The sequence below is a fragment of the Meriones unguiculatus genome, chromosome 5 (genome assembly GCF_030254825.1).
Source record: "Meriones unguiculatus strain TT.TT164.6M chromosome 5, Bangor_MerUng_6.1, whole genome shotgun sequence".
NCBI classification, from domain to species: Eukaryota; Metazoa; Chordata; class Mammalia; order Rodentia; family Muridae; genus Meriones; species Meriones unguiculatus.
The window spans coordinates 110,052,755-110,485,740 of NC_083353.1; the positions used below are offsets into that span (position 1 = coordinate 110,052,755).

General features: G+C 44.7%; 3 protein-coding genes and 1 pseudogene across 20 annotated transcripts; 2 read left to right on the plus strand and 2 right to left on the minus strand.

Moving 5' to 3' along the window:
* Positions 1–20,214: 20,214 nt before the first annotated feature.
* Positions 20,215–117,389, minus strand: Wnt5b (Wnt family member 5B). Of its 7 annotated transcripts, XM_060384034.1 has the most exons (6): positions 116,700–117,026; positions 109,329–109,440; positions 34,516–34,652; positions 32,945–33,192; positions 26,864–27,156; positions 20,215–21,571 (listed from the first exon to the last, which is right to left on the minus strand). In XM_060384034.1, exons 3-6 carry the CDS (start codon positions 34,632–34,634, stop codon positions 21,113–21,115), a joined length of 1,119 nt encoding a protein of 372 aa, XP_060240017.1. In that variant the 5' UTR covers positions 34,635–34,652; positions 109,329–109,440; positions 116,700–117,026; the 3' UTR covers positions 20,215–21,112. The 7 variants fall into 7 exon arrangements, with proteins under 7 accessions (XP_060240017.1, XP_060240018.1, XP_060240016.1 ...); XM_060384035.1 differs by lacking the exons at positions 109,329–109,440; positions 116,700–117,026 and adding an exon at positions 117,248–117,389; XM_060384033.1 differs by lacking the exon at positions 109,329–109,440 and having other exon boundaries at positions 116,700–117,025.
* On the plus strand, positions 64,616–67,585 carry Fbxl14 (F-box and leucine rich repeat protein 14). The gene has a single exon (XM_021658812.2). It carries the CDS (start codon positions 64,909–64,911, stop codon positions 66,109–66,111), a length of 1,203 nt encoding a protein of 400 aa, XP_021514487.1. The 5' UTR covers positions 64,616–64,908; the 3' UTR covers positions 66,112–67,585.
* Positions 117,390–140,317: 22,928 nt separating the features above from the next.
* Positions 140,318–410,511, minus strand: Erc1 (ELKS/RAB6-interacting/CAST family member 1). Of its 12 annotated transcripts, none has more exons than XM_060384047.1 (19): positions 410,296–410,511; positions 389,610–390,433; positions 366,647–367,063; positions 352,845–352,919; positions 347,826–347,981; positions 347,070–347,153; positions 342,433–342,600; positions 333,607–333,774; positions 325,347–325,484; positions 323,044–323,184; positions 321,939–322,079; positions 316,188–316,381; positions 287,945–288,080; positions 270,726–270,857; positions 254,024–254,184; positions 200,816–200,960; positions 193,404–193,502; positions 164,173–164,361; positions 140,318–145,450 (listed from the first exon to the last, which is right to left on the minus strand). In XM_060384047.1, exons 2-19 carry the CDS (start codon positions 390,276–390,278, stop codon positions 145,313–145,315), a joined length of 3,351 nt encoding a protein of 1,116 aa, XP_060240030.1. In that variant the 5' UTR covers positions 390,279–390,433; positions 410,296–410,511; the 3' UTR covers positions 140,318–145,312. The 12 variants fall into 12 exon arrangements, with proteins under 12 accessions (XP_060240030.1, XP_060240029.1, XP_060240033.1 ...); XM_060384046.1 differs by having other exon boundaries at positions 347,061–347,153; XM_060384049.1 differs by lacking the exon at positions 140,318–145,450 and adding an exon at positions 157,191–157,316 and having other exon boundaries at positions 347,061–347,153.
* On the plus strand, positions 382,488–383,176 carry LOC110546044 (caspase-6-like; annotated as a pseudogene).
* Positions 410,512–432,986: the final 22,475 nt, after the last annotated feature.

Here is a 432,986-nt window from a genome sequence, read left to right on the forward strand (position 1 = left end):
TGCATCTTGATCACCACCGCAGCAGAAGGAGACTGTGTGCCACGCTGGACATAGCTTGAGCATAGCAGACCTCAAAGCCCACCCCCGCAGTGACACACTTCCTCCAAACAAAGCCGCAACTCCTAACAGTGTCATTCCCCATGAACCAGGCACCCAAACACATGAGTCTAGGGGGCCCATACCTGTTCACACCAACACAGGGAGGAAGGAGGGTACCAAGGCCTACGTAAGCCAAATGATATGCACAGATTCATGAGACCCTACCACTGCCCCATGGTGGTGCAAGGGCTCTTAGAGGGCAGCTTGTCCTAGTGGGCAAAAGGAAGGGTACTGTGTTCCCAGTAACTCCCTGTGGCAGCGGCCACCTAAGAAAGCCACAGACCACAGGCACGAGGACGATTTTATTAGCATTTAAAGGAAAAACAAAAAAACAGCAGGCTAGGCAAACTCTAAATTTCAGCTGCTGCCCAGAGGAAGAGAAGGGAAAAATCTGAATTGGAGGGTCAGAAACATGGGCAACAAGAAGGCACAAGCCCAGGAGGAAGACTTTGGGGAAAGAGTACGGAAGCCCAAAATGCTGGGGTGCAGGGGTTGTAAAGGAAAATATGCTTAGAAAAGAGAAGAAAGGAAAACAAAAAGTTCACTTTCCTGAATAACTTGGAAAATTGGATTGACTTACAACCTAGTGTGTCTGTGGCCCTTAAGCTTCTGAACTCAGGCCGGGGGTTCTGGGGAGGAAAAGTACAGTATCTCATTAAAGAACTGGTTATTCCACTTGTCCCTTTAGCACGGCTCCCAGGGGTGATCCCTTAGCCAAAGCCATCGAGCCAGCCCAACTGGAATGTTAAGTCCCTACCCAGGCCAGAGATTCTGTCCTCTGGCCTGGGTGGTGTCTTTTCTACTGGTATGGTGAGGTTCCCGTGGCTGGCTGTGGCTGGGCTGAGAAAGGAGATGGAGAGGAAGGGTGGTGATGAGTCTGAATGCTGTTTTGGGGACACGTTGTCATTGGAGTTTTCTCATAATAAAGAAACAATGAAGCTGGGTGTGGTGATGCTCACCTGGGTAGCTAGCTGAGACAGCGATGTGGAAATCGTGAGCTTCAATCCTGGTTACCTGGTGTGACCCTGTCTAAAACCATGTCTTTGCACCAGAGGACTAAATTAAATGATTGTGCCCCCCGACACACACACACACCCTTTGTCAACTTGATACCAGCTAGAATGATTTGGAAAAGAGAACCTCAACTGACAAAAGTGACCTTGCCAGATTAGCCTGTGAGCAAGCTCGTGGGGCCGTTCTTAATTAATGGTCAGTTGGCCATGGCTTGCTCATCCTGCTTCTTCATACAGCTCAGGACCACCCGCCCAGGGATGGCACACAGTAGGTATTAAGGCCTGTGTAAACCAAATGGTATGCACAGACTAGAGGAACACGCATTCCTCCATGGTTTCTGCATTAGTACTGCCTCCAGGGTCTGCCCTGACTTCCTTCAGTGATGGACTGTGATGTGCAAGGGTGAAATGAGATAAACCCTTTGCCTACTCAAATTGCTTTTGGTCATGTGTTTCGCCTAAACACCAGAAACCCCAGCTAAGGCAGCCCAGTGTAGTGGCAGCACCTATATAAAATGCAAGCAGTTCCAGAGGGTGAGGCAGGAGACTATCCCATGAACCCAGGAGTTAGAGGCAGATTTGGGCAACATAGATCTATTATTACAAGCGGTCAGGGTCTGGGCAGGGTGTTTTCAGGTTCCTGGCCTCTTATTCAGTAAACTGAAATAACCACACACAGATCTGCAAAGTAGCAAGGAAACTTAGTTCAGAGCAAAACCAAAAGGAATGTGTTGTTCAGAGTGAGAAGAGCCCTATGAGTGAAGGCACTCACGGGTCCAGTCACTATTCGGAGCTTGTCAGGATTGAGTGGCAGGGTACCTTGGTGGATCGGAGCCAAGGGATGCCACAGCAGAGATCACAACACACAACAGAGCTCACTTAAGAGATTTATTAGGCAGGGGAGCAAAAGGCTGTCTCAGAGTGCGGATGCGAGGGAGAGACAGAGCAGGAGTGAGAGAACAAGAGAGCAATCTGTGATGGTAAGGGACCTTCTAAAGGGCTGGCACTAATGATGACACAGCTTCTGGTGCTGGGTCTCTGAGGGCAGCCTGGGGGCACCTGGTTTCTAACAGAGCTTCCTTTGATGGGATTCAAGGGAAGGAGTTTGGTTGCTGGGGAGCACAGTGTGGGCATTTCTCTGCTTTCATTAACAGACTTAGATTGTATGCGTCTCCTTGCTCACAGCACACCTGTTTGCCCCTGAGCACCTGACTTTAATCATGTGCACACCCAACTAAGCAGAGGCAAAAGATAGCAAACGGATTGCACTTTAAAGAGACAGTTTGCCTTATTAAACATACACCCCAAACCAGTGTAGGCTGGACTGGCCTACTACCCCATAACTGTGTCGCAAGATGTATCTGAATAGAAAGAGATAGCATCAAGGGATTGCTAAAGGGAACAACCTAGTCTCGCTGTTTAAAACACGCATGTATATACAGCTGGATGCGAGTAGGTTCCTAACAGGTTGCTGTGTGCACTGTTCCAAGCGGGGGTTTGTGTGCACAGTTTATACAGGTAAGGGTCTCAGGCTGCTCAGCTCCCTCTGAGCCAAGTGGAGTCCCAGACTGTAAACTGCTCCACAGACTTTCTTGCCTTGCCCTGTCTGAAACAAGCCAGCCAGACAACCTTCAGGTAAGGTAAGACATTGAGAGAGCATGTTAGAGAAAGTTCGTTGGTTTCGCTGTTGTTGCTTTGTCTGTTTTTACACAGGATACAAAGACAGGAAAAGTATGAGGACGAGGGACAGAAAAGGAATCCCTCACCCCAGAGTCCAGTTAAAGCCTCTAACCAGCTGAGAAGTCATATCCATATTTTCTGTGAAAAACTGCTAACATAGCATTAACAATCCTTTCGCATAAAGCAGCAGCTCTCAACCCCTTTGGGTCCCCTATCAGATGTCTTGCATATCCGATAGTTACATTATGATTCATAACAATAGCAAAATTATTATTAGGAAGTAGCAACGAAATAATTTTACGGTTGGGGTCACCACAACATGAGGAACTCTATTAAAGGGTCACAGCATCAGGCAGGTTGAGAGCCACTGAAGATATTTTATGGTGAAGCAGCAGTTGAACGGGGCTTAAGGCCTGCACATTTGTAACCTTGAGAACCGTCACATTGCTTCCCAAGACAAAGCTGTTAGCTCTGCTTATGCTGATGAAGTCCTCCCTCCATCGCTGTGACACAGACTTTTACCCTGCCAAGGGCCCCTCAGGGACCTCCCAGTGGCCTCCTTTAGATTTCTTAGCTACCCTGGAGATACTAATAGGATAACCTGTTAGAGTTACCCAAATCTTGTTAAGAGTTGTAGATCAGAGTTGGAGGGGACCTGCCAGGGCTCCCGGGCTCTTGTGTCACATGGCAGAGACTTGGCGCCAGGCACATGTGGTAAATAGAAGAGTGGGCTAAGAAAGAGAAGGACACTCCTAAGAATGGGGGCGGTCCGGTGAGCCAGGAAGAGGCAGGGGCTGCAAACGCTGGGTCACAAACCTCACAGGCCGTTTCCATAGCACCTGCCTCACTTGTACTATAGTGCGGGCTCTCTCACAAGTGTTCTGTTGGTTACCAACCCTAGTAGGGAGGGGTTTCCAGTCTTCGGTCAGCTGGCTCCCTTGTATGTTAATCTTTCCTCTTTCTTTTTTTTGTTTTTGTTTTGTTTTGTTTTTTGTTTTTTTCAGACAGGGTGTCTGTGTGTAGCCCTGCCTATCCTGGAACTCGCTCTGTTGACCAGGCTGACCTCAGACTCAGAGATCCACCTGCCTCTGCCTCCCAGAGCGCTGGGATTACAGGCGCGTGCTCCACCACTGCCTCACTTACCTTTTCTAACGCACTTTTTGCATGTGTATATGTACATGACATGTGTGACTGTGTGTACGCAGGGTCAAATCGGTGGGGCCCATGTGTGTGGGCAAGTGTGCATGCACATTTTACACATCCTTACTCTCGAACCGGGACTCCATATACGACTACTGTGAAAATCGGCAAGCCTCAACTCCTCCCTGTAAGAAGCCTGCAGCCACGCGTTCGGTGTGCCTCGCTGTCTTCTGAGTGCTCCCCTTCACACTGTGCTTAAGCTTACACCAACATACCCTTATTAAACCCCAACACGGCCCCATAAAGTGGCTTGTCTTGAAATTATTTTATCTGTCAAAGCTAGGTCCCTAGAGGCCTAGGGTAACTAACTCTTCAGTCTGCTCTAGGCAGGGAGCTGTGCCTCCTATCTCTGTCCAAAAATGCTGATATTTCAGGACAGGGTCTCATGTAGCCCAGGTTGGGGGTTGAAATCACTGTGTAACCAAGGCTGGCCTTGAACTCCCGATCCTCTTGCCTCCTGCTAGGAATTTAGGAGACTAAACCACCACCACCTTTGCCCAGCCTGCAAAGAGGTTCAAGGGCCTCTGTATGGAATGCAGAGGTTCAAGGGCCTCTGTCTGGTTAGGATAAGCAGGCCTTACTGTTTTAGTTTCCCTAGGAGCGGAGCTGATATTTTCAAAAGATAGGCAGCCAGAACTCTGTTGAGAGTGAGGTGTTTTTTTTTTTTTTTACATTTCTTGGCCTGGATCATATCTGAAACTGCCATTATTACTGTGACCTTCCTTGAGGACACAGTTACTCAATATCGAGAAAAGGTTGTGTGAGGCGCCAGCAGGCCACGTGGAAACCCCATGCACCGGAGTACTCAGAAGCAGGTCAGAACCAGGCACCTGTGTGTGCCCACAGATTCTTGGCAAACACTGAGACCTGCACACACCCAAGTACCGGCACATTCTGTAGGGCTGAGACCGAATCCACCCCCCACAACCCCCTCCTTCTTGAGGACTCTGAGTCCCTGGGCCAGAAGTCACATGGACACAATGTCCCCAACCTCTGAATAGCCATTGTTCTCAGAAAGAGAATTTGTCAGTCAATTGTGTGGAAACGGAAGGCGTGTGCTCTGACAAAGGAGGCCCCGTGTAATCCTTGTTATTCAAGACAGCCCGAAAGAACTTCCTGTGCCTCTGTACAATGGTAACCACCTCGTGCCTCCCCACCCTGTAATGAGAGAGGCCTGTGCCCCAGCGCTAAACTCTTGATGTGGGTAGAGGTTGGTGGAGAAAGAGGGTTTCCCACCAGACCCTAGAGGGAGGCAAAGAAGCCCTCTCAGAATCTGGCTCGGTCTTCAGCAGCCCTCAGGGTAGGCCTGTTTCCCTTATTTTCTCTGCCCTTTTGAAGATTGAAGGGCTTTGTTCCAGAAAGACAGTGGTAAACAGACTAGGGGGGAAAAGACTCCCGCTTTTCAGTTCCAGGCACTTAGGATGTAGACCAAGGTCAACATTAGGAAGAAAGATGGATTTCTAGGGAGACAAAGAACCAGACCTGTCTAGATGCCCAAGAGCAAGTCACTGTTGAGTCCCCTCTTGGCTGAGGGGAGCTGTCACTTCTCAGTGTATTTTGCCCTTCTTTGGGTCAGTGGATAAGGGCACTTGCCACCAACCTGAGTTCAGTCCCTGGAACCCGCTTGATAAAAGGAGGGAACCAGCTCCCTCAATTGTCCTCTGACCTCTGCATGTGGCACAGGAGCTCCCCTCCAAATCAATAAATGTAAAACTTTAAACAAACAAACAAACAAAAAACTAGATCTCTTCCATCTGATTTTCCTCCACTCATGACTTTACATGTGACTAATTTTTTAAATTATCATCGTTATTATTAAGTACTATTATTATTCTCTTTGAGAGAGGTTCTCATTCTGTAAGCCAGTCCTGCCAAACACCTGTGACAGTTCTCTTGCCCCTGTTTTCTACTGGTATTAGAGGCATGTACCACCACACCTGGCCTCAGTGGTTACCTATAATAATAATATCATATTATGGTTATTATTATTTTAAGAGGAGACAGTCTCACTATGTACCCCTGGCTGGCCTGGAACTCATTATGTAGACCAAGCTATCCTCAAATTCACGGAGAGTGAGCGGCTTACTTCTGCCTCCCAATTGCTGGGATTAAAGGCATATGCAAACATGCCTGATATTTTTCACTACTTAAAATGTTTCCTAGGTGCCAGAGAGACAGCTCAGCAGTTTTAAAAGCTCATTTGTTCTTCTAGAGGACCTACGGTCAGTTCCCAGCACCCACACCGGGTGGCCAACAACTGTCTGCAATCCTAGCCCTCTTCTGGACCCTATAGGTGCCTCCATAAGTGTGGCAGACACACAAGAATAGAAGCAATAAAAAAAAAATCTTGTTTTTTCTAGACAGGGTACTGGAACTCTGTAGACCAGGCTGGCTTCAAACTCAGAGATCCACTTGCCTCTGCCTCTCAAGTGCTGAGATTAAAGGCATGCACCACCATGCCCGGCTACTAAAATAAATCTTCAGGTAAATGTTACTGTGTCAAGGATGTGCTCAGTGACAGAGTGCTGATCTAGCATCCTGAGTGCCATCTTCAGTACTTTAATAAATAAATAAACTAATCAATCATATATTCTTTAATCTTGGCCTTGGTAAGAGCTCAAATTATCTCTAGTTTGTCTCTCTTATTTTGTCTTTTTATTTATTATTTTTTGTTGCTGTTGTTGTTGTTCTAGGGATCAAAACTCAGAGTCTCAAGTATTCTTCAAAAGTACTCTGCCTGAGCTATATCCCAGCCCAGTATTTCCAATTGGAGAGGTTTATGTTTTGTAAAAGGTGTTCGCATCTTGAGTCAGGGCGCTTCGACAGGTCCTGACAGGCTTGGAAGACATGGACCCCCTTCCTTCATGCTCCTCTTTGAAGTGCGCCTTCAGTTTTCTTAGTCACACACCGGTTTTTAAGCTCCTCAAGATGTAAAAGACCGTATCGGGGCTGGTGAGAGGGCTCAGTGGGTAAAAGCACTTGCCAAGAGACTTAAGGACTTGAGTCTGACCCTTGGAACTCAGCTAAAGGTGAAAAGAAAGAACAGACTACACAAACTCTCCTTTGACCTCCACGTAAACAAAGTACAGCCCGAAAGGGAAGAAGGTGGATATATTGATCATAAAAATAAGAACATAATCTGGGCACGGGCGTGGAGGCTTGTTATCTTACAAGAACAACCTGTGTTGGCTTACTTTTAAAAACTCTTTCATTTACATTTTTTTATATCTCTTTCTCCCTATTCCACCCCAATGTATTCCAACATCCCAACCCCAGGGTCGTTGGGTTCCTTGGAGCCAGTCCAATCTTTGTTTCAGGAGATCTCTGACATCTTGTCTCACAGCAGCAACCAGGAGACACAGTGGGGAGGCAGGAGCAGCCTTATTCTTTCTGGGCTCTGGAATTTATTCTCTCTCTCCAGAGTCCTCAGATTTAAACCATCTGCAGCTGGCAAAGAGCTCTTCTCAGAGCCCACATGAGGCAAATGTCTGTTGCTGTGGACCACCTGACTCAGTCCCACATCCCAATTTGGGACCCAAACAAAAACCTGTTTATATTTACAACAACTTCCCTCAGTACTCCAGGAAATTACAGGTCCTTAGGCTAGTGGGGCTTACCTGTGAGAGCGATGGTGCTCAGCCTGTAGGTCACAACCCCAGTGGAGGTAGAGCAACCCTTCCTACATAACTTGTTTGTTTGTTTTGCTTTTGTAGCAATAAATAAAAAAAATTGAGTGTTGGGCTATATAATGTTTATTATTAGCCCTATGGTGATTGCAACAGTATTATCTAACCCACTATCACGAACAATAAGACACAGACACCTGTTAGATTTTATAATTGCCTTATTTATCTTGAGCTGGGCAGATATTTCACTTACACTGTCTCAATAACCTTACCATCCATCTCCCAGCCCCCATCCAATGCCATCCACCTTAATCCTCTTCATCTGAACTACCTTCCATCCATAATCCCACGGCACATGCTTGTACTCTTCATCTGGGCCTTTTCACACTATTGGAGTCCTTCCTCCCAAGCCACATGGTTTCTTCTGCATGCTAACTCCTTCTTCCTCCCTTCCTATTTGTCTGTCGCTCATGATTCTCTTCTCCAAGCCCGGAAACCTTAGCCATACTTACCCCATTCTGCCCTGCCCAGGTATAGGCCATTGAATCAACCAATCAGGTATGTCTTAGGCAGGTTTAAAAAACAAGGATAGGTGTAACCAGATCTTGAGGGCCAGTAACATGCAGCAGACCAACCTTCAACATGCTTGTTTGTTTGTTTGTTTGTTGAGGGAGGTTTTCACTGTGTCACAGAGTCCTGGCAGTACTGGAACTTGCTTTGTAGACTAGGCTGGCCTCTAACTCACAGAGATCCACCTGTGTCTACCTGTCTAGTACTGGGTTTAAAGGCAAGTGCCACTGTGCCCAGCTCTGCATTACAGTTCATAACAGTAGCAAAACTACAGTTATGAAGTAGCAATGAAAATAATTTTAGGGTTGGGGTCACAACAAAACAAAACAAATCTCACCTTCCCAGTTATAAACCTACAGTTTTCTATGGATCACACCAGAAATCCCATTTACAACATGAGGAAGTGGATTAAAGGGTCGCAGATTTAAGAAGCTTGAGACCACAGGTTTAGAAGCATTTTTGTTTTATAAATCTCTTAAGCACAGTAATTTAAACCTAAAACACAACTTTAACCTTCATATTACATAGTAAATTTCAGGGCTACAAAATGAAATTCTTTCTCAAAGAAAGAAGCTGGCATGGTGGCATATGCCTGAAATTCCAGCACTCAGGGAGACAGAGGCAGGCGGATCTCTGAGTTAGACGCCAGCCTGGTCTACAGAGTTTCAGGACAGCCAAAGCTACACAGAAATACACTGCCTCAAAACAACAACAACAACAAAAGAAATACATATATATTAAGTATATACATATACATACATACATACAGACAGACAGACAGATACAAACACACACAGAAAGGAAAATTCCAGGGAACATGAGAAGGGAAAAAGAGCGCCCTTTGCTTTTGCGTGGCAGTGGTGGTGATGCACATATTTAATCCTAGTACTTGGGAGGCAGAGGCAGGCAGATTTCTGAATCTGAGGCCAGCCTGATCTACAGAGTGAGTCCCAGAACAGCCAGGGCTACACAGAAAAACTCTATTTCGGGGGAGTGGGGAGGAAAAGGAAAGGAAAAGAGCTCCCTCGCTTAGATCATCTTGAAGCAGAAAAGCAAGAATTTGAGCAGATTTAACAACTATTTAAAACATCTTAGGCTGTATAGATGGCTTAGCAGTTAAGACCACTGACTTCTCTTCTGCAAGACCCAGGTTCAATTCCCAGCACCCACATGGCAGCTCACGACTGTCTGTAACTCCAAGCTCTTACACCGTCATGCATACAAGCAGGCAAAACATCAAGGCACATCAAATAAAAATAAATAATTCTTAAAAACACTGTTAGAGTTGACCTGGAGCTATTATGTATTCAAATATTAACTGCTTGACCTCCGCCCAGCTGATCCTTATTGCCCTATGAGCAAATCCTCAGGTATCCAAAATGATGTTGCCTCCCAAATTATCCTTGACTGGCTAATTAAGTTGCCTAGGACCTGGGCTGGGCAGAAGAGAGGGAGGCAGGGCAACAGTTCCTGGGGTCTTGGGGGTCGCAGAAGGACCAAGAGATGAGAGAGGAAGGCGGAAGAAAGAAGGAGCAGGCCATTATGCGTTAGCGTAGCCAGGAGCACTTGGCCAAGAGCACCTTGCTCTGAGGACTGGCCTGATGGAGCAGGAGCAGCTCAGGTGGAGCATGTGCAAGCACTTTAGGAAATTTTGGATGGGAAATAGACCAGACAGCTTAAAGGGTTGAAATCTGCCCAGTTCCAGTGCTCTAAGGCTTGAACTGAAATCTAACGAGTCTCTTCGTCTTTCATTTGTAAAATGGTGGGCTAAGGAATTTTATTAGAGTTGCTGCCACATTAATAACTAGCATTAATTAATATTAATAGGGTAATTACTTTTTTTTATGTGTGCCTTAATAATTACATGAGTCGCTATTAAATAATAATTCCACAACAAAGCATAATTTAAAAGGAGTTTGACATAACATCCATTTTAAAGCTGGATGTGGTGGGGGCATGCCTTTAATCTCAGGACTTGGGAGGCAGAGGCAGGCCAGCCTGGGCTACAGAGTGAGTTTCAGGACAGCCAGGGCTATACAGAGAAACCATGTCTCAGAAAACAAAAAACAAAACAAAACAAAACACCAAACATCAACAACAAAAACCCATCTCCCCCCTTCCCTTTTATGAAACTACGATTTTCTATAGATCACATCCAAAACCCCATTTACAGTCAGAGCCATGTCCTAAACCCCTTGTACACTAGAGCGGCTTCTAGCTTTAGTGTATTAGCTTGTAATCCCATAGAAGGCGCCTCCAGAGCCAATTTACACTCTCCGCTATCAAAAAGGAAACAGAAGCAAGGAGGGATGGGGTCCCCAGAAAGCCCTTAAACAATGAGATTCCACCAGCTTCTCAGATCCTACCTTCTGTCTCTACAGGACCGAGATGCAGCTGCTTGAGAAGCCCACACCAGGCCTTGCTCTCTTCCCAGCACTTCTCTTTAGGCATGTGTTATCATTGATAACATTCTGAACTCTGACTAGTCCAATCTTGAATTCCTTCCAGTGTCAAAGCCACAAATCAGTTTTGTCCTGAATTAGGTCCCTAAAGTCCTCAGGAACTCCTCAGGCTGCTAAAGGTGACAGCGTGGAGCTGTGTCTCGGTCCCCATACTGCTGGCAGTAGAAGGGATTTTCAAGGCTCACTAAGAGAATGCTACTTCCTCCTCCTTTTTTTTTTTTTTTCTTCTTATTAGTTTTTCCGAAACCATGTTTCTCTGTATAGCCTTGGCTGTCCAGGAACTGGCTCTGTAGACCAGGCTGGCCTCGAACTCATAGAGACCCTGCCTGCCTCTGCCTACCAAGCCCTGGGATTAAAGTCCTGTGCCAACACCACCTGGCTTACTTCCTCCTTTTCAAAAGAATATCCCTGACTCTGAGTGGAGATGTGACATTCTGACCCACTGCAAAGGTAAACTGCTGTCTCTTGCCTTATGAGTTAGTCCAGTGGGACCTGTCAATCAACTAGACAGGAAACCACTCCTCTGGAAAGCTGATACACCGGAAGGAAACTCTAATAAAATGGTCCTCAAACTTCTCACTACTTCCTTTTAAAACTCTTTTGGTAAGGAGACTAAGGTCCTGCAAAAGGGAACCCGTGTTCCCTAGAAACAGGACCCGATGTTTTGCTACTAAAACTTTTCCTGTAGTCAAGATCAGAGACTGGACCCTGGCAGCCTTAACAGAGCAGGGTCCAGACAGCTCTGTAAAGACACAAAGGAATAATAAAAAGAAGAAAGAGATTCCATGGAGCCACGTTAGGACAAGAAACAAGGAGGTCCAGTGAGTGCAGGCTTCAGGGTTGAATGGAAGTCCTTGAGGCAAGCATAATTAAGAAGGCCTGGCCAAGGTGGGTTCTGCCCATGACCAGTGACTCTCCCATAAGGCATTTGAACAGACTGTTAGAACTGTTTCTCTTTCCAAGAGACACGCTTTCTCTGTGGTTGGCACAGGGCTCCCAGCCCCTTCTTGCTCTCTGAGATTCCTGGGGGGATATTCTGATGTCTTGGGGTCCATTGTTAACAGACTGATAACCAAAGAGAGGGGGTATATGCTATGCATTTACAATATCTCCATTCCTGCCAGAATGGTTCCGAAACTCTCTGACATCGTTAGCTAGCTAATTGGGAAGCCACATTTCTGCATTAAACCGTGGGCCTTTTGTAGTGGCCAGTTAACTCCCTAAAGGGAGGCAGGCCTCTCACAGTGGAGCTGAAATGAGTCTCCAGAAAATACTTATTTCCTCCTGGCTAAACACTGTGCTAGATTGTCCTAGACAATGAAACACTTCTAATTTTTATTTTCTTTTTTTTTTTAGGTTCTTCCAGGGAATGAAATCTGTGACTCTCAGATACCTGCCGTGGTAACAGGCAGCTGCTCTGTTTATTTCCACCTCTGGTTCTTTTGTTTTTGTTTTTGCTTTTTAATAATAACTGGCAGGGGGAAAAGCATTTTTCACTGCTTTGCTGGATTAAGCAGAAAAGAAAGAGAGGGAGGGAGAAAAGGGCACTTGCTTGTGATTACTGGGTCAACTTGCAACAGTCCACAGCAGGACTGACAGGTTGGCTGAACCAGGATGCGTGCGTTCAAATACAATTTTCAAAGTGCCCTCTCTCTTCTCATAGCTCCGAAGCCTCCCAAGGTGCACGGGGCAGGGAGAGCTGGCACCAGCACTTAGGAATACTGAGAAAATGTTTAGCCAAGGCTCCCAGCAGTTGGTCAGGAGAATCAGGGCTGCAGTTCTGTCCTGAGGCCCCCTCACAGAGTCAGGTGACTTTCACAAATTAGCATGGTCTTAGGAGTGATTTTTGTTTGGGGCTATTTGTTTGTTTTTTGTGTTTTGTTTGCTTGTTTTTGAGATTGTTATTTAATCACATTTCTCCTCTCCCTTTCCTTCCTCTGCACTCTCTCTCAAATTCATGGCCTCTCTTTTTCATCAATTCTTATTACATACATCTATGCATGGGTATGTTTACATTTCTAAATATAACCTGTTGAGTCCTTATAATGTTATTTGCATATTTTTATGGCTGACTGAATATCCTTTCCATCCACATAATAAGTCTAATTGAGGCAAATTAAAGTGTAAAGGTAGGGGCTAGAGAGATGGCTCAGTGGGGTTAAGAGCACTGGCTGTTATTCCAGAAGTCCTGAGTCCAATTCCCAGCAAGCACATGGTGGCTCACATCTATAGTGTGATCTGATGCCCTCTTCTGGCATGCATGTGTACATGCAGATAGAATACTCATATACGTAAAATAATAAATAACTTAAAACAAATATTAGAATGAAAAAAAAGTTAAAGGGCAGGTTTACTGGGGGTGGTGGCTGGGCTGAGGTAGGGGTTTTTTAGAAGAGAGGGGGAGGGAGTGGTGAGGTGATGGTGGGGCACTGGGGTGTAGCCTTATTTGGTGAGTTCAGGGCCCTAGACGATGGTCTTAGGTCCAGTGCTCACTTTGGAATTCGGAACTAGGAGCTGGCTCTGTCCAGTGTTTTGCGAGGGCTTTTGCAAGCGCAGACTCCTGGTCAGAAAATAAGGGCAGGGACCTCTTGGCCCATGCCATCTTGCTTTTGTCCCCAGACCTCAGGCCCAACACTGACTCTTTGGCACTGGACAGGAAATCAGTGCTCTTCCCTGGGGAGGACCACCTCTCCCACTCCACAGCTTTCATCAGTTGCCTGTTGTTCTTTGTGGAGAGGTGAGGGCTCATGAGCTTCTCCCCATCCAGTTTGGCATGTTCATTGGTGCCCTCCTTGTTCAGCCAACATTTGGGCAGTCATGTTGGTGAGGCTTTATGGGTATAGCTTTTGATGTACTAGGAGACACACTCTCACAGCAAACTCTCTCATCTGCTGGCTCTTTACAGTTTCTCTGCCCCTTCTCCCACAGTGTTCCCTAAGACGTGGGAGTGTTTTGTGGGTGTCTCTGTTGCGACGGGGCTCTACAACTCCATGTTTTCCTTGGTTGTGTTTTCCTATGGCGGTCTCTATCTGTTGCGCAGAGAAGTGTCTCTCTGACGAGAGGCGAGGACTGCCTTCATCTCTGGGTATAAGGACAAATGTTTACAGATTGTTGTTAGGGATTGTGCTGGTTTAGTAAACAAATACAGTTGTAGATTCTCCTCCAGGGACCAAGACATCACTAGCACTGAGCAGTTAGCTAGCTTCTCAGCACCAGGCAGAGTGCACCTCTTCTTAAGCGAGCCTAGAGTCCAATAGAGAACAGTTGGCTGTTGCTAAGGCAAACACACCACGACTGCACCCATGGAGTCATGGTGCCATGCTGGCTGTTGGCATGGTTTATCAGTGTCATGGCTAGGTAGTACAGTTGATTGCTTCCCTCCTTCGGAAACTTTCATGGTACTTTCCGGGACCATGAGAGCTAGTCCTCAGGGAGGGGACATTTAGGCCAGTGACAGTTCAGGAGTCTCTGGGTACATGGTAGTGCATGGTAGCTTCAGCAACAGGAACTTAACCTTCCACCTCTGCGGGGCTAAACCAAGGCCAACAGCAATAGGCTGCATGTTTTGAGGGTCTCTTGGAAGGCACTGACCAACAAAAGAGGATCGTGTCTGGTATTAAGTTTTTGTTAGGCAGTTTTTGGCTCTTGGAGGGAGCGCTGTCAGCACAACAGAAAAGTTCATTAGAATTCTTTGTGCTTATTTATGCGCTGAATTATGTGCATTAGTTTTTTGAGGTGAATGGTTAATAGAATGGTTCCCTGTGGCTTTCCCAGACATTCATATTGTATTTCACCCACCTCACTTCTTCTCTTGTGTTGACCCTCCTTTCCTAAGGAATGTCCCCTTTCCTATTTCCCCTCTCAGGTCACTTGTGTCCTGGTGTTTTGTTGTGTTTTTAAGACGGTATTGCTATGTGGGTCTGGCTGGCCTCAGACTCACAGCAATCCTACTGTCTCAGCCTCTCAAGTGCTGAGATTACAGGCACACCCACCCACCCCTGGGCAACTTTCCCAAGAGGGAACATGGAGCTCCATTAGTTTTCGCCAGCAGAATACACGGTATGGCTGGCTTTGCCCTGCTCAATCCTGCTGAACGCTAGCTAGACTGTGAGGCCTCTCTTGAGTAGGACCTTCAGCTGTGTCCAGTTCTGCGTGTCACATACTTTGTTTTACCACGAGTACAAGGCTGCACTTGCTCTGGGCTGCGCATTTTCCCAGAGCTAGGCAAGGCAGATCAAAGATGGAGGCTGGAGGACACAGACTGTGATGGTCCCTCTTCACCATGAGACAGGCTCAGCGTCTATCAGAGCTACAGAAAAGCAGGAGGCACTCGGCCCCTCTCTTCCCTAGCTGGCAGCTGATGTCTGCTTGCTTGCCTCAGAACTCTGAGAGCTGTTAGTTACAGGCAGTCTGTGACGTGACTGAGTCCACCATCAAAAAACGGGGTGGTTCATTATATAAAGCTCTGTGTCCAAAACTAATGAGGTGGGGGGATTTGCCTTTTCTCTGTGCTGCATCCTTCCTGCAGCACAGCATATTAAAAACTGCCTCAGCCAGGTGTGTAGTGTGTGGTGGCACTCAATAGGTAGAGACCGTGGTTTGAGGCCACCCTGGTCTACCCAGAAAGTTCCAGGCCAGCCAAGGCTTCATAGGAAGACCTTGTCTCAAACACACAAACCTGCTTCATTTTCACTAGTCTCTTGAGTTCGTTATCATGTTATTTCCAATAAGGCTCAGCTTGGGACTCAGGTTATCCCACTGCCCGCAAGTCCCCCACTTTAACTGATCCCGAGATAGGCCCAGGCCAGCACAGTGAGATTAAACACAGTACCAGAGACCTTTAGGGATGGGCTACTTTCATTTACGTAGGTAGCCGAACCAGGACAGTCTGTTGATCCCATTTCCAACTCTAATCTTGAGTATGCTGACATTAAGATGACCTTTAGGTCCCATTTTAGATTTATGAGAATGGGAGGTAGAAACTAGCCATGCAGGGAAGGGGCTCCAGGCAGTGGTGCTCAGAATGTCCTTCCTTGAGGCCAGGGACAGCAGGAGAGAAAGTTCTGGTCCCTGGTCCCTGGTTATCTCTTCTGCTGGCCTGCTGTTTGGTTTGACTTTACTTTGTGTTAGGGACAGAACACAGAGCTTTGTGCATTGTCAGACAAGTGTTCTACTGATGAACTACATCCCCTCCAATGCCTGTAGATTTTATTTATTATTATCTTTTTTTTTTTTTTTTTTTTTTTTTTTTGAGACAGAGTTTCTCTCTGTAGCCTTGGCTGTCCTGGAACTTGCTCTGTAGACCTTGAACTCACAGAGATCTGCCTGCTTCTGCCTCCTGAGTGCTGAGATTAAAGCTGTGCGCCACCCGCAACCAGCTGAATTGTATTTATTATTAATATTTAATTTTTTAAATTATCTTTTATTTGCACGGGTGTTTTGCCTGCACGTAGGTCTGTGCGCCTTGTGTGTGTAGTGTTTGAGGAGGCCAGAAGAGAGTGTTGGGTCTTCTGGGACTAGAGTTATAGGCGATTATGAGCTACCATGTTCAGGTGCTGGGAACTAAACCCAGATCCTCTGGAAAAGCAGCCACTGGGCCATCCCTCTGGCTCCCACTTACGAGTTTTGAAGACTCACGATTTTCTAATGCCTTGGACTCCTAACATCTGAAGTTCCCTTCTTGTAAACCTGGGAGAAGCAGCCTCATGGAGTGTGCCCATGGCTCTGGTATAAAATGGCACCTCTGAGGAACTTCTGGAGTGTGTGCTGAAAGAGAGTCACCCATTGAGCGTTTAGTGAGCCAGCTCTTGCCCCACCTTGACTTCCCCAGCTTCGCCTCTCATCATTCTCTTCGCTTCAAAATGTATCTCAATATACTAACCAGCTTTTTGTTTTTGTTTTTTCGAGAGGGCAGTTTTTATGTGCTCTAGACCTGTCTAGCAACGTCAGATTTGGGATCTCAAGTCCCTTTGGCCAGGTACTCCCAGCAAGTGAACTTCCTCCATCACTCTTCCTTTTCAAAATCATGTTGGGGAGAAGGCAAGATCACAGAACACAGCCAGGACATAGTGGGAAGCAGGGACTCCGGCTTCAGGTGGCTTCATTCCACCACCACCACCCGACCCTTTGAGGTTTTTCGAGACAGGGTTTCTCCGTGTAGCTCTGTCTGGTCTGGAACTCAACTCTGCAGACCAGACTGGCCTACCGAGATCCACCTGCCTCTGCCTCCTGAGGGCTGGGATTAAATGTCTGTGCTGCCACACCCAGCTGGCTTCATCCTTTAGTTACCCAGAAACCCGCAGAGGAACAGAGACCGGTGTCCACGCTGAGGACTGTTCTGTGGGGCAAAACTGTTGCTCACTCTGAGACTGAGCTAGCCCATGGGAAGTGCGTAGGTGACAATGGTATTGGGCCCCTCGGAAGCGCTGAGAGAACTGTGCGGGATGTGCTCTGAGCAGCGAGCATGAAGTGAGCGCTTGGTTGATGGTCTATAATCTGCTCGATTGTGATAGACAACACTCAGGCCTACAAACTATCCAGGTGCCTGGGGCAGGGAACAAGGCCACCCATGGCTAAGCACAGAGCGGCTCGGCTCCCTGGCAGGTGATAAGCCACGATCTTTACTTACAAACAAAACAACAAAATGGGTCAGTGAGACAGCTTAACAGGGAGGGGCACTTGCTGAGAAGTTGGACAACCTGAGTTCGGTCCCCACGATCCACGTAATAAGTTCTAGGTCATCCAGGGCTACAGTTAGAGACCCTGTCTGGGGGAAATAGAGAAAGTTAAATTTGTTTCATAATTCCACCCATGTACAGAACACATTCTTTTGTTTTGTGTGTGTTTTTCGAGACAGGGTTTCACTGGGTAGCCCTGGCTGTCCTGGAACTCACTGTGTAGACCAGGCTTGTCTCAAACTCACAGAGATCCGCCTGCCTCTGCCTCCCAAGCGCTGGGATTAAAGGCGTGCACCACCACTACCTGGCTAATGAATTATTGCTTTCATCCCTATCCTCTGAGTTTAAGCCATCTGTGTGACCATGGGTTTGGAAGTGTCCCTTGGAGACTGGCCGGCTCCCTAGTGGGTACACAACAGAAGATACTGACTCCTCATCTCCCAGAGTCTGTCTGTAGCCGGGAGCCCCATGAGTCTCTCTTGTGTCCACGACTGACCGTTGGCAGGACCATTCTTACGCAGGCCTGCTGTAGGGAGATGCTCAGAGCTTGATCGAAATGGCCGTGCCACACCCAGGTGATGGCAGCTTCACAGCTGTTCTCACATTCTTTTCACCCGCTAAGCTTTAGAGCGGAACGAATAAATGTCTTATTTAAGCCTGACCATTCACCTGTCACTTATTCTAGGTACTTGAAATTGCTTAACTTTTGAACCAAGGTGTGAGTCATAAAGACATGACTAGCTTGATGGCACAGCGACACTCAGTGGACAAATGAAGGACTACACGCTAGTCCCACAAGGGTACTGAGGAGATCCCAGCCTTGAGCTACGCTGGAGCAGAGAGTGTTTCAAGGGCCCGTGTTCTCTGTTACCTGGTTAGGTTCACTCTAACATTCCTTGTTGAGTTCATCAAGAATCGGAAAAGGATACATTGCATCCTACAACTGAGGAGAGTTCATTTCCTACTTCACAGTCATGTCCTCCCCTCCCATAGCCTAAGAGAAGAAACTTCGACGTCTTGTACTCCCTAAAGGGCAAAAGGACAGGGGATGTAGTTGGTTTAGTTTGGAATAACATGTACGAGGCCCTAGGTTATATTTTGGCACCAGAGGGGGAAAAATGGACAAAAGAAGGCTAGCTAAACTAAGCGCGGTGCCACACGCCAATAATAAGGCAGGGTGGTGGCAGGTTCAAGACCAGCCTGAGCTATGGGAAATCCTATTTCAAAACAGGGATCAGGGGCCCCTAGCCAGAGGGTGCCGGCAAGTTTTCACATGCTCAGTGTAGCTTCTCAGTCGTGATTTCTAGAGAAACCTTAGCAATCTTTACCCATCCCAGGTATTTCTCCTCCACAGATTCTGACTTTGAAGAACTAGAGAAAAAAAAAAAATACAAAGGGCTGTTACAGTTTGGATACAGAGTGTTCCCACAGGTTCATTTGTTTGAATGCTCCATTGGTTCCCCAGCTGTTGCTGGGGTTGGGGAAGATGCAGAAACCCTGGGAGGTGGGACCTTCCGGGAGGTGTGGCTCTCCGTGGGGTGGGCCTTGAGGTTTAGAGTTTAGCCGGCTTCCTGGTCCTCAGGGATGAGTAAGCATCCTCATGCTGCACCTGCCACAGCCTCAAGCCTGTCTACATTGTGAGCCAAAACAAAGCCTCCCTTAAGCTGGCCACAACAGGGAAAAAAACTCACACACTGCCAACTGAAAACTGTCTTTGAACCATTCAGGATAGCTGATGGTCTTTCAAACAGAGTCCACAGGAGAAACGAGTACTTGGGTATGATTTTCCCAACCCTCAAGTGTCTATTTTGTTTTATCCTATTTTAGACAGGATCTGTAGCCCAGGCTGGCCTTCCCTGTCTCTCCTGTCCCAGACACCATGGACCACTACTGCAGGCATCACAGAGAAGGCTACAGAGAACATCCTGCCGTCCGTGCTTCAACAGGGGACCAGGGCACACACCAGCATTAAGTTGAGAGGTTAACTGGGGCAGGAGGTAGCAGGGGGTGTGGCTCGGTGGCTCAGATCCTGCCTGGCACAAGTGAGGCCCTGGGTTCCAGGCCATGGGATGGCTCAGCAGCTGAAGAAGCTGCCAGGCCTGGCCATCCTAGCTCCCTGTACACATGGTGGAAGGAGGGAGCTGGCTCCTACAAGTGACTCTTTGACCTCCACTCACACATCATGAGCTCTGCACACACTCATGCCTGACTGTGGGAAAGTACTTGCCTGGCATTCAGGGTGATGGCTAAAGAAACTCCAGTCTGCACTAGGCATCCATCTTGGTACCCACTAGCTGTTTGTCTCTGACTCCAGTTCCTGGAAGGTAAGTTCTCAGTAACCCTGACTCAGTGACCCTCCAGCCAGAAATTTACAGCCTTGACTATCTACTTGTTATGGCATGACTAAACGCTTTTCCGGCTTCTGTAATTTGCTTACACAGATACACAAAGATGGTTCTGGGTCACTTAGCTTGGCAGAACAGAGCAGTTTTGCTCACTTGCTTGACAAGATATTGAAGATCTATTTGTGGTTTTTCCTCTTTGAAAAATCCTTCCCTCAAAGGGAGGAGGGACTGGGGGGGGGTGGAGTGGAGGGAGGGTAAACTATGGTTGGAATGTATTGTCCGAGAGAAGAATTGAAAAAATAATATTCCTTTCCTCTCCTCCCTTCTCATGGCAGTTTCAAATTGGGCCCAAAGACTGTTCGTCCCGCTAGCAGCTAATCAACAAATCTTTAATTATAATTGGATTGAGTCTATGGTCTTTTCCCAGGGGTCACAAACTCCATAATATCAGGATCTCGTGGGTTTCATCCTTAGCACCAAAATAAAATACCAAATGAGAATGGTGATAATTGTGTGCCCAAATAAGGAGAGGGAGAGAAAGCCCCAGTAAAAGATATTTAATGTCAGCGGGACACTGTACATGTGGGCAGAGATGACAACAGACAAGGCACTTGAGCTGACCTGCCAGCATGCCCTGTAGTTCGAAGCCGCCCTTGATAGATGAAGTGACAGCAGCAGCAACAGTTTCATGTCCGTGCAAGAAGGCAGAGCGACAAGCACTTGGTCCCCAGTCAAAACCCAGGTTTGCTCCACATCTTCCTTGGTGTAGGAGTGACATGGCCGTTTTTCCCTTGGCTTGTGGTGGGAGCTGGTGAAAGTCTCATCAGGAGGCAGATCCAGCGTCCAGGGAGGAACAGATCTCACGTTCACCAGGCAGAGGGACCTGAGGCCTCTCCCCAGTGGTGGGGAAGGAGGCTTTCCTGACATCGTGTACTCAGATGAGAAAAAAAGCAAGGATGACTAAAGCTCTCTCCGTTCTGAGGAAGACTTGGGCCACCATGGGGTTCTTTCCATCTTCCACGGAGACCCTGGGTCTCCTGGCCAGGGCCACAGACACTCATCTTTCCCAAAGGACTGCAGATTTGAAACAGGCCCATCTCCTTGCTCTAACCTAACCACCACCTCTCTCCTGGAGGCTATGGCGCCTAGACACTCTCAGGCCGGTGTTCAGACAGTCCTGGCCAGAAGGTAAAAGCAGGGAAAAGCCCGTTTCTCTCCCACTGGCTGCAGACGGACCAGCAAAGCCCAGTCTCACAGAGGGCCGGCGTCTCTTACGATCCTCCTGTCCGCTCTCTTCTCTTTGATTATTTATCATCCATCCATCCATCCATCCATCCTTTTTTTGTACAAATATAAAATATATTTAAGATAGATTTATATAATATAGACTTTTGTGAGGCAGACAGGAGCGGGCGGGCGGGTGGGCGCGCACGGGCGCCGTCACTTACAGACGTGCTGGTCCACGATCTCCGTGCACTTTTTGCACCGGACGAAGCAACACCAGTGGAACCTGCAGTGGCAGCGCTCCACCTGGACGCTCTTGAAGCGGTCGTAGCCGCGGCCGCAGCACATGAGCTCGCAGCCGTCCGTGCCCTCCGAGGTCTTGTTGCAGAGGCGGCCCTGCGTCCCCAGGGAGCCCGTGGCCTCGTTACGCAGGCAGTAGTCAGGGCTGGGGTCCACGTACACCAGGTCCTCCGGCGTGGGCTGGTTGAAGCGGCTGTTGGCCAGCTCCAGCTTGCCCTGGCGGGTGATGCGCATGGCCGCGGCGCTGTCGTACTTCTCCTTCAGCCTGTCCCCCACCTTGCGGAACTCGGCCAGCTGGAGCCAGCAGGTCTTGAGGCTGCAGGAGCCCGAGACTCCGTGACACTTGCAGGCAACGTCGGCCATCTTGTACACAGCCTGGGGGAGGAGGAAGAGGAGGGTGAGAACGACTTCCGGGCAAGGCCAAGCAGGCGGAGAGGTGGGCCTATGAACTCATCGGGGAAGGGGGCTTGCTGCCCAGCCCGGCAACCAGAGTTCGAACCCTGCAGCCTACAGGCTAGGCGAGACCCAGCTCCTATAGTATTCCCAAATACCGTCTTCAAAAAGTTGTGTTTGGAGCCTGGCGCGGTGGTACATGACTTTAAAATCCCAGCACTCGAAAGACAGTGGCAGAGGCAGAGGCAGTGGCAGGTGGAGCTCTGTGAGTTCGAGGTCAGCCCGGTCTCAAACAAAACAAAAAAAAAAAAATTTTTTTTTTTTTTTTAATTTATGTGTGTGTGAGAGAGAGAGACAGAGATAGACACAGAGGCACAGGGACAGAGACAGTGTCTGCACGTATCTTACATGTTTGACAGAGGATGCCGTGGTCAGAGGACCTTTGGGTAGTGGGTTCTTGATCAAGTTCTACCTTGTTCTGAGGCAGCAGCTCATCTCTCTTGCCTCATTCTCTCATAAAATGATTACCGTGGAGGTCAGAGGACAGCTCCACCTTTAGGTGGGTTCCAGGGATCAAACTCAGGCTGTCAGGCTTGCTTGACAAGTGCCTTTACCTACTGAGCCATCTCGCGGGCCCCTCTCCTTTCTGCTGCTTCACCACACTCTCCAAGCTGGCTGGCCCAAGAGCTGCCAGGGAATTCTCCAGTTTCGCCTCCTTTCTCGCTGTTGCTGCATGGAGCTTTTGCACAGCTTCTGGGGACCCTACCTTGGGGTTTATTGGACTTGGGTAGCAATTGCTTCTACCCACTGACCCATCTCTCCAGCCCTTTAAAATTTTGTAAAAAATAAGGGAGGCAGAGGCAGGTGGATTGCTGTGAGTCCGAGGCCAGCCTGGTCGACAAAGCAAGTCCAGGACACCTAACACTGCACAGAGGAAAATCTGTCTCGAGAAAACAAAACAAAACAACAAACAAAAATTGTAAACTAATTTATCGTCATTGAGACAAATCTCCTGTAACCCAGGCTGGTCTCACACTTGCTCCACAGCCCGAGATGACCTTGAACTTCTGGTCTTTGAGTCTGTAGGCATGTGTCACCATAACCAGCTTATACAGGGCTAGGGATCAGCCCCAGGGCCTTATGCTCTGTGGGCAGTCACTCTACCAACTGAGGAACGGAACATCCCACCCACTCCTCCCCTCCCCCGCCCCATTCTCTTTCAGTGGAACCTTGTGCTGTTCAGGCTGTTCAAACTCTTGAGCTTAAGCCATCTCGCCACAGCCTCTGGAGCAGCTGGCAGATGTGAGCCGACAGCCCTGGCTCCAATCTTCCATGTTGATCAAATCTCCAAACAGATAAAACCCAACAAGATAGGTCTGGCTTTTGCATGATATGGAGCACCAGTCGGAAAAGAAAGAATTTTTGGTTGTTCCACGCGCTGTCCTCCCTATTAAGTTCCTCCAAAACTGAACGGTTCCTGTCCTGGGGATGACATTTGGTTATCAGGAGCTTCCTGTGAGCTGTCCCGTCTGTAAGCAGGACCGCCCTCCACCCAGCTGGGAGTGGGTGGGGGCGTGGGGTTAGGTCAAACCCGTGCCATGGCAGCAGGGTGGTGGGCCTACATGAGCGCTTGTTCTACAACGAATCGACTTTGGAAGTCACTGAATCCTAACGTTGCGGAGTGGGCTTGAACGCGGGCTATTCCCAAATCAAAATTACAAAGCAGGGTAGAGCAGAAAGCTGGTCGCTCAGCGAGTGTGCGCTGATGTAGCCGCCTTGGTGGCTGGCCCGTGGCACACACAGCAGGACAGAAATGACTCCCTGCCTCAGAACCTGGGCCACAGCTGCCACCCCCAACAGAGTCAGGGCTCATTTCGTCAGGGTTTCCCTTAGATTTCTTCTCCAGAGTCCCTGGACTGCGTTTTTATTCAACGATAAGCAGAGACCACCACAAGTGCCAGAAACAGCCATCGCCAGCTCTTGGGCTGCTTAAAAGGTTGTTTTCCTAGCAGGGAATTCTTTCCAGACTGAATCTCTAGGGAGTCTTGGGAACCAATTAGGCCCATCCAGAAGGGAGCCTGTGTGGTCAGCCCTTCTGCACTCTAACCTCGCAGCCTAAGCTTAGCACAGGGAAGGGAGGGGGGCCTCCCCAGCACCCCCACTGCCCCCAGCAGGAACTAAGAGAGGCGCTGCAATTACCTTCCGGCCCAAATCACAGGCCTGTGTTCTAGCCTGCCTCTCCCTAGAAACGGTCCTTGCCTTATGGAGGGAAGCACTAAGGGCCTGTGGCTGGGTACTCTGTAGCTGCTGAGCCACCGGGGAGCAGGATAAATGTCTCTAAAGGGAATGAGCACCAGGGGGTGGAGGAGGGAGGGAGCACCCCCCAGACAGGACGGGATCCCCATACAAGTCTGAGTAGGACTGCTGCTTCTCTTCACTGTTTGAGAAGCCACCCCATCCTTTGTCCTTGATCTCCTGCAGGCACCATAATTCTTTTTCTTTTTTTTAATATTTTATTCCTAATACTTCTGTGAAGAAAGAGAAGGCAATGTTAATGCGGGACCCTTCCTGCTTACTAAAAACCTAATACAATATAGACAATACGGGGCTGGGGTGCTGCTCGGGGTAGAGCATTTACCTAGCGTGTGTACATGCCTCAATCTGATCCCCGCAGCCACGGAACAAACATAACACTTTTTAAAAAAAAATGTTTCAGTCCCAGTTGGTAGTCACCACCTGTAATCTCAGCATTCTGAAAGGCTCAGGGAGGATGACTGTCATGAGCTTGGGGCTAGCCTGGGCTACATCGAGTCTGTCGTTCTTTTTTTTGTTTTTATTTTATTTTATTTTTTTGGGAGGGGGTTCAAGACAGGGTTTCTCTGTATAGCCCTGGCTACCCTGGAGCTCACTCTGTAGACCAGGCTGGCCCCGAACTCAGAGATCTGCCTGCCTCTGCTGGGGTCAAAGGCATGCAGGGCGTGCCGCCACCCCCCGACTCCCTATGTCACTTCTCAATGCCCCTGCTGCAAGTTCGAGGCCAGCCGGGGCTACAGAGCCAGTTCCAGCCAGTTTCTGTTTTGGGGGAGGAGGGGTCCCAGGCCGCATCTATCTCATGGTACCACACTTGGTACATGACAGGTATTAGACAAGATCAGGGAGGCTTCCTCCCTCTCCGGTGGCCTTCTCATCCGGACAGACGTCCTTGCGTGGTTGAACAGTCCTGGCCTGCTGGTCTTGCCTCCACGACCAGAGGAAGCTGCCAGACTGGGAGGCCTCCCTCTGCCAAAGCGCTCGGGACTTCTGCTGTGGGCAAGATGGCGGATGGCAGATAATACGCTGCTGTTCCTGCTTATTCTGGTTTTAAAGCGCTATCGAGCTCTCGTCAGCCCCGCCGTCGTGCCATCCTCCCTGGAGGGTTCCTGCGTGTGGGGGATGTGGGAGGTTAACATAACACTGATGTCCTAAGTGGTGACTGACGGGTCGGGCTCCTTAGTGAAAAAAATAAGAGGGACAAGCATCCCCATGCTGGAGCAGCCTGTGGCAGGGGGAGAGATGAAGTGGCCAGGAAGAGGTGTGCAGTCTGGGAGCCAGACAGAGGAAGGCAGGAAAGAGGTCATCAAGGGGCCAGACAGACACAGAAGGGGCCGGACACAAACAAACGACCGAGGGCCATAAAAGGAGAAGCCAGCAAAAGTAGGGTCAAACTGTGAGGGGAAGGAAGGTGAGGTCTCCTTTCTACCTTCAGGACAGATCAGGACGCTGCCTGGCTCCCGGCATTGTCACAGTGCCAGACAGAAGTGGAGAGCAGGGCCTCATTCCAGGAAGTGGACCTCATGCTCAACCATTAGCAGGTAACACAGAAACTGCTCTTGCAATCGCGTGTGCCTGGCTGCACACAGCACGGGAAAGGGTGCTACAGAGAAGCACAGCCATCCTTCCTCAGCAAAACACAGGACCAGAAATACCTCAAGAAATGCTTCACGCAGGCTCAGGGGAGCAGGAAAGACTTGAAGGCCCGGGTGGCCTTAGAGCTCGGATCTATCTTGTTCTGTTTTTGAGGCGGGGTCTGCCAAGCCTGGCTCTGAGCTAGGCTCAAGCAGTCCCTGCCTCAGCCTCCTCTGAACCTGGGATTACAGTTGTACAGTTTTGCCAAGTGGTTAGAAAACAGGCGTTCTAGAGAAGAAGAGACGGGTGATGGGCCACGGTGGGACGGCTGTCCTCAAAGGCGCCATTTGAGAAAGCCGCAAGGAGTGACGGAGCGAAGGCGCCACTGTGCTGTCACCGGAGGTAATGGGGACAGTGGGGTTGGGTAGGGTGAGAGGGACAACCAGGCAGGTACTGCTGGGACAAGCCACCGTGTTTAGCTTCTACTTAACCCGAAGCTTAGAAGCCAGGTGTGTGTCCTCACTCCCACTTAAGCCTAAACCTGCCAAAGTAGAACACTTCTTTCATTACCCCTGAATGTGCCTCCGGGCTGCGGCTCCAGACCTGCTCCATAGCAGCATTTCAAAGTCAGCCCGAGGCGCCCCGGATGCTCTAACAAACCAGGCCAGGTTTAACAGCCTAAACACCCCGTCATCATGAGGAGGGTGGGCCGAGACCGAGCATCATATCTTAGCATCGTATCTTAGTTCCGGAAAGGACCCGTGCCATCTGAAGTGATAAAGTTACAAAAGTGACAGGCAGGGGCTACGATATCCACCTGTGGTCCAAGCTCCTGGGAGGCGGAGACAGAAAGGAGCCCAGGAGTTTGCAGCCAGACGGGACGACAAATGAGACCTCGTTTTTTGAAAAACAGACACAAGCTGAATGTGGTGGTGTACACCTTCAGTCTCAGCGCTCAGGAGGCAGAGGCAGGTGGATCTCTGAATCTGAGGCCAGCCTGGTGTGCACCATGTATTCCGGGCCAGCCAGAGCTACAGAGTGAGATTCTGTCCCAAAACAAACAAGCCACCACCGCTGCCACCACCACCAGCGAACAAATAAACAAACACAAAAGTACCCCCCCACCATGCCCCCTAAAAGGGCCAGTTCAGGGCTGGAGAGATGACTCTCTTCCAGAGGTCCTGAGTTCAATTCCCAGCAACCACATGGCGGCTCACAACCATCTATGATGAGATCTGGTGCCCTCTGCTGGTGTGCAGGTGTACATGCAGACAGAACATCATATACATAATAAATAAATCTTAAAAAAGAAAGAAAGAAAGGGCCAGCTCAGTGAAAAGGCACGCAGTGGGCACCCTTGGCAGTGGTCGGGAGGTCAAGACGGCTTACCCGGCGGCCGGCCTCGTTGTTCTGTAGGTTCATGAGGGCTCGGCCCTGCTCCTCTGAGCCCTTGGCGAAATTCTTCTCGCGCTCCCGGGCATCCACAAACTCCTTGGCAAATCGGTAGCCGTACTCCACGTTGTCCCCACAGCCACCCCACAGCCAGTCTCGCGGCAAGTCCTTGGGCCTGGCGGCACGGCTGCAGCCACAGGTGGACAGCTCACCCTCCCGGCAAGCTCGGCTGATGGCATTCACCACCCCCGCGGCGCTCACTGCGTAGGTGAAGGCAGTCTCCCGGCTCCCTGCAGCAAGGGACGGCAGATGGTAAGCAGGTCACACTCTGAGGAAGGCCTTTCCTCCCTCTGCTAGGCAGTGGCCGGCCCTTTGGGAACAGCTGTCTCGAGGAGGGCCCGACCTTCCCACAACACTGCTGGGCAGGGGCCTCACGAGGAGCTGACTCTGGCCTTTTGACTCCTGCCTCTTGGCCACAGCGCTGTTCCGTGGCATCCTCCAGGCCTTGCCCACGCTCTTATCTATCGTACTTTGTAGGACCCTACATCCACTCCTGGGAGGAAGCTGTAGGTAGAGAGAGAATAGGCTTCCTCCAAGTTATGGACCATCTGAGACCAACAGAATGAGACTGAAGAAGTTCTTATGAGATTAATGGAGCAAAGTCTGCACCCAAGCAAGAGCAGCTCCTTCAGACACCATTTCTCTCCTGCCCATAAGCTGCACATCTGCGTGTCTGTCCTCTTCATGGCTGCTACTGTGTAGTGGGACCCTGGCAAAGGCCAGGCATGAATTAGACATGAGTGTTGAATAGTCCTGTGGTTTCCCTCTCTCTTCTTTGAGCCTCACACTGCCTCCCAACTCATGAGCAGTGGGGAGCCACGCCTGAAGTTTCAGCCATCAGTCATTTTCTACAAAGAACCCCAACTATGAGCCTCTTTGTTGCAACAGTGAACTACTGAAAACCTGCCATGGCGCATGCTCTACTGCACTGTGGATGGGAATGTTATTGGGTGCAGATGGGCTTTGGAAATTAACCGAGTTCCCAGATGACCCAGCAACTCCACTCCTAAAAATATGCCCAACGGAAACGAAGATACGTGTCCAAATGTTTCCCAACAGATGCTCGTTGTAGCATGATTCATAGTAGCTGGAGAGAGAGAGGGAGAGAGAGAGAGGAGAGAGAGAGAGAGTGAACTCAATTATCTATCGGCGGATGGCTAAACTCATTGCGCCATAGTCCATACAGCGAAAAGTTGGCAGGAAGAAAGTACTCATATACGCCACGGCGTGGAGAAACCTTTAAATCACTGCATCAAGCGAAGAGGCCGTGTCTTGCTCGGTCCCATGTATAGGAAATGTCCAGAATGGGAAAAATCCACTGGGACAGATTAGCTGTAGCCTAGGGATGGGGCTGGGGGTCAGACAGGGACAGTTAAGGGTCAATACAAACGCTCCGGGATTGGTGGTTGCAGTTGCACATCTAGTGAAACACGGTGAAGACCACTAACGTGCACACTTCGAAATGGTGAGCCGTGTACCGCACGAACGACAGCCCCTTAAAGCCGTTCTGACAGGTAGCAAATGTGTGGGATCCGGCATTGTGAGAAGTGGTTGTTGGCAGGCCGCAGGCTTCTCCTGGATTGGATATCGTATGGGCTAGCGTAACCTGTTCTTTTTTTGTGGCTCTCCCACCGCTCCGTTAAGGGGAAGGCGACACCACAGACCTGTCCCCCAGGGTGAAGAGGCAGAAACCCGCAACCAACTAAAAGGTCTGAAGACCGGGGAGATGGCGCCACGGTTTAGAATACTGGCTGCTCTTGCAGAAGGCTGGAGTTCGGTTCGCAACACCCAGGCCAGGCGGCTCACGACCTCCTGGGACTCCAGTGCCCTCCTCTAGCCCCTGCACAGACGTGCATGCATCCACGCAAATAAACAATAATAAGATGAACATTAAAGGACAGGTCTGGAGTGATCCCTACTTCTTGGTTACCCTGGCACCACACAGTGATGTCAGAAACCAGATCACTCTGAGAGAATCAGCTTTTTACCACTAACAGCGATCAGCTCTGGTCCTTGGTAAACAGGAATTCCCCCTTGAGACCGCCACCTAGTGATAGGAGGGAGGCTCCATTGTGCTCTAGCTGCTAGGACTGACACTTGTCCCGGTGCTGACGGTAGCAGTGAATGCTGGGACAGTAAGATAGTCCAAGGAGCTCTTTAAAAGCAAAATTCTTTTATTTTAAATTGTGTACCTGTATAAGTCCTTGTAGGGAAATACGTGAGTGCAGTGCCTTCAGAGGCCAGAGAGGGTGCTGGCTCTCCTGCCACTGCAGTCAGAGGCAGTTATGAGCAGTCTAGTGTAGGGACTGGGAACTGAACTTGGGCCCTCTGGAAGGGCATTACGTGAACAGGAAGCAGACTGGCCCTATTCCGAGTGAACCATCCCTGAAGTCTTCAGAAATGACACCGCCTGGAGCAGGCTGAAACAGCAGACATCCTACTACAATGTTCCTGGCCATTCTCTTCAAGAATTAGCTTCCAGGGATCCTCAGAAAAGTGCTGACCTTTTAGAGCAGTTTATCATCTTTCTTTCTTTCCTTCTTTCCTTCCTTTCTGAATTCCTTCTTTCTAAATGATTCAATCACTAGAAAATTCCTTCTCGTATGAAACCAAAATACGCCTCCTTGTAACTTCTGCCTGCTGGAGCAGCACTGTCTAATCCCCTTTTCCACTTGACAGCTCTCCAGTGTTTGAAAACAAGAAACATGCCTTTTATGTGTTCTCTCCCAAGCTACATATGTCTTATTTCTTCTAGTCTTCTTTAGCAAATATGCTTCTGAGTCCAATCAGCCTTCTCCAAATGCCTTTTGAAATCCCATCTCTGAACATAACACACCAGGTGCCACACACACACACACTGACTCCTGGTGACTTGGGACCTGCAAGTGTCCTCCAGCTCACTTGTACCCACTTGTGCCGCGGGGCGTGGCCAGACTCTGAGAGTATGCAGGGCTAGTGGCACGGGGCAGCACCTGGGTCTCAGGGTAAGAGATTATTTGCATAGAAATCTCTTGCAAGAGAGAGTTCTCCCACTGCAGGTTAGGTAAGCAGTGTGTGTGTGTGTGTGTGTGTGTGTGTGTGTGCGTATTGAATGGGTGGAGGGTATCTGGATGTGAAACAGTCACAAATGAAAGTAAAACCAAACCATCTCAATGGCAGAAGGCTAGCAAGCCATAGCCACAGAGCGACTGGAGAGAACCCGCTCCCAGGAAACAGACTGCCCTCACTCTCAAGCTCCCTGGGCAGAGGCTTTCGGAGCTAGGCTGCTCTTCTGAGCCGTTTTTGCTGCCCCCTGGTGATGACTTTTGCTGCAGCTTCGGGAAGACGGGAGCCTTGTGACAGCTGGATCCTAGAAGGAGCTACCCAGGGCATAAGAGGACTGACTGGTTTCTCAGACACGAAGAACCTTCAGGGACACTACAAAAAAGGAGCGGGAGCTGGAGCATGGTGACGCATGCCTTTAATCCCGGCACTAGGGAGTCTGAGGCAGGCGGATCTCTGTGAGTTCGAGCCCAACCTGGTCTACATCCAAGGCTATGTAGAGGGACTCCGTTTCAAAAAAACCAAAACAACAACAACAACAACAACAAAACTAGGAATGGGGACAATCAGGAAGACTAAAATGTTCTTGTTGGTAACTGAATTGGACCAAGCAAGACCTGCCAGTCCTTTGTAAGGTAGGCCGAGCCCTGCACAAGCGGCCATACGATGCAATCAGCCTCAGCAGTGTCTACTCCTGACCCACGCGTCCATGTGCAAGCGTAGGTGTGTGCAATGCGTGCGGGTGCGTGTGCATTCCCGAATCGGAATGCAGACGACCTTGAGAAGCCAGGCCCTAGTCTACCGGGTCTTATTGCCAGGACAGTAAAAAAGAAGGTGTCGATGGTCCTGTGTCCGAATTCTCCCAAGACAGTCCCCATGACACTGCCTCACACCCGTGTGTCCTTCCTCTGGAGCTACCCACCTTGTTTTCCTTTGTAAGAGATTTTATTTATTTATTATTTATTATAATTTATTCACTTTGTATCTGGCTGTAGCCATCTCTTCCCGGACCACCCTCCTCCCGGCTCACCCTCCTCCCTCTTTTCCCCCTATGCCCCTTCCCTAGTCCACTGATAGGGGAGGTCCTCCTCCCCTTCCCTCTGACCCTAGTCTATCAGGTCTCATCAGGACTGGCTGCATTGTCTTCCTCTATGGCCTGTCAAGGCTGTCCCCACTCAGGGGAAGGAGATCAAAGAGCCAGCCACTGAGTGCATGTCAGAGGAAGTCCCTGCTCTCCTTACTAGGGAACGCCCATGGAGACTGAGCCACCCATGGGCTACATATGAGCAGGGGGTCTAGATCCTCTCCATGCATTGTTCTTGGCTGAAGCATCAGTCTCTGCAGGCTCCCTGGGCCCAGATGGGTTTTTTTTTTTTTGGCTCTATTGGTCTCCTTGTGGAGCTCCTATCCCCTCCAGGTCTTTCTATCTTCCCTTTCTTCCATAAGATTCCTCCTGCACTCTGCCCAAAGTTTGGCTGTGAGTCTCAGCATCTGCTTTGATACCCACCTTCTTTTCTGAGACAAGGACCTGGGACTCACAGACTTGGCAGGGCTGGCTGCCATCAGGCCCTGAGGATCTACCTGTCTCTCCCTCTATGGCACTGGGATTACAAGCATGCTTCGCTGCACCCATCTTTCTCTGTGAATTTAAATTTAGGTCCTCAAGCCTTTATGTGGGTACTGGAGATCAAAGCAGGCCCTCAGACAGAGCCATCTCACTGGCCTCTCCTTGAGTGTCTGCCATTCCTTGAATGAAGGGAGACAGAAGGGGGATGATGCTCCCCACCTGGACTAGTCTCACCGTCTCAGGAGGGACAGGCACTCTGCCAAGGAGAGGGATGAGTGCTAAAGAGGACGCCTCAAGAGTCAAGCCAGTGCGTAAATCCCACCATAACCTGAGTCAGCTTTCTGGGAAAACTGCCTCTTGGGCCACCCTGGAACACGGGCCGATTCCTTCCAAATAGCCAGAGGGGATCCCAAAGGCAGCGGTAAAGTTCAAAGAACCTTGTTTTCACTTTTCAGTTTAAGTCTGGGAAAAGATGTCTGGAGTAAGCGTGTGCGTGTGTGGGGGGGGGAGCGGGGGAGTCCTTCCTAATAGAATACTTCCAAATCTCTACCCTGACCGTAACCACCGCCCCGACGGAAAACTACTTTGGGAAAGCCCCTGCAGCTAACTCCAGAACGTGGTAAAGTGCTGGGGAGCTGTCCAAGGAGAATGCGGAGACTACCAACACCTCCCTTTTATGGCCCTTGCAGATAAGAGGCAGCAGAATTAGGGCCTGGTGTCTCAATTTCTTGCCAGGCAGGGGAGAATTGCATTTCAAAAGGGCCTAAAACAATTAGGCTCAACTCACACCTCTGTCTGGACAATAGGACAGCCGTGATCTCACCTGCTGCGGGACGGGGAGGGGAGGGATCCCCAGCAGCGGTCCTCCTCACCTTCCTCTCCCACCGCTTTCGCATACATCCCTTTTCAAAGGAGAAGGCCTGGCCGGGATCTGGGCCCGGCTAATGACAGCTATCACCAAACCTGACACCAACTTTTCACCTCTTGCTTAAGGGCTCAAGTGAAATTTATCTTAGATGTTGAGCATACAATTTGGGATTTTTTCTCCCCCTCCCCCCAGACTCTGGAAAGACTTTTCACAAAAGGCCCTTCTAGACAAAGGCAGCTACGGCAGGCAGGCAGGCCGGTCTCTAATCCACACCCTCCTTACTCAGAGGTTCCGTTCCCTCCCAGAGTGAGTCACCGACAGCCTGGGCCAGGGTGAGTCTGGGGTAGAGGACCGCAGAGTGATGCTCTTATTGCTATGATACCGTTGGGGGCGCACTCTCCCTCCTCCCAGAATGCTTCCGGGCTTAGAAAGAATGCAGTGAGGCTTCCCTTCAATGCTGCAGTCAAGGGAAGGAGAGCTGCCCCCCTAGGGCATGGAGACACAGGTCCTGCGGCCGAGCCGAGCCCAAGTGGCCTCTTACCTATCTGCATGACTCTGCCGAAAACGGAAGTGTTGTCCACCGTGCTGCAGTTCCATCGCCTCTGCCGAAACTGGTGCTGGCACTCCCGGATGCCCATCTTGGCTCCCTCCCCGATGTAGGACATGTGCTCTTGATACAGCTGGCACAGCTTTCTCTGGCCTGGGGAAAGCCCGGGAAGCTGGCTGCACACAGGCTGAGCGCCGATGATGAACATCTCGGGTCTCTGCACCGGGTTCAGAGCTAGCGACCTACGATGGCAGACGAGAGGCGCGGCGGTGAATGCACCCACCCGCAGCTCCACGCCTTTCACTCGACGGCCCCTGTACGGTGTTCTCCACAGACAAGGCTCTGGGCTAAGCGTAGGGTGTGGCGGTTCACACGTGTGGGAGGCAGAGGCAGGTGGATCTCTGTGAGTTCCAGGACAGCCTGGTCTACAGAGTGAGCTCCGGGACTGCCAGAGCTACATAGTGAGAGCCTATCTCGAAAAGACAACAAAACAAAACACAACACGACAGAAAAAAAAATCTGAACTGTCTGCAAGGATGAGGATGTGCAGAGGAGGCTGGGCAAGGCAGTGAGAGAACAGAAAAAGTCAACCACCAATGGGACAGATCATGTTGAAAGAGTAAGAATAATGAGTTTAGCCAAGTGCAGGGGGCTTGGTGGAAGGTAAGCTATCCCTTTAAGGCAAATCTCCTCGTGCCTTTAAGATAGCATCTGCTTCATACACACGACCATGTACCATAATCATTATCTCGCCCTGCCTCTCTGTGTATCCCAGGCCTCTGCCGATCAGCTTGGGAGCTACTTTTGCTCATCATCTGGCACATATAACAAATGAGGTGCTGAATTAGATGAGGGACTTACAGATTTGCCATCTGAATAAGCGCAAAAGCCGGGCACAGGCTGTGCAACCTCCATGTCTATTTGGCAAATCACAGTAGCCTTGAAAACACAAAAGAGGCCACTTGGTTCTTTCTACAAAGCCCTCTTTGGCTTTCAGAGTGATCAAGTAGGAATTTTTACTCCATCTGTTTCTACCAGGAAAAACAAAACAAAACAAAACACACAAAGAGATAGTAACCTCACATTATACATACATGCATATGCTACAGATGCAAACGTGATGGAGGTCTCGCTGTGTTCTATAGGAAGACCTTGAACTACTGGGCTCAAGCGGTCTGTCTGCCTCAGCCTTAACAGTGTGTGTGTTTTGCTAAGAATGAACTTAAGGGTCTCATTCATGACATAATTCATGCTCTTGATAATTTTTTGTAAACAACAATTAAAGCTACTTGTAACAATTCACAGGGTGGAGGGACGTTCAGGAAGGGTTTTATTCAAGGTCTAAGGGGGGAAATATTACAGGAACACAGCCTATATTCTTCTCATGACACCCTCTCCTCTGGGAGCTTGGAGGAGAAAATGGGCCCTGGTAGTCTTTCCTGGGATGGAAGAGGCCTCTGGTATTCCTCAGAGGAAGGTGTGATCACTCCCATGGGGCCCTGATTCACAGCTTGATTACCCAAGAAGCCTCAAGGTCCGGGCTAGACCTCAGCCCCCTCACTCACCACCAGGAGTTGGCGTCAGTCAGGAGCTGGGCCCAGCTGGAGAGCAGAGCTGCTGTGAAAAGCAGCACCAGGCTGGGCATGGTTGGCCTCAACCCATCCCAGTGCCCTGGGACCAACATCTTCCAAAGCGGAGCTCCCTGGAGAAGGAAGCAAAGGAGAGTCAGCATGCAAATGTCACAGAGAAGAAAAACGGGGGGTGGGGGTGGGGGGGTAAGTTCAGTGGCGGAAAACTCAAAGGGTGAGCTGGGAGGGTGGGAGGGGGAGATGAACAACTGAAAGGCCAGTTCGCCCACCCAGAGAAAACTCAGCCCTTTCTAACCTCCTCTTCCTGGTGTCTGCTCAACACAGGGCCTTGAGTCCCTTCCTTTACACGGCGGGCTCCTACTCAGGACCCGATTCTGAAGGTAACAGTAAGCTATGAAGCCAGAACAGCAAACGAAAACAGACCATGTCGAGAAGGGTGGGCTTGGCGCGGCAACTGAGCAGCACCCCTGCCCTTCTAGAGCCGAGGACAAGCGGATGGAGGCAAAAGGGACGCCCCCCTCCCCTGTTAAAACCACCCACTCCAGTCCAGAGCTTTAATTCTCTATCCTCTTTGTAGCGGTTAAGGATTAAATCCTACAGAGTCGGATTATGACTACACCCAAACAGGAGGCCGTACTCTTCCTGCTCTCAAGTCTTCCAATCGCAGACCCTTGTTTACTCTTCAGGAGTAATAGCGGGGAGGACATCAGTGCCTTTTTACTTCCGAGGCTCCTGCCTAGCCTGGCAGGCTTTGGTGGCCAGTCTCCTCCCCCAACACTTTGGCCTTTGAAGGGCCACATGGAATGCAGCATTTGGACAACACAGGCCATGGGCCACTTCTTTCAAATCTTCCCTAAGGTCCTGCCCCTTCCTTGTTGCATGGGTGTTCCCGCCTTTGCCTTGGTTATTTTGCCTTGGAAATCTTGGGCATTTGACCTTTGGCATCCTAGAACAACTGACCAAACACCCACCTGTTCCTAGGTTCTCCTCATTCACACACACACACACACACACACACACACACACACACACACACACACACGCCTCAGGCAGTCCCACACCAGCTCACCACGCTGATCCTGAGCTTCTGGTTCTCTAGACTCTCCGGGAGGGGGCGGCAGATGCTTTTTAGACCGTTGGTCTAGGAAATGCGTTTGACCTGGGGCCGCTAAGAGAGAAAGGTGGCTGGAGCAGGATTCAGAGTTGGACAAGCCCTGCTCCCCGCCCCTTTTGGTTTTCCTGCCTTAGGTCTCAGCTGGGGCAGGGCACCAGCCGGCAGGTGTGTGGGGCCCTCCAGGGGCGGATCAAAGAGAGATGTGGTCCTCGGCTTTTGTCATGTAGAGCCAGCTCGGAAATGACCCGGCCTTTCGCCTGGGCCACTAACAACTCCACCTTTCCTAACCAACTTCACTGCCTCCTCTGAGGGATGTCCCTGCCCCTCCCACCTACCCCCATAAATCCTCCACCTCAAGACAGGAGGTCTGTGAACGCAAGATAGGGAAGATAGGGCTGGCTCCAGAAGCTAATGGCTTTATTGAGGGGAGGGTCTGGGTCGGGAATACAGAGGATACACAAGAGAAAAACTTCAAAGAGCCTCCTTGTCCAAACATCCCCATCTTCTCCTCCCAGTCCTTCTTGGAGACCATTCAACCTTCTCCTCTGACTGCCCTGGCCAAACTACCACAGACGGGCAAACTCCCCATTCCTAACCAGTGCCCTAACCAAACAACATAGGTTTTCCCCGATGGGTGGCACCTACTTCCCTGAGCCTCCTCACCCCACGTTTCCCATCTCACACCCTCTCGAACAGGCTCCTAGGAAATCTTTCTGCAGGTCCCAAGCCTAACCAAGACCAAGCAGCCAATACCTGCTAACATCACTGTTTGACTGCCCGGGGCCAGAGGCTGAGATGCTAGGGCCAGATCTCACAGGGGCTGCAAATTCCACACCTCCCTGCCATAGAAGCAGAAAGGGCAAATACAATGGCCCCAACAGCTCTCCTGGGCAAACCCACAGTCACCCTGGGATGACTTGCTCTGGTCGGAGGACAAGCGCTTTGGAAGGATGGCTCTTGCTTCCTAGAGTCAGGGCGTACTTCCAGTGCCCGACGCCCCATCTCCACGGAGCGTTCAAAAGCCACCACTCCTCCTGCTACTGGGTGCCCTCCTTCTCACCGTAAAGCCACGGCGAGGAATGAAGTGTAAAATGCCTGAAGGGGGAGGGGGTCCTATCAGCCCTGCCTGGATCTTGGATACACACCGGAAAACTTGCTGTCCTGGTTCCCCAGCAAGTCAACTGTCGAGGCCTTTGACTGTGTTTCCGGAGTATCTTTAAAGCGTGTTTCCTAGGGCTGGAGAGATGGCTCGGCGCTCAAGAGCTCTAGCTGCTCCTCCAGAGGACCAGGTTTCAGTTCCCTAGCACCCACATGGCAGCTCACAACTGTCTGTAGCTCTAGTCCCAGGAGATCTGGCACCCTCACCCAGATACACACACAGGCAAAACACCAATGCATATAAAATAAATAAATAAATAAATATACTTTTTTTTTTTTAAAAAAAAAAGCTTGTTTCCCACTCTCCATTTCTATTATTGTACTCTGAGATCAAAAAGCTGGCTAAGTGACCTCTGTTCTCTAGATTGCTTCATGGCTTCTTTATTAAAGTCTCTAATTTTGCAAACTCTAGGGTTCTCAAAGTGTGGCCTGCTCTGATTTAGTATTGGCATCACTTCGGAACCCATTAGGAAAACACAAAAATCTCAAATTGCCAAGCTCCACCCAGACACAGATTTGTTCCTAGCAATCTGTTATTGTTGTTTTTAATGCAATTCTTTTTTTTACTTAAGCGTTTTTTTTCACACTTATTTATTTACGTGAGATGTGGGCACATGTGCTGGAGGTCAAAGGACATCTTTGCGAAGTCAGTCCGACCACGAAAACTGGGAGAGCCAGGCTCAGGCAGCCATCCTCAGTGACTGAAAACGAACAATAACACCAAACTTTCAAAGTAACACATTTGTATGTTAATGACAAGTTTCTACCTGCTGCTGTCTTAAGCCAATCATCCGAGGGTGTTGGAGATCTCTCAGGGAACAGAGACATTCAGCAGGAGCAAACCAAGCCACAGCTCCAGCACAGAAATGCCCGCTGGCTTCTTCTATTCACGTGTGCGGATAGCTGAAAGGAACACGCTAACTCACATTGAAGCATTACTGTTGGTTGGGGCTGCACACGTCTCTGATTACGCTAAATACCATCGGACTGCACGCGTTAGACGAACGAAGTGCACAGGTTCTACTGAAACAAAGCTGTCACCATTTAAAAATGTGTTCATGATGATGAGGCTGCCCCCCCCATAGCGATTGATTCACCAGGATGTCAATAGCAGTTCTAGTTCAGTGACTGCCACCGAGCCTGAATTTGATCTCCAAGACTTAGCATGCGTTCCCCTCAGCCAAGGATAAACAAACAAACAGATAGGTAAGAAATAACATAAAATAAGTTCATAAATAGGCTAGCAGCCCCGTGTCTGCCTCCTGCCACCTACGGTGGGGCGGACGGCCCAGCTGTGATCTGTAGCCGCAATGAAGAAGTGTGCAGAAGTGAAAATGAATGAACTACAGCTACCACACTCAAGTCTAACCAACACAATTCTTTTCTTACTGTGCATTGGGGTCTGACTGCATGGATGTCTGTGTGAGGGTGTTGGATCCCCTGGAACAGGAGTTACAGACAGTTGTGAGCTGCCATGTGGGTGCTGGGAACTGAACCCAGGTCCTCTGGGAGAACAGCCAGTGCTCTTAACCTCTGAGCCATCTCTCCAGCCCCCAACCTAACATTGAAAAGCAAGTGACAGAGGACACAGGTATAAACCATACAGAAAAGCAAGAAGCTGATTATCGCCAATACCACGTGGAGGGCAGAGGGGACCACTATGAGGAAGAGACTTGGAGTTTCCAGGTGGCTCAGCCCGGGTAATGGGTAAGGTCACAAAGAGTCGCGGCTCTTTGCCATTGCCTGTGTTCCTGGGTGGTATGTGACACAACAAAAAAGGCTCAAAAATGAGAAGAGATCCGATTAGCATGGATGGGAAGACCTCTGGGTATGTTTTCAGTCTCACAGGGCATACAAACACCCCTTTCTCCCTTACAAAAAGAATATTCAAGCTCAAAAGGAAGCATTAAACAAATGTCTATTAATTTACAGACAGGCCTGTGTCATAATGATTGGGGGGTGCGGCAGACATAGAGCAAATCGGCACACAGCCCCCAGCGTCCTAAGCGTGAACCAGCGGTTTCCGCACCAGGGGTCAATGCAGCTTCACCGCGGGGGAAACCAGGCTCTGGCCAAGCTACTCTCTGTGTCACTTTTACTTTATTTTCTGCCAGCGGTCACTATTTAGTCCAGCAGCCAGCCTCTGGCATAACTGTTTTCATAGCTACCTTTCTTCTTTAAAGGACTTAAAAAAAAAAAAAAAAAAGGACCGAAGACTAATGCAATAATGCAAGGAAGACTTTATCAGACAATCCCAGTCTCTTGAAGGAATCCCCAGATGCTCATCTGCTGTTCAGCTCAATTAACACAGCCTTTCCCTGCCAGCCTTAATTATTTCTCCCAAGGGTCTCTGCTGCTGCCCTGCCCCCCATCCTCCCTTCCCGCTTTGCTCAGCGAATCCTCTTAGCCTCAAGGCACATTCCTTTGTGTGATCCACTTCCTAGACAGTTGGTGGAGACGAGTCTGTGGTGGGGTGGGCGGAAGATTTTCCAGCCCCACCACCGTTTGCAGCAGCTCCTGGAACACTCACATGTATCCCAAGAAGTGATGTCTTAGGGGTGGGGAGGGAGAGAGGGTGGAGAGAAGGGAGGAGATTTAAATGCTGGCACTTGGGAGAGATGTTAAGCCAGAAATGCGTTTGGTATTCCCTGTGAGGAGGCTGGGGGGGGGGAGAGGTTGCGAGGTAGGAAGGAGAGGAGCCCAGTCGCAGTGCCGGGCGTGGACCCAGAGTTCAGATCTCCACGTTTCCAGGAATACAGAATCCCAGACCACCAGCTTTCAGTGCTACAGAAAAATAACTGTCCCACTACTCCCAATTGCTCGGACACTGTGAGAGACTAAATTTTACAAAGCCAATAGGGCCATCCTCCTCTGAGACCCCGCATGCAGGACTGCCAGAAGAGGCAGGTCCCAGGTGAATCCTCTTACGTGGGGAAGGAAGCACCATTCTCTCCCCGTCGCCAAGCAAAAGTCCACGCAAGTTTCATTCTGTGCAGAAGATAAAGAATTTACATCCATTTAAATGATGAATTACAATCATTTAAAGATGGATGGCCCCTAAGCGAGCGTGACTTAGAAGATTATTCTTAGGAACACGGAAGCCGAAGCCTGGAGGGCTGTGGGAAAGGTGTTGATGCTCCTGTCTTGTGAAGTAACCTATCTAGCTCTGGGGTATGAGCTGCATCTGAGCTCACAGGGAGGGAAGGGGTGTGCGCTGCAGCTCGGCGGGGGTCCCCCCACAGGGCAGCTGACAACCTGTCTGTACCAGCTCCCTGGAACAAAGGTGCATCCTGTGCCACCAGCTCAAGGCACTGTCCATTTTGCAAACTGGAGCATAGCTTAAAAGATCTTGAAGAAGGACCAGTGGGAAGGCTCAGCATCTCATTTCTCCAGTCCCCACTGCTTTTCATCATAGCTTCTCTGTGTCTCTGTCTCTCTATCTCTGTTTCTCTCTCTCTTTTGTTTTTTCTCTCTTTCTCTTCTTTTGTTTTCTTTGTGGAGCCTTGGCTGTCCTGGAACTAGCTCCGTTGACCAGGCTGGCCTGGAACTCAGATGTGCCTCTGCCTCTCAAGTGCTGGATGGAATTAAAGTCATAAGCCATCAATGTCTTCGTACCTCATATTTCTTGCAGCTTGAATCGAGGTTCCTCTTAAATACAGGCTCGCAAGGCTTTGGAGTTTGCCACTCTCTTCTTGAGAGGAGCTTTGGTATACATATACTATGTACTGTGTGTTATTATATGTTTTATAGCTACAGTGGTCACACTCCTGACTATATAGCACAGATGCGCGGTTTCTGAAAGAAGTTATTCTTTCCTCTAAATGACTCCCTAGTGTATATGCATCTCTGTGTGTCTATGTGTGACTGTCTGTCTGTGTGTACTTTGGTGTTTGTTTCTGTGTATGTATGTCTGTGTGTGTTGGCCGGTGTTTATCTGTGTGTTTGTGCCTGTATGTCTGTGTGTCTGTCTGTGTCTATTTGTGTGGATGTTGGTGTTTGTGTGTGTATGTGTGAGTTTGTGTGTCTTTTGGTGTTTGTGCTTGTGTGTCTATGTGTGATTCTCACTGTGCGTCAGTGTATGTGTGAGAGTATCTATGACTGTGTGTCTATGTGTGTGTGTTGTGTGTCTGTACCTATGTTCCTATATATCTGTGCACCTGTGTGTATTTCTGTGTGAGTTATAGATGGTTTTTGTTCCGAGACTCAAACTCAGGTCCTCTACAGGAGCCTACAAGTGCTCTAAGTCACCGAACCATCTCTCCAGTCCTTTGGATGGTGTTATCACAGTAACAGGTAGAAAACTAGAATGGGGTACAGTGCTAAAATCCAGAGACAAACAGAACTTATGTGTTCTTGGTACCACAGAACCAAGAACTAGGGCCACTTCTTGGAGGCCCTGGGGACACACCAAAAAGTCGAGGCCTTGTTCTGTGGCTTAGCTGTTCCAGACACCACCAGATCTGTATTTGGGAAACAAACATGGTGATGATTTAATGGTGATAATGACTGATGGAGGATCGGGAGTGAAAGGCTGGGGGCTGGGCTCCCAGCAGAGGGGTCAGAAACTCTGGAAACATGATAAAAAAAGGGGGGGCAGAAGGAGAACACAGGGGTCACGCGAGAGGAAAACAGGTGGAGAGTGACACGGCAGCGCTGAGAAGCGACCCCCAGGACAGGCTTGTATTATCTACCCGTGCAGGCTCAGATTTTAGACTGCTTACCCTTGGTCACCACTCAAGTACAATGGGACACAAGACTGGTATATGCATTGGCAAGGGGTCACATTCTACCCCAGCACGGCAAAGAGCGAGCAAGCAGGATGGGGAGAGAGAAACAACTGTGTCCACCCACATATGGGCCTTGGACAGAGCCCACCTTATTAAAGGTCACCTTGCGGGGGCTAAAGCACATTTCATCTCTGCCATTGATTGGAAAGAGTCACCGTCCATGGGAAAAACACACACACACACACACACACACACACACACACACACACAGCATAGAGCTCATGTATCATTTACAACGAGTCACTGAAAAGTTGCTCATTGAAATGAACAAAAATTGGGCAAGCAAGACAGCTGAGTGGGTAAAGGTGCTTGCCACTCAAGTCTGGCACCTAATGTTCCATCCTGGAACCCATGTGGAGATGGAAGGAGAGACCCAACTCTACAAATTTGTCCTCTCACTCGTGTGTATGTGTCGTGCACACACACAATTGCCACATCCAGAACGGCCCCAGGGACCGACTAGGGGAGAAATCTACAGCGGACATTTTCTGCCCTGCTCACACTGCCAACATCAGCACCAGGACCAGAGGAAGGCTTTGCCACCGATGCCACTCAGAGCCCTCCAGCCGCGGCAGAGGTTCCTTGACATGGCTGTGTCCACGCCAACGGCCTTCATTCGCTTTGGACTTCACTCATTCAAGGCTTTCTCTGCTTCCCACACACAAATGATGATATAACTCAAAAACAAAACAAACAAACCAAAGCCAGACCTTACAGCTAACCCAAGAGAGGGTAACTTCTGCTCTGGGATTTGCACGTATTTATTCAAGAAATCACTTCATTCTCTTAGGATGTCGCTTCCTGCACAGAACAGGGGTGGAGAGCTCGGGTTACCCAGCTGGCACATGTGGTGACTGTTTCTCCTTGGCTAAGATGTCCCTGTATCACCGAGATCTGGCGAGATGGCAGAAGAAACGAACCGGTATCCTCCGGGGCATCCAACAAGCAGTCCCCCAAGCTCATCCCTTCTTTGATGAAGACAAGCAGAAGAGCTGCTGTTGCTTAGAGCATGGTCCATGTGTCCCCAGCCTGTGACACTCCCGGGAGGTGACCAAACCTTCCCCAGGGGCAGTCTAGAAGGAAACTGGGGTCAGTCGCTGCAGCTGCACCCTTGAAGGGGATGTGGAGACCTGAGTCTTCCCTTAACTTTTCAGCCACGGAGCACGCAGCGTCCTTGCTCCCACCATCGTCTGTCTCACCACAGGCCCCAAAGCAACACGGCCAACAACGACCCGAGGCAGTGAGTTTCCTCTTTATGAGTTGCTTACCTACCTAACCGACTAACACAACAGCCTTTAGAGCCAAAGACAGAGTTCCAAGACAGAAAGCAGCCCAGGTCCCCAAATGACCAGCGAAGACTGTCCCAACAATGGAACGTCCACTTTGGTTTTCACACAGAACAGAAGTAAACTACAGCTTTTTAGAGCCAATCTATATCTTGAGGGGAGGGGACTGATACATGGGTCACATGACCCCAGCCAGCAAAGCCTTAGCTTAGTCCCTGCTCTGTATTAGAGCCATCTACACACTCTCCTGTTACTGTTCTTGACGAGATTGAATATCAGTGTGGGAGGCACAGGAGGCAAGCACAGGACTACTGAGTCACACCCCTGCCCCTGGTCCCCGTAAGTTGCTCTTGGAATGTGTGATCCTCTGGTGTCAGCTTTCCAAGTGTTGGGGATTGCGTATGTCTGTCCGTGCACTTCGCTGGCTCTCTTTGAGAACCACCCCTCTTAGAGTGTTAACTGGTCAACTTTATGAAAATCAGAGCGGGGGCTTCCTCAAAAAAGAAAAAAACCTGAAATACAGCTTCCATATGATTTAGTCGTATCATTCCTGAACATATTCCCAAAGGACTCTGCGGCGTACTACAGAGACGCCCGCCCATTCGTTATCACTGTTCCCCTCCTCACAACAGGCAGGAAACAGAATCAGCCTAGACATTCGTCAACAGGTGAACGGATAATGAAAATGTGGTGCTTCAATGCGAAGAAATTTTATAGATAAAACCATGCAATTTGCAGGTGAATGGATGGAACTGGAGCTGTGAGGGAAGCCAGCCTGGGCTACGTGGGCTACGGTTTTGGGCTGTCCTGGAGCTTGATTTGTAGACCAGCTGGCCTCGAACTCACAGAGATCCTCCCAAGTGCTGGGATTACAGGCACATGCCACCATGCTCAGCTTAAAGATTTGCTTTATGTTAGGTGGATGAGTATTTTGTCTGCACCACTTGCATGCCTGGCAGGATAAAGCCCCTGGCCCTGGAGTCACAGACAGTTGTGAGCGGCTATGTGGGTACTGGGAATTGAACCTGGGTCCTCCAGAAGAGCAGTTGGCACTCTTAGCCACTGAGCCAGCTCTCTAGCCAGTCTATATGTTTTTGAGACAGGGTCTCACTGTATAGCCTGACTAGCCTGGAACTCACCACATAGACCACCAGGCTGGCCTGACTCACAAGGCCACATCTCCATCCCCCAATTTTTATATATGTTCATCTACTTGGGAGTGAGGGAGTAGACAGATTTTAGGAAACCAGAAAGGGACCATTAAGAGGGGAAACACTTTCGGCAGAAATTTACCCTATAATTAAATCTTAGTAAGTGATATTTATGCCATACTTAAAATCTAAAAAGGTCAGGGTTAAGGTGACCAACAGCTGACCACTACATAAAAGATGAACACCTCTTTTAGTTTAGAGGTTCTGGAGTTTCGTTGTTGTTCTGTGGTGGTTCTAGGGTTACCAAGGGCACTTCAACTAACGCAGTTACTGTCCCCTCGGAGAAGACAGAGGCTGAGCTAAAGAGATGGCTCAGAGGTTCAGAGCACTGGCTGCTCTTCTAGAGGTCCTGAGTTCAATTCCCAGCAACCACACGGTGGCTCACAACCCTCTGTAATGGGATCTGATTCCCTCTTCTGGTGTGTGTAAAGACAAGAGCGCTCACATACATAAAATGCATAAATAAATCTTTAAAAAACGAAAAAGACAGAGGCATCCAGATTCTTGCTTCTCTAAGGACAGAAAGTGAACAAGGGAACAATACTCCAATCCCTGTTCCTGGAGACATCATTTTATTTATAAAATGTCTTTGTATTTAAGCACCACATTCTCATTATCCATTCACCTCGCCTACATGAAAAGACAGGAAAACACAACGTTGTTGAGGTATTTTTTTAAAAGCTGAACTTTCCAGCAGGGCTGTGCCAGCAATCCCAGCACTCAGGAGTCGGGGGGCAGGCAGATCTCTGAGTCTGAGGTCAAAGTGGTCTACAGAGTGAGTTCCAGGACAGCCAGGGCTACACGGAGAAACCCTGTCTCAACAAACCCAAACCCAATCCCCCCCCCAAAAAAAAAGCTGCATCTTGTGTGCATTTTCCCCATGTCGTGTGTGGGGGAGGTATGCCAGAACATAGGTATGGAGGTCAGAGAACCATCTGCGGGAGTCCGCCTCCTACCGCGTGGGTTCCCTGGACTGAGCTCAGGTCCTACGGCTTGGCAGTAGGTGACTTTCCCCGCCTAGCCCTCTTAGCAGCCACTGGCGAGAGGCTACGGACCGACACCCAGCCGTACGTGGCGGTGCGGCATAGTTTACTGGGGCAACTCCAGCCCTACACAGCTGTGTGGCCCTTGACAAGGCACCTTTCTCTAGCGCTATCCACCTCTACTGGGTGAGAGAGGAGGCTAGGTGCGCAGCTCACACCCTGCACGCTTACAGAGCTTGGGTCTCTTCCAGCATGGTGCGGGGAGGGGCATCAGGGCCAAGGCCACACCCTTTTGTTCTAGTGTTAATACCCTTAACATCTACTGCCTCGTGAGCAGGCCTGGTTCAGTTGGGTCGTTAAGCTTACTGGACATTTGCTCTTTCAAATACATCTCTTTTTAGGATCTCCAACTTTTGACGAAAATAAAGCCTCATGAAACCACCAAGCTGACTTTTGGTATTCATACTAAGTTAGCACATTTTACCTTGCATCTCTCTGCCGCTCAGTGAAAGCACAGATTCCACGTCTATTGGTCATCTGCAAGGTTCCTTTCATAGGTCATTTACTTTCAAAATTAGGGCGAGTACAGAAGGAGGCATCCTCCTGTGTCTGCTAGCAGGTAGCCAACTGCAGTATCTGAATCAGCCTAGCCCACTTGGTCTTCAATGTGGTGCAGCCATGAGCCCCTCTCCCCCAGCATGCCTGCCTGTCTTTCGTTGCATATAAATGGACAGGAAACACTGCAAGCCGATTGCTAAGGGGCTCCATATTTTTGCTTTCTATGGCATCCACATCCAGTTTTCTCAGCTGAGGTCAAAGGGATTGCAAATCTTACCCAAGACCTAGAACTTGGCTGTTGGCAGGTTTTTTTTTTTTTTTTTTTCTCCATGAGTAAAGATTCTACAGAGGCTCCCTAAGCAAACAGGGCTGCCAAAGAGCCTTATTTCAACTGGCCAGGGCGTTGGGATCAGTAAGCAGGCACTTCTATGGCCAGCCCCAAGGGACTTGATCAGTTACCAGGCAGTTCTGAAGACACCTAGACTGTCTGCGCATGTCCCTGGGTCACCCTATAAGAGAACTGGGGCCCCTCCCCTTTCTCCCCTCCTCTCTCTCTCCCTTTCTCTTCCTCTCTCTGGCTCTGTCTCTGTCTCTCTCTTCCTTCCTCTTTTCTCTCTCTGGCTCTGTCTCTCTCTGTCCCTTTCTCTCTCTCTCTCTCTCTCTCTCTCTCTCTCCCTCTATCTCCCTCTCTGTAACCCCCCTTCCCTTAATAAACCTCCTCCGTGGAACCGATCTCGTGGTGTGATTTGTGGACCCGCATGTAACCTCTACATTTTGTATATTTCCTAACACAGGGAGACACTGGCTTTGCCCAGCTAAATCTAGTTTAAAAAAAAAAAAATGTTTTCGCAAAAAAAAAAAAAAAAGAGAGAGAGAGAGAAAAAAGAAAAAAATTCCTGTAACTAGATATGTGCTTACGTCATACTGGGAGAGGAAGCCTTGAATCAGAAAGCTTTTCTCTCCCCACAAACCTTCTTTGGGTTTTGTTTGTCCGTTTTTTGCCCAGTCACTTTTCCAAACCTAACCAGGCCCTACAGCCACGAGGCTGTCCTGAAGTCACCCTCTGTGTCTAGATGACAAGGTGCGAGGTGGAGTGACTCAAACGAGGGAAAACACCAACCCTCCCCTGCCGTCTGGGTTCTGTCAGCAGAAGAAAGTAACACTTTCAAAAGTGTTTAGAAATGAGCTTAAGAAACTAACAGTAGGCGTGTGCGAATAGCCAAGGATCTGGCCTAGGGAGGACAGATCTGGATCTTTTCGTGGAAGCAGTACAGAGACTGGGCCACTGAGATCTGACTGAGCCGGGCGCCGCACGCCTTTAATCCCAGCATCCGGGAGGCGGAGGCAGGAGGATCTCTGGGAGTTCGAGGGCAGCTTGATCTACAAAGAAAGTCCAGGACAACCAGGGCTACCCAGAGAGACCCTGTCTCAAAAAAAAACCCAAGGGGGTGGGGGGAGAAATTAACAGTGGGACTGGCAAGATGAATCAATTGACTCAATAGGTAAAGACTCCTGAAAGTTGACCTCTGCCCCCACCACATGTGCCATACTGTGTGCACTTGTACATACACATAGAAACACACAAAAATTAATAAGTAGATAAATACAATAAGAAAGAAACTGCCAGGGGAATTCTGAAATCCTGAGTGTCATCTGTAAACACTGTTAATGGCTGGTACCCAAGGCTACAGTCGGGAAAACTGCAGTGATCTGCATAAACCGTGCAGACACAGGAGGAAAAGACGCCCTCGGTTCTCAGTTCGGAGCCCCTGGCCCTGCCTGGGCTACCAAATACAAGCGCTGAAGTCCACGGCGGAGTGTGCTAATGCGCACAGCAGTGCCTTGGCTATCTACAAGTGGGCTCTTCTTGTTGTTGTTTTTGTTGTTGTTTTTGTTTTCTAGACAAGGTTTCCCTGTGTAGACTTGGCTGTCCTAGACTCGCTTTGTAGACCAGGCTGGCCTCGAACTCACAGAGATCCTCCTGCCTCTGCCTCCCTGAGTGCTGGGTGAAGGCATGGGCCGCCGCACCCGTCTGGGTTTTTGTTGTTACTTGTTTTTAGATTTATAGATTTGTGTACGTATGTGTGTTTTAGTGCATGCATGCATACATTCAAAAGGAGGCATGCATGGGTTTGGGGGCCCTATCCAAGGAGTGGGTAGGATCCTTGAGCAGGAGTGTTAGGCTTTTTTTTTTTTTCTTTTGCATGATGCCTGGATCATGCAGGTGCTGATATCCAAACTCTACTTCTCATGATTTACAGCAGCTGCTCTTACCCACTGAGCCATCTCAGCCATCCCAGTCTCCTTTCCTTCCACTCAGATGTAGTCCATTGAGCATACCTTAGCAAGCCTGGGCAATGGCAGCACCCAAAGATGAGAGCAGGGAGGGGAGGGTGAACTCACACGCTCACGTCCCTTCCACCCTAGGAAAATTTCAGTGGTAAGAAGTGAGTCCATGTTTGTGTCAGGGGAAACCACACGCCCAAACACCAAAAGCCAACGTCAACACAGAAAGTCAATGGAAAACAGCCCAGTATCACACAAATGTAATATGACCAGATGTGGTCTGGTGTTGGGGGGAGGCACTTGGTATGATGTGCAGCAAATAATAAAATTACCGCATTTTTCCAACATTAAGAAAACACCACCAAAGACGGAGGCAAAAGCAGAGATGGCTGTGTAGTTTCTCTCTCGCCTGCCACTCGGCTCCAAGAAGCTCCCCCTGACCCTATAGATTCAAATACAATCTTCTCCCCACCATCTCTCACCCTAAGTTCCCACCAAGGAAAAATGATCAGAATTCACGCTGCTGTTCTACAACTGTTCTTTTCTTTGTAACGTTTTTGTTAACTTATTTATGTGTGTGCATGTACGTGTACATATCAGAGGGTAACTTGTGGGAACTGGTTCTCTTCTACCGTGTGGAGTCCAGCTCAAGTGTCTTTACTTGTTGAACCATCTTGACAGCCCCTTTCCTCCTCCTCGGCCTCCTCTTCCTCTTCCTCCGTCTAGCCTTAAACTTCAAGACTCAAGGGTTCCTCCTTCTCTCTTCTCCCTAGTGGCGAAGATTACAGGGGAGAACTCTAAGATTCCAGCTGAGAGTCATTCCACTCCCTGCCTTGGGCCAGGCGCTGAAGATTTTTCACCCTGGGTTAAGCAGTGGGAGCAGGCAGCCAAAAATACTTAGCGAAGAGGCAGCCCTCACTTTGAGGTTCGTGGGACCGGAGGTAGGGCCATACAACTTCCTGTCTGTGTCCAGGCAGCCCAGGCTGCAAAGCACACAGAACTTGAGATGATCTGGGTGCACAGAAGTAAATTCTCCTAGACCCATTCACCCTCTGACATCATAAACAGAAACAACCTTTTAAATCAGGAGCTACAGGTCTAGTTTATTTCCATGAGAACAATACGCCTGCATGCAATGCTTTTTATCCTTATTTACACTGTTCAGGTTTGAGTACTTAAATTGCACATACATGTCTAACATGAGAACTCGACGTTCACTTCATTAGAGTAATACCATTTAATTGAAATAAATGTGTTAACTATTTCTCAGGGACAACAGCTCGTCCCTCCCATGGTAACTCATCTACTCCCTGTTCCTTTGCTTTTATTTGTGCAACTTCAAGTCTTTCCTCCTTTTATAATATTATCTTTAATACACGCCAGGTCTCCCTCATGTTTTCATGGTTTCCTCATGAAAACATCAGACACTTTGGTTATATTTACACTTTCCAACATCAGTTGCAAAAACTAACGTGTTAACTTGAATTTTTCACTAACCGGAATTAAAGTAAATCCCAAAGTAAACAACAGTGTGGCCACTTAGAGGGATGCTGGGAAGCTATGGCTTTGGCCTCAGCACCGCCTCCTTCTGGAGAGGCGGCACCTTGGCCAGCAGCTGTAAAAAAACACTCAAAAAAAGAATGCTCTTGTAGGTTTCATTGGCAGCATGCAGTTACATCAGCCAGCCGCGTTCTTGCTCCATTAGGGAAGTCAAGGCCTGCAGCTTCTGGAGTCCAGCCCCGGGAGAACGTGCTTCCTGTCCTGGCACAAACTCTGCGGAATGTAGGGATCCATTCTTCTGTTTGTAGACACCCAATTTTCCCAGTGTTATTTGTTGAAGAAGCTGGTTTTTTTCCTCCACTGCGGATTTTTGGCATCTTTGTCAAAAATTAAGTGGCTCTAACTGTGTTGGTTTGTAGCTGGGTGGTCTTCTAGTCCATCAATATGCCTGTCTGTTTTTGTGACAGTATCAAACTGTTTGTTGTTTGTTTGTTTTCATTTGTCTGTCTTGGAGACAGGGTTTCTCTGTGTAGCCCTGGCTTTCCTGGCCTCACTTTGTAGATCAGGCTGGCTTCCAATCCATAGAGATCTGCCTGCCTCTGCTTCCCGAGTGCTGAGATTATAGCTAAACTGATTTTATTAGACTTTGTATATAACTTGAAGTCAGATATAGTGACACCTCCATCCTTGTTCTCTTTTTCTCAGTATGGTTTTGGTTATCCGAGGTCTTCTCTGCTTCCTTTCTTTTTTTTGAATCACACTGAATCTGTAGATTGCTTTTAGTACAGCTATTTTCACAATATTAATTCTTCCAATCCATGAGCAAGAGAGGTCTTTCTATTTTCTAATATCTTTCCAATTTCCTTCTTTAATACTTTAAACTTCTCACTAATAGGTCTTTTCCTTGTTAGTATTAGCCCAAGGCTTAAGATTTTTGCCTTCTTTCTTTCCTTCTTTCCTTCCTTCTTTCTTCCTTCCTTCCTTCCTTCCTTCCTTCCTTCCTTCCTTTCCTTTCTTCCTCTTTCCCTTGCTATTTTGAGTGGGACTGTTTCCAGATTTCTGTCTCAGCATGTTTGTTATTAGGATATAAGAAGGCTATTGAGTTTTGTATAGTAATTTTGCATCCTGCCGCTTTGCTGAAAGTATTTACCAGAACCATGCGGTGGTGACACTCAGCACTCAGGGAGGCAGAAGACAGAGTCCAGGACAGCCAAGGCTACACAGAGAAACAAAACAAAACAAACAAACAAAAAGTGTTTATCAACGCTAAGAGTTTTTTTCCCCCAAAGATTTATTTATTACTTATACAGTATTCCGCCTGTTTTTGTGCCTGCAGGAAATAAGGGCATCAGATCTCATTACAGATGGCTGTGAGCCACCATGTGGTTGCTGGAAACTGAACTCAGGACCTTTGGAAAAACAGCCAGTGCTCTTAACCTCTGAGCCATCTCCCAAGCCCCTCTAAGAGTTTTTTTTTTTTTTTTTTTTTTTTTTTTTTTTTTTATGAAACAAAGAAACAAACATTTTCCTATGGAGTCTTTACCATCAGTTCCTTACATATAGAATCGTATCATCAGAAAATAAAGATACTTTGATTTCTTCCTTTCCTACCAAACCATGTTTTCACTGAAACAGAACTTAGCGTGAGGACCCTTAAACACAAGGCTTGCTGTATTTTCACCTACTAACAGACAGTCATCCGACCTCCAACAAACCAACCCAAGGCCAGGAGCAGCGCTGACGTCCCCTGCAGGGTAGCTTGGGGTTGGGGTGTAGCTGGGGGGCAGAGCACGTAAGCGATTGACATGGACAAGGCCCTGGCTTCCATCTACACCGCAAATCTCCCCTAAACCTACAACTTGTTACTGTTGATTTGATTCCCATACTTAGGCAATGTGCTTTCATTCGGGAATTGGCAGTTAGCTGAAAAAAGACGGGAAAAAGCTTTAATTTTAAGAAAACATTGAAGTTTTAGCCTGCTCCAGCCACATACTTACATCCTTCACTTCTCGAAACAGTGTAACAGTTTAACCACCATCTGTGATCTTGGTGCAAGACACCGAAAGCTTCTAGAGTTACTTGTTTTGGTTTGGTTTTACTGTGTTTTGGGGCAGGGGTCTCTTATATCCCAGGCTGGCCTTGGCACTCTCTCTGTAGCCGATGACTCTGAATTTTCCATCTTCCTGTCTTCGGCTCCCACTGTTGGTATTATCCCACAGACATGACCACTCCCCCATTTGGTTTGGTTTTGCCTTTGTATAACATCTACGATGTCAACTTTTTTTTTTTTTTTTTAACTCTCTCTTTTCCAGATCTGTCTCAGAATCCAAAAGAGCAGGTTAAAACCCAACCCTTCCAACACCATCACTGCACTGGAATTGAGTGAGTCCATCTCTCCCAGATCCCTGCACAACTTAAGATGGCTTACTATCGGCCAGATCAGCCAAGGCCTTTTAAACGCTCAGAATTTAAGCATTTCCTGTGTAATACTACACAGCAACGAGAAATATAAACACTAGTTTGCATAGTCATCAAGGTTCTCTCGTTATGAACCTTATAGGAGTTTGGTTTTCCTCTCTCTCTACCTTTGAGATAGGCTGGCCTTGAACTTGTTATGTAGCTGAGGTCTCAATTTATGGGCACTTTTAATGAATGACAGGCCTATCACGATAATCAGGGTTCGAGAGTGGGGAAACACTGGCCTGGCATCTAACAAGGCCCTAGGCTGGACGGCCAGCACCTCAGGAAAGAAAAGAAAGCGGGGTGGGAGGGGCAGGGGAGGGGACGGGGGTTGGGGGGATGGTTTGTCAGGATATTAAAGGCAAATGTAAGGTGCAAATATGAGTCTGCTATGCCTTTCCCATCGCGACGCGCCACAGAATACAACACCGCTGATGAAGTCACAAAGCCAGCTGAGCCAGTTTTAGCCCTGCCAGAAGTGACACCTTTTTTTTTTCAGTCCATATAATATTTTTTTACATTATGCCACATTTTAAAACTTTACAGGCACGTGATCAGAAAAGCGGAGAAGTAAGCTGAAAGAGGGCTCCGAACATGTTATTTCTCCATTTTCCCGAAGCCCCTCTGCTGCTTTGACGGTAGATGGGGAGCGGGCACGCCTGCTCTTGGGATTTTTCCTTTCCCTCCTTGGCTGCAGCTGTACCAGCGAGCCATGCTAGTCTAGAAGGATGCGTGATCAGGTGTCTGCATACTTTTGCCAATGTCTTTTTTTGTTTGTTTGTTTGTTTTTTAACTTTTACAGTTTATTTATTTGCATCTATGTGCAGTGGTGTTTGGCCTGCAGGTACATCTGCCTGAGGGCGTTGGATCCCCTGGAACTGGAGTTACAGACAGTTGTGAGCTGCCATGTGGGTGCTGGAAATTAAACCCGGGTCCTGTGAAGAGCAGCCGGTGCTCTTGACTGTTGAGTTATTCCTCCAGGGCTTTACTATTAAGTCCCATAGAAATATTCAAATATTGAGCTGAGGTCCCCTGAGCACAGCACACACAGCTGCTGTGAGCTGGTGCTCTGAGGTTCAGAGGACAGCTGCATCAGACCATAACTACTCCCGGGACCCCAGGGCAGTGGTTCTTATTCTGTGCCCTATTGCCATCACTTATAAAATAAGAACAGCAACACTGTCATCAAATCTCTACATAGAGCCGGCATGGTGGCGCAGGCCTGGGATCCCGGCACTCAGGGAGGCAGAGGCAGGCGGATCTCTGCGAGTTCGAGGCCAGCCTGGTCTACAGAGCGAGTCCAGGACAGCCAAGGCTTCATAGGTCTGTCTCAGAAAAAACAAACAAACAAAAACAAAACAAACAAAATCTCTACATAGGACTTTCAGAGTTTTAACCACGACGCGGCCACCGAATTACTGCGATTTGTTACTACGACTGAAGTTAACAACGCTAATTAAGATTCCTTCAACTAATTAGAACAAGGACTCCTCAGACTGCAGGATTAGTTCAGTGGCAGTGGACATGCACAAACACCCGGGAGGCCCCGGGTCTACTCAGAATGCAACAAAGAACAGAAACAAAACTATAGAAGCAATAAGGATGTCTTACTGGTTACAATAGTAGCATCGAATCCCTGAGTAAATTACTCCTGCATTTAACAGGGAAGTTTAAAATAAAAGGCTGAACACAGTGGCACCTGTGACCCAGGGAAGCTGGAGAGGATGGAAGCTAGTGCCAGGGTGCCCTAGATTACTAGTGAGACCCCGTCTCCAATGATTAACAAAACAAAACACGAAAGGTAAACAAGCAAGAACCTCACCCAATTGTTAGTCCAAAGCTGTGCCAACTTTAAAAACTCCAGGCAGAATTTTTACACAGAATGACAGTACTCACTGACCTCCTGGCAACTAGCTGCAGTTCAGGGAGCCACAGCAGCGCTAGCTATCAGTACAGAGGTGGTTTGGCCTCCATGCTGTCTCTCCGCAGTGTGTGGAATGAAAAGCAGCAAGGCCTTTCCTGCCCCTTCAGAGTCTGACTTTCGTGTGTTAGACCTTGAACCTTCTCTTGGCAGAGAAGGGGACCTGGATGTGAACTCTTCGGCAGGGCTGATCCTCAAGACTCCTGTGGATATGAAATTATGTAAATTATGAAATTATGCCTGCCTGGTCCACCCACACAGGGCTCTCCAGAGCCTGCTGTGCACCCAGGGCAGCTCAGCCAGGCTCCAAACCATTGAGGTCCCAGGACACTCTGAGACAGGTTGAGCTGACCCTCCCTTCCCCCTCCAGCCTCCTGAAATATTTATCAGGATCTGACAGTCTCAGAGGAACCCGGTACAAATGACCTTTAGAGCAGAGAGAACACAGACTGAGTGACAGAAGCAGCAGGGTCGCCTGTCTGGCCAGGCTGCTGCAGTCTTGGAGTTGAGTCACCCTGGACCGCTTCCCTGGGAAAGCAGAACCGGAGCTGGTTGGAAATGAAGCTCCTCTTTTCTGCACCCCTGCTTTAGCTCTCAGCCCCAGAGGCCTGCATACAGCCTTTGATGCAGCAACCGTCTCGACGCAAAAAGCTGAAAACGCGCTCAGTAAGCATGGCTATCTACAGTGCGCGCTAGGGACAAGGTTGCTCAGCTGGTATGAGGCCCTGGGTTCCATCCCAGCGGGTGGGGGTAGAAATGGGGCTGTTCCATGGGTCCAGGGCTAAGAGAGATGTGACCGATAGAGGGCGACAGAATTACACGCAAGCAATTCAAGGTCTTTCATTCAAAGCCAGGGCTAGGCATAAGCCTGAAGGAATAAAAACTATCAGCTTATTTTCCCAGAGGGCATTTTTTCCCCCTAGACAGACACACACACACACACTGGCTCATTTGGCAAACCAACCACCACCTGTGGCCAGATCGGCTCACAGCATGGGTAATATCTCACTCACTGCCAACAGCTGGTGCACAGGGCATCACACATGGACTGTATCCTAGCTGGAAAGCAAGGTGGGTTGGGCTGCCGAGTTCCAACCCCAGCACTCAGGAGAATGACATAGGACGATCATGGGTTAAAGTCCAGCCTGCGCTACAGAGACCCTGATTGAAAACTTATAACAACAAAAATCGGTTTTTTGCCAGCTGTCTGCTTCTTGGTGCAGTGGTTTCCTTGTTGGTGACCTTCTTCACAGCTTGGGAACGAAGGCCAGCTGCTGGGGCGGTCAGACGGAAGGCCCGTCTATGAACGGACCTCCGAACGGTGCGTGCCCAGCAGCTCCTGTTCAGTAAGCACTGGCTGTTTTCATCTTGGTCTGCAGCTGTGCATGCTCAAGCTGCCTGGCCCTCATCAACTCCTCGGCTATGGAAAACATCAGGCCAGGTTTGGAGGGAAGATGGAGGCTCCCTGTGTTGAGTCTGTGCTATGCCGGTGCCTACAAAACCCGTGTTCTTTTCACTAGGTCACTTTGTTGCTACCAAAGAGAACATGGTCTGAAAGATGAAAATGGAAGGGGAGGGGCCATGGGCCTTTTCTATATTATTTTAATTTTACCAAAAGGGGGTGAGCCTTTAAAGATCCCAGGACGGGGCTAGAGAGGTGGCTCGGTGGTTAAGAGCGCTGGCTGCTCCTCCAGAGGTCCTGAGTTCAGATCCTAGCAGCCATGTGGCAGCCCAAAACCATCTAAAATGGTATCTGATGCCCTCTTCTTGCATACATAAAACATGCAAAATAAATAAAGATTCGGGATGTCTTGCACGCCAAACGCAAACTCTACTGAGCAAGCGCAACTCAGCAAACCTTTGAACAAAATTTATTTGTATGCACGTGTGTATGCCTGTGTGAGTTTTTGTGCGCGAATGTGTGTGCAGGTGCCTAAGGGGTGGATGGCGTGGGATCCTCGGGACTGGAGTTAGAGGTTGTGAAGCAGCATGTGAGTGCTGGGAAACAAAGCCGGGTCCTCTGCAGGAGCAGTAAATACTCAGAGCTACTGGGCCACCTCCCCAGTCCCTGGCACATCTTTTTTAAAAAAGAACAAAAGCGACCGAGAGATAGCAAGGCTCTCCTGCTGGGGACCGCAGTGAGGCGGCAGCGGCAGCAGCGGAACTGTAAAGGAGACACATCCCTGCTCCATCCAGATATCAGGGTCCTGGAGACAGATTTCAGCATAACAATAGAAAGGCCGCAGGAAGGGGAGACCTGAGTCAAAGGCTCGGACCGCAGTTAGCTGAGGATGCCGGTGAGGGTGGTGGGGGATTGCTCCTCACCGTCCTTTTCGGTCAGTGGAATAGGCCGCTCTTCTGGCCTAAAGCTAAGCATAGCGACAAGCCGCTGCCCCCTCGGTTCCAAGCTCTGCACCCTGCTGTGGTCCGGGCCCTCTAACCTGTACATTTCTTTAGACGGGAAATAAGGTCTGGCTTAGCAAGCAGCAATTGTCTATCTGTAGGACCTGTATCTGTGGGAGATTTTATTCGTCCATGGCACATTAAGAAAAAAAAAAAAATAGGGCAGTAGGCTTGAGGCAACATGTTTATTTGTTTTTAAAGAGATAAGTTTTTAAAGCAACGGCTCAGTGGTTAAGAGCACTTGTTCTTGTAGAGGACCCGGGTTCAGTTCCTAGCACCCACATGGCAGCTCACCACACACACACACACACACACACACACACACACACACACACACGAGCACACAGGAGGTCCTGACTGTCCCGGAACTCACCAAGACCTGCCTGCCTCAGCCTCTGGCACGAATCATCACGCCCAGCTTCTAGAGCTATTTTTTTCTTCTTCTGTGTGGCAGACCTGAAGCTCCAACGGGCCCTGCAGTGGTTGGTGTTAATGAGTCACAACCTGGGGCCGTGGTCGTCAACCTCCCTGATGCTTAGATCCTTTTACACAGTTCCTCATGTTGGGGTGACTCTAACTGTAAAATTATGTTATTGCTACTTTGTAACTGTAATTTTGTTACTGTTATGAATCATAATATCTGATATGCAAGATGTCTGATATGTGAACCCCCAGAGGGGTTGTGACTCATCAGCTGAGAACCACTGACCCAGGTAGTCTTAGAGAGGGACTGCCCAGATCCCGTCAGTCGGTGGGCGTGTGTGTGAGGGCTGTGACTGCTTACTTCCATTTCTTCAGGAACCTCAGGCTCACGCCTAGACTTCCCTGCAACCTGGGAACTGTGTGACCCGAACAGGGAGCTAAAACAGACTGTTTCTTGCCTAAGTTGCTTTTTGTCAGGGTATTCCATCCCATCGACAGAAAGGAAACCAGGACGTCCTTGCCGGGATAAACCTGACTGTGGCTTTTGAGCCTTCGGTGGGAGGAATGTGGAAGTATGTTGGGCTAAAACAGTTGCTGAAGTCGGGATAATGTGCCACTCTAGCGGGAGCCTGAAGACATCGATGCATAGAGAAATGCAGACCAATGGAGGCTCAGCTCACGAGCTTTCGGAGGCAGAGACTCTGTCCGGGACTGGGTGGGGACCGTTCTCGGGATATTTTGGCAGAGAATCAGGCTTCATTCTTCAGGGGGTCCTGAGCCTCTGAGTGAGGCTGAGCTTAAAGAAAACGGTTTGTTTGGCAGAGGAAGCATCAGTGTGGGAGCACCTTTGAGTGGGGCTAAGGGAATGGGAGCGCCTCTCGGGGGCAGCTGTAACTAATAGAGAGATCAGCGCCTCCGACATGAAATTCCTGCACTGCAACGGGAGAATGGGAATGTATCCTGAAGGCAAAAACCCTGCCCTCAGAGGAGGCTCCGTCCTGTAAAGATTCAAATTCATTTCAAGGAAGAAAAGCAGAAGCTGAAGGGTTTCCTGTCCTCGGAAGCAACTGCTCAGGAAAGCATTTCCCTACGGGCATCACACAGACGATGAGACAGCTGTGGTCCAAGGCTGACAGGATAAGCCGCCACTGAGTGCCAAATGTGCCAGCTGCAGAGGCCGATACCAAGCCCCGGATGTAGCCCTGTTCCCACGGGGTGATGACCCAGAAGCAGGCGACTGCATTGAGCCATGTCCACCGTGGAAGTGATGGTATTTTGTCCTTACTGGAACAGATGCTTATTTTGGTCATGGATTGGCCTTTCCTGCCTGTGATGATTCTGCCATAGCTACCACAGTTGGACTTCCATGATGCTTTATCCACCAGCATGGTATTCTGCGCAGCGTGGCTTTTGACCAAGAGACTCACTTTGTGGCCACAGAAGCAGGACCATATTCATGGGATCCACCGAGCTTAATGTGTTTGTCACATACATTCTGTCAGGCAGCTGGCTGGATAGAGCAGTGGAATCGCTTTCAAAGTACACAGCTGCAGGGCCTGTTGCGTGGTGGTAACCTGGAGAGCTGGGGCAGAGTTCACCATCAGGCTATGTACGATTTGAATCAGCATCCAATCTACAGTACTGTTTTCCCATAGCCCGGATTCACAGGGACCACAAATCAAGGGGGAGGAAAAGGGAATGTTTCCACTTACTATCACCCCTAGCGGCCCACTAAGAAAATGTTTGCTTCCTGTTCACAGGACTTTAACTCTGTTTGCCTAGAAGTTTTGGTTCCAGAATGGAGAATACTTCTGCCGGGAGACACCACAGACATTCCACTGCTCTGGAAGCTGGGACTTCCTCCTGCTTATGTTGGGTTACTGATGACCTTAACCCAACAGGCTAAAACAGGAGGGGTGACTGATCCAAACTACCAGGGGGAAACAGGATTGCTTTTCGATGAAAATGATAAAGAAGCTTATGTCTGGAGTGCAGGAGATCTTCTACTATGTATTCTTGGTATCAGTGTATCCTGTGATTAAGTTCAATGGGAAGCTACAACAATTCAATGCAGGCAGAGTGATAAATGACCCAGGCTCTTTAAGAATCAATATATGGGTCACCTCTCCAGGAAAAGAATCAAGGCCTACTGAGGTTCTTGCTCAGGGGAGGAAATACAGAATGAGGAGTAGAGGAAGGTGGTTATGAAGGCCATGTGACTCGTTTCAGAGATGAGGATTAGAATTGGTCCAGGAAGGAACCTGGAGGCAGAAAGCAAAGCAGAGGTCACGGAGGAGTGCAGCTTACGTGACTCAGGATCAGCTGTCTCCGGGGTGGCACTACCCACAGCGGCTGGGCCTCCCACATCGAGCATTATCAAGGAAGTGACCCACAGACTGCAGTATGGGCCAGTCTGCCGGAGGCATTCTCTCAGTTTGAGGTTCCCTCTTCCAGATGCGAACATGCACAAACATACTTATGCTTATATACATATATTAAGCAGATATTTGTGTTTCCTTGCCTCCCTTTCTTATCATATAGTAGGACATTAATTGAGATATCAGTGGCTAAGTGTTACAAATCTATATTATCATCTTTGAGTTATGAGACACTAAGAAACTAAGCATTCTTCAAGGGACTTTGCCACCTATTTTAGGAGAAAAAAAACCCATGAGTTTGTGGTTTTACGTGGGATAGTTTATATCATATTAGGTAAAATTATGAGCTTGTTATTGTTTTCATTTGGGAATTAACCATGACATAAGGATTTCCAACTGGGTGTCAGGTTGACCCAGGCCCAGACTTGCAGAAGGCTGATCCTAGCTGTCAACTTGACTGGTCTGTAATCAGCTGAAAGGCAAGCTGCCAGGCACTTCTGTGAGGGGCTTTCTTGATCAGATAATAAGTAGGAAGATGCACCCAGAAGGAGGCAGCCCAGATAAAAGGACAAAGGAGGAGGAAATGTTTCTTTTGCCTGCTAGTCTACTCAGTTTCTGTCCCCGCTGATTTCTTCTCTGGCGTTAGAATCGGCTTTTTCCAACACAGACTGAAGATCAATGGCTCTCTGGGAATACTCCAGGACCTCAGTGCAGACGGGGGCTCTTGGCCTCTCTGGTGAGAGACAGCCGTTACTGGACCACTCTGCACCAAGGAAGCCATTCTAATAAATCCGCCTTTAACATACTTTCTATTGACTCTGTCCAAAGTACATGGACTGGTTCGGGCGCAGTCGTGTATACCTGTAAACGCCAGCTAGGAGGCAGACACGGAAAGGCTGCTGCAAACTGGAGACCGGCCAGAGCTGCACAGTGATACCGCGCCTCAAAAGACATAAACTCCACCGCCATTACACAGTCACTACCGAGTCTCAGCTCCCCAACTATCTATCTGTCTGTCTGTCTACCTATCCATCAGCCCTACTATGGCCATGAACATCTACATTCTCACTAACAGTGCACCTGGGCTCTACCTTCCTCTGCACCATCACCCACAGTGGTGTTCGGTTTCATTTAATATAGCCATTCTAAAAATCGGAGGCACTATTTTCACTTCCACTTTGACTTACATTTCCATCACTGGAGGCGTTAACACCCTTTCACGAGTCTGGAGGCCATTTATAAAGCTTCTTCAGAGATCTGTCTTCTCAACTCATCTGTGTACTTATTAACAGGGCTGTTAATGGTTTGCTGCTGTTTTTGCTTGATGAGGTCCTCACTTCTCTTACTGCTCCTTTCCCCTTCTAACGATAAGGTTTCACTCTGTAATTCGGGCCAGCCTTGAACTCTTTACCTTGTCCCAGCTTTGAAAGTGTTGGGATCACGGGCGTGAGCGACCATGCTGGATCCTCAGGACACTCTGCTGGCTACAGATATTTAGGAGCAGAGGGCTGAAGAGATATGCTAGTGGTCAGGACACACTTGCTGCTCCTGTGGAGGGCCCAGGTTTCATTCCCAACACCCACCTGGTGGCTCACAACTATCTATGACTCCAGATCCAGGAGATCTGACACCTCTCCTGGCCTCCACGGGCACCAGGCACACATATAACGCATAGACATATATGCAGGCTCAACGTGAATATACATAAAATAAAAATAAATCTTTTTTTTTTAATTTAACAAGAGATATTTAGCAATGCCCTGGGGGTAGAGCTCGCTTCACCTTGTTTGCTTAGCATGCGTGAAGCCCTAGGTTTGCTCCGCAGCACAGCAGAAACTGGATGTGGAGCCCCAGCATTTAGCGAGTAGAAACAAGAGGATCAGGAGTTCAAGGCCATCCTCTGATACACAGGTCCAGGTTGAGAGACCCTGTCTCAGAAAAACACAAGTTTTCTAGGAATGGAGAACACCCTCTCTCAAGAGCTCCTGGCCTCCCTGGTGTAATGGCTCAGCCGGAAAAGACCCCTGCCTAAAGCCTGGTGACCTGAACCCAACCTCTAGACCCACAGGGGAAGGAGGGAACTACTTCCAGAGTGTTGTCCTCTGACCTCTTTAAAAAGAGAGTCCCGGCAGGGTGGCGGTGGTGCACGCCTTTAATCCCAGCACAGAGGCAAGCAGATCTCTGAGTTCAAGGTCAGCTTGGTCTACAGAGCCAGTCCCAGGGCAGTGAGGGCTTCCCCAAGAAACCCTGTCTCAGGAATTTAAAAAAAAGGGTCTTGCTATGTAGCCCAGGCTGGCCTCAAATTTGCTGTGATCCACCTGGCTCAGTCTCCCTGAGTAACTGAGAGTATAGTACCGCACCATCAGGTCTGGCTTCTAAAAACGTTCATCTGACGCCCGAATTAGAAACAACGCACACCCTGGAATTAGGGAGATGTCCAGACTTGATCTGGACTCTGCTGAGTTACCTTTGGGAGGTGCCTGAAAATTTCCGGGCCAAACACGATCTAGATAAGGAAACAGACCTAGAAACGGAGGTCATTTCCACGGTGCCAAAATAAGCCACCAGTGACTCAACACAGGCTCATTCAGTGCGGCACCTTTTCTCTGTTGGTGCTCATTTCCTGAAGTGTTTCTTGCTGTTATTGACTGTGATGATACTCACCAGGGCTGAAACTTCTTCTAATTTATGATTGAAAATGAAAAGCTGTGTATTAGTGAAATTCTAGTGTTAAACTCAAGAAAGCTTTGCTAGAAGTAGGACCAGGTAGGTGTTCCAACTTTTTAGAGGTGCCATTGGCTGATGCTCTTTCTAGGTAAGAAAAACCACCACGCTCACTCTGCTCGGTGTGGAGTGGGGTTAAGGCCCGCTAAGGTAGTTAGCCATGGTGGGCCGCACCTATGACTTCAGCACTTGGAAAGCTGAGGACAGGGCTACCACTATTTGCAGAGCAACGCTGGCTACACAGTGAGTTCCAAGACAGCTGGGGAAAGCAACAAAGAGGGTGAAGATGCTCCAGAATCAACACAGACATCTACACTCAAATATCAAAAACGTGATAATGAGGCTGGAGACGCGGCTCATCAGTTCAGAGCACCTGCTGTTCTTCCAGAGGACCGGAGTTTGGTTACCAGCGTCCTTGTCAGGAGGTTCACAACTGCTTGTAACTTCAGTACCGGGGAATCCACTGACCTCTGCCGGCCTTCTCGGGCAATCCCACGTGTGTCACACCCATGACACACACACACTTGTGCTCAGTCTTTAAAAAGCCAGGTGTGGTGGTGAATTCCTTTAAGCCCAGCACTAGGGAGGCAAAAGCAGGGAGGTTACTTGTGTGCTTCACGCCAGCCTGGTCAAGTCAGGCCTACACAGGAAGACCCTCTGTCTGTCTGTCTGTCTGTCCGTCTGTCTGTCTCTCCTCTCTCCCTCAGAAAGGAATGTTTTTCACTGGTAACTCCTGTAAACAGCCCTCTATCAACGCTCGCACACAGCACATCACAAATTAACAACAACAAAAGAAGACAGAAAAGTGGGAGGTGAATGTATAGGAAAGGGGAGGGTTGAGTGGGAGAACGGGAAGAGGATGGTAGAGGATAATAAGAGGCGAAAATGAGCAAAAGTATATATGAAATTGCCAAAGAGTAAGTTTTGTTTTTTTTTTTTTTTTTTTAATGTGACTTTCAGGGCAGGCAAAATGGCTCAGTGGGTAAAGGCACTTGCTTTCAAGACTGAGGACCGGAGTTTGATTCTTGGGACCCACACGGCAGGAGAGAGCCAAGTCTCAAATAATTGGTGTCTGACCTCTTTATCAGGTATGTCATGGAACTACCCTGGGGCTGTTTAAACAGAAGATAACCCAGGTGACCCCGGGAGAAGAGTGCAAACTGAGGGACGGCCAGGATTGTTACATTGTACATCATCTGGTGATAAACAACGTAGTCTATTTTTCAGGAAGGTCATAAAAGTCAATGGGCCTCAACAGTCTGTGAAATGTGAGCCAACAAGCCGGCTAGAATCTTAGCCCCTGCGCTAAGATTCAAGAAGGACTGGTGGAATGTACTGTTCATCCTGCCTGTTAGTGCTTCTGCCCCTAAGTACCTGGGTCTAACAAGTATCAGTTACTTAGGAAAGAGGAGTGTTTAAAATCTAAGGGGATCAGATTCCGATTTTGGAACACAGCCAAAATCTTGCTCGGCTCCGGATGTCAGCAGGTAAGGTCATTACCACCAAGCCTTACGACCTGAGTTCGATCCCGGAATCCACATGGTACAGGGAGAGAACTGACTTCCTCAAGTTGTCCTCTGACCGCTATACTCTGGCTGTGGAACATACGCGTGCCCTCCGTCCCCGCTGAACAAATATAACATGATTTTTTAAAATGTCTTGTTCAGGTTTCCAAAGAGTCAAGGAAAACAGAGAAGTCGGGTCATTCTGTATCTAGACATGTGAACTGGCAACTGCATTAAAAATTCACAGGGTCCTTTCCTCTGAACTAAAAACTCTTGGCTTGGGGGGGGTAGTGAAAAAAAAACATTCTGAAATCTTATCCTTCACGCGGACATTTAAGACCCGAGGCTACACCGTAGAACTGAGCTCTGCCCCAGTTTCATAAAACATACATAAAGCATAAGGCTGGAGCATCTTTAATCAAACCAAACAGGGCATGTGTGTCAGCAGGTAGGGACGTATTAAGTATCCCTAGGGCCGGGCCACGCAGTCTGTAGTCTAAGGGGCTGAAGAGAAAGACAAAACCAGGTGTGGGGTGGACAGCCAGACCCGGGAGGGCAGAGGGGGGTGGGAGGTGCTGGCACACGAAGAGAAAGGGAAAGCAACTCCACATGGGTGTGCGGAAACAATCAGAGTGCAGAAGGAAGACACGCGGGGCAACTCCAGAATTTTCTGGAAAGAGGGCTGTCAAAGCACGCTGACTAAAGCCCAGCTTCCCCAACTTAACCCTCTGTAAGAGTGAGGGAAAGGAGTGGTGGGAAGGCTGCCCGCCCTGGGGCAGAGGGTGTGGCTGCGAGGAAGCGGGCGAGCGGCGGTGGGACCCGCGAGCCGGCGAGGGCGCGGGGTGAGCGCGGCCCGCCAAGCGCAGCGGCCCGCGGGCTCCCCGGGCGCGGCCGGCCGCCCCGGCGCCGACAGGGTTAAAGAGTGCGCGGCCGAGGGCAGGGCCCGGTTTCCAGGGAAACGGCTCCGCCAGTTCCGGCGGCGCGGGCGCGTACCACTGCGCGGGGGGGAGCTCGGCGCGGAGGACGCGGAGGGCGCAGCGCGGCCGGCCGGCTCCCGGGGCGCGGGCCCGACCACCCCGGGGAGTTCTGCGCGTCCCGCCGCCCGCGGCCGTGAGCCGGACACGCGCGGCCTCGGCGGGCGGGGTGGGGGTCGGGGCGGGCGGGGGAGAGGGAGGAGAGAGAGAGAGAGAGAGAGAGAGAGAGAGAGCGCGGCGCGCGGGCGGCCTCGGGGCTCCCCCCCGCGCGGCGGCCGAGTGCGAGCGGCCCGGGGCTGGGCGGTTTGAACCGCGGACGGCAGACAAAGGCAGCAGGAAGCCGCCCGCAGCCCGAGCGGCCCGGCCCGGGCCTCGCCGGCGCGCGCAGCAGCGACGCGGCCGGGGCGCGGGAATGCCGCAGGGCGCGGGGCGGCGGCGGCGGCGGCGCGCGGACGCGGCGCCCGCCCCGGCCGGGATGTGAAGCCCGAGCGGCCGCGCGGGGGCGGGAAGGGCGGCAGGAAGGAAGCGCCCGCTCGGACGCGCCGGGAGGAGGAGCGGCGGCCCGGCCGGCCGGAAGGCGGGGAGGGGCGGCCGTTGGCCCGCGGCGGCCCGCTCTCGGCGCCTCCCGGGGCGGCGGCGGTGGCGGCGGCGGCGCCCGTGCCTCCTGCAGCCCGGCGCGGCGTCGCGGCGGGAGGAAGATGGAGACCCACATCTCGTGCCTGTTCCCCGAGCTGCTCGCCATGATCTTCGGCTACCTGGACGTCCGAGACAAGGGTCGCGCGGCGCAGGTGTGCACGGCCTGGCGGGACGCCGCCTACCACAAGTCGGTGTGGCGGGGCGTGGAGGCCAAGCTGCACCTGCGCCGGGCGAACCCGTCGCTGTTCCCCAGCCTGCAGGCCCGGGGCATCCGCCGCGTGCAGATCCTCAGCCTCCGCCGCAGCCTCAGCTACGTGATCCAGGGCATGGCGAACATCGAGAGCCTCAACCTCAGCGGCTGCTACAACCTCACCGACAACGGCCTGGGCCACGCGTTCGTGCAGGAGATCGGCTCGCTGCGCGCCCTCAACTTGAGCCTCTGCAAGCAGATCACCGACAGCAGCCTGGGCCGCATAGCCCAGTACCTCAAGGGCCTGGAGGTGCTGGAGCTCGGGGGCTGCAGCAACATCACCAACACGGGCCTTCTGCTCATCGCCTGGGGGCTGCAGCGCCTCAAGAGCCTTAACCTCCGCAGCTGCCGCCACCTCTCGGACGTGGGCATCGGGCACCTGGCCGGCATGACGCGCAGCGCCGCCGAGGGCTGCCTGGGCCTGGAGCAGCTCACCCTGCAGGACTGCCAGAAACTCACGGACCTCTCCCTGAAGCACATCTCGCGAGGGCTGACGGGCCTCCGGCTCCTCAACCTCAGCTTCTGTGGCGGCATCTCGGACGCGGGCCTCCTGCACCTGTCGCACATGGGCAGCCTGCGCAGCCTCAACCTGCGCTCCTGCGACAACATCAGCGACACCGGCATCATGCACCTGGCCATGGGCAGCCTGCGCCTTTCCGGGCTGGACGTGTCGTTCTGCGACAAGGTGGGAGACCAGAGCCTGGCTTACATAGCGCAGGGGCTGGACGGCCTCAAGTCCCTGTCCCTTTGCTCCTGCCACATCAGCGACGACGGCATCAACCGCATGGTGCGGCAGATGCACGGGCTGCGCACGCTCAACATTGGACAGTGTGTGCGCATCACGGACAAGGGCCTGGAGCTGATCGCGGAGCACCTGAGCCAGCTCACGGGCATAGACCTGTACGGCTGCACGAGGATCACCAAGCGCGGCCTGGAGCGCATCACGCAGCTGCCCTGCCTCAAGGTACTCAACCTGGGACTCTGGCAGATGACGGACAGTGAGAAGGTCAGGTGAGGGCGGCGGTTCCGGCTCCCCCGCCCCGCCCCGTCCACCCCAGGACCGCCACTGTCCCCGCACACTCACACGCGCGCACTTAACACGTTCGCGGCAGTGGCCGCGCCGGGGCGAGGACGCCAAGCCCGGGCGCCCCTCCCCGCTGCGCCCGGTGTCCCGCTCCCTCTACCTACTCTCCCTTCCCGGTGGGGGGAGAGATGGACGCTGCCGCTTCTCTGCCCGAGCCTCCGCGGGGCTGCGGAGACTGATCCAGCCACCGCCAACCGTATCCCGGGGCACTGTATTTGGAAGTGGGGTGGGGGCGGGGAGGGACTAGTCGTGTCAACCCCAAGGAGTTGAGGGAAGATGTCTGCCTTCACTTACACTTTCATGTGGATACTGTGATCTGGTCTTTATTTCGAAATGGGTAGAGAGCAAGCCTGACTTAACAGCCTTTTCATCCACTTTGTAACCAGTCTCTCGTCACTGCTCCTTCGGTACTCTGCGACTCACCTCGGTTTTTTTTTTTTTTTTTTTTGTTCTGTTTTGTTTTTGTTTTTTAATATCTGCTTTCCTTTTAGTTTTCAAAGAAAGTTGAAATCATTGTCCGCTTTTTTTTTCTGCTGAGCATATTCTATATATTATATATATATATGACATATATATATATGTCTGGCTACCTCGTTTTAGTTTACTTTTTTCTCTTATGCCCTGGAATTCTACAAGAGAGATATTTTGAGACTGAAACATTTTTGTGCCTAGACTGGAAAGATGCCCACTGGGTTTGTATGTCTTTTTTGTTTTGGCTTCTTCCCGGCCTGCATCTACCCAGAGCGTCCCACTTACGCATCCTGGCCGTGACTATTTTTCCCCTTGTCTATTGGGCTCTGATGACCCAACCATGTTTCTAAATCTTGGTTTAATTTATAGCACAAATATATGGGAGAAATGAGAGCAGAGCTGCTTTTTTGTTTGTTGGAGATGCAGATAGTCTTGAAGAGGAGTATTATATATGCAAATTGTCCCCACCCCAGCCCTCTTCCAAGTTTTCCCACAAAAAGGTTACATAGTGAGGCTTCCTGTCGGGAGTAGAGCTCGGCGTCGGCCTGCAGAGAACCTGGGGCTGTTAGTGAAAGGGAGGAGACTGAAGTACGTCCTGTCTGTGTTCTGTTCATAAAATGGGAGCTTGTGGGTTTGAAAACTTTTGTTTCTAAATGGAGGAATAGATGACTTTATTTTGGTGGGGGGGTTGGGACTGTGGCTTTAAAAAATCGCTTTTGAGTAGGATGTATATTTTTGTTGGATATTTTGTTTGTTTATTTTTTTAGAGTCCTCCACGCAACATGAGAGACCATGGAGAAACCCAGAGACCTTTATCAATTAATTGTACTGTTTGTGAATTTGTATAAATGATAACAAAGATCCTCTTAAAACGTTTATATTCTTACAGTAAAAGGTTAAACTGATATTTATATAATAAAAGAGGAAATATGAAGTATGTTTTTGAAAAAAAAAAAGCACAAACTCCCCGTCGTAGCTGTGAATTATTTTAAGGCTTTGTGTGTTGTTACGTGCTCCAGGGGGAGGTGTGTGTGCACCCTAAACGGAAGTAAGGTATGGAGTTCCGTTTGTTCATGTCCTGTAAGTAAGTTCAGGGTTGAGACTTTCTTCTGTGTAAGGTTTACCACTGACAGCCAGATGTTCTGTTTCTGGAAATGTGACTACATACAGAGTCCTATAGTTTTTGGTTTTCAACAATCAACATGGAAAGTGAAAGAAAATGAACAAAACGAAACTTTTTAAGAAACCAGGCTTGGAAGAGTCTGTTTCCCAGAGAGGCAGGTTTCTTTTGGGGGGAGGCTGGGGGTGGAAGTGAGCTCCGGGGGTAGGCTGAGGAAATGGGTCATGAGCTGAAAGTAGGTGAGCAGAATGGGTGTCTATCCTGACAACACTGAGGGACTGAGGGAGCCCAGCCATTGTTCTGGGGAAGTTGAAAGCGCTGTCCTGGCTGGCTGGCCCAGTCCTGTGCGCTGTGTGTGCCGGTCCACCAGAAGGGGGCAGCAGTGCTCTTTAACATTCCCCTCCAGGCCTGGCTGCATGCGGGCACTTTCCTGGGGGTAGGGAGACTGGCCAGAAGTTATGGCACATTTGTTAAACCCTTCCAGTGCCCAGGCCGGCCGCTCAGCCAAGGGTGAGGGTGTAGGCTGAACTCAGGCCAGTTAAACGAATATCGACAATTTTAGCACGGTTGCCCTGAGTAGACAAGCCCCAGTATGTGACATCTCTAGGCTGGGGTGATTCACAGCCCTGGTTTCACATGGGTGGACTTTGTTACTGAGATCACTTTTTCAACCCAGAAAACTGGGTTTTCCAGACCAACCCATCCTTTCAGGCAGAGGGCTAGAACCCAGGTTGCTGTAAAATGCAAAGAAAGGTCTTGTAAAAATTTCCAAGCTCTAAGCTTAAACGTAACACAATAGCTGCATTGTTCCTTTCTGGAGTCACCAAAATCTGCTCTAAATGAGTCCTATACTTGATCTACCTTTCTCTTAAGGAAGGTGCAGATTTCTATTTTTTTAAATGATGTATTTTTATTTTATGTACGATGGTGTCAGATCCCTGAAACCAGAGTTAAAGACAGTTGCGAGCTGCCGTGTGGGTGCTGAGAATTGAACTTGGGTCCTTTAGAAGAGCAGCTAGTGCTCTTCACCTCTGAGCCATCTCCCTCTTTTCTATTTTTTAATGCAGTTTCCTAGAGACGACAACAAGAAGTATGAGCCCCAGTGAGAAGTAGTCTGAGTTAGGCCTGCTTCCTGGTAATCGGGCCCAGCAGGCTCCCAGGGTTCCAGTCAGCAAGAACTGGAGGACTCCATGCTAACATTCTCCATGTAACATGCAAATAATCCCATCATCAACACTTTGGAACATTTTCTGTTTTGAATGTGAGTGTGAGGGGGCTAGGGAGATGGCTCTGGTTAAGAGCACATACAGCTCTTGCAGAGGAGTCAGGTTCCGTTCCCAGCATCCACCTGAGGCAGCTCACCCCTTGTACCTCCGTCTCCAGGGGATCTGGTAACTCTGGCCGCCCTGGACACCTGCACTCATGAGTATAGGGACACATACGTAAGTTTAAAATAATAAAAACAAATCTTTTAAGGGTTGGCAAATTGGTATTTGGAAGTTAGGATCATGGGTCTGGTGACCACGGCCTGAACTAGGCCAACGTGTGATGCTGCTCTGGAAAAGAGGAATAAAATCTCACTACTGGCACTGGAAACCAAACACACCTCACCTTTTCTAAGTGGAAAAAGGTAAGTACACACTGGGAACCCACGTGGGCTTTGCATGGTACTTTTGAATTTTAATCCTTTAAGCGACCGACCTACTGAGACTCTATCTCCCTGTTTTTCAAGTGGGGCGGGAGCTGCCTTAGATTGCCTAGCTGGGGAGGGAGTGATCCCCTTCTCCCCATGGGCTTCCTGTGAGGTGACCCTCAAGGAAGTGAGTGGGCACCGAATGTATATACTCCCGCGTGGCTCAGCCCGTCCGTAGCTACTGCTTCAGAGAGTACGGGTAAACCCAGGGTACGGGAAGGGGTGACGCCTCCTTGCATGGCAGGAGAGAGGCTTTCAAGGTAGAGATGGTAGCTCAGTGGAAGAGCACCTGTCTGCATGCACCAGGCCCCGTGGTGATCCCTGGGGACACAAAATTTAACAGGGACAGTAAAGAAAGTGAGTGCCTGTACATTTTGTGAATGGCAGAAAAACTAAAGGGTACTTTGGGTCAATATTTAGGATGCAGAAAAGGCCATGCTGAAACTCAAGGATCTGCTGAAGGTCAAGAAATGAAGAGGTTGGACATGGGGTAGCTCATACCCGTGACCTCAGCAGATGCTAAGGCAAGAGGCTTACTTTAAGATCAGTCAGGGTTACGTATAAGGCCGTGTCTCACATGAGAGAGAAAAGCCATTGGGGTAGGCAGGGAGGTGGATTCATTATAAACCTTACAGTCCAACGGGCATCTAATGGGGAAAGGGCTTCCTGGCTTCTTCAGGAATCTCATCAACAGAAGCCTTTCCCATTAGTGTCTGTAAATACATATAAATAAATGTTAGTGGGGTTCAGCGTGTGTAGTGTCTGAGGGACACAGTCCGCCTCTGGCTACAAGCTAGGTATGGTGTAAAATTCTCCGTCTTGCCAATCCCTCAAGCGTTGCTGGGAGGAGGGGAGTCCACTTGGACTTACTCTGCACACTGGCGGTAGCAAGGATGCTTGCCCACCTCACACTTGGTAAAACTGAAAGCCGACGACAGGACCCTCACAGAGAAAACCAGCCGATTTTTAAAAACTCAGATCTATAATAAACATCAAAAACAAACAAACAACCCCACTTGTTTTTGTTGTCGTTTTCCTTTTAAAGTTACGGATGTGGGGCTGTTGGCGTAGTTGGTAGAGCGCTTGCCCAGTATGTACAAAGCCCTTCACAACCAGCACCACGTAGACTGGGTATGATACTCAGAGGAAGGGAAGTTCAAGGCCCTGCTTGGGTGCTTACTGATTTGGAAGCCAACCTGGGCTACATGGAGACCCTACCACATAACCCACATGAAGGAAGAAAGGGCATACAATCTGTCTTTCAAACCCTGGGGCTTCCTTGGACTGGTGTTAATCGATTCCTATGTTAAGGCAGTGTCTCACAATGTAGCCCTGGCTAGCCTGGAGCTCAAAATGTCCAGGCTAGCACTGAATAGCACTGCCTCGGCCTCCCTAGTACCAAGATTGTAGACATAAATCACCAAGCCTAGCTTTGAACTCAAGTTTTCCAAGGCAAAGGAGAAAGTTGTAGCCTCTAGGGACCACAAAATTTCCAGGGAACAAGAGCCTTTTCCTTAAGAGATAAGATCTGTGGAACAAAACCAACACCTCCTACAGCTGTGGATGCCTTCCCAGCTCTGAAAGGAAAGGCCCTGGCTTCTGAGCCTGCCTCTGTCACCAGAGAGGCTGGGAGGGGCTAGGAAGTCCTGCCGGATCCTCTCTCTTCCTGCAGCAAACACCACCCCTTCAGAAGGCTAATTCTAGCCCTTTAATAGAAGGGAAAACTTACATTTTGTGCCATTTCAAACCCCCAGAGGAAGGTGTGAGGTTTTTGATAAACTAGTCGGGGGGGGGGGGGAAGAATGAAGAAAGCACAAGGTTAGAAGTCAGCTACATTCAAAACTAACATCACACTTGGGCCACACAGCTCAATTTTGTCAGTGTACTTATTCCGGCACTCAGTGGCAAGGTAGTGTTTTTTTTTTTTTAAAGCAATCATCACGAGGTAGGTAAGGAATCTGGTTTAAATCCGTGTCGACTTCAGAATTTACGGCTGCTGAAAGAGAAGCGCATGGCTGGCTCAGGACGGTCTCAGCTCTGGGGTGCAAACGTGTTTCCGGGTCACTGAAATGCTGGACGTGTCCACTAATGATCAGGCTCAGCCTCTCCCTCTCTCCCGCTGCTTTGATCTTGGCTGGCGGGGTCGTCCTTAGCGACCCAGCACAGGAGCTGCTCTGCAGAGCCAGTCTGCAGCTGAGGGGCACAGGGCACTGACCTGCCACGGTAACCCTGTACCCGAGGGGGCCACTCAACCACGGTGCCAGCAGAACTGCAGTTTCCAGTCTCCGGGCTGCTGCGCGTAAGCCCAGGATGTGTGCGTTTCGGTGGTTTTTATTCTTGTTTTCTCTGAGACAGGGTCTCCCTCTTGTAGCTCACAACCTGTCCTTTACCGTGTGGCCCAGGCTGGGCCCCAAACCTTCCTGGGATTATAGCGCGAACCACCATGCCCTGCGTGGTCATCCATTCTTATCTCATTACTCTTCTACTTTTTAATTGTTTAAGAAACAAGCACCACATGTCCTAAAAATACGGTGAAGGGGGTGGGGTGGGGGCGGAGCTCAGCGATAGAGCACATGCCTGGCAGGATCGAGGTCCTGCAGTCCTTTCCGCAATGAGGAACAGCTTCTTAGGGGTCTTGTATCTGTGACCCTGGAAGATAATGCATCTCGGTCACCGGGAGCTGGTCTGCGGTGGGAACGAGAGGCACCGCAGCTCGGTGAGACGGTCTCTGAGGTACCGGTGTGGGTGGCCTGCTGGAGAGCTCAGCCAAGAGGCGGCAGAGATGGCACACCGGGTTTTACACTCAGAGAAAGCCGTCTGACATAGTCAATAAGATGCGTAGGTGACATGAGAATTGGGCCTCAGAGCCGGGGGTGGGGGGAGGGGCTGACACAGACTTGACTAAACACCAAAAGGTAGCCACAGCGCTGGTACTTCTGGACCTGCAGAGCACCACCACTCCAACCCCCTCAGAAATGCCCCGCCCAGGAGCATCTTGGGATTAGAAACGCTGAGAGCCCCAGAATGCCCTTGGCTGTCACTGATGTTTGATGGGAATTACAGCGTGCAAACTCAGACTCGTTTTATGAACTCCGTGTTCAGGGTTCTTCCAGAAGCCACGGAGAGTTCAGGTTGACACCTTCTACAAGGTGTTGAAGAAGCCAACCGAGTCGGGTGTGTTCATCGACCCCAGAGACCTGAGCCAGGTCCCCCAGCGGTTCCAATAGTATTGTGGAGTCGGCTCGCCAGCAGCCTGTGTTCTGATAGCCTCCAAACTAAGAAGGCTCAGATACTCAACACACACGAGGCATACCCGCCTTCATCACAACTTAGGGTCCAGCAGCAGGCACTCCGGCCATTTCTTCTTGGTCATGGGTGAACAGGCTTGGCTTCACCGATGTTTTCCTTACATCCCTCTCTGGTCCACAAAGAGCAAAGGGCTCTCGTCTGTTACTATCAAGCACCTGATAAAAGATGGCTCTCATGCAGCTCAGACTGTCCTTCAACTCCTTGTGTGGCCACAGCTGCTCTTGAGCTCCGAAGCAGTGGAGTCACAGGCGTGTGCACCTTGTCTAGCCAATGCTGGGCCCTTTCTTATGTGTCCTGGGCTTTATCTGCCCCCCTGGAAGGACCAGCCATGCCGTACTACCTGTCTGTCATGGCCACTCATAGGACCCAGGATGCCGGAACTGGGTGGTGGGGAATAGTTCAAGACTCAGTTACAATTTCTTAAGCAGTATGGGGTTATTCATCGATGTCTTGGGAAACCGCTCTCCTCATTCGAAAACGGCACAAAATACTTACTACAAAGGTCCTCGACAGTGTACCTCCTGAGGGAACTCTCCCCAAACCACCACTAATCACATAAACATCTGTTTCCATTTTCCAGGGAAGGGCAAGGCTTTGTGAGCAGTGGTCTCTAGTAGAGAGGAGCCAAAAAAAAAAAAAAAAAAAAAAAAAAAAAATCTCAGTCCTGATATTTCTTAGACTCTGGATGAAAGGTACAGAGTCTAGAACTGAACAGATAGATACAAGAAGGCAGAAACTGTAACAGACCATTAAGACATAATTCTTGGGCCAGGTGTGATGGTGTGCACCTTTACCCCAGCACTTGCAGAGACAGGTGGATCTCTGAGTTTGAAGCCAGTCTGGTCTACAGAGTGGCTAACAGGCCAGCTAAGGCTACATAGTGAGACCCTATCTTCAAACAAACAAACAAAACAAACAATTCTTAGATGAAGGCCAGGGCCTTCCGCTTTGACCTTCAGGATTTTAAAACCTAACTTCATTGCCTACGACGACCTGACATCAAATAAGGGTGGCGGGAGGCATGACTCAGTTATGGAAAGAATAAGTGTAGCTTCCCTAGTTTATCTCAAGTACATACCACTCAGCCAGCCTTTCAGGAATCTGTCAAAAACAGGCTGTGTCACCCTGAACAGCTCACGGCTGGCCGCTGCAGGGCACAGACAGAGCTGCCCGGTTTCCAGAGCCTGGACCAGAAAGGCGAGAAGCTCTCCCCCCATGCTGAGCTCTGTACACTTGACACACAAATCCTGTGTGTCAAATGGCAATAGCCAAGAATCAGGTGGCCTTGCCAGGAGGGCAGCTAGCCCATCTTTTCCCCAAACAGAAGAGTCTGTGTGTCCAAAGAATCAATAAGAACTACAGACTCGATGTCTGGAGGTGGTGGCACAAGCCTCTAATCCCAGCACTTGGGAAGCAGAGGCAGGGGGATATCCGAGTGTGAGGCCGGCTGGTTACAGAGTGAGTTCCAGAACTGCCGGGGCTGTTACATGGAGAAACGCTGTCTCAAAACAAAACCAACAACAACAGAAAGAATTACCGGAATGCAATACCACTGAGGTAAGAAATTCATTGCCAATGATGCCATATACAGATCAACAGCAAATAGCTTCACTGTGGCTCGCTCTAGAAATAAAGACGTGGTTTATTAAAGACAGACACCAGGACACCAGGCACATTGCTGTGGCTTAGCAGCATGCCTGCTTAGCATGCACAAAGCCTATAACCAGCATTCAGGAGGACATCCTCAGCTACACATGGAGTTCAAGGCTAGCCCAGGCTACGTAAGACCCTATCTCAGCACAAAGGCAAAAAGTGAGGGGTAGAAGAATCCTGTCCTATGACACTTCATTTTCCTATAGAGCAGGGACCTGCACACAGCATTCACCTTTCCCGACGTTTCGAAGTTATGAACTGTGCCCACACAGTTCCAGAGGCAGCAGGACAGGCACATATGCTTTCCTTTATTAAAATGGTTTTGGACACAATATAGAGCAGTAAAATTGGGTGTCGTTGAGACAGTTTGTTCTCCCGTAAAGATAGAAAGTAGAGGAATTTAGCCACCAAGTGTGCAATTTCTGCATCCCGTCAGCAGGTGGCAGCATTGTCTGTGAGTTTGGTGTCTGCTTTGCAAGCAAACCAGTGTTCCTGCGTAGCAAACCCTTTCTCTTGATGCCTCCCCACCCCCAATATCTTCCCAGTTTCTAAGAGCTGACAACTGGAGCATTATTTCCTCCCAAAACTAGGACTGACTTTTTTAAAATTTTACTTTGCCCACCCTTTGGGGCGTGTGAGTGTGTGTGTGTGTGTGTGCATGTGGTCGGAAGACAACGTGAGGGATGGAACTCGGGCTGTCAGCAGCAAGCACTTTTACCCGCCGAGCCACCTCACCAGCCTTTAAAACTAAACTTAAAACGACATTTTGAAGCACCAGCGAGGTGACCCCTAGCCCTGTCTTTGGAGTGTGACTGTTTCATGCAGGTCCCTTGGTTCTTCCAGCTCTCTCACTTTCACAGACTGTGCTGTTTGTGAAGTCTTGCAAATGGGGAGAAATGTAACAGTCACACATGGAGATAGAGCTAAGCATCCTGTTACTGTGAAAGAAAAACACAAAACAGGCCGGGAGTTTAAATTTTAGTTTTGATTCCTTTTAATTATCAAAAGGAATGCAGTACCCTCACTGCCCCAAGTGAAGACAGACGTCTCCGTAAAAATCTAAAGGGGTCTGTGAAACAAGATCCTATCAGGCCTCACAAAAAAACAAAACAAAACAAACCAACGGGGGTTCCTTGTATGACATAAATCCAGCAAAGTTTTCCTATGAACTTCACTTGAGGCAGAAATACTCATTAATATGGTTTGGGCCTTGAGACCTTGACATGATAGCACTTCAGGCTTGAAGTAAGTGTCCTGCCCAGAGCCCCACGGCTGGTATTCCATGGGCCTGCTTTTAGTAGCTAATGTCAACAGGGCTTTGCCGCAGTCAGGGAGAAGCCAGGGCCTTCGGGGAGGCAGGCAGGGGCAGTCTCCTCATGGGCCCTCTGGGAGCCAGCTGACTCCCACAGCCAGAAGCCCTCCTCCTACCCTCCAGGCAGGGCTCTGGTGATGCTGACATGACAGAAGGTTCTATCTTAGCTGACTCTCCCCAGACAGTCCCCCCAAAGGATCCCACAGTTCAACAGCAGGGCTACAGGCTGGACAGACTGTTCTCTGCCCTTCTTCTGTGCTCTAATCCCCCAGTGCTTCCCTCAAAAAGTGTCCATTTGCTCTAAAAAGGGACCTGGCACGGGCTTTTCTTCCCTCCCTTTCTCTCTCTCTCTCTCTCTCTCTCTCTCTCTCTCTCTCTCTCTCTCTCTCTCTCTCATTTTCTTTAAGCCAGGGATCCCTGGCTCCTGGCTGTCCAGGAGACCAGGCTGGCCTCGAATTCAGAGATCCGCCTGCCCCTGCCCACCAAATGCCGGGATGAAAGGCATCTGCCACCACTGCCCAGCCACAGGGGCCTTTCTTGATTTCCCCTTTCAGACTGCGGCTGTCATGATGGAGAACTCCAGGTCAGGTGGACACAACCAGCGAACTAAGCAGACACCTGCACTGCCTTACACATCTTGACACCACTCCCCAGCCACTAGCCCCGGCTGCTACACTTCCTCCCCTGCTAGGAACTAGCAGAGAACCCGAGGCTCTTGCTTGCAGTCGCTGCCCGAACCTTCCTGTCCTTCCACAGGCTGTGCTACCATTATTCTGCCCCTCCTTTGCAGCTCAGCAGCCTTTGTCCTCTAAGCCCCTGATAATGGTTTTACTAAAATCCCCTTTTGATGGAAAAAGTCCCAGCTGGACATTGCAGGACCCAGCATAATGTCCAAGTCTGCAGGCCCTCGGCCTATCCCACAAAGGCCTCTAATCAAGTGGAAAATGTGCTGGAGGCCAGAGGTTTGGGGCTGCAATCATTTTTTAAGGGATTACTAGAGAAGAATGGAAGCGGCCAGGACCTCCCCCACCTGCTTTCCACTCGGTCCTGCTTCAGACACACCGAGTCCAGGCTCTCAAAGGCCAAAGCCTCACTTCCCCTTTTTCCTGTGGAGGGGCAGGCACCTCTGAACACTGTCGTTGCAGGAAGAGAGTTTGGGTACAACTTGCAAGACCTTTTTTTGACCCCATTTAAGATCTCATGTATAAAACCACCCTCAATTGGGACCCCGGGTGTGGGGCGTGAACTCATTCATTAACCTCCGACCCCTACTCTGTATGCACGGGGGAGATTCGCCCAGTGCCCATGCCCTGCCAGGGTCTGGAGCACTCAGTGGGGCTTCCCAAGCTTTGGAGGGCAAAAGGTCATGTTCCCACCTGGCCTGTCAGCCTCCTTCGCGCACACACCGGCCCTCCCTCAAGGCTGAGCAAATCTCCCCGGCACTCCAGTGCTTAACCTCAGCGTAACGCACGCACGGGTAAGATCTGAAATGCCAACCACTACCCTCTGCAGTCTTTGCCTGAGAACGGACACTCCCCGGGGAGTCTGTCTGTACATCTCACAGGACTCTCTCAGGTGTCATTTATACGCAAGAAGTCACTGAGCGTACATTAATGCGGAACTGGTAACAGATTGCAGCCTGGCCTTGAATCCCTCTTTCCCACCAGCCGAGGTAGCTCTGGTCCTTCTAACTCTGGCTGTTGGTCATGGAAGCAAAACCGATCCCAGATTTCTAACCCCATTCTGGAATGATCAAGGATCAGACTGCTCATCTCTGAAACGTAAAAGTCAGCATGCACTGCACACTGACTGTCGAGCTAAGCAGCGACCTCAGGCTCCTTTCTCCAAACGCTTGGTCAGAAACAAAACAATTACTGATTAAAAACAACAACCACCACAAAACTCCTTTGCTTTCATCAGAACAAATGCCTTATTAGTCAGCCGTGGGTGGTGGCACACACCTGTGATCTTAGCACTTTTGAGTACTTTTGAGTAGAGGCAGGAATACTGACCTGAGTTTGAGGACAGTCTGGTCTATAAAGTGAGTTCCAGGACAGACAGAGCTAGGTAGAGAGATCCTGTCTCAACGACAATAAAGAGTGATCAAAGTAGACCCTTCCGTTAATTTTCGGTTTGGGTGCTGGGAGTGGAATCCAAGGCTGAGTGCATATTAGGCATGTTCTCTGCTGCTGCAAATACAGCTTGTCCTGGACAGTTTTATAGTCAACTCGATACAGGCTATAGCCATCTGAGAGGAGGGACCCTCAATAGAGAAAATGTCTCCCTAAGATCTGGCTGCAGGCAAGCCTGTAGGGCATTTTCTTAATGAGCAATTGATGGAGGGCCCGGCCCATTAAGGGTGAAACCATTCCCTAGGCTAGTGGAGGGCCCAACCCATTTTAAGGATGAAGCCATTCCCTAAGCTAGTGGTCCTGGACTCTATTAAGAAAGCAGGCTGAGCAAGCCATGGGGAACAAGCCAGTAAGCAGCACCCCTCTATGGCCTCTGCATCAGCTCCTGCCTCCAGGTTCCTGCTCTGTTCGAATTCCTGTCTTGGCTTTTTTAATTTTTTTAAAAGATTTATTTATTTATTATTTATACAGTATTCTGTCTGCATGTGTGCCTACATGCTACAACAGGGCACCAGATCTCACTATAGATGGTTGTAAGCCACGATGTGGTTGCTGGGAATTGAACTCAGGACCTTTGGAAGAGCATCCAGTGCTGCTCTTAACCTCTGAGCCATCTCTCCAGCCCCTTATCTTGGCTTCCTTTGATAATATGCTGATGTAGAAGTGTGAGCGGAATAAACCTTTTCCTCTGCAAGTTGCTTTGGTCATGGTGTTTTATCATAGCGATAGAAAACTGAACGAAGACACCCCTGGGCCGAGAGTAAACTCCCGAGAGCCCCCTCCCTAATAAGGACAGTGTTGTTCAATCGCCCATCTTCTGCAGGGGTGAGTCATTTCAATATGACTTTGGATGAAGACGAGCCACCTCAAAAAGGAGATGTGAAATGTTTATGGGTGTAATGGGCAGTTTTAACTGCTAGCTTGACACAATTTAGAACTGTCTGGGAAGAGAGTCTCAATGAAGGACTGTCTAGACCAGATTTGTCTGTGAGGACTGTCTCGACTGCATTAACTGATGTGGGAAGAACCAGTCCACTTCGGGCAGCACCATTCCCTAGGTTTGGGTCCCGGACTGTATGAGAGGGAAGAAAATGAGCTTCGCAGTAAGCGAAGACTTTTCTGTGTTTTTGACTGTGGCTGCAGCGTGACCAGTTGCTTTAAGTTCCCGTTGCCTTGGCTTCCCTGCTGCGACAGACTGTGAGCTAAAATAAGCCCTTTCTCCCCTACGTTACGTTTTCGTCAGGGTATTTTATCACGGTGACAGAAAGGAAACGAGGGCAACAGGCATAAAATCTACGTGGCCCTGGCGCATCAAGAGAGCTGTCCCAACACTTCGCATTCCAATTCTGATAAACGTTATCTTGGCACTTGTCTTTACCGTGCAAGTTCCTCATCCTTTTAAGCGCATAAAAAATAAAATGCTACCTTGTATTTTTTTTATTTATTCATTTTTATTAATGTGCACGTGTGTTTGTGTAAATGTGTGCCTTAGAGGCCAGAAGAGCACACAGGATACCCTGGAGCCGAAGTGACAGTCGCTTGTAAGCCACCCTACATGGGTGTTGGGAACGGAACTTGGGTCCTCTGGAAGAGCCATAGGGGCTGGAGAGATGCCTCAGTGGTTAAGAGCACTTTTTGCTCTTCCAGAGGATCCAGGTTGGATTCCCAGCATCCCCCTGGCGGCCGAGTCATCACTGACTCCAGCACCAAGGGGTCTGATGCCCCCTTTTGGCACAAAGCATGTGCATGGTGCATGGACTCATACGCAGACAAAACACCTAGAGGCATTCTTTAAAAAATGTTACTTTGGGGTTGGCGAGGTGGCTGAACACATAAAGGCACTTTCCATCCAGCATGGTGACCTGGGACCCACACGGTAGAAGGAGAGACAAACAACTCCTGCAAACCATCCTCTGACCTCCCACGCACACCAAGGTAAAGCCATGCTCACTCACATAAACTCAATCAGTCAATCAATCTGTGTAACAATTAAATGAAACGTAATTTTTCCTACCAACACACAGTTTGGGGAAAACGGAAAACAGGATTTGGAAACACTGGTTTTTTTTTTTTTTCTTTCAGTGCTGGGTGTCAAACCCCGCTCTAGTGCATCGGAGGCCCACATGGCAACCTCTGGTCTGCGCCCCGGGCCCTGCAAACTTGCAATAGTGCAAATAGGATTTTTCAGGGCAGTTGAAACCTTGAGAACCTCGGGACGTAAAGGTACTTGAGACCCTCCCGACATAAAGAAATCCTCACAATCCAAAGTCCTTGATGAGCATAATGGGCACGAAGAATCACACAACTGGCAGGCTGGCATGGCTCAGTGGCACGGGGCGCTCAGGACAGCCAGGGCCCTGGGTTCCATCGCCAGCACCACAAACCCAAAGTGAACTAAGGACTTCCACAATCCTCCATCAGGGATGAAGAAGGAAATTACATCTTGATGTCGAAATGCGATGAGTCTGAAGCTCATTGTGGCCCCTGGTTATACCTCAAATATGTGAGATGTCCTCGAGAACACGAAGCTATGAGAGGCGTCTCCAGCAGGCACGGGCAACGTGAGTGAGCCTCGGCCCTCCGGCATCTCTTCCAGCTGATCTGCTCTCGCCCAAAACAGGACTCCTGTTCACCTGTCCCCACGCCTCGTCTCTCTTTGCCGTCATTTCTGGGTACTCTGCCTACCTATCGGTGACCTGACACACCCACGCCAGCATCTGCAGACCCTGGTGGGCACCTCTGACCTTCTGGCTCTGGAGCTGACCCTGCTCTGGCCCCATTCCATCTCATGCACACCCCCCAACAGCACCGTGTACCCACGATTCCTCAGACTCCACCACTACACTCTGTGCCCTGAACAGTGACTCTGGATCTGATGTGCAATCTCAGAGCCCATTCTTACTAATCTTTTATTTTGCTGCAGTGCTAGAGGCAGAGCCCAAGGCCTGCGCTCAGCTACACCCCTGGCTCCCATAGCATTCAGTTTTCATGAAAACATGCCTTCCTACCTAAGGCTGGTCAGCCTGTCTGTCTGCCTGTCTGTCTGTCTATCTATCTATCTATCTTTTTTTTTTTTTTTTTTTGAGACAGGGTTTCTCTGTGTAGCCCTGGCCGTCCTGGAACTCATTCTTGTAGACCAGGCTGCTCTCCAATTCAGAGATCCACCTGCCTCTGCCTCCTGAGTGCTGGCTGCTGCACCACCCCCACCCATCCACCCAGCAAGGCTGGTCTTTAAAACACAGCCGGCCTGCGGAAATGGCTCAGCAGTTGTAGAACACAGGGGTTCCGTTCCCAGCATTCCCATGATAACTCACAACTGTCTGTAACTCCCCATGGACTCTGACACCCTCTCCTGGCCTCCACAGGTACCAGGCACACAAATGGCACACAAACATAAACTCACACAGGCTCATACGCATATCCATAAATAAAAAAATGTTTAAAATTATATAAAAGTTACTATCTTTGAAAAGGCATGGTGGTGTGCTCCTATAACCCCAGCTACTCAGGAAGCCGAGGCAGGAGAATTGTTAAAGGCTAGGCTAGACGACATGGCAAGAACCCACTTAAAAAAACAATAATTGCCAGGCACGGTGGCTCACAACTGTAACCCCAAAGCAAGTCCAGGACAGCCAAGGCTACACAGAGTAACCCTGTCTCAAACATCATCATCATCATCATCAACAAAAACAACAAAATAATAAATTAGACAATAAATAAATAACTCCATCTTTACGAAATCATATTGGACTCAAAATGAGGCTTTGTGGTAGAGCACTTGCTCAGCAGACAAAAGACCCTGAGCCCATACCCAGCACCTCACACAGGCATACACACAAACACACACTCACACACATAATCAACAGGTCCGAACGCAGACTAGAAGTTAGAGGAAGAGGTAAAGGGACTCCTCAGTCCTCATTTAGCCTGTCCTTCCTCTGAGGTGGCCTAGGTGATGGAGAGCTGGACCTTCTCAGACCCAACTCCAGCTTTCTGTTCCAACATCAGGGAAGTGACCAGAGCCTCGAAGCTGACTCTGATGTTCTTATATTTTTTAATTAGTTATTTTTTATGTGTATGGTGTTTCGCCTGCTCGTGTACGTCTGTGCCTGCTTGGTGTCTATGCAGGCCAGCACAGGGCATTGGATCCTCTGAAACTGGAGCTAGAGATGGTTGTGAACCACCATGTGAGTGGTGGGAATCGAACCAGAGCCCTCTGGAAGAGCAGCCAGTGTTCTTAACCACTGAGCCAGCTTTTCAGCCCTAGGACTCTTATTCCTGATTTGCATGAACTTGTACAGTCCATTCCAGGCATGGCCAAAGCCCCCGTCTCCGCGGAAACCTGAGGAGAGTCCCTGCCTCTTCAGACAGGCGGCGGAAGCCTGCTGCTGCTGCTGACGCTGGGGTCCTCAGGTGCAGAGCCACGGCCTCTGGAGGGCCTCTGGAGGATCAGGTGAGCATTGCTCTGACAGGCCCAGCAGGGCCGCCTTTTGATCACTAAACATGCTGGCACTCTTTCCCAACTAGACAGTCAAAATGCTGAAGTTTATGAATGACTTGCGAATGTGAAAATTACAAGTCAGAGTTCGAGGCCAGCCTGGTCTACAGAGAGAATGCCAGAACAGCCAAGGCTACACAGAGAAACCCTGTCTCATACCTTCCTCCAACACGCACACCAAAAAACAAACAAAACAAAAAAAAACCCAAAAAGACAAATTACAAATGAGAGTGGCCAGAACACATTATATACATGTGGGAAACTGTCAGAAACAAATTTAATGAAAGCTTTTAAAAAAATTTTAGCAAGAGAGGACCAAGTAAGCACACAATGCCTCATCACTGGGCTGGCTCCCTGCCTCCTGCCAGGTAATTTTGGCCCAGCTGGCCTCTTCAACAGGCCACCGGCTGGAAAGCCGCAGGGAGGCCGTGCCACCACAGGTCCTGGGTGCCACTGGAGCTCTGTCCCAAGGGATTTTGTCTCATTTGTGAGAAGAGAAACATGGAAGCCTTGTGCATACATTTTCCTATGTACCTGTCAATGGCGACACACACTTGGCACACAGGGAAGTTCTTCCTGCTACTTCCTCAGATGGGACCTTTCCACTGAGGATCCTGCCAAGGGGAACAACCGCTTTGTGACAGCTCCCCCCAAACCAAGCACAGTCGGCTCCCTAGAGTTCGCATTAGCTTCCTTGTCACTCATGGAAAGCAAATCTCCCCACTCCCCCCCATCCTCCCCCCGCCATGTGCTGATCTCTTACTGAGAAACCACCAGGCAGATCTCTAAGAGTTTGAGGCCATCCTGCTCTACTTAGCAAGTTCCAGACCAGCTAACGCTACATAGTGAGACCCTGTCTCTAAAACAAAACACCAAAAAAGAAACCGCCTGCCTTCAGGAGTGCCCGTAACCGTCAGACGCAGGTCACACACACAGCATGGACAGAGAGGGCTGAGGGGAACCCAGGGCCCCCCGGGAGCTTCTGCTGGGCACGTTCCAGGCTGGCAACAGCTGGAAGCTCTGGATTAGCACTGGCAAGTGAGGAGGAGCAGGCTCCAGGCGATCCTGGGTGGCTCTGTGCTGCTGTCCCCTCCACTCGCCATCAGGCGTGCACCGAGGTCTACTCCGCACCGGGGAGGGACTCGGGACAGATGTGCGCGGCTTCTTTTCGTGCAGCTCTTGAGCAGCGTTTCTGCGATTTCAAAGCTGAGTGCAGAAACCCCAGCAAGCGGAGAAGGACGACGCTGCAGGAGATCTGTGATTTCGTTTTCCATAAAAGCTTTTTCCCCCCTCCCTCTCCCTTGGGGCTTTGTTTATCTGTCCATATATGTCCATGCAAAAATATTATTCTTAGAGTCCAGCCTGCCCACACGTGTTTGTACAGACTTTTAAAGGCAAGCAGGGGTACTCTGGAGACACTGATGATGCATTTGGAGCTTTCCCATCTAGTTTAGGAGCGCCTTGTTTATTCACTTCTGGCCAAAACTACTTTGGAAATACACGATTGAGTTCATAAAAGAAGAGAGAGAAAAAAAAATCCCCTAACTTTTCCAGTGCATTCCTTCAAAGGCCTTCCCCGTAGCAGGGCCAGCCTGGCCTTAGAACTGTTATACTGAATAACCTCCGGAGCACTGGGGCCTGAGCGTGGCGGGGGTTTCCAGGCAGGGCAAGGCAGGCTTCTGCTGACAACGCGCTGGCATGGCCATCTCCCCAAAGCTCCCACCCCATTGTTCCCGCAGCCAAGAGGCAGGACTTCAAAGCTCTGTGTGGCTTTGTGCTTTGTTTTGAAATCCCCGGTGCTCAGGGATCACCGAAAGAGAGAGAGGCTCCGAAAAACTCCTCCAGCTTCTTAACTGGGTGGCCACGTGCGTTCTCTGCCCCCACCTCCTCAGGTGCCCGCCCCGACACCGGCTCTAACTTGCCACAGATCTTCATCTGACCCACCGCTTTGCCACGTGTGCTCTTTGAGGGACCTATGTGAAAATCACCTATGCACTTGCCAGATATGCCCGGGCGGGGGCTGGGGGGAAAAGGGGAAGGGGGAGGGCTCACCCATCCACTTATCCCTAGGTGGTACTTCCTAAAAAAAACGAGGTTAGACCACACTACCAGCCTGCTTTAGAACTTTCACTCACTGCCCGTTTCATATGGAGCAGGTCCATATGATGGGGGCTCCAAGCCTCCACGGTCCCCAGAGACTGCTGACTTTACCTACTCGCAGGTGCTAGCCTCCTAAATTCCAGCCTCTTAGCGGGCCGCACACGGCCATTTCAGTTATCCACGTCCTTCCATGCATGCTCTGTGTCTAGCTGGGAAACTCTTCCCTCCCTGTCTGACTGGGGAGCTCGCCACTGAGGGCTTGCCCAGAGGGACTCCATAAAACCGTCACTGATCGTCCTGTGCCCCACACGGTGTCTGAGGCTACACCCCCGTCTTTGCACTTCTTTTGTGTTCCCTTCTCTGTGTAGAAGGTAACCCAGTCATGGGTGTTTGCGACATGTTTAGGTGACAGGTGTGTAAGCATGTACTGACAGATCTCAGAAACCTATGTCGGAGCTGTGGGGAGGCTCAGCAGGGAACAGACCTTGGTGCCAGTTTCACACCCTTGCAGCCTGTGAGGAAGACAGGGTTATGGGTAATTTCTAGCTCGTGTGATAGTGTTTCCTTTTGGGGTGCATGTGTACGTGTGTGTGTGTGTGTGTGTGTGTGTGTGTAGGCCAGACATTGACATTGAGTGTCTGCCTCAGTTGCTCTCCACTTTTTTTTTTTTTAATTTTTGAGACAGGGTCTCATTATTTAGATCAGGCTGGCCTTAAAATCACGGCAATCCCCCTGCCTCTGTTTCTGCCAAGTGCTGACTAAAGGTATGGCCACCACACCGACCTCTACCTTTTTTTAAATTAATCACTTAATTAATTTTTTGAGACGGGATATCTCACGTAACTTAGAAAGCACCATTTCAACTAGACTGGCTGGCCAGCAAGCTCCCTGGATCTACCCGCCTGTCCTCAGTGCACGTAAAGAAAGACGCTGCTCCCTTCTTTACGTTGGTGCTAGAGGTCAACACTCAAGATTCTCACGCTTGTGTGGGAAGCATTCTACCCAGAGTCATCTCTCCAGCTCTGTGACGGGCGTTTTGATAAGACAAGTGTCTTCTTGTTCTAGTAGAACCCAAACGAGGAGGCCCTCATCTGGTTCAGGGGTCAGGACGACGCCCGGACAGAGCCAGCACTGGAAGGTTCTGGATCTATTTGTTTTTTTGTTTTTTTTTTAAGATTTCTTTTTATTATTTTTAATTATGTGTATTTGCGTGTGTCTTGGTGTAGGCATGTGCACGCGAGGGCAGGCGCCCAAGGAGGCCAGAGGTGTTGGATCCCCCTGGAGCTGGAGTTACGAGCAGTTGTGAGTTCCTTGAAGTGAGTGCTGGGAACCGAAACTCGGGCCTCTCTGCAAGGGCAGCAAGTGCTTTCAGCCCAAGCCACCGCACCAGGCCCTGAATCTATCTGAAGTGAAGCGTCACTCGATGCTAGTAAATGGTTCAGTCCTGCTCTTTGGGTCTATACACTCACAGGCCCATTAAATATGTTCCCTTCCAAACCTTCACTCAGCTGAAGGTACAGCCTCTACGGAAGGCATTATCTGGCCGGCTGAACAACAAACCTGGGGTTTATGCATGATCCTTACATCAGGCTCCGTCTTAAAGGTTCTATCCGCATTCAGCGTTGCATCACAAGAGCGCAAGCCTCCAGCACACACTCAAAGCACAGCACAGAGCATACTGCTCCTGCCAGGCCTTCATTTCATCACGTGACAACATATAACAGAAACTGTATTTACAGCCGTCTAGCCACACGGTTTTGAAAACAAAAGATGGCTCAGGGTCTCACGTAGCCTCGGCTAGCCTTGAACTCACTACGTAGCTAAAGCTGACCCTGACCATCTTGTCTCTGCTGCCCAAATGTTAGCCTTACAGGCCGGAGCCATCACATCAAGCCCCACAGGGACTTTCAATACAGTTTCACCCTCATTGGAATTTCATGCTTTCTGGTATGTGTGTGTATGTGTGGTGCATGTGTGTGCGGTGTGTGTGTATATGTGCCGGAACCTATGTGCGTGCACAAAGTCCAGAGGAGGACACTGAGTGCCCTTCTCCATTACTCTCCACCTTATTCTCTTGAGACAGTCACTCACTGAATCAGTAGAGCTAGGCTTGTGGCCTGAAGGCTCCAGCAAAGCCTCCAGGTGATAGCACTGGGGTGACAGGCACATGTGTGACCTGTCACGTGTCACTGGGGTGACATATGCATGTGTGACCATCTATACCATTGGGATTTGAACTCAAGTCCTCACTGTTTCACAGCAAGCGGTCTTAGCCACTAGGCTGTCTCTCAGTTTTCATGTTTTCTATTTTGGGGAGACAAGGTCTCCCTGTGTAGCCCTGGCTGGCCAGTACCTTGCAAAGATCCACCTGCCTCTGCCTCTTGAGTGTTGGGATTAAAGGTGTACACCACTGCCTCTGGCTGGCTATGTTTTCTTTCTTCTTTTCCTTTGTTCCTTTGTTCCTTCGTTCCTTCGTTCGTTGTTCATTCCTTCCTTCCACTTTGAGACAGAGTTTCTCTGTGTGGTTCTGGATGTCTTCGAACTCACCCTGAAGACCAGGCCGGCCTTGAACTCAGAGACCTACCTGCCTCTGCCTCCCGAGTGCTGGGATTACAGTGTGTGCCACCACTGCCCAGCTTATGTTTTCCTTTTTAAGAACATTCATCTTGTGTGTCTGCATGTGTGCAGGGCTGGGTACCACCCCGTATGTGTGGAGGTCAGAGCACGACAGCTTGTGGATTAACTCTCTTTCTTTACTAGGTAGGTTTCGGGGATCAAATTCAGGTCGTTGGGCTCAGTGGTAAGTGCCTTGAGCTGCTGAGGATCTCACTGGTCCCAACACTTATGTTTTCTCAAAAGAACTATTACAAACTAGGTATGGTTTATTCACACAGCGCTGGATCTTGAAACAAGCCTGAGAATGTCCCCCTTCAGTCAAAGTATTGTTTCCAGCGAGGCTTCGGCTGCCTCGTGGTTTGATGCTGAGAGGCTGCAAAGGCTCTGCCCAGCTTCTCATGCCCTCCCTGCTCCCACTGCCTAAGCCATAACCCATCCTTGGCATTTCTAACTTGGACCCAGCTTCCACAAACATTCCCCCCCGCCCCGAGGTATGGACATGGTTCTATCACCTCCTTGGTCGCAATTCTCCAATGGCTTCTTCTGCTCTAAAACTTGTAACTGAAACGATAGCGCATGTTCAGGGGTCTTCACCGTCTTTCTCTCCACTACTTCTGAGCCTCTTCTGGACGTTTGGCAGCAAAGAGCTCCACAGTCGTGGGGTCCCTCATCACGCTTTCAAAAAATGGGGTAGTACTCTGCACTGGATGGTCCAGTGAGAGGACTTGGCGGTGTCCCCTGAGGGCTACGTGTGAAAGTCAACTGAGGTTCCTTTGGTAATCCAAAAGGCCTATTGCACAATAAACACTGTTTTGATTCTGTCAAAAATGTTCGTGTGGGTACAGGGATATGGCTCAGTCAGCCAAACACCTGCCACATGATTGTAAGAGCCTGAGTTTGGACCCCACAACCCACATAAAAGAAAAAAATAAAGCTGGGCCCACAACAGTGGAAGGCAAGGCGTGGGGGAACCCTAAAATTTCAAGTTCACTTACAAAGTCAAAAAAACAGAAAGGCGAGCCATCAAGGAAGAACTCCTAACGTCTAACTCTGGCCTCCACACGTACACGCACATCCATGTATACACACCACACACAAACACAAAACAAAAAATAAGTGTTTCTGTGTTTGGAGAGGCATATCATTCGTATCAACACATACCTGCCTCGGATTGCCAAGGGGCAGAAGGAAGCTCTCAGGGTGGAGAAATGTACTGTATTTTGACTACGGTGGATGACTTTACAAGGGAGGCTAAGGTCTGAATATAATTTGTCTCCTATAAAACTTGCTTTGAGATACGATCCCTAAAGTGACTGTTAGAGGTGGGGTGATCTTGAGATGTTTGGGTCAGGAAAGCTCGACCTTATGAAGTATTTAAAGCCAGTCCTGTGGGACTAGGCTGATTCCCACGGAAGTGACTTCCCAAAAGACTCGAAGGAGCAGGGGGAAGATCTGAGCTACCCCTTACACCAGGCCCCAGTGATTCCTCCCTGAGGAAGACTGAGCCCTTAGCAGTGACTGAAGATACAGCCGGGACCATCTTGTGGCAGTAACTACACTAGTAAAGACAAATCTATTAAAATCTCAGCTGGACTCAAAAGACCTCCTAGTGACACCCGCGTGCGTTGAACCAGAGGTCAGAGGTCAACCTAGGTGTCTTGGCTGCTCTCCATGTTGCTTTTCTGATGGAGTCTTGCAGGGAAATTGGAAATCACTGTGGCTGGCCGGGAGTCCACAGGTCTGCCCGGCCTGTGGTCTTCCCTACCACGTCCTGCTGAGTGTGGGTTCAGGGAGACAACAGTAAGGTTAAAAACGATGTGTATGACTGGGACATTGACCGGGACATTGCAAGCTGCTTTGCTTGTCTGTCGCGCCAGGCACAGAAGCCGGGGCTGCAGGCAGTCGATAGTCCAGTGACACGCGCCTCACCTGCCAGCAGGACACCCAAGAGCCTCACGTGTGGCGGGATCCAAACAGAGCTCTGCCTTACCGATGGAGCACTTCCGAAACACAGATGATGATTATTATTATCATTGTTTTTACAACTCCCAATCTTAACTTAAAAAAAAAAAAGGAGACTGAGAACAAGCGATGAGGTGTGCTTTTATAGGTGTGTGAGAGTGCAGAGGCCTCCTGAGGCCCGCTGAGGCCAGAAGCATTGGATCCCTAGGAGCTGGACCTACAGGAAGTTGTGAGCCACACGATAAGGATATTTCGAACAGAAACATGTTTCGAACCCTGTCTTCTGTGAGAGCTCTCGTAACCCCCCCTCCCAACCACCCTCAGTGTCTTCCCTTCGATTCAATGGTAAAATTGCTTGCTCTTCCATTTTATGATAAAACTTTTTTTTTTTTTTTTTTTTTTACTTTCACACAAAGAAACAAAAACACTTAACTGGGGCAAACCTGCCAAAGTTAGTGGAAGCAAGACCCTGCTGGTTTGTTCCTTACTTTTACTGGAGAAAGATTAACCTGCTGGGTTTCTCAGTGACCCTGCTTAGCATGGCATTCTCCGCTCAGACCACAAAGAACCACAAGCGGCGAAGCGTTGGCACCGTTCCACTTGATCTCTGTTTAACGTAGGTGTGAGCTACCGGGCAATTTCAACCTCACCTATCACACTCCCGCCCTGACTGTCAGTTTCAAGGATAGGGATTACCCTGCAAGGTCAGACTGAGTGACCGGGCGCAAGGGGCTGGCATGCTGTTTCTTTCATCTACCTAGCAGGTGGATTTGTGCAGGCCTTTGGAAGCCTTTTATATCCCGTACCTTGAGAATGGTCCTCATAATCACAGCCTACTAGAAACCAGGTTTGGGATGGGCACAGTGCAGACTGTGTTCTACCCCTAAGGCTGGGAAAAAATAAACTATGCAATTTAAGTCGGAAGCCGCTATCGCCAGGTAAAAACACGCTATGTTCAAGTATACCTAAGCTATACGCAAGATCCTGACCTAAAGGAGAGGCGAACGGGCTAGCACCCACAGAGCCAGCTAATGAGTAGCGGCAAAATAAGGCCACGTAAGAAGAGCTAAGCTGCTGGTTGAGGCACATTTAACTGGCCACTGGCCTTGACCAGGGACAAAGTGGGCAAGGTGGGAGGAGCGAGTTCTGAGTATAGCATGCCTACCAGCCCCCTTGCCCCGCCTCAGAGCCTGGGGGCCCACACTTCCCACTGCCAGCTCCGACACCTCCTCTCACCCGCAGAGGGAACGCAGCAGCAGGAAGGAAGGCTCCCGGGGACAGCACTCAACCAATGACTGATAGGAGCTGCACCAGCCCTGATACTCTTGGATGTGGCCTAACCCTGGGCTGGAGCTCCCACAGGCCACAACCATCACCTGCTACTGGCTCTACAACCATCTTCAATGGCTGCCTTCTCTCCCGAGTCACAATGCCACACCTCCCTGTACCTTGATGTCACCTACAAGCCATTTAGCAGGTTTGTGGAAGAACCTGTGTGTTGGTATAATGTTCCTTTGAAATGTATACACCTTACCGTTGTTCATTCAAATACTGATTTCTCTCCCCCACTCTCTGGTTTCAATCCGGGCACTGCATTGTGATACTTATTCTAAGCATCACCTGTCTCAACTTTGTGTAAACATGCCAAAATAAAGCAACTCGCCACAAGGTTGAGCAATAGAAAGAAAGCAGGAAGAGAGGGAGGAGCCAGAGGACAGGAAAATGGGAGGCAGAGGAGGGAGAAGGGAGAGCTGGGAGAACAGAGGCAGGAGAGAGATCTTGGAATGACGTGAAGAATGAACCAGACCTGAGATTTCACAAAAAGCAAGTATAATGGGTAAAATCTAAATGTTAGGAAACTATGAGGGCTTGGAGGTTTAGGAGGGAGTAACTACTGCCCAGCATTGTGTTCTAGGTTAACTAAATAAACCCAGTCTCTGTGTGACTTGGTTATGCACCTGTTTAGGATTAAATATTAATCGAGACCCACAACACCTGCGTTATTTACTTTCCTGTTGCTGTGAGAAAGCACCAAAACTAGAAGCGACTTAGGGAAGAAAGGTCATTCTGGCTTATGTTCCAGAGGGGTACGAATCCATCTCAGTGGGCATGGCAGTAAGCGGCAGGCAGGGCCACACCTCCAAAGCCTCCCCAAATAGCAGCACCCACTGGGGACCGGGTCTGTGCTTTTGTGTCTGACATTACCTTGCAGGTAATCTCAGTCATTGGTGTTTCTTTTCCCTTTCATGTCCTGGTGTCCCCACTATACGTGTTATTACACTATTGTACTTCTCTCATAGTTTTTTGTTTGTTTTTAGTGGGAAGTTTGAGACAGGGTCTTACTATGTTAGCCTTGTCTGGTCTGGAGCTCACTATGTAGACCAGACTGACCCCCAAACTCACAAAGATCCTCCTGCCTCTGCCTTTGGAGGGCTGAGACTAAGGGTGTGCACCACCGCACCTGGCTGTCTCATGGCTGTTACTCTCAACCCTTTATCCCAAATCCTTTTTCCACCTAGATTGTCAGCATTGGCAGTTTCTACTCGTGCAGCCTTAACTCGGAGGCCCTCCTCAGCTGTGTCCACCGAAGGCGGCCCTCACTTCTCGACACTTTCTGTTCCATCTCCCTGCCACACTGCTCATCTGTGCTAACAGGCCGCCAACTTTCCCACTGGAACCCCAGCACACTAATCATATTTAAATTCCTAGTCTGTTCGGAGCCAGCATCCCTGCTAACGCCGAGTCTGGTTCTGAGGTTTGCTCTGTCTCATTATTTGCATTTTAGTGTGTTTTGCAATTTCTTTCTTTGTAGCCAGATGTGACCGATGTCTTAGTCCATTTCCTACTGCTATAACAGAATACCTGCAACTGAGTAATTTATAAAGGAAAGAAGTTCCTTTTTAAACTTCCGGCTCGAGTTTCTGGGGACTGGACAAACCAGTGACTGGGTACGGAGTCTGGTAAGGTTTCTCTTGCTCTCGCGGCAGAAAGCAGAAGAGAAATGCGCACAGAAGACCGAGCGGGAAGAGTGCGCCTGCGCCTCACTCCTGCGTAGCCACAGTTTTCAGACTCGGCTTTTGTTTCTGTTTCAGCTAAGGCTCTTGCGGAGAACCAGCCACAGTCACAAAGCCACTCTTTCTTTTCCGTGGCTTCGAGTAAAGCTGGCTCCTCAGAGTAAAGCTGGCTCCTCAGAATGCTGGGCTCCACTGAATGCTGGGCTCCACTGTATGCCCTCCATGAACTAGGACCTTAAACCAAGTGTGCTCAGGGATGTGCCCAGCACCAATGTGCTTTCCCATAAACGCCCCCCAAAAAAAGCCCCACATTCTTCCTTCCCGTGGAGAAGCGTTGGAAGTGCTCCCAATGCTCTCGTTACTTGCCGTAGTTGATAACTCCACTTGTCTCCTGGGTGAGCTCCTGGGCATTGAACTCTCTAAGATTCATTTGTGTTGGGTCATAGGACCTGCTTTTGGGGGGCTCATCCCATTCTGCTACAGCAAAGACTCACGGGGAAAGGTACCCTGTGACCCGATGCTCCCGGGCCCCGCCTCCCAACACAACCACATTAAGGAATTAAATCCCAACATATAAACTTCGGGAGGTGAGATGGTTTGAAATGAGGATGTCCCCCCATAGGCTCATGTATGCGAATGCGTGGTCCTCAGTTGGTGACACTTGTGTGTAAAACCTTTGCTGAAGGAAAACCATCGCTAGAGGGTGGGCTTCCCCGCTTCCGGTCTGCGACTGAAAGTGTTCGGCTTCTGGCTCCGTTCTCTCCAACCGTGATGGACTCTCCCCCTTCTGTAAGTTGCTTTTGGTCACCGCGTTTCGTCCCAGCAACAAAAGGCTAACTAGTACCGGAGAACACATCCAAAGCAGTGCCTGAGCGAGAGAAACGGCCGCAGACAGGCTTTCTCTAACACGGGGGTATGTGCAAGGCGGGGGTCGGCGGGGGCAGGAAGATGGCGAGGAACGTCCCATGTTCCTACGACGAGATCTCAGTGTCCTGGTAGGCCTGTGCCCTGGACTGTGAACTTCACAAGTGCTTTTCAGTATTTGCTGGGGGTGGGGGTGGGGTTGTGGCTTCCAAGTTCTTTACGGTGTTGGCTAGGAAACAAGACACTGTACCCTTTCCTCTTAAACACGTGTGAACGGGCGTGTACACACGGAGAGTGATGATCCCTGTTGCTGAGAAAGTAAAACACAATCGCACAGTGGCAGCTGCACGCCAGGAATTCACAACTCCCCTGAGAAAATACACCGGGATGATGACCCGTCCTGTCACTGCCCTTGAGGCAGAGGAAGGACCCTGTATTTCACACCTAGGGATGTTTGTTGAGCAACCAGGTGTGAAGGAAATCTGCTCTGCAGCCCACAGATGGACCTCCTTCTCCGGGGGGCTTTTCCCATCTGAGCAGGAAGGTAAGATTACACACGCCTTGTTCGCACATACGCCGTTAGGGTGAGCAGCTGAGTCTCTTCTTGGGTCTCTCTCTTTCTGGTCCAGAGGAGTCTCTTTCTACTTTTATGAACCGGGCTGGATGGCTTCACTTCTGTGAGTCAGGGAATGCTTTATGAAGGGTTTAGAATTAAAGCGGCCTTGGAGCGCCCACGGGAGGAAGCGGAAAGGAGAGCCGGGCAGCCGGGCCAAGCCTCTTCGGGAGGCCGGACCTTTGAGGCGGTGATTACTCAGTCTGGTTTGGAAGGTGGGAGGCCTTCCCTGATGATCGGAAAAGAGGCTGGGACGTATCAGAAGAGGCCAGACAAGAAGAGAGGCCGGCTTAGGCTCCGGTTTTCTCTGACGAGGGCCGCTGCCAACCTTACCCTCCTCTGGCTGCTGGAGAAGGTCGACTTGATTTTTCTGGACACTGCTATGATGTGTAGGTCAAGGACCCCGCTGAGCGCCCTCCCCGTTGCCTCACAGGCCCGTCTTGGCTGTGTAAAGGTCCCCGGGCACCGTCGTGCCTGTGGGTGACCCCAGCTAACAGCATACCTGACGATAAGGACACTGACGGGCAGGTGTTACGGCGGCTCGCCGAGGCCGGGGAATAGTTACTCTCTCAATTAGCAGTTTTCAACTTTCCCCCAGAGAACCGAAATTTCTACATAATCACGTTTTGACATAAGAGGAACAAAAAAGTTCATGCAGCTGAATGTTGGGAAGGGGGGCGAGGGCCCTCTACTCTCTGTGTCAAAAAAAAAAAAAAAACTACACTCTGACAGGTATGGTGTTTTAGGAGGGTGGGGAGGTGAGAGGGCCACAGGTTCAAGGTCAGTATGGGCCACAAAGCAGGATTATATGTAGACAACATCCCTACGCTTTGGTTCAGCCCTCTGTTTTGACAAGTGCACAGAGAGGTCAGATAAAACTGTCAGAGCCACAGGACTGGGGACAAACCCTGTCTCTGGTGCCTTTTCCTTCATTCTCCGCACAACAACGCTGTCTCGGAGGATGTCCTCTGGACTCATGCAGCTGAAACGTGGCAACGGTGAGCCGCAAGAATGACTGACTCAGTGCTTTCCTAGCGATGCCACCCACTTCCCGAGACAGGGAGGGTTAGCTCTGTGTGCCACATTAGCTCCCACTGGTAATTCCGAATTCCTCTTGGCAGAGTAATATAGGTCAGATTCCATTAAGCACATATCACTACAAGAAAAGCCCGAGTCTTTTTTTTTTTAAACGAAAAAGCAAACGCAGCTATGATCTACACACTGTAGTGAGATTGAATTAGCCAGAGTTAAACAGCATACAGGACGGGAACTGAGATGGTGCTTGGGGATTTTTGTAGTGCGATTTGGTCTATGGCGCATCCATTTGCCTTGCGAATCAGTAATTCGGTGCCGGATAGTAATTCAGTGACTTCCAAATTACTCACTAGAAACATGGTTGTATTCTATGAAGTCCATCTCCAGACACTCCTGTCCCAGAGCTGCAAGGAACGCTCTCACCCATCTAGTGACAGTGTAGATGGTGAGTTCTGATGTATAGGGTTTGTTACGCTGCCTCAGAGAAAAGGAGAGGTGCAGCAAGCAAGCAGCAGAGTTGCTAAGTCTGCTCTCTGGGAGGGGCTCACTCATCTCCTAGCGGTGGCGCTACTTACACGGCCAGAGTCCTAACTGGAGTAAAATTCTGTTCAAGGCCCTTTGAAAGGAGGAGGGTTGGTCAGGTTTTGGTCAACTTGACACAAACCGGGGCCATTTGGGAAGAGGGACTCTCAATTAAGAGAATTCCTCCACATTGCTGGCAATTCCGTCAGGCATTTTCCTGATTAATGTTTTGGGGGGGGGCATCCTGCTGCAGGTAGAGCCAACACTGAAAAAGCGGTCCTGCGTTCTGTAAGATGGCAGGCTGTGCCAGCCATGTGAGCGAGCCAGTAAGCAGTACTCCCCCGTGGCCTCTGCATCGGCTCCTGCCTCCAGGTACCTGCCTGCTGAGCTCCTGCTCTGTCTTCCCTCACTGTTGGACTGTCACCTGAAGTATAAGAAAAAAAATAAACCCTTTCTTCCCCAAGCTGCTTTTTAGCCAGTGTTTTAATCACAGCAATAGAAACCCTAAGACAGGAGGAGAGCCCTATGAGAGTTTGGAGTGAATGTATGCCCACACAGCAAAGATTCTGGGGTCGGGCGGAGGCAGGCTGAGGTGAGCATGTCTCTGACAGGCCCATGCCATTCAGCTGGAATTGATCAAGGAAGAGCCGCAGTGACAGGGCCACCAGGAACGAGGAAGACGTCTACCTGGAATATAAATTCAAGGCCAGGATCCAAGAAAAACACCAGGTTGGAAAGGAAGCCTTTCAGATGACAAAGCTGACACTGTCTCTGCGATGTGGCCACTTAGCCTCCTCTCGTGCCCGACAGCTGGGATCACAGCCCATTTCTCAGGGCCTCGGTCCCTGGTATGCAACTGCCTCCAGGGTGACGGAACCAAGTGCTGTGCGAGTCTTCTGGGAAGGGGGCCAGGCATCGGGCCAAATCACACCCCCTTCCCAAGGGCTCGCAAACACTGGCTCCAACTTGAAGCCTGGTGTTAGAACAATTCATGCCAAGGACTTTGAACTCTGTTTGCCCTCACCCACTCTGGTACCTCTGCCCCACAACGGGAAGGGGGTTTAAGAGCACTGGAGAAGCAAGGGAGAGAAGACGGAACAAATGTAAAGCTGGTGTGCCTCGGCACACACGTCTGCTGTGCCCAGGTGATAGGGCTGGGTGTTCCACAGGGTAAATGCTTCAGCCCCTCGGCCTTGTATGCCATCTGACAGGGCAGCGAGGCTAAGTCAGACCTGGGAAAGAACTGGAGAGAGGCTCCTGAACATCTCAGACTCTTTTTATGTTTTATTTTTCTAAGTCATTGTTTAAAATTAGGATCTTATTTTTATTTTATGTACACTGGTGTTTTGCCTGCATTGTGTGTCTGTGCAAAGCTGTCGGGTCCCCTGGAACTGGAGTTACGGACAGATGTGAGCCGCCGTGTGGGTGCTGGGAATCGAACCTGGGTCCTCTGGAGGACCTTAACCTCTGAGCTGTCTCTCCAGCCCCCACATCTCAGACTCTAAATGCCTTCTCGGGACACACTGCTTCTGAATAAGCTTTTGGAGGCTAACCGGACACGAGGCAGGCTCACGCTACAACTCCACAGGAAGACCGCTGGGGTTTAGAACTCACGCGGGGCCTTACAGAAATAAACAGTTACATTGAAGATCCGCTGTATAGCAGGGGGGAGTATATGTGAGGTGGGGAAATACTGCTATGCTTCTGTTCCCTTGTCTCCAGAAAGGGACTGTGGAAGGTCCCTTCAAGGTTGTGGTTAGACTGACCAGAGCCAGAAGGGGCGCAGCGAGCACCCACAGTAGTACCTGCGGCAGAGGTAAGAGGCCCAGGGCGGGTGGCCCTCGTGGCCCTGGGCAGGACCAGTGCCACCACTGTCTTGCTCTTGGATCTCTAGCTTCCAGAACTGATGGTGAGGCACAAACTCCTGGAAGCCGAAGCTGTGAGCTGTGACGCTTCCGCGTGGAGAGTGAAAGTGAATGCCACACCGGATCAGCTGACAGAGAATGCTGCTGACAGCAAGCGGTCCGTGAGTGCCCCCCGCCCCCCCCAGAAGCGAACAGGATGCTGGGGGAAGGGAGGAGGAAAGGTTGATTCCCTGTGCCCCCAACTTTTTTTTTTAACTTATTTATTTATTTATTTTTAACTACAGTTATTTATGTGCATTTGTGTGTGGCTACGTGCATATAAGTATGGTGCCCTCGGAGGCCAGAGGCAACGGATCCCTTGGAGCTGGTGCTGCAGGCTGCTGTGAGCCTCTCTTGCCATGGGTGCTGGCGACTGGACTCGGGTCCTCTGGAAGATCACAAGCACTCTCAACCACTGAGCCATCTCTCCAGCCCCCTCTCGTCCCAAGGGTTAAACACACTCACATGTCCTTCCTGTTTTTCTTCTCTCCACTCCACTTTTTGTTCTCTATCTCCCTCTCTCCCTCTCCCTTTATAACTGATGAGAGCAGAGAGCAGCAATGCGACACAAGCTGAACCCTCTCCTGTCTTGTAATTTTTCTCTGCCAAAACGAACTGGCCCGTTACCCTTAAATTCAAGTTCCCGGGACAAAGGCAAAACGCAACCTGGTTCTTTGCCCGAATACCACAGGAATGGTTCCTAAACAGTTCCTGACACCCGCTGTTCCGCTCCGAAGCCTCACCAACTAGCCCTCCACTACTTGTGTTTTCCTCAGCATTCTTGTCTTATAATCACCCAGCACGATGGTCCATTCATTTGTCTTGAGGTATGGCGGGCTTCTCTAGCCCACAGTGGCAAACCTTCCCACTATTTCTTCTGCAAGCCAAAGGCCTGAGAAACACACGGTCCCGTTAATCACGGCAATAGGCCCTCACTAAAGGGGCCAAAAGTTGATTTTGTATCCTGCCACTGAAATCACCGATCTGTTTCTAGAAGTTTTCTGGTAGGATTTTTGGAGTCTTTTATGTATAATAGCATATCATCTTCAAACAGAGATAATCTGACTTCGGTTTGTACCCCTTTAATTTCCTTTTCTGGTCTTACTGCTCTATCTAGTGCTTCAAGCACCATATTGAAAAGGAGGAGATCATGGGCAGCCCCATCTTGTTGCTGATTTTAATGGGATCGCTTCCAGTTCTTCTCCTCCTCCCCCCTTTTCTCCAACAGGGTCTTGTTATTGTAGCCCAGGCTGGCCCTGACGTCTTCATCCTCCTGACTCAGCCTCCTGAATGCTGGAATTGTAGGTATGCAGCTCCTTTTCTGATTGTTAAGTTGTAGGTAATGGGATTTTACCCTGCTGCTTGCAACAACGAAGCAGACAGAATCTTCCAGGGGTTTTGGAAATGATATTCACCACCAGGATCCTTCTTCTGCTGCTAATTGCAGAATTACCTACCACCTCTCTCTCTCTCTCTCTCTCTCTCTCTCTCTCTCACCTTGCTATCTGGCTGGTGACCTTAAGCTCCTTACCCTCTTGTCCCTACCGCTCAGGTGATGGTGCTAGGATTCTAGGTGTGATCCAGCACCCAACTTAATTTCCTTCCATTCTTGGGGTTGGGGCCCAGGGTCTCACACATTCTTGTTAACTAGAGCCCCGTAACTTAATATAAATGTCATGTTATCTTTGGTATCAACTGTTAATTTGTTTTAATAGATAGCATTCTAAACGTCCCTTTTGGACAAATTCAGTGCCCAGTTCTTTGCCACATGACAAGTCAAAGTCAAAGAACTCAAAAGAGACCAGGTAATAAGCTGCTTATTTCGCACACCTTATTCTTTTAAGGTTTTTATTGCAATTTCTTAGTATTTGCATCGTTACGGGAAACATTTGGGTTTCACTTTGCTACTGCAGAAATTTTAAGAATAAGACGTGAAAAGAAACAGCACTGAAAACCACACTACACGGGAGAGCCGCTCTGGGGTAGCATTTCCAGCAGGAAAATGTTCTACATCCATTGGGCAGCGTTCGGCTGCTCTGTGAAGTTCTCTCTCTAGGTAACAGACGGACGGCAAGGTGGGACTCAGCGGGCTTGGTGGCACGGCCAGCATGTTGGAGAGAGCAGAGGTGGGGTCCACTCCACGCTGCCTCTAGAGCCTCTCAGTCACCAAGCCAGCATGAGGATGACCAGCCACGGCCCAGCACACCCGGAGCCCTTCGGCTGCAGCGGGGTGGCTGTGGTTGAATGGGTGTATTCTCCAGGCAGTGGCTCTGGGCAGCTCCTCACTGAGGTGTCTGAGAGCCGGCCAAATTCTGGTGTAGGCACAGAACAGGCATCCGAGTGACGGTCTCGTTCCAGCACCCTGGGCAGCTGCAAGCCAGATGGACACCATGCCTCAGAGCCTGCCAGGACCTCCCTCCACACCCCTGTACACCTTTCTGCCTGTGGTTTCCTGTTAGATGGCCCTCTCCTCCAAGCCTCTGCTCTGCATCTATCCCTCTGCCCCGCCCCCACTGAGTTTCCTGCATCTTTTCCCTGTTAGGCCTCTGTTCTCCTCACTCCCCTCCCCACCACATCTGGCAGAGGTTTCCTCCCTCTTACTGTCTATCCAGTGGTTTCTTCAGGGTCCCTCCTCAAAGGCCGACTGTCCTGAACCTGCGTGGATTCCCCACATGGCAGTGTTCCTGCTGCCTCCCTGCCTGGTAGCTCCGTCAGGGAGGGTGTGCCCATCTGTCGCAAACTCACCCAGACCTGCCCTGGGCATAGGGATACATAGAGGGGCTCTTTTTGAATAGCCCAAGCACGTTTCCACCGGACAGCTACAGGAATGTGCAAGGCTTTCTATAAGAAGTCATATGGGCAAGCATCTCTGGGAGCTTGGGGGAAGACTCACGGAGGGTGGGGGCAGGATCACAGAGCCTACAGGGGTGTCACATGATTGCATGTGCAAAGGGGGCATTGCACACAGCAGCAAGCCGTGGGCAGAAGCCACAAGCGTGCTAATTCAGGCATTTTGTTTAGAAAGGCAGCAAATGGCTCTCTGAGGCTGTGGTGCCTGATGTACATGAGAGGCACGGGGAGAGGAACCGAATCAGGGAGGGTGTGGAACATCCCACTGCCCGTGGTCCACGGAAACAGGCTGCCTCTGACTGTGACCTCCCTGTTTTTTTTTTTTTTTTAAATATTTTTTTAAATATTTATTTATTTATTGTATATGAACACTTTGTTTTCATGCACACCAAAAGAGGGAATCAGATTCCATTACAGATGGTTGTGAGCCACTCAGGTCCTCTGAAAGTGCAGCCAGTATTCTTAACCACGGAGCCATCTCTCCAGCCCTCCCTGGGTTAGGTATCCATTCTTATTTTTCAGTTGGGAAAACGCAGAACACTTCCCCCTGGGCAGTGGTCCACAGCAGAGCCAGAGGCTCCCAAACATGGCTGCCGTGGCAACAGCCACTCAGGTGGCATCGGAGCCTCAGCTCTTGAGAGTCTGCCTACCTCTGACCTGGCAGTGTGTGAGCTCAGCCACTTACTCTGAGTTAAGAAGTGTGGGGTGACGCACACTGTGCAGGACACATCAAATCTCTGTGATAAGCAAGGAAAAACGTATCTTTTGTTTTGCTTTGCTTTGTTTTTAGACGGGGTTTCTCTGTGTAGCCTTGGCTGTCCTGGACTCGCTTTGTAGACCGGGATCTAGCATGACAGCATGGCAGATGGTATCTAACCACCTCGGAGTATTATTCAGCCACAAAGAAGACTGAGACCCTTAGCATTTATGTGGACATTGGAGGACATGTCTAATGTCCTCTTAGCATTTAGAGGACATTATGTTAGGTGAACTAACTGAAACGTGAAAGACAAACATCTCACATTCTCTCACGAATGTGGAAGTTAAAAAGCGAGGACCTGAACACAGACTAGTGATTACTCAAGGGCTGAAAAGTATAGGAAGGTCAGGACTATAAAACGGGATCCCCAAAACCTCAAGAATCCCAATTATCTATATACTATGCATATGTTAGTAAAAAATAAAAGTAATATTTAAAAAAGCATAGCATGGCCTCAGTACCAGTGAAAAGGAGATCTAGACAGCCTGAGGCAGTGCAAAAAAAAAAAGTAGAAATGCTGAAGTACCTCCTGAAGGAAGATCCAGGAGCCAGCGACCTATAATTCACCCATAAGTATGAATGACTATAGGTTTAAGTGCCTCCTGTCTCTCCTTCTCGACGTGTTCCTGTCTATGGCCTCATCCACGCCCCCCACCCCGTGTCCTTTTGCCTCCACTTCCCCTCAAGTAACCACCCAATCTCTTCCCTTCATGGCCAAACTACCTTGAAGGCATTTGGTGCCCTGTTTACAGCCCTCGAGATAGACACACCCACATCAAATTCAATGTGTCCCCAAACAATTCCGTCCAGCAACTCCTAGTCTCTCCACACAGTGTTGTAACCAGGTTTGAGTCCACCAGTCCTAAAGCTACAGCTACCTTTCATGTTCAGAAAGCATGTCTTAGACCATGTTCAGAAAGCAGGTCTTAGACCATGTTGAGAAAGCATGTCTTAGACCATGTTCAGAAAGCAGGTCTTAGACCATGTTCAGAAAGCAGGTCTTAGACCATGTTGAGAAAGCATGTCTTAGACCATGTTCAGAAAGCAGGTCTTAGACCATGTTCAGAAAGCAGGTCTTAGATGTGCCCCTGCAACAGTCTTATATCTGGGCCTGTTGGCTCTCACTCCCTGGGTGGGTGAATATTTGCCTCAGGTCTTCCCACCTGAATGTAGAACAGACCAGGACCAGTCAGAAGCCATCAGCGAGAGAACTCTCACAGTCCTTAGTCCTCAGAAGGTGCCATGTTGGCCAGAGCTGACATCCTAGATGACAGGCAGACATGCACTTCACCACAGAATGCAAGCTTCAGTGTTGTCAGACAAATCACCACAGAACTGTGTTGTCCCCAAGGGACAGAACGCGGTCACAAGTGTTTACAGACTCACTTCAATAAAGTAACACATGACTGGCACCAGCCAGGGTGACTGTAATTCAGTGTTTAAAACCTCAGTGGTTCACGGAGGACAAGGAAACAGAACAACGTAAATTCTACACCAACGATCCAAATGTTTAAAATCAGAACCACCACAGTGCCATCTATTTCTGCAAAGCAACAACCGGAAATTTCACAGAACCTAAGAAAAGACACTTTCCATGGCAGATGGAGCTCGGTCCCATTCTACAAACATCAATATCCCTGTAGCCAAAAGAAACGGAGAACCCTGGGAAACAGATGGCAAGCCACTGAGGCTTTGTGACTAATCTCTCCGACTGTTGATTAGTTGATTGATTGATTGATTGATTGATTGGTTGGTTGGTTCTTTTGAGACAGGACAGGATTTCTCTGTATAGCCTGCTGTCTTGGAACTGTGTAGAACAGGCTTGGCCTTGAACTCACAGAGATTCACTTGCCTCTGCCTCCCAACTGCTGGCATTAAAGGAGTGTACCTGGCTTAACTAATCTACTTTTCAAAGGACAATCCTTAAAAAAATTATTTTTATGTGTATGAGTGTTTTGCTTATGTATGTGTACCGCATGTGTCTGGTTCTGGGGGAGGGGGTGGTCAGGAAAGGACACCTGGACCCCCTAGAACTGATATTAAGGATCGTTGTGAGCCAACATGTGGGTGCTGGGATCTGAACCTGTGTCCTCTGTAAGAGCAGCCAGTGCTTTGGCCACTGAGCCATATTTCCAGCCCCCATCAAATAGCTGTCCTCTAAGAAGCCCCATCCAGCAGCAGATTGAAACAGATGCTGAGACTCAGAGCCAAACAATGGGGTGAAGTGTAGGGAGGGAGTCTTGGGGAAAGGTGTGTGTGTGGGGAATAGGAGGACCTGGAGGTGCCACAAACTCTACAAGAGGACCAACACAGGCAACTAACCAGGGCCCGTGGTCCCTGCGGAGACTGAAGTACCAACCAAGGACCATGCATGGACTAGACCTAGGCCCCCTAAAATGGGCAGCTCAGGCTTCATGTAGGTTTCCTAGTAAGGGGAGCAGGAGCTGTCTCTGACATAAACTCAGTTGCCTGCTTTCCTGATCACTTCCCCCTGGCAGCACTGCCTTGACAGATCACAGCAGAAGAAGAGGTGCTCAGTCCTGATGTGAATTAATGAACTGCTTGGGCTGGGGTGGATAGGTGGGTGGGACTCCATTTTTCTGAGGAATAGGGGAGGGAGGGGAAGGGAAGGAAGGTGGGACAGGAGGAGAAAAGGGAGGGGGCTACAATCGGAATGTAAAGTGAATAATTTAATTAATCAACTTCAAAAAGGTCTCTCTGAAAGGCAGTGTCTGATAGGTAACTGGCAGGTCTCAACTTTCTTTGCAGCAGAGAAAATAAGAGCATAACGTAGCCTGTAGCCTCTAGCTACTTGGAAGACTAGGCAAAAGGTCACTTGAGCTCATGAGTTGGAGACCAGCCAGTTGGACAGCAAACCAACCAACCAAAAATCGGAACAGGGCATGACACCAGAGGCATCCTCAAGCCGACGGACTCTTGGTGGTTGTCTCTAGGCAGAAAGAAGTAACTGGGAAGCCCATTTATTAAGTAGCTAAGGCCAAAGAGAAAGTGCTGATGAGCGTGGGGTGCAGCTCCGTGGTGGAGCGCTTGCCTTCTGCCTGTGTAGCCCGGCAATCAGTCAGTCGTCACTTCAAAATAACTGTGTGTGTCCTTCCAACTTAGATACCATTTGAAAGGATGATATGCCTGAGCTGGGGGGAAAACGAACAAACAAGCATCTATTCCATTCTTAAGCAGCCTCCCAAACTCCAAAGTGAATTCTCAAAACTTCCTTTAGAGACAGAGATGCTAAGTTTAGTGGCTCCCCAAGGCTTTGGCTGGTAAGCGGCTCTGGCTTGCATCTACCGAGCTCTCTCCGCACGTTAAGAAGGCCAGGCGCTGCTCCTGTCAGAGCGTCCTGCCACACCACACATTAAACAACCCGTGTCAGAGTTGCCCATTTTCACAGCGTGTTGGAGCACCTGCAAAGCCAAATCTGCCACCCTGAACAGGACGGAGAGGGAACAGTACCAACGGAAATGGAAAAAACAAAGGACGGACGATTGTGGCAGGCTGGACGGAGGTGGACAAGGGCAGCCACCTTATACACAGGCCGCTGCTCCTGGCCATCCAGGATGTGCCCTGTGCAAGGGATTCTGGGGGGCAGATCTACTGAGAGGTGCTGCTTCCCAGCCAGCTAAACACGACTGCCTTCACCGCAGGGCTGGGGCCAGAGGCTGCTAAGGGACTGACGTGGGGGCTGCTGCCTGACACCTGATGAGGATTTAGTATCCAGGGAAGACAATGGGTGGAGTCACTCTGACGGGGAAACAAACTGTCAGCCGTGACCATCACAGCAGGAGTGCTTTGGCAGCAGCCGAAGGCAGCAGCGCACGGGATGGCTCCACTGCACCTCCAGGGCAGATTTTCATTTCTGTTCGACTAGGCAGCCCCAGGGGAAGCCCACACTTCTACATTTGGTGTAAGGTGTGGGTGTGAGCCACACTGCCTGGTTATCTGTCCTGAAAAGGCCTTTTATTTCTCCTTGCAAGAAAGCACCGAGTATGCTGGGGCAGACGCGGCTCCGCAGGAATGTGTTAAAACGACCTTACCTTGCGTGCCCTCCTGAGGCCAATGCCTCAGGATACCCGTTCAGGCCGGGCGCTGGGTGGCTGATAGAGAAGGCGTCCCCTGGAGCGTGGACAAGCCCGTAAAAAGTCAGCAGGTCTGCCGTGTAGCTGAGCCCTCGAGCCTGAAATGTAGCCAGTGAAGAGCACAGGACCCTTGTGGGGATTCCACAGGAGCCAGAGCTGTGCAAAACCAACATGGAGCCTGGGAGCCCAGCAGTGTGGACGGCCAAAGATGGGATGAGGAGTCTCTCCCTCCCTGCGGCTCCCAGCACTGCAGCCCGATGCCCTATGCACACCAGATCAGCAGCTCTGGCCTGGCGGCCTTCGCTGAAGTGCAGTGGCACGGTCGTCTCTGGATGTGGGGACGTATGCAGAGGTGACTGCAGAGCCCAGATGCCCTCTGACCCAGCACTTCGTTTCACCTCACACCACCCGCTGAGGTGGCCACGCACATGAACCCCAGGCGAACGGTCACCCCTGAGAGGTCTGTGGCACCCCGCGGCCACACGGCTGGTTCCTACGTCCAGGCGCCCTCACCGTGGGGCTTGTCCCCCTCAGGGTGGTCAAGCAGAAGACAAACGGCAGAAGGGAGCAATGTGCACGTGTCACATTCGCGTGCGAAGCATTATCAACCGTCAACTGTTCTGGGAAAACGAGGTCCACAGACACAGCTGCAACCTGCCACAGAGGTGACTCACCAGCCAGTGACAGGCCTGTTGCTAGCCCGGGATGCCAGAGAAGGGACGATCTTAGTGTGGTTCTGACGTTCCACCAGAGCCTGAGTGACCTCAGGCAGGCTCCCATCCTCTGAAGGGGTGCCGTGAAATTCAGAACCATTTTATCTTGCACTTCTTCAGAAGAGGCACAAGGAAGACTTGGGGTACAGTTGTGATGCAGAATGTTCTGACACGCAGAGGCCTGGGCTCTGCCTCAGTGCCACAAGCTGCTGCTAGCAACGACCAATGCCATGTGCCATTCTGCCCTATCTTGGGTTATGGAGAAGAGTCGTCACTGTACGAAACGATGCTCTGTCTGGGGCAAAGAGCTCTGTTTTACTTTTGGAGGACCCTCACTCTTCTCCAGCCTTCTAAACCCATGGAAAGGCACTGAGGGCGCAGGCCCCCACTACTGTGCATTCTGAACGCCCCCCTGAGACCCTGGCCCTAAGAAGGAGCCTCGTTCAAGCAAGTGCTCCAGTCAGAGCCCAACATAACTGTTCCGAAGGAAAGTCCCCAGGCTTCTGACGGACTAGAAACCTCAAGGATATCAGTTATTACATACATATGCACATACATATGCATACACACATACATGAAAACACTGAGTTCTGTGAACGTCGGCAGATGCACATTCTGTAATTGTACAGAGGTAATTTATCATGCTGATTTTCCAAGCACCTGCAGGCTGTTTCCTCTGTCTGTAACTGAAGTGGAAGCAGCACCAGGTCTGTGTCAATGCTCACCATTCAGTTGAGCCAACAATGAACCCCAAATAAGGAACTTGGGAACCTCCAAAAAGGTACTTGCAAATCAGATGCCTGACGCCTCTGTGATAAGACAAACGCCCACTACTAAACAACGGGCAGGCCTGAAGAGGCGTTTCTCCAAAGAAGATGTAGGAGGCCCGCAGCCCCGGAGAAGCCCAACAGCATTAACCAGCAGGGAGGAAGTGGGAGTGGGGGAGCGCTTACAGAAAGGTGTGAGCCAAGGGTGTGTGGAGCTAACCCTGAGCAGCGCCGTAGAGACAAGATTCAGAGGGGGAAAGACGAAAACTGAGTGGCAATGTGGCGCCTGCACTAAGCCATCTAAAAACCCCAGTAAATGATTAAGAGCTGGCATCTTAGTTAGTAGGCATATTGGCATGGGATGGCCCAGGGTGACCTGTGTATTCTTAGCAGAATGCATAGCCACGTTTGAATCCCAAGAAACACCACACAAACCCAAGCTGACGGAGGAACCCGTATAAAGGTGCGCACTTCAGGAATGGTGGCGTAAGGGCTGTGGGTGAAGCTCTGCGATGGTGTGCTCCTAGTGTAAGGTTGAATCCCCAGCACCGGGTGGGGGTGAGGAGAGCGGAGTCAGGGGAAGTCAGGGTAACTGTTACAGCTTAGACGTTCAGTGTCTCCACCCCGAGGGAGTGTGACACACGGGGGAAGATTAGAAGGACACGGGAGGGGCTGTCTAGATGGCCGTGTGGGTCAAGGCACTTGCTGTCAAGCCTGATGGCTTGAGTTCTTTCTCCTAGGACTCACGGGATGGAGAGAGAATCCTGTTAGGTTGTCCTCTGACCTCCACATGCATACCCTGGCGCACATACACCGACCCACTGAAAATCAACCAATCAATCAAAGAATGTCCAAGAGCTGGGTATTCCAGCCGATATCTGCAGCCCTAGCATGCAGGCAACTGAGGCACAAGAGGACTGTGAGTTTGAGGCTAGCCTAGGCTACGCAGAGAGACCTCCTCAAAGAATGAGGAAGAGGAGGAGATGATGACGACGGCAACATGACAAGTGAGTTGAGCATGAAATGTTTTATTGGATTGGGAGCCAGAAAAAAAAGACATCTGGGGAAACTGGAACAAGGGCCACGTTTTACCAACGACACTGTGACAATGTTAATTTCCCACTGAAATGTACCGTTGTCAGGTGAAATGTTAATACTGGGGGAAACGAAATGAAATGCAGGTAAAATTTTTCTGTATTACTCTGGTAATATTTCTGTAAGTTTAAAATTACTTCAAAGTAAAAGGTTCAAAGGTGGTGTTTAACGAAAGTAGAGAAAGCCGGGAGGGAGTGTTGGTGTATGCCCTTAATCCCAGCACGTGGAAGAAGGGACAGGCAGACCTCCGAGAGTTCGAGGCCAGGATGGTCTACAAAGTGAATTCCAGGACAGGCAGGGCTGTTAAACTTTAGAAACCCTGTCTTGAAACAAAACAAAACAAAACAAAAACCACGCATAAGAAAATAATATAGACAAAACTTCACAACTGAAAGACAGAGATTGAGGGGGGAGATGGCTCCGGCAGTAAAGCGCTTGCCTCACCTCCCAGGACCTGCATTCAGACCCCCCATCCACGAGAAAACGCTGTGGGGGCGGGGCATGTCTGACACCCCGGGGCTGGGGAGCCAGGCTTGGAAGGATCCCCAGATCTCACTGGCAAGATCTCAGTCTGGCAGAACTGGTGAGATCCAGGTTTAGGGAGAGAAAACTTGGGTGGTGAGCAGTTGAGGAAGACACAGTGTTTACCTTTCGTCTGCACAAGCAGGCACACACAGCACACACAAGTACCCCTCCCCCCCCCACAGAAACACATACAGATTGTCATAACAATCTGGACCAACCAAATAGAAAAGGTAATATATGCAAATGTTGGTAATACAGAGGAACAAACCACAGGTCTCAGGCATTTTACCAGGCAAAAGAAGCTGAATAGCAAAGGAGAACTCCCCAGTTCTGGCATGGAACAAACGATGCGGAATTTTTGGACAGGTGAGACTAATCCACAATGACTCAAACCACACCCAGCAGCCCGGGTTTGGGCTGTAGTGTGCACTGTGCTGTCAAGGGGACTCTGCGTGGACATGAGGATGTCTTGGGGCTGAACGGAGAGTTGAATGAACATATACGTGTGTCCCAATTTATTGACATACACACACACACTTCCAACGTGTAGGTTTCACTGCATGTAAGGGGCATGCTGATTAAAACAGGAAAGGGGGCCTGGCGGAACCTTTGCCTCACATGCACTGAGGCCCTGGCTGCGCCCCAGCATGCTTCCCCGTGCCCTCAAAAAGTAGCAACTCTGCCGCTCTGTGGCAAGACAGGACAGGGGGAAGAGGGCAAGAGTGTCTCCATAGCTCTCAGTTGTGGAAGGAGGCCCAAGCATGTTCTCGGAGGCCAGTGTTCCGATGAGTCAGAGATCAGAGGGGATCTACCCCCGGCAAAACGGTTTTGAGGGGGAGCCTTCCAGGCAGTAAGAGGAACTCTGGGATGCCTCCTAAGACTCAACCACAGAACCCCTTACAGAGGGATTCCAGAACCCCCGCTTCTAAGGATAGACTTGAAGCTGTCTGCTAGAGCTCAGACCAGGGTTTCTGATCTGGTCCCGGCCTGACAAGCTGTACGTATGGAAAACGCAACAGGCTGTGTGTATGGAACATGCCGTGTTACCTGAGTCAGGTTACATGGAACTGACATGTCTGTGGAGCTTGTTAAGGCCTGTTTAAGTGTGAAACTAACACCCTGCCTCCCAGACACGGCAAGCTCCTGGGTATAGCACGGACCTGCTCGCCGACCGGCCGCACAATGGCATTCTTTGTGGTGGTTCAGAAGCGTGATCAGGGCAAACATTTCCTGAGCACTTTCCACGATCGAGGCGCCCCCCACCGCCCTGAGTGCATTCGGTGTGTGTGTTCAGGATTTGCTTCGTTTAATCCTTACAGCGGCCCTTGGGGGAAGCTCAGAGGTGTGTGTGTGTGTGTGTGTGTGTGTGTGTGTGTGTGCACTCAGCACCTGACACACCAGACCCCATTCCCTAAGCACTGCATAACAGACCAGACCTCCCCTTTCACAACAAAGACATTCGTGCTAATGTTAATGATATTCTATCTGACCCCGTTGCTGAGGGCTGCGAAACAGTCAAATGTTACCTGGGCTGGGGGCGGGGCTACACTTGGGCTTGAGAATGTAACTTCTTTTCGGTTCTTCGGGATACTATTTCACCTCACCAGACAAGCTTCTGCAGAGTTTTCAAAGCCACTCCTAGAAATACACAAACAAGAAGACCGAGTGCCAAGGTCTGAGTCACCCCTGAGTCACCTGGGGCTGTGTTTTATCAGCGGATTGAAAGAAACCTGTGGGTCTCACTTCCATCCCGCACATCCTACAGGTAGGAGCAGCACCATTTGCCAGCTATGAAATCACCCTCGGGCACCCAGCTTCGCTGGAGCCTGACAACTCCCGAGTCAGGCAGGGGGCTGTCGCCGCACGGTGAATCCATTTACAAAGGAAGAGTCGAAGCCACGGAACGGTTCACTCACAGTCCAACACCCCATTCTATGCAGGGGCAGAAACCCTAGACTTCTGATGCCCAGAGCCCAGGATCCTCCAGGTTCCGGGTCCAACTAGCTTGGGGCCACAGCCTTTGCCTAGGACTCCCTTGGTCAGTTTAAACTCTGAGTCACTGGATGCCCAACGTGAAGGTGACACTCTAAACGGCAAAAATCAGGCCGTTTCCAGGGGAATGACTGACACCAGGGCACCACAGGAAACAGCGATCAAGGGCACCGCCTTGTTTTACTTACCATTACCATTACTCTGTACCATATAGCAAAACTAGCTTTCCCATTTACACTATGACACCAGACTGGCTTTAAGGCACATCCTCATGTCCAGTACGTTAATGTCCTTAGCATGGATGAAACAGGGTGCCTTGAACTCGCTTTTACAGAGCGGGGACCAGAACTTGGGAAGCAGAGGCAGGAAGTTCTCTGCAAGTTCGAAGCCAGCCTGGTTTACAGAGTGAGTCCCAGGCCAGCCAGGGTAACACAGTGAAACCCTGTCTCAAAATAAGCAAACGCCAAAACCCAAACCGAACAACAGGCATTTCCTGAGCACTTTTATCTCAGCGAAGAACACGGCGAACAGGGGAGGGCCCAGATGTGTAGCAAGAGTTGGTAAGTGGTAAGGGTCGGTAAGGTGGTGACAGCGCACAGGTGTCCACACAGCATCCAAAAGGCATCAGAAGAAGCTGGTGAGAGGTGTGTGGAGGGAACCGGCCTGGAAGACCGAGGGCAGGCCTTGAAGGGTTTGGCTGGCCATAGCTGTGGTTTGCTTGGCCATGGCTGTGGTTTGCTTGATCATGGCTATGTTTTAGGCTGTTGAAAAGTGGGGAGAGTGTTGCCCGGAAGCGTGAAGAGTCTCTGTGCATAGCAGAAATGATACTGAGAGAGGACAGAGCTAAGATCCATTTGTAGTGGCCCAGTCCTTAGAGCCGAAGTAAAGAGCAATATGGGGGACACAACCTCCACGCCCCGACAACCCAAGGGATTTCATCTGGGCTCTGGCAGATTGAAAGATTTGACCCCTCCCCTTAGGCGTGGCACACTGGAATTGATATTGCAGAGAACTGGGGCCCTGTTCCGTGAACCACAGACCCCTGCCTAAATAGCTCTATGTTCACTGTTCCTCCTTTGGTGGAAGGACCCCGACGGCAGCCAGCTTTTGTGACAATTCCAAGGTTAAAGCATGAGCTTTAAAAATCGTGAAGTCAAATGCTTTTTGGTGAGGATGTACTTCCAGGTCAGGTGTAGGTCACGCTGGGATGTGTGTCCCCACGCATGTGCATGAGCAGAAGTCAGAGGACACCGTTGCTGGAGTCAGTTCTCGTTTTTCCGTCTTTACTTAGGCTCCAGGGATTTGAACTCTGGTCATAGGGGTTATACAGAAAGCCCCTTTCCCTGTTGAGCTATCTCTTTGGTCTCATTTTCCTTGAGGGTCAGCAGGATCTGGGGTGAGGTACCCATAAAACAACAGAGCAGCTACTATCCTTTTTTCTATTTTTTTCCCTACTGGGACTGGAACGCAGAGACTCATGCAAGTTCTCCACCTCTGATCAGGCCACATCCAGCCCCAGCAGCTTCCGCCTTTAATGGAGATGGAGCCAGAAGCAGACGGCCAAGAGAGTGGTCCTTAGGCCAAGGTCAGGACAAGCCCTACAGAACTCCAGGCACAGCCACAGGCCTTACCCACCACCTTCCTCACACCCTGCCTCCAGCCACACGGAGGACCACTATGAAGGTACCATTTGCAGACTGCAAATATGGAAACTGAGGAAAAGAAGGCGGGTGGTCTGCCTCGCCTAAGACCGCATAGCTGGTAGTGGTGGTTTGACGGCGGGTATATACCCAGGCCCACTGAAGTACGTGAAGCCCTAGCCAAGCCCCAACTTGGTCTCTTGAAGTTTTTCTTAGATTTATATATTTTTTAATTTTGCGCGTGTGAATGTTTTGCCTACACATCTGTCTGTGCGCCGTCTGCATGCCTGGTGCCCTTGGTGTTCAGAAGCGGGCAGCGGATCCCCTGGAACTGGAGTTTCAGACGGTTGTGAGCCGCCAGTTGCTGGGAACTGAACCCAGCTCCTCTACCAGGGCAACAAGTGGTCTCAACTACCGAGGCATCTCTCCACCCCAGTCTCAGCTGGGTCTTGCTCAGAGTGTATCATCCCGAGTCCCTGCCCCTTCCCAGCCTTCCCTGCGCCAGCTCCTGCTCCTACCTGGGGGCCTCTACTCACCTCCTGGACGACATCTCTTTAAGCGCTCGTTATCTTGACTGATGGTCTCCAACCCCAAACAAGATTTCTGTGCAATGTTTAGTGATGCACTGTGACTCAAGATCTCCCAAGGAGAAACTCCTCAACAAATGTGGGTAAAGTGTGTAGACCCCCAAGGCACGCCCGTGATGGCGTCTCAGCTGTGCTCCAACCCCCCTTCCCCCCAGCATCGGCAGTCTCCTTCCCTCTGGGGTGAGAAGGAAGTGGGTTTAACAGGGTCTTTTCCTACACCTGTGCACTAGCTCAGGAACAGCACACGGAGAGGCAGGAGAGGCACAGCCCAGAGGCATAGCCGCTATGGCCCTCCCAGTTTTGAGTTCTGGGCTTCCCTGTCACGTGAGCAAGCGAAGTGAAGATTGACCACAGCTCCGCCACCAGCCACAACAGCTCTGTGACGCTCTGTGCTGCACTGTGGCTCTGAACACTCTCGACAAGTTTCTTGGGGAACTTCTGGGTAAAGAGGTATTGAAAACTTGCCTTCCAACAGGACTCAAGGCAACTCTGGCTTGACATCTGCAGACAAGTTGGCGGGGAGCTTTGGAGGCAGCAGCTGGTATACCAACCTTCTAAGCCACTGCCTTTTCTAACCCAGACTCAGCCAGTCACTGCCCACGGACATGGCTAGACCTACTCTGAGCTTATGAACCACACGGACAAGAACAACCACTTAGGAGTTTGTATTCTGGGCACAAAGAAGCTACTGAGAAGAAAAGGCAGTAAACTGTCAAAGAGTGAACTCAAAATAAAAACAAACGTCTTAACTTTTGATTCAAACTTTAAAACCCCCAATGAAGCCGGGTGTGGTGGCGTACACCTTTAATCTCAGCACTCGGGGAGGTAGAGGCAGGAGGAGCTCTGTGAGCTTGAGGCCAGCCTGGTCTACAGGGCAGTCCAGGACAGCCGAGGCTACACAGAGAAACCCTGCCTGGGAAAAAAAACAAAACAACCTAATGAGATGCCTAAATTGCAAAACAAACAAACAAACAAACAAACATCAAAGCAGGCACCTGCCTCCAAGTCACCTGAAGCTACAGACAGAGAGCCCTGTCACAGTCTTCAGGATGTCTCCTTGCTAGGCGGGACCAGCAGACCAACCTAAGTCTCTAGAGGTGTGACCCACAGAACTTGACCGCGAGACAGCGCTCTGTGTAACAGGCACTGAGGAAGGACAAGGCCCCAGGCCCTGCTCTCAGCACCCTCCCTCCTCTCCAGTGGGAAACACCTCAGGACTTCCACTGCGTGCCTCCCTCCCAGGCCAGGGCCGAAGCACAGAAACCTCCACAGACTGCAAGGGCAAACTGTAGAGGAGCAGGGGTCGGAACTGAAGGGGCCTTTAAGACAAAAGAAGAGAGGCCATATGCACATGCCACCTCCAAAACAGAAATGAGGACAAAAACCCAAGGGGCACCCAGGATCAAGGCATGGGGTAGGTGAGTTCTCTGGGGTTTGGAGTTTGGGGATACCAAATTCAGGACAATACCTCTTTAGCACCCTTTAATGGTCGTAGTGCTTCCAGCACCATACTTGAGTGAGGGGACCCCAGAACCTCAGAGTCAGTAGCCCCTGAGGGCTTGACGCGACAGCTTCCGGGGAACTTTCCTGAAACCCTTCTTCCACGGCATCTGGAAAGGCGTCAGGGCGAGGCTCCCACCAGTGCTAACCCAGGTCCCAAATCAGCCGACGACGACGATGGGGAAGAGTTGAGAAGAAAGCCACAGGGGTGGGGAGGCAGGGAGGGGAGAGACCAACTTTAGAAAGTCTGAAAGAAGGCTCACACGGCACAAAAAAGACCAAACGGTAACCACAGGGACGAAGTCAGGAAACGCAGCCGCAGCGGCCGGCCAGTGGTCACAGCAGACGTGAGCCGGGGGGTCAGGCTGGGATTCAGAAGGCTGGGGTTTAAATTTAGCCAGGTAAACAGGCGCCCAGGGGTGGCGGAGGCCTGGGAAGAGCAGGGCAGTCACCTGCTCTCTGGCACCACGGGTGTGTCTCGCTGAAAGAAAAGGCCCAGCCAGAGCTGAATGCACAGCGGGTCCGTTTCTGGGACTCTACCAACATGCTGCTAGGGGAAGCCGGCATGCTTCGGGGAGAGGTCCAGGCCCTCATCCTGGTCACCGTCTCTCTGTCCTGGATTCTCTGGACTCCCAGATACAGTCTGAAAATGCTCAACAGAAACCAGCCTCGGATGCCCAGAGGTTCTCAGTACCCTCACCACACAGGGATTTTCACATCTCCTGCCGTCCCAAGTCAGGAGTGGCTTCAATTACGACCGGTGCTTATTACATCACAGCGGAAGCCCCGAGGACCTCATAAGGCATGGGGCTGGTAGATGCTGAGGACTTGTCTGGAAGATTAAGGAGAAGAGCGACAGCGGTGCGAAAAGGAACCAGGAGGGCAAACTCCGGACCATGGACTGCTTCTCTCCCCCCCACCCCCGCCCACTACAGACGTCAGAACATAGTAACCCAGAACCATCCTAAAAGTCAAAGTCAGAAGGTGCCAGCCTGGCCTCTGCCCCTTTGAAAAAGAACAAACAACAACATTCTTTTTAAAAAACCCAGTCAGGGCTAGGAATGAGCTCAGACACTTGCCTGGCATGCTCAAGCCCGGGGTTCCAGTGCAAACAAGTAAACAAAATCTTTCAGTTGCCACTAGGCTAAGAGAAGCGGGAAATACACAGGCAAAGAGCAACCCAAGATTTGTTTTTCTTTTCACAGTATCTGTCTCCCAGCAGTTTTAGGAATATTCTGTTTGTGTATGTGTGTGTATGTGTCACACATGTCTGTCTGTGCTGGGGATGGAACCCAGAGCCTGAAACACACAGTAAACACACACTCTACTACCGAGCTACACTCCAGCCTGACCCTTCAGCTCTTATGCTTTCTAGACAGAAAATGTTTACCGAGGAGGACCGTTTCGGACCAACAAGAAGCCCTGGAAGGTGGCACAACCACACAAACCCTACAGAGGTAGCAAACACCATCTCTCACATACTTAAATACTCAGAGTATCTGAGCCCGGGAAAGCAGGAATTCTACAGATGGGAAAGGGCCAGCTGGCTCTCCCAAGCCTGGATGGGCTCTGTTGGCAAGCCAGTCCCCACACTGCGTCACAAATCCTCTGGTTGTCTTTAAGAGAAGAGGGAGGGGAAAGGTAAAGAGGGCTGGGTATTTGGTTTTAATCCCAGCACTCGGGAGGCAGAGGCAGGGGCAGGCGTTATCTCTGAGTTTGAGGCCAGCCTGGTCTACAGGGTGAGTTCTGGGATAGCAGAGCCACATAAGGAAACCCTGTAAAACACCACCAACAACAAAAAGCTGAAAGAGGATGCCTGTCATAGCCTCTCATGGTGTCTGCTACCTGCATCTTTTGGTTAGCAGTTCCAGCTTTGGGAACAATTCCTTTCTTGGGCTCCTGCCCTTCCACCTCTTCAGTAGACACAACACTGTCTTACTCCTCAGGAAACTGGCCCTCATGGTCTCTGGGCATTGATTTTTTGCGCCTCCTCCTTGCTATTTATAACTGCCAATCACGTGTCAAAGACAGTTGTGACGCTATTTTGAAATAAAAGAAAGTCATCACCCAAACTTCCCCACCCCGCCTTGCACCAAGGTGGGGTGTTTGCCACATCAGGCCTGTGGTTACCGGATCCGCATCGCATCTCCAGCCTGTGCCCGAGATCAGGGTCTCGTTTTGATAAACGAGCAAGCTCTCCGTGTGAGCCCATACAACAACAGCCGCGCAGGGGAAGATGCTCGCTCTCTGAAAGTGTACCCCTTACTCCAGGAGCCCCGCCTGGCCAGTCACAAGTAGGAACCCTAAGTTTCCACATGGGCCTGCCTGCGTGCTGGTATCTGGCCAGGAGAAAGCCCCTGCGTGCCGGCTGTCTCTGCTCCTATACTGACAGAAAGGGTACCACAGCTCTGGCAGAGGAGAGTCTGTCTCCGAGGCGGCCTGAGTAGTTCAGGAGACTGGTACCTTGACTCCGGGCTCTACCTTCCAGGTACCAGGCTGAAACCACCCAGGGTGGCAGCCTCCGAAAGCTTCGCCAACGTGGCCTGGTAGCAAAAGCAACGAAAAAGGACCTTGGTAATGTAGGGGGAATAAATGCTTCCTCCCCATCCCGAACCCTCAACTCACTGAGTAAACTCACCCTGGGCCTGAACCACCTCAGTTTCTCCGCCTGCAAAACTGAACCAGCCGTTCCAGAAGCCAAGTGAGCAGAGTCCAACAATGATCCGCGAGGATGCAATACCCAAGAAAGTTGGGTCCGACCAGAGTGCCGGGCCAGATACCCTCGGCGGCGCCCCGTGAGGATGGAGAGAGAGGTGCAGAGGGAACGATGGAGAACCAGACAGTACCACGTCTCCAGGGCGAGACCCGCTCTGGCCTGGGGCAGGGACTTGGGCTAAAGTCATCCCTTCGCAGTACCTGTCGGAGACACTCGGCGCGCGCGCGCGGAGGACCGCAGCTGGGCCCCTCCGAGCGGGCGGGGAGCAGCGGAGCAGCTCTGCGCAGCGGCCCGGGTGCCAGCCCCCGTCTCCCCGGCCAGGCGGCCGCCAGGACGCCCGCGCCCCACCTGCCCGCGCCAGGCACCCGCGCGCGGCCCCAGCTTTGTTCGCGGCGCCGGTGGCCGCGCGCCCCTTTCCCGCCACCTGGCCGCACAGCGCCCCCCGCCGGCTCCAGAGCTTACCTGCCGGGGGCGGGGAGGGAGGATGCCGCGGCGTCGGGTGGGCCGCGGGCCGGGGCAGCGTCGGCTCAGCGCGCGGGCCGCTCGCGCAGCCGCCCCGCGCTCCTCATGGGCGGCGGGAGGCTGCGGGTCCGCCCAGGGGGTTGGGGTGGGGTGGGGTGGGGGCGCCGGGCTCCCGGAGTTGCGCGGGCTCAGAGGCGTCCCCCGCCGGCCACCGGCCGGCCCGGAGCGCGGGCGGGACCCCGGGGAGGGGGAGTTTCGGGCCCGAGGTAGCGGCGCGCTCGGCGGCCCCGGCTCGAGTGCAGCCAGCGCCGGCGCGGGGCGCGCGATCCCCGGGCTCCGCCGCCCGCGCCCCGCCCCGCCCCGCGCCGCCTCCCCGCCCCCCGCGGCCCGCGGCCGCGCGCGACGCCCCCCTCCGGAGGGCTCCTCCCCGGCGCCGCCGCCGGCCCGGCCCCCCGCACCTGCCTCCCTCCCGCGCCCCTCCGCGCCCGCCGGCCCGCAGCGGAGCCCGGCAGCCTCGGGTGGACGTGGAGCGCCGACGCGTGACTCACCGGTGCCCTCCGGGCTCCGAGGCTGCGCGGCGACCCCGGGGACTGTTTGCACCCTGCACACCCGGCTCTCCCCTGCTCGGTCGGGACCCCCACGGGCGGCTCTCGGGCCGGGACTCCGATGCCTGGGTTGTCCCGGAGGGAAAGGCTTCTCTCACGGACCCGGGGCTGGGTTGTTCTCCGGATAAACAGGAGGCACATAAAAGGACCCTGCCGTTAGTAGCCTGCAAAGGTCACTAGAGGCCAGTGTTCGGCCTTAGCTCAGAGCAGAATTTAAACACTTTTATGGCGGTGCCTATAGTCTGTTAGTCTGCTGCCTCACGGAACTCCACAGTTGAGCTGCTCAAAGAACCGGAAAAGGCAAAAGGAGTTAGCAGAGGCTTTGGGGGGGGGGGGCAGGCCTCCAGCTGGGGGCAGGACCCTCGTTACAAGATGCCTACGAAGAGCACATGCTCCGAGTCCACCCTTGAGGCTGTGAGTGAGTCTGTCACTTTGCCGAAGAACTTGCCTCTGAATTCCATGCGGTGAGGGCAAGGAAGCAACAGTAATCATCGAAGACTGTACTTTTGACGTAGAAACCAAGCGAGGTGACAGAACCCCCTTCCCGAGGTCAGGGGAAGCAGAGAAGTTCCAGGCAGTTAAAGGGACCCGGGACTCATCACATCCATGAGGTGTATGGAGCTGTTGTTGCGGGGGGAGGATCTTCACAATAGGAAGAATTAGGGGATATCTTCAGCAAGTGACTCCCTAATTGGAGAGGAAGACTCTTGGAGTTGGGGCAGCAGCGGCTCAGGTACCCTGTAACTTTTCTCACTTGGGTGTGAGTGTGGCCTGTGAGACCCGGTCCAGCAGTGTATCAGTGACTTAGGATTGTTATGGGACCCTGCCCTCTCGGGCCTAGTTCAAGGGCTTTATCCTTGAGGACACATGAGGCAAGGGGAGAGCTGTCTAGAACAGGGAGAAAAGCCGAGTCTGCTTTGTCAGCTTACAAACGGGCTCTACTGTTTCCCTCCAGTGAAGCGTTTTTTCTGGGGAATGACTGCTTTGTGGACGTTTGGGAAAAAGCCTGATCGTGGAGAGTGTAATCGCCCCCAGAATGCTCCCTGGGAATGGAACCAGAATGCTGTCTGGGGTTCAGCTCATGACTTCGCACCATCAGGATGTTTAAAGTCTAGAGAAACAGGATGTGGGGAGGCAGGCTTCTAACTAGAATGCGCACACAGGGAGGCAACAGAAGGAAGCACCTCAGCGAACTGTCCGGCACAGCCCCGCCTTCCTTCCTTTGTCCACCTCAAATAGTGGCCCCCGTGGGAAGCCCTGCTCAGCTGAGACGTACAGCCTGGGAGGGCCACACAGCACCGGAGGGCCGCACAGCACCGGCCATGCGCTAGAGAGGTTTAGCTAATACCTGCACTCCCGAGGCAGGGCTGGCAAGAGGGCCCGTTTTATTTTGGTTGTCAGTCTGGCGGGACTGGAGCCTTGGAGGCAAATCTCTGGGCACGTCATTGAAGGGTTTTCTGGGTTAGGGTAGTCGAGGGGAAAGACCCACACTTAGTGATGGTGAGAATAAACAGAAGAGGGCAGGCTGAACAGCGCATTCAACACTCTTCTCCTAGACTGTGGATGTAATGAAGCCAGCCACCTCAGTCCGGGCCATGACGACCAAAACAGACACTTTCTCAGTTAAGTTGCTTTGGTCAGGGCATTTTGATCACAGAAGAGCACTGTCCTCAGCTGTGTTTTTGTTGTTTGTTTTGGTGTTGTTCATTTCTCTCAAATCAAATACATCCTTAGCATGTGATGTTTAAAATGAAGGAAGCAGATCAGGAGTGGTGGCACCTGCCTTTAACCCCAGTTCTCAGGATGCAGAGGCAGGTGGATCTCTGTGAGTAAAAGGCCAACCTGGCCTATAAAGTAAGTCCAAGGCCAGATGGTCTACAAAGTGAGTTCCATGCTGGCCAACACTGCACAGTGAGACCTATCTCAAAAAGACCAGATAATACTATTAAATGACATATAAAAAGAAGAAAGGACTACACAGTGAGATCCTGTATCAAAAATAAAAGAAGAAGCTGGGCAGTGGTGGCACATGCCTTTAATCCCAACACTCAGAGGCAGAGGCAGGTGGATCTCTGTAAGTTCGAGGCCTGCCTAGTCTACAGAACGAGTTCCAGGAAAGCCAGGGCTACACAGAGAAATCCTGTCTTGAAAAACATAAACAAACAAACAAATAAGTGTGTGTGGGAGGTGGGCAGATGGAAGGGAAGGGAAGGCAGGCCAAAGAGAAAATAGGAAATAACAGTTGGCCCTACAGCGATGTCTAATGGCCCTGGTTCTGACTACTGAAGAGATTGTCCTCAGCACGCACAGGTCAACAACCACGCTTGGGGGTCCCTTCTAAGCCAGAACAACTGAAGTGGAAAAGAGGACTCCTTAGCTGGGCCTTGCCTCCAGGTCACCTTTCCTGATGTCCCAGTACAGAGCAGGACGCCTTGCCTTAACCAAGCCGACCTCTTTAACCGCTATGTTCCCCTTTTCAGTATGTACCATGACTGCCATCTTGAAATTCCTAGTGCTCTTTTTCTCTCCAAATGTACACTTTTTTATTTCTTTCTGCTGTGCTGTTGCTCTTTTCCATTGTAAAGCTGCATAAGAACAATAGGTAACAGCTGTGGTACAGTCTCACTTATTATTCAGTCCTAACATTTCTTCCGCCAAAGAAATTGGTCTAGTATTTGTTAATTCAGCCTCTTACAAGTTCTCAGGACAAAGGCAGAACCCAGTCAGACTCTTTTTTAAAATATAACCTCACTGGCCTCTACCCCAGTATCTGATAGAATCCTTGGTCTCCTCTGAAACCACCTGAGCCAACTTCTACTGTCCCCATTTCCCTTGGTCTTTTTGTCTTCCCACCGGAAAATCACATTGAACTCTACTTATAGCATTCATGGGCTTTCCTAGCCTAAGACTGAAAATGCTCCCATATCCGCTCCGTAAATTCATTCCAAAAACCTATGAGCCACATGCTCAGGTTCATCACAGCAGCAACCCCACTCCTGGCACCAATTTCTGTCTTCATTTCTCTTCTGTTGCTGTCATAAGTTACCCCAACAAAAGCAACTTGAAGGAGAAAGGGCTCATTTGGGGTTGAAGTTTCTCATGTTGGAGAAGGCAGAGCAGCAGGACCAGGAGACTGGCCCACCACATCACCCCATCAATCCAGTAGTAGAGACGGAACAGGAAGTGGAGCTGGCTTATAAAACATCAAGGCCCATCCACCAGTGACATACTTCCTCAAGGAAGGCTCCATCTCCTTTCACAACATTCACAGACAGCGCTATCCTCAAGGCACCAAGCATTCAAACACACGAGCGTGTAGGGGATATTTCATATTCAAATCTTCTAGCATGCATTTTTATCTCTCTGTTTCTGGGAGGGAAAACAATTCCCTGATGCTGGAGGCATCCAGGTATTTTTGATGAAAGCAGAGGAGGCTAAATTGGTGATGGGTTTGAGCACGTGACGTACACAGTGGGCTGACCTGATGCAAACTACTTTTCCATTTCCACCTGTATTTTGAGAACCATTCAAAGCCAGTATCTTGTTCAGCTTGTTGGAGGGTTTTCTGATCACCTCCTCCAAGAGAGGCTGGTCCTTTGGGAGGACTCCTGTGGTTGCTGAATTGGTCAGGTGGAGGGAGCTTACACGGGACATTCTTGCCTGTGTGGTCATGGGTAAGCCACCGATCTCATTATGCCTCGGCTTCCTCAGCTGAGGTCAGATACCTGCATTGTGGGACAGGAGATTTTAGTGCTAGTGAGAAGCAAGCACCCGCTCTCTTTCAGGCAGCGCGTACTCACACATTTACATAGCTCCCCCGTTAGTAGGTGCGACCTGGTTTTCTATTTGCCCAGTCTAACATGGCTTTTTATTCTTAGATACCTGGATCTTACGTGCGTATGGATGTTTGCACATGCGCGTGTGCCACCGTGCAAATGTGGAGATCAGGGGGCAGTTTGTGGGAACTGGGCCACTCCTTCTACCACGTGGGTTCTGGGGACTAAACTCGGGTCATCACACTTGGTGGCACTGTTACTGAGTCACCTTATCAGCCCAGAATGCCTGGAGTGTACCTGGAGTGTAGTCTCCATTTCTCTTCAAAGATAAGGTATTATCTGGAATGGCAGTTGGCAAGAGATGCTCTCTCTTCACCTGTACCCCTCAACCTGTACCTTTGGCTGGACCACAGACTATGTCTCACACAGTGTACGCTGGTCTCGAACTCACTATGTGCCTGAGGGTGGCCCTGAACTCCTGACTCTCTCTGCCTCTTGGCTGTGTGGGCATGATGATTAAGCTTGGATGTCAACTTCAGTGGAACTGGAGTCAAGATAAGCCCCTGGGCACACTTGCGAGAGTTTTTTGATCAGGCTATTTGAAGCGGGAAGATCCACCCTCGGGGTGTGGCAGCTTCTGTTGACAGCTGGGTAAAAGGAGGCCCAAGGGAGGGGGGGGGGGAAGCTTTGCTTTTTGCCTCATTGCTTTCACATTCTGCTGGTGAGTTCATCTGCTCCGTGGCTGTGGCTGCAGCTGCTGCTCTCGTACATCCTTTTGCTGGCACTGGGACCCAGGTAATTCGTTCTTCCAACCTGGACCACAGACCAGTGGCTCCCCAGGGACCTTTCAGGCCTGACACACCAGACTAGGACAGCTGAGGCGCCCAGCTGGACTCGTGGAATAAGCAGCTACGGGGTTCTCAGCTCTTCAGTGCGAAGGCAGTCGCTGGGGGACTACCCAGAGCACATCGACTAAGCCAATCTGAGAAATTCTTTTTAAATAGTCATTCTAATTGGCTCTTTTCTTTACAGAACCCTGTTAAAACTTCCCTGCGCCCCCTCTTTCTCCTGTCTCCGGTGATGAGTTCCACTCCAAGGGACACCAGAAGGAAACAGAAACGGGCTATCTTTCCCTACGGGGTTTGCGGTCATGAGCGGCTCTGACCGAAACACAACTGACTCCAGATGCCCCTGTCAATGCTCAGTACCGAAGCCCCAGCCAGGGTCTCTCGTCCCTTCCTGAGGAGCCGATCCACCTAAGCGGACCACCCTCCTCCTCTGTGCTTTCTGAAGAGCACAGGCTTCCTCTGTCACCCCCGGGGTTAAACAAATACGGTTGAGTCAAAGGCGATGGAGAGAGGCAGAGAGGCCTGCATTGAAAACCTTGACTCCGAGACCTGTGCGTTCAGTTTTGCATGTCAGTAGGGGCATTCAAGCCCTGACAGCAGGAAAGAGAAAACAGGACCGGGGTTACAGAGCCGTTGGCTGATACACCAAAGGCCGGTCTGCCCAGGGTCAGTGAGTGAACGTGTGCAGATAATGTTTACCCATTTAAGAAGAGGAGAGGGGCAGGCAGAGGGCCACAGCAGGGTCGTGGGAGGTGCTCTTCGCGGTGAGGAGGCTTTGGACGCGTGAGAGCGCAGGCAGAGCTAGGAGCAGCTGGGCTCCCTGAAAGGAAGAGGCAGCGCTGGGATTTCCTCCTCCTCCCTTCTCTTTCCTCTTTTCTTCCTCCTCCATCCTCCCTCCTCCTCCTCCTCCCTCCCTCCCTCGTCTCTCCTCCCTCTGTGGAGGCTGCTCTTACCCACAGGGCAGACCACCTTGGCAGAGGCTGGCAGGAAGAGCAGGGCATCCAGCAGCGCGGAGGTAGCAGCTTCCCGCTGAGAGGCTAGTCTGCTCCTGGGCAGATCTGGGCTGTGTGAGACACTCTTATGTCAGGGGACAAAGGGCACCTCGAGGTCAGATGTTAACAGTTAGTTCTTTGGGGTGGGGGCGGCAAGGACGGGTTGAATTACTAACTTAATAGGAAGAACTTTTAAATAACGTTTCCCAGGCTGTACTGTTTTGGCCTTTTAGCCGCTGGCATCTGTAACTTCTAAGTTCCCACGAGTCCTGATTCTCAGACTAGCACAAGGCCCTGGATGCCACGGGTCTAGCACTCGCGAGAGCAGAGAGGCTTCTGGGATACAGCAGAGAGGCTTCAGGGGTCCAGGCAGGAGGCAGAGCGTTGCCCTTGGTCTCTGTCTGCTTGACATGGGGACAGGCACCCAAGACTCAGCCCCGAAGCTGCCTCGGGGCTATGCCCTCGTTAGTTTTGGTTAAACAGTGCTAAAGAAGACAGTAAGGGAAACCCTCGGGAAACAGCTCAAGGAAAGTGACCTGCAATCATCATCAAAGGACTCGGTTCTGCCCTGTGAGCCTGAGGGCTTTGCAACACAATTCCTATCTGGAGCATTTGTCTAGGTGGGGAAAAAAAATCAATTTGAGACAGGGGCCATCGAGGCAGGGTCTGGCTGTCCTGGAACTCGCTGTGTAAAGCAGGCTCCAACTCACAGAGATCTGCCTGCCTCTGCCTCCCAAGTGCTGGGATTAAAGGTGTGTACCACCACATCCAGCTCTGTTTTTTATTTTTTAATAATTTTTTTATTTTCAAAATTATAATAGAATTTTCCTCCCTCCAACTCCTTCCATTCATCCGCTCTTGCTCCCTCTCCCAAATTCATGACCTCTTTTGACTTAGTTGCTCTAACACACACGCACAATCCTAAACGCATAAATGCTGCCTTCTTAGTTCATATTTTTGTTTTTTATTTCTTTTTAATTTTTAAAAATTATGTTTTATTTTTGAGATTATAATTACATTACCACCACCTTCCCTTTTCTCTCCAAACCCTCCCATATACCCCCTTGCTCTCTTTCAAATGCATTAATTGTTGTTACATACATACATACATACACTCCTACACACGTAAGTACAGCTTGCTCAGTCTGTACAATGTTTCTTGCATGTGTGTTTTCAGGGCTGACATTCCTGGTATTGCTAACATGAATGGGATAAAGCCCAGGAGAGATCTCAACCCTGCATCAAGAACTACAGGCAACTGTATAACTCTTTTATTTTTTATTTTTTTGGTTAGGAGATGGTGGCAAGCTAGTGTGCATCATTTATAATGACAGTCAGTTCCGATGGTTAAGCATTCGGAATCAGGTTAAGACTCGTAGTTCATTACCCTTCCTGATTTGCTGGTAATTTGGACTCTAGTTTTTACAGGTTTTGGGGTCCCAGGGCCTAACTAGGTTTAGCAGTTTTTATTACCCCTTCAAGTTTTAGAATATGTGCGATTAGCCAGGTGTGGAGCTGCGCATCTGTAGTCCCAGCTACTTGGGAGGCTGAGGCAGGGGGATCGCCTGAACCCAAGAGCTGGAGATTGGCTTGGACGACGCAGCAAGAGCCTCTAGGAGGAGAACAAAGTGAATTAATGAAAACGCCCCAGAGTCACAGCGGCCAGCTGGGGTGGTAATTACAGCATCGTTGCCCTCTTCCTGGTAGCCCTGGCTCGTGTGCCATGCTCCAGCCATAATAGACCGAGCTAAAGATGGAACTTAGTAAAGAGACAGAAATACAGCCAGTAATTTTCTCTTCCTCTCAGCTTCAAATATGTGCCCAGTGCCTTTGATTCTAGAACTGTGAGTGACAAATAGTGCTGGGTTCTGTAGGTTTAGATGTGCAGACAGGAGGGCAGCGGAGAGGAGCGCCAGGCAAGAGGAAACTGGCATGTAGGAAGGCTGGTAACCTCCCCCTCGGCAAAACGCTCAAGTTCTCTTTCATGGTCAGACTCCACACTCCTCTAAGGCCATCTTTAGTTTTTCATAGCCTGGTGATATCTTAGCTCCTTTCTATTTCATTCGTGGGTGGCTACCTGAGTATTTTGTTTGTTTGTCTGAGCTAAGGTTTCTCTGTGTGTATGTCTGTCCTGGAACTCTCTTTGTAGACCAGGCTGGCCTCGAATTCACAGAGATCTGCCTGGGCTACCCGAGTGGTTTAAGCAGGGTTTCCTGGAAAGAAAAATATACGAGCTCCTTAGAAGGCTGCCACAGATTCTCCCTTCAAGTACCCAGCAGGGCCTCAAACCAAGTCCCTGCCTCAGCCTCCCGAGTGCTGGGAGACAGGAATGTTAGTTGCTGTGTCTTCCGTGTGATTGGAGTTAACAGGGAGGAGACATGCGGAGGGGTACTGTCCCCCTCCCCCATGGCTTGCAGGAGGGTCAGGCACCGAGGGGCCTCCTTGTGCCATGATGACCTCATCTTAGAGGTGAAAACCAGGGCTCAGAGGCTGTATCTCACGTACCAGCTGAATCACGTAGAGAACCTCAGCGTGTCCCGGGAAAAACCTTGTCCTGAGCGGCCAAGACTGGAGGCCATTCTCTACTCTCACCCTCCAGAGGCTTTCTGCGGGGATAAGAGATTCTCTGGCTCTCACGCTGTAGTTGTGAGATAGGAAGAACTGGCTGGAGAACTAGAGAAATGTGTGAGACCGGGTGCTCTTCATGAGTTTATTTATTTTTATTTTATGCACATTGGTGTTTTGCCTGCAATGGCGGGGGGGTCAGATCCTGGAACAGGACTTACAGACAGTTGTGAGCTGCCATGTGGGTGCTGGTCTTCTGGAACCCTGGTCTTCTGGAAGAGCAGCCAGTGCTCTTAACCTCTGAGCCATTTCTCCAGCCCCCCCACCCCCGGCCGAGTGCTCCTCATGTACACTGTGTTCAAGTTCCCAGCAGTTAGGAAACTTGTTTCCCACACTGAGGATGGAGAGAAGGGTCCTCTAAGCCTCCTCCATTCTCACTCCCAGGCTTGCCTTGGTAGGGATGTGTTTTCTGTGAGGTTCTTGGAACTCCAGGGACAAAGCTCCTGAGGCTGTGATGGGCTGAACCCTAGAAAAACAGCCTCTGAGAGCAGAGAATGTGCAGCTGGAGGTGGGAGAAGAGGGGCAGCCATGTTCTTTGTCTCACTCTTGGATTTCCTCTTCCTGCAAGCTATAGGGAAGCTGCCAAACGGCCCCCCCAAAAAAAGTCCCAGGGCAGAGAGCTCCCCCTAGCGGCCCAATGGGCCCTCTTGTTGATGCCCCTGTCTGTCCAGAAAGGAGGAGGCAAGCATTGGAAGTTGGGCAATAGTGAGGATGGCTCATTTTCAGATGGGTAAAGATGAAAGCGTGGACACCAAGAGGTCTGTGGTGGTTTGGATGAGAATGCCCCCATAGGCTTACACATTTGAGTGCTTGGTCCCCGGCTGGTGGAGCCGGCTGGGGAGAATTAGGAAGCGTGGCCCTGTTGAAGGTGTGTGTCAATGGGTAAGGGTTTTGAGGTTCTAAAAGCCTATGCCAGGCTCAGGAGCTCCCTCTCCTTCTCTCTCTCTCCTCCCTTTCCCTCTCTCCCTGTCCCTCTCCCTTCCCTCTCCCTCTCTCTTTCTCCCTCTCTCTTGCCTATAGATCAGATCTCAGCTACTGCTCCAATGCCAGGCCTGCCTGCCTCCTGCCATGCTCCCTGCCACTATGGGCACGAACTCTCACCCACTGAAACCGTAAGCCCCAAACAAACACCGTCTTCTCTAAGTCGCTTGCTCATGGTGTCTTCTCACAGCGCCTGCGAAGCAGCTAGGATAGGCGTTTGCACGCTCATGTTCACAGCAGAGTTCTTCATCACAGCCGAGGAGGAAGAGACCCGGTTCACTAACTGATTACAGATTAACAAACTGTGGCACAGCCACACGCCGGTGGGTGGCTCAGCCACAGGAAGGACAGGGCTTCTGGCACGAGTGCGCAGTGGGTCCCCCCGGAGATGCCAGCATGCGAGTTCATCTGGGCAGCTGCGATAGCACAGGTAAAAGTCAAGGAGACAGGAAGAAAGATGGTGATTGCCAAAGGCGGGGAGGGAGTTCCCTAAGCACGGTCTCCGATGGAGATGACCAGAAAGTTCTGGAGATAAATGAATGCATGGCAGAGGGAACACACCCAATGCCACTCAGTCACACAGTTAAAACTGTTAACATGGTAAGGTTGCTATTGTACCTGAAATATGTGAAGACAGTTTAAAAAAAAAAAAAAAACACTGTTAAAAATAAGTCTGACCAGGAGGTGGGGAGGTGTTACCCAATAAAGTGCTCGCCTCATAAGCATCAGGGTCTGAATTCAGGTCCTAAGCAAACACATAAGAACCCCTGGCATGGTCACACATGCAGGCAGTCCCAGCCCCACGGAAACAGTCAAGACAGGAGGACCACTGGAGCCAGTTTTGTGGAACTGGTGGGCTTCACAATTCTCTGTAGCTCCAGTTCCAGGAGATCCAGTGCCCTCTCTGGCCTCTGTGACTGTGGTTGTGGTGGGGGTTTTGGTTATGTTATGTAAATATGTTTTTGTTGTAACCCCGAGTGTGGGGTTCAGGAGCAGCCTCGTGAGAGGGCATGCGATTGTTGTCAGCCGGAAACCGCCTAGTGTGTGGAGGACACATGGTTTTTGCCAGCTGAAAAGCATCCTGGTTCAGATTCTGAGAAGGTATAAATAAAGGAGCCCGGGGGGCGGGGGGAGAGAGGACACTTCGCTTCAAGACACTTCTAGAGAGAAATGCTTCAGAGAACATCAGAGAACACTTCAAGGAGGTTGCTGCTGCTCCTGCTGCTGCTGGTCCTTATTGCTGCTTTTGCTTTTGCTGCACTGCTGGACTACTGGACTGCTGGACTGCTGGATATCCTGACGATGAAGACTGAAATTCCCCCAAGGAACCATATCTAAAGAGGTCTACATCCCTGTCCCTACTAACCTCCTTTTTCACTTACCTAGGGTTGGGGGGTTGAAAGGGAGGTAGAGACGTTTAGGAACTCAATGACCCTAACCAGCAGGAAGTAACTGAAGAGAACTGCATCCTCTCTCCCAACTAACCTTCTTTCTCTTCTACCTGGTGTTGGGGTGTTGGAAGAGATGGGAGGAAAAGACATAAGAAAGCCAAATGAAGTAGTTAAAAAAAAAAAAATCAAAGCCTATACATGGTACACAGACATACGTGCAGGCAAAACACCCAAACGCATAAAATAAAAAATCTTTTTTAAAAAGTAGAGACAGCTGGGCACACAAACCCAACACTGGGGAGGCAGAGGCAGGCAGATCTCTTGAGTTGGAGGCAGCCAGCCTGGTCTACAGAGTGAGTTCTAGGACAGCCAGGGCTATACAGAGAAACCCTGTCTCGAAAAAAGAAATCGGAGAGCCACTGATCTCTGCTCTACACGTGGACACGTGTGCATGCACCCCTCCCATTTACATATACCTACACACACACACACACACACACACACACATACACACATACACACACACACATTTTTAAAAATCCAATTATGAATTGGCTTTTTGCTGGAAACTATGTATGAATGGCAAATGGCAACACAAAAACACTGAGAGAAACATCACTGAACCAGCACAGCCTAGAACTTAGACCGAACAGGATCCCCAAAAGGACACAGATGACAAGGGGTGGAAGCCGTCCCAGCAGGGGTGTGGAGAAGTCTTTTCCATTGCAGAACGTAAGGTAATTCAGCCATATTGGCTACAACCCTGGGGGCTTTGTGTGAACGGTTCTGTTTGTAGAACTGGGGACTGAACTTATGGATTTACACATGCAAAGCAGATATCCTCTCTCTGAGCCACATCCCCAGCCCCAAGCAGTTTCTTAAAAAACAAAATAAAACAAAACAAAACAACTAAATATATATTTATTATATGATCATTTAGTTTTACACCTGGGCATTTATCCCAAAGAATTGACAATTTATACTCGCATGCAAATCTAAAAGAAAAAAAATTCATAGTCATTCCATTTGTAATACCCCCAAATAAGAGACTAGCTTCAGAGCCCGGCCGTGGTGGTGCACGCCTTTAATCTCAGCACTTGGGAGGCAGGGGCAGGCAGATCTCTGAGTTCCAGGCCAGCCTGGGCCACAAACCAAGTCCAGGACAGGCGGGGGGGGGGGGGGGAGTTCTATTACACCGAGAAACACTTCTTGAATCGTTTCATCCCCTCCCCCCACCAAAACCAAGAGTCCAGCTTCCTCCAGTGAGCAAGTGGTGAAGTAAGCTGCAGTCCGCCCCCACCACACTCTGCTAGCCACCAAACAGAACGAACTATAAACATGCAGCGATTTGTATGGCTCCAAAGTGCAGCGTGTGGAGAAAAGCCCGCCTCAAGTGACACCAGGTGCAGGGCCTAGGGGCCCCTGGACTTCACTGGGACATGTGTGAATTTGCAGTCCTTTCAACAGCAAAGGCTACACAAGCTCCTCCCCCCTCCCTCAACAGTGCAGAGTGGAAAGGGGCCGAAGGGCAAGGACCCTAGGACTTCTGTCCATCCAGGCCTGAAGCTGCACTCTCACAGCTATGTAACACTCTCCTTGTGGCTGGGGATGGGGGGCATCTCGGGCTAGACTGTCACTTGGTAGTGGAGCACATGGAGGCCCTGACTTCATCCCCAGCCCCTCAGACAAGATGTGATCACAAACAACCCGTCGGGCTCCGGGTTTCCCACAGTAGCTTCTCTGTACACCTGCTGGCCTTGCATGAAGTGTGTGCTAGACGGCCGATTCCTCTGCTTACTTTGCGCTCCCAGCGACCCCAGCCTGGCTTCTAACCCACTTTAAATCAGCCGCTAATATGGCAAGTCAGTGTTCACCCCGCCAGCCGGACACTGGCCTTCAGCCCATCGTCAGCCCTTTGGATGATACCGTGGACACGGGCAAGACTGCCAGCCACGGGTCCATCCGGGGCCTTCAGATGCTCTACTGCCGATCCACGCCCCCGTCGTGTAAATATTTCTGAGTTTTATTTACAGATACTGTCACGTCACAGGCCTAAAAGCTGGGCCGAGGGAGCATGTCTTCAGTTATTTCCAGGTTGTTTGTTCTTGCTCAGGGGCCGTTTCAGAGGTGAGAAGTGACATAGCGCATACACCAGCATTTGCTACTCCCGGAAGTACTGTACCCCCCCCCACCGGTTATGACCCCAGGGTAGGGACTGAAAGACCTCTCCATCCTAATCCCCAGGGGCCCGTGGCTGAGCTTTGAAGTCACTGGCAGTTCCCGGATCCGGATCCGGGGGTCGTTAAGCTGCGCCGTCTCTTCCTATACACGCTTAATGACGTCACCTCCTGAAAACCTGAAATGCTTCTTCCCACAGCAGGTCCTGTGGAGATCTCCACTTCCAGCTGGGGCCCATGGTGATGTCCCTTTGCTGTCATTTCTGGTAAGATGGCTGTCTGCTTGCTGAAGTTGAGCCAACCGGGGTTGGCACCCAGCCTCTGCCTGTCACTTCCTCAGAGCTGGGCACCTCCTCAGATGATCTAAGGGGACACATGTTGTTCACGATGGTCAGGGAGGCTGGGGGGGGGGGGAGCGAGTGTTGGCTGACCCTGTTGGCCACACCTAAGCTGCTCCAGCTCTAAACCTGTACTACTCAGGATGCTCCATCCAGGAGTCCTGTGGCCCAGTGTACATGCTGTGGGCTTGCATGGCTCGGCCCCCGGAAGCCTAGCTAGGTACAAAGAAAGGACAGACACTCGGACACGCGCACAGAAAAAGCTGGTTTCGGGTGGGCTATGCTCACTCCGAGGGAGGAGCTCCAGCATCCCGGAAACTCATCAATTGTTCAGAGTTGAACAGGAAGTGGGGTTGTTCCACGAAGCTTAACGAGGAGGCGGGGCTGATGGTATACAACTGAGGCAGGTTTAGCTAATCTCAGAAGGAGCCATCTTTGTAGGGGCACAGGATATAAGCGTCCTGGGGAGAAGGCTACAGCAGAGACTTTTCTGCTTACCCTGTCAACATTTGCACGGGACTAGAGGAAGGCTCTGCCGTGCCCCCAAGCCATGGGTCTAAGATACTGGGATCCTAGACGTGATCCTGCCTCTGTCAAACCGTAGACTCACCCAGGACTTTGCTCACTTCCTACGAGTGCATTGCTGGACGTTTCCTAGGTTTCCCCGTGTCTCGGAGGGAGAGGTGGGATATGATCATTGCTGAGAGCCTTTCCCACTCTTAATCTACAAACCTAAAAGGAAGCACTTTGTAGCACGCAGGCCTGCTCTTAACCAGAACTGGCTGCGTGATGCCTAGGGAGACATGAGTCACTGGAATCCTGTGACTATGAGGGAGCTGGAGAAAGCGGTTCTCACCAGCAAGCCACCTCTCTTGCTCCTGTCCTACACCAAGTACCCCATGTCCCGTGCAGCTCAGCTCAGATGGGGAGACTGGGAGGTGCGAGCACACTTTTCAGACATTTGCCAGAGAGGCAGGAGTGCTGAAATGGCGGCCGAGTAGCCTGGGCCAACAGGCTGGGGAGAATGGCGGCCCGGGAAAGGATGCTTCATGATCCAGAGCTACAGGGCCATGGCTGAGCAGAGGAGAGACACAGGCTTGGGGCAGAGGCCAGTTCAGACAGGCTTGGCACAGAGCCATGCTTTCCAGGTCACTTTTTAAGGAGCCTTATTCCAGTAACATACACCTAATATTTAACATTTTGTCTGCTCAGAACCACACAGCTTGATGGTGCTGACCACCCCCACAGTATTGGAGAACCCTTTTCAAAGCTGCATCCAAGGCTTGCGTTCTCCCCATCGAAACTACTCTAAACACCAGAGCTCTTCCTGTCTCGGCCTCCCAAGTGCTGGGATTCCAGGTGTGTGTCAGGACAGCTGGACGAGGCTGCTCTAGATGACAACGTCCCTTTCCCTCTCCTCCATCCCTGACCGACCTGGAGTTTGCTCTTCCAGACTCCGCCTAGCAGTGTTACTTGTCTTTTTGTGTCTGCCCCTTTCACTGAATACAATGTCCCCAGGGTTCATTAGCACTATAGTTTATGCAAAAAGATTTTAAGCTGGAGGAGGTGCCGCGGTGCAGGTATGTCACGGTCTGTCTCCTGGACATTTGCGAGTGTAAGTATACGTAGGCCCCGAGCTCCAGAATTGCCTTCAATCTTTCGGGGGACATACATAGGAGTGGGATTGCGGATGTCCAGGGTGATGCAAGGCCTCTCGGAGTTAGGAGTGGGGGTGCCCAGGCTTGAGATACGAGGCTTCGCCTATCTGACACTGTGGGGCAGGTGAGCCTCAAAAATGGCCTACCCGCCCCGAGCCTCACCTTCCTTTCTGCAGCCCATTTTCATGGACCGCCTAGGGCTCCGACCATGTCTGTATGCTGACAGGCCAGTGACTCAACAGACACGGAGTACGCTTTATTTCTCGTTAGTGTGCAGCGTGGGCACTGGTCCCCAGAAACCTCCAGAGGACTGGCTTTGTGTCTGGCTCCCCATGAGCCCAGTGGCAGTTCTGTACTTCCCCTTAAGCCTCACGGCAAAGGGGCACATGGACTGATCAAGGACCCTGCTGCTCTCATCCCCTTTTAGAGGCAGCTGTATTAACAACATCCTTCTAGCTTCCATTTTTAAAGCCCTCAGGGGGACTGCGTGAGTGGAAAGACACAAAACACATGAGGTAAGCGTAGCCCAAGGCGGCAAAGGCCGTGTCACAGGTGGCTGGGTGCAGGGGGCATCCGTTTGCAGGGCAGGAAGGTTCTGCATGATGAGCTGGTTGTGTGGTCGGGTCTGGGGGGTGGGTGGGGGAGGGCATAGTGAGGACTGTGGGGCCAAGGCTTATTTCAGTAACTAGAGTTTCCTCTGGTCAGCAACGATGGATACAAACCTGGAGATAAACATATCTTTAAACAAGCTGGTGAGAGATGCTGGGGAACATAAATAGTGGGGCTCGCTCAGGAAACTCCTCCACCAACTCAGCCCAGCTGCAAACAGCTGGGGCTTATGTCCCAGACATTCAGGAGAAATTCCTTTTCGGCCCTTCTGGGAGTAGATTTGACCTTGAAATCCTCCCTGGTCTACAACCCAGCAGGGAGAAGTCTAGCCTAGAGGCCAGTACTGTTTCCGTTTGTTTCCTGGCCCTGATCGCTGTACGTGGAGGAAGAGAAGAAGCATTTTTGTTGTGATATATATATATATATATATATATATATGCAAAGAGAAAAAAATGAGAGAAAAAGAAAACGAGGCAGTTGCTGAGCAAGGCTTGAGAAGGGACACTGTCTCAGGAAGTGTCCCATGGAAGGGGGTCTTGGGGGGTGAGTGGAGGTGGGACGGTGGTGGGTACAGGCTATTTTGTCTCCTGGACACTTCTGCTTGACACCTTCACAGGCAATGGCCGTCACTGTGAGCTTCGTCTCCCTTCCCACTGCCTCTCTGAGGAAGAGGAATCCACAGGCCTGGGCTTAGGAGAAGCCCTGACTGGAGAGGCAGAAATTGCACGGGCTGTTTACTCACCTACAAACACAAGAATTTGGGAAGTGATTCTAAGGGTGTCAAGAGGACTCCTCAGGGCCACCCAAACCCTTTCAAGGCTTCAGACTCTCCCAGGAGAATTAGGAGTTGGACACTTCCAAGCTGGGCTGATGGTTTTAACAGCACAGCGTACTGGTACTCCTGTGCGATCAGAAAGGGCCGGTCAGTCCCCTGAAGTCACCCAGGAACGGGGCTCTCTCTTTGTTCCTATGCTAACTTAAAAAAACTCTAGAATTTTACAGCTACCGATGTGGGTGCGTGTCTCTGGGTGTGTAGGCGCACATGCGTGCAGGTGGCTATGGAGGCCAGAAGAAGGCAGTAGATGCCTGGAAGCTGGAGTTACCCGTGAGTGTGAGCCACCTTGGTGTAGGTGCTGGGAGTTGAACTCTGGTCCTCTGCAAGAGCTCAAGCACTCTTAACCACTCAGCCATCTCTCCAGCTCCCCTGATGCTGTTTTGAGGAGGCAGGGCCAGGAGGGGCTAGCTCACTGGAGAAAATACTTCCTGTGAATGGGATGGGTACTGAGGACAGTACTGTGGGAAAAGTGCTTGATGGACAAGCATGAGGAGCCTGGCTCCATCCCCAGCACCCACAGGAAAACCTGGGTATTGTATGTGCTGGAGAGCAGAGGTAGCTTAATCAGCAAGTATGCAGTCCCAAAGAGAAACCCTGTCTCAAAAGCCACCTGTTCATGGCAGACACTCCTTCCCCCTCCCCAATGGAGTTTTGCTGTGTAGCTCTGGCTGTCCTGGAACTCGTTCTGTGGACCAGGTTGGCCTCTAACTCAGGGATCCATCTGCCTCTGCCTCCTGAGCCCTGGGATTAAAGGCGTGTGCCAGCACCTCCCAGCTCACATTTTTTTTTTTTTTTTTAAAAACCAGAATGGCTCCTATTCCAGGTGCACAGGGAAGGGAGGGAGGGAGGTGCCTACTCAGGCAAGGGTGGGAGAGGAGAAGCACCTGCAAATTCAATGACACAGGCTCACAGGGACCTAGGAGGGCAGAGACGCTTGAGTGTTGGAGAGTAGATACCAGGACCAGAAGCTGGACTAAGTGAAACCTGGGCCTGGTAGGGCTATTGGGGGGAGTGATTGAGGGTGATTGAGGGGAACAGAATTGGTTTGGGAGGAAGTATGACTCTTGGCCCTATAAAAGCTCTTCTGGGCACCCCCACCCTGTCCCAAACTGTCTGGTCACCGTAGGTCTATGTCGTCATTTTCATTTCCACCTGAGCAGGCAGACTCACTCGCACCCGTGCGTCTGTGCAATGCCCAGCGCGGTTCCTGCATCCACGGAAGAGACAGCTTGTCTTTGGAGGTGGACAGGACGATGGATAGAGAGATGGGAGTCCACAGCGGTGACATGTCCAGCTGGCGGGCCCCCTGGCTGTCTTTCCTGTTCCTGAAGCAATTGTTCCTTGCGTGATTTGGGCCTGTGCAGGGTCTCTCGGGAGTAGGTCTCCCCTACCTTGCAGTGAGTCCTTTAGGCCTGACAGAAACGCTATCAGTCGAGGAAGCTGTGGGAGGGGAACTAGGAAGAGGCACTGAGGGCCTCCGGGCTCCAGCTGGTCTGCCCTGGGCTGACGCTGCGGCTTGCTCTCACCCTGCCTTTTCCTCCCACGATTCCTTCTGCATTAGCTCAGTGTAGCATTACCCCAAGGAGCACATCCAAGTTGGCAGGAGTCACACATTAGGCCGTTTGCCTTTTTAACAAAGTTTATGATTTAAGCCTTGTGCTCTTAACACCTTCTTTGCGAGCCTCAGAGGGAAACAAAAATGTTGCCGTTGTTTATTCGCTTCCTTCTTAACATGGAGACCCTCGCTTGGCCGACGCCTCTGCATGTGTCGGCTCAGCTGTACCCTTACCCTGTGTGCACACGTGTGTGCAGGCGGGGCTGCACACATACGCCGTGAGCACGCATGCTCAGGAGAACCCTGGTTACGGTTCACGCCCTGGCAAGTTTCCAGGACATCCAATGAGCCTACCCACACGCCCTCGAAGGACTGTTACCTGCACTGGATTCCGAGAGGTCGTACCATACCGCCAGGGCGGGTTCAGCTTCTGAGAAACCTCCGTGGGAATTCCTGGGGGTAGCTGGGAGGACCAGGGAATTCGGGGAGGGGAGGAGGCTCACCCAGGACCCTGAACATCAGGGTCAGAGCCCAGCTGCCTCCCTCCCGGCTGCTTCTCAGGACAGACAGGGTCCACCTGGGGCTCATCGCCACAGTCTGGAGACGGGGAGGGGGGTGTAGACAGGCCCTCTCACCTGACATCTGGAGGCTGGAGCTGAAGCTGGGCCAACTGTGGGAAAGGAACGTGTTGGGATAAGAAGCTAGTGGGATGTCTCCACGTAAGCAAGCCCTTTTTAATCGCTTGGTTAGCTCAGCCCTGCGCACAGGCCTCTGGAGGACTTGGGAGAAAGGACCGTCCTTGCTTACAGAGGCTTGTGGCCAATGAGGAGATGGGAGAGGGGAGGCAAGTTGCATATTTTGGAGGGAGAGGGGTGGAGATCAAGGCACCTCGTGCTCTAAGGTTGAAGGGTGAGCATCTAAGCAGCTCTGCACAGTTAAATCTGAGTGGGGAGCTTAGACACGTTACAATAGGGATGTCAGCATGCAGCGACGGCCTGGCCAGGAACCTCATATTGGGGTCCAGGCTTCCCGTGTCTCATTTGTCACAGCAATGAAAAGCCAGGGCAGGCAGAGTTCCCATTCAGGAGCTCATCCCCACAAAGAGGGGCAGCAGCACGCCCACTGGCATCTGGGATTCTTTCTTCCTAAAGCAGAAACAATATGGTTACTGGCATGTAACTGCTTTGGGAAAGAAACTGTGGCCCCACACCTGGGGGACTGCAGGAAGGCAGGCCACAGTCACAAGGAGTGGCCCAGGGAACATGAGAGGGCAGATGGTGGTGACCCCTCCCCCGCTCTGGGAAACTCCGTGTTCTAGGTGTGCTAGGCCCTAACCGTCTCATCTTTGGCTGATTCCTCTGTTTGGGGGCTTTCACGTGGTAGAGATGCCACTCAGAGCAGCACCCTTCCTGAAGGGCGATGTACATCGTCAGCATCTCCACGGGCTGCCCACAGTCTCCAGAGCAAGGTTTGGCTCTGAAGTGAATCCAATGTAAGAGATGACGCTTGGGCGCCAAGCACACCTTTTCATGGCCACGGGCTTGAAGCTTTCTCGTGCATCCTTTCCCCCTGATGGCGTGGGAATGGATCCCAGAGGTGTGTGTGGGAAGGGCGCTATCTCTAATGGAAAAAGTACAAGGCTGGAGAACATAGGCTTCAGGTGACGTCTCCAAGGCCATGGGCACACATACCGAGTCAGCGGCAAAACCCATCGGGGAAGCTGCTCGGCATCTCAACCCCGAGCACACCTGCCTTCATGGGCGAGGCTTGTGCCATTTCTTTGTCGGCTCGGTAGGGTTGGCATTCTGTCTGCACTGTTGGCCTCCCTTAGACGCAGCTCCTCCCAGCAGGCATGGCCTTGTGGGAATGTCAGCGTCAGGAAACAGCCTGCGGAGAAGGGCGTAACAGAGCGGGCCTGCTCACGGCTGTGGTGTCCTACAGAGCTGTGACACAGATGTCCTGTGCCACCCGTGTTAGCGCGCTTTCTGATGCTGCAACTTGCCGTCTGAGAGCGCCGTTCGTCAGGGGTAAAGGTTGGTTTGGCTGGAAGTCTGAGCGGATGGGGCTGCCATCCTTTCGCTTCCGGTGGGCCCTCCACGTACAGGCTAACACAGCAGAAGACCAAATTGGGGTGGTGTTCCAGCTGCCTCTCTCCCCAGGATGGGGTGCCACCCTCATGACCTCACTGAACCCAGAGTACTTCCTGAAAGCCTTACCTCTAATACCATCAACCCAGGTTTGGAAGGTAAGTTCTAACACGTGAACTTTTGGGGCGCACAAACATACCATTATACCCCACGAACCGCTGTGTCCCATGGGGGGCACTGTCTACTCTCAAGATGACACAGCCAAGGGGTGAGTTAGGTACCAAGAACACTGGTGAGGTGCTACTAGCCGCATCATTCCTTCCCAGTAAAGGTTAGCCTGAAGGTGGCCAGGACATCAAGCGATTGACTCCCAGGAAATCAACGGCGTTCAAAGCCCAGCAGAGCACAACACTCTGTAACTCATATCCAACCTCACAGAGAGCAGGTTAGACGAATCTTCTTGTGTTTGTTTCATTTTTTTTGAGACAGGGTTTCTCCGTGTAGCCTCGTCCGTCCTGGACTCGCTTACAGGGCTCCACCTGTCTCTGCCTCCCTGAGTGCTGGGATCAAAGGCATTCGCCACCACGCCCGGCTCAGACGCATCATTTCCAGCTCCTCTGAACCCCTAGCCAGCATCTGGCCCTGATGCCCCCACCCTTCCGAGGCTGGCAGGACTGTCTGGTGCCACCGTTTCGTTCCCTGGCCCTGAACCTCTGATGGGACCCTGGGCTCTGTGTGGAGCCGGAGGAACCATTGACAGGGGAGGAGCCAGGCCCGTCTCTAGCTGCCTTTGTAGCTCTGCGCTATTTAGCTTGCATTTTAGCCTCTTTACCAGGAGTAGCGTGAATACCCGGCAGGCACTGGGCCCTGTGCTCACGGACAATGCCTGGTGCAGGGACACTGTGCACCGCTCTCAGCTGCTTCTCCCTTCCGGGCCCCAGGAGCCTCCCCCCACCCCGCCTCAGAGCTAGCAAAGTGCTGATTTTCCAGGGCTGCCATGACAAGTACTCTCTCCCCTTCTTCTTGGTTAGTCTTTTTTTTTTTTCAGCTCCGCAGGGCTGAGGCGCTCCTATCTTGTGAGTTTGCGCAGGTTGGATGACTGGTGATGTGAGGTGTTGCTCTCTCCCGCTGGCCACGCCTTCAAGGATGGTCAAGTTTTTTACCACACAGGCACATCCCAGAGTGTAGCCATCATGTCTGGGCCTTGCTCTTCAGCCAAGTGGTGTTCCCTAAACCTACACAGGCCGCTAGCCCGGGTACCTGTGTGAGTTCTGCCCACACAATCTTCTCAGCCCAGATCACCTGATACCCCTAACTCAGGTCAAACTCAGCTTGTAAAGACCAACCTGAGGATCTGGAAAGCGCTGCTGTTCTGGGGTTTTCCCCAGCAGCTGGCCCTGGGATTAGACTCCTCCCCTAGCTCAGAAGCAGCCACAGCTGTGAGGACTCCCCAGTTCTGGGGAGCCCTCACCACACCTTTGCTGGCTGGCCTAAGATCCTTGCACTGTCTGTGCTTCATCTGTGAAATGGGTAACAGGGTCTCCCTCAAGGAACGGCTGTGAAGATGGGATGAGGCAAGCAGAGCCTGACAGACAGCGATGGAGCTGATAGTGCTAGACCTTGTAACCAGTGTGTCTAACAGGGGTTATGGGATGTACGGTCCTGGGAAGAGGCGCATGTGTACCAGGAGAGCACAGTAGAAGATTTATGACTCTTGATGTTGACCAGGGAGACTTCACACAGACCACAGAAGAGGGGGCATGGCTTACTGGTAGACCTTGAGAGCCTGATACCCAGTTTCAAGCACCCACCCAGGCCTTGGCCAGTCTCTCATAGCTACAACCTGCTCCTTGCCCCTCGCCCACACACAGCTGGATCCTTTAAAAGCAGCTCGGGGATAGGCAAAAAAGCAACCCTGTGCTTTAGGGGAATTTTCAAAAAGGAAGACGTAATTATGTATTATGCTCATGGCTGCCTTATTGCCACTTAAAACAAGACTGCGCGTACTGTGTGGCTTTATGCAAGCTTGTGATCTGGGCCCACTCCTCGGAGCTAGCACCGGTCAACAACTTAGTGAATAAAAAAAAAAAAAAAAAAAAAAAAAAAAGGAAACCCTGGAAACTGCTGACCAGCGTGGGGTACTTGTGGCTTTACAGCATGCGGCACAATGTCTATTCTGCCGGGCAAGTCATTCCTATTTCCCATGATGCAACCCGGGGCAGCAGCATCCCTCAGTGTGGCAAACAGGGCCAGGTACTTACTCCTCTGCTTGGCAGTATGTCTAAACAGCTGTTCTGCCAGGAAAAGGACCTGAAAACGCTTGATTCCCTCATTCCACAATTCCTACAGACCAACACAGCCAGGGGCCGTAATTCCCACGGGAGTGGGAGGGGAACAGAGAGACCTAGTTTGTGAGACAGGTCTCCCCACATGGACAGGCCTCTCTCCAACTCCAAACCTTCCCGCCTCACTCCCGAGTACTGGGAGCACAGGCAAGGGCCAAGCTCAGCATGGTTTTCTTACTTCCTCAGACATGGATAAAAAGCTAATCGAGTGTGAGCACCCTAAAATAAACGCCCCAGGACATTTTTTTTTATGGATACCAGTTCTCAGGAGGTCCCCGAGCAGACAATGACATCCACAATTACGCATGGGCCTCCCGACTCTTTTCCTCCTGATGTTCATGCTTTTGCGGACACAGCGCATGTCTGAGGTGGTGGCCATCAGAACACACCCCTGAACTGGGAATGCCAGTTCTACCCGGCCGGCTCCTCCGCCGTCCTGGTGTAAACTGTTCAGTGCCTCCCGGGTGACGGATGCTTTCACAGTCGGATCTGACGTGGATAACCTGCTCGGGAATGGAGTGAAAAAGGATGTTGGAAGAGGACTCTGGAAGATACCCAGAGTTGGAGCGGGGATCTGAGGGCGCGCTATCTGTTGGGACCAGCCCAGCAGGTGTGAGAGAAGGCACTAGCGGGCCAGGTCGGCTTCGAATCTCTGGGAGTGTGGAGTGCCCAGGTTCTAGTGTGACCCCTGGAGGACCTCCTGGGGACCTGGCCTCTTCCTGCTTTCCCAGATCATAACAAGTCTTGTCACAGGGGCGTGGACAGGCTGGGATGGACTAAAGAAGGCTGCAGCACACAGTTTTTAAATAAGTTTATAATTTCCTGATGGATTTAGTTTGTGAATAAAAAAAAGAAAAAAAAATTGAACAAAGTGTTTACAATAATTACCAAGGCAGGGTTGAACAGAACACAACGTCTTTGCAATGTCATCATCAGGCCTGCAATTCCACTCTAGTAGCTGCACGCAGGTGCACAGTTCAAGATGGCAGCCGAGGCTGCAGCACACAGACCGTTGGGCTGCCACCTCTGCTACCTACAGGGACTCAAGCTACAGGAAGCCAGTGCCCAGTGTTCTGGGCTCCCCACTAAAGTGCAACATGCCTCTTCTGAGGGAGGGGTACTGAGGAACGTCCGGGTCCCCATCCTGGGACGGCCTGCTATGCACAGTCTGCGCGGGGCAGCTGGCCAGTGGTCGGCATGTGCCTCAGGTGGGACTGGATGCCCGAAAGGATGGATGTAACACTGGTGTGGCGGGGGAGGGGGGCTGGGCTGGGGTGCTCATTGTGGCACAGGGGTGGATCTCCTTGCCTAAGCCTGGTCCACTTCCTTCCCTGACTCCGGCATCTCCAGAGCCAGTCGGTTTGGGTCTAAAAAGCTTCAAAGGGAAGAATCTATGATCTGAAGCCAGAAAGAGCTGAGCTCTGAGGACCGCCCTTGGCACCTGGCCCACAGGCTTCAGGAGACCAGGCTGCCCTGTTGGATGGTCATGATGAGATAGCACCAAGTGGGCAGGAAGAGGTCCTGTGACCCGGCACGCAGGGGCTCCAGGCCCAAGCCCAGGTTACCACACAGCACTAGGCACACGAGGCTTGATCCAATGTGAGGGTGAGGGTGGTTCTGGGGTCACCAACTTTGAAACCTCTACCCAGAGGTCCTGAGGATGTAGAGAAAACCCTGACACAACTGAGAGTCTCTGAGCCCCAGATTCTCATTTCTCCACTGAGCAGGTGTCTCTGGATCCCACAGTCACCTGACTCCAGGGTGGTCAGTGTTTCCCGGGGGCTGGCCTGCCTACCACCTCACCAACCTGGAGGGGGAGGAGCTAGGCTGCCCATAGCTTGAATTCCTTGGTTAACATGATATTTATGGGTTTGCATCTTTTAAAACACAGCTCTCTGAATTTTCAGATCTATAACTACTTTTTTTTTTTAAATATTTTAATATTCTCAACAATGGACACAATGTAACTGCCCCGTTCTCTGATTCACACGGACAGTATCAACAAGCAGAGAAACAAAAGAGGAGGCGGGACAGATACCTGCTCCCCCAAATCAACCCCTAAAATGACTTCTCCCTCAAAAGAGGAAGGAGGAGAAATACCTACAACAGGGTCACAGCACTTGCCAAACACAGCGGGAAGAATCAGGAGACACTTGGTTACAATTTTGACACTAAAAAGTTTGCAAAGTTTGTTTAAAAAGAGTACAGACAGCCATTTTGTTCAGAAGGGTCCCCAGGTAACTCATGTTTTCTTCTTCCCTGAACATCCTCTTAGTTCATAGGAGGAAACATGTCTTTGAATGGTCAAAAGCTCCGAGGCTGGCAGTGACGGCGGGTGCCTGACAGGCCTGTGGTGCAGCCTTCTTGCTCCTTTTCCATGACCCTGGACTCTGCAGGCAGGAGGTGAAGCACACTTGAGTTACGGATACTGCTGACATGGGGTCTGCTGGGACTTTAGGTCTGTGGGTGTCACTTTCTACACAGCGATATCCTTGCTTTGGCCCTTCTTCAAAGACCTGGAAGGAGGCCAGCGGGCCTGTGCTTCAGTCAGACAGGAGGATGTGATGCCAAGCCAGTCAACAGTGGACGGCAGGACAGCAGCACGGGAGAACCGTCTGTGCCGACTTCACCTCTCCCAAGGGAGGAAGGGAGCCAACACAATCTTCCCAGGGGGTCACACAGATGGACGGGACATGGCCGGCCATGGCACGATCTGCAACACGGTGGTCTCAGTCCAGTCTGCTCTCCTTGAAGTTTTGGAGCCCACTGGCGAGTCGGAAGTAGACTCAGGCCTTTGGAAGATGTGTGAGAACAGAGGCTGGCAGGCTGGCAGGACTCCCTCCACACTGCTGACTTAAACGGCCTTGAAGTCCTTATTGCTCTTGTTCAGATGTGCCGCCAGTTGCTCGCTGAGGACCCAGGACAGACGTCTGCTAAGGGCTGCATGTGCTGCCGCTTTGGCAGGAGTCCCAGCTCGCGGTCCAGACCTCTTTCCTTACCGTCATCTTCGCGATGACCTTCACTTGGGGTGCGGGAGGGTATGCGGCTTGACAATGGGATGGAAGGGATGGGGGTGATCCTAGCCAGCCTTCAGTGAGCTCTCAGGGCCAGATGCCATACAAGACCCAGGAGCATGAGGTCATGGATGGCGTGCCCTAGTGCAATGGCAGTCGCGCGTTCAGTGAACACTGGCTCAATGAATGAATGATATACAGTCGGTAAGACTCAAATGCCAGATACCCTATCAACCTCATCTAGCACAAAGGCCATGTTTATGGTTCAACGTCAGCCCCACAGTCTCCGGAACCACACGAGTCACTAGATCACCACCTGAGCAGGAGACCCCTGTACTGTGGCGCAGAGATCAGACAAAGCCTGATCTACAAACTTGCCTTCTCCAAAAGCGTGTGTCCCCGAGGGTCCCCGCAGCCTCTCTGCGGGACCTGATGGAGAAACGTCTTAAAATAGAGAGAAGGAAGTGCTGAAGAGTAGGTCGTACGTCCAGTTAGCGAGGGTGGTGGACGGTACCTCTGCTAACACACACCAAACAGGTGTAGGTAAGGAGGTCTGGCTGTGGGGTCCCTCCCGGGTGGAGAAGAGCTGGCCATCAGCACTAGGCTGCTCCTGAGGGCCTGGACCCTTCTGTCTTCTGGATTCCACTGTAGCCCGTGAAGCTGTTAGTAGGTGGTGGTTCCTTATGTTAGGGGGTGAAATAAGAGCCTAACTTTCCTATCCTGGAAGAGAACTGAGCAGCAATGATTATCATTTCTTCCTAATGTCCATATTCCAGGTGGCCAGGCTGGGACCTTCGAAAGCATCTCAGTGAGAGGTTCACGGCAGGGTCCGTCCGAACCCTTATGAGGACACTCCCCAGCATCACACAAAGGAACACCTTATGGCAGGGAGGAAGGGGAGGCAGGGATGTGGCTGGCTAAGTGAATATGATGGTGGTGGCTGCGTGAGCTCCGAGGTTGAGGGCTGTGAGTGTTTAGAAGCAGCATTGTGTTCTTTTGAGTGAGTTAGAAGAAATGCACGGCAGAGACCCCAGCAGCCTCATCAGAAGATGGCAGTGTATAATGAAAGTTTGGTTTCTTCAAAGACTCACCATGTTCTGTAAATATGTTTTTGTTTTTAATCCCAAGTGTAGGATTTTGGTTTGGGCTTTAGTTTGTCCACAGCTGATAACTGCCTCCTGTGGGGTGTGGTCTTCACCCGCTGGTGATAGCAGGGAGAAGAGAAGGGGTCTGTGCCCCCTCTCCCCTCTAACCTTCTCTCTCCTACCTAGGGTTGGGGGGTTGGAAGGGAGAGTTTAAAAACGGGTGCTACAGTAGTGTCTGTACAGGGTGTCTGCTTAAGGGATTGAAGAACGGCTTGTGTGCTGCACTGCCTCTCTTGTAGTGCCTGATTATGTCTGATGGCTGCCGCCTACACCCGGGGTAAACCTGCACAACGCCTAGACCCTCAGCTGGATCTGCATCTCACTTCAGCATGGCACTGGCCGAGGCCAGTAGGTGTGCATGGATGGGAAAGGCAGTCAGCTGACACAAATGGACATGCACAGTCCCCTAAACAGAACGTGCCTCAGGGTAATAATACTGACAACAACGATCCTCAACTGCCAAGTGGGATTCCCCAGGCACAGGTGGCTCCGCCATCCACGCCCCCGGATTCCATAATAGTGAAAAACAAAGGATGCGAGGCTGGGAAGGCCATTTCTGGGAAGATTGAGGGCAGAAGGCACACCTGGAGTGCCACGATTCAACTGAGCATGTCTCACAGGATCGCCGTACCTCTCCCTGTCAGAGGCTTCTCCAGGGGTGGGTGCTATGCACACTAATGAGTAAACTCACAGCAGGCATCTTAGAGTGGTTTTTGAATGAATGAATGAATGAACGAACGAATGAATGGAGGAGGGAATGTGTATGAATAAGACACACTCAGTCTCTAGGCAGGACACGAGGCTGTGGCTCTGAGGATGGACTTTAGGAGCAAAGCTGGGAAGGCGGGCAGGGGAGCATGTACTTTAGCAGCCCGTTTTAGAGCAGCGTGGGGCAAGGCGGTGGGAGCGGAGAGCACTGTGGGTGATGTTCAGGAGGATTCAGCCTGGCCCTGTGGGACAGCTTCTCTTGAGAAGCAAACTTGCAAGCAGTGGCAACATGGCTCTGCACGTTAAACCCTCTTCTCTCCAGTCAGACATTTAACCTGACAATGAGGCGCAGGCAGGTCAAAGGCCTTCAACAAGCGTGAGCAGGGTGGCTGCTGTGTACACCCTCCTGCCGTCCGAGAGCAGTACAGGCGAGACAGGCAGCAGGTGGGCTCACAGCGGCTAAGCGCCAGCTGCATGAGGCCTGCCTGTACCTGCTGTTGGTGACGGCAAGCAAGGATGGCAAACGTGGCGGCAGCGCAGAGAGGGTGGTGCTCGCCCTCCTCCTCGTTCCTGGCCACCTCCTCCCTCCCTCTCTGCCCTCCGAGGAAAAGGTCCTCGGGCTAATGCTTCAGCAGCAAGCTCTCAAAGCACACAGCTCTGAGTGGGCTTCCGGCTTTCCGTCCTGTTCCTGGAAGAGCAGAGTGCCAGCCTCCCAGTTCTGCTCTCTGCTGCTGAGGCGGAGGGTTGTTCTTCATGGAGACCAGGGAGATTTGTGCAGAGACGACATTCCAAGCGGAAGGCGGAGGACGATGACGAACGGGCTGGATGCGCACGTCCAGCTGGCAGGGTCTGGTATGGAGGCAGCTCAGACACCCCTTCCTCGGCTTCTCTTCTCCGGCTCTGCGGTCACCTTCCTTGGAGCAGTCAGGAGGACTCCTCCAGGGCATTGACAACTTGCTCCAGAATGTCGGGGCAGTGATCGGCTATCTGCTGGAGAATGGCGTTGGCGAATTCCTGCAGCTCTGCGTTGTCCCCCTCGACCTTCTCCAGCTCGCTCTGAAGCTGAAAGGGAAGGGAGAGGAGAGTTCAGGCAGAGTTCAGCCTCTTCGTGTTGAGTGGGGACTCATCAGGAGAGGAAGGACAGAGTTGGCGTGCCTGTGTAAGAAGTCAGTGCTAGGCCTGAGGCTGACAGATACCATAGCCCGCTGCCGAAGAGACGCAGTGCAGTGCCAGCTGCCTTCACTACCCACTAGACAGCGCTCGAAAGCCCTGACAGTTACTGAGTGCCCACATCCCGCAAGGTCCGAAAGACAAGAGGCTTGGGTCTTTCTCCTGACACTCCTTGTGGGCTAATGGCAGAGCGAGCATGTCAACAGTCCACTCAGTTCAGCAAAGGCCCCCAGGGAGACACGAGGACACGCTGAGAGGAAACGCACCGCTGCTTCGCTCTGGGGAGTCTGGGAGGAGTCACTACAGGTGGCAAGGCTCTGGGTCTCAAGAGCCAAAGAGGAGTCATCTGGGAGGTGCCAGGCAGATCAAACATTCAGCATGCTGGCTCCAACAGGGGAGGGCAGGTAGAGGAGGATGGGGCTGAACGGGCAGCAGGCAATGGAAAGCAAGCAACTTTGTGAGCACAAGGTGGAACCGAGTTGGGCTGAGAGAGGACCAGGGGACAGAGGAGGCACACACCTCTCAGCCTTCTCAAAGTAGAATTCTGTGAAGATGGAGACCACCTGTGACAATGCTAGCGGATGAGATGGTGAGATGGATTCAAATACCAGGCAGGGTTCCAGGGAAGGAAGGGGGGAAAATGAAAAGTGTCGGTTTAGAACACAGCGTGGACCTCAGCATCAGCCCTGCCATTTCTTAGCTGATATTTGCTGACCTCTCTTCTCTTTGGTAGGATGGAACAGTAACATTTTCATAGGCAGTTTTAGAGGGTTTAATGATAACCACATAGGAAGGGCAGGGTGATGTCTACTGCACTGAAAATGCTTGAAAAAGGTTAACTATTGTAACTACTGTCACTAGCTGGAGAAGATGACCCCGAAAAGGCAGTGTTTAGTTTCTTGGAAGGCCCTGGGTTCTAGTTCCACAGAAACACAACAAAGAAATCAAAATCATATGAATCCCCGGATGATACAGGCCCAAGTTGGTAGAACCCATCAGCTCAGAGTCCAAAAGATGGAGTGCAGGGGCAAGTACAGGACATGAAGGTGACCACTGGTGAGGACTGTCTAGCTTTCCCACCCACTCTTGAATGCAAAGTAGTGATGTCATTTCAAAGGACCTGAGGCAAGAGTCACACATGTAGCAGTGATTCCATGTGGGACACTCAAGGTGACGTGCACAGTAGAAGAGGTACCTTGGTCTCTAACCCAGAGCTGTTGTGAAGCCACAGACAGGAGGCCCGACAAACGGAGCAGAGATGGGGGTTCTACGACCTTCCACGAACACAGGTGCTGCTGGGAAGGGTTGGCCAGTCTCTTCCTGCTTGCAGTGCCGAGTAATTCAGAGAACAGCCAACATGGATGGTTCAATGACAAGAAATGTAAGCGGGACGCACGGGGCAAGAGAGGCCAGCCTGCGGGGAACTGGCTGCCTTGGGGCCGCTTCCCAGAACGTCTGCTCAGGGTGTGCTACGACTTAAGAACGCGACCCGCATGTCTCTCCACAGACAAGACACAACACAACAGAGAGAGCCACCGGAGGCTTGAGTGTAAGAAATTCTCAACGAGAAAAAAGCCGAGTATTCTGTCGATTTGGCTCTGTTTCAAGGTAAACTGCTGTGAGGTGAGAGAGAGGTTTTCTGACGGGTATTAGGAAGGCGTGCTCGGAGAGGTCTCTAGGTAAATTCAGTTAATGGCTGGCATGGCTCAGCTAAGTCCCTCTCCCAGATGGTTTGGTGGTAGGCACAAAATGACACAGAAATGCTTAATTTGGCTTAAGCAGGACCCGGGCTTCGCAGCCGGAGTGGTAAAACGGTTGAGGGCGGTGCCCGGAGGTGGTGGATCAAGCAGAAATGGCGCCTCGTCTTGGCCAGACTTGCCCTATAGTGCCATGACCCAGAGCAGCAGCAGTCCAGGAGTTATGGAGACACAAATGAGCCCCCCAGTTTCAAATTCTCAAACCTATGGAATACACTGCTACTTTGCTCTTCTGAACAGACCATAAAGCTTACCAGATTGGAGGGATCTGAGAGTGTAGTGATTTCTCATTCAGGGAGCTATTTCCTACAGGGATCTGGTCACTGCTTTCACACTGTAGAGTTTATTAGCATCGGGGCCAAGTGAAGCTAGAGCTTGATCCTGAAGGCTTTACAGCTTCCCCACAGGTTAATAATGACACCCTTTCACCCAAAAAGTACTGGTTTATGCATTGCTATGAAGGAACTTCTGCCTTCCTTTTTTGCCTTGAAGCATGAAAACCATGTAATTCCAGTGTTGCCTCCAACACTTTATTTCTGGAACATAGTGTTTGTTAATCATGTACTGGATGAATGCTCACCATATGCCTTAATGTAACTGGACTCTTCAATGTTAGATTGCCATTATTTTTACAATTAGTTTTCAAAGGCTGAAAATAAATTTAGAACCAGGGCTGTGGCCCAATGACAGGGCACTTGCCTAGCATGCCTAAGGTCCTGGGTTACATTCAAATGTCCACCCTCCCCAAGCCAAACCTAAAACCCAACAAAGAGGTCCTCGGCCACAGCCCTGAAAACACAACAGCTGGTAGCAGCAGCCCTCGTGCTGAGTGAAAGCAAACATCGAGGAGTCAACTATATAGCCCAGGTTGGCCTAGAACTCTGGATCTTCCCACCTCTGCCTTGATTCCTGTCCTTCCCACCCACACCTCAAGCCAGGCAAACACCTAATCATAGAAATACTTGGCCTACACGTTGCAGAGTCAAAGCACAACAATCCTGAAATTTCAGCTCATAGCTTGGAGGGAGTAGTAAGACCCACAGGTTCCAGACTCCACCTTACCTCCAGAGGTAAGACATGGGCCTGAAGAGGTACCCGAGGTGCTAGGCGGATGGGAAGGACTCACTTCAGGAAACTTTGCATGCACTGCCCATAGGTCAGAAGCCGGACCTCCAGTTTCCAGATGCATGTGCACGCTATCCGCAAGTGTTGCTAAGATACTAATGTCTTAATCTCTAACACACTTACACACAGACACGTCTAAAATGCAGCTGCTGTCCTGGCTAGGGCCTCTGTCCCAGATGAGATAACCTCTGTGCCCTCTGTGATACTGTGCCTCTACCAACTCCCCAGGTCTGTCTCTCTTGGTAGACTGCTAGGTTTCCTCTAAATTCGTAGAGAGCCAGAGAGGACAGGAGGCGCACAGCAACACCCTCGATTACGAGAGGTGAAAGCGGGAACAGAGGAGATTCCGTAGAGCATTCACAGTGCTTTGGTTGGTATCCTAAGCACTAGTTTTGAATGGCAGGAGAATGGGAATCACTTTCCACAGAGAAAGGTCCTCGGCAGACTAAAGGAACTGTGGTATACTGTCACCTTCAAAGAATAGGCCAGTTAGCTCTGGTGGCTTACTGATCAGAAGCACAGTCCTGAGGCAAGCGGTAGGCAGTCATAAGGACATCACCATGCCTGGGATCTGCTTTATATGGACTTGCAGTGGCACGGTCTAAACAAACATTTCCAACTGTCTAGAATTCTGAATGTCTTGTTTTTAGGTTGATTTGGCAGCACCTCACCTTATCTTTCACTCATCTATTAAGTGAAATGAACTGAGACTTGCCCACCATTATGAAAATGAAAGAAAACCTCCCTCTTGTTGAAGGGATCTATCACAACAATGGCAATATTCTGGGAAGCACAGACCCAGGCAGGGTGGCTGGCCAATCCCATGTGTTTGGTTTGGCTCTCAGAAATGAAGAGTGTCAAAAGGGAAAGGATGAAGAAAACACCCCCCCCCCAAACCAAACAATGGATTAGGAAATCTAATGCTGAAGCTGTCAGGGTGGTAAGAATAAGGCCTTGTTGCAGCTGAGCTTTAAGTGCAGAACCAGTATGAGGCCCACTGCATGTCCAGCCGATGTCTCTGGCCACGTGGGAAGCCGTGGCCACCGTGGCATGTGCACGTCTGTTCCCAGAACTGCTCTGCCCAACATGCGTGTTCTACATTAGTGTCAGTGACAGGCAACGACTGAAAAGGCTTCTGTGGTCACCTTGCTGAACTTTCTTTCTAATTTTAATGAAGTGACGTATCATCGGATCGGTCACTCTTGGAGAAAATGACAGGACGCTCCTGTAGTGGGGTGCATACTCCTGGCCCAGTGACACAGAACCATGGAAGGGGTCTATTAATGATCAAACTTTGGAGTCAGGGTGGGCTCATCCAAGTGGTCCCTGGGTGAACATGGCCATTTCATGGATGACGATGTACAGGGGTGAGATGTCAGTATCACAGTGATAATGAATGCCTGTGTCTGATGTGGCTCGAATGGATGTGGTGGGGCAGGGTTGCATGTTACTATTTTTAGTATGTCGAAGGGAAGAAAGTATGGGGTACATTTTGAAAGCTCCTTAAGAGAGGTTGGGGAGTGAGGAAAAATATTCCCACAATCTCTTAAATCTCGGACTTTCGAAGTCAATACTCAGGTCAAGAAGGGCAGGACGGAGGCTCTAGGGATGTTTCCAGTTAATCTGGCTCAATGAGTACTTAAGGCTCTCCATGCTATCAGCACAGCTCCCCAAGAAGTATGGCAAAGCCATGGCGCTCAGATCTCCACCCTTACACAGCTTTGGCCTGACTCAAGAAGACAAAGCAAGCACTTAACGCTCTCCTTCTAGGGAGCCAGATACAGAGACGGTGGGTTCAGACTTCAAGAGAAGTGAAAGGGAGATTCAGCTAAACACAGGCCAGGGGAGACTGAGAAACGCTGGAATCATTCTTCTGCATATAACCCGAGAAGGCCAACCCAAATAAACCTGAGCCCAGATAAAGCTGCACATGGCCCCGTGCAATTATCCCAATGTACGTGGGACCACTGCATGACACTAAATAGGACTGTCCTACAAGGAACAAATGATGTGTTGGCAAAGTTACAGCCCCACAGGGGGTTAAATAAGCACTCCAATATTCCTTATTCTTTACTATCCTCTTCTCTCCAGGAAGACCCACAGACTGTGCGGTACACTCAACTGCACTACCCTGACACACGGCCCGAGCTGGCCCTGAGTGTGAAGGGAGCATCCTGACAGGGTGTTCTGCATTTAAAAGTGTCAGTTCCCTCTGGAGGGCACACCCAGAGAGTTTACTTCCCAGGCTGCAAGGGCAGCAGTGGCCAGTACCTGAAACAGAAGCCTAATTTGCCACTTGGCTTTCCTATCTTGGATGAGACATTTCACCTCTTTGGCTTCAACTGTCTGGAGACAGATGCTCTTCAGATTCTTCCCAGACTTCCTGATGTCTGACTAAGCGGAGCCCGTCCCTGGTTTGCCTTATCTAGTGAGAGTCAAACAGTGATACCCAGCTGGAGGCGCAAGCTATTTCTAGCTTGAGGGAGTTCAGCTCCTGAGAACTCCACTGCACCTGCTCCGGGTCTTAGCAGCAGGAAGGGGCCAGAGAGGCCGTACTCTATCTTCCCAAGATTCCTTCTGCTTTGCAGTTTGAGTTTCATTTGTGGAACACTTTCCTTTAGGAATGAATGTTGATCTGATCTAGTTTTGCTTCAGCCTTGCAAACGCAGAGTGACTTCCCATAGACTCTACGTGTATCAAATAGCATGAAGGCAGAGAGTCTGGAGGATGCCGCTGCTTTAACACCGTGTGTGTACGATGGTAGAACTAGGACCACTGGAGCGGGCACCATGCCCAGTCCATTACACTAGCTTAAAGTCCCCATCACATCACATGCTTTTTTGCCAAGTTGGAAATAGGATCTGTCTGCAATCTGGCTCATAGTTTGATTTAAAAACACAGGACTCAGCCTGATAACATTAAATCCATTATTTCTCACTTAGGACCCCATGAAAACTCTTATTCACCAGAACCTGATCTTTGGGGCTAAACTTAAAGGCTCCTTTCCAGCCAGTGAGCATATGCCAGGCTCAGCATTTTCTTTTGTGCCTCGTAGCCTTTTGTATCAAAGGGAGGGCAGGCGGTAAGACAGTTTTTGTGGTGTGTACTGGAGAATGATCACTGTACCCCCCACAACATTCCTGATTTCATTCATTAGTGGTGTTGTGGCTTTGTGACACAAAGGGTCACAAAGGGTCTTCAGGAAAGACCCTGTCACTGAGTGCTGCTCACATGGCTCCCTGTGTCCCTTAGGGGTTGCTGTGTGACTCACGCATGTAACTTCTGCAGCCCCCCCCCCACACCTCGGGCAGGCAAAAACTCAGGGCTTATTTGGAATGCAGTTTCTATAGCTGGCATGTAGAGTTAATCAAAACCTGAAACAGTGGCCCAACAGCAATTAGACTCTGAAGTAGTCCTAACGATGCCTTTATGGACTAAGCTGTGTCCAGCCAAAAATTACAAGTTGAAGCCTTACTCCCTAGAACCTAGAAGTATAGCTATACTGGGAAATGGAACCTTTCAAGGGTGATTATGTTAAAGTCAGACCTTCAGTGCAGGCCCTAACCTATATGACTGGTAGTAGCAGTTTAGATACATGCAAAGACATCAGGGAGGCTCAGGTATACAGGCTAGATCATTCTAGGACACAGTAAGAAGTCTGCAACAGAGAGCCAAAGATCCTAGAACCAACACCCTGATCTTAGGTTTCCAGTCTTCAGAAAGAGAAGATAAAATTTCTAAGTGAGCTTCCTAGTCAATGTTTCTTTGTTTTGTTTTGTTTTTTAAGCTGGAAGAAGCTAAAGGACTGCTGTTGGCAGACAATGTTGTGGAACCCGCTGACCATTTGTATCTTGTTCTAACTCTCCATGTCAGGAATGACAGTAGCGTGGTCTGGTCCCATCTTTCTGACTCAGAATCAGAAGGCTCTTGGCACTTTATGGCAGTGGTCCCAACAACCATGGCTAGAATGCCTGCTAAGTGGCTAGTATGGCGGGTAATTCAAAATAGCTGGGAGTTTTTGGCCAGGCATGGAGGCCGTGTCAGTATTTTCCCTGTCGGGGTGGTGGTGATGCATGTAGTGAGAAATGGCAGTAATGCCTGAGCGTATACTGAAAACTGCTTATGGATTAGGATCCCTTCTTTTGATTTTGTCCTGAGAAGTTGAGTTCCATGGGAGAAGGGTGTGGTCTTACTCATACTTCTATTTGAAAATGTACACCAGTTTTTCCTAGAGAATTGCCAGCTCACACAGCCACTGTCACCTTCATGCGCTCAGGCGGGAGGCTGTGGCGTGTATCACAGTAGACACTATCTTGAAGAACTTTAAGTGATTTCTATTTCTAGATAGTTCCAGTGAGGTCAGTACCATCAAACCTTTGGTTAAAAAAAAAAAAAAATCTAAAACTACGAAAAAGAACTAATGGTAACATTTTTCAAACACCATGACTGGAGTGAAAACTTGAATTTCTAAAGCTTCTAAGGCACTAGGACCACGGTGACAGAGAGGGCTACGTTGGCGACAGACAGGCCAATGTTGGCTTCAGCTTAATACATTTTCTTCCTGTCTTATTTGGGACAGCTTTATCTGTGGGAGGTGACACTGGAGATGACAGACTTCTGTCTACCACGGTCACTGTAAAAACTCATTGGCATTCTAATGCGGTAAATAACTGCCCCCACTAGAGCTCTCATGGGGCTCCTTTGAACACAAACACACACATAAGAAAAAATCAGGCAATTAGGGGATCTAAAAGGTATTGCTGTCCCTACAGTACGGAGCTGTGCCAGTTACAAAATATTCTGTATTTTTGAAAATATTCACATCTTAGAACTCTAGAGCCCAGTGGAGAATAAGAACTAATTAAGTAAGGCCTCAGTGACTTGGCAGGAAGAAAGGGTTTAGGTGAGAGGGGGGAGGGGATAAGAGGATAATGGCAGCAGTGTGGGGTGGGACAGGGATATGCTTACGATTAAAACACATTACACACACACACACACACACACACACGAATCAACCTCTGGTGTGAAAAAGGTCTGGTGTCTTTGTTGCAAAGCTGAGGGTGCAGGAAGCCTGTAAGCTTGCGGCAGTAGGTGGGTGCGGAGAACCACGAGCTTCTTAGTCGGAAAGTGTCAGGTGTGGCAGTGAGGGACAGGTAATCAAGACAGAGATGACAGAATCCTCTTCTCTAGAACAAACTTAGGGGAAAAGTCTGTGTATTTAACAGTTCAGGTTCCCTATTGTTGCCTGGGCTCGGGCAACCCTCAAAGCATCACAATTGCACAACACTGCTTGTCTAGAATGGTGTGTGTGTGTGTGTGCACAGACGCACACAGAATACAGGTCCCCTAATTGGTAACTCCTCCCCCAACGACACAGATAAGGTTATTCTCAGCTCTAACCTGTAGTTTTGTACCTTTGTATATTCTTCCTTGTACACACCGAACGCCATACTATTCTACACTAAGAATGAACGGAAGATAGTATTTATTAACATTTGCGCAGTTTCAAGAATGCAGAAGTGCTATTTTTGACTGAAAGTCTCTATAGTCAAATCCCCATTTCCTCAGCTTAGTGCTGGGAATATCCACAGGAGCAAGGCAGGGGTTTCGGGTCCACGGCCAGCTTTGAACTCCTCATGCGCTGTGTACTCAGCTCGATGCCATATCCCTCCTCGTCACTGAAGACCCAGGCACCCTCCGCTCACCTCCCTGCATGCCCCTTTGCTTGGCTTTTTAATGTGGGGTGTGGTGTATGAGGGTCAAACTCAGATCCTTACTCTTGTTGTACAAGCACTTTTATTAGCTGAGCCATCTCTCCAGTCTCAGTTTTTATTTTTTTATAATAAGCTTTCATTGCCAGATGGTTCAGCATCCAATACTCTGGAAAAAGAAAATGCCAGATTGTGTGAGAGCAGAGCTGAGAAGAAAAGTAAGTCTACTGTACTATGTATTTTTCATAAATGTGTCAAGACACACACAACATGCGCACATTCCTATGCTCGGTTCTGAGGCAAACACATTTATCTTCAGGGCTCTGCTAGTCTCTGCTTGACTGCTAGCCCTGCCTTGTGCAGCCTCACACAGGCTGCCCCTCTCAGGGCTTTCCACAAGAGTTGAACATTTGAGCTGAGAAAACAAGTTCAGACATCACAAAAAGAAGAAAAGCAGACCACAAACACTGAGGCTGGGAACCAGAACAAAGACTGTCACCCACCAGGAACCATTCTTCTTGCTCTCTTTATTCCCTGCTGTTTCTCAGGCTCTGCCCCCAACCGGCTCCTGAGTCCACTTGGCTCACTTGGGTGGCACAGCAACCAGGCAAAGCCATCCAAGAGGGAAGAATGGAATGTCGTGTCTGTGGTCAATGACTGATGAGCCCCGAGTGACAGAAATGACTGCCAGGATCTGTGTTTAGCGCTGCTCCGGCATGGTCAATCCTGAGTCCACTGCTTTCAAAGGAGGGATGCATGCACATTACCCAGAAGTTGGAGAGAACAAATGAAAAAAGAATCCAAGAAGACAAGGCCTGAGCCAGGCACACTATTTTCTGAAAAATAAAAATGGGACCAAGTTCTGGGAATAGAGATTAGAATTCAAGTTCAGTGACCCACAGAGCAGCTCACTGATACAAATTCATTCCAGTGTGGCTCAACTCCTGGTAGGAAGCTACCATTTATGGTGGAAAAAAAAAATCTGTATTCTAGGGGGACATCCACTTTAATGTTTTAATAGAATCTATCACTGAACTGCTTTAATGCTTCAAAGAGAGGTTGGAGGTGAGGTGTGCCCTTCAAACAATAAAATACTGACATACGATGAAAAGCAGGTATTTGCTTATATACATGCATGTGTGTGTGTTGGGAAAATATGCGTGCATGAATGCAGGTGCCATTGGAGGCCGGAAGGTGTCAGATCCCCCCATACAGGGTGTTGCAGGTGGTTGTAAGCTGCCTGGGTATGGAAAAGGCAGCACGTTCGAAACTGCTGAGCCACCTCTCTACCTAGCCCAAGCACCCGTCTTCAACTTTGTAATTTTGTATGTGTATGCAAACATGTCTGTGCACTTACAGGGCATCCATACATGTGCATATGAAAGCTAGAAGACAACCTTAAGTATCATCCCTCAAGAGCTGTCCGTCTCCTACCCCACCCTTTTTGGCAGTACTAGGGATTGAACCCATGGCCCTAGAGATGGTAGGTAAGTGTTCTATCCCTGAGCTACAGCTCCAGCCTAAAGGGTCTCTCACTGGCCTGAAGCTTGCTGACTAGGATAGACTAGCTTCTCAGCAAGCCCTGGGCTCTGCTTGCTCCCGCCTCCCCACAGCTGGGATTACAATTGATGTGCATCAGCACCTTTCAATAATAACAACAACAGCAACAATTTTTGTTTTTCTGAATCAGGGTTTCTCTGTGTAGCCCTGGCTGCCCTGGGACTCACTCTGTAGACCAGGCTGGCCTTGAACTCACAGAGATTTGTCTGCCTCTGCCTCCAGAGTATAGGAATTAAAGGCATGCACCACCACCACCATCTCGCTTCAAAATTTTAAGTTTATTTCCTATTTAAATATGTATGTATGTATGTATGTATAAACAGTGTGTGTGTTTGTGTGTGAATGTGGGCATGTCAAAGTCAAAGGACAATCTCAGAAGTACATCTTTACCTTTCAACTTGTTAGAGATATGGTCTCTTGCCTGCCACTGCTTACCCTGGACTAACTGGCCATGAGCTTCTGGGGAGTCCCTGACTCTGCTTCTTATCTCCTCTGGAAGCACTGGGATGTGCTACAACATGCAGACTTACGTGGGTTCTGGGAATGCGAGCTCTGGTCCCCACACATGCTTGGAAAGGACTTCATCCTCTGACCACCTCCTCAGCCTCACACTTGGCTTTTTTGGATAGGCAGTGGGGCTCAAACTTAGATCCTCAGTACTTTAGCACTGAAGACATCTCCTGGTTCCTGTCTTATATTTGTGAGATAGGGTCTCATATTAGTTTCTTTTCTGTTGCTGTGATAACCAAAAGCACCTCGTAGGAGAAAGAACAAGAAGCTGAGAGTTCACAATTCGACCACAAACATGCAGCTGAGAGGGCCAACTGAAGCAGGGTGAGGCTGACCGGAAACTTTCAAAGCCTCTCCCCACTGGCGGACTTCCTCCAGTAAGGCTGCACCTTCTAAACCTTCCCAAATAGCATCTCCGGCTGGGGACCAAGTCGTCAAGACCCGGAGCCAATGGGGGATCGCCCTCTTTTAAAACACCACAGGTTACATTACATCAACTTTTGCAGTTTTTGGAATGCTTGGAATAGTTCTTAAGAAGTAATGTGATGTGGGTCTGGGGAGATGGCTGAACAGTTCAAGCGCTGTTCCTGTAAGCAAGAGAGCTAGAGTTTGGACCTCAGACTCCAAATAAAGGTGGGTGCCAAGACAGCCCACCTCTACTTCCAGCCTGGTAAGAGGATCCCTAAGCAAATTGGCTAGTGAGATTGATCATGTAGGCTAGCTCTAAATTCCATTAGGAAATCCTGTCTCAAAAATAAGGTGGAAAACAAACCAAGAAAGAGGCCTACCATTAACCTCAGGACTCCACACATGTGTATAAACATGTACTTCCCCCGCACATGGGAACATGCACACACACACACACACACACACACACACACACACCATACACATATACATGACAACTATGGTGTTACACAACTTTAATCTCAGCACTTGGAGGGAGACAAAGGACTTAGTTCAAGGCCATCCTCATGTACCTACCTAGTACAAAGGACTGCCTGGATGATGGGGAGACTGCCTCTCCTGGCAGGCAGGCAGACAGACAGACAAGCAGCAAGCAACAAAATAGTTACACACAAGTAGGGACAAGAACTAGAAGTAGAAAAAAAAAAAAAAAAAGTAACAGTGTCAGGCGAGCCAGGCACAGTGGTGCACGCCTGTGATCCCAGCAAAGGCAGGCGGATCTCTGTGAGTTCAAGGCCAGCCTGGTCTACAAAGTGATCTAGGGCAGCCAAAGCTACAGAGAAACATTGTCTTGAAAACAAACAAACCAAAGCAAACAAAAAAATCCAACCAACCAAACAAAGCAAAGGCAGGTGAAAACTTGCACAAGGAAACCTAGAATTTCCTGCAAATAATTTTTGACTCCATTTTTATGTTCTTTGAATCATAGCACTGATAGGAATAACAGGAAGTACAAAAGAAAGTAAGACCACTAGGACTAGGCATACAGGGCCATAATTTCCCATGCTTAGAGAACAAGAGAAACATTTCAATCAGCCAGATTCTTGGGTCTCACAGAATTAAGCCCACTGAAAATGAGGCAGCAAGGACGTCACAACGCCTAAGATCACAGCAGGGTGTGGTGGCACATACCTTTATTTGGAAGGCAGAGGCATGGTGGACTTCTAGGAGTTTGAGGTTAGCCTGATCTACACAGTAAGTTTCAGGTCAGCTAGGGTGCCATTAGGAGACCTTGTCTTAAAAACAGCAGCAGCAGCAACAACAACAGAAGCCACACAAACAAAAAGAAAAAGAAAACAGATCAAAGAGGCACACTCAAAGCCAGCTGACTCTAAGAGTCCTATGCTTTAATCTCAAAGTGTACTTCAGCTGCCACTGACAGCACATGACACGGATAAGCACACGCCTTCTGTCCAGTTCTACTGAAGCCAATCTCTCATACCCAAGAAAACACCAAAGTGAGTCATAGTGTATGCCCGCGCTTAGGAGGTGTCAACAGGAAGCGCAGAAGTTCAAGGCCAGAGTAGACTGCATGAATCAAAAATGGATAAATAACAAAAAACCCCCAAGCAATAAAACAATACAACCCAGGGGGAAAAAGAACCCTAAGTAAATAAACCAAGAACCCGAGACAACCCCCACTCCTCTGAAAATGCCCAGGAACATATGATTTGAAGGCTGACCTCAATCACTGCATTTTCTATATGGAACAATTGTGAATTCTAACAGAATGACAAAACTTTACTTTCTAACTTCTTCCCAGGCTCTGCCTCAAATCTGTTCTAGGTCGTGGCCTTTAATTTTCAGTCTATTAACTCTGAGTATTTATATTCTCATCTCTGGGTCTTTTTGAAAGAGAAGATTTATTTATGTTTTTGATATATTAAAATCCACATTTTATTCTTTCTACGCTAGTGACCTTTATTTCATGGGTCTGGGTGTTTGCCTGCATGTATGTCTTTGAAGCATGGGCATACAGTGCCTGCAGAATCCAGACGAAGGCACCAGATTCCTAGGACTGGAGTTACAAAGTTGTGAGCCGTCATGTGGTGCTGAGAATCAAACTGGAATTCTCTGGAAAAGCAACCAGTGCTCTTTAGCACTGAGCACTTTCCAGCCCCCAATTTTTATTCTTTCTAATATTATGGGCTGTTTACAAACAGGTGCCAAATGTACAACTACCTTAAGATGAAACAACTATGGAATTGAGAGACTTACCCAGACTACAGGGCAAGTCCACGCTAAGTGACACTCTGTTGAGAAGTTCTAACACTCACCTCCTTCATAGCCACTACTCCAGACCATCTCCGTCGACATGCTAATAAGTAATATTATTTCATTAAAAGGTCAAGTAATCCTAGGAAGAGTTATAATTTGGAGCTGAGAAGGGGAAACGGAAAGTGACAGCGCTAGACTTTGGATGCTCTATTTGATTCCATTACTGTTATCTTTCTTCTGTAATGACATTGTGCTGCTTTTTGTTTGTTTGTTTTTGTTTTCAAGACAGGGTTTCTTTGTAAACTAGCCAGAGATCCCCTGCCTCTTCCCCTCAGAGTGCTGGGATTACAGGTGTGCATCATTAGGCCTGGCTTGTGTTTTAAAACGAGGGAACCATTACTTTACATAAGTCAACTGGTTTTCTTTTTCTTTGGTCAAGAGATTTGAAAATACAGGGTAGCAGAGGGAACATTATTACATACAATGTGAATATAGTTTGCTGCCTCTGAAACTTAGATTGAAATTTAATTCCTACTAAAAGAGAAAAGGTGAAATGAATTGGACTTTTCAGAGGTGAGAGCTTCACCCATTTGCCTGGATTAATTCACTTACACAACTAACAGATTAACGGATTCATGCATTATTCCCAAATTGGGTGTGCTATCAAAGCCATCTTGGGGAAATCTCTCCTGTGATTGCTGTCTCTTGCCCTGTGATATACTGCACTGCCTGGGGATGCTACCAGCAAGAAAGCCATCACTATATGGAGGTCCTTGACCTTGGCCAAAGCTGTGAACCAAAATACACTTTTCTTTTATGATTTACTCAGGTGTAGCATTGTGCTTCTAGCAACGGAAAAATGGATGAGGACGAACATCTTGCTTCTTTTCTGATTTTTTTTTTTTTTTTTGAGACGGAATCGTTCTATAGCCCAGGCTGGCCTGGAGCTAGGTAAGTAGCCCAGGATGGTCTTAGATTCATTGTAATGAGCCTCTCGAATCACAGCTAAGAGCCACTGTGCCCAACATGTCTTTCTATGGTATCATTCAAGGGTATAATTTGATTTTTCATGATATTTTCCTTGGAGGGCATGGGAAGGTACATAACATGTTTTGCTCTTGCTTTTCAGGTGATTCTTGTTAGTCAGGATATATTATTTTATAAAGCTTCCCCTCTTTGGCTGGACTTTGACAGTTTTCACAAGTATAGTCGTTTGGTTTCTCTAGATTCTTGTCTCCCCTGCCCTGGTTCAGCCCTAGTAATGGTCAGCTGGGAAATACATTTATGACCACCTGAAACTCTTTTCACTGACTACTCTCTATTACCCCAGCAACTGGGAAGCTTTTCAACCGCCTTCCCTCCTGCCTTCCTCTAAAGTATCTAGGAAGGGGCTCTTGCTCGGCCACGTGGGCCTCAGTTCTCCTTAGAAACTCCACTAGTGGCTACAGTCTATGGAGTTAACAGCTCCTCTCATAGATCTCGTATAAACAGGTCCGTCTGTCTCAGTATTCTCCTTAAACCCGAAATTTGAGCCCTTTCAACCCTCACTTTCCTTCTGGGTTAGTACAAATTAAGGCCCAATCACTTATGTGCTCCCCAAAGCCAAGGAGTATTCACTGGGTGGTTTTCAAAATCTGTCTTTTCTGTGGACTGTACAGCAATGAACAATGAGCAGGGTCTTACAGCTGACTTTGAGGGTCTTAGATAAAAGAAGCTTTGCATGGTGCAGAGGGTAGCTAACAAGGGACGGGAAAATGAGTGGATTCGGGTATGAAATTCACAAGGACTCACACTTCTTGAGGATCAGAAGATACTGGGAGCCTTAAAATACTGTCCGAGTACCTAGGAAGCTAGTTCTGTTTAGGAGACAGAAAGTTCCAGCGAGCACCTCTACCCAGCAACAGGGGGAGGATTATCTGGAAAGTATTGGTTTGTCGAGACACAGAGAGAAGAGGTCACTAAGTAAACTGGACTCAAGGCGCTGAGCTTCCTTGAGTAGTGATGAAACAGGCTTGGCAGACAAAAGGGAAAGGATGGAAACAAGGACTTAAACAAAAACGCTTTTTGTACTGTTTTGTTTTCTGAAACAAGGTCTTGCTATATAACCCTGGCTAGCCTGGAACCTGTGGCAATTCTCCTGCCTCTGTCTCCTGAGTGTTGGGATTACTGGTATGCACCACTGTACCTCTCTGAACAAATTATAAAAGTTAGAATACAGCTCAACTTGACAGAATCCCCTGGCTCTCCAGACATGAAGGAGTCCACAGTCTCCAGTCCAGCCTTCTCACTGAGTATCAGCTCACGCCAACTCTACCCAGCGACTGTTTTCCTGTTTTGTTTTGTTTTGTTCCTTATGATCGAGGCAGGTTCAAACGATGTCTCAGGAGACACGAGTGTGGGTGATCTCGAGCTTCTGATTCGGTGCTGGGTTACAAGCATGTACTACTATGTCAGTTTTCCAATGGTCGTTTAGATTAAAAACTTGCCAGTATGTTGTAATATAGCCAGAGCTTCCTAAAAACAGCTGGAGGATCATGACAGCAACTTGTCAAAAGCCCCTGACCCAAGCTCTTTCTTCAGTGGCCGCCATTTCAGTAGGAACCCTATGGCAGGCTAACTTTCCGGGTCAGTACTTTATTGATCAGAGGAAGTTACTCTGAGCCGGACAGCACTTCCTCCAAAGGCTTATTTCAAACACCTGTTGGGACTGTGGGGTAAACAATCTTGAACCTTGGTAAAACAATGGTGGCTATCGGGTGAGGGGTGGGGACAGAGGAGATGTTGGGGAAACAATTCAAAATTTCATCTAGCTATAAGCTGAGGAGATCCATGGCATAACCATTTGTGCCTGCAAGAATGAAAATACTCCTTTTTCTTCCTTTCCTTATGGGAATGTGCATGAGTGAATGAATTTCCTGTGGAGGTTGGAGGTCAATATAGGAAGTCGTCCTCATTAGTTCTTTACCTTGTTCTTTGAAGCAGGGTCTCTCAGTGAAACCCAGAGCTTGCTAACGTAGCTAGTTTTGCGAGCTAGCTTGCTCTGGGCTCCCTTGTCTGCCTTCTGAGGCTGGGATTACACGGCCACATCCACCTGGCATTTTATAGATTCTGAGAAATCTAAACTGCAGGCCTCTTGCTGGCAGGGCAAACACTGTACCACTGAGCCGCCTCTCCAGCTCAAGAATGAATATATTCTAGAGAGACACTCATGCCTTTCTCTTTGGTTATCAGATCATCGGAACAACGGTCTCCAAGGAGTTGGAATTTCCCCAAAATCTCATGCTGCAAGAAAGAAAAGGCTGAAAGTTGGTGGCAGTCAGAGAAGCTTGTTGCCTGAAAAGGTTCTGACACATTTGTCAGCCCACTTTACAGAGAAGCTTGGAATTGAGACAATGACAGGAGGGAACATGCTTTGACTGGGACTGCTGTTGTGTGCCTCTTGCCTTGTTTTTAAACCTAAACATCAAGTTAGGACCCAGAAGATGTCCTGGAGGAAGGCTGTGTCCTTGGAACTCTGCTCTTCTCCTCAATGTGGCCAAACCGAATCAACTTCCCCTTTCTGCTTTTCACTGTTACTTGTCTGTTTAACTGGCCAAGCCCGGTGTGTTGCGGCTTCCAGGGCTCAGCTCTGACCCTTACAATTCCAGTAATACAACCATGCTGATTACAATACAACACGGCTGGGACAGCGTATTTTTACGTGTCCTTCACCTTTCTCCACAAAATCAAAACAGAATAACGGGTGCTCACCGGAGGGGTGCCAGGAGAAGGTGGGACCAACCTGGCTGAGGCCACTCCTCCCAGTCCTTACTTGTCCTTGGGCCTCTTCCTTCTCTGTTGCAGGTATGCTCCTTATCTCAACCCATCCCTCCCCGCCCCCCCAGCCCATGTTTCACCTGGCTGAAGGAGGGAGCGTACTGCCCTGTGGAAAGAATGCTACAGGGCAAGGCCTTTCCTGTAATAACTTCATATCTGCTTTTGTTTGCAGGAGACCATAAAGGAGTCCAAAGTGGAAGTGAGGAAGATTTGAAAGACCAAGCTGAGGATGAATTCTCTTCCCTACACCCATTTCTGTGAGAACTGCGGTGCCCATTTGGAAGATTCTTACTCCCACACCTCTACCGTCTACCTGCTGTTGCTGTCCTGGGGTCCACCACCCCTTGGAGATCCCCCCCCAGACCTAGCTTCAAGCTGCTGCTTCAACAGAGCTAGGGGGTTGGATGGGTCACAGTTCCTGGCGTAGAAGGCTGGGCTAACTATATCCTAAGTCTCCCAAGAGAAAGCCAGAAGAGTTAGGCTCTAGGTTGGCACCCTTAGCTTTACTGGAAACAGAGTAAAGCAAGCTCTGAGGATGTAGCTCAGTGACACCTGGCTAATGTGTAGAAGGTTCTAGATGCGATTCTCAGTACTGGTGGGGGTGTTGGGGGTTAGATCCTCAAGCTTGTACAGCAGCATTTTACCAACTGAGCTGTTTCTTTAGGCCCCCAAAATCATTTTAATTGATTTATATTTTTCTTTATTTTCAGATCAACAGAGCGCACACACAGAATTATATTTTTGAAGTATGTGCCGAGTTAAACATGTATTTCCTCACCTTTTCTTTTCTTTTTTTTTTTTTTTTTACAAACCTACTTTATTTAGGGTTCTTAAACATCTTTTTTTTATTTTATTTTATTTTTATCAGTTACATTTTATTAACTCTGTATCCCAGCCGTGTCCCGATCCCTCATTCCCTCCCAACCTTTTCTTATTCTGGGGTAAACGCTGATTTCACAGAGTTAGAATCTCAGGTTAATGTAGTACCCCAGTGTCCTCTGTTCTGCATACTCCCCAGTGTGGCCACCAGAGCGGTGGGCTTTACTGTAAATACATCCTGGATGCTACAGCTGGGGAGTGGTGGTGTGTGACTGTAATCCCAGAGCTGGGAAGGGAGAGGCAGGAGGATCCCTAGGACTCACTGGTCAGTCAGCCTAGCCAAACTAGTGAGCTCCAGGCCAACAGATACTGACTGAAAAAAAAAAAAAAAAAAAAAAAAAAAAGAAAGAAAAGAAAGCTGAAAGCTCTTGAGGAATGACATATAAGGATGGCCCCTGGACTCCACATGTGTACATGATGAACATATACCCACACTTGCTATATGCACATTTTTACCCAACACGCACGCGCGCACACACACACACACACACACAGTTCCTGGAACCACGTCCTTACCCCCAAACATCCAGACAGGGAAGTGTGCTTGGCCCACAGCTTAAATAAGACCTACCTGCTCCTGGGTCATCTTCTGCAGCTCATTCTCCCAAGCTGCCTGGTCACCATCTGCATTGTAAGAAGCTGGTGGGGTGAGTCCACGGAGGATTAAGGGGTCTCGGTCATGGCAGAGGGCTGTCAGGTGTCCAATATACAATTTTAACTTGCTTCTATTTTGGTCAAGTTCTAAGAGGGGCTGGATGATCTGAGGTGAAAAAGAAGGAAGAAGGTCAAGGTTAAGCTGAAATGAGAAGTTCAGATATTCCTTACCCCTCCCAAACCGAGGCTGAGACCCTGCTCAGCACTGCTGTAGAGACAAACAATTTCAAGTGGTGTTTACCGGGAAGTGGGGAGGGACTACGGCTGAGCATATCAATACCAGAAGGAGAACTCTGCACTGAGGCAGGAGACTGACACAGGACTGACTTGTGTGTGTTTAAATTATGAATGAATGAATGAATGAATGAATGAATGAATTTTTGCATATGGCTGTGCTTTCTATGGCACGTGTGGACTTTTTCCTTTCACAATGTGGGTCCTGGCGGTTGGACTCAAGCCTTCAGGCTTGGTGACATCTTTACTGCCCGTCATTTTGCCAGTGCAGATTAGCTTGTTTTTACAGAGATGTTGTTCCTGATGCCCAGAGCCTGCAGTGACCCTGCAAGTGCTCTGTGCAGTTCTTTATGAGCAGATTTCAAAAGACTGCTAGTGGAAACTGCTCATCTGAGAGCCTAGGCAGCTTGCTTGCTTCACGTGGTCCTCTACCTCCTAGAAGGGAAGAAGAGTTCGGTCTCTGGAGAAAGTAGTACGTGTTGTTCTTGGCTGAGACGGGTGATGGGAGAACTCATTACTAAATCTGTCTCGTCCTGGATGAGTTCCCTTCATTCATTTCTCAGAGGCTAGCTGATACTCTTTCTCTGCAAACAGCAACTGGTAGATCTTTGCATAACACCAAGTACCTGACTCACAGCCAAGGCCAGAAACATTGGTTCTGCGTTTTTCTTAAGAGACCTGCTGTAAATTTCTTTCCTATCTGGTTCTCTTTGTCCCAGATGAGTAACTATTCCTTGGATTCTCTTTGGGATGCCTGACTGATGGATTCTGTTCCATGTTTCATGTGACACCTTTGGGGACAAAACCCTGGCCAGGTATTGGCAGTGATGGTCAAGCCCAAGGTGATCAGAAAGAGCCAGTCCAAGTTTCACAGCTAGAGCAGCAAGCACAAAACTCATGGCAGGCATGGGAGCTGCTGGGACTTGACAGATTCCCAGCCCTCTGCCCCAGAAACCTGTAGCCGCTGCATGCCACTAGCCTTTTCTAGTTTTTATTTACTTATTATTTATACAATGTTCTGCTGGGCGTAGTGGTGTATATTTTCTAATACCAGCGCTCAGGATTCCGAGGGAGGAAGATCATGAGTGTGTTGGCTAGTCAGTCTTAGGTCAACTTGACACAAGCTAGAGTTATCTGAAGGGAAGAAACCTCAGTTGAGGAAATGACTCCATAAGATGCAGCTGTGGGGCACTTTCTTAATCGGTGATTGGTGGGGGAGGGCCCAGCTCATGGTGGGTGGTGCATCCCTGGGCTGGTGGTCCTGGGTTCTATAAGGAAGCAGGCTGAGCACGCCGTGGGAGTACAACCAGGTAAGCTGTACCTCTCCGTGCTTCTCCCATCAGCTCCCGCCTTCAGGATCCTGCCCTGTTTGAGTTCCTGCCCTGACTTCCTTCAATGATGAACAGTGATATGGAAGTGTAAGCCAAATAAACCTTTTTCTCTTCCAACTTGCTTTTGGTCATGGTATTTGTTGCAGCAACAGAAACCCTAACTAAGACAATGAGTTTGCAATAGTGTGATCCTGTCTCAAAAATAAACATTTTTCTATCCAATTCACATTGGATATTAGAATATAGGTTACACAAAACAATGGGATTTCTTTTTGATCTTTCCTCACCCTCCCACCACAGAACTGAGAACTGAATCTAGAATCTTCTACACATTAGCCAAGTAGCACTGAGCTATGTCCCCAGATTTTGCTTTACTCTGTTTTGAGACTGTGTCTAATAAGATTGTCCCTGGCCTTGAACTTGCAATGATCCTCCTGTCTCAGGCTCCTGAGCTACCAGGTCTGGTTCACTGATATTTTCATACATACAAGTGACAGATTTTGATAATACTGATCTCGCTAGTCTTTCTGTCTTCCCCTCTCTCCGATGGCCTTCCCTTCTACTTTCACATCTTCCCCACTCCCCATACTCTTGAGTTCACATCCAAGGAAAAACACGCAAGATATATATCTGTATCTATCCATCTATCCATCCATCTATCTATCTATCTATCTATCTATCTATCTATCTATCTATCTATCTATCTATCTATCATCTAAAGCACACGCACATACATTTGTATATATACTGTAAATTGGGGAAAAGTTAAAAATCAAATTCTCAGGATATATTTGTTATGACCAAAAGGTAACATACAAATGTAATGTTTTAATCATTCTATGCTTATCAAGTTTTATACAGTGTGTCTATGTATGGTGCTGATAACTGAGCCCAGGGATTCACACATATTAGGGAACTGCCCTATCACTGAGTTATACCCTTAACTTTTTAAATATAAAATGTGAGAAAGGGTCTTGCTATGTTAACCAAGTTGGCCTTGAACTTGTGATCCCCCTGCCTCAGCCTCAAAAGCAGCTGTGATGTTTGTATAACTAGACCCAGTTCTACAATTATAAATGTTAAGGAAAACAAATTATGACAGGAGAGAAACTATTTGTTCTAGCTGAGAGCTGCTTCATAAGACTATATGTTGTAATAGATTCTTTAACTGGGGCCAGCTTTTGATTGCATGAGGACAGTGGTTTGAAAGTGTTAGTTTTTAACTTTGTTTCCACTTAGCTAAGATAACTAGTGAGCTTTGGAAAGCCTGAGACATTACTTCTGTATTTTTCACAGCACAGTAAAGGATGATTCTACAGTAACCCAGGTGCATGGCTCATTACCTATGGAATCTAAGCACACAGAGTTTGACATTGTAATGCCAGGATAGGACAAACAAAAACACTCCCTATTCTACCGCACCCATCCGATTAAGAGGGCCTGCTTTTTCTTTTTACTCTACTCTTGGGGATTTTTGCTTGTTTGCCTTGTTGTCTTGAGACAGGGACTCCCTCTGAAGGCAAGCTGAAGAGAAGTCATGTGAGATCCATAAATAGTATCATTGTCCACACAGCTTCAGTGCATTATGATCCTTGAAGCTGTGCTCCTCCTGAAGCTGGGGTCACAGGTCAGCATCACTAAACTGGCTCTACTATGTTTAAGTCTAGGTTAGTTGGTTATAACACTATGAGAAGTTATCCATGTCCTCATCATAAAGACTGGACGAAAGGTGCTGAATATTATTAGAACCTAAAGTATTTGCCCTTGGGGAGCTAAAATTCTATTGTTTGGAAGGTGCTTTTTAAAATTACAATTATTTATTTATTTGTGTGCTTGCGTTATGAGAACATGCACAGGCCAGAGGACAACCTGAGGGGGCTTGGTTCTCTCTTTCCACCACGTGCGTCCTGGAGACTGAAGCTGGTCAGCAGCCTCAGTGGGAAGTAACTTTCCCTGCTGTTACTTCCAAAAGAGCAAAGTTTGGTTCCCGATGCCTATGTTAGGTAGGTAGCTCATGACTGCCTGTGATTCCAACTCCAGGGGGCCTGATGTCTCTTCTGGCCTCCACCAAAAGAGGCACCTGTACACGAACACACGCCCTTTAAAAGTTCCCATATATATATGTGTCAGTCACTCAGTCTCCCTGAAAAATTACCTTTATCTACCATGAGTCTTCTGTGGCTGCTTATAGTTCTGAATCAGCTATAAAATCCCTGTGACATCTTCAGAAGCAGATTTGCTCTTCGTATGTTAACTGCATAAGTATTGGTGGGTAGTTGTGAGTCCTTGTTGGGCCACTGTTCACTGCCTTTCAGTGTAGAATGTACCAGGAAAGTCCCACAATTAACTGACACACTAATATTCCAGGAACACTCCTTTCTCACTAGCATTCTTGAATAGAGGCTCAGCAGTGAGCTAACCTCTGAGAAGCAGAAGAGGACAGGGAATCACATTCACCAATTTTACAGTTCTTCTCACTAAGAAGCACTAAGCAATCCTCCTGGTCAATACTGTAGTTGATCAGGGAGGTCAAAGATAGAGTGCTATATTCTTTGCAAGGTTGTGGAGCTATATATTACATTTTCACTTAAAGCAGCTCAAGTATGAAAGACTTCTTATAAATACAGAACAACCCCATGCTATTTTTATTACACTGATCAGGTATACTGTCTAAAAATCATAATAAAGGAAAAAATTAATTCAGTTTATCACTTAGTGAATGCCTGAGTGGTATGCTGTATTCTAGCCAACGGAAATATATGAAGATGTAGTTCTACTGTTTATTAAAAGAACTTATGAGATGAGTGATTGTTCTGGGTATATAAAATAGTTGAATTGGATAATAGATTTATCTTTGTTTTAGCCTTTAATTTGGAAACTAATGTCAAGAACCCTTAGATTGCTAAATAAATCATTTTGCCTTGGTTGAGATTTAGTCTGACTTAGTCTACAAATATTTTTGTGAAATCCAACAAGCTTTTTATTGTTGATCCTTTGGGATGCAACCTTTGAAACAACAAGCCTTGCCATCTGAAGCACAGGCCAAAAGATTAATGGATTCCCTAAACAGTTTTGGTTTTGTAGTCATTCCTTAACCAATCCTAACAGAGAACAAGAAAGGTTAGAATAACCCTCACGTTCTACATTTTTTTTTTTACAAGAAATATATTGGACTGAATACACCAGCAAGTTTTTACTGCACCCAGTCTTATCTGGAAGGATAGTATGGCCACTTTTATTTAAAGTAAGTCAATCAACTCCTAACACTTCAAAAAATAAAAAAGTATGGGAGGGGAAGAGGAAGAGAGAGTGGGATTGGGAGGGGGTGAGTAAGGGGGCTACAGCTGGGATACAAAGTGAATAAATTGTAATAAATAAAAAAATAAATAAAAATGAATTAAAAAAAAAGTAAGGGCTAACCCTCCTGAAGTTAAGTAAGAAAGCCCAGAGCTTGGCAGCTCAGCCCTTTCTTCACAATACTTTCCAACTGCATCTGGCTGCTCTCACACAGATTACACACAGTGACCATCATGCATTTATTTTTCACAACAAATAAGAAAGTCTCCAGGAACCCTTAAGTTATGAGATAAAATCCTTTGTCTCAATTTGTTGCTTACTCTGATAAAAGGAAAGAATTTCCCGGAATGCTATCCACATTATGGATGTTTACTAAGGACTTAGGTTTTTAGCTCTATGCTACCCAGGACCCTCTCTGTCCTTGGCATCTTTGGGGGTGACTCAGTACTGCCACATGCTTAATCTTGTCACCCTCTCTGCAGAGAGGGGAGATGAAAAGGGCACTGAGCACATAGAGACCAGTAGGAGCTCAGATCCAGAGCCCCAGAAATCTTTGTTTTACGGTCTAAGTAGCTGTGGCTGTCCTGGAACTCACTATGTAAACCAGGATGGCCTCACATCCACCTGTCTCTGTTTCCCAAGTGTTGGGATTAAAGACATGTGTCATTAAGAAATATCTGATTCTAAAAGTAGAAAGTTTCTCTGAAGATCACGGATATAAAGGGCTTTAAGGCTTGTTAAAATGTAAGCTTGTCACCAGGTAGTGGTGCACACCTTTAATCCCAGCACTTGGGAGGCAGAGGCAGGTGGATCTCTATAAGTTCGAGGCCAGGCTGGTCTATAGAGTGGGGCTCCAGGACAGCCAGAGCTATACAGAGAATCCCTGTCTCTGGGGGTGGGGGGAAGGGAAGGGAAGCTTGTTTATGTAAAGTGCAAAAGACTATATTTTTGAAATACGGAGAAGTATGGAAATCATTTTTGAAAAGAAGTCATTATTTCTTCTTAATTTTTATAGTTCAAAGATCTGCGGTAAGCTTTCCCCCAAGAAGGCATCATCACTCCAGAAAAAGAGCAAAGCATCCCTGTTTTCTGACTCTGAACTCAATGTTGAAAGGAGATGGGGAATGAGGTTTAAGATGCAATCAAATCTTGCATCTTCATCACAACCACTATTTACATTCTGCTTGTTATCCTTCATGAAGATGAAGGTGCTGGCACCTAATGTGTTATATTAAATTAAACGTATGGGAAGAACAAGGAGATAAGAAAATCTGCTGAGTGTATCAGCTGTCTATATGCTCGTGGGGCATGCTAAGGCTCTAGGCATCATAGTACTTACCTTGATACAGACATTTACCAATGAGTGAGCTCATACACATGCGCAGATGAGGATGACACAGGAAAATGTGGCATTAAGTGGAGAAAACGCTCTTTTTAAGGGCGCAGGTTAGCTTTTACAAGATAACCAAGCAAGGGTTTATGTAGCATACATAAAAGTATGGCCAGATGAGAAACAATGAGAGGGATAGTAATAATAACGATGATGACGATAACAACAATAATACCAAACAAACCAAAGCCCCCAAGAGCTACACTGGACTCAGAACACAAGGATTAGCTGTATTTCAAAATTCTCCTGCTGTGGAGACCTAGAAAAGATGAGAACATCTTCAATTGACCTGGAGTTGGGTTTATCCATTTATGGTGCTGTAGCTGACAATGAGTGGAGGAGTTAAAGACATGAAGCCAAAGGGAAAGCGTGCATGTAAATGTGCGTGCTCTCAACGACTTCCCTGCTAAATAACAAATTTCCAAAGGCAAAACTAAGGAATGAGAATGAGGTTAAAAATCTAGGTGTGGATAAACTGAAGCAAGCAAAGGATAAGAGAGGCACAGATTTGAGCACATAAGGCAAGTGAGGACTGGGGCTGGATGAAAACAGAGGCAGGGCCTTCTTATTTTTCTTCTTTACACATGCACACATTTAGGTGCCAAAACTGACAGTTCATACTCCATTCTTATCCTCTGAGGTTTTATTCCTAAAATATCTCCAATGGAACTGCCGTTTTAGTTGAAAACAAAGTACTTCTTGGAATTATTAATACATATCCATTGGACAGATGGATCTGAAAAGTAGCAACAGGACAGTTGCTACTATATGAAAAAAAAAGTTAAAAAATAAAGAAAAGAGAAAGGAGCATCCTAACTTTGTAGAAAACCTTCATATTTTATCTGTCAGGACCTACCTTTCAGTGCTGGAAAAAAGTGACTCTAAAGCTGGGTGGTGCATGTCTGTAATCTCAGTACTCAGGAGACAGAGGCACAAGGATATGATATTGGGCCAGCCTGAGCTACATATCAAGATTCTGTGCAGGGGTGGTGGGAAGTGACCAGATACGTAGATTCACATCTAAATTTTGAAGGAACTTAATGAGAAAATCCTAAGGACAGATCCCTCAGTATTTTCTACAACCAAGTCATACTGTATTATGGATATTTGAAAACAAAGAATGACATCAACTCCAAATGTACAGACCAAAGAACAGGCGCCGGAAAGTGCAAAAAAAAATTTTTTTTCCCATCACATTAAATCACCCTTTAAAAGCCCCCTGAACTTTATTATTGTGGTATATATAAGATGGGGCAGGAGCATCTGTCCCAGAGCACATGCGAAAGGCAAAGACAAGTACTTGGGGTTATTTTCTCCTTCCACCTTTGTGAAATCAAGCTCAGGTCAGCATGTTTGCCAGCCAAGTGTTTACCAGCTTTAATGCATCTTATAGCAGCAGCTTCCTAAGATTCTCTCCCCAGGGAGTGTGTATTTGGCTCTGGGAGGCTCATTGTGACAGTTAATGTTGATTGCTAAGTTGATACACTCTAGAATCGCCTAGGAGGGAGCCTTCGGGCACGCCTGTGAAGGAGGATCCAGGTTGGGTTATCCTTTGGTCACGCCTGGGTTAGGTGAATGGAGGTGGAAGTCCCACCGTCAGTTCGGGCAGTGATAGTCCCTGGGCTCGTGTCTTGGGCTGCACAAGGAGGAGAATGCTAGATTAGCACAAACGCCCGCGCGTTGTTCCCTGCTTCCTGAGCGCAGACGTCAAGTGAGAAGTTGCTTCCAGCTTCTGCACCACCACTTCTCTCTGACAGACTGCCTCCTGAACTGTGAATCTTTCTTCTCTAAGTTGTTTAATCACAGCAATAGGAAAAAAAATAACTAATAAGCTCAGCAACAACTAACTGGAAACCTTGAATCTATATGCTTTAAGCAACCTGCTCAAATATGGGCACCAGATAACTGAGGGACTCCTGCTCTCCCTCAAAACAGAGAGTGTCTCATGTAGTTCAAACTGGCTCTGAAGATGACCTTGAACTCCTAGATCCTCTTCTAGCTCCCAAGTATTGCAATTGCAGGCATGCACTACCAAACTCAGTTGAGAGATTCTTTAAAAAGAATGTGAGATGACCCACAGCCTGGCACAAAACGACGCAGGTGGGCAGAGCAAGCCAGAGACACGCCCCAGAGCCTGGTGCCACAGGGCCCAGGCAGGCAAACTACACCCAAGACAAACCCAAAACCCACCCCAGTTGTGTGCCATGCTGTGTTGTGGGTGAGGGAGAGGTCTCTTTTGTCACTTATGCCAGGTGGGAGAGCTGGCTTCAAGGTCATGAGAGTAGAAGCCTGGGCCTTGCACCTTGCCTGGGCAGCACAGTAGAGCTGGTCCTGGTTATGGTGTGTGTGTGTGTGTGTGTGTGCAGGGAGACAGCCCTGGGGACATGAAAGTGTGAGAGCTAGGCCAGCCCCTTGCCTGCTGGAGTACTCAGGAGCCTGGGCCCTATACCTCACCTGGGCAACACAGTAGATCTGGCCCTGCTGGCATGGGTCAGCCTGCCCCAAGAGCATGAGAACAGGAGGGCTGGCTCTGTCCCTTGCTGGGTATGGAACTGGATGAGCCTAAGCAGTGCTGGAGAGTCTGCCCGGGGGTGTGGGTGTGAGAGAGCCAGCAGGCTGACCAGCTTGTAGCCTTATTCCACCACCTACCCCATCTATGAGCTACTGGAGAAGGGGCAGTCCTCAAGATATAGTATAGGATCTTCATGACACAGGGCAGCGTCAGGATATCCTACAAGGGTCCTGGTAAGGACTCAGTGCTAATAGTGTAGCAGAAGCCAGAAGCCACAAACCAGACCAACTCACTGTAATGAATGTTTGCAAGTAAAGAATTGTGGACAAAAAGGTATACCATGGGACAGCCTGTGACACTACAGATTCCATAATGCGATTTTTTCCCCCTGGTGGGGAGGTTGTAAGGATGGAGGGCAGGTTCAAAGGGACGGGGAGATAAGTGGGGCTGGGGTGCATGATGTGAAATTCACAAAACTTTCTGTCTATCTTTGGGGTTGGTAATGTGCCGAGAGATGAATGTGGGGCTTAGAGGACAGCTTGCAGGGGTCTGTTCTCTTTTTCTACCACTAGACTCAGGTCCTGGGGCTTGGCAGCAGCAGCCATTACCCACCGTGCCATCCTGCCAGCCCCGAGAGTCTTTATTCTAGGCCGCCTGGCGGGCTTCAGCAGCTACACTATTTGAGAGATTCTATGGCTGACAGGAGATAGCAAACTGTGCTCGGGTCCTCCACTGGGTCAGGCCTCTCCTCCTTGCCCATTTCGCCAGGCAGTGGGTCTGACAGGCTTCTTTCACATGTCCAGTTAATAGACCATTATGCTTCCCAAATACGTATCATTTTGAAGAATACCGCAAAGCCACTGTAAGGTGATATGTTTCCCAACATCGTGAACTCGGTGTTATACAGGTGGCTATACGGGGATGGTTCCGACTTCCCCTGGTTTGGTTAATATGCTGTTTCAACAGTCACATGTTTCTGCGAACAAGGACGAAGCATCAGGTTTGTGTGTTACTCAAAAGACACACACTCACTGCCAGCGCAGAACATACAGTCTGACTGGCTGCGGCTGGGCTGCTCTGAACAGGAGCTTCTGCTGTATCCTGGCATGTCTTGGAGCCGTGACAACTTGTAGCTCTAGGAAAGCACAGCTGTTTGCTTGGCTGCTTACCCTTGTTTGCTCTAAGTCAATTACTGCACTCATGATATTTTATTAGTTACCCTGGAATGAAATTAACTTAGTTGATGCTTTGTAACCTATGAATTTAATAGAGAGCAGAGTTGGACCGCTATGGTCATTCACACCTGTAATCCCAGCACTCAGGGGACTGAGACTACGCCTGCCAAGAGTTTGAGGCCAGCCTGGTCTACATAATAAGACGTGTTCACAGAACAAACAAAACAGACAGAACAGAGCTGCATTTACTACTGGACACTGCTATAGCAACAGCTGATGTGGAATCCAGCAACTCACAGCTTGTTTAACACAAATACTAGTATTTGGGTATGTGTGTGTGTGTCTGTCTCCAGAGTCTCACTATGTTGTCTATGGGAGCCTTGAGTTTACAGTCTTCCTGCCCTAGACCCCTCAGCGATGGAATTCTAGGTGTGCTATGCCTAGCAAAGCATTCTCCATTCTTAAGGGCCAATGAAATAAAGCAGCATGGTTGCTGTGGCTATGGCTAGGAATGGCTGTTTAAACACAGTGGCCAGAGGCAGGCAGGCCCTTGGCTGGGTGACGTCATGCATTAATGACTGGGTATCCAGTTTCAGAGGCTGCCCTCTGACATGGGATGGGGGGGTGGGAGGCCATGGAGGGAGGAGGGAAAAGAGAGGTATGGAGACGGGAGGGGCAGAGGGAAAGAGAGTGAGTGTGTGTGCAGGTGCTGTCTGTGTCACTTACGTTGTAAGCTGCACAGTCTTAGGTACTTTGTGAGACAGTGCAGAATGGTCAGGCAACGTAATGCTGTGGGGAAGATAAGCTCAAGTTTTAGAGACAGATGGGCTGGCTGGATTCTAGAATCTTCCATACTCCAGGGAAGGGCCCTACAACTCTGGCAAGGAGAACCTCTGCCTTGTGAGCTTCCATAATACCCATCAGCTAAGATTCGCCGCCTACACGACGGGAATGTCTATGGCTGTTCTGGGAGGCTTCAAGCACACGTAAAACAGACCCTCGCGCTCAGCGTCACCCAGCGCTGAAGAAGGAACAGGAACCGGAACGTTACAGTCCGTGGGCCACATGTAGCACTGCTGCTTGTTTCTGTATGGTCCTGGGTTAAGGCTGCTTTATGCCCTCTCTCTTTTGGGGATCGGGATTTCCTTCCTGTGGAGCCAAAGTTGACCTCAAACTCAGGGGGCCCCTGCCTGAGCCTTGCAAGTGCTGGGACTATCGGTTTGTCTCATTAAGCACCATCCAAAGAGTATTTCGTGATAGATAGAAACTATCTAAAAACCAATTTTAGAGCCCATCAAGTTTATTAATTTATAGCCACACTCATTTCCTATGGCTACTTTCAACACTAGGAAAGAGAAGCCAAATATTCTGACAGATGGTATGAGATTTGCAAAGCGTAAAACATTTACTGTTTAGCTCTTTAGAAAATGTTTGGGCTGGAGAGACAGTCCATGTTCAAGAGCCATGGCTGTCCTTCCAGAGGCCCCTGTTTCAATTCCCAGCACCAACAGAGCAGTTTACAACCATCTGTGACTCCAGTCTCCGTGGATTTAAGATTCTTTCAGCCTCTGTAGATATGTGGAGCACAAATATACATGCAGGCAAAACACCCTTACATATAGAAATAAAAAATCCTTAAAAAATTGCAAATCCTTACAACAGATCAATCTCAGACAACTGAGAAACTAACATTACAACAGAAATCCTTGTACTTTTCATCAATTAGTTAACAAATACTCATTTAAAAAAATCTATTCATAGCGAGTATTATTGTTATCAATAGTGATACTGACTACATGGTAACTTAGATTTGGCAAGAGGCATAAAAAGAAATGTCTGAAGTGTAATCCTTACTGATAAATAATAATAATAGTTACTATAATAATCATAATACAGTTTTAATGTAAAAAGAATAATGACTCTGTAAAGTAAAACTTCAAGTCATTGAAGAAATTGACAAAGTTATCGGAAGATGGAAAAAATCTCCCTTGCTCTTGGATTGACAGGGTTAATATAGTGAAGATGACTGATTCAATGCAATACCCACCAAAATTCTAACACAATTCTTCAAAGATCTTGAAAGCACAATTTTTAGCTTCATATGGAAACACAAAGAACAATCCTGAATTATAAAAACTGCTGGGGGTATCACTGCCCCCAACTTCAAGTTATACTACAAAGCTATAGTAATAAAAACAGCATGGTGCTGGCACAGAAACAGCCATGTTGGTCAATGGAATTCAATCAAAGATCCAGACATATATCCCCATACATATGTGTGGGGAAATTTTTCTTTTGAGAATTCTTTGTTTACATCCCAATTTTAAATTGGGTTATTTGGGTGCTTTGATACTTAGTTTTCTAAGTTCTTTATATGTTTTAGAGATTAGTCCTCCAGGATATGGAGTTGGTAAAAATATTTTCGCATTCTCTAGGCTGCCTCTTTGTCTGATTGACCTGTCTTTTGCCTTCTAAAACCATAAGGTCTCATGTATTCATTGTGGATCTTTAGTGCCAGTGCTTTTGGTGTTCTGTTCAGAAAGTCTTTTTCTGTGCCAGTGAGTTCAAGGCTGTTCCTCACATTCTCGGCAGCCATGTTCAAAGTGTCTAGTCTTAAATTGAGATCTTTAGTCCATTTGGAGTTGAGTTTTGTGCGAGGTGGTAAGTACGGATCTATTTGGATTCTTCTACATGCAGCCATCCAGTTTGACCAACACCGTTTGTTGAAGATCCTATCCTTTTCCCAGAGTGTATTTCCGACTTCATTATGGGGAAAAAAAAATCAGGTTGTGCAGATTTATGCAGGTTATACAGACAGGCTCACAACTGTCTGTAACTCCAATTTCAGGGCGTCTGAGACCTTTCTCTGCCCAACTTGGGTACAAGGCGCTCACAGCGTATACATGCGGGCAAAATGCTCAGACACAAAATAAAAATAGATAAGTCTTAAAGCAGATTAATGTTTAGTGTTCCCTTGCGTTGCCGTGTTTTAGTGTCACGTGCTGCACAGCCAGAGACAATGACTACAGATGCACAGCGCTGTCTACAGTGAACCCCTGCAGAAAGGGCACCGCCTGTGCTATGTTATTTAGTTTTCTAGGCCTCTCCGAATCCTACCCATGACTTGCGTAAAGCCGTGTCTTTTTGCAAGTGTCTATTGCCCCTCTGAGTGTCGACCCACATATTTCACTCCCTGTGAATTACTGAGTCTCTTGAAATCTGGGGTTTCCCATTTCGATTTGTAACATTTTTTTTTTCTTGATGTAGAAAATCTGTTGTGTAGTGTTTGTTTAATGGCCTGGAAACATTTATTTAGTTCCCATGAACCTGGTATAAAACAGGGTATGTCCGGGGACTATTTGTTATTTAATTTTATTTCTCACTTCAATCAGTTTTAAACTAAAATATTGAGAGCTTTAAGCCACATAAACTAGTTGAATTATTCTATGTGAAACTGAAGAGTCAGATGTAAATAAACAGTAAAAGAGTGTGCAGAATGTGGTTTCAACTCGTTAAAACATGGACTACAGTGCTAAACATCCTGATTCAATTCCTGGAGGATATAACAATATGAATGCTAGATTTTATAATACTGACCAAGCAACAAAATGACTATATGGCCAAATTTAAGATGTTTTCATTTGATATCCAGAGTGCCAAATGCAAAGTCTGAATAACTTATTTCCTATTCACAGGAAAGGCAGCTGAAGAACATTCTAAGTTTGCCAACCACCTCCTCATAGTAGACGTTTATGACTGCAGTCTTGAAACAGCCAGAGCTGACCATCTTTCAATGAAGTCTTGTTAACAAGTGTTTTGCCTTAAAACCTGAATTCTCACTGAAAGAATGAGCCATCTGTTTTGAATATTTTCTAGACTAAGCCTCTATTTGTATACTGCTTTGATCTCTTGGCATAATGGGAAAGCAGTGATCCAGGCCAGCTACACCTCAATCAACTGTGCTCATTTAATTTATCCCAGAAGCACTGACTGCCAGACCCAGCAGGAAACTTGGTCTCATCCTAGCATCAGGAGGAGGAAGATACATCACAGGAGATAGGCTCTTCTGTCTTGGTTGATGATACAGTTCTGTGTCCAAGAAAATGTTCTTTCAACCAACACAAATGAACAAAAATCCTACCAAAGAGGATGTATAAAATAAAGAAATGGGGGCGGGGATCAAGGACAAGTTAACAACAGTAGTTCCACAGAGCCCCAATGTAACAAAACTGCTGTTTAAGGATGTGCATAAGACAGAAGTCAACTAACAGCCCATCACAGCATCACTGAATAAAATAATGTCACGTGACAGGCAAGTACAGACCTGTCTTTCAAAACCAGCATTAAAAGGGGGTTGTGCTGGATGATAATCTAATGGGCTGGGTACTGGACTTAATATACAATATGCAAGAAAATGCAATAAATATTGGATGGGTCAGTCTAGGGCACTTAACATGAGTGCTATCAGATTAGATAATCACGTGTTAGGGTGTTGGGAGAAACAAAACATTAAAACATTAAAAACATTAAAAACAGTGGCTACTCTTATAGAAAAGTAAGCAAAATACATGTAAAACCTCTTTTTTTGGGGGGAAGGCAATGCTGGAATTGAATCCAGGACCATGGAGATACATTATAAACTCTGCTGATATTTTCACTCAGTAAGAATTTCTGAGTTTGGTAGGGGCTCCGTATTTTCAGATGATTGTGAAAAACACTTAGGATGTGAAGGGTCTTATTTCACATAATCTGGTTGTTTAGGAAGAATGCCCAAATCATAAATAACATCAGAGAGAGGATAATAATGCCTTCAATTAGTTGAATATTCATCATTATGAAATGAATCCATGGATCTGAGTGCATATACTTTAGTGATGCTTAACAGTGTCATTCCTGTCTAAGAAATAAATTAAGAGAGCTGAATGACAAAACCCCCTTAAATCACACAGCAGAAGCCACAAGAATGCAGGATGTATCTGTGAACCACAGTATAGAGAGGTGTTAAAAGTTTAAATGATTTTTTTTTTTTTTTTTTTTTTTTTTGCTTTAGCGTGAATATTTTCTTTAGCAGAAAACTCCAGAATCTGGGGGTGGGGTGGGAGAGCTCTGTCTATTGTGGAGTCCTTCTTGGAGGTAAGCAGGTGGGCCTGATGCCCGTAACTCCCTTGCCACAGTACTTCACGGACAAAGCAGTGGAATTTTGGGCTAGTGTTGTGCTCTCTAGGGATTCATCAGAGGCTCAGAAAGATTCACATTATTTACGATTATGTTTTAGTGGGGGAAAGCTGGTTCCAGGCCTAGGCTTTATAGGTGATCAGAAGGATGCATTTATAATAGGGAGACACAGATGAGGTACACAGTAGCAGAAATATGAAAGGTGTAGAACCACCACCACCACCAACGCTGTACTTACTGAGCATTCCCTTGGTGCCTGGCAAAGGGTAACACGCACAGAATAGACATTACTCCTTACACTATTCCTCAGCGCAAGATGCATTCATTCTGTTACTTATTTTAGTTAGCACACAAATCAATGGGGTTTTGTCTTAGCACTTTATAGGTACATTATACTTTGCTCTCATTTGTCCCCTCCATGCAGTTCCCATGTCGGACCCCAGTTACATTCCTGTTGTGTGTCTTACCTCTCTGAACAGCCAGCCCTTCCATCCTTTAGGCCTCTCTTTCTAGGTTAGCACACAGGTTTTACCATGACTCAGCACAGGTAATCTCATGCTTAAGATGCTCAGTGACTTGTGGCAATTATCCAGGGGCTGAGGGGCCAGTATAGCTCTGAATCCAAAGCTCACTCTTCACCACCAGGCCAAAGGCTATGAGGACTACATAAAAGCCTCGTGTGAGTGCTTTTTCAGTTTCATAGAGGAGACGCAGTACTTCATTAAAGAGAGCAGGAAGTGTAGGCTTACTGTGGTGCATATGTCACAGCGGTGGCATCCTGTAAGAAAACGGTACCACTGGCCAGGGATACAGCAAAGCCACTGAGACTGTAGCAGGATTACTGGCAATTCTCTCTCTCTCCTATTTTCCATCTTCCTGCTGCAAAAGCTACTGTGGGTACCACGTGCTCTCTCATACACAAAAATCCCTATGGTGGCTTACACAGCCTAGGCAGCTCCTTACCGAGAGGAGAGGGGTATCTAAGAGGAATTGTGAGGGCTCCTCCTTTCTTGTCTCCTGGAGACATGGAATAAAGGAACTAAAGACACTGAAAAATACAAAGTCTGCCTATGTTCATAGATTGGCTACTACTAGTGCAAAGCTACACCGACAAAACTGATCTGCAGCTTTAACATGACCCCCGTCAAATTACCAAGCAACAACCAGAAAACAACAACAACAACAACAACAAAACAACTCTAAAATTCATACGCAAACACAAAAGGTCCAGAATGGGAAAAGCAATCCTAAGCAGAAAGAACAGTATTGGAGGTGTAACAGCGGCTGGAACTACAGAACCAACAAACTGGTAAGACACTGGCACAATGGAATGGGGGATCCAGAAATAAACCCACACAGCTAATACCACATAATATTCAAAAAGGCATAAAACGATACATTCTTCAACAGATAATGCTGAGTTAACTGGATATATATCACAGGTAGAAGAAAAACTAGATCTTCATCTCTCATTCCACACAAAAAATCAACTAAAAATGATCCAATGACCTTAATATAAGACCCAACAAATTCAAACTGGTAGAAGTACAGATAAGCAAAGCACTTTAAGATCCAGGCACAGCAAAGAGTTTCTAAACAGGTCCCGGACATAAGAAATAATCTCAAGAACTGAGAAATAGGATGATAGAAAATTAAAATGCTTCAAAACCGCAAAAGAAATTATGCACCAAGGGAAGACAGATAGCACGGTGAATGGAACAAATCTTTGCCCAAATATACATCCAATTGGTATGTAAAGGCTACAAAAACTAAACAAAACTTCAATTCAATCAATAAATGAGCTAAAAGATGAAACACAAAAGGCCCACAAATATTTGAAAAGAGTTTAGTATCATTGGCTATCAGGGGAATGAAAACTCAAACTGTTTCAAGAATCAATTTCACCCAGTAAAAATGGCTTTTAAAAAGACAAATGACAAGAAATACTGGTGAGGATATGGAGAGAGAGGGACCCTTCCACAATGCTGGGGGGAATGTGAACTAGTGCAACCATTATGGAAACCAGTGTGGAGGTTTCTCAAAACTTAAAAATAGAACTACTATTTGTACATCTCCATGCATTACTTTATTACTTACAGTAGCTGGGAAATGGAACCAGCCTAGAAATCCATCAAGAGATGAGCGAGTAAAGAAAATGTGACATGTGTTGATGTTTATAAGCTTAAAAAAATGAAACCATGATATTTGCAGAAAAATGGATGGAACTGGCATTACGTTAGGCAAAATAAGCCAGAATTAGAAAAACAAATACCACATTTTCTCTCATGTGCAGACTCTTGATTTTACATGTACATGTGTGTGCGTGCACACGCATGTGTAGATCATGAAAGTAGGATGGGGACCATCAGAAGGAAGGAGGAGATTTTAAACAAGAAGGGAGGCGGGGAGGAGAGAGGACCATGGGATACATACAACATGAAGGCAGAAAAGCAGCAGAAAAGGAGCCAGAAACACTGGCAGGTGTTATGGGGAAAGGCAGCAGAGGAGGGGGAAGAACGAAAGGAAAGTGTGACGATGTACATGTAGGAAAATGCCACAGTGAAACCTACTTCTTTGTACGGTAACTTAAAAAACAAAAACAAAAACAAACAAAAAACAAACAAACAAACAAAAAAACCACCTGTCCAGTGTCTGGGGTTTCTTCTTGAAGCCCTGGCCCACAAAAAAATATAGGTAATAACTATGGTGCCTTGGAAACTTGATAGGGTGCGTCAGACTATTTCTGGTATGAGAGTCTTGTTCTCCACCTTACCTGAGAAACCAGGAATTTCGTGATCACAGCTGTACAGTAACCTGACATCGAAAGTCTGACTAAACCTTTAACAAGCAGCTCTCAAAAGCCAGAGTGGTAGTGAGTGTCAGCCTTGGGAATCCCTATTTAGGAGGACATTCTGTGTGGTAAAAAGACAAGGTGCGTGACCTTGGCAGTCATTACAGATAAGTTGGGGGATATTACAAGATCCAGAACTTTCTTTTCCAGCTGCCTACTGTACTTGTGGATACAGAGAAGGGTCACAAACTACAGCCATGAGGCCAGTGCTAGTAGCTGAGGCTCATGCATCAAGGTAAGTCCCATCTGTAAACCTAACGGTAGCTCTGAGCTGTCTTTATGTTTTGGTTTGCTCTACTGTTTTTTTTCTTTCAGGAACTGCTCATATAATCACATATAATTATGCAATATTTTCCCTCTAATCTAGTTGGATTTCTTTTTTGGAACTGCTCCTGTTTTGCTATATTCTCAGCATACAACTAAAAATATGTTTCTAAATTTCTTTTTATAAGCAACGGATCTCATTCTTAAGCTCAAAAGTTAAGAGGTTGGAGACAGATCTTACTGTTTCCCACTTCTTTCATAAGATTCCCTGCACTCTGCCCAAAGGTTGCCCATAAGTCTCAGCATGTGCATTTATAGTCTGCAGGGCAGAGCCTTTCAGAGGTCCGCTGTGTCAGGCTCCTGACTTGTTCCCTCTTTTCGCCTTCTTCTGATGTCCATCCTCTTTGCCTTTCTGGATAGGAATTGAGCATTTTAGCAAGAGTCCTCCCTCTTGATTAGTTTTTTTTAGGTGTACAGATTTTAGTAGGTTTATCCTATATTATATGTCTTTTCTGAGACTGATACTCCAACCAAGGACTATGCATGGAGATAACCTAAGACCCCTGCACAGATGTAGCCCATGGCAGTTCAGTATCCAAGTGGGTTCCATTGTAATAGGAACAGGGACTGTCTCTGACATGAACTGATTGGCCTGCTCTTTAATTACCTCCCCCTGAGGGGGAAGCAGCATTACCAGGCCACAGAAGACAATGCAGCCACTCCTGATGAGACCTAATTGACTAGGGTCAGAAGGAAGGAAAAGAAGACCTCCCCTATCAGTGGACTTGGGGAGGGGCATGCATGCAGAGGGCGGAGGAAGGGACGGATTGGGACTGGAGGAGGGAGGGAACCACAGGGGGGATACAAAGTGAATAAAGTGTAATTAATAAAGAATTTAAAAAAAAAAGAGGTTGGGGACAACTCTTACAAAATTGGACTTTGATAGCCGACAGAGCACCATAGGGTAAAGTGCTATGGATGCATACACGGATGTATGCCTGACAACTTGGCCTTCAGCCCTGCAAGATTAAACCTGTCGGGTTCAGCCTTAACACTGTAGTGACTGACTGAGACCAATGTCTGACACCTAGTATGATGTTAAGACATCCTTCTATGTTTGGCGCTAAATTAGGTACAAACCATCTGCTGGGTGTTTATTGTTTTCGCAGTCTGATATTTTCAGTAAAGACATAGTTTGTACTAGATTCTCATGAAATGATGGTCCTCTGACTTCAAGCTTAGACAGACTTTTGAGATTTCAGGATATAGGCAGAGTCTATATCCCTTTTCAGCATGTGGAAGCTTCAGAAAATGAAACTTAGGCCAGAATCAATCCTCAAGATAAGGAATGAAAGTCTCAGAAGGGGGAAGCAAGACATACACACACACACATATATATATATACATACATATATATGTGTCTACAGATGAAGGGGATAGGGAAGATAAAGAAGCCTGTTACTCCTGTTGGCTGAGACTCACTGGCTCACACAACCACGATCAGGAACTTTGTTTACAGTCAAAGCATACCTTCACTTCCTGCACCCTAACACTGTAAGGGTCCCCGACCCCCTTTACCTACGGTTTCACCCTGTCTGCTGTGATAGTTGAACAGGTTTGGCCCCCATGGACTTGGCCCACGGGGAATGGCACTATTGGGCGGTGTAGCCTTGCTGGAGGAAGTGTACTGCTGTGGAGGAGGGGCTTGGGGTCATCCAAGTGTTCAAGCTCTGCCCAGTATGACACACTGCTGCCTGCAGATGAAGCTGCAGAACTCTCAGCTCCGCCAGCACCACATCTGCCTGCTTCAGTGTGAAATCGCAGCACCGGGGAGGCTAAGACAAGAGGATTTTTCTTAAGTTTGATGTTAGCCTGGGCTAGATAGTGAGTACCAGGGCCTGCTTACATCCAGAGTGACATACTGTCGAAATTTTGTTCTAAGAAAAAAACACTTGCCAAAGCTTTGTAGTTAAGGAAACCAAAACATTTTAACTCAAGCTTTTAAGTTCTTTAAACAATATAACTTCAAAAGCCACCCAAATCATATGTCCCTTTTTCTTAGTCTTTTTTTTTTTTTTTTTTTTTGAGAGGAGGGAGTAATTCTGAGACAGGGTCTCATACAGCTCAGGCTGTACACAACTCATTATGTAGCTGAGGAAAACTTTTGAACTCCCTATCATCCTGCTTCCTCCTTCTCCTCTTCTTTTTTTTTTTTTTTTCCCTGAGACAGGGTTTCTCTGTGTGTAGCCCTGGCAGTCCCGGAACTCTGTAGATCAGGCTGGCCTTGAACTTAGAATCCACCTGCCTCTGCCTCCCAAGTGTTGGGTCAAATATGACTCTTCAGAGATGGCCAGGCCAGTGACTGCTAGGCGTGATTTCAATTCTTAAGTCTATCTCCTTTCTGTAATGTCCACACTTAGCCCATCTTAAAGCCTTCTTTGTCTCCCCTGTACTACCTTATGTGGTCCCAGCTGCCACTGACTTGTCGCCCTCCCACCTCAGCCTCACGGAGCAGTGACTTTGACGGGCCGAGCATACTTTGTGGCTTAATGCACTTTCTAGTACTGTGTATCTTCAGCAAAATGTCCCATGAAGTTGATGAAGGAAGGAAAAGAGATGTAAAAAAAAAATTATTTTTGGTAACTTAACTGTGTAGTTCTTGAGTACAAACTTTGCAGATAACATATTGGAATGACTAAATAACAGAATAAATCAAGAGAATTATAAAAAGCAGTAAAAATTATGTTAAATTAACTTTCTATGTCAATATGCAGATATTTAATGCTTGTTCAGGGATGGGAGGTGAAAGAGAGAAACTTGTAGGGTCAAAAGGAGATGGTGCACTTGCCACACCATACCTTCATCAAGGAAATTGACATCTGAATTTCATATTTACACGCGAGTTTCATAATGGCCAAGGTGTTAAATCATCACCAGTTCTAAAACTTCTCTTACAGCACTGACTGAGGCAGACCGTAGCAACACCGTTTACTTTCAGAAATAAGATGGTTAAGTTGAGGTCAAATGTTAAGAAGATTTTATGATTTTCAATGTCTTAAGTAGTCTGTAAGCTCATAATGAACTTTGTGCCAGAATTTGATGGCGAGAACTGGCTTATATATTTAGCATTTTTAGTAGTTTAAACTACTTAGTTAAGTGAGTTAAATACAGAGTCAAGATAAAAATCAACTTATCAATGTTTCCAATCAAGGAGTCCTGCAAATGGAATTGAAATCAAGGCAATCAATTTTATGCCCTCCAATACACTGACAGGCGCGGGGACAGTGGAAACAGGTGGCCTTGCTTTTCCATTTGAAACAAGAACTTGAAAGCAGATTTGAAGATTTCCAAGATATAATTCAGACTATCTGTGATTTCAATTCCAGTTGACCTGTCGGTTTTCAAGCAGAATACACAGAGATGCAATCTGAGAGGCAGCTGAAAGAAAAAGTAACTGTCTCTTTTCTCATCTTCCCAAAGACACTTCTTTGCAACCGTTCCTGATCCATCTCTTTTCGGCAGCGCTTACACTTGTGAGCAACTGTTTTTACAATGAAGGACACCGAAGGCCGGGGAGATCACTCCCGGGATAAACTGCTTGCCATAAACGTTAAGGACTGGAATTTGGGACCTCAGAACCCGGGTAAAACCTGAGTGGGCAGGAGATAGCTATCTAGACTAGCCAAATCGGCGAGCTCCAAGTTCACTGAAATACTCTGTCTCAATCAATAAAATGGAGAGCTATGGAAGAAGAAAGACACCCAGTGTTAACCCCCAGCCTCCACATGCACACATGGATGTGTGCACTCACATATGTATGCAGACACGTGTACGTAAGTACACACATGTCCAAAGAATAAAGCACACTGAAGGGACAAATCCTTCATGAATACCTTGAGAACTCACTGAGAACTGCAACTAATTTCACTAAACCAGATAGTGATGCATTGATTTTTCAAACACAATGCCAAATATCCAACTGGTTTTATAATACACTTTAGCTTTTATAATTAAAAAAATCAGCAAAGCTTATTAGACATGTTTATTTTCTTTATTAATGATCACAAGCTTGGGAACTACCTGATGATTTTAAAAGACTCTACATGAGGCGCCATATAATTTGAATTATTATGTGAGGGCTTCTTTGGTTGTTTGTAGTGGTAGGTATCACAAAAGAAATCCCACCCTCCCCATTAGCTTTTGATACTGTTCACAGAGTTAATGTGTGGCCCAAGACCATTATTCGTCTCCATCCAGTGTAGTCAAGAGAAGCCAAAAGATTGGACTCACCTCGATTCTGCTGACTTATCTAACAAGTCTCTTCTACAAACAGAATGTTTGAAGATTTGAAAGACTTACGAACCACAGCAGTGCTGAAACCAGAATACTTTTAGTACGAGTGGTATTGTCTGGTGTTATGCTAACTTGAAACAAGCTGGAGTCAGAGAAGGGAACCTCAATTGAGAAAACATCTCCGTAAGATCAGGCTGTGGGAAGCCTGTAGTGGGGCATTTTCTTAATTAGTGATTGATGTGGGAGGTCCTAGCCCACTGTGGGTGGGGTAAACCCAGGCTGGTGGTCCTGAATCCTTCTAAGAAAGCAGGCTGAGCACTCCTGAGGAGACCTAATTGACTAGGGTCAGGAGGAAGGAAAAGAAGACCTCCCCTATCAGTGGACTTGGGGAGGGGCATGCATGCAGAGGGTGGAGGAAGAGAGGGTTTGGGATGGGAGGAAGGAGGGAACCACACGGGGGATACAAAGTGAATAAAATGTAATTAATAAAGAATTAAAAAAATGTTATACTGAAAAAAAAAAAAAGAAAGGAAGCAGGCTGAGCAAGCCATGGGGAGCAAGTAACTAAGCAGCACCCCTCCATGCTTCTGCATCAGCTCCTGCTTCCAGGTTCCTGCCCTGCTTGAGTTCCTGTCCTCACTGCTCCTGAGGATAAACTATTATATGGAATTGTGAGTGGAAACAAAACAAAACAAAAAAAACAAAACAAAAAAACATTTCCTTCTCAAGTTGTTTTTGCTCATGATGTTTCATCACACCAATATAACCCTAATTAAGACTGTGTCCAACAGATAGGGGAACAGTGAGGACATCCCACTAGAACAGATCAAAGAAATGTCCAAAACACTTCTTTCAAAAGCAGTGCTAACCCTCGAATCTCTTATCCTACCTTCTGAAATATACTGTCCCAAATCTTGCTCTGAAAAACTTTCGTGTTTTTCTGATACACATATATCCCTATTTCCACACTTTAGTCATTGAAGGTCTCTACGGCAAAACTAACTTTTATGGCCTATGATAAAAACTAACTTTATTTGAGGGGGGCTGACACAAGTTTAGATAACCCAACTTTTGTTAGGTGATCTTTCTGTATTCAAATGCTAATTTCTGTATTCACAGAATCTGATTACAGGCCACACTTTGGTATCGTTATTTTTATGGCTGCAGCATATTTTGTAAGCTCCCTCCAAAACCTTCTGATTGGTTTAAGAAAGAGCCCAATGCCTTATAGCAAAGGCAGGAAAGGAGGGTGGGACATCTGGGCAGAGAGAGGAACTCTGGGAAAGAATCAGGTGTGAGAATTTGCCAGCCAGATGCTAAGGAAGAAACAGGAGCTTTAAGGAAAAAAACAGGTTCTGGGACTAAGAGACTGAGAGGTAATGAGCCACGTGGAAGAATGCAGATTAGTATAAACTAGTTAATTTCAGTTATAAGAGCTAGCTGGGAACAAGCGTAAACTAGGGCCAAGTTTTCATAATTAATAAAATGTCTCCGCGTCATTACTGGAAGCTGGCAGTCCAAAGAAAGTCCCGTTATAATTGGCACTCAATGTTATAAACGTCTTCAGTGTGAAGTCCCTGAAGAGTATGTGACCAGTCTTGATGGCTATGAGTCACAGGTTAACATGAGAGGTTTCAAGTGGCAGTCAGAAAATATTTTTGAGCTATACTCACTCTGCTATAGTTAGAATGAAACTGCGGTGCCAGATGTCCGGGCTTCTTTACAGCCTTCCTTCACAACTCCCATTTCCAGAATTTCTCTGAGGCTCTGCTTACACTCTCAAATTACTGTTAATAACTGAAGGCAGTCAGGACAGGAACTCAAACAGGGCAGGAACCTGGAGGCAGGAGTTGATGCAGAGGCCAAGGGGGTGGAGGTGCTGGTGCTGCTTGCTGACCTGCTCCTCATGGTTTGCTCAGTCTGCTTTTAGAGAATCAAGACCACCAACCTAGGGGTGATCCTATCCCCGACGGGCTGGATTCCCTGCCTGCCCTGCCCCACTGATCACTACTAAAGAAAATGCCTTACAGCAGGATCTTGGGGAGACATTTTCTCAGGCGAGGCTCTCTCCTCTCCGATTACTCTAGCTCGTGTCAGGGTGACAAAAAAAAACTAGCCAGTACGTCTTTGCTCTGGTGCTCTCCGCTGGGCGGTCAGACCTGCATTACTGTTTGGTATCTTACTCTATGTTGGCAAACATGTCACTGCTACTGGCTCAATTTATTATTTTAAAACAAATACCACTGACTACGTCTATTTTATATTGACTCTCTTAACAAAACTCCATATGTCTTCTTTTAATTATTATTGTCTGTGTGTGTGTGTGTCTGTGTGTGTGTTTGCATGTGCATGTTTGTGCGCGCACACACACCCATACCATGGTTCACATAAGGAGGTCAATAGACAATTTTGTAGAGTTAGTGTTCTCCCTCTTCTATGTGTGAGGTTAGGGAGATAGAATTCAGGTTGCAATGCTTGCTTAGCAAGTATTTTTATAATTCTTGACATTCTTGACAGCCTGCAAAGTGTTTTCCTAAAGGAAAATATTTTTCAATATACATGACATCAAACTTTGGTAATAAAATGTGTCTTGGTAATGTCTTAAGAACAGCTACTAGCCACTAGTCTTAGAACACAGAAATTCCTGAGGCCCCTGAGTTACAACTTCCAAATCTCCCCAGCCCCATATTCTTATTTCTGAAATGAAAACAAGGTACTTAGATGATGTTTCCAATAATAGTAACTAACAGTCACTTAAAACTTACTCTTCTTGGAATAAGATCCAAGTTAATGATCTCAACAGCATGCACAAAGTATAGTGCTTAGGGACATAAGGAACTGCTGACAGCATCGTACATTAACACAAAATACCGATAAACTCATGCAGGAGACAGAGAAACCACTGCAGCGAGGTGACCTCACTTCCCCGTGGCCACAGAGTTAAGTGGAGGCAGGTGTCTAGATTCAGGCCTTGCCGTCTGGTTTCACGTCTCACGGCGCCTCCACTTCTTACCACCACCGCCTCTTACAGAGGAGGTAAGGTGGAGAGTCACGCCCCGGCAGCAGGTGCTAACATGAGGACTTGATAGAGACTGTTCAAAAGCCCGCATGCTGAACCCTCAGGCCCTGCAGCCTCACCCCCGGCCTGGGCCAGCTCAGGCCTTTCAGCTTCCCAACTGATTACCATGGTTTCTGCTTTAGGCTCGAGCTTCACCTGTGAGCAGTATCTTACATGCTTTAGACAAAACATTACGTTCCTAAGTTGGTAAGAAAATACCAATTTCAAATTTCAAATTTTGTTGAGAGAAATCCATTCTCTGTAGAAACAGCAAAAAAGTAAGCACAGGAAGGAAACCAAGACTTCTGCAGTGTTTTAGGGCTCACTCATACAGTTCTTGATACAGGGTCTTGCTGTGTAGCTCAAGATGGCCTTGAATTTATAATCTTTCTGCCTCAGATTTCCAAGTGCTGGTATTACATGCACACATCACAAGCCCAGCCTTTATTAGTGTGTTTTCTTGGGTAAAATGTTTTACCATGTAAAGTGTGTGGCAGGGTTTAGAAAGTATGGAGCACTGAGTCTGACCAGCTGCAAAGGTGCCGTGTGAGACATGGACAGCATGAGACAGTGACATCAGAACACTGCTGGGAAAGGCCAAGTGCAAGGGCTGAGGATAGATTCCACCAGAGAAACACCAGAGCACCAGGGACTATAGAGTCTGGGTCCAGGACATGAGGTGGCATGTTTATCTTTCAGGATCCTGGTAAAATTACCTACTAATCTTATTTTCCAAAGCAACAATTTGTTTCTTAGCATTGACTAGGAAAAGGGCTGCAAAACGGTTCTGCTCATGTAGAGGAGGGCACACTTCCTGCTGCATCAAACCAGGAAGCTACTGTGTCCTGCCAAAATGGAGTAGGCAGAATCATATTCATTAACAAGTAACTGCCAAACTACAGTTACTGTGTGACCCCCTACATGCCTCATGGTGACAAATACAATCAGGATACAGATTTCTTTTGATTTTTAGCTTTTTCTGACATGCAACTGCACTTTTCCCTTGCTGCACGTTTCACGCCTGCTGCTAAAAGTCATAGAGAAGAAAACCTGGCATTGAACAACTTACCTTTTATCCTTTCTGGCTGTGCTCAGTATTCAGAGGTTGACATGTTTACATCTTTTGAGCAGTTTAACACAGAGACACAGACATTTCAGGGAGGACTGACTCCCAAGGAGTGAGGTGGACATAAGCACGGGCAGTGTGTCCAGAGGGTGCAACGACCAGTATGTGTGAGCTTAGTAGTCACAATTATCACTTTCCTAGAAACTGACTTCCTTAGGCAAACCTCAAGGGCATCAGATCAAAGGAAGACACTGCCACAGCTGCACTGTGTCTCCAGCCAACTGGCCTCTAAAGGAGAATCTAGACAGTGTCCTGGCAGCTGCTGAACACATCAGCAACCTACAAAAACATTTAAAACATTTTTTTCTAAAAGAAAAAAAAAAAACCCTCCTTTATTCCTTTGTTCCTCCTTTTCTTTATTGATATTTTAAGAGTAATGTCAAAGCCCCAGGGAGATCCTAGGTACTGACTCTCAGAAAGCGTATTATAGGAGATAGGAATGTGAGGAGGTATAGTTCACAGTACAGGTTTTAAAGAACAAAAACAGACTGAATAATATAATTATTATAAAGTGTAAGCTGAACATAAGCGAATAATAGCACATTTGTCTGTTTTTCCTTGTCAATTTGTGGTAAGTACTAACCAGGACACTGTAAAATAATCAGAGATAGGATGATTTAAGAATAAAATCATTAATTGGAGAAATTTAGTTAGATGCCTTGGAAGTTCTGCCCAAATTATACAGAAAGAAATTATAAATGTGACTAATAACACACAAAAAGAAAAAAAAAAAAGGCACAAAACCCATACCCCACTATGTCAAAAGCACAGCAATCCACACAAGAATCACGTGAAGATAAAAGAGCAGAAAGCACACTGGGGAGCTCATGACCGTACACAGAAGAGGTGAAGGTGACCATGGAGAAAGAAACATGGGACAAACGAAAATCATTTCCATAGTTCAGGAAAGCTGTTTCTCACCGTTCTGAACAAAATGGCTGAACTAAGAGCATCTGATTGGCTATGCCCATATACCCTCCTCCTCATCCTATGGGGAGAGATGACAAGGGAACAATGCCCCAGGGCAGCATGGGAATGAAAAAGAGTAGGTTAGTATTAAAACAAAGACATAAACATAATGTAGCAGAAAATAAGTCCTTGGCTGTTTTTTTTACCTTAGATTCTAGTTCCCTAAATTACAAATTAGTAATTAGTTTATGGTTCCATGTCTACTCTTCTGCCTTTCCCAGAGCTGCTGTGCAACATTCTCACGACAGAGCTTTTCTGTAGGATCTGCTCGTTGCCCTTTCCATCTGTTTGTCCCCCCATTCCAATCACCTCTACCTCACAGCCAACCCTGTTTCAGGGAAAAGATCTGACATGTTTCATGCAGAGCCTAGACAATCTTAATTCTAGTAGCAGGAAGCAGACAGAGCAGAAACAGTGGTTTCTAGGTAGGGGGACACCCGACAGGCAGCTCTCTATTTTACATAAGACTGACTGGGTCTTCCTTCTGAAATATTTCTCAGCTGGCTTAGCGAAGGCCATCATATAGGGCCATTCCTTCTGAGTCTGAGAAAGAGTAACAATTTGGATATCTACTGCTATTTTCATCTACACTGTTTCTATGGCTTCTTCAAGGAGAATGCCACAGTTGTCACTTGGTGGAGAGCTTTAGTAGGGGAGTTTCCCTCAACTTTTCAGTCATATGGATGTAATTACTTGGCTATTATTTTTCCCTCTAAGCTTTGTATTTTTACACATGCTAAGATTGGGTGTGACTAGGATGTTGAAACTAATTGTGGGCACAGAGATACGAGGTAATCTGCTCAATACTCTTCCTTTTTCATCACATTCAAGATCTTGGGAGGGTTTTTTTCTCCTTTCAAAAATTTGCAACTTTTGACTCCCTTCAGCCTCACAAATGTCTCTTCTGCATTGCTAGCAAGCCAAAGGCAACAGCTTCCCTTGAGAATGTCATGCTGAAGGGGTCTACAGGAGAATGAAGGGAAGAAATTAAGTTTCATCTATTGCTCTATTTTAAAAACATTTTCTGTGGTCCTGGAGATTCAACTTGGGGACTTGCACACGTTAGGTAAGCTCCTGACCACTGAGGGAAATCCTAGCCTTCAGCTGTAGCTTTAACAGATGATGAGCAGAGACTACATAATTTGCAATTCAACAAGAAGTAATTTCTGTTCTGAGCTTTGCTTGAGCTTGAGCAAAGTCTTGCTTTCCTAAAAAGGAACCAATTCTTTAATAAGAAAAGTAGGACTCACTCATTTTTTTTTCTCAAGGCAATTACTTAATAATAGTTCTCATAAATAAAGTATATGCTCTTAAGATATTTAGAACCATCAACTTCCTATATTGAAATTACTTGAGGAAAATCTAAGGTTTTTCTTCTAATTTATAACCTAAAACTTTCAATATGCTACCACAAAATATATAGCTATAAAAGTATTCTTAAAAAAACAAACAAACATTCAAACGCAGTCTTACCTGGTCTGGGGAGGGTTTATGGTTCATCTGATTGGAACGGGAGGATTTGAAGTGGTCATCCTCATAGTTGTCAGCCATTAGTTTCATTCGATTTTGTGTCTAAAATGAAATTCATAGTTTAAATTGAGATAAAATCCCTATGACACACGGCAGAGCAACAATTACCTTAAAGACTTGAGCATGAAACTAGTTCCGTCCACAATAAAATCAATTAAACACAGACTTCAGGAGGATACTGTCCAGGGTTTAGTCAAAGCTATTCATAGAGTGAAGCCCTGACCCCAGTGTCACCGCATCTACAGACAAGGTCTTTAAGAGGCAACTGAGACTCAGTCAAGTCAAAGGGCTGACTCCTAATTTGTGACTACGGGTGTGTTCTAGAGAAAATGAGTCGAGGATCCCCTCTATGTGAACAAAGAGAAAGCTGGCTCTGCAGGGGAGGAAGAGCTCTCTCACCAGGAGAGGAGTCAGCGGAGACCCCTAACCTTGGGCCTCTCGGACTTCTGGACCATAGGCAGACAGATGAACTACTATTTCAGCCACCCACGTGATGCTACTTGTCGTGGCCGCCTGAGGTACGAGCGGGAGGTAACTGTGCGGAAGACAGCTCTGCACAGCGCGTTGTTGAGCACGGCCAGGTCAGTCTGGACTGCGCCACTCATGGTGCTCTGCTACTTCAGTTTCTCAGTTTATATTTAGGTAGGACTCATTTTTGATTATCTAAGAACTGGCTTATTTTTTAAAACAGCTAATTCAGTTGGGCTGGATTTTATATAAATATTAAGATCATTAATATCTGGGGAGAAGTTATTATAATACGATCATCTAGAAAAATCTAAGAGAATTAAAGAGCGTGTAACTTACTATGGAAGATATGTGTATAAAATTTAAGAGCCATCAATAAATAATTTAAAATTTGAAAATAATAAAATATTCCAAAATTCTTCTTAATTCTCCATCTTCGTTAAAAAGGACTGGTGACTGCGGTCAACTGAGTAAATTAGCTACATGCAAGCGGCTTCAAAGTACTTGTTTGGGTCCAAATACACAAAAGTAATGCACAGTAGACTAATAAAATATTGTTTAAGTAAGTTTTAAAGCAGCAAAGTCTTGCTTATATTTGTGGTTCTTAAATGTTTACCATGAACATAATTTGAGGAATAAAGTGTAGGTTCCTCTGGTCAGTGATAATCACATTAATACTTCGGTGTGGTAGTTTGAATGAGATGTCCTCCACAGGCTCAGGCAGGTAAACACTTGGTTCTGTTGGTGGTTCTGTTTGGGGAGGTTTAGGAAGTGCAGCCTTGCTGGGGGAAGGAAGTCACTCGGGTGGGTTCTGAGGGTGTACAGCATTGTCTACTTCCAGTTAACTCTCTCTGCTCTGTGTTTAAGGTAAAGGAAGGGATCACTCTTTACCTTCCTGAGCTTTAGCTTCCTGAGCCTGTTGCCAATCCTGCCACTTACTGCCATGCTTCCCTGCCATAATGGGTAAAGTTATCCCTCTGGAATGTAAGCCAAAATAAACTTCTTCCAGAAGCTGCTCCTGCCGATGGTCTTTTTCACAGCAACAGGGCTAAGAGGCGCACCCATCCCCTCTGCCGTGAGAACAGGCAGCAAGAGGAAACACACTGGAAACCAGAGTGAGCTCTTCACTGACACTGACTGTTAAAGCCCTGTCTTAGGTTTTCATTCTTTTGTTGCTTATGAATTACAGAGTTGAAGATACTTAGCCCAAACAGTCTAAGAAAACTTTAAAAATAAGTGGTTTTTCTATGTCACAGAACAATGCATGACAGAGAAGTCTGCAAGGCCGCTCTCAGAAAAGAAGGAAGGACAAGGAAAGCCATACCTGAAGAGTGAACAAAGCATCTATATACCGCTCGTGTGAGCAGGAAAGCCTGTCTTGACTGCATGGTGAATGTGGGCAAAGACAGATGATTAGTTAGATTTCCAAAACATGAGACAATCTTTCCTACCTGATATCTAGACCATGTTTAAAACTTAAAAGCAATCCAAATAAAGCACGGATGAATCAAATTTTAAGGCAGAATAGTATTTCAAGTACTTTTTAGGAATGAGTATGTAATGTAAGTAAAGGAAGCTGATCTGAGTAGAAAGACCAAGGATCACAGATTTGACCCATGTAAGCGACTGAAGATACAGCACCAACAACTCAAGTCTCCATCCCTAGAAGACATGAGTGTGATCAGGGTCAGTGCTCCCCGGTCTATCAGGAATCTGACGTGAAACCTGATCCCTTGCACAGTCAGGGCGGCCTCTCACGAGATGCTATGCAGCGCACACTGTTCAGGAGCAGTTCTTGTGTGCGGGGCTTACTGAGGTAAGATAAAGAGGCAGGGGGATAAGCACGGCACTACTACGAAGGCATTTTACACCAGATGTCTTCTCTCTTCAGCCCTGTCGTAGCACGGATGAACCCTAACTCCAGCAGCATAAAGAATAACCCTACTTTGAAAGAGGGAGAAAAGAGAGGAAGTAAAAGGGAAAGAACTGACTGGAATAAAACTTTATTTAAAGCCATAAATGCATACCTACACATTTCTGAGAAAAAGACACTTCAGCTTTTATTGTTAGTCTTGTTTTTTTTTCTAAGAGTCGCAGAAACTACTTCACAGAAGAACACTCTAGCAAAAAAAAAAAAAAAAAAAGGACAGAATGGAAAAGGAATGGAAATAAGCCTGGTGTTTTAAAGGAAAGGGTTGAAAACCTTTTCTTACTAGCAAACTCTGCGCTTGCGTAGGCTCTGGTTACCAGCCTAGAGATGTGTTGCTCCTTCCGAGAGACCTGTGGGCATCAGCTAAACCACTGTTGGTATGCTTGCGCTCTGACAGCGCTGTGACAGTGAGTCTCCAGCTGAGATGAGCACTTGCCCTTCTAGCTTGTCCTGTTGCTTTTCCTCTGTGGCGAGATGATGAGCGAGGCATGACGCCAACTTTGTTGCTGGACAGAGCACTGTGAGCCCCTTGCTTCCTCAGGTCTTACCTTTCCAAACAGGTCTACTAACAGTCACTATTCTTCAAGTTGTTCAATCTAAAAATTTTAACTACTCTTGACCCTTTACTTCTCATGTGTATTGGCAATGGCTCTTTTCAAATTCTCTTTACTAATTAAACAGTTTACCTACGTAACCATGGGTCTGGTCCCTTACTGGGTCTCTATGTGGCAGACAGTTATTAACCTGCAATAGAAAATCTGATCTTAAAACCGGGCGTGTGACATGTGCTGTAATCCCAGTACTGTGAAAGGTGGAAGGAGGAGAGAAGGTAGAGTCTAGCCTAGGGAGACAGGAGACCTGTTAAAACACCGAGATGACTCAGTGCGTAACAGTGCTTGCTACCAAGTCTGATGCCCTGAGTTTGATCCCCAGTACCCACATGGTGGAAGGGGAGAGCTGTCTGACTCCTACATAGAGAAGTTATGTTTTTTCTTGCACATTGTAACTCTAGTTCAAACACTGTCTTCTGGTTTCCAAGGGCACCAGGCACACAGGTGGTGCACAAATATACATGCAGGCAAAACACCCATACACATAAAATAATTAAAAAAAAATTAAGGTATCTTTCTTTCCAAGCCAACACTGGATAGATGTTGGTCATAAAAGTATCAGATGACTCTAAAACTAGAAGAGGAGGAAGGAAAAGAAGCCACAGGCCCTCCAGGAGGCTAAAGATGTAGACCTGGCCATCAGCCTATCAACTTACAAGGGACCTGATATAGTTATTTGTATATAACTGGTTTGTTTCTTTTTTTAACCCAACTGCCATATAAGTGACTGAGACTAATTTTTATTTGTTTAATAATAAGCTTCACAACACAATAGCTGAGCAGACAGTACTCGGTTCCCAGCAACCACATGGTGGCTCACAACCCTCTGCACTAATGTGGTTTCCTCCCACAATACTTGCACTTTGTAGCTTTCCTGCTGAGCTCTGTCTTCTGTAGTCTCCTGGACCTCTGTCCATGGATGACTCCCCCTACTTCTTCTTCTAACTACTCCTCCCATGGCTGGCAGGCTGGCCAGCCCTATTTTCTCCCCTGCTCAGCGACTGGCTTTAAACTGCTCTATTGACATATCAGGGACCACTGGGGGACAGAGTTTATACAATATTAAGACAGGAGATTCTCAGAACAAGGCTTGCAACCAGATATGGGGAGGTACAGAAATCGGCGTTGAGTTACATAACAACCTTATGCCTACAGGACCCTAAGTGGAATCTTGGGAATCATCCCCCAATTCCTGAAATGATCATTTCACTCTGTAAGATCCAGAAGACTGGTGACTGGGAACAGGGTATGTGGTAACAGAAGCTGAACATCTGGGAGTGACTTTGGCACTGGACAGTGGGCAGAGCTGTGCACGCTGGGAAGAAGGAAAGCATTGGTGAAGACCACATTAGTGAAACACAGACTTTAAGGAGGCCGCCAAAGGAGTCTACGGGGAGCGAGCAACATATGGTGGTGCTCCTCAGCCCGTTCTAGAGCTTCAGCAACTGCATCACCTGCAGCCATGTCCAAAGTACAGAAATCCACCTGAAGGAGCTGAGTGTCCCAGCTAAGGAATCACCAAGCCCCACGGACACTGCGGCTTTGTTTCTTCTCACTAACAGTGAACGTGGAAGAAAATACAAGATGGTGGCCCCTCTTGGTACACAAGGGAAAAATGAAACAAAAAAAAAAAACCTATTTCTATACTGTATGTATTAAAATAACACACTGAAAGTGAAAAGTGAGACCACACCGTGAAATATATTCCCTCAGTTCATATTTAAATTGAAAATCATTGTTCTTTGTGGGGTACAACTGTTCTCGGCTTTCAGTGAAGATCGTGTCTACCTCTAAGACTCATTCCTCCATGAATACAAAAGTCTGAGGACTCCTAAGTCCTTTATGTAAAAATAGCAGATGAGTATAACCTATGCATATTTCATGTATACTTTATGTCAATATAAATACTTGGTATTGTTTAGGGAATGACGAGAAAAATGTGTATGTTCAGTACATATGCTGATTTTAAAATTTTGGAGAAAGTTGGCTTTCTAAATCCATACTCCTTGCCTGTTGATTAAACAAACCGTGGATCAAAAATACTGGAAAAGGGCTTTTCTTGTCATCATTGCTTAAACAATGAAGAATGATGGCAACTCAGGATTCTACATGATGCATGTAGCTTTAAAGGCTTAGTCTCCATTATTTTTATTGGCAAAAGGCTTCCCTTCCAAATTTAATTCATAATGAAAGGCTTTAAACCTGTAACTAGTCTGCAGAAAGCTCTATTTTCTTGGCTGCTAGAAAGAATTTTCATCCAACGTTATTATTATTTTTTTTCCTTATGGAGAAAGAAAATAAATCAAAAGTGGTGACGTTCATCAAGTGTGGTTCATGTTAGATCTTTATTGCTCCTTTACACAATTTTACTTGTGTTTAGAAGAGATCTCTACCTGTGCTATAGAAAGCTGACAGTAAACCTGCAGGGTAAAGATCTACATATTTATTACGCTGCAACTTGGTGGCCTTCAATGTTGCTCCACACTAAAAACCTAGCCCTAAACCCATGGCTTAGGAGGTCAAGACCCCAGTGGGGAACCTGCTACCATTGTTTTGATAAATGGAAATGCTGTGAAACTGTCTTCTAAATATTTACATGGACAGCCTTAGACAGGAGACGCTCCCAACCGGGCCCAGAGACATCCCTTTCTGTAGTGGGCAGCAGTTAATGAATAGACTCCTGACTGGCAAAATGGCGAGACTATGCGCCTGTTCAGTGCTCAGCCCTAAATGTGACCTATCTATCGACCCCATCAAGGATCGGGGAACTTGTGGAAAGGAGGCAGAAAAATGTAAGAGTCAAAAGACGAGGAAGAGTGCCAGGAAGTGCTGTCTTCCAGACCTGACTTGGCTATAGCACTCATGAACTCATTGCAGCTGGTTACCTGCCCAAGGTCGAGCCAACAAGATGAGACATTTCATTAGGCAGCACTAGTTAGGCTCAGTGGGGTGGGAGGACAGGAAGGTGCGGAGAGTGTGTCCCGGAGCCTTGTGGTAGATATGATCAAGATGCGTTTTATATATGTATGAAATTATCAAGGAATAAATGAAAGACTTAAAAAAAAAAGTTGCAGGGAAAGAAGAGGGAGTTAGTAAAACCTGGAGAGGACAGGAGCTCCACAAGGACCAAATATATCTGGGCACAGGGGCTTGTCTGAGACTGATTCTCCAACCAGGGACCATGCATGGATATAACCTAGAACCTTGCTCGGACACAGCCCATGGCAGCTCAGTATCCAAGTGGATTCCCAAGTAAGGGGAACAAGGACTGTCTCTGGCATGAACTCTGTGGCTAGGTCTTGACCTCCCCAACCCCCGTGGGAGGAACAGCCTAGCTAGGCCACAGAGGAGGACATTGCAGCCAGTTCCGATGAGACCGGATAAGCTAGAGTCAGATGGAAGGGGAGGAGGGCCTCCCTTATCAGTGGACTTAGAGAAGGGCAGGGAGGAGATGAGGGAGAGAGGAGATGAGGGAGGGGGATACAGCTGGGCTACAAAGTAAATAAACTGTAATTAATATAAAAAATAAAAATTTAATAAAAAAATATTGGGGAATTAGAAAAAAAAAGTTGCTCCAATGGGTCAGTCGAGGCCTAAAATTAAGAATTTAAAAAGCTAAAGCTGAGCTTAACAACAAACAAAACAAAACATCTGACAAGCCCCCAGACAACTTTAATAAAGTTCTTCTCAAAACCTTAAAAATACACGATGCCATTTATATATATAGCTGTAGATTTACAACAGTTAGAACCCTCAAGACAGAAAAATGAGGACAAGCATTTCTTAGAAGTCAAATAATCTGTACTTGGCTAGGAAAGAGCTGATCCTCTAAATGTATTTTCTCTCACTGAAGTAATGATAAAAGTATGTGCACCAAAATGAAAGCTGGAGTAAATGGGATGCTCTGCACTGCACACCTCAGTTCCTAACCAAAGGGATGCAGCCAACTCAGCAAGTGATCCCTTCTGTACCATGAGCAACACAGGTTTAGACTCGACAGAGTGAGCTGATGTGAGAGACAGAGAAAAGGACAATGACAGACATTTTATTCCACAGCCCCACAGCCTGTGAGAGAAAAGTGTAAAGTCAAAATAAAAAGACACATTTTACCAACAAACAGGGAGTGAAATATCTCAAGTGGAGGAATCAAGAGAGTGGTATACTATCAGGACAGACAGCTTGCTTATAAATGGAATATGGACAGAGCACTGGCAACGGTCATTGTGGGAACCAGCACTCCAGCAGGATTCAGGAGACACTTGAAATACTCAGTGGCAGACATTTTTGAGAGGCAGTGGAGACTGGCCAGCTCTGGCTGCCTCCACTGCCCTGGGTGCCACTAATACCTGTTGTTTGAGCTGCTGCACCAGGCGGTCCTTTTCCCGTTTCAGCGCAGCCACTTCTTCTTGGGTCTTTTTCTTCGAGGATGAAAGCTCTAGAAGAGCTATGTTAGCATCCTTTTCACTAATAGCAGCCAGAAGAGCTTCTTGCCTGCAGAGGAGAACAAAAATGTGAGCACCGTTCCAAACCTGAAATAAATTTTGGAGTTCTTACAAAGAAAAATCTAAAGAACAACAACAACAAAACAAAATAAAAAACCTGACTTTTGTATCATTTCATGGGGTGGCAGGAAGTTCACACCATGATTTAGTTCAACATTGCTCACTTGACAAAGAGCACAAAGGAGCCAAGTACAGTAAGAAACACAGCATAGGGCAACTCTGTTGGGATCAGAACGGAGAGTGCATGACTCTCTCTCTCTTTCCTCTCCCCTTCCTTTCCCCCTCCTTCTCTCCAGGGGTACATGTGGCCTGACTTCTTTGGTGGAATCTGGTTTCTTACAGTGACCAATATCTTAAAGGGATGTTCCCATGGGCTGACAGAGCAGGATGAATTAAGGAGTTCCAACCAATCAAAGAAGTTACTAACTTTGTATGTTTTTAAAAATTCAGCTACAACTCTACGTAGAAACTCCTTTTTACATGTTTATATTTTTAATTAAAAGGGGAGATAAAGCCGGGAATGGTGACACATGCCTTTAATAATCCCAGCACTGGCGGAGCAGAGGCAGGCCGATCTCTGTGAAGCCAAGGCCACCCTGCTCTCAACAGTAAGTCTCAGGCGAGCATGGGCTACATACTAAGACTGCCTCACAAGTGAGATAAAACGTGAGCATATGCATGCATGAAACTGAGGAGAGCTTGTAGGAGTCTGGTCTCTCTTTCCATCCAGTGCCGTCCTGGGTATGAAAAAAAATTTCTATCAGAGGTAGTTTGCCCACAAAGGGCCAATATTCCATAAATCTCTCCTAGCTTGTATGACTTTTATGCAAATCTTAACCCCTACCTCTTTCCTTCGTGGTGAGTCTTTTAAAGCTGGCCAACAGCATGACTGTGAGGCTGGACCCCAGCCAACTGAGAAAAGAAACAGTTGCTACATGTGTTAGAATAAAAATCGAGGGAACTTCCTGTTCTGGTGGCTTACTAGCCTCATTTAAGTCTTGCTGCACTGTTTTTACAAAAAGAATTGCCTTGCCAAACTGCCTTTGCTTTGTTACTGTGTTCTTTTGTGGGGCATGGAGAGTATTCTTCCTTTTCAACATGGCAATGGAACTCATACTGTCAGGCTTGGGTGCAAATGCCTTCACCATGTTGCCAGTCCTGATCTGAAAACTTCAGGAAAGTGGACTTAGAAACACAGTCCTTTGTTCCTGGGGCATGCTGAACATTAGTAATGTTGATCTCATTAATGCAAATAAATTTAGGGATGTGACTTTATTGGCAAGGATCTTTAAATATACTTTGAAACAATAATTTAAATGTCACAGATTACCAGTGGTTTCGTTACAGGCAGATATTGGGACTCAGTGGGTACCCACTTGGGATTTCTTATAATGAGGAACTGGATGAGGGACACAAGGATAGTAGAAGCAGCTAGAGTTTACGAAGAAAGAAAACATTTCCACAAAAGAAAGTGTGCCAGAGCTGGTGAGAAGGCAGGGGCTCCATGGAAAGCTGCAAAGGACTGAAGCTTTGCCTTGGGTTTTGGGATCATTTGCACAGAATAACTCATTCTCTGCTTGCTGTTACATGGCAGCATTTCAGTTTCTCCACGCGAACTTTAATGCCATGCTAATTGTGACCTCACTTTTCACCCTACTGTTTGCTATAGTCTAGCTAACTTCTCTGCAGTTTGTGTCCAGAAAGTAAAAGATCAAGGAGTATAAGAAACTTACAAATAACTTGAATACACTGGCGAAGAAACCTGCCATGGGTCAAACCCATCATTCACTAGGTCGTTTCTCATACAAAGAGACAAATCTCAATTACTATATGAGAACTATATAAAGTAGCTGTAGGTTTTGACCCAGGAAATGTTGAATCTGAGAATGCACAGCTTAAAGCTTAACTTTGCTTCTGACTTTTGTTAAGATAATTGAGCTTCAATTGCAAACATATGGAAAAGTTTAGTAAAGCCACAACTGGAAGACTATCGTTTAAATAGTCTAAGATTTTATTTTGGATGAATAGGTCTACTCAACTCTGAACAAGTAATACTAACAAATGTGCACCACAGATCAGTTTACAACACAAAAATAAAATTTGTTTAACTAGTTTTTGCTGCTGGAGGAGAGGGTCCTTATAGTATCACTTTCTACTGTAACAGCTCTGTGGAACTAGGGAAAATGGCAGGTGGCTTACACATCCAGGCTCTTGTCAGCACCAAAGGAATAAAGACAGTCTATACATAATGTGATCATGTGAAACAAATATTTTACATGGTAAAATGACCTTAAAGTTGAAGGAGTTCATGCTGGTTTAACTGTGTACTGTACAGCTTCCTGTCGATTGCCATCATTAGTTTCCTTTCAGGACATAAGAAGTTGGAATGATCCTAGTCAATTAGGTCTCATCAGGAGTAGCATTGTCTTCTTCTGTGGCCTGGTAATGCTGCTCCCCCATCAGGGGGAGGTGATCAAAGAGCAGGCCAATCAGTTCATGTCAGAGACAGTCCCTGTTCCTATTACTATGGAACCCATTTGGATACTGAACTGCCATGGGCTACATCTGTGCAGGGGTCTTAGGTTACCTCCATGCATGGTCCTTGGTTGGAGTATCAGTCTCAGGAAAGACCCCTGTGCTCATCAGAAGAAAGGAAAAGAAGACCTCCCTTATCAGTGGACTTGGGGAGGGGCATGTGTGCAGAGGGGGGGAGGAAGGGAGGGATTGGGACGGGAGGAGGGAGGGAACCACAGGGGCGATACAAAGTGAATAACGTATAATTAATAAAGAATTAAAAAAAATTAAAAGAAGTTGGAATGAGAAGTTTTCCTTCTCAGTGAGGGTGCTGCATTTCTGTGTACTGATTGTTAGAATCACACACTTGTTATTAGGTAAAAAGCAAATGATGAATTAATATATACAATATAATTATATGTCACCATCAGCATCTTTATTAGATAGAAAAATGATGGGGACGTGAGTACGTAGGAAACTGCCAGGCTGAGTTGGATGGAGAGAACTGACTCTGGTGGAAGGAGAGAAATATCTAGTCTCTGGCCACCACACTGTGCATGCATTCATGTACACACAAACATGTGTGTGTGTGTGTAATAAAAACGGAGAAGGTACAACGTGAAAAGGTGAAATTACTCTATATTGTTGACGTATTTTGACTGAACTCCAACTCTTTCACAAACAATATGCTTGGACACTTAGGGATAGAGACAGTATTAATAAATTTGTAATGGATACTATCAATGCTGGAGCTTCACTTGCTTTCTGTTGTTCGGGTCACACCTGAGCTGTGTCTCTTCCCATCCTGACAGTGGATTCTGCTCTAGGTAGCTCTAGGCTATTACATTACCCAACAACATCTATACACCTAATGTAATGGACGCACACTAACTGAATGGGTCCCTTTTCTTCACTTCCCCAACATTCTCAAGGCCATACGTTCTTTCCTCAGAATGCAAGAAACAATCCCCCCTCCTCCCACCCCAACTTTCCCCATTGCCATCAAGGATTCAGAGATGACCTGAATTGTAAGCATTTACTATGGACCCATCAACTCCTGGCATAGAATCACCCCCTTTTCTGGAACCTGTAAAGAAGGCAACCTCACTTTGTCATGTGGGCCTCAACTCTCCTTAGGACCCTTGCCATGCCTGTCTTTCCTTGCATTAACTCTCCTAATAAACCAAGTTCATTCTAGTGGACAATCAGCCTCAGTGTCCCCTTGAGCCCAAACCTGAGACTTTCCATCCTCATCACTAGTTTCAGATGTCATATAGCCAAGCGCAGCAAAACACCTCTATTACTTTACTATGACAATACAATGTGCGGATCCCCAAATTTTTCAGGAACTTAGTAATGGTTAAAACTAGCTGGAATTAACAAGCCTTTACTCGGGTCCCTTGCAAGCATCTGATGGGTCAAAACTCCATGCTCAAGCCTGGCATGGACAATCACACTTGTAATCTAAGTCCAGATGCTTAGATTACATAAGCACAGGCAGGAGGACCACAGAATTGAGACTGGACTTGTCTATATAGCAAGATCCTGTCTCAAGAAAAAAAGCAGACAACAAAGAAACCCTCAAGCCTCACTTTTGGAGAAGAATGAAGTCATCACTTTTAAACATGCAGCACACAAAGCTATGAAGTCTGGCTAACCGCATGCAAGACCACTCACAGCTTCACTGTCCTCTTCCCTGTGCCTCAGATCACCTTATTATACGCCCTGGGGCTATCCCTTTACCTGTCGTGGGCAGGCAGGTGAAATGCCCTGGCTTCTCACTTCTGCCTGTTGCTGAATAAAGCTTCTTTTGCAAACTTGTCACTCACTAGGTGTGGAGCAAACTGGATCTCCCTGGGCAGACCATCTTGGGAGTACTGTGGAATCTCCCCCTCTCCTTCTCTCAGGAAGACTGAATTCAAGGCTGCACCGAGCTACAGCCTTTGGAAACATTCAAGGAGACAAGGCGAAGATGTGTAAGCATACCAACAGCTTCAGGTTTGATGGAATTAGCCCTGCTGTTCTCCTAATACGTCGGACAGGAAGGGCTACATGGTAAGCTGGAACTTGGGTGCTTGCTAGATTACAGTGCAAAGAAGTTGAAACTTTTGTTTAAAATGTCATGCTTTCAGAGGCAACAGAATTCGGAATGAAACAAAAAGTAAGCCGTGAAAAGAACTGCAGTTTAGTTCTGTCTTCTTTGTAAAAAGATATTTTTTGACAAAGGTAATATTTCTCTGATGGAAAGAGAAGCACAGAAAAGTAAAGGTCAGAAGTGATTCTTTCTACTAGGAGTTTGAGATCTCGAAGCCAGGTCCTAACACAAACACGAACATTTTAGGGGGACTGGACACAAGCAGAAGTTGGCCACTAAGAGTGCTCCTCACAGGAGGCTGCCCCCCAAACAGAGTTCTGTTAGGACAAGCAGCCTGTTTACCTGGAGAGCACCAAGGGAGCAACCAGGAAGATGCAAGGGAGAATCCCCACAGGATCCCAGGACCAAATGTCAGTGCCCTTCCTGCCAGCTCACTCTCCTTGTTCTGAGCCTATGCCTCAGTTAACAAACAAACACCCCCACCATGTCAAGTGTGGATACAAACATTTCAGTGGTTACAACCCCTATTTCCTGAGTAAGTTGCAGCAGAAAAGCAAGTCATTAACGTGGCTAGTCACTCTGTCCCTGATGCTGTAAACTATACCAGCTGAGCTTGCTCTTTGACCTACAAAGTCTAATGGAATCAAGATGTGCACTACTGTGGCATTTGAGCTCCAGGAAATACGAAGGCCTCCCTTCTGTCCCTTTCCCCCTCCTGGGCAAATTTCAGAAACTAGAGACAAGTATCAAAGGCAAAGAGAGCTGAACATCCTTTGATGATTTCTGAATCTTTAACACAGGGGCCTTCTAGCACTAGTAAGCAAGAAACTGCAACCAGGGCTGAAATGGTGACTCAGAGTGAGGGTTAAGCATGTGTGCACGCCACAGAAGAGCGCTGAAAAGCACAAGATGTATGAATTTAGGAACACAACCAACAATGTTGACCAAGTATGAATCTCAAGCTGGATAGTTGCAAAATTATATACAATGTGCTTCACAAGCCTGAAAGCTTTAGAGAAAAGACCAGATGAGAGAATGAGGCTAGCACCTTTAGCATGCTAACGCCATGGGGAAGGAGGCACAATTTAATTGACTACAATCTAGATTAAATGGAAAATCCATATTCTCTTGTTATGGATTACATACACTTTGATTCTGTTGCCTTTTTATTTAACCAACCAGCTATCCAGAGAATACACACAGTTGCTGGGGTATCAGTTCTGCTCTTCTTTCTTATGTTCTGAAGATGTCCACTCAATTACAACTGTCTCCTTTCTCTGCAGAGGTCTCAGATTAACCTTTGGGAGGGCAGAGTCCTCCTAGGGACTGTGGGGGTGGGAGCCCGGGGTAGAGAATGTCTGTGGGGCTGCTGCTGACAGGGCTGCTGGGTAACCTCATCTCTCAGAATTTGAACCCTGCGTTCGTTCTTTTCTTTGGATATTGGAGGCTATCCTGGGTGTAAAATGTCAGCACCAAGTCAGTATTTCCCTCACCACTGTACTTCTCCATCATGCTAACGGAGGTGCTCACTCCTGGGTCCCCAGGCGGGCAGTGCCTACATAATCCAACCCTGTGTTGCCGCCCGTGGCCAACACTGAGCATTGCTCTTCTTTTCTCTTTCGTATTTTCCTTTTTTAATTCTCTTCGTTTCTAATAGTCTTTACTAAAACCGTGCCTTTACAGAGGACTGTAATTGTTCTAACCGTCACCACCCATTTATTTGGGGTCTTGAAGCTCCATCTCCAACTTTCCCATCATTCTATATCATCCTGCTTTTCCAAGATCCACGCTCTGCGGTCTCTCGGCGTATCACACACCTGGTCTATGCTCAGGGCCACGTCTGGATTTTCAGCCTCTGTCTGTCTTATAGTCTCCCAGTGTGCCTCGCATCAGCTTTACCTATTTTCATTGGTGTTCGTGTAACTCTACCTGCAAAGTGCCTGGTTGGTCTCTCTCAAGGTCTAGCTCCTTCCACGGGCTGCTACTTTGTCAGTAATCTCCTTTGGAGCACTTACATCATCTGGATGATGAAGAACACTGTTTTGTAAATAACCTTCAATTCTTTCATACCTGCAAGGTCAGCTTCCCCAAGTATGATACATTACAGCTTATCACAAGAAGTTTTTTTCTCTAGCAATTAGTTTTAGCAAATTTTAAATATTTTTTAAAGTTTTTTTTTTTAAATTATGTGTATACTTATATACTTTTATGTGGGCATGTGCACAGAAGTGCAGATACCTGAGGAAGACAGAACATACCGCTGAATCCCTCGGAGCTAGAGTAAGGAGCATTTGTAATATGGGTGGTGGGACCCACCTTTAGTCCTCAGCAGGAGTAGTCTGCATTCTTAATTCCTGAGCCATCTCTCTGCCCCACTTATAAACAGCTTATCTGTTGTCAGAGGTTCAATGGCACTAAAGGCATCCATACGATTGTGCAACCAATCTCTGCCAAGCCTTTTAATCTTGAAGAGTAAATCTATATCCACTGAATAATTCCTTATTTCCCCTGCCCCAGCTCCTGGTAGCTACCATTCTACTTTCTGTCTTAGTGAACTTGGCTACTCTTAAGTATTTTATAAAAGTGGAATCATTCAGCAATTATCTTCTGCAATTTGTTTCACTTAGCAGAATGTTTAAGATTTATTCACAATGTAGCATGTATCAGCATCATCTTTTCAACACTGAATAATACTCCATTATAGGTACACACCCCATCTTTCTCTCACAGATACTCTTATGCCGTCTAGATATTATTAATGATGATGCCATACTTAATTTCAAAATTTCACTCTAGAATCTCAGCTCATGATCCGGAAAGCCAAGAGCTTCTAAAGATTGTTAATTTTCTGCTCTGCACATAGCTAAACTGCTTATCATTTTTTCTTTTATTTAATGTTATAATTATCCAGTCTACTCTACAAACTATGGGATTCTGTGTCAGTCTTCAGTATTCACCCAAAGTTTTTGCTTAAAACAACTAGAATACAGATGCCACAAAGGTAGAATCTTTGTTCCCTCATGTACTCCAAGCACCAAGAGCAGTTCTGAGTGGTGAACTTCCCAGCAGCCTCTGCTCCAGCAACACCCCTCCCTGCTGGGGTGGCCTCCTCGGGGTACCAGCATTTCTACCTGTCTTGACGCCGGGCTTCACTATCTTTTCATGGCTCTCTGCCCTGAACTCCGCAGCAGCTATCACACAGAGCAGAAGTAGAAACAGTGGAGCTGGGCGGGTGGTGCATACCTTTAAAACCAGCGCTCAGGGGGCAGAGGCAGGCAGCCTGGCCTCCAAAGCCAGTCTAGGTCAGCCAGGGCTATGTTACACTGTCTCAAGAACCCTAACCCCCCAAAAAAGAAATAAAAAATAGCATTGATCTGCATTCCACGACTAAACTAGTTTGTCTAAAATGTACATGAACTCAATCTGAAATTAATGAAAGCCTCACTTTATTAATATGCAAAGATATTTACTTAAAAGCTAATTTAACAAAAGTTATTAATTCCATTCTTTTGTGAAATATGTCTACTTAAAATCAAATGAAAGGTAAGTTTAAATAATTCATTTGGGGAGGTTCTATAAGAACACTTGTTTGAAAAAAACAAAGTTATACTAATGGTGCTTCCAAAGTTTTACTGAACTCAGCATCAAAGCTTATTATATTTTTTAAGATTCTGGATGCATGTGGGTGTGTCTGTGTGTGGAGGAAATGAAGCACTAGATATCACACATGATGGGCAGGCACTCTAACCCTGGGCTGTATATCAAGCCCCCAAATATTATTTTTGTTAAAATGAATTTTACTTTTTATGGTTCACAGAATGAATCTGTGATACATTTTCAAATCATAGTGAGAAACAAAAACATATTTTCAGGGCATCTTTTAAACTGGTTCTGAAAACAATTCAAGGGAGAGATTATATGTATATTTAGCAAAGACAGCTCTAGGGGATGAAGTGTGAAATCATTTTGGTGACTATTTTGACACTCAGATACTGAATTTCCATTCTTTCTAATAAAATAGTTTTAATACCTCATAGCTAAGGCTTTCAATCTTCATGACTATATCAGAGCAATACAACTTTCTGAAAATGTTTCTTCATAGATTTCCTTTCTGGTACTGGAAGGGTCTTTTCTTTGAACACACTGATCAAAGCAGCTTAGTGGTGAAATCGTGCGCCTTCCTTTTCTCCGTTTCCTACTGGCTGAGATGCAGAGTGGCCATGTTAGCTGCTAGGAAGGGGGTTAATCGCTGGTTACCACCCCTTCCCATAAGGCCCTGTAGGGCAAATGACAGGGAACCTGCCCAAGTTCTCTATGCCACTTCTTTGTTCACAGTGAACGTGGAGAAGCGACCCTAGTAACCCCGCATCCTGTGCTGCAGTGACAGTTCTCAGCTTCCTTGTAGAGTAACAGGTTTCTCCTACTCTAGAGAGGGCTTTGCCTTTGCCAAAGATGTCCAAACTGTAGTGATCACATGGGACATAAGGAGATGGGCAGTGAAGCAGCAGAGGTCTGACAACCTCAGGAAGCTGTCCAGTCTGCATTCTCACCCGAGAGAGGCCTCATGTACATCGAGTCCACCCCATTATTGTGTCAAAGCAGTGGACACTTACCTTTGCCTTCAACAGAATATTTTACCTATTTTTCTAAAGTGCTGGTGCTCGAATCGAGGGCCTCGATTATGTTAAGTAAGCTAGCAAAATATTTCACAACAGCTTAGTTTTGTGAATCTCTACAACAAAGTCCGTGAAAAGTCTCTGTGTAGCACAATGCACAAAGTCCAAAGATTAGAAGAGGGCCACAGATATGGCTCAGTGACTAGAAGATCTTGCTTCACAGCTGATGACTCAGTTCGACCCCTGGAACTCACGCAAAGGAGCGGGCGGGATGCAGTGGCACGCCTTTGCAATCCCGCACTCCTGCAGTAGACGAAGGGTGTGTGTGCGTACCTAAATGCATGTGGTCCCCTTCTGCTCTTTGTGTATCTGCCTTTCATGACAGCTCCAGGACCTGTGAGATGGCTCAGTGGGTAATGGTGTTTGTTGCCAAGCCTGAGGACTCGCGTTTGATCTCCAGGACTAGCATGGTGGAAAAACAGAACCAGCTCTTCCAAAGTTATCCTCTGACTTCTAAACACACACCCATACACACACACATGCACACGCGCGCACACACACACACAAACACACACACACACACACACACACACACAATGTCAAAATCTAAGAAAGATTAAGCCAACAAACAAAAAAGTTAGCAAGGTAGTGTCTACTGGTGATTGTAGTCAAATCGGATCAAGCACCCACCTAATTACATCTTAAGGCTGCACTGGAGATCTGCAGCAGGGAGGCCTCAAGTGATAAAGCTGAGTGAGTGGCAGATTTGCCATGATTTTCTTTCATCTTAGTGTTACTTTCTAGTAATATTCCTCTGCGTCACTGATAGAGCTTAACATCTAGAAATGTTAGCACAGACTCCTCCCCGTGAAGTCATGCCCTCTTCAACATAAAGTGCACCTGATGTTGCAAGCACACACTTTCGGGCTGCTCCATTTATCTTGTCCTCTTTCTTTAGGAAGTTTGTTTCCAAAGGAAACTAAAGTTTCCATCCATTGTTTCTCAGAACTGTAGGCTTCAGAAGGCCTCCATTTACTTCAATGTCTGAAGACTCGCTGAATGCTTTCAGCCATTCATCCCTGTACTTTGTCACTGTCCTGCTGTTTACTTAACCTTTTCCAACTTGAGATGGATAGCACACTCGTACCAGCTGTCCTCACCGTGCTACTGAGGACACGGACTTGCCTTTTTTTTCTAGCTTGCACTATCTTTCAGGCTGGAAGACTAGGAATGCCAGTGGTGTCAAAGCCTCAGCTTTCCATGTTTGTAGTGCTCTAGACACCTGACACACCCACCCAACAACCAATCTTTGGACTTGTAGTATGTGTCCTGCTAGCCCACTGATGCAGACGAGCGATAGATTGCTGAATCACTAGCATAGAATGAAAGATCCATACTTGCTTTGGCAACCTGAAGATCCATCTCGGCTTCCCTGACAACAGCCCCTCTCCCTGCACACAGTCCCAGTCAGTGTCTGCACTTTTCACAAGCAGAACCTGCAAGAACAACTCTGCCGCACTGGTTTGAGGGTGCAGCTTGATAATCATGCCCTGCTCCCTCCTGTATATTCCAATCTGCTTGTCAAACTCCACACATAATTTAAATAAACAAACATATTTTTTTTTGTTTTAGTTTGTTATAAGTACAGAGAAATACAGGTATAAAAGAACAGGAAATTCGGGATCATTGTTTAAAATTCCCTTTTATTAATGTCAAATGCAGAAATGACAATGGATAGCCCAGTCTGGCCTCAAATTCATGATTTTACTGCCTCTGCCTTTTCAGTAAATCCTATTGGCATGTGTCACCATAACCAGTAGGATTATTTCTTAATTATGGTAAAATTACAGAAAATGTCCCAACAAATACAGTAAAGCCTTCTCATTTCTTAATTTATAAAATTAATTATTTTTCTTACCTAAACATGCTTATGATTAAGAATATTAAGATTGCTTTTGATGCTCTGAGGTATTTATTGTAACAAGAACCAAGTTTTAGACTGAACATTCATGCTTAAATCATATTAAAAAAAAAACATTTTAAGGACCAGTGAAATAGCTCGGTGTGCAAATGTGCTTTTGACAACCAGAGTTGTTCCCCAGAGCATGGTGTAAGGAAAGAGCTGACTTTCATAAATTGCCCTATGACCTCATGCCATCCATCCATCCATGTGTATAGCAAACAAGCCATTCTGAGCGGGAGAGACAGAGGCTCAAGGATAAGGATACACACTGCTCCTGCAGAGGCTGTGACTTTGGTTCCTAACGACAATGCCGAGTGGCTTACAACTAATCACCTGTAACTCCAGCTCCAGGAGATCTGATGACTCTGACCCCTTCAACCTACACACACACACACACACACACACACACACACACACACACACACATGTGCATTCACACATGCAACGCACGCACTCACACACATATAATTAAAAACAATAAAAGCAAACCCTTAAAAGCCCTCGTGTAAAGAAAGGGTATGTCAAACTTAAAAGAGTTCTATGTTGCATGTATTGCAACAATGAGATATTTGTATGTATTTTTAAAGAAGCAGAAAGAAAACAAAGAATAAGTAAAAACAAATATTAGACTTTCAAAAAAAAAGGTAATCTCTAATTAGGAATATTGCTTTTTAAATTTATGAGATCACTATGAACATGTCTGAAGACACTTAGGGACCCGTCTTTTCTCTCTCTCTTGAGATGGTACCTCAGCCTGCTGGCTGCAGTGAACTGCCAAAGTGATCCTCCTGCCTTGCTTTCCTAAGCTCACTGGGATGACAGACACACATCACTGCTTCAGACTACAAAGCACTTGTTGAAGAGTTAAGACTGTAACAACAAAAAATTATTTGAGACTTACTGATAGACTTCAATTTGATGTCTTCTGGATTAAGAAGGTGAATTTTAAGAACATTCTGGCTGTAAAACTTACCATTCTGAGAAAAATTAAGTATACAAATACAGAAGCTATACACGATGACAGTGAAACTGCCGCTCTGGTTCCTGTGTAATTTTTCCAGTCGAGGGCCCCAGTTATTTTTAATGTTCCACAAATAAACCTCTTCCTTTCTCAAAAGAACCCATTTCACCCGCACACTTACAGTGACAGTCTTCTGACCCCTGTTGCACCTGCTGGTTCAACTCAGTTCAGTTACACACGTCTTTTCTTTTTCCTAAATGCCTTCTCTGTGGCCATGGCTACAAGTACCAAGACAGCCAAGATGTGGAATAAATCTTGAATGTTAGCCTGAAGTCTGCTGAGCCCAAGAGACCTGTGAGCAAAGGGCTGGCAAGGCCTGAGACTTTTTGAAGGTCTGGAATGGAGCATGAGTTTCAACAGTGTTGGGTTCAAACAGGAGGTCTAACAGAATGCAGACCCTTCGAATTGTGGTTTATTTAGGAACCGTTAAACCACCAAGTTGCACAAGGGATGGCTATCTCCTTCTGAATTCTCTATCAGCAAATTTTATAAAGCAAAATCAGAAGATAAATTCTTTCTTATACATGGCAGGTTAGCCATGTATATCTACAAGTTTTTACATTATAATTATGTTCTTCCATGAAAACAAAACTTTTAAGCTGTTTAAACATATAAAAATCTTTGTATTCTAAAATTTTTTTTATCAGAGAACAGTATCTAAGATTATTTTTTAAATGTGCCAAAATTTTCAAAAATCAAGAGAACAGGCAATAGACAAGAAGAAAATATTTGCAAAAGATGTATCTGACACACAATTGGTATGCAAAATAAGTAAAAACCCCTTTAAACTCAACTAAATAATGGAAACGTGGGTCAAAGACCTTGATACCTTAATAAAGTACATGCACATTTTGGCTTGAAATCTGAACATCCCATATAAATGGTACGTGCAATTCCAACAGAATTTCCTTGTTAGTTCTCTGTAATACAATTGGGTTGGAAGAGTTAGAATTCTTACTGCGGGTAGGGTCCTGGCAATTGTAACAGAGACAAAAAGAGGAAGAAGGATCCCTAGCTGTCACAATGTTACCAACTTGACACAAACCTCAACATAACTGGGAAGAGGAAATCTCATCAGAGGAGCTGCCACCATCAGACTGGCCTACCGGCATGGTGGGGCCTTTTCTTGGTTGCTAATGACTGTGGGAGGGCCCAGGCCTGGGCTGTAAGGGAAGTAGCTGAGCGAGCTTGGGAGAGGGAGTAAGCACTGCTGCTCTGTGGGCGCTGCTTTGGCTCCTGCCTTCAGGTTCCTGCCTTGGCTTCCCTGGATGATGACTGTAGTCTGTAAACCCAACACACTCTTAACCTCCAAATTGGTTCTGTCACAGCAACAGAGATGCAAACTAGGACAGTGACTTAGTAGCTCACTAAAGTATAAAAACCAGTTTAAAACCATATGGCTAACAGTCTAAAAGACTCAAGTCAATTTTACTTTATAGCACTCATTCCAAGATAAGAAATTAGTGAAAACAGTAGATATCTTGGCATTGTAAGCAATGAAGTAAAGAATGGATGAAGACAGACAAATCACAAACAGCCCACAGCGATGCTCCAGGAAGAATGCTCAATATGAACAACTTCACAGCTCAGTAACACAGCAGAGGGAGAAGTTTTCTGGACAGGACACAAACTGCTCTGCCTTTGTCCTGCTTCATGGATCTATGACTGTGCTCTAGCTAGAAGGCTGTCCTGAGACCATGTGTGGCTTACATATTTGCCATTAACTGTGGCTAAGTGCAAATAAATCACGGGCTGTATCGTGGTTCATGGGCCCAGCCGTACTATCCCCTAGGAATACATACTTTATTACATCAGACCTCAGAACAAGACACAGTTTCCTGACTTAAAAAGTGGTGCCTTTAAATCAAGACACCTGGACATCCCTGAAACTACTTAAAAACACAATGGCTTTTAAGCAGCCACTGCTTCTTAGAATTGGCCTGCTTGCCTGAAACTGTTCCTTTTAGCCCTCTGTGCGGCATGCAGCATGAGGCCCCATCCAGCATGGTATGGATTACCATGGTGCTGAGGGTACAAGTTTGGTACCTCACATCTCTCTGCTCCTGTTCTCTATGCTCTTCCCCACCTTCACACTGCACAAAGCAACATCTACATGCTCACTTTTCCTTTTTGTCCCTCTTTCTTAACATGAAAAACAAAGAACAAACCTGGCTTGGCTCTAGTTGGCCCACTAGTTAGCCATTCGCTGGAATGGTTCTGTAGACCAACCTGCCAGGGCATACTGGGGGCGGAGACCATGGGGCAGCCAATATCATTTACGTTGATTACATCTCAAGCCAAGATCGGTAGAAGCACTAGTTTTGAGGAAGAACAGGACACACAAACAGTTGTAAAGGTCCTATGTTTGTTGAATCTTAAGGACTTATGACTTGATGCCAAAGAGTAATCACCAAGCTGTCTTGTATTGTCTCAACTCTTTGAATAAAACTCTTAACGCGACCCAAACAGATGCGTGTTTCTTAGTAGCAACAGACCTCCTTCACAGACAAAAACCCCACATTTCCCAGCTAGAATAAAGCATAGTGCTGTTTTAGTTCTACGGTTTTACTGAAGATGCTAAGTCTAAGAGCAGCTGCATACTAGCATGGTTTTATGCTTCTCCCGTAGCTCTGGAGGAAGAGAAGTGTAGGACTTGCTGTTACAAACAAGGGAGTGACCCTGGTCTTCCGGGACACAAGTGAAGCAAATTTACTTAACAAAGATGATTTGATGCACATGTTCTGGGCACACGGCCCCAGGGGCAGACACAGAGAACGCCACAGTGCACTGCCATGTTCTGTGACAGCAAGCAGAAACTATGGAGTCTAAACTGTGGAGCCTCTTTCCACCTTCTTGGGTCACTGAAATGTATGAACTGTCTTCATGCAAGAGGTACTGCCTCAGTAGCAAGCCTGGAGTTCCAGTGAGAGACTGTCTAAAATACCAGGGCAAATAGCTCCTGAGGAGCAACACCTGAAGTGGACCCTTGGCCTGCATAAGCTCACACAGTATACATTATTTCAACATATATGCACGTAGTTGAGAGCATTAAAGGAATTACATGATGTGTGAAGCTTTCTAGTAAGGCAAAAAATGAAAGAGAAGCAATCGAGTCTTGCCTGACATGGCAGAAGGTGAAGATGCGTGACACAGACGGTTCCTGTCAATGAGCGATGAATACCTCCAACCTCCCTAAAAATGGATCAGTATCAACACCAAGGTAACAAAACTCTCGAGTTCCATGAGAATCTCCTTCCAGGGAGAGGAAACATGGGTTTTTGTTGGTTTTTGGACACAGCGGAGTTCAGAGGAGGATGACACAACTGAATGAATGGAGTATCTTTATGCCAAAACAAACAACAGGTATGAAACCATGAAAGACAAAAAGAACGACCAAGCTGCTACACTCTAATGTTAAAATTTCATTCAAATATGAAATAGTGCCATTAAATGCGTAACAAGGAAATACAACTGTGACAAACCAGCACTCCCCTTGAGAAATGGAGTTGCAACTGTCCTTGCTTAGGAAGCTTGTTCACAGGTGGCTGTGTTGGTCTCCTGTTGCTCATAGGAGATCCCCTAAAGAACTGAAAATTGGCATTTACGCAGGTGCTGTAGCACCTGTCTGTCAAAACACCGCTCTTAATTAATATCTCGAAGCTGCTGCTTTATGCGAGGTCGGATCTGTTTAGGGGCTCAAAGGAGTTGTAGGACAGCGCGTGGGACAGGTAAGACATAATGCTGACATCGCATCTGATTCACCTACAAAGTCGGTCTCCATGTTAGACTCCGAGAGCTCCCAAGACTACACTCGTGCCAGGATCCTTTACGAGTCTTCTGTAGTTGCCGCTCCCATTCCTATCGGGCCTTACAGAGTTAGCCTGGGCATTCTGGAGTCAGAACTCAATCATACTGCTTCCCTGCCCCTTCTGCCTCCAGACCATGGCATACAAGGTCTTCCCAGTTTTCTTCAGAAACTTCCTACAACATTCTTTGCTCTAGCTATTGCTACTAATAATTCACCAAATATATCTTTATATGTCATAGCTCTGTGACCTTCAAATGTAGTTTTCCTCTTAAAGCAGACATTTAGTGCTCCCTTCTCTGAACTGCTTTTTCAGAGGGACACAGTGGAGCTACGATGGTAACTGGCGTGTTCCAGGTAGACACGGATTCTGCTCTGGACACAGTATTTCACCGATGCCTGCTCGTACCTCCTTGATATCTATTATGGCAGCTTCCTGGTTTTATGTATTTCTCTACTGTGGACCAGGGAAGAACTGACTGACGCAGCTGCTGTCTGGGCCCCATGTGTGCACTGGGGTGTGTGCATGTGCATGCGCACCCACATGGATAAATAAGTGCAAACATGCAGCTGCGTGGGGTAGGGTACAAACAGCACTTTCGAGGCCCAGGCAAGAGAAACCATCCTGAACTATGTCTGAGGCCCTATTTTAGAATACTGGATAAACATTAATGACACCGATCAATGAAATGAGTGAAGGGGGAAAAGAACCTAATAATGGGCAGTTTCTAAAGTAGACACACACACACACACACACACACCAGAATAGTGGTTGCCAGGGGCTAGAAGAAGGAAAAGCGCTGCTTCAGTTTGCAAGATGAAAATGTTCTAAAAATCTGTTGCATAACAGGGTAATATAGATAACAGTAATAAATGGTACAAGAAGATGGTTAGGATTCGGGCTGGGCACGATGACATAGCCTTTAATCCCAGCATTCAAGAGGCTGGGGCAGAGGGAGGCAGCTCTCTGTGAGTTCTATACTAGCCTAGTCTACGTAATGAGACCCTATCTTAAAACTGCAAGTTATAATTTAAAGAGTTAAGGGTCCCCAGAGAGCAGGAAGGAAGTCTATTCCCAAGCAGAACCCGACAGCTCACACTGGACAGCTCACACTGGACTGCACACATTGAACTGGATTTAATGTGGCGCTTCTATTTCTACAGCATAGTATCTGGTTTGTCACAATTCTTGTAGGATAGAATGAATGGCTGCTTGGGGTAAAATAAAAATATTAATAGTAATAATTTTAAAACTAACTGTGTGTTCTTCTGGAAGAGTTAAGGGAGTAATAGAATAAGGAGAAAACACATTGTTGAATTATAAATTAAAACGTAAGAACTAGACAAACATCACATCTTTAACAAGAGAGTTCCTGATAAATAATGTTCAGTGACACAGCATGTTTTTGATATAACTAATGAAGTAGTTTGACATTAGGTAACTTGGAAAGTTGTGGGGTTTTTGTTGTTTGTTTGTTTGTTTGTTTGAGACAGGTTTCTCTGTGTAGCCTGTCCTGGAACTCTTTTTGTAGACCATGCTGGCCTTGAACTTACAGAGATCCACCTGCCTCTTCCTCCCAAGAACTGGGATTAAAAGCTTACGCCACCCCACCTGGCCCAAGAAAGGTTTTAATATTCACTGTGAGTATGGGAAACTCTTGATGTGAATATAAAATATAGCTTACATAGTCATTATCAGATAATCAGTTTTAGGAAGGCGTATGAGTGATTTTCATTTTCCTCTTTATGAAATATTTGAATTTTTACTAAGCAGAAATAAAAATCAATATATCTTTCAAATTCAGAAAACAGAAAGTAGAAGAAAGAGTGAGGAAAGATTTGCAGCAGGCTGAGAGAGCATCCTAGCCTTCTATTGTGTAGGATGAACAAGAAATAACTGTATAAAGCTAATGCTTTCAAAGGATGAGCTAAGAAGTCGCTAGGAAGTGACGCAGGGGCAGGAAGGTAGGAATAGCACTGCTCTTCCTTACAGGCCTTTCTGTAAGAGAAAATATAGAAAATACTGTTCTTTGAAAAGTAACGTTGCTGTTCCTCGTTATATTATAGGGACACTGGTCTTGGCTATAAAGCCAAGGAGGCTGCTCAAGGCTTCAGGGTGGAATCCAGTGCTGCTGGGCTAAGGTCTAACATTACCACCTCCGCTCTTGACTATTTGCTTCCATCGGGAATTGTTAAACTGTTCTCCAGGATTTCTTTAAAAGAGAAACTAAGCAGAGAAGAAGACAGAGGTCAAAGATCCTGGGAGCTTTTAGCTTAACCATCTCTAGCTTCCTCCTTTCCTGCAACCCCCTTATATTCCTTACCATTAAATCTTCTGCTCATTTTACTTCCTCAATATTTCTTCACCCAGCACCTCTGACATAACCCTCATTCACTTACCTCCCCCAAATTACTTTAACATTCACTTTTTGGGGCATCTTAAATATTCCCATTTCCTCTCTTTCAGGTGAGTAAATTCTAGAACAGCAGCATTAGGTGGCAAAAGAAATCAAGCTCAATCTGTTCCTTTCCAGTCAGTGATAGGACTGGGACCATGGCTCATTTTATAACAGCTTCGGTTCCCTCTGCTGGAAAACGGGTGTGAGCGGGTGATGAAGGGAGCTGTCTTGCAGGCTGCAGTGAGGCGTCTATTAATTAGTACCATACACACTTTGAAAATATAAAATAGCTCTGTAATTGTTTTATTTGGTCTATTTCTGTACTCGAAATAGAATCTCAGCTACAGAAGGCTATCATTAAAGATGTGTATGGCTGATTTTCTTTAGACTTATAGTATTATTTTTGAGATATGATATATATTAGAAATCTAGAAAATGCTATTTCTAAGACTAAAAGAAACCAAAGTAACGTTGATATTCATCAAGTAAGTTCCACAGAGCCCAAAGTATTGCAGGGCTTCCTCGGACCCACCTCCCTGATTCAGTCCGAGCCATTTCCTTCCACGTCCTCCTCAGTTCTCCCGCATCGGATTATGCAGGAGCCTCACTGCCACGTTAAGCATCCGAAGTGCACACTGACGGCAGCAATGGGTGGCCTTTGGAAACTTAGCGAAAGAGAACACGACCACAGCATCTGAACTAATCCCGCAATTAATAAAGGTGGGACCTAAGAGTTAGAATCAAAATGAAGCTCTTAGGACAGAAGACAAAATAATTTTAAAATATGTTGGTTTTTAATGTTAAATATAAGGAAGTTAAATAATTTTCAAAACCCTACAATCTACAAATCAGTGACTTTTAAGTTACATTTATTTATTGGTGTATGTGTGTGTGTGTGTGTGTGTGTGTGTGTGTGTAGACTTTCGAGGACAGACAACCTGTGTAGGAACTGACTCTCTCCTTCCATCATGTGGGACTTAGGATTGGCACATGTCAGGCTGGTGTTAAGCATCGGAAACAGCATCTTTCCCAATATGGCAGCTGGTTCCTAAGTACGCCTTGCCTACCATTGTTTTCACTCTAGTGAAAAATGCCCACGTGTAATATGGAGATTGCGCCATGGGCAGGACAAAGTTGTTTTGCTTCCTCTTCACCCCAGGAACTGCTTTTCTGCTTCAAAAGCAGAACTTTTGTTACAAAAAGTCTTCAAAGCTGAGGAATTTCCATCATTGCACGTTTGAGTTATCACTTGAAAAACAGTTCAGATGGGATACTAGAATTTAATGCAATTAGTTATTTAAGAGAGGCCAGAGACTCTAGTTTATCCCTATTCAACTAATGAACTTTGGGTAAAATATTTTGACTTTAAATTGTGCCCCTCCATCAGAGGTTGAAAATCAGTACTGCAAAGACTGTTCTGCTTTACTTTGAGAAAATAAGGACTAGGGGAGAACTTATAGGATTCTGTCATTCCTCAAGGAAACGAAATGGGAGGTATCTAACATTACTCTTAACATCAACTTTGGCCTCATTTTCTCCATAGCAACGAATTACTTTTTGATCTGTTGGAAGTGGAAGACTGCAAGCAGAGATCCCCAAACCAACAGGGATTAACTTTGCTGTGAGTTTGTATAATACAAAGTAAAAGGCATTATGACACCAAAGTGACCAAATATTGTTAACAATTAATGGCCAAACTAAACAAACGAGATACAAATAAGTCGACAAGGAGGTTTGCAGATATGAAAAAACAAACCAGTTTGTATAAATTGTATTATAATAGAGAAAAAAATCTGATTTGTAAAAGAAAAACTGAGTAAAAACTATGAAACTAGGATATTTTCCAATATCCATGCACTTTATTCACTTGTGTTTTTTTTGTTAGTCAACCCTAAAAGAGCTGAAAAATGTATACATTTATATATTTTTATTAAATTGTCTTTTTCAACTATTTTCCTAATTTTAATATGCAGATTTATAAGACATGCTCTTATCCCTGTGCTCATCAACAAAGTCACCTGCCTTGGCTTCTGCGTTTTATTTTCTTACAGCATAGAAAACGCCAACTTAACGGGTAAGTGGCGAAATTAGCGGCTTTTTTTATGTTCAATCACTGAACATAAACCCCTAGTATCTCTTCAATCTCCAACTTATTATAAACAGCACATTAGAAGCTCCTGTTAATTTCTCAAGAGAGGCTAACCGGAACAGGCCCTGAGCATTTGGCAGTCTTCAGCGGTAACAATGCAGGCTCCTGGCACACTCTACCATTACTTTTAATGCCTGTTACAAGCATGCACTTCAGTTTCTTCCTTATTAAGCTGCTTAACTGCTGGTATACTACTGCAGGCCAGAGTCAAAGGGGAACTTGGATGGAGACAATCAGACAATTTCTTAACAATTCCCAAAGTTCGTGTTCTGCCTGAGGCTGAGCAGGAGAACTGAACAGCTTTTTCATGAATACTAAGGGAAAACCAAGGAACATCCACCATAATCACTCCTCTTCCCTTCCACTGATAATTTTTCAAGTTTAAAGGCTTCTGAGGTCATTTTAGTATTTTACATGTAGCACAGTTCTAGTAATTAATCTAAAACATTTTGTACATTAAGATGCCTCCTGTGTGGGCTATAAACGCAGTGGGCTCCCTGTATTTGTGGGGTTTGCATTAGCATTCAACCAACTTATAGACAGAATATGGTTTTTAGAGATTTAGTCTGCAGTGCTCCACACTGGCACTGGGCTTTGTCATTATTTCTAGTTGTACTGCAGAAACTATTTCAAGATGATTTATAGTAGAAGGGAACGTGGCCACAGGCAACAAGCAAAGACTATGCCATTTGGTGTAAAGGACTTGAACACTCTCGAATTTTGGTATCAAGAGACTCCTAGAACCAATCCTCTGGACAACCGCATACATTTGGGAGCTCTTACCAATGAAGCATACAAAGCATGGATGGCTTAGTTTCTCTATGTTTTGCTACGAGAGCCCCTAACAGCTGTTGAACTGCGTTTGAAATGAGGGGTGATTTACCAATATCCGTATCTGAAAAACAAAGCTAGATTTCCCTGAAGTATTTTTAACAAGTGTGCATGTGTGCTCACCTCAACATGCACGTGGAGGCCAGAAGCCATTGCTGGGTGTCTTCCTCTACTGTTCGCCATCTTCGTGTTCAGGACAAGGTTGCTAACTGAACCTCGAGCTCCCACATCAACTGAATGGCTAGACTGGATAGCCAATGAACTCTGACCCCATCGCTAGTGTTACTAATGTATGCCATGGTGTCAGTTATACACGGGTGGGGGTCGAGGATCAAAATTCATGCCTATACAACAAGCACTTTAACCAATCAGTCATCTCCTAGCTTTACCTAAGTGCTGACATAGTTTTTAATTAAGGTTGAGATGGTCAGAAACTGCTCTAGCAACCAAATAAACAGGAGTAGCTAACAATTCGGGAATTTTTTAATCCGTGTATCTACAAAATGATTTTTTAAATGAAAAGAAATCTTTGTTACTTGAAATTGAACTTTGTTCAAGCCTCCCCAATTCTCCTGTAACCAAGTAACTGAGACTAAGACCTCTGACTTGGTACGTTAAAAGCAAAATAATACATATTATTTGGCTTCATAAGTTATAATTCTGAAATGCATCCAGGAAAGTCTACCTGTGAACCTCCTTGAAATGAATTCTGTAATAAAGGAAACTCCTGGCAGGCTCCCGAGTGAGGTGTGCTTGCTGTCTGGAGTTTTTTCCCACCCAGCCAGCAGGGCAGACTTTGAGTTCATTATCACCTCATCAGTGAGTCTGTCAGCTGCCAACCATGAGAGAAGACTGAAGCACTCACTAATGCCTGGCCTTTTGGCTTCTCCACAGCAAAAGGAAATTCACAACAGATGGTTACTTCTTACCCCAGTATATCCATTTGCCAGTTCTAGTTTACTGGCGCAGTTAACCAAGAAGAGGGAATGACTGACACTAGATGATGACACTGAAGACGCATTGTTCAAATACACTGTATTGCCAGGACTTCAGAACAAGAAAGCCAAAAAGCGGAGGCGGGAGAAAACACGGACTCACCTTTGGTATACTAACTACAGAGCAAAATCCGCCAGCATCTGGATGCTTGGAGGGTAAATCAACAGAAGAAACTTCTGGAGTTGGGGATGCTCAGTTTTGGAGTGCTTGCCTAGATGGAACATGCCCTAGGTTCAGTCCTCAGTGCCTCAGGAAGACTGGGTGGGTGCACAGCTTTAATTTCAGAATTGAGCTGAAGGCAGGAGGACCACAAGTTTGAGGCCATCCTCACATTGTGAGTTAGAGGCCAGCCTGGGCAACAAACTGACTTTTAAGAAAGAAACACAGAGAGGAAGGGAGGGAGGGAGAGAAGGGAGGAGGGAGGAGGGAATTTTGGTAAAATACGTAAGTGCAGGAGGTAGAAACAACTAGCCATTCAGCTTCAAACAAAGGGGTAGGCTCAAATATTACAAACTTAAAATGCGAGTAGAAAAAATAAGGAAAGAAAAGCAATCTCTCCTAAGCAAAATATCTTCCCTAAGTTGGCCAGTATGTTGTTGTTTATCAACTTGACCCAGGCTGGAATCGTCTGAGAGGAGGGAACATCAATTAAGAAAAAGCCTCTACAAGATCAGGGCAACCGAGGGCCATTTTTCTGATTAATGATTGATGTGGGAGGGCCCAGCCCATTGTGAGTGGCACCACCCCTGGGCTGGTGGTCCTGGGTTCTACAAGAAAGCAGTCTGAATAAGCTAAGTGAGCAAGCCAGTAAGCAGCACCCCTGCATCACCTCTCCATCATCGCCCGCCTCCAGGGTTCTCCTTGAGTTCCTGAACTGACTTCTCTGGATGACTGACTACATTGCTTCTGGTCCTGGTGTTTATTTATCACAGCATTAAAAACCCACACTAAGACATTCCGGATGCCTTTTCTATTTTGGAATTGTTGTGTTTAATATCTCCCTGGGTAAAATGTGTCCAGTTATTTTTCTGTTAATTTTTGGTTACAATTTCTTCTTATTTATGCTCAGAAATGTAAAAAGTATTGGAAGATGGATCCTAAGTATAATATACAGGCAGATATATTAGTAAATAAAAGAGTAAGATCATGGCTCCCTTACTCACCTGTAGTATTTGAGTCTCAATACTCACAATACTGATGAATAGTGTTTGTAGCCTTTCTCAAATGGCATGGTAGTGTGATCATTGTAAGATGTAATTTTAAGTTTTATATATACTGCAGCTGTATACAAATGATTTGAAATTTTTGAATGTTTAAACAAGTTATTTTCAAAGTTAGCTAAGTTAAATTACACTGGATGGAGGGAAACTAACATTTCCGTGAAGTATAAGGCCATACTTTCGGCTGCAGTTGTTTCTTCTATCACTAGTCTCATAGTCCAGATCCTCAATTAAGCCCTATGACATTGGAATAAGAATTAATCATGCTTCAGACACTGCATATATATTGTCTAGAATAATTTCTTAAGAAGTTGAAATATTGGAGCAGGGATGTCCTAGAAGAATGGCTTAGCAGTTAAGAACACTTACTGTTCTTGCGGAAGAGCTGAGTTTGATACCCAATATCTACCTCACAGCTCACAACCTTCCTCAACTCCAATTCCAAGGGATTTAATGGCCTCTTCTGCTTCTTTGGGCACCAGGCAAGCATGTGATGAACATACAAACAAGCACACAAAACTCACACACATAAAGCAAAAATTACATCCTTTCTCTTAAATATAAGTTTACTATTTGAGACAGAGAGGCAGGTCAGTGGATAGTGCTTTCTACAAAATGGGAAAACCCGAGTTTGGATAACCTCGATGAAAGCTGTGTGGGTGTGGCAGCCCACCTGTGGCAGCCCACGGAAATTAGCAGGCAGGAGAGAAAGCCCAGGGCAAGCTGGCTGGCTAGAACAGCTGAGTCAGCAAGCTCTTGCTTCAGCGAAAGACCTTGTTTCAGAAAACAAAGTGAAGAGATTGAAGAGGACATCCAACGTCAACCTCAGGCCTCCACATGAACGCACACATACTCTTGAAATAAGTTACGACCCCACCCACACGCAACATAGACATGCAAAAAAAAAAAAAAGGTTAATTTTCACTTCATTCCCCTCGAAAGAGTTATGTGCTGCAATAACGCGGTTGAAACTGGATCCAATTCTCAAAGGTGAAGGTTCCACAATGGGCTTGTCAGATGGCTTAACTGTAAAAGTGATAATCTGAGTTTGAGTCCCAGAACTCATGTAAAGGTGGAAGGGGATAATTACAGTAAGTTGTCCTCAGGCTTCTACCCCACAGATAATGGCCAATGTGTGCGACGTCCCTCTCCCACAATTTGCTAGCTAGGAAACCTTTTACTTTGTGGGGGGGGGGAAATTTCTGACAGACACTGATGAAATCAGAGGTGACATATTTGTCAGAACATGTTAAAGTGAGGCTTATGAGAAATAAGATGACTTCATACAAATGAAAATTTCTCCTCTTATGTAATAAGCAGCTTGGCAATAGGACAGATATAAAGGAAGTAGGGTTTTAACTCCTCTATTCAGGACAGGAGCCTACCACAGAGGGACTCTGAAAAACTCTACCCTGCAGGGTATCAAAGCTGAAGCTGAGACTCATAGCCAAACTTTGGGAAGAGTGCAGGGAATCTTATGAGAGAAGGGGGAAAGAGAAAGAGCTGAAGGGGACAGGAGTTCCAAAAGGAGACAAACGGAGCCATAGAAACTAAGCCCTGGGGCCCTGAAGAGAATGATACCCCAACCAAGGACAATGCATGGAGAGGACCTTAAAACCCCAGCTCAGATGGAGCCCATAGATTCAGTCTCCAAGTGGGGGGTCCCTAGTAAGGGGAACAGGGGCTGTCTCTGACACGGACTCAGTGGCAGACTCTCACCCTGGGGGGTGCAGCCTTGCCAGGCCACAGAGGAAGACAATGCAACCAGTCCTGATGAGACCTGATAGGCTAGGGTCAGATGGAAGGGGAGGGGGACCTCCCCTATCAGTGGACTTGGAGAGGGGCATGGGAGGAGAAGAGGGAGGGAGGGAAGGTGGGATTAGGAGGGAATGACTCAGGAACCTGTATACCACCTTAGCCCTCGGCTTAAAGCTATGTTATAACAAGACCCTCAGTTTAAAAACAAAAAGAGCAAAACTGTGGGAAATGCGGTGCTAAAAAACCACGTGAAGGACACCTGTCTACAGTACAACACCTAAACCAAGAAGGCAAAGTGGTACCTTGTCTGGCTCTAAATTGGAATATGACTCAGATTGTTTGAGTCCATGTCTGAATAACTGAAAATGTCACAAGTATTGGTTTTGGGGTTGCAAATATGCTTTAGCAAACAAGTGAATTCCCATACAGAGCCTCTGCTAATAGAGGATTGATTGTACTTGTTTCTAAAATGTATTCAGTGAAAACAAACATTTATTTTCTGCCCTATAATCAGTATTACTTTCTTTAGCATGACCACGATATGACAGAGGCCACTTCCTGACAGTGCTCCTGTTTTGGACAAGAAGCAATGCACTTAGTTGCATATGAACCCAAAGTGAGTCTGTCACTGTGTGAGTTGGAAACAATATTGTAAGTTTTTGCACAGAATATGTAAAATAAATTCTGGGTGAGAATATCCTTATCTAAACTAAATTTACAAATTTATACAAGAAATTAGAATCCCTAATTCTTTACTCCAAGAGGTTATACCTTACTAGATCGAGACTCTTTTGCCATCTCTAAAATAAACACCAAGAAGAACACCGAAATAAAAAGATTAGGAACCATAAATGCCTAACTGCAGTTATCATCAGTTTCTGTTTGCAACTGTAACAGCTTAACTTTATAAGTAATCTATCACTGATTTTGTATAGTTAACCTTTTTAAAGTTAAAAATAAGTTTTCTCAATAGACATTCTGAAGGAGTAGAAAATTTGGCTAAATAGACATGAAAACATTATTGCCTAATAAATTCCAACAGTTTCCTAGCTAGTACTTAGAATTCGAGTTTCTATTACAAAGAACAGTAAGCGAACACAACTGTAGTATAGACCTAGAGAAACAGAAACAAAATTACCATTTTAAGAGAACGGTTCTATCCCACTCTTCCAATGCACTAGACAGCAAAATGCAAACATAGAAAGTGTATGCCTTCAACAAGCTCGAAATCTCGCAGAGAGGTAAATAAAAACATAGGGCTTTATTTGTAACATCTCCAAACTGTCTTGCTAGTAAAACAGCTCAGTGAATAAAGGTCCTTGCTGTCCTATGATGCAAGCCTGACTAGCTGAGTTTGATCCCTGGAATGAGAGAACCAATTTCACCTCCAACCTGTCAACACCTCAAACTTCTATTTATGGTTAAGTGGGTGAACTGTGATAGAGTCACAGGATGGAATACCATGCAACGGGAATAGTAAGTGAATGATTGTTACACACTTAGAGGTAGCAGACATCATGGGCTAGACGCACTAGAAAAGGGATATAAGTAAGTGATAGGGACAGTAAAAGATTTTAAACGCAAGATTCAGCACTTAGAAAGTTTAGAGCAATCACGCTATCAGGCAAAAAACAAGTATGATAATTAGACAGGAAGATCAGATAGGAGGCAATTAAGTATGTCCCAACCTAGGACAACCTTTGGAGCAAATATTATGGTTCTGACAGGAAGGAGAAAAAAGACAAAAGAAGTCCAAGCTGACAGAATGGACTGGGCACAGCACCAGACTGGTTGAAAGTGGGACTGGGAGGAGAGGTGGGATGCGATCAGGTGATAAAAAGTAAATAAAAAAAATTATAGGGGAAGGGGTTAAAGATAAGCTTTAGAGTTATTTTAGAAGAAGTGGTGGCATTTTATTTTTGGTAGTAATTTTCATGTTACCATAAAAAAACAAATTTTGGGTGTCTTATGAATAGTTTTCTATTTTATAGGTAGTATGGGGATGCAAGAATGGAATATAGTTGCATAGCATTTGATTATGCCTGCTGTACCTTGCATGCAGAAACTAAAATGCTGACAGGTAAAGCAACCCAGAGACCACGAGACCTCACGCGGAAAACGCCTCAGAATCATCAGAAGTGGGAAGTTCCCCAGGGCAGTTTGGTTTCAAAGGAAGCCATCGTAATTAAACTTTTCAGCCCTTTCTAACCTGACATCCCTAATAAGAAAATATCCCAATGAAGCCTCTGAGACTCACGGAGTGAATTTGGAAGGAACACACAGTCTTTGGAAGCTCTGCCACTACGGTTCCCGCTTCCTTTAAAGTTGCTGTGCTTGTGCTGAGCGTGCGTGCGTGCCACTGCTCCCAGATGTACTCCCCAGGAGCCACTCAGAAGCTCTGGCGGGCTCACGTGCAGTGTCTTGCAAGCGGACCCGGCATCCTGCGCGCGCTCACGCCTGCAGGCCGCTCAGGAGTGTGCCCATCCCGACAGTGCGTGAGCTCAGCCTGAGAACAACTGCGTGAGTCACAGCTTCACGACAGCTATTTTGCTCCTTGAAACTTTATACCAGTTCAGTTCGATGTTCATTTCTACATAGGTAAGTAAGTCCCCAAGCTGTGTTTACTTTTCCATTGTCTGCAAAGATTTTCATGACTTCTTTTGAAGTCACTGTTACAAAACCAAGTCAGGGCAATGGCCTCTTTCCTAGTAAAACAAAAACGGTATTTCTGCTTCCACGCTCAATTTGAAGACAGAGACAATGTGTATTCTGTATTGAATGCGATCTGTAGAAACTCTAAGGCAGTGGTTCTCAACCTGTGGGTCACGACCCCTCAGGGTTCAACCGACCCTTTCACCGGAGTCACCTAAAACCATCAGAAACACAGATACTTATATCCCGTGTTTATATTTATGTATGAAGTAGCAACAAAAATAATTTTATGGTTGGTGGTCACCACAACATAAGGCACTGTATTAGAAAGGTTTAGGACGCAGCAGTAGGAAGGTTGAGGTACACTGCTGTAAGGTATTTCATATCTGGCAGAATGGATGAAATAAAAACAGCTTAATACTAATTATGCATTATGAACAGGCCTATATATTCTGTACTTTTATATAAATTTCTCACAACTTTGAGACAGGCACTTACTACTTTAATTTGTATACATGAAATTAAGAGCAAAATAAGTGTCAGTGCCATACACTGTATAATGAAATCCAGTTCTAAGTTGAATCTTATGCTCTCACTGCTCACAGAGACTGAGCCACCAACCAACAGGCGCGCCCGGGCTGGGTCTAGAATCCGACACACATGCGGCAGAGGTGCAGCTTGCTCTTCCTGTGGGCGCTCTAGCAACTGGAGCGGGGGCCGCCTCTGACTCTGTTGCCGGCCTTTGGATCCCTTTCACACACCTGGGCTGCCTTGTCTGGCCTCGGTGGGAGAGGACGTGACTAGTCCTACCACAACTTGATATGCCAGGGTGGGCTGGAACCCGTGACAACCTCCCCTTCTCGGAGGGTGAGGGGATGAGGGGATGGGGAAGAGGATGACAGAATGGGGGAGGGAGTGTGAGAGTGGGACCGGGAGGAGAGGGGTGTGATCGGGTGATCAACGGAGTACACACAATTACACAGGTGATACATGCATTCCTCCACCTCTGACCATGCAGATTAAGATTAAATCTTTGGTCTCACACAGCTATGTATGTGATCTGCCACTCAAACTATCAACTCAGGTCCCATTCATACGACTTTTCAAGAAGTATATAAAAAATATATAAACATAGTCAAGCATGGCAATGCATGCTTATAAGACTAGTATGGAGGGGGCCTCGGACGGCAGGACTGTGATTCAAGACCAGCTTGGGGAAGAAAAAAAAAAAAAGACCAGTTTGGACTACATAGTGAGGTCTGTCTCAAAATATTGTGTGTAAACACATTAGAGGGAAAAAACAAAACCTTTCACTCATGTTTATTCTTATTGTCCCAAGCTAATGATCGTTTTATGTCCGTCTTCAAGTTTCCTTCTTTTAAAACCAACAGTAGCATATGGTTTCCACGCTGCCATTTTCAGTTAATGGTACCAGCTGGAAGCTGTGTGTGGTGATACACACCTGAAATCAAATATCTAACAAAAAACAAATAAGTACATGGATTGTAAAGGCGTATGTCCTTTGATCTTTTGGTTCTACTCTGTGGACTTTATTCTCCAGATGCACACATACGAAATGACTTTGACTTAACATTACTTTCATACACATGAAAAATTCTGCATTCATATAAACTTATTATCTTATAATAATATAAAGAAGAATGAAATGTTAAATTTTAGTTACTGTTAAAGTACCTACCAATGGAAGTGCAGTTAAATATACTGTGGAATACTATTCCCAAGGAGGGAAAGTTAGTGACATAGAAAAAACAACCCAAATGTAAGAAGAGGTCAGCAAAGATTCAATAGGTGGATGCGGATAAGGTCTAACATATACAATAAGATGATGAAATATAAAAGACCACTCGGGGAGAGCCTAATATTTACAGCAATTTAGTAACAGGTATCAAAGTGTGTATGCCAGGCAGTGGTAGCTTACGCCCAGGAGGCAGACGCAGGCAGATTTCTGAGTTCGAGGCCAGCCTGGTCTACAGAGTGAGTTCCAGGACAGCCAGTGCAACACAAAGAAACCCTTTTTCAAATAAACCAACCAACCAACCAACCAACCAACCAACCAACCAACCAGCCAGCCAACCAACCAACCAGTCAGCCAACCAACCAACCAACTAAATAAATGAATCTATATGTTCTTACTAGTAATTCCATTAAAGAATATATCCTAGAGAAATATGCTTGCCTATAGAAAAAGAAGCAAGTATAACACCCTCTGAACTGCAATACACCGAAACAAAGGCTGTCAATGTGCAGAAGATAAATGTTCAAGATGACAAACCACAAAATATGGATTAAAAATATGTACCAAAGACTGGAAAGGGACTGTGTTGGGTGTGGTGCTTTGAGAAGGTTGTTGCCCGTAGTCTCAGGCATTTGAATACTCGGTCTCCAGATGGTGGTGCTGTTTGGAAGGCCTAACAGGCGCGGCCCTGTGGGAGGAAGTATGTTACTGCAGGCAGGCTTTGAGAGTTTAAAGACTCCAGCCATTTCAAGTTAGACCTCTGCTTCATGCTTTCGGCTCCACATATGAGTATTCATTTTCCTGCTCCTGCAGCCAGGACCTTTGCTCTGCCATCAGTGACTCTAACCCTCAAGAACTGTAAGTCCAAATAAACTCTTTCTTCCACAAGTTGGCTTGGTTGTTTTATCACACCAACAGAAAAGCGACGAAGATATAGGGGAAGGGAGGGGAGGGAAGGGGAAATAAGAAAAAGGTATTGTAGGGACAATGGGAGACATAGGACAAAAATCCCACATTACATCTGGAATCTAATTTTTGTTGTTACAGTTTGTTGGAACAGAGTTTCATGTGACCCTGGATGGCCTGGAACTGCCTATATAGATCAGGCTGACCCAAGACTCGAGATCCATCTGTCTCTTGAGGCACTAAGAATCTATTTGAAGTCCAGATTTTTATCTATATACTTATATAAGACAAGACTTCCCTGTAGTGGTATATTTATTTTTGGACTTTGTCTTTTCATTTAAATTCTTATAAAATAAAATTGGGCACAGGGGTCTTTTCTGAGACTGATACTCCAATCAAGGACCATGCATGGGAGATAACCTAGACCCCCTGCTCATATGTAGCCCATGGTCAGCTCACTATGTAAGTGGCTTCCCTAGTAAGGGGAGCATGGGCTATCTCTGACATAAACTCAGTGGCTGGCTTTTTTATTACATTCTCCTGGGGGAGAGTGTAGCTATAACAGGCCACTGATGAGGACACTGAAGCCAGTCCTGATGAGACCTGATAGGCAGGCTAGGGTCAGTTGGAATGGGAGGAGGACCTTCTCTATCAATGGACTTGGGGAGGGGCATGGGAGGAAAAGGGAGGGAGGGTAGGATTGGGAGGGGATGAAGGAGGGGACTACAGCTGAGATACAAAGTGAATAAATTGTAATAATCAAAAAATAAATTAAGAAGACAAAATAAATAAGTAAATAAATAAATAAATAAAAGGGGGGTTAGTACATAAAGAAAAACTTGAAAAAATTCTGATTTATTTATTTACCTACTTATTAAAATTTTACTTCATTTATTTTTGGGACAGGATTGCATGTAGCTCAGGGGGCTGAAGATGACCTTGAACTTCCTGATTTTCCTGCCTCTGGGATAAACAGATATGCCTCACCGTGTGGTTTTTTGTTGTTGCTTTTATGTGGTGCTAGAATTCAAATCCAGGATGCAGGGATGCTAGGCAAAAGCACTCTACCATCTGAGCTGTGTCCCTCAAGTTCTGCAATGTTTAAACTCAAATTTCCCATGCTTCAGATCAGTTACCAGAGGAAGGGCGGGATAAGTTCTACGAAACATTTCTGTGTGGAGCTCGAAATGTTAGGCCAGGTCTGGCAGCCTGTGTGTAGTCCCCAGAACTAAACACAGAACCAACATGGTGGAAGAAAAGAGCTGGTTTCTCAAGTTGTCCTCTGACCTCCACATGGGCATTCCGTGTCCCACCAAGACAAATAAATAGTAAAAATGAAAAGTTCAGTTTTGAATATGCAGCAAAGCAGACAGAAAGCCAACAAATTGGGGCAAGTACTCTCCTTAAGGCACACAAAGAGCTATGTCCATACGTAACATAGAATAAAAACACAAAACAAATAAAAACAGAGTCTTTCGCTTGCGCCTGGCCTTTAAGAAAACAAAAACCAAAACAATAAAAACAAACCCAAGCTATGGAGCCCGTGCTGACCTCCAATTTGTGACTCTCCTGCCTTAGCCTCCTGAGTGCTTGGATGACACACCTGGTTCAAAAGTGATCATAAGATCATAGAGCCACTGGGCAGTTGGTTTTTAGACATAGGCAATGGAATTGACATTAAGACTATGAAAAAAAGAAAAACGAAGAAAATGCTCATTTTGGAATATAAAATAGTAGCAATAACAGGAACAGTATCATAAAACACTGGCTACTTCAGAAGCCAGGAAGAAGGGCTGAGAGGTGGGTACTTTGCCACCACCCCTCCTTTGCAGAGGATGAAGTTTTCTGGCAAAAATCTTTTCTATAACCTCTCCCTGTGCATAACAAAGCTGTGAATCACACAGTAAATTCTTGGCATTAACTTGGAGGGCTGGGGGTGCCTGGAGCTGCTGCTATACCCCCAATACTAAGCTGTTTGGCAAATGACTTGCTGGACCATAAACTAACCTCTGTGGAGGGCCCCGTGGAGACACCCACACACTCTGCTGCTCAGTGCCAGCACCCCCCCCCCCGCCCCAATACTCTGAGGGCTTATTCGCAGCTCCAAATGCTCTGCCAGTTTCTCTTGGCTCCAGAGACAGCATCACCTGCAGGGCTTCATTTGTCTGCTTGACACCTCAGTGTTGATTTCCCTATACAAAGGGGCCCTCTCCAATGCGTCTCACACAATTACACAATCACTCCGTTGTAACTCAGGAGAGGATTAATGATTGGGTTTTATTTGATTGTAGTTTTGATTAATCCTGATTGTTTAATTTGTGACCTTTTCTGGAATCCCAAGGGCTGGGAATCAGAACATGCACACAGTACCACTGTATTTTGAGCAGTTTGAGCTTGCCAATTTATTTCATGCCTCATTAGCCACAAAAGCTATGAAATTTTAGTCCAAAAACAGCTCCATGTTTTTTTTTTTTCAGAGTTTGGGTAGAGAATCTTGAAGGACTTTTCATTTTTATTTAGATACGGTAAGCTAATAATTAGTCCATCCTGGTTATGCTCCAAAAGCTCTAATTCCAACTGGCAGGTATCTTAGTAAAACTCCAAATCTAAGTAAGACACATCACCATAGGATGCCCTAGTTTCCCAGGGCACGGAAATCAGTTTTTGTGAAGGCTATGTGGAGGTAGATCTAGGGTTGTTTTTTTTTTCTTTTCATATATTACAACATTGTGCTACAAACGTTTCTTTGGACTCATAACCAAATCTGTATCAATAAGTTCAATCTATCTCACCACAGAGAGGGCGCTATAATGTTTAATTATTTACTATCTGGGAATCAGGTCTCTTTAACATTTCTGTGATAAATTCGTAATACCCAAATACTTTGAACAAATCTTTCATTTTAAGCGAACACAGAGTTAACAAGCGATGAAAGACTAGGAAACTCTTTTACGGGATATGCAAATTGGTTAGCTGACTGATAACCTCGCCACAAAGTAAAACGCACACGAATGCACACTGCTCAGCTGTCCTTCAGGATTGGTGTGGTGCACACCACACCAGAGGACCCAGTGACTCTTTTGACTTTTTTGTTTTGTTGTTAACTCTGTCTTTTATACATCTAACTTGGAAGCACCTAGATGGGAAAATGCCAGCATCCTGTCTCTTCTCTAACTCGCAGAAAGCAACTGCCCCTACTGTTTTCTCTTTTTGTCTTTTTTTTTTTGTTCACAATTTATTCATTATATAACCCGACTGAAGCCCCCTCCCTCAAATCCCTCAGTCCCAGCCTCCCTCCTTCTTCCCCCCATCCCCTTCCCCTAGTCCACTGAAAGGGTAAGTTCTCCACTGTTGCCATCTGCTCATAGCTTGTCAAGTCTCACCAGGACTCCTTGGATCCTCTTCCTCTGTGGCCTGGTAAGGCTACATCATGAGGGGTGAGTGATCAGAGAGCAGTCAACTGAGTTCATGATACAGGCAGCCCCTGCTCCCCTCACTCAGAGATCCACATGGAGACTGAGCTTCCAATTGGCCACATCTGAGCAGGGGGTCTAGGTCCTCTCCATGCATGGTCCTCTGTTGGTACATCAGTCTCTGTGGGATCCCCTGGGCTCAGCTCTTTTAGTTTTGTTAGTCTCCTGGTGGAGCTCTCCACCAGGAATCTTGAAGGACTTCTCTTCTTCCTCAAGACTCCCTACACTCTTCCCAAAGTTTGGCCCTGAGTATCAGCAGCTGCTTTGATCCCCTGTTGGGTGAATCCTTTCAGAAGCCCCTGTATAGTAGACTCCCATCCTGCTTCCTCTGTTCCGCAACTTCTGCTGTCTATCCTGTTTGCCATGTTAGATTTAACATTTTCTTTGACAGATACATCATTCTGAGTAAGATTTAAGCATCTTCCCTGGGGTCTGCCTTAGTGTTTAGCTATTCTTTAGGTAGATGGCTGTCCTATATTATATCTGCTTATTAGTGAATGTATACCATGCCTGTCTTTCTGTTTCTGGGTTACCTCACTCAGGATGATCTCTTCTAGTTCTATCCATTTGCCTGCAAATTACACGATTTCCTTGTTTTTAATTGCTGAGTCATATTCCATTGTTTAGATGTACCACAATTTCTGTATCTATTCCTCCATTGAGGGACATCTAGGTTGTTTCCAGATTTTGGCTATTACAAATAAGGCTACTATGAACATAGTTGAGCAAATGTCTGTATTGAATGATGGGACATCGTTTGGGTATATGCCCAGGAGTGGTATAGCTGGATCCTGAGGTAGTGCTATTTCCAATTTTTTGAGAAAGCGACAAATTGATTTCCAAAGTGGTTGTTCAAATTTGTACTCCCACCAGCAATAGAGGAGGGTTCCCCTTTCTCCATGCCCTCTTCAGCATGTGTTGTCACTTGAGTTTTTGATCTTAGCCATTCTGATAGGTATAAAATGGAATCTCAGAGATGTTTTGATTTACATTTCCCTGATGACTAATGAAGTTGAACATTTCTTTAAGTGTTTCTCTGCCATTCTATATTCCTCTTTTGAGAATACTCTGCTTACGTCTGTTTCCCATTTTTGAATTGGATTATTGGGTTTGTTGGTGTCTAATTTATTGAGTTCTTTATATATTCTGGATATTAGTCCTCTATTGGATGCAAGATTAGTGAGGATCTTTTCCCAGTCTGTAGGCTGTCGTTTTGTTCTGCTGACAGTGTCCTTTGCTTTACAGAAGCTTTTCAGTTTCATGACCAGTGGCTGTTAGATCCTTTTATTTTGATGTTGGTTGTCGTAGTGTGTTTGTGTGCTTGGCTACTTTAGTTTTGCTATAGTGAGTTTATTTATTTCCTGTGTTTTTGTGAATGTAGTTAGCTCTCTTGTATTGAATCTTTCCTTTTAGTATCTTCTGTAAGGCTGGATTTGTGTGTAGGTATTGTTTAAATTTGTTTTTTGTTGTTGAATATCTTGTTTTCTCCATCTATGATGACTGAGAGTTTTGCTAGGTATAGTAGCCTGGGCTGACATCTGTGTTCTCCTAGGGTTGGCATGATATCCATCTAGGCCCTTCTGGCTTTCATAGTCTCTGCTGAGAAGTTAGGTATGATTCCGATGGGGTTGCCATTATATGTTACTTGGCCTTTTTCCCTTGCAGCTTTTAGTATTTTTTCTTTGTTCTATATACTTACTGTTTTGATTATTATGTGGGGGAAGGATTTTCTTTTCTGGCCTAATCTATTAGGTGTTCTGTAGGCCTCTCCTTCAAATTGGGGAAATTTTCTTTTATGATTTTGTTGAAAATATATTCTGGGCCTTGGAGGAGGGAATCTTTTTTTTTCCCTCTATTCCTATTATTCTTCGGTTTTGTCTTTTTATGTTATCTTGGATTTCTTGGATGATTTGTCAGAAATTTTTTATATTTAACATTTTCTTTGACAGATACATCAATTTCTTCCACTGTATCTTCCACACCTGAGATTATTTCTTCTATCTCTTGTAGTCTGTTGGTTAGGCTTACCTCTCATGTTCCTGTTTTCTTCCCTAAGCTCTTCCTTTCCATGATTTCTTCTGTGGTTTCTTTAATTTTTCCAATTCTATCTTTAGATCTTAAACCCTGTTTTGTTGATTTCCTTCAGCTGTCTGACTATATTTTCCTTCAATTCCTTCACCTGTTTGAACATTCCTGTTTCTTTTATTTCTTTCAGTGATTTAATTATTTCCTCTCTAAAGGCCACAAACAGTGTGGCTGCACCTTCCTGTATTTCTTTATGGATGGCCATAATGTCTGACTTTATCTTCCTTTATTTCTTTACACATTTTATTTCTTTCCTCTATTATTCTCTTCATAAGCATAGATGTAAGGCCATCTTCTTGAATTTCACTTATGATAGAGTGTCCAGGGCTACTTGCCCCTGTATAACTGGGTTCTGGAGATGCCATATTGCTTTGGCTTTTGTTGGTTGTGCTTTTACACTGGCCTCTACCCATCTGGCTGTCTCAGGTGTTGGACGTTATTTTCTGGTGCCTGCTGGAATCAGTCCTCTTGGAAGAAAGATGGTTGTTCTTGAAAGAGGTCTCCTCAGCTTTTTGGGTATGGTGCTTCTCAGTGAACTGCCACAGCTCACCTCAGGTGTATAGACCTGTGGGGTAACTGAAGTTTACTGGTAGTCAGGGAGGTTCTCCTCTCACCAGGAGACAGCTGCCCTGCCACTGGGTTTCTTGCTCTGAATTTAGTGAGCTGCTACTGCAGTTCTTATACTGTGTTTGCTGGACAAAGCCCCCTTGAAGAACCAGGTTTGGTCAGTTTAGTAGGGAGACAGGTTGCGCCTTGGAGCAGTGTCTGGGGGCTGATCCTGTGGATCCCAGGTTTCTATAGGTCTGAGGTTGGAGCTCTGTGCCCCAGTACCCAAGCAGTAATTAGTGGGAGCTGAGCATAACACTCAGACATGTGGCAGGAGGCTAGAGCCCAGAGCCTGAGGGAACCCAGCAAACTTTTTTGGGGATTAGCTGGGTGTCCTGTTGTGGGATTTGATGTTTCCCTCACTGTGGTGTTTCCTAATGACAGGGAGACCCTGTCTGTGGTGTTTTGGGGTCCACAGTTCAGTCTAGGATGGTGAGGAGAGCATGCAGGCGCAGGTGAGCGGCTCTGCACTGGCAACTGGGTACCTGCAGGAACCTGGGAACTTTTCCTGGGACTTTCGTGGTGGTGGTGGTGGTGGTGGTAGAAGGTTCAGCTGGGTGCCCTGAGATTGGACCTGATGTTTCCTTCGTTTCATGTCAGCAAGGAAACCCAGTCTCTGGTGCCCTCGGGCCCACAGCTGTGTCTGGGAAGGTGAGTCGGGTGCACAGGCGGGTCTCTGGGCTGGCAGCCGAGCGCCTGCCAGAGCCCAGAACCTTTTCCAGGGATTGTCTAGGTGACCTGAGGTCAGTTGGTCCCGACTTCTTCCTTCACTGTGGGGTTTTCTCTCGACTGGAAACTGGAACCTGAGACCTCTTCTGGGGTTTAGCTGGGTGACTTGAGAATGGATTGCTTCCCACACTGCGGGGTTTCCTCTCTCCTGGGAAACACAATTGCTGGTGTTTTAGGTCCCAGTTCAATCTATTGGTCACTGTGCAGTCACTGATGTCCTGCTTGTCAGACACAGTGTCCTCTTGGCGCCACCATCTTGGATCCTGATTATCTTCTCTTTTGGATATGAAGTTTCAGTATGCTGTCCAGGCTAACCTTAAATACTTGGGGTCAAACCATTCTCCTGTCTCAACCTTCCAAGTAGCCAGGACTTGGACCTAGCTGTCACAACAACATTTTTCTAATGATTTACCCATATTTCTTTTTGAAAACATTCACCGTTTCATAAAAGTATATTTTTCATACAAGTTTATCATTGGGAACATGCAATTGTAAAATACATAATTACAGTTTCTCAAGCAAGTGGAATGAAAAAAAATTGTTAAGAAACATACTAACTTAATAACGTAACTCAACAAGTTAACTGAGACGTGTATGGTACATCTGAGTAATCAAATAACTGCTTCTGGTACATTACAGGCATCAACTAGCATGGTTAAGTCTCAATCTGGTTATGAGTTAAGTAGAGGTGTGTCAAAAGAACTTCTTAAACACATAAACAGAATTATATAAAGCAGCATGGACTTAGGCTCAGTGTTGAAAGTATCTCTTAACTTGTAAGAGATGTTTCCTGTTGGAAGCTGTATATCCTATGTGCTTGTTACAATTTGAAAAAGTAATGAGCTTTAGATGTCATGATTCACTGAGTCATTCTGTAAATTTAGCCCCCATCCCTGGTCTCTTCTATACTATAAACAAACAGAATGTTTCAAAGGGAAAACAGCAGTATAAAAGTAACGAGTCTGTGTAAATATGGTAAGAGGAACAGTTTCATGTTTTAAAATACTACAGAGTATAGAAGCTGGGGCCTAGTGTAGAGTTGAGTCTTAGTGAATTTCTGTTGTTGTTGATATTTCTGTTTTTCAGAGACAAGACTTTGCTATGAGGCCCTGAATGGCCTGGAACCCTCCAAGCAGACAAGTTAGGTTTTGAAGTTGTGGTGATCTTCCTGTTTCAGTGCTGGATTACAAATGTGCACTACCATGAAAGGTCTTATGCAAGAGTTTTAAAAAGTTATCTAGTTGGGTGGTGGTGGTACATGCCTTTAATCTCAGCACTCAGGAAGCAAAATCAGGCAGATCTCTGTAAGTTTGAGGCCACTTGGCCTATAGAGTAAGTTCAGGGAAGCCAGGGCTACACAGTGAAACCCTGTTTTGAAAAACAAACACAAATAAACAAAGTTACCTATCTCTGCTTAGTGACTAGAATGAGAATGTCCACCACAGGGCTTGGGTATTTGACACTTGGGTCTCCGTTGGTGGAGCTATTTCAGGAGGCTGAGAAGGTGCAGCCTTGTTGAAGGAAACGTATCACCAGGGGTGAGCTTTGAGAGCGTAGAGCCTCGCCCCATTCCTAGTTTGCTCTATGCTTTGTGTTTGCAGTAAAAGATGTGAATGGATTTCTCGATCCCTAAGCCAAAAAATGAATTCTTCTAGAAGTTGCTTTGGTTGTGCTTATTTTATCACGGTAGCAGGGCAGTAAATACTACACTGTCCGTTTAAAATGTTAGGCAATGTATTTCAATTACAATTTGGGGAAATGGAAGGAGACATATTAAGCTAGGTATGGATATAAGCCTCTAATGTCTCATTCCATTTTCTTGTTATTGTAAACAGAGCAGCAATAAATTTGGGCTCATAAATGGAGTTCTCTGGGTACAAACCCAGGAGTGGAAGAGCTGGGTCATATGGTGTCAGGAAACCCTGCTGCTAAGATGGCAGTCCGCCATGACCGGATAGCCCTGAGCGTCCTGAGAAATGAAGGACTCCTTTTATCAGCGGGCCCTCCTCTCCTCTGCCTGTGCAGTCTGGATCCCCATGGCCTCTACCTGAGGAATGTCATGTAGTCCTTAGAAAAATTACAGGTTCAACTTCCTGGAATAAGAACCCACTCAATAGATACCTGGGCTTCCTGGAATGCCTCTCCATGCAAATGAGGCATTCCAGGAACTTCAGCCCCCTGCCAATAACGTATACCCATACTGGAAATCCCTACCCTGTCCCCAAAGTTCAATATAACCCCTGTTCTCTCTGAATAAAGCTGAACTGCCTCACTGAAGCTGGTCCCAGAAACCTGTCATTCTGTCCATTCTGTCGTATGAGCCCTCCCACCCTGCTGTCAATTTCTGCTCCCTTTGCTCTTGTGGGCCGCTATTGGCCTACAATCACAGCTGGGGAAAAGGGAAACTCACGATATGGTAGCTCTGTATTTCAACTTATTGAAGAACCTCCAAACTGACTTCCATACTGTATTAATGTATACTACCTATCAGGAACTAGGGCATCTTTCACATTCTCTCCAACATTTGTTGTTAAATTTCTTAATGATAGGCTGGGGTGAGGTGGTATCTCAAATTAGTTTTAATTTGTGTTTCCTCATAACTAGGGGTTTTGAGCCCTTTTGAATAGTTATTGGCCATTTGTATTTTTTTCTTTTAAAAAGTGCTTTGTTTCTTTAGTGTTTAATTGAATATAAACTTCTAATAGACTCATGTGGAAGGATGGAGCAGCCCATCAATCATCAATGACACAGCTTTAAAGTAAACTGAATGAAACAAAAGAAATCTAAGAATCAAGAAAAAGATCAACCAGAGATAACATATGAAATATTTATAAGTCAAAAATACTCTTTCACTTCTTTGACAAATATGAATGGAGCAAATAAATGGGTCAAGGAGGTCACAAAAGAACCCATCATTTCCTCCCCTTCGTGATTTCTTTAGCTGGTCAGCTGTTTAAGATCAAGTTCAAGGTGCCAGAAGGGCAGTCTGCAGCACAAGCAGATGTCAAGGACTCCACTTATTCCCCTGGATATTGTAAATAGCAGCCACTCACAGCAGAGCTCATGCCTAGAAGGAGAAGTTCTGCTACCCAACCCTGCCTGAGATGCAAAAGACGCTGCTGGGGAAGAAAAAGCAAGTAGTTCCAAATAGAGAGACTATGTGTCTTGTATAACATAAATAATATTTTAGTGCTACATAGCAGAAATTCAATCAACTGCAGCCACTGGAAGAGCTTTTATATTACTCAAATCTAATCAAATTTCATGCCAGTCATAAGTGAAAACATTTTTTCCTGTACAAATTTATCTCCATAGGAAGAAAGAAAAGCATAAGTGGTCAAGTGAAGTAATCAGAGGAGTATCAGTAACCTATGAAGTAATCATATTTCTGGAAAGCTAGTGGAATAGTGTTTGCAAATTTCATGTCACAGACAGCTACAATTTCCAAGAAATTCTGGCTTAAAGAGGGCTTAGTTAGCTGAGTTTTGGTTTGCCTAGAATGTCAGGAAATCATTAGAATTTCATTTACTTAGAAACCAGCCCTTTTAGTAGCTATAGTTTTACTATAGCTTACGATTATAGCTTACTATTGCTTTTCTCTAATTCCCATATATCCTAGTCTTTCATTGTTGAGATGCTAATAATAACAGCAATAATTAACAATCGAGTGCAATTTTAGGGGGTTTGCATGTATTATAGCCTTTACAACCAGGTCCTATTCCTAATTTCACAGATGTGGACACAGGAAACTGCCAAAGAAATGGAGAAGCCCATTTTAAAATCCATCTGGAGCTCAGAATTCTGTGCCCTTAATTAGCTTTTCTCAGTTAGGGGAGTCCTAAGAACAATGCTTTAAAATATAATAATCTTCAACTGATGGATGGAAACAAGGAAGAAAGCCGTGAGAAGGGGAAAGGAGGAAGGAAAATGCCATTATGAACACAGAACATTTGTATTGTTTACATCTTAACTATTTCTCAAGGGTCACGTGTTGAAGGATAGTATCCAGCTGATGGTTCTTTTAGAAGCCGCTGAAACACTTAGGTGGGGGTTCTGGCAGAAGGAAGTGAGATCATCAGAGGTGTGCCCTTGAAGGAGGTACTGAGACCCTGGGCCCATCTCTCTATATTCTGGAAGCCAGTGACATGACCAGCTTTCCTCTGCTGGTCACAGGCCTAAGGCAACGGCACAAAGGAACCAAGGCCTGAGGCCACTGAAACCTCTGGACTCATGGGCCAAAATACATAGTTTCTCCTTAGACTATCCAGTATTTTACAGCAATGATGGGAACTGACTATATGGTGCCATTTTATTACATGTTTATTTTAGTTGTGTTTGTGTGAGGTTATACAACACCACTCTTAATGGGATCAGAATAAGGCAAAACAACACTGGAAAACCACTGGCCTTAATTAATATGCCATGCTGCCTCTGTACAAATAGGAAAAGATAAAAAATTATCCTGTTATCAGGCTGATAAACAATTTAACCCATTCTCCTACAGTCTGACATACTAATAATTATTTCTAAACTGAAACGTCATGAACATGCACAATTAGATAATCTCCCTTTCTACAATGCAAACATGTTCCCAAATTGTGACTGGTGGTATCTCAGGAACTCATTACTTCCGAATATTTTAGAGGCTGGGTGGGACACAGTGATATGTCAGATGATGTACAAACTGCCAGTTCAGCGTGGTATTATGCTACATTATTCTATCTCTTTGAAGTTTTCAATGGCTGCTGTATTTTTGGGCTGCAATAACAAACAAATTATGGTGGCTGAAGACGTAGCTCTGCAGCATAATGCTTGCCTAGGTTTAATCTCTAGGATGACAGTTTCAGACAAAATGAAAGCTCCAGGAAGCTCCTAAGTAACAAAAAATAAGTGTTTCAGTTCTGGAGGAGGGAGACCATAAGATCAGGGAGCGGAGCGGTACCCTGCTCCCCAGAGGCTTCCTTCTTGCTGTTCTTCTCAACAGCAGAAGGGACGAACACATCGATGGGCTTTGGGCTTCTTGGTAAGGAACAAATCCCAACCACGGGCTTTCATCAGCACATGCCCTTGCAGAACCCCAATCCTATGACTAGAACTTTAGGGTTGAAGATTTCAATGTAATGATGTAGGGGATATGGACATTCTGATTGTAAAAATAGGATTTTAAAAGTTCACCTGCTCCACAAGAGACAAAAATCAATGTGGATCAAGAAATAAGTGTTCCATATTATGCACAGGTTTGAAAGCTCTGCAGTACTCAATAGGCATTTATCCAAGTAGTAATTATTTAAAGTGAAAGGACTTTCCTTCAGTATATTAATATGCATCTCCTTATTTTGAAATGATTACAAAACTGTTGGGGCATATGTAAATGTAAGAGTCTAAGTGCTGTTAGGAACTGTTTGTCCTTGCCTCCCAAGTGCTAGGATTAAAGGCACATGCCCCCATGCCCGGCAAGAAAATACATCTTAACTCAACTCAGAATAAAGTCACAAACAAGCCATTTTATAAAATGCTATTAAATTTAAATATTCCTTTATCTATTAGTCCAAAATTAACTGACCTAACAGTTACTGTCAGGAAAAAAAAAAAATACTGGTTTTATTTTAATTTTCAAGATAATCTAGAGAACCTGACAAAAGCTGAGGTTTGCAAAAGCAGCCATCTTTTCATGAAAAAATGAACACTGTAAGCTCTGGCAGGTCAGAAAGGTTTCCAGGGCTTTTCTTGCTGGGAGGCCCATCAGCACTTCCAAGGTGCCTGCTAGGAAGGGGCATCTGCTTATATTATCTGAGGGCAAAAATCAGCTAACTATAATGATGTCAAGGAAGTTCCCTTGTTTGTTTGAGATTTACATACGAGTTTGTAATGATAAAGTTACTTGGATACATTCGAACAGCATAACCATGAGATGAATAACTAACATATTCTAAGTGACCATAGAGCTGATGTAACATGTACAATCTTACCAACAAATCTTACGATTAGTCAACCTCTATATTGCATTACTTTAGCACAATAACAGTCCGGGTTATCTTATGGGATCAAAATTGAAATAGTACAGTATTCAATCACAGTGATCTTGTCCATAAGCTAGTGCATTAAAACAACTGGATCTAGTCATGTTCTCCTGTCCACTACGACACGTGAGATGCAAACAGGCAAGCCGTGTAGGACTGTTCTCGCTCCCAGGAAACGAGAAGCTGCAAGAGGGCTGCTCCGCTAGGCTGCCAGTTCTAGTTCAATATTAATGTGTTAAGCAATTACCACATGGAAAGGCCCTTTTCATGCCGCCTGGTCTACTCCCCAGCCGTGAGCTCCACTCCCAGGCCTGTCATGGCTCATTTAAAAAGCACAGTATGCTCCCTCTATGAGCCTGCTCCGAGAGCTTATGGAGTTTAAGATATAATGAGATACGAAGGTGTTTATCATGAGGTATACTAAAACTCTGAGCCAAAGCAACAGGAGCTGGACATTATGAGCAGGTTGGGAACACTAAGAGATTTTTCTTTAAAGAATACTGAATAAATAAACTATTCCACAAGACATAAAGTTTAGGTAAAGAGAAAAGTTCCAAGCAGTACTAAGCCTTGCCGAAACTTAGAGCACAAAAGTACACTTCAGAAATAGAGTGAGGAGTGGAAAGTCGATCTTTCATCATTGTCTTTTTGCTGCTTTTCCACATAAAACTGTGGTTCATATGAGCTGCAATTTACCCCACCCCATAAGCAATGGTGAAATTTTTACAACAGATAGTCGCTCTGAAATGCAGGAACCAAACTCATTCAATGGATGTTTATGCCTTCAAGAAGAAAAACAACACGTGTAAAACAATGAGCAAGGAAAATTTACAAGGGAAATGGAGGGGGGAAAAAACTACAAAGAAAATAAATTTACTTTAGCTTGAAACATTTCTGAAGACACTGTGAATCCAGCCCACACTGAAAGCCCCCCTCTGTGTTCTGAAAGGCAAGAGCACAGTGGTGCACAAACTAAGAGACGCCGTCAGGTAATGAACGCAGCTACCCCAGAAGTCCTAACAAGAGAGTGCTCAAGCCAGGGACTGAGGGCAGGAGAAGCAGAAACGGTTCATGATCGATAAGCACCGAGTTCTGGGCCTTACTAGCTAAGGAACTCGGAAGAAGTTCGGGGTTTAAGATCAAGGAAAGATGAATCTAACTCTTTTGAATGTTAAAGTCACAGATGTTGGCTCTATTTGTAAAAACAGAGAATGTTAGAAAAACTTGCTGTGAGCACACTAAACACCCGAGGTCCTGGGTGTCCACAGCAAAGGTGATGGGGGAAGGGACCAATCATGAAAAACTTAAATACATGAAAGAGACATACAGAGTATCATGCACAGAAATTATTATGGGAAATCCAGGAAGAAAAGCTCCTTGAAAAAGTCTCCACAGAGAAAATTAGGAAGCTGCCCTGAAAAAACAGGACTCCCAAGGAAAGTAGAGCCACAGAAAGATTCTGCTCAAAATCAGGGCAAACTGATCATCCTCTTTAAGAAGAAGTAAAATTTAAGAGTAACAAAAGAACTTTAAAAAGGTTGAGGATGTGTACGTATGTATACATGAGCATGAATATACCGTATATATCAGTGAAAGAGAGCTAGTTGAACAGGTGCCCTAGGTTTCATTCCTAGTTTAATAAAAAAATAGAAGTTTCAAGAGAAAAAGAGATCTCACACTAAAAAACCCAGAAGGCCTTTAGTGAGTACACCAAAGCTCTCTTCTGTCCATGCTGGACAACCAACCAACTGACCTACATCCTCATTTCTCATGTCAAGTTTTCAAATGCAGCCTTTCTGCGTACCTGTAGTAAGGTAATTAGAAAATTTAAAAGAAAAAAAAAACTTGTCATATCAGGACCAAATGAGCTTATTTAGAAATAAACCTAGCAGATATTTAAGAAAGATGCTGAGAAAAATGCACAAGATTTCTCAGCAGAACTGTGGAATTCTAGATTGAGTTTAGAATTTCACTGGCATCGGAGGGCCCACCATGCCCCATCCCAAATGTGAGCTGATTCCATGGGCTGCGGTCCTGGACTGAATAAAAAGAGAGTTAGTGAAACACTAGAATCATTTCTTCATGTGTCCTGACGAAGGATGCTGTGTGGCCGCTGGCTTACACTCCTGCCACCAAGGCTGCCCCGAAGTGTACCTTCACTGTGAGCAATGAGGAAAGCACCGAATATAGTCTCAAGAGGGTTCACCAAACAGATGCAGTCAATGCTAAGACTTGATTCTATAAAAGACCACATTTTTCCCAAATTACTCTGTAAAATCAATGCAAATTCCTATTAAAATCTCCTTAGGACTTCTTCAAAGAACTATTTAGTATCATAAAAGAGTGTAAAGGTTCCAGATGGCTCGGGCAAAGAACACTGGAGATTCGCTCTATTATACACTGGAACCACAACAGTAAATATAGCAGCAGTGAACTATCACAATCGCTAACAGGTGAATAAAATATACTAAGACGCCAAATTGGCTCAGGCACACGGGGAACCGTATAATGTAGGGCAGTAGTGTGACTGGCTTTCCATAAGGAAAAGTAAACTAGGTAACTTTCCCTAGGGCAAATATCCTCCCATCCCAACCCCGCTGTGTATGTGTATGAATATCAACTGTAACATCTAAGTCATTTTATTTAAATAGATAAGCCCTGCACAAATAAACATATATTTATATAGGAAACTCTATTAAAATAGTATTATTTTCACCAGGATGATTTACTGAAAGCTATTCTTACTCAGTGGCTAGTTTACATTCACCTACAAACCTTGATGCCTTCCTGTGTAACACGATGACTCTTCTTCACAAGACACTGTGTGCCTTCAAGTGTTAGGGGTTCTTCAAATGCAGGGAAGATGGTATCTGGATAATTTTTTTAAGCCGTATTTTTATTTTACCCATAATCCTCATCAGAAATTTGGAACATGAGTCCAAAGCCAGTGGGGTGGAGACAGAGAGCTCAGCAGTTCGGAGCACCTGCTATTTTTGAAGGAGAACTGGGTTAGGTCCCCCACCTAATAGCTTACTCTAGATCCAGACAGATCTGATGTCCTTGTCTGGCCTCTGAGGGCACTGTATGCATATGATACACATAGCATGCATTGGGTAAAACGGTCATACACATAAAGTAAAAATAAAACTTTTTTTTTAAAGTGGGCAGTAAGATTTGGGGTGAACCGTGACAATAAAGAAGGTGGGAGGCCTTCAAAGGGCAAGATTATGGAATATGTTCCCCACACGTAATAGTTTAGACAAACGAAAGTCTGCAAAGGGGGAAATGTGAGTTGACTTGGATGTACAGACGAAGTCAGAAATGTAGCGAGGGACAAAACTCTGGAGAACTGACTACAACACAGAGCTCCTAGGAGTTCCCAGACAGGCTTACAAGGAAAGTGGAATGCTCACTTTACTGAGTACCTTGTTAGAAAAAAACTGTTCTCAACAACATGTGTGCCAGAAAGCTGTCTGAGTATCACTTTTATTCAGTTTGGTAACGTGACCTATACTGATCACTCTCAAAGACGAAAAGAGAAAATAAATGAAAATTAAATGACTTAAGTATATTTCATGTTGTAGCAGAGGAAGCCATGATATATATGAGTGTATCTTTCATGCTTTCAATTCAGGATTCTGTGAGTTCCACGCCAGCCAGGGCTACATAGAAAACCTCAGAAAGAAGTAGGTCAGGGAGAGAAAGAGGGAAAGGGAAAGAGGAGGGAGCACAGAGGATTTCACGCATCTGTCTTTTACCAAAATAAACAGCCATATCTGAATCACGCTCTTTCTCTGAGAGAACTGTCTTGTTCTCATGAACGCTTACAAGTTTAAATCTGAATCCCAATAGTGAGCATTAGATAAGGGCAATCTGCAATCCTGTGCCACAAATGGCAGGCCAGGGCAAACTGCGGAGGGCAGGCCAGGACGGATGCAGAGTAGATGTGTACCAAGGGAAGGGGTCCAACAATACTGGAGACCCACACCCTCAGAGCCCTGGACGAGCGAGGCAGTTCTTGCTGGTTCTCTGCAGACCTATACCTAGTTACCTGCAAAATGCAGGCTACGGTTAAAGGCCAAGGGTGTTTGCTGTCGCTGCTAACTACTAACCAAAAACTTAACTTTGGGGGCTGGAGAGATGGCAAAGAGGTTAAGAGCACTGGCTATTCTTCCCAAGGTCCTGAGTTCAATTCCCAGCAACCACATGGTGGCTCATAACCATCTATAATGAGATCTGGTGCCTTCTTCTGGCCTGCAGGCAGAATACTGTATAAATAATAAATAAATAAATCTTTAAAAAACAAAACAAAACAAAACAAAAAACTTAATTTTGGTAAATTCTATCATCTGTTTCTTGTATCCCTAACTGTTGGCAAAGAAAGAAAACAAAATTCCAAGAATAACTTATTTAGTTTTTCTAGGTAAAGATCATGCTGAAGAAAAATAGAATATATGTCTGATAGGTATGTGTCAGATATTGATGAATAAGCACATTGAATGAGATGTCCAAACGATAACTGGCCCAACCTGAGACCCACCCCGTGGGAGAGAGCCAGCCCCTGACACTAATAACGTTACTCTGCTGTGCTTTCAAACAGGAGCCTAACTGGGCTGTCCTGTGGGAGGCTCCAGCCAGCAGCAGGTAGAGGCAGATGCTGGGGCAAGAGTCCAAAACATGCCTGTGGTGATGCGGCAGCTTTGCGCTGTTCCCTGTGTGCCGACAGCATCCACACAATCCCAGTCGTTTGCTGAGCTCTTACTAAATATGTGCGGTGACTTATTTCATTCCAACTAGATCATGCCATTCCCAGAGTGACTTAAAACTAACTTCAAAAATTTATGTTATAAATCTAAGTAAAAAAAAAAAAAAAAAACTTTCCTAGATGAGGATGTAGAAGACTGACAAAAAAATAAAATGGCCATCAAATATAGACTCAAAAATTGAATGAGCAAGGAGAAAGAAACAGTGGTCTAGGATGGAGACAGCAAGCAGCCGACTGACAGAGGGTGTCACCCAAGGCACAGCTCTGGCTTCCCAAGGAGCTACAGAAGTCTTTCATTCTGTCCCTGAGCAAATCAGTTCTCAGAACTAGACAACGGGAAGCTCGATATCAAGAATGAAACGGTGCTGCAGAGACAGCTTTAGCAGTTAGAAGCATTTCCTACTCTTTCAGAGGATCTAAGTTTGGTTCCCAGCACACATGTGAGGCAGGTCACAAACACCTCTAACTCTAGATGCAAAGATTCTGGAACTCTGGCCTTTGCAGGCACCTGCTCACATGTGACACACACTCAAATAACAAGAAAAGCAAAATAAACCCTGTTTAAAAGGAACGAAAAGGTTTTGTAAGCTTTGTTTTGACTACGAAAGGGTAAGGGATTGCTAACTGAATCCAGAGGAGAGCCAGCTTGCTAGACTTTTCATGACTTCAACTTGACTTAACTTAAAACTACAATTACTACAGTTGTTATCTTTGTTACTTTAGTATTTCGTCCTGCCTCCTTTCATTCTTTTTTCTTTCTTGGAGGAAAGAGGCTAACATAAAAGGGTAATAAAAAAAATCATAGTTAACAAAACCTCAGCATAAGAAGGAAAAGAAGACCACTGTGGGATTTGCAAATAAAAAATGTTCCTTCTCCTCAGGTTTGGTTAACCAGCTCAACTGTTCAGAATGGAGCAATGGCAGGCCACCAAGAGCACAGTTTTGCGTCTCCCCAAACTCATGGCTGCCACTTATCTGTAACAGATGCTCCAAGGTTATAACCATAAATGCTAGAGATGGAAAAGAACTATTTGGTCATTTTTCTTGGTTTGATGAGGGCAGGATTATTCCAGAAAACTGGACAATTCCAGTGCTTTACTGAAGAATCTTCTGTATAAGTGGGCCACTGCTGTCATCTTGAGAAAGATGATGTTCTCATTCTGGGTACACAGCTACACACAGGCATGGTTAGCCTCTTTTCTTGTGGCAATCCCCTCTATTTTTTTTTTTTTTGACATTTCAAGCCCACTAGTTACACTAAGAAAGCTTTTTGTTTGTTCAGTTATTAATAATGTAATTGAATAGGTTTAAAGGATTTCATTTCATATGAGTCATCTCTAGGAAAAGCTAAAAAAAAACTATTACTATTAACTGCTTACTGTACAAGAAACTGTTGTCAATTCCATGTAAGCAATCCATTGATCATTTCTTATGAAAGATCATCCTTTTGAAAATGACAATGTTGTTGCATAAAGAGGCTAAAATAGCTTGAAGTCACAGACCTAATGAGTACAAGAGCTAGATTCAGATCCAGGCTCTTTCATGGCTGGGATATGCTTTTTCTGGCCACTAAGTGCAAACAGACACACACCATAAGCCTGACATAAAGTGATAACAACAAACTACATCCTTGAGCAAATTCTCAGAAGCAAAAGACACCGCAGCCAGGATGACTAGCTGACCCAGCATATAAAGAGTAAGAGTCCAGAACAGAATGAGGGAAAGCCTCTGACTATGTGATGGATAATATTGGCTGCGATCAACTGAAACCCAAGCATCTGGGCACACCTGTGAAGATTTGTTCTTGACTGCATCATTTCAGGTTGGAAAACTCATTTTTTGTCTGTATCCTTCGAGGTTGGAAGACACCCTTCCCTATCCCATCCCCACTTCATCCCCAACTCACAATTTGGACCATTTGAAGTACAAAGTAGCAAGACCCACTGTAAATCTGGGCTATACCTTCTGGTCGCAACCTACATAGAAAGACAGAAAAAGGAAGCTTTTGCTTTTTGGCTACTTGCTCTCACTCTCCCTCTCACTGGCCAAGTTCTTTCATCCTGTTGCTGAGGCATTCCTTTGCTGGTATTAGAACCTAATTCTTTGGGGCTCCATGTATACCGCAGTCGGTTGAGACATACAGCCTTGGGAACTGAACAACCGTCAGAGTCTTGGACTTTCTGATGGGAAACAGCCACTGTTGGACTGGCCGGACCACAGCCTGCACAGCACTCTAACGTACTCTATTAACAGTCCCCTCCTCTAGAGAACCCTGACTGTGGCTGGCTAGGTAAAATGAACTGAAAATTTACTGGATCAGCATCTTTAGCATGCCATTTATAGTGTTTTGTGTATAATTCGACCTAGATTAAGTGCACAGTTTTTACCAGAGGATTTGTTTTCTTTTTTCCAAGACAGAATTTCTCCGTGTAGCCTTGGCTGTCTTGGATTAGCTTTATAGACCAGGCTGGCCTAGAACTCACGGAGATCTGCCTGCCTCTCTCTCTCCCGGAGTACGGGGATTACAGGCGTGGACCACTCAGCCTGGCTTCATAGAGAATTTCTAAATCATTGTATTTCTATGCTACACTTTTAAAAAAATCCACATTCTGCTTAGGTGTTTCACATTATGCTGCAGACGAGAAGGACAGTAACAACTGGGACTCTGGACGGTTGGGAGAACCATACATGAAAAGAACCTGGTAACAACCACCTTGATCCTACAGACAACCTGTATGAAATTAGATATATAACAGATGTTCATTAGAAAAGAGTCCTAGACCAGCACCTTCCTGCAGTGTGAAGAGAAAGGCAGTAGGTGCAATATAAAGCCTGAAAACTCCGAAAGCTTCTGAGATGGTACCGTGTACACGGCACAAGCTGTGTGAGACATCGGAGTTAAAACTTCACGATCAGGGCTGGATAGAGTTCAGGGGTTAAGAGCACTGGCTGTTCTTCGAGGGGACCAAGGTTTGATTCTCGGCACCGACACGGCAGTTAACAACCACTCGTAACCCCAGTCATAAAATGCCTCTTCTGGCCTTCACAGGTACCAGATACACATGTGATGTATAAAAAAACCTTAACAAAAAAAAATCACGACACCCCAGTTAGATAATGTGGGCAAGTAAGAAAGCAATTTAAGAAATCAGTCATCCCTAAAAAGTAGGAGCTCAGTGTTTAATTTCAGGTTTGTTTTTTTTTTTTAATTTCTATACTGTTGACACATACCTTTATATTCTCTACTCTGTTTTTATGCCTGAGTTAAGATCTTATTAATAAGTTTTGCTAGTCATGGTATTTATTTTTCTGGAATTGAGCAGCAATGAAAGCTTATGATGTTACTATAAAATAAACCCACACAATTACCTTTTCATTCAAGCATTTTTAAAAACATGTTTCATTGTGGTCTCAAAGTCTTAATAATAAAAGGAAATCCCAGTAGCAAACAAACCTGTATTTTCTTGGAAGTTGCCATCTGAACTGAGTGGGAAAGCTCTGATAAGAAAATGGATCGACTGGTGTTTAGGAGGTTCCAAACAATACAAAACCCATACAGTGCTGCTTTCACAAGGCCTGTTTCTCCACAGGATCCTGGCAAGATCCTAGCAACTGCATTTATCCAGGTACTCACAACGGACCCACAGTTCAAAGCAACAGAAAAAAAAAAAAAGGCATTAACAGCTTGATGTGCTAGTTGCTGGAAATTTTTGTATTTTAGTTAGAGACTGTATTAATGTAGAGAAGAGTACAGGCCAGAAATGATCACTTGAGAGAAAATACAGAAATATGAGAGGGGAGGGACCAGTGAGTATAGATGGCAGTTATTAAGCCAGGGTTATGAAGGACAAAGAATCTTCTCAGACTTAAGACAAGACAGCACAAATACAGACAACTTTACACGACATCAGGACTAAGGAAGCCCACCAGAAACTTGGGCTCGGCACAAGAGGAGTGCTTTACATGTGGGTGATGGCTGTTAGCAGTAAATGAAACAGTACTGCTACTGGAACTTCAAGAGACATAGAGCCATATAGCGATGCTTGGCTGAAAGTGACAGGTCTGTAAAAATTGGCATCTGGTGTGGCAAAATATTAATTATTAAACCAATGGATAAGTATATGGAAATTCATTATACTATTACTGTTATGTACATTTGGAAAGGGTTAGAATTTTTCCTTGATTAAAAAAAATTATATTTTTTATGTGCCAAAGTGCATGTATAAAAGTCAGGAGACAACTCTGCGAAACTGCTTCTCTCCCTCCACATTCACAAGGGTTCTAGGGATTGAACTCAGGTCATCAGGCTTTGCAAAGTACCTTTATCTGCTAGGCCACTTCCCTGGTTTTAGAATAAGTACATTTTAAGTACCAAGCTATGAGGCAATAATAAGACTGAAAAGCAATATCCCCTCTCCCAGCTGACCTGAACCTTCCCAGATGATTTTCAACATTTCAGGGAGAAATTCAAAGATATACATGTTAGCCCACTCTCAGTGCAAAAGAGGTGAAAATAATTTGGTTTCAGCAGAATTTGTGCCATGCTTGGCAAAATTTGTTCTAGAAAGCAGGAGGAATAAGCTGGCATTACAGAGAGGCTAAGTGTAAAAAGAGTGATACACAAAGATACCAGACCACACGAGCACAAGCATGTCTACCAAGTGGCACTCAACAAGCGAAGCGGGAGACTCACTTCATCTCCAGAACTTCCTCTAAGTGCTTCCTTCTCTCTGCCCGGAGGTTGGTTAGATGCGACTCCTTCTCAGCCAGAGATTGCTGGGTAGAGGAGAGCTTAGCTTTCATGGACTCCAGTTCCTGCTTCACCTTCTCCATAGCCATCAACAACTCCTCCACCTATGAAAGACACAAACAAAAAGGAGAAAAGTAGGATACCACGGTCAATTTCGGAGAATGGTGCCAGACCACGGACAGCTCCTGAGCTGATAAAAGGGAAGACACACAAAATTATTTTGAAATTTCTAAACTCCTTCTGATCGTGTATACGTACCCAGAAGAAACAGGTATGGAGGTTTACCTCTGTGGTAGAGAGCTTGTCCGAGGCTGTCAGCCCCCAGCAAACAACACACACATCCACCTCTGAATGAATGAATGAATGAATGAATGAATGTGGTTTTTTAAAAAGCTTAGCAAGAAAGGAAAAGAGAAAAAGAGAGAATGAAAATAGGCCCATCAAAGTTGTTCGGCTGCCAATTCAATCTTTTGAATCCACATGAAGGTCAAAAGAGAACTAATTCCACAAAGCTGTCTTTTGACCTCCACAAGCAGCATTTGTGTACACACCACATACACACAAAGAAAAATGTATATTAAAAATTATATTTTATACAAATATAAAGAATAAAAATATAACACACAAAATAGCAACAATTATTCATAGACAGATCTTAGGAAATAAAGGACAAACAGATGCAGCATATACAGAGAATAGCTTTTATACATCTGAATTAAGTTCTATTGATCACACCATTAAAGAGGGTTTTTTTTTTTTAAATGAAAAATATATGATCAGATAAAAGAAGCACAATGCTTTAAAAAGATCCTGCCAATAGCCAGATGCGGTGGTGCATGCCTATAATCCCAACATTCAGGAAGGCAGAGGCCAGCCTGGTCTACAAAGCAAGTCCAGGATAGCCAAGACTACACACAGAAACCCTGTGGTGACCAACAACAGCAAAAAATCCTGGCAAGGGGAAGCTCTGATAGAAACAGGTCTGAAACAAACAAAATACGTGTGCAGGGGAACAAAAGTACAGAAGGCTGAAACACAGAGAAAAGAAACAAGGAGGAAGGGCTAAACTTCATAAGCTATTCTCACTTATTCTCATTATCTGCCAAATTTAAATTACTTAAGTAAATATGTTTAATTAAGAAGCAAAAATTAGCCAGAGGCAGATTTGCAAAGTACCTTTATCTGCTAGGCCACTTCCCTGGTTTTAGAATAAGTACATTTTAAGTACCAAGCTATGAGGCAATAATAAGACTGAAAAGCAATATCCTCCGGGAGGCAGAGGCAGGTGGATCTCTGTGAGTTCGAGGCCAACCTGGTCTACAAAGTGAGTCGAGGACAGCCAACACTACACAGAGAAACTCTGTCTCAAAAAACTAAAAACTATAGTGATGAAAGCATGTTATTACCAAAAAGCGATCTCACAGGTAAGCACAGGGCACTGTGCTCGTTGGAGTTTATTGTATTATACTGCTGCTCATCTTGCTGAGGACTAATCTTTTCAGAGGTACAGGATGGTAGGTAGAAGAAGGGATTCTGCCATTCACTCGCTCCGACATGAATCAATTTTTGTGCGAAAACTGAGAGCTGTTTGGAGACAGGGTAACATTAAGAGCTGTTTCTAGGCTCCTCCACGTGAAAGCCCGGTCCCTAATCACATCAACTGCCAAGTACCAAGAAAAGCATTTGGTACCTACATTACTTTTGCATTTTTCCTGGAGCTCAAGCTGACCCTTACCCCAGTGGGATCCTTACAGTGCTGGGCAGACCTTCTTGGGGCACACATCTCTAAATTTTTCAGGGATTATATACTGCCCCCAGCTTTCTGGGAACCACTGATAAGAGTTAACTCTTTCCATCTAATTCATATAAAACTTTTCTAAAACTGAGTAAATATGTTATGTGGGTATTCTGTTACCCACAAAATTAGTGGTGAATGTGCGCCATGTACAGGTGCTCTAACACAGGGAGAGCAGGGCTGTACCCATCAGCATTTGCCGCCATGTCTAAACAGATCTCAAAACTCTCCCTGGCATCCTGTATGGCACCATTCCTAGAAACCAACCACATCAGTTTCTTACATGCCCTAAAAAGTTTACACACACACAAGCAAGGATGAAAAACAGTAAAGTCCTTCACTCCCCACATAAAAGGGAGATACTCATACTCCTTTGCAGGGAAACACATTTGGTAAGTCTTTTACAGAAGTGCAAAATGCAGAAAGATACATGATAACTAAACAAGTCAATGCATCTTGTCAGCAAGTAGGATGAACAGAACATTGTCAGCACTCAGAACTGCCTCTGTATCCCATTCCAGATAAAAAGTATTCTACCATTTTGTTTTTCTACACTTGATTATCCTAACTGTTTCAACTCTGCAAACAGAATCATATAGCATACAATTATCTGGCTTTTTCACTGAGATCCATCCATGCCAATGGTATGATTATAGTTCTGTAATTCTTGTAACTGTATATTCTATTTCGTGAAAACACTAAGACACATTTAATGATGTTTTGATAGAGAATATTCAAACTGAGTGGCATTTAATGAACATGTTCTTATTTTTTCTAATTTTGGAACATTTTGTGCCCTGAGTAAGATTCTGTCTAAATCAAAGTCATAAGACTATTCTATGATTATATACTCTTGATTATTCATGTTTATATTTATACAACAAATGCACTGATTTTTGCATATACTGCAGTGGTCAAAACTAACTTTTTATGAGAACATGTATCTAATCTACTTATTGCCATTAACGGCACACAAAAAAATTAAGGCCATGTTTAAAAAAATTCCCATGTACTTTTAGACAAGATAAGGAATAATTGTATAGCTTAGGAAAAAATAACAGTGCCTCACTGCACACAATTACCTTCAAATTTCAGGGGAAAAGCAATGTGAAATGTTGTTTATATTTATAAAATACTGGAGCCTATGTGACTTCTCCAGAATTAAGAGCAAAACAGACATCGATCTCTCATCCACAGCTCTGCTTCTTGCAGTTGGCTACCTCTAGTCTGAAAGCATCAAATGGAAAATCCCAGAATTAAACAATTTATAACTTTTTAATTATGTACCAGTCTTACACTATGCTGAAATCTCACATCTGTTTCTCCCTTGGGCCTAGCTGTGAATTGCTGTTTGCCAATTATCTGTGTGTGCTGTCTATCTTAGGGTCATTCAGTACCAACCTCAGAGACTGAACCCCGACTTGCTCTTACAGTTCTTGTGCTCAAGTAATGTTTCCTTTTATTTAATAATGGCCTTAATGTGCGAAGTGATGTTGACAAAGAGAAGGTGTAACGTGCTTTCTTTAAATAAAGGGTACAGTAAAATAAGCTGAGAAAGAAGCCATATCTATATAACTTCTAATATTATTGTCATTCTAATGATTTTATTGTTGTTATTCTCTGACTCAGCTCTTTTTATACATTAAACTTTACTATATGTATTCAGTATGGTTTGTAGTTTCAGGCCTCCACTGGAGACAAGTTTAGAAAGCATCACCCACACGTAGGAGAAAATCACCATAACTATCATTGAATGGCGGAAGTGTAGTTATTTCACTGTATTCCCAAGGTTCCTGAAAAATAAACAGCATTCTTAATTTGTATAATCTTCTGTCTGCCTGTTCCCTTTTTCTGAGACAATTTGATGTTGGCTTGGAAAATCACTATGGAACCTTAACTGGGCTTGAACTGCTAATGTTCCTGCCTCCACCACATCCTTTTTATTTTTCTTTTACTTTTAAAAATAGGATCTCAGATTAAGGTCAGGAGCCTTATCAATTGCACTATCCAAGCCCTAAAATAGGAGCTCAATACGTAGCCCTGGTTTCAACCATATAGACTTCAGGGACTGAACTTAGTTTTTCAGGCTTGACAGCAATCTCTTTTACCTACTAAGCCATCTTGCCAGCCCGCCTACATTAAAAAAAAAAGTAGATGAATGTATTTCAAAGTAAATCACTACCTCTTTTTATCAGTTTATCAATTTGAATAATAATTGCTTCACCCATCATGCTTTGTCCCCCCTTTCCAAAATAAAAACTGTGAGTTTATATCCAAAATGAACAACAAAATAACTATGCATTACAGAACATGATCTAGAGGTGGAGACAGCTAAGAAGCTTGCTGACTGTAGTTTACCACTAATGGAATAGGCTCCATGGGGCTGGGGGTTGGGAGTAAAGGGACCGGATTCCAGATTTAGGGTGAAAAATGTACAAATGATCTTTGCCATTAGGAAGCAAGAAAAGTAGGGATGATTAGGACGGAAGAGGAGAGGGATAGAGGAGACTAAAATTACAGACAGAAGAGAACTTAACTGGAAAAACAAACGTAAAGACTAAGATATCTCAAAATTGTTCTTTATCTAAGATATGCAAGGCTAGCTTAACATATAATTATCAAACAATGTAATATACCATGTTAATAGAATACAGTAATACAAAATACATAATCACCCCAATAAGCAATTATGTTATATAATATATATTAATTATATTATAGATTATATATATGACAATTTTTAATACTTTCAGGTTAAAAACAACTTAAAATTTAAGACTAGAACTTCTTCAATTGACAAATGCATCTTTGTTAAAGACTGAATGTTTTCCCTCTAAGACTAGAAATGCCTGTGTTCATCACTCTACTTGACACTGTAATGGAGATGACTGAGAGAAAACAGCAGATCGAAGCCAGAAGCCATAAATGGCTGCTGATAGGAGACTCAGTCTTCTCCAAGGTCAGTGCCCTGATAAGGGGACTGAGCTTAGTTTGTCAGGCTTAACAAACTTCTATGGTCAATAGGTTTTGTTGTCTCCCCTCCCCCCTTTTTTGTATAAGACTACTACTAAGGCAATTCATAGATGGAAGAAAATTCTTTTGACTTGTACTTGGAAAAAGATTAAGTCCTCTACAGTTTTACCTTCCCTTTGTCCTGTACAAGCTCAACACTTTCTAGAGTCATTTGGTGGTTTTCCTACAGTGTCATTTAATGTGTTCCTCCAGAATGCAAACTTGTAAACTGTAAATTGAAAGATTTCTATAAATTAAGGTTTGACTTTTTGTTCCTTGTTGACAGCATTCCATCACAAGAACATCATGTCATTCTTATTATGTCATAAGGAGATATTTTATGGCTCAGTGTTGCAATACAGTGTCTCAATTATCTCTTGGAAACTTCCTCTATTATCTTCTTTAAAAAATAATTTATTTTTGAGGCAAGCATATGCCACAGTGTGTGGGTGGGCTCTGGAGGACAACCTGGCTGTCCTGGATTTGCTTTATAAACTAAGCTGGCCTTGAACTCCTAGAGATCTGCCTGCCTATGCCTCCCTGAGTGCTGGGTCTTCATGCAATCTTTTGATCAAGTATTTGAACATGATTTATCAAGCATTTATTCTAAGATTTGTGACTGTATTCTGTTTAAGAAATATTTTCTTTACAAAAAGTCACAAGATATTTCTTACCTGGCATCACTGGCAGATTCAATCAGTGGTTCTAAATTCATTCCTCTACAGCAGCGGTTCTGAACCTTCCTAATGCTTCAACCCTTTAATGCAGTCCCTCATGTTGTGATGACTCCAACCATAAAATCGTTTCACTGGTACTCATAACTAATTTTGCCAAATGATAAGAATAGTAATCTGTATGAATATCGGGCATGCGGGATACCATATCTGCGACCTGCATAAAAGGGTCATTTAACCCCCAAAGGGTTGAGAATTGCTCCTCTATGGGAACGGCATACAGCAGAGCGACACTGTTGTCATGACCTCCTGGCATGGAGAAGACCTTGACTGGCTAGGCTATGCAGCTGCCTTGAGAAATGGATTGTTAGGTGATGTGACACAGGCCGAGACTAATTCTGGCATTGCCAAACGAACAATCTTCAAAGTAACTGCTGACCTCAGTTAAGTCTTCAAATGAGGCATGTTCCCATTAAGTTTTCTAAGACACCAATATAAATCTCTGGACTTGAAATTTGTGGGAAAGTTTTAATTTTCATTTTTTAAGGGTTTCTTTCTCATATTAAGCAAGCTTTGCCAAGTACTATTTTGCTTGGCATTGATAATTTACTCTAAATGTTCAAATTACTGGCAAAAACACCTATTGTTTTAACTTAACTCTGCAGGACCAGGAGTTATGAAAGTGCAAGCACTCAAAATCTCATCTACTGAGTACCCTTCCTTCCTTCCTTCCTTCCTTCCTTCCTTCCTTCCTTCCTTCCTTCCTTCCTTCCAAGCTCCCCAGAAATATTTCTGGGCTTTGTGGGTTGCTCTTGGTAAATGCATGGTTAGGTTTACTTCATTATTTGCTCTTCCTCCTTGGGCAGCTCTGGACTGCCCCCCCCCCCCATTTTCTTTTTACTGTCAAATTAAAGACAACTCAAGCCTAACAGTTTACCAAGTATTACCTACAAAATCCCTGCCTCTCCTTACGCCTATGCACTCTCTAGCTGATGCATACAAATATGTATTTCAACAACCCTCTTCAACTGTTTTCCTGGAGTCTCGTCTACCATGTTGAATGACATGTCCTACTTGAGTTCTAAACTTTCACTTCTTGGGCTTCTGGAGTTAGTAAAGCACAGTTTTCTTAAAGAATGCCTAATTTGCATTTGAATGCTACGTTTATAAGTACTTCTGCCTCTGGTTACACATATATCCAAGTAAGTTTGATTTTTCCTTGGATTTCCTTATTTTATTTAATGTGTGTGACTGTTTGCATGTCTGTCTGTGCACCATGTGTGTGCCTGGTGCCTGAAGCTGGTGTCAGATCCCTAAGAACTGGAGTTACGGATGGTTATGAGCCAGCATGTGGGTGTTGGTAATCAGGCCTGGATCCTCTGCAAAAGCAGCAAATGCTCTTAAACACTGAGCCATCACTCCAGCACCTCCAAATAAGTTGTAGAGCATTTTTATACACAAAGCAAGAATGGTACCCATAAACCAGGACTTCCAGCTAATCACTTGATTTGCTCTCTGGCTACAAGTCAGGAAAACAATATGAAAGTCAATTTGAATTATCCTGTTTTCTGTTTCCTTTCTGAAACCCAAGAGAACATATTCTGCAAATCTGGCTATCCAGGACCTACCACACAAAGGTTTTTGGAAAATACTGAGTCATTGTCACTGAAAAATTAAAGTATGACAGCAGGAGAGATAAATCTTTTGCTAAACAACTAAGAAATTCTCCATCATTTTATATGTGCTTTGGGTCACAGTGCAATTTTTAAAAAGCAGAAATTTTAAGATAAACGTTCAAAAATCCCTGCCAGAACTGGGATCCAAGCATATAACCTAACTGTCTACAGTAAAATTAGGGAGAAAGCTCAGGTCTGTCAGTGTGTGATGCCAATAGGACCAGATGGTTTGCTTAAATCACAAGCTAATAAACTTTTACACAAAATAAAAAGGGAGCAAATTATGACTCAACCACAGACTATTTTCCTTAAGAAAGCAAAGCAATGAGGACATTCCAGTGCTAGCAAAGTCTGCATCTTATTTCCCATCATCCTCTGCTCCACAACCAACAGCAAAGGACACTTTGTAGTTTTCATGTTGTTTATGCAGAATCTTGGTAAGACCTCCTTGGAAGAATAAGTCTGCTTTAAAAAGAACAAAATGACTAGAAGAAAAGAGGAGTAGTAAAAACTAAAACCAAAGCAAAAGACAGCCCTCAAGATTCGCTAAGGGCTAAGTAGTCACAATGAAAAGCAGTCGCATGAGAATCCTATTAGCTTTCTTGACTTTTAACAAAAGTCTAGATTAAGCCTCCACCTGCAACCAGACATGGTGGTGCAGACCTTTAATCCTAACACTAAGAGACAGAAGCAAGAGGATCTGTGCGTCTGATGTTAGTTTGGTCTAAATAGGAAGTTCCAGGTCATGCAGAACCCTGACTTTAAAAGGTGGGGGAGGGGAGGGGGAATGGAGAAAAAAAAAGTACATAGTTAAAGGCTGATAAACGTTTCTGAAAAATTTAGAAAAGACAGGTACAGACACACAAAACCAGCCTATCCTAACAAGCTACTTCAGGTTTCATGTAATTGTTGTGAATGAGGATTGTGATTTACAGTTCTTAATAGAGCTTTATGGTATTATTTACACTATAAATTATTTTCCCAATTACTAATAGGACAATATTACATTTTTAACTGCTTTGAAAGGTCTTGTTCCAAATCTTTCATATGTATTGTGCTATTAAAACTTCACAGTAATCATATGATACAGCTATTATTGCTACCATTATTATAACTTCTATGAAAGAAAGAGTTTAGAGGCTAAAGTTTCTTGCCAGAGGAAGCAAAGAGGATTCCCACCTGAGTGCATCTTACTCCCTGTTAGTTTGCATCAGTACTCATGAGAGGCAATCTCCAACAGCCCAACAAGGTGCCAGATACCACGCTATGCATCAAAGACTTTTTCTATACTGTGTGCTACTGTCACCAAGTACAAAACTTAACTGTAAACCAAGAATACACTATGCAAAAAAGTAAAAGATGCCACGGGGAATACATAGCATGAGGTCCTGGTGTTGTCCCAGGCCCTAGATAAGTTTCTCCAAGACAGACCAGATGGGGAGAATAAAGCATTACATGTGACCCCTGTGTACAACAACAATGCCACAAGAAAGCACACTCTGATGAATTAAATTATCGAAATATCAGAAGCTCCAGAACAAAGGAAGGAGGCTAGTGTGAGGAGAGAGGTAAGGGCAGACAAAGAAGCATCTCGGGCTGTAAGAAGAGATTTCACCACTCTCTGAAATGTTAACAGGAGGAATGTTAGAAATGTTAGAGGAGCAACGTTTTAGAAATTTAAAATAATTGTTAGAATGACAGGCAAGAAACTGAACCAGAATAGAGAAAGAAGTGAAGGCAAGACTAGTGGATTAAGATAAAGCAAAAGGCAACGATGAATAACTATCAGAAGGGAGTGAGAAATCCATACATCAGGAACACAAGGCAGGGAGGCCAACGTGTTGAGAGAGTAAGATGCAAAGATGATTAGTGGATGAAGATGGAGGTAGGCTAGATTAAAACAAGGTTTAGGATGCCTGTGCTACAATAAAGACATGCACTAGGAGCAAAAGCCAGTGGCCAAAAAGCTGAGAAAGCATGGTTCTGAAATAGATGTTCTTACTATGTCTTCAATGAAAAGCTTCAACGCTACAGCTGAATGCAAGAACCTTGAAAACTCCAGGCTTCTTGTAAGAATGTGACAATATAAGGCTTGGAAGTCAACAGCAATGAAACAGATAAGAATCCTGTAGCTAACAGCCATGGTTAAGAATAAGCACTTCACATCAGAGAAGTAGAACCAATTCAGCCAGATGGTTTGTTTTGTTTGTTTCTTTTCTGAAGTCTCAAGAAGGAAGTTAAGATGTATGTCAAAGCCTGGCACAGTGTAGAAGGTAAATGAGCCTCTGTTGAGAGTGAAAAAACAAAAACAAAAACAACAACAACAAAAACATGCTGATAGACTTGCGAAGTCTAATGACTTAGACAGCAAACATATGAGAGATGAAAGGTATCAGAGGGTTACGTCAAGAAAGCACGGCCTAACAGGGGATAATGCTGTGGCAGGGCTCACTACAGAGGGCTCCTTTCCAGGGCAACGGCTGAGGAATTTACCTTTACTAGTTTATCTGAAGAGAGTCACTAGTCCCAATGGATCAGGACTTCAAAATAATCAGAGCCAGCAAAGAGATTAATTTTTCATATCTCTATGCTCCCCATCTAAAGGTACATGTAACTTAACATTCATATGTTTTCTATTTTGTTCCCTGAAATTTCTATTCAGGAAATTTCAATTGGGTATTGACATATGCTAACGGTAGCAGATAAGCTTATGTTAGACTCCAGACTTTCATATACACCCGTGCAGGATCCAAGCATGAGTCACAGACAACAACCCTAAAGAAAACACTGGTTCAGAATACAGTTTTGAGTCTTGGCAGATTTCTTGACTTTTTATACACTGTTCATTTCCTCATTAAATCAACACTGTCATATGCTGTGACATTAGTAAATGACACTTTTAAAAATGAGCATGCTCAACTGGATGAAGAATTCATACAATGCTTTTGCCACCTCTAAAGTACATCATTTCTCTAAGAGCAAATGAGTTACAAGTAGGTGCACAGCTGAGACAGGCTGGCACAGGGCAGAACTGTCCACTGGTTGGCAACACCTTACTACGCAGTGTTCATGTTTCTGGTAACACATCTTCTGCAACTGAAGACAAATTGTAAAAGAGATAGAAAACATCTCAGTGTGAATGAAATTTTCTTTTGTCTTTTTTAATCAAGTCAGAGGGCTTAGGTAGATAAATCCTATGATAATCGCTCAACACTCCTAAGTGAAGCTGAAAAGGTGAAAGCTGCCCATAAAACCTGGGCACGCATTTTCCCAGCAGTTGTCACCCTGCTGTCGGGACTTGTGTCACCAAGGCTGAAAAGAAAGGAACTATTTAACTGCTGACAATTCAATTTTAGTAACTTCTGGCAACATAACATCCAAACAAAAACGAAAGGAATCTGAATTAATACACTGTAAAGTATTGTTTCAGCAGACTGGCTTTTCCTTTGCTTAAGTTTGTATGATTAAGTAGCTTCTATAATTTGCTTGCTCCAGCAACAAACAGGTTCACAACACTCAAACAAAATAAAAAAGTTGTTCTTTTCCTTACTCCTGAAGAAAGGTTATAAATAATGTAAATGACAGGTCACAATTTCTTTCTCAAATAGCACTAACAAAGACATAGTAACTACCATTTTTTAATGAAAAATATCCCCTCATTTTTGGAGAGGGGCTTTCCATGGCATATATATGAAAGTAAGAGGACTACCTTAGGAGTTCATTCTCTCCCTCTACCACATGGAACCTAGGGATTGAACTCAGGTAAGCAAATTGTGAAAAAAGAAAGTAGTCATTTCACTTTATTAGATTACTTTGCCAACGTGGAAAAAAAACGGAATTCAATGTCTGACAACTCAAGAATGCAGACAGGGAACTTCTAAGTATCAAGTGAGTGTGAACATGCAGACACACACAGAGGCTTACACGCAGACTCCTCCTCCAACGTACCACCAGACACACACAAGAGGCCATAATGAGTCTCAACATTTGAAGGAAGCCTTTATAGCTTATCTCAGTATGAGCCATGAGTGGATGCTTGCAAAGGTAATGGTTTCTTCCCTCTAAGACAGGGCTTGGAGGGGTTAGAGCACTTACTAAGTCACAACCAGTAAACACGACATGGAGTAAAATTCCTATCAATTGATTTTTGATCCAATACAATTTACACTAACCTCCAGCGTATTTTTAATAGTTTATTAAGGAGAAATAAATGATTATCAAACTAGAATTTAGGATGTAACACATATAAGTACTACCTGCCGGGTAGGACAAATTACAATGTGCACATTTCTCTAGGAAAATACCTTCCACTGCAAACAATAAGTATGATGGACCTAAGGGCAACATCAACCAGTGAGAAGCTGCCCCTGATTCTCAAGGCTCGCCTAGCATTGTATCTTGGATAACTACCGCCATGATCGGTAACTAGGCTAAATAAACTTCTCTGGAGATTATCCTAATAAGGACCTAAACCTCTCAAGCACTCATTATGAGCAGAGTATACGTCCAATGTTGTAGATTGCCTAAATGTTTGATTACAATAGATCTCACACAGTGTAGGCAAAAGTATATAACACATCTACCATGAGGACAATAGCAACAGGTTCTGAAACTTATCTCTGAGGCACAGTTCTGGGAGTGCCAATCTTTTATTTTAGGTCCACTGCGGTTAATTTTTCATTGAATTACAACTTTAGAAAAATCAATGAGGAATTAAAACTTAAATTTGGAGACATAAATAATTCCTGAATGTCAAGAACTATGTAAGTTATTACGTTTTAAAATATTTTAAAAAGTAATTGTGATACTAATGACAAATCTAAATGCATACTTTAAAAAATTACTATTGGAAGGCATTCAGATTTTTGAGTTTTGGTCCTATTACCTCACATGGTTACTTCCTGGAGCTTGAGAACTGTGGAAGTAGCTATCTACTGACCCCAGCTGGCAAAGTTACACAGGGAGTTATAATGACTAATCTAACTAATTTAAGTTTTACACTTTATGTGATGATACATTTTAAGAGCAATAAAAAAGAGAGAGAGACTATCAATGTAAGGGTACCTAATGATTCACATATTTATCCCATACAACCCATACAGTGAGGAAAGATAATGCCATTGGCTTAGAAATACTTAAATTCTACATAATGTCCACTCTTACTACCTAGCACATATTCAATTTCTGTATTTTTGTAACACTTTCTGTTTTTATTTGACAGTTTCCTCAATATTTCTACCAGGGAATACCTTTTAGCATTGCTAATACTATAATTATTTTAAAAATCATGTTGTTGTTTTCTTACTTGTTAATCTTACAGATGGTTGGTAGTATTTTACCTTTTATTAAAATGCCGAGATATATTTTTATTGTTTAATATAAAGAGGACAATAATTACCTCAAAATTGTTCACAAGATAATTATATAAGTACAATTTTAAACAAAAACAAGGTAGTCTCAAATGAGTCATTTCACTTTTATCAGAAGTTTACTCTGCTGAAAGAAAATATTCATGAGAGAGTCTGATCTCGAGCACCCACATAAAAAACACAAAAAACAGAGTATGTCTGCAATCCCAGTGCTGAAACAGGATTCCTGGGGCTTGCTATCCAGGAAGTCTAATTAAATGGGTGAGTTTCAGGCAAGAGACCTTGTCTCAAACAACTGAAATGGAAAGCCTGGAGAGAGGGCTCACAAGTTAAGGAGTTGTTGCTGCTCTTGCAAAGGACTTGGGTTCAGTTTCCAACACCCACATGGCAGCTCATAACCATATGTAACTTTAGTACCAGAGGATCTGATAACCATCTTTTGGGCTTTGCCAGGCACATGATACACAGACACACATGCAGGCAAAACGCCCACACATACAATACAAATAAATACTATTTTTTAATGAGGTGAACAGTAACTGAAGGAGATACCTAATGTTCATCTCTGATCTCAACAAACACGCACAAAAGTGGACAGAATCTAAGGAAATTACCTCAGCTTCTCTTCTGACCTTCATATGCATGTGCGTGTGTGCAAATGAGTGCACACACACTTACTTACTTCTGAACATAGGAAAAATGCATACATGTACACACATACCCCAAAACAACATAATACGTTTCAATTAGCCACCATTTTACTTATTTTATATTTTTGAATGTGGCTACAATAATATAGTTTCAACTATATTATGTTGTTGTTTTCTTACTTGTTAATCTTACAGATGGTTGGTAGATAAACAACTACAATAATATAGTTTCAACTCTTCTGACATTCTTTCTCTACGTATCTGAGTTTATGTACTTATTAACTGAACAGATTTGAGACATTTCCACTAATAAATACATCGGAATTCAGGTTTTTGGTTGCCATTATTAAAAACAATTATTCTTTTAACTTGAGACCATTTCCTACAGTATTTCTCAGAACAAAAAGAGAGGTCTAAAAAGGAAGATTTCTGCTATGGTACTGCACAGCTATTTAAGAACTACTTTCAACAGGCCAAAGTCCGCATAATTTTCTTAAAAATAGCATCCCTGTTGGCCTCTGAAGTTTCCTGTCAAGTGCAGAATGGCTCTTGTTTTGAGGCCAGCTGTCACCAGTAAGAAAGATAATATATTTCCACCGGACTCATTTCAGGGTCTAATAAGTACCTGATCTTTATAACCAGCCACCAAAACAACTAGGTTGTATTTAAAATAGAATAATCTACACAGTTCTGAGAAGTATGTTTACGATGCTCTCAAACCACTCAGCTATTCAGTTCAATAATCTGTTACTAGAGACCTGATGTTCAGCTTAAGAGTCAGAAGGGAAGTACAGAGATAGGAATGCATAAAGAACTGTCGATAGATGATTACCTGGAGCAGGTGAGATGGTTCAGAGGTTAAAAATACCTGCTGCTAAGTATGATTCAACCCCAAGACCTAAATGGTGGAGGAAAAAACTAGTATCCACAGGTTCTATGACCTTCACATAGATGCTATCATATGTGTTCTTCCCCATACACCAATAAATGAATGGAAATAATTTTTAAATTTAAATATAGCCTGTTAAGTACAATATAAAAGAAACAGTCTTAAAAAATATTGTAAGCAAAAAAAAAAAAACAAAAAAAAAAACAAAAAAAAACAAAAAAAACAAAACCAAAAAAACATTATAAACCTATTTCCAAGGGAGGAAAAGATGAAACAAATATTGAAAATCCTACCGTGAAAGTTACCACCAAAGGACAGAAATACAATGCAAAAGGAAATAAAATCAAGTTACAACAAAAAGATTATCTATATTACATGACATTATAATGCTCTCAAAGTTTCTGAATGTATACATATTTATACTTCTACAAATCACTTACTTTTTTAATTGGGGACCTGCTGTTACCTTAGACTTGCATGCTAGGGTCCATTAGCTGAAATAGCATCAAGCATCAGGTGGCTAGAATTTTGTATATTCATACTCTCAGACACATATTTTCCCACTCTTAAAGATAGGATAAAGATAATAATGATTTCTAAGTTTTGTTTGTGCTTCACAGCTACAAGTTTTTAAAACCAAGAACTAAAAAATGTAAATTACTTGAAAATAGCCATTTTAAGTATTTAAATACGTAACTGAAATTACTGTTATTCTGTGCAGATGATGAAGTGCTTTAGTAAGTGAAGCAGAAAACCAACTGAAGCACAGAATAGTCTAAAATGCTGGTTTGATAACTACTGGAAAGATCACAAAATTATTACTGTCCTCCGGGATGTTTAGTTAATAAAGTGACACTGCAATTCTCAGGCATGCAGGCAGAGGTCAGAAGAAAATTCCACTCATTCCCTCACTAATGAAATAGAATTAAGTAACTTAGATGTTCACTTAACGGCAATGTTTACCCAGCAGGTTGTCGCTGTCAAAGCCACAACTGTACACAGACACATCTCCTGTACCCAGGGAGCTCATATTCTACCAAAGAAAACTGGATATTTTCAAGTAAAAATACCTGTTACATATTATGTAAATAGCTAATAATAACAGGTTACAAAACAGACATAAGTGAAAGGAACTATTCAAAAACCCCACAAAGACACGTAAGTTAGACCTGAAAGGTCACAGAAGTTCTAGAGAAGTCGGATACATCCAGACTTCTGGTGAGAAGAGGAAAACTGTTTTAAGCAGAGAGATCTCATACTTTAGAAGATGAAACCATTCTGTACTGGTCTGTGAGAGGACCAGTGAACACAGACGCTCATTTTTCTGCCTACATGTGTTGTTTAGATGATTAAGCCACAGAATGAACGAAGCACTTATCTCAGGAATTGGCAAACATAATTGGTAAATGTCAGTACCCTGTTCTAAGAGTAAGCTGAACACTTGGTAAATCATATTTCAAGAACGGGCCACTTATTTAAGGAGTAAATGAAGTTTAGCCCATGGAAGTGGAGTATGTTCTTACTTACATGCATTTCAAGTTAGCTGCAAGAAGCTGTAGGCAGAAGGTTCTAACACAAAGTCAAAGAGAAGCGGGAAGGTGCTGGGAAAGCTCAGCCAGTCAAGTACCTACAGCAAGTATGAGGATGCGATTCCATCACAAGAACCCAGGTTAAAAACAAAGCGGGGAGAGCGGGTACCACATGCTTGCGATCCAGATGCTAGGGAGTCAGACGGTTTGATTGCTGGGGCTCAAGAGACAATAACCTAACTAAATCAGGTGTTTCTAAGAAGAAATGACATCAAGTCAAAACTAATAAAGACACAAAGAGTGTCATTAGTTATGAGTAAAGTGATCAGTCAAGAAGATAGGGTAGGGTGCTACAGAATTTAAGTGTTATAGTATCCGTGTTAGGTAGATTTAAAACCTCAAATCGCATTTTCAAAATTGGAAACAAGATTGCAGCTTTCATTAACCAAAACAGTTCTTTCGATTTACAGCTCTCTTACTTATTTATTCTTTCTAAGAAAGAGTTAAAAGCAAGCACACAGAGACCTAAGAGAGAAGTGGAATCATATAAAACAACTGCCATGAACGGTAATGGCAGAAACTTTCAAGTTACCACAAGGCTGAGATGGGGCCTTCAGGCAGCAGAGGGCCACCAGCTCTAGATATATGCTGTTGAAATGTGCTGTGAACTTTTTACAGCCTTGAACGCTCTTTGAAAAGATAAACTATTTTCTAATTGACATGTGTTTGTGTTCTCATTCACCTCCAAAGGTGGGGTTTTGAACAGTCATGTAGTGAACAGACATGCTGCATGTTGTCAGCCACATGTTTTATTAGCTTTTACTTCATAGACGTATATGAATCATTCCTAAATCATTATTTCAGAGGCTTCAAGGTTGATATGAGCCAACCCTTGCAATTACATTTTAGTCCCCATGTAAGTGTAAATGCTAACACTGGATGAGGTAACTTGAAGCCCATGAACAGTCAGCAGGCACAGCTCACCTTAAACAACAATGGTTTCCCTGTGTTTACCCAGAAGTATTGCTAATAGCTACATAAAATCGCAGACCTGTTTCTCAGCATTGGTCCTGGCCGACTCCTCTTGTGCCAGCACCATTTCACGCTCTGCAGTTATCTGTACACTTTCTCTCAATGCTTCTTCCAGCTCTTCAATCCTGTCATCCTTCTTACGGAGGCTGTCCTGGAAAACGATGAAGACCCGGTGAAGTAGGTTGATCAGTTAACTTAAGGAACACCTACTAATCAAGGAAGAGCAGTTTAATATTTAATTAATAAACAGCCTTCTCTTCAGAAGCAAATTGAAGCCAGAAGGATAACTGCATAAAGTAAAGAATTTTCAGGGGAAGAAGAGAAGCAAAGGAAGCTGAAGTCTTATTAAGAGCATAAGATCAAGTTAGTGAAGCAAGACAGACATGAAGGATTTGTTCTCTGCAACAAGAGAGAAGGAAGCTATTGGTGTTAGATGGCGTTTTTAGAGACAGTTAACTACTTAAAAATACAAAGCTGTTTTAAAAACTACCACTTAAACTGAGCTGAAGACCAGCTCTGATGGAGTCTCTACTGAAGAGTCAGTTCCACAACACTATCTCCCTTTGGGAAGTCACAACTGGATGAAAGACTCAATCTCAAGACAATATCTGAAAAAGTTTTTAAAAATGAAGATCCTTCCTAACATTTCAATAAAATGAAACTTGCTTCTTCTAGTGAAAAAAAAAAAAAAAAAAACAACTACACACACACAAACACATACACATGTTAATGTAGATGAATGGTTTGAATATGAATGAGCAATTTAGTTAAGCAAATAATTCGCTACAGAAGTTTAAAATGTAACTTCCCACCTATATAGCAAAATTCTAACAGTCTTTAGGATCACAGAGGGATAGGAAAGATAAAAGAAAAAGCCAAGAATGGAACCAATGATTCCTCAAACTATTCTAAGTACTTTCTTTTCAATTTCTTAAAACACACACACACACACACACACACACACACACATGCACAAGGATTCAGAACAAAGTATTGTGTTCAATATTTGTGCATTGTATTCTAATATGAAAATGAGTAACAAGGTTGGCTGGCTGTTGATACAATTATAATAAAAGCATGCTCTTATCTCTCAGTACCTGTCAACTCACACAAACTAAGGAACTGAGGCTGAAACAACACATGGTAACTCTCACCTAAACCACAGAGCTCACGAGACTTAAAGCATGAGGCTGTCCATGACTTCAAGGCTATCTTAAAACACTATGTGACATACCATCTCAAAAAAGATGAGAGGAGAGGAAAAAAAAGAACAATACAAAACTAAAAAATGGGAGGGGGATACGTTTCATTCTCGTGGGTTGGAGATATTGGGTTTTTGGTTTTGCTTTTTAAATAAAACCTCAAAAGTGCTGGGAACTGAAGCAAAATCAGATAAATGGGATTGCCTCAGATAATAACAATAATTACAGCAAATAATTTAAAGAACAAAGTAACACAGAAGAGAGAAAAATTTCCCAACTATGTATCTAACAAGGGTTAATATCTGAAAATACTTAAGTATTGAACAGCAGGAAACCAATCCAATTCATAAAATGGGCACAAGAGATGAATAGATGCCCTAAAAGAGAAGGTAAAAATGGCACATGATTTTGAAAACAAAATCTTCACCATCATTAATCACTGGTGAAATGTAATTAGAAATCACAAGGAGATATCTCATTCCTTTTAGATTACTACCAAAAAAAAAAAAAAAAAGACAAGAAGTGAGCACTCATCAGGACGTAAACAGTGACAATCTCTCTTATCATTATGGCAAACCAGAATAAAGGATCCTCAAAATATTAAAAACTGAACTATATGATTCAGCAATGCTACTCCTGGAATTTAAATAAATAAAAATTGGTGGGTTGAAGAAACATCTATTTGGCCAGCTTTACTATAGCACCACATAATGGCACAGGGCTAAGCAAGAGCCAAGACACAGAATCAACCTTAGTGTCCATCAACAGATGAATGGATAAAGAAAATATGCTACTTTCACGCCAGTGAGATGACTCAAGCAGTAAAGGCAGATGACTTGAGTTCAATTTCCTAAAACTCACATAAAGGAAGAAAGAACTGTCTCTACAAAGCTGTCCTCTGACTTCTATACAGCTCATGGTATGTCATAAATGCCTCCCCCTCATCATACAGACATGTACAACAACAATAATAATTTTAAAAATCAGAAAAGTTCTCCATGCCGGCGTAACTCAGACGCATGGCTTCTATCTTCCTCTTTTCTATCTGCCTAGTCTGGACAACTGCCAATATTTATGGCTTGCCTCCTTACAGAAAAGAAAGTGTGCTGTATATGCACAATAGAAATACTAAACCAGAGAGAGAGAGAGAGAGAGAGAGAGAGAGAGAGAGAACTGTTTTCTGTAAGAAGATGGCCCCAGAGGACATTGGGCTATTTGAAATGAGCTAAGCACATAATAGTAAAATGAACATACGGAATCTAAAAAGTTGACTTCATAGAAGTAGAATGTACCATGACAGTTGTAGGAGAAACATTTTGCCTTGTTTTATTTTAATCTAAAGTAATTAACCCAGCAAGGATTCTTACTTCCTGAACCATGTCTTTTCCTCTTTGTCAGATATGGAAGTGAGGCACCCAACAATGGGATGAGACACAGTCACCACCTATATCAGGGATAAAAGAAATAAAGAAGTCTGTTTTGCTAGCCCAGTTTCAGTTCTTAGACACCCCTTTTGCAAAAAAATATATCCTTTCTAGGATACATTTGCTTTGTGTGTTCTCTTGTGAGACACCAAGATTATTCACTGATTACTGCCAAGAACTGGGGGCTTGTCTGGGATTTCAAACTCCACTAGAAGTATTCAGTTCTCATCCCTTAAGAGAGAAATGTCTTTCCCCAAGGAAAGTGGCTTCCAAGGTGAAGTACACTTTTTTCGAACAGCAATGATCCCAATATGGGAAGTTTCTCCCTAATGCAGCAAAGGGCCCAAATAAGTAAAGACCACTTAACCAGGCACATGTGTGAACAGCCTAAAGATAAATACTATGGAAGACAACAAAGTGTTCATTTACTGGTCAGGCAGATCATTTTGGAAGCTGAAACTTGGAATGCATGAAATGCAGTGAGGCCAGGATATAAGATCACCTAGGAGGAAGAAAGGGAGCGGAAACTAAAGAGAGAAGAGGGCAGTGTGGGGCAGGAGAGAGAGGGAAAGGTAGCAGGAGAGGAAGGGATACTGAGACCTTCACCTACCACAAAAGGAAACAGACGAAAACAAAACAAATCCTCTGGCTGGCAAGAAGCTCTATAATTCTGTTCAATACACTCTCTCTATTCTAACTGAAGAGAGGTTGAAGAATGCAAGAAAGCTACAAAACATAGATTTGACACCCGATATTTTCTCCTAAGCAGCTACTCTTCTAACTGGGTCAAAATGCCACAGATGGCCATTGAAGTATTAAATTAGAAACAAGTTAGTTTCTTAGGGTTTTAGGCCACAGAGGGCCCCAGACCCCTTGACCTCAACACATACCATACTCAAGTGGGGTAAAATCAAGTGTGCCCTGGGATTACTTTTATGGCACAACTTGGGCATTGGAACTAAGCAGAAGTCAAAACAAGATCCAGATGAAATTGCATGGCATTCATATTTATGATCTGTGCAATGAGGTAATGGACTCATCTTTCTTATCGTGAAACCAAGGAATACTACCCTGTTTTGTTGCTATGTTATTTTAGGCCTACATGCTAACCTAACTCAGGTGACTTTTTAAAGGAAAGAGGGTGACTATCCATGTTTAATCTGTGAGATAATAATAGCAACTTGTCCCCAATGAGGGGTGGGCTAATTTTATCATAGAGCAGAGTATACCATAAGCAAAAACCAACCATCTGGTTTGCTGTCATTTAAAAGTACCTGATGAGCCCATCAAGATGGATGTAACATGCAATGTTGCCACCATCTTGGCTAATGATGTTATCAAGATGTAAACAGTCACATGGCATGGTGGCATCTTGGTTAGTGAACATGGTGAAGCCCCCACAAATTCATTGGCATCTAGGTTCATGTAACCACGTCACGAAACAAAATGGCGACAGCTATAAAAATCCCCAGTGCCACTGAACCCTCCTTTTTATATGAAACTAAAAAAGAGAATACCAGGCTTCAATGGTGGGGCTTTTTGTTTTTGTTTTCTTTTAATTTTGACATATTGTTTTACATGATATATTTACAGATTTCCAGAGGGAACTTCAGGGTTTTCCCAGCCATGTGCTCCCAACTTCTAGATCTCAATGGGAGCTGATACTTTTAAATGGCTAGATTCCAAAAGCTCAGATATGAATTTGCATCAGAGTGGGAAAGCACAGATCCCAAGGGAAAACAAAAGAGAAGACTGCCAGGTGCAATCGCAGCAGATTGAAAGCTGCTGTTTAGCGGCAGCTCTAATAGCTGGAGTCAAAGAGAAACCATGATGCCTGGGCCGGAGGCGTGATATGGGGGATAGGCTGTGTCTTAATGCCTGCTCTTTCTGCATGACGTCCACGCATTTTCTTCTAACTGAAATAGAGTGTTCCTTTCCTTCTCAAGAATCCCCTGCTCTAGGCTTGTTGTCTGCTTTTATTTCTCCCCTACCAAGCCCTGGTTGCTGTTGTTTCTACTTTTCTCTTACAATGACACAGAGAAGCTAAAGAAAAGAACAGGCCAATGGCATCCCTTTTTAGGTTCTTTTAGGTTTTGTTTTGTTTTTCTATGATCTGTTATCTTCCCCCCACCCCAACTGTGATTTTTTTTGAGACAGGGTTTCTCTGTGTAGCCTTGGCTCTCCTGGACTTTCTTTGTAGGCTGGGCTGGCCTCAAATTCACAGAGATCCACATGCCTCTGTCTCCCCAACTGCTGGGATTACAGGTTTGTGCCATGACACCCAGATTTGATCCATATTCTTTACCTTACAAGACTACACGTGGTAACTTACATAGTGGCTTTTCTAACATGAACACAGATTACAAAGAGAAACTCATCCTGGGCTCTATGATACTTTTCTGATATCTAGATTGAGAAGTGTAATATGGATTTACAGATTATAAAATTTGAGAAAAAGTGTCAAAGAAACCACTTAAAGGGACCACAAAAAAACTAAAAATCTCCCTGCACTGTATAACCATTATATTATCCTAATACTTGACCTCTTGTTAGGAGGGAGAGACCATTAAGTTTTGCAGGCTATTAGTCTCCATTTGCAGTGTGAACCAAACAATTGTGGGTACAGGCTTCCAAGCACTGAGCAGACTAAATCTATCCAGGAAAGAGCTCAGGTTAGATGATGGTAAAGTTGATACTCCTGTCAGTTTGCTCTTCCATCACTGGTGTTGACTGAGTGATCCTACAACATTTAAGGTATCTAATCTGGGTTGTCAACCTGACTAGAGCTGGACACCTAAAACCCAAACAGCTGGGGATGCCTGGAAGGGATTTTCTTGATTGGCTCATTTGACGTGGGAAGACCTGAAGACAGGGTCACACCTTCATAAAAAAGAAAGTGTTTGCTTCTTGCTTGCCTACCTTATTCTCCCTGGCAAGTACATCTATCCTGTTGGTGAGCATTCTCTTGTTGGTATCAGAACCTACTTCTTTAGGATTCTAATGTAGACTGAAGACTGGCCAAGATATCTAGCCTTATGAACTGAACAACTACTAGATTCTTAAACTTTCTGGCAAGAGATGCCACTGATCGACTAGCCAGACCACAGCCTGCCAGGAAGACACTAATCAATCCCGTATGTCTGTTATGCCCTATTATGACCTGTGTTGGAAGTCACACATCATGTCTTTTGTCTTTGTCTACTATTCACAGCCTCCCTAGACAAGAACTACACAAAGGTATCAACACCAGAAACTGGAGATGATTTGGAGCCCACCTGGAAGACAGTTACCACAGTGTAAAGTATACCCTCAAGCTGGCCTCAAATTCTCAACCCTACAACCTTAGTTTCCTTGTGCTGAGTGCTGACACACTAGCAACAGCAACCACACCCGGGTCAAAAATTACAAAAGGGTGATTTTAGCCTTCTTATTGCAAACAAGTAAGGATGGGAAGATACTTACTCTGCAACACAGGTATATAGTAAACATCAGATTATAGCACCTCAACGGAAACAAGTTTTACCTGTTCCTTTCAAAACAACAGGTCGAAAGTGTTACCGTGCTCCCTAGGACATCCAAACTAGCTATTAGGGAAGACAGGACAACACAGCCCGTTCCTGGGTTGAGGAGAAACAGGCTGCCTGTCCTGGCCAGGCAAGCAAGCAGAGGGGTGAGCACTCGGGGTCCTGAGCTCCCTTATGTTTTCACAAATGTACAGGGTAAACAGTGTGGAAAGAACTAAATCAGGGGGTGCTGAGGGAGCTGCCCTCATAAAGCAGCACCTAATATAGCCACAACAGAAGGCTGACATCTTTGGAAAAGAAATATATATATATTAAAATAGGGAAGAGAAATTCGGGAAAGGGGAAATGTCTAGAGAAAAAAATGTATTTGGTAATACAACTGTTTTTTATGTTTAATAGGTATAGTTAATTTAATTTGTAACTACTTGAAAAGAAAATGGAGACTATTTAGTATTTCCAAGTTGAATAATTTTGCATCCTAAAGCAGAAGTCCCATGCAATAGACTTGGAATAAATGTGCAATTTAAGTAAAACATAGAGGCAGCGAAGAGAAGAAATGACAGTGTTGCTAATTTATAAGAGATTAATAAGATTGTAAATTATTATCAGAACTGAAGAAAGATACTAAAAGGTAGGAAATCAGAAAAAATCTTGCGGATTGTAGCAAAATTAAAAACAATCCCCCAAAATTAAACTTTTCTCAACCCTCTGGTCCCATCTACCCTTTTCCACCTTTGCTTCCTCTACAAGGAAATGTCAGTTTAAACTTTGCCATCTATTCATCTTGAAATTGCCAAGTGAAATAAATTTCTTAAACAAAAGAAAATATTGTTATGGCTTCTTTTAAGAATAAACCTGCGGGGGTAGGGGGAGATTAAGCCTTAAGGAAGAACTGATCCTAATATGATCTGTACTTGAACAAAACCTGAATTAAATGCAATTCTGAAGTTTCTGAAGTCATATCAGGATTCTTTTGAATCTGTTAAATTTCAGACCCTGTTAACCTATAGACCACAGTTTTTCTGCCTTTAGTTATACAGAGATTTCTATTTGTAAGACTCTCCTTGGTTGATTAGTTCTAAAAAGCGAGAGAAGGAGAAAAAAGAAAGAAAGATAGGAAGAAAGAGAGGGAGAGGGAGAGAGGAAAGAAGGAGGGTGGGAGGGAAAGAGGGAGGGAGTAAGGAAAGAAGGGAGGGAGGGAGTAAGGAAAGAAGGGAGGGAAGGAGTAAGGAAAGAAGGGAGGGAAGGAGGAAGGAAGGAAGGAAGGAAGGAAGGAAGGAAGGAAGGAAGGAAGGAAGGAAAAACGAAGAGCCTAAACCTGACCAAGCCTTACGTGCTGATCTCTTTGCATTCCCCTATGACACCTTTACACTGCTTCTACTGAGTGCATTCTAATGTAACTGTGTTCTCTCTATCCTTCCATGTACTCTAGCGTAAATGTGTTCTGTCCATCGGTGTACTCTAGCGTAAATGTGCTCTGTCCATCGGTGTACTCTAGTGTAAAATGTTCTGTCCATCGGTGTACTCTAGCGTAAATGTGCTCTGTCCATCGGTGTACTCTAGTGTAAAGTGTTCTGTCCATCGGTGTACTCTAGTGTAAAAGTGTTCTGTCCATCGGTGTACTCTACTGTAAATGTGTTCTGTCCATCGGTGTACTCTAGCGTAAATGTGCTCTGTCCATCGGTGTACTCTAGTGTAAAGTGTTCTGTCCATCGGTGTACTCTAGTGTAAAGTGCTCTGTCCATCGGTGTACTCTAGTGTAAAGTGCTCTGTCCATCGGTGTACTCTAGTGTAAAGTGTTCTGTCCATCGGTGTACTCTAGTGTAAAGTGTTCTGTCCATCGGTGTACTCTAGTGTAAAGTGTTCTGTCCATCGGTGTACTCTAGTGTAAAGTGTTCTGTCCATCGGTGTACTCTAGTGTAAAGTGTTCTGTCCATCGGTGTGCTCTAGTGTAAAGTGTTCTGTCCATCGGTGTACTCTAGTGTAAAGTGTTCTGTCCATCGGTGTGCTCTAGTGTAAAGTGTTCTGTCCATCGGTGTACTCTAGTATAAAGTGTTCTGTCCATCGGTGTACTCTAGTGTAAAGTGTTCTGTCCATCGGTGTATTCTAGTGTAAAGTGTTCTGTCCATCGGTGTGCTCTAGTGTAAAGTGTTCTGTCCATCGGTGTACTCTAGTGTAAATGTGCTCTGTCCATCGGTGTACTCTAGTGTAAAGTGTTCTGTCCATAGGTGTGCTCTAGTGTAAAGTGTTCTGTCCATCGGTGTACTCTAGTGTAAATGTGCTCTGTCCATCGGTGTACTCTAGTGTAAAGTGTTCTGTCCATCGGTGTACTCTAGTGTAAAGTGTTCTGTCCATCGGTGTACTCTAGTGTAAAGTGCTCTGTCCATCGGTGTACTCTAGTGTAAATGTGCTCTGTCCATCGGTGTACTCTAGTGTAAAGTGTTCTGTCCATCGGTGTACTCTAGTGTAAAGTGTTCTGTCCATCGGTGTACTCTAGTGTAAAGTGTTCTGTCCATCGGTGTACTCTAGTGTAAAGTGTTCTGTCCATCGGTGTGCTCTAGTGTAAAGTGTTCTGTCCATCGGTGTGCTCTAGTGTAAAGTGTTCTGTCCATCGGTGTGCTCTAGTGTAAAGTGTTCTGTCCATCGGTGTGCTCTAGTGTAAAGTGTTCTGTCCATCGGTGTACTCTAGTGTAAAGTGTTCTGTCCATCGGTGTGCTCTAGTGTAAAGTGTTCTGTCCATCGGTGTACTCTAGTGTAAATGTGCTCTGTCCATCGGTGTGCTCTAGTGTAAAGTGCTCTGTCCATCGGTGTGCTCTAGTGTAAAGTGTTCTGTCCATCGGTGTACTCTAGTGTAAAGTGTTCTGTCCATCGGTGTACTCTAGTGTAAAGTGTTCTGTCCATCGGTATACTCTAGTGTAAAGTGTTCTGTCCATCGGTGTACTCTAGTGTAAAGTGCTCTGTCCATCGGTGTACTCTAGTGTAAAGTGTTCTGTCCATCGGTGTACTCTAGTGTAAAGTGTTCTGTCCATCGGTGTACTCTAGTGTAAAGTGCTCTGTCCATCGGTGTACTCTAGTGTAAATGTGCTCTGTCCATCGGTGTACTCTAGTGTAAAGTGCTCTGTCCATCGGTGTACTCTAGTGTAAAGTGCTCTGTCCATCGGTGTGCTCTAGTGTAAAGTGTTCTGTCCATCGGTGTGCTCTAGTGTAAAGTGCTCTGTCCATCGGTGTACTCTAGTGTAAAGTGTTCTGTCCATCGGTGTGCTCTAGTGTAAAGTGTTCTGTCCATCGGTGTACTCTAGTGTAAAGTGTTCTGTCCATCGGTGTACTCTAGTGTAAATGTGCTCTGTCCATCGGTGTGCTCTAGTGTAAAGTGCTCTGTCCATCGGTGTGCTCTAGTGTAAAGTGTTCTGTCCATCGGTGTACTCTAGTGTAAAGTGTTCTGTCCATCGGTGTACTCTAGTGTAAAGTGTTCTGTCCATCGGTGTACTCTAGTGTAAAGTGTTCTGTCCATCGGTGTACTCTAGTGTAAAGTGTTCTGTCCATCGGTGTACTCTAGTGTAAAGTGCTCTGTCCATCGGTGTACTCTAGTGTAAAATGTTCTGTCCATCGGTGTACTCTAGTGTAAAGTGCTCTGTCCATCGGTGTACTCTAGTGTAAAGTGCTCTGTCCATCGGTGTACTCTAGTGTAAAGTGCTCTGTCCATCGGTGTACTCTAGTGTAAAGTGTTCTGTCCATCGGTGTGCTCTAGTGTAAAGTGCTCTGTCCATCGGTGTGCTCTAGTGTAAAGTGTTCTGTCCATCGGTGTACTCTAGTGTAAAGTGCTCTGTCCATCGGTGTACTCTAGTGTAAAGTGTTCTGTCCATCGGTGTACTCTAGTGTAAATGTGCTCTGTCCATCGGTGTGCTCTAGTGTAAAGTGTTCTGTCCATCGGTGTACTCTAGTGTAAAGTGCTCTGTCCATCGGTGTACTCTAGTGTAAAGTGTTCTGTCCATCGGTGTACTCTAGTGTAAATGTGCTCTGTCCATCGGTGTGCTCTAGTGTAAAGTGTTCTGTCCATCGGTGTACTCTAGTGTAAAGTGCTCTGTCCATCGGTGTGCTCTAGTGTAAAGTGCTCTGTCCATCGGTGTACTCTAGTGTAAAGTGTTCTGTCCATCGGTGTACTCTAGTGTAAAGTGCTCTGTCCATCGGTGTGCTCTAGTGTAAAGTGTTCTGTCCATCGGTGTACTCTAGTGTAAAGTGTTCTGTCCATCGGTGTACTCTAGTGTAAAGTGCTCTGTCCATCGGTGTACTCTAGTGTAAAGTGTTCTGTCCATCGGTGTACTCTAGTGTAAAGTGCTCTGTCCATCGGTGTGCTCTAGTGTAAAGTGTTCTGTCCATCGGTGTACTCTAGTGTAAATGTGCTCTGTCCATCGGTGTACTCTAGTGTAAAGTGCTCTGTCCATCGGTGTACTCTAGTGTAAAGTGTTCTGTCCATCGGTGTACTCTAGTGTAAATGTGCTCTGTCCATCGGTGTGCTCTAGTGTAAAGTGTTCTGTCCATCGGTGTACTCTAGTGTAAAGTGCTCTGTCCATCGGTGTACTCTAGTGTAAAGTGTTCTGTCCATCGGTGTACTCTAGTGTAAAGTGCTCTGTCCATCGGTGTGCTCTAGTGTAAAGTGCTCTGTCCATCGGTGTACTCTAGTGTAAATGTGCTCTGTCCATCGGTGTACTCTAGTGTAAAGTGCTCTGTCCATCGGTGTGCTCTAGTGTAAAGTGTTCTGTCCATCGGTGTACTCTAGTGTAAAGTGCTCTGTCCATCGGTGTACTCTAGTGTAAAGTGCTCTGTCCATCGGTGTGCTCTAGTGTAAAGTGTTCTGTCCATCGGTGTACTCTAGTGTAAAGTGCTCTGTCCATCGGTGTACTCTAGTGTAAAGTGCTCTGTCCATCGGTGTACTCTAGTGTAAAGTGCTCTGTCCATCGGTGTACTCTAGTGTAAAGTGCTCTGTCCATCGGTGTGCTCTAGTGTAAAGTGCTCTGTCCATCGGTGTATTCTAGTGTAAAGTGCTCTGTCCATCGGTGTGCTCTAGTGTAAAGTGTTCTGTCCATCGGTGTACTCTAGTGTAAAGTGCTCTGTCCATCGGTGTACTCTAGTGTAAAGTGCTCTGTCCATCGGTGTGCTCTAGTGTAAAGTGCTCTGTCCATCGGTGTGCTCTAGTGTAAAGTGTTCTGTCCATCGGTGTACTCTAGTGTAAAGTGCTCTGTCCATCGGTGTGCTCTAGTGTAAAGTGTTCTGTCCATCGGTGTACTCTAGTGTAAAGTGTTCTGTCCATCGGTGTATTCTAGTGTAAAGTGTTCTGTCCATCGGTGTGCTCTAGTGTAAAGTGTTCTGTCCATCGGTGTACTCTAGTGTAAAGTGCTCTGTCCATCGGTGTACTCTAGTGTAAAGTGTTCTGTCCATCGGTGTACTCTAGTGTAAAGTGTTCTGTCCATCGGTGTACTCTAGTGTAAAGTGCTCTGTCCATCGGTGTGCTCTAGTGTAAAGTGCTCTGTCCATCGGTGTATTCTAGTGTAAAGTGCTCTGTCCATCGGTGTACTCTAGTGTAAAGTGTTCTGTCCATCGGTGTACTCTAGTGTAAAGTGCTCTGTCCATCGGTGTACTCTAGTGTAAAGTGTTCTGTCCATCGGTGTGCTCTAGTGTAAAGTGCTCTGTCCATCGGTGTGCTCTAGTGTAAAGTGTTCTGTCCATCGGTGTACTCTAGTGTAAAGTGCTCTGTCCATCGGTGTGCTCTAGTGTAAAGTGTTCTGTCCATCGGTGTACTCTAGTGTAAAGTGTTCTGTCCATCGGTGTATCCTAGTGTAAAGTGTTCTGTCCATCGGTGTGCTCTAGTGTAAAGTGTTCTGTCCATCGGTGTACTCTAGTGTAAAGTGCTCTGTCCATCGGTGTACTCTAGTGTAAAGTGTTCTGTCCATCGGTGTACTCTAGTGTAAAGTGTTCTGTCCATCGGTGTACTCTAGTGTAAAGTGTTCTGTCCATCGGTGTACTCTAGTGTAAAGTGCTCTGTCCATCGGTGTACTCTAGTGTAAAGTGCTCTGTCCATCGGTGTGCTCTAGTGTAAAGTGTTCTGTCCATCGGTGTACTCTAGTGTAAATGTGCTCTGTCCATCGGTGTACTCTAGTGTAAAGTGCTCTGTCCATCGGTGTACTCTAGTGTAAAGTGTTCTGTCCATCGGTGTACTCTAGCGTAAATGTGCTCTGTCCATCGGTGTACTCTAGTGTAAAGTGCTCTGTCCATCGGTGTACTCTAGTGTAAAGTGTTCTGTCCATCGGTGTACTCTAGTGTAAAGTGTTCTGTCCATCGGTGTACTCTAGTGTAAAGTGTTCTGTCCATCGGTGTACTCTAGTGTAAAGTGCTCTGTCCATCGGTGTACTCTAGTGTAAATGTGCTCTGTCCATCGGTGTACTCTAGTGTAAAGTGCTCTGTCCATCGGTGTACTCTAGTGTAAAGTGTTCTGTCCATCGGTGTACTCTAGTGTAAAGTGTTCTGTCCATCGGTGTACTCTAGTGTAAATGTGCTCTGTCCATCGGTGTACTCTAGTGTAAAGTGCTCTGTCCATCGGTGTGCTCTAGTGTAAAGTGTTCTGTCCATCGGTGTACTCTAGTGTAAATGTGCTCTGTCCATCGGTGTACTCTAGTGTAAAGTGTTCTGTCCATCGGTGTACTCTAGTGTAAAGTGTTCTGTCCATTGGTGTACTCTAGTGTAAAGTGTTCTGTCCATCGGTGTACTCTAGTGTAAATGTGCTCTGTCCATCGGTGTACTCTAGTGTAAAGTGCTCTGTCCATCGGTGTACTCTAGTGTAAAGTGTTCTGTCCATCGGTGTACTCTAGTGTAAAGTGCTCTGTCCATCGGTGTACTCTAGTGTAAAGTGCTCTGTCCATCGGTGTACTCTAGTGTAAAGTGCTCTGTCCATCGGTGTGCTCTAGTGTAAAGTGTTCTATCTATTCACAATTATTTTTTGTCAGTGTATATGTATTATTTTGTTTGTTGATCTGTTAATCTGTGATTTCATACTTTTCTTTAAAAGTACAATATTGAGCTTTTGGCCTTTTATTAGTATTTTTACTTTCTATTTAAACCCTTAAATAATTTGATTCAAACTGCCTTACAAGTAAGTGCACATATAAACTTAAATTCATGAGACTTGAGGCTGGAGAGATGGCTCAGCAGCTAAGATCCAGGTTGATTCCCAGCACCCACATGTAGATCACAACCAGGTCCGGGAAATCCAGTGTCCTCTTTGGTCCATAACCATAAAGGCAATCAAAACTCTCATACACGTTAAATAATAAAAATTTAACTCATGAGACTTATATAGAGCTTACAAAAGTACTTTGCTTTGCTGGTAAGGAAAAATAGAAATGCCTACAGAACTGTTCACACATTGGGTCTCTGTTATTACAGCCAATATGTAATACCTACCATCCAAATATGTCTTCACTAAAATACAGCAGTTACACATGACAATTACCATAACTAGACTTACTACAATTGAGCTGTAACACGTCTTTTTATATAGTCTGCAACAAGAACTTGATAATATGCATACCTACTGTTGACGGAAAGGCAGTGCCATTTGTTACCGCCATGCCTTCCCAATGCTGGTCACAAGGTTGCATAGTAAGTACTCAGTAATTTTTACTAGAGACGCTAACAGCCTATAGGAAATGTGAAACATCAAATTTAAATTAAACTGTGGATTAGAGAAAATGTTAAAGAACCAACTTCAGGACTGAATTTAATTCAAATGAAGCTAAATTCCTATATAAAAAAGAAGAAAAATGAAAGAACTTAAGAGGAACAACTAATGACCAACATGAACCTTTTCTTTCTTACTAAAGTCCTGTATTAGTGAATATTAACTGAAATTATAAAACAGTCCAATGACATGGAAATGATTAAACAGTCATGGCACAATCAAGCCTTGTAAAGTGTTTCATATAGAAATATGTATTTAAGTTATTCCAAAGCTCTTCAAAGGACAATGAATTTATGTGAATGTATGACAGAAGAGCTGTACAAGCAAGGACCTAGATCTAAGAAGCCATACTGCCACCTCCCAGGCCAAGAACACATGACAGGGACTACAGAGATGGCCCAGTGCTTAAGAGTGCATGCTGCTCTTACAGAGGACGTGAGTTCAAATCCCAGAACCTGCAGTTCAGTCAAACTGCAATTCAACCTTCTGGAGATCCCACTCTCTGACCTCTGAGGTTACTCCCACCGTATCAGACCACTCAGCCCTGCTGCCCTCATATCTCTGATTTTGGCTGTATTAAATAACATATATACTATTATTCATCAGCATACGATGGAGGACCCACTAAAATCAAGTCAGGTACGCTGTGTAAGGGGGGGGGGGGTTCTGTCTCCTCCACTAGAGACTGTCTTCTGCTTCCACTATGCACTGATCTCTTTTTCTTCTCATAACAAAATGAGACTCAAGTCACTGAGCTCTCACCTGCCCTATCTCATCTGTAATCATGGAGAATCCTAAAAGTTCAGCTCTAACCTCACATACTTCTGCTTATATTTTATCTACAGATAGTATCCCTGCTTCTTATGAACTTAAATGTAATTTTTCAGACAATTTTCAAAATTTATTTCCAGGTTTATCTATCAGCCTCCCACATCTAATTCCTTTTTGCTGTCTCCACTGGGCCATCTCATGGACACCATCGCCGTTAAAAATGACCCTACTCCCCTCCCCCAGCAATCTCAGTGGTGATCGTTACCAGGCTCTGTCCTCTTATTTATTGCCTAGGAATCATTTCCCCCTCTCGGTGCCCATCTCTCAAATATTAAACCGTGTTCCTTCCCTTAACTGGCCCTTATTGTCCACCCCACTTTCCATTCTTTACCACAGGACCTACCAACTCTGTCTTCCTACCCTGTAGCCCAGTCTATACAATCCTGTGCACACAGTCAGAGCCTGTGACCTTTGACCTTAAACCTACCATGGCAAATAAAGCCCTGTACGATCTGATGCTCTCTTGCCTGCTCTCTACCTTATTTACTACACTCTGGACACATGGCTCTCACCCTAAGAATGATCCTTGCTTTAAACCCATTTCCCCCAGTCTATGCGATTCTCTCAGGTTCTGCTTTAATGTCTGGGTGATCTTTACTAGGGTACTTCCTAAATTTGGTATTCAAGGATCACAATACCCTGTTTACTTCCATGCATGGCTGTCTTTGCTTCCTCCCTTGCCACTATAATAAAACATCTAACAAAAGCAAGCATAAATAAGAAACAGTTCTTGGCTCAAAGTTCAAGGTACAATGTATCACAGCAAGGAAGTCAAGGCAGCAGAAACTTGAAGCAGATGGTCAAACTGCATCCACAATCAAAGAAACAGCAATAAATGCATGCTAATGCTCAGCCCATTTTCTCCATCTTAAATCACCTACCCAGCGAACAGTCCCTCCCACAATTAAGTACAGGGCTAAGGAAATATGTCAATAATTTTTTTTAAGTAAAAAATTTATTCTGAACTACTTAGGATCACTGGTAGTAAAAGAAATTTCCCCAAATGAATATTTTCCATCCATAGCATTCACATTTTGAAAAGGAAGAAGAGAAAATTCCCAATATGAAGCTTTGGCAAGGGTAAAACTGATAAGGCAAATTTTTCAAAAGCTGGTATAGCTGAGGGAAAAAAAATGTTTTTTATAAGAAGTATAAGAAGTAAATGTATGAAAGAAAAGCAAAAAAAGATACCCACCGGAAAAGTTCTTAAGTCTAGAATGAAGTTACTGTAAAGCCTAAAACAGCACCTAGACAGCACCTCGTCCGTATCTCCACAGTCAAAACTCCATGATTACAGACTGTGGAGTGCACACTGTGCCATACCTCAGGAAAGCTGACAGGACAGAAAAGCAAGGCAGAGCAGCTTAGCTGTCTTCAAGGTTCAGCAAATGCTGAGCATTCTCTAAAACCTGAACCTTCTTTCTAAAGTATTTTGACCAGGAGAAACAGGGCCAGGCTACAGACATGGGAGACATCGCATTAACATCAGTGCCACGTCAGGCAGGAAGCTGCGGCATTGCAGTCCTTTAGCGCTTCCGTGCTCAATTCCCCAGCTGCTTGAGGCCTAACTTAACTACCAAGAAGCTAACTGGCCTGGGCACACCATAGGTGCTGCTGCTGTGAGCAGGCCTGGTTTATTCAATTTGTGAATCACTGGGCTCGTGTTGCTCTTCCACAGAAGCTCACAACCACCTGTAACCCCAGTTGCTTGGCATCTGATGCCCTCTTCGGACCTCCGTGGGCAGCAGGTACAAATGGGGTGCACAGACATCCATGCAGGCAAAACACCCGTACGCTTAAAAACATTTAAAAAATTAATTTAAAAGGTAGGCACACCTTTAAAAATAAAAAGAGGGGACTGAAGACACGGATCAGTGATTAAGAGCACTGGCAGCTCTTCCAAAGGTCCTATGTTCAACTCCCAGCACCCACGTGGTGGCTCCCAGCTATATGTAACTCCAGTATCGGGGGGGGGGTTTGTCACCTTCTGAGGGAACCAGGCACACAAAAGTGGTACACATGCAGGCAGGCAAAAGACCTATACACACAAAATAATAACAGTTAATAAATATTATTTATTATTGTTATAAAATAATAATCTTAAAACTCTAAAAGTAGGACGAAAAGACAAAGTTGGGGGGAGGGCACGACAGACCCACAGAAACCAAAATTGCCAACGCACTTTTCCACACAAACCAAAAATGTACTTTAATGACTGGAACTGGCAGGCAGTTGTGCTGACAACCCTCAAGCTTTACTACAACACACGCAGCAGACTGACATTGAACTTACCAACTAAGTGCGCTCAACTTGAAGCAAGATGGCTCCTACGCCGAGGTAGCCCTACACAGCTGGAGAATAAAACTTGCCTTTTCTACTTAAAAGCCATTCCTTTTTGCTGAACAGGTATTCTAAGGGAAGGCAGCAAGCAGGGTTAGAAAGAGGGAAAGAGGATGCAGGCGCAGAGCGGACAGCAGACAGGAGGACCAGATCTTGCTGCCGCTCCTCAGCCTCGGGGCTCTGACCTGCAGCTGCTGAGAGCTGTCGCTGAGGCTGTCCTCCCTCCTCCGGGCCTCCTCCAGCATCTGCGCGCTCTTCTTCTTCTCCACCTGCTCCTTGTGCTTCAGGTTCGCTACCTTCTTGTTCTGGTCTTTCACTTGCCTGTGGGTGGAGAAAGGAAGACAAAGCTTTCCATGTATGCACAGGAGGCACATGCTCACTCACAGGCTTGCCTGTGACGAGGAGCATCTGGATAGCAATAACATCCTTTTGATGCAGATTCTTTTCAACAATTCCAATTTTTTCTCCTACAAGGTACCAGATTATACACGATAATGTTGCAGTCTTCTAACGCAAATGTATTCTAGCATATACAATGAAATTACAGAACAAAAGAAAGGCCCGGGAGAGGGTGAAACACAGAGGCAGTTTCTTAACATCAATGTACTGAAATATTAGTTGTCTGGTTAAGATATGTTCTTGAAACACCATCACAATCTTATCCTTACTAAATATGTCCAATACTCAGTAGGCAATAGCTACTGGATATATGTGGGAAAAATAACGATAGAAGTAGCTAGGAACTTAGTGGAAGAAGTAAAATACTCTTTGTCTATTCCTGTGGCTCTCTCCGAAATAGTCTCTAACTCAATAAACTACCACTCTCTCCTTCACTGTGAGTAGTCCAAAATGTATTACATTCAATTTTATGCTTAAAATTCCTTTTGTCAGGTATGATGCTTCATGCCAACAATCTCAGTAATGTGCAAGGGTGAGGAAGGACAGCTGTGAATTTAAGACCAGCCTAAACTACATAGTGAGGTCTAGGCCAGTCTCAGACACTGAATGATATCTATTCATAAACAAATGAAAATCATGTTATGTTTGATAACATAACATTATGCTTGCACATTTTTAATTTTATAAGATTTTCCAAGAAACTACTGATTTGCAGTGTGTTGTCTGAGTCGCAGAATTATCAGTGAAAAATTGCATAGATTTTTGTAAACCTTCAGTTTCTACTAAAATATCAAATGATAGAATCTTTTAATCCATTCTCAAGGTAATGAACTGATAGGACAAACAATGCTGCTAGGTACAAAGTGACAGAGCTACAAAATAGTTTGTCCAAAGGATAGGTCCAGAACCCAAACTACTAGGTCACATAGTACATTTTTACTAATTTTCTCTCATAGGAAATGCCCATCTGTCACATTACCACATCAACCAACATTTGGCACTATCTAGACGCAGTATGTCAAGGGCTGGACTTTTTCAAGTGTGGGGAGGAATGATGGCATGAACCCCAGGGCCCTGCACACATGCTACGGTAAGCCTCTACCTCTGCCCTATATCCTCAGCCCAGCCCAGTAAAGTTCTAAAATGCAGCTTCTTGGTAACTAGGGTTGAACATCTTTTTATACGGTCTCTGGCCTTTCTTTCCTGTTTCCACCACTGTCAACTGAGCACATTTCTTCCATTGTCTAAGACGTCTTTTTCTTCTTTTGTGGTTGTTTGCTTTTTCTTAATATAGTCTTCTCTCCTATCCAGAGAGCAGTTTTCCCTCCCTCATCTCCTCCCAGTCCCTCCCCCATTCTTTCCCTTCCCCACTCCTTCCTCTCCCTTCAGAAGTGGGTAGGCCTCCCAGGGACATCAAATAAACACAGTATAAGACTAGTCACAGTATAAAACACAGTAAGACTAGGCACATCCCCTCATATTAAGACTGGGTGAGGCAACCCTGTAGAAGGAAAAGGGTCCCAAAAGCAGGCAGACGAGTCAGAGACAGCCTCTGTTTCCACTGTTAGCAGCTCTACAAGAACACCAAGCTACACAACTGTAACACGTATGCAGAGGGCCTAGGTCAGACCCACGCCCATGCGGGCTTTTTATTGTCGTTGAATCTCCCTGAGCCTCTCTGAGCCTTGCCTAGTTCATTCTATGGGTTTTCTTTCACTGTTCTCAACCCCTCTAGGTCCCACAATTCTTTCTCCTCCTCTTCCAGAGGATTCCCCAGCTCTTTCTAATGTTTGGCCGCGAGTCTCTGCATCTGCTCCCATCTATTGCCAGACGAAGCCTTTCTGGGACATCTGTTTTTAATAACAGAACTTCTATATGTTGTCTAAATATTTTCTCCCAACCTATGAGCTATTTCTCTAATTGCTTTATACTTGTATTTAAAAAATTTAAAATTCACACTTTCTGACTTCAATCTATACTACAAATTTACAGTAACCAAAATATTATGGTCCATAGTACATAAGCAGAAATAGCCATCATTAAAACAGAATAAATAGCATATAAAGTCCTTGTATTTAGAGTCAAGGGGCTGGGAATACACAGTGAGGAATGCCTAGCTTCTTCAATGCTGGAAAATTGGTCTACATGAAGAACAATGAGCTTGGACCCATATTTTCACATCATATAAAAAAATCAACTCAAGATATATTTGAGACTTAAATGTGAAACCAAAAACTGTAAAACTACCAGAAGATAACATAAAGAATTCCTTAACAATAAGCAATGCATTTTTATATAAAAAAAAATACTCACTACAAAGCAGAGCTTTTTATCAAACTAAAAAACTGATACATGTAAAACAGCAGAGTAAAGTGAATCCTACAGACAGACTGAAGTTAATATACTAATTAAGAAAACAACTCATTTCACTACCAAAAAAATTAAGAATAGGTAATAGATGTTGGGCAATGGCACAAACAGTCTGAGCTACGCGGAGGCTGAAGTCTAAAAATCACTTGAGTCCAGAAGTGCACAACCAATCCAAACAAGACACAAAAATATCCTTCTTAAAGAAGGTAGAGTTGGAGGTGGGGGGAGGGTGCTAAATGAGCAAAAGACAACATTTACAAAACAAAACACAAAGTACCAACTTTTATATGGGAAAGTGTTCAACCAAGGAATAATTATATCTACATATGAAAACATATTTAAAATTATAAGAAAATGGAAATCAAACCTACAAGATAATACCTCTTATAATGTACCATCTCTTACAATGACTATAATAAAAAAGACAAGAAATTGCAAGCGTTTGTGAGGATGTGGACAAACAGAATCCTGGTAAAGTGAAATGACCCTTATGGAAAATTGTATGGCAGGTCCTCAAAAACTTAAAAACAGTGCCCCATGAGCACTCCAGAGGGTAAGACAGAAGACCAACCGCAAGTTTGAGGCCAATCTGGCTTCTTTAGTGAATTCCAGGTTAATTTCTACTATATAGTAGAATAACAACAAACCAACATATCATTTAAAAAAGAACTGTGCAGTCCTGCCTCTCAGGCTGCACAGGGAGGATCACGAATTCAGAGCTGCCTGACAACAGAGTAAGTTCAAAGCCAGAAAGGCCAACTTAGTGAGACTGCTTCAAAATGAACAATAGGCCCATGAGCACGCCATCATGGGTAGGAAAGAAGCACCACGACCTGCCCCTTGTGGAGCCATAAGCAGTTAAAATTGCCGAGAAAAAGGGAGTCAAGAGAAAATGCTGAATTAAGGACACTGACAACAAAATACAAATTTGTTCTGTGATAGACTCCACACCACTAAGGAGGTAGCAACAGAACTTTATCTTCTGAAGTATTTACAGGTGACCACTACAGACAACACAGTAAAAACATTAGTATCAGAGGACATAAAAATGCCATTTATATTTGATTTTCCAGCTTCATAATTTTTAGTATTTCCAAAATATAGTGTCTATCAATTAATAATAACAACAACAACCACCAGATTGGATACTTCACATTAGAAGAGTCAAAGAAAAAAAAATCAGTTTTTATGAATCACACTGCCTATTTTCAAAATTCTTATAATTTTCACATACCATATGCATAAATTCCTTTTATTTTGTATCTGAGAGTTATTCCAGATGGAGTTTGTAACTAGTGATGTCTGGAGCAAGACCTGGTTATTGGAGACAGTGTGACACACGAAGTAAGGAACCCACTTAAAACCACTGGATTGGCTTTGGTTAAAGGCGTATGTTACAGGCTAAATATCTGATCCAATCAAAGCAAATTTTACTTTTCAGCACATTTTAAAATCATAATTATATCTTAAAGTTAAGAAATTTAAATTTACTCCTTAGAACACAGAACTAGGTCACAGTTTTGAATTTTATTTCAGAACAGGATTTAAGAAATCCACTGCTGGAAATCCAGTCTACCCAACACCCTATTTGTGCATATTTTTAACAATACACTGCGATTTTCAAAATGCTGTATATAACATTCATATGACTTCCTTCGTTAATTCCATAAACTATAATAAAATTCTGGCAACACAGAGTATGTACCTAAACATAACTGTATAGGCACACATAAGAAAAAAAAATTAAAAGATCATGGTTTCTTTGTTTTTATCTTTGTGAGTCTTTTTTTATTTTCTAGAAAAGTTACTTTTCACTTCTTTTCAACAATAACATAGCTACAGCTTAAAGGTGGCCCACATTCTACATGTGGTTCCCTATTTTCACTCTCAGTATCTTTTCTGTATTTTAGATTGTGGCTATTACCATCAGATTCTACAGACCAAGAATAACCATACCGTAACACCGTTCTCCAGTCACTTTTCCTGCCGTGGCTTGTGTGTAACAAATGTCAGGTGGACATACACACAGCACATCCACAAACTACAGTCGAGGAGAGTGCAGTGAGCATCTCGCCTCACTAAACGCCCTTTTCAGGTACCTTCTTAGTAAGGGACATAAAAAGAAGTATCTAAATATATCTTGGTAAATTAGAAGGCATTTCTTAAATGTGTAAGTAGAAACAAATATTATTAAACATCAGAACTCTGAAATAGGTATTTTCGGGGTTTGTCCCTACAAATTAAAAAAATAAGGAATTTTACATAACTCTAAGTTACAAGAAAACCCAAACAAGTTAGAAAATCCATAATGTATCACCAGGGAAAAAAAAGGATCCCAATAGTTTAGAAGATAAACAAAACAAAACAAAACAAAACAAAACAAAACAAAAACCCTCAGATTTCAATTGTAACTGGATTAATCAGAGTCAAAATTAGGAAAATATATATCTTTTATCATTTTTCAAGCAGAAGGAGAAATGAATGTGATTAATATATCCTTTAATAGAAGTCACTGATAATTTCCCAGGATGACAAAAAATATGAAATAATCACTAACAGATTTAACTCTCTAACACCACATGATGAGAGCAGACAGAAGCCTGGAAAGGGAGAAAACAATGATGAAAAAGAAAATGCAAGTTTATTCTCCATGGTCCCTGGCCCCGTATAAATTTCCAAGCTGTGGTTTGCACGTTAGTGAGGGCTGTACTCTTCTGTTTGTTATTACTGCCTGAATCCCTGCCTCTTAAAACCAAAACTTGCATGGGTCCATTTATTAAGCCATAACTACTATTGGCCTCCTAAGTGACATATCAGTAAAAGTTCTACTTGTGCCATGATACTCTGGCTCTGTGTTACGGTGACCTATATACGTGCCTTAGTAAGCCTGCTGCACACGGCTTCTGAGCAGATAGAGGGAGCTTGCCACCACCAAGCCTGACGACTTGCATTCAATCCCTGGTAAACGCGTGGTGGAAGGGAAGAGCTGGCTTTCACAAGCCGGCCTCCGCACAAACGCGCTGTGACAGATCGGTGCCACAGCATGTGCAACGCCCTCACACCCACCTGCACACAATAAGTAGATGAAATTATCTGTAATAAGAAAAGGCCTTATTATAGTCTAAGGCACCTGCACTCGTGTGCACATTACTCCTATCCCCACCAGACACATGCAATTAAGAAGAATTTAAAAAAAAAATGTTTTAATTTATGATACAGCTGGGCAGTGGTGGTGCACGCCTTCAAACCGAGCACGTGGGAGGCAGAGGCAGGCAGATCTCTGAGTTCGAGGCCAGCCGGGTCTACACAGTGAGTCTAGGACCACTGTGTAGCCAGGGCTACACAGAGAAAATATTATCTTGAAAAACCAAAAGGGGGTGGGAGGAGGCGCTACCATTTTTGTCTACACTTGAAATGGCAAGAAGACAGAATAGGCCTTTATTTTTGCATAGAAGTTATCTGTTTGTGGATAAATGTAAAAGCAAACTATAAATCATATGGTCCTCAATAAACATAGGTCTTCATGACTTTTTCAATTTACGACACCCAAAACAGAAGCCAAGTTTGAGGCAGAAATATTACAGACTAATTTTACATTTAGAAGAAATCAACTCAAAGTCAAAAGACCAGGCCAATTTTGAATTAGTGGGTAAAGAATGTTAAGAAGGGCTTACTTTCTAATTTTACTAAACATTTATTAAATCTTTCTAACTTATGATATAAAAACTCTTCATAAACTTTCTGACCTAGCATTCACCCAATATTCCCTCAATAGATAATATTCTCCTACAGAGCACAACCACAGAAACTGTGTGCGGTGCCAACGAAAATTCCAAACACTTACACCACCCTGGAGATATTTTTTATGTATCCTAGTTTTATCCTTTTTAGATGACAGTAAATTTGATTATTAGTTTTCTGGAGAATCCATTGGTAAATTTATGTCTTGTGATCCAACTTCTTCTGCCTTCCTATTAAATTTATACCTGTACATCCACTTTTAAAATATTTTACCACTGTCTATCACCACCATATGAGGTGACAGGTTTAATAAGAGCATTTTCTTTCAAGCATCTCAAATACCTGTCTACTTTTCCTGTTCCCAACAGTATCTACCTGCATGATGTGTATGCAGATATAACTATACATATATAAAGACAATGTAGACAGATATAAACACACAAATTCAACTTTCATGTGTGAGAGAGAACATAGCTTATTTTTCTTAACAGGATTAGCACCCTTCCCATCTACTTTACTGAAAATTACCGAAGGCTGATCGGTATATGGCTGGAAAAAAATCACTCCACTGTCTCTATGTGTTCATGGACTGATGGGAACCTGGGCTGACCCCTGCATGTGGCTATTGCTAATAAAGTCAAGGATGTGCACTGGTTCTGTAGTGTGCTGGCTCATTCCTTCAGGTATGCAGCCCCAAGTGGTAGGTCTATTTCTAGTATTTGAGAAACCTCGACATGGACTTCTAGGTCTGGTAGTAATCACCATTCTCATTCTTTTCTTCTACCCTATCTTTATCAGCATTTGTTTTCATGATAATGGTCATTCAACAAAGATCCCAACTTTGTTGGGATTTGAGATTTGTATTTACCTGATTACAAAATTTTTTTCTTAGGTTTATCAGCCAGTTGCAGTGACTCTTTCAGAACTGTCTGTTTAATTATTCATTTATCCATTAACAGGCTGGACTAGTTTGCATTACTTAGATTTTTTAATTCTTTACAGGTGCTAGATTCATCTCTGGCAAAGCTTTCCTCCTGTTCTTAGCAGTCTTCGCTCTACAGACTGCTTCCTTTGTGATAAGCTTTGTAATTTTGTGCAGTCCCATTTCTCACTTCTTGCTATTACTTCATGAGCTCCTTTTTCCTTTTCCAAAAGTCTCTGCCCATGCTTACATCTGGAACTGTTTGCCCTTCATTGTCCCTGGCAGTTCTGATGTTTGCTTTTTTACATCAAGGTCTTTGATCTATTGTAGGCTGACTTTTGTGCATAGTGAAAGATACAGATCTAATTCCAACCCTCTACGTGTGGATATCCTGTTTTCCTGTACAATCTGTAAGAAGCTGTCTTCCCTAAAATTAAAGCTTTGTTTGCAGTTAGCACCTTTTTTTAAATTTCAGGTGGTTGTCAGTGATTTGTCTGGGGTCTTCTCTTCTGTACCACTGGCCCACATGTGCAGCAATGTGCTGTTTCTGTTACCACAGCTCTACACTGTAACTTTCAATCAAGTATTGTGATATTTCTAGCATTGCTCTTTTAGATCAAAATTATTTTGACTATTCAGTCTATGGTAGTCCCATATGAATTTAGGAGTTGTGTGTTCTGTTTATATGAATCTTGGTGGGGACTACATGAAACCTGCCAGACTGCTTTTGTTATTAACTGTCTTTACAGTATTAATTATGACAGTCTTTCAATCTTCTACTTCCCTCTTTAAATTCTTTTTTCACTGTTCACTTTTTGTTAGGCAGGTATTTCACCTCCTCAGATGTATTCCCAGGACATGAGCAGAACTGCTTTCCTGGCTTCTAAGTATGTTCATTACTGGTACAGAGATGATCTTGCTTTCTTTCTACTGACTGTGTACCCTGCTACATTGCTACAAGTATTGATGGAATTTAAGAGTTTGGGGTTGACTATTTAGACTCTGTTAAGTACAGGATCATGCCCTCTGGAGAGAGAGAGAGAATAATGTCTTCCTGTCCTTTTGCACTGCCTCTTTTTCTTCCGTTGCTATAAGTAAGACTTGAAGTACTATACTGAATAACAGAGGGGTAAGTGAACCCTCTTGTCTTTTTCCTACTTTCAGTTTCTCCATATTTAGTAATATACTTCTTTAGGTTTAACATTTACATAGGTTTTATTATTATTTATTATTATTATTATTATTATTTAGAATTCATTATTATTATTTAGAATAATTTATTATTATTATTTCCTTCTAGTCTTAGTTTCACAAAATGGGGATCTACTATCATGAAACAATGCTGATTGTTTATAAAGAGTTTTTCTACAAAGACTTGAAATGGTCATATGACTCTACATGGCATATGTATTGATCTCCAGAGATTCAATCACTCATACAACCCTGGAATCAAGTCAATTTGTTCACAGAAAACAAACCTTCAAATAGGTTGCTGAATATAGTTTTAAAAGAATTTTATTGAGAATTTTTGCACTGATACCTACCAGGGAAACTGCTCTCTAATTTTATTTCCTTTGGACCATTCTTTATGTGTGTGTGCCTGTGCGTATGTGTCTGCTTACTCCAGGAGAGCTGAGAAGACTAGCTCTGAAAGCTGGCTCTCTCTTTCCACTGTGGATTCTGGGGCTTGCACTCAGATCATCATGCGTGTGCCACCAGCACCTTCAGATCACTCCAGACCCTGTAGTTCTTCTTTTCCTGTTGTGTCCTTATCAGATGTGGTTTGAGTATAATAAATAGCTTCATAAAATAAGGCCAGTAGTGTTCCTTGATTTTTCTGACTCATTGAACACAACAGGCTGAAAGTACTGGAGTTCAACTTTTTTACTAAGTTCAAATACACTTCAAATACACTTATTTTTAGTGGATATGCATGACTTTTTTCCTTTAAGAAACAATTTCTCCATTCCAAATAAGTCATAATCAAAACAAAGAGTTCAAGATACCAGTCCTAGTGGTCTATTAATGACAAGCAGCAGCCAGCTATGATGACAGGTAATTAAAAAAAAAAAAAATCCAAAAAAGTTTACAGCTTGGTAAAATTTTTCCATTTCTAAATGATCATTAAAGAAAATCATATCTGGCTGGACATGGTGTCGAACCCTTTAATCCCAGCATTAAAAAAGGCAGAGGCAAGCCTATTATACATAGTGAGTTCCAGGCCAGTCAGACTACAGAGTGAAACCCTGTCTCAAAAAAAATAAGAAAATCCTGTATGAAATCACAGCAACCTTATGGTAGTCTAGAAGCATAAACACGCCATCTGGACTCATGTTTTAACCCCACCAAAAAAAAAAAAAAAAAAAAGGTAGTTACTAAAGTTAGCAAGAATGTGTTAGATTTCTTTTAGATCACCTGTCCCTTTTAGCCTTTGTGTTTAGCCTTTTGAGTGAATTACTATAATCTTTGATGTGCTTCTTGTCTATTTCTTTTGTAAGCTTTTTTTTTCCCAACAAGTGATAGTTCTTTACAGTATCCAGTCAGTGATCACTGTATTTTCTGAAACTCTGTCTTCAGAACTTCAGCAGAGGTATTGCCACCAAAGAGTAAGTCATCGATCAGTCCTACTGACCACCAGATCCTCTCCCAGGTATTGGTCATGTAACTATCAGGTAACAGTCATGGCTGATAAGGTCATAGCTGATGATCATAATGGCAGCTGGAAGGAGACAGTGGTGATCCTAGCTTAGAAGAAGCACAGACAAAGTGGTAATGGGGGAGAGTATGAATTGCAATCCTTATCATTAAATATCTGGTAAAAATCATTAAATATCTGGTAGAAGTAAACAGAGAATCCAATCCTATGCTTTTACTTGAAAGATTGTATCATTACCTCAAACTCAGCAAACTTTATAATGTTGTTTTTTTTATATTCTATTGGTTTAACTTTGCTAGATATTCTGTGTATAGAACTGTAACCATTTCCAGATTTTGCCAATTCAGTGTAATATAAGTTTTCAAAGTATTCCCTAACAATCCTCCAAGTTTCATAAGACTCTATCATTCTCTTCTCTACACTGCTTAGTCTTATAAATTTGAATTCTCTCTTCCTCCACTCGCATCTCCTGTCCCTCCCTCTGCCCTTGCTTTGACTCAGCTGTCCCTTTAGGTCCCAGTATTTGTTTTATGAAACTTTAAATACATCAACATTTTGTGCTAAGTATTGATCATCAATATATGATCATCTTTGAATTTTCTCCTTATAAGTAGGTAGTAACCTCCATTATCTCTTATAACTAAGGCTTGAAGTCTGCTTTGTCAGATAACAAGAATGGCTACTTCTGCCTGTTTCCTGCTTCTAATTGCTTGATAAACATACAGCTTTCCATTCGTGGACTTAAATTCTGTGTACAATTTTGCCAATAAGGCCCATTTCTTGGAAACAAGCTTGAGCTTGAAATTTTAGGTTTAGAAAGGGGGAGTAAAGACTTATTTTTATTTTTTATATGGGTTTTTACATTCATTTCTGTACGTACAATACACATATGCCAAGTGCAAGTAGAGGCCAGGAAAGATTATCAAGTCCTTGGAACTGGAATTATCTAATGTGGTAAACCACCACACAGGTGCTGGGAACAGAACCTGAGTCCTCCACAAGAGGAGCAAGTGCTTTCACTGCGGAACCAGCTCTCTGGTACCTGGCCTTGAATTTTGATACATTTGGTTGGTTTAGTCTTTACTTGGGGAACTAGGAACATTAACCTCCAGGGGTACTACTGAAAGATATTTGCTGCTTTCTATAATTTTGATGATTTCTTTTTCTTGGTTGGTATTTTAGTTTCTATTTTGTGATAAATACCATGACAAAAAACAAGTTGGAAGAAAATGGCTTATTTCATCTCAAGTCTAGGTCACTGGCTATTGCCGAGGAAAGTCAGGGCAGAAACTCAAGCAGGGCAGGAACCTGGAGGCACAAACTGAAGCAGAGATCATGGTGGAGTGCTGCTTCCTGTCTTGTTCTCCATGGCTTGCTCTGCCTTTCTTATAGCAGCCAGGACCACTAGCCCATGGGGTACAGAATCCACAGTAGGCCTGGCCCTCCTGCATCAAAACATCAATCCAGAAAATGCTCCATAGGCCAATCTGGTGGTAGCATTTCTTCCCAAATGACTCTAGATTATGTCACGTTGACATAAAAGCAGCCAGCACTGCTGGTTTCTTTTCTTTGGTTAGTCTTAGGTGATTACTGATTTCTTAGGTGGATGTGTTTGATTCTTTTCTAGTTCTTGTTTGTTACTCCATTCCTCTCAGCAGATTTCTATGTGGCTATACTCCAGAGCTCTGACTGACTCTCCCTTTGTTTCTTCCTGTATGAAGAATTCCTTTAAATATCTTTTGCAGTGCTTGTTTTCTGATCATGAATTGCTTTCATTTGTGCTCATCTTGAAAAGTCTTTGTTTCTCCATCAATCAAAAAAGAGGTATTTGGTAGATATAATAATCTTGTTTGACAGTTATTTACAGGATTTAAAATATAGGATTCCATGCTTTCCTAGCTTTTAGGGTTTCTGCTGGGAGCACTTAGATTAATCCAATGAAATTATCCTTGTAAATGAATTTATGTTTTTCTCTGGAAGCTTTTGATACTTTCTTTCCTCTACAGTTTTCACATTTTAACTAGAACATATACTGGGCAAATCTTCTCTGATCATGTCTACCTGAAGTTCTAAATGTCTCTCAGATGTCCGTATCTTTCCCTCGATGTAAAAAATTTCTGATGTGATTTAACTGTTTATTTTAGGCATCAAGATTTTGTTGCAGTTCCCTTTCCTATGCAATGGATTCATTCTTATTCATGTCCCAAGGATCTTGGTTGCTATTGTCTAAAAGGACTTCTCCTCAATCTTGTGTTTTCTTACTGATATATTTTCCCAACATGATATTATATGCTGCTGAAGCTTTCCAATGCATTTTTATGTAGTTTTTTTTCCATTCTCTTTTTGAAAATCTCAGTTTTCTTGCTTAAATTTTCTTCTATGTTGTTCAAACATAGAAGAAACACACTTCCTTACTTTATCATTTGTTTGTTTGAATCCTCTTTGAAGGACATGACCACTTCTAGGTATAACATTTTAAATTCTTGGGAATTCCCACTATTTCGTTATCTTTGGTTATATATTTCATTACAGAGTAACTGTAGGCTTTGGGAGAGGTCTACTAGCTTGCTTTTCCATACTGTTTTTGTGTTTCTATTTTATGATGTGTATGTGAAAAGATGGAAAGATTTTTTTTCCCTCTTTTTTTTTTTTTTAAATTTAATTTCAAGACAGGGTTTCCCTGGGTAGCCTTCCCTGGGTAGGCTGTCATGGACTAACTTTGTAGACAAGGCTGGCCTCAAACTCACAGAGATCTGCCTGCCTCTGCCTCCCTGAGTGCTGGGATTAAAGGTGCGTGCCAACACCACCCAGCAAAAGGGAGGTTTTTAAAAGTTTATTTCCCTCCAATAGTGGGTTGTATTCTCTTCCGTTTATGATCCCAACTACTAACAGAGGACAGAAGCAGAGAGCAGTAAAGAAAACTAACAACAAATCAAATATTAAAACGAAACAAAAAGCAACTAGGTACTTTCTTGAAACATGGTCAAAGAGTAGAGTATTTTGAGAAGAATTCTAAGTACCTGTGAGAAAACTCCAAGAAAACAAGACCACTTTCCTGTGCCCCTATGGTCTACTGCTACTTACATTAACTCATTTAATCTCTACTTTTAATAATCCTCCTAATTTAACAGCACAAAACCTGCACATGAGAAACCTAGAAAAACTCAAATAATCTGGGGCTACTTTTCAAGTCTGAAGTTCATATAATAAAATGTAAAGAGACAAGGAGATCAGAAATTTAAGACCAATATGGGTTACTTACTTCAACACCCTGACTGGGAAAAGACCAAAACATTACAATTAAGTATCATTAGCTGGCTGCCTGAATCCGAGGCAATCATACTCTTTGTGCCTACTCCCCCATGAGAGGAATAACCTGTACTGCCTACTTCGAGCCATTGAGAGATGACTGCCTTCATAAACAGGAACTACCTATCACTTCATTATTATGATAATAAAATTGCTAGGTAACAGATATGACATAAACTTATAATTTTAACTCTATCATGATTTCTACAATTCAATCTACATTGTTATTGCTTCTTTTATCCCACTGTTCTAAGACATCACAAATCAACTGCTAACAAGATGAAGACAGTTTCTCCCACACTGTCCCCTGGCGGCTCTCTACACCTTCAGTTCTTTCAATGAAAGCACATTCAGTCTTGCATTCTGAATATTCTCATTATATTCCAAAGAACAAAACTTTGCACCCACTGCTGTGCAAAGCTTATTTTGTTGACATTTTCTGTGCTCGGAACTAGATTTCTAAACACCACAATCTATCATTTTAGTCCCTAGTAGAATGGAAAATAATGTTAGTAAATGAAACTTAATTACATTCTCTTTGCTTTACAGCAAGCATACTGACCTTGAGGTGAGACTGAAGAAAACAGCAAATCCAGGAAGAAAATGTGAAAGAGAAAGTTAGAAAGAATTAATAAGGGCAATATTTAAAAATACTAACATTCATGATTGGGGTAAGGCATAAAACACAGAATAAAGAAGGCAGGGTAATGCAGATTTTTCACAGGTGCTAAAAAGCAGATTTCCAGATCTCGGCAGATACATTTCCTAAAATTAATTAGATACATATCTAAGATTAATACTTTGATGGAAGAGCTTAAAACTTTGATGAAAATTCTAATAAAAGGTTTGTCTAAAATTAACCATTTCATGTAGGGGGCACAAAATTTCTTAAAGACAAATGGGGGGTCAATTCTCTCCTTTAATAGCTAAAATTGTTGTGGTTTGGATTTTAAATGTGTATACTTATTTTGTATGCATGTGTGTAGGCACATTACATATGCTACGGCATGTATGTGGAAGTCAGAAGAGAACTTGTTGAAGTCTATACTCTCACTCCACATGTGGGTTTCTGAGGATCAAATTCAGGTTCATCAGGACTGGTGGCAAGCACCTTTACCAGCTGAGCCATCTTGCCTGCACCAACATTAGAGGTTTTATATTCGGCGTCGGCATTCAGTCATCTGAGATGTTTACACTGTTCTTACGACCAGCTACTTGCTCACCACACGATCTCAGGAAGAGGACCCAAGTCACAGAAGTATAACAACACTTGCAGCTTCGGTTCCTCTTAGATTACAAAGCTCATATTCTTAAAAGAACTTAAAATATTTTTTTCAAAGTCAAATTTTTCCTAATCATAACTAAAATTCTTCAGTCTGCATCTGCTAAAATCCTTGAATAAAGCAATCTAACAGCAATAATAAACAAGAATGACTCTATTTTAAAAATTCATTTCCAATATGGACCAGCAGTAAGACCTGCAAAACAGCCATGTTTAAGAGGCCTCTACAGCAAAAGGCTCTGTAAGTTATTATTGCCTTTTATAGCAGACAGGTTTCTCTTTCTGAAAATTAGTCAGAAAAACTGAACCAGTACTACTTCCTCAGCAGTTAAGATTTATAGTACCCAATGTCATCATGATTGTTTTCATGACCTAATTTTTACTCTGAGAACAAAAACAGAACCTTCATCTCTCTTCTGCCTCTAACTATAGACACACTGGAACCAACTGCCTCACATTCCCACCACCGTGATGAACTGCACTCTCAAACCAGGAGCCAAAACAAACCATTCTTCCTTTAAATTGCTTCTTGTAAGAAATTTGGTTACCACAACTAAGTATCTAATACAGTAAATTGCTACCAAGGAGCGGGACTGTTGATGTAATAAACTTGGCCATATGGTTCTTTGGCATTTGGAACTGATTTGTGGAAGAGTCTGAAGCAGGATGCTAGAGAAGCCCCAGAATGTAAGCCAAAGTTAATGGGCCATTCTGGTAAGAGTTTGGAAGACCCAGATGCCAACAGAAATGCTTCACAGGGAAATGAAGACTACAGAGAGCGGACTAAAGCCCACTCATATATGGTAAAAATTTTTCTTTTGTTCTGCAATGTCCTACAAACTTAAGTGAGAGTGAATTCAAAAGTAATGGACTAAACTGTTTGGCAGGAAAACATTTAGGATCAAATAACATACAGACCGACTGCTCTTCTTCAGATTTACAGTAACACATAACAGAAATATATGAAAATATATTTCTTAAGTATATGCACTTAGGCAAGGAAAGGAACAAACGTGAGTTCTCAGTTACGGGCAAGGTGAGAGTGGAGTAGGTATGTGTGACTACTGAAGTGATTAATGCAACTAAGGAAAAATCTCACACTTCCCACTTGAGCAACAGGAAAGCTTCCATAAGGACAAGGCCTCGCTATCTAAGGCTCAGAGCTTGCAAAAATGCATTCATCTGAAAGGGAAGACTGAACCGAGAGTGGAAATAAAGGGACTCAACAACAGCTACTGAGGGAAATGGTTTCCCAGGTTCAGCTGCCGAAACACGGAAGCGTTAGAGCCATGGGCGAGCCACACACTGTCCCTGCAGGAGAACTTGGCACACTGTCCATGTAGCTTGCAGACACACGGAATTCAGGTGTGGTGGGGTTATAGACTTGCACTAAGATGCCAGAGACACCGAGGCCGGACAATACAGGAGGGTTGGACTGCCTTCAAAGGGGCTGTAAGAGGCCAAAGCAGGAAGCTGTGAAGGCAGGAAGTGAGGGGGAATGGAGACTCTAGGATGTATAAGATACCAGAATTGTAAGACTTCAACTGAGGAATGCTATAGGCAAAGAGTACAGGGGACCTCAGAGGAGACTCTGTTTGCTGTAGGTAGCACAGCTACCCAAGACTATGGGGATCCAAACGATTCCATCACAAGCCAGCAACAAACAGAACATTTGGTATTTGTCCAGATGGGTTTCAATGTTACTTTAGTTCACCTTCCCATACTGTTTAAGGGGCTTTACAGTTAGGAGTTTATCTCAATCCATTAAAAAATATTTATCTGTGCATGTCTGCGTGTGTGCACATGTGTATACCACAGAGCAGGTAGGGAGGCTAGAGGACAACTGGCAGAAGCAGTCCCTCTCTCTACCATGAGGTCCTGGGGCTCAAACCCACGTTTCCAGGCTTGGCAGCAAGTGCCTTGGCCCCTAGGATATAGGGTTTCTGAGTAATGTTAGAACTGCTGAGATGTTGGTCATTAGTACAGATAATCATTAGTATAGATCATTAGTATAGATTACTATAGTATAGATAAAGATTATCTTGTAATAATGAGATATCCATGAGCCTCTGAAGAACAGAAATGAATGTTATGACTTAAAATATTAAACTGACAAGAGAGTATACATGTGACAGTTGATCTTTCCTGTCAATGCGACTGGATTTACAGTCGTGTTTATGAGAACGCTCTCAGAGAGGTTAGCTGCAGAGGGAAGATCTACCCACAGGTTAGAATCACAGACTGAACAAAAAGGAAGAGATCAAAGGAATAATAGTAATAAGAATAAGAGTGTTTTTAAAATGGAAAACAAAGCAAAGCATCAACATTTATTCCTGTCAGCGTCCTGAACGCCAATGCAATGTGACTAACCTCGCATGCCCCCCTTGCTCCCTGCCATGGTGGGCTGCTCCCTCAAGTTCAGAGCCAAATTAAAAACCCTTCACACCTTACCAAAGGGTGGGGGGGACTGTGTGCAAGTAATATTTTAATTTGTTTTTAAAATTCTGCTTTACTTATAAGTCTAATTTAGAGCTTAAGTTTAAGAGTCACATGAGATTTTTAAAACAACGATAATATTTAGCTCCATTTTATCAAAAAAGAAAAAGAAAGACAGAGAAACAAGCCAGGAGTCCACACCTGTAGTTCTGAGACAGGAAAATCAAGAGTTCAAAGCCTGAAGGGCCTTCAAAGACCCAGACCCAGATAAAGGAGGCAGGGTGCTGGAAACCGACACAGCGGGTGGTGTGCTAACTGCACAAGCAGGAGGGTCTGAGCAGGAGAATGCTGACATGCACCTGTAACCCCACTGCTTGGGAACAGAAACAGGCAGATCACTGGCCAGCCAGCCTTGCCCCCAGGCTTGCTGAGAGACTCTGCTCATCTCAAAAACATTAGACAGCAAGCGGGAAGATGCCGGGTGTTGACCTATGGCTTCCACACATGCTAAGGATAAAAACACCTATTTTTGTATTAGTATTTAGGCATACTTGATACTAAGATACATTTTAGGAATCTGTAGGAATCCATACACCTTTACCATGTATCAAACCCGTTCAAATAACATGGTTTAAGGCAAAGATTGGCCAATCTACCGACAGCTAACGGTTTCTAATAACCTTTTACTATTGCTGCTATGATAAAAAAAGGCCAGAGTCATTTAGGATTAGGAATAACATTAACATCTAAAGAGACCAGCCTTTCTAAAAAGTGTGATAAAAATTTGAACATATTCCCACTAACAATGAACAAATAAAATCTTATTTTATCTCTTATGTTATCATTCATCATTATTTGAGCACCAAAACACATCTCTTCATGAGACCAGAAAGACGCCTCAGTAGTTAAAAGCATTTGCTGCTCTTGCAGAGATCCTGGGTTTGGTTCCCAGTACCAAAATCAGGTAGCTCACAACCTCCTATAACTTCATTTCCAAGGGATCTAAAGCCCTTCGGTTTCTGGGAGCGGTTGCACATACATGTAAATGCATACAGGCACACATACATAAATATTTTTAATTAATAAGCATAAATTTAAAATCTTGCATACACACCTCTTGATCACATTTCAGGACTAAACTTCTACACATTGAATAATATTTTAATTAACAGTAATTACAGTAAATCTTCACAGTTTAAAAAAAAAAACAATAAATCCACAAAAACAAAGAACCATAAAGACTCTTAAGGTGCTTGACCCAATGGGGACTTTGGGAAGATGATCAAGAGATGACAAGTGATAGAAGGACTAAGTGTGTAAATTTATGTCATTTGCTCTCCTATTAAATAAAAGAATGAAACTGACCAAAAAGACAAAAGCAAGCAGCTTACTCAGAAAGAAGCAAATAGGATCAGGTGAAAAAACCAAAACAACAACAACAAAAACAGCCTTTCTTTTGGCCTTTTCATTTCTTCAGTAGACCACTCTCCTCCCAGGATCTTCCCACTGCTGAGGCTGCAAGCATGGGTGAACACATTCCCTCAAAGACATTAGCCTTTGATGCCTAGCAGGCATAGTTAAACAGCACTGTGTTTGCCAAGATCACATTATTTAACAGCTTCCCCCCTTGGCTTCGCACCGTCCATTCACACTCTCAACAAACACACACTGAGCTCTCTACCTTATTCCGCTCACTCAGAACTCAGAAATAAACAACATCTCAGAAAATGATGCACATAACCATTCCTTTGAAACTGCTTTTTGAGGTAAGCATAAACTGAGCAAAGTGTTCCTATTCTTCTGTTTAGAACTGTAGATCCACCTTCAACCCAAAATTTGTCTTGCCTACCAGAAGTGTAAGGATAAAGACGGAACAGAGATGGCGGGCATGGCGAACCAATGACTGGCACCATGGGAGAGAGCCACCAACGACCCGCCCCGTGGGAGAGGGCCAACTCCTGACGAAATAATAAATTAAACCGAAAAGAGAGAGAGAGAACTATAGATACAAGAAGGTTACAGCAGCCTACAGTATGATCTATGATTTCAAAGAGTAAATTTAAATTTTAATGTACTGGAAAATAATACATATTCTATAAATCTCATCTAGTGGAATTATTCGAAATCTAAATGGGCACGAAGGTCTGAGATTTCAGGCAAGAAAAACTTTTAAAACACTAATAAAAACCTGACCAGGGAATTAGGCATCTCATTTTCTGGCTAAAGCAAGTATATCATTCTTGTAACAGGGATAAGGGTTCTGACCTCAAAAGGGTAAAGAGGCTAAAAGTGGCTTAGAAGCAGGGAGGTGAAGACATAGCATAACAGCTGTGGTTTGAATGAAAATGGCCCTCACAGACTCCTGTGGCCTTGTTGGAGTGGGTGTGGCATTGTAGGAAGTATGTCACTAGGGCACCCTTGAGGTTTCAGAAGCTCAAGCCAGGCTCAGGGCCTCGCTCTCCGCCTGACGACTGCAGGTCCATATGTAGACCCCTCGGCTACTTCTTCACCATGTCTGCCGGCCCGTCACCCCCCTGTAACAATAACAGATTGACCTCTGAACGGCAAGCCAGCTCGGTTAAATGTTTCCCTTAGAAGAGTTGTTGTGGTCATGGTGTCTCTTCACAGCAACAAAACAGTGACGAAGACAACAGCCAGTTCTTTCGGGGAGCTTCACAGTGAAGTACAGTGGAGAGCTGGGGCACAGCATACAAGAGACTGCTTCCCGAATTAGAGCAAGGTGCTAGCAGATGAGCTGAAGCTGGGAGCTTAAGGGAATGCTGAGTAACAGAGGTCTCTAAAACAACCTGGAGTTCACTGGAGACAGTGACTGTTCAAAGGGAAGGAACGGAGCCTTTCCACCATTGTGACCAAGAAGAGGAGGCAATAACCAGGAAAAATAAGCTTGTGGATTTGGAAAGGAAACAAGGGTTTTGGCTAATAATTTCTGTATTTTCAGTTTTAAAGAAGGATGTGAGAGGGGGTGGAAAGGACATGAGGAGAGTATAGAGACAAAGATTGGGATAGGTAGGTAATTCAGTTTGTGAAAGCACAAAAACCAACTTTCAATCCTCAGAACTCACATTGAAGAAAGAAAAAGAAAAAAAAAAAAAAAGCCGGGCACAGTAACGTATGCTTGTAATACTAGCATTATGGAGGCCATGACAGGCACATCTCTGGAACTCACTGGCCAGCCAACCTAGCAGGATCAGTGAATTCTGCACCAAGTAACTAACTTTATTGCCAACATGAAAGATGGATGGTGTCTGAATGACACCTGGGGTTGACCCCTGGTTCCCACATGTGTATATATGAACACATGCTTGAATGTGCACTTTGTGGACATACATGAACGTACAAGCTAGAGGCTTAGAGAGAATGGGAAGAGGACTGATAATAACGTCTGGTGGACCTGCTGACCATCACTCCCAAGTTCACACTACTGAAAACATAGGAACGAACTCAAGAAAAAGAACAGAAGCCTGGCCAAATCTTGGCAGCAGCATCCTTCTGAAATCAAGGAGGCTTAATCTGGGGGTTTCTCTGGGCCTGACTGGTTGAGCCTACAAAGATTACCAGACAAAGGAGTAACTCCTTGAAAATTCCAAAGCAGTTGGCAGAATGGCAGTTGATGGGCTGGGTGAAAGGTCCCCAGTATAGCTACACTGCTGTGGAAAGACAGGTACAGGGGACTCTGTGGCCCAGCAGCAGAACAATCTAACTGCCAATAAATCAGTTTAGAAGTAAGTCTTTTGAACAGAAATTAGATCTAATTTTTCTTAACTAAAACATGAGAATACTTACACCCGATCCATAACTGTCAGTTTGTAGAAAAGAGCCTGGCACACAAGTGCCTTACCCCGGTTCATACGCCCTTACTTTCATCTACTCCTTTGGTCCTTCTTGATCATCTCTCCCTCTGCCAGGCCCATCAGCTAGTCCTGTGCCAACCAGCTCACTCTGGAGGCTAACTCTCCTGCTGCTTGTGCCCGAACTGCTCCAGTGTCACCTCACCAACAGTGCTAATGCTCACACAGCACACAGAGACTCTTAAGAAGAATTTGAATATTAGAAAGCGAAATCGTAATTTTCAAGGAGGAAGGGCAGTTAATGCTTTGTGCATACGGGGTTTCAAGGTGGGAATATAAAATCATTCGGCAGATGAGTGGGGTTGATGGTTTTGTACTTAATGCCACAAAAGTAGTTCAATGATAGAATTTATACCAAGACTACTTACCACAATAAAGAACTGAAAGCAACTATTAACTGCTGTAAGCTTCAAGTGATTGGTCACCATCATATAAAAGAAGATTCCTATAATGTCGCACTCCAGAGGCTGAGGCAGGAAGACAACAAGTTTGAGGCTAGCCTGGTCTACACAGTGAGACCTTGTCTTATTTCAAAATAAAAATGAAAAGCTGAGGGAGATTATCTAGCATATGTGAGGGCCTGGGTTTGATCTCTAGTAAAGCATATATATGTGCGTATATACACATGCACATACACAAACACACAAGAAGGTGGAGACAGAGAAAAAGACACAAAAATACCCAGATTATCTTCCAAAAAAAGAATACAGTGATGGTACCTCTCCCACTCACATAAAGCTCATACTGTGCCTGCAGTCCATGAACCACCACTGCTAATACTATTATAAAATTACGGTGGCAGCTATACTTACAGATCTGCACAGAGAACAGAGTGAAAGTAAGTCATGTGACCTGTGTGCTTAGCAGCAAGAAAGACAAGGGTGTGTTATTTTCTTCTTAGTCTCAGGAAGTTTCCGGGCAAAGGGACAATGTATACAGATGTCCACAACAAACGTAGGACAGACAGACACAATAGGATTTTTTAATGTAATTAGGTCTATACTATGCTGATGCACCATCCTGAATAATACTGACTTGTGGGAAAAGTTGGATTCCTAGCCTTGAACACTTCATAATCTAGGAAGAAAATGATTCACTACATTTGTGATTTTTTAGACAGAAGGACTTCCTGGTGGCCACAGGCCCTAGGCTGAACTGGAAAGAAAGAACCTCTTCAAGAGAAGGCAGTGACTGCTTGTGGAAGAAAGTTGAGCTGGTCAAAACACGAGAGATGCTGCTGACTTGAAACCTGAGCAGGCTTTGGCTTCATGCTCTCACTTACTGACCCCAACTTCTTTTTGCTTTGCTTTCCTTCCTAGGGTGCTGTCAAGAGCGCTGGTCTCTAGGTTCCACCAGGGTCCTCTAGTCACAAGATATGGAAGCTGCATTGGTAATTGGAGTCATCCCTGTGCTGTACTCAGCAGCAAGTGAGAAATCTGGCCACAACACTGGGCGGACGATGTGGCTGGGACTGATCTCACTGTACAGCATCGTGCTGTATGTGGTCCGGATACCATGGCAACAAATCTATGATGATTTTAGCTGCCACGGAAATATCACCTACCCTTGTCTTATGGAGTGTTTTGAACAACTGTTTACCATTTCTATTCCAGAAATGTGGTGCTTTTTCTACTTCATCTGCATAACCACCTTCTTCCTCATGGAATTCTTAATGGCTCAGATTAAGCATAGGCACCTCAAGAAAAAGATGAAGTCCGTGCATCAGACCACAGAGAAAACAGGGGAAATGGAGAAGGGTATTTTGGAGGCAATCAGGAAGCCAACCGTCTCCCAGAAGATAGCCCTCCTAAACTTCGTCCAGGAAAGGCAGCTACTGTATGTGAATCTCCTCCACTTGCTCCTGCAGGTCAGCATCCAGCTTGTGTCTTTTTGCCTGCTCATATTCAAACAACTGCCCATGGTGAGCCAAGAGCACATTGACTGTAGCACTAACGGCTGCCCTGGCCCCTATCAATGCCTGCTCTGGGAACCACATGAGAAGCAACTGTCCATCTACACACTCAGCACCTTTTCTGTCACAATCATCCTCCTCGGCACAGGTGCCTTTATATATAGCATCTACCATCACTTGCTGATGGCCCATTCAACTTCCAAGGTTTCAATTTCTTAACATTTCTGAGAGACAACACTTTTCTTTACCTCATACCAGGTAGTTTGGGCTCCTCTGAATTATGTTTGGGGCAGGGCTTCCTCTTCTAACCTTCTTTGGATTTTCATTTGAAAACAATAAAAGTTTGCTGTTCTCCCTTTTTTTGCTCTAAGGACAGGCTGGGATTGTCTAACTCTGGAAGCAAAACCAAACCACAGTCAATAGCTGACTACTGACATTATGGCACACCAACTCATTTCCTCTACACTGTCACCTATAAGGTGGCTTAATCACTTTTAGCTAGCAAAGACCACCTACAGTCCATGAGGAAAGCCAATTTTAAACTTAGGTCTCTCAGCACCCTAATGTGTACTACCCCTGGAGCCTTAAGATGTCAGCCATTCGCTGGAGTCAACTGAAGCTCTGTGTGGCTGAGAGCAGAGGTTGTTTTTTTTTTTTTTTTTTTCTTTTTTTTTTTTTACTGTAAATTCTACTGAAGAGGAGAGCAAAGTAAACAAGTGGGGACACTGTGCCAGGATGTGCGGACACCCCTCTAAGGTCACAGTTGTAGATTCCTCCTCTCTTGTCAGAGACAAAAGATGCAGGAAGCTAAATCCTAATAAGTTGTCTAAAAGGGATCTTCTGGGCAAAGCACTCAGGCACAGGGAGAACAGGGCATGTTGGACAAGACTTCTCAACAACTTTCCAGTCGTATTCGATAACAGGCAAGGCTGGGTCTACAGGGTGACCACTATTTTCGCATCCCTTAAGTGGGCAAAGCTGGAGAGCAGACCCATTGCTAGGACTTGGGGGGACCACAGAGTGGAAGGAGCAGGAAAAGAGTAGGACCACGAGGACGGCCGGGAGACATACTGTAAGCTGGTGCGAAGCCACAGAAAAGTTTATTCATTATAAATCTATATGGAAATGCTAACATACCAAGTATAGAAGAAAAATTTTCAGTTACAGTATTCAGTTTCTGAAGGTATGCTGGTCAGCTTGCTCCAGACGTGACACAAACTAGAATTACTGGGGAAGAGGGAACCTAGGCTGAAGAATTGCCTCTGTCAAATTAGCCTATAGACATGTCTGTGGGACTTTAATGATTGATATGTGAGAACTTATCCAACTATGGGCCAGTGCCACCCACAAGCAGGTGGTCCTGGATTGGTTAAGAATAGAAACTGAGGGAGCCACCTGAGGGCAAGCCAGAAAGCAGTGTTCCTCTGTGACCCCTGCTTCAATTTCTGACTCCAGGTTCTCGATTGATTTCCTGCCCTGGCTTCCCTCAGCGATGAACTGTGAGGTGGGGGAGGAAACCAAATAAACACTTTGCTCACCAAGCTTGTTTGCATGGGTGTTTTATCACAACAGAAAGATAAGACTTCAGGTAATCTAAATCTATTTATTCAGACAGAGACCTCTCGTTCTCCAGTTTGTTTTCTCTGTAAAGACTATCCACAGCCACTAGATGGTGGTTTCCATTAACTCACTGAGGCCACAGAGAGTGCGTGAGGTACTTGTTCTGCATGTAAGAGGAGCTGAGTGCAGATCCTGAGACACTCTGGCCAGCCAGTCTAACTGAACCAGGGAGCCTCAGGTTCAGTGAGATTCTGTCTTGTAAAATAAGGTGGAGAGAGACTGAGAAAACCCCTGACATTGCACTCTGGCACACACACACGCATACACACACACACACATGCATACACACGTGCGCACGCACACACCCCCCCTCTAGACGCTTTACTAGGAGCTATTACCCAAGCTAATCTGAGTGCACACAAATGAACCCTCTAGCTCTAGGTCTTGGAAACAGGGCTAGGTTACACGAGAAACCAAGAAGCCCTGCTTATGCCCCACTGCTTCGGTTGTGCCTATGCAAATGTCATCCAGTTTATAAGGAACCAGAATTTAGACTTGCTTAGCCAGCTTCCAAAATCATCACAAACACGTAAGACAATGTCTTCTTTTCCCCCAGTACCTTCTGCTCCTGTTCCTATGAACCCTTCCCCAACTAGATTTTTTTCTCTTATTGAATCCCCACTGTAAGGAAAGTGATTAGTGTCAACTGGAAAAAAACCCTATTCCTATTGGACATATAATATAGAATAAACATACTAAAATTTGTACACCTAAAGAAGCTAAGCAAGAAGGAGGACCCTGGGTAAGATACTCAATCCTCACTCAGAAATGCAAATGGGATAGATATAGGAAGAAGGAGAAAACAGGGAAGAGGACAAGAGCCTACCACAGAGGGACTCTGAAAGACTCTATCCAACAGGGTATCAAAGCAGATGCTGAGACTCAGAGCTAAATTTTGGGCAGAGTGCAAGGAAGTAGCCAATGAAAGAAGGAGAGATAGTAAGACCTGGAGGGGACAGCAGCTCCACAAGGAGAGCAACAGAACCAAAACCTCTGAGCACAGAGGTCTTTTCTGAGACTGATACTGCAACCAAGGACCATGCATGGAGATAATCTAGAACCCCTGCACAGATGTAGCCTATGGCAACTCAGTGTCCAAATGGGTTCCATAGTAATGAGAACAGGGACTATCTCTGACATGAATTCAGTGGCTGGCTCTTTGATCACCTCCCCCTGAGGGGGAAGCAGCCTTAACAGGCCACAGACGAAGACAATGCAGCCAGTCCTGATGAGACCTGATAGACTAGGGCCAGATGGAAAGGGAGAAGGACCTCCCCTATCAGTGGACTTGGGGAGGGGCATTGGAGGAAATGAGGGAGAGAGGGTGGGATTGGGAGGGTATGAGGAAGGAGGCTACAGCTGGGATACAAAATGAATAAACTATAATTAATAAAAAAAATTAAAAAAAATCTCTATTCATGATGGATGGATGGACGGCTTGATTCATCCTCTCTTTGGAACTGTAGTTGGTCAAAGAGTGTTACTACACTAAAAAGAATCCCACTAACACATCTTCTAACAGACACTGTGATTTTCTTAAGAACCAACATGGGAAAGGAACCGTTCATTTATTTCCTTCATCCACAAAGAATAACTCTGACAATTCTTCCCAATGCAATTGAAACCTTTTAATGCTAAAGTAGTAAGAAATTCAAAGGATTTTCTTGGGTTTGATTCTCAGTTTGCTTTTCTTTTTGTACTTAAAAACTGACTAGCTTCTAGACATAAATTTTACATGCTGAATTACAAGATGGGGTTGCAGTTAGGGGGCTAACTTAAAGAGTACCCCAGAATGGGTATGCAGCTCAAATGATAGTGTGATTGATGTTTTTAGTATGCACAAAGCCCTGGGATTAATTTCTAGCGCTACATAAACCTGGAGTGGCATACAACTGTACTCACAATACATAAGAAATAGTGGCAGAAGTATCAGACATTCATAGCCACACAGCAACTGTAAGACCAATTTGGAGTTCATGAGAGTGAGTCTCCAAAAACAAGCGTCCCAGCACAGTAACATATAACTCAAAGATTCTTGGGCAAGAAAGGGAGGGGGAAAAAAAAAGACTAAAGCACTATGACTAGCATATAGAATCTTCCCAGAGAGAACAGAAACTGATTTTATTCAAAGCAGAGAGTATACAAGAGGTACACCTCAAGCTGATAGCTTTAATAATGATCAAATAGAATTCCAAGCCAGCTTAAGCTGGCTTACTTCAACAACAGGAACATTTACTAGAAGACTGAGCCTTAGAAAGACAAACAAAACACACTTCTCCCTCACATAGCATTTCTAGATTTGAATCTTTTGTTTTGTATGTTTAACTTAGCTCCTTCACATGTCTTACAGAAAAACAGTAGTAAAAAATGAATCATTTTCAAACTAGCTGCATATAACACAAAGTAATAACTTCAAATTTAATTAAAAATCTAAAAAAAAAAAAAGGACCAGTATTCAGAAACTTTTTTGAAATAGTGGAATGTCATTCTTCAATATTACAGATGTAGTGTTGCCGATTTCTGGCACCTCAAAAACACTAAAGGAATCCTATATTCATGAAAGTATGTAATTAAGTGTGTGCAAACAAACATGCTGTGGAAAGGGAGATGGGCAAAGATCAAGATGAATGAAAATGCACACAATCTATGTTCTTAGAAGCTCTAGATTTAATAAAGAAGTTTACTGAAAGGGCTGGAACCATGGCTCAGTGGTTAAAGACAATGGCTGCTCTCCTAGAAGACCAGGCTAGATAGATTCCTGGCACCTACATGCTGACTCATAATCATTTGTAACTCCAGTTCCAAGGGATCTGAAAACCTCTTCTGACCTCCAAAGGCACCAGGCACACACGTGGTGTACACATACATGTAAACAAACTACTGGTACACATAAAAATAAACAAATCATCAAGAACTATAGACTATGTAAAGAGTTAATATCAAACTAAGATATATAGGCAGGAATGAGACCCTATTATTTGTATCTTGGGTTCACAGTCTATGGATATAAACAAGAAGAAATAGTAACTTGAAAGGAAAATATCAAGCCGACTGCTAACTCTCAAATGTTATCTCAGTAAACAATTTCAAAATGCCATCTGATACTTTCTAGCTTTCAACAAAATGAAAATAATAAATTATTCCTAAAACATCACTTTCTAAAGAGCTATATGAATTGGTGACTTCATCCTGTCACTGTCAATCTTTCCAGCTGTCCAGAAAAATATGGTTGACTATGAGGTTCTACTGGAAAAGTTGTTTATGTGTACTTGTGAGATTATGTTAAATAGACCATATAAAAGGAGATAATAGACTATATGCTTGATCTTCAGTATAAAAGACAAGAGAGCTATGTATGTGACATGATTTGTTCAACTACAACCCACTGTGTAGATTTCAAACTTAGAACCTGATAAGCCTTACCTATGAGTCTCACATTATCATAATAATGTCCATCCTAATTTTGAACTGATATAATCGTTTGCTTTCCCACACTCTAAATTATGCATTCTAAAAATTAGCAGCCCAAAAGATCATCAGCTCAGCAACTTCTTATACTTGAGGATCATTTACTCATTATATAATAGAATAATAAAACCAAGGATCTCTTTTTACTCTCTTGAATATAGCTAGGAGAAAACTGGGCTCTTAATCAATGAATATTTTCTCTTGTCATTGATGTTCAAGTAACAGTTTCTCACTTTATTCCCACTCTATGTCATGTTTTAGGGACTGTAACAAAAAATTTACACTGACTTAGGAGAATAAGTAGACAATAGGGTAGTAAAAAGCAGTGAAGAAAAACCTAGTTCAGGGGTAGAGAATATTGAAAACAACATTTCAACAGAACTTGTACAAACATGCTCTGATTTTTCCACGCTAATGAGTCCCACTTAGCCTCCTCTTTCTTACCTTTCCAACTCAGCTATCTTCTTATCTTTGTCATTCTTCTCATTTTCCACCTCTTTCAAGATTTCTAAGAGGCGGTCAACTTCTGTTTGGGCCTTGCTGGATTCATCTTTGTACCTGGAAATCTCTCTCTCCAATTGCTGTATTCGGTCATTCATCTCTGGACTGGCTCTGGCTTCCAATGTTGCTTCATGTGCCTACCAAAAAACAAATTTCAAGGTTTAGCCAATATACGTACAGTGGTAGTGGGCAAGCCATGCCCAAAGAACTATTTATATTTCAATGAAAACTGAGTGTTTTATCAAGTACTTAATGGGTAATCTTCGATTTCTAATGACTTTCCTTTGCTTAAGAATCACACAATGAAAAGATTCATAATAAATGGAGAGGAATTATTTTAGTTTACGCATGGATTTCTTCTAAAGTACTATTTTATCTTGGAATATTTATTTTGAAACCAAAAATGATCATAACACAACTGATTCTTCAGAGTTGAGTGAGAATAATGAAGAAGGCATTGGAAGGCTCTAAATTCTGATCTTACTACTCTTACATCAATGCTAAGTTGATGTATGGCCTAATCGCATTTATTTCTCCTATATATGTAGCTCTGCCAAATGGATACAAGTGTATGCTGTGGAAATGGAGCTGGGTTAAGAAAACAGGACTCTCAGCTGGGCACAGGGGTGCAGACCTTTAATCCCAGTACTTGGGAGGCAGAGACAGGTGAATCTGTATGAGTTCAAAGACAGCCTGGTCTCCATAGTGAGCTCCAGGACAGCCAGAGCTACATAGTAAGACCCTGCTTTGAATACAACCAAAACAAACAAGCAAACAAAGAAAAAGAAATAGCTAGTCTCAAGTATGTTTTGCTAAAGAAAAGTTTAGAATTTTACAAGATAACCTGGAATTCACAAATGGAAGTCAGAAAGCAAGATTCATGCTAAGAACTAAGAAATGATATATTATTCAAGGTTCTGTTGTAAAGGGCACCTACTAATGTCAATACATTTTAGAGTATGCAAATTCATAATCAAAAATTAAGTTTCAAATTACTCACTGTAATTTTCTTGTTATTGTAACATAATGCCTGAAAAAAAGAACCTTAAGGGAAGAGAGACTGTTTCAGCTCGTGGGTAAAGGCAAAGTCTGCCATGAGGAAGAGCAACAGCTCAGGCTCCATCCATGTTGGTGAGGCTGGAAGGACACGGGATGACCTTCTTGGGCACAGGAAACATAGAGCCCAGCTACAAGTACCACCCTGGCCAAACCTGAGGGTGTTAGTGGCCTACTTCTGCCATCCAGACCTCACTCTTAAAAGGTACTGGCAAAACAGTACAACCGGCTAATGGTCCTTCTCCCAAATTTCTAAAGTCATATGTATATACCGAATGTTCTTAATGACAAGATGAAGACTGAGACATTGGTTTTTTCTCATTCAATAAGCAGAAAAGTATATTACATCTCTTAAAGTGTTTCAAAAATATTAATCAAATAAATTCTTCTGAAAACATTTTAGAAAAATGTGACACAAAGCAGCACAAGTAAATGAAAAAAAAATTTGTGTAAATTAAGTGAAATCTTTCATGAAAGTTATTATCTATATTTGTGAAAGTGAATGCTTCATCAAGTTCATTTGTTTAAAGTTCCATTCCCAGTGGAGGGGAATTTTTACTCTCCTCAATGCTTACTACCTAACCTTTAAGTTACTCATAAAATGTATTCAGAAACAACTATGCAAGTGTGGGAAGTAAATAGAGATCATACAGTTCTCCAACTGTATGAAATTAGTTTGGTTCACTGTTTTATCCATTTTGCAGTTTGAAGGAGGGAAATTTCCATTTTCATCATTCTCTCATGGGCTGGAAAAAGCTACAGTGATTCTTTTAATACTCTCTTCCTAACAGCTAGGAAGGAAAGGACGAGGGCTATTTCAAAGAATCCTTACTTATTTATATAGCAAGAGGAAGAAAAAAAGAAACTGAAGAGGCAAACAAAAACATGAATGAAGAGACATCCCTACTATCCACACACACAAAAATAGGAAACAGGAAACAAAGAGGTTCGGGGTAAGGGTAACGAAAATCAAGCAAATATTAACAAAAGCTTCTAATCAATGCTACTCAGATAAACCTGATTACACCTAACTATGCTATTATTTATACTATACTTATGAAGTATAAATGCTAGTGTCCTACAGTTCATACACACTAGAGGATCCTAGCTTTAAAGTCACCAGTTACATGTCACTTCATAGCGCTTTCCTCTACACCTTAGACACTGTGATTAACTAGACTTTGCTGGCTATGTGACTATTTTCCCCAACAGAGAGCACTAATTCTCTGAAGGCAGTGAACAATGCTATATTGTCACCCACCACATCCTCAGAGCCCATACTGTTAACTGACATGTGACAGACACTCAATCACTTAAACAAGTGAATTTGTACCATGCACTCAAGATAATTTCTATTTGATTTAAAACAGACAAGAGATGTGTAAGGTGACTCAGCAGTTAAAAGCTCTTGCTGCTCTTCCAGAGGACCAGAATTCAGGTTCCAGCACCCATATCAGATAGCTCAATACTGCATATAACTAGAGTTCCAGGAAACCCAATACCCATCTTTTGGCCTCTGCAAGCACCTACATTCACATGCACTGGCACACAAACATACACAATAAAAACAATAATAAATCTTTTTTTGTAAAAAAAGCTTTTAATCGTGTGTGTGTGTGTGTGTGTATGTGTGTGTGTGTGTATGTGTGTGTGTGTGTATGTGTGTGTGTGTATGTGTGTGTGTGTGTTTATGTGAATGTGAATGTAGGTGCCTATGCAGGCTACAGGTATTGGAAACCCTAGAACTGGAATAACAGGTAGCTGGGAGCTTCCTGATTTGAGTGATGCAAACCAAACCTTGGTCCCCTAAAAGAGTAACATGCTTTTAACTGGTGAGCCATCTCAACAGTTTAAAATATGTTTTAAAAGTAAAATAAAACAAACGGCAGGAAAAGAACAACAACTGGGAAAGAAGAGAGAAATGAGGAGTAACTAAATAAAAGTTCAAGGTTAAACAAATCGCAGGAGCTAATGATGCAGAATAAATAACCATTAAGAATAAGCTCCATCTGCTACAAAGAGGAAGAAATAAAAAAAATTATGAACTTTCTCTTAATATAGCAAATTCTATATCAGAGTCATTTATATCTAAACTTTGCTGGGTTTATTTACACTTTAAAATGGAATTCCAAGAACATTAAATCACATTAAAGAGCTTTGCAACTTTGTAAAAAAAAAAAATTTTATATATATATATATATTATACAAACTCCAAGAGAGAGATATTTACCAAGGCAGTATTAAAAACAACATTTATTTACTTAAGACAATTTTACAGATGAGCATGATGGCACACATGCCAACACTTGAAAGACAGAGATAGATGGAACTTGGTGAGTTCCAATCCAACGTGGTCTCCATAGCAGAACAGCCAGGGTTATATAATGAGAATGTCTTAGAAGAAATGAATTAATTAGTGAACTTTGCAAACAGAGCAGACTGTTTAATTCAAAATGTAAACCTTGGGCATGAAGCACACACCTGTGACTCCAACACTCCAAAGGCAAAGGCACAGGTACAAGTTACTGGCCAGCAAAGGCTATAGAGACCCTCCATGTCTCAATAAATAAAACAATAAACTCAATCAAACAATCACAAAAATACTGTAAGCAGAAGAGAAATCCTCTCAATAGATGCAGAATGGTCTTCAACAAGATGCAACATCCCTTCATGTAAAAACTCTAATAGACTAGGCATAATCTCAACATAGTAAGAGATACTATAGTATACATTTGTCATAGTACAGATATGACAAATGTAAACAAGATGATCCTACATGGAGAAAAACTCAAAGCATTCTCACTAAAATCAGGAGTAAGACAAGAGTGCCCACTCTGCCTTACAATTCAATATAGTACCTGAAGTCCTAGCACAGCAAAGCAGCAAAAGAAGGAAAGAAAAGGACTACAGAGAAATCATCTGGAACTGAGCGGGGAGCCCCCTCGCTGCTAACCAGCTTTCACAGGACAGTGCACTGCCGGCTACTAAGGGAGAAAAAGCAAAGGTCTTACCCAGCTAAGACCCCTTTGAACTACCATACCAACCAAGCTGCCTTCTAAATACCTCTGATTACACAAAACTACTACTCTCTTTCTTAATCAGAGAAACTTTTTCCTTGGAATGAAAGACGGCAAAATGCAAAAGACCTTCACTCTGCTTGGTGGCTCAAGTGACTAAGAAAAAGTGATGGTAGAGTGCTCAGCCCTCAACAACACTCATACCATGACTCTCAGGCTCAGGGAACATTACAGAAGAGAAAGCAGAAAAACTGTAAGGGCTGGGAGATAGAGAGAAAAACTATAAAATGCCATCTTGTGGGCATGGTGTAATAAATGCAATGACGATCTCACGGAGCAGTGGCTGCCAGCAGTGGACCTCCGTGAGACTGGCTTGCAGACGGCAGTCAATCCTGAATTGTAGAAGGCTCTAGGCGGCCCTACCCAATCCTGATGGACTATGACCTACGATGGAGTCCAGCTGAATGGCAGACCCTGTTATCAGCACTGATGAGCTCAGCATGTTCCAAAGAATAATACCAAACCATGGTCGCAGAGCCGCGGTGTGCTGTTTTGTTCTTCCCACCTTGATATAAGTTAGAATCACCCAGGAGGAAGGAATCTCAACTGAGAGATTGCCTACGTCAGGTTGCCTACAGTCTGGGGGGTGTTTTCTTAACTAATTATTGTTGTGGCAAGGCTCAGCCCATGTGGGCAGTGTCTCCCCTGTGCAGACGGTCCTGAGTTGTAGAGTAAGCCATGGGAATCAATCATCCTTGCGTGGCCTCTGCTGCAGTTCCTGCCCTCATTTCTATTCATGATGGACTGTGCACTGTATGAAGGGCCCTTTTCTCCTAGTGTTGCTTGTGCTGGAGGTGCTTATCACAGCAGTAGAGAATAAACTAAGACACCTGGCTTTAAATTCAATTGTTACAAATGCTTGTAAGAAAGGGACTTGGGGGCAGGTGAAAGAAATGGAAAGGAGAGCGGTGACAGAAATGAAAATGTAATATATATATATATATCATGGAACTGTCAAAACAGCAAAGACTGCAGAGAAGACTCTAGTGACAAGCAAGAATGTTAATGTACTAGCAAAATTCTAGACTAACCGGGGGTGACAAGAAGCCTCAGCCTGGTAAGCAAACGGAAAGAGGAGCAGTCCTGAGAAAGCAATGAGCGCACTGCAGGAAGCTTCGAGAGGGCAACTTCTGGAGGTGAAGTTGCCTTCATCCCCAACTCTTAGGACAGAGATCAAGATAGTAAAAGACGAGGAAATGAATGAGCCAATGATCTTAAAGGAACACTTTGTCCTCACTCTTATCTGCTTTTTGGGTGGCCATGATGCCCTGCCTCACTAAAGACTGAAAGCACTGGAGTCATCCAGCCATGGACTGGAATCTCTCCAACTCTAGGTCTAAAGAAATATTTCCAATTTTAATGCTGTTAATCTTAAGTGTTTGGTCACAACTACAAGACGAAATATACCTCTGACCAATTAAAAATAAAAGTAACTGTAAAATCTGTATTGTCACTGCAATCCTTAACTTAAAAAAAAAAACCACTCAGAGCTATCTGCATTAGTGTTCTTATGTACAGAAAAGTAAGACTGCTTAGTAAAAAAGTAAGTAAGTTCTTCAACCTTTTTCAACTGAGATTCCATCTTCAGGCACTCTTCCTTCTTCTGCTCAAGAGCAATTTCTAGGGTCTTGAGCCGTGAGTCCTTTTTCAGCCCTGAGGAGGCCAGGGATGAAGCATGCTCCTTCAGATCCAACAGAGAAGCCTAAAAGAAGACATATTTGAAATAAATACTGTGAAGTAAAATATGGATTGCATTGTTTTAAATTTATATTAATAGAGTCCGGAAGTTTCCACTTCAAGAATATCCATGAACTATAAAACTTTCAGACATTAATTAAAACAAGGTTGGTCCTCAGTACTAACTGAAGAGTAACATAAACATGGCCAGAGATGCAGCTCAGGTAAAGAGCTTGCCTGGAGCACATCAAATCCTGGGTTTGATCTGCAGGACCACACAAACCAGGCATGGGACACAGCTGTAGCTGCAGCACACAGGAGGTAGAAGCAGAAAACTAAGGCTAGCCTGAGAAACAGGTGGACCTGCTCAAAAACAAGAGTTCTAACCCAAGGTACTTATTCTCACAAAATAAAAGGTGGCTGAGCTTTGAGACTAAGTAGCCAAACTTTTGTGACCACACCAACTTAAATGTGCATTTCCCCCCTCTTTTACAGAAAATTCTTGTAGAAACTTACTTCTATAAATTTTTCTAAAGTTATCAGGCAAACCTACTGGATTACTTACCACATAACATTCAACTTTTAAGCTATTTAAGTTATGCTAACAAGATTATTAAAATAAGATCCAAATTCACGATGTCAACTAAGTTTAGGCTATTACGTTTCTAACAGTGGTTATAATTAGATTTCCTCCTTTTGTGTGCCACTTTTCTTAATGTTAGCAGTGTAACCAGGATTTAGTCGTTCTAAAATTTGCAAAAGTATCAGAATTACATAAGAAACCAACTCTTAGGACAGAGATCAAGACAGTAAAAGACAAGGAAATGAATGAGCCAATGTGCTGCCATCTTCACAGCTTCCTGAGCATATAGAAAGCCTGCCATAGAATACTAAGAAAATCATTCTTGTTCATCTGCATCGTACAGAAAGCAAAACATTCAGAGTGCGATGACTACGCAAGCCAAGCAACTCCACTTGGTAATACTAACCTCCTTCTCTGAGAGGTCTCCTTGCAACAGGCTGACTTTTTCTTTCAAGTCTTTAAGATCTTTTTTGTAGTTATCTATCTCCTCTTGCTTCTCTCGCTCATCTCTGTCCCGCTGCTCCTTTAAGCGTTCAATTGTCCGTTCCTGAAAAGAGAGCACACCAAGAGATGAGGATGCTCCCATTTGTATTTGCATCATGTAACATACTCTGCTTCCTCGGTCAAAACTCAACACCTCTAGCATCTACTAAAAAGACAAATGGTAAGCTCTTCAAGAATTCCCTTTTCTAAGAAGTTATTTTTCCTATTGTAAGCAGTAATTTCCAACTTCATTTTTTTTAAATACCCAGAGTAGGTTTCCTATCATTTCAAGTATTATTAGATATCACTAGAGCATTCTCACAACACCTTCCTATTTAAATTCAATTTCCAAGTAACTAGCAACTTATGTGTATGCCCTTAGGACAACATGTAACACATGCTTCTTCACTATAATAATACTGATACATACTACCTACAAAACAATAGGAATTACTCATAAGCTATATATCACAAGTGGGAAGAGCTAGGACACACTGATCTTACATAAAAGCAAGCAAAGAAGCGATAGAAAAATTAAAACCTGCTACCAGGTGCTCAGGAAGTATGAAGGCTAAAGCAATTTAATTATATTTCTAGGCAATATTTAAATACATACTTACAGAAATGCATTAAATCTGGCAAACAAATCAAAGCATTGAGTCCAAAGGACCTAAGGAATGTTGTTTTATGGCTCTAAAAAGAATCCAGTTGTCTCAAGGAAAGCACAGGATGATAGGTATGGATAACCTTTTAATCCCAACACTTGGGAACTAGAGGTAGGAGAATCAAGCCTTAAAGTCTGCCCTGAGTGTACTGGCTCTTCTTGGTTGTCAACTTGACTATATCTGAAATTAACTAAAACCCAAATGGCTGGGCACAATAGTGAGGAATTTTTTTCCTCACTATTTTTTAATTAAATCATTTGAAGTGGAAAGACCCACTTCTAATCCAGATCTTTGAGGTGGAAAAATACACCATTACTCCAGACCTTTTGAGGTGGAAAGATACCTTAAATTGGGCCACACCTTCTCCTGGCAGGCAGCCTGTCGAAAGGGCTAGAAGAAGGAAACAAGCTTTCTCTTTACCTGCTTGCTCTCACTCCCACTAGCAAGTCCATTTCTATTTCTATATTCTGGCATATAATGAAGACCAGCTGAGATATCCAGCCTTGTGGACTGAACAACTACTGGATTCTTGGACCTTCCATTGATAGACAGCTGGACCACAGCGTGTAAGCCATTCGAATAAATCCCCATTAGATAGATAGATAGATAGATAGATAGATAGATAGAGATAAGATAGACAGACAGATAGATATAGATGAAAAATTCATTCTATAAATTCTATTCCTCTAGAGAACCCTGACTAATACACTGAGCTGCACAGCAAGCCTGACACCAGCCTAAGCCACATGAGAACTCCATCATGAAACAAGCCCCCTCTAAAAACAAAAACAACCACCACCACCAAATTTAAAAAAAAAAAGAAAAACACTTTAAGGAATTTCTTTAAAATGCCTTCTAAGATGATTTAGATCACGTCTTCATTCAGCCATTCCTTAAAAAATCAAGTATGCTCATAAAGGCAAAAAAAAAAAAAGGTAATATAAACCAAGGGCTAGAGAGGTGGCTTGGCAGGTAAGACTACTGGCTGCTCACAACTGTCTACGACTCCAGTACCAGAAAATTCAATGACCTCTCTGGCCTCTGGGGACACAAGGCACACATATGATGCACAGACATAGATGCAGGCAAAGTGTGCACACGCACGCACGCGCACACAAATTTAAATTTTATTTTAGGAGTAAGCCAAGACTAGAAAATTAGTGGGGATGTAATATTCATGAATAAAGTCCATGAATGTGTCATGTGGTGGGAAGGATCAGAGGACAGCTAGTCTGAGACAACATCTGATAATCAACGTCCGGTACCCTGCATGTCTAGTTAACCACATAGTGAACTCTCTTTTCCTTCGGAAGGCATCAACGTGGTGAAGACATGCCCATTACTTAGGAAAGGTGTCGGCGGTCCTATTGTGTGCAACCAATCTTGCCTAGAAATGCTGCTAACATCTAACAGTAACTAGACTGTCTTTCCACGTTACACTATCCATATCAGCAGCACATACCCGTTTCCATGGAAAGATTTCCTATGAATGTACAGCCAACTCCAGACTAATGAGAAAGCAGAACACAAAGGTCTGGGAAGAGCCAGGCCAGTCACTCACTTTATCTGCAAGAGCCTCCTCCAGAGTCGTTAGAGCTGTGTCTGTGTTGGTGGTATCTGCCTGTAGAGACTTGACTCGCTCTTTCAAGCTGCTCATCTGCTTTTCTTTATCTCTCAGTTGTTCCTGAAGGTTTTCAATCTAAATAGACATAAACATTTAAGGAAAAAAAATCATTAAAAAGGGTAGAAGTAGGCACAATAAAAATTATTTAAGATATGAACAAATTATAATGTCAGTGTGTGTGGGCTCTGTAGAAATAATTTAAACTTAACTATTTCAAAATTATATGCTAAAACCTTACTAAAACTTTGCACTGCCACTGAGAAAAGACAAACACCCTGTGGACATACATACAGATAAGCAAATCTCTAAGAAGGTAAGTTGTGAGGTGCAAAGACAGCAGTGCTCAGAGGGACTGCAATGGATCCATACAAAACAGAACTATTTCTAAGATGCTGAAAGAGAGTTCTCAGATTGAAGGACAGAGAACACAGAAACTAGACAAAAAAAAAAATTACTTGTATAAAGGAAAAACTATTCTTGTATGTTAGTATTTGGATCTTTAAAACACCCTTTACTAAATAGCAAGTATTTTCAATGAAACTTCTTATTGTGGTCATTCATTTCTTCACACACACTGGAGTAAACACATTTACTCAAAAGAATTACTGATTTCTCCTACCCAATTACTAACCAGGCCTGACCCTGCTTGGCTTACTAAACCAGAAAAGAAGTGGGCACATTCGGAGTCAGGAGACAATTACTAATTTTCCCACGGCAGGCCAGGCACTGACAATTCTAAGAAAAATGAAGAGGCCCACTTTTATTAGATGATTCCAGAGTGGCCCATTATAAAGCTGAGACTGAGCAACAGATGGAATTACAGGCCTCCTAAGGAATGAACTTTGACTTTCAGAGAGACAGACATCAGATTTCAAACCTAGGAATGACCTGTAAACTTTAAATAATTTTCATGGCTGTGAAAATGAAATTTAAAACAACTTCCATACAAACTTGATGAATTACTCTAAGGTTCTATCTACTTGAGTAAGAGATTACAGGAACTAAAGATTAGGACAAACCAAGTGTGGTGGTGCATGCCTTCAATCTCGGCACTTTGGGGAAAAGAGGCAGGAGAAGCAAAAGTTCTGAGTCATACTGGAAAATAAAGTTAGTTCAAGAACCATCTGGGCTACATGAGACTCTGCCTAGAGAGACAGACAGACAAAAAATGGCTAAAACATGGAAATTAAAGCAGATACTATAATCTATTGTGGCAAAGTCCTGTGTGTTGGAGGTTCTAAATGCTCCCTGTACTTAGCTGTACCATTTCCCCGAGATTTTGGAGGAGATTTTAACATTATTTTTATTGAAGGCGTTCTAAGCCTCCATCTTGCAGCATTCCTCCCCCAAACATGCCGATGAGCCAGATATTTGGTCTTTCCATTTGCCCTTTATGCTTTTGTCAAATTATTTTACATTCCTGACTATAAATTATTATAATCAAATTTGTAGAGGACTAAGACATCATGTTACATTCTGAAATAGAGAAGCGCTAAGTAACATTTAAAGAGGAAGGTTAAACCAATGGAAAACATCACAGAAGGAACTCTGCATGCTAGGAGGACGTGGAATGATACCCTCCAAAATAACCATCGTCCAAGATCACTGCACCTGAAAAGGGCTTAGGAGAATCCTACACGCAGAAGAGAGTTTAGTAAACACCATCAAGAACATGACTAAAGCAAGCAGTGGTGGCGTGGATCTCTGGGTTCAAAGCCATCCTGGTCTACAAATCTACCTTCAGGACAGCCAAGGCTCCACAAAGAAATCCTGTCTTGAAGAGCAAAACTAAACAAAAAGAACATGAATAAATCCAACTAGAAAATAAATGAGAAATAATAAAGAAATATTACCAACACAATAAATCATTAAATTTATAAGATACAGAAAAAGTGTCCTTGTTGTATACTTGATCATCTTTTAGATATGTGCCTAGGAGTGGTATAGCTGGATCTTGAGGATGCACTATTGCTAATTGTCTGCGAAAGCGCCAGATTGATTTCCAAGGTGGTTGTACAAGTTTACATTCCCACCAACCATGGAGGAGGGTTCCCCTTTCTCCACATCCTCTCCAGACTGTGTTCTCACTTGAGTTTTTGATCTTAGCCATTCTGAAGGGTTGTAAGGTGAAATCTCAGGGTTGTTTTAATTTACAGTTCCCTGATGACTAAGAACGTTGAGCATTTCTTTATGTGTTTCTCGATATTCCTCTATTGAGAATTCTCTGTTTAGCTCTGTACCTCATTTATTAATTGGATTGCTTGGTTTGTTGCTGTTTAACTTTTTGAGTTCTTTATAAATTCTGGATATTAGCCCTCTGTCAGATAAAGGGTTGGTGAGGATCCTTTCTCAGTCTGTAGCCTGTCATTCTGTTCTGATGACAGTGTCCTTTGCTTTACCCAAGCTTTTCAGTTTCATGAGGTCCCATTTATTGATTGTTAATCTTAGAGCCTGTGCTGTTGGTGTTCTGTTCAGGAAGCTGTCTCCTGTGCTCAACCATGTTCATAGCAGCTTTATTCATAATAGCCAGAATCTGGATACAGCCCAGATGTCCCTCAACAGAAGAATGGAAACAGAAATTGAGGTACATTTACACAATGGAATACTACTCAGCAATTAAAAACAAGGAAATCATGAAATTTGCAGGCAAATGGTAGGAACTAGAAAAGATCATCCCGAGTAAGGTGACCTAGAAGCAGAAAGACACACATGGTATGTACCCACTTATAATTGGATCTTAGACATATAATACAGGACAATCATACTAAAATCTGTATACCTAAAGAAGCTAAGCAAGAAGGAGGACCCTGGTTAAGAGGCTCAATCCTTATTCAGAATGGCAAATGGGACTGTTAGCAGAAGAGGGAGAAAACAGGGAACAGGACAGGAGCCTACCACAGAGGGCCTCTGAAAGACCACACCCAGCAGGATATTTAAGCAGATACTGAAACTCATAGCCAAACTTTGGGAAGAGTGCAGGGAATCTTATGAAAGAAGGGGAAGATAGAAAGACCTGGAAGAGACAGGAGCTCCACAACCAAAAGTTCTGGACCCAGTGGTCTTTTCTGAGACTGATACTCCAACCAAGGACATGCATGGAGATAACCTAGAACCCCTGCACAGATGTAGCCCATGGCAGCTCAGTCCCCCAGTGGGTTCCTTAGTAATGGGAACAGGGGCTGTCTCTGACATCAGTGGCTGGCTCTTTGATCATCTCCCCATGGGGGGTCGGACAGCCTTACAAGGCCACAGAGGAAGACAGTGCAGACAGTCCTGATGAGACCTGATAAGCTAGGATCAGGTGGAAGGGGAGGAGGACCTCCCATATCAGTGGACTGTTGGAGGGGCATGGGAGAAGAGGGAGGGAGGGAGGGAAGAATTGAAAGGGGATAAAGGAGAGGGCTATAGATGTGATACAAAGTGAATAAATTGTAATAAATAAAAAATAAACTAAAAACAATACAGAAAAAAATGAGTTAAAAATGTTCAAAGCTATTAAAAAAAAACTGGAATGAGATATAATAATGCTCCAAGTGCTGAAAAAGCACCTAATTTTATTTAAAACCTACTAGACAAAAAAAAAAAAGAGAAAGAGAGAGAGAGATTTAGGTCCCAATAAAACAGTGGGCGAGTGACAACAATAGCAAGAATAAATCTAGGGAGGAAATGAGGGAGGGATTGGGAGGAAATGAGGGAGTGGGATACAGAGTTCATAAAATATAACTAATAATAAAAATAAATAAATAAAACATGCATATTCTGCTAAAAAAAAATAAGTTTGGAGAAGTAGAAAAAAAGGACCAAAATTCATGTGAGAGAACCAAAAAAAAAAAAAAAAGAAAAGAAAAAAAAGCAGCCATGAACCAGATGAACATAGTGGATTCTTAGCTGTATTTTTTTAACCAAATCTCAATCATAAGGATAGATATTAAAAACATGTACTCAATAAAGGACACTGATGGGCAAACTGGATATCCACATACAGGGGACTAACGCTAGACCCTTCTCTTACTGGACTGAAAGAAGAGGCTTTAAAATCTAAAAGTTAGTTTGAAACTAGAGTAAGGCCCAGGGACCACTTTAGATTACTTAAATGGCCAGATTCCCTAGATAAGATTCCAACTACTTATAGAATTCAGAGTTACAGAAAGCAGCTCAAGGATAAGAAAGTCTGAAGAGAAAACAAAAAGTCTAAATAGCCAGTAACCGTGAAAAATGTTCCTTTAGTTATCAGGCAAATGGAAACTTCTCAGTGCAGTTAGAATTTGGGGAAAGTGGAGCTGGCATACATTGTTAGGAGGGGAAGCTGATAATGCCAGTACACAATACAATATAGAGGCTCCTCCAAACATTAAAGATAAAGTTATCAGATGATTTTCCCATCTCTGGGTTTTTCATCAGAAAATGAAATCAGCATCCTAAAGAGAGATGTACGAGCTTACTGTAAAATTCACAATAAGCAAGTATGGAATCAGCCTAAGTGCCAGACAGCAGGTGAACGAATATGGCATGTAATATAAATCACAGTGATGCTCTGCCATGAGGAACAGGATCCTGTGGCTTTCAGGAAAATGGATGGAGAGAAATAATAACAAGCCCTGTGTATACTCTTCTGTTTCTGTCTTTTTTTCATATCTGGAAAGAAAAGGGCCTGAAGCTAGAAGATGTGCTATAAAGGACCAGGAAATGGACCAAGAGGAACTGAGGAGCAAAAGGTGGGTAGACGTCATCAGTACACTGGGAGTTTTTGTGGAGTGGTTTATTAATTTCTTTCCTGTGACTTTAGAGAGATAAAGATAGAAGTGTTTGCTGATAGACATGCAGACTAAAGAACTGACAGAGTGTCAGCCTACCCACCGCATCTGCACGATTTTGCTTTCTACTTTGTATTTCTAGTTACCTGAGGTTAGATACACTATTGTAGGGAAAATATTAGATAGACTATTCTAGGGAAAAAGCAATTCAGCCAGGTGTAGTGGCACTGAACTATAGTCTTAGATTTCAGGAAGCTGATGTAGGAGGATAATGAGTTCAAATCCCAGCCTGTGTTATGTTTCAAGAAACTATCTATGATACACACACTAGGATTGGGGGTGGGAGTGGGGGAGGGCGTGGGGTGGAGGTGAGGTGGCAGGGAACGGGGGGTTGGGGGAATATAAGCTTCCAACTCCTTACTGTTGCAGATAGTCTCATTAAGTCTCATCCAGCCCTGTCTGGAACATGAATCATTTCTCTGTCCAGCCTATCCCAACTATAGACAGTATACAGACAAACTGCTGGAGAAGGCGGACCACTTTATAATTCCCAGAAGTGTTTTTTACATTTAGTTTCTTTATTATGTGGGTGTTTGGGTACACTCATGGATGGCATGGGGTGCCTGTGGAGGACAGGGGACAACTTGCTAGAGTCAGTCCTTTCCTTCTACCATTTGGGTTTCCAAGAACCAACTCAAGACTGTCAGGCTCAGCCGCAAGCCTCGCTGGTCCCCCACAGGCTTTTCATGTATACTCTACCTGATAAAGATAAAACCCAGAAGTACCTATTTGAGCATGCATCAAATTTCTGAATGAGTAAAATTTTGTGATGATCAAATGAACTGCAGCTTATTCTAAAGAGAAAGTCCAATAAAGGTGAAGTAAAACAGAAATAGTTTTAAATAGTTACTCTAAGCAAACTTATTCCTTAAAACAAGCTCTTTAATCACCACATTGATTGAATTGGAAGTAAAATATTATTATACAAGGCTGTCTTCTCCCTAGCTGATTTTTATTTTATAATGAAAAAGGCTGATACCAGAGGAAAAGTAAAATTAAATGTAATACTCCATGAAGAATTCACCAAATCTACATGTCAATTATACACTGCCACCGACTTACTGACATCCTTTATTTTGGTTTTCGTCAACACTGCACAGGTGTCAGGAGCGATCGCGTTTCACTGCGTGACTTAGGAGTGGATATAAATCTACCTAAGTCCAGTCAGGTGGAACTGAGGACTCTGCCTGGGAAGCCCTGTCTCACCTCGGAGAGATTTCCTCTACCAAAGGAATCCCACAGCACTTCCTGCACTCACCCGGACCACTGAGCAACTGCTTGGACAATACTTCCAGAAGCTGTTTTAAGCAGACTTACACTTACTAACATGCAGGCAATCAGTCGGAAAGGCCTTGACCCTCCAGCATCGATGGCAGAAGCCAAGCCTAGGTGAATGGATCATAAGCTGGCACAGACAGAGCCACACTAATGAAGAAATGTTTCTTTCTTCAAGTAAAAGAGCCCTAAAATCTGTCATCCTACAGTTCAATGAGGTTTGATAAGACACAACTAACACTACAAAGAGCACTTTTTCTACTGTCTATTTGTTTTGACCTCTGACCTTTTTTTTAAGTAATCATGTTTCTGCTTATTAGAGAACACAAGAACAACAAAACCTTAAGATACTTAAGCACAGTTTTAAACTCAATTTGCAGCAGATGTTATGGGACAAAACTGTAATCCTAACACTTGGGAGGCAGAGGCAAGTGAATTACCATGAATTTGAGACAAGACTAGGCTATATAAATGTAATTTCAATTTCCATATTAATACCCAGTGCTATGATTTTCCTTAAGTTTTGAATGTGCCACAAAATCCATGTTATAAAAAAAAAATAGCCGGTTTAAAGACATTTATGCATACATACACACGGTCAAAAACCAAACATCTGAAATTTACAGCAGACTAAACATGTTCCATATTTAATTGTAAATAAAACTTCTACAAATCACTAGAGTAAATAAACTTATGAAGAGACATTTTGCAGAAATGAAAATACCAAGTAACAGGAAAAGTATCAGCTTAGGACCCCCAAGACCAAGTTCTCAGCACAAAGGAGATTTTTTTTTTCCCCAGAGGGACAGAGGGCAGGGACTAAAAGACAAAGACAGGAGATAGAGGATAGAGAGAAGAGGAGAGAAAAAAAGAAAGGGGGGAGGGGTATTTGTCCTAGAGGACAAAAGACTGCCTCTGGATAGAAAGAAAACAGACACACCAGAAAACGCAGTACACATCCTCTTTGTCACTATTAGCAAGTTCACAGTAAACTAGGAAAATGTCAAACATTGCCAATCTATCATTTCAACAGAAATGAACCTAAGGTGACATGTCTATAGCTCTTACCTCAAGAACATCTTTTATATAAGATAAAAACTGGAAAAATTATTAGTAGTTTTTTTTTCAGACTTGCAGATAATTCTATTCATAGCATTGTAATAATGTAAGCATTGCCCTTTTATGATATCTGACATTCCCTCATTTTTTTTCCTTTCCAATTCTTTTATTCTTTTTTTATCTTTAATTATACTTTATTCACTTTGTATCCCCCCTCTAGTTCCCTCCCTCCTCCCCTCCTAATCCCTCCTTTACTCCTGCTTCTCTACACACTCCCCTCCCCAAGTCCACTGGTAGGGGAGGGTTTCTTTTCCTTCCTTCTGATCCTAGTCAATTAGGTCTCATCAGGAGTGGCTGCATTGTCTTCTTCTGTGGCCTGGTAAGGCTGCTTCCCCCTCAGGGGGAGGTAATTAAAGAGCAGGCCAATCAGTTCATGTCAGAGACAGTCCCTCTTCCCATTACTATGGAACCCACTTGGACACTGAACTGTCATGTGCTACATCTGTGCAGGGGTTCTAGGTTATCTCCATGCCTGGTACTTGGTTGGAGTAACAGTCTCAGAAAAGACCCCTGTAGTTTTATTTTTAGTTCCAGAAAGGATTACAGTCAGAGAGGTGAGCCGGTCTCCCACTGGTGCGCGTCGCCACCTCAGGAGGAGCGCCGCAGCTGAGGGACAGAGGACAGCAGCTCGGCTCGCAGGTCTGCACCTGCACGGTACACACCGTTACAGCAGCAGGCTTTGCTCTTCAAAACCGTCACCTAAGCAATGAAATACAGTCCCTGTGCTGTACTGATGCATTCCTGTTCCGACTGAAGACAGCAGAGGTAGGTCAGCCGGCCAAATATGTCAACTTCAAGACACTCTTGAGACACAGGGTGAGAGATCCTATGGAAGGATAGAACACTGCTGACCTCGGTTTTAGCCGTCTACCCCCTGCAGCCATGGTTCCAAGCACTCTATAAAATCTGGACAGAAGAAGGGCGGCAGAGTGCCCAGAATACAGTGACATCACAGGTGAGCCGCTCTGCTGAGAACGCCTGTGCCTTACCTTCTTCTGAAGAACATTGACCTTCCGCTCCTTCACGTCCAGCATGTCCTTGAGGTCATGTATTTCTCCTGCTTGTGTGCCCTTCTCCTCAGCCATGTCTTGAATTTGTTTGGTTTTTTTATTCAGCATAGTCTCCTTTTCTTCCAAACGCAATCGAAGGGCATCCACCTACAAAGAGAATATGCACCAATGATGACGGCAGCAGAAAGGAGGGGAGCAGAACTCCTTGGAACAGAGTTGCATATTCTAAACATAACAAAACTAAGACTCAGGGGATTTACGTTATTTTTAAATTTGTAGTAAATAGTAAAATGATTAGAATTTATACATTCCAAATTTACCCTATTCAAAGGGAATCAAAGAAAAAGCACAGAGGTAGTTCAGAGGAGTCAGTAGCCTTCCTCTAAAGAGCTTATCAGTCAGAAAGACTGTTGAAAGAACCAACATTTGAATTGGGCTTTAATTGACAAATAGATCCTTGTTAGATATAAAACAGAAAGTGAAATAAGGATTCTAGAAAAGGAAAGATAATATTTTGAAACATAAATACCCAACACAGTATGTTTTAGTAAACATTTGAGATAGCGGAGCATAAAGCAAAAGAAGGGAATGATATAAGCCTAAAATAACATATTAGAAAGGCCCCAATTGCCAAATAAGATACTTAATTTTCTACTGTTTGCAAACTGGGTTGAGGAGGTTTGGCCCCCACAGACTCATGTGTGTGAAAGCTGGGCCCATAGGAAATGGCACTCTTAGGAGGTGTGGCCCTGTTGGAGTAGGTGTGGGCTTGGTGGAGGAAGCACGTCGCTGCTAAGGTGGGCTTTGAGGTTTCCTATGCTCAGGTTCCACTCAGTGTGGAACCAGAACCTCCCCCTGGCTGCCCGCACAAGACAGTTTCCTTCTGGCTGCCTTCAGATGGAGACGCAGACCTCTCCACCCCTTCTCCGCCACCACGTCTGTCTGCACGCTGCCGTGCTTCCCGCCATCATGATAATGGACTAAACCTCTGAACTGTAAGCCAGCCCTAATGAAATGTTTTCTTTTATAAAAGTTGCCCTTGTCATGGTGTCTCTTCACAGCAATGAAACCCTCAGTAAGCCACAAATGAAAGTCAATAAAAAATTATAAGGAGGGGATAATAGTGGTAAATATTTATGTTCCAGAAAAATTATACTACTCTGGTCACTGGCACAAAAACAATTGCTAGTGTCAACCTTTGCAGAATTTAGAACCTAAATTTTTTTCTTGATTTAAGTCCTCTCAAAAAACATTCAGAGATGACTAAGCTAACTATGTGGACAATTACTAATATATGATAAATCTGACTTGAAGCTTCTTGTTATTTCTTGCATTTGTCCTGCATTCTGCAGAATTCTACAAGAAGACAGAAATCAACAGACACAGGGTTTGGAGTGTTTGATTTGAAATTATAAAATTTGTCCAGCAAGGTATCTCAAAGGGTAAATAAGATGTGTCACCAAGCCCAATGAGCCCAAGATCCAAATAATGAAGAAAACCAATTCCTGCATGTTGTTCTCTGACCTCCACACATGGGATGTGACGCGTCTGTGAGTATGCACAAAGACAAAAGTAGGTGAGTGTGCGGGTAGATGGATAGATGGGTGGATGGATGGGTGGATGGGTGGATGGATGGGTGGGTGGGTGGATGGATGGATGGATGGGTGGGTGGGTGGATGGATGGATGGGCGGGTGGGTGGGTGGGTGGATGGGTGGATGGGTGGGTGGATGGGTGGATGGATGGGTGGATGGATGGGTGGATGGGTGGGTGGAGGTGGATGGGTGGGTGGGTGGATGGGTGGGTGGGTGGGTGGATGGGTGGGTGGGTGGGTGGATGGGTGGGTGGGTGGATGGGTGGGTGGGTGGGTGGATGGGTGGGTGGGTGGGTGGATGGGTGGGTGGGTGGGTGGATGGGTGGGTGGGTGGGTGGATGGATGGGTGGGTGGATGGGTGGATGGATGGATGGGTGGATGGATGGATGGATGGATGGATGGATGGATGGATGGATGGGTGGATGGGTGGATGGGTGGATGGATGGATGGATCGATAGATGGGTAGAGGCACAGCAACTCTTATAGAAGAAGGCATTTAAGCCAGGCGTAGTGGTGCACGCCTCTAATCTCAGCACTCAGGATGGCAAAGACAGGCGGACATCTGTGAGTTCGTGGATAGCCTGGTCTACAAATGGAGTCCAGGACAGCCAAGGCTGCACAGAGAAACCCTGTCTCAAAACAAAACATTTAACTGGGGCTTGCTTACAGTTTCAGAGGTTTAATCGGTCCATTGTCCTCAAGATGGGAAGCATAGTGCAGATAATAACACTACCTATAAACAGAAATCTAAAACACTTTTTCCTGAAGAAAAAAAAAACTACTCCTTTGAGGCAGTTAAGATCTGCAATATTTTAATTTATCAATAAAATCTACTCTGTTCCACACATTGAAGTGTCACCCAAAAAAACCAAATACAATTATAGGCATAAACATGATTTAGGAACAGGAAGTGACATAAAATGGAAGAATTACTGATAATTCAGGCTATCAGTGAACAATAATAGAACATGTGCCAAGTAAACATAGTATATTAATGATTCATCTAAGCCACCTCTATAGAAGTGACAGAAATGCGTACCTTATCTAACTCATGCTACTACTAGACAACCTGAATCAAATTCTCAGGACCCTGGCAAAGCACAGACAAATTCTTTGCTGGAATCTAATATAAATGCCCTTTGGTCCATTTGGGCCGCATGGCAGTTTAAAGGAGGAATGTTCCCCAGAGGCTCACGGATTTGAACCCTTGTTCCCTGACTTGTTATGGTTTGAACCTGAAGGTCTCCCACAGGCACGTTTTGAATGCTTACCCCTCGGCTGGTGGTTCTATCTGGCCAGTCTGTGGGCCTTTAAGAGGTTAAACACAGAGAAGTAGCTCTGTAGGTAGGCATCTGCAAGCTGCAGGGCCCCTGGCTGCCACCACGCTTTCACAGCCCACTACCATGTGAACAGCCTCTACTGGGAATCCTACAGCTGGGATCTGAGCTGCTCTGCTGTTCCTACCCTGCCACCATGGATTCTTTCCTCCTCATTAGTTGTTTCTATCAGTGTCTGTGACAGTGGAACATGGTAACAGATACTGAAAACTGGTTCTGAGAGTTAGGGCTGTTGCCCTCACAAGGCTGACCGTGTGGTTCATGGATCTTTTGAACTGGTGGGGAAGAGTTTAGACAGGTTTAGAGATGCAAGCCAGGAGAAGTCCTAGAAAGCTATAAACAGAGCCTAACAGAATATTCTGGAGGGTGTCTGGGACAAGAATGCAGACAGTAAAGGCTGAAAGCAGAAGGCTTCAAATGAGCACACAGACTGTGCATGCATTAGTTACTTTTCTGTTGCTGCTATAAACTATCCTTAGATAGTTTTAGAGGAGAAAAGTGTTTATTGTAGCTTTAGCTTATACTTCCCAAGAGGATACAGTCGGTCCATCAGGACAGGAGGTTGGTAGCAGGAGTGCAAGGCCTTCCTGGCAATCATGAAACAAACTGCATTTCATCCACACACAGGAAACAGAGAGAGAACAGGAACAGGCTATAAAGCCACTAAGCCTGTCCTCAGGGGCATACTTCCTCCCCACAAAGTTCCATAACCTTCCCAGACAGCATCACAAATTGTGGGAAAGGGTTCAAACACATGAGCCTAGAGGGGATTTTTTTTTTCATGCAAACCATCACACTATAGAACTGGACTAAAGGACACTGTTATATTATATTCCTGCAAAAAAACTTGTCTACACTTTGCCAAGGTGCTAAAATTTTAATGGAGGCCAAATTCAAAGCAAAGATACTAATTTCTTTTCAAGAAATTTGCTGGTTGCTTTTGAGCCAAGCTTACAGTGAGAATCTGGACCAAAAAGCAGAGTAAAAAATGTGAAAAATGTGCGGTCTGATCAGAAAAAGAGCACAGTTAAAATGGCAAAGAGTTAGTCCTTAAAGGGAATCCAAGGGATGTGCAGCAGGACAGTCGGAAAGGTTCCTTAAGGCTACAGAGTATAAAACAGAAAATGTATTTTAAAACACAGTAGGTGCTTTGTTTAAACAGAGCTGCCTAAAGAACTGCTCTAACTACTCTCAAAGAACACTGAAGCCGTGATCCAGTGGTTGCTGACTACTGCTCAGCTGGCAGCAGGAGCTGGTATCAACCACGTGGTGTTGGTTTTGCAGGGATGCAGGGCACAAGAGTCATGGAAACTCACACCAAAATTTTAGGAGAAAAGCCTGAAAGGCCAAGAAATGTATAGCAGGGAGTGACTCTCTCATAGCAGGGAGCCATGACGGGGTGAAGGGAGAAACTTTGAGAGTAAACTGAGTTGCAATGGATCTGTCAAGACACTGGAAAAGCCAGAAGCGTGCACCATCTGTTGAGTAAAGTTACATGCACCAAGTAGAGACAGACCAAGAGAGAGGCCATGTGTGGGGAACGCAAGGTTATAGTCTCCAGGCCAACTTGGGCTAAGAACATATTACCACATGCTCCAGATGTTGGGTATGGAGCTACAGGATTTAGTATTTGTCTCCCTGAGTTGTGGACTTTTTTTTTTTTTTTTTTTTGTCATATCCCTACTTTTTATGTCCCCATGCCTCCATTTTGAAATGTAAATGCTTACTACGGGCCACTGAATGATAGACGTATATTACTTTATTTGTTTGTTTTTATTTGGTTTACATGGACCAGTCTCCCTTTATTGGACATGAGTTTTCAGTCAGGATATGAAAAATTTAGTCTTAACTGAATTCTTTACAGATGAGAGTTGGGCAGCCAGTCAAGTTCAGACACAGAGTGCCCACCTCCCCTCGATACTAGCTCCTCTTCAGTGGTGCTTGCATCATCATTCATGTTTGAGTTCCTTATGAAAAATACAGGAACTGAGGGGCTGGAGAGATGGCTGATCTTCTAGAGGATCCAGGTTCAATTCCTAGCACTCAGCACAGCAGCTCACAACTGTCTGTAACTCCTGTTCTAGGGGTTCTGACACCGTCACACAAACAAACAGGCAGGCAGGCAAAACACCAATGTACATGAAATAAAAATAAGTTACTTTAAAAATGCTGGAGGTGACGAGTATATTGGCTGCCAGTACCATGTCAGCCCCACCCACTGGCGGATGCTCCTTTCCTCAGGTTAATGTACATGTTGTGCTGTGGGCTCTCCGAACTACTCTAAGCCTTTGGAAGTGAAATCCCACGTTGGCAGCTTTACTACCTCAACAGCCACTACTTATTCTTTTTTCATCAGTGACATGAACGACTCCATCTTAGAATTCTGGTGTCCCCAGATGCCTGTGATTTTTCTTTGTTTTTTCGGAGTCTCACCACGTAAGCTAGATTGACCTTTAAGTCCTGGAAATCCTAGTGGCCATTCAGCCCAGAACTAGGAGCGGCAGCACAAGGCACCACACCGGTTTTATAAACCCTTCTTTTGATATTTCATGGGCTCTTAGCTGATGTAACAACTATGAGACTGCAGGCCCTCAGTAGAGACTTTTGGACAATGCTGGAACTGTGGAGACTATGAGAGACTCTTGAGATTAGACTAAATGCATTTTGTTTTATAAGGGCTTTGGGCGGAAGAGATAAAGAGTAAGAGAAGAACGCTATGGTTTACATCTGAAATGGCTCATGCTTTGAACATTATATCCCAAGCCGTTAGTGGAATTTTGGGAGGCTGTGGAACTTTTAAGAAGTGAGGCCTAGCTGGCACAGGCAGGGTACTATATAGGAGCCCTTTGAAGGTCATACTGGAACTATGTTTCCTAGTGTTCTCTGAAACTTTGTGTAATCTATGCTCACGCCATTATGAACACCTGTCTCACCATGCCCTCCCCTCCATGATGAACTGAAACTCTTCGAACCCATGGACCAAAACAAACCTGCTCTGTTCCTGTAAAGTGCTATGGCCACAGGGAAACTAAAGTAACTAGTAAAGGAGCACACAAAACAATTGATATCAAATACAAGTGTTATAAGCCAGGCAGGATGGCATGCACCAGTAATTTCTACGCTCAGGAGGCAGATGAAGATAGATCTCCATGCAAGGCCATCTCGGTCTACATAGAGAGGTTCAGAACAAGCAGGGCTACACAGAGAAACCCTGTCTCAAAAATAAATAAAATAAAATAAAATAAGTGCTATAAAGGAACAGATATTATAAAGTATTTTTAACCTAAAAATTTAGCGGTCCTTGCACATTTGGAAGAAAAATATGTAATAAAACATCTACTCTAGCCAAATCAACTTTAGAAGTTAGTATCTTTATCCTTTTTTTATGGATGAGGAAATAGAGGCTTAAAAATGGGTTAAAAAAAAAAACACTCATATAATAATTAACAGAGGGTTAGCATCAATCCTGGAACTGAATCCAGACCTCTATTCTAAAGTACTTTTTATTGTTTTATAATTTCATATATACATATATACATACATATATATACATATATATATATATGTATATATATAATGCATCTTGGTATTACCACAACTTCCCTTTCAAGCTCTTCTGAGAAGTCCCTAAACATGTAGCACTCTCACATTCACATCCTGTTCTTTATTTTATTTTTTAATAATCCATTTAGTCCAAGGAGTGCTGCCTGTGTGAGCAACCTACCAGCAGTCACACTCTTTCCCAGCAGCCATCGGTAGCTCCTCAATTAGCAGTACAGTGTCACGGCTATGCCTGCATCTGCACTGGGATTATTGACAAACTTGATCTTATGCAGCTAAACCTCTACTTTCAACCATTATTTCTAGTTTCATCACCTCTACAAAGGTCAAGAGATTAAAAGAGAAATTTATAGAACAGAAGCAATTTCAACAATATTGTTTGTACTCACTGAACACCAGAAGCCCTCATTGTAGATAGCCAAAACATGGGGGAGGAGGAACAGCTACCCAGCGGAGTGTTCCTCAGATCAATGTTTTCCTTGAATAATTTTTTAATTGAGGGGCTGGGAGATAACTTAGTGACGTGCTTGTAAAAGTATGAGGACCTGAATTAAATCCAAAAACTCATCTGTAATCTCCACACCGAAGAAATGAGAGTAAGATGCCAGGGACTTGCTGGCCACTCAGCCTCGCCTCATTGGCAAGCCCAGGGCAAGTGAGACAGCCTGCCTCAAATAAACCAGGTGAATGGTACCTGAGGAACAAGACCTCAAGTTGGCCTCTGGCCTCCACATACATTTCACATACAAACGCTCGCACATGAATGCATGTTCCACAAACGCACACAGAGGAACTGTAAACTTTACAAAGGCTCCACAATCTCTGTTCTTTTTCCTATGTTTAATTCATTGTTTTCCTCCTCAGATCAAACAGCTGCAATGAAGAGGACAAAATCCAGTAATGGCAAAATACAACATGACAGCTTTCAAAGACTTGGTACAAACTGCTTGGGGAAGAACTGTTGTCAAATGTCATTAGAGAAATTACTTGGAAGGAAGCAAGTGCTATTAAATAAACGTACTTCATTCTTAAAACCCCCAAATTCATAAAGAAGTTAACTTTTACACCCTTAACAGTTAGGATGAGACGGCTGGATTGGATGTCCTAGTAACTTATAGAGGTAATCACTGAGGCGCAGCTACTCCTACCCTGCCTAGAGACAAACAAATATAACCGTTCAAGAGTGGCAAGACAGCCTTTACCATCCATGGTGGAAGAAACCGATCACACGCCCATCTCTGTTAAGACCCAGCCAATAAGACATTATTCAAGCTGGACAGAAAAAGAAGAATAGCTTGACAGAGAAATGTTATTCATCATCAGACCATGACAAGCTTTTAAGTGTTTGCACTTTCATTAACCAACTGCTTTTGATGGCTTCCATCCCAAGCTAACAGCAAAATGGAAGTGAGGCTTACCTTTAAGAACTGGCACTGCCTTCTGAACTTTCTGTGGCAATGCATGTCCAAGTTATCAAAATAAAAACTCTTTATAAGTGAGAAGAACTGAAAGGAATCTTCCCAAAGTATTTCATGTTTGCAATTCCTTAAATATATCCACATTCAGGCCAATAAAAATATGAAAGAGCAGACGTTCTTTAAAAGTTATGCCACCAGAGCTGGCAAGATGGCTACAGGGTAGAGGTGTTGGCATGAACACTAGGTGACTTTGGTAGCAGGAAACAACCACCTCCCAAGAGGTGTCTTCTACCTTCTCACAGGCACTCACACACATGCATGCACACAGCACCTGTACACATACAGATAAATAAATGCATACACACACACACACACACACACACACACACACACACACACACAATGGGCACTTTACATGAAATCCAAACCAACCAAGCTCACTGCTATTCATAATTTACCATGGATAAGAATTGCTGTTTCAAGCAGGGCGTGGTGACACACGCCTTTAATCCCAGGACTTGGGGAGGCAAAGGCAGGCAGAGCACTGTGAGTTCAAGGCCAACCTGGTCTACAAAGCAAGTCCAGGACAGCCAAGCTACACCGAGAAACCTTGTCTCGAAAAACAAAAGACAAAAAATACTGTTTCTAAATCAGATATATTGTTTGTAACTATCTTCTCATCTGAATAATTTAAAACAGTATGAAGTACAGATGTGATATAAATGCAAGGACTAAAGAATTTAAAGAAATAGCATTTGTTTTAATTAGATATAACAACAAAACCAAAAATGGTTGTTTTAGCACAATATATGATCACATGACTCTAAACACAACAAATCTATGACAAGAGAAAACTAAAAACAGACTGGATCCCACACAGATCACAAACCTCTTTACCTCCGTCTGCAGGATGGCGGCCCTCTGCTCCTTCGCGGTGAGCGACTCCTTCAGCACCTCAATGTGCTGCTTGCTGTCCGAGAATTGGTTCGTGAGGGTTTCCAGCTTTGTCTGTAAGGCTAGTAGTTCTGTGTCCTTTCTGGACAGCTCCTGCTTCACCTGGCCAATCTGGAAAGCAAAACACAGCACTATGAGGAAGAAGGAAATTATACAACTCACCCTGAGCTGGGCCTCTGGCAGACAACATTAATTTTATGATAAAGAGAGATGAGGGATGCTCTAGTGGTAAAGCACTTGTCCAGCAGGCCTGAGTTCCTCAAATAGTAAATAAGGCTCATCATAGAGTAAATAAGTAAGATAGGACATACAGATCTTTCTGCACCATCTAACACTGAATGCTCCTTACCATAAACTAAGCTTATTCAACAAATTAAAAAAAAAAAAAGTCTAATCTTCATTTACTGTCTCTCTAAACAGTGTCTGAAATATGGTTTTTCCAATGGTCATGACCCACAACAGGTTGAGAATCGCTGCCTTAGGGGGAAAGATGGAGGAAGAAATTACAGTTCAACCAGACCAGGCAGCATCATCACCAGAACACCACTTCGCCTTGTCACGCCTCCATCTCCAGAACACTATGGATCGCTGGCAGAGTCAGTGTGGACATAAAGCATGAGGGGAAAAGCAACTTCCTATTGCTACTTCAAAGTAAACTCAAACCTTAGTGGTATGCGTCTGTTTTTCTATTTCAAGCAAAAGTCTGATAAAATCTTTACGTTAAGAAGCTAGGCTGAGTATATACCGTGTGTGTCTTGCAGCCACTCCTGATGAGATCTGATAGACTAAGATCAAAAGGAAGGAGAGGAGGACCTCCCCTATCAGTGGACTCGGGGAGGGGCATGAGTGAGGAAGGGAGAGGGAGGGTGGAATGGGAAGGGCGGAGGGAGGGGCTTATGGGGGGAATACAAAGTGAATAAAGTGTAATTAATAAAAAAATTTTAAAAATTATATGGATTTAAAGACACATCAAAAACCACAAATGAATGAATTTTGAGAAATTATTGAGGACAAATCTAGAGAGTAAACTATGCTAGTAGAAGAAGCCACGGAAATCTGAAACAGCAAGAACAATTTTCCCTCACACTGCACACCCAGCAAGGGTCTGTGGTGGCTCTGCTGGCCTACAAGTACCTCCTCAGAAGACCAGCGCTCTCTCAAGCTTTGCCACTGCATAGTAAAAAGTGTCAAACACCTGATCTCTTAGTGCTTTAGTCTGGAAAAGGAGCGACTTCGTGTTTACTGATACCATGTTAGCCAAAACAAGACAAGTGCCTCCCTAAAGAAAAATGTAATCTTGCTTATGTACCTAGAAGAAAGGGGCAACCTAGCTATGAAAAACTACTTATACACGGCATCTCAATATTTTGGACTGTGTTAAAAGTACCTTAGTATAGCTAAAGATTAATCATTTCCACATAACTGATTTAATTTTCTCTTGGAAGACAGTATATTATTGGACCGGCTTCTGGAGGACAAATACATTTGATTTATTTTTTTTTTCCACCAAAAAAAAAAAAAAAGAAGAAGAAGCTAGGCTGGATGTGGTTTTTGCACATCCTTATCCCAGGCACAAGCTGTTGGATCTGTGAGTTCCAAGCCAGCCAGCAGTATACAGTGAGACCCTGTATTACGAAAATAGGAGGAAACCAAACTACTTTCAGTGCTGAGGCATTAGAGACTTGTTGTTTTTAATGTCACCTATTTATCAACTACACACACACATCACAAAACATAAACACTGGACTTAAATGAAGAATGTATAAGCTCTCACTCTGAAAAAAATCTACACCTGTTGTTTGAAGTTTATATGTGAGTTATCTGAATGGGTAACTCACATATAAAAAACTCACTCTCCACAGAGCTCTCTTAACAACAAATATTTCCCTTTTACCTTCTTCTTTATAGCTCTATTGCTTCTAAGCATTTGTGTGAGAATGAGCTAGTGAGAAAGCAGGAGTGGGGGACTGGTCTTGTTACCCCAGGCTGGCCCAAACTGACAACTGAGCTGAGAACTCCTGATCTTCCCTCTGTCTCCTAAGTGTTAGGATTACAGGTGCGTGTGCAGCCACACCCTGTGAGTATAGTACATGTGTGTGGTATATGTTCATGTTTGCATGCGCATGGAGAGGCCGGAGGTCTATGCTGGGTGTCCTGCTCTACCTCTTTCGGCCTTACTCCCTGGAGACTGGCTCTCTAACTGCACCTGAAGCTGGGTTGGCAGCAAACCCCACACCCTGGTGATCCTCCTGTCACCACGTCCCTATAGCACTGGGACTGCGGACACAGGCAACCACTCCTGGCTTCTTATGCAAGGTCTGGAAGTTCAAGCCCTCGTGCTTGCATAGCAACTGCTCTTACTGCGCCTTCTTACTCAGCCCCGAGCCTAAGAATTCTGTTTTTTTGTCTTTACTTTTCGAGACAAGGTTGCACTGTGTAGCCCTGGCTGTCCTGGAACTCACCCTGTAGACCAGGCTGGCCTCAAACTGACAGAGATCCACCTGTGTCTGCTTCCCAGGTGCTGGGATTAAAGGTGTGATCTCCCACACCTGGCTACTTATTAAACTTAAAAAAAAAATTAGAAAAGAAAGCTGTCTTATGACATTTTCTGATTTTATATCAGGCCTACCATCCAGAAAATAACTACAAGATAGATTAACTACTGAACATAACATAGTAAGTCAGTAGTTTTCATGGCAGATGAAACAAATTCCTTCAGTTTTAGAAAACTGAGTAGCTAAAGTTTTCTAAAGTGTTTTACTACCTTAATCTTAAGTAAAGAAAACAGGTTTGTTTGTTTTTTGAAGCAATTTCCCAAGAAGAAATAAAGATTACCTTAAAATTAAGGCTTTCAGTTTGGGAACATACCTTAAGAGATGAACTCTGTTCTAACATGAATAATGCCCTACATTTGATCCCCCAGAACAAAAAAAGAAAGAAAGAAAAGAAAAAGAAAGAAACCAGTTAGACTCTTAAGAAGTACTTAAAACAATTTAGCCTCCTTTTTCAGTAAGACAAGCAGTTTTCTATGCACAGGGTAACTTGCTGATTTAGTGATGATTCACAGTGTATGTGCTTTAGGATACTCATGTCATTCCTTTACCAACAATTACACATATTATTACATGCACGATACACAGATTGAACTAAAAACATATTTGTTCTATAAATAAATACCCAGAAGAGTCAAAGTATTACTATTTTCTCAGCACAGAACTGTGGTTAAAAGGTATCCAAATTTCTGGGTCAACACTGCTTAGGAATTCAACAACATAACATGAGAGATGTACTTGGTCTGCTATCCGATACACATAAATGAATAATAGTAGCTAAGAAAAAAACGAAGTTATGTACCAGTTTCTCCTCCAGACAACATATATCAACACTATAACCCAAATTAGATCTTTTCCAAACACAGCACTCTACTTTGTAACCTACAATACAAACTAGGCCATAAATAGGTAGCACATCAAATCAGCAAAACTTATTTTTAAAATTGCATTCCAGCCTTTCTCCACTCCTCAAGAGTAGTTCTTCCATTCGTCACTTTGAGGAAGGTGTGCATGGACAACACAGACCAGATAGTGAAGAAATTATAAGTAAAACTATAGAGCTAGATCGCTGGCATAAATCAGACCCCGCCTCTTACCGGCTGTTCTCCTGGGCATCCTCTGTTACCTGAGTTTTCCCACCCGTGAGTGAGTGCAGGTCACCCCACCAGATGCTTCTAGTAAGCGTGCGGGTAACGATTACTTATCAGAAGGCTCTGAGATGCAGTTTTAAGTTCACTACACAGAAGGCTGGAACAGGTTTGGTAATTTAAATATCACACTAATTCTAAAGTTACTGCCAGGTAACTTTAAATAGGCTAATCACTCTCTCTACACCTGCCCTAAAGAAAATAACATATGTTGCAAAGTCTCCTAATGAGAACTTAAAAGGTAATGTCTCGGGGCTGGAGAGATGGCTCAGTGGTTAAGAACACTGTCTGCTCTTACCAAGGATCTGGGTTCAATTCCCAGCACCCATATGGCAGCTCATAACTGTCTCTAACACCAATTCATTCCAGGGGTCTGACACCTTCACACTAATACATAAAATTAAATTAAATAAAAAAAAAAAAAAAGGTAATGTCTCCAAGTAGACGTAAAGCACTTTCTTCAAGAATTTCAAAGGCAGAGCAGTTGTGGGTGCTGGGCCTAGAGACAGCTGCATATTCCTGTACCTAAGAAGGATGGAGGGAAAGACCATTCATATAAATCAACATATATCGTGTCACCGAGGGGATGAGGAAGGGGAGTTTTGAAATACCATCCACAGCACGGCAAAACCCTAAAGAGCCAGATGCAGGGCTTCCAGAAAGATGTGAACTCAGTGTGCACAGGTGACGCGTGGGTCAAACTGGTGAACAAATGTCAGTTAAAAGAGCAGAGCAGGCTGGTTAGTGCTAAGAATGGGCAGAGCTGCCATCCAATAGAGAGTGAAAGTGTAAGCCACCCAGAAGCCAGAGCCAGCAGGGTCCCACTGTGGGAGCACTGTGGGAGCACTGCACACAAACAGGTAAGTCTTACTGCAAAGACCTCAGACTGCAGACCAGCCGCTCTCTTTTTCAGCTCCTCCCCTTGAGCCTCTTTGGAACTTAGCTCCTCCTTCAGTTGCTCTACCTGTCACGACATTGTTATTGTTTTTCACTCACGTGCCGACTCAGGTCTTCACTTTATCTGATTTTGAGCCACAGTGGCCTCTAAAATAACAATAACTTACATAAAATAATCGAATCTGTTCCCCTAGTTACATTTTCAAAGGCATATACTGTCTCTATATCACAAACTTCTTTTAAAATGAACTGGAATGTGCTGATCATCAAACAGAAAGTATAATACAGATTACAATACAGTGTGTTTTTCCCCTAAAAAAAAAGGGAGAAAATCCAAGCTAACAAAAAGCTGAACACATCAATTTTTCAGCTTTAAATATAACATGATTAGCATAAATCGTCAATAACAACCTCTTTAGTGACAGAGGAAAATTGCACGGATGTATGCCTGATACAAGCACCACAACGAAAAGCCTGAGCAGGGTAGGGAGTCACACACTGTAACAGTATGCCCTTAGTCACATCAAGCAATGCTTATTTAATAAAACTGGCAATAACTAAATGATACCAGTAATTCTTAAATGATTTTAATTCTAAGAAGTTTCTATGGGAGAGAAACCAGAACAACAAAAAAACTTCTCTAGAATTGAATAAAACATACAGCAGAATTTTATCACTAACATGAAGAAGTACCCATAAAATTTCCTAGCTTCTGGTAACTAAAGCATCTGTTCCATACCTTATTTTTCATAAATTTAGAGTGGCTCCTGTACACCTCCATTTGTTTCATTTCTTCCTCCCGCTCTTCAGTACTCAAAGCCCCATTTGACTTCAGCATCTGGATCTCTTCTTCCAGGTCTCGGAGCCCACGCTCCATGGAAGAAATTTTTGAATCCTAGGAACAATGAAAGAGTTGAGCATTGAACTACTTAAAAAATTAAAAGTGGCTGAGTAACTGGGAAATGCAATACTCTGCATTTAATAGTGATGACCATACAGACACTCTGCTGCCCCCTTTCTTCCTCTAGTTGAAGACCCTTTCAACTCAGCAGAGACACAGTTAAACAAAGAGGTAGAAGCAATGGGGAAAATTGGCTAAAGGTTCCTTGTACTTGATCAGAAAATTCCTAGTGGGAGGAGGGGCGCTGTAGTATCAACAGCAAAGCCTTCCCGGTTCTAACGCTTCGCCGCTTTACTTAGTGGCCTCTAGGGGGCATGCTTCTGCCAATAAATAAGAATACAAGTTTGAAAGAACTGTGCAATAAAGCTTATAATAATGTATACAATAATAATAATCTAGTGTTCCAATAGAAAAATTACCCAAGAGTGAATAATTATACCAACAGTTACTTTTTATATTTTAGAAAGTTTATTCTCTGTGCCTCTCACATACAAATATCTACATGTCTATAGTCCTGGGTATTAAGAATGAGACAAGAGGATTACCTGAGCCCGGGAATTCAGGGATAAGCCTAGACAACATAGTAAGACACCCTCCCATCTCAAAAATAGTTAAACAATAAATCACAGTTCTTAGACACCATCACCACAAGTACCACCTTCTAGTACTACATTTTTGTATCCTCAATTTCTTGATATTTTTGTGACAATATCTAAATAATCCTCAACTTACTTCATGTTATTAATTACAGCAAAAAATGGCTACATAAAAATTTTGTATCTGTAATTTAACATGTTTCTTTGCCTAAAAAATAAGAACTTTAGAAAATGTAAGTTAAATACAGCTTCATTTTATTTGGAGCTTTAGAGAGTACATTTTGGGATAGATTTTTAAAACTGACTTCCTTTTTATATCAAAGATGTCTTGGCTGGCTTTATTGACCATCATAATTCCTAAAACAGAAAGATAAAACTTAAGGACCAGTCAGGAAACAACTTCAACCAGTAATTTTCCAGTCCGGGGAGCTGAATGGAAAGAGGTATCCTTGCCTTGCCCATAGCCTATACTTCAACTGTAGTATCTGAAATTCATTTTTAAGATTAATATAAAAATTTCTGCAAGTAGCAAAACATGGTCCACATACAAATAGCTAAAAGAGTCAAATGTAAGTTGTGCCATGCCCACATCCAGTAGCAACAAGAGGGAATGTGCAGTAGGAAAAGGGAGTGTGTCTCTAGCACAGAAAAGACAACAGAGGCCAGGAGTAAGGGCCCTACCTCTGTAAACCCACAACAGGCCACATGTACAGCTTCTACAGGGCCCTCACCCAAAGCCTCATTTCTCCATCCATAACAACAACACAGGAGAAAATCAACTCACTATAACATACAGCACAAAACTTCTTTCTGGAAAAGACCAATACTGCAGCTGTGAAAACCTCAAGGCAAACATGGACTGATCAAGGAAAGATCTACCCAACTACTCTTTGAAATCAGGCTGGACAACTAGTCCTTGTTAGTATACCTCGTTCTAGCATCAACTGGTGGTTTAGGTAAGCCTGGGTTATGTGAGGACAGCTCTCCCAATCAGGTTTTGCACTTCTTTTTTTTTAATTTACTTTCTATCCCAAGAGGGGCCCCTCCCACCTCTCCTACAGTTCCTCCCTTCCCTCTTCCACTCTCTTTCCCCCCAAGAAAAGGGGAACCCCCTCCCACTTCTATGTGAAAAAAAAGCACGTAAATTAGTTCCCTTTCATGTTCCCACTTCCAAAGCCTTGACCTCCTGTCACTGTCAGACACTCCTAATGGGCATTCTGGGACCTACACCTTGAGATATTTCCCACATCTCCAATTCCAAAGGTTGCCTCATTTCCCCAAGCAATCTGGACTTTACTGAAGGAACTAATTACCCTGAACTATCTCGTTTAGCAACACCGGAGACCAGCTAACAATCACCTGGAAACAAGCTTCTGGGGGTGTCTAGATGGGTAAGCCTATCCAGGGATGCGTTTACGGTGGAGGCCAGCCCCGAATTTGAGTGGCGCCATCCCACGTGGAGGAGGAGTCCCGGACTAGACGAGAGGAGAAAGCAAGGAGAACACCTCTCTCTGTTTTCTGACTGGGAACAACAAAGTGACCAGATGCCTCACACGCCCACTGCCTCATCTCAGTCCATGGACTGACCCTCACCCCATGATCCAAAATAAACACATCCTTTTACAATTCGCTTTGCCAGGTATGTTATACCAATGAGAAAAGTAACTAATGTAGCGTCCACTTGACCCTTGTTGACAGAATATCTTTTCTTACAATATAAGCTTGGCAAAGCTTAAAATATACACACTGCCAACTAACAAAATTACACACCCCTGATCTGTGAGAAGAAAAGAGGGGGAAAAAAAATACATGAACATGTGTTTTATCATTAGGCATCAACAGGGATCATGAAATAACATGCACAAATAAATTTATATGATGTGACTAAGGGAAAGCCATAAAGTTAAACCATTCTAGAGGCCTCTTATAAGATAATATTCAAGATTATGATTATGTAACTACAAAGAGTCCATAAACTAGAAATTTAAAATCTGTTTGATAAATTCTTCCCCCACCAAACAAGAAAATATATATAATATGAACAAAGTTTTATTACTGCAAGGCCAAATTTTGTTGTTGCTAGCCAGGGCCAGAGAGTAAGGCCTTGTCTCAAAACACATAAACACACAAATACATACACGCGCACACGCGCACACGTACACACGCACAAACACCAAAATGGTAAGGGATATATACAAGTCAAGCCTCACATGGGGTACAAAGAAGTTAAAGAAAGTGGGGAATAAGTTCTACCTACATGGGCTTTCAGGAGAAATGACATAAAGCAGAGGATGGTCGCAGATACCAGCACTTCGGAAGCTGAGGCAGAAAGATGGCTCAAAGAAAGTTCAGAATCAGCCTAGGACCCAGGGAGAGGAAAGGGGGCCTGTGTGTGATGGGTACTTTTAAATACCAGCTGGCAACAACCAAGAATCACCTGGGGAGAGAGTCAAGGCGGGATTATCTGGATGAAGTTGGCCTTTGAACGTGTCTGTGCAGGGACTGTTCTGGCTGCGTCGACTGAGGGCGGATGGGGACTCACCCTGAGTGTGGGTGGCACCAATTCATGGGCTGAGCCCTGAGCTGCACCAGACAGAGGAAAGCTGGATGGGAGGAGGCCAGAAGGCAGCGAGTACATTTGTTCTCTCTGCTCTTGGCTGCAGGCATAATGGGACCAGCTTTACTGCCTCTGGCTACCCCGCAAAGGAGATCGGTAACGTGGACCTGTAAGCCAAATTGTCACAACAAAGCAAGCCAGAAGACTGTCTATAAAATTACTAACAACACCTAGCATCAGCTGCTTACTACATTCAAAGTATTTCATATGTTTTAACTAATGAACCTCAAGATAACCCACTGAATGGAGTTCTTTTCACCATTAACTCATTTTTTTTTTAAAGATCTGAACCATAGAGAGGTTAGGAAATTGCGTCATGTCATATATCTGATAAAATATACCTAGATTTTAAGTCAAAGGAGTTTAACTCAGGGAGCAAACTCTCGTAACTCCTGGAGATTTCTGACTAATCACTAATTTCAAACAGTTTTTCGAAATACTGTCTTTCCTATTCAGGGGTGCTCTAGATATAGAGTGCAAGGTCAAAGCTATTTTCACATTAATCTTACAATGATCATTGGATTTTTGACATTTGCATTGATAAAGGAAACAGTGGGCAAAGGTACAGCACCTTAGCACAAATCAGGACAGTGGCACTAAACCACAGACATCATGACGTTCTTTAGAAACATAAGCTGGCAAGGAAGAAAAGGATAATGAACTACAAATTTTAAATGTTCTTGGTTAAGCATTACATTTAGCAAATCTCAGCTATCAAATACACATGAAAAAATTAGGCACAGAGTACTTATGCTGCATTCTGAGGAATAAAATGGTTGTCCCTGGCAACGGTACCTGCAGGTTGCTCTAGGGAGCAAGCAGAGCTTGCTTCCTTTTTTGTTGTTGTGGGTTTTTGTTGTTATTGTTGTTTGGGGGAGGTGTTTTGTTTTGATGCTTTTCTTTGGATTTTTGAAGCAGGATTTCTCTGTGTAGACTTGGATATCCTGGGCTCACTGTGTCAGAGAGATCTGCCTGCCTCTGCCTCCCTGGGATTACAGGAGTGCACCTGTCCATCCTTCTTAAGGCACAACTCTTACTCAAAAGAACAACTGAAAAACAACGATTATTGACACTTGGGTTTTGGCAATTTTTTTTCTTTAAAATGAAGGAAGTTGGCCTGTAAACATTCAGAGGGATCCTAACAAAAGGTCTATAGCTGGGCGGTGGTGACCTTTAAACCCAGGCAGAGGCAGGAAGATCTCTGTGAGTTTGGAAACCAGCCTGGTCTGCAGAGCTAGTTCCAGAATAGCCAGGGCTACACAGAGAAACCCAGTCTCAAAGGAGGAAAAAACAAAAAAAAGGAATAAGTTTCTTTTTCTATATGTCTACATGTGTATTTATGTGAGTGCACATATGCACATACATGTGTTTGCACATAGAGGTAAGAGCACAAACTACAATGTTGTTCCTTAAGCACTATCCACCCTGTTTTATGAGCCAAAGTGTCTCACTGGCCTGGAGTTCACCAAGTAGGAGAGGCTAGCCAGCCAGCATTCTGTTAAGACACTCTTTCACTAAGCCTTACATTTCCTCTCAGTCTCCCAATTGAACAAGATACTGTTACCACCTTCTACACATGCAGGAAGGGTCTAACTGTTTAAGAGTGAAAGGTGACACCAAGATTCCTGTGAGATTCTCACTTACCTTCATCTCAATAACGGTTTGCAAGGCTTTTGTCTTGGCAGAATCAGGGGCATTCTCAAATCTCCGGTGCATCTCCTAAACACAAGTAGAAGACAGTGAGTGTGCGGCTTTAACACTCTTTTGGTCTTACTTCACAGCTCTGGCTGGCCTGGAACTTTAAAAATCCACCAGATCCGCTGCCTCTGCCTCCCAGGTGCTGGTATTAAAGACATGGCTCCCCCACGCCCAGCCACTCTCATGTTTTTTGAAGTGGGAGCTGTTAAAAATAACTAACCCAACCTCTGTGGTTAAGTGGACCCTTCCCTTGTCACAAACCTTACCTGTGGGTCAGGGAATCCAGAATGATTCAACGTCTACCCTGGAGGATCCCCGGCTTGGAACAGCTTGTCTTTTAAAATTAGCCACAGCAATATCAACGACTACTACAATAATAGAAACTATCACACATTACCAGATTGCTAGATCAATAAGATGTAAAAAAAAAAAAAAAAAAGCAAATTTCCTAAAAGGGAAAAGGGGTGACTAGGAAACATCCCTTTTTAAAAAGAAATAAAGGCCACCACAACCAGCCTGCACTGCACAGAGTAACTGAAATTACGACTGTTGACAACATCTTTTCTACAGCATCTGCCTCCAGAGTAACAACCACCTAGTTACCGATGATGAAAACCTCCAGTGGGACTCCAGGGAGGCAGAAAAAGTCTATTGGACAAGTTTCTGTGTAGTTTAGAATCAGAAAATGTCATAAGACAGCTTTTTTTAAACCAAAGTTTAATAAGTTCAAGATAGGAAGGAAGGAGGCCAGACATGGTGGAATATGTCCTTAGTCCCAGCACTCTTTTAAAAAGACTGAATACTGTAAAGAGAATAAACTTTTAAAGTGTTTAAATTTGTGGAACTCTAAATTTGTAAAAACTGTTCTATACTGTGATGTCTTTATTAATGTGAGATCTATAGCTTAACAGTGACGTGTTTGTGTGTCAACAAGAGGTCAGCTGTATTGACTGGTTTTATGACAGCTTGACAAACACCAGGGTCACTAGAAGAGGGAGCCTCAACTGAGAAAACGCCTCCCTAAGATCAGGCTGTGTGCAAGCCTTTAAGACATTGTCTTAACAGTGATTGGTGCAGAAGGCCCAGGCCACTGCAGACAGCATCACCCCACGCGGATGGTCCTGGGTTCTATAAGAAAGTATGGTGAGCAAGCCATAAAGGGAAACACAGGCAGGAAGGTCTCTGTGAGTTTGATGCCAGCCTGATCTATACACTGAGTTCCAAGACAGCTAGAGCTACACAGTGAGACCCTATCTCCAAAAACAAACAACTAGATAGATAGATAGATAGATAGATAGATAGATAGATAGACAGACAGACAGACAGACAGACAGATAGGCAGGCACATAGGCAGGCAGGCAAGAAGGAAAGATGCTAAGGGTCTTCAAGGATCACCCAGAACTTACAGACAATCTCAGACAAGTCACTTGTCAGATCTGCAGCTGTCTCTGAATTAATCATTCATCTAATAAAGAACCCTGGGACACCCCTAGATAGGAGGAGAGAGTGGAACACTCCATATGAACAATGCATAAAAATAAAGAAAAATACTAGGATTTAACGTTTTGTCTATTATTTCACATAACTTACTCATTGTTGCCTGACCAGGAAGCTCACTGATTAACTTTTCTCAAAATTCTTATAAAATAGGACTGGAGACATGGCTCGGTGACTAAGAGCACTGGCTGCTTTTCAAGATTACCTGAGTTGAATTCTCAGCACCCACACAGCAGCTCACAACTGTATAACTCTGGTTCCAGGGGATCCAATGCCTTCACACAGTCACACATGCAGGCAAAACACTGATGCATATGAAACACAAATAAATACAATTCGTACACAACAAAAAGATCTTTCGAAATTTTTTTCACACTCTTTTCTTTTGAGAATTTCTGATTTCAGTTTTAGATCAGAAATGTTCAATTGCTGAAGTCTATGAAAATATTGCAAACAACCTGAAAAAACTCTGGCTGAAATCGTTTAAGGGAAGGTAGACTCGATCTTCATTAAGACACACCACCCTTCCCGCTATAACTCTTACTTACTGTAGCCTTACATATTCGCCTAGATACCATACTTACTTACACAGGTAACGAATATTTCAAAAGCTATTTTCCCAAGACTAGGCTCCCACAGCATCCTAAACCTGTATCACACAAGCAGCCATTCCTGCCTTCCAGTCTCCCTTAGGCCAAAGTCAGGAAATCTACTTAGGTGTACCTCCAAAACATCACAAAATCCAAATACTTTCCTACATTTTTAATACTACCGCCAAACAAGCCATCCAAACCACAGCGCTCTCATCAACAACTTCCTGCACTGGGCCCCTAAGTGCACCTTCTCAAAATACTCCTTTAAAAACCAAGCTTCTGTCACTCCAACACTCAAAACCCTGTCAAGGCTCCCCATGGGACACGTTTTCTTGAGAGACCATGAAAGTTCATGTCGTCCCCGATTTCCTCAGTCACTGTACTTCAGTCACCGGAAACTTAGCTGTTCCCCAAATATGCTGGGCTGTTGAACTCTCTCCCATCCCCCGCACTATATGAATACTTTACCTCCATCTGCTCACAGCTCAAATGTCTCTTAAATGTTTTAGGTGGATTAGCTGTGATGATGTCATTGTGTTTAAACAAGGAAACGTCCATGTGGTTTATAGATACACACTAAAGACAGTTGATGTAAAATTATCATGCCGGGATAATGTTTGGTGAAAAAAAGAATTAAAGAAAATGCTTGTCTTCTACAATAGGCTCCTTTTCCTACTCTGTGTGTTTAATAATTGTAATTTGTTATAGGGTGTGTATATGGATATGTCATTATGAGGCCATCCAAGTTCCGGTGTCTTCCCTAATAAAACACTGCTTTGATTGTCATCTCTTTTTTAAAAATTATTTAATTATTCATCCTCTCTCTCTCTCTCTCTCTCTCTCTCTCTCTTTCTGTATGTGAGTGTATTCAATCAACACATACACAGAAATTACAAATATAATGGAATTATTATTCTAGCCAGTTAGCTAAGAAGTAGCTGAATTGCACACAGAAGATTAAATCTATAACTAAAATTGAAAGTGTACTTCTGAAAACAGAGCTGAAAATACAGCTCAGACGGGAATGTGCTTGACTCATGTGCACGATGCCATCAGCAGTCCTTAGCTGGGTGGTGGGCTCCTAGAATGCATAAGACTGGAAGGGAGACAGGAGATTACAAGTTCAAATCCAGTCTCCAGTACGCAGGAAACTCAACACAAACTGGACTACACAAAACTAGCTCCAAAAGAGTAATTAAAACTTTTTAAAAGGGGGCCTGGGAAGATGACTCATAGTTTAAGACCACTGATTGGTCTTCCTGAGAACCCTGGTTCAATTCCCAGCACTCACATGGCAACTCACAAACATCTATAACTCCACTTCCAGGAGATCTGAAACCCTCACACAAACATACATGCACTCAAAATACCAATGCACAGTTTAAAAAAAAGGAATCATTAAAAATTTTTTTCTAATTAAAAAAAAACAGATGAAATTAAGCCATGATATTTGCTGGCATTAAAAAAGTATATTAATCTAACATACATAAGTGTATATAATATTTTAATGTTAGGAATAGATATATGGTAAATTTAGTAAAAAAATAAGTTGAGTGATCATAAAGGCCAAGATCACAATGCTCTTCTCTGACAGAGATGACACTGGGAGAACTCTAGGTAGGAGAAGAGCATATTTCATAATTCTTGAAGCTACACAACTGTTTATGCTATTATTCTGGGGTGCTGGGGTCACCAGGGGCTTGCATATGGTAAGCACTGAGTCTCCCCGAGCTATATCCCCAGCCCTGACTGATGCACAGCTTGCTCATAAGCTACAGTCCTCACACTGCACACAAGTTGTGCACTTGAGTACATAGTAGAGACCTCTAATGGCATTTGCTCAACAAGGTAGTGTAAGCCTTTGAGCATAAAATGAACCACACTAACTATAAACAATTTCACATACCAATAAAGGCTAAAATCTATACTTGAAAATGTTGAATCTGAATTTCCTTGAAATACTTCACATTTGATGGCATCTCTTCCCAATGCCATTACCTAATTACAAACAAACAATTTCAAAATGGTCCATTTTGTGGTAAACTATTGTAATTTTATTTTTAAGGCCTAGCATATAGGCAAAGAAAAACAAAACTATTCGAAGTTTAAAGATTCGCCCTACAAGTCTAAGAGACGGCCAGTCTAGCTCACTCACAGGCATAAAGCTTTCCCATTGAAATTTCTGAAATCCTACCGCAGCACATTCTTACTCACAGGCCTGCGCATTGAAGCTCATTATGAACACATCCTGTATTCAGTGGGCTGGCAATTCCCCTTTCCCAGGGAGTGTATCAAGCCTCTGGCTCATGCACTGCAAATAACGGGAGAGACTCTGGAAATAGGACTAAGTTACTATTCAAACAGGTATGAGGAGAAGAATGCTCACTTCATTTCATCCCTATTGGCTGAAAATTTTCATTTAAAAACAAACATAACTTGGGAGTTGGGGAGATAGACAGCTCAGTTAATAAAGTGCTTCCTATGCAAGCATAAGGATCTAAATACAATCCCAGAATTCACATAAAGCCTGGCCTTCTCAGCAAGTTCCAGATCAGTGAAAGATTCTGTCTCAAAAAACAAAGAAGCTGGGCATGATGGAACATGCCTTTATTTCCCAGCACGTGGGAGGTGAAGGCAGGCATATCTCTGAGTTCTACAGAGCCAGTTCCAGGACAGCCAGGGCTACAGAGAAAGATCCTGTCTCTAAAAACCAAAGAAGAACAAACAAGAAAAAAGCAAAGGTTACAGCTCCTGTGGAACAATACCTGAGGCTGACCTTTGGGCATGTAATACACACACACACACACACACACACACACACACAGACACACACACACACACTCGAGACTTGGGAATGGTGTTATACACTTCTAATTCCAGAACTCAGGAAGCTAAGACAAGAGTGTGGAGAATTTGGCTGGACTATACAAAGAAATAGTACAGGACAAAGAACAAGAGTCAGAGAAGGAAAGAAAAGGGGAACAAAAGGGGGAAATAAGGGTGGGAAAGAAAAAGGAATGAGGAAATGGAAAAGGAGGGGAGACAGGGAGAAGGGAAAAACAGAAGGGGAGGGACAGGGAAAAGAGGGGAGGGAAAGAAGAGAGGAGGAGCATGAAGGGAAGAAGGGAAGAAAGGAAAGCAAAAAGGAAAAGGGGAGAAAAGGGGCAAAGAATGGAAAGGGTGAGACGAAAAGAAGAGAGGAGCAAGAGAGAAGGGGAAAAAAGGGAAGAAAAAGAGAAAGAAATGAAAAAGGAAAGAAAGAAGGAAGAGGAGAAGGAAGCGGAAGAGGGGGGAGAAGAAGGGAAGAGGGAAAACAGAGAAAGAAAAATAAATAAATAATGAGTAGAAGCTAGGCATGGCAGCTCATCCCTTTAATCTCAGCACTCAAGCAGCAAAGACAGGAGGATCCCTGTGAGTTCAAAGCCTGCCTGTCTACATATTGAGACTCAGTCTTTATAATAAATATATTTTTTATTTTAAAAATTGTATGGCTAGATTTATATATAAATATTATATTACATGTATGCTTATATATATGGGTATAATTGTTTCCATTTCCTAATAACATCATACAGTTTCTAATATGAATAGATATTAATATAATATAAATAGATAATAAATATTGTCTTCTCTGATTTACCAAACAATAGGTAACCTGAATATTGAGAACAAATTAGGAACAATTTATGCTTCTTTTCTTCAAGTAGTTTCTCTCATGTTAAAAGTAAATAGACTGGGGATTTAGCTCAATGGCAGAGCACTTGCCTAGCATGCATCAGGTCCTAGGTTCAGTATCTAAAACCATAAAGAAATAACAACCATAACAGTAATAGTGTGTGATTAATTCATAGTACAGCCTTTGGGCTCTCATGTGCACGGCCATATTTCCAATCCCCAATGCCATTAAAAAATATGCTGGGGCTGGAGAGATTGCTCAGTGTTAAGAGTGCTGTCTGTTGTTCCACTGGACCCGGGTTCAACTCCCAGCACCAACATGGCAGCTCACAATGTCCGTAAGCAGTCCAGGTGGCCTGACACCCTAACGCCAATGCAGATAAAATAAAATTAAATAAATTGTTTTTAAAAACTATGCTGAAATTTTGGGGAGGGGGTTAAAGAAAGATATGCAGATTTTTAGAAACATGACTGAAAGAAGGACTTAAAAACCTGAAGTTTCTCTGTTTTCAAATTTCAGGTTTCAACCCTCATTGCTCATAGGTCAAATGTCTGTGGAGTCTCCTCAGAGTCAGTCCTCCACACAAGTTCTAGGTTACCGTGCTGTATTCACAAAAGAGATGGAAATGGAAAGAAGAAGGAAATGAAGAGTACTCACTACTGGACTGGTGCCCTCTCTCATGACAGACCTTTGCTACCTCTACCTTCTTGACAACATGAAAATGAGAGGAAAATGACACCATAAAAGCAAGAGCAGGAGGAAATATCTGAATAAACATGGTATGTAACTGTCTTCATTTTCTAAAATCACTACAAAAAAAAAACCCCAAACATATTAATACGAGAATTAGCTGGGCCCAGTGGTGCACGCCTATGATCTAAGTACTCTGGGAGGCAGAGGTAGGCGGATCTCTGTGAGTTCAAGGCCAGCCTGGTCTAGAAAGTGAGTCCAGGAGAGCCAAGGCTATACAGAGAAACTCTGCCATAGATAGATAGATAGATAGATAGATAGATAGATAGATAGATAGATAGAATTCATGATTTCCTTGTTTTTAATAGCTGAGTAGTATTCTGTTGTGTAAATGTAACACAATTTCTATATCCATTCCTCTGTTGAGGGACATCTAGGTTGTTTCCAGCTTCTGGCTATTATGAATACAGCTGCTACGAACATGGTTGAGCAAATGTCCTCGTATAGTTGAGCATCTTTTGGATAAATGCCTAGGAGTGGTATAGCTGGGTCTTGAGGAAGCACTATTCCTAATTTTCTGAGAAAGCACCAGATGGATTTCCAAAGTGCTTGTACAATTTACACTCCCACCAGCAGTGGAGGAGGGCTCCCCTTTCTCCACATCCTCTCCAGCATGTGTTGTCACAAGGAAATCATGAAACTTGCAGGCAAATGGTAGGAACTAGAAAAGATCATCTTGAGTGAGGTAGCCCAGAAGCAGAAAGACACACATGGTATATACTCACTCCTAAGTGGATATTAGACATATAATATAGAATAAACATGCTAAAATCTATACTGCTAAAGAAGCTAAACAACAAGGAAGACCCTAGGGAAGACACTCAATCCTCGTTCAGAAGGACAAATGCAATAGACATCAGAAACAGAAAAAGAAAAGGAACAGGACAGGAGCCTACCACAGAAGGCCTCTGTAAGAATCTACTGATCGAGATATCGAAGCAGAGGCTGAGACTCACAGCCAAACTTTGGGCAGAATGCAGGGAATCTTATGAAAAAAGGGGTAGATAGAAAGACCTAGAGGGGACAGGAGCTCCAAAAGGAGACCAACAGAGCCAAAAACAAACAAACAAACAAAAAAAAAAAACAAAAAAAAAAAAAAAAAAAACACCTGAGCCCTGGGGGCCCTGAAGAGAATGATACCCCAACCAAGGACAATGCATGGAGAGGACCTAAAACCCCAGTTCAGATGCAGCCCATAGACTCAGTCTCCAAGTGGGGTCCCTAGTAAGCAGGGACTTTCTCTGGCATGAACTCAGTGGCAGGCTCTCTGATCACCTTCCCATGGGGGCAGAGGGGTGGGGGGAAGAGGGTACAGCCTTGCCAGTCCACAGAGGAAGACAATGCAACCAGTCCTGATGAGACCTGATAGGCTAGAGTCAAATAGAAGGGAAGGAGGACCTCCCCTATCAGCGGACTATGGGAGTGGCATAGGGGGAGAAGAGGGAAAGAGGGTGGGGTTGGGAGGAGATGAGGGAGGGGGTCACAGCCAGGATACAAAATGAATAAATTGTAATAAATAATAAAAAAGAAAAAAAATAGAATTATTTTTTTAATTCTAATTCCTCCTGTTCATTATCTGTTATCTTCTTCTTTGGGACAGGATCTCTTGTGGTCCAGGCTGGCCTTGATTTTCCTATGAAAATGCAGCTGACCTTTTAATTCCTGATCATCCTGCCTCCACCTCCACTGGTACTTCATTAAACAGCCCAATGTCCCTGTCTTTCTCTACACATTTCTATTGGTGTTTTACTCTTACAACTTCCAACTGCCAAGAAAGCTCATCTACACTACTCAAATATGCTAGCCAAAATTCAGAATTCATAGCCTAGAATCTATACAAATATTAGCACATTTAACAACAAACATTTTAAAAATTCTAACAGGTGGAAAACTGTACTAAAAAGATTTGGATTACAATGTTATAGGAAACCAAACAAGCAAGCAAGCAAACAAACAAACAAACAAAATAGCTAATTCATTACAAGAAAGTGCAGCCTGGTATGACTGGACAAAACTACTCGAGGGAGGCAGGAGCAGATGAATCTCTAGGAGTTCAAGGCCAGCCTAGTCTACATAGAAAGTCCCAGGCCAGCCTGGGCTAAATAGTCAGCCCTCATCTCAAAACAAAACAAACAAACAAACAAAATACCCAAAAAAGGGCAAACATTTGCCAACATTTTAAAGAAAGAAATAGAGGTCTAAAATATATTATTGAGTTGCAATGCTTTGCACACGCAGGAATAAAGATTTTCTTAAAATTCCATACCCAACTGTAATATAGTCTATCAAGACACTGGGAATCATAGTTTAGTTCTCAAAGTTTGCTGTATAGCCATCACCTGCAAAGTTTGTTAGAACCCCAAGCGTCCAAGCCCGAAGCACTAACCAAACAGAGCATGTAATTTACTGCTTGTCCAACAGATGTCCTCACACATCTATCAAAGGAAAGGTGGAACAGAAGAGCACAGTATCTTTAGCCAAGTAAGCAATGATACAATCCCATCACCAACTTCAATCCCTACACCAGGGAGACACAGGCAGAAAATTCAAACTGAAAAGTCAAGCTCAAACAATAATGAAATTTGAACATACACAGAAACATAATCATCAAAATTCTAGTTTTAATTTTGGGGGTACATAAAATCATGTTTGTAAATGAAACAGAATGTTTTAATGAGTAATATCACAAATGTTATTTTACTGTTATGTTAATTACTGAGTCTAAGCAGCCAGTGCGTATAAGGCATATCACCAGATTTGGGAGTCTTGGAAGAACACGGACCATAAAATGTTTATCCATCATCACAAGATCAATACACACCAGGGGCTTAATAAGCAATTGTTGGGTAAGGGAATAAAGGAGAACTAAAGCGTAGAAGCGAGCACTTCTAGCCCCTTACTACTTCGGAAACATGTTAAAATCTGTGCCCCAAGTTGTCACTTTATCTTTGTTAATTATACCCTCTAATAGACAGGTTTCATTTATTAAAGTTCTTGCTCCAGCAACGAGTCTTTCAGATCATAGATTATATATTTAAAGATTTTGTTTACACTTTTTCTAATGTCTCTTTTTAAGTAGTTCTTTACTTCATCTGCAATTTAATTTTATGTAACTAGATATTTTCCAAATGATGGCCATCTCAAAATAGTCATCATACACTTGATACTGCATTATTTATAGATTCTATTCTGTTTTCTTTAATCAAGCTGGCCTTGAACTGTAAATTCTCTGCCATTGTCTCCCAAGTGCTGGTATTAAAGATATATATCACCAGTGGATTAAAAATACATGTATCATGAGCTACCTATGTAAGTCTACCAAGAGATCCTGGAGAATTCCCAGTATTACTAAACTGGTAAATAAGAAGGAAACGACATCTGTATATATATTAGTTTCAGCAATAATGAAAACTGAAGTCCCATCTTTTCCATTAATGATATTATTTATTCTTTTCCCTTATCTTACTGGAATAGATAAACCTTCAGGAATGCTGTTAAACACCATTTACCACAAGCATCTTTACCTTTTCCTAACTTCAGTATGTGACTAGTAGGCAGAACACTTTCTAGTAAATATGTATTTATTGCAGTTATTTACTTAGGACAAGCTATAAAATATCATTCGGCTCTCGTTTTATTAAGCATTTTTATCTGGCCTGGTGATGAATATTTGTAACATTTTATCTAGCATATTTGGGGGTTAGAGGGAGTCCAAGGACAGCCAGGACTACATAGCAAGAATCTGTCTCCACATCCTCTCCAACACGTGTTGTTCCTTGAGTTTTTGATCTTAGCTATTCTGTTGGGTATAAGAACCCTCCTCCATTGCTGGTAAGAATGTAAACTTGTACAATCACTTTGGAAATCAATCTGGTGCTTTCTCAGAAAATTAGGAATAGTGCTACCTCAAGAACCAGCTCCTGGGCATATATCCAAAAGATGCTCAACCACACAACAAGGACATTTGCTCAACTATGTTCATAGCAGCTTTATACACAATAGCCAGAACCTGGAAACAGCCACGAAGTCCCTCAACTGAGGAATAGATACAGAAATTTGTGGAACATTTACACAATGGAATACTACTCAGCAATTAAAAACAAGGAAATAATGAAATTTGCAGGCAAATGGTAGGAACTAGAAAAGATCATCCTGGGTGAGGTAACCTAGAAGCAGAAAGACACACATGGTATATACTCATTTATAAGTGGATATTAGACATGTAATATAGAATAAACACACTAAAATCTATAGTTCTAAAGAAGCTAAACAAGGAAGACCCTGGGTAAGATGCTTAATCCTCATTCAGAAGGGCAAACAGGATAGACATCAGAAGAAGGAGAAGACAGGGGACAGAACAAGAACCTACCACAGAGGGCCTTTAAAAGACTACACAGTAGGGTATTGAAGCAGATGCTGAGACTCATATCCAAACTTTGGGCAGAGTGCAGAAAATCTTAAGGAAGAAGGGGAAGATAGAAAGACCTGGAGGGGACAGTATCACCACAAGGAGACCAAGGGAACCAAAAAATCTGGGTTCAGGGGGCCTGCAGAGACTGATGAATCAACCAACGACCACACATGAAGAAGACCTAGACCCCTGCTCAGATGTAGCCCACAGACAGATCAGTCTCCATGGGGGTTCCCTAGTAAGGGGAGCAAGGCCAGTCTCTTGCCTGCTCTTTGATCACCAGACCCTGATGAGGTGGCTTTACTAGGCAACAGAGAAAGAGGATGCAGCTAGTACTGATGAGATGTGATAGGCTAGGGTCAGATAGTAGGGGAGGGACATAGGAGGGAGAGAGGGTAGGACCAGCAGGAGTTGAAGGAAGGGGATACAGCAGGCACGCAAAGTGAATAAATTGAAATAAATAAATAAATAAATAAATAAATTTTAAGGAAGAATCTGTCTCAAAGAGGAAAAGGGCACCAGGCAGTGGTGGCAAACATGCCTTTAATCCCAGCACTTGGGAGGCAGAGGCAGGTGGATCTCTTAGGAGTTCAAGGCCAGCCTGGTCTACAGAGAGAGTTCTAGGAGAGCAGGGGCCACTCAGAGAAACCCTGTCTCCAAAAACCAAAAAAAGAAAGAAAAGAAAAAGGAAAGTGATTTGGATACTCCCACACACATGCTCACTGCCACTACACATACATGCAGCACGACACACTGAAACTTCACTGCAGAACTGGTGTAAACTAAGTCTTGATGGAAGCAAAAAAAAAGAAGATGAAGAAGATAAAGAAGCATTTCCAAAGCCACTATGTCCATTTGCCCTCAAGTAATTTTAAGTAGCATGATTATATTTCTTTTAAGATATTATGCTACAAATGGTACCTACCCCTAAACTGTTGAGTGGTACATTCACAAAGGGATATTTTTTCCTATATCATATACATAACTTATTTATAGGGTTCTTATTTTTTATAAACAGTCTAAAATTCTGAGGGTTTTTTTTTCAGTATTTTTAAGCTCAATATGTTCCAAATTGTTTGTAGCCAAAAAAAAAGAGAGAGAGAGAGAGAGAGAAAAGAAAAAAAAAGGTACGTTTCCCATAGCCATTATCTATTTGGCATTTATTAGTTCCTAAGCTACTATGATCAGCTAAAATATTCAGAAGCAGCAAAAATGTAATATTCCTAAAGCAAGAAATTATAATTGAAAAAGATATCACCAAGTCTGTATTTGTTCCATATTTTGTTTTCTTATATACACCTGGCATTTTTACTTTTGAAGAGCTGCAGTTCTTTTGTTTTGTTTTATTCTTCTAAAACAGGGTTTCTCTGTGTAGCCCTTGCTATCCTGTAACTCACTTTGTCGACCAGACTGGCCTCCATTTCACAGATTTGCCTGCCTCTGCCTCTGATTGGCAGCTTCACAGTCTTTTGTTGTTGTTAGTTTCTTCGGTATTTTTATTTGTTTGAGACAGTCTCTCACTATGTGAATCAAGCTTCCAATTCAGAGATCTTCTTCCTAAGTGCTGGAATAAAGGTATGCTCTAACATGCGCAGCTGAAGATGTTTGTTTTTTAATTTCCTTCTTCCCAAATCATGTTCAAAACGGATTATTCAGACTCCTTCTAACAGTCTGAGGATTCCCACTCCTCCCATCAAAATGTGAAAGTTAGCTGGTTATGGTGGTACATACCTGAAATCTCAGGGAAGCCGAAAAGAATTTTACATCTAACCAGAAGCACTAGCTAGTTTTATGTCAACTCAACACAGGCTAGAGTCATTTTGGAAATTGAAAACATCCATCCCAGACTGGCCTGTGGATAAGTCTAGAGTGCATTTTCTTAGCCAGTGACAGATGTGACAGGACCCAGCCCATTGTGGGCGGTGCCATCTCTGGGAAGTCCAGAGGTGTACAAGAAAGCAGGCTGAGCAAGCCATGGAGAACAAGAAAGTAAGCAGCACCCGTCTATGGCCTCAGCATCAGCTCCTGCCTCCAGGTTCCTGCCCTGCTTGAGTTCCTGCCCTGACTTCCCTCAGCAGCGGACTGTGATATAAACTCCAAGGAAAATAAGCCCTTTTCTTCCCAAATTGCTTTTGGTCATAGTGTTTTATCACAGCAACAGAAATCCTAAGGCACCAGACTTATAAAACGTATTGCAGCTTCCTTAATCTTTATTAAAATGACACTGCCTCAGAAAGTGAGGTCTAATCACAGAAGCCAGCTTGAATCTGTTTCCTCTAAAATACTGTGTCTCTACATCACTCCTTCTGGCTACACTCCATGGCAAATGATTTTTAACACATCTTTCACAGCAAGACAAGCGTTTCCAGGGAAACAACAGACAAACATTCATTACTGCTCTGGCTTCACCAGCATAGGTGAGCTGAGGTAACAGCTTACTGTCTCTTCCTAGTATTTTTTTAACTGAGCACTAGACAGCTGCTACCCTGATTCTGGTTTTGCTGTTCTGTTTCTATGAACAAATAGAGGCAAGTAAGTAACAAACTGAAACAATCCTGTATCCCTGCAGCCATTCAGGAACCCCTAGGAATCACATGTAGGGTGAGGGTGACAGGAGTGAGGCTGTAATTGAGTAACACACATGTCAGATGATGTCATTCCATTTAAGAGAAAAAAATCAAAAAAGAAATCACTGAAGTGCTGAAACACAAAAGATGAAATTCCCATCCAGCAGCACGGCAGAGCACATAAATTTATCTACATCAAGATTCGGATTGATAAAAGGATGCTCGGGAAAACAACTGAAGAAGTAGTCACTCACCTCTCTCAACATATTATTCTCTTTTTCCTTCTGCTCCAAAAGACTCTCGAGGTGGTGGACATGCATCTCTGCCTCTGCCAGCCGTCTCGTTCTCTCGTGGTCTTCCTCTGTCGCTTTGGCAGAAAGTCCTTTGCTCTGGAGCATCTCCAGAAGCTTCTTGATGGACTCATCCCGAGCATTCAGGGTTTGCTTCTGAGTCTCGATGCGCAGCTCCATCTCCTCCAGGGTCTTCCGCAGGAGGAACAGCTCTTTGGCTTGCCGCTCGTGCTCAGCGTGCAGCCTCTGGAAGTTCTCCTCCGTGAGCTCGGCCACACAAGGCTCCCCAGTCCTGCTGCCGCTATCTTGCTGAAACAGCTGATTCAAGTCCCTCTGAATCCGAAGCTCATCCTGGAGAGCCTGGATCGTCATCTGCATGTGCTGGGAACAACACCAAAAGAAAAACCAAAATCAGCTTTCCCCCTCAATTAACCAAGACAGAGCAGCTTGCAAGCAGATAAAAATAGCTGTAAGGGTTCTCAGAAATCTGCAGTCAGCAAATTAGGATTCACCTTATTCTCTTTTAATTCAACTTTTAAAACTATGGTACTGATCTAGAATTATCAGTAATTTAATTTGTGCTTATTCCACCCAGGAAAGTAAGTACAGGAGTCCTTTACTTTTATAAGCCACATTAAAATCTAGAAATCTCAAATCTTAATGAAAGGTATCTTCAAAGGAGAAAGAAGACTCTCTATCAGCAGGAATAAAAACAAAATTTATTCCAAAACAAAACAAAACAAAAATCTATCAAAACACAAAATGACTTTTAATTATTGCAAACATTAACTAGCAAGTACTAGTATTTAATGAGTTACATAAACGTTATATGGATGTTAAACATTTAAAGAATACACAATGTACATAATAAAACTGATTCTTTTAATTCCTTTGGGTCACCTTTGACAACTTTTTAACAATAACCTATTGTTGTTCTCCTCCTGCCTGGGGGCTATCTTGCAGCACCCCACAAAGTCAGGAGCAGCCTGGGATGAGAAGCTTGACTGGAATGCCCTGAGCACTGTTCAGGGATCACACACCCAAGGAAACTGCAGGGAGCTAGTTCAACTTTAATTTCAGAGAATAAAGGCTATGTACCCCGTTGGGGGGGGAGGCCTCCAGGATAGGTGTACATAATTGGTTGAGACTAGGCACTTCAAGGATGCTTGATTTTCATTATGCAGGATGCTCCTATCATATGAATAGAACACAGTACCTAATTATCATACAGGCATAGGGAGGGGAAAGCTAGCAGGGAGCTGGTGTCAAAATGTCAAAGGCTTATATCAAATGTGACCAGATGAAGTCAGGCAGAGAGCAAGAGGCCCTGCTGAAGGGAGGGAGTCTTACACCTTAAGCCCAAGCTCAGAATGGCTGTCCTGGCTATCCAGACTGGGAGGGCTGCAACTTCAAACATGAGGGTCATTCCACCAATCTACCTAGCATACCTAAGGCCCTCATGGATCTCCGCATTGCAAAATATTCTACGTGTGTATACCAAAATATTTTTGTATATGTATGTGTGTATGTATACATACACATATACACATCTCTACATCAGAGAATTACTGAAGTTAGACATTTCCCCTCTGCAAAAATTTCTGTATTCTATGTACATATTACTTAACGTTGAGAAAAAAAATGTTCTACACATTACTGTACTATGGACTTTGCAAACAGAAAATAACACGGCTAAATACAATGTCTGCTTCCTGAAGATGACACAACTGCTTATGAAAAAAAAATGGATACAACATGCTTCTCTTAAGCACATATCAATATCCTTCTCTTTTCGTTGACAGGCACACCCTTCTAAAGACTTCAAAATCAATTCCTCGGTAATCAAGTTGGTCTCTGGTGGGGAGACATCCATTACAACTATGTATGTGAACATTCCATAAGCTAAATGTGCTTCCTGTAGCTAATGCTCAATAGTAAGAAGCAATCTCCACTATTACATCTTCAAAATAGACTATTCGTTGTTTTGAGCTAAAACTCTCTGGAGCAACTATCATTTTACACTTTTAAACATGCACTTCGTGACCCTACACTGAGCATTCTCAGGAATGTGTCCCTTACTGAGCATATGTAGAAATGGGCCAGCACCTATACGAAGATTTATAGACTAGATGAACAACATCAAATGTTTCCTTTGTTGGAGGGAGGGCACTGCTCTGAAAATGACTCCCCAGTTCCCCTGGCCTGCTGCAGATAGTAAATCCTTCTCCACTCTTTCACTTCTTGAATGCTCATTCTGGCATTCACCAAGATGTGAGCCCACTATGTTAAGTTACACTAGTACACTAAGAAATTTGCTGACCACTGAAACAAACTAACATTTAAAAGCTATTAAGCAAGTTTTGCTTGTTCCTATATGTAAGATCTTTCTGCTTTGAAAATTGCTTTCCCATTCTGAATCAAGGATGCAATCAAGTTCAAAGTCGGCAGAGGGCAAAACTTAATCAATAACCTGAATCAATACATAAACGCTCCATCAGGCAATATAAACCTTCTCACACTCTACATGCGGACATAACATCTCACATTCCAGCAAGGCTATCAGTTGGAGCTTATGTCTATCACTCAGGAGCTGTTTGACATTTGGAGCAAGATTATAATAGGATCTTTGAAATCAAAATGTCAAACTGACATACCAGCTGTGGCAATTACTCTAAAAACCAGTGACTAAGATAAAAATACAACAAAAGAGGCAAACGCCAAAAGAAACAGTCTTTTTTGCTCTCAAATTTGTTTGTTTCTGTAACAGCATTAGTTAATGCATAACTAAGTTAAAGAGAAGACTATTACTGAATCAGAATTCTGTGAATTCATAAGCAATTTTTCCAGACAGAGGATCTGTAAGGGCAGAGGTTCCTACCTTTATCAAGAAAGGAAATGCCGGTGGCTTGGTTGCTACATAAAAGCAGAAACACTCAGGAAAAGCATGGTGTCACACCTGTAATCCCAGCCCTGGGAAAGCAGAGGCAGGGAAAGATCACAAGTTCAGGGGTAGCCTCAGCTTCTGCAGAGTTGCAGGAACCAGGGCTACATAAGATAACCCCATCTCAAAACAAAACAAGCAAAAAAAGGAAAAAATTACCAAGAAAACTTTCATCTTTACCTTAAGAAAATTACAACTGCACACTACTTCCAGGACCACATCCCTGACCCTCCAAAAGAAAAGTCATTATGTAACTGCAAAAACACCTATATTAGAAAATACTCACTTTTAAACTCAACTGCTATAAAATATGTTGCAAAACAATTTAGTAGTTGAGTCACCTTTTTCCAGTAAAGCGAAATAAAATTTTAAGTAGTTAAGTACCTCTCCCAGCAAGCGTTAATATCCCAAAGCACATTGTGATCTTTATTTAGGTTATAATTCAAAAAGTGCTTAGTTGACAACCAATTAAAGCATACATCTCAAGAGCTTCCTCTTCCACGTTTTTTTTTTTTTTTTTAAAAAAAAAAAACTATTTTATAGAAACTCCCCATTTACAAAAATTTTTTTTTTTGGTTTTGGTTTTTGTTTTTTCCAGACAGGGTTTCTCAGTATAGCCCTGGCTGTCACAGAATTCACTCTGTAGTCCAGGCTGGCCTCAAACATGAAGATCCAACTGCCTCTGCCTCCCTGAGTACTGGGATTAAAGGCGTGTGTCACCATGGCCCAATCCCATTTGAATTATTTTATATAATTGTTTTTTAAAGTGTGATTACAGTGTCTTTCAAGTAAACAATATTACCTAGGAGCCTTTAGTTCCAGCACTCAATAGGCAGAGACAGGAGAATCACTATGAGTTCCAAGCCAGGCAGAATTACATGATGAGATTCTGTCTCAGAAACAAACAAAAAGTATCCAAGTTCCAATACATTATAATTGCATTATTTATTTTCTCCTATTTTTTTAGGAAAGAGTCTCCAGTATCCCAGGCTGACCTGTACAGATCAGGAATCCCCTGGATCATTCCTTGAATCAGTGACCTCTAAGCCGACTGAGTCCACAGTGTACGCTTTAAAATCATGCTATAATTAAGCTACACTACTTCCACGGTACATACACACACACAGTACACATTCCCTCTAATTTGTGGGGAGCATCTTCCTATGGCAGTAATTTGTACATGTCAATATTGTGGGAAATATGTCTCTCAGACATACCAACTTTATACACTTATATGTAAAACATGAAATTCAAGGCTATCTTTGACATTAAATATTTCATTTATATAAAGAAGTTGTATATATGAAGTTGTATATATGAGGAAAAAGCTTCATCTTATAGGTAACTCCACTACTGAAGCACCCAGGTCAAAATACTATAAGTACACTCCATGTTAATCTTATTCTAACCTCTTTAAGTGCATACCTGTTCCTCTCTTTCTCCCTGCTTTCCTTTTTTAAATCCCTCAAAACACCAAGCACGCTAGCTGACATTCAGGACAGGCACTCAAAACCTACTTACTGACATGCTGATTAGACAATGCTATGGTGACAGCAACAGTCATCTTATATGAATGAACACAGTTAGAGCTCTTCCTTCTTCTCATTGGGAAACCACACACGTAATCACGACACATTTCCAGAACACGCAGGGAAAGACCATGAGAAAAATAGCTCACACTCATTTTGCCTAAATGCTGAATTATGTACTCTCTAAGGTTAAGTAAATACATTTGCTAGCCAAGTTTAAAAAAAAAAAAAAAGCATCCAATTAAAACACAAAAATCACAGAAAAATATAAATATTGAAATTTTTAAAAAGCTTTTAAGTAGCCATATATGGTGGCTCACTGTAAAGAGGGAGGGGAGGGTGTCGTAGTTTGAAGGAGAATGGTCCCCCACAGGCTCTTATGTTGGAGAGCCGTGGTCCTCCACTGGAAGAACTATTTGGGAAAGACTAGGAAGTAGCTGCCTTGTTACAGGAGGTGTGTCACTGGGGTGGGGTAGCCTTTGCGACTTTAAAAGGTTCAAGCCACTCCCAGGAACAGTCTCTGTGCTTCCTTCCCTCTCTCCCTGGTCAAGTTGTCTTGATCATGATCTTTCTCCACAGCATGAGAGGACAGGTATAGGGTGCACGCCTTTAATCCCAGCACTCAGGAGGCAGAGGCAGGTGGATTTCCAAGACAGCTAAGGCTACACAGAGATAGTCTGACTTGAATAATAAATAAATTAACTTGAATTTAAAAGCAGGAGGAGTGGCAGGAGTGGAGGCAGCCACTAGCAATCCCTCACTGGTCTAACTTGAAAGGTCAGCAAATCCGCATGAACTGAGAGTTCCGACAGATAAATACAAAGTTCAATACTACACATCACAGGTTCAGTTACTAAAAGTCTCTGTAATATTTAATCCCCGTCACGGCTGGGCATGGGAGTATAGACCTGTATCCCAGCATTCAAAAGACTTAGGCAAAAGGACTGATTATAAGTCTAAGGCTACCCTGAACCATACAACAAGATTATCTCAAAAAAATAATAGATAGATAGATAGATAGATAGATAGATAGATAGATAGATAGATGGATGGATGGATGGATGGATGGATGGATGGATGGATGGATGGATAGATAGATAGATAGATAGATAGATAGATAGATAGATAAAAAAATGAAAAACCAGGAAATGGTGGCGTGCACCTATTTAATCCCAGTACTCAGCAGGTAGGAGCAGAGGCAGGAGGATCCCTGTAAGTTCAAGACCAGCCTGGTCTACAGAGTGAGTTACAGGACAGCCAAGGCTACACAGAGAAACTGTGTGTGGGGGGGGAATCTTCAAAAGAATCTCTGCTCTGGTTATGTGCTATACTATAGTCAGTACAATTAGGTCTATTCATTCGGTGCTCTAAACAAACACACTATAAATTTTTGATTATGTGAAATTCAGATTTTAAAAACCTACTTTGGAAAATATGCCACTAAAATATTTACTATAGAACATCAACTGGGAGATATATGCTAAAGGTCCTGCCAGATGGCTCGGTGGGTAAACACAGGTGACCCCAATCTGACAGCCTGAGCTCAATCCCCAGACCCTCGTGGTGCACGGAGAGAACTGACAAGCTGCCTCTGACATCCATACCCACACCCTGCCTGTGAGCGTGCAAACACACACACAATCGGAGTGTGATAACAGACTGGAAAGTATATTCTAGAGAGGAGAGATGCTGTACTCAGCTTACACTGCTCTTGCCTACAACAAAATTGAATTGGTTCCCAACACCCAGGCTGGGTGGCTCCCCGCCACCCAAAATTCCAGCTCGGGAAGGGTGGGGGGAGAAGGTCAGGCATCGCTGGCTACCACAGGCACCTGCATTCACATGTGCACGAGCACAAACACACACACAAATAATTTAAAATAAAAAAAATATAAGTATATTTTTAAAAAATAAAACTAGCTTAATTTGGTGTGACTGAAAAATACTGTTTAATTTTATAAAACTATAATCTTTCTGACAAATTAACACTTGGCACAAGGAGCCACACTTTGTATCCACTTCCTGCTAAAATGCTGGTAGCCAGTAATCCAATTTGGAGTTCCTCTGAAGCCAACGAGTGGGCAGAACACAACTAGAGCCAAAAAGGGGAACACATGGAATTTATTCTCTGGGGGGAAAAAAACAGCAGAGGAGGAAGGCGGGTAAGCCATCTGTCACAAGAATTATTAACATGCTACCTCAATCTAGGCAGTCAAGTTATAGGTTTAATTGTACCTATCATAATAGTCAATAGTTTTCAAATTTATTCCTGTTAAATTATGAATGGAACAGACAAGAGGGAAAAAAAAAAAAAAACAATGCAACCCTACGTATTGAAAAAGCAATAACCTAGAAGCAAACAAGAGGGGAGGGAGAGAAGGATGGAGGAGGAAAGGCGTGAAAGATCAGAGTAGAGCAGGATGACTCCTGCCAGTATCCAAATGCAGAGGCAAAGGGATTACCATGAATTTGGGACCAAGTGTGAGGTCCTGCCTAAAACACACCAAAAAAAAGGTCAGAAATCTGCCAACGGTAACAAATTCAATTTCTACTCATCAGCTTTACACATACATTGTGTTTCAATCCTGTAAGTGAGTTCTAAATTTCTCAATAATCAACTTCCCAAGGAGGAAAATAAAAATGAACCAAAAATCCAACGTCACCACTATCTCAAAAGCCCCATCTTCACCAACACCTAAGCCCTTCTTTGGGTTTTCAACCTTAAAAAGGTAAAATCATTGTGCTTTGAAGTAAACATTAATTGCTATTGTTCTTTTTGTTGTTGTTGTTGCTCTCTGAGACAGGGTCTCAGTATGTATCCCTGACCAGCTGAGTTCTCACTCTGAAGCCCAGGCTAGCCTTATACTTACGGCAGTCTTCCCTGCCTCGGCCTGCCTCACGCCTGCCCTAGTTCCCATCACTTTCAAATCTCTAACTACCGTTCACTTTAACACAGAAAAGGCAAAGCCATTAGACCTCTATTTCTTTTGTATGTGTAGCAACATTTTTGTCTGCGTGTATAAAAAGTGCCTGGTGTCCATGGTGATCAGGAGAGGGTGGTGGAAACCCTAGAACTGGAGTTTGGGACAGTGAACCACTACGTGGGTGCTGGGAACTGAACCCAGGACCTTTGGAAGAGCAGCAAGGGCATTTAACCCCTGAGACGCTGCAGACCTCTATTTAAGTCAGCAATGTATGTGGTCTCTAGAATGTAAGAAAGCTGCCTTTAAACACACAGTTTAAGCCTGACATAACGTCCTAAGTGTACAGTCCTAGTACTGTAAGGGTTGACACAGGAAGATCTCAAGTTCAAAGACCATCCTAGGCTATACAGTGAGATGCCAAAGTACAAAATAAAAATAATTTTAAAAGCATTTTAGTAAAATATGAATCACTATGCATTCTTTTTTTTTTTTTATGTACATTGGTGTTTTGCCTGCATGTATGTCTGTGTAAGGGTGTCAGATACCCTGGAACAGGAGTTACAGGCAGATGTGAACTGCCATGTGGGTACTGGGAATTGAACCTGGGTCCTCCGGAAGAGTTGCCAGTGCTCTTAACTGCTGAGCCATCTCTCCAGACTCACTATGCATTCTTATTTGTGAATATTTTTTTGTTCAAGCAATTTTTGAAACCTGCTTTCCTCCTCTAAAAGCCTATTTTCTCAAAGAAAAAAAGTGACCTAGTAAACTGGCTCAGTATGATTCCCCAGAACCCACGTGATGAGTAAGAACTGACTCTAATCTGTCTTCTGACTTCCACACAAGCACCATGGCACACGTGTCCCCTACACACACAACACAAAATTTAATCAGCCAATAAACCAGTAAATAATTACATATGTTAAAAAAAAAAAAAATAAGGAGAACGGAGACTTGCTTGAATAGCTCCATCTACATATCCAGTCACTGGTAACCTAATTTTTTTCTTCAGACTTAACATACAAAGCATATATATTCTATCAAGCCAAATTTTTTTACTTGAAAAGAATCACATTTAATTTTTATTTTTTGTTACTTCTGAATATATTTTGTTTAATTTTTTAAGATTTATTTGCTTGTTTTTATGTATATGAGTGCTCTACCTGCATATGCACCTGCACGCCAGAAGAGGGCATCAGATCTCAACTATAGATGGTTATGAGCTGCCATGTGGGTGCTGGGAATTGAGCTCAGGATCTCTGGAAGAGCAGCCACTGCTCTTAACCCCTGAGCCATCTCTCTTAACCCCTGAACCATTTTAATAAATGTTTTAGTTTAAAATAATGAATTGAGAGGTTTATCCTTTAAACAATAAGATGTTAATTTATGATAAGGGTGAAGAACAGAAGTTACCTTCCCCCAAACTGATAGTTATTTATTATCCTAAAGCCATACAAACTGAAGTCTTTCATGGTTCAGAAGTCACGCTTATTGTTCATAAGCTCGGTAAGGACAACATCACCAAGCACAGCAACTCAATCAGCAAACCTCGGGGAAACCCACAGTTAACTACAAACACCCCGAACGTTGGCACATCCTGGGGTAACGAATACTGAATTCAAGTCTTTGTGGTGGCTGTGAGCAACCACAATATAAAGATGGTTTCCTCCTTTTTAAATCGGTCAGTATAGAGTACGCAGGCACAGAGCTGCGGAGGCACACTCTGAGCTGAAGCTCTGTCTCTGCTGCTTGGCAGCATGGCTTCGGACAGCCCACTCTCTTAGCCCCAGCGGCCACTTCAATAAATTAACAGTAGACACTACTTACACTTCGCACAGAGCACGGAAAACGGTGCCTGTTTCTTTGTGAACGCTACACAGCGTGTTAATCCCTTGCCTACACCATGTCAATAAGCACGCTCTGTAAAGGGCACTCTTGCCACAACAAACTCTACCAGCTTCCTGGGAAAGCGCAGACAACGCAGGGATAAGCACAGCTGTTCCAATAAAGCTTTAGAAACCCTAACTTTGCATACAGTCTTCATGTCGCAAATTTGATTTTTCAGACAATTAAACTAAAACCAATAGTTTGCAGGAAGTACAAATTCTCATGGACTTCTATGACACCTCAGATGCTTCCCAAAGTTAGTCTACAACCAAATCCCCAAGAGCTCACAAAACCACCCCTGTAATTTTTATTAATTACATTTATTTAGTGTGTATGAGAGAAAGAGAGGGGGAGGGAGGAAGGCAGAGAGAGAGGTAGAAGGCTAGGAGGGAGAGAGGGAGAGAAAGGGAGGGACAGATGAAGGAAGGGACAGGGGGAGGAACAGGGAAAGGGACAGAGACAGGGAGCCAGCTCATTCATGCCATGCCATCCATTTTGGAGTCAGAAGAAAACGTGTAGGAATCAATTATTTTCTTTTCACCACAAAGATGAACTCAAGTTATCAAACTTTGCAAAAAGCACTTTCACCCACTGAGCCACCATATTAAAATCTACTGTCTTCCTGACCACCATATTAAAAGCTACCTTCTTTCAAAGAACCATCCTTTTATACAATTTTAACTCTTTTGATATGACTAGCTTTTCTTTTGTAAAGTGGCAGTAATAGTAAATGTTTTTATTTGACAAACTCACACCAGTCTTACTTATCGTTATTCCCAATTTCTTCCTACTTTTTAACTTTTTAGGTGTGGGGCCAGAAAGCAGCTTGTTATATAAGGGTGCTTTCCACCAAGCTTGGCGACCTGAGCCTGAGGCCTGTCACACACAAAGAAGAAAGAGAAGTCCAACCTCCCCAAGATGTCCTCTGTCTTCCACACGCACAGCACGGCCTGTATGTGCATATCAAGGTAAATAAGTGTGTATTTTAAAAGATGTTTAAAGCAAGCCTGGGAACTGTTACTCTAATGCTCTCTGCCTACTTAATCCAGGGAAAGCGGAGCTGGAGAGATAGCTCAGCAGTTAGGAGCACATGGTTCTTCCAGAAGACCAGTGTTAAGTGTCTGTATCAGGTGGCTCATAACTCCCTGTCACTCCAACTCCTGAAGTACCCAACTCCTGTGGCCTCTGGGGGCTCCTGCACTCGTGTGCACAAACCTACACACACACACACACACACAAAGTAAATCTTAAAAAAAGGAGAAAGCACTGATGTACCAATGACTCCTGCAGATAGAGATCAACTACTTAAACTACTTAAACTCCTTTCCAAACACCTCAACAGATCCCCTATTCTCTCACTCCTCCTCTCAATGTGAACCCCTTCTAAAGTGAGGGAGTCTATTATATTCCTAACTCTGCTCTTGGAATTTCTGTGGATGCCTTTTAGTGCAGTCTTGCATTTAATGAGTGTTATTATACTCATGGTTGTGAGCCTACCCTTTAATGGCTGAGCCATCTCTCTAGCCGAGTTTTATATTTTAAAAGAAGGAAAAAGAAGAAAAAAGAAAAAGAAGAAGAAGAAGAAAGAAAATCCCAAACATTCCACTTTACCAATAAAGACTCAGGAGCCAGATGCTGGAATGGAAGCCTACTAGCTCAGAGGGGCAGAGAAAGCACACAGCTGACCTAACTACTCAGCCGAAGCAGTAAATGTAAGCACCGAAGGCAGACTATACTAAATAAATCTCCACCGCCTTAAGGAGGTAAGATTTCCTTCACGAGGAATAGACAGTTAAAATTACTTGCAGCGTTTGTTCCTAAATAACCAGCCTGAAACGCCTTACCACGGGAGGAGGAGAGGGGGTAGAGCATGTCACACACTCAGAGAAGAAAAAGCAATTTCAAGCAGTATTACATTCCTTTTGGGAGAGCGCTCTATAATTCACAGATGAGTCACTACGGAAATAAAAATGTTAAATAATGAACATCACTGTAACGGGAAACCCTGCAAACTAATTATCCTACTCAAAGTTCCTAGTAACTCCTCCAGGAATATTAAGGCTGACTGGCTATCCCCATTAGTTATCTCCAGTGTTTATTATGCGTTGTGACCCACTTTCTTAAAGGGGGTACCATGCTACTGAATGTCTTCTAGGAGCAGATTATGAGGTACATGTATACTTGAAAAATACATGAAATTTATAGTCGTGTAACTTAACTTTTCAATCACCTGACATCTATTGCACATGTCAAACAGTCTTGCCCTTTTTTCTGAGACATGGTCTCACTCTATAGCTCTGGCTGTCCTGAAACTCGCTCTGTAGAGCAGACAGGCCTCCAACTTAGAAATCCCCCTGCCCCTGCCTCCCAAGTGATGGGATTAAAGGTCTGCCGACGCCATGCCAGACACTTGCCCACAATTTAACACATATTATTTATTTACTCTCACTTAAATATTGCACCAGGTAGTTTATGGTCCTCACTTGAGAACAGCTAAAGTCCAAGGAGATGGTTCAGTAGCTAACTGTACCTGTAGAACAAGCGTGACCAACCTGAGACCCAGATGTGGTGGTAAGCACCGATCGTCCGTCCTAGCATCTATGTGAAAGGGGAGACAGGGACAGGAGACGGCGGGAAGCCCACATATAAAGCAAGCATACACACAAAATGACAGCGCTGATGAGAGACCCCGCCTCAAAACAAGGCAGCAGGAAAGAAATGACCTACAAGAAGTTGTCCTCTGACGGCTAGACATATATCATGGCATGTGCGTGTCTGTGCTCTCTTGCTCACATGAACACATGCAAAATAAGTGAGTAAATCCTTAAAAACTGGTGAAACTTACAAGAAGACGGCACTTTTCAGGTAAAGGCTGATTTTTAAGACAGCCGTGTATTTATCCTGCTCAGTAGTGCCAGCTTCCTTTTATGAATGACCCTTAAGTCAGGGCAATGCGATCAAAGTGAAGGAGAGCTCAGAGCATTCCACTGAGCTCCCTGACAGAAACCCAGTCATGGGCTCAACACTGGCTCGGGACTCTGTAAGCGGACTGGGGTGGAGAAGATGCTGCTGTGTTCCTCGAGCACAAACTGGGTGAGAAAAGACTGGTTAAAATTCTCCACGAGTGTCTCAGTGTGCAGTGTGTGTGCCAGCAGTCAGAGCCCTCGACACTAAGCTCCCTCACTTCTAGAACTGTACAACGCTGAGTAATAGCAGCTCTGCTGAAACAGGTCTCCTGTCCAGAAATCTTAATATCCATCTCCCTCTAACCACGACATCCTTTGCCAATTGTACATACACACACACACTGCACACACTCATACAAAGTAATAATTTTAATTTAAAATTTTAAATGTACAGAAAACATAAAAAAAAAATTCCAAGGTAGTTTTGGGATAAGCAAAAACTTAGATCCTTTCAAGTACAAGGTGAACCAAAGCATTTAGAGCAACAACTCAGGAAAAGCTCATTGGTCAATGTTTGTTTAGAGCTTAAACTGCAAATCTGAGAAACTACCGCATGCACAGACTAGAACTGCTTACAGCTGGTGGGGCGCTTTGGCGGTGCAGGGGACAAAGCAAGGGGGTGCTTCACCACTGAGCTACATCCCCAGCACCGAAAACTAGATTATGATTATGGTTGGATGCCTCGGTAAATTTGAATTATATGCCTGATCTCAATATACCCTATGATATACAAGCTATATTTCAATAAAGTCGTATTACTTGTTGAATTTTTAATTTTACTAAAAATCCTCAATTACCCAAAGACACTGTTTTTTCTGATTACTTATCTGTATGAGGCCCAATTTTCTTCATATAAGAGAAATTGCCAAACACTGAAGAAATAAACATTAAATATCAGCTCATTCTGATACACTGGACATGACAGTTTGACAATTTAAAATGTTACTTGTATTTTTTAAATGTTACTTACATTAACACGATATTACTGTTGCCATTATTATTGCTCTAGTAAAACAGTATTTTTTAAATTTCCCAATTAGCATCTAGCGTGACAAAATAACAGCATGTGACTGATAATATAAAGCAAATCAGGTTCCACAATAAAGTTTTCTAAGTAAACCAGGGTCCCCTAAGGCTAAACATGTTGACAGTTGCTGCTTCAGAAGGCGACTCAAGTTCCTAAGCCACAGTTACACAGCGGGGAGTTCAAAACTAGAAAGGTCCCTGTGCAGCATGCACTCGGGAAGTGTGTAAGCCGCCAAGCAGTATTAAAAGTTGGCAGAGGGGCACTGGAGAGATTTCTCATCGGGTTAGGGCATTTGCCCTTCTTACAGAGGACCTGGGTTCCATTCCCAGCACTTCTGACACCCTCTTCAAACCTCTCTGCGCACCAGCAAGTACATGATGCACCTTTACACGTAAAATGACAACAACTAACGTAAGAAACAGACTGGGGAAAGAAGAGGCAGAGAGGCTGGAGGGATGGTCAACAGTTGAAGCACGTTTCTCTAGCAGGAGACCCAGGTTCCATTCCTCGCAGCCACGCGGTGGCTCACAACCATCAATAACTCCAGTTCCGGGGGATGCCACAGTCTTCTGACCACCGTGGGCACCAGGCAGGGACGTGGTGCATATACACACACGTGCAGGCAAAACATGCATAGACATGAAAAAAATCTTTACAGATGTTTTAAAGAGGTGGCACAGTATGCATCAAAAACAAACTATAGGGTATATATACTTATATATCTATTTAAGCTGTATGTGAACATTCAATCTAATATTCTCCACAAACTACCAAAATAATAAACTCTAACATGCTCTCTTAGGTACAGAATGGCATAATATATAGGAAGGTTTGTTTTTTTGTTTTTGTTGTTTGTTTTTTGAGGCAGAGTCTTACTACATGCCTCTAGCTGTCCTGGAATTCATCCATAGACCAGGCTGGCCTTGAACACACAGAGATCCACCTGTCTCTGCCTCCCAAGGGCTGGGATTAAAGGCATACACCACTACACCCAACTTCAAGGGAGGTTTTCAATTAATATTACTGCAAATAACAAAGATAAGTGAGTGTATTTAACCTGTATTAGGGACTAACTTTCCAGCTTCAGAAAGAAAAAAATGAGTATTTTTAGAAATGCACATGGCAGCACAAAGTCAGTTCATAAAAGCATTTCTAATTTCGTCCGTAAAGGAAGAACTGAACATTTCCAATACAAACTGTTTCTTCACTGAAAGCACATTTTCTGCAATATTTCTTTTTACAGAAATTTCCTCCTAATTCATCAGACAAACAAAACAAACTCCAATGTACTTGTAACTAAAATGAAAGACTAGAAGAAATCTGCCACAGAAAAAAACCCACAGACAACCACTTTTTAATGAACAGCGACTTTTCAAAAATATTCAGAGATTCTCAAATTATCTACCTGAAAAGAAAAAAATTTATTGAACCAAAACACACCCCCAAAAATAAAATGTCTGGGTGGAAAAATATTCCATGTGCAGCACTGTCATCTAACAGCTCCTCCTCCTTCTTACTGTTCAGGGGCGCAAGCACACACGCCTCTGCTTCTTAGCTCCTGGGAAGCATTGTTAAATCCCCCAACATTAACAGCGCACAGATTCTAATGTTTACATCTAAGCACCTCAAGTCACACCTGTTGGTCATATTATTTCCAAAAACTTATCTTTAAAAAAAGCCCATATTCAAATAAATTCACCATTTCATACTCTAACCTGGCTCCTCTCTGAGTCTTCTACTGTTATTAATGCCAGAAACACTTCCCTCTCTCGCTGTCAGTCTTTGTCCAAACAGCTCTTCAAAAATATTTCACTAACGTGCACCTTCCTCCCTGCAGATTTTTTTTTCCCTGCCATCTTTCCTCCATCGCCTCTGCAGGCAGCAACAAAGGCTGCTCCGATAGCATCTGTCATTCATTCCACTGTTCAAGAGCTCCCTAGGCCAAGTTACTACCACTTTCTTCCAGTTCTTCTCAAAAATCAGATTAAGAAACAAAGAATGAATGTACTTGCAGGGGCAAACTCAACTCTGTCTCAACAAAGCTTTCGAAAAGTGGGGAAGGGGGAAGGGACTGGCAAGATGACTCAAGTAAGCCACAAAACCCGCTGCCCCGGGTTCAATTCCTAGAGCCCAATCAGTGGGAATAAGAGAGCCAACTGCATGTTGTCCTCAGTCCTCTACACACATGCTGTGGCAAGCACGTGCCCATTTACACACAGATGCACATGCACACACAAATACAACAATTAATTTTTTAATGGAGGAAGAAGAGATAAGTGGGTGTAGAACAAGGCAGACTTCTACTCATCCACAAGCATACCTTATCACTCATGCACGCTTAAGAACAGAATGACTTGAAGAAGGCAGACACCTGCCAAAGAGCGACCTGGTCTCCACTGGCCACTTCCGATGAGGGTGAAGCACTACCATCATCTGATTCCTCCATCAAACAGATCAAGTTTTTGTTTGTTTGTTGTGTTTTGTTTTGTTTAAGAAAACACATTCTGGAGACGGCCCACAGGTGAGAGAAAAGCATGAGAGAGAGAGATGCCTTCTACACAAGGACAATGTCTGACCCTGCGTAACAGTCCAAGATGCACTGCAAGAGGGGAACTGCCCCAATCTGCAATCATGAGAGCTTCTTCTGGCACTTGACATTCCCAGAGAGGCACAGCACCAGTACACCAGGGCACAACCTGACTGGATTTGAAGTGAAATGCTTAATGAAGCACACGAACTACAGCTCAAAATTCAGGAGGTGTCAACCCCAAGCCACGTAGATGCTGATGGCTTCCTGTGTCCTTTTGAACCATGCTGAAGGCAACCACATTTATGCACATGATGCTAGAACTGGAATTCACACACTGAATGGCTTGTTCAAAGGAGACAAGTGCCAGAACCCAGTTAGAAAATCCACAATGTTTATCATCCAGGCGTGCTGGAGAAACCAGCATGATGGCCTGTGGTTCCTGCAGACATGGTGGATCACGAGAAAGACTGGACAACAGGGTTACACAGGTGGCCAGTGCTGCTTCAGTGTGCATGCTGTCTGCTGAGGCGGACTTCCTCACAGTGTTAGTGTGACAGAAGGGTATTTCTCTCACCTAGAAACTGTGAAGAGCTCATGCACATTCAGGATTCGTGTGAGATGTTGGCAAGGTACAGCGGCTCCTCAGAGTTCAAGGTGCTGCTCACGCTGATAAACAAAAAGGTCTCTCGGTGATGCATGGACCCAGGTGCAACTGGCTTCACCTCAGTGCTAGAAAGCTGCATTTTTGTCCCTATCTAGGGCCATCTGTCTTATCCGCATGTAGTTCACACACATTTTCCTTTGATACAGCTGTCAGTCTCTTGAAGCCTTTGGTCCATCCATGTGAAATATTGCAAGGTTCCAAATGCCACAGAACAGTGCTATTTTGTATTTGTTAATTTTTAAACATGTCGGATATAGCGAAAGAACTAAAACCCGGAAACTCCCAGGAATTACTGTGCATAAACTCTGCTGGCGCTTTTTACATTTTTAGTAAACTGCAAGGTTACCCAAAGTAACAGGTAGTTTGCCTGACGTTTTGTGACACTATTGATACAAACTCAGTGTATAATGTTTTTAAAGAGTTTTGGAACTCAAGAACGAGATTGGTTTCATTTAATAAACTCACTAAAACTTGGAGCTGGAGAGATGCCTCCGTGGTTGAGAGCACTGTCTGCCCTTCCAGAACTCAGGCATTCAATTCCCAGCACCAACGTGGCAGCTCACAATTGTCTGTAACTCCAGGGGTCTGACACCCTCAGACAGACAGGCACGCAGGCAAAACAACAATGCACACAAAAAATAAAAATCTAAAACTCACATTTTATTAACACTTCTAATTCATATGCTTATGTAATTTATAATGGGCCTATTTTACATGGCCATGTATCTGTTTATTATCTTGTTCACCTATAGTTAAAATATTTTGTATGTAAATTTAGTTCCCGTTTTGGGAAAAAAAAATAAATGAACCTTAAAAAAAATATTCTAATTAAATATATTCCTCCAAGCACTCAAAATCTAAACTCCAAATATTTGCACTAAATTTCCTAGTGTTAGAGCTAAAAATACACAATAAAATTATCAAGAAAGAAAAGAAAAATTTCTCATTAGTTTCTTCAAACACTGTTTATGCTAACCAAGGTTTATAGAAACACCCAACACATCTTTGGATAAAAACAGCACCCATAGGAGGATGTCAAGTTCCAGATACAGAATGACTTAGAAGAGTAAAATGAAACTATGACTTCTCTAATCAAGATTACTGTAAGTGGAGCCACAAGATGGTTCAGGGAATAAGAGCACTTGCCAATAAGACTGATTACCTTGCTGGAGTTCAACGGTTACGAGTACTCATTGCTCTTGCAGAGGACCAAGATTCCATTCCCAGCCCCCACACTGTGGCTCACAGCCATCTTTAACTCCAGTTCCAGAAAATCCAATGATCTCTTCTGACCTCCACAGGCACACCTGTGGTGTGCACGTATGTTTGTATGTGTGTATGTATGTATGTATGTATGTATGTATGTATCATACATATACACAAACAATGATAATTTGAATTTAGTCCCTGAAATTCACGTGACAGAACAATGACTTCCAAAAACAGACAGATAGACAGATAGATAGATAGATAGATAGATAGATAGATAGATAGATAGATAGAAAGACAGACAGATAAGATGTGAAAAAGGAAAGGAGGGGTTTTAAGAACAAAGATTATTACAGCTAGGGCTTGCGAAAGGGCCAGAGATAAAGCACTTGCCTAGCATACAAAAAGCTGGTGGTCTGATCCTGAGTACTGCAAAAAATAAATAAATAAATAAATGATGAAGATTGCTCTGACTAAAGATTAAATGTATTTTCTAATTCTTTTTGTCAAAAAAATAATAAAAAGTGAGTCTTCCAAATCATACTTAAGCTGCTGTTTGGAAAATCATGATAAATCTTTAAAAACAATTCCGTTCTGCTGTAACGAAACCACTAATGAGTTGTAATCCAGCAGTACAGCCCTCACGAAGCACGAACAAGGCCCTGGAGCTCAATGCCCAGGAGGAAATCAAATTCCAGTGTAGTGAGGCCCTGTCTGAGATAACCCAAGAACTAAAATTAAATTTTAATTTCTAAAAAGAACCTCACTATTCCAGAAGCAGAAAGACATACACGGTATATACTCACTCATAAGTGGATATTAGATATATAATATAGTATAAACATACTAAAATCTGTACACCTAAGGAAGCTAATCAAGAAGAAGGACCCTGGCTAAGATGCTCAATCCCCAGTCAGAAAGGCAAAGAGGACAGACATCAGAGGAGGGAGAAAACAGAGAACAAGACAGGAGCCTACCACAGAGGGCCTTTAAAGGGCTCTCTGCAGGGTATCAAGGCAGATGCTGAGACTCATAGGCAAACTTTGGGCAGAATGCAGGGAATCTTATGAAAGAAGTGGGAGATAGTAAGACCTAGAGGAGACAGCAGCTCCACAAGGAGAGCAACAGAACCAAAAAGTCTGGGCACAGGGGTCTTTTCTGAGACTGATACTCCAGCCAAGGACCACTCGTGGAGATGGCCTAGAACCCCTGCACAGATGTAGCCTGTGGCAGTTCAGTGTCCAAGTGGGTTTTGTAGTAAGGGAAACAGGGACTGTCTCTGACATGAACTTAGTGGTTGGCTCTTTGAACACCTCCCCCTGAGGGGGGAGCGGCCTTATCAGGCCACAGAGGAAGACAAAGCAGCCAGTCCTGAAGAGATCTGATAGACTAGGATCAGAGGGAAAGGGAGGAGGACCTCCCTTATCAGTGGACTGGGGGAGGGACACTGTAGGAAAGAGGGAGGAAGGGTGAGATTGGGAGGGGAGGAGGGGAGGGAGCTACAGGGGGATACAAAGTAAATAAACTGTAATTAATAAAAATTTTAAAAAGATGTGGGAAAAGAAAAAAGAACCTCACATTAGACTGCAACATGGAATTCAAGATAAAGAGCAGACTAAGCAACTCAACTCTTTGGGAAGTAATTTCCTTACAGCTAACCCTTGTCAGATATTTATGCAATTTTATTTGATTCACTGAATTATTTTTCCTAATTATCCCCAATACATTCCAGGTGAGCAAATATAACTCTACAAGAAGAACTGTTCCATACTATTTCTATGCATGCAAAGGTCTACTAAATAAAATTAAAATCTTAGGCTAGGGGTGTAGCTCAGTGGCAGAGCATTTCATGTATAAGGCCTTGGGTTCAATCCTTAGCACCTCAACAGAAGAAGCATCAAGTTCCAAGTATATATATATATATAGAGAGAGATATATATAGATAGATAGATAGATATACTTATATATATCTATATACACACACACATGTGCATATATATATACATATACATACACACACACACACACACATATATATATTCTAAGTAAAAAGAAAACATTATAGCCAGCAAGATGATTCAGCAAGCAAAACAATTCATCTCCAGAGCCTGAGTGTAATCCTCAGACCCGACTATGAAAGTCCTCTGACCTCCACACAAACACTACAGCAAATGCATGTCGGAACCCACATATACACAAATAAAACTTAAGAAAAAAGAAAAATTAAAGGCATTTGACTTGCTATCCTACGATATTAAACAAGATAATTCTGTTCAAACAAAATTTCAGTGAAAGAACATTAAAGTAATTAGTTCGTGTGTGCATACGTCTGTAACACGTTCACATATGCACACGGATGTGCAGGTATATGAACACGCAGATACACACGCAAGCTGGTGGTGGTGGCCCACACCTTTAGTCCTAGCACTCGGGAGGCAGAGTGAGTTCCCAAACAACCAGGGCTACACAGAGAAGCCCTGTCTCAAAAAGCTAAAAAGATTTAAAAAAGGAAAGATGTGAGTGTGTGTCCCATGTATCTCTAAGTCTTAATGTCAGATGTCTTCCAGAATCACTCTCCATCTTATATTTTGAGACTGCGTCTCTCTGTAAACCTGGAGCATGAGGAGGCCACCAGAGTAGCTGGCCAGCAAGCTGCAGGGATGCTCCTGTCTCCTCCTGGGCTGGAACTACAGTGTACATCACCATGCCCAGCTGTCACAAGCAACAAGGGGGTCAAACTCAGATCCTCATACTTACATTGTACCAACTGAGCCATCTCCTCAGCCATAAAATAATTGTTTTTAAAATAGGATAAAACTCAGTTCAACATACAGAACTCTTGTAAGGCATAATCAAGAAAGAAGTACAAGGGACTGGAGAGATAGCTCAGTGGTTAAGAGAACTGGCTGCTCTCCTGTTCTAGAGGTCCTCAGTTCAATTCTCAGCTATGATGCAGTAGTAGCTTACAACCATGTCTAGTGGGATCTGATGCCCACTTCTGGTGTGCAGGCTTACATGCAGACAAAGCACTCATATAACTAAAGTCTTCCTTAGCTTACAATATTTTAGAAAAGGATGGGGGGGTATATTTAAAAAGTATGGGGGTGTATTTAAAAATGATGTGGGTCAAGAGAGAAATCCAGTTCCATATCTTTTCTTCAATTATTATGCTACATTCAAAGGCAAAATATTTAATTTTTTTGAGACTAAATACACACTCTCATTCCTAACTCTCCAATCACCAGCTATTTGAAAATAAAGTAACAAAAGGAATCTGAGACATAAAAATACCTGAGAGTTTTTCCTTTAGAAACAAGCTTCCGTGAGAGTGTCATAATAATGAACCACGCACACCAAGCAATAATAATGAACCACGCACACCAAGCAACCCTAAGCAAATTGTTTTTATGCTGACAGTATCCTGGACCCAGCTCAATGGACCAAAATCCCCAACCTCAAACTGAAATGCAAAAAGTCTTTAATTGCCGTAAGTTCTAATAACCCAGTCTTCTTCACAAATGAAAGATGTCTGACTTCTGGGGGCTAAGGAGAGGACAATGAACACACCATTTAATTAGGGGCCACTGCAAGATGACTATAATCTATTAATTAGCATTCTCAGTCTCTGTATCTCACTGTACTGTCTTTAAAATTGCACCCTTTGCTTTTCGGACCGAAGTTACACAATTTTAGAAGTCTGTGCTAATTACAGTGGGTACAGGAAGAATGTATCTGCCAACACTGGTGTTTAATTAGGGCACGGGGCGGACCCAGATAAGGCAGTATTCACCCTCTTCAGCACATAATGGTGTTCTTGGCATGAAAAACCTGTGGACTGTTTCTCTTCCAGGAAAATGGCTAAGTACCCATAATTGTCTTCTCAAAAGATTAAATATTTTGCCTTTGAATGCAGCATGATAATTGAAGAAAGGATATGGAACTGGATTTCTCTCCTGACCCCATACTTTCTAAAGCATACACAAAAGAAAATGCTTCATTTATTTCAAAATCAAAAAAAATATGCCAATAATTTTTTCCTCAGTGAAACAGACATTTCCAGGTCACTTGACGATACAGCTACTTTACTGGCTATGATGTTTTCACATTGCTGATTAGTTGTCAACAGAGTATCTGGTAGCACCATGTCTACCTTAAGTTTATGTACAGAGAGACAGACTGAGAGACAATGAATCTGCTCTTGAAGATCAGGCTGGTGGTGGTCAGGGAAGCTAACACAAATCTAAGCACTTAGGGTGGAGGCAGGAGAGTTCCAGACTAGCTAAACTACACAGTGAAATGGGGAAGAAGTACTGAATTGACTTTGTTTGAAAAACAAAACAAAACAAAAAAAAGAACCTTCTGTTTACTTTGGTGAAGCTGCGAGAATATGGGTGAGGAGTGAACTTACAGGAGCAGAGATGACCCAAATGCAAATGTGTCACCAAAAAACCCACCCCACTTTGTTGTTGTTGTTTTGTTTTTCAAGACACAGTTTCTCTGTGTAACAGCCCTGTCTTGAAACTCACTTTGTAGAGCAGGCTAGCACAGAGTTCTGCCTCCGTCTCCCTGAGTGCGGGAGGCACCACTGACCAGCAAAGAGCCTACTCCAATACAGGTCACGACTCATGAAACTGCAACCCTGGAATGCTCAGAACTGTATAGACAGGTCCAAGAGTTTACTTCCACACGCTGGAAAAAATGTTCTTCCATTAAACTGTATCTGCAGTCCTGTGCTCATTGTTTTTAATTTTGAGACAGGGTCTTAAGAAATAACCCCAGGTTAGCCATGAATTCACTATGTAGCCAAGGCAGACCTCAAATGTTTTTTTAAAGATTTTTGTTTGCTTGTTTGTTTTCGAGACAGGGTATCTCTGTGTAGCCCTGGCTGTCCTAGAACTCACTATGTAAACCAGGCTGACCTCACACTCAGAGATCTGCCTGCCTCTGCCTCCCAAATACTAGAATTAAATCTGTGTGTCAACATTGCCTGGTTTAACTTGGGTTTTTTGTTGATTTGTTTTGTTTTGTTAATTTATGTATGTGAGTGTTTTGCTTGAACTTACGATTGTACCATATACAGGACAAAACCTAGAAAAGGTAAGAAAGTAGAAACAGAGTTCTAAAGTGAAAAGGATGAATAAAGAATAAAGGGACAGAGATGGGGATAATATAAGACGGGATGGCCACGAAATGCCTCATTTTATTCATGTACACGGATTCAGCCCATAAAGAGAAATACACAATGAGACTAACCTGGTTTTCTTCCTGCACAACCCGGTACTGCTCCTTCCAAATGGTGATTTTGGAAGCTTCATCTTTTCTCAAGGCCCGCTCTTTCTTCAGCTCTGGGCTCCAGAAGGTCTTGATGCTATTCATTGACGAACTTAATTTGCTCTCCTTGACTTCCACATCCTTCCTCAAAAGATCGTTTTCTCTTAACACTTCTTTCAGCTGTGTTTGCAGATCCATGATGGTGTTATCTCTTGCCTGACGGAGAGAGTGGGGTACGGTGGAGGCCATGCTAACAGGAGGGAGGTGATGTTCTCCAAATGCTATGGTATCACTAGCAACCCCACTGCTTGCTATATTGGGACTACTGCCCATAGCAGTCATCCTAACCCCGTAAGGCAGGCGTCCCCCAGAGCGGCCAAGCGTCATGGTGCTCTTAGGTGTTTCTGAACCCACATTCTCGTGGTCGCTGAGGTACATAGGGCCAGATGTGGCATAGGCAGCATTTAAGGACTGTATATTCTCCATCGAAAGGGTTTTCCCGCCGCCACCTCCAACACTGTTTCCAGAACTCCCTCCTGTGCTATTTGTTCGCCGATGACCTAAGCGAGGGGACCGTGGAAGGCGAGGTGATCTCCCGGGACTCTGGCTGCTTGGTTCCGCTTTCCCTACTGATCGAGCACTTCCATACATGGTTGCAGGGTGAACTTAGGTGTCAGAAACGGTGTAAAGCAGAAAACAACAATGCAATTCCGTGAGGTTTCGCTATGGCTATAAAGTCAGCTTAAGGCTATCAGAAATAGCAGGTCACCAGCTGTCCAATCTTGAAGAAATATCTTATGCCATATCTGTAATGAAAAGATCACACATTAAATCCCCCAATGATAATGTTTCCCTTCTCAGAAGTGTTCTGTTACCTTTATTTGAGGAAGAGTCTCCTTTCATGGCTTTAAAATCAGATGACTCATACATGTTTTTCTAACTGGAAACAAGAGACTATCAACTGATAATTACCAAGTGACACACTAGCTGAATACCAGACCTCGGATATTACTCACATAAGATCAATGGAGAAATAGCAATACTTGGATACATTATCAGAATTAATAAAAGAACCCAATACATTAGTCACACATGAGATCAATATATAAATATTAATACTTCAGCACATTATCAGAACTAAAAAAAGCTAACATAACTAGTTCAATAAGATCAGTATTTAAATATCAATTTTTTCATGCATACTGAAAATAACAATGAGAAAATGTAGCTTTTAAGGTTAGAGAAACGGATCGATGGATAAAGTGCTTGCCATGCAAGGAGGGGAACCCTTGGTCATAGCCCCAGAAACCAGGTACAGCAGAATGCATGCATCTGAAATCCCAGTGTTCCTATGGGGAGATGGAAAGCAGAGAAGAGAAAATTCCCAGAAGTTCACGGGCCAGCTAAAGAACAAGAGACCCCATTGCAAGCAAGGTAAAGGCCAGGACCAACACTTGAGGTTGACCAACAGTCAAGCCCCCCCTACACACACACACACACACACACACACACACACACACACACTTGCCAGTAAGACTGACAACCTAAGATGTTTCAGTAGTTAGGAGTTGAGTTTGAAGCCAACCTCACATACACAGACCCTAATAAAAAAAAAAAAAAATTAATAGAACTAGAAAAACAGTTTAGTGGTTTAGTGGTTAAGACCATTTCCTGCTCTTACTGGGTACCTGAAATTGGTTCCCAGCACCCATATAGGATGACATACAATTTCCTGTGACTCCAGCTCCAGAAGAACCTAAGCCTCTGGCCTCTGCATACACACACAATCACACGGTCACACAGAGTAACATCTATCAAACATAGTAAAAACAAATACTGCTTGGGAATATTTTTAAATACATAAAGACATCGCCAACGCAAGATAAATTACAGGTCTATAATCCTTTATTTACAACATAAAATTTTTAAGAACTTCTAATTCTTTTAAAGATTTTAAATTATGTATCTGTGTGTACAAGTGACGCCACATGCTCTGGAAGCGGTCGGATGCCCTGGAGCTGGAGTTACCGGTGTTTCTAGACTGCCTGATACGGATGTTAGGATGTTAACTTGGGTCCTCTGTAGGAGTCTGTACTCTTACGTTGCTCTTCCCGGGGACCTGGGTTTGACTCCTAGCACCCATTACCAGGCAGCACCTCAGCTCCTGGGTAGTCAGACAGCTCTCATCTCTGTGGCGCTTGCATTCGTGTGCATATAGCCCACACATACATGCACATAATTAAAATAATAAAAACAAATCTTAAAAAGTAGAAATGTGATCTTAGCCACTGAGTCATCTCTCCAGACCCCTCCTCCCTTTTTTAAAAGCTAATTTAGCAGGTAAACCTGTCATAATGTAAGGTTACCTAGTGCTTTTATGTGTAACATTGAATTTCATCAATAAAATAATGTGCATGATCACAGGATACTACACAATACCCAATAAAGTCACATCAGATCACCATATTCTCATGAAGAACTACAGACTTTACTATAAAGACAGACACAGTGACATCACATGCTTTTAATCCTACCTACAGAGTAGAAGGAACAGAGTTTGAAGCCAGCCTGGGCTGCACAGTAAGACCTCATCTCAACAAATAAAATTAGACAAAATAAACAAACCAGACAGGTATGGTTGTGTTTGCTTGCAATTCCAAGCACTGGGGAAGATGAAGCAAGAGTTACCTTTCAAGGCCAACATGAGCTTTTTACAAAACAAGTTCTAAACCAGAGTTGTAGCAAAACTCTGTCTCAAAAGACAGAACTGGAAAAAAGTACAGGCTCCTGGCACTGCTCTTGGCTGCCTACCAGAACTTAGTGGTAAGATCTGATTTTTGAAGACATTATACACATTGCTCACAGACTAAATAAAGTTGATAAAGACCAGGAAGCTTCTTTCTCTTATGCTGACTTCTCATTAACAGGTGCTATGTGGCCTACTGAAGGGAAGATAAAGTCATCAACAATATTCCTCAGCTGTGAACAGCAATAAGGGGCTGACATGGATGTTATGGAAGTAACCAAACACTTTGAGGTTGGACTTAAGGACTGTTCCACAGAAGGAAACACATGCTTGGGACTGCAGATCTGGCCAATAACCCATGGCTGGGGGAGCTCAGAGGCCCCAGGGGTGAACCTCCTACCATTATTTTGCTAAACAGACACAATACCTACCGAGCCGCCCTCTTAAACTCATACTGGACAAAATGCAGAGTATATGAGACTGCGGAGTGCTCAGCCACCTTTACCACACCCTCCCCGAGCCTCAGGGATCACTGAAGAGGAGTCGAAAGGCTATAAGAAGTAGAGGTCAGGGAAAAGCCAGAGCAGGGAGGGAAAAGCCAGAGCAGGGAGTGTCTTCTGATGACAGGACCACTACACTAAGGGACTCACAGCAGCTGTGATCGCCTACACAAGATGTGCACAGGATCAAATCAGTCAATGTTCTGGCACTAAGTGGGAAGGAGTTTACAAGTGCACACACACACACCCTTAGCTGAAGAGCTATGGACATCTGATGGTTTCTGGCTTCTGAGGTACAGGGAGCCAGTTTTCTTCAGGAGTACAGTCCCCTTTAGTTGACTGTGTTCCAATCGGTGGTTCAATACCCAGAAAATATGAACAGCACAAACAAACAAACAGCCAATGGGTTACTGAACAACAACAACAAAAGACACAAAGATAAGGAGGGATGGACTGGCTCCGAAAATCCATAACCAGAATTCCTTCTATAAAATGCCTTCACAAATAGACTGCACATCCAGCATTATACCCTAAGTCTCTTCAGGACCCACTAAGAATACCTAGCTCAATGTAAGCTGTATTAAAAAAAAAGAAAAAAAGAAAAAAAAAACTGTGATGCTTATTATTTAATAAAGAAAGTGGGTGCCAGGCGCAATTGGCACGTGCCTGTGATCCCAGCTCTCTGGGAGGCAGAGGCAGGTGGATCTCAGAACAGCCAAGGCTACACAGAGAAGCCCTGTCTCGGAAAAAGAAAGGGGGGGGAACGGAGGAAGGGAGGGAGAGAGAGGAAATAAAGTGGGTAAACTGGGGGGTGGTGCGTGCCTTTACCCAGCACTCGAGAGGCAGGGGCAAGTGGATCTCTGAGTTTGAGGCCATGGTCTACAGAGTCGCAGACAGCCAGCGCTATACAAAGAAACCTTGTCTTGAAAAACAAACAAAGCGGGTAACATGAACAGTTTGTACATGTTCAATACAGATCATTTTTCTGAACACTTTGTTGAATACGTTGGTTGCTTTGATCTAGAGGCAGAACCCACAGATTCAGAAGGTCAGCTGGGGCCACAGCCCCAAGTATCCTCTACAGTTTTCTCATCCTACAGAATACCAAAAAGGAACTCCACACACCATGACTAACCACCTACCACTTCTCAGTCCTACAGCCCAAACAACCGATACTGTTTGCTACTTCATATCTGCCTGTTCTGACATTTCAGATACAGGGAACCAATCGTGACCTTTAGGGTGAAAGGCTGAGGAACAGCAGAGAGTGTCGACTCTCTGTTATCTAAGTTGTTCCGTAACACTCCAAATACCACTTTTCCTATTTATTACCTAATCTCAACAAGGTCTCAAAATAGAAGAAAACAAAACTGAAGTCACGCTTGCCACCACAAAGCTTGTACGCGATGAAAAACACAAGATGTCAGCACTGACTCCACGCTGCAGCTCCACTTACTCTCTTACTCAGATTCCTGGAACGTACCCAAAGATCTGCAAATACATCTACACACAATGATTCCGCTTCTCACTCTTCCTGCAAAAGCCATAAGCTACCTTGGAACCACAAGTAGCAATCTGTTCCTCTTTCTGGACCAATCGGGAGATGATAGCTCTCTGCAACGAAAGACACTCCCTCCCAAAGAAACACCAAATACTCCTAGCACAAAAGAAACTAGAAAATGCTTTAAAGAGGAACATATTATAGTAACCTACCTTAAATTAATTATAATGGAATAGGCTCACGTAAATGTGCTAAGAGTCATTTACAAGAAGATACAAAAAAAAAAAATGTGATATACTACCATTAGCTATTTAAAGCACTGCCAATAAAATTCTGGCATAAATCTCAAAATCACTAGACTAACTTGCTGTGTTAGATTATACTCATCATTAATTATCACTTATTATCTGAAAATGAGTTAGTATTTTAAACACTGTATTTCAAATTTTTGAAAGATTCTGTGTATTCTCAAAAATTGTTAGGGTCAAGAAATACTCGTTTTAAGCTCTGTAAAAAGATTTTAAAATACTGGAGTAAAATTTGGCAGAATCACAATCTGAATGGGGTATCACTTGAACTAGAAGTTTCAACTTCTAATATATATTTTTTTATATGTTATACACACACACACACACACATATATAAAATGGAGAGTGAACCCAGGGCTTGCACGTGATAAGCAACGGTTATCACTGAGCTACATTTCCAACTCTGAGTTTACTTTTTTGCTTGTTTTGAGACAGGATCTCATGTACCCTCTCTGGTTTCCAACTTGTCCCTGTGACTGAGGACGGCCTTAAAGCCCTGATACCCCTCCACGTTCCAAGTGGACCCACCATGCCCAACATCTGCAAGCTTCACTTTTTAAAATATTCTGAATGTTTCATAGGTTCCAAGGTAGTTGTGCAGTGATGTTCATCATTGTACCATTTGTACCAACAAGAATGTAAATTTCCAACAGATTGGTTTAAATAAATTATGTTATCACCAAACTCTGAATATACTTATCTTTACCTGACATGCAACAACATCTACAAGACACTATAGTAAAATAGAAAAGCAAGTTATAGAAAAATGCATAAAATATAATCATTAGTACACATGTATATGTTCAGATACACACAGGAATGATTCCAACCCTCAGGTCACAAGTGGCCAAGGCCAGCTAAGAATACAGCTTCATTCAAAACTGTAACTTCCTTAAAACATTGAGAATTTCTGTGATTTTTTTTCATGTATGTATTATTTGCAAGTGTGTGGATGCATGTTGTGAGTGCACATACCTGCAGAGGCCATGTGTTGATGTAAGTCATCTTCCTTGATTGTGCTCTGCCTTACGTACTGAGGCGGAAGCTCGCACTCCAACCCTGCTGGCCTAGCTAAGCAGCCTGTTCCAGGGATCATCTGCCTCAGTCTTCCGAGTTCTGAGACTACAGGCAGGTGGGCAGTTACCTGGATACTGAGACTCTAAACTCTAGTCCTCTGTATTTACACAGCAAGCACTCATACCCCCAAAGCCATTTTGCTAGCACCTCCTGAAACTTCTGTAATCTGACTGTAGTTCTCAAGTGTGAGCTTCGAACATGACGTTGTGGGGCAATATCAAAAGTATAACGAAGAACCTGACCAGTAAAGACACCTCGGTAAGAAAAAAAAAAAAAAAAAAAGTGTTTTCCACCAAGCCCAACAATCTCAGTTCAATCCCAGGGATATGGGGGAAGGAGAAAAATGACACCCACAAGTTGTCTAGAATGGGTATAGGCAAAATAAAGAAATAAATAAATGTATTGTAGAAAAACAGCCTCAGGGAGGCTGAGACCGGAGAACTGAGAGTTTAAGGCCAGTATAGGGTATACAACAGTACCTTCTCTAACAAAAAAAAAAAAAAAAAAGAGCATGCATTATTTTCATGTATTTAAAGAAGTTTCACTATAAACTAAAACATTAACTAAGGACCATTCAGCACCAATTTTTACAGTAATCAATGACAAAGGTCCAGAAGCTGATGGCTAGTATTCCTATGAACAGTAGGCTTTCAACAATAGAAATTTACACATTGAAGAAAGCATGAATCTCTGTTCCACCTTCCGCATGTAATTTAGTAAGACTGGGTTTATTCAAACCATGTGCCTGATTATACAACCTCCCCCTGGCTCCTCGGTGTCTCCTGGAGACCAGGAACTACAGATCAAAGGCTCATGGAGCACCATCACAACGGCATGGTAACCTGAGGGAGTGTCTCCGACAGGTGAGGCAAAATATGAAATTAAAGGTGCAGTCATAATACTTGCCACTCTTATCATTTCTCCCTTTTGTAGAAGGTTAGCAATTCAGTTAGGAATCAGGTAGATTACAGGTTTCAATAATTCTTATCGGTTGATCAAGTTAATTGTGAGCTCGCAGCATGACTAATGCCTTGTCAAACTGATACTTAGAAGTAAACAATGTTGTTAATCAGGTCCCTCTATTAATATCAGCAATCTGCCACTCAGCTCACGGGAGGCAAGCTCTAGGCTCAAGAGCTTCCCTGGACGCTAGGCCTCACTTAAACTATAATCTTTTAGAAGGTAAATTATTCACCTGTAACTTCAGTTGTCCTGAATTTTATACCAACTCTTACCCTAAATAAAATAAATCATGAGCATGGTATAGTGAACCCAGGTCAGATGAGAGCAACTTGGACAACCTACTGGTTCATTTAAAAATAATGAAACTTAAAACCAAAAGTACCTGCTCACAACTTCTAATCCATAAATCCAAAGTCCAAAATCTCACAAAATACAAAAAACGTCTGAAACTAACGCGGTGGCCCAACCAGGACTGCACAAATATGGACACAGCAACATGCGCGATGAACGAACGAAGCAGCAATCCTTTACAATTGCACAGGGGCTGAGAGAGCTCGGCAGTGATGAGCTCACACTGCTCCTTCAGAGGACCACAGTACAACTCCCAGCAACCCACATCTGCAGCTCAAAACCACAATCATCAAAGGCCAAATCCTCACCCAGCGCGGTGACACACACACACACACACACACACACACAAATAATAAATAAATATATAAATATATAAATGTAACTTTTTTTTAAGAGGTGGAAAAACATTAAGGAAAACACCTGGGGGATGGGGTGTCAAAGCAAAAATACGTAAGAAATACTTTAATAGGGCTTGAGAGACGGCTCAACTCTTCCAGAGGACCCAGGATTCAATTCCCAGCACCCACATGGCAGCTCACAACTGTCTGTAACTCCTGTTCCAGGAGATCCAACACCCTCAAACAGACATACATTCAGTCAAAACATCAATGTACATAAAATTAAAATATATAATTAAAAACTGGGCATGTTGGTGTATGCCTTTAATTCCAACACTCCTGGAGGCGGGGGTGGGGGAGGGTGGGCAGGAGGATCACTGTGAGTTCAAGGCCAGACTGGTCTACAAAGCAAGTCCAGGACTGCCAGGGCTACAGAGAGAAAGCCTGTCTCTCTGTATATATATATAGATATAGGTATAATTTTTAAAAAGAAATCCTTTAACAGAAATTAATTTTAACTTCCATCTAATTAACCACACACATCAAAACTAAGTACATTTGATCTCAATAGACTTAAAACTAAGTACATTTGCTCTCAATAGATATGAAAAAGCATTCACTTTCAGCATTTATTACTGATGAAAATTTTAGGATAATCTAATAAAAGGTACATGCTAAAGCAGCCAAAACAAGTATCTGTAGAGAAATAGCTCCCAAGGTGCTTTGGAAGCTATAGCTTGTATAGAATCCCCGTGCAGATGATAGGAGGCCAATAAAGAGCTGCTACCTGAGCAGGGAATGGACACATGCCTGTGATCCCTGCACACAGGATGAGTCACGGGCATCTCCAACTTGAGGACAAAGATTTTGTTAGAAAGAAAAACAAGAAAACCCAGACACAGGCAGTTATCTCCTACAGCTTTCCTCTGGCCCTCTGGAAGCCTCCTGTAGCCTAATGAGGCATAAAAAACTACCAAGCAGAGTAGGACATGACGGTACATGCTCTAATCCCAGGACTAAGGAGGTGGAGACAGCAGGATCAGGAATTAAAAGCCAGATTATCCCAAGAGATCTTGGGGGAGGAGGACCCCTTAAGCAGCAACCTAGAACTAGATTCTTACCAACAGCATGTCCCCAAGATGACAATTAGATACTTCAGCTCCCCTTAGTTACCCTTCACAACGGGCACGGAGACCGGAGCACCAGCATGCTGGCTTGTTCTTTCTGCCGCTGCCACGCTAACCTGCTAAATCTAAAAGGGCTCATCTTATCAGGTGTAGGCTTCTGTGTGTATTGTGCCTGACATTATCATACCTTTACAGAAATAAAGACGAACAGTTCTAAGACGGGAGAATGGCAGGGACATCTCTCACCACCATTCTGTGCAATCAAATGCTACAGATCCTAGCCAGAGAAAGGTAGAAAGGGTACCTGAATCGCAAAGACAAAACAGTACCAACTTACACACTAAACAACGTGGACATCAAAGAGAATTCACAGGTAAGTGATTAGGCTAAGGCTGGCAATACAGCCCATACTGAAAATCCAATTTGTCTCCATACAGCAAAAGTAAACAGAAAGCAAATTTTCTTTCCAACCAGATTCACACTTGTCCTCCCAGCAGTAGAGAGGCTAAGGAAAGATGATTGCCATGAAATCAAGATCACAAAATGAAATTAGCTTGGCCTACAAAGCATGACCCACGCTCCAAGAAATAAATAATTAAGCCAGGCATGATGGCACACTCCTTTAATTTTAGCACTCAAAGAGACAGAGGTAGATCTCTGTGAGTTCCAAGCTAGTTAGGACTACATAGTGGGGACAACATGTGTGTGGGGGAGGGGATATGTGTATTACTTATTAAATGAATAAATAAAATTATTTATATAAAAGCCAGGCACAGCGGCATAGGCCTGCAGTCCCAGCTACTTTGGAGGCTGGCACAGGAGGCTGAGGTGGCAGGATAAGTTACATCTGAGAGTTAAGGCCAGCCTAAACGTTGTGAGACTATATTTCTTAAAAAAAAATTGTAATACAAAACAAGTCTATTCATAATAGCATAAATACAACAAAATATGTGTAGGAATGCTGCAAAAGAAAAGAACTACAAACCACTACTGGCCCTAATGTAGCTGCTCACACTTGTAATCCCAGCATCCTGGGCAGCTGAGGGGAGACAGCGTAAGTTCCCTTAGCCTAACAAGACAATGCTGCAAAAAACAAACAAAAAGTAAAAAACAAGTAAAGGACCTTTGGAATGACTCACTGCTTGCCATCAAGTCTAATAACCTGAGTTCAATCCCTGGGACCCACATAGTGGAAGACAACCAAGCACGCAAGTTGTCTTCCGACCTCCGCAAGCTCTCCGTGTCCATCTTTCTGTCTCTCTGGCTCTCTCACACACAGATAAATGTAATTTTAAAATGACCATCTGAGAAGCGAAAAACAACAATGGAATAATATTTAACAACTCAACACTCCACACTATAAAGAAGTGATTTTAAGCAACCTGTTCCAGGTGGTTTGTCCAAGCAAATTCTAATTTACGACTCAATTTCCTTCTACCTTTTGAGGGGATTAGTGTGTGAGCATGTACACCACCACCACCCTTTTTTTTTCCTGAGACATGGGTTCATGTAGCCCAGGCTAGCCTTGAACTCATTATACAGCTGAGTATAAACCTGGACCTCTGATCTTCCAGCCTCTTCCCTGAGTTCTGAAACTGCAGCCTTATACCATCATGGCCAATTAATAAGGAGCTGAGCATCTACCACAGAATTTCAAGCATGCTAGGCGAGCGCTCTACCACTGAGCTATATCCACGGCGCCTGTGTGTTTACTTTACTATGCTGCTTGAACCCTAGAGTATCAAGCATGGTAGGCAAGCACTGAAACACTGAGCCCTCTATCCCACAAGCCCTCGGTACAGTTCTTTTTTGTTTCGTTCTGTCTGAGACAGTGTCTCTTCTATACAGCCTTGGCTTTCCTGGAAATCACTGTGTAGACTAGGCTAGTTTTGAACTCACAGAAATCCGCCTGCCTCTGCCTCTGGGATTAAAGGTATGAACCACCACCTCAATACAGATGTTTTATTTGTTAGTTTATTTGTTTTTTGACACAGGGTTTCTCTGTTTGGCCCTTGCTGTCCTGGAACTCAATCTGAAGACCAGGTTGGTCTTAACTCAGAGACTTGTCTCTGCCTCCTAAGTATTAGGACTAAAGTTATGGGCCACCACAGCCAGCCCCTCAATACAATTCTTAATCTGACAAAATTATTCCAACTTTGAAATGAAAATGGGGCTAGAAAGATGGCTCATAAGGTAAGAGAAATGGCTGCTTTTCCAGAGGTCCTGAGTTCAATTTCCAGCGACCACATGGTGGCTCACAACCATCTAGAATGAGATTTGGTTCCCTCTTCTGGCATGTAGGCATACATGTAGGCAGAACACTGTATACATAATAAAAAAAATCTGAAAGAAAAGAAAAGATGGAAGGAAGAAAGGAATGAAGGAAGGAAGGGAGGGAGAGAGGGAGGGAGAGAAGGAGAGATGGAAGAAGGAAGGAAGGAGGGAGGGAAGGAAGCAAGGAAGGAAAGAAGGAAGGAAGGAAGATCCAGCAGGCGCACAGCCAAACAACATTTTAAATAGTTTTATTGGGCTGGAGAGATGGCTCAGAGGTTAACAGCACTGGCTGCTCTTCCAGAGATCCTGAGTTCAATTCCCAGCAACCACATGGTGGCTTACAACCATCTATAACGAGATCTGGTGCCATCTTCTGGCCTGCAGGTGTACGTACAAACAGAACATTGTACACATACTAAATAAATAAATCTTTAAAAAAAAGAATTAAATAGTTTTATTAAGTCATCATTCAGACACCATTTTGTAGTATATGTTGATGTGTTAGTAAGTTTGTAGAGTTATACAACCATCATGATGTCTAAAACACTTCAACTAACACAAAAAAAGTTTCTTACGCCACGCATGGTGGCACCCACCTGTAAACCAAGCACTCGGGGGACTAAGGCAAAAGGATACAGAGTTTGAGGCCAGCCTGGGCTCTTACAATCACTTTCAGTTAATCCTCAGTCTCTCCCTTGACCCAGTCACAACTGATTTGACTGACTTTCCTGTAAACTTCTCATAAATAAAATTATAAGTCAGTTATGTCTTCATATGGCATAACACTTTGAGGCTATTTATATATTAAATTTATCAGTAGTTTGTTCCCCTTTTTGGTTCATCGGCACCTGGAGACAGGGACAGGGATGGGGGGGGGTCAGACACGGGCAAATCAGTTAAAGTTTGAAGCCAACCTGATCTACATAGTGTGTTCCAGGACATACAGAACTACTAGGGAGACCTTGTTTCCCAAAATTAAAAACCAACAAGTTAAAAGTTTTACTCTTTAAAAGCAGTCACTAAGGAAATAAAATAAAAAGTGACGGGTGGGGAAAAAGTACTTGTAATTCATGTAGTTGACGGAGGACCTGGGTCTTTTATTCAGAACATTATTCCTATTTTTAAAGATTTTATTTTATTTATGTGTGTACCCACAGAGACAAGAAGGATCCTTTGGAGCTGACGTTCCAGGTTTGTGAGCAGCCTGATGGGCGGTAGGGTCTGAACTCTGTCCTCTTACACAACAGCAAGCACTCTAAATTAGGGAGCTATCTCTCCAACTAAATGGAAGATAAAGAACTCTTCCTAGTAAGACAAACAAGCCAAGAAAATATGAACAAAAGATTTGATAGAGCCTTCACCTCCATGATAATAAGCACCTGGAAAAAATACTCTGAATATCTTTGATGACCCTAAATCAGAGGCACCAAACATAACCAGACTTCTGACACAGAAACTATCAAAGAAATTTTTCTTTTATATTTGTGGGTCATTTATTATGTAGCAAGAGACCACGGGTACAGCTGCTAAAGGGTTAAATACAAGGCCAGACAAACAACTATGATCATGTGCTATTTTAAGTTTCAGCGAAATCATAAAGATGACACAGAAGAAAGATCACAGGTGAAAAATGGAAGAATACAATAAATGTAGACAACTCTTCCCAAGAAGCTTGGCTCTAAAGCTGGGAATGGTGGTTCTAGCCTGGAATTCCTGCCTTTGGAAAGGGTAGGTAAAAGAGAGGATCCAAGAACTAAGGTCATAGTGAGCTGGAGGCCAGACAGACTGGGCTACATAAAACCCTGACTCAAAAAAAAAAAAAAAAAAATTAAACTAAATTAAACCAAACAACAAAGTTTGGCTGCAAAGCTGAGAGCATCTTAGAACAATTAACTAGGGAGTTGTAGAGTTTGTCAAGAAGAGACTTTTTAGGTTAAGAAATGGTAAGAAGCCAATGGAGAACATATACTTTCTTGAGTAGTCTGCTGAAGTTCTAGATTCTTCACAATGTTCTCACTAGCTCTGTGCCTTAACTGAAAACTGTCTTTCCAGCAAGACACCTCTTGTCACATAGCTTTCTTTCAGTCCCTCAGGAAACAGCCAATACTGAGAAATGGCCTTTGCCAGGCCATGATTCCTACACCCTCATGAAAAACCATTACTCTGAGGCTCATGCTGTTCAGCCACCAGAGTCTTCTGCTTCTCCCTCCTCACCGACTGCTAACAATCATCTCAGGATGTATAGGCACTGATGCACAGTGGTCGCTATGCTCTGCGCCACCACCCCCACTCCCATCCCGTTCACTGCAATACACACATGAATGAGGCCTTTAACATCAGTTCTTCAAACTCTCCATCCACCCTCAGTAAACAACTCTATTTTCTGGCTCCAGCCATTCAATCACTTGTGAATTCATTTACTTGTACTATTATCCATTCATTCATCAAATACAGTAACTACCTATTATTTGCTCAGTAGAGAACACAGGACAGATAGTCACTGTGCTTATGAAACATAGGATTTTTTTTCATATTTTCCACAAACACAGCATGAAAAGATGTAGCTGAAGTCCAGTACATAACAACCACATGACTTTTATTCAATGTAACCATATCATTCTATAAAACTGATATCATCTAGTGTGATTCACTGAATCCCTGTGGAGCCCTAGTGATCCCTACTTCTCTTGATAAGGGTTCAAAAACTATCTACTAGATACTCTCTTCTAAAATAAAGCCAGAATTCATCATTAGGCCAGAGAACAAAATAGTTCTTGATGCAGTTTTAGAACGACTAAATACCGTTTAATTGCACAGAATATTTACTGGTAGGAAAACAAAAACTAGGTATGGTAATAGATGCCTGAAATCCCAACATTCTGGAGGTGGGCATAGAAGGATCGTTATTTAGTCCAGAAAAGGGAGTGAGACCTTGACTCAAAAAAAAAAAAAAAAAAAAAAAAAAAAAAAACAAAGGGATTATCCAGTGGTTAAGAGCACTGCTGCTCTTGCAGAGAACCTGGTTCAATTCCCAGCACCCAATTGGCAGCTCACAACCACCTGTAACTCCAGTTCCAAGAAATCCAGCACCCCCTTCTGGAAACCTCAGGCACAAAGGCACATACATACAGTACACAGACATAAAAGTAGGCAAAACACCTATATACATACAATTAAATAACGTCTTTTTTTTTTTTATTTTGAGCAAACAAAAAAATGAGAAATAGTGATTGCCCTCAGGAAACATTAAGATGGGACAAAAGAAACCTTTCCAAGTTCTTTAAATGATACATGTACTATTTCAGAAAATAATATGTGTAGATAAAAACAGTAAAATCCCAGACATCTTCTTTGTTCATCTTTAACTCTCCGATCAATCCAGGCAAGCAAAAGAACTAAATGGCACTTGTAACTGTCTCATCTACCTCACACCAAGGTACTGAGTCATCTGCATTGCTAGACATTCCAGTCAAGGAGTCTCTGACCCGACACTCTGACACGTCCGACAAGGACAGAGTCGATGGTTTCTTTTCCTTCTCTAGAACGTCACACTCCCCTGGCTTTCCTGCCCACTCAGCACCTTACTCTGCCGGTTCTTCCTCTTCATTCCTCCAGGGTGTCTCACCGTTTGGGGTAAGGTAAGGACCACAAATGTAGAGGCGTTTGTCAGCAGTCTATCGCATCCCCAGGGCCTAAAAAACACCCAGAACCATACTAACTTTGTGGCAGGGTGAATACATAAGTGAGTCAGTCCCCACAGCTCAGAGGTGTGGATCTCTTCTCTACCTAAATTCACTCCCTGATGCTCTCAACACTCTCCAACTTTAAATACCAGATGAAATAGCTTACTGTTCCTGGATATCTGCCCTGAACTTCCAGAATTTCCCCAAACATGCTTCCACTGCTATCTCCATCTCAATTAGGGCAACTTCGTTCTCTAGTTGATCAAGCAAGACCCTTATTCTTTAAGCTTCTGTTTTGCTCCCATCCCATATTCAATCACTACAACTTATCCACCCTCGGTCCATGCTCACATCTCACTTCCCTGGCGCTTGGTCAGAGCCATTCACATCTGAACACAGCACAATCTCCAGCCTACCGTGCTTATTCCTAGCTCCCACGCCGCCCTGAAGCCTCACACGGCGCCAGCAGCAGCCTTCTCCAACACAAGCCAGAGCACACCGGCTCCCTTACCCTACTAAACACGCGTCGTTCCCAGCGCTCTACAAGCAGCTTGCCCCTGTCACCATGCCGTCCCTTCCTGCTGCCCTGCCTTCCCCACCCTGGTCAACTGTACCCTGGGCAACTACAGGTCACCTACTTGCTCCCCAAAGCTGCCTTTGTCAGGACGTTTAACCCAGCAGCAGGAAAAGAAACTAAGGCACTGTTTATTAACCTCCATTATTAACATTGGAATTCATTTACTTATTCTATCATGTCTCCTCAGCTAGAATAAATGCGACGTGAGAGCTCAGATTTCTGTCTGCCTTGTCCCCTACTGGAGTCCTGTCACCTAGGACACCTGGCACATGATATATGCTCAATGTGTGTTCTTAAATAATTATTTATTTAGTGTTTGTGTGTGCTCAGCTGCACGTCCCATGGTGATCACGTGGAGGCCAGATGACAACTTGGGGAAATCGTTTCTTTCCCTTCACCATGTAGGTCCTGGGAGCTGAACTCAGGTGCTCAGCTGGGTAGCAACCGCCTTCACCTACTCAAATATCCAGCCTTCAATATGTGTATTTTAACTGAGTGAGTAAATCTTTCTCAAGGAATGAAGTTCAAAAGATGTTAGCAAGCAAGCTAATCATGTGTCAAAACTGTTTTACTTACATTAGTTAACTCATTTAGCCATCCTAAAGACTAAATACTATTGCTATTATTCTAATTTTTCAGAAGAATGTAGGCAGAAATTAAGTTGAGAAATTAAACTGGAGAAACGGCTCAACAGTTAGGAGCACTTATTCTCTTGTAAAGGATTTGGATTCTGTTCCCAGCACCTACATCAGGCAGCTCACAATAGTCTACAACTTTTGTTCCAGAAGATCCAATGCCCTCTAGCCCTCTGCACATATGTGGTATACACAAACTCACATATATAAATAAATAAAATGCATCTTTTTTTTTTTTTTAAAGAAATTAAGGTTAAGGCTGGGCATGGTACACACTTTAATCCCAGCACTCAGAAGGCAAAGGCAGGGGGACCTGAGCTACAAAGTCAGTTCCAGGACAGTCAACGCTCTACAGAGAAACCCTGTCTCAAAAAGAGAGAGAGAAGAAAGAGAGAAAACATGTAGGTTAAGCAGCAACTTACACTACACTATACAATGGCAAGGCCAGGACTGAACAGTCTAATTCCAGAATTGACACTCCAAAACATGGAAAACCTCAAGCGTCACGCAGTCCAATTATATTCCATAATCATAGCCCAAAAGAGCTGATGTATGACTTATTTGATTACACATACTGCTCTTTCTCCATCGCCGGTCCTGATAGCTTGTATATAAAGTACATTTAACAACTCGCATACTCCTCCCTGCAAAGCTTAAACGGCGTCAAGCGGCAGCTGCTTCTACGAGAACCCTCACTTAGAATTTCCAGTTTGTTGCTGAATTCCAAGACTGACATAATTCTCTGTGACTTTGGCAATGAAGAAAAACTTAAGTGGACACAACAAGGATAGCATAGGGAATGAGAGGCAAACAACTTTAAAAAAGAAACAAGGACACTTCTACACTTGGAGCTCAGTAAAGCCTGGAACTCACCATGTAGACCAGGCTGGCTTCAAACTCAAGGCAGTCCTCCAGTCTCAGCCTCCTAAGTGCTAGGATTACACATGTGAGGCACTGCATTCGGCTAGTAAGAAATATTTATTTTTAGTTATGCCTATGGGGAGTGTGAATGATGTGAATGTGAGTTCAGGTGCCCAGGAGGCCCAGAGGAAGCCAGATCCCCTAAAGCTAGAGTTACAGGCAACTGTGAGCAGCCTGACTGGGCGCCAGGAACCAATTTCAGGTCCCCTAGAAGAGCAGTAAGCCCTCTTAACTACTGAGCCATCTCTCCAGCACCCAAGTAATAGATCTGGCTTAATAAAATAAAATGCAGAATTTTTTCAGTCACAAGAAATTCTAAACTGGTTCTGAATTCTACCTCTGACACCCACCAAATTACACCATTTTATTTCTACAAGAATCACAATTCAGAGCTGGAGAGGTGGATCAGAGGTTAAGAGCACTGGCTGCTCTTCCAGAGGTCCTGAGTTCAATTCCCAGGAACCACATGGTGGCTCACAACCATCTATAGTGACTCACAACCATCTATAGTGAGATCTGGTGCCCTCTTCTGGCATGCACGCATACATTCAGGCAGAGCACTGTATACATACTAAAAATAAATAAATCTTTTTTAAAATCACAATTCACTATTAACCATGTAAATGTTAGTATATGTACACAAATTTCACCCAACATCTTTTGGGTTTTGTTCTCTTTGGTGCTGGGGATCAAACCTAGGGCTTTCCTGCACATTAGGCAAGGGTACTACCGACTGAACACAGATCCCTCCCCCCAGCCAGCACCTAGTCGAATCTTCAAAACTGAAAGCTAGCCTGACACAGTAGTGAACTGGGAGCCATAGGCAGTCAGAGCTCTCTGTTAAAGCCCGGTCTACATGGTAAGACCCTGTCTCAAAAAGACCAAGGGGGGTTAGGGCAAATGTGCAGGTTCTGCTCCCCGCTAACTTAAAACTGCAACTGCTCACCGTAGCAACCAATTATTCTACATCTGTGTAGAGATCCCTTAATCTTTTTTCATGAGTATACACTGAGCTGCACACTTGATCAATTCTGTATCCCATCAGTCTCTGCAAGCAGTTTTTTCTAATAGATCAGAGTATGCTCATGGAAGCATGGAGATCAGGCTGTGATCTCCAACGACCGAACTTATCCTATTTTTTCTCTCTTGAATTACAGATAAGTACTCCCCTGGCCACTTCCCCAAATAAATGAGGTAAGCGTTAGAAAAGTTACTGTTTAGATTCAATTTCATGGCAGTTTCTCTTCTTCCATAAGTGAGAGATTGAGAGTCATGCCTCTCACTATATTAAAATATATATCCATCAAAGGACCTGTTTTCTCAACAAGAAATAGCTTAAGTCATAAGTGATAAGGCATGTGACTAATAGTAAACAAGAATCCAAAAGTGATTCATCCTGTCACACTGTGCTAAAGTGTGAAATGCAGACATGAAGAAATGATGAACAACGTTCACTCTCAGTAACATCTCCAAAGTGAGATACATGCTCCCACAAGGGACCAAATCACCTGATTCTGATAATATTCCTTGAAAACAGAGGTACCCACGTTAAAAAAAAATTCTCTTTCATTTTTTAAATGCTTAAATAAAGACTGAAATAAAGCCAGATGTCATGTTGCACACCTTTAATCCCAGCAGGAGCAGAAGGATCTCTGTGAGTTCCAGGCCAGCCTGGTTTATAAAGAGAGTTCCAGGACAGCCAGGGCTGTTAGAGGGAGAAATTGGGTCTTAAACACCCCCTCCAAAAAAATGCAACAAGTACACCTGAAAATAAAAACGGTCTTCAAAAAAGCCAGGATTGGTAGGTCATGTCTAATCTTGGAAGGCTAGGAAAAAAGAATCACAATAAATTGGAGGCCAGCCTAGAATAGAGTGAGCCCTTGCCTTAATCCCCATTCAAAAACGCAAAGGGGATAGACCTGGGAAGAAGAAAACAGGGAACAGGACAGGAGCCTACCACAGAGGGCCTCTGAAAGACTCTACCCTGCAGGGTATTAAAGCAGATGCTGAGGCTCATAGCCAAACTTTGGGCAGAGTACAGGGAATCTTATGAAAGAAAGGGGAGAGAGAAAGACCTGGAGGGGACAGGAGCTCCTAAAGGAGAGCAACAGAACCAAAATATCTAGGCACAGGGGTCTTTTCTGAGACTGATACTTCAACCAAGGACCATTCATGGAGATAACCTAGAACCCCTGCTCAGATGTACCCCATGGCAGCTCTGTATCCAAGTGGGTACCCTAGTAAGGGGAACATGTCTCTGACATGAACTCAGTGGCTGGCTCTCTGATCACCTCCCCCTGATGGGGGAGGCAGCCTTATCAGGCCACAGAGGAAGACAATGCAGACAGTCCTGATGAGACCTGATAGGCTAGGATCAGATGGAAGGGAAGGAGGACCTCCCCTATCAGTGGACTGGGGAAGGGGCATGGGAGGAGAAGACAGAGGGAGGGCAGGATTGGGAGGGGAGGAGGGAGGAGGCTACAGCTGGATACAAGGTGAATAAATTGGAATAAATTAAATAATTTTTTTAAAAAGAGGGAGAGCCAGATACGCGGGTAAACGTGCTTTCATGACACAAGTCTAACAATCGAAGTTTGAACCCAGCAATCAACAGTGGGAGAACCAAGTCCCAAAAGCTGTCCTCTGACCTCAAAGAGGGAGCACTCAGGGCCATACATGTGTGCACCCAAAATGCATCTTTTTAAATTAAAAAAAAAAAAAAACCCACCTAGAATGGATACAATGAATACAATAAACACAAAATGTATCAAAATCTATTGAAAACCAAGGTGTAAGACACAGTTGCACTTTAAAACACTTAAGCATTTTCATACAATCACCGCCCAACAGAACTGTTCACAGTTCGTTTTATCCACCCAAAGCAATCAAGCACAACCACCTGCAACTATACTCTGAAACTGCCTGGCAAAGAAACTACCCGAGTCCCGGGCCTTTTCTTAAGCAGTCAACCTAAAAATCAAAAGCGGTACAAAGAGACCAAGCACGGGGGTGGGGGGGAGGCAGGAAAAAACTGACAGACAGCAATTTTAAGGGGCGAAGAGTAATGACACATACTCCCTCCTCGATGCTACAGAATGAAGTTGACCAGACACCCAACATCTTCCTAATTGGGTGTAAAGCCTGATTCACTCACGCTCACAATTCACCCACCCCAAGTCAAAGCAAAGCGATTCCCTTTCCTCCGCAATTTCCACTCATTCGGCCAAGAAGCAGCAAAACCCCCAAAGTGGCAACGTGAGATCTGCTGCAGCAGCCCCTCCAGCTACCTCGAAGGCAACATCCACGCTTCATTTTCCCTCTGAAATACAACCTTTCCTCTCCTAGCTCGGCAGGTCCCAAAATAATAAGATCATCTTCAAACATTCTGCATCGGATCCACCTTGGCCGCACCCCAACTCCAGGGCTCCCCCGTCTCCCCACCTCACGCCTCCCACCCCCGGATCTCGGAGCGCCAGAAGCCCCCACCTCCCACCTCCAGCAGAGATCCCGGCCGCCAGCGCCTTCGCTCCCGCCCAATCCCGGAGCTCCGCAGGGCGCGGCCGCCGGTGGGCTCGCGTGCGCCGGGGCGGGGTCCGCCCTCCCGACCTCCCCATCCTCCCTTCCACCCCCGGCCCGCAGAGGAGGGGGAAGGGTCCCGAAGCCTCACCTACTGCTCCGCCCTCCCCAGGGGCGCTCTGCCCTGCCCAGCCAGGGCCGGGAGCGCCGAGCCCGGTAGGAAACGGCAAACGCCTCGGCGCCTGCGACCGCCGGGCAGCCCGAGGCTCCGCCTGACGCTCGAGCGGCTGCCGACGCGGCCGCCTCACTCCCCTCAGCGCCGCCGCTGCCGCTGCCGCTACTGCCTCCCGGACACCCTGCCGCCAGCCCTGCCACAGCCGCCGCCGCCGCCGCCGCCGCCACAGCCACAGCGCGACCGGCGCCCCCGACGTCACCACGCCCCGCCCCCCGCGCACACCTAGCCCCGCCCCCGGGCGCCCGCGCGGAGCCCTCGCCCCGCCCCCCGCTCTCGCGGGCCGCCGGGCTTTCCCTGGTTCCGCTGGGACGCGCCCCGCGACGCGGCTCCGCCGGGGGGGCGGGGAGGGACCCGGCGCGGCGGGAGCGCGGAGCGCGGCGCCTCGAGGCCGCGAAGGTAACGGGGCGCCGCGGCAGGGTGGCGCCGCACGCAGCGCCGCCCCTCACACACACACACACACACACACCCACGGCCGAGCGTCCACCGGGAGCCGGGGCTGCGGGAGCGAGCGGGGAAGGTGCGGGCGAGGAGGGGCGGCGTTTGTCTCCTCCCGCTTGCCGTAGGACGTGGACGGCTTGGAAGCCCCAGGAGTGCAGTGGCCTTTCGCAAACCTGGAGTCGCCCCGCCCCCTCCTTGGCAGGCCCGTTACCCGAACCCTGGGACCGCCGCCACCTTAGGAAATAGCGCTGGGCTTGTCACTAGAGCCACGGCTGCCTCGGCGCCCTTTGTCCGAGAGAGGCTGGCTTGCCCCCTCACCCCTGGCTTTTGCGGAATGGGGGCTGCCGAAGGCCGCGCTCTGAGTCATCTGGCCCGTCCAGGCGGTCATCGTGAAAGACCCTCGCCTCGGGAGGTGGCTTTTCTGCAGCGGTCATGCCAGGGAGGAAGAGCGTGGGCGGGACCTGATGTCCACACGCGGTGCGCGCGCTGTGCCAAATGCTTCACCACATTACCCTTTTTTATTTAGCCCTCACCCCAAGCAAGGCGGACTAAACTACGAAGCAGCTGCTACCTTATTTTAGACAACCTAGTTTTCCGGTGCCGCATCTCAAACCTTTTCCTTTTTGTCAAGTGCAGGCAAAAAATATAGAGGTGTGGGGGGAAGGTCAGCACGCAGTTACCAGTTTTAAGATGTAGATGAGCATCTCTTGAGCCGAAAATCCAAGAGCGGTGTGGGTTCTACTCATCCCCCTACTCCCAAGGCTTTATCGAGCTAATTTAAAACGCCTTTGAGAAGAGAGGAGCTAAGACGCCTAGTCTTACTCATCCCTAACCTCCTACCATCATAATTAACCAGCTTACACTCTTCCTAATCCCATTAACATCCCCCTCATCCATCTGTAGTACTCACACTCATTCACCAAATTCTATTCTGTGCTTCCCAGCTTCTCTAGTTGTTCCCCCACAAAGCGCACTGGGATCATTTCAGCCCCGGGCTTGCTGAACTGACTCCCCCCTCCAGTACATCCAACATCTAACAAGCAGTTGTTGGCCTGCAGCCAGACAAGGTGACCGTACGGCAGCCGGAGAAGAATCTTCAAGTATTTCATTTCTGAAGTTGGGAAGGTGGCCTCTGCAAGCATGAGGGCCTGGGTTTGAATCCTCAGGACCCACATAAAATCCAGGCATGGCTTCGAGTGTCTCTAGTGTCTGTAACAGCAGCACTGGGGAGAAGATAGGTTGATCCCAAAATTTGGCAAAAAAGATGAACTTTTTTTGTTGTTTTGGTTTGGTTTTGCTTTTTCGAGACAGGGTTTCTTTGTATAGCCTTGTCTGTCCCCTGGACTCACTTTGAAAACCAGGCTGGCCTCGAACTCAGAAATCCACCTGCCTCTGCCTCGCTGAGGATTATAGGCTTGCGCCACCTTGCTCGGCTAAAGATGAACCTGTGACTCAGTGAGAGACTCTGTCTCAAGGCAGTAAGGCAGAGAGCAGTAGAAGACAAGTGACATCCTGCTCTGGCCTCTGCATGTGCACACTCACACAGAGACAGACAGACCGACAGACAGAAATTGATATTCCATTTCTAATGGAATCTCATATTCCATGGGTGCTCACCCATGAAAAGCCATTCTTTTTTTTTTTTTTTTTTTTTTACATTTATTATGTATACAATGTTCTGCCTACATGTACACCTGCACACCAGAAGAGGGCACCAGATTTCATTGTAGATAGTTGTGAGCCACCATGTGGTTGCTGGAAACTGAACTCAGGACCTCTGGAGGAGCAAGCAGTGCTCTTAACCTCTGAGCCATCTCTCCAGCCCCGAAAAGCCATTCTTCATTGAATATCTTTCCAGATACTTCTCTGGATAGTGAAAAAAGAACTTGTCTTGTGGGGGGATGTCTGGTTTTCGTTGTTGGTTTTTTTTTTATTACTGTCCTGTGTTTGATGGACGGTCCAGGATGCCCTGGGACTCAGGACATCAACAGTGGCTGGTTCATTCTCCCAGATGATGCGTGGCACCTGGCCCCCTTTCTCTTCTCCAGCATGTCTTTTTGGGATAAAAACATCTGTTCTGTGTGCGCCCCACCATTGAATCCTGGAAGCATGTCACTTGTCTGGTTTCTAGCTGGAGAGAATTTTGCCTCTGGATGACTCATTTCAAGTCTCACCCATACACAATTTAGATAATGTAGAGACTGCATACCTCTTATCAGAAATGCTGAGCCCAGAGTGATTCGATTTTTTTTTAATTTGGAGATAGAGGTGCATACTGATATATGCATACAGAGGTGACTTGAATCTGGAACTTTAGAATCTTAAATACAAAGTTAATTTCTTTCATGTACACCTCTTTCAGCAAGTATGTTCCGAAGGTCATTTTGGAACAATACAATACTTTTTTTGTTTGCTTGGTTGGTTTTGGTTTTGGTAGCCCAGGCTGGCCTTGAACCCAGAGATCAGCTGACTCTGCCTCCCAGGTGCCAGGAGTAAAGGCATGTGCCACTGCTGGACTCATGTAATAGTTTTGATTTGCACATAAAGCGGTGTTTTTTGTTTGTTTGTTTGTTTGGGTTGGGGTTTTTGTCTTTTTTGGGGAGACAGGGTTTCTCTGTGTAGCCTTGGCTATCTGGACTCACCTTGTAGACCAGGCTGGCCTCGAACTCACAGTGATCCACCTGCCTCTGCCTCCCCAAGTGCTGGGATCACAGGTGTGCGCCACCCTGCCCAGCTTGTAAAGCAGGGTTTTATAATGTGGAAGTTTCCATCTGTGATACCATGTTGGTGGTAAAAACTTTTCAGCGTCTGCAACATTCAGGTTTTTTATTAAGGCTGTTTCACTTCTCTTTATTTTGCTTTTATTTGGGGAATTTTTTTAGTACATCTCCCTGTGGGGTGGGAATCTCAGTGTATTACCTAGACTGGTCTTCAAGTGATACCTTACAAACCCTCAACCTCCCAAATGCTGGAACTATAGACTTGTGACACCATACCCTATTTGACCTATATTTAGGTAGATAAGATTTAGAGTTCATGTGAATGTGAAAGGTCGGCTGGGATGAATAGAATGAATTTTTCATTTGAGAGGGACATACATCTGAATGGTCTAGAGGACAGAGTTGTATGGGTTGAGTTAGGCTTCTTTGAAATCCATATAATCCTCAAAGAGTTCGTCTTCAGTCTGTGGTATGGCAGCACGAACCAATTAATGGGGGCACTATCCAAAAAATCAAAAAGCCTGAATAAAGTGGCCCATGCCTATAGTTCCAGCACTCCAGATGCTAAGATTTGAGCATGACGTCAGCCTGTGCTATTTAGTGAAGCCCTGCCTCAAAATAAAATAAGTTGGGAAGTGCCTAAAGATATATAAAAGGGCAGCATGGATTTGTGGAAACAATTTGTAAATCATTTCTCTTCCTATCAAGAACTCAACAATACAAAGACAACACACATTCTAAAAATGAGAAAAGAATCTAAATAGATATTTCTCCAAAGACATCCAAATAGCCAAAAAGAACTTGAGAAGTTGCTCAACACGTTAGTCAGCGTTAACTGTAGGCCAGCCAGAGATACAGAGCAAAACACTGCCTCAGCACTTAGGAGGCTGAAGTGGCAAGATTGCCACGAGTGTGAAGCCACCCTGGGCTGCAGAGTGAGACTCCAAAGCTTTGTGTACACAGGCCGCCTCCCCCTAAGATGGGGCTCGAGGGGTCAGCCTGGGTGTGAGGAAGACAAGGCTTTTATAGCTCAGGAGTAGGAGGTTTCCAAATGGGGAATCTGCCAGGCAAAATAGACAGTCACAGGAGCAGAACATCATAACAAGTCAGTCCTAGGGACCTCCTGAAACAAAGACCTGGTTGCAGGGTGGACATAACCGGGTAGTCACATGACCTTCTGAAGCCAAGACAGAAGTGCCGTTCCCGAAGCAGGCAGTACAGAACCATTTGCAGTTACAGTTGCAGGCGGGGCATGGCCCAGTCCTTGAGAAGGAGAACTTTAATCCTAAGTAGGAATGAACCTAATTTGGTTTTCCTCTAAGATGGAGGAAGGCTGGTTCTTCAGCAGGCGGCCCTAGGTTGAATGTCCACTACCAAAAGCAACAATAACAACAACAACAAAGCAAAGAAACAACTCTCTAAAAGCTATGCACACAAGTAAGGCATGTGTCTGATGTGACAACTTAGTATGTGGCCCCTCCTTGCCTGTAGACAGTTTGGAAATAGAGCCTCTATTGTGAGTGACCACACACACGGTTAAACTTAAGACCCATCGTCAAGTCTTGGTGGTTGGTACACATTTCCCATCCCAGTACTTAGGAGGAAGAGATTAGGAGGAAGAGATGAGAATCAGAGGACTCGGGAGTTGAAGGCCACAAACGCTACAAAAGAACCCTATCGTTTAAAAAAAAAAAAAGTAGACCATGTTTCTGTAATCCCAGTACTTACGTGGCTGAGGAGAACTACCCAGATATCTAGAATTTGAGACCAACTTTGGCTATAGGGTAGACTCTGTCTAAAATAATATATTAAATTTTTTTAAAAAACTAAGATGGTCTGTTACCAAAATAGATAGAAAACTGATTAAGAGGGGGCTGGAGAGATGGCTCAGAGGTTAAGACCACTAGCTGTTCTTCCAAAGGTCCTGAGTTCAATTCCCAGTAACCACATGGTGGCTCACAACCATCTATAGTGAGATCTGGTGCCCTCTTCTGGTGAACAGGCGCACGTGCAGGCAGAATGCTGTATAAATAGTAAATAAAAGAAAGAAAACTGATTAAGAGAAAAAAGTGGCTCAATGGGCGAAGGTGCTTGCTGCCAACCTGACAATCTGAGTTCAATCCCCAGGACCCACACTTTGAAAGGAGAGAGCCAACCCTTTAAAGTTGTCCTCTGACTTCAGATGCATTCTCTGGCACATGTGTCCACACATGCACACAGAATAAATAAATAAATATAACATATTTTTAAAAGAATTACTGATTAGGCTGGAGAGATGGCTCAGCAGTTAAGAGTAATGACTGTTCTTCCAGAGGGCCTGAGTTCGATTCCCAGCACTCACATGCAGCTCACAACTGTATGTAACTCCATTTCCAGGGGATCTGATGCTGTCACAGAGATGTAGATGCAGGTGAAACACCAGTGCACATGAAATAAAAATAAATCCTTTTTTAAAAAAATTATTAATCTTTAAAACTTAGATCACATTAGGTACATCAAAGAACAAGTGAAGAAGAAGATTCAGCTGAAGGTATCTAAAATGGTGAACAGAGAAAATGAAAAAACAATGTAGGTTAAAAACACAAGAACTGGGTGTGGTGATGTAATTCGTACTCACAGCTACTGTGAGTTCTGAGACAGGAGACAACGTCATCTTGGCTATAGAGTGTGCTGGCCTAGCCACTTACTGAGGCCCTTTCTTAAAATAAAGTAAAAATTGGGCTGGAAATGTAGCCTAGTGGTCGGATGCGTGCTTTGTGTGTATGAGAACCCAGACTCAGTCAGTCTCTGTCAGTTATTCTTGCTTTGGCTTGCTGTAAATGCCACAGGCTATCCAGCTTGAAACAATAGAAATGAGCTGTTTCACAGCTCTAGGGGCTGAGGAAATAGCTCAGTGGTCCAGCTCCTTCACTAGCATACATGAAGGCCTGGGTTTAATCACACTCAAGAAAGTTCTGAGGGATCAACAGGATCATTCCCCTCTAAAGGCGGCTCTGTAGGGAGCCGCCTTCCTGTCTTTTTCTGCCTTCTGGTGGTTCCCTAGAAATTCTTGGCATTCCGTGACTTGGCAGTTGCTGATTTCAGTCTCTGCCTCCTTCATCACATGCATTCTCCCTCTGGATGTTGAAGTCTTCTGTATTTGTTTTGAAAAAGGGTCTGACTGTTTCCCAGGCCATCCGGGAAAGCCCAGGCTCCCAAAAAAGCCGAGACTAGAGGGGCCACCTCCGGCTGGCTTTTCGGTTCTTATAAATGCCACCTGTGTGACTAGAGGTTCACCCTGCTCTAGCATCACGCTTTCTGTCTCTTCTTTCCGTCTTTCTTGTTTTGTTTGCTTGCTTTGTGTCATAGCTGGAATTTTGTTTTGTTTTGCTCTCGCTTTGGTTTTGAAGCTAGATCTTTTTAATGATTTTCATTCTTTTTAATTGTTTATTATGTTTAATTGTTTTAATTATTTTTAATTGTTTGTGTATATAGTAAAAAGCAGTGCGTGGTGGGGCTGGAGGGTTGGCTCTGTGGTTAGGACTTGTTCTTGCAGAGAAAGTGGTTTCTACTCCCAGTACCCACTTGGAGGCTCACAGCCATCTCTTAACTCCAGATCCAGGGTATACAATGCTCTCTTCTGACCTCCCCAGCACCAGGCATTGCATTTATGTATTTAGGTGGTTTTCATGGCAAAAAGATCTGTGCATACATCATGCATTGTCTGTGGAGGCCAGAAGATGGCGTTGGATCTCAGAACTGGAGTTACAGAGGGTTGTGATCCACCGTGTAGGTGCTATGAAGTGAACCTGGGTTCTCTGGAAGAACCAATATTCTTAACCACTGAGCTATCTCTCCAGCCCCTGGTTTTTGTTTTTGTTTTTTTAATTAAGCAAACTTTTACGGAGGCTTACATTGTGAAACAGTAACGCATTTCAACTGACCAAAGTCCAAGAGCAAAGAAGAAATTATGACACCAAAATTTCCTCTCATCTAACCACTCTAGGACAAAAGACTCTTCAAAGTTTTCTTTTCCTAGGCTTTTTCCACAAATCTATCCAGGTTTTCAACGTTAGAATTCTTGATTGGGGGTTGGGAATCAGACCTCAAGCCAACAAATGTCATCAAATCTGCATTACTATTCAAGAATAAAATCCACCTTAAGCATTGTTCCTGGAAATAGGGCAAACTGACTCATTAGGAGTTATGCGTATTACAGAATCAGGCTGGTACAGCTGATTGACAGCTTCCTCAATGAAACATTTGATCAACAGTGTGATTAAAAGTCAAACTCTCCTAACCACTTCTGTCAGGAACACTCAGCAGTGTTTCATTCATAACTAGAGAAAGAACAAGGTGCAGCATCAATTCAGAAACTATTAAGAAACTACTGTGAGGACAGTAAATAGAAAAGTCCGTCAAGTTTGCTCTTTTCTCGATTGCTCAAGTCCCAGACTATTTGCAAATACTGCTAATAAGATGACAGCTCTTGAAAGCTTATATTTCTAGTCCATTCCCATTAAATATTTTCAGAATGTTGTGTTGTTTCATCTGTTTATAATTTTTGCTACCCTATCTGAGGAAGTTGGATAGTCCTTTATTCTGGGCAGCCATTCATTTGACCAGGAACAGGTGAAATCAGAACAGCTCACATACATCTTAGGATCACAGAACTTTTCATTCGCAGGCCACAGGTTCTCCTTCGAACCCATATTTACACAACAGAAAACGGTGGTGATGGCTGCTAAAAGTAAACGTTCCTGTGACTGTAGTTAATGAGCCTGCTTTGACTTAGTGGCAAGTCCTTCGGGGGCACTGCTGAGCAAGCAAGGCGTGGTACTCCAGTAGAACAAAAGTCCCGAAGAGCATCACGGAGCCTATACCTCCATAGACTTCAACAGCATCTCAGTCTACCAGTCTCCAGGAATCCTCCCTGCTGATCACCACGGGGGGGCCTAATTCTTTTCTTTTATTTATTTATTTATTTATTTATTTATTTATTTTGAGATAGTCCCATGCCCCTAAAAGAAAATTTAGCCCAGGGGCCTGGGTATAAGGTTAGTACACAAACCCACTGTGCAACAACGTATCGCCTTAAATTGGGAAAGTGTTTTTTTTTTTTTGGGGGGGGTGTATTTGGTTGTTTGTTTTATATTTGATCTTTTGAGATTTTATTTTTTCTCTGTTTGGTTTTGGGGATTGGGGATTTTATTTTTTTGGTTTTGAGGTTTGGTTTTGTTTGTTTTTTTTGGGGGGGTTGTTGTTTTTTTGGGAAGAGAAAACACCATGGTAAGTGAGGAAGCTAATGATAGGGCAACAAATGTAAGAACAATTATAAAATGGCAGTACACAAAGAAATCTTTTTTTTTTTTTTAAGAGACAGGATTTTTCTTTGTAGTCCTGACTGTCCTGGAACTCCCGCTGTAGTCCAGGCTGGCCTGAAACTCAGAGATTCACCTGCTTCTGCCCTCTAAATCCCAGGATTAAAGGCATGCATCACCACCACCCAGTTTAGACTCAGCTAGGGGAAGGAAAACTAAATTGCCATTGCAAAATACCCCTATGAATTAGAAATTTGTGTTTTTAATAATATTAATAGAGAATGTGTTCTAGAAATTGTACATAACTAGATGTAAAAATCTGAAAACAATACAACAGTCCCAGATGGCCAGCTGAGGCAAAACTTTAATGAGGATGAAAGCCATGTCTGGGGAATTTTGGATGATATTTGCAGAAATACGCTGTGCATAAACAGAATCAAGGATTTTCACAAGTGTTGTAAAGTTTCATATGTTTCTGCATGTATTTCCATTTTACAACAGGAGTGGCTTAGAATATCCAAACAGAAGAGAGCTTGCAAGCAAGACACCTAACTCTTTCCAATAATAATCCATACACTTCAGAATGATTGCAGTATCATTACACCCAGGTGCTGGGATCCAGATGATCTGTAATTCTTTCCTCAAGCACAAACCTTGACCCAGATATGGCCTGTTGTCTGCAGGCATGAGACAAAGCCCGGGAGGAATGTTCTTGGGAGCAAAACAAAGCCAAAAGTACAGAGAATGCAAAAGGAAGAACTCAGACAGGAGGTAAAAGATATTTGCAGGGAAGTGTGGAAGAAGAATTCAGATAAGGGGTCAAAGGTACTGTTTGGTCAAGCTGTGCTTACAGTGCTATCTCTGGTAGCTAGGTTAAACATCAGTGGGAAAAATAAAAATTCATTCTTCAAATGAACCCAGAGTTTTGTGTCTCTGTCTACCATTTCCCTCCTTTCTGGGTCCCCACAATGCCCACATCTTCGCTTGCTGTGGCCCCCAGGACTTTCTGCAACTTACAGGTGATGTTCTCGGAAAGCACAGGCCCAGTGTCAGCATCTAGAAAGTAGCCACCATTTTCTGTGTCTTCTCTCTCTCTCTCTCTCTCTCTCTCTCTCTCTCTCTCTGTCTTGCTCTTTCTCTGGCTCTCTGTGTGTGTGTGTGTGTGTGTGTGTTCTCCATTTTTCTTAGCTGCTGCTAAGAAAACTGGTAACAGGCTGGACATAGTGGTGCATGCCTTTAATCCCAATACTCAGTAAGTGTACATTTTAATCATTAAATGGAGCACCCCGGCAACCAGAATGTTGGAAACCTTTACTTCTGGGCTGAAGTAAACGCTGTGCAGGGATAGCGAGATGCCTCAGCAGATAAAGGCATTGCTACCTCACTTGAGGACCTGAGTTCTATCCCAGAACCTACAAGGTTGCAGAACCAACTCCAGAAAGCTGTCCTTTGACCTCTACTTACACGATGTGGCTCATGAATATATCAAATGTAATCTTTCCTCTCTTTTTGTTTTATGTTTTATATTGTTTTGTTTGAGACAGGGTTTCTCTGTGTAGCCCTGGCTGCCCTGGACTTGCTTTGTAGACCAGGCTAGCCTTGAACTCAGAGAGATCCACCTGCCTCTCCCTTCAAGTACTGGGATTAAAGGTGTGCATGGCCACACCTGGTCATAAAATGTCATTCCCCCCACTCCCCAAACAGGATTTCTTTGTTTTAGCTCTGGCTGTCCTGGAACTCACTCTGTAGACCAGGGTGGCCTCAAACTCACAGAGATCCACCTGCCTCTGCCTCTCAAGTGCTGGGATGAAAGGCATGCGCCACCACCAGTTGGCAAAATTTGTGATTTTTTTTTAAGAGACCGAAAACAGATGGCTCAGCAGTTAAGAGCATTGGCTACTCTTCCAGAGGACCCAGGTTTAATCCCTAGTGCCTACCTGGCAGCTCACAACCATGTATAATTTCAGTTCTGGGGACCCTAATGCCCCTTTCTGACTTCTGTGGGTGCCAGGCACGGAAGTGATACACAGACATACATGCAAGCAAGATGTATACACAAGTAAAAATTTTACAAATAATTAAGAAGAGCAATGCAACTTTCAGAACTCTGATCACCAGGGTTGTCACTAATTTTCCTGGCTTCAAGACTTCCCCAACTGTCCTGATTAGGTCACCATAGGAAGGATGACTTCAGTTTCTTTCAAAGATTAACACATGAAACTTCTCATTTCACACTGACATGATTAGTCCAATCAGTTTCAGCTCATGTCATTCAATTCATTGGATAGCCCCAAGAGCTGAACAGTGTAACATCAAAGACAGCCTGGTATCAGGTTAAGAGTTCCACTCTGTGGATGACATTGTTTGCAGCAACACCATCTTTCATTTGGGACTGGTCCATAGGTCGGGCTCACTCATGAGAATTTCCACACAGAATGAGATGCCTTTTGTACACTGAGTGCGTAGCTTCCCGCTTCTCTGCTTTTCACACTGAATATTGCACACCTTTCAGAAGCGTCCCCCACACAGATCTGTGCCTAGCACAAATCCCCCTTTGCCAAAGACAAATAAGGAGAACCAGCCCCCTAGCATTTCTCCATCCCTTAAAAAAAAAAGTCTGTGTTAGTGTACACCTTTAATACCAGCTGTTGGGAGGCAGAGGCAGGTGGGTCTCTGTGAGTTGGAGGCCAACCTGGTCTACAAAATCTGGTCTGAGTTCCAGGACAGCCAGGACTACACAGAGAAACTCTGTCTTGAAAAAAAGAAAAAAGTTCCATGAAACTAACCAACAGCCAACCACAGAAAAATCAACCAAATTAATCTTTATCACCACCATTGAAGATTGCTCCAGCTGAATTATTAAAGGTTACATTCCTCTTTTTTTTTTTTTTGTATAATTGCATTGGCCTTTGTTTTGTTTTTTAAATTTATTTAGAGCTGGAAAGATGGCTGTGCAGTTGAGAGCACTAAATGTTCTTCCAAAGCACCCACACGCCCCCTCACAGTCATCTCTGACTCCAGTTTTTTTTTTGGCCTGTGAAGACAGAAGAAGGCACTGGATCCCTGAAACTGGAATTGTAAGGTGTTGTAAGCTGACATGTGAACACTGGGAACCAGACCTAGGTCCTCTGTAAGAGCAGCCAATCCCCTGAACCACTGAGCCCTCTCTCCAGCCTAGATTAACTTGACCTCTCCAGACCTGATTCCTCTGCTTTCTGTTGCTGTGATAAAGCACTGATTAAAAGCAACTGTGGGAGAAAAGGGTTTTTGTTTTTGTTTTTTTTTTATTTTTTGGTTTGTTTTTTTTTTTTTTTTTAATATTTATTTATTATGTATACAATGTCCTGCCTACATGTATGCCTGCATGCCAGAAGAGGGCACCAGATCTCATTTTTTAGATGGTTGTGAGCCACTATGTGGTTACCGGGAACTGAACTCAGGACCTTTGGAAGAGCAGCCAGTGCTCTTAACCTCTGAGCCATCTCTCCAGCCCGGTTCTGTTTTTGTTGTTGTTGTTTTTTTTTTGTTTTGTTTTTTTTTAACTTATATATCGTAGATTGAGGGGAACCATGGAAGGAACTGAAGCAAAAACAGTGGCGAAACACTGCTTACTGACTTGCTCCTCCTGGCTTGCTTGGCTTGCTTTCTCACACAGTTCAGTGCCACCTGCTCAGTGGTGACACTGCCCTCAGTGAGGTGGACCCTCCCACATCAGTCAGTTAAGAAAATGCCTCACAGGGCTGGAGAGATGGCTCAGAGGTTAAGAGCACTGGCTGTCCTTCCAAAGGTCCTGAGTTCAATTCCCAGCAACCACATGGTGGCTCACAACCATCTAGAGTGAGACCTGGTGCCTTCTTCTGGTCTGCAGGCATACATGCAGGCAGAGTATTGTATAGATAATAAATTAATCTTTTTAAAACTACATAATATATGCATGAACATAAAAATAGTACTAGAAAGTTCTCTTATTCTACTGGTTTATTTCCAAAGGGGACTTTGAGATTGGGTCTCATACGATTCAGGCTGGCCTCAAACTCACCAAAGCTGACCTTGAAATCCTGATGCTTCTGCCTCTACCTCCCAGTGGTGGAATCTCCAGTGAGCCACCATACTCAGCCCTACACCTAAAGGTATTGTCATAATTGCTCTTTCCACAGAAGTCTCCGCTACTAGCTTTGTTAGTTATTTTTCTCTTGCTGTAAGGAAACACCAGGACCACTGCAATTTAAGGAAGAGCGTTATTTCTTAAAGTTTCAGAGGGATAAGAGTCCATGACGGAAGAGCAGAGGCGTGGCAGTCAGAGCAGGAATCTGAGAGCTCACATCTTCAAAACCCAAGCACAAAGCAGAGAAAGCCAAATGCAAGCAGAGCTAGGTCTTAAGCTCACTTAAGACCTGGGACCCACTAGGTAGCCCAGGGTGGCGTCTAGTTCATGGTGATCTTCCAGCCCCAGGCTCCCAAGCTCTAGGAGTACAAGGATTTGTGACGATGAACCATTTTCCCACCTTTTTTACTTGGTGGTTTTTAATTATTCTTTCCTCAGCAGAAGAATCACCGGGTACACGCCAGTAATCCCAGCATTCAGGGAGGCAGAGGCAGGCAGATCTCTGTGAATGTGAGGACAGCCTGGTCTACAAAGCAAGGACAGTTAAGGCTACATACACAGAGAAACCCTGTCTCCAAAAACAAAAAGAAAAAAGATGGTAAATCAGATGTCTGCTTTGTTCACAGGTGCGAGTTTTTCCCTTCTTCTTGTTTTTGCTTTGTTTGAGGCAGGGTCCCTTGGAGCTAAATCTAGCCTTGAAATGACCAGGTTACAAACATCCAAAACCACACGTAGCCACAGCTTTTTTGATTGAGTGTAAATGCACTACTTTTTTTGTCTTGTGCCCAGGAAGGCCCAGAGAGGGCATCTGATCTCCTGGACCTAGAGTTATATGGTTGTGAGTTGTCATGTGGGTGCTGGGATCAAACCCAGATCCTCTGGGAGAGCAGCCAGGGCTCTAAACCACTGAGCCATCTCCTGAGAGCCATAGGTGTATCTTCGTGTTTAGAGCAAAGTTAATTCAAGAGAAGGGCTAGTAATTAATACTAGAGAGATGGTTTGCTTGGTTTTAGGTTTCTTGTTGCTGGTTGTTTGTTTGAGACAATCTGTGGTGTAGCTGAGGCGGCCTCAATTGTGTATTCTAGGCACACACTCATCCCCAACCTCTTAAAATGTGTGTTAAATAAGGCTGGAGAGATGGCTCAGCGGTTAAGAGCATTGTCTGCTCTTCCAGAGGTCTTGAATTCAATTCCCAGCAACCACACGGTGGCTCACAACCATCTATACTGGGATCTGGTGCCCTCTTCTGGCGTGGAGGTGTACGTGCAGATAGAACACTCAAACAAAAGGAAAATAGTCTTTTTTAAAAAAGGAAAAAAATGTGTTAAATAAAGGAAACTGAATCCAAGTGTTGTGGCAAACACCCGTAATCTCAGCACTCTGGGAGGCAGAGGCAGGCAGATCACTGAGTTCAAGGCCAGCCTGGTCTACAAGGCAAGTCTGGGACAGCCAAGGCTACAGAGAGAAACCCTGTCTCGAAATAAAATAAAATAAAATATATTAAAAAAAAATTTTTTTTGAGATGTTGGGAATCAAACTGAGGGATCATGTCAGAAAGTGGTCTACCACTAAGCTACAACAGGGTATGGGGCTGGAGAGATGGCTCAGCAGTTAGGACCACGTGTTCCTCTTCCGAAGGGCAGATCCAGTTCCCAGCACCCGCCTGCCAAGCTGTGCCACTACCCGTGCAGTAGGCAAGGACAGGAAATAGCAACAAAAATGCCCTATCCGCCCACCCACCCTCAACAATGAGACAAAGTTCCCAGGCCTGGACCCTATCCAAATTACTAATAACTACCACGATGACCCTTAAAGAAAAGGCTTCCCATCTCCTGAAGCCAGACTCCTTCCTGCCACTGAAGCACCCCGCGCCCTTCCATCCTCTGCGCAAGCCCTCTGAATCACTACATCCACTCTGCTCCACCCAGACCCTCCCGAGTCAGCCTGTCTTGCTTGGGAAAGTCAGAGGCCCAGCAGCTACTTCACTTCTGGGCTCAGATTGTCAGCGTTCGGTGGCAGATAATAATTTCACAAAATGATGCGCCGCCCGCCCCCATTCCACAGGTTCTTTTTTATTTTTTTAAATTTTAATAAAAATTTTTATTTTTTATGTTACAGTTTGTTTACTTTGTCATTCCACAGGTTCTTACACTCAGGGTTTGATATTCTGTCTTTGAGAGGAAGACTGTCTTCTCTGGAGACCAGATAACCCGAGGCAGTGCGGCTTCTGCTTTTTTGGAATGCTGGCTCTCAGCACCCAGCCGTATGCCAGGAAAACCTCCAGGCGGCCTGCTGAGAAGCCCATGCAGAGAGGAACCTGCCCTGAGCCCGGAACTCATCTGCACTCTGGGCCAGGAGCCAGCACTTCCTTGCCAGCCATGGAGTGAGCTGGCCTGAAAAACAGATCTTGCAGTCCCCGGCCTGCTACCCTGACTAATCCACAGGGCGACAGGTGAAGCTGCCCAAAGCAAGATTCACAAGCAACACAAATGGTGATATACTTCTAACAGAGGAGTGAATTAATATGCATGAAACCCAGTTTGCCGAAATGATACTTTGTGGTAGATTTGTTTTTATTGCTTTTAAAACATACATTTATGTGTGGCTATGTGCACATGAGTGCAGGTACCTGCAGAGTCCAGAAAAAGGTGGCAGATTCCTTGGAGCTGGAGTTACAAGCAGCAATAAAACAGTCTGTGATGGCTCATGCCTTTAATCCCAGTGCTTGGGAGGCAGAGACAGGCCGGTCTCTTGAGTTTGAGGGCATCTTGGTCTACAGATGGAGTTCCAGGACAGCCAGGACTACACAGAGAAATCCTGTCTTGAAAAAAAAAAAAAGAAAGAAAAAGAAAAAAGTTCCATGAAACTAACCAACAGCCAATCACAGAAAATTCAACCAAATTAATCTCTCCCACCACCACTGAAGATTGCTCCAGATGTGTTATTAAAAGTTACGTTCCTTTTTTTTTTTTTTGGTATAATTGTATTGGGGGTTGTTTTGTTGTTTTTAAAATTTATTTAGAACTGGAAAGATGGCTCTGCAGTTAAGAGCACACACAGCAACACACACACCTGCACTCATGCACACAGGATACACACACACAATAATAATAATAATTGCTTGTTTTCAAGTTTTAACACCATGGAAGTATGAATTAAAACCACATGGAGCAGATGGCAAGGTGGCTCAGCTGTTCAGACCACATACTGCTCTTGCAGAGGACCCAAGTCTGGTTCTCAGCATTCACGTTAGACACTTCCAAACCACCTATAGCTTTAACCCCAGGGAGCCAAGGCCTCTGTCCTTTGAGGGCATCTGCATTTTAGTACACATCACTCACACACTCACACACTCACACACACACACACACACACACACACACATTTTATTAAAAATAAATATCTTTAAAAACTTACTTAGAGAATGAAAAATAAAATGAACCTTCCAAGGGAAATAGTCCCGCTGGAGACTCCTCTCCTCTCAGTCAGAACGGCCATAACTCACTGGGGCGAGAGACAGGGCGCGGGGGCTGAGAGCGTGTGTGTTCCTGCAGAGGTTCTGAGCATCCGTGGAGGTCCACAGCCATCCTTTCCTGAACTCCTCAGGCACGTGACCCAGCCTTACCGCTCCCAGACACACGCCCAGAAAATCTCTGTATTCTGTCCACTACAGAGACATTTGAACACCCCTGTTCGTCGCTGTGTCTATTGACAGCAGCTGGAGAATGGAGCCAGTGAAGGACAAATAATGAAATGTGGTACACCGAAAAGTGGGGTCAGACTGAAGGGCAGGGAGTAAAATTTAATGTGGGTGTAAAGAAAAGAAAAGTATGAAATTTGCTACAGAGTTGGTAATTTTATACATTGTGAGGTAACGGAGATCCAGAAACATAAAAGCCATGTGTTCTCCCTTCTACAATGGCTGCAACTCCATGAAACTGTGTGTCCACTGTATTATTATTTATGGTGGTGTGGAGTTCAAAGTAAACTGGCTTCCAGACATGATACAGGCGCAGTGAGGAAAATTCCCTGACAGATAAACATCTGACAGATAAAAAGTTACATTTTCTTTGCTCAGCATAATCAAGGGATGCGGAAAGGGGGGAATAGTCTACTTTCATGGAGGAGCCTCTGCTTATTCAATAGCACGTGTACAGCAACACTGAATGGTTTCAGCAGGTTGGTCTATACATTCGTGTGTGTGTGTTTACTCAGGTACAGCAATAACTGTTAGTGAGGAGGCCAAGAGTTTGGTGTGGAGTACGGAGTTGGAAGAAGGAAGGGAATAGAAGTTAAAAGAATTAGTGACCTAAGATCAAGCCAACAAGATCAATTCAAGCAGCACTGTCTGGTCTCAGCGGGCCACTCACACAAAAGAGAAGGCAGCCAGGCAGCTAGGCACATGCCTATAATCACAGCACTCTGTGAGTGAGAGGCCAGCCTGGTCTACAAATCAAGTCCAGGACAGCGAAGGATACACAGAGAAACCCTATCTGGGGGAGGGGAGGAAGCAGTCAAACAAAAGAGGTGAGGACAAGAATGAGGGACAGAGATGAGCTGGGTCCATCAGGGATATGGGAGGAATTTGGGATAGAAAGATTAGATACGTTGTTTACATGTACGAAACTGTATAGTCAGTCTATTAAAGAACTCGGGGATGGGAGAGATGGCTCAGCAGTTAAGGGCACTTGCTAGTCTTCCAGGGGGCCCAGGATGGATTCCCAGCATTCACATGGTGCCTCAGAACAATCTGCACTTCAAGTCCTGGGGACGGGGGTGCAGGGGATCAGATGTTGCACTTCACACATGGGTTTACAGACATACATTCAGGCAAAACACTCAAAAACTAAGAAAAAAACCTAAAAACGACTTCAAAAGGAAGTCAGGAGAGAGAGGGAGGGGGCAATTATTACAGATTGCTGTGTGTTCCACAGGACGTGGGTCCAAACACAAAACATAGTCAAAGTCCGGGTGCAGTCTCGCAGGCCTCTAATCCCAGCACTCGAGGAGGCAGGAGCAGGTGGCTCGCTCTGAGTTTGAGGCCAGCCTGGCCTACAAAGTGAGTCCAGGACAGCCAGGGCTACACAGAGAAACCCTGTCTTAAAAAACAAACAGTAGTCAAAGCATCAAAACACACATTTGTCCAAAAAAAACCACAAAAAAACAAAAACAAAACAAAAAAAAAAAACACGAAAAGACTTGCTAATGGCCAACTGTTTTCCCTGTATATGAAATTCTAGAAAGAGCAAAACCGCACAGATAAAATTGAGGTGAGGGAGACAGAAGCCAAGGAAACCTTTAGGGAATGAGGGCCACAAAAGCACAAGGCGGATTCTGGGGTGGATAGCAATTTTCTGTATTCTGACTGTGGGGGTTAGCATAGCTGGGTACGATGTCACTAAAATCGATACTTTAAAGCGGCAAGTTTTATCATAAGTAAATAATAACTCAATAAAGCTGATTAGATAAAAGAAATTACAATAAAAAATTACAATCAAACTACTGCTAAAGGGGCATAGGGAAATGAAAATGGCTTATGAGCCTAAAGGCAACAAATAAATGAACACAAAAGAGAGGGTTTACACAGACTGATGCTGGTAATATATTATGAACTACAGGGAGTTATTAACCCTCTCCATCTTTGGCTAAAGAAATAAATAGCCCTGAGAGATGCCTTTAGATGTCAGTATCAATCCTGGCTTTCTCCCTTAAAATAGAATACTGTCAATGAGTTTGTTCAGGATGTCAGTAATATGCTTGGATGAAGGCGCCTTCCCGGGTGGGTGCGTCCATTCACTGACTCAGTTCTGGCCACAAAGATTTGAGTATTGTAATGTCTCCTTACAACCCCACCCGTGCCCCGTTGCGTGCCACCCCACGCTGCAGGGATTAAACTCGGGGGATCTTGTTTGCTAGGCAATTGCTTTACCACGGCTCCCACACCCCACATCTACTTGACAGAGATTCCAGGAAAGCCTCTTTGTCAGATTTGAATTTGTCAGATTCAGCTAGAAGGTCCTTTGACATTATAATCTCCGTGATGTGGATGTGAGGCAGGAAATGAGTGACAGATGGCATCAGGAGGCAGGAAAAAAAAAAAAAAGAGGAAGATGAAAGGCACTAGCTAAGATGATGAGTCTGAGAGGCGGAAGGAGCCTGCCACATAGATGATGACGTAAAGGCACTATTCCAGTGTTGTGCCCCTGATCTAGAGTTTTCAGAGTTTTTAGAAGGTGGAAGAAAATCTGTATCTATTTAGCCACTTAGGGAGGTATACGCAAATGGATATAAAATCGATCAGTCAATCACTCTCTTTCTCTCTGTCTCCGTCTCTCCCTTCATCCTTCCCTCTTTTTCTTTGAGACAAAGTCTCAGTATACAGCATAGGCTGGCCTTGGACTTATGATCCTCCTGCCTCAGCCTCACAAGCCAGGACTATGGTGACCTGTATCCCTATTTGTCTTTTTTTTTCCCACCCCCATTTCTGTCTTATTACATGATCTTTTTTTTAAAGATTTATTTATTTATTATTTATACAGTGTTCTGCCTGCATGTGTGTCTGCAGGCCAGAAGAGGGCACCAGATCTCATCATGGTTGTGAGCCACCATGTGGTTGCTGGGAATTGAACTCAGGACCTTTGGTAGAACAGCCAGTGTTCTTAATCTCTGAGCCATCTCTCCAGCCCTTATTACATGATTTTTAACTTGGGAAAGTATGGTTTTTTTTGGAGGCAGGAGAATGGCACAGTGGTAGAGTGTTTGCCTAGCATAGACAAGGACCTGGTTTCAGGCATAAGGGCTGGAAATCAAAACAAGCATAAGCTGGCCAGTCGCGGTGGACACCTTTAATCCCAGCACTTGGGAGGCAGAGGCCAGCCTGGTCTACAGAGAGAGAGAGTTCTAGGATAGCGAGGGCTGTTAACAAAGAGAAACTCTTATCTTGAAAAACCAAAAATGAACAAACAAACAAAACAAAACAAAGCTTTTATACTGGTTTAAACTGACCAGTAAAAAGAAGAAATACAAGAGAAATGGGGAAGAGAAGTAAACAGTCCACCACGCCGAAGTCCCACCTTCCCTTCTAGAGGTCGTCTATCCAGGGAACACCAGGCACAAACTGGCCAGAATAGTGCAGTAGCTCTGAACCTGTTCAAAGAGGACAGCATCACAAAAGCGTGCAGAGAAATGGACACTCACAGAACCTCCCAAGGATGGATTTTCTGAATTGCTTTTATTAAATCACAAGATTCTAGTGCAGGGCACAGAGGCCATCAATTTTCAGGCAGCCAGTGCAAAACAAGAGAAAACTCGTGAGGATATGGGTTTCCTGCCAGAGGTGACATAAAGTTACTGAAAGCAATGAAACCAAGAGGTGATCCTCCCTGACATGAGCAGTCTTCTCCAAAGGAGCAGTAGCTAGGGGACGCAGCTACTTATTTTCTGTAGGGGCTGTGAAAATGTCACACACACACACACCACACACAATTGCCTTACAGTTGTTAAAGCCCAATAGTTTATAAAGGGTTTTTTTTGTTGTTGTTGTTGTTGTTAATAATTTAAGTACCTAACTGTGCTTATGCATCTGTGGGAAATTAGCATTTGCAAAGCTCTTTCATTCACAAGATTTGATCATATTCTGTGAGGTAGATCAGATCAGTGTTAATATCTCCAACTAAAAGATGTGTGCCTGTGTCTGTATGTGTGTGTGTTAGAGACGGGGAGATAGGGTGAGACCCACCTTTACAGCTAGATGCTTCAAGGGCATCTAGCTGTAAAGGACATCTGAGCTTCAGGAGACACAGCTACCAAGAAGCAGTAGTAGTTTCCTTTTTTCCAAATATTTATTTTTATGTGCATTGGTGTTTTGCCTGTGAGGGTGTCAGAGCCTCTGGAACTAGAAGAGCAGCAAATGCTCTTAACTAATGAGCCATCTCTCCAGCCCAGCTTTTGCTCCTCCCCCAACCCCACCCCAAACAGGCTTTCTCTGTGTAGCCTTGGCTGTCCCTGAACTCACTCTGTAGACCAGGCTAGCCTTGAACTCACAGAGATCTATCTGCCTGTCTCAATCTCCAGAGTGCTGAGTGCTGGACCCAGCTGACCTTGAACTCTTGATCTTCCTGTCTCCACCTCTCAAGGGCTGGGACCACCACTTTCAGGTTATTTTCACCTTTTAAAGTAAAGAGAGGAAGACTCAACTATTTGAGAGAGACTGGGAGTGGAGTTCAATGGTGGGCCATGTGCCTAACATGCTCCAGGCCCTGGATTTGATCTCTGGCACAGAGACGGAGGGAGGGAGGGTGACAGAGAGGGATGGACAGACGGAGAGAGGAAGGGAGGCAGGCAGGAAGGCGAGCTCAAAAGATGGGCAATACTTGTGAGAGCTCTGATGAAAACTTGGGTCTTAGGACTTTGAGACAGGCAAGCACGGGGAATAGCCTAGCAATGGGAGATGGATGTAGGTGGCCTGGGCTGTTCAAGCACCTCTTCTAGCGATGCACCTGGCGTTCTGTCTGCATGTGCACACATCTCTAAACAACGCGCCTAGCAACCTGTTAGCAAACTGTGGCCCCACCTGCGTGCACAGGCCTCTCTGAACGCTGGAATAAATCCTCCCCTTAACAACCATCAGACTTGAACGGTTCCTATTCGGATATATTCCTGAGTAATCTGCTAAGGAGGGTAGGAAGGCTGATCTATTCTGGACTAGTTTTTGGGTGCGCGTGCAATAAGGCAAACTGTGTCTTCTAAGTGAACTTTTAGAATTTCCTATCTCCTGTTTTATGCCTATGTATAATTAGGTGTGCATATGATTAAAACTAGATGCATTATGGGAAGGAGCATTTGGAGTAGAAAAGTGGTTACATAACTTAACCTGACATATGGAAAACTAGCCAAAATATGCTACTTAGCAACAAAACTCCTTCTCTTGAGCCCTATAGAAGGAAGCTCTAAACAATAATCAAAGTCCCTGTATATTTGCATGCATGTGGCCTGCTGTCACTCTTGACAGAGTATTTTTATTTTGTATAAAGTTCCCTTGCTGCTTTTCTAAATCTGTGTGAACCTTCATTTCTGTTTGAGTAAGAGGCCAAGGAGCTAGAAATACGGAACCTAGATCTCGGCCTCTGGTAACAATGTCAGTGTAAGTGATTGATATGTGAATATTCATAACTTAATTATCTTACATGTGCAAAACTTGCTTTTCATGTATAACAGTCTATCACTTTAGGTATCTAAGCATCGGCAAGTCACTCAACTATTTGCTAGGGGAGGGCAAAATACCAAATGGGTCACTGGGAATGGTTTTCAGATTGTTCCATAGAGATGCTTGGTTGTTGACCAGCAGGGGAGATAGGGAGTGGGGAGGGGAGGGATGGAGCCAGGGGACAGAGCCAGGGGACTCTTGCACCTCTGCCTGACTGGCAGTCAGGTGCTTCTTTATTTACACAGGTCTCACAGAACAAAGACAGAAGACAGACTAATGATTGTCCAGGAAGTACGGATTACGTGTTTGATTTTTCATTATGTGTCCAAGGTTACAAATACAGTCACAGCAGGGAGGTGGTGGCACATGCTTTTTTGTTTTTTTTTTTAAAGATTTATTACGTATACAATGTTCTGTCTGCATGTACACCTGCATGCTAGAAGGCGGCACCAGATCTCATCATAGATGGTTGTGAGCCACCATGTGGTTGCTGGGAATTGGACTCAGGACCTCTGGAAGAGCAGCCAGTGCTCTTAACCTCTGAGCCATCTCTCCAGCCTGTGGCACATGATTTCAACCCCAGCACTCTGGAAGCAGAGGCAGGTGGATCTTTGCGATTTCCAGGACAGCCTGGTCTACAGAGTGAGTTCCAGGACAGCTGAGGCTAATAGAGAAACCCTGTCTTGAAAAACAAACAAATAAACAAGTGCAGTCACAATTAGAAAATACAAATAGAACAAATTTTATTTTTATTAGCAGCCTTACAACTTCAAGAATCTAAAGACTGTTTCTGCCAAAGCAAACACATTTATTATATGACAGCCTGCTGTTAGACTGGC

Excerpts from the sequence above, each read along its gene's own strand:
- Wnt5b (XM_060384035.1), bottom strand. The coding sequence starts at position 34,634 with ATGTTGGTCCCAGGGCACTGGGATGGGTTGAGGCCAACCATGCCCAGC. Across the intron at positions 33,193-34,515 it reads ACTGACGCCAACTCCTGGTG|GTCGCTAGCTCTGAACCCGG; the intron begins GTGAGTGAGGGG and ends CTGCCATCGTAG. Across the intron at positions 27,157-32,944 it reads CGGCAGAGTCATGCAGATAG|GGAGCCGGGAGACTGCCTTC; the intron begins GTAAGAGGCCAC and ends CCCTTGCTGCAG.
- Fbxl14 (XM_021658812.2), top strand. The coding sequence starts at position 64,909 with ATGGAGACCCACATCTCGTGCCTGTTCCCCGAGCTGCTCGCCATGATC.
- Erc1 (XM_060384046.1), bottom strand. The coding sequence starts at position 390,278 with ATGTATGGAAGTGCTCGATCAGTAGGGAAAGCGGAACCAAGCAGCCAG. Across the intron at positions 352,920-366,646 it reads AGAATAATATGTTGAGAGAG|GAGATGCACCGGAGATTTGA; the intron begins GTGAGTGACTAC and ends ACTTGTGTTTAG. Across the intron at positions 333,775-342,432 it reads CCGCCATCCTGCAGACGGAG|GTGGATGCCCTTCGATTGCG; the intron begins GTAAAGAGGTTT and ends TTCTCTTTGTAG.